General features: G+C 38.1%; 2 long non-coding RNA genes, 1 other non-coding gene and 1 pseudogene across 4 annotated transcripts; 1 reads left to right on the plus strand and 3 right to left on the minus strand.

Annotated features, from left to right (window-relative positions):
- Positions 1-44464: 44464 nt before the first annotated feature.
- Positions 44465-61433, minus strand: LOC144330639 (uncharacterized). Its single transcript, XR_013396974.1, has 3 exons — positions 61366-61433; positions 45759-45900; positions 44465-45378 (listed from the first exon to the last, which is right to left on the minus strand). It is a non-coding gene; the product is annotated as an uncharacterized LOC144330639 (long non-coding RNA).
- LOC711062 (heat shock protein HSP 90-alpha pseudogene) lies at positions 47485-49780 on the plus strand (annotated as a pseudogene).
- A 140967-nt stretch (positions 61434-202400) lies between the features above and the next one.
- Positions 202401-471485, minus strand: LOC114680340 (uncharacterized). 2 transcript variants are annotated; one of them, XR_013397425.1, is made up of 5 exons: positions 471049-471485; positions 448537-448646; positions 335057-335161; positions 230709-230858; positions 202401-203375 (listed from the first exon to the last, which is right to left on the minus strand). It is a non-coding gene; the product is annotated as an uncharacterized LOC114680340 (long non-coding RNA). The 2 variants fall into 2 exon arrangements; XR_003732543.2 differs by lacking the exon at positions 448537-448646 and having other exon boundaries at positions 471049-471423.
- On the minus strand, positions 347139-347265 carry LOC114680489 (small nucleolar RNA SNORA72). Its single transcript, XR_003732708.2, has one exon. It is a non-coding gene; the product is annotated as a small nucleolar RNA SNORA72 (small nucleolar RNA).
- Positions 471486-576716: the final 105231 nt, after the last annotated feature.

The raw sequence follows: 576716 nt of genomic DNA on the forward strand, positions 1-576716 counted from the left end.
TCTCCAGCCATGTGGAACTGTGAGTTCATTAAATCTCTTTTTCTTTATAAACTACCAAGTCTTGGTATGTCTTTATTAGCAGCATGAGAATGGACTAATACAGTGTTCCATGGTATATATGTACCACATTTTTCTTTATCCAGTCTACCATTGATATACCATGGAACTCTATGCAGCCATGAAAAAGAATGAGATCATGTCTTTGCAGGGACATGGATGGAGCTGGAGGACATTTTCCTTAGCAAATTAACACAGGAACAGAGAACCAAATACCACATGTTCTCACTTAAAAGTGGGAGCTAAATGATAAAAACACATTGACATGCAAAGGGGAACAACACAGGCTGGGGCCTTTTGGAAGGTAGAGAGTGGGAGGAGGGAGAGGATGAGCAAAAATAACTAATTAGTACTAGGCTTAGTACTTGGGTAATAAAATAATCTGTACAACAAACCCCCATGACACAAGTTTACCTATGTAGCAAACCTGCATTTGTACCCCTGAACTTAAAATAAAAGTTAAAAAAATCTAAATTTACACATTTGAAAAAATAAACAAATAAAATGGAGGCATTCAGGTGGATTAAATTACTGTCCCAGGTCACCATGTGGCAGAACCAGGATTTGAACCCAAGTGGCCTGCTCTAGAGCCTGTGCTCTTTGACCTTTTATGTTCTCAAACAAACAGCATGCAGTTGATTAGCAGTAGCAACCGTAACAGTAAAAGTAACAAAAAATAATGTGTAACTGCAGTAAGAAATTTTCGTTACTCAGAATTTCTCTCAGATGGTCTGTTTTGACATGAAAGGATGATAGGGCAGTAGGTCAGACCTCAATGATAGAAGAACTAGAATTTTCTGGTAGTGAGAGATAGGATAACTAGGAGGGATGGGAGAGGGAAAGAGGGCCTGGAGGAGGCAGGCATTTGTGTGCTCTATCATAGCTCAAGAATATTGGGCAGACACTGAAAAGCAGCCTTGTTGTGGGAAGTCAGGGACCCTGAACAGAGGGACCTGCTGAAGCTGTGACAGAAGAACATAAATTGTGAAGATTTCATGGACATTTATCACTTCCCCAATCAATACCCTTATAATTTCCTATGCCTGTCTTTACTTTAATCTCCGAATCCCGTCATCTTTGTAAGCTGAGGAGGTATGTCGCCACAGGACCCTGTGATGATTGCGTTAACTGCACAAGTTTCATAAAGCATGTGTGTTTGAACAATATGAAATCTGGGCACCTTGAAGAAAGAACAGGATAACAGCGATGTTCAGAGAACAAGGGAGATAACCATTAGGTCCGAGTGCCTGGGAACCAGGCAGGACAGAGCCATATTTCTCTCATTACCGAAAATGGGTAAGAGAAATATCACTTAATTCTTTCCCCAGTAAGGAATATTAATAATTAACAGCCCTGGGAAAAAAATTCATTCCTGGGTCAGGAGCCTCTAAAATGGCCACTCTGGGAGTGTCTGACTTATGCAGTTGCAGATAAGGGATGAAACACACCCTGGCCTCCTGCAGCGCCCCCAGGTTTGCTAGGATTAGGAAATTCCAGCCTGGCGAATTCTAGTCAGACTGGTTCTCTGCTCTTGAACCCTGGTAAGATGTTTATCAATGACAATGCATGCACAGCAGGACATGGAACTTCATTAGTAATTCTAGTTTCATCCTGACCTTGTGATCTTGCCCTGATCTTCTGCCTTGTGATCTTTTGTTGCCCTTGAAGCATGTGATCTCTGTGACCCACACCCTATTCGTTCACCCCTCCCCTTTGAAAATTGCTAATAAAAATACGGCTCGTGGGAATCACAGAACCTGCCAACATGTGATGTCTCCTCCAGACACCCAGCTTTTAAATTTCTCTCTTTTGTACTCTTTCCCTTTGTTTCTCAGACTGGCCAACACTTAGGGAAAATAGAAAATAACTTACGCTGAAATATTGGGGGCTGGTTTCCCCTGATATGGCCTGAGTAGATGTAGGGCTGGCCAGAAGCAACACTGCAGGAGGGTAGAGCCCAAGATGAGGAAGAGATCGGGAGAATGTAATTGTCCTGAAATTGGGAGAAAAATCTTTGAGAAAGGCACAGAGTTTGAGAGGTGATGGCTTTGGAGTTGAGGGAGTTGAAGGCAAATGTGCCAGGTTTTCAAAGGTATAGGAAAGCCCACTGACTGACTTCCTGAGTTGCAAATGGTATTCAGATATGGATCAACCGATTCGTCTAGGAGTCTTGCTATAATTAATTATTAATCTTGTTTTCTCTGTGGAACCATTATCCTCTTAATCATGTCATGTTCTCTTGCAGCCAAGGACTTGGGGATAGTGGAGTGGGGGAAAAAATGAACATATTTTCAATAACTGCTATGTGCTACCATCCTAGGTACAATGCATATTTCAGTCCTACCTAGAACAACCAACAGTACTAAGTAAGAATAATTATCCCAATTTGATAGGTGAGAATAATCAGTTTCAAAGAGGTTAGTTTACTTTCCTAACATCATTAAGCTAAGTGACTTGCCCCCCCAAAACAAAAAGACTATTTTAAAATTTATATGGAACAAAAAAAGAGCTCACATAGTGAAGACAATCCTAAGCAAAATAAATAAATAAATAAATAAATAAATAAATAAATAAATAAATAAAAGAAAGAAAAAGAAAAAGCTAGAGGCATCACTCTACCCAACTTCAAACTATATTACAATGCTACAGTAAACAAAACAGCATGGTAGTGATACCAAAGCAGGCACATAGACCAATGAAAAATAACAGAGAACTCAGAAATAAAACTGCACATCTGCAACCATCTGATGTTCAACAAACCTGACAAAAACAAGAAATGGGGAAAGGACTCCCTATTTAATAAATGGTGTTGGGAGAACTGGCTAGCCATATACAGAATGGCTTGCTTACACCTTATGCAAAAATTAACTCAAGATGGATTAAAAATTTAGCTGTAAAATCCGAAACTATAAAAACCCTAGAAGAAAATCTAGGCAATACCATTCAGTACATAGGTATGGGCAAAGATTTTATGATGAAATTGCCAAAAGCAACTGCAACAAAAGCAAAAATTGACAAATGGGATCTAATTAAACTAAGGAGCTTTTCCACAGCAAATGAAACTATCATCAGAGCAAACAGACAACCTACAGAATGGGAGAAAGTTTTTGCAATCTATCCATCTGACAAAGATCTAATATCCAGAACCTACAAGGAACTTAAGCAAACTTACAAGAAAAAAGAAAACAACCCCATTAAAAAGTGGGCAAAGGATATGAACAGACACTTCTCAAAACAAGACATACATGCAGCCAATAAACATGAAAAAAGCTCAACATTACTGATCATTACAGAAATGCAGATCAAAACCACAATGAGATACCATCTCACGCCATCAGAATGGCAATCATTAAAAAGTCAAGAAACAACAGATGCTGGTGAGGTTGCAGAGAAATAGGAATGCTTTTACACTGTTGGTGGGGAATGTAAATTAGTTCAACTACTTTGGAAGATAGTATGGTGATTCCTCAAAGTTTTAGAACCAGAAATACCATTTGACCCAGCAATCCCATTGCTGGGCATATACCCAAAGCAATATAAATCATTCTGTTATAAAGATACATGAACATGTATGTTCATTGCAGCATTATTCACAATAGCAAAGACATGGAATCAACCCAAATGCCTATCAATGATAGACTGGATAAAGAAAATGTGGTACATATTTGCCACAGAATACTATGCAGCCATAAAAAGGAATGGGATCATGTCTTTGCAGGGACATGGATGAGGCTGGAGGTCATTGTCCTCAGCAAACTAATGCAGAAACAGAAAACCAAACACCACATGTTCTCACTTATAAGTGGGAGCTGAATAATGACAACATATGAACTCAAGGAGGGAAACAACACTCACTGAGGCCTGTTGCGGGAGGGCAGGGGAGGAAAGTATTAGGGAAAAGAGCTAATGCTTGTTGGGCTTAATACCTAGGTGATGGGTTGTTAGGTACAGCAAACCACCATGGCACATATTTTCCTGTGTAACAAACCTGTACATCTTGCACATGTACCCTGGAACTTAAAAATAATAATAATAACAAAATAATTAAAAATAAATAAATAAATAGAAAATAACTTGCCCAAGAAGTTGACAAAGAGGTTTTATGACTTTCCCAAAGTCCCTCATTTTTCTGGCCCCAAGGTTACACTCTTCTCTTTCCCACCTTGCTAGCTTCTCATATCCCAGAGCTTCCCTTTGTTCCTTCAGCACCAACATAGAGCTGAATTCCTCCTGGATACTCAATAAACATTTCTCTTAACTGAGTTACTGTGAGATGACCAGAGTCAGCAACAGGATGGGCTTTTCCCATTTTTTATTTTCTAGAAGTTTATTCAGGAGGGACCTTAGATATTCCAGAAACAAAAGCTAATTCAGGTAATAATTTTACCTCTAATAATGCTAATTTTACATAATTCCCTCCTAAGCTCTCAAGATCCTGCTCATTGAGGTGTGCTCATTTTTTTATTAGCTATTCCTGGAAGTGTTTCAGAGTTAATAGAAGAGCCATAATGATCAGGTAGATTTTTTACCAGATGCCTGCAGACTATGAAAATTCTGCTTCATTGTCTCTCTTGCTTATCTGTGACTTGGTAAAATGGTTGTCACTTTTCTAGGCCTCAGTACCTTTTCAAAATAATGGGGATATTAATGCTTTCATTAATTTTTAATAAAATATACTTAAGTGAATCTTTAAGGTTTCTACCAGAGGGGAGGACAAATCCTGAGGTTTAAAAATTTTTTTAAACAGTTCTTTTGAATTATAATTGATACACAAAGAAATGTGTATATTTCGTGTGTAAAATTTGATGTACTTGGACATATGCATCACCATATGGTGATGCCATTGTGATACCATCACCACACTCAAGGTAACAGACAAAATCAACACCTCCCAAAGTGTTCTTACCACAAAAATAACAAGGAAAAAAAAAGAGACACAAGGAAACATTGTGAAATCCTGTGACATGGAGGCAGACACCTGTTTTGGAGTCCTGGCTGTTGAAGTCCTTGTCTGTATAAATTGGATTCTTGAATATATTCTTAACCTTCTAACATTTCTATTTCCTTAATTGTTAAAGTGATTTAAAAAACCACCCTCCAGATTATGAATGGCTCCTTCTGGAGTTGTGCAATGAGGAGCCTGGCAAACATATCTAGCCTGGACCTCTGCACCGGCTTTCTAGGTGGTATCTCCACCCAAGGTCAGGTCATAATGCTGATCTTTCTCCACACCTGTATTAGTCCATTCTTACACTGCTATAGAACATATCTGAGACTGAGTAATTCATAAAGGAAAGAGGTTTAATTGACTCACAATTCTGTAGGGCTGGGGAAGCCTCGGGAGACTTACAGTCATGGCAGAAGGGGAAGCAGGCATGTCCTTGTTCACAAGGCAGCAAGAAAGAGAAGAATGAGCAAAGAGGGAAAAGCCCCTTATAAAACCATCAAATCTCATGAGAACTCATTCACAATCATGAGAACAGCAGTATGGGGGTAACCATGACCATGATTCAATTATCTCCCTCCAGGACCCTCCCATGAAATGTGGGAATTATGGGAACAACAATTCAACATGAGATTTGGGTGGAGACACAGCCAAGCCATATCAGCACTACAGCTAGGAGCTCATCAAAACATGGATCAGATCCCATCCTTCTCCTGCTTAAAGCCCTCTGACTGAAAGTAAGTTGACTGCAGAAGCAAGCACTATGCATTCCCCCAGAGAGAATCAAGTCAGTACCTGGCATTGTCTGCTGGAGTTATTTTAGTGAAGTTTACAGTTTCTCTAAGCCTCAGTTTCTGCATCTGTAAAATGGGAGCAGCAACACTTCTTTTGGAACAACCATGCTCACACAGTCTGCTGTTGACCTACTAAGGCAGTTTTTAGTTTGTATTATTATTGCTTTTTTTACCTGGCTATTGTCACTGTGATACTCTAAGTTGTACTAGGACAAGGTGCATATCAACTGTTTACTCCTGTCTCCCCAAATATCTAGCACAGGGCCTGAAACAGAATGGTATTCAACTGATATTTTAGACTGTCCAGCTCAGGTCTCTAACAGCAAGGACTGTGTATTATCAACCACTGTCTTCCCAGTTCCTGGTACTAGGTTATTTTGTCTCCCCCTTTTCTCTCTCATTGTTGAGATCTCTAGAGTGGCTCTCCTGAAGTCAGCAAATCAGGACAAGGACAGCCCAGAAGGTTTGAGAGATAGTGCACAGGTCACATTGGTAGGGCAGTTTCAGACTCATCATGTTTAAGGGTGGTGAATTTGTTTTCTATTGCTACAAAGCAAACTATCCCAAACTTAGTGACTTGAAAGGGCTAGGATTTATTAGCTCAGTTTCTGTGGGTCTGGAGTCTGGACACAGATTAGCTGGATCTTCTGCTTCAGAGTCTCACAAAGCCTGAATCAAAGCATCAGCCAGGACCGCATCTCATCTGAGGTTCAACTGGGGAAGGAACTCTTTCCAAGCTCATGTAGTTGTTGGCAGCATTCAGTTTCTTGTGAGCTGTTGGTGAGAGGCTACCTTCAGTTTCTAGAGGTTTCCTTCAACCCTTCCCTAGATGTGTCCTGTTTGACCCTAGATATCCAGTTTCTACCTGCTTGGTGCCCCAGGAAGCTGACTTCTGTGCAGGGCATCAACTGAGCTCTTCGCTGTCCAACTTGTGGTTGGGTTTGACCAATGGGAAAAAACTAGCAGGAAATATAGAGAAGGAAGAAGCTACACCTGTGTCCATTCACCTCGATCCTTCTCTCCCAGGTCTTGAGCTGCCTGTTTATTTCTAAGCAAACATCACAGAATTATTTTCTCCAGCTGCCTTCAGCTCCAGCTACTGTGCCTGGATTCTTGTAACTGTTTCTCCCCTTGCTACTTAGGGTGGCAATGGCTCCCCTGGTTTGCTAATCCAGGGGAACTTCATCATCCCTGTCAGTTTCCCTTAGTCTGCTCACATCTTTAAAAATATTCCCTTTATAAATTTTCCTTATTTACCCCATTTGCCTGTGCCAATTGGCCAGGACCCTGATATAACCTCCTTTGACTAAAGCATCCTGACTTGAATCTACTACAGGTTCAGTACCCCTTATCCAAAATATTTGGGACCAGAAGTGTTTCAAATGTTGAATTGTTTTTATTTTGGAATAGTTTCATTATACTTATTGGTTCAGCATTTCTAATCTAAAAAATCTCAAATCATCTCCCACAGCATAGTTATTCCCATAGCTCTTATTTACAATTGTCAAACAGAAAGAAACAGGGTCAGCAACAGTTGGTTAAAAATTGCCTTGCTTTAAAAAAAATCCTTACAGTTTTATTATAAGTAAGGGTAAGTACCTACCACCATCACATCTCTTAGTGTAATTCTCCTTTATGCTACACTTAGACAATTGTATGGATTTTTTATTGACTTTAAAAATTATGTGTAGTAGTAAGCTATATTATACATGAACTTCATTTCTAAAGGAGTCATTAGATTTATTTGTAATAAGATAGGAGTGTTGGATCTGATGAGGCTGATCACTCCTCTTAGATATATCTGTATCTTTCATGTTCCCTTGACTGTGGCTGGCATACAGCAGGAGCTCAGTAAATGTTAGAGAACTGAGTGAGTGGGTGGATAAATTACCTGCCTGCAACATTAGTATAAGTTGCTTGGTGGACACTGCTGTGTGTTGTTTGAATGGCACCTCTTTAGGCAGAGATTGCCATCCCTACATCACTAACTTCTGGGATTGGGGACAATTTATGCAACATTCTATTCCCTGAGTATAAGGGAAATTCTACACTGAGAGAACTTTTGGAGGTGGCCTTTTTGGGGGAGATGAAACACTTTCTTGTTTTCTCAGTGTAAATCTATTAAGGAAAGGATTGCACCATGATGTTAATGAGCTCAGGAATGGAACTTAAAAACAACACAAAACAAGCAAAGTGTTCCTCGTATTGTGTTTGGGTATACAGAAGTCTCCCTTGAAGGGGAGACTTTATATACCCCTGAAGGGTATAGGTTCCAAGACCTCTAGTGAATTCTTGAAGGCACAAATAGTAGTAAACCCTATATTTTCCTATACATATGATCAAGTATAATTGACAAATTAGGTACAGGATTAGACTAACAATCATAATAAAATAGAACAATTATAATTAAATACTGTAATAAAAGTTATGTGAATTGTGCATGTCTCTTTCTATCTCAAGATGTTTTACTGTAGTATTCCTTGGGTAACTGAAACCACAGAAAACGAAATCGTGGATAAAGGGTGATATGGTTTGGCTGTGTCCCCACCCACATCTCATCTTGAATTGTAGCTCCCATAATTCCCATGTGTTATGGGAGGGACTTGGTATGAGATAATAGAATCATAGGGGTGGTTTCCTCTATACCATTCTCATGGTAGTGAATAAGTCTCAAGAGATCTGATGGTTTTCATTCTGTCTTCCCTGCTGCCATGTAAGATGTGACTTGCTCCTCCTTGCCTGCTGCCATGATTGCGCATCCTCCCTAGTGATGTTGAACTGTGCCAATTAAACCTCTTTCCTTTATAATTACCAAGTCTCAGGTATGTCTTTATTAGCAGTGTGAGAATAGACTAATACAAAGGAGAACTACTGCATGTTGCTCCTAGAGACCATTGATTTGCCCACTACTTAGACTAACCTTTCCTGTGCATGTCTTCAAGTTGCTTCCTCTATTCTTCTCTGGAAATGATTTCATGTCCCCTGTATTCATCAGTCCTCCCCAGCTAGCCCAATGTGTATCTTGGGCAGTGACATTGCTTTTTATCTTGTTGTGTCTCTGGGGTTGTGTGTCTCCAGGAGATTTGCACTAGCTGCTAGATGTGCAATGAATGCTTGTAGGTAAATCTTCAACCAGGAAATGATCTTGGAAGCTCAGTCTTTCTATGTTTTCAAATAATAAATTGGAATTTACAGAGGTGTGATTACTTGTCTCGGGTTATAGAGATGGTTAGTTACAGAGGTGGACCAAGAAGCCTTGAATCAGGATTCTCTGTATACAAAATTTTGTGCTTTAGAGGGAGGAGAGTATAAATAAAATATTTTTTAAACTAAAATGTAAAGATGTGATTATTCTGATTAATAAAAATTCAGAATATATGTTATATGCATACTGAACTTACACACGTAATACATACATAGTTATAGTTTTCATTTAAAATAATACAGTCCATTGAAAGGCCCTTTCAAAATATGGAGATAATTTGCATAAAATATACATATTAAGTATGAAAAGGAAACAGTAAAAATGAAAAAAAAATGGAAATAAGAAAAGAACTCAATGTGCCAAGTAATTTACATACTGACAGCAAGTTTATTTGAACATAGAAATGTATGTAAATTGGCCTGCCTATTTAAGAAAAAGATATGCAAATAGATGTCCACAGAAATCTGCTACCCTTCATGTTGAGGTAGAAAACAAGATGCTTAATTTCCTCTCAAATTATTATTTTTTCTTTCCAGAATGTCCCCTCAGGAGACTCTAGGGATGAATTCTTACATGTCTAGCATTTAACCATTCATTCATCCATGTAACTGTCTTACACAGTTCTGAGCCAGGCATTACACAGGGTGCTGAAGTTACAAAGGTGAGTAAGACACAGAAAGTTCTAGTCCTTGAGAAGCTCAAAATCTAATGAGAACAAAAGATGTACATGGTCTCTTATGACCACTGGGATGCTTATGCACTGGGAATACATGTGCTCAATGTACAAATGCACTTGGGATAGGTATGTTGTTATATATTTACTATAAATAAAATGGCAGTGGTGTGTCTAATAAGGTTGACAGTGACTCTATGGATATATTCACGATGCTTCCATGACAGCCAGTGACCTCCTCTGTCAACTTTCCCATTTTTCTTTGAGTCCCCTTCTCTTATTGCTTCTCCATCTTTTCTAAGTCCTTATTTTGGGTTCAACATTTTCAAGTGCCTCCCGACTGTCTTTAAGCCTAACCATGATCTGTGTAGTCTTTCTAAGCCTATTTCTCTACAATTCTATACTGATCTTTCTATAAAATGGGTCACAGGAATGAAACTAAAAGAAAAAAAAAGAGGAGAAAAAGGAAATACATTTCTCTTGAAGAATTTGCTTTCAAAAGGTATAAGATTTGGGAGGAGACACGAATTCAAAATTTCATTTAGTACCTTCATAATTATGTGATCATGAGTAAGTCACAACCACTTTTCAATAAACCACAGGGAAGGGTCATGAGGAGGACTACATGAAATAATATGAGTAAAGCAAATTTATATTTCCATCCTAGGTCCTTCCCTAAAACTCCAGGCTCATATAAACAACCTACTATGTGACATCTCTACTTGAACATCTTAGATTAATCTCAAAACATATCTAAACCTGAATTGCTGATATTCTTCCCCAAAGCTGTTCCAAGCATCTCCTTGCCTATATCTGTTAATGGCCACTCTATCCTTCTAGTTGCTTGAGCCAAGCCCTAGGAGTTATCTTTCACTCTTCTCTTTCTTTCACACCTCACATATAATAAATAAGAAAATCTCATTGTCTCCTCCTTCAAAACACAACCAGAATCCAACCATTTTTCTGAACTCCACTGCTATTATACTGACAATGTCACATAGTTTCTCACCTCAGTTGTGACAGCCTCTTTACAACTCTCCCTACATTGACAATGATGCCTGTAAATAGGCATACCTAAGACATATTGCAGGTTTGGTTCCACACCACCATAATAAGGCAATCATCTCAATAGATTGAGTAACAGCAATTTATTTGTTTCTCAGTACATGTAAAAATCATGTTTACACAATACTGTAGCCTATTGAGTGTGCAGTAGCATTGCGTCTAAAAGCAATATACATACCTTAATTAAAAATACATTATTGCTAAAATATATAATGATCATCTGTGCATTCAAGTCATAATCGTTTTGCTGGTGGAGGGTCTTGATGTTGATGGCTGCAAATAGATCAGGGTGGTACTTGCTGAAGGTTGAGGTGGCTGTGTCAATTTCTCAAAATAAGTCAACAATAATGTTTGCAGTATTGGTTGACTCTTTTTAAAAAAAAAAAAATTGTCACCAAAGATTTCTCTGTAGCATGTGATGCTGTTTGATACCATTTTACCCACAGTAGAACTTCCTTCAAATTTGGAGTCAATCCTAACAAACCCTGATGAGGCTTTATCAAGTAGGTTTATGTAATATTCTGAATCCTTTCTTGTTCTTTCAGCAATGTTCACAGCATCTTCACCAGGTGTAGATCACATGTCAAGAAGCCACTTTTTCCCACCTCATCCATAAGAAGTAACTCCTCATTGGCTCAGGTTTTATCATGGGATTGCAACAATTCAGTCACATCTTCAGGCTCCAGTTTTTTGTTTGTTTGTTTGTTCATTTTGAGACAGGGTTTAGCTCTGTCATCCAGGCTGGAGTACAGTGGCGTGATTTTAGCTCATTGCAACCTCTGCCTCCAGGGCTCAAGCCTTTCTCCCAAGTAGCTGGGGATATAGCTGTGCACCACCACACCTGGCTATTATTTTATTTTATTTTTGTAGAGATGGGGTTTCACCATGTTGCCCAGGCTGGTCTCGAACTCCTGAGCTCAAGAAATCCTCCCATCTCAGTCTCCCAAAGTGCTGGGATCACAGTAGTGATCCAACGTGCCTGGCCTCAGGCTTCACTTCTTATTCTAGTTGTTTTGCTATTTCTACCATGTCTTCAGTACCTTCCTCCACTGAAGTGTTGAATTCCTCAAAGTCATTTGTGAGGATTTGAATCAACTTTTTCCAAACACCTGTTTATGTTGATATTTTGACTTCTTCCCATGAATCATGAATGTTCTTAATGGCACCTGGAATGCTGAATCTTTCCCCAAAGATTATCAAATTACTTTGCCCAGATACATCAGAGCAATCAAGATGGTAGCTGGAGTCTTACAAAATGTAATTTTTAAATAATAAGATTTGAAACTCAAAATTAGTCCTTATCCATGGGTTGTAAATAGGTATTGGTTAGAAGGCATGAAAACAACATTAATTCCTTTGTACATATCCATCAGAACCCTTAGGTGACCAGATGCATTGTCAATGACCAGTAATATTTTGAAAGGAATCTTTTCTTTTTTGAGCCATGGATCTCTACAATAAACTCAAAATATTCAGTAATCCAGGTCTTAAACAGATGTGTTGTCATCTAGGCTTTGTTGTTCCATTATACAGCACAAGCTGGGTAGACTTAGCATCAGTGTTAAGGGCCTTACAATTTTCAGAATGGTAAATGTGTATTGGCATTGAATGAAAGTTACCAGCTGAATTAGCCCTTAATAATCAACCAATCCTTTGGTGCTTTGAAGCCAAGAATTGACTTTTCTTCCCTAGCTATGAAAGTCCTACATGACATCTTCCAGTATTAGGCTGTTTTGTCTGCACTGAAAATCTGTTATTAATGTAGGCACCTTCATTAATTATTTTTATTAGATCTTCTGGAGAACTTTGCTGTAGCTTCAATAGTACTTGCTGCATCGCCTTGTACTTTTATGTTATGAAGACAGCTTCTTTTCTTAAACCTCATGAACTAATCTCTTCTAGCCTTTAATTTTTTTCCCCTCACCTCTCTCAGTCTTCGTAGGATTGAAGAGAGTTAGGGCCTTTTTCTGGATTAAGTTTTGGCTAAAAGGAATGTTGTGGTTGGTTGGATCTTTTATCCAGATCATTAAAACTTTCTCCGTATCAGCAATGAGACTGTTCTGGTTTCTTATCATTTGTGTATTCACAGGAGTAGCACTTCTAAGTTCCTTCAAGAACTTTTCTTTTGCACTCACAACTTGGTTGACTGTTTGGCACAAGGGACCCAACTTCCAGCCTTTCTTGGCTTTTTGCATGCCTTCCTCACTAAGCTGAATTATTTCTAGGTTTTGTTGAAAGCAAGAGACGCGAGACTCTTCTGTTCACTTGAGTATATATATAAGCCACTGTAGACTTATTAATTGGCTAATTTTAAGATTGTTGTGTCTCAGGGAATAGGGAGGCCCAAGAAGAGGAAGAGAGATGTGTGTACGCGGGGAGGGAATCAATCAGTGGAGCAGCCAGAACACACACAACATTTATTGATTAAGTTCACCATCTTACATGGATGCAGTTAGTGGCATCCCAAAACAATTACAATAGTAACATCAAAGGTCGCTGATTGCAGATCTCCATAACAGATATAATAGCAATTTAAAAAGTTTAAACTATTACAGGAATTACCAAAATGTGACATAGAGACACAAAATGAGCAAATACTATTGGAAAAATGATGTCGATACACTTGCTCCACACAGGATTGCCACAAACCTTCAATTTGTAAAAAACACTATTCTGTGAACAGCCATGAAAAGAAGCACCATAAAATGAGCTATGCCTATAGTTGGTTCTCAGGAGAGAAGACAATATAATGTTTCAAAACCTTAAGTCAGGGCATGTCACTGCTCAAACCCTGCAGTGACTCCCCATTTCATTTAACATAAAAGAAAAGCTTCACAATGACCAAAGGGGGCCTGTGTGAAGTGGCCCCTCAAACCCTCTCTGACCTCAGCCCTCTGCTGTCTTTCTGTCCTTGCACTTTCTTATCTGGCCATCTGGATTCCTCACTGTTCCTTAATTTGCCCACACAAGCAGTTGCTGTGGGACCTTTGCACTGGCTGTCCCTTTGCCCAGCACCCTCTCTTTTTCATGTATTTGAATGTCTAATTTTTTCCACCTTTTTCAAGTTTTTGCTCAGATTTCACCTTTTCAATAAAACCTAATGGGACCACCAAACTCTACAGTTCTTTCCCCAGTCCTCTTGATTCTCCTTGTGTTGGTATGTTTTCTGTTTTTTTGTTTTGTTTTGTTTTGTTTGAGATGGAGTTTTGCTCTTGTTGCCCAGGCTGGAGTGCAATGGTGCAATCTCGGCTCACCACCACCTCCTTCTCCCAGGTTCAAGCAATTCTCCTGCCTCAGCCTCCTGAGTAGCTAGAATTACAGGCATGCCCCACCACACCCAGCTAATTTTTATATTTTTAATAGAGACAGGGCTCTCCATGTTGGTCTGCCTGGTCTGAACTCTCGACCTCCATGTGATCCGCCTGCCTGGGCCTCCCAAAGTGCTGGGATTACAGGTGTGAGCCACCATGCCCGCCACGATGTTTTTTAATAACACCTAACCTCTTTTTAATGAGCTAGAAAATGTATTCATTTAGTCTGTTTATTTTTAATTGTATATTACCACCCCCCCCTCCCCCACTATGAAGTCACTCCTACCAAGGGCAGTGATTTTGTGTGTTTTGTATACTAATATGTCTCAGTCTATATCTACAAACATATTCGGAGATCTATAAATATTTGCCAAGTGAGAGTACCTGGCTTACAGCAAGAGCTCAATTATGATCAATTTTCTCTTTCCTGTCTCATCTGCAAGTCAAAAGCTACAGAATGTTTGTTAGAATCAAAAGAAGAGATGCTACCAGCTGTCTTTCCTCCCTGTCCTTGCTGTTGACAAGTCCCCATTCAGTGTGGGGAGTTGTCATTGCTCCTGAGGTGACATTTTCCACCTGGGGAGGCATTCGTTGCTCCTGGCATGGATTCATCTCACATTAGGACAAATGCCATGCCTCTCCTCCTCTTCGTGCCAGATGCCATGTTCTGCTGCATCTCATGAACAGAAGTCTTGTACTCCTCACTGGGAAAACACTGATCCTCTTTTCTGTTTCCTCTTTGCATTGGCAGACTGTCATCCAGGCCCTGAGTTTCACAGTTTCTCTTTGTTGAAAGGATTTTCTTTGCTTACGTGTGAGAAGTTTTCACCTTCCTGGTTACATCCATTGTGGCTTCTGAGCCTGTTTGGGTTGTCTCTGCCAGGACTGAATCTTCCTGACTTGGGCCTTGCATAACACAGAATGCACGGTGAACTAACACTAACAGTACATTACCCAAACAATGAATGTTATATTGTAGTTTACAAAACCCCATTCTATTCATTCACTTACTCATTTGGTCTTGCTTTTTTATATATAAATTCAACTTTTATTTTAGATTCAGGTGGTACATGTGCAGGTTTCTCACATGGGTATATTGTGTGATGCTGATATTTGAGGTACAAATGACTCCATCAACCCGGTATTAAACATCAACCAGGTATTGAGCATAGTATCCAACAGTCTTTCATTCCCTCCCTCCTGCCCCACTCCCTCCCTCCTGCCTCTAGTAGTCCCTAGAGTCTACCGTTGTCTTATTTATGTCCATGAATACCAAGTGTTTAGCTCCCACTTAAAAGTGAGGACATTGTGGTATTTGCTTTTCTGTTCCCACATTAATTTGCTTAGGAAAATGGCCTCCAGCTGCATTCATGTTGTTGCAAATCTGTGATTTCATTCTTTTTAAGGCATGCATAGTATTCCATGGTGTATATGTACCACATTTAAAGAATACTTTTATTTTTAATTTTTGTGGGTACATAGTAGGTATATCTATTTATGGGGTAGATGAGATGTTTTGATAGAGGCATTCAATATGAAATAGGCACATCATGAAAAATGGGGTATCCATTCCCTCAAGCATTTATCCTTTGGGTTACAAACAATCCAATTACTTATTTTTAAATGTACAATTAAATTATTATTGACTATAGTCACTCTGTTGTGCTATCCAACAGTAAGTCTTAGATATCCTTTCTATTTCTTTTTAACCCATGAACCATCTTCATCCCCCCTCAGCTTTCCTCTATCCTCTCCAGCCTCTGGCAACCTTCCTTCTACTCTCTACATCCATGAGTTCAATTGTTTTAATTTTCAGATCTCCCAAATAAGTGAGAACATGTGTTATTTGTCTTATTGTCCTGACTTATTTCACTTAACATAATGATCTCCAGTTCCATCCATGTTGTTTGATCCATGTTCTTTTTATGGCTAATTGGTATTCCATTGCATATATGTATCACATTTTCTTTATCTACTTATCTATTGATAGACATCAGTTGCTTCCAAATCTCAGTTGTTGTAAACAGTGTTGCAACAAACATAGGAGTGCAGATATATCTTCAATATACCAATTTATTTTATTTTGGTTATATACCCAGCAGTGGGATTGCTAAATCATATAGTAGTTCAATTTTTAAATTTTCAAAGAACCTCTTAACTGTTCTCCATAGTGATAGTGATTGTACTAGTTTACATTCCCACCAACAGTGTACAAGGGTTACTTTTTCTCCACATCCTTGCCAGCATTTGTTATTGCCTGTATTTTGGATATAAGCCACTTTAACTGGGGTGAGATGATATCTCATTGTAGTTCTGATTTGCGTTTCTCTGATGATCAATGATTTTGAGCACCTTTTCATATGACTGTCTTCTTTTGAGACATTTGTCATTTGTATGTCTTGAGAAATTTGAGACATTTGTATGTCTTCTTTTGAGAAACGTCTATTCAGATCTTTTGCCTATTTTTGTTCAGATTATTAGATTTTTTCCTATAGAGTTGTTTGAACTACTTATATATTCTGATTACTAATCCTTTTCAGATGCATAGTTTGCAAATATTTTCTTCTATTCTGTGAGTTGTCTCTTTAGTTTGTTGATTGTGTCCTCTGCTGTGCAGAAGCTTTTTAACTTGATGTGATCTCATTTGTTCATTTTTGCTTTGGTTGCCCTGTGCTTGTGGGGCATTACTCAATAAATCTTGGCTCAGATCAATGTCCTGGAGATTTTCCCCAATGTTTTCTTGTAGTAGTTTCATACTTCTAGGTCTTAGGTTTGAGTCATTAATCTAATTTTATTTGATTTTTGTATTTAGTGAGAGATAGGAGCGTAGTTTTATTCTTCTGCATATGGGTATCCAGTTTTCCCAGTACCACTTATTGAAGATACTATTTTTTCCCCGGTGTGTGTTCTTGGCACCTTGTTGAAAATGAGTTTACTGTAGATGTGTCAAATTGTTTCTGGGTTCTCTACTCTACTCCATTGGTCTATGTGTCTGTTTTTATTCCAGCACCATGCTGTTTTGGCTACTATAGCTCTGTAATATAATTTGAAGTCAGGTAATGTGATTCTTTCAGTTTTGTTCTTTTTGAATAGGGTAGCTTTGGGTATTCTGGGTCTTTTGTGGTTTCATATAAATTTTAGGACTGCTTTTCCTACTTTTATGAAGAATGTCATTGGTATTTTCTTAGGGATCACATTGAATCTATAGATTGCTTTGGGTAGCACAACATTTTAACAGTAATGATTCTTCTAATCCATTAAAATAGAATATCTTTCCATTTCTTTGTGTCGTCTTCAGTTTATTTCATCATTATTTTACAGTTTTCATTATAGAGATCTTTCATTTTTGATTAAGTTAATTCTTAGGTATTTGTTTTTATGTGTGGCTATTGTAAATGAGATTACGTTTAAAATTTCATTTTCACATTTTTCACTCTTGGTGAATAGAAATGCTATTGATACTGTGTGTTGATTTTGTATCCTGCAACTTTACTGAATTTATCAGTTCTGCTAGTTTTCTTGTGGAGTTCTTAGGTTTTTCCAAATATAAGATGATATCATTTGCAAACAAGGATAATTTGACCTCTTTCTTTCTTATTTGAATGCCCTTTATTTTTTTTCTCTTGTCTACTTACTCTAGCTAGGACTTCCAGTGTTATATTGAATAACAGTGGAGAGACAGTGGACATTCTTGATGTGTTCCATATAAGGAAAGGCTTTCAGTTTTTCCCCATTCAGTAAGATACTATCTGTGGGTTTGTTATATATGGCTTTTATTGTGTTGACGTACGTTCCTTCTATCCCTAGTTTTTTGAGGTTTTTTTTTCTTTTTTTCTTTTCTTTTTTTTTTTTTTTATCATGAAGGGATGCTGAATTTTATCAAAGGGTTTTTCAACATCAATTAAAATATCATATGGTTTTTGTCCTCCATTCTGTTACTATATCACATTGATTGATTTGCATATGTTGAACTATTCTTGCATCACTGGAATAAATCCCACTTGTTCATGATAAATGATTTTTCTAATGTATTGTTAAATTCAGTTTGCTAGTATTAAGGATCTTTGCACCAATATTCCTCAGATATATTGGCCTGTAATTTTTTTATGTGTCTTTGTCTGGTTTTGATATCAGGGTAATACTAGCTTCATAGAATGAATCTGGAAGTAGTACATCCTCCTCTATTTTTCTGAATCATTTGAGTAGAATTGGTGTTAGTCCTTTAAATGTTTGGTAGAATTCAGCCATAACACCCTCAGATCCTGGGCTTTCCTTTGATGGGAGACATTTCAATGTGGCTTCGATCTCATTGCTCAGTATTGATTTGTTGAGATTTTATATTTCATCATGGTTCAGTGTTGCTATATTTTATATGCCCAGGAATTTACCTATTTCTTCTAGATTTTCCAATTTGTTAAACATGTCATTATTCATAATAGTCTCTAATGATTCTTTGTATTTCTGAGGTCTCAGTTGTTAAGTCTCCTTTCTCATTTCTGATTTTATTTATTTGGATCTGATCTCTTTTTCTTAGTCTAGCTAAAAGTTTGTCAATTTTGTTTATCTTTTGAAAAAACCAACTCTCCATTCAGTTAATCTGTCTATTGCTTTTTTTTAGCCTCAATTTTATTTCCAGTCTGATCTTTATTACTTCTTTCTTCCTATTAATTTTGGGTTTGGTTTCTTCTTGCTTTTCTAATTCCTTGAGGTACATCGTTAGGTTGATAATTTGAAGTCTTTCTACTTTTGTTGATATAGACATTTATTGTTATAAACTTCCCTCTTAGTACTGTTTTTGCTATATCCCACAAATTTTGATATACTGTATTTTCATTTTCAGTAGCTGCAAGAAATTTTTCAATTTCATTCTTAATTTCTTCATGAACTCAATTGTTCAGGACCATGTTGTTTAATTTCCATGCATTTCTGTATATTCTGAGGTTCCTCTTGTTATTGATTTCCAGTTTTATTCCATTGTGGTCAGAAAAAATACTTGATATGATTTCTATTTAATTGAATTTGTTCAGACTTCTTTTGTGGCCTAAGATACGATCTATTCTGGGGAATGTTCTATGTGGTGATGAAAATAATGTGTTTCTGTAGCAGTTGGGTGAAATGTCATTTAGGTCTATTAGGTCTAGTATGTAGTGTAACTCCTCTGTGTCTTTGTTGATTTTCCGTCTAGATGATTGGTTTATTATTGAGAATGGGATATTAAAGTCTGTTACTATTATTGTATTGCAGTTTATCTCTTCTTTTAAATCTATTAATGTTTGCTTCATATGCTTGGGAGCTCTGGTGTTGAGTGCATAGCTATTTATAATTATTATATTCTTTTGATGAATTTGCCCCTTTATCATTATATATTGATCTTCTTTGTCTCTTTTTATAATCTTAGATTGGTCATCTGTTTTATCTGATATAATTATATCTGCTTCTGCTCTTTTTTTTGCTTCCAGCTGTATGGGATATATTTTTCCACCCTTTCACTTTTGATCTATGTGTGTCTTTACAGGTGACATGGGTTTCTTGAAGGCAGTGTATAGTTGGGTCTTGTTTCTTTATCCATTCAACCACTCTATACCTTTGAATTGGAGAATTGAAACAATTGAACAATTTACATTCGGTGTTATTACTGATAAGTAAGAAATTGCTACTGCCATTTTGTTGCTTGTGCTTGCTTTGATACCTCTCTCTTTCCTTCTTACTAATTTCCTTTGTGGTTAAATGATTTTTCTCTGACAGCACGTTTTAGTTGGTTGCTTTTTATTTTTACTGAGTCTATTATATGTTTTTGCACTGTGGTTATAAAAAGGCTTACGAAAACATTTTATAGATATAACAAATTATTTTTAAAAGATGACAACTTACCAGAGATCACAAATACAAGAACAGAAACAAAGGCAAAAACACACCTACAAAATTGTATGCTTGAACTCTCTTCCCCCATGTTTTGACATTTAGTTACCTCCATTTATACTTTTATATTACCTATATCTAATCAAGTTGTTGCAGCTATTACAGTTTTTGATATATTTATCTTTTGAACTTTATAATAGATTTATGAATGGGTTGCTATCACCATTACAGTAATAGAGCATCCTGGGTTTGTTCACTTAATTTTACCAGTCAGTTTTTTACATAAAAAGTTTTCTTTTTACACATTAATCTGTCTTTTGTTCAGATGGAAAAACTCCTGTTAACATTCTTTTGCTCATGCTCAGCTCCAGCTCCCCCTTTTTTTTTTTCTTTTTTTTTTCTTTTTTTTTCTTTTTTTTTTTTTTTTTGCGGCAGGATCTTTCTGTGCCTTCCAGACTGGAGTGGGGTGCAGTAGCCTGATCATGGCTCACTGCATCCTCAACCTCCTGGGCTCAGGCAATTCTCCTACCTCAGCCTCCTGAGTAGCTGGCACCATAGGCTGTGCCACCACACCTGGCTAATTTTACTTTTTTGTAGAGATGAGGTCTCTCTGTGTTGCATACACTGGTCTCCAACTTCTAGGCTCAAGTGAGTTTCTTGTCTTGGCTGCCCAAAGTGCTGGGATTACAGACATGAACCACAGCACCTAGTCTCAGCTCCCTCTTGACTATCAATACTTCTTAGATTTGTGCTTTTGAGGTAATTTTTATATCTTGTAGGCAGTCTTCATTTCTTTTCATTCTTCTTTTTCTCCTCTGATTGTGTATTTTTGAATGACTGGTTTTTGAGCTCACTTATTCTTTCCTCTACTAGGTTCATTCTGCTATTGTGAGCCTCTAATGAATTCTTTAGTTCAGTCAATGTGTTTCTCAGTTCCAAAATTTCTGTTTGAATTTTTATTTTATTATTTCAATCTCTTTTTCAAGTTCCTCTGATAAATTTATTGACTGATTTCTGTGTTACCTTAGAAATCACTGAGTTTTCTTAAAACTGCCATTTTGATTTCTTGGTCAGAGAGCTCACAAATTACTGCTGTCTTAGTATTAGTTGCTGGATTTTTGCTTGTCCTTTTGGTGAGGTCATGGCTTCCTGTTTGCTGTTGTTTCTTGTGGGTATATGTCCATGTCTTTTCAGTGAAGGATTAGTAATTGATTGTACTTTTCTCTGTCAGGCTTGATTCATTTTGTATTGGATATGTTTGCTTAGAGAATCTTTACTGCTAGGTTGCTGCCTCCTTTATGGCTCTAGGTGGTGCCATAAGCCTGGGTTTGCCTTGGCTTTAATAAACAATGAGAGAGCTGCTGGTCTTGAATGGGGGAGGTCACAAAAGGATTTTCCTGGCAGTGTGTCAAGGCTGGCTAGGAGTTAATGCCCAGTGGACCTGTAGGATGTAACTCCTATAGCATGGTGCAGCTCAACAGCAACTCTGATTTGGCATCTCTTTTGGCCAAGTAAAACAGCAGAATTTCCAGGGCTGGAGATGGTAGTCCTACCTCCCTTCTTTGTTTCTGCCTGTCTTCAGGAATATGTCTCCTTCAGGTAGTCACAATGTTTTCTGTGGGTTAAGGAAAGGACGAGTCTCCTGCCAGGGCACCCAAGATGGTAGGAAATCTGGTTGATCATCTCCATCTCACTTTTTCTAATGTAGACACCGTGAATCAGGGGAAGATTTTCCATGCATTTGTTGCTGGGCAAAATGTGGGTTGGGGCACCCCAAATGTGGAATTCTGATTCTCTTTACCATCTGCTCTGGGTTTTTCACTTCTCTGTGGGACCAGAAAATGGTCTTTTTCTCACCTTTGAGTTCTGAGTTCTTGCTTGTGAAAATCAGAGCACTGTATATCTGATTTTGGTTTTCTCTGAGGGGAGTGAAGCAAGCTTTCTTCTACACTGCCAATTTGAAATTAGAAGCCAAAAACTTAACATTCTTTTCACTTAATTTATCCTGAACCCTCCTTTCCACCTAATAACCTCTTGCGTTTCCAGGGTTTAGTTTAACACACATTGGGAAATGCTGGGCTTGGAGAATTTTCAATGTTCTTTTCAATTCGAAAATTCTACTGATCTATTTCAAGACAGCAGCCTGTGGTCTATCTGGAGAATCCTGAATTAATGCTTTATTTGTTCTTGACTCACCTTTTGAGGATTTCTTTATTATATTTGATAGCTGCTCTTAGGTTGCTGAAGCAGGTTATTTAGAAAACACTAACTATCTTCATTAAAAGAATCTCCTGTTTGCCAGTATTTTATTGAGGATTTTTGCATCGATGTTCATGAGGGATATTGGTCTAAAATTCTCTTTTTTTGTTGTGTCTCTGCCAGGCTTTTGTATCAGGATGATGTTGGCCTCATAAAATGAGTTAGGGAGGATTCCCTCTTTTTCTATTGATTGGAATAGTTTCAGAAGGAATGGTATCAGCTCCTCCTTGTACCTCTGGTAGAATTCAGCTGTGAATCCATCTGGTCCTGGACTTTTTTTGGTTGGTAGGCTATTAATTATTGCCTCAATTTCAGAGCCTGCTATTGGTCTATTCAGGTATTCAACTTCTTCCTGGTTTAGTCTTGGAAGACTAAACACTCTTGGAAGAGTGTAAGTGTCCAGGAAATTATCCATTTCTTCTAGATTTTCCAGTTTATTTGCGTAGAGGTGTTTATAGTATTCTCTGATGGTCGTTTGTATTTCTGTGGGGTTGGTGGTGATATCCCCTTTATCATTTTTTATTGCATCTATTTGATTCTTCTCTCTTTTCTTCTTTATTAGTCTTGCTAGCGGTCTGTCAATTTTGTTGATCTTTTCAAAAAACCAGTTCCTGGATTCATTGATTTTTTGGAGGGTTTTTTGTGTCTCTATCTACTTCAGTTCTGCTCTGATCTTAGTTATTTCTTGCCTTCTGCTAGCTTGTGAATGTGTTTGCTCTTGCTTCTCTAGTTCTTTTAATTGTGATGTTAGAGTGTCAATTTTAGATCTTTCCAGCTTTCTCTTGTGGGCATTTAGTGCTATAAATTTCCCTCTACACACTGCTTTAAATGTGTCCCAGAGATTCTGGTATGTTGTCTCTTTGTTCCCATTGGTTTCAAAGAACATCTTTATTTCTGCCTTCATTTCGTTATGTACCCAGTAGTCATTCAGGAGCAGGTTGTTCAGTTTCCATGTAGTTGAGCGGTTTTGATTGAGTTTCTTAGTCCTGAGTTCTAGTTTGATTGCACTGTGGTCTGAGAGACAGTTTGTTATAATTTCTGTTCTTGTACATTTGCTGAGGAGTGATTTACTTCCAATTACGTGGTCGATTTTGGAATAAGTGTGATGTGCAGCTGAGAAGAGTGTATATTCTGTTGATTTGGGGTGGAGAGTTCTATAGATGTCTATTAGGTCTGCTTGCTGCAGAGATGAGTTCAATTCCTGGATATCCTTGTTAACTTTCTGTCTCGTTGATCTGTCTAATGTTGACAGTGGAGTGTTGAAGTCTCCCATTATTATTGTATGGGAGTCTAAGTCTCTTTGTAAGTCTCTAAGGACTTGCTTTATGAATCTGGGTGCTCCTGTACTGGGTGCATATATATTTAGGATAGTTAGCTCTTCCTGTTGAATTGATCCCTTTACCATTATGTAATGGCCTTCTTTGTCTCTTTTGATCTTTGATGGTTTAAAGTCTGTTTTATCAGAGATTAGTATTGCAACCCCTGCTTTTTTTTGTTTTCCATTTGCTTGGTCGATCTTCCTCCATTCCTTTATTTTGAGCCTATGTATGTCGCTGTATGTGAGATGGGTCTCCTGAATACAGCACACTGATGGGTCTTGACTCTTTATCCAGTTTGCCAGTCTGTGCCTTTTAATTGGAGCATTTAGTCCATTTACATTTAAGGTTAATATTGTTATGTGTGAACTTGATGCTGCCATTATGATATTAACTGGTTATTTTGCTCATTGGTTGATGCAGTTTCTTCCTAGCCTCAATGGTCTTTACATTTTGGCATGTTTTTGCAATGGCTGGTACCAGTTGTTCCTTTCCATGTTTAGTGCTTCCGTCAGGGTCTCTTGTAAGGCAGGCCTGGTGGTGACAAAATCTCTAAGCATTTGCTTATCTGTAAAGGATTTTATTTCTCCTTCATTTATGAAACTTAAAAGCTTATCCACTATGATCATGTGGGCTTCATCCCTGGGATGCAAGGCTGGTTCAACATTCACAAATCAATAAACGTAATCCAGCATATAAACAGAACCAAAGACAAAAACCACATGATTATCTCAATAGATGCAGAAAAGGCTTTTGACAAAATTCAACAGCCCTTCATGCTAAAAACGCTCAATAAATTTGGTATTGGTGGAACGTACCTCAAAATAATAAGAGCTATTTATGACAAACCCACAGCCAATATCATACTGAATGGGCAAAAACTGGAAAAATTCCCTTTGAAAACTGGCACAAGACAGGGATGCCCCCTCTCACCACTCCTATTCAACATAGTGTTGGAAGTTCTGGCTAGGGCAATCAGCCAAGAGAAAGAAATCAAGGGTATTCAGTTAGGAAAAGAAGAAGTCAAATTGTCCCTCTTTGCAGATGACATGATTGTATATTTAGAAAACCCCATTGTCTCAGCCCAAAATCTTCTTAAGCTGATAAGCAACTTCAGCAAAGTCTCAGGATACAAAATTAATGTGCAAAAATCACAAGCATTCTTATACACCAGTAACAGACAAACAGAGAGCCAAATCAGGAATGAACTTCCATTCACAATTGCTTCAAAGAGAATAAAATACCTAGGAATCCAACTTACAAGGGATGTAAAGGACCTCTTCAAGGAGAACTACAAACCACTGCTCAGTGAAATAAAAGAGGACACAAACAAATGGAAGAACATACCACGCTCATGGGTAGGAAGAATCAATATCGTGAAAATGGCCATACTGCCCAAGGTTATTTATAGATTCAATGCCATCCCCATCAAGCTACCAATGAGTTTCTTCACAGAATTGGAAAAAACTGCTTTAAAGTTCATATGGAACCAAAAAAGAGCCCACATCTCCAAGACAATCCTAAGTCAAAAGAACAAAGCTGGAGGCATCACGCTACCTGACTTCAAACTACACTACAAGGCTACAGTAACCAAAACAGCATGGTACTGGTACCAAAACAGAGATATAGACCAATGGAATAGAACAGAGTCCTCAGAAATAATACCACACATCTACAGCCATCTGATCTTTGACAAACATGAGAAAAACAAGAAATGGGGAAAGGATTCCCTATTTAATAAATGGTGCTGGGAAAATTGGCTAGCCATAAGTAGAAAGCTGAAACTGGATCCTTTCCTTACTCCTTATACGAAAATTAATTCAAGATGGATTAGGGACTTAAATGTTAGACCTAATACCATAAAAACCCTAGAAGAAAACCTAGGTAGTACCATTCAGGACATAGGCATGGGCAAAGACTTCATGTCTAAAACACCAAAAGCAACGGCAGCAAAAGCCAAAATTGACAAATGGGATCTCATTAAATTAAAGAGCTGCTGCACAGCAAAAGAAACTACCATCAGAGTGAACAGGCAACCTACAGAATGGGAGAAAATTTTTGCAATCTACTCATCTGACAAAGGGCTAATATCCAGAACCTACAAAGAACTCAAACAAATTTACAAGAAAAAAACAAACAACCCCATCAAAAAGTGGGCAAAGGATATGAACAGACATTTCTCAAAACAAGACATTCATACAGCCAACAGACACATGAAAAAATGCTCATCGTTGCTGGCCATCAGAGAAATTCAAATCAAGGCCGGGCGCGGTGGCTCAAGCCTGTAATCTCAGCACTTTGGGAGGCCGAGACGGGCGGATCACGAGGTCAGGAGATCGAGACCATCCTGGCTAACACGGTGATACCCCATCTCTACTAAAAAAAATACAAAAAAACTAGCCGGGCGAGATGGCGGGCGCCTGTAGTCTCAGCTACTCGGGAGGCTGAGGCAGGAGAATGGCGTAAACCCGGGAGGCGGAGCTTGCAGTGAGCTGAGATCCGGCCACTGCACCCCAGCCTGGGCGACAGAGCCAGACTCCGTCTCAAAAAAAATAAAAAAAAAAAGAAATGCAAATCAAAACCACAATGAGATACCATCTCACACCAGTTAGAATGGCAATCATTAAAAAGTCAGGAAACAACAGGTGCTGGAGAGGATGTGGAGAAATAGGAACACTTTTACACTGTTGGTGGGATTGTAAACTAGTTCAACCATTATGGAAAACAGTATGGCGATTCCTCAAGGATCTAGAACTAGATGTACCATATGACCCAGCCATCCCATTACTGGGTATATACCCAAAGGATTATAAATCATGTTGCTATAAAGACACATGCACACGTATGTTTATTGCGGCACTCTTCACAATAGCAAAGACTTGGAATCAACCCAAATGTCCGTCAGTGACAGACTGGATTAAGAAAATGTGGCACATATATACCATGGAATACTATGCAGCCATAAAAAAGGATGAGTTTGTGTCCTTTGTAGAGATATGGATGCAACTGGAAACCATCATTCTTAGCAAACTATCACAAGAACAGAAAACCAAACACCGCATGTTCTCACTTATAGGTGAGAACTGAACAATGAGATCACTTGGACTTGGGAAGGGGAACCTCACACACCAGGGCCTATCATGGGGAGGGGGTAAGGGGGAGGGATTGCATTGGGAGTTATACCTGATGTAAATGACGAGTTGATGGGTGCTGACAAGTTGATGGGTGCAGCACACCAACATGGCACAAGTATACATATGTAACAAACCTGCACGTTATGCTCATGTACCCTAGAACTTAAAGTATAATAATAAAAAAAAAAAAGAGAGAAAAAATAAATAAATAAATAAAAATTTTGAAATGCTGTAAAAAAAAAAAGAATCTCCTGAAGAGCAGGTCTCTGAGAGGCTGTCTCAGTGAATGATCATTGAAATGAATCCTGTGTCCACTCATTCTGAGGGAAACATTTGTAAAGAGGAATTGTATCTCAGAGGAGGCCCTGAGGTTCATGGGGGTTCCTTGCTGCAGTGTACTTTGCAGGAGATGAGATTGGAGAATTATTTATTCTATTTTACGGTCTGGTTTGGGAATGTGGGGGAAAGATTGTGTTTGTGGTCTTGTCCACGTGCTCTAAGATACTCACACAATAAGGACTGAAACCTTTTAGGAAAGAGACTTTGATTAACTCAGAGCGGGCAGTCTGTTCTAGGAGGATGTGTCTTCTATCTTTGTTTTTTACTTTGTTGGGTCATTCTAATGAGCCTTATTAATTTTTAAAATTTCCCCTCCAAGCTTTTCTGGGTCATTGCTGTAGGGTTTCTTTGTGACACAGATCATGTGTAATGAGGCAAAGGGCAACTGCAGCTCTTAATCTTCCACTAGGCAGCATCCTTAATTTTAAGTTCATTAAACAACGAGTTGGGAACACAGACCCAGGGCAGACTTGTGTAGCAGTTTCTCATCTTCACAAGAAGCTGGCTTCAGTTGGTGTGGCTTTCTGAGTTTGGATTCAAAATTGTTTTGTATGAAGATGACGGTAGAGAGAAGCTGATCACAGTGCAAATGCAGGACACAAGCAAACTTGGTTCCAACATGGGCCCTGTGATCTCCCACCTTGTGCTTTGAGCAGAGTTCTAGTCACTGGGGATCTGGATGAAGGCCTGCTCTTATGGAGCTTGTATTTTTATGGCCATGGTTGGGAAAGGGAAGTGGCAATGGAGAGACAATGTACAAACAAATAAATACATAAACATGATAATTTCAAATGGTTATAAATGCTGTGAAGAAAAAAAAGAAACAAAGAAGAGGAATTATGGGATGGCCAATAGGTGATCAGAGAAGGCTTCCTGAAGAAGAAGACTTCCTGAAGATGGCCAAAAGGTGATCAGAGAAGGCTTCCTAAGGAACTTTTGAACTGATATCGGCAGGACAATGAGGGGTAATACCTTCCATGCGGAGGGAACAATAGCAACTGTCCTCACTTTGGGATGAGTGTGTTAAGGAACAAAATTGATCTCCAATGTGGCTGGAATTTATGGAGTGAATGAGTGGTAATATTTTTTTGCCTGTGCAATCTGAAGCCATCGAGAATTTTAAGCAAAGTCATAATACAGTGGGATTTATGCCTTGAAATGCTATTTCCTACTGTGCGAAGGTAGAGAGCATAGCGGAAAGAGCAAAAGCAGTGAGATAAGAGAGATGCATTGATAAAGTAATTCATGCTGGAGAGGAGGTAGCCTGGACTGGTGCCAGTAAAGATATTAAAATCCCAAGTAGATGATGTAGTGTTTGCCACAAAAGTAGTCACTATGTTTAGTTATCATAATATTAGTATTTAATGTTTCTCTCACTCCATGCCCCAGAGAGTTTATAAGCTGACTTCATATTTCTTGAGTTAAAAGGAAGTAAAAAGTGCTTCTGGAAGGAAGTTCTTTTCTTGGTCCAGGGGGCTGTCAGTGGCAGGTCAAAGAGGTCAGAGATGCCATGAAAGGAGCCTAAGCTGATTCAGGAAGCAACTGGACCCCAGTGGTCCATCTCATGGCTCCTCAGGCCTCTGGGCTTAGCCTAGAAGAAGAGCAGTGCTCTAAAGAATGCCAGGCTTTAACTGGACCAGAGAAGCTATGTGGGGCATGTCTTCTTTCAGGCTATTACTGTCCCCGTTGAGAATGTGTATAATTGCCTATAAATAAACAGCTTCCAGAACTGCTCTCATACAATAAATCACTTTAATCTCCACTATATCTTGCATCTTTTTGATTTTTTAATGAAGGGCTCTATTTTTAAACACTTCTTTTATCCAGCTCAAAAATCACAGGGACAAAAATTACTTTCAACATTGTGTTCCCTAGATTTATCTGCAAATGGTTGAGTCCCAGGATCCTCTAGGAGATAGATTGCATTTTTCCTACCATATCTTTTATTACGCATCCATGATAACCATGTACTACTTTTACTTTTGTGCTTTTGTTGATATCCTCCTCTGTCTTTCTCTACCTGAAAAGAAAGATGGGAGAAAATAATAAATCTGCCTAACTGGTGGGAGTAACATTAGCGTCAGATCATTGCTTCTTTCCTTCAAGAACATTTTAGCAACAGAGGACCAATGAACTCCTGGAAGGAATTCCTTACAGCAATATTGGATGAGTCCCAAATATGCTTAGTTATTTGAATATTTCTGTTAAAATATCAAAACACTATTCTTGCAGTCTTCATTTCATGAATTATCCCCACACAAGTTCATACAACTCTGATTAAGGAGCTACAATGTGACAAGGTTTTTTTTTTTTTTGAGATGGAGTTTCTTTCTGTCACCCAGGCTGGAGTGCAGTAGCATGACCTGGGTTCGCTGCAAGCTCTGCCTCCTGGGTTCACGCCATTCTCCTGCCTCAGCCTCCTGAGTAACTGGGACTACAGGCGATGGCCACCACGCCTAGCTAACTTTTTGTATTTTTAGTACAGATGGGTTTTCACTGTGTTAGCCAGGATGGACTCGATCTCCTGACCTCGTGATCCGCCCTCCTCGGCCTCCCAAAGTGCTGGCATTACAGGCGTGAGCCACCGCCCCAGGCTGTGACAAGTTTTTTTTAACCAGTGATTCTACAAGGAATTTAAAGTGGAATTATTTATTATTTTGTTACTATACTTACTTAAGACAGAGAAGCAGCAAGGTGTAGGGAAAGAACAACAGATTGGGAGACAGAAAACCTCAGCTTTAGCTCTGACTATGGTTCAATGAACTGTGTGGTCTTGGACACAGAATTTACACTTTCTGTATTTCCTTTCTCATTTGAGATGACTTAAATTTTACATCTAATCCTCCGTGTGGTGCCAACATTACAGGACACTAGGCTTTATCAACTGACTTCTTAGATGACTGCTATCAAAAGAGGACTTCTATCAAATGATTTCTATGAAACATTAAAAACTCGTAACTATGGAGTTCTGCCCTTCACACCATAATAATAAAAAACAAAACAAAACAAAAAACCAGCATCTTAAAGAAAAACAAAGAGAAAGGCACATAGCCTCTCTGCAAAACCAGTTATCAGGCAACCAGATTGGGATAGTTTGGGAAACTCCAGAGAGAACATTAGAGACACTTATGAACGACTCCAGAGAAGGCACTGTTGGACACTCTCTGGAGTCTGGAATGGATCCAGACAGAGGTTAGTGAGTGCTCACTTTCCTCCAGGGAAACTTAGGAGTTTTTTCAGCCTCACTCAGCAGAGGCAGAAGGGAAATGAAGGGAAGAGAAGCTGGCATTCTAGAAGCCATCAAAAGATGAGCTAATATGCCAGATATTGGCTCTCAGCATCTTGGCTTCCTCCACTGCAGTCCTAAACTGACCAACAGGGACATTCAGTGATTCTCTCAGGCTAGAAGGGCAGAGGAAGAGGTGGACCATGGTAATCAAAGCAGAAAGACAGCCCCTTGGATTGTCAATGGGGTGCATCTGGCCATCTGGCATGGCCAGCCTCTCCTTTATGTTTGCTGTCGTATGTCATCATCTCTGCAACTCTGTGAAGTAGATGTTTCTGTACTATTTTTACAGGTGAGATGGTGGCTCATAGTGGCTTGATACTTTACCCAACTTCACTCAACTGGGAAGTGTTTGAACCTGTGTCCGCCTAATTCCAAGCATGTGCTGCACTCTCCACAGAAGCACAAAGCTTCTGGAGTTAGCCTTTCTCCCCAGAGGTCACCTCCTTTTACTGCCCTTCTATGCCTTTCAGCTGGAAATGGTTTGCCTTCCCTACCAAGGCCCCCTTAGGACCCTTCTATAAACCCTCAATAGACGTCGTTTACTTCTTTATTGGAAGGAAGAGATCTACAGATTTTAATTGCAGGCATATGGGAAGACAGAACATAAAAATAAAGAGAGAGACAGAGAACATGGGAAACATCCTACTGCCTCTGCTTTTGATCCAGTTGGGTTTCTGAGGCTTAATAATGGCAAGTACCCTTTGCTGTTATAATAAAATCCAAACCTCTTCCTAGGCCCTACAAGGCCCCCTGTGGTCTGGTTTCTGGCTGCCTCTGTGTCATAAACCTTGACACAGCTTATTCTTGCCCATTCTTCTCCAGACACAAGATCATCATTCAGTGCCTCTAATGTGCTCAGCTTGCTCCAATGGCAGGACCTCTACAATAGCTCCTCCATACCCTAAGTCCTCTTTGCTTTGTATTTCAACACCTGGGACTTTCCCCAGTCTTATGTCCTTCCCACTCCGATCTTTATATGGCTTAGAACAGCTTTTTTTCCTTAAGATGTCAGCGTCAGCCCCCTCTGAACACTTCAACAATAGCCAGTTCCAAGCATATCATCCAGCTTTCTCTTTCCCTTCCCTTCCTTCCTTCCTCCCTTCCTTCCTTTCTTCTCTTTTTCTTTTTCTTTTTCTTTTTGAGACAGAGTCTAATTCTGTCACCCAGGATGGAGTGCAGTGGTGTGATCTTGGCTCGCTGTAACTTCTGCCTCCTGGGTTCAAGCAATTCTCCTGTCTCAGCCTCCTGAGTAGGTGGGATTACAGGCCCTCACCACCATGTTCTGCTAATTTTTATATTTTTAGTAGAGATGGGGTTTCACCATGTTGGCCAGGCTCATCTCAAATTGCTTTTTTTTTTTTTTAATTTATTTATTATTATTATACTTTAAGTTGTAGGGTACATGTGCATAACGTGCAGGTTTGTTACATATGTATACTTGTGCCATGTTGGTGTGCTGCACCCATCAACTCGTCATTTACATGAGGTATAACTCCCAATGCAATCCCTCCCCCCTGCCCCCTCCCCATGATAGGCCCCTGTGTGTGATGTTCCCCTTCCTGAGTCCAAGTGATCTTATTGTTCAGTTCCCACCTATGAGTGAGAACATGCGGTGTTTGGTTTTCTGTTCTTGTGATAGTTTGCTAAGAATGATGGTTTCCAACTGCATCCATGTCCCTACAAAGGACGCAAACTCATCCTTTTTGATGGCTGCATAGTATTCCATGGTGTATATGTGCCACATTTTCTTAATCCAATCTGTCACTGATGGACATTTGGGTTGATTCCAAGTCTTTGCTATTGTGAATAGTGCTGCAATAAACATATGTGTGCATGTGTCTTTATAGAAGCATAATTTATAATCCTTTGGGTATATACCCAGTAATGGGATGGCTGGGTCATATGGTACATCTAGTTCTAGATCCTTGAGGAATCGCCATACTGTTTTCCATAATGGTTGAACTAGTTTACAATCCCACCAACAGTGTAAAAGTGTTCCTATTTCTCCACATCCTCTCCAGCACCTGTTGTTTCCTGACTTTTTAATGATCGCCATTCTAACTGGTGTGAGATGGTATCTCATTGTGGTTTTGATTTGCATTTCTCTGATGGCCAGTGATGATGAGCATTTTTTCATGTGTCTGTGGCTGTATGAATGTCTTGTTTTGAGAAATGTCTGTTCATATCCTTTGCCCACTTTTTGATGGGGTTGTTTGTTTTTTTCTTGTAAATTTGTTTGAGTTCTTTGTAGGTTCTGGATATTAGCCCTTTGTCAGATGAGTAGATTGCCAAAATTTTCTCCCATTCTGTAGGTTGCCTGTTCACTCTGATGGTAGTTTCTTTTGCTGTGCAGAAGCTCTTTAGTTTAATGAGATCCCATTTGTCAATTTTGGCTTTTGCTGCCGTTGCTTTTGGTGTTTTAGACATGAAGTCTTTGCCCATGCCTATGTCCTGAATGGTACTACCTAGGTTTTCCTCTAGGATTTTTATGGTATTAGGTCTAACATTTAAGTCTCTAATCCATCTTGAATTAATTTTCGTATAAGGAGTAAGGAAAGGATCCAGTTTCAGCTTTCTACTTATGGCTAGCCAATTTTCCCAGCACCATTTATTAAATAGGGAATCCTTTCCCCATTTCTTGTTTTTCTCAGGTTTGTCAAAGATCAGATGGCTGTAGATGTGTGGTATTATTTCTGAGGACTCTGTTCTGTTCCATTGGTCTATATCTATGTTTTGGTACCAGTACCATGCTGTTTTGGTTACTGTAGCCTTGTAGTATAGTTTGAAGTCAGGTAGCGTGATGCCTCCAGCTTTGTTCTTTTGACTTAGGATTGTCTTGGAGATGCGGGCTCTTTTTTGGTTCCATATGAACTTTAAAGCAGTTTTTTCCAATTCTGTGAAGAAACTCATTGCTAGCTTGATGGGGATGGCATTGAATCTATAAATTACCTCGGGCAGTATGGCCATTTTCACGATATTGATTCTTCCTATCCATGAGCATGGTATGTTCTTCCATTTGTTTGTGTCCTCTTTGATTTCACTGAGCAGTGGTTTGTAGTTCTCCTTGAAGAGGTCCTTTACATCCCTTGTAAGTTGGATTCCTAGGTATTTGATTCTCTTTGAAGCAATTGTGAATGGAAGTTCATTCCTGATTTGGCTCTCTGTTTGTCTGTTACTGGTGTATAAGAATGCTTGTGATTTTTGCACATTAATTTTGTATCCTGAGACTTTGCTGAAGTTGCTTATCAGCTTAAGGAGATTTTGGGCTGAGACAATGGGGTTTTCTAAATATACAATCATGTCATCTGCAAACAGGGACAGTTTGACTTCTTCTTTTCCTAACTGAATACCTTGATTTCTTTCTCTTGCCTAATTGCCCTAGCCAGAACTTCCAACACTATGTTGAATAGGAGTGGTGAGAGAGGGCATCCCTGTCTTGTGCCAGTTTTCAAAGGGAATTTTTCCAGTTTTTGCCCATTCAGTATGATATTGGCTGTGGGTTTGTCATAAATAGCTCTTATTATTTTGAGGTACGTTCCATCAATACCGAATTTATTGAGCGTTTTTAGCATGAAGGGCTGTTGAATTTTGTCAAAAGCCTTTTCTGCATCTGTTGAGATAATCATGTGGTTCTTGTCTTTGGTTCTGTTTATATGCTGGATTACGTTTATTGATTTGCGAATGTTGAACCAGCCTTGCATCCCAGGGATGAAGCCCACTTGATCATGGTGGATAAGCTTTTTGATGTGTTGCTGAATCCAGTTTGCCAGTATTTTATTGAGGATTTTTGCATCGATGTTCATCAGGGATATTGGTCTAAAATTCTCTTTTTTTGTTGTGTCTCTGCCAGGCTTTGGTATCAGGATGATGTTGGCCTCATAAAATGAGTTAGGGAGGATTCCCTCTTTTTCTATTGATTGGAATAGTTTCAGAAGGAATGGTACCAGCTCCTCCTTTTGCCTCTGGTAGAATTCAGCTGTGAATCCATCTGGTCCTGGACTTTTTTTGGTTGGTAGGCTATTAATTATTGCCTCAATTTCAGAGCCTGCTATTGGTCTATTCAGGGATTCAACTTCTTCCTGGTTTAGTCTTGGAAGAGTGTAAGTGTCCAGGAAATTATCCATTTCTTCTAGATTTTCTAGTTTATTTGCGTAGAGGTGTTTATAGTATTCTCTGATGGTAGTTTGTATTTCTGTGGGGTTGGTGGTGATATCCCCTTTATCATTTTTTATTGCGTCGATTTGATTCTTCTCTCTTTTCTTCTTTATTAGTCTTGCTAGTGGTCTGTCAATTTTGTTGATCTTTTCAAAAAACCAACTCCTGGATTCATTGATTTTTTGGAGAGTTTTTTGTGTCTCTATCTCCTTCAGTTCTGCTCTGATCTTAGTTATTTCTAGCCTTCTGCTAGCTTTCGAATGTGTTTGCTCTTGCTTCTCTAGTTCTTTTAATTGCGATGTTAGAGTGTCAATTTTAGATCTTTCCTGCTTTCTCTTGTGGGCATTTAGTGCTATAAATTTCCCTCTACACACTGCTTTAAATGTGTCCCAGAGATTCTGGTATGTTGTATCTTTGTTCTCATTGGTTTCAAAGAACATCTTTATTTCTGCCTTCATTTCGTTATGTACCCAGTAGTCATTCAGGAGCAGGTTGTTCAGTTTCCATGTAGTTGAGCGGTTTTGATTGAGTTTCTTAGTCCTGAGTTCTAGTTTGATTGCACTGTGGTCTGAGAGACAGTTTGTTATAATTTCTGTTCTTGTACATTTGCTGAGGAGTGCTTTACTTCCAATTACGTGGTCGATTTTGGAGTAAGTACGATGTGGTGCTGAGAAGAATGTATATTCTGTTGATTTGGGGTGGAGAGTTCTATAGATGTCTATTAGGTCTGCTTGCTGCAGAGATGAGTTCAATTCCTGGATATCCTTGTTAACTTTCTGTCTCGTTGATCTGTCTAATGTTGACAGTGGAGTGTTGAAGTCTCCCATTATTATTGTATGGGAGTCTAAGTCTCTTTGTAAGTCTCTAAGGACTTGCTTTATGAATCTGGGTGCTCCTGTATTGGGTGCATATATATTTAGGAGAGTTAGCTCTTCCTGTTGAATTGATCCCTTAACCATTATGTAATGGCCTTCTTTGTCTCTTTTGATCTTTGATGGTTTAAAGTCTGTTTTATCAGAGACTAGTATTGCAACCCCCGCTTTTTTTTGTTCTCCATTTGCTTGGTAAATCTTCCTCCATCCCTTTATTTTGAGCCTATGTATGTCGCTGTATGTGAGATGGGTCTCCTGAATACAGCAGACTGATGGGTCTTGACTCTTTATCCAGTTTGCCAGTCTGTGTCTTTTAATTGGAGCATTTAGTCCATTTACATTTAAGGTTAAGATTGTTATGTGTGAACTTGATCCTGCCATTATGATATTAACTGGTTATTTTGCTCGTTAGTTGATGCAGTTTCTTCCTAGCCTCGATGGTCTTTACATTTTGGCATGTTTTTGCAATGGCTGGTACCGGTTGTTCCTTTCCATGTTTAGTGCTTCCTTCAGGGTCTCTTGTAAGGCAGGCCTAGTGGTGACAAAATCTCTAAGCATTTGCTTATCTGTAAAGGATTTTATTTCTCCTTCACTTATGAAACTTAGTTTGGCTGGATATGAAATTCTGGGTTTAAAATTGTTTTCTTTAAGAATGTTGAATATTGGCCCCCACTCTCTTCTGGCTTGGAGAGTTTCTGCCGAGAGATCTGCCGTTAGTCTGATGGGCTTCCCTTTGTGGGTAACCCGACCTTTCTCTCTGGCTGCCCTTAAGATTTTTTCCTTCATTTCAACTTTGGTGAATCTGGCAATTATGTGTCTTGGAGTTGCTCTTCTCGAGGAGTATCTTTGTGGCGTTCTCTGTATTTCCTGGATTTGAATGTTGGCCTGCCCTAGTAGGTTGGGGAAGTTCTCCTGAATGATATCCTGAAGAGTGTTTTCCAACTTGGTTCCATTTTCCCCCTCACTTTCAGGCACCCCAATCAGACGTAGATTTGGTCCTTTTACATAATCCCATACTTCTTGCAGGCTTTGTTCATTTCTTTTTCTTCTTTTTTCTTTTGGTTTCTCTTCTCGCTTCATTTCATTCATTAGATCCTCAATCGCAGATACTCTTTCTTCCTGTTGATCGAGTCGGTTACTGAAGCTTGTGCATTTGTCACGTATTTCTTGTGTCATGGTTTTCATCTCTTTCATTTCGTTTAGGACCTTCTCTGCATTAATTACTCTAGCCATCAATTCTTCCACTTTTTTTTCAAGATTTTTAGTTTCTTTGCACTGGGTACGTAATTCCTCCTTTAGCTCTGAGAAATTTGATGGACTGAAGCCTTCTTCTCTCATCTCGTCAAAGTCATTCTCCGTCCAGCTTTGATCCGTTGCTGGCGATGAGCTGCGCTCCTTTGCCGGGGGAGATGCGCTCTTATATTTTGAATTTCCAGCTTTTCTGCCCTGCTTTTTCCCCATCTTTGTGGTTTTATCTGCCTCTGGTCTTTGATGATGGTGATGTACTGATGGGGTTTTGGTGTAGGTGTCCTTCCTGTTTGATAGTTTTCCTTCTAACAGTCAGGACCCTCAGCTGTAGGTCTGTTGGAGATTGCTTGAGGTCCACTCCAGACCCTGTTTGCCTGGGTATCAGCAGCAGAGGCTGCAGAAGATAGAATATTTCTGAACAGCGAGTGTACCTGTCTGATTCTTGCTTTGGAAGCTTCGTCTCAGGGGTGTACTCCACCCTGTGAGGTGTGGGGTGTCAGACTGCCCCTAGTGGGGGATGTCTCCCAGTTAGGCTACTCAGGGGTCAGGGACCCACTTGAGCAGGGAGTCTGTCCCTTCTCAGATCTCAACCTCCGTGTTGGGAGATCCACTGCTCTCTTCAAAGCTGTCAGACAGAGTCGTTTGCGTCTGCAGAGGTTTCTGTTCCATTTGTTATTGTTTACTGTGCCCTGTCCCCAGAGGTGGAGTCTACAGAGACAGGCAGGTTTCCATGAGCTGCTGTGAGCTCCACCCAGTTCAAGCTTCCCAGCAGCTTTGTTTACCTACTTAAGCCTCAGCAATGGCGGGTGCCCCTCCCCCAGCCTCGCTGCTGCCTTGCGGGTAGATCACAGACTGCTGTGCTAGCAATGAGGGAGGCTCCGTGGGTGTGGGACCCTCCCGGCCAGGTGTGGGATATGATCTCCTGGTGTGCCTGTTTGCTTAAAGCGCAGTATTGGGGTGGGAGTTACCCGATTTTCCAGGTGTTGTGTGTCTCAGTTCCCCTGGCTAGGAAAAGGGATTCCCTTCCCCCTTGCGCTTCCCAGGTGAGGCAATGCCTCGCCCTGCTTCAGCTCTCGCTGGTCGGGCTTCAGCAGCTGACCAGCACCGATCGTCCGGCACTCCCCAGTGAGATGAACCCAGTACCTCAGTTGAAAATGCAGAAATCACCAGTCTTCTGTGTCGCTCGCGCTGGGAGTTGGAGACTGGAGCTGTTCCTATTTGGCCATCTTGCTCCGCCCCCCACCTCAAATTCCTGACCTCAAGTGATCTGCCCTCCTCGGCCTCCCAAAGTGTTGGGATTACAGGCGTGAGCCACCTTCCCTGGCCTTTTTTTCTTTCAAAACATATATTACTATCTAAAAATATATTTTTATGTTATTTATGTCTCCTGGAACTACTCGGGGAAAAAAACACAGCAGATATCATCACTTTATTTTACAAGTAAGACGACCTCAAGTTCAGAGAGCTTATGAAATTTCTCCAATGTTAAGACTCAAACCTAGTCCACTGAGTTCAAAGTGCTTTCCACAATGCCATACTGACTGCCTGGGGAAAGGTACACTCTTTGGGAGCTTACTTACATTATTTATTATTCCTTTTGTGACTATATATTTTTGCTTCGTTCCCTGCATCATAAATTACACACACACACACACACACACACACACACACACATCTGTTGTGCCCTTCATAATATTTCAATGTAGAAACATGAGATCAATGCTGAGTGTGTGAGCAAATGCATGTGTCTCTGTGGCTGAAAACCCGTCCTATTCATACCTCTAACATCCCAGTGGACATTATGTTGGGTAGGAGTCATTATTCTTTACATCTCTGGGACCTAACACAGGAGTAGGCACAGAATAAATGGCCAGCAAATGCTTATGGAATAAAGGTATGGTGGCCTGCATGTTGTCCTTATTACAAGTGATAGTTCCCAAATTTCCTCTAAAGTCATTAAAAAAGAGCTTTTAAACTCAAGACGCGTGCCAGAAAGTTCTTCCAAATTTAAGACTAGACTGAATGATGCCTGCTTCTCATAGTAATGAGGACTGAGAGGTACCTCTATTTTTACGTTTCATGACCTGACAAGACAGAGGGGCATATGTTTCCAGACAAGACAGAAAGAGCCTCCAAAAGCCCTCCTGTAGGGCAGAATTACAATACATGCAACATTATGGTCACACTAGGAGTCATAGCACTACATGGTCATCAAGCATAAGAGAGAAAGTGACCACCTCACACCAGTAATTTTGGGTAACATTTCAGAATTGAAGAGGATTCTGGATTGTACAAAATCTGTTTTATCCCGGGGGTTCAAGAATGGCTTGGATGGTGGTGTCTGTTTAGCTGAACACATGGGAGGCCTCTGGTGATTTCTGGAGAGGTGTGTAAAGATCCAGACGACAGATTCTGCTGTAGGAGAATGTGGGGTGGACACATGGAGAGGACATGTGCGGATGGAGGACGTTGAAGGGCAGTGTGGTGTCTGTTTTCAGCTTTTGTTGTGGTTTGCTAACCTGGAATTGAAGTAGCAGAGCAAAGCTCAGTGTGAGTAATATGTCTGTGTAATTGGGGAAAGCTTATGGGTCAGATTCCATATGGCTCAGAAATTTCACTGACTCTGATTCCTGACATTACGTCTCCCTAGCTAAAAGATGCCAACAGATCAAAGATAATGAGGAAGAGTCATCTTTACAATCTCCCCTCAATGTATGATTCCTGTTTGGCTTAGAAGAGTTCAGAGACCGCAAAGTGTAGGAGTATATAATTTGTCTAGACGTATTTTAAATCTCTTAGTAAGAATCAGAGAATGTCAGAGCCAGGAAAACACTTAGAATGCACAGAACACTTCCACTTTTAAAAATTTTCATTGAGAAGAAGAGTTAGGCCCCGACCTCCTCTGAGCAATACTTTAGCCAGCAGCCACACGTGGCTAGTCTGAATTGAGATATGTCAAAAGTACAAAATACACATCAGATTTCAAATACTTAGTAAGAAAAAAGTGCAAACTATATTGTTAATAATTGTAAATTGATTATTAAAAGTAGTAGTTTGCATATATTGGGCTAAAATAGAAACAATTTAAATTTGATTTTATCTTTTCCTTTTTCCTTTTTATTTATTTATTTATTTTTTATTATACTTTAAGTTCTAGAGTGCATGTGCACACGTGCAGGTTTGTTACGTATGTATACACGTGCCATGTTGGTGTGCTGCACCCATTAACTCATCATTTACATTAGGTATATCTCCTAATGCTATCCCTCCCCCTCCCCCAACAATAGGACCCGGTGTGTGATGTTCCCCTTCCTGTGTCCCCAAGTGATCTCATTGTTCAATTCCCACCTATGAGTGAGAACACGCAGTATTTGGTTTTCTGTTCTTGCAATAGTTTGCTGAGAATGATGGTTTCCAGCTGCATCCATGTCCCTACAAAGGACATGAACTCATCCTTTTTTATGGCTGCATAGTATTCCATGGTGTATATGTCCCACATTTTTTTACTTTTTAAATACAGCTACCAGAAAATTTTAAATTACACATGTGGCTTGCATTATATTTCGGGCTGGCTCAGAAGAAAACAACTTGCCCACAGCCGTGGCACTAAAGTTGAGACTAGAAACTAAGTATCCTGACTTGGTCTCTCTTTCCCCTTCCTTCTCCTCTTTCCTCCCTCTCTCCTTCTTGGTCCTCTTCACGCTTGGTTCACGGTAAATTGTCATCACTGTTCCATGCTAGGTCTCTCCTGATTCTCCATTGATCTGTTCTTCCCCGCAGCCCACTTCTGCCTCTGCCCGCAATGTTGTTAATAGCAGTCAGTTTTCTAAGATGGGGTGTCTCTAGCCCTGGAAAAATAGCAAAATCTGCTCCTTAAATTTCAAGGCATGTTTGGGACTGTGGCAGTTTAATAATTTTGAGTTCCTTCAAATCAGCACTTAAAAAATATTTGTTCAATATTTATTCAGTGAAATAAAAGATAGATGACAATTTTATTACTAAAATTATTTACTATTTGCTTTTGTTCCAAATAAGGGATTTATGACATACACATGAATGTGAAAAAAAAAAGATGTCTTATTTGAAATGATATTTTATTTCACAGTTTTTAAAGATGATAAACCTTTAATTAGGACTACAGGAAAGGTGAAGTACAACAACTTTGTGAAATCAAATGTGGAAGATAGTTTACATTATAAAGCTTTTTCAAAACAGTACATGAAAATATTATAATTTTATTGCTTTCAAGCATATAAAATTATTTCCACTTTTTTAAAAGCAGCTTTTTTGAAATGTGATTAACACACACACAATTTATCCATTTAAAGTGTTTGTTTTCAGCATATTTACAGATATCTGCAACCATTACAACAGTCAATTTTATAACATTTTCATCAACTCAAAAAGAGAATACGAATCTTTTATCTACCACTTCTCTATCCCCATTCCTTCCCAACCCTAAGGAACGATTCCTTTTTAAATTTTTATAGATTTCCGCATTTTGGACTTTCATGTAAATGGAATCATATCACACAGCATTTCAGTTTTTGTATCACTCAAGAAAAGACATTGGTTATTCATTCCTCTAAAGACAAATGCTACATACAAATGGATTCTATTACAATACAATATTTCATGCATTAGTTGCTTTCAGCATTTCAACTATAACAGTTAGCTCCAAGTAACTGTCATTGATATTGCTGCCTTTAGTGGCATAATTTAATTTTCAGGGCCATGCTGCAAAATTTCTAAACAGATAGAATGAACAAAGCACCAGTAAGAAGTGTCCTTTTATTTTCTCTTCAGAACACCGTTTTATTGCTGGAAGTGAAACGGATGTAATTTTCTCCAATTCTGTAAGTTCTGGATAAAAGCTTGAGTTTACTGGCAGCTGTTCTATTTCAGTTCTGTTTTACTGTCCTTGGAGACCGATGCTCCAATGACCACCTCCGTATTCCACCTTAGTGTGTGCTAAGCTTTGGCTTTCTATGAACATGACTATCCTCCTTTTGAACTTTATACTTCTCTAGTTCCAAGCTTCTTCTTGTTTCCCAACATTCTTTGTTATTTTATGTGTCAGGGAAATAGGAATCATTAAGAAGTTTTAATGAATGAGGTGATATAGTCAGATTTGCATTTTTGAAAGATGACAGGCCATTTTGGAAGAGCAGGAGACTAGCTGGAAACCACAGAGAGGTCTGAGCACAAATAGCAAATGTAGGATGGAGAGACAGAAACCTTTTTAGGGGCAGAAATTGATAGTTGTTGCTGATTAAACACATGAGGGACATTATGAGCATCAACGATAACGACCAAAACTTGGTAAATGGCGTCTTCCTTCACTGTGATAGGGTTTGCAGGGGGAGAAAAACATCTGGGGTAGAAATTGTTTATTGGTTTAGCCTGAGTTTAATGGGCCTGAGTGACATCTAAGAAGTGTTGAGTGGGCAGTTGGGTATACACGTCGTAACTCAGAAGAAAGATTTTGGTCAGACACACATTCACCAGCATTCAGCATACTGATGGTTGCAACCACCCAGGGAGAGTAGGGAGACATTTCTGGGAGACATCCATAGGACTGATACAAGAAAAACTTCAGCTGAATTAAATTTAAAGGAGTTTAATTGAGCAATGAACAATTAGCAAATTGGGTAGCCCCCACAATCACAGCTGACTCACAGAGACTCCAGTGCAGCCATGTAGTGGAAGAAGATTTATAGACACAAAAAGCAAAATGAGGTACAGAAATCGGAAGTGAGGTACACAACAGCTGGATTGGTTACAGCTCTGCTTTTGCCATATATATTTGAACGCAGTTTGAACACTCAGCAGTGTATGAATGGTTGAAATACGGCTGCTGGGATTGGTCAAGCCTTAGCTACTGTTGCAGGTGCATACTCCTACCTAAGTTAGGTTTTCAATCTTGTCTACCTATTAAGCTAGGCTGCAGTTCATCCACAAGGACTCAAACATAGAAGTACGGAGTCCTTCTCAGACCATATTTAGTTCGCTTTAACAGGACTGAGGTTTAAAAGATGAGCAGAATAATAGGAAATAATAAAAGAAACAGACGATTAGCCAGAGGTTTGGAGAAACCACTGAAATAATGTGTTGTTGTGGAAGCCAAAGGAAAAAGTTGCTTTTACTTCATATAAGGTAAGGTAAGGAATGAAAATGCGTATTGACTTTAGGTCTAGATCTTTGCTGAACTTGCTTAGGGCAGTATAAGTGGGGGGTGGGCTTGACATTAGATTTCAGTGAATTAAAAATTTCAGTGAGGTGAGGAAGTGGTGACAATAAGTATAAGCAAGCTGGCTACATAGGTTGTAGTTTGAAGATGAAATGGAGTAAAATAAAATTGTTTTTGAGTTGGCAGAAAATTCCCTTAGCATCCTATACTGGCCTCTGTCATAGAAGTTAACACATTGTATTTGTGTCTATCTCCCTGACATTTGCTCTTGGACTCCTTAAGGATAACAATTCTGTTTTTTCCATCTTAGAATCCCCAAGTCTCCTGACACATCATGAGAAGGCAATATTTTATTGTTGTTGCTAATGGCTGTTTAATAAAAGGATGAATAAAAGGGAAATAGGTGCATTCTTATGGCTGGATAGGCTGCTCACTTCTTGGTACTGCATTTAAAAGGAATAACTATCAAATAGATATCAAATATCAAAAGAGATTGCTTAAGGTTTTCTTTGTTGCAACTTGACGTCTTTATCTATTTTATTCTGTGTGCTTAGTGCTTAGACACGACGTCCAACACACAGTAGGTACTCTCAAAGGGCTTTTCACTTGAAATAATAGTGACGTGACTGAATGGACAATGGATGGAGAGTATATGCTTAATCTGAAATAGACCTGGGGAAGAGAAGGTTCAGAGGTTCACAGTTACTTTCTTGAAGTATTTGAGGGCTTGTCAGGTATAATGAAGAACAGGTGTCTTTTCTGTGACCCCAAGGAATAGGAGTAGAACAAAGAAAGGAAGTAAGCAAAATATATCAGCAACTTAACAGAATTATTGTTCATGTCTGTGTATTCTGTTTACTTTATTTCAGCAAAATCATGATGCTTTTGTAATAAAAAGTTTGTTATTTGTGTTCTATTGGCAGTAATATTCTAAAAAATTAAAATATAAAATAGAGTTCTATCTGAAGTATATAAAATTTAAACATATTTTCAGAAAAGCTAAACTAAATGCAAACTAAAATGTAAATTATATTTTTAAAAGTGTAAATATTAACAAAATTAAAATTATTTTGCATTCATTTTCAAAAATTGCCTTACCAAGTATTTATTTTTACTTTTTGAGACAGAATCTCATTCTGTTGCACAGGCTGAGGGTGCAGAGGTGTGATTATGGCTCACGTAGCCTCTACCTCCTGGGCTCTAGCAATTCTCATACCTCAGCCTCCCAAGTAGCTGGGACTACATGTATGCACCACCTCACCCAGCTAATATTTTAGTTTTTTATGGAGATGAGCATCTCACTGTGTTGCTCAGGTGGTCTCAAGCTCTTGAGCTGAAAGCCATTCTCCCACCTTGGCCACCCAAAGTACTGAGATTACAGGCACAAGCCACCATACCTGGCTTATACAATATTTAATATTGCTTATTAAAATAGAAATATGAAATATTAAAATGAATTAATATGAAAATTTAAGTAAAATTATTCAAATATAATTATTTTATGTATATACATCTTATTAAATATATTTATAAAAATAAAATACTCAAATTTCTTCCATTCAATGATCACCAACTTGCCAATGTAAAGAATTGAGATAATACTAAACACATGTTATACTTAAGAGTGAAGTGCATGGTTTAATATTGAAATGTTCCTCAGCTGATACATGCAATTATTCTGAATAGTGGAGTACCTTCCAAACCACAAATTGTAATATGAAAGGATTCAAGAAAAGTGGATGTTTGAGATTCCTGGAAATCTGGTGCTTTAATAATGCCAAAAAAATTATTCATGAGAGGAAAAATTTCACAAAGTAATCATTGTATCTTTTCCCTTTCCCAAATATTTTCACTATTCAGGTCTTTTGTGCAAAGTCATGTCCACCCCCAAAGTCTGAAGTGGCTGCATTCACAAACTTACATGGAATTTGGACTTGGCTATCTTTCCTTTCAAGAATATATGGTAAGAGATCTTGAGAAACGCTTCTCTGAGGCCTGAACAATGCCTGTGAGCTGACGCTTTCGTTTCCGGGTTGTGCTGTGCCATTGTTGAATATAGGTTCCCAAGAGATAGGTGCACAAATGTGTTTTTATAAATTTACTCTTATTGCATCTGTGGTATTCAGGATCTTCTAAAGCATAGGGTTCAGGGAAAGGCCACCTCTTGTGTCAGAGTCTAAAGGAGATGCAGTGCGGATATGGCAGATCAGCACTCAACCTCCATTCCAACCTCCTTCCATATACATTTATTTTTGTAAAACTAGTAATCTAAAAATTACATTTCCCAGACTCCCTTACAAGTAGGGTTCTGGTTACATTGCGTTTCGGCCAGCAGTTGCACTCACATGAGATTTGGAAGGAGAAGTTGATCAGAAGCGATCTTTCTGCTGATGTTGTTGCAGCTGGCAAGCTCAGTCATGGAAACAGCAGGTTTTACGTAGCAACATTTCAGGCTCCAGTCTGAGGGTTGGCCTCTGGGTTTTGCTAGTGCCGAACTGGCATGTATAAAGTAACTAGGTGAGGTGTCATCCTTCTATCCCTAGGCCACAGACAAGGTGGTGTCTTCCTGGAGCCAACAGATGCTGTGGCAGCTTCCCTATATCCTTTTTGCCTTTGGCAGAGGTAGCAGCTCTCCTGGAGAGCCGTTTGGTGATGCTGCCTTATGTCCTGAAAGGAAAGCGAGAGCAGAGGCTTGAGAAGGGAATAAGGTTCAGGTACAGCCAAAGAAGAGAAGAAGAGAGAGCCAACCTTCAGTGGGTGCTCGCTTTCTGTGTCCTCCATAACGTAATTGCATTTTGGACCTTATTTAATGTTTTTAACTCAGTTTTTAAATAGGTGAATGATATAGTAATGCATCTTGCATGTATTAAAGTCCAATTATGAACAGGCCATGTTCAATTGCTTTCAAAATTATCTTCTCAATGAGTTCTCACAATAAAGCTTTGAACTATTGATCTTTATTTTACAAATGAGGAAATTAAAGCTCAGCAAAATTAACATCACATGGTCAATAAGTGGCAGAGGTGATTTGGGCCTTTCATTATTACCTCAACTTCAAAATTCTGTTTCCTATCACATGAAGCATGGAGATGGGGCTAAATCATGTGGATGACTCAGTTAGTTCTCTGGAGACTACCAGGATAATCCATTTGATATTTTCTTCTGCAAATCTCCATTTGTCTTCTTTGTCTATAAAAAGTAGTAGTAGATCAACCTTTGTTAAAGTAGTTTATTGATTTTATTTCTTATTGTGAATTGATATTTATTGTGAAATTTATTTGAAATAATTTGGATAATACATGAAAGCATGGAAAAGAACATAAAAATTATCCGAATCCCACTATCTCCAAATAACCACTGTGTACATTTTAGTAATCCATCTTTCTAGGTTTTATTTTTTCTGTGTAAATGAATACACACAATTACACTTATACAGCTCACACTCTCTAATAACCTGCTCATTTTACTTGACAATTGCTTATAATGATTTCCCGTCATGATTTTTTTCCTAAATCTGCAGTCTAATACCCAGCTAATATTCCATTTAATTGATATGTCATAATTTATTTCACTGCTTTTATAGTTCTGAACCTTTCTTTTTCCATTGATTTTTGGCTGTCACACACAAAGCTGCATTGATCATACACATTGATGTTTCTTACATGCTTAATAACATCTGTAGGAATGGGATTTTAGGATCAAAATACATTGTGGGAGTGGATGCATGTATTTTATCATACTGCCTTCCAAAAGGATGTATCTCACATTCTCATCAATATTTTGTAAGAGCGGCCACCCCCACCCCTCCATTGCGATAATTATTTTAAAAAATTATGTTTAAAATTATTTTTAATTTTATTTTAAAAAATTAGTTAAAATAAACCAAAAATGTGTATCACCTTAAACAGGAACTTATCCTTAATTCAATTAGAGCCATGTTAGCATTGAGTTATGTGGGGGATAGCGAAACACTTTGGTTTTTCTGTCATTTTCACCCAATATCAATGGGACTTGGAAAATAATGCCACCTTTCTTATTCTCATCCTACAGTTAAAACTGCCTGTTAAGACTTGTCCCCTCCTCACACCCTGAGAGAAGTTTGATCTCTGACATCAAGATGTGACAGCATGCTGTCTGGTTGAAACCTTTTTTTTTTTTTGCCTCAGTACAGACTTCCTGGAATCTAGGCCTTTTTGGACACTGTGATAAATGTTTGATCAGTTTAAAAGAAGAGGCAGAAAAATCCCTAAATATCTGAACTATGTCAGCAAATTCTCTGAAGTGGCTTTAGTGAACCTATTTTTAAAAATCAATTTTTGTACCTAGCACTTTGATGTTATTTTCCAAATTCCTTTTGCTATGATCAAAATCAGTGTTGAGTGAAGTACTTGGCTGGGCTACAGGACTCTTCCATGAGGCCTTTGGCTGGCAATAAATAGGGTAGAGGGATAGAAAAGTGTAGTTAGGGTCTAAAAGTTCGAAGGGAACCTGAATGTTACCTGGCCCAGTCTCTCTCCCAATCTTGGACCAGAGAATAAAAGACTGTGCATTCTATTTCCTCTGGTAGAGTTCAGCATAATGTTTGTATTTATATCATGCAATTGCAAGCATCCTACTTGCATTATCTCACATGTTCTCACATAATAATGGCCTGAAAAGATAATCTATTATCGTTGCCATTTTTCAGTTGAGAAAAGGGAGACATAGACAGATTATTTTGCCTAAAACCATATAGCAAGTAGAGTTGCTTTAGCATCCTGGTGCTGCTGTGCTGTGGAACCTGTGCGGTTTCTTAGCCAAGATGCCTGAGGAAACCTAGACCCAAGACCAACCCATGGAGGTGGAGGAGGTTGAGATATTCACCTTTCAGGCAGAATTGCCCAGTTGATGTCATTGATCATCAATACTTTCTACTCGAACAAAGAGATCTTTCTGAGAGAGCTCATTTCAAATTCATCAGATGCATTGGACAAAATTCAGTATGAAAGCTTGACGGATCCCAGTAAATTAGACTCTGGGAAAGAGCTGCATATTAACCTTATACCAAACAAACAAGATCGAACCCTCCCTATTGTGGATACTGGAATTGGAATGACCAAGGCTGACTTGATCAATAACCTTGGTATATCACCAAGTCTGGGACCAAAGCGTTCATGGAAGCTTTGCAGGCTGGTGCAGGTGTCTCTATGATTGGCCATTTCAGTGTTGGTTTTTATTCTGCTTATTTGGTTGTTGAGAAAGCAACTGTGATCACCAAACATAATGATGATGAGCAGTATGCCTGGGAGTCTTCAGCAGGGGGATCATTCACAGTGAGGACAGACACAGGTGAACCTATGGGTCGTGGAACAAAGGTTATCCTACACCTGAAAGAAGACCAAACTGAGTACTTGGAGGAACGAAGAATAAAGGAGATTGTGAAGAAACATTCTCAGTTTATTGGCTATTTCATTATTCTTTTTGTGGAGAAGGAACGTGATAAAGAAGTCAATGATGATGAGGCTGAAGAAAAGGAAGACAGAGAAGAAGAAAAAGAAAAAGAAGAGAAAGAGTCTGAAGACAAACCTGAAATTGAAGATGTTGGTTCTGATGAGGAAGGAGAAGAAAAGAAGGATAGTGACAAGAAGAAGAAGATTAAGGAAAAGTACATCAATCAAGAAGAACTCAACAAAACAAAGCCCATCTGGACCAGAAATCCTGACGATATTACTAATGAGGAGTACAGAGAATTCTACAAGAGCTTGACCAATGACTGGGAAGATCACTTGGCAGTGAAGCATTTTTCAGTTGAAGGACAATTGGAATTCAGAGCCCTTCTATTTGTCCCACGACATGCTCCTTTTGACCTGTTTGAAAACAGAAAGAAAAAGAACAACATTAAATGGTATGTATGCAGAGTTTTCACCATGGATAACTATGAGGAGCTAATCACTGAATATCTGAACTTCATTAGAGGGGTGGTAGACTCAGAGGATCTCCCTCTAAATATTTCCCGTGAGATGTTACAACAAAGCAAAATTTGGAAGTTATCAGGAAGAATTTGGTCAAAAAATGCTTGGAACTCTTTACTGAACTGGCAGAAGATAAAGAGAACTACAAGAAGTTCTATGAGCAGTTCTCTAAAAACATGAAGCTTGGAATACACGAAGACTCTCAAAATCGGAAGAAGCTTTCAGAGCTGTTAAGGTACTACACATCTACCTCTGGTGATGAGATGGTTTCTGTCAAGGACTACTGCACCAGAATGAAGGAAAACCAGAAACATATCTATTACATCACAGGTGAGACCAAGGACCAGGTAGCTAACTCAGCCTTTGTGGAACGTCTTCGGAAACATGGCTACATGGCTCAGAAGTGATCTATATGATTTAGCCCATTGATGAGTACTGTGTCCAACAATTGAAGGAATTTGAGGGGAAGACTTTAGTGTCAGTCACCAAAGAGGGCTTGGAACTTCCAGAGGATGAATAAGAGAAAAAGAAACAGGAAGATAAAAAAACAAAGTTTAAGAACCTCTGCAAAATCATGAAAGACATATTGGAGAAAAAAGTTGAAAAGGTGGTTGTGTCAAACCGATTGGTGACATCCCCGTGCTGTATTGTCACAAGCACTATGGCTGGACAGCAAACATGGAGAGAATAATGAAAGCTCAAGCCCTAAGAGACAACTCAACAATGGGTTGCATGGCAGCAAAGAAACACCTGGAGATAAACCCTGACCATTCCATTATTGAGACCTTAAGGCAAAAGGCAGAGGCTGATAAGAACAAGTCTGTGAAGGATCTGGTCATCTTGCTTTATGAAACTGCACTCCTGTCTTCTGGCTTCAATCTGGAAGATCCCCAGACACATGCTAACAGGATCTATAGGATGATCAAACTTGGTCTGGGTATTGAAGATGACCCTACTGCTGATGATACCAGTGCAGCTGTAACTGAAGAAATGCCGCCCCTCGAAGGAGATGACGACACATCACACATGGAAGAAATAGACTAACCTCCAGCTGAGGGATGACTTACCTGTTCAATACTCTACAATTCCTCTGATAATATATTTTCAAGGATGTTTTTCTTTATTTTTGTTAATATTAAAAAGTCTGTATGGCATGACAACTACTTTAAGGGGAAGATAAGATTTCTGTCTACTTCTAAGTGATGCTGTGATACCTTATATACTAAAGCAGAGCTAGTAATGCTTTTTTAGTTTCACATTGTTTTTATTTTAACAGATTGGGGTAATGTGTGTTGTAAGATGTATGTAACATGATGTTAACTTTGTGGTCTAAAGTGTTTAGCTATCAAGCCAGATTCCTAAGTAGACCAAATCTTGCTATCAAAGTGTTCCTGAGCTATACCTTGATGTTTAGAAAAGTATTTGTTACATCTTGTAGGATCTACTTTTTGAACTTTTCATCCCCTGTAGTTGCCAATTCTGCATGTACTAGTCATCTAGAAATAGTTTAAACTGAAGCAGCTTGATGGAAGGAACTCTCCACAGGGCTTGTTTTCCAAAGAAAACTATTGTTTGGAGGAGCAAAGTTATAAGCCTCCCTAAGCATATCATAAAACTGTTCAAAAATAACTCAGACTTGGTCTTGTGGATGGAAATGTAGTGCTCCAGTCACATTCTGCTTAAAGTTGTAACAAATACTGATGAGTTAAAAGAAAAAAAAACATATAGCAAGTAATTGCCAGAACCCAAATGCAAACCCAAGAAGCTTTATTCTTGAGCTCATACCCCTCTCACACTGCTCTTTGCCTTGATGATGGAAAGTAGCTATGCTTTGAGCCAGCCAGGAAAACTCAAGTTTGATCCCAGCTCATTCTCCACCTCTCTGATCTGCTCTCCCAGCTGTGCTGTTTTAGTGTATATTGATTGGCACTGTGGTGTAGGGAGAGAGGATGGAGTTCCTGTCCATCTAAGCCTTGTCTCCTCTACTTCCTCACAATGCTCCTTTGGGCAAATTTCACAGCCTCTCTGAAGCCTCGTTTTCCTCATCTTCATAGTTAGGATCACAATAATCACACCACTATTTAGTTGTGAGTTTGTAATAATAATTTAGAAAAGTGCCAAACAAACATGTTTTATTCATCTTTTTTTCCCTTTGTTTTGAGAGACAGGAACTCAAATATCCATGGCTCAACTTGCTGTTACTGTCTCTTGATTCAACATTCTCAATTCTATTGTTTTTAAAATATTAATAACAAGAACAACAACAATAATAATAATAATAATAAATGTCTAACTTCACATCAGTTTTACGTAAATCATCCTGGCCCATCATCATCTATACTTCTCACTACAATTCTGTGAGAACGGCAGTGACTTTATTATCACCCTCATTTTACAGGGGAGGAAATGGAAGCTTGGGAAGATGGGGGGACCTGACCAAAATTATGGCAAGTCCACGTGAGTGAATCTGTGTCTTGAAAACAGGTCATCTGATATTGGGGCACGAATTTTTTCCACCACAGCGTACTTTCTTCCACTTCTCACATGATATATTTTCCACACTTTCTCTTGATACTCTGTTTTTTTCCTTTTAGGTCATGGTCATTGTCAATAACTTCTTGGAGGTTATTTGAGTTCAGCATTTCAAATGTGACCTGCCCCACAGCACATATTTTAATGTCCACTCCTTCCAGGATGCCTGGAAGAATGGGTTTCAGTCTAGGCTCTGTTTCTGATTTGTTGTGTGATATTGGTCAAACTGATTTACCTCTCTAGTCCTTGGTTTCTTCATTGTCAAAAGAAGGGATTGAACAATGTCATATATATGGTTTACCTTCAATAAATTTTGCTAAAATAAAGGAATGAATAGATGAATGAATAAATGATTAAGCTGGATAATTTCTTAATTCCTTATATCTTTGATTTTATATTAAGAATAGCATTCAGTAATTAATTAGCATGTTTCCATCTATATGATTGACTTAATTTCTTTAGCAATACTCAAAATTGAGCCAAGATTCTAACTGTCAAGTGGCAAGCCTCTTTCCTCGCTGGCTTCCTATTTTTATGCAGAAGGTCCCCCAATACAGCAACATCTTGGCCTCTTTGTTTACCTCCACCTTCAGAGAAGAAAGTAATTTAATTGACTAGTGAATTGCTCGGTTCATTCTGGTGCTTCTTTTTGGGATGTTCGTGTTTGTAAAAACGAAACATTTAGTCTATTTTCTCCATTATGCACCAATTTAGTGGGGGATGACTTTATATGCCTAAAGAGGGAAACAGCTATTTGGAGTTAAGTTTAAATCAGAGTGTTAGTAAGACCATTGGCTCTATATGGAAATCATATTAATAACTATTAACAACTTTTATCGTAGTGAAGCTGACATTTTCATTTCTCCAATCTTGAATCCAGTTCTCAGTTGGCCCCATAATTAGAAAACAGTGAGACATTGTTTATTGACTACTAATATTCTGTCATTTGGTGAAAGCAAATAATCTTAAACACAGATAAGAAATAATATTTAAGGGTAAAATAAAAGGTACAGGACAGAGGATTTGTTGACCAGGAGCATGGTGTTGGACCCAAAACTTTGGCTTGTGGTATCCGTGGGGGATCTTAACTAGTTTGTAGTGACCTGTGTTGAACCATGGGACTGGTTTTGGTTTTACAGTTGTGTACTTCGTCCTTCTGGAGCCTGGTCTACAAATGAGTAGGTTTTATTATGCAAGCAAGGTGGAATTTTAATAAGCACACACCATAGAATATGATGGCCATTTAGATCTTCGTTTTGGGCTGTTGTAGGTGGGCCTTAAAGCATTCAGATGTGGCTTGCCTTAGTGTTTCAGGCAAGGTTGAGACAGAGATTAGAACCTTTTGGTCATGATGGATTGGAACCTTTTGGTTATGATGGGTGGTACAGAATTTCTGCTTTTCCTGAGATCCTCAGCCAAGAGTCAGATCTGCAAATGGGACTTCAAAACTATAAAGCTAGCTATGTTCCACTTGTACTGCAGAGCCCTAATGTGTAAAGTTCTTGCTTTAAATCGTTATTGTCAGGCCTAGGCAGGCAGCATTAAACTTATGGCTCTAAATTCCCTTTGCTACACTAAAGACCAAAGGAAGAACCTGAAGGTCCTAACTTCTTACAAATATGAGCTTGTCTGCCAGTTCCTGATAGTTGCACACCACTGCATGGTGTCAAGTTGGCATGGAGTTTGTTCATTTTGAAGCTTCTGACCATGACTTTAGTTTCCCAAGACAAAATGTATTTGTCCACAAAATGGTGGTATGTTTTATCAGCAAACAAAACAAAGAGAGATCTTCACTGTAAAAAAGAATAAACTATTTTCTTAGAGATACTTATTGAAAATCTAGAGGTTAATCAGGTAACTCAAAAGGCTACCTGTGCCTCAAATATTTACCACAAAGGTATTATGGAGACAATCAAGGAATAACTAGAATATATTGACTAGTATGCATTAGTCTTATTGTCTGGACAACAGCAATAGAAAAATGGAAATTAAGTACGGGAAGAGAGCGTTAAAGCAGAAACAAAAAAAGAGATTACCTTAGAAGAAATGTTGACATCTTAGAAAAATAATAAGGCAGATATAAAAGGGAAATTTGATGTTAAAGGCTATGATAAGCAGATATAAAATTAAAAGTAACTGCATGTTGGTATAAGTGCTCTAAAAGAGGGCCTTAGGATATTTTGGTTGTTATTAGATCAGAAAAAAATGACAGTTGTACAATGAAATATAATAAAGGAAAAGAGGAAAGATCTTGGAAATTAGACTGGAAGTCACGTGCCAGGGTGCTGGCACTCACTAACAGGTGACCATATAAAGAATTCCCTGAAGACTGGGAGAGACGTGTGAGTGATTCAGAAAGTCTGTATAGGCAAAAGAAATCATCAGAACATATGCAAAAGAACTTCTGGATCGATTTCACAGTGACATAGATGTTATAGGTGAACTAGCAGCTTTTACATTTAATATAATTTTGGATTTATGATTTTAAGGCTACCATCCAGAGATAACTCTTTACAGTTAAATGATTAGATTAATTACATGATAACACAATCTTCCTTTTGATTAACTCAGTGTCAACGGATGAATAATTTTAATTAGATCTTCAGAATTCCTTTTGCCATATAATATGTAGCGTAATCCCCAGTGTGATAACTTATCCTATTCACAGTCCCAGGGATTAGGGTAGGATATCTTAGGAACTATTTGAGGATTCTTTCTACCACAACACACATAGGGAATCTAAGCAAAATAATGATTATTAAGTCCAGCCTACATGAGATGTAGTATGATAGAAAATTATCTCCTGGATTGGATGCTTCAACTGAAGAAAATGGACAAGACTTACTGAAGAGGCTTGAGAGAGAGAGGCTTTTGGCACACCAAGAAATTATTAATTTTACATATTACATTGTGGGAAACATCCTATAAGATAAAATTAAGCATATAATACTGGACAAATAAATATCTTGACCAAAAAAGCAGAGAAAGAAAAGAAGAAAGGCATTTAATTACAGCAAACAGTAGAACTCTATTTGTTAGAGAAGGAAAGATGCCAAAGAAGCAGATTGAATAGTTAGAAACTCAGTTAAGTGTTCCTGTGAGACTTAGCAGAACAGAGGAAAAAGAAACATTGAAGGCATAGTTTACTGCAGCAAAATAGGATGTAGCAGAAAGAACTTCTACTCAAGACCGGGATCATTTAAAAGGAGCAAAGACAAAGTCTGGAGGACCTCGTGGAAGAAGTGATCCTCACCAGGACCCTAGAACAAACATTTCCAAAGCATCAATAGCAGCCTTAGTTCTAGAATATACTGAGTGACTTTAACAGAAACAAATGTTTGGATGAGAAGTCTAGAAGGCAGATTTTTTTATGACCCAAGGAATTTCACTGCAAGAAGGAACAGCACCATCTCAGAAATGAACACGCTTGCTCACAAAGATAATGTGAAGGCTGTGGGATTGACATTGTCCTGGGTGCCAGGAATGTTGAGCTCAACATGGTCAAGAGTGTTAAGAGGTTTTGAATTAACAGAGGCTTCCACAAATGGTTATGTCCTTGCTTTCGTGAAAGGGAGGAGTTTCATAAATGCAGCCCTTTAAGAAAGTAGATTAGGCCAAGGCAGGCAGATCATGAGGTCAGGAGATCAAGATCATCCTGGCTAACACGGTAAAACCCCATCTCTACTAAAAATACAAAAAAATTAGCTGGGCATGGTGGCATGCACCTGTAGTCCCAGCTACTCGAGAGGGAGGCTGAGGCAGGAGAATCACTTGAACCCAAGATGCGGAGCTTGCAGTGAGCTGAGATAAAGCCACTGCACTCCAGCCTGGGCAGCAGAGCGAGGCTCTGCCTCAAAAAAAAAAAAAAAAAGGAAAGTAGATTAGTGAGACATTTTCCCCCGTCAGGTATGGCAAATACACCATTAATACTTGATGGAAGATTTCTCCTAAATAGGTTTCAGCTCCAGTCTATAGACTCTAAATAGCTTAAATAGACTGACCAGCATTCTCGTCATGAGCATCCGCAATGCTCACAACTTCAGATACTTCTGAATTTCTGCTTTTCCCTGGGGGCAATTAAGTACCAGAATAACATTTTACTTGGTTTACATGATTTGGAGACTGAAACTTTATGCTTTCTAATTTTCTGATCATGAAGCAAGTGCCAAAATAATATTTTTAGCCTTATTAATTCTTTGGATTCTTTAAAAGGGGGAGCTCATGAGAGATTTGGAATTGGACTTATACAAATCTGAGACCCTATCAGAAATATATTTATTATAGTGTGAAAGCTCAGGTTGTAGAAGTGAAGGGATCAAGAATCCTTCTGGGGCAGACATGGTGGCTTACACCTGTAACATCTCTCCATTTCCAATATTTGAGAGCTGGAGCACCATTTAGGTTGTCATTTGATCTCATTACAGAACCTCTGATGAGCTTTTTTGTACAAAGTGGCAGGGCACAAATAGGTAGAATAAAACATAAATTTCCAGTATTAGGTACAGCATGGCCTTGGAGTTCATTTAACTTATATCTATCTGGCATATTTTAGGGCTGTCTGATCCATTCTGGGGGCAAAATATTCAGTGTACCAGAAGGATACCACGAGGTATAGTGGTTAGTACTGAAGGAGTGACTTCATGAAAAGGGAGGCAGGAATGATTTGACAGATTGCTGATCTTCTGTTATAAGGGTTTGGCTTATAACCCCTTATAAGATATAACCCGTTGGAAGATCCTGGGTTGATGACTGGGCTCTATAATTTAAAAAATGTTAATTTTCTATAAATTATAAAAATGTTAGGGAATTGAAATGTTAGGGAGAGTTCTTTCTCTTGGTCTCATGTTTTCTACGAAAGGATCTCCTTTAGAACGATGTCCCTGCCCTCTTGCCCCAACTTTTTTATACCTCCGCATCTCCACTTCAACCAGAAGAGGACTGACCTATCTTATTGGTGGGTTTGGAAGAAGGAACCAACCCCTACAAGGAAAGTCTGCAGTTTTAGGTGCTAAGTTCATTTCAAAGAAGTGTTACTAAGCCAGTCTGAGTGCTCATCACACAAAGTTTTAGTCCATGATACAGTTAACATAATTGTCTTCATGTCTCATCTCCTGACCCTTCTCAGTTTGTTCCAATGCATTAACTGAAACCTAATGAGTATAAAAGAAGTGGGGGTCTGGGTTCTAAATCTAGCCCTGCCACTGGTATGCTGCTGCCTGCTAGGAAGATTACATCTATTCCCTGCATCTGAGACATCTCAAATATATCAAGAAAGGATAGGACAAGGTAATCTTTAAACTTTCTTTTAGCTTTGCCATACTGTGGCATGAATGGGAGACCTTCAGAAGGGAGTTCACGTTTGCAGTCTGTGTTGCATATTGATTAACTGCCTTTTAACATCATAACTGGTAATCACTTATTATGCCCAGATTTGGGGAAATGGATTCCCAAACGGTGGTGTCATATATGGGATCAACTATTCATTGCTCTTAGGGTTCACCCAGCTGTCATTGGTGACATTAAAAATCAAACGGGGCATTTTTTGGTCTCCCTGCCTTCTTATGTTTAGATAGTTCTGATAATTAAGATTCTGATAATCTAGACATTTTTCTCAGAGAAAGAATGAAAACACTGCCAAAACCTCCAAGTGGGTCGTGTTTGAATTTGGCTGTATTTAAGAAGTATGTCTACAAGTTTGAATTATCTCTTTCCCTGAAGAATTATTTTAGGGCTGATATTCCTGCCTCCCACCCTCATGATTTTGTGTTTTTCTCTCTGGCTTTCTCTTTCAGCCATGCTGTCTCTCTTAAACTTTAATCTTATTTATGTTTCTAATCTCCATAGTACCTGGACAATCAGCCTTGGCAATCAGCTTTTAATTTTAGTATGAAGCAGAGTGAGAGAAACAGATGAAATATCATTGCTAAATAAATATTGGGCTTCTCTTTGTAGTTTTGAAATATTTTGGAACATTAGAAGTTGAAAAAAGAGCCAGGATTTTGAAGATTTGTTTTGTGTGTGTAGTTTTTCTATGGGATACAGTCTGTCATATCCACATGGACATGGTGCTGTGAAAAGAAAGAAAAATGGATCACCGTGAGATGGCACAGTGGAAGGGAAAGTCTGTGTTTTGAGACCTACTTGCCTAGTTTTTTTGTATGACTACCTTTGGTAATAGTATTTCTGATAGTTGACTGAATACCTAGCAATGATGATATTTTACAAATTTTAATATTGAGGTTTCATTGTGTACAAAGAATGTTCACATAAGGGAACATGTAGTAGCTCTTCCCTGAGACCAGCAACGTCCCAGAGAGGTGCTGTTCTGTTGGTCTGAGTCTGAGTCCTGCAGTGAAGAGAATGGGAGAGAAGCCACATTTGACCCATGTAAACAGATACTATGGGAGAGAAATAAACCTCTGTTGTTGCAAGCCTGTGAGTTTTGGGGCTGTTTGTTACCATGGAATAATTTAACAAAGCTAAGAGATAGTGGTGGCAGCACCACAGAACCATTCTGAAAAGAGGAACTGATAATATAAAACAAAGCACAATGCAATGACAACAGAAAAAAAGATGATATAGGCTCCACAACAAGACAACTCAATTAGAAACTCTAGAATCTCTGGTGGCAAGGTTCAGATATCAGGTATCTGTGTTTTAAAAAGCATCCCAGGTAATTCTGATGTACCATGATAGCGGTGAACCACTTATCTAGAGGAAAAGTAGAAATAAGTTTGCTTCTTTGTCTATTTTCATTCAAAGACTTTAGAGGATTTATTTTAGTTGAAAAAGCCCCATGTTATGACTAAGTCAATTTGGTAAAGGGAGAGTGGTGGGTTAGGATTTATGGTTCAAGCTTCAGCTAGTATTATCTGGTCTTAAGCAATTATGTAGTTCTCTTAGTATCTCAAAGGTTAAGAGCAGAGCAGGACTTGGCTTCATTCTTTCAATAGATGTGTATTGTTGGTTGATTGCAAACTGTGTGTCAGGCTCTGTGGTAAATGCAGAATTATTTCATTAACAAAAGTCGCCAATGTGATAAGGGCTGCCAAACAGTATTCAACCAAGCTGTGCAGAGATGCTGAATGGGACATCCAGCCCAATAGGTGGAAAGAAAGGCTTTCCTCTCTAGTTATAATCTTTAGTTCTAGTACTGTCTTAGCATAGTCTTCTTGTCTCTTTGTTCCAAAGACATAATTGTCTGGGAGAGTAAGGAAAGCAAAGACACTAGTTAGGAAAGACCGTATAATTACATTAGTAAGTACCATCTATCATTGTCTTTAACTACTACAAGCTGAATTACTTCAGGGTAAGGGAGCACCACATCTATGAGTTATTCTCAAACATTTCAGAAAAAAATAGATTTAATTATGGGGGAGGAGGGACGAGAAGAAGAAAAGACAAGGAGAAAGCGAACATTAACATTGGGAGGATCTAGGTGAATGGTGTATGAGACTTCGTGTATTCTTGAAACTCTTATGTAAATTTGAAAGTATGTCAAAATAAGAAAAAAGCTAAGGGGAAAAATTATGCTTTTCTTATACACAAAGATACTTTCTCTCTATTACTTTAGGAAAAGTCATAGTTGGAATGGTAAGGCTTAAGATGGACGGAAGTGCAGTAGTAAGGAGTCTTATCCTTGGTTTGGGATCAGGATACATAGATCTGGTTTAAGGTATTCTGAGTTTCTATGCAAGATGATACTTGTCTGGATTTTATTCAACAGACCAAGGGAACTGGTCTTGTTGGGAAAGGAGGATGATAGGGATGATTTTCTGATTCTGTGTTTCCTATTTATTTGCACAGTCCTACCACCATCTCGTTAGCCAAACTAAACCTAAACCCGTGGAATAATCTGTAACTCTTCCTCCATCCTGTAAGTTACTAGTTCCTGTGATGTCTCCCTCTGAAGTGTTTTGCATCCTCCTCCACCTGCCTCACCACTCCATTCCCCAAGCCTGCAAATACAATGCTCTCCTACCAGTACATCCACCATTGAGCTTGCCCTCGTTCCATTCAGGTCCCACGTGCAGCCAAGGTGACCTTTCTAACATACACAGCTCTCAAACACCTCTACTTATGCCATTTCTCAAAGCATCAATGGCTTCTTAAGTCCTATGGAATAAAATACAGAGGCTGCAACTTTTCATTGTTTGCCATCATGTGGCTCCAAAATTCTTTTTTATTCTTCCTACTACTAACACGTTTATGCACATAGCTTCTGCACCACTACTTTCTCTCTATCATTTATGTTTGTTTGATCTGAAACTTTATCTGTTTGTCATTCATGTATGCCTTCACTCTTTTGTTCACAGATATTTACTGAGCACCTACTATGCACTGTCTGTTGGGGATGCAGTGATAAATGAAGTTGATCCAATCCTTCCCTTCTCTGCATCTACAGGCTAATGAGAAAGATGCATTCTTTCAGTTAAAAGAAAAATATATGTATTTATACATGTTATAGTTATAAAAAGAGTTACAAAATAGAAATATACATGGGGACTCTACTATGTATATAGTAGAGGAATAGCTACTATATCTACTATATTAGGGGAATATCATAAGGATATTCCCCTAAAATTCTCCTACCCTCTAATATATCCATATTTTTTTCCTTTGTTTTTCAAGATCCGAAATTTACCTGTTTAGATAGATCTTTCCTCAAGACTGATGTAATATCTTCCTCCTCTGAATGACAATAGTGCTCCAAGTGAACATTCCCTATACACTAGATCAATAGTTACGTATTATTATTCCCGAGCCTGAATGACTGTAGGTCAACAGTTACGTATTATTATTCCTAAATCTCAAGGAGGCTAGGTCAACAGTTACATATTATTTGTTGTTTTAATCCTTGTTTTACCTCCATTTCTAATCTCTGTCCACGACTTTGCATTTCCTGGTTTTTGTCCTTTTTATTGCCTCAGGGCCAATCATAGAACTTTTCTCATACTAAAGAATTCTGTGTACAAAATATTTATCGAATGAATAAATAAAAGAACTCAATGTATAACACATAGAAATATATTGTACAGTATCCCTTCTGTAATAACATATGAGCTGATTTTATTAATACAATCCTTATTCGATCAAGAAAAATAATTGCTGATTTTTAATATAATCACTGCAACTTCTGGCCTCGACTGCCAAAATCAAGATCTGTTTTTAGGGCCTTGGACAAAAAATGTTGAAAAATATTTTAGTATTAAAGTAAATAATATACATAGAATATTGAACAATAAATAATATACCTGAATAAATTTGGCAGAATAAAAATTTTGAAATATTAAGTGATCTTAGTTAGTATTTGATAGCAAAACAGGGTGACTACAGTCACTATAGACTATAGTACACTTAAAAACAGCCAAAAAGTATAAATGTATTGTTTGTAACACAAAGGCTAAATGCTTGAGGGGATGGATACCCCATTTTACATGCTGTGATTATTATGCATCACATATCTGTATCAAAACATCTCATGAACCCCATAGATATACACACCTTCTGTGTACACACAAAAATTATAATAAAAAAGTTAAAAATGAAATATTAAGTGATCTTTGTCTATTTTACCATTTCTCCTTATGTCCTTTCTCCTCTCCCTATTGGAGTAGAGCTGTATCTAGCTATCCTTATCTTCCTCTGTTCATTGCCTCAGAGAAGGAACATGACAGGGAAAATGTCAATAACAAAAATAAGATAGGCTTTTCTTGGCTTTGGGGTCACAAACATTAGGATCTTTAGGAAGCAGAAAGTACTGTAGACATATACTAAATTTAAGAGAAAACTGAATGATTAGGCAGGGATACCCTGTCTTTTCTGCTCCCACTCCCACTCTAAGAATGATTTCTCTGACTAGAGGAATAAATTTTAAGAGAAAGCAATAGAGTTTAGTTAGACCTTGATGAGTTCCTGAAAAAGGAAACGTTATCTTATACTTCCTGGACTAAGCCAGGTGAGGCACACAAACCCCAGATGGATTTCTAGGTAGAGGCTGAAGGAGGTTGCAGGGCTCCACCAGGATGGTAGGATGACGAGTTTTAGCTGATACAGTATCAGTTAGCTTTGCAGATTCTCATGTCCCGGACTGGCATGGGGTTAACAGAATTCCTGGGTGTTCAAGATTGATCCAGGAGTATATAAGAGGCTTATGGTCAGTGATGCTGACCTGTCTGAACCAATGACCAAAGGCCATGTGAGAGAATGACAGCAAGGTAGATGACACTGGAGAGTTAATAGCGAGGACAAGGTGATCTTCAACACACATTGTATCACAATGTACACTCTTTAGAACTTTGATGATGGAACTGCACACTTCTGAAATACTTACATAATTTCCTTTCCTGTGTCGTTTGGGGTGACTGTCTTGCAAGTACAGTGCAGTTTTTTCTTGTTTAGCAAGCAATAAATGCAGCTTTTTTGTTTCAGATCTTGATGGCCTCTCTCTTCTTTTGATGCAATTGAATCATATAAAAATTTTAAAAAATATTGCATACATGAGTTTGTAGATTTAGTATTGTACCTCCTAGGTGTGTATAGTACCAACTTTCAAAAGCTCACAATCTATTTTCAGATGTTGGCTGCTGGACTAAACAATTTTTGTAACACTGGCATATAATGTGAGAAATGCAAAACTAAGCTGAGAAGCTCATTTGAAAGAGCTCAATAAATGTCATTCCTTTTATTTCACAGATGCATAAATGAAGTTTGACAGAAGTTATGGAAAAGCTCACATAGTTATAGGGAGACGTGAGAGAAATACCCTGATCTCATGTCTCCCAGATTGGGACTCTGTGCTGCATGCCTTGATTCTGATTCTGAATGAGCTGCAGAGATGTGTGCGGGGGGTACTCCTCTTTCTTCTACAGTAGGCCAGTGACTGTCAAACTTTAGGGTAAATGACAATCATCCTCTGAAGGGCTTGATACAACACTCTTGCTGGCCCAAACTACACAATTTATGATTCTCTTGGTTTGGGGAAAAGTCTGAGAATAAGCATTTCCAGCAAGCTCTCAGTTGAGGTTAACTCTGCTGGCCCAGGGACAACAGTTTAAGAACCACTCTTCTGGTTGTTTTCCTGACAAACAGGATTGAGTTAGAATTGAATGTGAGACAGAGGAAGAGAAAATAAATTAATAGACAGAGGGTTGGAAATGACATTTCCAGAGCTTCTGGACCCTTCCTTGTGGATCTAGGGCACAGAGGAAGAGGCAGCAGGGTACATATTTCTCTCTTCCACATCAGTAGGGTAAATCATAATCTTAAATCTCAAATTTGGCTACATTTTGGTACAAGTAAAATCATACTGGAGGAGAAAGAGCACATTTTGCTATCCTGGATAATCTGTTGCTGTGATTAGCACAGAACATAGCTCATGGGCCCAAAGACCTGGGTTTGAATTGTCATTCCAATATGTTTATGTTTATGTTTCCTGACTTATGATCTTGTTTATGTTTCCTGACTTCTGTGGGCTTTGTTGCTATACATAAGAGGAGAGGATGAGATGATAGCCCTCTTAAAAGCTCTGTGAAGCTGCTTTAGGGTTTCCTTTTGAGGTGATAAAAATATTCTGGAACTAGCTAGAGATGATGACTGCATAACATTATGAATGCATAAAGTATCATGAAATTGAACATTTTAAAATGGTTAATTTTATGTCATGTAAATTTTATCTCAATTTTATAAATATGTCTATTGCCGTGAGTGTCCACTCCACAGAAAATAATCTGATGACTGTTAGTTTATTTCCTGGTTTTCCCCCCATCAATCTTGATTGGCTTCATCCTGAGTGGTCATTTGGTGCTTCTAGACTCTAAGCATAAATATTCTTCCACCACTATCAATAACAGCTTCTTTGTCCATTCTTATTTCCGGTTGCTTAAACTTGTGGCTGTGATAGGGCTGCTTGAAAACTTAAATAATAATAAAAAATATACTTCAAAGCAGCACATAATTTTCCACTCTATATGTTATACAGGGATTTAGCTCAGAGGAAGAGAGAGAAAAGAGCCTAGTGATTATTGAGGACCTAGTATGTACTGGGTGCTTTTACAAATGTCATTTCATTTAATCCTCCTAATGACCGTGAGTGACAGATCATCTTATCCCACTTTTGGATTGATGTCAACTGGGACTCAGAGAGATTAAGAAATCCATTGAGAGTCAATAGACACTGAACTGGAATTAAAGAATTTTAAGCCCATGTTCTTTGCATCATATGCTACTCGAGCTCATGAGATTTCAGGTGAGAGGCTGGATATTGAGGGACTTAACAGAGGAACAGATTTTGAAGAGGTGGACATGGGGGCAGAGGACATTCCAAGCAACAGACGGTAAGCATAGAGGTAGAGGGAGAAAGTTTGGTGACATATGTAAGGCAATCTCTGTAAAATGGAGCTCTCTTTCCAGGGACACGAAGAAGAGAGTAGCTTAAAACAACATTATGGACTAACTTGAATGGCAAAGTGAACTGGCTCCTTTGGACCGGCATGGCGACATCTGACCGGCAGTCTTTCCTGGGCTCCCAACAGTGCTCTTAGTAAAGAATATAAGTCAATTAACCTGGTTCACCAGGACAGCCAGAATTGGGCTCCTGCTCCATGTAGTGGTCTCCCTTCTCATCGTTCTCCTCCTCACTCCCTGATCCCTAACGTGGGTTTGCTTCTTTTCAGTTTCAGGAACCCTCCAGGTCATTTCTCACCACAGGGTCTTTGCATATTCTGTTCCCTCTGCTTGGAGCTTCCTTCTCTAATTCTCTCTTTCCTCCATCCCATCTCTCCACTAAACACATTTCCTTTCTTTTTTTTTTTATTCCCATACCTATTATCATTCAAGTCACAGACAAAAATGTTACTTCTTTTAAGGTGTTTCTGAATCTCTTGGTTGGATCGCCGCCACAGCTCCCTAGGGATGCTTCTCATGCTTGTGAGAACATTTTGTTTCCGCTCACCACTCTAGATTTTAAGGCCCCTGGAAGCTGCAATTGGGCCTACCCTGTTCACCACTGTATCTAAAGTTCTAACATGGTGCTCCAGAATAAAGCAGATGACGATAAGCTATCTACTGAATAATTTCTAATGAACGGAGCTGTTTGTTAAAAACATAAACCTATGTAAAGGGAAGTTTCATTCTAGCCACACTCAGGCATCTCGTTACCCTTTTCTTAGCCTTCCCGGTGGAAGAAAGAGTGACTTGAGTGTCAGGTAAGAAAGGACACGTATGCATAGCTCAACCTTCTTCTTAAGAGCTATCCTGCTCACAAAGAACACAAATTATTGCTCTGTTTTTTCCTCTGCTCTGCATTTTAAACGGGTGTGCCCACCATGGGAGACCTGGGGTTGGTGTTCAGAATTAGGAAGTCTTTTCTTGCTGAAACAGGAAAAGTTCCCTTATCCCCCTCACAGGGCATGTGATCGGGGTGTGGCTCACTTCCTCGGTGTCCCGCTGCTCAAACCTCTGCGGGGAGCATACAGACAGGCAGGCGGTGGGACTCCGACCCCACGGCAATATCTAGGGTGAATGTTTACAGCTCCTGAAGCCCTGTGGGCATGTGTTATGGGGTGCTCTTTTAGTTAAGCCGTCTGAAGGCGGCTTGTGTTAGTCAGCTCAATTAGACCCCTGCCTTATCTCAAGGACAGGAGGCTTTCTGTATCCCAGCGTTTCTCGCCTTGGCGTAGTGGAAGAATCGGATCACACGCGGGCTTGGAGAATGAGTGCAAGCTTTCACTGAGTGGAAATAGCTCTCAGCAGATGCGGGAGCCAGAAGGGAAATGGTTTTCCCCCAGAGTCGGGCCACTCAGCGGCCCGGGCTGTCCTCTGACCACCCTGGTCAAACTCCACGTCATTCTACAGGTGGATGGCCTGCCAACCTGCCAGTGTATATCGGTGTGCTCTTATGCCTTGGCATTCCTCTCCACATCCAGCTGCTTGTGTCTTCTTCTGCAGATGTGTTCCTCTTGATGTCCAGCCACTTGTGTCTCTGGGGTTTTTATAAGCACAGGATGGGGGTGTGGTGGGCCAGGGCGATCTTGGGAAATGCAAGATTTGGGCAGGAAAACAGAAATGCCTGTCCTCACCTAGGTCTGTGGACACAGGCCTGGGGGGTGGAGCCCTAACCAGGGACCACATCCTCCTCTACCCAGCACTTCCCTGCCCCTCCTCCATATCATTGCCATCTACCTTAGCTACTGTCTCAATTCAACTTTTATCAGTAATAAACCTGCCTTTGATCTCTGTCTTACTCTTTTTAAAATGTTTTAACTGCTTAAAAACACAAAAGCAGAGAGGAGTAGAGATGATTTGTTAGACCCCCTCCAATCTCAACAGAAGATATGAGCTTCTTATTTATTAAAAATGGTGTATATATTTTTAAATGTTAGAAGCAGTGCTATAGTTAACATGAGACTTTGAAAACTATTGTGCAAGGAACTAACATGATTGGATTCAGCAATCTAGCAAACATTTGTTGATTATCTGCTCAGTACAAAGGGCTGCACTTGACACTAGTAGGGAGAGGAATACAGAGATGAATAGGAGCTATTCCAGGCCTGCTGAGAGCTCGCAGTCTATCAGCAAAGACAGACACATACATAAATAACTCTAATTCAAAAGCAGACTGTGATAAATGCTATTGTGGGGGAGTAAACAACATCCTATGGAGTTTAGAGGAGGGAGAAACTAACTGAAAATGAGGATCTTAAGAGAGCTTATAGGAGAGGAGAAATTTGACCTGGGCTTTGAAGAATCCATTTCCACTAGGGCCTAGATGAAGGAAACAGTGGTGGTGGGGGGTTCAGAGGGACCCTTGGACTCTAATCCCTGGTACAGAATAAGAAAGTCTTTGGAATGTGGCCAGTAAAGGGTCATGTCCAGATTAAGGGTGCAAGAGTAAGGAACTGTTCCCTAAAGAGACTCTATATTCTAAAAGATAAGCAGTTCATAATGAGGTGAATTCATGGGCAAGTTGAAATAACCTGGGTTGAAGAGTTTCCTGCCTTTGAAAGTTATTTGAAGTTGTTTCTCCCATAACCACAACACATTCCTTTCCTTCCCACTCCACCTAGAATAGATTGTTTTCTTGGTAGTCCCAAATTCTGTCCAATGCATAGATTTTCTTCTGAATAATTGATATAAGTAAGGGTGCATTTGAAATTACAAACAGATTTATTATTTTGAACTCCACATTATCAAAATGGGAAAGGAATATTTCGTCAGCTCACCGTCACCCATGGCTCCTGTCACATGTACCACGGTATAAAAGACAGGCCAAGCATGGAACCTGTAAGTGATTACAAGATTCAGGGCTCTAGCACACATTTTGTCCTGAATCACCTAGCTTAACTTATCCATCAGAGTGGACATTGGTTGTTTTCCACCTAACCAACAGCTTGTCTCTTTTCCTTTTAGCAGAGCCTAATTCTTATGGGGATGTATTTCTTCTTCCTGTTCACAGTGATTAAGTCAGGGATGGGGATACGGTGTAAGCCATTCCATTGAGAAACCAGCCTGTATCTCGGTGCAATCATTGTAACAGAGGCACTCTCTTCTCTGGGGTTGCTAAGCTGGTAGGATGGAAGCTTTGAGTTTACTTGCACAAGCAGAAGACCAACTTAAGGAAACACAGCAGAAAGCAGAATCAACCTATGGAGAGAGAAAGATGTCCAAGGACATCATCTGTACATTTGTATTCAACCAAACATGAAGCCAATATACCCGTGGATTTTTTAAGTTACATGAGCTAATGCCTTCCTTTTATGGTTTAAAAGGAAGCTGGTTTAAGTTAGGTCTCTACCAATTGTAGTAGCTAAAACAGTCCTGATTAATTCACCCAGATGGTGCACCACATCTGAAAAACATCTTTCATGCCTTTTCATCTCCTAATTTGCTACTCTTTCTTCATTTAATGATCCCACTTTTATCTTTAGATATGACGCTAGGCTGCTTTCGCTTGGCTACTTTCTCAACTTCCTTTCAAAACAAACCCTGACCCTGGGTCCTGGGAACCAGGGCAAGGGCTGCATGTGTGGTTGGGTTACCCTGTGAGCTACCAGATGTAGCTCCAAGGTACTGCTGACAGTCAGCGTCTGGGCTTTTGGGGGATCATACTGAACTGGCAAGTCTGCAGAAGCATCAGACCCAAAGCCTTTGTATAGCACAGGGAAAACACACACACACACACACACACACACACACACAAAGCGATAAGCTCCATTAATCCAGTGGGGTGAGTCTGAGGATGGAGCCTGAGGGTTGAGGTCTGTTTAGTGAACAGAAAATAGAACGACTCAATAGAGTATTCTTGGAGGATATTTCAAGAGAGCTCCTGGAGTGGTAACGAACAGCCAATTTGTAGAGGGTTTTGAGAGGTAGGCTGAAGAGTTTAGAATTTACAAAAGGAATGGAACTTTGTGACTATAATTCCAGAGGCAATGTGCAGGGGGCTGGTGACAAGAAAATCCACTAAAAGGCTCCTGTTCTGATGTGTCTGGCTTGAGTCTGGGTGCGTGGGAGAGAGCTATCATCACACCTGAGGGCAAGGTGGTCCATATGGGAAGCTGGTTTTGCAGGGCAAAGGGAAGATGTGTTAAGTTAGATTTCAGACACGTGGGATTTCACATGCCGGAGGGTGAAGGTAATGTGGAACACACTGACTTGAAGATCCAGAGACAGAGAGGAGTTGATGATTAGAGTTAGGGGCCATTCCCTTGGAAGGACAAAGCGAGGTTATACGTGTCACTCATTTTTCTGAGGGAAAATGATGTCGAGAAAATTTTCCACTTGATCTATTCTCCTGCATTGTGGAAGGAGACTGGTAATTCATCTAACAGATAACATGCAAACTTCAAAAAAGTATACAGTGATTTAGGGGGAAACAGTTGCATAGAATAGGATCTAATTGTCTGCATGGGAGATTCCCTTTTGGGCAAATATTCAGAGCTCTGCTCCAGCCCATTTTCACAGGAAAGCTGCTCTCTCCTCCAGAAGACCACACACAAACTTGAGCCTTGGAAATAATTGGAAAAAATAATTTTAAAAGGCAACTACCATACAGAAAACCTCATTCACATTTTTATCTTTTATTTGCAACTTTGTGGCACAAAGCCTTACAGCAAGAAATCATGGTTGACAGATTATATCGGTTTGTAAAGAATGTGTGTATCATTTACTGTTGGCAAATAAAGGAACATTGTTGTAAGGAGACAGAAGAGACAGCAGATTTCAGCGATTATTCATCATTAACCTTTCCCTCTCTTTTATACTGTATTCCATTGGTCATTAATGCCCACCAATACTTTCCAATGTCTCTGGAAGCAGTTTGCTAACTCATATTTATGGTGAACCTGCTAGGTGCCAAACCACACCAGGCATTTAGGAGAGAGAGAATAAGAAATGCTTTCTATCTTCAGGTTGCTCAGAGATAAACAAGACAACAGTAAACAGGACTTGTTTGGTGGTCCTGACGCTGTGCTAGAGGTAATAATGGAGTGATGCTTTCAGTCTTGTTTGATGGAAAAGATTTATCCCAGGAAGTGATATTTCATTTTATTTCTGATATGACATAAAATATGCATAGGAATTTTCCAGTCAAAGAAACTTACAGAAAGGACATCCCAGGTAGGGCATATTTGGAAAGTATTACTTTATTAATTCATTCATTCTACCAACACATTAAATATCTAGACATAGAGCTAGGCACTGGGGATACAGAAATAAATGAAATGTACTCAAAGCAATGAATATTATTTTTAGAATCCATTTTCTACACCCCCAAGATATTGGTCTTAGATATTTCTTTTTGTCTTTCTTGCCCTGTTTCTATTGATATTTCTTTAAAATAAATATAGATTATTCAAAGTTCTGTGATGGGGAAATTGAGCCCCTTTATATCAGGGGTAGACCATATCGCAATGAGGTCATTGTTTTGTAGGGCATTTTATTCATATTTTTGAAATCTCCGTATTTTTTCTGTTTGGGGAATTAATGATCTCCCTTTCCCAGACAGCAGAACAAGCTGGGATAGTTGTTGTAACTTTGGATACCCAGAGCAATTAGAAGTCCTCCTTCTCAGCTGCCTGGAGACATGTTCTGATTTCAGTGCTGTCATATATAATCCTGCCTTGGTCAAGATGAAGCCCTGTTTGAGTTGACAACTTACACCCTCTGCCCCATGTGGCAGTTGTAAAAATAGACCCATTGCTGCAGGGACTGCAATGCAAGTCACTTTTTTGTTTCTCAGATTTTGCTTTTCTTTTTCCAATTCCCTTTCTGCCCCACGCTGTGAGCCTTCGACGTAGACAAACGGACAGTCAAGATTCTGGGAAACAGACATGCTCTGTACCATCTGGTGTCATGGACTAGCATCTCCCTGGCCCAGTTCCTTGTCTTCAGATTGCCAGATCAAGTGAGACTGGACAAGGACACGGTGTGAGAAAGTGCAGAACTCATCGGGTGCCTGCTTCTACAAGGGCAGAAACCAAGAGTCGGGTCAGATTTCAGAGAATTGACGAGATAGTGTGGTGTTGTGTGGATGCAAGTCCCCTGTGACTCTGTGGTAACCCAGAGGAGGTATAAGTACCTCCTGTCTTTCTGTTGTCAACCTCACAGTATCTTCCTAGCACAGTGCCTGGTACAGATGTGTCTTCTGACTTTGATCTTCCTCTTACTTGTTCCATTATTCTGCCCACCCAGGAGGCTTCATATTGCTAAACAAAACTCTAATCAATTTTCAGGCCATATTGCTTCATTCTTTGTCCTTCCTCTCCTGTCCAACCCTGTTTTCTTATCCCCACTCCCTCTACCAAGCTCAGTCATGTGTCACCTCACACCAGGATTATGTTGTCTATCGGCCTCTATCAGAGCTGTCCAATCTTCTGACTTCCCTGGGCCACACTGGAAAAAGAAGAATTGTCTTGGGCCACACGGAAAATACACTAACGATAGCTGATGAGCTAAAAAGAAAAATAATGGAAAACATCTCATCATGTTTTAAGAAAATTTACCTATTTGTTTTGGGCCACATTCAAAACCATCTTGGGCTACATGCGGCCTGTAAGCTGTGGGTTGGACAAGCTTGCTCGATGCTGTCACCCAATCCATACTTCCAATGCCTCCAAAGTTTTGGTTCAACAGGGGTTCATCACTTTCCTGTTAAAAATAGCCCGTGGATCCCCACAAATGCCTAATCTTCAGTAAGAGATGCAGAACTTTTTTCATTTGTTTCTCCTACTCTTCTTCGTCTCTCCATCCACCCAGGGCTTCTGACTCTACATCTGTGCTTTTTCCTGTGTCAGGGAAGGACTGCCTTCTCTGTCCAAAGTCATTTGTCTATTTGCCTCTGTCCTGTCTTCATGGTGCCCTTGAAACCAGCCCTGAGAGACTGCCAGACCAACTGCCCTCAGTGCTAAGAAGCAGCTTCCCCCTCATCAGTCTGGCAAAGCCTGATCACCTTCATGTGTCACATATCACTGTTCTAAGCCTCCTGATGTGACATTGATGCTACTGCCATTTCCCTGGACGCAGATGCAGTTTTCTAATACATAGAGGAGCAAATTAGCTTGAAATTGGAAACTAAATGACAACTTTTAGGGGAACTAGTATTTATTAAGCCTGTACTGTGTGCTAGGCTATTGTACTTCTTTATTTCATTTAGTCTCTGAAGATTCCTGTTTTCCACATCTGCTAAATGACTGTGGAATGCCCTTCTTTTAAAATTTTCTTATGGTTTAAATGCAATGTAGGACTAAGTAAATAACAGTTAATATGATCTTAAAAAAAAAAAAAAAAACACTAATTCACCACCTTCTACTCTAACAGCCCTTTCAGCAAGCAGGAGTTTTAATTTTAGAGTTACTCATAGGCCTTGTACTTCAGCAGAGTTATCTTCCCAGATGAACTCAAGCCTCCTATGGAAAAGCACAGGAGCAGTAGAAAGGCGGTAAATGTATGTGTATATTCTTATGACAGACAGGCATGTGGGCTGCACTTCACCTTTTCTGGTGAGATATGTGAGTCCAACTGTAAGAGATATGCATGCATAGGTGGAATCTATTGAATGGTCAGAGTCCATCCATGGAACAGATGGATAACGTCCATCCATTAGGCTATAGTATATGTAATATACTATAATAGAGAAGTGTCTGCAGGGATAATTAGTCTCCTTAACTGCTGAGTTGGATGCTAATTAAATCAGCATAAATATGAGAAAACTTGGGTTAGAGACAAGCAAAATTAGAAATACACACACACACACACACACAAACACACACAGGCATGTACTCTATGTATAGACATGTACCCATCTGTTGATATATGTAACATCTACTTGTCTCACACAAACCATTAGAGTATATCAAGATTTCTTGTTTCTTCTACCTCCTGCTGAGGGAGGGCCTTGGATTTACAGGTAATTGCTGCAGTTTTTAATTTTACCAGTATTTGCCTTAAGCCTGTCTTTTCAGATATTTGCATTTAAGAATTAAAATTATACCCAATAGGAACACATATCATTTTTAATTTTCTGAAGTCCTCGAGGCAGTAGTTGGAGCTGGGGAGAAACAGATTTTAATTTGTTTTTCAAAGCTTGAATTTCACTCATCTACTTTGAGAAACTGCAAAACACTTAGGGTTGTTCCCCTTAACTTTTAGTCTCTCCCAGCTTTCTTCTTTCTCTGTTTCACCTGGATGACAAAGATATAAAATTCTAGAATTTAAGTGGAACTTGGAATTCTTTCTGTATAACTGCTTCTTTGAAAGAAGAAAAAGAGGAGGTCCAGAGAGGGAAAATGATCTTCCCAAGACTCCATAACTACAAAGTGGTAGAGCCTGAAATGATCCAGGTCTCTTAACTCCTATTCAAGGTTTTTTTGATGGAGTACAACTAATGTCTTTGCTTAGCCTGCTCTCCTGTCTGGTGTGAGCACCATCCTCATACCTAGACTCCTGTCCACCTCCTCTCAGGGATTATATAAGTTCTCTAACCAGTTCCAGCTACTCAAGGACCCCTGAAATCCCAGACTTCACTGATCATACCCAACCAAATCAATGACTGTCTTTTGGTTTTAACTTCCTGAGACCAAGAAGCAGTCATGTTTTCTTCCTTTCTTTTCTTTATAGAGACAAAATGTGGACAGAGCTTCATGGAAGGAAGCCTTTTATTGTGTAAGTGGTTCTAACCTGTTTGTTAATAAATATAAACACCTGACAAGGACATCCATAATCCAAAGTCATACTGACCTAGTCTTTTACCACTCTTCCAAGACACACTAGCTGATATGGTTTGGCTGTGTCCCCACCCAAATTTCATCTTGAATTGTGACTCCCACAACTCCCATGTGTCATGGGAGGAAACCAGTGGGAGGTGATTGAGTCATGGGGGGCAGGTCTTTCCTGTGCTGTTCTCATGATAGTGAACAAGTTTCATGAGATCTGATGGTTTTAAAAATGGGAGTTTCCCTGCACAAGCTCATTCCTTGCCTGCTGCCATCCAAGCAAGACGTGACTTGCTTCTAATTGCCTTCCTCCATCATTGTGAGGCTTCCCTAGCCACATGGAACTGGAAGTCCATTAAATCTTTTTCTTTTGTAAATTGCCCAGTCTTGGGCAATTTGTCTTTATCAGCAGTGCGAGAACAAACTAATACAGTAAATTTCACTGTGATTCACCTATGGGGGCCTGCCAGAGGCTCCAAACAGCATTCCTATCTGCCACTGATACCTCAAGCACCATTGGATATGCTAGGTCATATGGCCCAAGTGGCAGAGCAGCTTGCACAGCAGCCTGGACCTGTTGCAGAGACTTCTCCTGTTCTGGACCCCACTCAAAACTGTCAGCCTTTCAGGTCATTTGATAAATGGGCTGTAGTAACACACTCAAATGAGGAATGTGTTGCCTCCAAAATCCAAATAGGCCCACTAGGCATTGTGCCTCTTTCTTGGGTGTAGGAGGGGCCAAATGCAGCAACTAATCCTTCACCTTAGAAATAATATCTCAACAGGCCCCACACCACTGGACCCCTAGAAATTTTACTGAGGTAGAAAGTCCCTGAATTTTAGTCAGATTCATTTCCCATCCTCTGGCACACAAATGTCTTACCAATAAGTCCAGTGTGTTTGCTACTTCTTGCTCACTGGATCCAGTCAGCATAATGTCATTAATGTAATGGACCAGTGTGATGTCTTGTGGAAGGGAAAAGCGATCAAGGTCTCTTTGAAAAAGATAATGGCACAAAGCTGGAGAGCTGATATACCCCTAAGGTAGGACAGTAAAGGTATATTGCTGGTCTTGCCAACTGAAAGCAGATTGCTTCTGGTTGGCTTTAGGGACAGGAATGGAGAAAAAGGCATTTGCCAAATATTGGCTCCATCCCAGGTACCAGGAGATGTGTTAATTTGCTGAAGCAATGAAACCACGTCTGGTACGGCAGGTACAATTGGAGTCACCATTTGGTTAAGCTTACGATAATCCACTGCCATTCTCCTAGATCCATCTGTCTTTTGCACAGAACAAATAGGATAGTTGAATAGGGATGTGGTGGGAATCACCACCCCTGCGTCTTTCAAGTCCTTGATAGTGGCACTAATCTCAGGAATCTCTACAGGGATGCAATGTTGTTTTGGATTTACTATTTTTCTAGGTAGAGGCAGCTCTAATGGTTTCCATTTGGCCTTTCCCACCATAATAGTCCTCACCCTACTAGTCAGGGAGCCAATGAAGGCATTCTGCCAGCTGCTAAGTATGTCTATGCCAATGATGCATTCTGGCACAGGGGAAATGACCACAGGATAAGTTAGGGGACCCACCGGACCCACCGTAAGTCAGATCTGAGCTAAAATCCATTACTTACGTTACCTCCATAGGCCCCTACTTTAACTGGAGAACCACAATGACATTTTGGGTCCCCTGGAATCAACATTAGCTCAGAGTCAGTGTCCAGTAGTCCCTGAAATGTCTGATCATTTCCCTGTTCCTAATGCGCAGTTGCCCTGGTAAAAGGCCGGAGGTCTTCTTGGGGAAGGTTCAGAGAAAGATTAACAGCATAAATTGTCAGTAGTGTAGTGGGCTCCTTCCTCAGGGTGACCCAGACTCCCTTTCATTCAAGGGATTCTGGGTCTTTTAACTGGCTAAAGTCTGAAAGTTGATTGAGGGGCTGTGATTGTCTGTTTTTATAATTCACATTAGTCTTTTGTTCACTAGACCTGAAGTTTTCTGCTTATATAAATTAAATAGGAATGCTGTAGACTTCCTATCAATTTCACTTCTAGGAACACTGTGATTAATCAGCCAATGCCAGAGCTCTACATGAGTCCAACTATTCTGATTGCTGCTTTGCCTCTGCTGTCCATTATGGTAGCTTTGCCCACCTTGCCTTTGATGGTTGAGTGCCACCACTTGGCCCCTGCCCTTCAGGATCCAATTATTCCCATTGCATTTATTTATTTATTTATTTATTTATTTATTTATTTATTGAGATGGAGTCTAACTCTATCATTCAGACTGGAGTGCAATGGCATGATCTTGGCTCACTGCAGCCTCTGTCTCCCAGGCTTAAGTGATTCTCCTGCCTCAGCCTCCCCAGTAGCTGGGACTACAGGTGTACACCACCATGCCTGGCTAATTTTTGTATTTTTAGTAGAGACGGGGTTTCACCATGTTGGGCAGGCTGGTCTTGAACCCCTGACCCCAGGTCATCTGCCTGCCTCGGCCTCCCAAAGTGCTGGAATTGCAGGTGTGAGTTATAGGACCTTGCATTTAAATTTGGTAGTTGAGTGACTGCGGTTCCCTCTGTTAGATCTGACATACAGAGAAAAGCAATTAAAAGACTCTTCAAAGATGCCAGTGCTGCCCTCAACAAATCTATTTCACAAAGCATTGGTCAAGGGTACATCTTCTGGACCCTCCCAGCTGGGATGAGTATGCCTAAAGTGACTAATCCCGATTTCCACCATCCCAATTTCCCTAAGCCTTTGAATCCCTTTCTCTACACTAAACCAACGGAGATTAGCCATTTCTAGCTCACTCACAGTGGGCCATCTTTTAATCCATATTTCAGCTAATCAAGCAAATAAGCGATTAGAACCTTTTTAAATTCCTGAGCTGCAACATTAAATACAGAATCCCTACTTAGTGGATCCCAATCAATATATCCAGCCTGATCCAACTCTGTGTTCCTTCCACCATCATACCACACCCTTAACATCCTTTCTCATGCCTGTTCTCCAGATTTCTGCTTATGTAAATTAGAAAACTCAAGCAGTTCTTTTCCAGTGTCCTGCACCTCCTCGTGGGTCCCACTCTGAACCTCACCTCTAGGGTCCCACCCGGACTTTAGTCTAGTTATAGGTTTAGAAGCAAACAGGGGCGTTGGGGGTGGCTCCTCAGGAGAATCAACATTATCTTGCCTGGCAACTGCCTCAGGAGAGGCCATTACTGTTGCGTCAGGCTGTGCAGGGTTTGTCTCCTCAAAGGTGGAAAGGCTGATGGCAGTGTGGATCAGAGAGGGGATGTTGCCACTACTGGGGATGGGGAAGCTGTTCTTCTGGAAAAAAGATTCATCAGAGTTGACAAGCTCAGTGTACCCAGCTTCATCAGGGTCCTCCCACACATTCCCATTTCAAGTTGCAGGGTACCCTTCTTTTCCAATCAATGACCTCACTTTAATAGTAGACACTTGGCAAGGCTCTGTGGCAACCTTTCATTGCAGGTCAGCCACTTGCATAATAAGAGTTTGTGTCTAATTTTCCACAATTTCAGCTCTTTCTTTACAGGAGATAAGACTCTCACTCAGGGCAATATTAGCAAATTTGAGGCTCAGTATGTGCTTCTGAAGCTGAGAGTTAAAATCCTGAGTTCATCATTTTCTTTCATCACTTTGTCCAGTGAACTTAGGATCAACCAACCAATGTCATTATGTTCCTTGGTTCTCCACATATGGCCAAAGGCATTTTGTATAGTGTCACTAAACTGCTTGCCTCTCGTGAGCAGTGAATTGGGAGTATCAAGTGCATTTATTTTGCGTAACTCTCTGAACAGTTCACACCAAGGACTATAAGTGTTATCCACACTATTAGAAGTAGAATCCTTAGCATTTTTGCATCAAATCATATTATGCAGCCAACTCTAGAAACCCCCAAACCAACAAAAGAACTCCATCCTTAATATTCTGTTCCCCTAGAACCACTCCTGGAACCAAAATCTGTATTAGTCAGGGTTCTCTAGAGGGACAGAATTAATAGGATACACACACACACACATACATATATACACATACATATATATATATACACACACACATGTATGGAGGAGTTTATTAAGGAGTATTAACTCACACAATAACAAGGTCTCACAATAGGCCATCTGCAAACTGAGGAGCAAGGAAGCCAGTCTAACTCCCAAAGCTGAAGAACTTGAAGTCCGATGTTCAAAGGCAGGAAACATCCAGCACAGAAGAAAGATGTAGGCTGGGAGGCTATGCGAGTCTAGCCTTTTCATGTTTTTTTTGCCTGCTTTTTATTCTGACCATGCTGGCAGCTAATTAGATTGTGCCCACCCAGGTTAAGGGTGGGTTTGCTTTTCCCATTCCACTGACTCAAATGTTAATCTCCTTTGGCAACACCCTCACACACACACCCAGGAGCAATACTTTGCATCCTTCAATCCAATCAAGTTGACACTCAGTATTAACCATAACACTAGCTTTCTTTAAAAAAAATTATTCTAAGTTCAGTGGTACATGTGCAGGTTCATTATATAGGTAAGCTTGTGTCATAGGGGCTTGTTGTACAGATTATTTTGTCACCAAGATATTAAGCCTAGTACCTCTTAGCTATTTTTCCTGATTCTCTCCTGCCTCCCACCCATCCTCCACTCTCTGATAAGCCTCTCTGTTCCCCTCCATGTGTCCATGTGTTCTCATCATTTACCTCCCACTGATAAGTGAGAACATATAGTATTTGGTTTTCTGTTCCTTTATAAGTTTGCTAAGGATAATGGTCTTTAGCTCCATCCATGTTCCTGCAAAGGACACAATATCACTCTTTTTTTATGCCTGTATAGTATTCCATGGTATAGGTACCACATTTTCTTTATGCAGTCTGTCATTGATGAGCATTTAGGGTGATCCCATGCCTTTGCTATTGTGAATAGTGCTGCAGTGAACATACACGTGCATGTGTCAAGATAGAATGATTTCTATTTCTTTGGATATGTACTCCATAATGGGATTGCTGGGTCAAATGGTAGTTCCGTTTTTAGGTCTTTGAGCAATTGCCACACTTCCTTAAACCACAGCAAGCACACTCCAGCTGCAAAGCCTTTGCACTTGTCCTGGCCTCTTTCTGGAATTCTCTTCTCCCTGGAATCTGCAGGGTTTAGTCCCTCAACTCCTTCAGGTCTATGCCCAAATGTCAGACTCAGTGTTTCCCTGATTAGTCTATTTAAAATAGCCACCCCTGCCTCCAACCTTCCTGTTTAGAATTTCCTGCTGCTTATTATATTAGCAGCTATTACAGCATATTATATTCACCTTTTGGCATATTATCTGTGTTTCCCTAAAAGGATGTAGACCCCATAAAGACAAGAATTTCTGTATGTCCTATTGTGTTACATTTGTGGTGCCTACAAAAGTGTGTGGCACACCTATGACATTCAATACATATTTATTAAACATGGGAATGAATGAGTAGATAAATAAATGCCACATTCCTCCCATTAACTGTGATGCCTTTCAGTGTTCTCAATGATCCTAGTCCCAGGGATCCTTCTCTATTAAGAAGGTTGACCTATTTGGTCAGTTATTCATGTCTTCTGCTATCACTCAAGATTTTATGGAATTCTATTATCAGGCTGTACCAATTGTGAAAATGATGCATTTCCTTCTCTCCATTTACTTTTCTCTGCTTGTCCCAAAATAACATTGAGCTGAACATCAGGAATCCTGAGTTCCATCACCATCCAGCTCCTTGATCCTGTAAACCACTGCACTCTTTGGGCCCTGACTCCAATAACCAGATAAGCTGGCAACTGTGCCTTCCAGTTTTGTGATTGGAGCTACATTAGTATTAGGAGGGCTCCACATCAGAGAGCATGACCCTCCTATCCTGGGGACATTGGAGCTCTAAAAAGAGAAGTAAAGAGGATCTCAGGCATGGGAAATACACCAAGGACCCAGTTACTCAGAGGTAGACATACAGTGAAGATTTGGTTAAGAGAACAGAAGCTGAGGCCCAGTGACTGAATTGCAAGGTCAGAATAAGACCAAGAATAGTTTTTCATTCTCTTGTTAGCTCCTTAAGTCCTCCCATGTGGGAGCCCAGGAGGAGTCTGGGATAGGGCAGAAGTACTGAGAGGCCTGAGTTATTGCATGGTGGCGCGGAGCTTGGTAGGGAATGGGTTTTATGACGTCATCCAAGCTGTTGAGCTGGGGTCGGAGTGTAGCCACTCTTCACTTTTGGTCCCCGTGTGGAAGCATGTTCCTAAACATTTTTAGATGATTGCCTACCCCTTGTTCATTCACTGGGGAGGAAGGAAGCGTTACTTAATAGGTGAGTTTGTGAGAGGAACTGGACACAAATGGCTCAGCCTCTTCCTCTTGCTTTCTGGGAGGGATTATGCTGTAACTTCAACCTGGAGAAACTTGTGGTTTTCCACTTTTGCCCCTGAAAAGGTGGGTAAATCTGCCTGATCTTGGCAGTCCACTTGCCCAGAGATACAAGCAGTATTGTCTAATATCAACTTCTTGTCAATAATCAAGGTAAATTTTTGGCCTCCCTAAGTCTCATTTCTTAGGCTTATATTTCACTTTGGTTTAGAACTTGGGTGGGAAAGAGGAGTCCTGTTTACTGACTCCCACATCATCTGTGTATCAGTCAGTCACCAACTTCTACTGAATGCCCACAATATGCCCTGCACTGTGGCAGTAGGGAAAGTGGGTAGGGAACTATTTGTGAAGTGTGTCCTATGCAGCAAGTATGCTCTAGATCCATTACAGGTATTCTCACTGAAACCACGTAGTGACTTTGAAGGCAGGATTATTATTCCCATTTTACAGAAGAGAGAACTGCGGCTCAAAAATGTAAAACAAAAAACAAAACTTATTCACAGTAAGTACAGGTAGTAAATGTAGGAGTCAGAACATATATTTTTTTGATGTCTGATCCCAACGTCATGTTATTAGATGTGGTTCTGCTTTCTAACTCACAATCTACTAGTGTGAACAGATCTTCCACATTGTGTCCCTTGTCAGCTAGATACAAACTAAAATAGGAAGAAAAGACTGTCTACCCAAATAGAGGAAGATGGATTATAAAAGGCTTAGCATGGTGATGATTGAGTTCAATGTTCCCACTTGAGTATGAATCAGATAACCCTGAATTATTATCTTACCATTTAGTATCTCTTTGACATTAAGCAAATTATTTAACCTCTCTGAGTCTCAGCTCCCTCATTTGTAAAATAGAGATTATTGCAATAGAGATTTCTTGTGGGGTAGATTAAATCAAAGCACGTAACATTTGTAAAGTTCCCAACACACTCCTGGCTCCAGAGTAAGTATTCTTAAATATTGGTGTTTTCCTTATTCACTCTCTGGATCTAAGCACTAGAATAAGGAGATTTTAGGGATAGAAAAATATGCTTTTCATTGAGGTACATGATTCAGTTCAACATATCTTAGATTTCTGGGCATAATCTTCTTTGGAAGTGATTTTTCACAGGTGACTTCCAGAAATTCAAATGTGATTTTTTATTGGAACCACAGTCACCACCCTAAGGCCTGATATCAAACATCCTAATCTCAACTTTGTCTGATGCCTACAAACCTTTTAAAGAGTAGACAGGCCCAGATGTTTAGGGAAATTTTATTGCTTTTGTTGCAGTTTATACAACTCTGATGAGACTATTACAATGCAAGTTTCCCTGTGCTCACCCCAAGAAGGCAGAAGGTAATTAGTATTTCTGTGAGCATGTGGGGTGCTTTGAAACATTTTTCATCACCAAAATTTGAAAAGGAAGTAATTTTCATTTTATTTGTTTAGCGCTGATTGTTTCTGCCTCTCTTTTTATGGCCAATAAAGAGAGTATTGCATACCACATTTGTCTTGGGATTAAAACAAAACTATGTCCTCAAATTATTTTGAAAATAATATGGTTGCATTGTTTCCTGGACTGGGTGGTACGGTGGCTAGGTCCTACCAAAAAACGTTTTAAGTAAAAGCTGACTAATGGCATCCTGTGGGGCCTTTTATTCCTTTTCTTTTCTTTTCCTTTCTTTTTTCTTTGCTTTTGAGCAGGAGGGGATGCAGAGAATAAAATAAAGCAATCTGGAAAAGTCTGATATGGGTTTCAAATCTCCTTCTCTGTCCATATCCCCAAGCTGGTGTTCAAGGAGAAAAGGGGTCCAAGCATCTTTGAAGTTGCTTCAAGTGCCAATAACTATGCTCTCAGCTTTGGCATGCATTGGTCTTGCCCATGGTGAGAAAAATGAACTACCTACATCTGGATCAGCTGGTTAGGTGTTAAAATGAAGAACCCTGGTCCAACTTCATCCAGACAGACTGCATCAGTAGCACTGGGAATGCAGTCTGAGAATTTGCTTTTTATATTTATTTTTAAAATAAGCTCCTCAAAGTATCCTCATTCACTCTGAAGTTTGAAAAACACTGTCATTAAATTTATACTAAAGCACAGATAGGCAGACACAAATGAGGGTTTCCCCAGTAGTTGGACTAGAAAATCACTAATTTGGCTTAACTCAGAAAAGACAAGCCCCCAAAATTTACAAAAATAAAATATAAAGAGATGTTTTGTAAAAAGCTTGCTCATCTTAAAACCACTCTCTATTGCCTCCTGCTTTTCATCCACGTGCTGTTCTGTCTGCCTTGGGATTACAAAATGTTCTAAATAGTTGTGATGATTTTGAGCATATTCCCTGAGATTATATCTCTACCAAGCCCCAGGGAGAAGAGAAGGTCAGAAGTAAGTTCCTGAGGTGGGGGTTTACCAGCTCTCCAACTCTGGTCTTGACCTGCTTTCTATTAAAGAACTCCCCAGCTTGTTAGTCTTCTTTATCCATAAAACCTTTTCAATGCACCTAGCTGGAATTAGTCTCTCCCTCTTCTAGGCTGCCACACTCTTTATCAAGTGCATTTCACTTATTTCTGCCTGCCTTGCAATGAGTTAAATCCAATAAAATGTCATTTGTGTAATGCTCTCCAAAGCATTTTTACACACACTAACTCATTAATCTTCACAATATACCTTAGTTGGGATTAGAACTCTTTTTATTTTAATAAAAGGTGAGGTTCCAGGAGGTTAAATGACTTCTTCAAGATCAAGAAATTAGTTAATGCCAGAGGTCTATCTTCATACCATTACACTATTTTTCATATAAGTTATATAGTTTTATTCCTCTTTCATCAAGCTACAAATTTTTGATATTATGCAGCTAAACGGGTCAGAACATGCTAGATGCCATGCAACATAAGTGCATCAGTGGAGCCTCTTTCATTGAGAAATTTACAGTCTTATTAGATAATTAAGGTCCACCCTGATCACTTTCACCCAGTATTACAGTTGTTTATTATTTTATTTCTCAAATGCATTTAAGTCTGCATATTTTAGATACTCCACCAAGAACTATACATACTTAAAAAAAATCACAGTAGAACAAAGTAGCTGTTATTAGGGATATAATTGCAGAGGAAAGATTGACCCTGGAAGTACCAGACTGTCTAAGAGCTTGTGAGTTTAAGAGCTTGTTCACTGGAGGCAGAATTTCTGGATTTGTTTCCTGTCTCCTCCACCATTTAATATCTCTGTGACCTTGGGCAAAGATTTATATGTGTTATTCCTTGAAGATTAGAGGAGTGTGTAAAGACATTAGAACATATACTGACACAGACTAAGTGCTCAATCAATGCCAACAATGATAGTAATAATAATTAGATGTTAGGATCATTATTTAAGCCTTGGACCAAATTTGGGAAAATATTAGCCATCATATTTTCAAAATATTTTTCTTCACCAGTCTTTCTGCTTTCCTTTGGAATGTTGATGACATAACTGTTAGCCATTCTGGTATTGACTCAAGAGTCCTAAGGCTCTATTTATTTCTTTTTCAATCTTTTTTTCTCTCTATTGTTAAAACTGGATAATATCTATCAATATTTTATAAAGCTCATTGGCTTTTTCTCTTATCATTTCCAGTCTACTGTTGGGCCTATCCAGTGACTATTCTTATTTTGCTTAATGTATTTTTCAGTTCTAAAATGTTCATTTTTTTGTTATAGCTTCAATTTATCTGAAGAGATATTCTTTTTTTCATTTCAAGAGTGTTTACACTTACTTTGCAGAGCATGATTAAAATTACTGCTTTAAAACCTTTATCTAATAATTCTAACACCTATATTATCTTGGGGTCAGCATATGTTAATTATATTTCTTCTTGAAAGATACTGATATTTCCTGGTTCTTCATGTTTAATAATTTTAGATTATATCTTGGGCATTTTGAATATTATACTCTAAGGGTCTGAGTCTTCTAAAAATCTCAAACACAATATTTTTTGTTAGCTTGTTTTAGCAAGCAATTGACTCAGTATCAGGCTATAAGTTCCTATCTGCCTTCCCTCTAGGATACGCTTCCAATGTAGGCTTAATTTTCAAAGCCTTTGAAGTGTTATTTACATCTGTCCATTTTGTATACCAGCCAGTGACAAATCTAAGACCTAGATGGGGATTTACCACATAGTTTGGTTCTAAAAGCCTCTTGTATGCAATTTAGGGCCAAGTCCCATGAATGCACAACTTGAAGACAAGCCCAAAAATTTATACATAACTTTATGTTACCACTTTGTTTCCTAGTTGTGATTTTCCTGGCACATTCTGGCTCCCAGCCTCCACATCTCATTTCATCCTGACTTCTGCCTTGGTTTTCTGTCTAGCAAACTGGGGTTTTAGGTGCCTGTCTCTACCATGTACTTTCTGCAACTGAGTCTGCATCGGGGCCAAGCAATGAGAGGATACAAGCTGATAAAAACAGGTATTTCTTCTATTCTCTTGGTACCACAGTTCTTCTGGTCAGTAGTATATTTCCTCTCTTGCAGTTTTAGAGGCCTGCCCAGCCACTGCCCTCATTTTGATCACTACTAATATGGGATTGTCTGAGGACCATGGTGGGAGAAAAAATAAACAAAAGAAAACAAACAACAAAAAAACCCCAGAAAATCTATATTATTGTTTCTAACCCATTCCCTGCTGCTTAGACCCACAAGGGAGATTTTCTTTTACTTTGTTATGGGTTGAATTGTGTGCTCCTAATATTTATATGTTGGTGTCCTAACCCTTAGTATCTCAGAATGTGACCTTGTTTAGATGTAGGATCATTGCATGTGTAACCAGTTAAGATGAGGTCATGCTGAAGTAGGATGGCCTCCTAATCAAATATGACTGATGTCCTTATTAAAAGGGAAGCTTGGACACAGACACATGTACAGGGAACATGATGTGAAAAGATACAGGGAGAAGACAGCCATCTACATGCTCAGGAGAAAGGCCTGAAACAAATCCCTCGGTCACAGCCTTTAGAAGGAATCAACTCTTCTGACACCTTGATTCTGAATTTCTAGCTTCCAGAACTGTGAGATAATACATTTACGTTGTTTAAGCCTGCTGTTCTGTTACTATGTGGTATTTTGTCATGGCAGCACTAGCAAACTAGTATTCTTTTTGCCCACACTTAGTGTAAACTTATGAGTTTTAGGCTTGGGGGTGGGGGTGGGGGCGGGTGATGGTGGGGAAGAACATAATTACCAGTTTAGTGTTATTCTGAGTTCTGGTTTTCTTTCTCAATCTGCCTGCTACCACCTGCTTCTTACACTCCTCGGATAGCTACTGTAAGCATTCTGTCCAGGATTTGCAGTTGCATTTAGTGAGAAAGACAAGGCGAAGTGAACTTACTCAGTGTTGACCAACCCAAACTTAGAGTTTTTTGGTTTGTTATGACCCTCTCCCCTCCTTAGATTTTACAAGAATGATTTGAAAAAGGATCTTATACCATTTCATAATTTCATCAAAAAATGGAAACAGGAATCTCATGATCACCTTTGCTTTTGAAACTAATTTCCTCCAGGCTCAGTTTACACATGTTAACATCTTTTGGTTGCAATTTAAACTTCTGAGTTCATTCTTCTTATTATTGGTCAGGGTTGAGGGACCTTTGGACTTTGGGGCAATAAAATAAATTATCTGTATTCACCTATAATGATAAAGAATGAGCACAAATGGCACAGGCATTTTTAGGACTCCTCTTCCTGACTTATTCAGGTTTCATCCAATTCAATTTTATAGACATTTATTGACTTCCTATTTTTTTTTTTTAAAGCCTTTACTAATGACACTTAAAGGATGGAACAGACGTGATTCTTTCTCTCAAGTAATTTAGGTGAACTACCTTTCAGAGTCTCAATCCCCTCAATTTAAAAAATACGAATAATGTTATTTACCATACAGATTCTGCGTGGATATTTAGAAAAAATAAAATAAAAATTTTGTACACATAAAATTTCATGACAATGAAGGGTAATTATATTTTATTTGCCCTAAATAAATCTTCTTTTAAGCTTTAAGAAAAGCCTGAAAATAGGAGTCTGAATTTTGCTGAAGAAAACGATGTTTATTCTCTTTAAATCCCTTCAAAGTTTGTTTGTACATTTTCTAAACCTAATATTGCAAGGCAAAATAATCCTTATATTTTTAGTCTGGAATTGTGCAGCAGCCTGTGCTGGCCCTTGCCCTTTTGGGAACATCTAAAATATCATTAAGTCTTTCTGAAAGAACAAGTACCAGAACAATATTCTGCCAACAGACATCCTGCATCTTGCAAAGTGGGAGACCATGATGTATCCGGATTTAAGAGAAAAATGCTAGGTATGAAAGTAAGCAACCTCTTACATTGATAGATAATTTGCTTCACTCTTGAAGCTATATGGAGTTTCTAATGCCTTTAATCTTCCTACATATCCAACCTGTCAAAATAGGACTCATTTATGCAATAAGTAACTTATGAACTTATACTTGGTGGTTATGGCGGTGGGTGAACAGCATAGAAAACGTTCATGATTTCAAGGGGGTTGCATTCTAATAGAAGAGGGGGAAAGAAGGAAGGAAAGAAGGAAAGAAGGAAGGAAGGGAGGAAGGAAGGTAGGCAGAAGGAAAGAAGGGGAAAAAAGAAAAAGAAAAAGAAAAGAGAAAGAAAGAGAAAGAGAAAGAAAAAGAAAAAAAGAAAGAAAGAAATCAGTTGGAGGAAGAGGAGGAGAAAGAGATAAATATCAGTTAATAATAAACATTGGAAAGATAATTACAATAGTGTAAGATAATAGAGAAAAATAAGGTGTCAGATAAAACCTCTCTGAGATATATGAAGGGCAAGAGCAAGGGCATTCCAGGCAGAGGAAGTAGCCATTTCAAAGGCCCTACGGCAGGGATAATTTTGGCACAACTGAGGAAAAGACAATAGGTCAGGGGCTAGAATGGAGATGACAGAGAGGGAAGTGGTACAAGATGAGGTCATAGAGATTGTCACAAACCAGATTACACAGGACTTTGGAAATCAAAGCAAGTGGCTTGGATTTTATTCTAAGTGTTAGGGAAGCCGTTAGTAGTCTTCAAGCAGGAAAGTAATACGTTCTTGCTTACTTTAAAATTTTTTTCACTCTGTCATCTTTATGAAAAGCGCATGGTATTTCTCCTTCAGAACCCATTTTATTTTATTTTACTTTATTTTTAGAGACAGAGTCTTACTCTTTTTGTCCAGGCTGGAGTGCAGTGGTACAATCATAGCTCACTATACACTCAAACTCCTGGGTTCAAGTTGCCTTCCTGCCTCAGCCTCTTGAGTTGCCAGGATTACAGGCATGTGCCATCACACCTGGCTAATTTAAAAATTTTTTTATTGAGATGGACTCTCACTACATTGCTCAAGCTAGTCTCATACTCCTGGCCTCAAGTGATCTTCCTGCCTAGGCCTCCCAAAGCATTGGGATTTTAGGTGTGAGCCACCACGCCCAGACAGGACTCATTTTAAATGTTTCTTTTATCATACATTCTCCCTTTAAACCCTTGGGCAAAATCAATTCTGCCTTCATCTTTGACTTGAGTATAGATCTACCATTACATATAGTCACTTGGACTTCAGTGACTAGTCCAATTTAATTGTACCTGAACATTTCTCTTTTGTAAATATAAGGATGGTATAAAATTAAATAAGCACATACATAGAAAAGGCTTTGGCACTTGGTAAGCTCATAATAAATTCTGCTGTACTACAAGTCCTGAGCGTTTTGAACCTGAAATTTGGCATTTATTTCATTTAATTTTAAATTCTAATTGGTAATTTGTTTGATTCATCCTAATGACTCTGACTTCCTTTAAAATAGAGGTTTGTTATATTTCTACCCCCTTCACCCAGAAGAATTATAGAAATATTATGGCATGGCAGATATTCCTGTGCTTATCCAAGTTCCTTTCTTTCTCATCCTATGTAAACATCTAAACAATATTTATCAGGCTCCAGTTATATATGACTGTGTAACTGAGTTCTAGTCAATCGGATGGGAATATGATACCATGATTTCCAAGCCTGACCCTTATAAACCTCCCTTTGGAGATTCTTCCATTCCCTCTTCTTATTTGTGGCAGGAAGTGAAGAATTATGAGACCTTTGTGGGTGGGGATCGAGGCTCAGCAGGAAGAAGCCTGGGACCCTCGATCACTGCAATTCCTGCCTATTGGATTATTTCCTAAGGAAAAGAAAAATCATAATTTGATAAGCTATTAAGATATCTGCCATAGTTTGTCTCTTACACTGTTAGTGTCACCCTAACTAGTACAATGTACCATCATACATATTGAATTTATGTTACTTTCATACTTTATTTCCTTTACTCTTTTCAATTATGGAGAATTCAAGGCAATCTTTTTTTCCCCCATTTTATAAAGGAAGACTCTGGGGATGGTTGTTATTTTCTCTGATTGTTAAAGTAAGAATCAAGCCTTAAGCTTTTTATTCTGCCTTAGGAAAAACAAACAAACCTAATAGGAGAGTGGAGAGTGGGTTACAAAGAACTAGGAGAAACCAGTAAGGAGGCAGTCACAGTAACAGGGATGGTGAGGGTTGAGGGTTTGCATAAGTGGAAGTGACGAGGGTGGTGAGAAGTGATGGAAATCACAGAGCTTGTCACAAACACCATACCCTCTGCTGCATCATCAGCTACAGCTGAACCTTGAACAACATAGGCTTGAACTAGATTTTCTCCTGCCTCTGCCATCCCTGAGACAGCAAAACCAACCCCTCTTCTTCCTCCCCCTCCTCAGCCTATAGAACATGAAGACAAGGAGAATAAAGACCTTTATCATACTCCACTTTAATGTTTCACTTAATGAGTAATAAATGTATTTTTTCTTCCTTACACTTTTCCTAATGTTTTTGTTTCTCTAACTTACTCTATTATAAGAATACAGTTTATAAGGTATATAACATATGGAATATGTGTTGACAGTTTATGTTGTCAGTAAGACTTCCAATCAACAGTAGGCTATTAGCAGTTAAGTTTTGGGGAATTAAAATTCATACATGAATTTTCAACTGTTGGGAGTGGGTTGGCACCTCAGCCCCCATATTGTGGGGTCAACTGTAGTCATTAAAAGTCTCCATTCTATTATGTTGGGAAGCTAATTGGCTTGCTCTAAAATGGGTAAAATATACTAAGGATTGCACAGAATTGAAGGTGAATGCACCTCTTTTTGAGCAGGGTTTGTGGTTAACGAAAACTGTATGGGACAGATCTTTGGTAGGTATAGGAGAAATATTGTATTTGCTGATTATTATTATTAGTTATTATTACTTTTTAATTTTTTAAAACAAGGTCTCACTCTGTCACTCAGGCTATATTGCAGTGGTTTGATCACTGCTCTCTATAACCTCGACCTCCTGGGCTCAAGTGTTCCTCCCACCTCAGCCTCCTGAGTAGCTGGGACTACAGAAGTGCACCACCATGTCCAGTTATTTTTTTAAATTTTGCGTAAAGACAGGGATCCCACTATATTGCACAGGCTGGTCTCAAACTCCTGGGCTCAAGTGATCCTCTTGCTTCGGCATCCCAAATTGTTGGGATTATAGATGTGAGCCACTGCTCTTGGCTATTATTACTTTTAAAAAGTGTAAGTTGTACTACAGACAGCAAACTTTGATTCATTTGGGTTAACTTTTGGCATATTTCAAGATGACAACATTCAAGGAAAATAAATGCCTTGAGGTGTCTTACTTCCAACTTTCAGGTTTTAGATACCAACGGGCTACAACATGACTTTCAAATTCTTATATCTAGCCCAGACTTCCTCTCAAAGCTTACACTCACATGTTCATTTGCTAAAACCTAACAGTCTCACTAAATTTCTCCGTTTCTTAATTTAATCCATCAGCAGCCCCTATAGGTTTTACTTCCTGAAAATATCTTAAATATTACTTCATATTAATTTAAAAATGAATCTGGCTAAAGTCCTTGATGTAGTTTCTCTCCAACTTATTACTAAAAACATATATTTAAAAAAGACTAAAATTGTCAACAGCATCAAATATTTAAACTTAAAATTACTGGAATCCAATGCACTTTTAACAAATCACCATAAATTTGAAAAATAGAAACAAATAATTTTCAACAAATTTCAATGTAGCCAGTGGAAACATATCAAATTTACTTTTTGGAAAATATAGTAGGAAATCCTACCCAATTTTTGGTCTATAGATCTGAAATACAAGGTCTGAACTAAAAGAAAATGGAGCCAATATCTCTCTTTTACTAAGTTTTTCTGTTGAAAGCAGTCACCATGTCTTTGTCCACAGCTAGTTCTCTTTCATATATACGGAGCATATTATACTTGGAATTATTTAATATCTGATTTTTTTCTAAAGTGGCAGATAAAATTGCATGTATTTACCATGTACAACATGATGTTTTGAAGTACAAATACTTTGTGGAATGGTTAAATTACCTAATTAACATATACATGTCTTCATATAGCTATTTTTGTGCTGAGAACATTTAAACATCTACTCTCTTTGCATTTTTCAAGAATACAATATGTCTTCATTAATTATAGTCAACCTGTTGTTCAATAGATCTCTTGAACTTATTCCTCCTACCAAACTATCATTATTTTGACAAATTCTTAAGTAGAGTATGGCCTTCAGGACAGGGTTACATCTATTGTGTTCATCCTGATGTTTTTAACTTCTGGAAGAGAACCTAGGAGATAAGAGGTACTCGATATTGCTTTGGTTTTGGACTACAACTATTTTGTCTTCTGTAAAACAACTATGGTATATTAAAAAGGATAATTGGCAGTAATGTACTATATTTGGAAAGTAAACACTTCATTTGGGATTAAAAAAAAAAAAAAAGAAATTGTTAGCAGGCTGTTTTGTGACTTTTTTCCCCACTGTAGTCCATTGATTCAGAGAACAATAAATCAGGTGGTGGGGATAGAAAAAGCTCCCATTGTTGAGCAGACCTACAGATGACTTTGGAGCTGTAAATCTCAATTTCTTCTTTGAGAATGGTGTTTAACCATCACTCAAATGAACAGTACCTGGAAACTAAAGCTGGTGAACACCACGTGTACAGATATACACTATAGGGCCTCACGTTTCTCATCATATTTGAAAGTGAATAAATTCGAAAATAAGTATGACGCCTACTACAGAACAAATGAAAAACAAAACAAAGCAAAAAATTATTTTGAACACAGGAGATTTTCATAACTATATATGTTATTTTTATAGGAATCAGAAGTAAATGTTAGAATACTAAATAATGTTTTAGTAGAACCCAAGAAATTAGGATTACTATAAAATAAAAGTAGAAAGTGTTAAGTGAAAACAAGTTGAAATGCAAAGACAGCAGGCTTGGAAGACAAGAAGGTTAGGAGAAATAGAAAGGACTATAAAGAAATAAAAAGTTCAATAACAGAATTAAAATTACTAATAAAGGTAGTAGAGGAAAATCCAGTAAAGTGGCAACTTGATAAGGGACCAGAATTAGTGGGGGAAAACCTTGAGCAACTCTACCAAAATGCAAGGGAAAGGTAATTATCATAAGAGGACAAAATGACAGCTATAGAGGAGAAAAACAAATATGCCACAATGATGTTACTTTTCATAAAAACTGATTTTATAGGCCAGGCATGGTGGCTCACACCTGTAATCCCAGGACTTTGGGAGGCTGAGGTGGGCAGATGACAAGGTCAGGAGTTCGAGACCAGCCTTGCCAATATGGTGAAACCCTGTCTCTACTAAAAATACAAAAATTAACTGGGTGTGGTGGCGGGCACCTGTAGTCCCAGCTACTCGGGAGGCTGAGGCAGAATGGCTTGCACCCAGAAGGCAGAGGTTGCCGTGAGCAGAGATTGCACCACTGCACTCCAGCATGGATGACAGAGTGAGATTCTGTCTCAAAAAAAAAAAAAATTTTGATTTTATAAATATGATCTGTATGAAAAATATCCTAAATGATTTCTTAGGAAAATTAGCATGCTTATTATAAGGGTGTGTCTTAAAAGATGTTAAACCGTTTAAAGAAATATTTTAATATGAATATCAATAACATAAAAATTTATGAAAACATAAAAATTTAATAAATCCAACTCAGTAGCTAGTAACTATTATTAAAAATAAAAGTAAAACCAGGCAGAGAGGTTCACTATTGTAGAATAACTGGAAGAAAACCCAAGAAATCACAAATTTCATGGAGAGTCTGAATATGGCTATTAAAAAAATTACATAGTCTTGCCATGAGTGCCTTGAATAACTATTTATGATGAATTTACAAACATATGCACATTGATCAGAAATTTCACCTTTCTCCTAAAGATAAAAATTCAATCAGGAATTATTTTGTTTATTCAGTTCTTACACAAATATTTATCAATAACCCATTGTTTACTAGGTATTGTACTGGGTTCCAGGTACCATAAAAATGATCAAAACAGCCCTTTATTCTGCCATCTTTGAGTCTGGAGTCTAATGCAGCATATTATTAACAAATCAGACATCACAAAACAGCCTGTTAAATGTGGTTGAGGTAGAAGGACCTGTTGGGCCCCAGAGGAGAGGTACTTCATCAAATCCTCTGGTCTCAGGGAGTGAGGGGATTACTCCAGGCTATGGTCATCACTGGTATGGGCATAGGAAAAACTCTCATTGTTGATCAGACCTACAGATGACTTTGAAGCTGTAAATCTCAATTTCTTCTTTGAGAATGGTAACTAACCATCACCCAAATTAATACCATCTAGAAACTAAGGTTGGTGAACACTTAGTGGATACAGTATAGAGACACAGATTAGATAAATCTCAGCACATTTGAAAGCGAATAAAATGGAAAATAAGCATGAAATCTACTACAGAACAAGCGAAACAGAAACAAAAACACATCATCCTGAACACTCAGAAGATCTTTCTCCAAAAGCCAGAGGAGCTAGGACTTCTTTGTGTGTAGTCCTTAGAATAAAAAGAGAATAAGAAAAGACACCAAGAGAAACCAGCTTGAAGAGATAGACTACTTTAAGTTGTTGGATAGGTTTCCAAGTTTATCTTGGACTTTCTCGAATGCAAGATTCAAAACAAACTTGTGAATTTCTTTGTTCTTACATTTTGCAACTCACAGTAGCACACTGGGTTTGTTAAAAGCAACGTACCTTTCTAAACCCTTTCTGTTTGCCAGGTACTTTACATATTTTATTTCATTTCTTCAGAAATTTCATGAGATAGTCATGATTATCTTCATAAAGTGAAAACTATGAGGCACAGATAAATATATTAACCTGTGAAAGTTTAAATAGGAAGTGGTACAGTGGGAATTCAGATATCTGCTGGACTGGGAGATCATGAGAAGACGATTAGGAAGATGATGAAGAGCATCACCATCATCATTGTTACAATAGTAACTAATACTTACTAAGTACCAGGCACTAGTTTTAGCAAGTTACATCAATTTATTTGCACAAAATTACCAGGAGTGTTTTTGTTTTATAGATGAGGAAACTGAAGCTTAAAGATACATTAAAAGAAAAACTTTAGACAAATTAAATGTAACAGAGTTTAATTAGCCAAAGAACAATTCATGAATTGGGCAGTCTCCCAAGCCAGAGTAGGTTCAGAGAGACTCTGGCATTGCTGCTTGGTTGAAGACGATTTCTGGACAGTAAAAGATCAATGGTGCACAGAAAACATAAGTGAGGTACAGAAACAACCAGATTGTTTACAATTTGGCATTTGCTTTATTTGAACACAATGTAAATAGTTGGCAACCTTTGATTGGCCAAACCTCAGTGATTGGCACAAGAGTAGGTTACAGTCTGTTTACACATATTCAGTAAGGTTACAGTTCATCATGTATGGAGAAACTTTTAGGCTGAACTTCAAATATGTAAGGAGGCAGCTTCAGACTAAATTTAACAGATTTAGTGAATCTGGGCATAATTCAGAACGCTCAGTCAAATTTTGCTTATCTTCTTCAGTTTCAAAATTTAGTGACATACATGCTTATTCTTCTGCATGGGTTGCCCTTCCTGGCTCATCACCTGAGTTTGATTAAATTTTACACATACTGTACTTTAAACTGCAGCTCAGGCATCATCTGCTTCAGAAACTATTCCTTGATCCCTTCCACTCCCAGCCCCCATGTGATTAGATACTGCTATTCTGGGTTCCATTACAATGTGTGTGTATCTTCATCTCCCCACTCCACATTTGGTTTTATCTGTTTCTGTGATTCTACAACTCCCAATCTTCCATGAACTCATTGAGAAGAAAGTGTGCACTATTCCGTTTGGGGCCCTAACTACTTTTTACAATACTTGAGACACTGAGTTTTCCAAGATGCACAACTTACTGACAGCTGAGCTGAAAGATTGGAAATAACTAACAATTATTTTTCCTCCCTAAATAAAGGACTTTTTTTTCTTTAAGTTGGAAAGTAAAAAGAATCACAACTTGTGTTAAAGGACTAATATCATTTCATTGATATTGCCTATGGGTACTTTTCATATGCAAGCTACAGATTTTTTCTTTAGCCTAGGAAAGGTCTTTACCATTATAATCTTATTATTGTAGTTATTTACTTTAGTCTTTCATGTCGTTTATGTTCTATTATAAATTTTATCTTGGCTTCATTTACGAATTTGAATTTGGGGACATTTACCAGCCTGTTCTTTCCTGTAGTCCAAACTAATGTTATGATTTCCATTGGGTTTCTTAATAATGGCCAATTAGCTTTTTGCATCTCTTTAGCTTTAACTGATATGAAATACTTTTCTTTTTGTGACTGGAACGCTTTCATTTTAAAGATTCTAAGTCCTTTTTTTTTTTTTTTTTTTTGAGATGGAGTCTTGCTCTGTTGTCCAGGCTGAAGCACAGAGGTGTGATCTCGGCTCACTGCAACCTCTGCCTTCCAGGCTCAAGCAATTCTCCTGCCTTAGCCTCCCAAGTAGCTGGGAGTAGAGGCATAAACCACCCTGCCTGACTAATTTTTTTTGTATTTTTAGTAGAGATGGGGTTTCACCCTATTGGTCAGGCTGGTCTCGAACTCCTAACCTCAGGTGATCCACCTGCCTTGGCCTCCCAAAGTGCTGAGATTACAGGTGTGAGCCACCACACCTGGACCCTATCTTGATAAGAAAATTAATTTCAGAATGTGAAAAGTTCCTTTTGTTTCTCTTACTCCTTTTTGAATCTTCTGAACTGTAGTATCTATCCTTGTGTTCCTGACTTCTCTTTGTCTTGCGTCATGCTTCCAAGAGGGCTCTGTATTTTCTGTGAGTGGGTGCATGGTGACCTTCTCTCAGAGACTGCAAATGTTTCTGTTTGTAATTTCTAGCACCTTTTTTCTTCAGATGTGGCAAATTATTGGCATATTGGCATTTTCTTTGATCCAGTTTTTACATTATTGTATGGCAATCACCCAATGTTTTCAGCATGTGGATGTCACTCTTCTTAAATTTCTAGTAAAAATAACATTTTTTTCTAGTAAAATTAACAGTCTTATTGGTCATTTTATTTCAGTTCTGGCAGGTGGTTCCTGTATTTCATTTATATAGAAAAGTTACACATTAATTTTATAATCAAATTAATGAAATAGCTGAATATAATTAATTTATAATTTTCTTCTCAGAGTTTTACAAATAACATATGTTGTTCATATAATCAGGGAAAAAGTTATGATATTCACTCATATTACTGATAGGGAACCTGTCCTCAGATGACTACCTCAGGTAGGCAAAGAGCAGATTAAACTAATACAAATATACAGTCATGCCTCATGCAATCGACATGTTCTGAGAAATACATAGTTAGGTGATTTTGTCATTGTGTGAACATCACAAAGTGTATTTATACAAATCTAGGTGGCATAGTCTACTAGACACTTAGGATACATGGTATAGCTTATGCTCTGAGGTTACAAACCCATACATCCTGTTATGGTAGTAAACACTGTAGGCAATTATAACACAATGGTAAGTATTTGTGTATCTAAACGTAGAAAAGGTACAATAAAAATACAGTATAAGAAATTAAAAATGGCACATCTTCATAGGGCATTTACCATAAATGGAGCTTGCAGGACTGGAAGTTGCTCTGAGTAAGTCAATGAGTGAACAGTGAGTGAATGTGAAGGCCTAGGACATTACTGTCCACTACTGTAGACTTTATTAACACAGGACATTTCAACTGCACTACATCTATACAAAAATTTCTTAGCTTACCAACCTTAGTTTATATTTTTTAAGTATAAAAATTGATTATTTTTAACTTTTAGACTCTTTTGTAATAATATTTAGCTTAAACCACAGACACATTGTATGACTGTACAAAAATTTTATTTCTTTATATTTTTATTCTATAAAAATACACTAAATTTAAAATAAAATTTAAAACCTTTTTACTATTTTTAATTTTTTTTTAAACTTTTTTGTTAAAAACTAAGACACAAGCACACACCTTAGCCTAGATCTACACAGGGTCAGGATTATCCATGTCACTGTCTTTACCTCCACATCTTGTCCCACTGGAAGATCTGTGGGGACAATAACTTGCATGGATCTGTCATCTATGACCACAATGCCTTCTTCTGGAATACTTCCTGAAGGATTTGCCTGAGCTTGACTTACAGTTCACTTTTTAAAAATAAGTAGAAGGAGGCCAGGCATGGTGGCTCACACCTGTAATCCCAGTTCTTTGGGAGGCCTAGGTGGGCAGATCACAAGGTCAGGAGATTGAGACCATCCTGGCTAACACAGTGAAACCCCATCTCTACTAAAAACACACAAAAAATTAGCCAGGCATGGTGGCGAGTACCTGTAGTCCTAATACTTGAGAGGCTGAGGCAGGAGAATGGCATGAACCTGGGAGGTGGAGCTTGCAGTGAGCCGAGATCGCACCACTGCACTCCAGCCTGGGCGACAGAGTGAGACTCACTCTGTCTCAAAAACAAACAAACAAACAAATGGAAGAACATACCATGCTCATGGATAGGAAGAATCAATATTGTGAAAATGGCCATACGGCCCAAGGTGATTTATAGATTCAATGCCATTCCCATCAAGCTACCAATGACTTTCTTCACAGAATTGGAAAAAACTGCTTTAAAGTTCATATGGAACCAAAAAAGAGCCCACATTGCCAAGACAATCCTAAGTCAAAAGAACAAAGCTGGAGGAATCACGCTACCTGACTTCAAACTATACTACAAGGCTACAGTAACCAAAACAGCATGGTACTGGTACCAAAACAGAGATATAGACCAATGGAACAGAACAGAGCCCTCAGAAATAATACCACACATCTACAGCCATCTGATCTTTGACAAACCTGAGAAAAACAAGAAATGGGGAAAGGATTCCCTATTTAATAAATGGTGCTGGGAAAATTGGCTAGCCATAAGTAGAAAGCTGAAACTGGATCCTTTCCTTACTCCTTATATGAAAATTAATTCAAGATGGATTAGAGACTTAAATGTTAGACCTAAAACCATAAAAACCCTAGAAGAAAACCTAGGTAATACCATTCAGGACAGAGGCATGGGCAAAGACTTCATATCTAAAACACCAAAAGCAACAGCAACAAAAGCCAAAATTGACAAATGGGATCTAATTAAAGAGCTTCTGCACAGCAAAAGAAACTACCATCAGAGTGCACAGGCAACCTACAGAATGGGAGAAAATTTTTGCAATCTACTCATCTGATAAAGGGCTAATATCCAGAACCTACAAAGAACTCAATCAAATTTACAAGGAAAAAACAAACAACCCCATCAAAAAGTGGGCAAAGGATATGAACAGACATTTCTCAAAAGAAGACATGCATACAACCAACAGATACATGAAAAAATGCTCATCATCACTGGCCATCAGAGAAATGCAAATCAAAACCACAATGAGATACCATCTCACACCAGTTAGAATGGCGATCATTAAAAAGTCAGAAAACAACAGGTGCTGGAGAGGATATGGAGAAATAGGAACACTTTTACACTGTTGGTGGGATTGTAAACTAGTTCAACCATTGTGGAAAACAGTATGGCTATTCCTCAAGGATCTAGAACTAGAAATACCATATGACCCAGCCATCGCATTACTGGGTATATACCCAAAGGATTATAAATCATGCTGCTATAAAGACACATGCACACGTATGTTTATTGCAGCACTATTCACAATAGCAAAGACTTGGAATCAACCCAAATGTCCATCAGTGACAGACTGAATTAAGAAAATGTGGCACATATACACCATGGAATACTATGCAGCCATAAAAAAGGATGAGTTCGTGTCCTTTGTAGGGACATGGATGAAGCTGAAAACCATCATTCTTAGCAAACTATCACAAGAACAGTAAACCAAACACCTCATGTTCTCACTCGTAGGTGGGAACTGAACAATGAGATCACTTGGACTCTGGAAGGGGAACTTCACACACCGGGGCCTATTATGGGGAGGGGAGAGGGGGGAGGGACGGCATTGGGAGTTATACCTGATGTAAATGACGAGTTGATGGGTGCTGACGAGTTGACGGGTGCAGCACACCAACATGGCACAAGTATACATATGAAACAAACCTGCATGTTGTGCACATGTACCCTAGAACTTAAAGTATAATATAAAAAAAAAAAAAGAAAGAAAACGTTAAGTAGAAGGAGTACATTCTGAGATAAAGATAAAAGGTATAATGAATACAGAAACCAGTAACATAGTCATTTATTGTCATTATCAAGTATTATGTTCTGTACATAATTGTATGCACTCTACTTTTATAAGACTGGCAGTGCAGTAGATTTGTTTACACCAGCATTATCAAGAACACCTGGATAATGCATTGTGCTATGATGTTAAGATGGCTACGATGTCATCAGGTGATAGGAATTTATCAGTTTCTTTATAATGTCATGGGGCTACCATAGTATGTAGTATAATCTTCTCGGTCCATCATTGATCAGTCATTATGCAGCACAGGACTGTATTTGTGTTATCTGTCCATCTCTCAGTTTATTTTTTGTATCAACCATTAGAATGTGAACTTCATAGAGAAAGGATTTTGCCTGTCCTTATCATTGTATCACAGAATCTATACAAGTACTTGGCACACAGTAGGTGCTCACAAAGTTCTAAATAAATGCATAAAGGAATAATGAGAGTCTGGATTAAGAGCCCTGTAAAAAAGAAGGTGACTTTACAGTGACATGAAGTTTAAGCCAATATTTTTAGACTAGGAGGATCCAAGGCTTCAGCCTCAGCCTGTGAATCTGTCATTGCCAGGTCCCTCCTGGGGGCCTCTCAGGGGTAGTAGACTGCCTCCTCTAGAGTCCTTCTCTGAGGCTTTTTCCTGGTATCACTTGACAGACTTTGCCTACCTTGAACTTCTTTCTGATTCTGTTATCAGCCCATTCATGACACCTGGTTTCTTCCTGTCCTGGATGAATTTCTGTTCCTGACCTGGTCATGACTTGAATTTAACTTTCATTTTTATCTACTGGTTGCCTTGTTTTAGTGTCCATGGAGGGACTGTGATTCCGGTAATGAAAATTTGTATTTTCTGATGAGTGTGAGGACATTAATGAAAATGTTAACCATTATTGTATTTGGGCTGATGTATTGGACATTTTTTTTCTTCTTCTGTATTTATGACTCATGGATATTTTCCAGATTTGTTGTGCTGAATATAATCCACACATATAATGGAAAGGTAAATGTTTTAACAATACTGCATGATGTCTGACTTAGAACTACATGGCATGCTACTCCACTTATAATACATCATATGGTATCCCTTGTTCCAAAGTATACAACATGAGTAAAACTTGAGGCACAGAAAGGCAACAAAAAGTCTTTGTTCGTTTCTGGCCTTTTATACTCTATGGTCACTTTACTATCTCTCCTATCATACTCATCTCAAGTACTTTGGAAAGTTCCCAAGGAATACCTAATGCTCTGAGCATAAGAATTGGGTTTGCTACTTGCTGAATTTGCTGTTCTTCTTCTCTGCCCCACCTCCCTGTGGTAAGGTTTACTGCCCAGGGACATGACCAAGGGCATGGAGGCAAGTCTTGGGATCTTCCACCTCTACTGAGGTCATCATCTTGCCTTGCTCTGGAAACTGTTGAATCTGCCTCTGTTACTTGTTCTCCCAATGGCCCATGCTAGTTTCTTTCTCTTTTTACTTGCAACTCTTTCTATTTTTAAAAATTTATTTATTTATTTTTGTAGAGACAGGGTCTCACTCTATTGCCCAGGCTGGTCTCAAACTCCTGGACTCATATGATCCTCCTGCTTCAACTTCTCAAAGTGCTGGGATTACAGGTGTGAGCCACCATGCCAGGCCTTTCTCTCTCAACATTACAGTGAGTTCATAAGAGCAAACCTATTGGACATGTTTGAACATTTCCTGAGCTGTAGTCACAATTACTACAATGCTTGTCACTACCTCATTGTCAGTGCCTGCATTGGAGCAGATGTGAGTGCTCCAGATCTCTTTTCCCTTCAGACAAATTACATACCAAGACGCTTCTTTGTCCTTCATGCAAATGTTTCCCTGTCAAGTCTCCCCTGCAATTCTTGAGCTGTCTACAAGCATGTCTGGATTTTAAGGTTAATATTCCATGGGCTGCCAAGCTGGAAATCTGCCACACAAACAACTGTGCTTAATTTGATTGATGGAACTTATTGTGGGTATATCTCTTGTTTTGCATATTTTTTATTCTTGGAAGACCAGGACAAGACATTGCACCAGTATTGTTTTGTGACTCAGAGAGGACTCTGAGTAACCTTGGGGAAAAGGAGCACTTAGCTGTTTTGCTTACATGCAGTGTGGTGTTTCTGTGGGAGCTTGCCAGCTTCACATGTACACCGTTTATCAATTAAATTCCTCAGCTCTCAGATGAACTTGATCTTAAGACAGTCTTGAATTGCCTTTTAGAGAAATGGGAAAACCAGGATTGGGGGGCATAGGAATTATGAATAGTGTTGATTTTGAATTTGTGAAAGATGGTTGATCTAATAATATCAATACTAGAAATAATGTTAACATTGATACTAATATTAGCTCTCAGATATTGAATACCTATGTTCTAGGCTCTTTGCTAATAAATTTATCTACATCATCACATTTAATTTTTACTACATTTCTCTGAAGTAGAAATATGATCCTCATGTGACAAAAGATAAATCAAAATACCGGAGGGGTTAAACACCTTGCCAAACAATACATAACTTATATGTGGCAGAAAATGCTTTGTTTCTTTGTAAATCATATTCTTTTAAATCATTCTATGATTAATATAAAGATGGCAAATGTGTTCCCTGATATTGGTGAAACTGTACTCACAGCATCACTGAGTCTTAATTGTGGGCTCTTTATTCATTGGGGACTCCCAATGGGAGTCCAGGCTTACAGACAGGGACTTACAGACAGGGACTCCAGGCTCTGTCTGTAAGTAAGATGATCAAGAAACCAGTTCCCGTGGCTTAAGGAAAACAAAATAGATCAAGGCTAGGACACTAGAGTGCTAAGCAAAAAAAAATCAGGAAAAAACAAATTGAATTAATGGGGAAATTAATTCAAGGGATGAGAAAGTCTCCAGCTCAGATACAAAATAAGTGAATGTTTAGAACTCAACCAAGCATCTGAATACTGAACTTGGGGCAGTCTGTTGATGAGGCTGAATGTACAGTTAAAAAAAAGTTGCGGTGATTAGAATGACTAAGGAAGTGTTCCTTAGATGGGCCGGCAGAAATCTGTACACTTGGACGTGCTTCTTTTCTCCCAGGTCTGCAAAGCAGTCCAATAAACAACCTTAGCAGCCTGAGAGGTCAACTCACCTCTCATTGGGTCTGCAGAGTCAGTCCAAATCTACTACCTCTCATTATCCTTATTAGCTCTTCATCCTTGATTCAGAGCTTCTGGAAGAAGATGCCTCTTCAGTTTCACCAGGACAGATTTAGTTCTGAATATTCTCACATCTCTTGGCTTTAACCGAAAGAAATACCTTCTAGAATGTCTTAATTATCTTTGCACAACAGAAGCCAGACCAGTGAAAGCACGTACAACAAAGCAAACTCATCTCATTCTCTAAGGAGAGAGGACTGGTTATACTGGTAAATACCTCTAGTTTTTAATGTTAATTGAGATTTCATGTACTTAGGTGAAATATAGATGAATTGTTAAACCTATCTTATGAAACCCCAAGGTAAGGGACTAAGTCTAAGGGATAGAAATTTCTAGGAGATCAACTTTTCTCAGCTCAATGGGAAACATTACAGTAGTCAGAACTATCCAGATGTGAAACGAGCTCTATCAGGAGAAAAGCCATACACTGAAAAAATGACAGGTTGCTAGACACAACCTAACTGAGGCTAGATAAGCATTTGAAAGTTATGCTGGGGATGGAGCACCAATATCATATGGGAGATTGGATTTAAATTCCTGTATTGATTAGTTATTGCTCTATAACAAATCATTACAAAATTCAATAACTTAAGGCAATTTGTATGTTTAGCTCACATTGTCTGTGGGACATTTAAGTGATTCTTTAAGTCTTGGTTGAGCTCCCTCATGTGTTTGCAGTCAGCTGATCTAGGTCAGGGAGGCTTTACTAAGGTAGATTGGGCTCTTCCATAAATTGAGGGGTGGATGACAATTGTCTGGTTGAGAATGGCAATGGCTGGGACAAATCGGTGCTCTTCTATGAGGTCTCTCATTTTGCAGCAGGCTCTCCTGGTGTTGTTCATGTAGTAGTAGTAGGGATCCAAAAGAACAACACACTCACAGCCTCTTGAGACCTGTGCTTGGAACTGACATTTTTACTATATCCTGCAAGGCAGTCAAGATTCCAAGAGTGAGGTAAGAATGACTCTGCCCTCTTAATTAGGAGGAATTGCAAACATTAATTGCAAACGATGTGAATACTAGCAGAGAGAAAAATGTTGGCCACTCCTTTGTATTTGACCGCAATCCTCCTTCCATTCCAAGAGTGGTGATTGTAGATTTGTGGGCCTATCTTAGTCATTTTATAAACAGGCTATGATTTTTATTTAGTTTTTATTCTATTAATATATAGCCTGTTTATAACTAAAGGATTAATGATTCCTTATAGTAGAAATCTACAGATATCAGTTATAGTTCTTTGCATAATATATAAAAATAATTAAAATTTTGTCCTGTCTTTCTTTTACAGGATTTTTTCTTTTTACTTTAAATTCTGAGATATATGTGCAGAACACACAAGTTTGTTACATTGGCATAAATGTGCCATGGTGGTTCGCTGCACCCATCAGCCTGTCATCTACGTTAGGTATTTCTCCTATTACTGTCCCTCCTCTCGCCTCCCACCCCCAGAGAGCCCCCAGTGTGTGATGCTCCCTTCCCTGTGCCCATGTGTACTCATTGTTCAACTCCTACTTATGAGTGAGAATATGCAGTGTTTGGTTTTCTATTCCTGTGTTAGCTTGCTGAGAATGATGGTTTCCAGCATCATCCATGACCCTGCAAAGGCTACGAACTCATCCTTTTTATGGCTGCATAGTATTCCATGGTGTATATGTGACACATTTTTTCTATCCAGTCTATCATTGATGGGCATTTGGGTTGGTTCCAAATCTTTGTTATTGTGAACAGTGCTGCAGTAAATAAACGTGTGCATGTGTCTTTATAGTAGAATGATTTATAATCCTGTGGGCATATATCCAGTAATGGGATTGCTGGGTCAAATGGTATTTCTGGTTCTAGATCCTTTAGGAATTGCCACACTGTCTTCCACAATGGTTGAAATAATTTACACTCCCACCAACAGTGTAAATGCATTCCTATTTCTCCACATCTTCTCCAGCATCTGTTGTTTCCTGATTTTTTAATGGTCACCATTCTAACTGGTGTGAGATGGTGTCTCATTGTGGTTTTGATTTGCATTTGTCTAATGACCAGTGATTATGAGCTTTTTTTCATATGTTTGGTGGATGCATAAATGTCTTCTTTTTTGAGAAGAGTCTGTTCATATCCTTCACCCACTTTTTGATGGGGTTGTTTGGTTTTTTTTTCATGTAAATTTGTTTAAGTTCCTTGTAGATTCTGAACATTAGCCTTTTATCAGATGGATAGATTTCAAAAAATTTCTCCCATTCTGTAGGTTGCCCATTCACTCTGATGATAGTTTTGTTTGCTGTGCGGAAGCTCTTTAGTTCAATTAGATCCCATTTGTCAGTTTTCGCTTTTGTTGCCATTGCTTTTGGTGTTTTAGTAATGAAGTCTTTGCCCATGCCTCTGTCCTGAATGGTATTGCCTAGGTTTTTTCCCAAGGTTTTTATGGTTTTAGGTCTTGCAGTTAAATTTAAACCATCTTGAGTTAATTTTTGTATAAGGTGTAAGGGACGGGTCCAGTTTCAGTTTTCTGCATATGACTAGCCAGTTTTCCCAACACCATTTATTAAATAAGAAATATTTTCCCCATTTGTTTCTCGTGTCAGGTTTGTCAAAGAACAGATAGTTGTAGAGGTGTGGCATTATTTCTGAGACCTCTGTTGTGTTCCATTGGTCTATATATCTGTTTTGGTACCACTGCCATGCTGTTTTGGATAGTGTAGCCTTGTAGTATAGTTTTAAGTCAGGTAGTGTGATGCCTCCAAAATAGACCACTTGCCAGACTAACAAAGAAAAAAAGAGAAGAATCAAATAAACACAATAAAAAATGATAAAGAGGATATCACCACTGATCCCACAGAAATACAAACTACCATCAGAGAATACTATAAACACTTCTACATAAATAAACTAGAAAATCTAGAAGTGAATAAATTCCTGGACACAAACACCCTCCCAAGACTAAACCAGGAAGAAGTTACATCCCTGAATAGACCAATAACAAGTTCTGAAATTGAGGCAGTAATTAATAGCCTACCAACGAAAAAAAGCACAGGACCAGATGGATTCACAGTTGAATTCTACCAGAGGTACAAAGAGGAGCTGGTACCATTTCTTCTGAAACTATTCCAAACAATAGAAAAAGAGAGACTCCTCCCTAAATCATTTTATGAAGCCAGCATCATTCTGATACCAAAACCTGGCAGAGACACAACAACAAAAAAAAAAAAAAAAAAAAAAAAAGGAAAATTTTAGGCCAATATCCCTGATGAACATCTATGCAAAAATCCTCAATAAAATACTGGCAAGCCAAATCCAGCAGCACATCAAAAAGCCTACCCACCACGATCAAGTCGACTTTATCCCTGGGATGCAAGGCTGGTTCGATGTACACAAATCAATAAATGTAATCCATCACATAAACAGAACCAATGACAAAAACCACATGATTATCTCAATAGATGCAGAAAAGGCCTTCAGTAAAATTAAACACCCCTTCATGCTAAAAACTCTCAATAAACTAGGTATTGATGGAATGTATCTCAAAATAATAAGAGCTATTTATGATAAATCCACAGCCAATATCATACTGAATGGTCAAAAGCTGGAAGCACTCCCTTTGCAAACCGGCACAAGACAAGGATGTCCTCTTTCACCACTCCTATTCAACATAGTATTGGAAATTCTGGCCAGGGCCATCAGGCAAGATAAAGAAATAAACCATATTCGAATAGGAAGAGAGGAAGTCAAGTAGTCTCTGTTTGCAGATGACATGATTGTATATTTAGAAAACCCCATTGTCTCAGCCCCAAATCTCCTTAAGCTGATAAGTAACTTCAACTAAGTCTCAGGATACAAAATCAATGTGCAAAAATCACAAGCATTCCTATACACCAATAATAGACAAATAGCCAAATCATGACTGAACTTCCATTCACAATTACTACAAAGAGAATAAATACCTAGGAAAACAACTTACAAGGGATGTGAAAGACCTCTTCAAGGAGAACTACAAACCACTGCTCAAGGAAACAAGAGAGAACAGAAAGAAATGGAAAAACATTCCATGCTCATGGGTAAGAAGAATCAGTATCATGAAAATGGCCATATTGCCCAAAGTAATTTGCAGATTCAATGCTATCCCCATCAAGCTACCATTGACTTTCTTCACAGAATTAGAAAAATCTACTTTGAATTTCATATGGAACCATAACAAGCCATATAGCCAGGACAATCTTTTACAGGATTCTTACATCAATAATCAAATCAACTACCCAACAACATTAGTATTTGTACCACTATATTCAAAACTTATAAATACTTGATTATATATGACCTATGCAACCAACTTTAGTGGTATTTGTACCACTAAATTCAAAGCTTATAAACACTTGATTATATATGACCCATGCAACTAACTTTTGAGGCAGGTAGGGCATTCATTTAACAGAGGAAAAACTAGGGCTCAAAGGGCTTATGGAAATTGCACAGTGTCACCTAGTGACATGCTCCTGAGATCAATGTCTTAGACTCTTTTTCACAGTTCTTAAGTCTTTTCCTGGGAAGATGTTAGTTTTCAGCAGAGATGTTTCCTGTCTCATACCATTAGGAGGCCATTTTACTTTAATAAGAAATAAAATCTTGCTTTACGTCCTGAGTTCATGTTCCTTTCCAAAGTAAATAATATGTTCAAAGGTGTAGGAAGATGAAGTTCTTATAAATTAAATCATAATATTAGTTTTCTGTTCTGCCTTTCTTATCTTATATGTTCAATTTAGCACATTTCAAGAATACGTAATCTTTAGCAAGTATCCACTTATGGCCTTAGGCAATTCTAGACATTTTTACATGTATTATCTGATACTTCATAAACACTCCATGTAATTATAATATTATATAGTAAAATAATGATAATACTATGGAAAGTAAGGTTCAGAGGGAATAAATGGCCTATAAGGTAACACCGTTCACCAGGGGTAAACCCAGCAATTAAAACTTACTTTCACTCTAAATCTTATATTTAAAAACCTCTTTTATTATCTTATTTCCTTGAATGTATAATAAAATTTTACATCTTGATGGCATTTTGGTGTTCCTTGAATTACTGTTATTTTATAACTTCAGGTTTTTATTACAAAAGGATTGGCAACAAATGATGGCCAATGTAAAATTTCTTTCCCTACTTTACAATTAGAGATAGTGGGATAGAGCTTGGTCAGTTGACTTGTTCAAAGTCCCATGGCTATTTGTGGCAGAGCTTGGACATAAAATCAGATCTGTTAAATCCTAAGATGGGTTTTCTTTCCAATTATCTCTTAATGTCTCCAGATACTAGGAATTCTGCCTCTTATTTGTTCACTTTAGGTTTGCAATGCTCATTTCTTTGTTTTCCTCTTTAGACACTGAAATATTTAATCAAAATAATACAACAATAGGAACTAAATTTGACATTAGGAAACATGCATTCAAATCACAACTCTGCTACATTTTTTAATATTATTTTTTTCTTTTTCAACTTTTATTCTAGGTTCAAAGGATACATGTGCAGATTTGTTACATGGGTAAATTACATGTCACGGGGGTTTGGTGTAGAAATGATTTTGTCACCCAGGTAGTGAGCATAGTACCTAATAGGTAGTTTTTTGACCCTTATCCTTGTGCCACCCTCCACCCTCAAGTAGGCCCCCAGTGTCTACTGTTTCCCTCTTTATGTCCATTTGTATTTAATGTTCAGCTCACACTCATAAGAATATGTGATATTTGGTTTTCTGTTCCTGTATTAATTTGCTTAGAATAATGGCCTTTGGCTGCATTCATGTTGCTGCAAAGAATGTGATTTTGTTCATTTTTATGGCTGTGTAGTATTCCATGCTGTATTTGTATCACATTTTCTTTATCTACTCCATCATTGATGGGCCTCTATGTTAATTCCATGTCTTTGCTATTGTGAATAATGCTACAATGAACATACAAGTGAATACGCCTTTTCAGTAGAATGATTTATTTTTGTTTTGGTATATTCCCAGTAACGGGATTGCTAGATCAAATGGTAGTTCTGTTTTAAATTTTACGAGAAATCTCCAACTGGTTTTCACAGTGGCTAAACTAATTTACATTCCCAGCAATAGTATATAAGCATTCCCTTTCCTTCATAACCTTTCCAACATCTGTTTTTCTTTGACTTTTTAATAATAGTCATTCTGACTGGTGTGAGATGATATCTCATTGTGATTTTGATATGTATTTCTCTAAAGGTTAGTGATGCTGAGCATTTTTTAAATATACTTGTTGGCCATGTGCATGCCTTCTTTTGAGAAGTGTCTTTTCATGTTTTTTTGCCCATTTTAATGAGGATGTATGTTTTTACCTTGTTGATTTGTTTGAATTCCTTATAGATTTTGGATATTAGGCCTTTGTTAAATCCATTGTTTGCAAATATTTTCTCCAACCCTGTAGGTTGTCTGTTTACTCTGTTGATTTCTGAGCTATTCAAATCAGAAAATGCTACTGAAGCTCTTTAGTTTAATTTGATCCTATTTGTCTTTTTTTGTTTTTGTTGCAATGGCTTTTGGAGGCTTTGTCATAAAATCTTTCCTAAGGCCTATGTCTGGAATGGTATTTCCTAGATTTTATTCTAGGTTTTTTATATTTTTAGGTTGTACATTTAATCTTTAATCCACCTTGAGTTGGCATTTATATATGTTGATTGGTAGCAGTACAGTTTCTATATTCTGCATATGCCCAGCCAGTTATCCCAGCACCATTTATTGAATAGGGAGTCCTTTCCACAATGCTTATAATTATTGATATTGTCAAACGTCAGTTGGTTATAGGTGTATGACTTTATTTCTGGGTTCCCTAACCTGTTTCATTGGTCTATATGTCTGTTTTTGTACAAATATCATGCTGTTTTAGTTACTGTAGGCTTGCTTGAAGTCAGATAATTTAATGCTTCTAGTTTTGCTCTTTTTGCTTAGGATTGCTGTGGCTATTCAGAATCTTTTTTGGTTCTATATGAATTTTATAAATTTTTTTTCTAATTCTGTAAGAGCTGATATTGGTAGTTTGAAAAGGATAGCATTAAATTTGTAAATTGCTTTGGGAAGTCTGGCCATTTTAACAATATGATTCTTTCTATCCATGAGTATGAAATGTTTTTCCATTTGTTTGTGTCATTTCTGATTTCTTTAAGCAGTATTTTTTCTTCTCATTGTAGAGCTCTTCACCTCCCTGGCTAACTATACTCTTACGTATTTTATTCTTTTTGTGGCTATTGTGAATGGGGTTGTGTTCTCTTTTTTGTTATTATTATTTTTTTGGAGGGGGGTGGTGTTTTTGATTTGGCTCTCAGCTTGAATGTTATTGGTTTACAAAAATGCTACGGCTTTTCGTACATTGGTTTTGAGTCCTGAAATTTAACTGAAGTTGTTTTTCAGTTCTACGAGCCTTTGGGCAGAGACTATGGGGTTTTCTAGTTATAGAATTATATTGTCTGTGAAGAGAGATAGTTTGACTTCCTCTCTTTTGGATGCATTTTTTTTTTCTTTCTCTTGCCCAATTGCTCTGGCTAAAACTTCCGGTACTATGTTGTATAGCAGCGGTGATAGTGGGCATTATCTTGTTCTGGTTCCAAAAGGGAATGCTTCCAGCTTTTTCCCAGTCAGTATAATGTTGACTATGGATTTGTCATGGATGGCTCTTATTATTTTGATGTATATTCCATTGAAGTATAGAATAAACATTCTTCTCATCTGGCATATACTCTAAGACTGGCTACATTCTTGGCAATAAAGCAATTCTCAAAAATTCCAAAAAAGCCGAAATTATATCAACCACACTCTTGGACCACAGTGTAATAAAAATAAATACCAATACCAAGAAGTTACCTCAAAGCCATACCATTACATGGAAATTAAACAACCTGCTGCTGAATGACTTTTGAGTAAAGAATGAAGTTAAGGAAGAAATAAAAAATTTCTTTGAAACTAATGAAAACAAAGATACACCATACCAGGATCTCTCAGAGAGAGCTAAAGCAGCGTTTAGAGGAAAGCTTACAGGGCTAAACACCTTCATCAAGAAATTAGAAAGATCTCAAATTAACAACTTAACATCATACCTAAAGCTACTAGATAAACAGGAGCAAACCAACCCAAAAGGTAACAAAAGAAAAGAGATAACCAAAATCAGATCCGAACTGAACAAAATTGAGATGTGAAAATCTACCCAAAATATTAATGAAACCTAAAGTTTGTTCTTTGGGAGAGTGAGTAAGTTTGACAGACTGCTAGATAAATTAATAGAGAATAAAGAAAGATGGTCCAAATAAATACAATCGTAAATGACAAAGATGACTTTACCACTGTGCCACCATTATACAAAAAACTCTCAGAGACTTTTAAAAACACCTCTATGCATGCAAACTAGAAAAACTAGAATGAATTTATTAATTCCTGGAAACTTACAATGTCACAAGATTGATCCAGAAAGAAATTTAAATACTGAGTAGACCAATAATGAGTTCAAAACCTGAATCAGCATAAAAACAAACAAACAAACAAAAAAACCATATCAACCAGGAAGATCCCTGGACCAGAAAGATTTGCATCCATGTTCTACCAGATGTGTAAAGAACAGTTCATACTAATGCTACTGAAATTATTTCAAAAAATTGAGGAGGAGAGACTCCTCCCTATCTCATTCTATGAGGCTAGCATCATTCTGACACCAAAACCTTGCAGAGACACACACAAAAATGAAAACTTAAGGGCAGCATTCCTGATGAACATAGATGCAAAAATCCTCAATAAAACACTAGCAAATAAAATCTGACAGCACATCCAAAGCTAATTGGCTATGAAGAAGTAGGTTTTTTTTTTTTTTTCTCCTGGGATGCAAGGTTGGTTCAACATAGCCCAAATGAATAAATATGCTTCTTCACATAAATATAACTAAAAACAGAAATCACATGATCATCTTAATAGATGCAGAAAAGGCTTTTGATAAAATTTAACATCTTTTCACGTTAAAAACTGTCAATAATTTGGGCATCAAAGGAACATTTCTTGATTATTTTAATTGGAAAAAACAGCATTGTTTATAATTTCTAGTTTTATGATATATATCTTATCTCTTCATTTGACATTAAATCAATTTTTCTCATAAACCAATGGGCATTTTTCAATGAAATAATATGCATGCTTCTATACCTTCCTGCAAGAAGAAGATCAGCCAGAGAGGGCAGTAAAAACCTGTTTCAGTAGGAATGTTGCTTAGGAGAATAAACTAATAGAATATATTAATGAATTTGTGTTAGGTATTTACTTTCCTCTAAGGGTTTTACTGGTGGAGCAAAGTGTCTAATATGATAGATAAATGAGAAAGAAAATATCAATTTTGATGAATTTGAGGACGTACTCATTATTCCTTTTTTGTGAAATTCAATTAGATTGGTAAATTTCTCCTAATATAAATCCAGACCTTGTACACAGACAGAGAGTTGGGGATTGAGACACACACAGAGAGAGAGAGAGAGAGAGAAACAGAAGTAGGCCTACAGAACACTGTAAATCCATTAAAGGAGGGACATGGATGAGGAAGGATATTTGCTAACCCTTTCAGTCACAGGTGGAAGGAAGGTAGGAAAATACTCAGGATTTTTTTCTGCCAAAGTGGTTCTCAAACTTTAGGGTATACTTGATTACCCGCAGAGCTTTTGATATTCAGATTTCTGGGTCCCATCCCAGAGTTCTTCATTCAATAGATATTAGATGAGACTAAGACTTTACCTAACTTCAGACAAGTTTCCAGGTAAAGTGGATGCTGCTGGTCCAAGGACCACTTTTTGAAAACTGCTGTTCTAGAAACAAGACTACCATGGCACTAGAAATAAAATAATAACAACAATAACAATAACAAAAACTGATGCTTATGAAGCATTTGCCATGTGTTAGGCACAGTTCTAGAGCTTTATATAAAATACCTCATGATACACTTTGGATATTTTTCTCCACCCAAATCTCATGTTGAATTGTAATCCCCAATGCTGGGTGTGGGGCCTGGTGGGAGGTGTTTGAAACATGGGAGTAGATCCCTCGTGACTTAGTTCTGTCTTCATGATAGTGCGTTCTCACAAGATCTGATCATTTAAAAGTGTGTGGCACTTCCTCTCTCTCTCTCTCCCCCTCCTCTTCTTCTCTTTTGCTTCTGCCCTTGCCAAGTGATGTGCCTGCTCTCCCTTCACATTCTGCCATAATTGGAAGCTTCCTGGGGCTGCTCCAGAAGCAGATACCACTATGCTTTCTGTAAAGCCTGCAGAACTCTGAGCCAATTAACCCTCTTTTTTTTATATATTACCCATCTCAGATATGTTTTATATAATTAGAAGAATAGCCTAATAAAGAAAATTGGTACTAAGGATGGGGCATTGCAATAAAGATACCTGAAAATGTGGAATTAACTTGGGAACTGGGTAATGAGCAGAGGTTGGAAGAATTTGGAGGGCTCATAAGAAGACAGAAAGCTGAGGGAAAGTTTGCAGTTTCTTAGAGATTGGAAAAATAGTTTTGACCAAAGTGCTGATAGTGATATAGACAGTCCAGGCTGCTGAGGTCTCCAAAGGAAATGAGGAAATAACTAGCAACTGAAGCAAAGGTCATGAATGTTATGCCTTAGCAGAGAACTTGACTGCATTCTATTCATACTGTAGGGGTCTCTGGAAGTTTGAGTTTGAGAGTGATGATTTGCTATCTGCTAGAAGAAATTTCTAAGAAGCAAAATGTTCACGATGTGGGCTGGCTGCTTCTAAGTGCCTCTGCTCAGATTCAGGAGCAAAGGTATGACTTAAAGTTGAAACTTAAAAGAAAAAAAATTGGAAAATTTGCAGCCTGGCCATTTGGTAGAAAAGAAATCCCCATTTTCAGGAGAAGAATTCCAGCAGGCCCTGGTGCAACCACTTGCTAGAGATATTTGCGTAACTAAAAGGGATCCAAGTGTTGATAGCTGAGACAATGGGAAAAAGGCCTTGAAGGCATTTCAGAGACCTTTGCAGCAGCCCCTCTCATCACAAGCCCTCAGGCCTAGGAGAAGAGAACGGTTTCAGAAGAGGAATAGTTTCAGACCCACTGCCCTGTGTGGCTTTGGGATACTGCTCTCTTTATCTTGGCTGCTCCTCCTCCAGCCTCAGCTCAAAGTATCCCCAGATACTGCTCATGCCACCCCTCTGGAGAGTTTAAGCTGCTCTAAGCCTTGACAACTTCCATGTGGTATTAAGTCTGCAACCCACAGAGTACAAGAGTGAATGCTTGGCATCCTCCACCTAGATTTCAGAAGTTATATGAAAAAACCTGGGTGCCTGGGCAGAAACCTGCTGCAGACGCAGAGGCACCACAGAGAACCTGTGTTAGTGCAGTGCCTAGGGGAAATACAGGGTTGGAGCTTTCACACAGAATTCTCACTGGGGCACTGCTTTGTGGACCTGTGAGGAAAAGGCCACCATCCTCTAGACTCAAGATTAGTAGATTTACTGGCAGCTTGCACCCTGCATCTCAAAAGCCACAAGCATTCACTCCCAATTTGTAACTGTCAGGCCTCTGAGCCCAAGCCAAGCCATCGCATCCCCTGTGACTTGCACGTATAAGCCCAGATGGCCTGAAGTAACTGAAGAATCACAAAAGAAGTGCACATGCCCTGCCTCGCCTTAACCTATGACATTCCACCACAAAAGTGAAAATGGCCAGTCCTTGCTTTAAGCGATGATATTATCTTTTGAAATTCCTTTTCCTGGCTCATCCTGGCTCAAAAAGCTCCCCCACTGAGCACCTTGTGACCCCCACTCCTGCCCGCCAGAGAACAACCCCCCTTTGACTCTAATTTTCCTTTACCTACCCAAATCCTATAAAACGGCCCCCCCCTTATCTCCCTTCACTGACTCAGCCCACCTACACCCAGGTGAAATAAACAGCCATGTTGCTCACACAAAGCATGTTTGGTGGTCTCTTCACACGGATGCGCACGACAGTAACAGCACCCCTAGGGGCTGAACTCTGCAAAGACACAGGGGCAGAGCTGCCCAAGCCCTTGGAAGCCCACCACTTGCACCAGTATGTCCTGGATATGGGACATGGAATTAAAGTTTATTTTGGAACTTTAAGATTTAACGACTTCCCTGCTGAATTTTGAACATGCATGGGGCCTGTAGCCCTTTTCTTTTGGCCAATTTCTCCCTTTTAGAACAGAAATATTTACCCAATGCCTATGTCCTCATTATATCTTGGAAGTAACTAACCTAGTTTTGGTTTTACAGGCTCATAGGTGAAAGAAACTTGCCTTGTTTCAGATGAGACTGTGGACTTTGAACTTTTGAGTTAATGCTGGAGTTAAGACTTTGGGGAACTGTTGAGAAGGCATGATTGTCTTTTGCAATGTGAGAAGAATATGAGATTTGGGAGGAGCCAGAGGTGGAATAATATAGTTTCCATATTTGTCTTCCAAATTTCATGTGTTGAAATTGTTGGAACCGAACTGTCGATTCCCTCCTGGGCAGGGGTCGCCGCGAAGGATCACCGACACAAGATTCACAGCAGAGAGTTATTTATTACTAGCGCGCTAGGGTCCCAAGCTCTAAGTTGGCCCTGGGACCCCAACTGCTTGTTACAGGCTGTTTATATAGGCAAACACAAGTTCAAACACAGCTTATGGCGCAAAATTCAAACAAAGCTTAAGGCGCAAAATGATTGGGTCTAGCTATGGCCTGAGCAAGGTGTCTTATGCTAATTGGTTAGAGCAGGACCTTATGAGGTTTTTTTTCTGGAGTTGTTGATTCCGGGAACTTCGAGGCAGGGTGGGACCCCCGGAATTGGCAGGGTGGGACCCCATGAGGTTGTTTCCCGGAATTGGCAGGGTGGGACCCTATCAGGGTGGGTCCCTATCGAGGCAGGGTGGGACCCTATCCAGAGCCACCTGGTGTTAATTTTTTCTATATGAGGCCTAGTTTCTAAGTTTTATGAGGCCTAGTTTCAAAATGTATTCCCTAATGCTGGAGGTGGAGTGTTGGGCGGGCGGCTGGTGTTTGGGTCATAGAAGCAGATCCCTCATGGCTTGGTACTGTCTTCATGATATAGAGTTCTCACAAGATCTGACTGTTTAAAAGTGTGTGGCACTTCTCTATTCCCCCCACCCCTGACACACACACACACACACACACACACACACACACACACACACACACACACTCTCTCTCTCTCTCTCTCTCTCTCTCTCTCGCTTCTGCTTTTGGCATGTGATGTATCTGCTCTCATTTGCCTTCTGCAATGATTGAAAGCTTCCTGAGGCCTCCTCAGAAGCAGATACAGCTATGCTTCCTGTACAGCCTGCAGAACCATGAGCCAACTAAACTTTTTTTCTTTATAAATTACCCAGTCTCAGGTATTTCTTTATAGCAGTACAAGAACATTCTAATACACTTCATTTAATCTTTTCAACAACTACGGGTGGTGAACCTATTTTATCCCCAATTTGCAGGTCAATTTAAATCATGTGCCTAAGGTCACACAGCCAATAAATGTAGGAGCTGGGATTTAAATGCAAGAAAAGTAACTCTAAAGACCAGTCCACTATGCTTAAGCAAGTTAGTTACCTTCTCTGAGCTTCAATTACCCATCTGTATTAGTCAGAGTCCTCCAGAGAAACAGAACCAACAGGATGGATGGATGGATGGAGGGATGGATAGATAGATTGATAGATAGATAGATAGATAGATAGATAGATAGATAGACAGACAGATAGATAGATAGATAGACAGATATGAAGAGACTTAATGTGAGAATTGGCTCACAGAATTACAGAAGCCACAAAGTCCCACAATCTGTGGTCTGCAAGCTGTATAACTAGGAAAGCCAGCACTGTAATTCAGTTTGATGTAACTCCCAGTCTTAGTGAGGTCTTGGGTGGTGAGGTTGAGGGAGGAGGGACAACTGATGTAAGTCCTTGAGTTGAAAGTCCCAAAAACCAGGGCTCTGATTCCCAAGAGCGGGAGAAGATGGATTTACTAGATCAAGAAGAGAGAGAGTAAATTCACTCTTGCTTTTCATTTTTGCTTCATCAGGGCCCTCATGGATGGATGACATCTACCCACATCTGTGAGGGTGGATCTTCTGTACTAAGTCTTTTGATTCAAATGTTGATTTCTTCCAGAACACCCTCATGGATTCACCCAGACATAATGTTTTGCCAGCTCTCTAAGCATCTCTTAACCCAGTCAAGTTGACACATAAAATCTATAAAGTGAAACTCACCATCTGTAAAATGAAACTCAGTGTTCTTTTGTGAGGTCATAGGACATGTTAACATCTTCTCCATTTCTCTTAAACCTCCAGCTCTACCATTTTCTGATATTGACTTTGGGTAAGTCATTTTGCATTTTAGAATTTCTTGATTTTATCCCTGTATCTGTGTTTTGACTTAACTCATGTCATCTGTAAAATAAAAGGATCATATCTATTTTAAGCCTCCTAATTATTTGATGTTCTACTAGATAAGAGGTATGAAAATGCTTTGAAATGGAAAACAAGCACAAAGCTATGTTGAGGAAACTTTCTTATCATTTCTCCTATTGTTGATTTTTCCATGTGATTTTCACAAATGTTCTAACTGCTATTTATTAAATTATAGAACTCAATTACTGTCAGAACCATTGAGATTTGCATACTAGGCTTCTTTGGAACTCTTATAAAGAATGTGGACCAAAGTGTTGTGGTGTTAACATAGGAGAAACCCTGCCTTATTTTTATGCATGATTGCTATTTTCGGCCATTCTACTAAAAATTTGTCATCTCATTTAAAATTCATTGTAACTCTATGAGGTTTGATGGTATTATTGTGCCAAATTTTCCTGTAAATTGAGGTTTTGAGATGTTAAGTAACTAGCCAAAGATCAGTTAGTTAGTAAACTTGTCATTGAGTCAGAAACAAACCAGGGCAGACTCCCAAGCCTAGCTTTGTAACTAGTACTTTCTGATTTCGTTTTTCTCAATTCACACAAATAAATCTTAGTAAAATTTCATTTAAAAATTATTCTTTTTCTTCCATTTAAAATGTTCTCATATATTTGATACTTTCTACCCTTTGTCTATATCAAGGCAATGTGTGGCAAGTTTAGCAATAAATGAGTCTTATTCTTCAATATCAGGTAACTTCTTAACAGATTTGTCATTCTGGACACTGCAACGAAATTTACAACAAGGTTATATTACATCCGTTGCACATATCTGTCTACAATGACTGGAGGGTTTCTTCAATCTCAGATTATATAAAGACAAAAATAAGGATCTGTCATCCACATTCTGAGATGAAGGCTCAATATATCTTTCTATTTTGTTCATGTATGCAAATACATATTCCAAATTTGCTAAAGTTAGTTCCATGGGGGGGATCTGATGTAAGCTTAGAGTTACTCTTCCTTAAAGAATTAGCTGAAACCCCAAGGCAAAGGGTTGGTCTCTCAGGAAAGTCACCTTGACTTCCTCTAGGTGCAGCTGAACCAGCTCTTTGTCTTTCATTCTCTCTCTGCTCTTGTTGGTCTATTCTTGAATGACACTTCCTCAAGGATACATATAACCTTCATCTTCACTTGTGCACTTGGGCAAGGCTCATCTTTAGTTGGCTTTGTCACTGGAATGTCACTCTTTCCAGTAACTCAGCAAGTGTTTGACTCCTCAATTGCAAGTTAACAGGGAAACAACTTCCTGTTCTCTAGGTAAAAATTCTTGCTGGACCTGTCCCTCTGTAACCTTAACACTTACCTGCATTCTCTCTACTGCTTTTTCTGTTACAGAGTGTTTGAGGGGGAGGGAGTGTAATTTGGAGCAGGCAGAATAACTCCCTATTTAGGTGTAAAGTCTTTCACTGTGAAGAAAAAACACATTTAATACAATTTGACAACTTTATTGAAGGCTCAGTATTAGCAAGTCTGGAACTTCCCAAAGTGCAGAGCTTATATTCAAAACAATTTTAGAAGAAGGACAGAATTTTTTTGGTGGGTATGTGTTTAATGTGTTTTAAAATAATTCTCTTTAGCTTTCTACTTTAAAATATAACTGGAATCTCCATAAGCACTGATAATTGTGATTTTACAGCTATCAGTGCTTACGAACAGGTAAATGCCATCTCAAGACACGAAAGTAGATTGTCAGAACCATTAAGGTAGCCAGTTAGCTGAAGGATCTATTAAGCATCATGAAGAAGGCTTATGAATGAGTGTACTTGGAGAAATACTGACCTAGATTTACAGATACCAAGACACACTCCACAGGACATTGTCAGTCCTCCTACTGTTGTTCCCCTTAGCTGTTTGTGTGGCTCTCCTATTTACTCATTTCATGTTTACTCACATTATCTAGATCCAAATCTAGGGTCTACCAGTTTTCTTGCTGTGTGACTCAGGACCAATCACTTACTGCTTGGAGTCTAGGTCTCTTCATCAATTACATGAAGGACTTAGAATAACATCTACCTCTCAGGGTACTTATAAAGCTTAAATGAGACTATATATATATTTAGCCTAGTACCTGGCCTGATGTAAGGTCTTAATAGGTGGTAAAAATATCTTTAAGGGATACAATACATATGATGTTATTTCAAGCTTAATAATCCAAAATTTTCAGGGAATTCTAAAAACTGAAACTGATTTCCAGGTATTCTGCTAACTGAATTGTGGGTCAATTGAGGCTGACAGAAATTGAGTTGTTTGTGGTCACTGATGTACCCAGAGCCTGGGATCTATCCCTCCTCTTCTGACTGTGTGGAAGGGCTCTTTCTGTGTCCTAGTGCTCCTCAGAATCAAACGTGTCCCTATTCTTCTTACTGATAATATGATTCCTATCCAATTAATCAAATGCTGTATGTACCAACCCAGAGACTCTTTAAGAAAATCTGATGTAACAATCCCAAGAATCACAACCGACTTAGTCAAAGGTAGAGTCCTGGGGTTTACTAAATCTTTGTCCTCCACACCTCAGTGGTATATTGTATAAACGCATTTCAGAAAAGAAAAGAAACTAGGGACATTTCCTTCTCTTCTCCCAAGGTAATACAAAAATAAAAGAACCCTTTGTAAGTGTCACAATGGTGCTTTTCATCAAGGGCAACAGATGTATAATATATTACCTTATTTGTTGTTTCCTTTCTCTGGCCTGCAGTAAAGGGTTCCGTTGTCTTGTCCTCAAATGGAATAAGAGCGCAAGTGTTTGTTTCCTTACATATAATCAGATTAGTTGTTGTCATTACACTATTTCCAAGTTGTTTCTTACTGTCTCTTCTCTCTTTCATAATGGGAAAATACGCTCTGTGCAAAATTGGAGACATGCTTCTGCTTTCTCAGATGTTAGGGGTACCATCTGCACAAGGTCCCAAAGTTTGTGAAAGAGAAGGTAAGTGACACTTACCTATCAAACTTTGATGCAATAAACAATGTGGGTAATGAGGAACACAGGGTTGGGCATTTTTGAGGTGGATGAAAGCAGGCTCCTTATTATCCAGAGTAGTTATGCCACCTATAGGCTAAGTCATATGTAACAGACATAACAAATGGTCACAGAGATAACATACACAGTGCAGACCTCTCTTCTTACTTTATTCAGCCCTCTTTTCTTATTTCATGATAGGAAAATAAAGAACGAGTTGTCCAACATCACTTACTTAGTACTTAGGCAAGTTCATCCAGTGTTGTTAAAGTAACAGCTGACTACTGCTTTTTAATAGCATAGCAAACTTGGACAATTAACTAAAAGTTTCTAAACCTCTGTTTTCTCATCTTTAAAGTAAGACAATAGTGACTAAAGATTTGTTGTGTGTGGTTATCATTAGCTGCTATATATCATGCAATGCTTATCATGGATTACATGCCTAAAAAATGTTGAATTGAACCATTACTTTACTCTTAGCAGTCATTTGATATTGTGGACATTCAGATTGTTTTCATTCGTTTGTTAACACTTTTATTAGAAAACTGTGAGGCGAATACTCTGTGCCAGGTCCTATGCAGGGCTAACTATGGAATGGGACTGAAAGTCTGGGAGGACAGATTACATCAACAATAATATTTAAGTTACACGGTGAAAGAGGCAAATTATCTTAGGATGGGACAGTATTATAGGAGGGTTTTTGCTTTTTGTTTTGCCTTCTTTCAGTTTTATTTTTAAAGGTATGATATAAAATTAACTTTTAAATAATAGAAAGAACATATAAATATTTCAACCAAAGCATTGGAGCACTAATATGGAAAAAACGTAACTGTTTTGGCTTCTTTATGTTTAACTTGTATTTAGTATTCGTGACAGAGACCAAGAGTTATGCCCTTTCTCCATTCATTTCTTCTTCCATTGTAATAGAATTATTATCTGGGCACATGGCATCCCAGAATTGCAACTGTGTTATCTAAACTCTCCTGCAGCTTTGTGAGACCATATAACTAAGCTCTGGGCAATGAGACATAAGAATAGAAATTTTCAATTTTACAAAGGTCAATTTATAATTTATAAAATTTATCAGCCATAGTTTTCAAGGTAAGATATTTTTCTCTTATGTTTTCCCCAGCAATTTTATAGATTTAGGTTTTACATTGAGGTTTATGATCCATCTTGAGTTATTTTTCATGGATGGTGCAAAATTTAGTTCGAACTTTATTTTTTTTGCATATGGATATCTAGTTGTTTGGGTACCATTTACTAAGAAGGCTATCCTTCCTCTACTGAATTGCATCCACATCTTTGTTGAAAATCAGTTGTGCATATATGTGTGTGTTTATTTTTGTATTTTCTATTTTCTTCTATTGATAAGTGTATCTGTCTTGATGTTATGACTATATTCTCTCAATTACTGCAGCTCTGCAATATTAAAATCAAGTAGTATTTGTCCTCCAACTTTTGTTCTTCTTGTCAAGGATGCCTAGGCTTTACTAAGTCCTTTGCATTATCATATGGTGTTTAGAATCAGCTTGTCAATCAAAAAAAAAAAAGCTTTCCTGAATTTTGATTGAAATTCTATTAGATTTGTGGGTTAATTACGAACATCTGATGCCTTAACTACTGAGTCTGCCGACACGTGAACACAGTGTCTCTCTTCATTTAAGACTTCTTTTTTTTTTTTTTTAATTTATTTATTATTATTATACTTTAAGTTCTAGGGTACATGTGCATAACGTGCAGGTTTGTTACATATGTATACTTGTGCCATGTTGGTGTGCTGCACCCATCAACTCGTCAGCACCCATCAACTCGTCATTTACATCAGGTATAACTCCCAATGCAATCCCTCCCCCCTCCCCCCTCCCCATGATAGGCCCCGGTGTGTGATGTTCCCCTTCCTGAGTCCAAGTGATCTCATTGTTCAGTTCCCACCTATGAGTGAGAACATGCGGTGTTTGGTTTTGTATTCTTGTGATAGTTTGCTAAGAATGATGGTTTCCAGCTGCATCCATGTCCCTACAAAGGACACAAACTCATCCTTTTTGATGGCTGCATAGTATTCCATAGTGTATATGTGCCACATTTTCTTAATCCAATCTGTCACTGATGGACATTTGGGTTGATTCCAAGTCTTTGCTATTGTGAATAGTGCCGCAATAAACATACGTGTGCATGTGTCTTTATAGTAGCATGATTTATAATCCTTTGGGTATATACCCAGTAATGGGATGGCTGGGTCATATGGTACATCTAGTTCTAGATCCTTGAGGAATCGCCATACTGTTTTCCATAATGGTTGAACTAGTTTACAATCCCACCAACAGTGTAAAAGTGTTCCTATTTCTCCACATCCTCTCCAGCACCTGTTGTTTCCTGACTTTTTAATGATCGCCATTCTAACTGGTGTGAGATGGTATCTCATTGTGGTTTTGATTTGCATTTCTCTGATGGCCAGTGATGATGAGCATTTTTTCATGTGTCTGTTGGCTGTATGAATGTCTTCTTTTGAGAAATGTCTGTTCATATCCTTTGCCCACTTTTTGATGGGGTTGTTTGTTTTTTTCTTGTAAATTTGTTTGAGTTCTTTGTAGGTTCTGGATATTAGCCCTTTGTCAGATGAGTAGATTGCCAAAATTTTCTCCCATTCTGTAGGTTGCCTGTTCACTCTGATGGTAGTTTCTTTTGCTGTGCAGAAGGTCTTTAGTTTAATGAGATCCCATTTGTCAATTTTGGCTTTTGCTGCCGTTGCTTTTGGTGTTTTAGACATGAAGTCTTTGCCCATGCCTATGTCCTGAATGGTACTACCTAGGTTTTCCTCTAGGGTTTTTATGGTATTAGGTCTAACATTTAAGTCTCTAATCCATCTTGAATTAATTTTCATATAAGGAGTAAGGAAAGGATCCAGTTTCAGCTTTCTACTTATGGCTAGCCAATTTTCCCAGCACCATTTATTAAATAGGGAATCCTTTCCCCATTTCTTGTTTCTCTCAGGTTTGTCAAAGATCAGATGGCTGTAGATGTGTGGTATTATTTCTGAGGACTCTGTTCTGTTCCATTGGTCTATATCTCTGTTTTGGTACCAGTACCATGCTGTTTTGGTTACTGTAGCCTTGTAGTATAGTTTGAAGTCAGGTAGCGTGATGCCTCCAGCTTTGTTCTTTTGACTTAGGATTGTCTTGGAGATGCGGGCTCTTTTTTGGTTCCATATGAACTTTAAAGCAGTTTTTTCCAATTCTGTGAAGAAACTCGTTGGTAGCTTGATGGGGATGGCATTGAATCTATAAATTACCTTGGGCAGTATGGCCATTTTCACGATATTGATTCTTCCTATCCATGAGCATGGTATGTTCTTCCATTTGTTTGTGTCCTCTTTTATTTCACTGAGCAGTGGTTTGTAGTTCTCCTTGAAGAGGTCCTTTACATCCCTTGTAAGTTTAAGACTTCTTTAATTTCTCTCAGTGATGTTTTATAGTTTCCAGTGCACAAGTTTTGCACTTCTTACTTAAATTTATTTCAAAGTATGTCAAGTTGTTATGGAATTGTAAAATTCTTCTTCGTTTTCCACCATGATCATAAGTTTTCTGAGGCCTCCCAGTCATGTAGAACTATGAGTCAACTAAACCTCTATTGTTCGTGAATCACCCAGTCTCAGGTGGTATCTTCAAGGCAGTGTGAAAACAGACGAATACACTTCATTTTCATCTAATATATTCTTTCTGTTCTAAGTTCTCAGCCAGTACATCTCATTATATGTACACATTATATCTTTTTAGGCTCCTCTTGGCTGTGACAGTTTCTAAGATTTTTTTAATTTTTGATAAAACTGACAGTTTTGAGGCATAGTGGTCAGGTATTTTGTAAAGCATCATTCTATTGTAATCCTTAGTAAAGTTTTTTTTTTGTTTTTTTTTGTTTTTTTTTGGTTTTTTTGCCTTATGAATACTATACTCTTTGAAAGGGATTCCCTTTGTATAGCCCACATTAATGAATGGGAATACTCCACCTCCTTAAGGTGAAATATCTATGTAAATTATTTATAATTCTTCTGCTTGTGAGATGTATCTCTTGTAATTTATTTATTTATTTAATTATTATTTAATTATATCAGTATATGTAATAATCTGTGTTTATTAAATTAAATATGAGCTAATACTGATGTCTCCAATTCTAATGCATTGCCATATGGGCCATTCTGGCCTCCTTTCCTTGCTTATCTGTAAACTTATACTGTAACACCGAGAAACCAATTTTTGCCATCCATTTACTTAATTGTTCAATTCTGGTATAAATGTATACAAGAGCCTATGACCCTGTGGGAAACAAATTCACAAACTGGAGTGCAGTGCAAAACGATTGCTTTCTAAATTTAAATTTCTGATTGCTCATTGATAATATACAAACTTACAGTTATTTATATATTGTTTTTATTCTTCAGCCTTGTTAAACTCACTTATTAATTTTAGAAGATGATTTTATAGATACTATTAAATGTTTTACCTATGTTATCATGTTCTCTGGGAATAAAGACAGATTTACTTCTTTCTTTGGAATCTGTATACCTGTAATTTCTTTTCATGCAGTTTTACAATGACTAGAACATCCAGTAAAATGTTGAATAGAAAGGGTTAGCATGAGCATCTTTGTCTTTCTCCTCATCTCTGGAAAAAAATATTCAATTTTTACATCCTTATCTATGATATTTGAGGAAGTTTGCTTTCCCTTTATTCACTGAATTGTTTTTTTTAATGAGGAATAGATGTTTTATTTTCTCAAATAGTTTTTATGTAACTCTGGAGATGATCATACAGCTTTTTCTTTATTCTATTAAGATACTGACATAAATTTGTTAGTTTTTTACTGTTAAACCAACCTTGCATTCTTAGAATAAGCTACTGGGTCATATAACTTTTTTATATCTTTGCTAAAATGTTGTTATAAATTACTCCACTGACATTCATAAGAGTTATTAATCTGGCCTTTTATTTATTTATAGTGTCCTTGTCTGATTTTGATTACAGGGAAAAAAAATAGAATTAGTTGTGAAGTATTTCCTCCTCTTCAATTATTTTGGAAAAATTTATGTTGAATAGGTTTTAAGTATAAAGTTAAATTTATTAATGACCACTTGGGCTACAATGTGAGCTTTGGTAGTTTGTGTATTTTAAATGGCTGTCAATTTCACCTACATTGTGGGATTTTTGACATAATGTTGTTTTAATATTCTCTTATTAACTTATAAAAATATCTGTAATCTGTATTGATTTTAAACCTTTTACTCCTGATACTGGGAATTTGTTTCTTCTTTTTCAGCTGGATAGATATGGCTAGATGTTTATCAGGTTTCATGATTTTGATCAAAGAATTGACTTCTAGTTTTATTAATTTTATCTATTTTTGTATTCTATTTCATTGATTTTCACTCTGATCTTTTTTATTTCTTTATTCTGCTTACTTTGCTTTGAATTTAGTCTTATTTTTCTAGATTTTTGAGATGTAATCTGAGGTCATTGATTTGAGACCATTTAGTGGTATAAATTTTTCTCTATGCATTGATAGCACCCTATAAATTTTGATATGTTTGTTGTTACTTTTATGTAGTCCACAATTATATCTGACTTCTATTTTGATTATTTCATTGAGTCATCCTTAGATACATGTTATTTACTTTCCAAATATTTTGAATTTGAGGATTTTCCAGATACTATTTGGTAATTGAGTTAGTTCCATGGTGCCAATTAACATATTTTGTATGATTTCAAAGTGTGTTATTTATTGAGATTAGTTTTATACGACAGGGCATAGTAATGTTGGTAAAAGTTCCATGTGCACATGAAAAGATTGTGAATTCTGCTATTGTTGGGTAGAGTTTCCTAAATTGTCAATCAAGTCATGTTGGTTGATAGTGTTTTGCAAGTCTTCTAAAATCTTAGTGATTTTCTATCTACTTGTCTTATTAGTGAGAATGGAGTATTGTAATATTCATCTGTAAGTGTGGATTTGCCCATCTCTTCTTGCAGTTCTTCATGCTTTTGAAACTCACAGTTTGTTATGTGGCTAAAAGCTTAAGATTGTTAGGTTCTCTTGATGAAGTTATCCCTTTATCATTATAAAATGAACTTCTTTGTTATTATGAAACAGTAATATTCTGTGCTTTGAAGTCTACATTGTCTTATATTGATATAGCTACTTCAGATTTTTTATTAGTATTTGCATGGTAAATCTTTTTTCATTCATTTTTAACCTATGAGTGCGTTCATTTTGGGGTGTGTTTGTTGTAGGCAGTAGGTACTTGGTCCTTATGACATTTTATTCTAATTTATCAATCTCTGATTTTAATTAGGGTATTTATGTTATTTATACTTAATATGATTATTGATGTTTTGGTTAAAATTGAGCATCTTTCTTTTTTCTTTTTTTCTTTTTTTTTTTTGAGGCAGAGTCTGGCTCTGTTGCCCAGGCTGGAGTGCAGTGGCGAGATCTTGGCTCACTGCAAGCTCTGCCTTCCGGGTTCATGCCCTTCTCCTGCCTGAGCCTCCCGAGTAGCTGGGACTACAGGTGCCCACCACCGTGCCCAGCTAACTTTTTGTATTTTTAGTAGAGACAGGGTTTCACCGTGATCTAGATCTCCTGACCTCGTAATCTACCTACCTCGGCCTCCCAAAGTGCTGGGATTGCAGGCGTGAGCTACCATGCCCGGCCCAAGCATCTTTCTTTTTGTTTTATATTTGTCCTGTCTGATCTTTTCCCACATTTTCTTCTTTTTTTCCCGTGCATATATTTGGTTACTGAAATTTTTTTAGGATCACAAGTTGTCTCCTCCATGTTTCCAGATGTTCAACTTTGTGTATGCTTCAATAATATCCTGCTTATATGGTTTTAATTCTTCCTGTGATAACTGCATGCTCGATTGACTGTGAGCAACCCTTCTTATAGGTAGTCTTAGCAGCAATCATCTGTAGAATAATGATTTTTCTCATCCTCTCTCTTTTCCCTCAAGACATATTTTTTAAATCTTTGGATAATTCCTTCTTTTGATTTTATTTGTATTTTCTAAATATTCAATTATGTGTTTCCATTGAGTGTAATTTTATAGTTAGAGAAAACTCCTATACCTAGTAAGATGACAACATTGCTGTAGTTTCACATATGTTACAAACTTTTTTTTTCCTACAAATGTTGTTACATTAATTTCTCACCCTAGCCATTTGAGGGAAATTTAGGCCCAGAGCACATTATTGCTTATGGTCACATAGCAGTAATCTTTGTGGTCAGATCTTGAAGTTAGGTCTTTAGTTTGCACAATGGGACTGGGCTTGGATTGTCACGCACAGATGACCTTTCATTCCATTATTTTACCATCTGGAAGAGCAAGTATGCCCTCACATCTACATAAAATTAGATTCAAAAATTCTGAGATGTGGTCGGGCATGGTGGCTCACACCTGTAATTCCAGCACTTTGGGAGGCTGAGTTCGGTGGATAACCTGAGGTCAGGAGTTCAAGATCAGCTTGGTCAACATGGTGAAACCCCATCTCTAAGAAAAATACAAAAACAAAAAATAATAATTAGCCAGGCATGGTGGCATGTGCCTGTAATCCTAGCTACTCGGGAGCCTGAAGCAGGAGAATTCCTTGAACCTGGGATGTGGAGAGTACAGTGAGCAAAGATCGCGCCATTGCACTCCAACCTGGGTGACAGAGCGAGACTCCATCTCAAAGAAAAAATTCTGAGATGTCATGGTCATTATTCAGGGACACAATTAAAAGAAGATATATATCATTGACAAATTTCTATCTGCATTTCTGAAAATGGGAAGATTGACAGTGGTAAAGCTTCATGAAGTATCTCAGGCTAGGATTTATAGTAAGGTCACCCAGAAGCTCTAAGGCTAACCTTAATCTTGAAGTTGAAGAAGCTCTGGCCAGGTCCATTAAATTATTTATGCTCTCTAATGCAATCTAAAGGAATAAATGGAAAAAAAAATACAATGGATTAAGTATCAGATCACAGGCAGAAAGACTGGTAGTTTTACATGGTATGTTGGGAAACTTAACACGCAGGTTGCAAGCACTTGTTACTGTTTATTGTTGCCTTTTAATTATTCCTTCACATAAATACATTGGACTTCTAAGAACAAATGTTGAAATTTTTTTTTTTTTTTTGAGAGAAGTCTTACTCTGTCACCCAGGCCAGAGTGCAGCAGTCTGATCACAGCCCACTGCAGCCTTGACCTCCCCAGGTTCAGGTGATTCTCCCACCTCAGCCTTTCAAGTAGCTGGGACTACAAGTGCACACTACCACACTTGACTGATTTTTGTATTTTTTTGTATGGACAAAGTTTTGCCATGTTGCTCAGTTTGGTCTTGAACTCCTGGGCTCAAGTGATAGACCCACTTTGGCCTCCCAAAGAGCAGACAAATGTTAATTTAATCAAAGTTGGGAATAGAGCAAAAGTTTTATGAAAACATAATGGTACCTAGCTTTTCAGTTTATTCTTTGCACATTTTCCGCGTAAATCACCTGAGTTAGAACCTGCTAAGTTCCCTCTTGGCTACATTCAGTTCCTTAGCTAGAGGACACTTGAGTATATCAAGGGTGCTCAATTCTATTCTGAGCTCTAAGATAAAGCATGTTAGACAGTCAATGGGAACTTAAAGGGCAGACTAGTACATGAGTTAGGGAATCAGGCTCTGTCAGGCAAGACTGCTCCTGGACAGTGGTTGGGAGGGGATGCAATTAAGTTACATGGCTGCTTCAAGATCTGCCAAGGTTGGTAGGCCTGCAAAGGAACAGACAATCCTGCTTCTTCCTGGTTTGAAATAAGTAGTACTACTCCCAGAGCAGAGCTGAGAGGATCTGGAATTGAGTTTTAGGGCTGTTGTATTGTCATAGCTGGGACCAAGGTCAGCAGGCCTGTCACCTGAGGCATGCGAGGGCATGGATCCTTCTAGTTCCCTTGGTGGATAGTTCTGATGACAAGACAAAGGCCAAATGGGGATGTAGCTGAGTGTATAAGAGACCATTTCTGGATCTGGAGCCAGGACTATGCTTTAGGCCTGCCAAAGGGTGTGGCTCTGCCTTCTCAAGATGACCCGCTTAGGGTTTGGGCTCCACTGGGGTTTTATAACCTCCTACCTGAATCCCAAAGTTCCAACAAAGGCAGTTTTGTTTGTGAATGGCTGAAAATGTTGCTATGGTGAGATATGAGTGGGAATCTCATATTCTGCTATCTTGCTGATGTCCTTGGTGACTTTTAAAAGTGTGTAAAAATGGACAATCTATGGAGTCCAGTCAAAACTTACAGAGATAATCCACATTCAAGTAGTTTTTGAGTGTGCCTTTGTCAATTTTTGACTTTGCCAAAAAGCAAACTTCTGTTATAAGTTGCATGGCTATGGTAGCTAAAACACAGGTGGAAACCTCACCCCCTAGACTTTCTTTCTGGCTAGGAAAGACAGTGAAAAGAGACTGTACATCAGAAGGTGAGGCAAAAAATATTAGAAAGAGAAGACAGAAAAAGTAAATCACTGTTTTTACCAAGGGTTTTTTTTTTTTTTTTTGGTAGTTCATTCTCAAATAAACTTTTCTCAAGTGGACACATGCCTTTGATCTATTTCCAAAGTCCTGAAAGAATTGTTTTGGCCAAATCTGTCCAGTTTTAGTGTTGTTTTTTGGGAAAAAGATTTGCTAAGCCCCTTACTCAGCCAATCCAGAAGTAACACCAACATTTAACAGTCAAAAGAAAAGGAACCTGTTGGGAAGGAAGTTAAAATAAAGATACCCATACTTGCTAATAAAAATGAAGAGAAGGTACTAAAAACAGTATTAACATATTACTATGTTGAATTGTTTTGGAAAGAGAAAATAGGTGATTTAAAAACTGGAACATAGGGAAAATGGGTGCCTGGAAGAATGTCATTATTCAACCTAGAAGAAGGAGAAGGCCCATCAAATCTAGTATTGTGTGCATGATTTTTAGGGTCTAAGCAATGAAAGCAATTAACATAAGGGAAACGCATCATTGGATATTTGTATCTTTATTCTTGTGATCCCCTTGAGCTCTTTCAGATCTGTCTATTGCTTTTATGCATCATCAATTCCTAATTAAAAAGGGATAAATGATGCAAGCGAAAACTGCACATGTAAAAATTATGTATATTACTTCTGTCCATTTTCTTCATGTTCATTTCTCTTTAGCTTTTTAGTCATAAATGGTGGAAACGTAACAGGAAATTGTGAACAGTGAAAAATTGCCCTCAGAATCAATTGGTTGTAAAATAGTAATTTGTGAGAGCACATTAAGAAAACTGTGATTCTGTAGTCTTGAATAGTGACTACAGGGAAAAGATTTGGAGTTGGAGAGATTCACTTATTCTTTCATTCATTCAACAAATACTTATTGAGCTGTTACCAAGGGCCATGCATTGCTAGGGATACAGCAGCGGACAGTAGAGACAAACTCCCCTGCGCTTCTGAATTTGACATTCTAGTTGGGGGGATAGGTTATAATCATGGTAAGTGGGTAAATTATATAATATACCAGAGTGTATCAGTTTTATGGCCAAACACTAAATAGGATATTGGGGACAAGAAACAGTAAGAAGTTCTCCAATTTTAAGTAGTATAGACATGGTAGATCCCACCAAGCAATAACTTGAAGAGTGGAGGAAGCAAGCCATGTGAGCGTCTAGGCAAAGAACACGGCAGGCAAAAGGAAAGGCAAGTGCAAAGGAAGAAGATTACTTGTCATGTTAAAAAACAAGGTAAGCGTGACAGTAGATTGAGCAAGGAGAAGAGTAGAGGAGATGAGGTCAGAGGACCAATAGATCAAGTTATGCAGGGCTCTGCAGGCTAACTCAAAGCATCTGGTTTTTACTATATATAAGATGGGGAGCAATTGGATAGAGAAGTAACAAGATCTAATATTGATTAAAAAAACTGAAAGATCTGTGTGTTGTTAGAAAAAGGATTAGAACGTTGAGTGATGAGTTGGCATCATTTAAATGCCATTCTTAGTCTTCTGTTCACACAGATATTGCCAATATTGGATCTACAGGATCGAGTCCCAGCTTGTCAGCATGACAATCAAGGCTCATCTTGATAGGGCCCCTACAACCACTTTTCAGCCTCCTCACTTGTTTCTTACCTACCTCTACTCCCTTATCATCCCTATCTCACCACCCCATGTCTCAAATGTATTAAATGTGCTGTGCAGGCAAATAATACATTTTGATCTTGCTGTTTCTACCTACCTAGCATGCTTCTATTTGTCTCTGGAATTCCTATTTCTTCTGGTTAGCATACCACTTATCACATTTTATTACACCTGGTCATATTCCTGTGTCTCTCCTTGAATCCTTAGCAAAAATACTGAGTACAAGCTCTATGTGAGTCAACTGCAATGAATACAATAGGAACAAATCTAATCACCTGATTCAAGTTAAGGAAATGTTTACATTTAGGCTAAAACTAATTTCAGAAACAAAGAAGGCAGTTTAAAGCAAAAACCTTTATTTCAAAGTATTTGTCATAGTGATAAACTGAAAAACTTTATTGAGAGGTCAGTGAGGTGCTAAGAAAGAAATGGGTATTGCAAAAACATAGGCTAAGAATGCTTTTATTCAATATGCTTATTATTAGTTGATATTACAGTATACATTTTATTTGCATTTTTCTCTCTACCAGGATGAAATCTCCATTAGAGCAGAGACTTTGCCTTTTGCAATGCCATGCTTGCATTTCTTAAAATATCTAGGTGCTTGGTAAATATTTGTTAAATGAATAAATAATCACTTTAAGTGAACTTTAAGTTTAGATATACGCTTTTTTCTTTATCGTGAAGAATTATTATTATTTTTTGCTGGTAAAAGGAACTGTAATAGAGTTTTCAAGAAAAATTAACTCTTTGACTTGAGTTAATTCTTAGAGGAGTTATCTCAATCTGACAGAGTCTTACCAGGGATTATTTGTAAAGATAATGATCAATGTCTTTAAGAACAGCTATATAAAAATTTCAAAAGTGTTCTTCAGGCTATTACTGTTTACAGTGGTACAAATTAAAAGCCAATACAATGGCTACTATTTACATTATATTAATTGCTTATATTAATTATAATTATATAACTAATGATATTAGCTTTTAATTCCAAATAATATTAACTTTTAACTCTACAGAAAACTAAAAATATATAGCACATAAGTAAGTTTCTGATTGATATAACTTGGGGAAAAATAGACTCTAGAGCCATGTGATAATGGGTAAGACCTTGAGTCTTTAGTTTTACTTCCCTGAAAGGATAAATACTGACCTAACAGTTTACTAGTGTCTTTTCCTCATTCATCAATCTTTTATTATTATTTTTAGACTGTAAATTGGAACCAATTTCCCAGCTAACAGTTAATTTTCTGGCCCTTTGTACTGAGTTTATTTGTACTTTTACCACAGCCTTGGCACTGTTGCAGCACAATGGAAATTCCGTGAGAGTCACTTTATCATGCTTCATACATGGTATGGTTTGGATCTGTGTCCCCATTCAAATCTCATGTAAAATTGTAATCCTCAATGTTGGAGGTGGGGCCTGGTGGGAGGTGATTGGAACATGAGGGTGGATATGCCTTTTAGTGCTGTTCTTGTGTGATCTGGTTCTTTAAAGGTGTATGGAACCTCCCCTCTCTCTGTTTTCCTCCTGCTCCAGCCATGTGAAGTGCTGGCTCCCCACTTTTGCCTTATTCCATAATTGGAAGCTCCCAGAGGCCTCCCCAGAAGCAGAAGCTGCTATGCTTCCTGTATAGCCTATGGTACCATGATCCAATTAAATCTTTTTTAAAAATATAAATTACCCAGTCTCAGATATTTTTTATAGCAGTTCAAGAATAGACTACTACAGAAAATTGGTACTGTGGAACAGGGCATTGCTATAAAGATACCTGAAAATGTGGAAGTGACTTTGGAATAGGTTAACAGGCAGAGGTTGGAAGAGTGTAGAAGGATCAGAAGAAGACAGGGAGATGAGGGAAAGTTTGGAATTTCCTAGAGACTAGTTGAATGGTTGTGATCAAAATGCTGATAATGATATAGAGAGTGAAGTCAAAATTGAGGAGATCTCATGGAAATGAGGAACTTATTGGGAACTGGAGCAAAGATCATGCATGTTATATTTTAGCAAAGAACTTGGAGACATTGTGCCCCTGCCCTGGGGATCTGTGGAACTTTGAACTTGAGAGTGGAACAAATTTCTAAGAAGCAAATCATTCAAGAAGCAGTCTGGTTGCTTCTAAAAGCCTTTGCTAATATGCATGAGCAAAGAAATTACTTAAAACTGGAATTTACATTTAAAGGGGAAGCAGAGCATAAAAGTTTAAAAACTTTGTGGCCTGGCCCTGTGGTAAAAATGAAAAGCCAATTTTCAGGTGAGGAATTCAAGCAGGTTGCAGAAATTGGCATAAGTAAAGAGGAGCCAAGTGCGAATAGCCAAGAAAAAAGGGCAAGAGGCCTTGAAGGCATTTCAGAGTCTTTTGAGGCAGATTCTCCCATCATAGGCCCAGAGGCCTAGGAGGGAAAAATGCTTTCATGGTCCAGGTGCAGAGCCCTTCTGTCCTGCACAGCCTTGGGACACTTCTTCCTGCACCCCAGTCATTCCAGCTCTGGCCATGGCTAAAATGGGTCCAGGTATAAAATGGGTCCTAGACCACTGTTTCAGAGGGTTCAAGCCAGGGGCCTTCATGGTTTCCATGTGTTATTAACCCTGCAAGTACACAGAATGCAAGAGTTGAAGCTTGGGAGCCTCTTCCTAGATTTCAGAGGAGGTATGAAAAAGCCTGGATGTCCAGGCAGAAGCCTACTACAGGGAGAGAGCCCTCATGCAAAACCTCTACTAGGACAGTGTAGAGGAAAAATGTGAAGCTGGAAGCCCCACACAGACTCCCCACTGGGGCACTGCCTAGTGGAGCTGTGAGAAGAGAACCACCATCCTCCAGACCCCAGAATAATAGAATCACTGACAGCTTGCACCTTATATGTGGAAAAGCCATAGGTACTCAATGCCAGCCCTTAAGAGCAGTCACAGAAGCTGAACCCTCTAAAGCCACAAGGCAGGGATTCCCAAGACCGTGGGAGCCCATCCCTTGCATCAGTGTTCTCTGGATATGAGACATGCAGTCAAAGAGATCATTTTGGTGCTTTAAGGTTTAATGACTGCCCTACTGGATTGTGGACATGTGTGGGGCCTGTAGCTCCTTTCTTGCCCATTTCTCCCTTTTGGAGCAGCAGTATTTACCCAATGCCTTACCCTCATTGTATCTTGGAAATAAGTAACTTGTTTTTGATTTTTCAGGCTCATAGGCAAAAGGAACTAGCCTTGTTTCAAATGAGACTTTGGACTTTTGAGTTAATGCTGAAATGAGCCTAGACTTTGGGGAATGGTTGAAATACATTATTGCATTTTGCAATGTGAGAAGGACATGAAGTGTGGGAAAGGCCAGGGTAGAATGATATGGTATGGATCTATGTCCCCACTCAAATCTCATGTCAAATTGTAGTCCCAGGTGTTGGAGGTGGGACCTGGTAGGATGTGATTTGATCATGGGGGCAGATTTCTCCCTTGGTGCTGTTCTTGTGATCATAAATTCTTGTGAGATCTGGTAATTTAAAAGTGTGTGGTGCCTCCCCTTTATCATTCTCCTGCTCCTGCCATGTGAAGTGCTGACCCCTTTCTTTTGCCTTTGCCATAATTGGAAGCTCCTTGCAGTCTCCCCAGAAGCAGAAGCTGCTATGCTTTCTGTATAGTCTGCAAAACCATGAGCTAATTAACTCCTTTTCTTTATAAATTACCCAGTCTCAGGTATTTCTTTATAGCAGTGTGAGAATGGACTAACACTATATTTATATATATATATAATTGAAATGAAATGAAATGAAAAAATATATATGTGCATGTACATATATATGTAATACATAGATATGGGTGATATATGCATGTGTGTGTGTGTGTCTCACACACACACACATACATATATGAATTCCAACAGATAATCCCAGGATACGTAAGGAAAAGGACAATTATAAGACCTTCATGAGGAGTGTGTTTTCTTGATTTTGCCACAGGAGTAGACATTATTTTGCCTATCACATGCCTTATCAGTTCTGATTTTGCTTTGGGAGGATTGTCACTCCTTTTCTGGTCCACATGCATAAGGCAAACAAGGCTGACTTTATCCCCCTCCCCTTCCCATACTATCACCTCCACCCAGATTCCAGATGTGTAGGCCTTGACTGAGCTATGCTGTCAGTGCATACAGCACCCCCAGCCACAGAAACAGGTTCAGGAGTAGAGAAGTGATCCAGCTCAAACCATTCACTGTCACCATGACTCAGTTCTCTCACTCCCGTCACCACTCTCTGGGAAGTGCTGGAACAGATGCTGGGGCATTGATAACCTGAAGCTGTTTCAGGAGTCACCAGGAAGAACCTGTAACGTGTCCCACTGAGAGGAACCAAAGAAAAAAGTGGAACCTTGTGACACCGCTTGGACCCTGAATCATGACTTAGGTAAAGCCAGGTCTAATCCTGGACATTTTACCTTACATGAGCACCCATTCCTGTTTTTCTTAGCTGGTTTGAATCAGGTTTTCTTCCCCTAGCAACTGACAACATTTTAATTGATGCAGACACTAACCAGCTTCATGACTGTGGACCCATCAGATTATCTGCCCATATTTCCACTAAATGAAAATAATGATTTCTGTCCAAAAGTAGTAAAGGCTGCACAAATGTATTTGAATGGATTATTAATTTACATATACGTTAAAACTGATGCCTGATTTTTCTGGTTACCAAACATTTCTTGAACATAGTTGTCCCTCAGTATCCATGAAGGATTTGTTCTGGGACCCCTCTCACATATCAAAATTCACAGATGCTCAAGTCCCACAGTTGGCCCTGCAGACCTGGGGATACGGAGGGATGACTATATTTCATCTTCCTGATGCATTGTTTGCTGTTCTTACATGTCTGAAACACATCCATATGCTATCATTTATCTGTATTCAACTCTATGTTAGAAACTTTTAGGGTTGGCTGTGGACGTATACAAAATGAATATTGTCACCTTCATCAGCTTTAAGTGAAGATTAACATTTGGAGGTATATGCAAAAAAAGCAATTGCTATTTGTAAGATAAATTAAGAACTAAAAAAATGTTCATTGGAAGATAAAAGTTGCCTTTTTGAAAAAAAGAAATTTCGCATCATGTATTCATTACATATTATCTCATTTATTTATTGTCTAATGTATAACAAGTGTATGTGATCCCTACTTTATAGATAAGGAAATTAAGGTGATGAGGGTTTGAATAATGTTTTATAGCTCATTTGTGATTGCATAGGAATTCAAACCTTTTGTCTAAGCCTAGAAGCTACGCTTTTTATAACTTTTACCTTGAAGGATAAGGAAGATGTGGGAATTCAGAGGAAGTGTAAAGGGAAGTCTAGAAGAAATGACCTATGGATCTTTCCTAAGCTCCAGGTCTTAATCAGCACTGGTGTAGTCTGGGTAGCCTCTACACCGCCTGTAACTAGTTGTGGTGTAAGACAGGTGAATTGCACGCCTGGTGAGAGGGGGATATGAACGACTGTATTACTCACTGAACATTTGAGACTATTCGTAGTACAAGCACATTTGCAATTTACAGGGTGCCCAGAGCTCCAATGAAGTGTCCAAATCTAAATAATGTGAATGCTCTGAAGAGCCCAGAATGGAGAAATGCACATCCCTTCCATTTTATCTTATTAATCTTATCAGGAAAGCCATTTAAATTCATATGCAACCTGAAATACATACGGTTTACACCTGAAGTCTTGTACTGTGGTTTTATATTTGAAGCTTACTTTTCCCATTGCAGATACAAAGAAAAAAAAAAAGGATCATACAAGGTTTTACAGATTCAACTGTCATAGAAAAGCCAGCTTTGGAGTGGCATACCTATTAATTGTCATGTTTCTCTACCATGATTAATTTAGAGAGGCTGTAGTTCCTAAATATAACATATTGAGTGCTATGATTTCAGGAATAAGATTTATAGGAGGTAGAGTTAAGATGAGCACATATGAAGAGAAAAGAGTTAACATTTAAATACTTATAACATGCCAAGCACAAAGCTTAGTTTGCAAACATTACATCAGTAGATTCTCATAACGATCTTCTGAAATAACAGTTTTATCTTCATCTCACAGATGAGGCTCTGAGGGGTAAGCAATCTTTGCAAAATTACAATTTATACAGAAAGGCTAGTATATTTTTAATACTTTATATGTGCTAGGTGCCCTGCTAAGTGCATTGTGGGGTCTGATATAATCCTTAGTACACTGATATAATCCTCTCCTTGTAAACAGGGAGCCAGGCTGCAAATAGGAACCCAGAAAAAAAAACTGCTCAAGATATCACAGGGATAACATTAGTGGGTATGCAACTAAGAAGTTGACTTTTATATAAAAGTTGCATTTGTAAAACCTCATATGCTTCTTTTTTTGTATCTGCAATGGGAAAAGTAAACTTCAAATATAAAAACTTCAGGTGTAAATTGTCAGAATTTGAACCCAGCACTGGTGAACTCAACAATGTTAATCAGGGTACTCTATTTGTCCCAACATCTCCACTTTTTAAAGGCCCTTTTGCAAAATCATGAAGTGAAATTCATAGATAATATAACCAGTTACACATATAATTTCAAGAAAAGCCAACAGAAAGACCTGAGTGTAGTATATAAAATAAAGTTTTAATAGAACAAAATCTTTAATCCAATACATAATATATGCTACTGGATTGTAAATATTTTACAATATACACAGACATTTTTATTAGTATAAATATTTTATCTGTGATTACTGACATATGAATATTCTAGAAAGCTTAACACATTTTCAGATGTTTCCAGGATCATAGGCTCACCAGAATATAACAGCTACAAACACAGATGTATCTGAGCGTATTATCTTGGCAACTCAAATATCACAAAGTCATTACTGTTGGTGATTTTCTCAATGGGGAACAAACCGTAGTAACATTCTAAAAATAACAAAATATTTTCTCATTTTGCATGGTAGTTGTATTCCTGGACAATTAGCTTTATTTTGGTACCATGAAAATTACAATCGTGTGTGTGTGTGTGTGTGTGTGTGTGTAATAGTTAAAAGCATTTGTTATGAAGTATGGAGTAGAAACTTTGAAAATGGTGTGAAGTGAGAAACAGTTTTTTTGTGTGAGGGGCTGTCCCTGGCAATACAGAACACACAGCATCGTGACTCCCACACATAAGATATTGATCACTATGCCCAATTTGTGGCTTAAACAAAAACGTTCACTATACATTTCTAAAATGCATTTTGGAGAGTTGTCCGCTTTTGAGAATCACTGTCATCAAGCTATCAAATACTGAATCTATCTGACTCCCTCATGAATGCAAAACCATAACAGGTGAGAAGTGAAGAGATTTAAGAGTAGGCAGACATCTCCTTAACTGAGCCAGTATTTCTTAAATATCAATCATTTCTTTGTCATATTCAGGATATTTGCCTTATATGCAAAACACTGATATTTAGTATTTCTCCTTTAACGGATTCACTTTTTACTATAAAATGTTCATTTTAAAAATGAACATCAATTACTATCTTAAATGGAAAATAAGAATCACTTGCCATAAGTGAAATGTAAACTTGAAAATAATGTAATGAATAAAGCAAACACAGAACAGCAAATAGAAGATGTTAGATTCTGTTGCCAGTCGAAGAGTCTCAGCCTGATGTCTATTCTTTTTTGTCTAATCACCACATTAAGCCTACATTGTCTACTCAGAGCAGCAGCGACCCAGTTCTTCGTCTGGTTTCCAGAAGAATGGAGGGAAAACTCATTTTATGCTTTATGACAACTTGGCTGCCATTATTCTCATCTATCCAGGATAAAGACAGTCTATGGTTTTGCTTAAGAATAAAACACATTCTTTTTTCCTGAGTATATGAATCCCTTATATAAACATTGATTCTTTTTTATAACAATAGAATATTGTGACATATTTGTTACTGAGCACTATTCTAGACATTTAAAATATATTATTTCTAGTATTTTGTGCAATACTCCAAGGTATGCCTCAAAGCTCCCGTTTTACAGATGAGAAAATTAACATGCAGCGCATTTGCATTTGACTAATTTGCCCAATGTCTCGCAGCTGGTTTGTGGCAATGCCAGGATTCCAACTCAGGGCTAATTACAAAGCTCAGAGAACTATTACTATTCCTTACGTAAATTTACCATGGAAATAAAAGCCATAGTCACATAGACTTGCCTGTCTGTATGGAGATAAGTACTTAAGGTGATTTAAATCTCTCTCTGACTAAATAGAGATGTATTAGCCTTAACCTAGTGGTATATTAATAAAATCCGAAGAGTTTTATTTTAAGTCTCTTCCTGTTACTTAAGAGAAATGTAACTAATCACATTCACCCAACATGAAAGCTCTATTGTTTATCAGTTTCTGTAAAATGGTTCACAGTGCTGGTTCGAAAGGGATCTGAAATCTAGTAGCAAATGAATAAAAACAGATGTTGGATGCTCTGGAAGTTGGCGCCATCCCTCAACATCAGTCTTTATGACAGTTGCTGGTACTGCTGGAGACTAGATGAGGCAGACATTAAAATCAGGGAATACCGAAGGCACAGGTGGTTTAACAGGTCATGCTCTACTGCATATGCTGGTTCCTCTGAAATTACAATGTGCTTTCAGCCTCTCACTCTAACCAGGTCCTGCACACTGCTTTGAAACACCTTCATTTCAAACCTCCGTTTATTTTTTTCCAAATCTCCGATCATTCAAACCTTCCTTTCTCAGTCTAATTACATCAACTTGCCTCTTACTTCACTGAGAAAATACAAAGCATAACTCCCACACCTTACCTGCATCTGCATCTGTATTTTCCTCATTCCCTTCTGACACCACAGACAATGTGTCCTTCTCTGAATAAAGCTAACCTTCTTGCATTGTGGGTTGAATTCCTCTCTCAGGAGCCTTGCTGCACTGATTAGACCCCACTAGCCTTATATACCTTCAATTCTTTCATCTCTTCCAGGTTGTTTCCATCATCTATACATGCCAGAGTCCCTCTTCCCTCTGCAAACTCTGTCATCTTTCTGGGTTACTCCACCAGCCACATGGCTTTAATTATCATGTCTTTACTAACTATGGTAAGTTTCTATTTTATTTATTTATTTATTTATTATACTTCGAGTTCTGGAGACATGTGCAGAACATGCAGGTTTCTTACATAGGTATTCACGTGCCATGGTGGTTTGCTGCACCCATCAACCTATAATCTACGGTAGGTATTTCTCCGAATGCTATCCCTACCCCAGTCCCCACCGGCTAACAGGCCCAGTGTGTGATGTTCCCCTTCCTGTGGTCATGTGCTCTCATTGTTCAACTTCCACCTATGAGTGAGAACATGCAGTGTTTGGTTTTCTGTTCTTGTGATAGTTTGCTGAGAATGATGGTTTCCAACTTCATCCATGTCCCTGCAAAGGACATGAACTCATCTTTTTTTATGGCTGCATAGTATTCCATGGTGTATATGTGCCACATTTTCTTTATCCAGTCTATCATTGCTGGGGATTTTGGTTGGTTCCAAGTCTTTGCTATTTTGAATAGTGCAGTAATAAACATACGTGTGCATGTGTCTTCAAGACCAGAGCTTTCTTAACTTCAGATTCATACAACCAGCCATCAGAAGAACATCACCAATTAGGGTTCCACCAGTGTCTCATCCACATTCTATTCTGAGTGTTGCCCATCTGGTGTGGTCAACTTCACATTGTCTGAAGCAGGACCTAGAAGATCAGCCTCAACTTCTTCCCGCCCTCTGCTCACTCTCCGCAGAAAATCAGTTATCAACCTGCAGTGACTCCTAATGTCTCTCAAATGGCCCCTGTCTAGACATCTCCACTGTCACTACCTTAGCTTCAGGCCCATTGTCTTAGTCTGCTTTTTGCAGCTATAATAGAATGCCTGAGACTGGGTAAGTTTTAATAAAGAGGAATTTATTTGGCTCATGGTTCTTGAGTCTGGGAAGTCTAAGAGCATCATGCTGGCATCTGATAGAGGCCTTTGTACTGCATCAACATGGCAGAAAGGCAAGCAAGCATGTGAGGCAGAGAGAATGGAGGTCTGAACGTAATGCTTTTGTTAAAAACTCGCTACTGTGATGACTAACTCACTCTCATGATAACAATATTAATCATTTCATGAGGCAGAGCCCTTGTTACCTAATCACCTCTTAAAGGCGTTACCCCTTAGTACTGTCACAATAACAATTAGATTTCAAAATGAAATTTTGGAGGGGACATTCAAACCATGGCACCCATCATCTCCTCTCGTGCCTGGATCACTGCAGTAACTCTCTTGGGCTGCCTTCGGCCAATCTCATTCTCTCTATTCTATTATCTGCAACACCATCAGAGTGGTCAGTAGAGAAAACTAACCTGAAAATGTTCTTGCTCTGCTTACAACCTCCAAGATAAAAAAGTAGTTACTAAGCATGACACAGAAGTCTTTATTTTAAAAAAAAAAATTATTTTAAGTTCAGGAGTGCATGTCCAGGTTTGTTGTATAGATAAACTTGTGTTATAGGGGTTTGCTGTATAGATTATTTTGTCACCCAGGTACTAAGCCTAGCACCCATTAGTTATTTTTCCTGATCCTCTCTCTCATCCTAACTTCCACCCTCCAATAGGCCCCCTCTTTGTGTCCATGTGTTCTCATCATTTAGCTCCCACTTGTAAGTGAGAACATGCAGTATTTTGGTTTTCTGTTTCTGAATTAGTTTGCTAAGGATAATGGCCTTCAGCTCCACCCATGTTCCCACAAAGGACATGATCTCATTCTCTATGGCTGCATAGTATTCCATGATGCATATATACCACATTTTCTTTATCCAGTCTACCACTGATGGGCATTTAGGTTGATTCTACATCTTTGCTATTATGAACAGTGCTGTAGTGAACATACACTTACATGTGCCTTTATGATAGAATAATGTGTATTCCTTTCGATATCTACCCAGTAATGGGATGGCTGGGTTGAATGGTAGTTCTGTTTTTAGTTCTTTCAGGAATCACCCCATTGTTTTCCACAATGGTTGAACTAATTTACACTCCCACCAACAGTGTTTAAGTGTTCCTTTTTCTCCACAACCTTGCCAGCATCTGTAATTTTTTGACTTTTTTTTTTTTATCATAGCCAATGTGACTGGTGTGAGATGGTGTCTCATTGTAGTTTTGATTTCCATTTCTCTAATGATCAGTAGTGTTGAGATTTTTTCATATGCTTGTTGGCTACATGTATGTCTTCTTTTGAAAAGTGTCTGCTTATGTCTTTTCCCTACTTTTTAATGGTTTTTTTTCTTCTAAATTTGTTTAGGTTCCTAATAGATGCTGGATATTAGACCTTTCTTCATATGCATAGTTTGTGAATGTTTTCTCACATTCTGTAGGTGGTCTGTTTATTCTGTTGGTTGTCTGTTTATTCTGTTGATAGTTTCTTTTGCTGTGAAGAAACCCTTCAGTTTAATCAGATCACATTTCTCATTTTTGTTGTGATTGCTTTTGCCTGTTCCTATGTCCAGAATGGTACTGCCTAAGTTGTCTGCCAGGGTTTTTATACTTTTGGGTTTTAGATTTAAGTCTTTACTCTGTGTTGAGTTTATTTTTTGTATATGGTATAAGGCGGGGATCCAGTTTTAATCTTCTGCACATGGATAGCCAGTTATCCCCACACCATTTATTGAATAGGGAGTTCTTTCCCCATTGCTGGTTTTTGTTAGCTTTATCAAAGATCAGACAGTTATAGACGTGTGGCCTTATTTCTGTACTCTCTCTTCTGTTCCAACTGTCTATGTGTCTGTTTTTGTATTACTACCATGCTGTTTTGGTTACTGTAGCCCTACAGTATAGTTTGAAGTTGGGTAGCATGATGCCTTCTGCTTCATTCTTTTTGCTTAGGATTTCCTTGGTTATTTGGGCTCTCTTTTGGTTCTATATGAATTTTATAATGGGTTTTTCTAGTTCTATGGAGAATTTCAGTAGCTTAAAAGGAATAGGATTGAATTTATATATTTCTTTGTGCAGTATGGGCACTTTAATTATATTGATTCTTCCTATTCATGAGCATGGAATATTTTTTCATTTGTTTGTGTCATCTTTGATTTCTTGGATCAGTGTTTTGTAGTTTTCCTTGTAGAGACCTTTGAGCTCCCTGGTTAGCTGTATTCCTTGATATTTTATTCTTTTTGTGGCAATTGTGAATGGGATTTCATTTCTGATTTGTCTCTTGGCTTGGATAGTATTAATGTACAGGAATGCTACTGATGCCAGAGTTAAATCTTAGCTGAATCATAAGTCTATGACATAAGAAAGCTGCTTCTCCTCTTTGTGCTTCAGTCTTTTCAGCTTAAAATAGAGATAATAATAATCCCTGTATCCAAGATTGTTTTATAGATTATGGTAATACAGGGAAAATATTCAGCAAGTGTCTATAACCTATTAAGTGCTTAATAAACATTAGTTATTATTATTGTTTCATAATGTAGCATGAGATTCTTCTTAGTGCTCACCTCTAAGCCTGGTTTTTGTCCTATATTGTCATCATAAGCTCCTATATGACAAGGAAAAGAAAATATTTTCCTCTCCCTAAAACATCACCATATATCTGTCTATCTATTCATTTCACTGTGCCAGGAATTCCTTAAAAGACTATGAATGAATAAGTCATTTTTTGTTGTATGTAAAAGAAGACAAAAGTGCAGTTTTCTTATATGGATATGTTGCATAGTGGTGAAGTCTGGGCTTTTAGTGTAACCATCATTCAAATAATGTAAACTGTACCCACTAGGCAATTTCTCATCTCTCATTCCCCTTATAACTTCCTACCCTTCTGAGTATCCAGTGTCTTTTATTACATATACTCTATGTCCATGTGTACACATAATTCAGCTCCCATTTATAAGTGAGAACATGTGGTATTTGACTTAGTGTTTCTGAGTTATTTCACCTAGGATAATGGCCTCCAGTTCTATGTATGTTGCTGCAAAAGACATGATTTTATTCTTTTTTTATGGCTGAGTAGTATTCCATATATAAAAACATATATCTAATCATCCACTGATGGACACTCAGGTTGATTCCATATCTTTATATCCTTGCTATTGTGAATAGCATTATAATAAACATACAAGTGCTGGCATCTGTTTTACATAATGGTTTATTTTCTTTTGGGTCGATACTCAGTAGTGGGGTTGCTAGATCAAATGCTAGTCCTATTTTTAGTTCTTTGAGAAATTGCCATACTGTTTTTCACAGAGCCTGTACTACTCTACATTAGTACCAACAGTGTATCAGCATTCCCTTTTCTATGAATCCTGCCAACATGTTATTTTTCATCTTTTATATAATAGCCATTCTGACTGATGTGAGATGGTATCTCAATTTGGTTTTGATTTATATATCTCTGGTGATTAGATATGTTGGGCATTTTTTCATATTCATGTTGGCCATCTGTATGCCTTCTTCTGAAAAATGTCCATTCATGTCCTCTGCCCACTTTTTAATAGAGTTTTTAGTTGTTGTTGTGAATGATGTTGCCGAAGAAATCTTAAGCAAAAAGTAAAAAGCTAGAAGCGTCACATTTCCTGACTTCAAATTATAGTACAAGGCTATAGTAACTAAAGCAGCATGGTACTTGTGAATACAGCTAACTGATCCTTGACAAAGATGGCAAAAACATATACCAAGGAAAGGACACTCTTTCCAATAAATGATGCTGAGAAAATTGAATTGTCAAATGCAGAAGAATGAAACTGAACCCGTATTTCTCACCATATACAATAATCAACTCTAGATACATTAAAGACTTAGCCCAAAACTATAAAAATACTAAAAGAAAACCTAGGGAAAAGTCTTCTGAGTGTTATTCTAGGCAAAACGTTTTTGAACTAAGACCTGAAAAACAAATGCAACAACAATAAAAAAAAAAAAATAGATAAATGGGACATAGTTAAACTACAAAGCTTCTGAAAAGCAAAAGAAATTACAATAGAGTAAACAGATAACCTATAGAATAGGAGAAAATATTTGCAGACAGTGCATCTGACAAAGGATGAATATGAATATCCAGTATCTACAAAAATATGACTTATACTCTCTAGTGACTCCCAGAATTACGGAGGTAGGAAGCCACATATTCAAGTAGCATATAATAGTATGAAAATTGCTGCAATTTAGGTGCTCCATATGACAATTTCATATTCATTCTTCAAAAGGGGTAAATGGGAATATCACCTCCTATCTGAAGTCTTATTTGATTTTCCCATTAGAAAATATTTTTCTGCTTTCAGCTGTAACCATTTTCTTATCTTCTCACTGTGACCACAATACTTTGTAATTACTCATATTAAATAAAGGACCATTTGAAGACTGAGCAGTAGTGTTTTGCTTACTCATTTGTTTTTTTACCCTTTTGTAGGGCTTTAAGATTTTGGACAGTGCCAGGAATACAGGAGACTGTCAGATGCTGGATGACAGAGGAAGAGAGAAAGAGAAGGATGGATGGAGAGATGGATGGGGGAAGGGAGGGAGGGGAAGGCTGGCTGCATAAATGGCTCCAAGGGAAACATAGGGGAAGAAAACATAAATTCTAACTTCAGGATGGGGAAGCCTATACATGGTGTGGGAAGGCTGGTGGTGGGAAAGGCATTCATTCTAGGCAGAGTAAAAGCATGAATTAAAGCACAGAGGCATGGAGTTGAATGATATATCAACTGAGTGGTAAGTAGATAGTACAAAAAAAGCTGGGGCTGGAAGCTGGAGGGAAAAGGCAGAGTGAAAAATAAAATAGGTTTCAGACTGTAAAGGACCTTGGAAACCAATATAATGAATTTGGTTCTTCAAACCAGAGCAGTTCCTCAATGGATGAACTTGCCTGTCTTTCTATAATGGTTAACCATTATGGAAGACATTATTATTATTATTATTACTTTCAGCTAAGTATCAAGTACTTGATTAAAACCGAGAGCAGGAAGACAGCATCAGTGATTTTTCCAGGGAGCCTAAATCACAGAGTTTTGGAATCTCTCAATTTAAAAGGAAATTGAAATCGCTTCAATACTCATTCAGGCTGAAACTACTTTTAGAATTTCCAGGAAGAACAATTGAAAACACAAATCTGTCTCCTAACAATGCTTTGGCTTTAGGATTCTTTCTGTCCTCTTTTCTGTTGAATGAGACAGACTTGAAGGAATAATAATACTTGACATGCCCTTACATTACATTTGTAGAGCATTCTCACAAAAATGATCTCATTTGATCTCCATAAAAACCCTGTAAGCTAAGCACTATTACCTTCATTCAGCAGCAAGCAAATAGGCCAGAAATAGCAAGGCAGGCAATTCTTGATCATCTCACCTCTCTTTTTCCTTGACCTTCCCAGCTGGGCAAGGTCTGAGGATCTCCACATGTAGATAAAGGCCCCCTCGGATGCACAAATCAATCCCTAAAGAGGCAGAAGGTTGAGGGGCTATGTAAAATGTGTTGAAAATCTGCTCTGTTGAACACTTTCCATGATTATGATTGTATAATCCCATCACCACTCCTGGATTTAAGTATAATTGTGCCTACTTTGCAGAAAAGGACAAATGAAGCTCAGAAGGGTTAATAAATTTGTTTAGGTTAGCCCAGCTGAAAAATAGTAGGATCAGATTTCATCTCTATTTGTGGCTTCCAACACACACTCCCTTTCATCACCTCACACTGAGATGATGTTAGATTGTGGCTTCAGCATGCACACTGCCCTGTTTTACCACTGACCAGCCTTATGACCTTGATACTGGCTTTATAATTTTGAGAAACTATGCTTCAGGTTCTCATATTTAAAATGAAGATTCTATTAGCGCTTCCTTCTAAGAGTTTCTCTATAGATAAAATGTGACAACACATGAAGTGCCTAACCAGTTCCTATTTCCAACACAATAGGTAAGTGTTGTCTATAGTTATTAAGTATCTTATAAGTCTTAGAATTAATTCCCTTCCCCAGACTCACATCTGATCTCTTGACACAGAAACAATTTGTTTCTCTTGTGCTAGGTCACAGTTGTCAAACAGACTTGACACTAGAATCTCAGAATGAATCAACTGGGAGACCACTTGGTTTCTAACCAGGTTTTCCTACAACTGTCATTGTATCAGCCCAATCTGAAGGCCAGAATTTACCACCTGGATTTTTTTGGCTTGTCCTCCAGTCCCCCAAACTCTAGCTCATTGGATTAGAGCCCTAGAAACTCAACTAGCTTTTGCTAGACCCCTTACACAGAATGATGTCCTAATGTCCTGTCCCTAGCATGCTGGCTAGCGTTCCTCTTCCTTTACATATCCTTGGAAGAATAAGTCCTGCCCTGTGCGGCATTTACATTACTGAAGATTGACCCTGTTCTTTCCTGGCTTGCTCCTCTTCTCTGTTGGGATTTTACATTGAACATTTACTATATGTCAGGAAGTAGAAGATGTCACAGAAAAACAACTTCAATCAACCAAATATGGTTGATGTCCTTAGAGGGAGTAGCCATATTTTAAGCAGTCAATTACACAAATAATTATTTGATTATAGTTGAGAAAATTTTTTTTCCATACAATGGAACTTTATTTAGCCATAAAAAGGAATAAAGTACTGATTCATGCCACAACATGGACGAATCTTGCAATTATGGTAAGTGAAAGAAGCCAGACACAAAAGGCTATATATTGGATGATTGCATTCATATGAAATATACAGAATGGGAAAATGCATACAGACAGAAAGTCAATTAGTGATTTTCAGCAGCTGGTGGGAGAGGAGAACAGGGAGAGGCTACTAACTCGTATGGAGTTTCTTGTCTGTGGTGATGAAAATGGTATATATCTCTGGTTTAGATGTTTAGGACTTTCCAGTTGTTAGAACACAACATTAGATACCAGAATTAGGAAATCCAGATGCCTTTCTTTTTTTTCATTTTTAAAATTTTTAATTTTTTTTTATTATACTTTGAGTTCTAGGGTACATGTGCACAACGTGAAGGTTCGTTACATATGTACACATGTGCCATGTTGGTGCGCCGCACCCATTTACTCATTGTTTACATTAGGCATATCTCCTAATGCTATCCCTCCCGCCTCCCCCCACCCCACGACAGGCTCTGGTGTGTGATGTTCCCCATCCTGTATCCAAGTGTTCTCATTGTTCAATACCTACCTATGAGTGAGAACATGCAGTACTTGGTTTTCTGTCCTTGCGATAGTTTGCTGAGAATGATGGTTTCCAGCTTCATCCATGTCCCTACAAAGGACATGAACTCATCCTTTTTTATGGCTGCATAGTATTCCATGATGTATGTGTGCCACATTTTCTTTTTTTTTTTTTTTAATTTATTTATTATTATTATACTTTAAGTTGTAGGGTACATGTGCATAACGTGCAGGTTTGTTACATATGTATACTTGTGCCATGTTGCTGTGCTGCACCCATCAACTCGTCATTTACATCAGGTATAACTCCCAATGCAATCCCTCCCCGCTCCCCCCTCCCCATGATAGGCCCCGGTGTGTGATGTTCCCCTTCCTGAGTCCGAGTGATCTCATTGTTCAGTTCCCACCTATGAGTGAGAACATGCGGTGTTTGGTTTTCTGTTCTTGTGATAGTTTGCTAAGAATGATGGATTCCAGCTGCATCCAAGTCCCTACAAAGGACTCAAACTCATCCTTTTTGATGGCTGCATAGTATTCCATGGTGTATATGTGCCACATTTTCTTAATCCAATCTGTCACTGATGGACATTTGGGTTGATTCCAAGTCTTTGCTATTGTGAATAGTGCTGCAATAAACATACATGTGCATGTGTCTTTATAGCAGCATAATTTATAATCCTTTGGGTATATACCCAGTAATGGGATGGCTGGGTCATATGGTACATCTAGTTCTAGATCCTTGAGGAATCGCCATACTGTTTTCCATAATGGTTGAACTAGTTTACAATCCCACCAACAGTGTAAAAGTGTTCCTATTTCTCCACATCCTCTCCAGCACCTGTTGTTTCCTGACTTTTTAATGATTGCCATTCTAACTGGTGTGAGATGGTATCTCATTGTGGTTTTGATTTGCATTTCTCTGATGGCCAGTGATGATGAGCATTTTTTCATGTGTCTGTTGGCTGTATGAATGTCTTCTTTTGAGAAATGTCTGTTCATATCCTTTGCCCACTTTTTGATGGGGTTGTTTGTTTTTTTCTTGTAAATTTGTTTGAGTTCTTTGTAGGTTCTGGATATTAGCCCTTTGTCAGATGAGTAGATTGCCAAAATTTTCTCCCATTCTGTAGGTTGCCTGTTCACTCTGATGGTAGTTTCTTTTGCTGTGCAGAAGCTCTTTAATTTAATGAGATCCCATTTGTCAATTTTGGCTTTTGCTGCCGTTGCTTTTGGTGTTTTAGACATGAAGTCTTTGCCCATGCCTATGTCCTGAATGGTACTACCTAGGTTTTCCTCTAGGATTTTTATGGTATTAGGTCTAACATTTAAGTCTCTAATCCATCTTGAATTAATTTTCGTATAAGGAGTAAGGAAAGGATCCAGTTTCAGCTTTCTACTTATAGCTAGCCAATTTTCCCAGCACCATTTATTAAATAGGGAATCCTTTCCCCATTTCTTGTTTCTCTCAGGTTTGTCAAAGATCAAATGGCTGTAGATGTGTGGTATTATTTCTGAGGACTCTGTTCTGTTCCATTGGTCTATATCTCTGTTTTGGTACCAGTACCATGCTGTTTTGGTTACTGTAGCCTTGTAGTATAGTTTGAAGTCAGGTAGCGTGATGCCTCCAGCTTTGTTCTTTTGACTTAGGATTGTCTTGGAGATGCGGGCTCTTTTTTGGTTCCATATGAACTTTAAAGCAGTTTTTTCCAATTCTGTGAAGAAACTCATTGGTAGCTTGATGGGGATGGCATTGAATCTATAAATTACCTTGGGCAGTATGGCCATTTTCACAATATTGATTCTTCCTATCCATGAGCATGGTATGTTCTTCCATTTGTTTGTGTCCTCTTTGATTTCACTGAGCAGTGGTTTGTAGTTCTCCTTGAAGAGGTCCTTTACATCCCTTGTAAGTTGGATTCCTAGGTATTTGATTCTCTTTGAAGCAATTGTGAATGGAAGTTCATTCCTGATTTGGCTCTCTGTTTGTCTGTTACTGGTGTATAAGAATGCTTGTGATTTTTGCACATTAATTTTGTATCCTGAGACTTTGCTGAAGTTGCTTATCAGCTTAAGGAGATTTTGGGCTGAGACAATGGGGTTTTCTAAATATACAATCATGTCATCTGCAAACAGGGACAATTTGACTTCTTCTTTTCCTAACTGAATACCCTTGATTTCTTTCTCTTGCCTGATTGCCCTAGCCAGAACTTCCAACACTATGTTGAATAGGAGTGGTGAGAGAGGGCATCCCTGTCTTGTGCCAGTTTTCAAAGGGAATTTTTCCAGTTTTTGCCCATTCAGTATGATATTGGCTGTGGGTTTGTCATAAATAGCTCTTATTATTTTGAGGTACGTTCCATCAATACCGAATTTATTGAGCGTTTTTAGCATGAAGTGCTGTTGAATTTTGTCAAAAGCCTTTTCTGCATCAATTGAGATAATCATGTGGTTCTTGTCTTTGGTTCTGTTTATATGCTGGATTATGTTTATTGATTTGCGAATGTTGAACCAGCCTTGCATCCCAGGGATGAAGCCCACTTGATCATGGTGGATAAGCTTTTTGATGTGTTGCTGAATCCGGTTTGCCAGTATTTTATTGAGGATTTTTGCATCGATGTTCATCAGGGATATTGGTCTAAAATTCTCTTTTTTTGTTGTGTCTCTGCCAGGCTTTGGTATCAGGATGATGTTGGCCTCATAAAATGAGTTAGGGAGGATTCCCTCTTTTTCTATTGATTGGAATAGTTTCAGAAGGAATGGTACCAACTCCTCTTTGTACCTCTGGTAGAATTCAGCTGTGAATCCATCTGGTCCTGGACTTTTTTTGGTTGGTAGGCTATTAATTGTTGCCTCAATTTCAGAGCCTGCTATTGGTCTATTCAGGGATTCCACTTCTTCCTGGTTTAGTCTTGGAAGAGTGTAAGTGTCCAGGAAATTATCCATTTCTTCTAGATTTTCCAGTTTATTTGCGTAGAGGTGTTTATAGTATTCTCTGATGGTAGTTTGTATTTCTGTGGGGTCAGTGGTGATATCCCCTTGATCATTTTTAATTGCGTCGATTTGATTCTTCTCTCTTTTCTTCTTTATTAGTCTGGCTAGTGGTCTGTCAATTTTGTTGATCTTTTCAAAAAACCAACTCCTGGATTCATTGATTTTTTGGAGGGTTTTTTGTGTTTCTATCTCCTTCAGTTCTGCTCTGATCTTAGTTATTTCTTGCCTTCTGCTAGCTTTCGAATGTGTTTGCTCTTGCTTCTCTAGTTCTTTTAATTGCGATGTTAGAGTGTCAATTTTACATCTTTCCTGCTTTCTCTTGTGAGAATTTAGTGCTATAAATTTCCCTCTACACACTGCTTTAAATGTGTCCCAGAGATTCTGGTATGTTGTATCTTTGTTCTCATTGGTTTCAAAGAACATCTTTATTTCTGCCTTCATTTCGTTACGTACCCAGTAGTCATTCAGGAGCAGGTTGTTCAGTTTCCATGTAGTTGAGCGGTTTTGATTGAGTTTCTTAGTCCTGAGTTCTAGTTTGATTGCACTGTGGTCTGAGAGATAGTTTGTTATAATTTCTGTTCTTGTACATTTGCTGAGGAGTGCTTTACTTCCAATTACGTGGTCAATTTTGGAGTAAGTATGATGTGGTGCTGAGAAGAATGTATATTCTGTTGATTTGGGGTGGAGAGTTCTATAGATGTCTATTAGGTCTGCTTGCTGCAGAGATGAGTTCAATTCCTGGATATCCTTGTTAACTTTCTGTCTCGTTGATCTGTCTAATGTTGACAGTGGAGTGTTGAAGTCTCCCATTATTATTGTATGGGAGTCTAAGTCTCTTTGTAAGTCTCTAAGGACTTGCTTTATGAATCTGGGTGCTCCTGTATTGGGTGCATATATATTTAGGATAGTTAGCTCTTCCTGTTGAATTGATCCCTTTACCATTATGTAATGGCCTTCTTTGTCTCTTTTGATCTTTGATGGTTTAAAGTCTGTTTTATCAGAGACTAGTATTGCAACCCCTGCTTTTTTTTGTTCTCCATTTGCTTGGTAAATCTTCCTCCATCCCTTTATTTTGAGCCTATGTATGTCTCTGCGTGTGAGATGGGTCTCCTGAATACAGCAGACTGATGGGTCTTGACTCTTTATCCAGTTTGCCAGTCTGTGTCTTTTAATTGGAGCATTTAGTCCATTTACATTTAAGGTTAATATTGTTATGTGTGAACTTGATCCTGCCATTATATTAACTGGTTATTTTGCTCATTAGTTGATGCAGTTTCTTCCTAGCCTCAATGGTCTTTACATTTTGGCATGTTTTTGCAATGGCTGGTACCGGTTGTTCCTTTCCATGTTTAGTGCTTCCTTCAGGATCTCTTGTAAGGCAGGCCTAGTGGTGACAAAATCTCTAAGCATTTGCTTATCTGTAAAGGATTTTATTTCTCCTTCACTTATGAAACTTAGTTTGGCTGGATATGAAATTCTGGGTTTAAAATTCTTTTCTTTAAGAATGTTGAATATTGGCCCCCACTCTCTTCTGGCTTGTAGAGTTTCTGCCGAGAGATCTGCTGTTAGTCTGATGGGCTTCCCTTTGTGGGTAACCCGACCTTTCTCTCTGGCTGCCCTTAAGATTTTTTCCTTCATTTCAACTTTGGTGAATCTGGCAATTATGTGTCTTGGAGTTGCTCTTCTTGAGGAGTATCTTTGTGGCGTTCTCTGTATTTCCTGGATTTGAATGTTGGCCTGCCCTACTAGGTTGGGGAAGTTCTCCTGGATGATATCCTGAAGAGTGTTTTCCAACTTGGTTCCATTTTCCCCCTCACTTTCAGGCACCCCAATCAGACGTAGATTTGGTCTTTTTACATAATCCCATACTTCTTGCAGGCTTTGTTCGTTTCTTTTTCTTCTTTTTTCTTTTGGTTTCTCTTCTCGCTTCATTTCATTCATTTGATCCTCAATCGCTGATACTCTTTCTTCCAGTTGATCGAGTCGGTTACTGAAGCTTGTGCATTTGTCACGTATTTCTCGTGTCATGGTTTTCATCTCTTTCATTTCGTTTAGGACCTTCTCTGCATTAATTACTCTAGCCATCAATTCTTCCACTTTTTTTTCAAGATTTTTAGTTTCTTTGCGCTGGGTACGTAATTCCTCCTTTAGCTCTGAGAAATTTGATGGACTGAAGCCTTCTTCTCTCATCTCGTCAAAGTCATTCTCCGTCCAGCTTTGATCCGTTGCTGGCGATGAGCTGCGCTCCTTTGCCGGGGGAGATGCGCTCTTATTTTTTGAATTTCCAGCTTTTCTGCCCTGCTTTTTCCCCATCTTTGTGGTTGTATCTGCCTCTGGTCTTTGATGATGGTGATGTACTGATGGGGTTTTGGTGTAGGTGTCCTTCCTGTTTGATAGTTTTCCTTCTAACAGTCAGGACCCTCAGCTGTAGGTCTGTTGGAGATTGCTTGAGGTCCACTCCAGACCCTGTTTGCCTGGGTATCAGCAGCAGAGGCTGCAGAAGATAGAATATTTCTGAACAGCGAGTGTACCTGTCTGATTCTTGCTTTGGAAGCTTCCTCTCAGGGGTGTACTCCTCCCTGTGAGGTGTGGGGTGTCAGACTGCCCCTAGTGGGGGATGTCTCCCAGTTAGGCTACTCAGGGGTCAGGGACCCGCTTGAGCAGGGAGTCTGTCCCTTCTCAGATCTCAACCTCCGTGTTGGGAGATCCACTGCTCTCTTCAAAGCTGTCAGACAGAGTCATTTGCGTCTGTGCAGAGGTGTCTGTGTGTCTTAGTTTACTGTGCCCTGTCCCCAGAGGTGGAGTCTACAGAGACAGGCAGGTTTCCTTGAGCTGCTGTGAGCTCCACCCAGTTCGAGCTTCCCAGCAGCTTTGTTTACCTACTTAAGCCTCAGCAATGGCGGGCGCCCCTCCCCCAGCCTGGCTGCTGCCTTGCCGGTAGATCACAGACTGCTGCGCTAGCAACGAGGGAGGCTCCGTGGGTGTGGGACCCTCCCGGCCAGGTGTGGGATATGATCTCCTGGTGTGCCTGTTTCCTAAAGCGCAGTATTGGGGTGGGAGTTACCCGATTTTCCAGGTGTTGTGTGTCTCAGTTCCCCTGGCTAGGAAAAGGGACTCCCTTCCCCCTTGCGCTTCCCAGGTGAGGCAATGCCTCGCCCTGCTTCAGCTCTCGCTGGTCGGGCTGCAGCAGCTGACCAGCTCCGATCGTCCGGCACTCCCCAGTGAGATGAACCCAGTACCTCAGTTGAAAATGCAGAAATCACCGGTCTTCTGTGTCGCTGGCGCTGGGAGTTGGAGACTGGAGCTGCTCCTATTCGGCCATCTTGCTCCGCCCCCCACATTTTCTTAATCCAGTCTATCGTTGATGGACATTTGGGTTGGTTCCAAGTCTTTGCTATTGTAAATAGTGCTGCAGTAAATATACGTGTGCATGTGTCTATAGCAGCATGATTTATAATCTTTTGGGCATTTATCCAGTAATGGGATGGCTGGGTCAATGGTATTTCTAGTTCTAGATCCTTGAGGAATCGCCACACTGTCTTCCACAATGGTTGAACTAGTTTACAATCCCACCAACAGTGTAAGAGTGTTCCTATTTCTCCACATCTTCTCCAGCACCTGTTGTTTCCTGACTTTTTAATGATCACCATTCTAACTGATGTGAGATGGTATCTCATTGTGGACACATGAAAAAATGTTCATTATCACTGGCCATCAGAGAAATGCAAATCAAAACCATAATAAGAAAATTTCTTAGAGAAAAGATAGAGGATGCTTTGAAAAAATATAACCAAAAGACTCCACCTACTCCATCTACTCTGAGGGTTCAGAGAAGGATTCTTGAGGAATTGAAAACATTAGTGACCCATGATTCTGAAGGATGTAGTTTTGCTTATTCCCATATTATGTATTCAGGTATAGTATATGTATGTGTGTATACATATGTGTATGTATATACATATATGTATTTATATATGTATTTATACATGTATATATGTAAATCATATATAAATACATATATGATATATAAATACATATATGATATACATATATACATGTATAAATACATACATATATAAATACATATATGTATATACACACACACATATATAATTCCAATTATATACTGTACTATGTGGTTTGAAAAGAATGGAGGAAAGAGTTAACCATTTCTCCAAGCTGTGATACATATCTCAAAGCTGTGATACGTTTTCCAATCTATACCAGTGATTGTTATAACCTGCTTACAAAAAATTTTATTAAGTATACATCTGACACTTTGCTAAACACATTACATTAATCTTATTTTCTCAGTTTGATTAAACTCATGAGTAATCAGCACACATCATTTTCAGGCACTTTTCTAGGCTCTCAATACACAAATACTTTAAGACACAGTCTCTGCCTTAAAAACACTTACAGTGGAATCGTCGTCACCGCAAATCTGAATTGTGTATCAGTCTAGATGGGCTAGGATGTGGTGTTTTAATGTATGAGTTTCCTATAACTTCATCACAAATGCACAAAATAAGCAGCTTAAAAGTCACCTATTTATTAGTTCATAGCTTATTAGCTCATAGATCAGATATTCATGAGTCTTAGTTCTCTCTGTATGGTCTCACAAGGCTTAAATAGAAGTGTATGGCAGGTGGGGTGCCTAGCTGCAGTTTCTGGGAAAGAATTCACTTCCAAGCTCATTTGAGTTGTTGGCTGATGACAATTTCTTACTGACTATTTGGGGGCACTCTCTGCTCCTAGAAGCTATTCTAAGGTCTCTCCACATGATCCCTCCCATCTCAGCAGCAGAAAATTTCCCTTGCATCGAGTGCCCCTCACACTTCAAAACTGATTCCTTCTGCCACCAGCCGGAGACAACTCTCTTAAAGGACTCATGCAGTTAGATTAGGTCTACCTAGGTAATCTCCTTATCGATTACTTATAGTTTTAATTACATCTGCAAAATACCTTTTGCCGTGTAAAGGACTGGGAGTAATGCCACGGAGCAAACATAGTAAGACCACCTTGAATTTTTCCTACCATGTGTGACAAATAGCCCCACAATTTCAGTGGTTGGTAGAAAAAGTAGAGGCTAATTTCTCACTTATGAGCAAGTTCACAATGGATTGGCTCTAGTCCTGTTCTGCAATGCCCTCCCTCTAGGAAGCAGACTGATGGATCAGCCACTGTCTAGAACATCACCAGATGCACAGCAGTGGGAGAGAGAGTGGGAAGATAGATCGCATGCCAGCCTTTCACACTCTGCCCAGAAGGAACCTACATGGTCTGATCACATTCCATTCGCCAAAGAAAGTTACGTGGCCAGAATTACTTCCGAGAAGCCAAGGATGTACAATCCTACCATCTGCCTGGAAAAAGCAGGACCCAGAAATATTTGGGAGACACAATTAATAAGTTGCATAGTTCCTATTTTTATTGCCAAATATTTGGTTAACTTTCCATCTAGCATACCGAATATACTCACCCTTCGTTCCTTCCAAGGATGCAACCCCAAAATCCCATCTAGTTGCACATCAAATCAAAGTTCAGAGTTTAGGGATATGCAGGAGTCTCTACATGAAGGAGTAAGCATGAGATTCTCTGTAGCAGATCTAAAGACACCCTTAGTGGTGTTGTTCTGATTTGCCAGAGAAGCCTCATTTGGCTTCAAAAAGCTAAGTCACATGATCTAAGTCAAGCAACCAATAAGTGATATAGCCGGGATTTAAATATAGGTCTCTCTCTTCACATGACCTCATTCCTTTACTCCCAATTGATGGAAGAGGAAACGATATGGGGGATGCAGCTTGCCTTCTAAGATCATTAGTCCAGGTGGGGGCCAAACACATTAACAAAAAGCCATCCCACCTTGTGGTCAAAACTGCAATAGACCTCAGCAGAGTGCTGTGAGGGTGACAGGAACATCACTGGACGTTGTGCCCCTCCTTCAGGTGGGGGGTGAGAGAGGGTGATTGAACACATTCCTGAATAATGAGAAGTTTCACAGGTAGGCAAGAGAAAAGAGGGAATTCCAGAAGCGAGAAAGGGAATGGTAGGTACAAAGGACAGACGAGGAAGGAATGGGTGGTGATCAGTGGGGAGTCTGGATTCATGTGTGATGAGACACAGCTTGAAATGGGTATTGGCTAGTAATTGGCTGTACAGGGCTATGTGTGCTTTACTCAGGAATCCAGACTTTATCTTGTGGCAGTCACAGAATTTAGGAAAGATACTCTCTTAATCCAGACCTTCTAAGAAGGAGATGTCAAAAATTTGATTACACATGCCATCATCTAATTAGAAAGAATGCCTATGAGATAAAATGGGGAGGGAACCATGGAAAGCAGAGAGAGTGTCACACTTAGTGGATGAAGGCGGGAGAGGAGGTTGGGTGGAAGTGTTCTAGAGTTCTAAAGTCAACCGAAAACGTCTCAAAGTGAGAAATTATGAAGTAATAGTATAGGCATATTTTAAAATAAGTAACTATTAGAAAAAAATGCCAAGAAAGTTCAAAAAATTAAAAGTGCTTAACTATGTGGAGCTGGATGGGGGTGGAAAGTGTCGGGCAGTGAGTTCTTGCTCATTACTACCCATGGTGTGTGTGTGTGAGTATATAATTAAAAACTGTGTTCTTTTTCTAATCTGCAACGAAGAGGACACCACTCCTAATGTGGATTATTTGGGGTGTCTTGTACACGAGGCAGGCTCTGCGTGAGACACTTGGCCATTTCTCCTTGGGCCATCTTCCATTTCCCAGAGCCGCTTGGGGCTTTATGCACTATGAAGAAGAATGTGTTTGATGGAAACTTTCTGGCATGCCTATTAACCACTGACCTTTCTTCTCGATGAATCCTCACCTGTTTCAGCCTCTGTGCTGTTTGGGGAAGAAAAGAAAGCACCTGAAGTGGCTTTCAAAGAAAGGATAAGAAACCTGTACTAAAACTGGCACTAGGGGAGAGTGCATGGGCCTCGACAAGGTGTACTGAAGCAAATGAGCTGGTCCTCTGAGAGATAAATATAAGGGGGTTTTTAGGAGAATTGACAGCGAGGAAAAAAATCTCTTAAGGAGCAAAAAGTAGCTACACACAAAGAGAATGGAAATAGATTATCTGAGAAAACAAATGGCCAAAGCAGGTTAAGGGAGAACCTGGAGCTGCAGCAGTGTTCCAAGAGAAAATCATTACCAGATATGCTACATAGACCCAGACCTCTCTCTCACCTTCATATGTGTGCACACACACACACACACACACACACACGTGCGCATGCACAGACACACACACACATTGTCTGCTTGCACGTGGTGCTGTAGTAATTGCTTCTGGCCATGTCACATTACTTCTTGAATGCTCCGTATCCTTGAAATAAAGACCTAGATCTCTGCCTAGGCATCTAAGTCTCTCCTATCCATTCATCCCGTTCTCAAGCCAAAGCATCAGTGCTTCATGGTCCTTCCATTTTTCTTCAATTAAAATGTGCCTTCTTCTCTAGTTTTATATGTCATTGCCCCTGCTGGCCTCTCAGATACAGGCTATGTGCAAGTTTTCCTGTCCCAATCAGAGCACTTCTTTTTTTTCTTTTGCACTGCATTAAAATAAAAACTTATTTGCTTGTATCCCTAAGGTCTTACCTTTAGTACCTTTAGGAGAGGGACTTTATCTAGGTTCCCATTTACTCTTAGAGCCAAACACAGGACCCGACACTTAGTGGGATCCAAGTTAATATTTCTTTAATGAATAATTAGACTTAAGAATAGAGGCTTAGCCAAGCGCCAAAGGAAGGAATAAGATAAAATTTTTCCTCGTAATCTTCCTTGGGTTTTGATTTTTCCTAACGAATGTTACTTTCTCATTCCTGGATTTATTCATTGTCATTCTGCTTATTAGAGAAAGCAGAAACAAAAACAGTGAGAAGGAGATGTTATATTTTCATGTGTCAATGGTCTGCATCGTATAATTCATCTGAAGAATTGATCTTCTCCCTTCTTTATTCTTTCAAGAACCTCTCACAAGGTTCTCATTAAGAGGGAAATGCAAGAAAACAAAATGTGTTGATCATATTTTCCAGAAATTGTGTGGGATATTTCCAACACATTTTTCCCATTAAGTCTATGGTAACTCACAGGTTGGTGTTTTGATTCCTATTTTAAAGTTGAGGAAATGAAGGTGCAGATAGATGCAATCTTTTGCCCAGAGTCACGGCTAGCAAGTGTTGGAGCTGAGATAGAGCTCACGCACCAGTGACTTGAAACTGGTACCCACTTCCCATCACCCAGGTGCCTCTCAAACACATTTCCTTGAAGAAGATCCTTGCAGTTACCTTTTAAAATCTCCCTATTGTACAGCTGAGGTCCAGCGAAGGGAATGATTTGCTTAATGTAGTTATTTTTAGCGCGCCCTTTGCGTTTTCATAGCCCTTTCCTCACCTTACTCGGGAATAGACTAATTATGCTTTTAATAGCTAAACCAGTAGATCAGAGAACTGTAGAAAACAAATATATGTGTGCAACCCTTAGACAAATGGTCTAATTAAATGTGCTTATTCTGAATGCAGAACTTTGGTGTCAGGCAGGGTCAAGTTCAAATTTGAGTCCAGCCACTGGTTAGCTTTGGGAGGAAGGAGTTAACCTCATTAAGTATAGCTTTCTACTAAGGTATACTTATTAGATTATAAGGATTAATTCAGGTGAGGTATGTAAAACACTTAGCATTTTATCTAAGGCTTGGTATGTACATCATCTAAGAGTATTGTGATCTTTATAATTAAGCTGGTAAAGTGCAGAAGTTTGTAAAGTGTCACTGACAGTAAAACCATGGAGAACAGCTTACTCTGTCTCTCACTTCCAACTGTATAAATATAATACAGCCATTATAAGTCTCCATGTCCCTTTCTAGCATCCTGAGTGTGTTAGATTTTTTAATTTTTAATTTCTTGGTATTTCTAAAATGCCAGTCTTTTCAAAGTTGTGCTTCGGAAAAAGAATATTGTTCTGTTTTTATATGCCACCAACTTCCTTCCATGTGGCTTTAATTTTTTTCACTCACAAAATCTAGAACACAAGGGAGCGTTGCTGTGGAGAAAATCATGACATCATTAATAACAAAAATGCTTTGAGGTCACACACATGGCTGAGACATTGACTTTAAGAGCTCTAAGTTGCTAGCAGAACTTGCAATTTCAGAAAGGAGAGCTATGGTCTTAAAGGATAATATGCTTGTGGAAATAGATTTCCTCCAATAGTGAGAATATAGTAAGAAAAAAAGCTCATAAGCTTTGTAGTCAGGAACACCAGTTTTCAAATCCTGAGACTCTAACTTGTAAATATGACTTTGAAAAAGACTGCAATGTCCTCTTGTCTCAGATTTTTTCGTCATAAAAGAAGGATTTCAATCTCTGTTTTGAAATATTGTCATGATCCTTAAATGTCAGTTAAATACCCTGTGTCTCTCAGGTTGAGAGTATTCACAAATAATAACTCTTTTTACTTGGAGTTATAGTGCTTTGTATTTGGACCCAAACCCATTACTTGGTAGCTCTGTGACCAAGCTAATTAACCACTTTGTACCTGAGTATCGTGCATGTAAATAAAAATTGATATTCAGATTAATATGTCTACATTATAGGTCTCCCATGAAAATAAAATTAATTAACTTATAAATAGTGTCTGGGATGGAGTGGTTCAATAAGTGTCTTTCTCTCCCTTTCATCCTTTTTCCTTTTCCTTTTTAAATTCTCCTTTCCCTACCCCTTGTCCTTCCCTCTTTACCCAAGGATAACTATTAACATGCCAGGATATTGTCCTCTTGTATAGGGATGCCTAGTTGCAATAATGCAGCTCTCTCTTATTCCTTAGTTTCCAGAACCAGGCTGCCCAGAAGCCTGTCTTTTCTCCTCCATTTCCATGAGTAAAGGTTATGCAACTAATAACGAAAGCTGACAACAAACCACCAATTCTTTCTATGTCATGTTCTCTCTGTGAAGAAACCTTGAGGTTTAGGGTCAGACCTCCACTGTCACCAATGCATTTTCATGGGGTTTCAGGCTGGCTGACACCATTCTTATGTGCATGCACAATAGACAAAGATATCATGTCTCCTGGCTCTGAGTAGAACTTACCAAGCACCCATCTACTCTAACACTGTAGCCCAATTAAATCACAAATAAATGCTGCTAAATGATGGTGTAATTTGACTATACTCTTATGCCTCACACATTTACTCAGACATTACTTCACCTCCCTAAACCTCAGTGACCTTGTCTTTGCAATAAAGACTGCTGTAAGATTTTAACAAAAAAGGAATGTGCAGGTGCCTACATGTGCCTGATATATTCTTTTAATATTTTACGAATCAAACAAACCTAATGTTGAGTACCAGGGTTTTACACACACATGCACACACACATTTTTATAACATATATACATATAAACAAACACACATATATGCATTTTTGCCCCGCCATAGTACAACACATTCTCCATGTACAACCCCTTCCTATTCTCTCACGTTTCTTTGCTCCTTTTTACACTTACTAATTGCATAATTTTACATGAGTTACTTAACTCTTCTGAGCTTTAGTTATCCCACATATAAAATAATGATAACACTTCACAGGTCTATAGTAAGGATTAAGTAACTAATATATGTAAAGTACCTGCCTAATATCAGAAGCTTAATAAATGTTAATTGCCTTCCTTCCTCATTCTTTCAACCTAAGAAATGCCTGCTGCAACCTTTATGGTAAATGAAACAACAGAGACCCTCCAAGAGTGTACAAAAGCACTCAGATTATTTTAGGCAGAGTATCAAAAGCTTTCTATGCAATTTTTTTCCAAACTCAAGGTCAACTATCTTCTTCCCAGGCCTAAATGCTGCCTAAAGGAATCCTTTACTAGTTGACAATACCATTGGAAACAGTTGTATCAGTGGAATGCCTGCATGTTCTTTGGGCACATGCTGAGGGCAGTGGCTCCCAGGAGGTAAACTGAGCTCTCCAAAACCTCCTGCAGGAAAATATTACAGTGACTTTTATGATAAGGGAACCATTACTCACATCTGAGTAAGTTTACAGTACTAATTTTGTTTTAAAAAAAATAAGCAAAAAGCCATAAGAATTATATCACAATCTTCAAAGTACTGTTATTTAAAAATGTATAATTTTAACATCGATTAAATGGATAGACTATTTTTCACCATTAACATAAAGTGATAGTTTCCATTTATTCTAAAAATAATATGAGCTCTCTTATTCAGTTCTGTGAAATTTTCCATAAATGAAAACTGATAATTTTAGTTTTAAAATTGGATGATATATTCAAAGGAAGATAATTGGTTACAAGACAGACTATTCATTCACCATTGAATTACTGAGTGACTTCCAGTGTTTTTTGGGTAAATGTTTAACAATCAGTGCTTTTATCTATTTTGGAGAGGTAGATTTGCAGTGTTTATCAATTTCTGTGTGATGAAATACTGTCACTATGACCAATTTCAAGCTAATTGTTTGTAACAACTGACTTGTAAAATTCCCGAACTGCTTCCAGCACACTGTTGGCTTTATATAAGTGCTCTGGTAAGTACTGGGCAATAGATATAGAGTAAGCACTACGTTCATTCAAAATGTTAAAACGTTTGCTGATCTGTCCTAAAGAATGTAAAAAGCACTGAACTTGAAATGGATTATTAAAAAGTCAAAAATAACAGATGCTTATGAGGTTGTTGAGAAAAAGCAACATTTATACACTGATGGTGGGAATGTAAATTAGTTCAGCCATTGTGGAAAACAGTGTGGCAATTCTTCAAAGACCTAAAGACAGAAATACCATTTGACCCAGCAATCCCATTACTGGGCATGTATCAAAAGGAATACAAATCATTCTGTTATAAAGTCACATGCATGTGTATATTCACAATAGCAAATACATAGAATTAACCTAAATGCCTATCAATGGTAGACTAGATAAATAAAGTGTGGTACGTATACACCATGGAATACTATGCAGCCATAAAAAGAATGTGATCATGTCCTTTGCAGGCACATGGATGGGGCTGGAGGCCGTTATCCTCAGCAAAGTAATGCAGGAAAAGAAAACCAAATACCACATGTTCTCACTTATAACTGGGAGCTAAATTATGAGAACACATGAACACATAGAGGGGAACACCACACACTGGGGCTTGTAAGAGGGTGGAGGCTGGGAGGAGGGAGAGGATTAGGAAAAATAACTAATGTGTCCTAGGCTTAATACCTGGTGACAAAATAATCTGTACAACAAACCCTCATGACACAAGTTTACCTATGTAACAAACAGGCACTTGTACCTCCAAACTTAAAAGTCAAAAAAAAGAGAGAAAACTCTAGATTGGGATTCTGGTATTTTCCCTATGTAGCAGTAATATTAACAGAAACATATATAATGTTCCTAAGTGTTAACATTTTTAGGTATTGTAAAAATAATGTCGGGATGATTAAATGAGAATATATTGTCTGAAGCTGTAACCCAAGAGAAAGAGTATGAAATGTTTCGATAGTAATACCCCTAATAAGCCATAAGATGTTTGATTTGGGGACACAGAAAGTAGCCTTTCATTGAACAACTGAGGGATCTCACATGGGGAGCAACTTTTCCCAGCAGAAGGAAATATCCACATAAGAAATTCCACAACTGCAAATTTAGAGAGAAGAAACCTTGGACAGGCCACATATTTAGAATCAAGCACTGGATTAAAGGCAATAATAACGACATAATAGCAGTTAATAATTATCTGGTGCTTATTGCATATATGGAAATTGTTCTACTCCAATTACTTCATATAATCCTCAGACAATCCATCTAAATGTCAATTAACAGTTCCGTTAAAAAGTTGATTTCCATTTTGATACATTTTCTAGATTCAATGAATTTTCAATAAGGAAGTGAAACTTGATTTCAACAATGTTTTTCAGAAGCTAAAGCTTTTGCCAGAAGGAGAAGGATCACCCTACTCCTAATCTGAATTTCAACAACCCACCAAATAATTGGAATGCATTAATTCTTTAGAAATAGCTTCTCAGAGGATTTTTTACTGCATTTCTAACATATCCGGTTTTTTAGAATAAAATCTGTATGTTTCTAATTTCTTCCATTTGACTTATGAAAGTTCTGAGACTCTGTTTAAAGGAATGGATGCTCCAAATACCTGGCAAATAGCTCTTGCTACTGACTATAGTTTTATGATTTAAAGCATTCATATTTTATGTATCTTAAACTAAATGTCATTTAATTAGCATCTTGTCTAACCCTTTCCCTACTCAAATCATCCTTTATTCAGCTCTCAGATTTATGGTCCAAAAGCTCTAGCTGCTATCTTGCCAACTCCATCTTTAAAAATGTTAACTCCTACAGTCTACAAATAAATTATAAAAATTATCAGGCATTGTATTAATCCATTCTCATGCTGCTAATAAAGACATACCCCAGACTGGGTAATTTACAAAGCAAGGATTAATTGACTCACAGTTCCACATGGCTGGGGAGGCCTCACCATCATGGCAGAAGGCAAGGAGGAGAAAAGCCACGTTTTACATGTCAGCAGGCAAGAGGGCATGTGCAGGGGAACTCCCCTTTATAAAACCATCAGATCTCGTAGACTTATTCACTATCAGGGGAACAGCGTGAGAAAACCCCACCTCCCATGATTCAATTACCTCCCACTGGGTCCCTCCCACAACATGTGGGGATTACTACAATTCAAGGTGAGATTTGGGTGTGGACGCAGAGCCAAACCATATCAGGCATAAATAGTCCCTCACATTCAGGCTCTAGTCTCTCTTTCCAACTTCGTTTTCTCCAATATGCACGGAGAGGTGTATGCACCCACACATATATACACACCCATGTCTACACACATATACATACATAAATACATGCAAATGTAAACAGAAACAGATACACATGCACTTTTGCCCCACTGTACCACGCGTCTCCTTTCCCTTTTCTCCCCGTTCTTATTCTCCCATATTTCTTTGCTTATTGCATCCCTTATTCCAGAAATCCCCTTATACTTCACATTGCCTCTCACTGACACACACACACACACACACACACACACACACATAAATTAATATGTAAGATACATATCTGACATATTAATTAAAATCCAGCTGCAGGGTAATCTCTTCAAAGAAGCCTATCTTGAACTTCTCTTTACCACACACACACGTGCTGCAATTCTCTCTCATTTCTGAGCTACGTTCACATTTTTCTGGGGTTACAATTGAGCTCAGATTATTTGTCATGTGCATTAATTAGTTACATTATGTGGCCAATATCAATCTAAGTATTCTTCAAGAGACTATTACATATGCAATTCAACTTTTCATTCGCAGAGTAGCTTCAGAATTATTGGGAACATATATATATATATATATATGTCATTCGTTGCTTAATCACTGGGATAAAATCTAAGGAATGTGTTGGTAGGCAATTTCATCATTGTGAAAATATCATAGAGTGTGCTTACACAAATCTAGGTGATATAGCCTACTGTACACCTAGGCTATATGGAGTAGCCTGTTGCTCCTAGGTTACAAACCTGTACAGCATGTTACTCTACTGAATTCTATAGGCAATTGTAACACAATAGTATCTGTGTATCCAAATGTATCTAAACACAGAAAAGGCATGGTAAAAATACAGTATTATAATCTTATGGAAGCACCATTGTACATATTGTTCATTATTTGTTATGTAACACACGACTGTACACATACAAACACACATGCACACATACACATACACAAATGCATATCTGTGTATGTATTTATTGAACACAGCTTCCCAAAAGCTGTCAACTAGCCATTTTTTAAAATCACATTTTCTCTCCCTCTCAAGGTCGAGGACTTTTTTGAAATTTTGTAAGAAAGTTTACTCACTTTTAAAATTTATTTTTAAATCGACATATCAAAGTTGTATATATTTTGGGGGTACGTGTGATGTTTTGATACCTGTATACAATATGTAATGATCAAATCAGGGTAACTGTGATATCCATCACCTCAAACATTTATCTTTGTTTTGTGTCGGGAACATTCTGATTCTTCTATTCTAGTTATTTTGAAATATATAGTAAATCATTCTTAACTATAATTTTTACTGCACTATTGAATACTAGAATTTATTATTTCTAACTCTATTTTTGTATCCCTTCATTTTGTACAAAAAATCACAGCTGATACCCTGTATTGAGTATCAGGATGTGTACTGAGCTAAGCACTTTGCATAAATCATTAAAACAAGAATAGGAATTGCCAACCTTGTTGTATCTTTTTTCTAGTTCTGGCAGCACTTGCCTAGGTTCTCACATTTAATTATTGCAAACATTAAATGAAGTAAATGTAATTATTATCCTCATTTTCTAGATAAATAAGCTAATTTTTGGAGAATTTAAACAGTTTGTTCCAAATCACAAAGACTTTAAATGGCAGAGCTGAAATTCAAACTCCTCTTTCTCTGACTCCACCAGGTAGCTAACCAAGTTTTACTGCTTTCCACCTTAGTAAGAGTAATCTATGGTTAAAAACACTGCTAGCATTTTTCAAAACTGGACTATCATATTTTATCTAATTTTATTTCTTAACCTTTCTGTATTTTGCAAGATAGATAAGCCAGGTGATGGGATTCCCAGCCAGCTTATGAAAATAACTTGGCCCATAAAGTTGAGGTGAGGCAAACTGAACAGTGGACAAGCAGCGAAAAGACCTGTCTTTGTCACAGCTTTGCTGGTTACAGCTCTGTGAAGCCACTGGAGATGATGGAGAAGTCACTGAAGATAAAGCTTTATTTTCTCTCCTTTCTCAGATCTCTTAGCCTTGAGTCTTCATTTCCTTCACTAAATAAGACTCAGCAGCATTAATAACAAATCTGACACCCTCGAGGCATGTGCCATGTTCCAAGCAACATCAGATGTATTTGACATTGATTATCTCATTTAATTCTGCCAACAATTCTATTATGTTGATGCAAGCAATGTCCCCCCATTTTATAGACAGGCAAATCATGGTTCAAAGGGATGCTGAAATGTGCCTGAGTCTCACTTTTGGTGAGTTACAGAGCCAGGAAGCTTGCTGCCTGAAATTGTAACCTATATAGTAAACCAATTGCAGGAAGGTTGTGAACATCTAAAAACCAGTAATAATAATAATAATGAAAGTAGCTACAAACTCTAAAATATTTTGTCAAATTTTAGCAGTCCATTTCAAGGTTTAGCGGATTCTTATTACTGAAGGCAACTGGGTAGAGGTAAAGTCAGGAATGAGCACTGACCCCTGTTCTGCAGGCTCTAGAATCAAACACTTAATGAGAATATTGGCTCAGCCATTTGCTACCTGTCTCACTTTGGGTCAGTCACATAAATGCACTGAACTTCAACTTCCCCATCAGCATAATGGGGACTATGAGACTATGATGCTTCCCTCTCTGGTAGGAGGATTAAGTAAAACAGTGGGGTAAAAGTGCCCGAAACAAGGGCTTGATTAAGTGCATTTTCTTTTTTCTGTGCTCTATTGCACCATGTAAATGGGCTCCAAAGGTGTGATTAGAAATGAATCCAAATTACAACAAACAGTCATGGGAGCGACCAGGAGAAGGGAGATGAAAATGTTTCCTGACATGTAGCAGAAGTCAAAGGGGATAGACTGTTTAGCCTAAGAAGTAAAAAGGGACAATAAGCCTATGCAAATAAGAAAATATTTCATGCTGGATTTCCCAGGAAATAAACGTTACATAGTTTTCATCGGCTATTTTTTAGTGGCTGTGATTTCTGGACCCTTACATGGAGGCTGAACTTAAAACCACCAATCTAAGTTATAAAATAACATGAATTAGGAAAATTGAGATTAATAGTGATCTTTTAGAATAAAAGTTTTATTAAAAAGCACATATTTTCCTCCAATAATGTATATTTCATTTTTCTTACCTTTAATTCTGTCTTTTTTATAGTTACTTAATGAATGCCACATTAATCAGGATAAGGTAGGTTGTACTGAAGTCACCAAATAAACCTTGAAATTTCAGTGGCATAAGTGAACATAAGTTTATTTCCTGTGTATCCCCATATCCAGTGCATATTTATTGGGGGAGGCTTCACTCCACAGAGTCACTCAAGGATCCAGCATCATGGAGGCTGCACTATCTCAACATATGACTTGTCAGTTCACTGTGATGAGAAAGAAAAAGATGGAAGAATTGTTTGGTGTTTTACACTGGCTCAACCAGGAAGAAATACACATCCTTTCTCATATTTCATGGTCAAAAAATAGCTGCAAGGCCCCTCTTAGCTGCAGAAGGCTGGGAAGACTCATATTCCATTGGTCAAGGAGGGAGAGCTATACAACAAGATTTGGTGAGCACATAGCATAGTCCATGTGCCAGTTAGCAATTGTATTCTCATGTGAATGATTGAAACAATGATTACATTTTCACTTTCACAAGTTGTGACTCTGGAGACCACTGATTCCCTAGTGCTTAAAAAAGGCCCATTGTAGAACTCATGCTCAGGACAGAGCTGTCAAATTCTAACACTGAATATGTGCATCCTTAATTTGCTCCATGGATGAACATGTATGACCTCCATCTGAGCTCAGTAACAGTGTTAAACACTGGGAAACAGGATTAAAGACATGAAAATGAGCTTGTGATACAGTGAGTGTGTGCTGACATGTATTTAGCCTTCTCAATAACAAATCAAGTCACTGGAGGTGTCAGTGGGACACTCGGGTGGAGATGTTCATTAAACACATTGAGCTCTTAGGAAAGATATTCAGAGAAAACCAAGACCGTAGTTCCTTCTACACTTAGAAGTAAACTCCAAAGAAGGGCTATTTTAAACATTGAAACTGCATGATGTTGTTTAAGATGTAGAAATACTGTATTGGAAGAGAAGAAAACAAAAACGCACTGTGTTAGGCACAGTCTAGGCCTTAAATCACCAAATTGTCCCCCCAGCCCTGATTGTGTTAACATTCTCATTTCATAAGTATAGAAGCTGAGGTCCAGAGAGGTAAGTAACTGGGCCAAAAATCACACAGTTTACCCATATTAAAGCTCAGGTCTTTATACGTCAGAGTCTAGCCCACATTCCATATCCAACACAGTCTAATGGGATAGGACTCAACAGTGAGTTCATTTTCACTAGAGAAGTTCGAGCAGAGACTGTTGTTAGGGATACTGCAGAGCTCTGGAGGCACTGAATTGGGCTTTTTGCATTAGATACTCTTCAAAATGCCCTGAGTATCCAGTGCCTCAAAGAATTGAGTCTCAAGGATTCCTACATTCAGGAGGTGGGAGGAACAAAAGTGTCCGTGATGAAGAAACCACCTTTCCCAGAGAGGCCTGTCTCAGACTCCACTGCTGTTCTGCCTTTTGTCTGCTGCCTGCAGCTCTTGAGCCTGGGAAGAGCCCAGAGAAAGGAGCCATAGAGAAACGTAATTGGTGAGTCTTTCCGATTTAGAGCTTGAAGCGTCCACTCACCCTCTAGTTTTCATGTTAAACTGTTCAAGTGGAAATCTCTTGACAGGTGTAATTAAGGTCATTTCAAGAGCAAATAGACACTTGTTTTTTCCAAAGTCACTTGCTCGGTAGTCTCCCTAGACATTTGCCAAGCTGGATCACTCCCCCACCCCCTAGAAGCTGCACGAAGCAGTCAGCAGCTTAGAAGAGAATGCCAGGTGCTCGCGGGGCTGTGATTTGTTGCCTTGGGTTCATTGCAGCTTGCAAAGTTAGTGTTAGGGATTGTTCAGAGATAAACTAAGACCATCCACCTGTTAGCCCCAATCTACCACTTGTAGTAATTTTGGAAAAAATAAAACACTGGTGGAGAGGTCAGGATACCCCCATCTTAGATATTAGCTTACCAGGTAACTAAGGCTAAGTCACTTCCCCTACCCAGCCTCAGTTTTGCCATTTGTTACATGCCAGTTGTTCTTAAATTGAGTTCTTACTAAGACTTTTTGTGTCCTATGTTGTCTGAGACATAAGTGGCTGAGACAATGGTCTAGGAATCTGTTTTCTGACATGTGGGAAGGACAGTAGCAAGTGTGGAAGGGAGCATGATGCAGTGAATTTAGTAGCAAAGAGACAAATGGATAGGCTTCTAGCTTTGTTATTACTAGTTGTATTATTATGGGCAAATTCTCTGAAAATCTGGTTCATTTCAAAAAACAAGAATAGTGTCATTTACATTATTGTGCTATGGTGAGGATTAAATGATAAATACAGCTTCTAGCTGGGTATTTGACTAGACATGTGTTTGTATGTCCCCTTTCTCCTCCTCCTTAAGACACTGGGAAACAATATTCCCTCAACATCTCCAGCAGTGGACCTCAGGGGGTAACAACTAATTTGGAAAGGAGAATCATCTAGACATCCAGGTTGTTTAGGGTCATCGTTGAAAAGGAGAGGCAATTTTTTTCTTTATCATAGCCCAGTTAACATCACTCAGACTTTCCTGTGTCTCAAGAGGCTCACATCCTTACACTCCTTCACAAGACCTATGAAAAGGCAGCTCCAGTAGAGGTAGGATTAAAAAAAAAAAAAAAAAAAAAAACTCTAGTGCCACAGTCTTGGTCTCTGAAGAGGATGGGAAAACTTCCTAAAGGAAATAGATTTGAGATTACTTTTAAAGAGTAGGGAAATGAAAAGAAATGAAACTGAGTTTCAGAGGACAGAAGTCAGGCATGTGGGCTTATAACAGAGGATTCTCAAGCAGATGAGGACTTTCTCCCACTCTAGCCTAGTGCAGAGGTTTCTGAAGACCTAGGTCTAAGACCTGTATCAAGAATTCATAGACTATCTCTGCAAGAACTTGTCAATTACTAATCTGGAGCTGGAAGCAACATAGAGGAGAGACAGAATATGCATACAGCAGCCAGAAGGACTGACATTTGGGAGTACGAGTGAGATACTCCAGGTGAGCTTTCAAACTTGTTCATGTGATATTTGAGGAGTGGCAGGGGCTCAACAATTTAACTGTTGGGGGGTGAAAATTAATTCATTATTTTAGTATTATATTCTTGCAACTTCATTGTACACTTCCCTCACTCTCTCCATCCCCAGTGCCAGCAAGTCACCATAGCCTGGAGAATACCCAGTGCTTATGAAGTTTCAAGTACTCTCCTAAATAATTCAGTTGTATTAACTCATTTATCGTCAAGGGGTTAGAAACTGACATTTGAGCAAAGGCTAGTTGGTGATGAAGAAGAAACGAGCCATACAGGTATTTAGAAGAGAGTACCACACATAGCAGGGAGGCACTGCCAAAGCCCTGGGGTCAAGTGGACCTAATAGTACTAGAGAAGTCAGTGGCATGAGCAAGAGGGAGAATTGCAGGATATAAGGCCAGACAGTGTTGGGTTTCATAAAAAAGCAACGCCACGTCACATTTTTTAGTCCTCCTCCTCAAAAATGATTAAATCTTCCTTAACGTAGAGTCAGAGTCATTTTGTTCTTTTCTAGACTGTCATTATGTCTTATAGTGATATTTTCAATGAATTTAATCTTCTCTATCCCAATGTAACACCGGTATTTTCTAAAGAGGAATAACAAGGGGACATTTATGGAAATATAGAGACCAAAAGTATGAAATAATAATATAAGTATTAGTCAAATGTACTAAACATAAGTTTTTATTTCTTTTAATTTTTTCAAATTTTGGACCCAGAGAAAAGTACTTGAATTCTAAGATAATTTAATGAATGCTTAGATTAGTGGTGTTAATGTTATCCTCTGATCCATAGAACTGACAGCTAGCCTGGATGTTTATCGCAATTCTGCCCTATGCTGACTGCATGGTACAGGACAAGTTAGTCAACCTCTGTCAGTCTCTATTAGTTTTTTCATCTTTAATATGGGAATATTTATGCTCACCTTGAAGGGATCTTGTGAGAATTAAATAAGGTAATTGAGTCAAGTGTTTGCATAATTGGTGGTGGCTCCATTTACAGTTGATGTGAGTCTCAATGTCATTGTTATCATGGTATTAGTTAAGACCCTTAGGTTTTCCATGGCAGAAATCTAACTCAAATTAACTTAAACAAAATAACAATGTATTACAAATTTTCTTAGGATTGCATGAGATAGGAACAGGCCTGAACCTTAGGATAAATCAGAACAAGAAACTTTAATAGCAGTAGAATCCTTGGTCAATTATCTTTGTTCCTCTTTCTGGATATTATTTATTGGTCTACTTTTTTTTTCTGTGTTTTAAGCTAGATGCCTTCTATCCCCATCCTCATTCCATTCCTCAGATTTAACCTATGCAATAAGTGGCAAAGGGGAGCTCCCAAACCTTTCTCATATTTACAAGTTTAGTATTTTTGACATGAATCTCTCTTTTCCAAGTTCAAAAATTCCAGGGACTCATTGATCCAAGCCCTGGACCAATCATGTATAAAGAGGGTGGATTCATATACAGTAAGCTTCCCATGTATAGTAGCTGCTTCAATGGTGTGAATAACACGGGAGCAAAGGAATCTCAAAAGGACCAGCAGGAACAAGAATGTCCTCAGAAGAAGGCAGGGGATTGCTGTTTAGAAAATAATAGTTTCCTACTGTAATCATTATATGTATTTCCATTTATCATTATTATTGCGCTTAGGACAAGTTTTCTAGTATTTACAGAGTTCTAGGTTATTAGAAGATGTAGAATGGAAGGAATTTTATAATATCATTAATTCTAAACAACCTGACACAGAACTTTGGCTAGTTCTTTCAAGAGGTTGATGAATGTGCGTCTCCAAAAAGACCATCACCTCCCAACATCTGACCACATTCTCTGCTTCGAAGACAGGAAGGCCTGCTTTTCCCCATTTTGTTCCATTTAATGTAGGCTCCTCTGATGTCATTCTTAGAGAAGATAAAGAACAGCTGGCCACCATCTTAAGTATAATAACGTTTAATATGTCTGAAAACTGCGATTACGTCAATCCCTTTACCTCATGTCAGATTGAATAATCCCAGTCACTTCAGCTTTCCCTCTAAGCTGCTGCAGCATTATAATTGCCACCCTATTGACTATTCTAGTTTCTCCTTCTCCGTTCTAACTTGGCCTTTGGCCCTGATGAAGTCCAGGGTCAAGTTGGCATTTCACTGCTTGGTCAAAGACAGTTTATCCTTTGCATATTTTCAGGGAGGGGAGGCAGGAGTGTAGGAACAGACGTATTCTGATGTGGGTGAGCTGTATGGCCAAAAGTTCATGGATGGTTTTCTTAACTGCTATTAGTAGGTTGACAATGTGTATTGGACACAACATAAAGTTTCATAGACATGAATTCAAATCTTTGCTCTATTATCTATTGATCTTTGGCAAGTGACTCGATCCTTTACCCATTTAAAAAATATACACGTTGGAGATAAAAATACTAGTAGCATCTAGTAGTAAATGGGATGATTCGTATAAAATGCTAAATGATGTGCCAGATATATGAATGGCCCAATAAATTTTAGTTCGTTTTTTTTGTTCTCCTTCTCTAAATGGGTTTTTTAGGAAACCAGCAGGTGATAAGAGCCAGATTAATGAGCAGGAAGATAATTCGTGTTCTAGTCCCAGCTCTACTGATAATTACAAGAAAAGTTAGTTTATTGTATGACACTTGTCTCTAAGATAGAGGGTTGGAAATAAATAAGTTAATTCCTAAGGTTGTTGACAACTCTAATAATACAAAATCCGAAGACTACTGTGTTCCTAATACGGTTTGGCAATTTTCAGAATTAGGAGATCATTAACCACATACATATTTGCCCTGAAAACAACACTGAAAGTAATACTTTCATTCACAGACTAATTTTCATGGATCTTTAATTGTATTAAACATCTCCTCCAAAGTGATCCTGTGCTCTTAAGTTTTCTGGTTGTTTGTTGTGCCATATTGAGAGGCAGAGCCAGGGAGTGATACAAAAGTAGGAGCTGAAACCGGAAGTCCAAGGAGGTTGTCATCAGTTCCCGGAAACAGAGATCAGAGCTGAGCCCCTTAGTGGCCATTGCCAGTGAGGGAAGGTCTTGGAGCAAAGATCAAGAACCTCCAGCAGGGACAGCACAAGAGAGGCATAGAGTATGCGAGTTAAGATTGTGAGTTTGAGAGTCAAGCAAACCTGGCCTGGAATCCTGTCTGTGCCATTACTTTAGAAGTATAAAATGAAGATAATAACTCTTATCTAGGAGGGCCGCTGAAAGCATTAAATGAGATAATGTATGCAACATATTTAGCATATGGTAAATACTCAGCTAGCTGAGGCTTATGTTATTAACAGAATCCATAGCAGGGGCTTGGTGGGATTGTACTAATAGAATCCAGAAAGAAATATGCTGAGCATCCCTCTCCTCCTTCAGCCAGTCTGTTTATTCTTGATACATAACCCTTCTTACTGGGGGGGTTTCTGATGCCAATAAACCAGGCAATCTCTGACACTGCTTTGAGTATAGATAAAAATGACTTTACTACATTTACCTTTTGGAAGAAATGCTATTAGATGGTTATTTTGGCAGCACAGTTGGTTCTTGACTGATATAGACCAGCAGTCTAAATTGACAGTATTATTAAATGATCTTGCCTTCCTCAAACATATGCCAAGGGATGTAGGGGAAAGAAGTCTGGGGCTAAAATTTTGTCACAGACAACCTGTGAACGAGACAAAAAATGTTAAGACAAGAACACACATTTATTAGAAAGGCATATTTAATTACATAAATAAAAAACTTCCATAAGTAACCAAAAAAAGCAAAACATGTAACTAAAGTAATAAGATAAATGACAAGCTTGGGAAACTATATTCAGTGAAACATTGGAACTCTTCAAATGACAATTTAAATAAACAAAATGAAATTCTAAAAAATGCGCAGGCAAAGAACATCAACAGATGTATCCCAGCTAGAAAACAAACACAGGAAAAATTACTGTTACAAATAATCATGAGGTATATTAAATAAAACACGATCATGCTTGTTTTGCCCATTAATTATCACCTTCCCCAAATAATTAGATTCAATGCTAATGGCAGTGAGGTGAATGTAACAACCTCATACATTGTGGGTGGCATTTTAAATTGCTATAGTAGTTTGGAAAAGCCATTTGATCATGTATCTCAGAAGCCACTTCTGAGACACTGACCTACAAAAATAGTCCAAAATAGAGAAAAAAAAATGTATGCACAAAAGTATTCATTTTTAATAGCAAAAAGAGGCAACACAAATGCTCAGAGAATAAACAAACTACGGCAAATTAATTCAATGAAACATTATATATCCATTTAAAATTTTCTTTATGCAGAATCTATAATAACTTGATAAGCTAACACTAACATAATGTTAGGAGAAAGAAGTGAGATACAAAATAATTTGTACATTTTGAACATATTTAAACAATGAGAAGTAAATGTATTAAAATATGATCATTTTTATTGGTGGTGTGGAGTCTTCCACCTGAAGAATCTCCCTTTTTCCTTCTTTCGTGAACAGGTACTGGCCCCCCCTTTTTTTTTTTTTTGTTCCTCTTTCCAGCAGTCCTTCTGCACCCCATTGCCACCATCCCCAAGTTCTTGTCAAGGCTCTATGATGCCTTATTTAGCAACATTTCTTTTCTTTTTGAACTCTCTTCCTTGGGCTTCCCTGATACCACATTCTTTGATATTCCTCTTACCCTCCTGATCTTACTCAAGCTCCTTGCTACCTTTGCTTTGTTCCTTGACCTCTGAATATTGAAGCACTCCAGGAACTGGTTTCTGGAAGCTGTGGTCTTCTTGGTTCTTCCCTTTCTCCTAAAATGAATTCATCCAGTATAATAGCTTTCAATAACATTTTGATGGCCATGATTCCTAAATGTATCTTTTTCAATGCTGACCACTCATCGAGTTCCAGACTTAGATATCCAACTACTTATTTACCATCTTCACTTGCATGTTTAGATGCATTTTAAACACAACATAACCCAGTTGAAACACTGATTCTCATTTTTCCTTGTTCCCATTTGTATCAGTCTTTATCGTCCCACCTCAGAGAATAACATCCCTATTGACTCAGTTGCTCCTGTTAAAGACACGGAAGTATTCTTTCACTCCATCAGCACGTCTCTCAGCTTTAACCTGAATCAGTATTCTTCTCTTCATCTCTGTGTACATTGCCTTAATCCATACCACCGTAATTTCTCTCCAGAATCATTGCTGTGGAACCCAAATGTTCTCCGATTCTACTTTTGCCCATATCTCCTGTGGTTTTCTTATTCACAAGCAGCCAATGTGAAATTTTTAAGAAATAAATTAGATTGTATTATTTCCTCAAATTATTTTCTTTTTCTAAGGGTACCAATGGGAAAAATGCCTGTTTAGTGTTATCTTCCTCCAGTAGATGGGGCTATTGAGCACCAAATTTTCTCAGAACTAATGTACAATTTTTTTTTTTTTAAATAAAAAGAGGAGTTCATCAATGTTGATTTTTACTAACTGTAAAACATTCCTCAGAGTAGATCCACTATGGTTGCAACTATCAAAAATATACAAAAGTGGGAAACATAAAATGCTTATTATAAAGCATGAAAAGAATATAATTTGTTATTCAGATTCTCTTACTATTTGAAAGCCCTGAAAATTTGTGTGGACTCTAGAACATATATTGACACTCAATTATAATCTTTGCTAGGAGAAAGAGAAAGAGCTCTTTTCTCTTCTGTTGGTGAGTTTTACGTTTATTCCAAAATGGGCACGATTCAGTCTCCACTGGGATTTTCCTAAGGCTATCATCCATATGGATGAAATAGGATGATAGCTAGGAAGGGAGAAACATTAACACTTAAAGAACAGCTTCTATGTATCATTTTGCGTATTTTATCTACAGCTTCCATAGTATTTATTTGAGTTAAATATTCTCAGCCATATTTTATTAGATGGAAAAACTGGGGCTGGAAAAGGTTAAGAGATTTGCCATTAAGAAAAAGTAAATAAAACAATTGAATTTGAATCCACTCTGGCTTGCACAGACTCAAATAAGTCTCTCACTGGTGTTCATATGCTGTTCATACACAGTGGTAATGTCCTTGACTGAAAGCGAAAAGTGTGTGGCTCATGCTTAAGGCAAGATGCTGTGAGCAGAAAGTGAGTCAAAGTTGGCATAGAATGATTTAGTGTAGACATGGCTGGAATTAGAGGCAAGTGCAAGATGCTAGGAGACAGCACAGGAAGTATCTGAAAGAACATCCCTGTATTGACTTGTCAACCCTTCCATATGCTATTGCTGGACAGTGGGGGAGGGGTTATGGGTGAGCATGACATTACACACCTGTTAATTACTAGCTTTAACCAGGATAAATCTCACACTTAGTCTTCAGTTGTGAAAAGCAGCGCAAATAAGGAGAAAGAGTATGAGCTCTGGATTTGAATCCTGCATTTTAGACCCAGTGTGACCCTGCACTGGGTCCAAGACTAAATTGTAGGACTTTGAAAAATTGGTCAATATAGCTACCAACTGATTTTGAGGAAAAAGCTAAGTGAGCTCATATTCTAAAAGTGAATGCTCTAAGCTTTACTACTGGCATTTATTATCTTTAATAGCAATACTGACATGATGTATCAGTGACCCACAGACAATCTGTTGGCCATTTTTGCCCAGGATGAGAACCATAGTCAGAAACAGATGAGCACCTTTTGTTTCTGGCTGGAGTCAGGAAGAACGGGGAGTGGGTGAACAGTAAAGAAGCAAAAACAAGATAAACAAAACCAGTCTTCGGGTTCCATTTTGTTTCTGGTCAACCCATATCCCAGCAGTCCCTGCTTCTCAGGTCAATGAATATTCAACAGACAGTGTGGTTCTGTCTGCTGCCAACTTATAGCGTTCAACCTAGAAACTACCGGACTTCCGCGTTTCCTCTGCTGAAACTTTTCACCTCTAATTTAAGCAGTGCAGTTGGGAAACTTTAAAGTAAGTATAGTGATATGGTTTGGCTGTGTCCTCACCCAAATCTCAACTTGAATTTTATTTCCCAGAATTCCCACGTGTTGTGGGAGGGACCCAGGGAGAGGTAATTCAATCATGGGGGCCAGTCTTTCCTGTGCTATTCTCGTGATAGTGAATATGTCTCACGAGATCTGATGGGTTTATCAGGGCTTTCCGCTTTTGCTTCTTCCTCATTTTCTCTTGCTGCCACCATGTAAGAAGTGCCTTTCACCTCCCACCATGATTCTGAGGCCTCCCCAGCCATGTGGAACTGTAAGTCTAATTAAACCTCTTTTTGTTTCTAGTTTTGGGTATGTCTTTATCAGCAGTGTGAAAGCAAACTAATACCGTCTCTACTTCCATTGTATTTTTAGCCATGCATTGTGATGCAAATGAATGTAATAGTAAACTATAAATTCACAACAAATCAATGCATGCATTTAAACCATTATTATTTTTTCTTAGTTTTATTTTTAATTGGTAAATAATAACTGTCCATATTTATAGAGTTCAAAGTGATATTTCAACATATATATTGTAAAATTATCAAATCAGGGTAATTAGCATATCCATTACTTGCCTTAACTGTTCATCATTTCCTCGTGTTGAAAATATTTAAAATCCTCTCTTGTAGATATTCTGATGTATACAATACATTATTACTAATTGTTACTAAGTAGAATCACTGTCACCTTTCTGTGTAATAGAACACCCACAACTTATCCAGGGGAGTCTGGTGAGATAAAAGCATCCTAAACGAGATTAAAAATGGAGAAGAAGTCAATTCTATGTTTCAAAAGCGAAAACCTTTAAAAACAATAAAGTTTAATGGGCATAAAGTTAAGCCATTATTATTTTTGAAGGCTTTGCTTTTGGAACACAGAACTGATTCCCTCTCCATTTTAAAACTTGGTTAGGATACTCTTTTATCTAGCTGGATTCCTCAGGGGGTATCAAATTTTTACACATTGTTTTTATTACTCGAGTTCTGTCTCATCAGTTTATATTTTTAAAATACACTGAAGAAATGCAGTTTGACATTGGCCAGAGGGACCAGCATTGTCTTTTTTCCCAGGAATGGGAGTTTGGCAGGTTGTGTGTGGCCTATGAGAGAGGGTGGGGATGAGCATAATATATTACACCTTTTAGGGCTGAAAAATAACACCTTAAGGTTTAAGACTGAATTACAGAACACTTAGCCTTCAGTAAATCCACTGTGATGGGCAAACGCCTGCCAGATTTCTTTGAGGCTAATTGCTTCTGAAGGCCTTAACAGGTGTCCCCATTACTGTCAGGACTGAGGTACTGCTGCTGACTTAAATCAGAATTTAGTGCATGAAGAGGAGATAGGTGACCAAGACTCCCTTTTATTCCCTGATAACGCAGAGAATTTAGCAGGGAGTGAGGCAAGAAGAGACTCTGAATGTCTGGTTATATTTGGGCACTTAAGCAGTTATGTCTCTACTTTATGGCAGAGAGGCCATATGTCAGCATATAGAATTATTCTTTACCCTGTATTAGCAGAATGACTTGACTAATATCGAAGAAAGAATCCTCCATATTCAGGAGCATACCAGAATAAACTTTAGTTTTTCTTGTTTGCATCAAATCTGATGCAAGATATGTGACCCGCTGCTATCTTCTAACCCTACCATCTTTTACTCTCAGCCTCCAGTGGCACCATGGTGGCCAGTGGGGAATGTAGGAGGTATCTGACTGTTCACCTCCTTGGACAGAAAATTACAGTCATCAGTGCATTGACCAGAGCTGACAACATTGTTCCAACTTCAGTCTGTAGTGGTCTGGGAAATGAAAGAGAGCACATACAATATTTGGTCATTATTGTCTCTGCACCATTGTCCCCCACCCCTCTTTACAAGCAGACATATTCCCAAGGGTTCTACCATCATCATCATCACCAGCAGCAGCAGCAGCAGCAGCAGCAGCAGCAGAACCAGCAATCCCCTTATTAGCTCAGTTTCCTGATTTCTGAAAAAAATAAGGACAATAATGCCTACTTCACAAAACTTGGATAAAGTAACATTTGAAAGGACTTAAAGTAGGATATGGCACAAAATAGATATTCAACATGTATCAGTCATCTCTAGTGCTACACTCTTGATTGAGAATTTAACAGGGACATTCCCATTGCACATAATTAAACACATAACATGAAATTGAAAATAATATAAAATAAAGTCATTTATTTTTATTTTTCAGTCACATATTACAAAACAAAGTAGTGGTGACTCTGATATGGCTATTTGTTCTTTAATTCATCTTCTTATTCTCAAAGGGCACTGTAGTCATTGCCTGAGATCTGTGGTTCTCAAACTCTAGGTGATCCAGTGTGAAGCAAAGTTGTGAGCCAGTACTGTCCCTTGCTTTCTAACCTTCCTACTCTCACCCTGTTCCTCTGAATAGCATCTGGATTCTGGAAAAGTATGTAGTAATTAGTTAATTACTTCCAGTTTTCTGCTACCCCTTGATTACTATTGTCATTATCATCATCATCAACCCTGTTTTTCACAGAGCAGTGTTTCTGAAAATAATAGTTCCCCATTTTTATTGAAAACACTATAATGTTAGGTTCTTATTTATAAAATTAATAAAGCATTTCACAAGCAAGATTTTTGTTCCCTTTTACAATGAGAAGACTATGACTCAGACATGTACTGTGACTAGTAAGGGGAAGAGTATGGGACTCCACTTCAGGTTTTCTCATACCAAGTCCTGTGCCTTTTTAGTTGTATCAATCTCTCCTAAGGTTGAGATCTCAGGATTTGTAAAAAATAAAAATAGCAGTGGCTTATAAAAATAATAGCAGTGGGTGATTAGTCTCAAATGAGCAAGTAAGGCATTTCCTACCAGCAAATTAGTAGCAATGTTGGTCATATGAATTGAATCTGTTTTTTAAATTGTCTTAACAGTCAACTCACAATTAGAGTTTTAAGCGATTGCTAGAAACATTAAATGAATAAAGTAATTGGGCTGACCACTTGTTCACTAGTTATTTTGATCATTAAGAGTAGCCTATGTTAAATGAATTTGTTTAACTGCAAATAACTTCATCCCCAACCTTCCCAGATCTAGCCAGTCTCAAGGGCTGAGCAAAGCAATTTCCTTGGTTACATGAGTACTTGTGTTTGCCAAGGCATCTTGGATATCCAAAGGACCCAAAATAGATCTAGTCAAATGGATTTCAATCTTATTTGCTTCCTTCTCCCAATAAGGGTCAGTCCAGAAGGATTCTAAATTAATGCAAGTTCTCCAGAGGTCAGCATAAATTTAAAAACATCAGCATGTGCTTTAACTATTGATAGTCTATTAAACCCTGTTATTTAAATTGTGCTAGCATATAAATTAGGCTGCTGAGAATTAAGAATCGAGGGGCAATGCTTTATTAGAGTAATCCAAATACTGCATACTAAATTGTAAGGCAGATTAAAATAACAGATTCTGTAGATACTCTAGCCTAAAGAAAGAGGAGTATAACTCTCTATGACTTGAGTGAGGGCTGTGCATAGTAAAGTTATTCCAAAGAGTACTGTACAGAAAAAAATAAATGACCTTACAATGGAGAAATCTAGAAACACTTGTCATTTAGGTAATTAATGGTCAAATCATATTGATAATATATATTCTCACTTTATGTGATGAAAATGGCACTTTGTCTCTGTGATCCTCCTCCCCAAACCCACAACCTCAGTCTAATCATGAGAAAAACTTGAGGCAAATTTCAATAGAGAGAAATTCCACAAAATGCCTGACTAGTATTCCTCAAAACTGTCAAGGTCGTCAAACCCAGGGAAAGTGTGAAAAAATGTCACGTCCAAGAGGAACCTAACGACTTGTGACAACCAAATGTAACAAGGGTTATGTGTGATATCCTAGAACAGAAAAATAACATTAGGTAAAACAAAACAAAAAAAAAATAGATAACTGATGGACTTTAGTTATTTATAATATATTAAGATTTGTTCATTAATTGTAATATGTACCATACTAATGTAAAATAATAATAATAGAGACAATGAGAATCTGATGTGGAGAAGTTGTATAAAAACTGTTTAATCTGCAAAATTTCTCCATAAATCTAAAACTGTTCTAAAAAATATGTCTATTAATAATTCTAAAAAATCACAATAATAAACCCTTACATGGTCCCAGGTACTGTTCTGAGTTGTGTTATTATTTTGCATGATAATTTACTTAATGATATAATTATCATTCCCATTTTATAGATGGAAAAACAGAAACACAGAGAAAAGTAATCTGCTCAAAGTCATGCCTACAGGAAATGCTGGGTATGGTTAGGACTCAGGGAACCTGAATGCAGTGTCTAGCTCTTAAGGCTATGCTAACTTTCTAAAATCTATTTTCTTGTTTATCTTAGTCTGTGCTCATCTTCGTGACCCTTTTTTGAAATTAACTTCTGTCTAAACCAAACCTCAATTTACCTTCTGTAGTGAGAATTTATTTTTCCTTTCCTGAAATTAATTTCCAATTCTTCCAGCAACAGTTACCACTACTCTGCCTCCCATCAACATCTTCACCTTTAGAATCTACGTCTTTCCCAATAACAACCAATAAGGTTCGAATTGTGTTGACTCTACTCCCAGTTCCAGGATTGGACCAAGCCAATCAACCTAGAGCATTCCTCTGGCTGCAATGATTAGCTACAGGATGGCCATACAACATGGCCAATGAGAAGATACAGAAACTTCTCCAGGATTTCCAAGACAGTGAAGCTTTTTTCCCCCTGTATTTGGTGAAGTAAGTGCCTGAGGCTTGTTGCTGTACCTATATTACTACCTTGAAGGCTGCCATACTGAGGAACAGTTGATATTTGGAAGACAGTAGGGAAAGGTAATCCAGAGAAATGAACTGGATAACAATATTTCAGCCTGCCTTGCCCTACACATTCAGGTTATAGGTATCAATTGATTACCTTTTTTTGTTTGAAAAATTTGAGGTTTTTGACAGATAAACATAAGGAGTTCCAGCTGCTGCACTGTGCTCCTCTGGACCTCGGCCCCAGGAAAGTCTGAATTTTACTTGAGCAGTCACCAACCAGTCACCAATTTTACAGAGCAGTCTCTGTAGGTGAGATTAATTTCCTAAGCCATCTCACCCATGCTCACCTTCCTCCTCTCCCATTCTTCCCCCATCGGGGCTAGATTGCTTGTGATTCAGAGCTCCAAAGACCACAACTGGTTTTAATTCAAATTGGTTACTCTTAAATTGACTAGCATTCCCTTGACCTACAGTTTTTATTTCTTGCCTTTTTTCCTTTTCTTGTCCCCAAATATTAATAATTCCTTTATTCATGAGCCTTCTTTTCTCTCCACCATTGCCTGCCTTGCCTTCAACTAAATTTTTATCTCAAAAAGAGAAGGGGAGTTTGTCCCCCATATAATTTCTTTCTATTGCTATATTCCCAATCCCACTGAATGTTTCCAATAGCTGTCTAGATCCTCAAGCCAGAAACTGGACATTTTTATTGTTGTTGTTAATTTTTTTTTGATACCTAGTGGAGTAGAGAGTAGAATGGTGATTACCAGAGGCTAGGAAGGGTAGTGGGGAGGAGGGTGAATTTGTTCCTTCTCATGCTGCTATGAAGAAATACGCAAGACTGGGTAATATATAAAGAAAAGAGGTTTAATTGACTCACTGTTCTGCATTGCTGGCGAGGCCTCACAAAGCTTTCTATCATGGTAGAAGGGGAAGCAAACATGTCCTTCTTCACATTGCGGCAGGAAAAAGAAGTGCAGAGCCAAGAGACTTATAAAACCCTCAGATCTCATGAGAACTCACTCACTATAATGAGAACAGCATGGAGGAAACCACCCCCATGATTCAATCATCTCCCATGAGGTCCCTCCCCCAACACATGGCGATTACAATTCTGATTCACACCTCAAGATGAGATTTGGGTGGGGACACAGAGCCACACCATATCAAAGGGGATGAAGAGAGTTTGGTTAATGGATATAAAAACACATTAGATAGAAGGAATAAGGGCACCAGATTTTATTCTTTCCTCTTTCATATCCTTGCATCTAGTGTTACCATACCCTCTGCCTTACATTTCTAAAATGGCTCACAAATCCATTAGTTTTTGTCTGTTTATCAACAAATGCTCATCTACTATTATCAACTATTATCTTGAAGACTTACATCAATAACCTCCTAATTTATATTGCATCCCTAAACATTGAGAATAATAAATTCACAGATGCTTGGAGCTGGTAGAGACCTCAAAGATATTCTGGTCCAATCCTTTGTTAAAGTCTTGGGTACACTTGGCAACATACCACAATATCACCTCAACTGCTCAAGGCCCTCCACCCCGTACATCCCCGGACCTGGCCTCAGCCTCATCCCTCTGTGTACTTCTATGCATGTGAACTGCTGCTTACTTACATCTTACCAAATACAACTGCACATTCAGGCTTCTGGGCCTTTGCTCCTGCTTTTCTCTCTGGAAAATTGATTCCATCCCTTAAATCATCTGACAATAAGCATTCACTTTTCATAATTCAGTTCAGGGTCACTTTCTTATAATATATTTCCTGATGATCTTTTTCATTCTTGCCATAGTACTGGTTTCTTCCAACTTACATGCCCCTGCTGTGGCTTCTGTGGACTGCTATCACAGTACCTAGAACTTTTTATCACACTCGATCATTTATGCATCTGCCTCCCTATCTAAACTGAGAGTTTTTCAGGCTGAAGGTATCCTTTTTTTTGTATTTGTGCCCCTATACCAATCATAATATCTGTTATGTAACAGGACCTCCAGGCATGTTTAATGAATGGCTAAGTTAATGACTGAACAATTAGGTCTTCATCCATAATAAGCTGGACAAGGTCAAGGTAATGTTCCCTCGCCCTTGTTTGAGCCCTTGAGTGACTGAAGAGAACCATGAGGTCTCCTTGGTTTACAATGATTTATATTTAATTTTTTAGAATTTATAAATTTATAATGATATGAGAGAGGTGGAGTAAGGGAGAGAGAAACAAAAGGGTAAAAAATAAAACCCTGTCCTATACAGAAGAATGTCAGCTTACATATGTAGAAGAGATTACGGAATTAGAAAAACAACAGTCATTTTTAATTGATTTAAGCAATGATCATCATAATATAGGGTCTTCAAGGACAGGGTCCATACGTAAATGGTCCTCAAAATGTGGTTCAGCATGAGTATCTCTTGAGAACTTGTAAGAAATGCAAATTATCAGTCCCCACTGAAACCCACCAAATTAGAAACTCTGGTGATGAGGTTCAGAAGTCTGTGCTTTAGGATCAGGTGATTCTGATGTGCTGTGATGTGCATTCAAGTTTGAGAACTACCACCATGTACCACCATGTACCACTCCCTGCTGCATTGTCAGCACAAGGAACTACAAAGCAGAAACGATTGTTAATCTAATTGAAGCCTTCTAGTTACCCATTGTTCATTCCTATCACAACTCTTCAGGAACTGTCCTAAACCATTTTGACATTCTTCAGATTTCTAATTCTTCTCTGTACTCCCACTCCCTCAGCAGAAGGCCTAACCATTTGCTGTCCTGAGGAAATAGAGGTTATCCTAATGACTTCCCTTCATTTCTCATCTTTTCATCCAAGTATGTCTCAGTTTCAGCATTCAGGTAGTTTAAACCCCTTGGTATTGCTGACCGGACTTTCATGACATACAATGCCTCCATCCTCACCTCCTACCACTTATCTAATTACAAACTATTCCCCAGCCAAACCCTAAGGGAGTCTTCTTGTATAAAAACCTGAGCATTGTCTCATGAAAAAAAGTACTACTCTTCCATAGCTCCACCTCTATGTACACACATCCAGGGTCTCTTGGCTCATAGTTGGGTCTCAAAATATGTGTGTTAAATCAAGCAATAGGAAAGATGCAAGTTAGGGCTCCTGATTGCAGAGAAAAGAAACTAGTTTCACCAAGGTTAAACCAAGAAGAAATTTTTTTTTTTTTGGAAAACATGTATTTTAGCTTACAGACTTGAAGGAAAAGCTAGACCATCAGGCCTTGGAAAGGACAGCTAACCAGACCCCTCTGCAGGCATTGGAAGCAGGGCAGTGTCTGAGGGTCAGTAATGTTAGTCAGCCAACTCCAACCATTCTCCATCTTTTCATCACTGTTCCACTTTTCAAGTCATGCATGGAGGATGGGCTAAACTGGCTGAATTTGTGTCACGTATAACATCCAAGTCACAAGAGGTGTCTTAATTGGGATTTCTCCAATAGCAGATCCAGAATCAAAAACTTGAGTGCTTGTAACTTATTTGGGAGGTGATGTCAGAAACTAAATGGAAGTGAGAAAACAGGGATAGTGAGACAGGGAAAGGAGAAAAGACGTTATCATAAACTATGTAGAAAACCTTTGATTCCACATTTCTGGATTGCTCCGGTTGGCAAACAAATGAACTCCTGTTGTGGAAAACCTACAGGGTTCAAAGGGATATGGGGCAGGGATTAATAGAATCTGCTGTAAGAGGTTAATGCACCTCTTTTAAGAATTCCATTAAGACTGTGTGAACTAACCAGACACAGTTCTCTAAAAGAAAATCAAGACACTATTTACTGGGAGAAGGGAGAGTAGATTCTGGGCAGATAACATGATATACACGTCAAAAAATAAGGTAACCCATGGATAAGAGAGATTTAGAAAAAACGTGCTTGGGCAGGTTCATAGGGTAGAAAGATCTTATCCAATCAGAGAAAATTATTTTAAAAAATCATTGAGAAGTTGGATTTTGTTCACCAAATGCACTCTCCTGTCTCAACACAGCAAAGTCTGTTTTCATGGTCTCTCCTCTTCAAGCATTCAGTGCATGTATGAACTACACTAGATTCTCATCATCACAACATAATGCAAAGGAAATGTATGTGGATACCTGGGTGTAGCAAATCATTAGTGCTGGGTGTTTGCTTAGATCCCGTTGTTGCTATTTTCAGGTGAATAACTGCTAATTTAATTCTTGCTGGGAAAACAACATTACACTCAAATTCCTGTGTGGGGGAAAAAAAAAGAAAACAAGGCACTAATGACTAGACAGACTCAGGTTTCTATGGCAACATATTGCTCTTAAGGCTCAAGTGGAATATTAAAATAGTGGTTCATTAGGTGGTACAGGTTTATTTTCTAATATAGTATATATGCAATATATAGTGCCTCAATAATGTAGTACTTGATTTATGGTCTCTAATATACCCTCTACAGCAGTGACAATTTTTTTCACCACATAAAGAATTATTTCAAGGCCGTAGCTATATTATTATTAATCTATTCATATCCTTTTGCCTCTATGTAGCTGAATGTATATCTCTACCTCCTTATATCTCTCTCTGTCTATATCATGGTCATGGATATCTGCCCTGCATCTAGTAAATATAAAAATTCCAGAAAAGAGGGGAGCAACTCTCTGTCTGAGTATACGAATGTCTGTCCTTGAAATATTCAATGGGTCTGGCATTCAGAACTCTCTGGGATCTTGCTTCTCACTACTTCATTCTCCTGCATCTAAATAGGATCATTCAAGTCTCTTCAAGAATGCTCTTTGTTTTTCATTCTGAAATCCATTCATCTAGCTATATCCTCTTCCTGGAAGATTCTTCCATCCATCACTCCTCTGCTTGTTGAGAGTCTACCCATTCTTCAAGGGCCTGTTGAAATACCCCAATCTCTGTCCTTTCAGATCTTCCTTAAAGGCTTGATCAGAGGTAACTGACCATTTTTCTGCAGTATAAAGGTCTTCATTTATATTTTGCTGGTAGTCCTATTCGAGTGATCTACTGGCCCCAATGTGGATCAATGTTAGAGACACTTCTCAAACACTTGATCTTTTTTTTTTAATCTTTCTCCTCACCTACAATAAATCACCTTGAAATCAGACAGCTCTGATACTACTTCCTTCTCAACTTATTACCTGTGTGTTCTTGAGAAAGAGAGATAACTTCCCGAAGCCTCAATTTTACCATCTATAAAAATGGTTTTAACAATAGATCCTATATGATACTGTTGTTGTAAAGATTAAATGAAATGCAAATCGATGTTGATGATGATGATGATAGTAATGACAACGGAGAGAATGAAAATTACGCTGGTTTAGATGTGCTTGAGTATTGAAAGAAAATTTAAATTTTATAAATAGTGAGTTCAAGGGGACCCACATAGCTCAAAAAAGAGCAAATAGCACGTTAATGCCCCGAAGAGAATGAATGCATCACCAAAAATTCACTGAGCATTTATTAATCATTTCTATGTGCTAGCCTCTGGCGAAAATTAAATACAAACAATGCTTAATATCCTGCAAATTAAGCTCTGTTTTCTAGCTTGGAACATAAGCATGACTAGTATCCTGCTAGCATCTTTAGAATTTTCTTCCTATGATTTTCCTCGATTTTACAGTCCTCTCATATCGCCATATTTTTCCACTCACAATTTTCTTTCATTGGAATGTCTTTTTTCACCATTCTGTCCCCTAATGTTTCCTCAAGATTTTTCTCAATAATTGCCACTTACCTCCTCTAGCAAAGTTTTTCTATGATCCATCATCCTCTAAGGTTTGGTCACAAACAAGCAAAAAACCAAGTCTCCCTTTTTGCTCTTATAGTTGCTTGTGCAGGTCTGTCACTACACTTTTTTCTCTTGATTTTAATTAATATACTTGATTTTGCATGCAAAAAAAAGTTAGAATTATTTCTTTATCTCTACAACCTTAGCACTTAATACAATGCCTGTCACTTAATATGAACTCAATAAAAAATAAGTACATACATGCATGTAGTATTTATTAGTGTTATTTGACACAAATGGTATACTAGATTATTGCTTGGTAAATCATCACTCTCACCCTCTTTACCTTCATGGGAGAAATGTAGTTCTTTGCCCCAGCAACAGTAGCCCTGGCCATGAGGTAATTCAGATGTTAGTGGACATGACACAAGCAAAGGCTAGAAGTGTACTTGTGCACTCGGCTCTTTTTGTGCATGCCTTCCTTCTGCCATGAGAAGAATGTGGGTTAGGCAGCTCTCAGTTCTAAGGAGAAAGAGAGACATGAAGAGCAGCTCTATATCTACTCAGAAGTGGGATTATCACACTTGTTAGGATTGCTATTATCAAAACAAACAAGCAAACAAGCAAAAACAAAAGATGACAACTATTGTTGAGGATTCAGAGAAATTGGAATGCTTATACACTGTTGGTGGGAATGTAAAATGGTGCAGCCATTATGAAAAACAGTAGGGAAGTTCCATACACACACATACACACACACACAAAAAAAAAAACCCAGAAATACCATATAATCCACCAATATCACTTTTGAGTATTTATTCAAAAGAATTAAAATCAGGATCTTGAAGAGACATTTGCACTCTCATCCTCATTGCAATGCTGTTATGTGCATAAAGCAGAATGTTGTACAACCTTAAAAAGAAGGAAACCTTGTCATATTTGATAACATGAGTGCACCTTGAGGACATTATCCTAAGTAAAATAATCCAGTCACAGAAGGGCATATATGGCATGATATCACTGATATGAGTTATTTAAAGTAGTCAAATTCAGAGGAGAGAATCATGGAGTGAAATGTTTTCAGGGGCTGGGAGGAGGAGTAGATGGGGAGCTGATATTCCATGGATATAGCGTTTTAGTTAAACATGATAATTAAGTCCTAGAGAGTTGCTACACAACATTGTGCCTACAGTCAACAATACTGTACTGTACACCTAAAACGATCTTAAAAGGATAGATCTCAGGTGAAGCGTTCGTATCACAATAAAAAAGAACAAATCAGAAATTTTTCTTTTAAAAACCCACAAAGGTTTTGAGAAACCTGCATGTATCTTAACTAAAAGAAAAGAGACTGAGACAGAGACTGAGAGAGACTGACACTATTGATATAAAAATAGCGCTGGTATCATAACTTTCTACAAGGAAGAAGCAGGCTGAGAGATATGCTCACATACCAAAAGGATATATTCTTCAATTCCATCTTCAGAAGTGACCAAGGAGGAGGATTTCTTACAGGGTAGAACCATGAACCATGGAGAACAGTGGACTGAGGGGCCACTTCCAGAAATTACAATGAGATCTAATCAAAGAACCAGGCACTCTTTGCCCAGTGAGATTTCAGCATTGCCCAGAACCGTTTACAGCTATGTACCTCCCATTCTCTTTGTGTGTGTTGTGGTTATCCTGTCCACATCCCAATACTCTGTGTCAAATGTAAGGAGGGCAAACACCTTGTCTTTTTATTCATTAGTCACTCTACCAAGAGATGTGCAAACTGGGCTTAATATATGATTCTGGATTTGAGTATGCCCTGATTCAGTGAGGTTAGGAAGACATCTTAGGGTTGTGTCAGTGTATTTTGTAGGTATAGATAATGTGAATATTTATCATTTTAGTGGATACTGTGCTGCCCTACCCCCTTATGCAGGACCACAGTACTCATTTTCTTCCATAAGGACTGTGGCCTCCTGATGGCTCACAGCTGAGGCTCTTCCAAAAAATTACCATCAGCATAGGGAAGCTGCCTCACCAAGTACACATCCCTTCCCCAATTAAGATAGCCCCATTGCTTCAACTAGAGACAAATCTAGAGGGTCATCTTAGACCCAGACTTCCCTACTGGATCAGCTGAAGTCTCATTTGAATTTCATCACCCTTCATTGTCTCTCTTTTTCTAACCCTACTTCCTTCATTCTCATACATATCATAATGGAGATTACTGCTAATAAATTTCCTTTAAGAATAATGTCTATATTGTGGTGAGTTGCCATAAAACACAATCAAAGAAAGTTGGATCCAGGAGTGGTCTAAGAAAGCAGAATGCAGAATGAGATTTTAGATCTGGATCAGTCATCTGCTGACTGCCAATCAAGATCCAGTCGCTAGTGGCAGGGGGAGTATGGATAACCCTTGGCATGCTGGAGCAGTACAACTTGAAACATTTTTACGGGTGATGTACTGGGATAGAATAACTGTGGGAAGGAATGTTCTGGCAAGTGAATATATCTCAGGCACTTGAGAAGTTCAATGGAAAGTGGAACACTTTGAATGGAAAGAGAAGTGGGTTGAACATCTTCATGGGCAGTTGTGAATTGTACAACTTGCTCATTAAGCACAAATTGGGAAAATCTTAGTATCACATTTTTATGCAGCATAGAGAGTATTCATCAGGCAGGAGGTATTAAATAACCAAGAACAGAAGTAATGTGGCCAGCTAGATCAGCTAGCACAGTGGACACCTGAGTGGAATAGCCATGGTGGCAGGCACAGAGGCCATTCATGGGGAACTGAGCATAGCTACCTTTTACTGTGGCTCATTTAGCTACTACTGCCACCCAATATTCAACATGCCAGCAACAAATACAAACGATGAGACTCCAGACAGCACCTTCTCTCAAGGTGACCGATTAAATACTTGATGGAACGTTGATTACAATGGGAAAGGGAGGCGAGTAGTTGTTTTTGTGTTTGTTTGTCTGTTTTTGAAACAGAGCATACCCGTGTTGCTCAGGCTGGAGTGCAGTGGCATGATCTCGGCTTACTGCAGCCTCAACCTCTTGGGCTTAGGCGATCCTTCCACCTCAGACTCCCAAGTAGCAGGGACTACCGGCATGTGCCACCATGCTAGGATAATTTTTGTATTTTTTGTGGAGATGGTGTTTCACCATATTACCCAAGCTGGATGAATGATTTTGACTTGAATTTATACATATTCTGAATATGAGTTCATATTTTCTCCCTCAAGGGCCCCAGTCAGCAAAATTTTCAAAGGATTTACAGATTGTTTGGTTCACTAGCATATGAAGCTATATAACACCACATTGGATCAAGGGTCCCCACCTTTAGATCACAGAAGGTGAACATAGGTACATGCTTTACTGGCTATATCACATACTATACATCACCCCAAATCTATCAGCCTTACGAAGAGATGGCATAGCTAGGATGCTATCCTGGAGATACTACTCTGTGATGATGAAATACCACCCTCCAGGAAGGAGCGTAAACTTGAATCAACGACCATTATATGGTTCTTCATCCCCAAAAGGTACAATATACATACTCATACACCAAGAGGTGAAATAAGAGTGGCTCAGCACTTTGGGCCACATTAGACACTTTGGAAATGAGTATTTCCAGTACTAGTCATTCTGAGCTCTGTAACACTAGAGATCATGATTCTCACTGGTGAATGCTTCTATCTGGAAGTACAATAAGATCTGCCATGACACTTTTTGCAGTGGTTGTGGATTGATAAGTACAAGTCCCTGTGACAAGAGACTGTCAGGTAAAGAGCCATCATCCTGGCAGAAGTAATTGACCCTAGTCACCAGAAGGAGGTAGTTATGTTGCTAGAATAAGAGGGGAAGTACAACACACTTATCAAATAACCAGATCTCAAGAGAACTCTATTAAGAGAACAGCGAGAGGGAAGTCTGTCCTCATGACTCAATCACTTCCCACCACGTCTCTCCTGTAACAAGTGGGGATTATAATTTGAGGCGAGATTTGGGTGGGGACACAGAGCCAAACCATATCACATGGTGTTTATGTTGAGTGCTCCAGGTTGATGTTATAAACACAGTGGATTTGCATCACAGTGGAGGAACCTTGAACTTAAAGAACCTGGATCTTTTAAAAAAGGTTGCACGCAAACATGCCCACTGCTCTGGAGGGAGACTGTCTCTATCTTTCAAGGCTGTTCACTATACAAACATGCTTTAAAAGTTCAGAACGAAATGGCAATTAGGGCATCACTTTCAAGATAAGCAGAAATGTGAAAGACCATGAAGAATTGTTGTAAAACACAGAGATCTTTCATCCCTACTCCATATGGAATTAAGTTGGGTCCCTTGACTGAGGGCTGGAGGATCCTTTGTCAAGGTGGTTCACTCACATGACTGGCAAGTTGATGTTGATTGTTGTCTGGGAGCAGCGACTGCCGTGGAGCAGCAATTTAGCTTCCTCCAACATTTATCCCTGCATGGGTTGTTTGGGCTTCCTCATGAATGCTGGTTAGGTTGAGTTCTGGATTTAGAAATCATACAGCATCATTTCCACTGTATTCACAAGTCCATCCCTACTTAATGTGTTGATGGGAGGAGTAGTAAAATCACAATGCAAGAGAAACATGCAGGATGGGAGATACTGTGGCCCTTTTTTCTTTTGAAAATGCAATCTTCCATAACATCTATTAATGTAATAGCCATGTGTTGAGCATCTATTATATTCCACACAGTGGGCTAGTTGGTGAAGAATGACAAAATCACTGGTTAATGAGTTCCCCATTTAGTGGAGAAAAGAGAGGCACAAAGAAGTACAGTTAATACTAAATGGTGTGTTCAATAACAGATAAAAATAGAGTAACACACGCACACAGTACAGGGCTATGAGTCCAGTCTCAGAAGCAAGTCAATCATTCTGATTCTGAAACCAGTGCCGGCCCTCAGTACTTAATTTGTCATTGATTTTTTGTACTTATGACATCTCATATTGCATTTACCTGGACACATGTCTTTATTACCCATCAGATGATGAGCCAAACAATAATACTGTTTCTTGAGCCATTATTTATTTGACAGACAATATACTAAACATTTTATTCAGGATATATCATTTGTTCACTTACAACAAACCCAAAGGGGTAGATAAAATTATACCATTAAAAAAATGAAGAATCAAGTTTCAGAAAGAGAAGTTATTAAAACTTTTAAGTGGCAGACCTTGAAGAATTAGTTCTCAAGTCTTTCAGTTTCCAGTACCTATAACTACTACATTGTGCTGTGGTATGATGATCTCTGTGTCACAGTAACTAAAATATTAGCGCATAAATATTAACAAATCCCTTTCCTCTGCCCTTTAAGAGTTCTATTTTGCATTTATTATATCTGTGCTTTATTATGAAATTGATAACAGTAATAGATGAGGCTGGGAGTCAAGAGAGGCTGGATTGGTTTGCATTGGAAAGGACAGACTGTCAGATACATATTAAAAGGAAAAGGAAATAGGTAGGAGAGAGTAGAGACTAACTACCAATATATGAGTTATATTTAGAGAATTTTATAAAGTTTGAAGAGGAGAGTCAAAGACAGAGTAATAGGAGAGAGGATTTAGGACATTTTACTGTGGTCTGAGCCATGTAACATCTTCTTGATTTTTTTTTACAGAAAAATACCAGAAATATTTAATTGACTTCCAATTACTTTGGATGCCAAACTTGTTTCTTCTTACATCATTCAGAAGTGTAAGGTCCACAAAGCAGTGTTTTATTGAGGTTCTATTTGCATCAGATCATTTCAGATCCAGAAACAGCCAGTAAGTTGCTTCTATGAACAAGTCACAGTGCTAGGAGCTGGGTATTACACAGACCTAAAGAAAACCTGACTTTGTTAGTAAGATTACAGTCCTTTGAGGTGAAACCAATAATAAATAATTGTAGTACATGCAACGATTGAGGAAAACACAGGAGATTGTGAGGCCAGAATGGATAGACACATATGACTATGTGTGGGCGGTAAGTGGGGGGGTTGCTGGGGAAAGGTCAAGTATGTTCCCTGATGCTTTTCATATTCAGAGCATTAATCATATCTAAATTGCTTTGAAATGGGAAGAAAAGTTAGAGGGAGATTTACCAAGTGAACTTGATATCAGAGAGTACCTTAAGCAAAAGGGAAGGTTGATTTCATTATTTACTCATTCCTACTGAAGAAATTAGGGCAAGTGTCTTATCTCAACTGATTCTGCAACCCAGCAATGGAGACAGCCTAGCTGGGCAGGTTCATTGCGTTACATGCCAAGCACATATTAATAAGCCTATCTCTGCGAAGCTTCCCATGGAAGTGAGCTTCCCACTATGCATTAAGTGGCAGGCCATGAGCACTATGGCTATGTGTGTGAACTGATTTGCTGTCTGGGATACTTTCTTGGGTAGCTCTTTAAAATAACCCAACCATACTTTTAAACTTTGTTATGTGAATTCCAGACTCTTATTTAGTCTTTGGGATCACAGTTGTTTTGTTGATTGTTTTCTTCTTGAAGAATAGCCAACAGGTTTTATTCATTTTGTATCTCTGGAACTTTGTGTGAACACTGATATTGGTTTAGGGAATAAAAATGACGTGCCAATCTGTGAAGTGGATATTTTCTTCACTACTGTTTCTATTGTATCAATGAGCAAAGTCTCAGAGAGGTCAGGCTCTTCAACTACAGGGTGACTGTTGGTATTTTGGTTCAAATTCTGTGATCTTATATTCTAAAGCCCACATATTTTCTATAATTAAACTTTATCTCAATATGCTTCTTGAATTAGGCCAAATAAATAGTAGGTCTTTTGACATCTTTATTTTCAATCAGTTGGCCTGTTAGTTCACTTCTTAGCTATCCGATACAAAAATTAAATAATCAATTAAGATATGAACTACATATGACGTGGAATAACTCCATTACATGTTAAGTTAAAAATATTATGTATGCAGGTATGTTAAACATGGCTACATTTTTGTGAAATACAGTATGTGTGTATGTGTGTGTGGCTGTGTGTGCCTGAATTCCTGAAGGCTATGTATAAAAAATGTTAGCAAGGTTTATCTTTGAATGGCAGAATCACAGGTAACTTACCTTTCTTTTTATTTTTCTTTTCTGAATATTTATTTTTTGGAACAACTTGTGTTATACTTTCATAAACATATAAAACAGTAAAGTTATTTCCATCTTAGAAAGATAAATCTCTTGTACATATTTGATACTTTGTTATTTGGATTTCAGTGCTATAGAAAAGCCTGGGGATTAGGGAAAACTAGCAGAGCTGGTTGAAATGAAACAAACAAAAGCTGAATGAGGTTCCCAGTACCCTAGCTCTAATAGATCAATGTTTGTGTCCACCTGTGTCCATGTGTAATTTCTGGTGAATCCTGGTCTCTGGTTCAATAGCTTGTTGCATTTGTGTCGTCTCTTACAGTTTACCAGGTCTCTGATCCTCTTTTTCAACAAACACCCTCTGTATAAGCAAGAAGGTCAGGCATTGTTTTCTTTTCCTTTCCCACGTCCCATCCTCTGCTGTATTTAGGCCAAGGAAGTAAAATTCAGAGAGGTTGTTACGTGCTAAGTCCTATATTGAATTGAGTTATGGCATGGGGAGGAGTGCCGAGAGACAGTCAATAAATATTATGAATCATCATAACTACTGTCTTTGCCGTTTATTTTATCTTCCCCTGCTCCCCCAGGAGAACTAGATACTCCCACCTCTAATAAAAATTACACATACCTCCAACCCTAATATAGCATTTGCCTACATGCATCTCCTTGAGGGAAGACAGTATTTCAATTTCCTACTGCTTATGTCAGAATCTGGCACACAGCAAGTTCCCAACACACAATTACTGAATAAATAAACAACTTCTGTCCTGGAGGCCCACAGCACAAAAATAATTATGAAAAATAAAGACAGAAAAAGACCCCTTTAGTAATGATGGAGCTCCAGGAGATGAGGGGTGCAGGTCGGTCTCCAGACCTCCTCATAATCTCCAAATTATAGCAATTTCTACATCCGAACCGGTAGGCTGGAGCTGGCTCTTATCGCCGCACAGAGCTGATAACTACAATTTTGAAGACTTCTGTGAGCCATTTGACTCACACTGGTAACTTGAAATTGGCCATGATGGAAGTACTTACACTGTAGGAACTGGCAAATGGTACAAATTGGCATTTTATTTATTTATTTATTTATTTTGAGACAGTGTCTCACTCTGTTGCCCAGGCTGGAGTGCAGTGGCGTGATCTCGGCTCACTGCAAGCTCCGCCTCCCATGGTTCACACCATTCTCCTGCCTCAGCCTCCCCAGTAGCTGGGGCCTCAGGCGCCCACCACCACGCCTGGCTAATTTTTTGTATTTTTAGTAGAGACGGGGTTTCACCGTGTTAGTCAGGATGGTCTCGATCTCCTGACCTCGTGATCCGCCCACCTTGCCCCCCAAAGTGCTGGGATTACAGGCGTGAGCCACCGCGCCCGGCCGCAAATCAGGATTTGTTGTTGTTGTTGTTGGTTCCCGGACCGAGGGTTTCAGCGCTGTCTTTGTCTCCCCATGCCATAAACTTGCCACTTTCACAGAAAACTGACACAGCAGGAGTATTGGGAAGGCAAGGTAGAGATGGGGGAAGTGACTTGTTCTGGCTTACTCAGTGACTTCAGTAGGGCAAAAAGAGGATTTTAACCCTCAATTCCTTTGCCAACATTTTTTCTTCAACACCACCATATTAGAAGGGCTTAGACAGGCCAGTCACGGTGGTGGCTCACACCTGTAATCCCAGCATTGTGGGAGGCTGAGGTGGGTGGATAACCTGAGGTCAGGAGTGCCATATCAGCCTGGCCAACATGCTGAAACCCCATCTCTACTAAAAATACAAAAATTAACCAGGTGTGGTGGTGCGCGCCTGTAATCCCAGCTAATCTCCCAGGCTGAGGCCGGAGATGCGCTTGAATCTGGGAGGTGGAGGTTGTAGTGAGTCAAGATCACACCACTGCACTCCAGCCTGGGCGAGAGAACGGGACTCCGTCTCAAAAACAACAACAAAACAAAGAAGAGCTTAGACACTCTTCAATAAAGGCCAACTTCTTTCCTTGCTTGAGTGGATGTTACCCTCGGTGGTAGATACCTTAACGGGAATGCGTGCTTCCACCTTGACCTCCCAGGGAGCTAGGTAGCCACAAAAGAGCTGACCGCTTTGAGGAACATGAGGAAGATGACAATGATAGTGCTGATGGCAGAGTTTATTATGTGCTGGGCCCCATGCTAGGTGCGTCCATGGACGATGTAATGTAATTCTCATAGTAACACTACAATAACAATAATGACTAGTATCTGTTCATTAGTATTTTGCATGCTAGTTTTTATGTCAAACTCTAGAGGTGACAAGCAATCTCTGCCCTGGGAGATCCCATAGTCTAGGAGCAGTTAATCACAGTACATCACAGCCTGCTCAACCTATACCTAAGCAATAATAACAACAAGAAAAACAAAAATGGTAAACGGTTGCTTATTATTTACCAGATGCTGTTCCAGGCATTTTACATGTATTATCTCATTTAACCCTCCGCTATGGGTGAGCTGTCATTATTATCCCCATTTTAGAGATAAGAAAAATGAGACACAGAAAGCCTCAGACTGCTTTTTTCACCACTATACTTTGCTATTCATAAAACAGAAATCGTTGTTTGGTAAGTAAAGAAACCGAGCTACAAAGAGATAAAGTAAGTTTCCTCAAAGCCACACAGCTAAAAGTGAGAGATGGGATTTAGTCCAGGACTCTGGTTTCAGAGAAGGGATTCTCTCAATAGTATTTATGATGGAGCTGATGATGGTGACAGAGAAAATCATGCCATCCCTCTAGTAACAAGGGCTCCTCAGGTGGAAAGAGTCTCAGATGAGTCAGATGGTATTAATTACTTCTCACAGACAGTAAGTCAAGTCCCATAGTCGGAGTCATAAAGCCAGTTATGTAGAGTCAGAGCCAGTCCCAACCTCAGAACTCTCTTCACATCCTTGTGCCCTTTTCTACTGCTTTCCCATGGACTGTCCTCTCAAGAGGATGCCTGTCACAGACCCTTGGATTACTGGTCTGCTTGACAGCATTTCTTGAATATAAACTGGCTAGGATGTAGGAGTCTCAAATTAGGGGCTATAGTCATTTCTGGTTTGATCTTACGCCTGCCTCTTCCCTCCCTGGATTTCCATTTTCTGAAGGTAAAATGATATGCATTGGGGAACGGACTTAATGATCCCAAAGGTGCTTTTTAAAGTTAATATTATATTCTAAGTTTAGCTGGGGAAATAGAGTTTTCTGAGAAAGAGTCATACTCTACAGCTTTGGATGGGAAAGTGCTTTTTGACATGAGATCTGAGAGAATTAAGAAATCAGCCAAGCATCACTGAGTAGGCTGTGAATGGAAGAATGCTGGCAGATCTTCAGGGACACAGTAATTAAGCCAGAAGCAGATGAAAGTTTCTAAAAGAGGTATCAACAAAAACTAGTGCTGTGGCCGGGTGCAGTGGCTCATGCCTGTAATCCCAGCATTTTGGGAAGCCAAGGCAGTGGATCACCTGAGATCAGGAGTTGGAGACCAGCCTGGCCAACATGGTGAAACCCTGTCTCTACTAAAAATACAAACATTAGCTGGATGTGGTGGCAGGCACCTGTAATCTCAGCTACTTGGGAGGCTGAGACAGGGGAATCGCTCGAACCCGGGAGGCAGAGGTTGCAGTAAGCCAAGATTGCGCCATTGCACTCCAGCCTGGGTGACAAGAGTGAAACTCTATCTCAAAACAAACAAACAAACAAACAAACAAAAACAACTATTGCTGTGCCTGATAGCCTCTAAGAGACCTGCTCAAACATTTGTAGATAAGGGAAACGTGGCTAGAGCCTAGGAGATGGAGAACTACTATAGGGCAATTAACATGAAAGAAAACATTAAATAAGACTGTAGTAGTACAGTGAAGTAATATTGGAAAACATTAAAATCACAGAGTCCTTCTTTCACCAAGTTTTATCAATTGTGAGGAACAAGTGAGAGTTAAGGAAAACCCTCATGGCTTTTGCTGAACCCCCATCCCAGTAATGGAGACAGAACTTCAGAGTTCTCCAGGTGTTTTATTTTCCAGTTTATAGTACAGTTTAACTACTGCTTTAGAACTTTTGCATCGCTCGTTGGGGATATGAGTGGCAGTGCCTGAGAATTAACCTAATATAGAGAAAAGTTAGAGCTGAGAAATCCAGTAAGATGTAAAGCATCATTTGAGGTCCTGGACATAGCTATTCTTAAAGCCATACTTCCTCTTACAGGGCTAGTCAATACCTCTCATTTCTATTATGCCTTCAGTCTCTTGGGTTAGTTACCTTTAATTTGCAATAAGAAGAGTCCTGGCACCTAATACAAACTAATAATTTTATGTAAGTATCTATACATGCATGTGTACATTGAAAAAGTCTAGAAAAAATGGCACCCCCCCAAAAGCAAACACTGCATTACCTAAATCTTGATTTCTCAATACCATCACCAAACCAAAAAAAAAAAAAAAAAAAGCCAGAGATCCTTATAGGAATGACTGATTCTAGGTTTGAGGTGGGAAAGTACAAGGTAAACTAGACTTTTTTTTTTTTTTTTTTTTTGCCAGAAATCAAGAAAGAACTCAAACACCGATGGGCTACATCCAGTGCATACAAGAGCAGAGGGAAGGGGTTCCCACTGGCTAATTTTTGGAAATTTAAGCACAAAAAAAGAATGGTTATAATTTATTGTAGTACATTTAATTTTTTAGAATTTATAAATTTATAATGATATGAGAGAGGCGGAGTAAGGGAGAGAGAAACAAAAGGGTAAAAAACAAACAAACAAACAAAAAAAAAACCCTTGTCCTATACAGAAGAATGTCAGCTTACACATGTAGAAGAGATTACAGAATTAGAAAAACAACAGTCATTTTTAATTGATTTAAGCAATGATCTTCAATGGAATTATGACCTGTTTCTACTCACAAAACTTTTGAAATCAAATGTGTGGGTGTTTCCACACCAACAACCATTCTCTAACTCTCTCAACACCAACTGGGTGTCCAACAATTCAATACATTTCTTACACCAACTACCTGGAGTTAGCATCAAGCCCCATAGGTGAAAGCCTCAGTCTCTCAAGACTGTCCTTATTTCAGATGCCAAGAGTGAGTCCTGGGGACTTTCCTGCTTCTGACTGGCTAGCTGTAAATCTAGGGTTCCTACAATTCTCCCCTTGATTTTGATAATTTGCTAGAACAGCTCACATAACTCAGGAAGTCACTTCATTTTTATTTACTAGTTTACTATAAAGGAACAGTCAAATGGAACAGAAGCATAGGAGAAGGGATGGGAGAATGCAATATCACAGAAATAAAAAATCATTAAATAAAAAGTTTTAGGGAAAACAGATATTCCATGATGCCAAAAGATCCCTACCTCCTTTGCCACCCCAGGAAATCTTGTAGATAATAGCAAAAGGAAACATATACCTTTCCATACCAACATCATGTTGACCATCGTCTTAACCAAATGATCAAACTTTGCCTTGTCAATAGCTAGAAAACTTGATTTTGTTTTTCTCCTTTTATGTTGTAAAATGACATTGCCAAAAATGTTTAACTTGGATCTAAGCAAGCCTTTAGAACCAATGCTCAGTTTCCAGAAAAAATAGAAGATGGGAAAAATGGCTAATCACACCATGAAGATTTCAGTAAATATAAATTAATATAGATGTGGAGTTTTCTACAAAACCATTGGCCTAGACTCTGCCAGAAGTCAATATTAACTGGGGAAGAAAAGAAGAAATATAAGATGACAGATCTGTTTTAGAGAGAATAATTCGAAGAAACATAATGATGAAAGATAATGCATAAAACTTTGAGTGGATATTGATTTTAAATTTCAAACAAACAAATATAGAAAGAGTCTAAGGATAATTGAGAAATTATGACTGTGGGCTATTATGAATAGTTATTAATTTATTTATGTGCAAAAGGCATTGTGACTTTATAGAAGAATGTCTTTATTCTTAGCAGAGGTATCCAAAGTGTTCAGAAGGAAAAGGTCAGGATATCAGCAACTTACTTTCATATGGATCAGAAACATATGACTATAAACCCTTTATATTTATAAATATAGAGAGATAAAACAACTATGATGAAATGTCAACAACTTTTGACAATTCTCAGAAGGTATACAAGTGTTCTTTGTGCAAGTCCGAGAGTTGGCAAACTTTTTCTGTAGAAGCCACTTTACATATATATAGTACTTTACACTAAAAAATATAGTAAATAACAAACTTCTTATGCTTTGTGTACCAGCAGGTCTCTGCATAGCTACTCCACACTGCCCTTACAGTGCTAAGCAGACATTGACGATGCACTTAAGAATGCACATGGCTGGATTTGGCTCTCAGGCATAGTTTACCAATCCCTGTACAATAAATCCCCCTTATCCATGGGAAATACATTCTAAGACCCCCCCCCCATAGATGCCTGAAACTATGGCTAGTATCAAATCCTCTATATACTATGTTTTTTTCTAAGCATACATACCTATGATAGTTTAATTATAAATTAGGAACAGTTAAGACATTAACAACAATAGCTAATAATGAAAGAATGAACATAAGAGTATACTGTGGTAAAACATGTGAATGTGGTCTCTCTCAAAATTTCTAATTGTACTGTACTCACCCTTCTTGTGATGATGTGAGATGATAAAATGCCTAATGATGAGATGAAGTGGGATAAATGACATAGGCATTGGAGTGAGGCATTAGGCTACCACTGACCTTCTGAAGATATGTCAGAAGGAGGATTATTTGCTTCAGGTGATCCTGGATCACTGACCCATGATAATGTTGATGGTGGGATTTCAGGAGCAGACCATGTAGATGACTAATGGGTGGATAGTGTATGTAGAGTAGATACACTGGACAAAGAAATGATTCATGACCTAGGCAGGATGGATTTCATCACAGTACTCAAAATAGCTTACAATTTAATACTTAGAAACTGTTTATTTTCAGACTGAGGTTGACTGAGGGTAACTGAAATCTTGGAAAGTGAAACTGTGGATAAAGGTGACTAATGCACTACTCCTTTAACTCTGTATGTGATTGTAAATTCTCATCATATAAAGTGTGGAGAGAAAAGGGAGCCTTGGTGTTGATCATCATAACGCATATCAATGAGGAAGTATTCAACATGCACAATGGAGTGGTGATGGACAAGGGTTGGTGAGAGGGCACCTCATAGTCTCTGCTAAGGGCATGGGGCTTTGTGGGTGAGTAAAACAGAGCCAGCAAAAGCATTCTCTACTCTCCTTACAATTGCTTGTTTTAAAAGTTTGAGCTCCAAATCACTGTGCTATTTTACATTTGGTCTTTTTTTATTTTCCTCAGGTTTTTTAAATGTGTTATTGTTGTTTCCTGAGTGCCTCCAAATGCTACTTGTGCATATTTAATACCACTCAAAAATCTCTAGATTTACTCAAATTTATCTTTATTGATCTTGCCAGTTAGTAACTGTGTAAAACAGAAAGGCGTTGACTATGTGTAAACCAATTGCAGACAATTATTTTATTTCTGACGCCCTTATCTTGACGTTCAGTTCTTTAGCAAGACTTATCTACTTTGACAGCTGGGGACTCTGGGACTTCATTCTGCCAGATATATACCTCAAGTAGATGTGAGGCTATGAAGGGAGCTGGTTGGTTTGGAAAATTGAGCACTGAAAGTTCTCAGGTAAATAGGGAGGAAGCGCTAAAATACTGCTTCTTCAGCTTCAGTCTGCTTTTGGCTAGCATTTTATCCTAGTTAACACTATAAAGAGAGGTTGGGGTTCTTCTGTTTAGTCAAGTTTTGTTTTCAAAGATCTGCATTTACCACTACTTGGACAACACCTCGATCTGTGCTCTTTCTAGAGCACTGACAGTCTTATCAGACAAACAGCCTGTTCAGAGTCAGTCAACCTCATCTGGCAATTAGGCTGAAGATAAGCCATTCCTCTGTTTTGCATTTGCAGATAAAATCATGCTTCCCATTCAAGAGGTTCACTCTGGGTTTAGATGGCATTTCTGAAAACATGGCATTGACTGACATTATTGACCCTGGACTGGGAATGGAAAGATCAGAGTTCTCTACATGGCTGAGCATCTTACTTTTCCTTGACCTTGGGAAGGCAGGCGCCTTCTCTGATAGAGATTATCTGTCAGTGAAACTAGGTGGGTAGACCTGGAGACTTCCAGCTTCCACCTCCTATTTAACTACAAATCTATACACATGTTCATTTTTTCATTTTATTTTATTTTCTAGTCATGAAGGCAATTTTATGTTTCAAAATAAGAATCCATTTCCAGATGAATAATTTGTTAATTCAACTGTGCAGTTAAAAGATGAGGAAGATAGTGACTCAAGAAAATACACACACATGCGTGTGTGTACCTGCAGGCTTCCAGAACTATACTTTCTCAGAACAAATGTGTCAGAACTTGAAAGAAAATGTTATTGAATTGCCATGTCACTAATCATGCTCAACATGCTTTTTCAAAAGAAAAGAAGAAAAAGTAACCATTGTTACTTATTTAATCTGTAGTATATTCTCAAAATTCTTCCCCTAATGTGTAATATGTGTATATATCATAACTGACCTTTGTGTGTTATTTTGGTTGCTGTTCATTCTCCTGCTCCACTTTAAGCTAAGTAAAGGTAGGCAAGGAATCTCTCAAACACCATCGTATCTCTAGGGTTCTGCAGTTTCAAGTGCATGTGCTCAATAACTATATGTTGAATCAAATACAATTGAATTAAATAGAGAAATAGAGTCTATGGAGTCAGGTTTTATACCCAGACTATGCAACTAGTGTTTGAAGTTAAGTGTGCTGGACTTTAACCTGTGTTCATTCCGCTAAACTGTTTTGTCTTGTAAGATTATTATTTCACACAGCCAAATAAGTGAACTTGAGGCACTTTACAAACAGAAAAGCTCTGGTTTACCCCCACTCCCCCGACCAGAAGCCCATTTTAAATCTAGCTGATACCAACAATTCTACCATGGTATGATGATTTTATCCTATGAGTGTAAGGTTCTGATTAATATGAAAAATGCTAATAACCTTGGAAGATCTCACATGCACATTATCAGATATCTATCCTTTTATTTAAATAAAACATCTTATTCCAGCAGCACATGTTCTTTTTAGAGTTTAAATACCAATCACTATGGAGAAACAGATGGAGGAATGAAAACCAGGAATCAAGGGGAATTAAGAAATGTAAAACAATCTGACACAGTTCTCACAGCAACAGCACGTTCATTTTCTCTCTCAGCACCCTGCTTCTGGTGTCACTGGTATCCGAGTCATTAGCTGGTAAAGCTTAGCACCTCATCGAGGGGTCTGCATCATTTCACTCTTCAAGACAGAAAAGTTGTCAAGACTGAAAGAAAATAGATCTCTGTTAGAAAAAAGGGGATTGCTATTTTGGGATCTGGGGTTCTACCCAGCAACACCCAGGATACCACTTTTTTACCATGGAGATGAGATCATTACAAGTACACGTACAAATGCTTATGTGAAATTAAATTATTTAGAACAAAAAGAAATATGTATTTCAGAAGAAAGCATTTATGTGAAGACCTATGTCTTGTTTGGCTCATTTGATTCTTTGAAATTGTTTCTTTTAAGGGAAGGAGAATGAAAAAAAATCTCTATAATTCTACAAACATAAAATTCTATGACTCAGTGATTCAGTTTCATACCGAGTATATTGCTAGCCAAAATACAAAAGCCTTTTTATTATTATTTTACTTTTTTAAAAAGAGTTGTTCCCAAATGACATGAATTCATGTTGTGGTATAGAGAGTTTAGCAAAACCCTAGAGGTATTCAATCGTTAACTAGATCATTGTTTGGCAAATACATTATAGAGGCCAGTCCTGCAAAACATACGGTGGTTTTCAAAGTGTAGTATGTGGTTCATACACATCAAAATCATCTAGGCTGTTTGTTAAAAAGTAGTAACTAAAATCTCTAGTGATTACTTTTAGTAATTTGCATTTTAAACCATTTAACAGGGGAATTCTTATGTAGTCTGAAACTAAGAAGTACTAATAAAGAGAACTGGATCTAATATCATGAAGTCCAATTTTAGACCCTATTTTATCTTCCTTTATGTTAGTTTTTAAAAACGTTCTGTTTGCTCAAAAGAAAATGGATGGAATAGTAGATCATCTAGAGTTCCTGAGTTAGGAGCACCAGAAACAAATTCTGCTAAAAAGTGATAACAGAATCAAAGAGAAAATAGTACAAAATCTAGCCTTTGGAAGCACATGACCTGCAGTCACTCTTCTGAAGTCTACTTAGGCAGTATAGGCTATCTTTTGAGGACATTGCTGCCGGGATAATTCAGTTCTAGTTAATTTCAGTTTCCTAGATTAAAATTCAAAAGTTTTAGAGAAAAAGGCATTCAAGTTGGAAAGAAAAAAGTAAAACTATCTCTATTCACAGATAAAATTATATATATGTGTATGTGTGTATACATGTATATACATGTGTTATATACACACACATATATATAATCCACAAGAATGCTACTAGAGCTAATAAAGAAGTAAGCAAAGTTGCAGGGCACAGGACCCACATACAAAATAATTGTGTTTCTGTATATCACGAATGAACAATCCAAAAAGAAAATTTAAAAAGTAATTTTTAATTTTACTTACAATAGAATCTTTAAAATTTTAAAGATTATTTAAATTTAGATTTATTTATGAATAAATCTAAAGAGGGAAGTGAAAAATCTTGTACACTGAAAACTGTAAAATATTGTTGAAAGAAATTAAGGAAGATCTTAAGAAATGGAAAGACACCCCACATTCATGGATAGGAAGACTTAACCTTGTTAAGATGTGAATATTATTCAAAGCAACCTGCAGATTTGACACAATTTCTATCAGAATTCCAACAGCTTTTTCCACCAGGATTCATAGCATCATGATTCACAATAGCCAAAAGGTAGAAACTACCCAAGTGTTCATCAACAAATAAATAGATAAATGAAATGTGCTATATACACACTATGGAATATTATTCAGCCATAAGAAGAAATAACATTTTTATATAGGTTACAACATTCATGAACCCTGAAGACATTGTGCTAAGTGAAATAAGCTAGACGCAAAAGGATGAATATTGTATGATTCCACTTATATAAGGTACCTAGAGTAGACAAATTTCATAGAGACAGAAAGTAGAATAGAGGTTACCAGCATCTGGAGACAGTGAGGAATGGAGAGTTATTGTTTAATGAATAAAGGGTTTATGTTAGGGATGATAAACATGTTTTGATTATAGATAGTAGCAATGGTTACCCAACACTGTAAATGTATTTAATACCACTAAATCAAACATTTATAAATAGTTAACATGATAAATATGTTATACATATTTTACCACAGTGAAAAAAGAAAGGGAAAATGCCTTAAGATCAAGAGCGCTAGCATCAGCTTAGACTTGGATCATATCTATGGCCACTCCTTGCCTGGGAACAGTGTTTGTTGGGTGGGAGTTAGGATTTGGGGATGGGAGTAAACTTGATGGGTGGCCCCATTCAGGCTGCCAAAATGGTGAAAAATTGTTTCCCCCAAAGAAAAATCAAGAGAAAAGTGAGGAAACAAAAGCAAATGTTTACTGCAGAGTTATTTGAATGGAGATTATTTCTTAGTATCCAGACACTACTAATCTCTTAAATTCTCAAGTGCATTAACAAAAGAATGAGTCAACTGACCCCAGCAAACATAATCTGTATTTGCTGATTTAAAATATCACTTGCCCTTGGCAATTTGACACGGGCCTCATTAAGTCACCTAGAGTGAGGGTCTTCTTACAGAAGGAATAAAAACCTGCTGTCCCCAAAATAACTGATTTCTGAAAAATTTTATTTGAATTTGTTTAACGGAAACAGACACTATCCATTACACTTTAGGCCTCACAACCCCTCTGAGATCTTATACTTGACTCAACTCATTCATTGGTGTGATCTACTTGGTCTACATAGATTTTTAAGCAACCCTGGGCTTACGGTGAGTTGGCAAGCACGTGTGAGAAAGATCATGTTGTCTTAAGCAACTTTGATTCCAAGAGAAGGAGAGTAATATGAGTGCTCCAGTCCAGTCACCTGATGAGAGATTCCTGAAGGGTGAACTTGCATCTTCAAAGCATTGGAGGTAGAAGTAAGATGGGCAGAAGGATGTCCCAGAATCACCCCAGGTACTGTTCTCTGCCTGTCACACTTTCCAGGTCTTCTCTCAGCTCTTCTCTCACTTATTTTCTCCATAGCACTTATTACTCTTTTCTGTGGTATGTATTTATTTCATTACGGGTTTTTTTTCTCACGTAGGATGTGCCTAGAATAAGAGGAATTTTTTTCCACTGCTCTACTTGAAGTATCTAATACAGTTTAGGCACACTTAGCTAGCACAAAATAGGTGGACTATAAATATTTGGCAAAAGAATAAATTCAAATCCGTATTCTTAAAAATCAACCTTCTTAAACTACCTCCAACACCTCCCTCCTCCACAAAATGAAAAATATGTTAGAGTCAGAGGGTTTCATATGGTACTATCTACTGCCTTCTATTATAGCAGATGAACAGATACAACAAAAAATGTTATGTTTGTTCACTTAGATGTCTTTCCACTGAATTCTCAACTCTTCAAAAACAGGGAGTGTGAAAACTCAGTGAATATGTATGGAAGGGATGAAATAAAGCATGATTTGGGAAGTGAACTCTAAGAGTAAACAATAAAAAATAAACTTCAGGTAGAATGTAATGCTTTTCTTCTCTTGCTATCCATTAAATTCAAGAGAGTACATTGGTCCTGATTTGTTGCCCTAGTTATTTAAGCTTTTTGCTTCCAGCAGAGGATATCTAGATTAAAAGATAAAGGTTGAGATAAAGATGGATTGTAGAATGCCAAAAATAATTGTTACTGTCTTTTCAACAGTTCCAGTATAGTAGGATCTAAATTAATCCTGGATTACTAATATTTATTGTCAGTCATATAAGAGATAACACAAAGGCCATATTAAAATTTTTGATCTTTATAAACTTGCCTCCAAAGTTCAAGTAAGTTCGAGAATATATGGATAAAAGAAACACAAGCACATTTTTTAAAATGTTATTAAGAAAGCTGACTTTTCCCTAAGTTTCAAGAGGAATAAGTTTATCATTCAGCAAATATAGAAAATAAATGTGTATGTATTCATCAACATATATATGTGTATAGAGTTTAATATTTTCCACATTATTTAATATTTATATATTTTAATATATTTATTTTAATATATTTAGTATTATTAAATTCCTGTTTTCTCATTTTATTAAATATTCTTTAAAATTACAATTACTGTTTATTATTTCAATATTTGCATTATTCATTTATTCAGTCCCTTATTGTAGGGCTTTTACAACCTAATAGACTGCAAGAAACGTCCAGTAATCTCTACCTTTATTCACGTTCCCCACCGTTTTTCAATGTGACTTTGAAGCTTCTCTTATCAAAAGATGCAAACTATTTCCCCACTCGTCTTTGATTAACAGAATGTGGTGGTAGTGACTGCATCAGATCTGAGCCTACACACCCAGAAGCCTTGCAGACTTCTACTTCCTGCCTTGGAATCCTGACAAGCCACTACCTAAGCAAATGTGAGCTACACTTTTAGTGATGGTTACATGGGATTAGATGAGAGACATGGGGCCCAGATTCCTGATTGCCCCACGTGACAGCTGACAAACACCGGGGAGCAGGGCTGCCCAGCTAACTTCTGCTGACTGCAGGTGAATGAACAAGCCCAGCCAGATAGAGAAGAAACAGTCAGCTGGGCCATAAACAACGTTTTGTAATAATCGTTTATTTATATGGTTTATATTTTGTTTCACTCTCATTTTTTAATGGGAATAGGACTTCTTTTATTGTGGTAAAATATACGTAATGAAAATTTACCATTTTAACTATTTTAGCTGTGTAATTCAGTGGCATTCAATATTGTGCAATGCTCACAACTATTTCCAATTCTTTTCATTATTCCAAACAGAAACTCTATGCCATTAAGCAATAACTTTTGATTCTTCCCATCCCCAGCTCCTGGTAATCTCGATTCTACTTTCTGCCTATATGAATTTGCCTATCTTAGATACCCCACAAAAGTAGAATCATACAATATTTGTTCTTTTGTATTTGACTTACTTTACTTGGCATATTTTCAAGGTTCATCATGTTGTATTATGTATTAGACTTTTATTTCTACTTATGGCTGAATAACATCCTATTGTAAATAGATATAAAATATGGTAAATATATGTATATATAAAATTTATCTCTTCATTTGTTGATGAACCCTTGAGTTGTTTCTACCTTTTGCCTACTGTGAATAACACTGCTATGAACACTGGTATAGAACTACCTGAGTGTCTGCTCAATTACTTTGGGTATATACGTAGAGGTTGAATTGCTGGGTCAAATAGTTATTCTATGTTGAACATTTCGAAGACTGCCAAAATTTTCCAGAGTCTGCATCATTTTATGTTCTCACCGGTAGTTCACAAAGATAACATTTTCTCCACATCCTTGCCAACACCTGTAATTTTCTATTTGTTTGATACTAGTCATGCTAGCGAGTGTGAAGTGGTGGTATCTCACTGTGGCTTTGATTTGCATTTTTGCAATGACTAATGATGTTGAACACTTTTTTTTCATGTGATTATTGATCATTTGTATATCTTCTTTGGAAAAACTGTCTATTCAAGTCTTTTGCTCACTTTTTAATTGAGTCATTTCTTTTGTTATTGAGTTGTAGGAATTCTGTACATATTCTGGATATGAATTTCTTTTTAGATATATGTTTTTTCTGTCATTCTGTTGGTTTTCTTGATAGTGTTCTATCATTACCAAGTGTCAATGCTAATTTTTAAAAATTTTGATGAAATCTAATTTATTCATTTTTAAATTACTTGTAGTTTTATTACCATACTTAGAGACCATCACCAAATCTAAGGTCATGGCGATTTTTCCTTATGCTTTCTTGTAAAAATATTGTAGTTTTAACTTTAAATTCAGTTATGTAACTCTTCTAAACAATTTTTGCAAAGCGTGCATTCCTTAGTGTGTTTGGCCACTAAAGTTTCTGTTCTATTATATTTGTGATCAGCCTGACAAGCAGTTCTTTAGATGTCTAACTCCAAAATGAGAAAGAACATTAAAAAGATGCTGTCTCCTTAAATCTGACAGATACTTCTCAGGAATTCTGCTTCAGCTGAGAGGACCAAAACAAAGGCAAGCATTTGGGCAGGTTCCTCAGGTAAGTGGTGCCACACCAACCTAAACACACAACTCCAAATGTTTAGAGGAGAAGGTCTCCACTGCCTGTCCTGGCACCAGACAGCAACTCCAAAATATGGGATGCTAACCCCACAACCTTGAAGGGGCTAAGAAATGGTAGATGATAGTGGGTTCTAGCATGAGCACGCTGGTGACTTACATGTGATCAGCAGCCTTTCCTTCCATTGAGCACTGCTCTGGCTGCTATAAGTGTTAGATCAGGTTCCAGAACTCCAGTGAAATTGATCCAAATCACTCTTTTCAGCTCAGTGATTTATTTGGGGGAGGAATCAATTTCTCCATTGCATCATAAAATTTTCTACTCTGCTATTGTGTGACATTATTCGTCTCACATTTTTAAATTAAACATTTTGAGATAACTGTTGATTCACATGAAGTTGAAAGAAATAATACAGAGAAATCCCATGTATTTATTTATCCAGTTTCAACTTCTGGTAGCATGTTGTAAAACTGTAGTGCAAAATTACAAGTGGAATACTGGCATTGGTACAGTCAAGATGCAGAACATTTCCATAATACAAGAATTACTCATGTGGTCTTCAAATAGCCACATCTACTTCCCTTTAGCTCTCAACCCTTCTGAACCCCAGGTAATTACTATTCTGTTCTCCATTTCTATAATTTTGTCATTTCATCATTTGACCATTATTCCACAATTTTCTCAACCTCAAAATAAGAATAATATTACTTACTTCCCAGTGTAACTTCACATAATGTACTTCAAATTTATTTGAGTACTTATCTTGCACATATTAAGTACTCCAATAAATGTTAGCTGTAATTATTGATGCCATTATTACTATAGTCAGAAACATAGCCTTAGGGTATCAATACCAGGGATAAAGTATTGTCATTGGAAAAAAGTTAAAGAATATGTATTTGGCTTTAACTTTTTCTTAACTAACTAGAAGGTATCCTCCATTATATCATAATATTTCTAAATCTTACTTTCTCCACATTTAGAATGGAAATAAGAAAGTTATTTTACATTCAATGTTTTTGTGGTGATTAAATGTACAATGTTTATATAGGTTGAACCAGTCAGCTTTCTTTCCCCTTTTATTATTCACTGACAATGTATGAGAGTTAAAGGTTAAATCTATTGTCAACCTACAAGGTTAAATCTATTGTCAACCTACAATGTACCCATTAGCAGAGGTACACAGGGAAGAACGTACTAAACAACTCTTTAATGAAATTCTTACCCTTCTGCCTCAATGACAGAGAAGGACAATATTTTGAAAATGCTTATTCTACCTCTTCTATGCTTTTTCTGGGAAAGCAAGTTGGTACACCACCTTGGGAAGATTATATGTTAGGTCTATTGAATTAGGCCATTCTTGCTTGCTACAAAGAAATACCTGAGACTGAGTAATTTATAAAGAAAAGAGGTTTAATTGACTCATGTTTCTGCAGGCTGTACAGTAAACATGGTGCTGGCATGTGCTTGGCTTCTGGAAGCTTTTATTTAGGGTGGAAGGCAAAGTAGGGAGAAGACACATCACATGGCAAAAGCAGGAGCAAAAGACAGTGACTTAGCAGGGAGGTGCAACACACATTTGTTTAAATGACCAGGTCTCATGTGAACTCTCATGATCCAAATCCTCATGATCCAAATACCTCTCACTAGGTCTATCTCCAACATTAAGAATTGCATTTCAACATGAAATTTGAGTGGAGATAAATATACAAATGATATAATTTCATCTCTGGCCCCTCCCAGATCTCATGTTCTTCTCGTGTTGAAAAATACCATCATGCCTAATAGTTCTTTAAAGTCTTAACCTGTTTTAATGTTAACTCAAAAGTCCAAAGTCTCATCTGAGATAAGGCAAGTCCCTTCCATCTATGAGCCTGTAAAACCAAAAACAAGTTCTTTACTTCTAAGATAAAATGGTGGTATAGGCAGTATAGGGTAAACATTGCCATTCCAAAAGGGAGAAGTCAGTCAAAATAAGGGGCTGTGGGCCCCACATGAGTTCAAAACCTACCATGGCAGTCATTAATCTTAAAGAGCCAAAATAATTTTCTTTGACTCTATGTCCCACATCCAGGGCACACTGGTGCAAGGGGCCGCTCCATCCCTGTGGCTTTGCAAGGTTTAGCCCCTCTGGCTGCTCTCACAGGTTATTGAGTGCATGAGGCTTTTCCAGGTGCAAGGTGTAAGCTGCCAGTGGATCTATCATTCTGCGATTCTTTCCTACAGCTCCAATAGGCAGTACCTAGGGGGGACTCTGTGTGGGGGCTCCAAACCCACATTTTCCCTCTGCATTGTCCCATTAGAGGTTCTCTGTGTGGCTTCAGCATGCTTCTGCCTGGGCACCCAGGGTTTCTCATACATCCTCTGAAATCTAGGTCGAGGTCAAGTCTCCTTAATTCATGTACTCTGCACACCCAGGCTTAATAATACATGGAAGTTGCCAAGGCTTATGGCTTGAATTTTCCAAAGTGATAGCTCTAGGTGTACCTGGGCCCTTTGAGCTCCAACTGAAGCTGGAAGGCCTGGGATCTCAGAAGCAGTGGTGTCCCAAGGCTGTGTAGGGCAGCAGGGGCCCTAAGCCACGCCCAGGAAACCATTCTTCCCTTCAAAGTCTCCGGGCCTGTGATGGGAGGGGCTGCTGTGAAGGTTCCTAAAATGCCTTTGAAGTCATTTCCATGATTGTCTTGGATATTAGCACTTGGCTTTCTTTTAGTTATGCAAATTTCTCTAGCAAGTGATTGTTCCACAGCATGTTTGAATTCCTTTCCCAAAAAGCTTTTTCTTTTTCTGCCACGGTGGCCACAAAAAACTTTTTCTTTTTCTGCCACATGGCCAGGCTGCAAACTTTCCAAACTTTTATGCTCTGCTTCCCTTTTAAATGCAACTTCCAACTTTAAGTCATTTTTCTGCTCCCGTATATGAGTGTAGCTCATTAGAAGCAGCCAGGCAACATCTTGAACTCTTTCCTGCTTAGACATTTCCTCTGCCAGATACTCTAAATAATCACTGTTTAGTTCAAACTTCCACAGATCCTCAGGGCATGAACAGAATGCAGCCAAGTTCTTTGCTAAGGCATAATAGGCATGACCTTTGCTCCAGTTCCCAATATATTTTTCATTTCCATCTGAGACCTCACTAACTATCAGCAATTTGGTCACAACCACTTAACTAGTCTCTCAGAAGTTTCAGACTTTCTCTCATCTTTCTGTCTTCTTCTGAACCCTCCAAACTCTTCCAACCTCTGTCTTTTTCTGAGTTCCAAAATTACTTGCTCATTTTCAGAAATATTTATAGAAATGCCCCCCTCTTGGTAGCACTTTTCTTCATTAGGTTGTTCTTGCATTGCTGTAAAGAAATAACTGAGACTGGGTAATTTATAAAGAAAGAAGGTTTAATTGGGTTCATGGTTCTACAGGTTTTACAGGAAGCATAGTAGTGATATCTGCTGAGCTTTTGGGGTGACCTCAGAAGCTTACAATCATGGTACAAGGTGAAAGGGGAGCAGACACGTCACACAGCAAAAGCAAGAGCAAGAGGGAGAGTTGGGGGGAAGGTGCCACATACACATAAACAACAAAATCTCAGGAGAACTCACAGCAAGAGCTGGCTTAGTATGGCCCAAGCCATTTGTGAAGGATCTGCCCCTATGAACCGAACACCTCCCATTAGGCCCCAGTTCCAGAATTGAGGATTACTATTCAACATGAGATTTGAGTGGGGATGAATACACAAACTGTATCACCTATCAAAATGAAAAATCTACAAACTTGTATTTCTATGAATTCTATTTTCAGGTATTCATTATATAGACAGTTTTACAAGTATAAAAGAGTTATATTTTATTTTATTGCTTATTTGTAAGAGCTCTGTACATATTGTAGATACAAATCCCTTATCAGGTATATAATATGCACATGTTTTCTCCCAATCAATGAGATAATAAACATCCTTTTAATAAAAGTTTATTTCTATAAATTTAAGGGGTACATGTGTAATTTTGTTATATGAATATATTGCATAGTGCTGAAGTCTTGACTTTTAGTGTACCCATCACCCAAATAATGTACATTGTACTGATAAGTAATCTGTTATCTCCCTTCCTCCTTTCTAGCCCTAGCCTTCTGAGTTTCCAATGTCTATCATTCCACACTCTTTTGTCCATGTGTACACATCATTTAGCTCCTGCTTACAAGTGAGAACATGCAGAATTTGACTTTCTGTTTCTGAGTTGTTTGCCTTAAGACAATGGCTTCCAGTTCCATCCATTTTGCTGCAAAATACATTATTTCATTCTTTTAGATGGCTGAATAGTATTCCATTGCATATATATACACAATATTTTCTTTATCCAGTCATCCCTCAGTGGACACTTAAGTTGATTCCATATCTTTGCTATTGTGAACAGCACAGTAATAAACATACAAGAACAGGTATCTATTTTATATAATTATTTCTTTTCCTTTGAGTAGTTATCAAGTAGTGGGATTGCTGTTACACGCTAGTTGTATTTTTAGTTCTTTGAGAACTCTCCATACTGTTTTCCTTAGAAGTTGCACTAATTTACATTACCACCAACCCTTTTCTTTGCAACCTCACTAAGGTTGTTTTTGACTTCTTAGTAACAGCTCTTTTCACTGGTGTAAAGTGATATCTCATTGTGGTTTCACTTTGCCTTTACATTATGATTAATGATGTTGAGAATTGTTTCATTTGCTTGTTGATCATTTGTTTTCTTTTAAAAAATATATATTTATGGCTTTTGCCCACTTTTAAATGGGGCTATTTTGTTGCTGTTGTTGCTGGAGTTGTTTGAGTTCCTTGTAAATTCTAGATATTAGTCCCACATTGGATGCATAGTTTGCAAATATTTTCGCCCATTCTGCTGGCTATCTGTTCACTCTGTTCATTATTTCTTTTGCTGTACAGAAGCTTTTTAGTATAATAAAGTCAAGTTCCATTTGTCTATTTTTGTTTTTGTTGTTTGTGCTTTTGAGGTCTTAGTCATGAATTCTTTTCTTAGATCAATATCCAGAAGAGTTTTCCCTTGGTGTTCTTCTAGTACTTTTCTAGTCTTGGGTCTCAAATTTAAGTCTTTAATACATCTTGGGTTGGTTTTTGTGTATCGTAAAAGATAGGAGTCCATTTTTTTTATTCTGCATATGGCAATCCAATTTTCCTACGATTTATTGAAAAGAATGTGTCCTTTCCCCAGTGTATATTTTTGTTAACTTTGTCAAAAATCAGTTGCCTGTAGATATCTGGTTTTATTTCTGGGTTCTCTATTCTGTTCCATTGATCTATGTGTCTATTGTTACACAAGTACCGTGCTGTTTTGGTTACTATTGCCTTCTACTATAATTTGAAGTCAGGTAATGTGATGCCTTCAGCTTTGTTCTTTTTGCTTATGAATGCTTTGGCTCTTCAGACTCCTTTTAGTTTTACATAAATTTTAGAATTCTTTTCTTCTAATTCTGTAAACACTGATGTTTGTATTTTTATATAGATGATATTGAATCTGTAGATGTTTGGGACAAGATGATCATTTTAGTTTTTTTTTTAACTTTTATTTTAGGTTTGGGGGTACATGTGAAGGTTTGTTACACAGGTAAACATGTATCTCTGGGGTTTATTGCACATATTATTTTTTCACCCAGGTATTAAGTCCAGTACTCATTAATTATATTTTCTGTTCCTCTTCTACCTCCCACCCTCCCCTCTCAAATAGACTCCAGTGTCTGTTGTTTCCTTCTTTGTGTTGATAAGTTCTTATCATTTCGCTCTCACTCGTAAGTGAGAACATGCAGTATCTGGTTTTCTGTTCTTGCATTAGTTTGCTAAGGATAATAACCAGCAGCTCCATCCATGTTCCCACAAAAGACATGATGTCATTCTTTTTTATGGCTGCATCGTATTCCATGAAGTATATGTACCACATTTTCTTTATCCAACTTGTCACTGATGAACATTTAGGTTGATTCCATGTCTTTGATAATGTGAATACTGCTGCAATGAACATTTTCACACCTGTGTCTTTATGGTAGAATGATTTATATTTCTCTGGGTATATATCCAGGACTGGGATTGCTGGGTCAAATGGTAGTTCTTCTTTTAGCTCTTTGAGGAATCAATGTACTGATTTCCACAATAGTTTAAAGGATCAGTATTACTAAAATAGCGTATTACCCAAAATAATGTACAGATTCAATGCTATTCCTGTCAAACTACCAATGATATTCTTCACAGAAGTAGAAAAAGATATTTTACAATTTACATGGAACCAAAAAAGAGCCCAAAATAGCCAAGGCAAAACTAAGAAAAATAAAAAACAAAGCTGAAGGCATCCTGTTACCTGACTTCAAACTACACTACAAGGCTACAGACTACAGTAGCCAAAACAGCGTGGTACTGGTATAAAAACAAGTATACAGACCAATAGAACAGAATAGAGAGCCCAGAAATAAGGTCGCATATCCACAACCATCTGATCTTTAACAAAGCTGACAAAAACAAGCAATAAGGGACTGAAATGTAAAACCCAAATATAAAAACCCTGGAAGACAACCTAGGCAATACCATCCTGGACATAGGAATGGGCAAAGATTTCACAGCAAAGACACCGAAAGCGATAGCAACAAAAGCAAAAATTAACAAGTGGAATCTAATCAAACTGAAGAGCATCTGCACAGCAAAACAAACTATCAACAGAGTACACAGACATCCTACAGAATGAGACAAAATATATGCAAGCTATGCATCTGACAAAGATCAAATATCCAGCATCTATAAGGAACTTTAACACATTTACAAGAGAAAAACAAACAACTCCATTAAAAAGCAGACAAAGAGCACAAACAGAAATTTCTCAAAAGAAGACAGACACGCAGACAACAAGCATATTTTAAAAAGCTCAGTATCAGTGATCACTAGAAAAATACAAATCAAAGCCACAATGATCATGTAACGATAGCAATTCTTCCGTCCCATAAGCATGGGATATTTTACCATTCGTTTGCGTCATCTACAATTTCCTTCATCAATGTTTTGTATTTTTCCTTGTAGAGATCTTTAACCATCTTGGTTTCTAGATATTTTTGTTGTTGTTGTTGTTGTGGTTAAAAACAGAATTATCTTCTTTATTTGATTTTAAGCTTTATAGTTATTGGTGTATAAAAATTCTACTAATATTTGTATGTTGGTTCTATATCCTGAAAACTTACTGAATTTTTAAAATCAAATCTAAGATATTTTGGTGGAGTCTTTAGGGTTTTTTAAATGTAAGATCACATTGTCAGCAAATAGAGATCATTTGACTTTCTCTGTTTCCAATTTGGTTATCTTTTATTTATTTCCCTTACCTGATTGCTCTGGCTAGGACTTTCAGGACTATGTTGAATGGGAGTAATGAAATTGACCAAACAAGATAAGGACGTCCTTATCTTGTTTTAGTTTTTAGGGGGAATTCTTTCAACTTTTACCCATTCAGTGTGATGTTGGCTGACGGTTTATTGTGTGTGGCCTTTATTATGTTGCGATATGTTCCTTCTATGCCTAGAAGGCAATATCAAAAGGAACTGTAGAAATGATATAAAAACAGTGAAATTTAAAAACATTCCCTGAATGACCACTGAGTCAATGATGAAATTAATATGGAACTTAAAATAATTTTTAATTATTGAATGAAATGAAAGCATAACATACCAAAATATTTAGGATACAGCAAAAGCAGTACCAAGTGAAAAGTTTATAGCATTTTGTGATGCCTACATGAAAAACACAGAAAGATTACAAATTAACAGCCTAATGTCACACCTCAAGGAACTAGACAAACAAAAATGAATCAAATCCAAAGCTAGCAGTAGAAAAGAAATAACAAAGATCAGAGTGGAACTAAATGAAAATGAGACCAAGGAAATAATGCAAGGATTTGTGAAACCAATAGTTGATTCTTTAAAAAGATAAACAAAATTGGCCAGGCACAGTGGCTCACGCCTGTAATCTCAGCACTTTGGAAGGCCAAAGTGAGTGGATCACAGGGTCAGGAGATCGAGACCATCCTGGCTAACATGGTGAAGCCCCGTCTCTACTAAAAACACAAAAAATTAGCTGAGTGTGGTGGTGGGCGCCTGTAGTCTCAGCTACTAGGGAGGCTGAGGCAGGAGAACGGCATGAACCCAGGAGGTGGAGCTTGCAGTGAGCTGAGATCATGCCACTGCATTCCAGCCTGGGTGATAGAGCAAGACTCTATCTCAAAAAAAAAAAAAAAAAAGATAAAATTGATAACTCACTAGCTGGACTAACCAAGAAAAGCAAAGAGAAGATCCAAATAAACACAATCAGAAATGAAAAAGAAAACATTACAACATATATCACAGAAATACAAAAGATTATCAAAGACTTCACAACTATACATTCACAAACTAGAAAACCTAAAAGAAATGGATAAATTCTTGGAAACATACAAATGCCAAGATTGAACCAGGAACAAATAGAAATCCTGAACAAACCAATAAATAGTATTGAGATTGAACTAGTAATAAAAATCTCCCAACAAAATAAAGCCCAGGACCAGATGTATTCACAGCATAAGTTCTATCAAATGTACAATGAAGAACTGGTACCTTCTGAAACTATTTCAAAAAATTCAGGAAGAGGGAATTACTTCTAATTCATTCTAGGAAGCCAGTATCATCCAAGACAATGATATAACAACAACAACAAAAAAACTGAAAATCAATATCCTTGATGAACATAGATGCAAAAATTCTCAACAAAATACTAGCAACCAAGTCCACCAGCATATCAAAAAAATCAAGATCAAACTCATGATGAAGTGAGCTCTATTCCAGGGAGGAAAGAATGCTTCAACCTACAAAAATCAATAAATATGATTCATCACATAAACAGAAAATTAAAGACAAAAACTGTATGATCATCTCAACAGATGCAGAAAAAAGATTTGATAAAACTCAGCATCCTTTCCTCCATGATACAAACCATTTACTTTTAACATGAATCTTTATATTTAAAGTAGGTTTCTTGTAGATCACATATAATTGGGTTGTTGTTCTTTTTTTATCCACTCTGACAATATATGTCTTTTAATTGGTGTAATGTGACCAGCCACATTTAAAGTAATTATTGATATAGCTGCATTAATATCTACCATATTTGTAGCTGTTTCCTATTTGTTGCACTTTACTTTTTCCTTTATTTTTTTTTTGGTCTCGCTTTAATTGAGCATTTTATGTAATTCCATTTTATCTCTTCCTTCAGCATATCAGTAATGGTACTAACAAAAAACTTACTACTTTTCCTAAAGTTTCCAATATACATTTCTAACTAATCTAAATTTAACTTCAAATAACATAACATCACCTCACATGTAATGTAAGTGCCTCATAATAATATTCTCAATCCTTCCCTCCTGTCCTTTGTGAATTGCTTCATTTCTTTTACTTATTTATGTTATTATAACCTAATGCATTGTTACTATTATTGCTTTAAACAAAGTTACCTTTCATAGCAATTAAAACCAAAAAATGAAATATTTGATTTTACCTTCATTTATTCTTTCTCTGATGCCCTGCCTTTCTTTATGTAAGTCCAATTTTCTGACATCATTTCTCTCCTGCTCAAAGATCTTTTATTATTATTATTATTATTATTATTATACTTTAAGTTCTAGGGTACATTGCATAATGTGCAGGTTTGTTACATAGGTACACACGTGCCATGTTGGTTTACTGCACCCATCAACTCATCATTTGCATTAGGTATTTCTCCTAATGCTATCCCTCCTCTAGCCCCTCACCCACCAACAGGCCCCAGTGTGTGATGTTCCCCTCCAAAGATCTTTTAAATGTCATGCATAGCAGATCTGCTGGTTACAAGTACACTCAGCTTTTGTCAGATAAAGTTATTATTTCTCTTTAACTTTGGAAGGATAATTTTCACTGGATATAGAACTCTAGGCTGGTGTTTTGTTTCCTTTCAACACTTTAAATATTTCACTCCACTTTGTTTTCGCTTGCATTGTTTTTGACAAAAAGTCTGCTATTCCTATTCCTGATCAGTAGGTATTTAATTTCTCTGACTTCTTTCAAGGTGTTCTCTTTGTAAGGCCTCTGAGTCCAAGCCTGCAGGTATACATCCAGATGGCCTGAAGCAACTGAAGAATCACAAATCAAGTGAAAATGACCAGTTCCTGCCTTAACTGATGATATTAGCTTGTGAAATTCCTTCTCTCGAACAATGAATCTCAGGAACCCCCCCACCGAGCACCTTGTGACCCCCACCCTCAGCCCCTGCCTGCAAGAGAACAATCTCCTTTGACTGTAATTTTCCACTACCTACCCAAATGCTATAAAACTGCCCCACCCCAACTCTCTTTGCTGACTCTCTTTTCAGACTCAGCCCACCTGCACCCAGGTGATTAAAAAGCTTTATTGCTCACACAAAGCCTGTTGGTGGTCTCTTCACACAGATGGCATGACACTCTTGACTTTGATTTTCTGCACTATGAATATGATAAGAAGGGTATATATTTGTTGTTGGTGGTGGTGTTTGTTTCATTGCTGCTGTTGTTGCTTTTTGTATTTATTATGCTTGGGGTTCTCTAAACTTTCTGTATCTGTGATTTGGTGTCTATCATTAATTTTGGAAAGCTCTTTGTTATTTTGTTATTTTGTCTTTCATTGTTGCCTTTAATTTCGGAAAGCTCTTTGCTATTATTACTTCAATGCTTGGGGTTCTCTAAACTTTTTGTATCTGTGATTTGATGTCTTTCATTCATTTTGGAAAGCTCTTTGTTATTTTGTTATTTTGTCTTTCATTGTTGCCTTTAATTTCGGAAAGCTCTTTGCTATTATTACTTCAATGCTTGGGGTTCTCTAAACTTTTTGTATCTGTGATTTGATGTCTTTCATTCATTTTGGAAAGCTCTTTGCACTATTACTTCAAATATTTTTTTCTGTTTGATTCTGTCTTTCTTTTCCTTTTGGTATTCCAAAGTTTCTCACAGTTCTATAATCTTGTAATTATATCTCAGTCATTTATTGGACATGTGTCTTAGGGCTGAGACCTTCCTATGTGTTTCTCAAATGGTGTAGCATTTCCTCCCCTTCTTTCTAGCTGCAACATTTCCACTTTATTTCCTTGAAGCCCCCAAAACCTGTTGGCCATATTTTTCCCTTCACGTGTGAGACAGGAAGAGAAGAGTGGATTGGATTGAGAAAAATGCCTTTTCTTAAACTGCAATGCGTCTTTACACATTCTCTTCTTCTGGAAGGCAGCTCTTTGTTATGGAGAACACTCTAGGTATGTTTCACAATTTTGATTCTTCCCCATTCTATGCCACAGTCAGGAAAGGGTCTTTCTTGGATCTTTACTTTGAGGATATGATAGGATTCCTTGAGATAGAGCCCATGCACGTATGGGATTTCCTAAAACTGTGGTCCCCAAAAGACTCTCCCTCTCATGCTATTACACAGTTAGCCTCCATCAGTTTGCTAAAATTGCAATTTCAGTATCTTTACAGGGTATATGGCTCCATTACATTCTGCTCCAGTGTTGCTGTATTTTTCTGATTGTACCTGTCTCTAGATTTCAGATTGCAATTTTCCCTGTGACCTCAGTTTTCTGATAACTAGCATAAAACAAAAGTCATTTTTCAGAATTTTCAGCTTTTTCTTATTGTAGGCTTGGGAGTAAGAACTTCAAAGCTCTTACATTTTGGAGCTAAAATTGGAACTCCCATGCATGGGGTTATGGTAAATAGTAATCATTCATCTTCAAAACCACTAATATCAACTTGGCCAAAAATATGCTTAAGAAAAATTTTTCTTTTTGTTAATATCAGACCCTGTAGGGTTCTTAGCTCTTTCTCATCCCTGCAGCTAAAGACATGTGGTCGTCTGTTCCTATACCAAACACTATCAGTTAAGATGGAGATTTCAGGGGCCTTGTTTTTAGGTACTACTGAAATCAGTCCTTCTTTAGCTATTAGTCTGTTTTGGGCCTAATTTCCAGATTCCTAATTCTTGGGATTGTTTTCTCCAACTGAGGAATTCTTCACCAAACAAGAGACTTGTTTTTTCATTTCCTAATCTGATGATTTCCTTTTCTGTCACCATTTTTAAGACTTAATTCTTGCCTCTAAACTCCAGCTAAGTGTTGCCTTTGGAGCCTAATCCTTGTATCTCTGGAAGTCAGTGTTTCCTACCTATACCCATACGGAAGGGAACAAATCATGGTAAACCACAAGCACTAGTAGCATTTACAACAGTTGCTGAAGATCCTCCATAGCTCCCAGCCTTCCATTCTGTTTCAGGTCAGCCTGCCTCCTGATGCTGGATGTGCTCCTCCTCCCTGACCTTTATAAGGGCTCATGGAATTGAGGGCTGCACTGGAGCCTACCTCTGCTTTTATGGAACACACTGAATCTACTAATGTCAGTTTTCTCACTAAAAGCAAGATCTCAATTATGTAAATAGTACAGGCCTTCAAACATCTCATTCACTGGTGATTTCAGGTAGTTGAATCTAGGATACTGAGGGAGATAGAGCGTGATCAAGCTTGTTCCTTAACTGGCCAGATAGTTAATTCAGTTCAGTATCTGCTGTGCATAGACAGGTATGTATGGTTGTACATAATTCCTTATTTTTGCTCCTAAAAGTCAATCATTGTAAGTAACTAGTTATATACATTTAGTGCTAGCACACACACTTTTAGTTATAGTCTTTACAAAAAGAATAAGCTGTGCTTGAATTATGCTTCAAGCACTAACTTTGTGACCTTAGCTAAATCACATAAATCCCACATATCACTTTCCTTAGTCTTAAATAAAGACAACACACAGTGAGTGCTCAGGAAATACCAACTCCTCTTTACTCCCGTACATACTGCTCAGCCTGAATGTTGCATCTTCTGGGCCTTGCTCACTTTTGCCAATGCAGGACTTGCTACAAACACATGTGTTCATGAATGATCTGTCTTTTCAAAAACCTTCCTTATATGCCTATCACGCTGGTATTTTTTTAAGCTAGTCTGTCCCTGAAAATTCACAAGCTCATACCTGCCTGTTGAAACTATGTCCTTGCTTCACATTCTAACTCAAGATCTAACTGTGATAAAATATTTTTCACTCTCACTACCCACGTTGTTTTACACATCTACACTTGTGTCTGTCAACTTTGCAAACAGAATACACTTATATGTAAACCTCTTTCCCTAAACTGTGAACCTATAGAGTGCCAACCATTTACAATTAGTGTCAATGTGGAATTTTGTTCTCAACAGATAGTGGGTAAATTAAATGTTTTATCAAATAATGATCACTGCAACTGAAGAGCAGATATGTCAACATTTCCTTTTAAACTGGAGTACATTTATCTCCATTACAGGGACTGTGTGGTCTAACCTTTGAAAACACTGTGCATAGCATTGAACCATGAAGTAAACATTTATTAATCAATTTTGAGGCCTTAGTGTATTTCATAATTTAAATTGGTATTCTGATCAAAAGAAAATAAGAAAATGGTGGAACAAAAGTTTTAGAGAAAAAGGGTAGGGAAAGAAGAAAGAAGGAAGTAACAAAAGGAAGATTCCTAGCCCTATAGCAACAAATATCCAGCAGGTGCTGAATTTTTTTTTTTTTTTTCCAGAAAAGAAATAGAATGCTACAGCATAGTCAGTTTTGAGAAAAGGCTATCCAACAACAACAACAACAAATCATAGGCATGCTCAGATTGCACATGCACAGAAAAATGTTGGAGAGAAACCATTGAAATAGCTCACTGGTCCTCTTGTGTTGCTGCTTATCTGATTATCTGAGGTCAAGAGAACTGAGGACAACAAAGGAAATTAGGTCTTCCATAGTTCTCATTAAATGCTGGAGGAGTCTGACTACTGCTGAGCTGAGCACTTCAGCGGCTTTGGAAAAGGAAGTGTTGTTACTTATTTCACCACCTTCATTGTGCTGGAGGAAATAAGAAATAGCTCTGAGACTAATAATAACAGAAACGCATCCACAGCAGCAGAGCCCAGTTGCACTTCCTAAAGGCAGTATAAATAATTAAGTGTCTCTACAGGCAAGCCACTAGGAAAAAAGGAAAAAGAGCTGCAATTGCTGATGTGGTTTCACCCCAGTCCTGCCCATGTTTCTTAACAGGAAAGGGAGTTGTAATGCCAATAATAAAATCTTAGAGCTGGAAAGAACATTTATTTGTTCATTTACTCAGCCATTATTGGACACTTATGATAGATTAGTCGTTATGTTACCTACTGAGAACTTGGATATCACCCACTTCTATGTCTTCAGTCTTTGAGTGAAGAGCTATCTATATGGTGAGTCCAAAAGTGCACAAGAGGAAACCTGGCTTGTCCAAACCAAGGGCTATAACTTAGTTTCCTAACTCCCCAGCAAAAATAATTTCAATTAGGCTCCACTTGAACTCTTAAAAATGTGGCTTGTGAATTACTTGATGAATAAGTTTACTTTCTTGATTATATTAAGCACAAAAAGGAAGAGAAACACAATTACAATATTAAAATTGTTAAAGGCATCTCACCAAGGTGCTTCTTCTGAGAACTCCATGTCTCCATTGCTTATTTGAAACCTTTATTTTGCTTGGCCTCTGGGTCCCACTGCTTCTGGATTTTACCTCTTACCTACTGACTGCTCCTTCTTTTTTACTTTTTCTGTATGCTCTCCATCGTCCTGACCTCTTTAATTTGAATGCCTTAGGACTCAGCCCTTTGGCTTCTCTTTGCAATCAGTGCACACACCCTAGATTTACCCATCCAATGCCACAGCCTTAAATAACATCAATACTCTTCTGATGGCTCTCAAATTAATATATTTTGCTCTGACCTCCCTCTTTAATTCTACATGTATATCAGAGTGTCTATTTGGCAGCCCCAGTGTGATGTTCCTCTAGAATCACAACCTTAACGTATGTAAAACAAACTCTTCTCACCCTACCCCTCATCAAAAAAATCTATTTTTTATATACCTACCCATTCAGGAAAAGGAAACCTTCTTCTTTCATTTACTCAGGTAAAACACTCTGGGTAACCGGTTCCTCTAATTTCTCTATTTCCTATATTCAATCCATCGGCAAATTTTACAACTGTAACTTTGAAATAATACACAAAGCATCCAATCACTTCTCTACAACTCTGTCGCTGCCGCTCTGGTCTAAGCACCATCATGTCTCACCTGGATTATTGTGACAGTCTTCTTAATGGTTTTTCTGCATTTCCTTTTTACTCCACTGCAGTCTATGCTTCTCAGAGCAGCCTAAGTCACTCCCCTGCTCAGAATGCTCCAATGCACACTACATTCCATCAAAGCCCTAACTATTGCTAAAATAACCCATTGTCACCTTTATTCCTGCTACCTCTCAAGTCACATGCCCTATCCCCTATGCCTTCTCCAACTGTCCCTCTGATGCAGCTATCAAGTCCCATGCTGTTCCTCAAACATAGTAAGCACACCCTCTCTTAGGGTATTTGCATTATCTATTCCCACTGCATGGAGGGCTTCATTTTTAGCTATGTAACCGCACGGTTTATCTTCACAGAGATCTTGGCTAACGCTAGTACCTTTTCACTCTATGGTCCTTTCCTCTGCTTTATTTTTCTCTTTCTTTGGTACCTTTCACCATCTGATCCATACTTTTTTTGTTTGTTTGTTTTCCCCTCAAGAACATAAGCACCATGAGAATAGGAATGTCACTTTATTTATTTATGTTTCTGTTTACGTAAGTGCATTGGCCCCAGAAATCTAGACTTCTAATTTTAGAGGCCATTTTTTCCCCTCCAGTTTCAAAAAAATTGCACTTCAAAATTGTAATACTTTGTGAAAAAAGGAAAAAGATTAAAAATTATGGGTCTAGGGTCAAGGCAATGGTGGAAGATAAAAAGGAAAGATGTTACATTCATTGGGGAAAAAGGTTGGTCTTGAAGAAGAAAACAATGGGGATGTTGAATGAAGTAAAAAAACAACATTGGCCGGGCACGGTGGCTCATGCCTGTAATCCCAGCACTTTGGGAGGCAGAGTTGGGTGGATCACAAGGTCAGGAGTTTGAGACCAGCCTGACCAACATAGTGAAACCTCGCCTCTACTGAAAATACAAAAATTAGCCAAGCATGGTGGTGCACGCCTGTAGTCCCAGCTACTCTAGGGGCTGTGCCAGGAGAATCGCTTGAACCCAGGAGGCAGAGATTGTGGTGGTGAGCTGAGATTGCGCCATCTCATTCCAGCCTGAGCAGCCAAGCAAGACTCCAATTCAAAAAAAAAAAAAAAAAAAAAAAGTCTAGGAAAAAAGGACAATATTCCAACATAAATGTTAATATAATTATTTCCATGAGGCAGTAATTGGAATAATCAAGGGAAATGACTCAGAATGAATGCAGTCATGCCTGTGTGACACTATGGCTCATGCTTGCAATCCCAACTATTTGAGAGGCTGATAGAGGCGTTTGAGGCTGTAGTGAGCTATGATGGGACCACTGCACTCTAGCCTGAGCAACATCATGAGACTCCATCTCTTAAAAAAATAAATAAATGAAAATGACAAGGATAATTGGTTTACCACTTTTGATAAAATTCCCTGGGAATTTTCTTCTAATGACATTAAGTATACTAGAGTTACTCCTATTTGAAGGAATGATACAAAATTATTATTATTTATAGGCAACGTGATGGGAAAACTTGAGTCATCTGAAAACTATTAGAATCAACAAAAAACATTCAAGGCAGTAGCTTTGTAAAGAATAATTACCCAGTTCATTTTCTACACTTCAGCTATAACAAGATAAAAAATTTATGAATAAAGCTTAATTCTCATAATGATAAAAACTGATTTAAAGGAATACATAGTAATGTATTTACCAAAATAATTGTTTAGGAATTATATGGGGAAAATTACAAAGAGAAATTATGGCTTGAGAAAAATCTCATTAAAAACTCATATTGTAGAAAAGAAAAACTAAATATTGATATAATATCAGATCTCCTAAGGTTAATATACACATTAATGTATTTTCCCACAATGAGTCTGTAATTACCCTATAATGAACTTAAATACTTTAGAAATAGAAAAACTCATATCTAAATATTAGAAGTATTGAAGGCATTTGCAAGATTAGTCAACTGTTAACCATATGTCCCATGAATTGGTAGAATGAATAGCTTAACAAAAAATTATACAGGAAAAAATTGTGTAATAAAAATATCAGGGATAAATAAAAACTGAATCTTAACAACTGTACTTCAAACAAAGGAATTTTCTTCAGATAACATATTTTACTTTGAATACAGATTATTAGTGGCCACTGATAAAGAAACAGTTTATATTTCACATATATATTAGTCATCTGTGCTACAGTAATAAGCAGTCCATAATCTCAGTGGCTTATAACAAGGGTTTTGGTATGAATGTGTGCTCCTCTAAAATTTATATTGAAATGTAATACCCAAAGGTGTGGCCTTTGGGAAGTGATTATGTCATGAGGGCTTCACCTTCACGAATGGGGTTAGCATCATTTTATAAGGGCTGTATGTTAAAGGGAGCATGCTCTTGCCTTTCAGTCCCTTCCATCACATGAGGACACATTCTTCATCCCCTCCAGAGGATGCAGCAACAATGCATTATCTTAGAAAGAGACAGCAGCCTTTACCAGACACCTGTTGGTGCATTGATCTTGAACTTCCCAGCCTCCAGAACCATAAGTAAGAAATTTCTATTGTTTATCAATTAGTCGGTCTGAAATATTTTATTACAGAAGCATAAATAAATGAAGACAACAACAAATCCTTATTTCTCATGCAGGTTGCCTGTCAGTAGCTGCAGAATGGCTGCTATGGCTCTTCTCCATGGATCCAAGTTGAATGAGCAGACCCTCTTTGGAGAATGTCATTATCTGGAGGAGAACAAGAGTCTAGTGGGAAATTCCACTGCCTCTTAAAGCTTCAGCTCAGACTAACGTAGGCCTCATCTGCTTACATTTTGTTGGTCAAAGCAGGTCATAAGGCAAGCCCTAATACCTGAGTCAGGGATAAGTACTCCTTCCAGGGTGAGGGCGGACACTGCAGGTCACATGGCAAAGAGAGCAGATGTATAATTCTTTTACAAAGAAGATGAGGCAGAATGATTGGGGATAACGATATAGCCTACCATCGTATGTCTATCTGTCCTGTTTAAGATGGGAGTTAAGCTCTGTCAAAACATTTCTATAAAAATTTCCAAGAAGATGAGGGTAAAACCTCTTGTAAAAACATTTTGACTAGAAAGCTTTGTTTTATTTCCATAAATTTTGGCTCTATCATTTACTATTTTTGTCACTCTGGGTGTGTTACTCAAATTCTCTGAGCTTCAGTTTGCTTATCTCTAAAGCAGTGGTAAAAATGCTAGTCTTTCATGTTTGCAAAATGCCTAGAATTAAGGATATTAGTGTTTATCTCACTGCACTATTTTGAAAGAGCTGGTGTTACCCTGCCTTTGTAGCAGTTTTATATTTCAGAGGATATTGTCTGACTGTTTGGGCTTCCCCATCCCGAGTCTCTCTTTATAGTGCCTACTTTATTTTAGGAACTACACAATATTTTCACTACACAATATTTTCATTTCTAGAAATTGTACCACTGATCTGTTCTTATAAGTGTAAATATGCAAGGGTAAAAACTGTCTATTGCTATGTTGTCTTGCAATGGGTACCTAATAAGTCACAGGTTCCAGTGTTTCTTTACGGTGAAGGCTGGCCACCTCACAACCATCCTAGCTACAACTTCAAAGACTAAAATGATTGATTACTAATAATCTGTGTTAACAAAACAAAAATAACACAGAAAATAAAACAAAACAAAATGCTAAGTATTATGGCACAACCCTGCTAAAAACCTTCAATGACACTGATTTGCTTTCTTTTTTTTTTGAGACGGAGTCTCGCTCTATCGCCCAGGCTGGAGTGCAGTGGTGTGATCTCGGCTCACTGCAAGCTCCGCCTCCCGGGTTCACGCCATTGTCCTCCCTCAGCCTCCCGAGTAGCTGGGACTGCAGGCGCCTGCCACCACACCTGGCTAATTTTTTGTATTTTTGGTAGAGACAGGGTTTCACTGGGTCAGCCAGGATGGTCTCGATCTCCTGACCTTGTGATCCGCCCACCTCAGCCACCCAAAGTGCTGGGATTACAGGTGTGAGCCACCGCGCCTGGCCCCTGTTTTGCTTTTAGACCACATAACCAGTTAGCATCTGGTCCCTATTTCATCACAGCCTGATAGATTCTCCCAGAAGACCCAGGACTTTTCTTACACAGAACTATACGCATGTATATTTCTTTGTGAGATTTTGTTTAATAATTTTTTCTCACTTGGCATTAAGCTATTTGAGGGCAGAAACTATCTCTGTTTTTATTTCTACACTGTGTTTTTGGCAAATAAAAAGCCTAATACATGGCACTCAGTAACTACTTACTGTCTGAGTGAACTCACAAGAGGTTAATTTCAAGCTTGGTAAACAAGCTTCTCTCTTGCTCTGTGCCTCACTTTTTTATCAAAGCATAGTCTGCCCTGAAAGGTTTGTTTTTACTAATCTATGTTATTTTTTAATGACCTGAACCCTACAGATACTTATTCATCTCATTGATTTATTAAATTTAACATATGCATATTGAGGGCAAAATGTGTTCTTGGTATAATAGGAAATAATGTATACATTTTTTTTCATTCTCTGCTCATTTAAAACCATTTAACTAGAATATGAAAGCAGTCATACGTACATGTGTAATTACATGAGTAATTATAGTGGGTTCCTTAGTGACACAGAAATGTATTTCTCTCTTGAAATACATAGAGGAAAATTAATATAGACAGGACAAAATGGAAGGGAGCAGCAATATTAAATAAGAGCAATTTCACAAGGTATTTTCCAGATAAGCATACATTATTGGCCTTGATTTATTTTAAGTGTGTGTACTTTGAGGAAATTGAGATGAATATAGATGAAATGCTAAGCTAGCCAATGAATCTTTTAGAAAATGGAATTAGCAATGCTATGCAATCTGTCTTTAAAAATTATTAATCTTGGATGGCTTTCAGAGTTCATGGCTTGTGTAACTGCCTGTGATCTTTCCAGAAATCATTTATATGACCTTGGATATATCCCTTTTTTTTGTTGTTGTGTCTTGGTTTCCATATTTTTAAGATTAGAAAGTTGAATGATCAATTAGATTTCTTCCAACTCCCTTATTCTTTACTTGTATTTTTCCCCCTTACATATTTTGAAAACTTATTTTGGCCTTCAGTGGCTTCTGTGACTCAACCTTCTTGTTCTGCTGGCATTGAGTCTAGACCCTGGCAGTGCTATGGGGAATGTGACATTGGTGTCACCTGAATGCTGACCAGTCCAGCTTTATTGGTGGCACTATGATGTATCATTCATCTTGGTCACAGAAATTAATGAGTTGAGGGCGTTTTCATAATCAGACTCATTCTAAAGTAGTTTAATCCAAGTTAAATGGTAAAGCTTTGTATTACTTCAGTCAGGCTTGGGGGTAAGTATATCCTGTTCAGTTGCCATACAGAATGAAACGTTGAAGGAAAGATGTTAAATGGTGATATGATATTTAGTCTATTGAAGTTATAATGAAAGTGGTAATAAGTAAGCATCATTGAACCAAAGAGTGTCACAGGGATCACTCAGCTACACCTTTGGGGAAATCTCAGGCTGCAGACAATGATGAGGCATCACACCACCTCCCATGAATGGTCTCCAGAAATGTGTGAAAATACCCTTTCTGGCAAGTGTGGAAGTGTGTGCCAACAGTGACAAGAGGCTGACTTCTCTACCTCTATTATACCTCTAAATCCAAGAACGCAGACCCTGAAAAGCTTCAAGAGAACTTAAATATTTCTTCAAGATGCCCCCAAGGACTCTATCCAAGACTTTTCATGTGCAGTAGTTCACGTAGCCTAAGGATACCTAGAGCATGGTGACTAAGAATGAGCTGAGGTTAGACTGCCTGGTTCCACAGTAGGGTAGGTTTACCGGTAATCAAAAGCACCGTGTAATCAAAAGCATTGATATTTTTACGGCAAAAACTTTCACAATAGGTGAAATAAAGATAAATGATAAACAACTTCATATAAACTCAGGCTTAGTTTTTCTGCCAAAAGGATTAGCAGCAAGCTAATACAAAACTAAACAAAAAAACACACCAAAACAAGCAAGATGGAAAGCTCTTAAAACAAGCTGTGTCTTACATGAAATGCTGCATTGCAATAGCTCTTATCACTGTCATTACTTTTATTATTACAGAAATGGGGCTCCGAGAACTTAACCTCCTCCTGGGCACAAATCTTGTATGTGGCCAGCTAGAATCCATACTCACATCTCTTGGACTTCAAAGATCACCTTCTTCTTACTGCATCACAAAGCTTTCCTTGTTCCAATTGCATTATCAGTGAAATGAAATTCAAATTCAAAACGATTCGGTTAGAATTTAGGTTTTCCTGTTTTGGAGGAGGGAGGACACCTGAATCTGTAAAGTAAGAGATATGTTCATTGGTTAATTTAATTAAAAACACTAGATACACAACAAAATCAATTACATTTTTGCATACTAACAATGAATGTGGAAAGCAAAATTATAAAGGTCATACAATTTATAAGCACTCCAAAGAAAATGACATACTTAGGAATAAACTTAAAACATTTACAGTCTTTATGCTGAAAATTATAAGATGTTAAATATATTAAGGAAGACCTAAATAAATGAAGAGCTATTGTGTCATGAACTGAGAAACCTAAACATGGTAAAGATGTCAATTCTCCACAAATTGATCCGTAGGTTTAGTGCAATTGTATACAAAAACATGCTTACTCTAAAATTCATATGGAAGGGCATATGCTTAAGGATAGCTTATAAACCATCCTGACAAAAAAGGCTGAAGTGGAAACAATCACTCTACTGAATATGAAGACCTACTATATGGCTATTGTCATTAGACTGGTTTTGGCAGAGGAACAGACACAAAGACCAAAGGAAGAGAACAGAGAACCTAGAAATAGATCCACACAAAGACACACAACTAATTTTTGACAGTCATGCAAAGGAAATTCAATGAAAGAAACACAGCCACTTCACAAATAGTGCTGGGGCAATTGGGCATCCACATAATAATAATAATCTACTCCTAAACATCCATTTATACAAAAATGAGCTCAAAATTCATCATGGAATTAAATGTAAAGACATAAAATTGTAAAACTTCAAAGAAAATAAATGAGAGAAATCTTTTGTATCTATGACTAGGCAAAGTTCTCAGATTTGACCAAAAGCATGATAGATAAAAAGAAAAATTAATAAGATGTTTTCATCAAAATTCAAAATTTTTCTTCAGCAAAAGCCAATATCAAAGAAATGAAAGACAAGCTGCAATTTAAGGGAACATATTTGCAAATCAAATAACCAACAAAAGACTAAGAGCTAAAATAAATTAAAAATTCTCAAAACTCAATGATAAAGAAAAACGAGCATTCAAATTAAATCATGAGCAAAGGACATGGAAAAGCATTTCACTGAAGACGATATACAGATAGCAAAAAAAGAAAGCACTTGAAAAGATTTTCAACGTCATTAGCCATTAATCACATGCAAATTAAAACCGAAATGAGTTATTACTCTACATCTATAAGAATAAAGTAAAAAACATTGACAACACCAAATGATGAAGAGGGTGTGGAGAAATAGGATCAGTCATACTCTACCAGTGGGAGTCCCAAATGTTATAGCCCCTCTGGAAAACATTTCTGTAGTTTCTTATGTAACTTCTGTAGTTTTTTATGTCACTAAGCATGCAACTACCATACATCCCAACAACTGCATTCGTGAGCATTTATCCCAGAGAAATTAAAAATGTGGTCACACAAAAGCTTGTCCATGAATGTTCACAGAAGATTTTTCCTTAATTGTCAAAAATTGGAAACAAGCCACCCAGATGTCTTTCAGACAATGAATGGTTGAACAAACTGTGGTAAACCTATACCATGGAATACTAATTACCAATAAAAAGTACAAACTATTAATGCAGCGACTTTGATGGATTCCAGGGGTTTATGCTAAGTTTAAAAAAGCCCATCCCAAAAGTTCACAAACTGTGTAAATCCACTTATATAGTCATCTCAAAATGACAAATATAGAAATGGAGAGCATACTGGTCTTCACCAGGGCTCAGGAATTGGGGAAGGCAGGGTGGAGGTGACAGCAGCTATAAAAAGGCAACATAAGAATATTGTGGTGGTGGAACTTTTCTGTTGTAGGTGATGGAACTTTTCTGTTGTAGTGACTATAAATTTCAATTCCTGATTGTGATATTGTACTATAGTTTTATAACATTATTTCTTGCAACTGCATGTGAATCATAATAATCTCAGAATTAAACGTTTAATTAAAAACTACTATATACTGGATATTGTCTTCTCTCCCAAACACTTAGATTTAAAATAATGTACTTTTTGAAAGTCTTAATCAATTTATTCTTCTTTTTAAATTAAACTTTCCTATTATAATTGTAAATGGAAACAATTAATACAATAGAAGGAAAGGATTTAAAACAATGCCTTTTAGTATCACATTTCAGCAGTCATCTCATTCACTTTCTTGTGTATTTCCCAGAATACACACACTCTTACTTACGTACATCAAACATATACACAGAATAATTCATATTTGCATCTCACTTTTTGATGGCCACCTGGTATTAAGTGCCTTGTATGCCCTGTGATTTAATTTATTGTTCCTGTTTTGATCAACATCCTTTTTCTTCAGTTGCATTTTATTTTATTATTTTATTTTATTTTTTAGTATTATTATCCTTTACTAGTTGTTATATGAATCTGTGATGTGTCAAAATTTATAAAACACTCCAAAACATCAATTTTATATAAATAAAATAAAATATAACTTAAAAATGCAACGTTGAATCATCTTGTAGCTTCACCTTTTTTATACTTGTGAAACTTCTCTGTAGAGTAAATCTGTGGAAAAAGAATTCTTGGAAAATTAATTTGTACATTTTTAGTTTTGATGGTGGACCTCAAAATTTAACCTTCAAAAAAGGTAAACCAAGTTACTTTCCCACAAAACTGTAGAAGACCTAGAATGAACATCTTCAAAAGCTTCTGTATTCGAGGCAGAGGGCTAAGGATTTTAGGGAAGTGTTGCATAGTAACTATTTTCTTCTCTGACTCTGCTAATAGATAACATGTAGGTGGACTACAGATTAAGCCTCATACATCATCAGTGACTAATGGGAGAAGAAAGATAGCTGATTATCGGTCACACAAATACACATTGTGCATTTGATCACTATAAAAACATTGAAAACTGAATAATTTTATTTCCATTTATTATAAACTGAACTATGCACCTTCTCCTCACCCCACCAAATTCATATGTTGAAGCACCAACCCTTAATGTGACTGTGTTTGGAGGGCATTTAAAGAGGTAATTAAAAATAAATGAGATTATAAGTATGGGGCTGAAATCCAATATTACCAATGTCATTATAAGAAGAGAAAGAAACACCAATGACCTCCCTCTCTTCACCTACACACTGATGAAATACTATGTGAGAAGATAATGAGAAGCAGGCCATATGCAAGCCTAGAATAAATCCCTCACCATCAACCAAATCTGCCAACACCTTGTTCATGGACTTCTAGCTTCCAAAGCTGTGACAAACTGCATTTCTGTTGCTTAAGTCACACCCAGTTTTTGATATTTTGATATGGTCACCCTAGATGACTAATATACCATTCTAAACTTGACAAAAGTGAGATCTAGAAATATTGAAACTTAAGTGGGTATACCCTTCTAGGTTTCTTTTTTTAAGTTAAGATCAAAAGGAAGATGGTACAGTAGGAAGCACAGGAATCCCTCTTTCCACCAAGACAACAATCACACTGGCAGAATCTGTCTGATATAACTACTTGGGAAATTTGTAGTTTATTGAAAGCTTGCAACTTCCAAGGGAAGCCTTGGACAGTAAGTTGTGTTAGCTTCATTCAGTTTCCACTCAGCACAGTGGCAGCTATGCCTCCCCCACCCACGCCCATTCTGGTGGCAGGCAGCTGTGCACAGATTTCTGGAGCAGCTTGCACACACATTGCAGGGGCCAGGGTGGGCAAAGAGGGCCCTATTCTCCAAATGCTCAAGATCTGTGCTCAAATTGCTGACTGCTGCTTCTGATCAAAGGGGTGCAGATACCGAGGCAGGCAGCCATTGTTGCCTTTCCTGCTCCAACTAAAATTACTTCCAGGGGATTAAAAGAGCCAGCACCTCTTTCCCATCTTCATTTTTCTCTTTATCTCTTTTTGGGAACCAGGCATTAAAAATTAGGACATTAAGAAACAACTGCATATAGAGGAGAAGTTAGGAAGTGATTATGCATGCTCAGGGAAAGGTTCAGGCTCAGAAAAGTACTGAAAAGGCATTAGATTTACTCCTCACACTGGCCATTGGCAAAGCCTACAATAATCAAAAAATAAATGAGAAGAATTACAAAATCCAGCAAATCCTGGGAAAGGGGAAGAATCTAACTTTCAGAGTTTTCATACTATGAGATTCAGGTGCTCAGTTTTCAAAAAAAATTAAAATGTACAAAAGTAACGAGGAAAGTATACTCCATTAAAAAAAAAGCACACACACACACACACACACAATTAAACAGCAACAACAACAAAAAATTCAATAGAAACTGCCTCTGGAAAATCCTCACGGTACATCTACTAGACGCAAATTTTAAAACACCTGTCTTAAAAATTCTCACAGAACTAAAGGAATACATAAAGTCAACAAAATAATGTATGAACAAAATAGAAATATCAATAAAGAGATAGAAAACCTAAAAAGCAACAAAAAATACATTTTTGAGATGAAAATTACAGTAACTAAAATGAAAACTTTGCTAAAGAAATTTAAAGGTAGATTTGAGCAGGCAGATGAAATAATCAGCTCACTTGATGAAAGGACAATGGAAATTATTGAGTCTGAAGTATAAAAAGATAAAGATGATGATAAGTAAACAAAGCCTAGGGGACATATGGGACACCATCAAGTAGACTAACACACACGTTGTGGGAATCCCAGAATAAGAAGAGATTAAAAAAAAAAAGGGAAGAGAAAATAGTATTTTAAATAATGGTAAAAAAAAAAAAAACTTCCTACATTTGATAACAGACATGAATATAAACATCTAAGAAGTTCAAGTTCAACAGATTCCATGTAGATGACCTTAAAGAAACCCACATCAAGACACAGTATAGCCAAACTTCCAAAACACAAAACCAAAGAATATTGAAAGCAGCAAGAGAGAAGTAGTTTGTCACATACAAGGGATCCTCAATAAGATCATCAGTAGATTTCTCATCAGAAACTCCAGAGGCCAGAAGGCAGTCAGTCAAAATACTCAAAGTGGTGGCCAAATTATCCTTTATAAGTGAGGGAGAAATTAAGGCATTCCCAGATAAACAAAAGTTGCCACTAGACCTACCTTGCAAGAAATGCTTAAAGGAGTCCTGAAAGATGAAATGAAAGGACACTAAAAAATAACTTGAAGCCACCTAAAGAAATAAAGATCTCAATAAAGGTAATTATGCAAGTAATTATAAGAGCTAGTATTATTGTAAAAATGATTTTTATACTCCAGTTATTTTCTACATGATTTAGGAGACTAACACAATTTAAACAATGTTCATCTAAAAGCTAGTATTATTGTAAGTTTGGTTTGTAACTTCATGTTTTGGTTTCTACATATCTTAAGAGACTAATGCATGGTGGTTCTAGAAGTTTTTCAAAGAAGATGAGAGCCTTGAAGATGAGGAGCATAGTGACCTGCCATTGGAAGGTGACAATGATCAGTTGAGAGCAATCATCTTGACTGATCCTTTTATGAATACATGAGAAGTTGCTGAAGGACTCAACGTTGAGCATTCTACAGTCATTTGGCATTTGAAGCAAATTAGAAAGGTGAAAAAGCTCGATAAGTGGGTGCCTCATGAGCTGAGCAAAAATAAAAAAAAAATCATCATTTGAAGTGTCATTTTCTCTTACTCTACACAACAACAATGAACCAATTTTCAATCAGATTGTGATGTGTGACAAAAAGTGGATTTTATGTATGACAACTGGCAATGACCACCTTTGTGGCTGGTCTGGGAAGAAGTTTCAAAGCACTTCCCAAAGCAAAACTTGCACCAAAAAAAGGTCATGGTCACTGTTTGGTGGTCTGCTGCCGCTCTTATCCACTACAGCTTTCTGAATCTCAGTGAAACTATTACATCTGAGAAGTATGCTCAGTAAATCGACGAGATACACTGAAAACTGCAATGCCTGCAGCTGCCATTGGTCAACAGAAAGGGTCCAATTCTTCTTCATGACAGTGTCCGATGACACATTGCACAAACAAAGCTTCAAAAGTTGAATGAATTGGGCTACGATGTTTTGCCTCACCCATTATATTCACTTGATCTCTCACCAACTGACTACCACTTCTTCAAGCATCTCAACAACTTTTTGCTGGAAAACGCTTCCACAACCATCAGGACGTACAAAATGCTTTCCAAGAATTCACCAATTCCTGAAGCATGAATTTTTTATGCTACAGGAATAAACAAACTCATTTCTCATTGGCAAAAATATATTGATTGTAGTGGTTCCTATTTTTATTAATAAAGATGTGTTTGAGCCTAATTTAATGATTTAAAATTCACAATCTGAAATGGCAATTACTTTTGCACCAACGTAATACTTACAGTGGAATCAATCCCAAGCATGGTTGGGTTAGGGTTAGGGTATCAAACCATGCCTGGGTTTAGGAATCAAAATAGGTAAAATCACTGAAAGTTTTACCCATGGTCTGCCTCAAACTAATTATGCAAAGTCAGTCATTGCATGTCTGTTTCATTATTCATGGAATAGAAATAAAAAACCCTACCTCTTAAGGACATTGTGAGTTTTAAATGAGAGAATGTAGTCAAAAATATTGCACACATTTTAACATGTTTTGTAAATGTTAGGAAGCAAGCCTATTTTATCTACAGCCAAATGTATGAAAGCAGTGTTTAATAAAATCTTAAATAGACTGAAACCAAGTTAACCAGTTTCCTTAATTAGCAAGATAACATGCTTCTAATTTGCAAAGAGAAAAGAAAATCACAAGAAAATGAGCTGACATCTATCTCTTATTTTAAAAAAAAGTCTAAGAAATACCGTGGGGCCATATTAATTCAATTAGATCCCAAACATCTTTTTATTTCCTTCTGACCTTGAAAATGAAAATTATCACTTATAATTCACGGGGCTAGTTTTTTTAATGAGATGGTGGGGCGGAGGGGTAGAGAGAGAGAGAGAGAGAGAGAGAGAGAGAGAGAGAGTGTGTGTGTGTGTGTGTGTGTGTGTGTGTGTGTGTGTGTGTGTTGGGTATGAGGGGGAGACAGGGCTATTGGCATCCAGACACATCCTGCTAGTAAAGATTACTGTTGTCAGGATGCAGTTCGGGACGAGGTGTAGGGGTCAGAAGAGAGAAGAAATTAAATAAGGGCAAAAGGCTCAGAAAGTTGCAGTAGCATACACTAACATCTGCTTACCATGTGCCACACAGGGCTCTTACGTAAATTCAATTCATCTGCGAAACGACACTGTGAAATAGAATCATTACTATTCCCATTTTACAGATAAGAAATTGAGGCACAAAAATGTTAGGTCACTTGCCAAAGATCGCACCGCTAAAAAGTGCTAGGGCCAGTAGTTCTACTCAGGCAGTCTAGCTCCAGGTACAGATCCAGGGGCATTATTCATATATTCTGCATTCTTCAAAATTTTTTTGAACATAGACTCTGACTTAGTGATAAATCTAAGGTGAGAACAAATATTGATTTGTCATGTACTATGTTCTAGAAACTTTCTATACTTTCTATTATTTCTTAATACTACCAGTTTTCCTAATTCTTCTCCTAATTGAGATGAGTTAAGAACATAAATTAAGGTCATCTTTTTTCCTTTCATTCCCATTGTGAAAATTAACTTGACGCTCAGAGGTTTATTGTGTTCCCCAAAGTCACATGGCTCATATGGTGAAAAGATAAAATTTGATCTCAGGTCTTTTTTACTTTATTTAATTCTCTTGGAATATGAAAACAAATATCCTAGTTATATAAGAAACAGATATTTTACCCAGCATTGATATAACAATTGTAATTTTTGGAGGATATACTTTGTGTCCATTTGGGACCTCTGAGTAATAGACACCAAAATGGAATTAGATGTGTAAGAGGTATATTGGGGAAATGCCAGTAAAAAACAAATGGTGAAGAGGGAAAGAATAAGCAGAGGGACACTTCAGGGTGTGATGCAGATGTAGGATCTGTAAAAGGAGACAGGGAAATTAGGATGATTGGGTAGAAGAAGCCTCAAACTGCTGGGAAATTCTGAGAAAATCTTGGCCAGGCCAATGAAAATATCTCTAACGAAGCCTGACATTAGAGAAATCCCATGCTGAGTAGAAATGGTCCTGCTGAGTCATTGTCTGTGACCTAGGATCCACTCAGAGATCTCGTGGCATTGTTGTGAACATGGTGGCAGGTTTAAAGGTAGAACAAACGGTTGTCAACCAACTACATTTCTCATGGCAGTTCTCTTAAAGGAAAATCTGAGTGGTACATGTAATAGGCCACTTCAACTTCTTGTGTTCATGTACACACAAGAAGATAATGCATGGAGATAATTTGTTCACTGTGATATTTACCAATGTACTCTGAATGCAACTTTCCATCCCATGGGATTCCAGTGCTGAAACAGGAGTGAGGCTCCAGATGTAGAGGAGGGATGTCATTGGATTTGCCCTGGATAGTGTACAAGTTACCTGAAAACATACAAGGGAGGGAACAGTAGGAAAAGACAAAAAAAAAAAAAATACTGTTGTGCTCAAGCATATTGAGTTTTAGGGAAAGCCAGCAGCTGGGCCATGTGGCTGAGCAGTTTTTCTATCTACTTATAGCTGGGGTACAGACAGGGAGGGTCTGGGCCATAACTCCATAAATCTATTAGTCATCTTGGTCCTATTCCATTATCTGTTGGTGTTTAGTGAGGTTCTCTTAGTGAATGCTGGACTTCCCGGTTGCATCAAGAAGAAACACAGAAGCAAATTTGGTTGTGTATTTTAGAGGGGGGAGTAGTGGCCTTCTGGAGACCTACAGGGCAGAAGAACCAGAGAGAGAGAGAGAGAGAGAGAAACAAAGAGACAGAGAGCACTCAGAAAAGATGGAGAAATCCAGGAACATGTTCTTGTTACTTATATAACTCTTCCTTCTCATTCATTCATTAAAAAACAATGTTTTTGGTCCCATATTGTCCTCAAATCGGTATGTGAGGCCCTGTAGATACAACCATAAACAAGAAATATTACCTATTGGCCGGGGGGACCAGTGGCTCATGCCTGTAATCCCCACACTTTGGGAGGCTGAGGCAGGCGGATTACTTGAGGTCAGAAGTTCAAAAACCAACCTGGCCAATATGGTGAACTTCCCATCTCTACTAAGAATACAAAAGAATTAGCCAGGCATGGTGGCATGTGCCTGTAATCCCAGCTACTCAGGAGGCTGAGGCAGGATAATCGCTTGAACCAGGGAGGCAGAGGTTGCAGTAAGCTGAGATTGCACTACTGCACCGCAGCCTGGCCTACGGAGTAAGACTCCATCTCTAAAAAGAAGAAGAATAAATATTGCCTATTCTTCAGGAGCTTATAGGTCAGTCAAATCTTCCAAAACCATGGAGGGATTCATGTCTTGTTTTAGGGAAGGAGTCTTTGTTCTTGTGGAATTCTTTGAGGAAGGACAAAGTGATGGAGGAGATGCAGCAGTTTTGTCAGTTACCATTATTCCTCTGCATTGTTCATGAAAGGTGACAGAGAATCTGTGTGCAAACATCTTAACTCAGAATATGACCTTCTGCCTTCAAAATTAAAAAAAAAAAGAAAAGATTATTAGAACCACCCAGACAAGGAAAATTTTTGTTATAGGATCCCCAACAAAGTTACAGAATTTTCATTCCCTCTCCCTTTCTCTCTCTCTCTCCTCTCTCTACTCACCCTACCCTCTTCACATTTGCTTCTTTTCTGATTAATTGTAGAAATGATATTGGACTGGGAAATAGAAGGTCTAGAATTGGATCCCAGATTCTCCTCTGCTGAAAAGTAACTTTATTTTTGACCCTCAAACTGAATCTCATCATTGTAAAATACCTCTTCACATAATTGAAACTGTTTACAACATATCTGACATGTAACAAGTACCCAGTAAATATCACTCCCTTCTCTCCCTGTTCCCTCCTTTCTTACTTTTTTCCTCTATTGTTTTCTTAGACATGTTTCCAAGGTAAAGTTCAATAATTTTAATGCCATGCGTTATTCCTACAAGACATTCAGGTACAAATGCTTGAGGGAAGGTTCTAGTTAAAAGCCTGGATTCATACATCAAAGCTCACACATGCAAAATTGGGCATAGATTGAGTGGTACTTAAGTGAGTAAGCATAAGTATAAACCACAGGTAAGATCTACATAACAACTGACAGTAAGTGTCTGCTTCCTGTACCTGTAATTGTTTTTATGCAGCCTGGAGTGAGACTCAAGCCAATGATAAATAGTACCTGCACAGTTTTCTGATGCAAACTTTTGGCTCATACCTCAAACATTTGTGATAAATAAAGTTTGGTTCATTTTTCTTCAGTGTCATATTTTTACCGGCGGGTCTTCGTTCTTAGAGCTCTCAAGATGGTGGTGGGCCCGCTCCCAAGATGGCAGCAAGCCTTTTGTTCTCTTACCTGGGGTTCTTGGCCTCACAGATTCCAAGGAATGAAACCCTGGGCCATGTGTTGAGTGTTATAGCTCTGTTAGAAGCTGTGGGTCATGGAAGAGAACCAGCGACTAGTATTCAGCTCGATTAGGATGAACCCAGGCACTTAGCCACACAGGAACAATGGCAAGCCTCTAGTCCAATGGGGAGTGGCAATGGGAGCCTCCTTGGATCAGAAGTGCAGCGGACCCCCTGCCGGATCTGGAGACATGGAAGTCAGCAGCAGGTCTGCGACAACAGTGATCAGGAGTGGTGGACGGCGAGCAAAAGCTCAGCTCGAGCCAGAACAAACACGGACCAGAAGAATGTGCAGCTCCAAGATTTAATAGAGTGAAAACAGAGCTCCCATACAATGGGAGGGGACCCAAAGCAGGTTGCCTGATCTGGCTCGAATGCCTGGGTTTATATCCCGATCATTGTCCCTCCCCCTGTGCTCTCAGGTGATAGATAATTGACTATTTCTTTACCTCCTGCTTTTAGCCTAATTGGTATTTTAGTGAGCTCTTTTTACTATCTGGTTGGGTGTGAGCTGAGTTACAAGCCCCATGTTTAAAGGTGGATGCGGTAACCTTCCTCAGCTAGGCTTAGGAATTCTTAGTCAGCCTAGGAAATCCAGCTAGTCCTGTCTTTCAATATGAATCTATGTATAAAGCCTTCAGTTCTCATGAGTCACTAGGACTGTATGGATCTCCTAGGTCAGCATCACTCCTGGTGATCTCTGGAAAGCCTACTATTCCTTCTTCTTTCAAAATTATTTCATTTCTCAGCCAGGCATAGTGGCTCATGCCTGTAAGCCCGGTACTTTGGGAGGCTGAGGTGGGCAGATTACTTGAGGCCAGGAGTTTGAGACCAATCTGACCAACATGGCAAAACCCAGACTCACTAAAAATACAAAAAATTAGCCAGGCATGGTGGTGTGTGCCCGTAATTCCAGCTACTCGGGAGTCTGAGGCAAGACAATCACTTGAACCTGGGAGGCAAAGGTTGCAGTGAGCTGAGATTACACCACCACACTCCAGCCTGGGTGACGAATTGAGACTGTCTCAAAAAAAAAAAAAAAAAAAAAAATTATCTCATGTCTTGACTCCCTGGTGCCTGATAAAGGTTTTTGTTTATTGCTATCATGGAAGCTGTGTTTTCTTGTCCCTTTTTAATGCAATTGCGAGGATACTTCTAGGCTTTTCTTTTGACTCACATGCTCATAAAGAGAATTAGGCTTGGCAAGGCTGATAGCCACAGACCCATAAAAACCCCTATTTCCATCACACTTCCTTCCAACATCCTGAATGCTGAGGACTAGACTTGAAAAAAGAACCACTTTCATTCAGTTTAATAATTCACCAAATATATACTGAAGGTCTACCATATGCCACATTCTATATGCTCTAATGATAGAGAATAATTAACAAGTCATGCACTAATTCAATATCATAAATACAAGAAGCTATAAGAGGACAAAAGAACAAGAATCTAGTCATTGTTGAGAGGTGAAGAAAGTTAGTAAGAGCAGGTGATATTTGAGCTGTCTTAAAAAGATACAAATGAGTTTGTCAGTCTGACAAAGATGGTGAGAAAATGAATTCTAAACAGAGGAGGAATTATGTAACAACATTAAAAAGGCCAAAAACACAGCATTTTTGAAAAATAATTAAGGCTAGAGTCAGGAAAGTAAGAAATAAGGTTTTCAAGATAGCAGAAATGATGAAAAATGTCCAGATTTTGTAATGCTCTGCTAGTTTGCCTTTATTCTATAGGCTCTGAGAACCACTGAAGGCCTCTTAACTGGTGCATGCATGAATGATCATATTTGTATTTTGAAAAAATCTCTCAAATGGCAAGGAATAAAGATTCTTAGACGACAAGTACAGAAGTAAATAAATGAGTTAAGTAGTCACTGTAAATAATGCAGGTCACTGACAATAAAGATAGCCAGGGAGTTGAAGTGAAAGGATTCTGTGGTGGATAAACAGGGAGTTAAGGAAAAGTGATTATTTGAGAACAAAGCTCATATTTCTTAAAGTGCTTGGGGAAAGCTCTTAATACCAAGACAACATTTAGGCTGATAGTTCTTGAAATGCTAAGACAAGCTGAAATAACCAACATTTATTCAATACTCACTATGGGTCAAACGCTATTGTCACATGTACTTGCATGTACTATAAGTAATTACAATTGTGATGAACACATAAAAAGAAGCAGAAAGTAGAATGAGTATTTGGAGCAAAGATATTGAATATGATTTCAGGAATCTTTGATATTGGGGTATGATATTCATCTTAAATTAACCATTATGTATTGGGCTTTCATTACCTGTGAAGCTCCTGAAGACAAGGAGAAAATACCCAAAAATTAAGCAATTCACTTGTCCACTTACCAAGCCTCCATTCTGAGTTATTAAGTTATACCAAGAAGATTCCTAGGAGTGTTTCTGTGTGGTGAAGATAGCAAACAAATAGGTCGGTGAGGATCCAATTTGTCACAACCAGAATCAGGAGACACTGAGAGAAGCTGGTTGTAAGGTCCATGGGTGCCGTGAGTTGCCTTGGGGGTTGTGAATTCTATGCCCACCAACATAATACAGTTCCTGAGCACCTGCTTTATGCCTGGAACTGTGCTGAGCGCTCTGTATGATCTCATAATAAACCTTCAAGGTAAGGAAAAATTCTTCCATCTTACTGGTAAAGAAACTGAAGCTAAGAGATAAATGACTTTCCCAATACCTTACTGGGAGTTGATGGGGGTCAGAGTTCACTTCAATGCCTGTTTCCAGACCCCATATTCTTTCCAGAACACTATGTTGGCTTTATCAACAGCTCAAGAGAGCTCAATGTTGCAAATATTGATGAAACATTCTCTTGTGCCAAGCGTTGTGTAAGGTTTTTAGGACTCCTGACCCTGAGAAGCAAATAGAATAGAAAGAGCAACAGACATAAGCAGCAATTCAATGCAAAGAAGTGAGTAGAATGCCTGGAAGTGAAGAGGGTGGTTTGGAAATATGAACTTAAGCTGGAGTTCCAGAAAGATTTTCTGGAGCATATGATGCCTTAGCTGACTCTAGGGAGGATCACTGAGATTTAGTAAGAAAAGGAAGGTGGGTGAGGCAGGAAGTAAGTGGCTGGAGATGAGGTGAATCTTGAAGAAGAGCCTAGACCAGCTCATAGAGAGGCCATGTGAGGGGTCAAGATCATGGAGAGATTAAATGCTTCACTAACTCCATCTTTATCTTTGGCAATGATTAGCCCTTGATGTGTTTCAAGTGAGATTTTTATGTTAGATCATTTAGGATGCATTCGGAATAATGGATTTTAAGAACTTAAAGGATGAGTGGAATGCAAATGATGAGAATGGAGACAGAAAAACTGGCCAGCAAGCATGACAGACAGCATTTATCTCTCTCCTGTGTCCATTCTTCCCTATTTTGGATAAATCTACTCTAATTGTATTCTAAAGAACCACCTCCTCTTTAACTCCCAGTCCATGTCCTTCCATTGGCAGTGATTTCCCATCAAACCTTAGTGGTGGGCATGTGACTCTGTTTTGGGCAATCAGAGCATTATGCTGTCTTAACTACAATGATTGTTTCAGGTATGGACACAGGACTAATTTGAAGTCTATGCGATGCAATGAGATTTCTACCAAAACTGCTGAGCAAGGCAGCCACTTTTTCTATTGGGCATGAATCTAAGAGTGTACAGTCTTCTTATAGGCAGCCTTCTTGTCACCATGCAGAGTCTGGGAATCAAAGCAACGTGGATATGGCAGAGCCAAGAGAGATAAGCCCTGTTGTTCAATGCCTGTCAAGTCATACATAAGAACTATTCAGAAGATTTCTTCAGCTAATAAGTTTTACATTTGTTTAAGCCCAAATTGAAGTTGAAAGGTCTACTATCTGTGAAAAAAGAAAAATGCAAGAAAAAAAAATCCCATCTACAGAAGCCATCTGCAACAATCATGAGGTTTTCAAATATGATATCGGACTATATCACTTCTTTCTAGGCCGCCTCAATTTCCTTACCTATAAAATAGGTTTGGTTGTATAACTTTTAAGGTGTTTCCCTGTCCAACACTGCATGCCGTGTTGAGTTTAATGCAGATACATTTTTTGCAGTCACATAAGCTGAAAATGCCTCCTCAACACCCATTTGCACTTCCCCAAAGTTGTCTTCGATCATCCCTGAGCAGAGAACTTTCAATTTAGCCAAGACCCATTAGGGAGATTCATAGCTAAAGGGAAACTTTCAAATGACTTTCCCATCATCCTCCTTTCAGGAGAAGTTCATGAGAACCCAGAGCTGACTATACATCCTCTTCCCTTCACAGTAAGGAAGATTGTTACATGAAAAATTCATTAGTGCTTTGGGTCTCAAATGCTTAGTTCCCCTGCCACAGAGGGTTCATAACTCCCACTGAAAAGAGAGTGGATTTAATCTGCTCAGAAGAATTCACCTCTGAATACTCAGTCTTGCCAAAGCATATACATTTGTTTCTTTGTGACATTCTCCATAGCATTACCTTCGCTTTCCTTTTGTTTGTAGCAATAAGAACATGGAGTAGTTATTAACAGATGGTGCAAAATGGGGATTCATTTGAGTTATATGGCATCATCCACAGAGCGGAATTTAAAGTCATGAGCTTATATTTTCATGCATAGCAATAGTGCGGTGGGTTATATCTCCCTAGTGCATTTGGAAGCGAGAAAAAAACTATCTCCTTTATGATTCAGGCGTGATGGAAATCCTCCCTATACTTGCTTAATGCAGTCATGCCTCATAGTTTTCAGACAGCACATTCCATTTGATTCAATTCCTTCAGCATTACTGAGCTCTGTTTTAGATGCTGCAAATATAAACATGAAAAAGATGTGATTCCAGTCCTCATGAAACTCAAAATTTTGTAGTGGAGAGAGGCAAGTACACACATACTTAGAGTCCAGCATAGCAAGTACAAGGAAAAGGGCCTGTGAAAGCATAGGCATTGTACAGAGAAGGGAATGATGAACTACAGTAGAAAGAACTGGAAGAAACAATACCTGGGACTGATTCTGAAAAATGAGGTGGAATAAATGAACGTGGCAGAGGCTATTATTGTACTCCCAGGAGAGAGCCCAGCACATGCAAAGACACACAGACATGATGCAGGTTAGCATTTTGCTGACGGTAAGTGGTTCATTGGCAGCAGGGTAAAGTGCCGAGAGGGGCTGTGATAGGAGAGGAGGCTGAAAAGACTGGAGTTCAGCAGGAGGAGAAATAGGAGGCAACTTTGATGCAATAGTCTAGAGAAAGGCCTGAACGACAGCAGTTGTGGTAGGAATGGGAACTGGAGGCATCAGAGACACATTAGGAAGTAGGGCTGGAAGGGCTGGGTGACTAACTAGTCTGTGGGGTTGGAGGTGATAGAGCAGGTAGAGCCAAAGAAGCCTTGTAGGTCTGCCTTAAAAAGCGGTCACACTTGCAACACGCCTTCCTTGAGCACACATTTTCATCTGCTTTGGGCTCTGCAACCAACTCAGCAGGGCTCCTCTTTTTCTGTAGAATTGGCCCATCATCATTTCAGGAACTGCAATTTTCAAATAAAATATTTGAAGTGTAATTTTCAAATGAAATATTTGAAGTGTAATTTTCAAATGAAATATTCAGAAGCCCTCTTAACCTTACACCTCAACCAAGTTTCCTAAGTTTATCAAAATAAAATAGGTTTGCTAATTTTATTAAAACAGGTGAAAATTTCCATCCCCATCTGCCTGACTCCTGTATCTGTATGTTATTTTATTTGGAACTTGGGTGAGGAAGAGAGTACTCCTCATAAGCTTCTTCCAACACCAAAACCCGAGTCCAGATTTCCTTTCTCAACCACACTCGGCCTTCTCTTCATTCACTTCTTTAAAGAATGAAAATGTTATTGAAGCAAAAATTGAGCTCTTTAGTACTGTTGTGTTTCCCCTTCTGCACTGGGCTCCCTGGCACACACCCTCTCATTTCCAAAGCATTCCATTCTCCTCTGACTTGGCGTAACTTCATACAGCACCCCTGAGTTTGTAGAATTCACTCTGTAATGAGTGACTTGGCTGGTGTTTCCTGTTCCTCAGCCAACCATCTCATACATGTTTACTTGGAATGAGCCTTTTCTCAATTTTCCACAATTAATAGGGTTTGGCCACATAGTGGGCATCAAAAATAAAAAGATTCCAAATTATTCCATTATTGTCTGAAGGAATTAAAATTACTTTCCAGCTGGATGAAATGATTTCTGAGGGTTTTCTAGGAGGGTTTAGTTGAATATGTCTTGAAACTGATGATAAACCTACTAAGTTTAATGATCATTCAATATGTCTTTAAACTTAAAACTACTTCTCCAACAGTGTCAAATTCATGCAACTCTTGACTATTGTAGAACATAATCCAGAGATCCCTGCCAACATAATTCTATGCATTTAGACTTCTCTTGCTGTTTTTTACTCTACAGGCTTAAACCATAAAATTCAGATTTCTATCATCACAAGTTGACTGTTACCCAGTGCCCAAGGATTGGGGATTAAGTGAATATTTTCAGAGTTTCTAATATATATTTTATGTTTAGTTTGCAATACATTATCTTATTCAGTTTTCACATACATCTTTTAAAGGTAAAGAAAGCAAAGCTCTGAGAGGTTAGGTGACTTGCCTGAGATAGCACAAGCTAGTAAGTTGTAATGTAGTAACTGGGAACCAGGGCTTCAAAACCCATATTCTTTGCAAATAATAAAATTCTGCCCTCAAAACAATTTTTTCTGCTCTAAAATGTGAAATGTGCAGTGATACAGTAATGAGTTTAAATTCTCATGAGGCCTCCATTGTAAATTGTGCATTATGAAATTAAAAGTGGGCAACCATATAAATGAACAGCTTTTTATAGAAGGAATTAACATGTTAGAGACATGTAAGAGGAGTCAAATCACATTCAGTTATAAGCATGGAAAAAAATTACCCATTCCATATTTAGGAAAATGGTACCATTTTAGACAATTCAGGTCAAGTACATCTCTATATCCAAAACTGGAAAAAACCTTTTTATTATAATGAATTTGTTTATGGAACTTGAGGTACATCAGAGAAACATGCCTAATATTTTATGTGTGTCAGCTCAGAGAAAGAGAGTGTAATCACTGCGTTTAAGTCAATAATGATAATGAAACTCTGTAGCATCTTTCTATGCCAATAAAAATAATGATTCCCTTGAACATATATATGGCTATTCATTTAATAAAGTACTTCCATTAATGTAGGTTTATTTGATCATCACAACAGTGCTAGCGGGAATTAACATCTTGCTTTTAGCAAAAACAAAATTGAGAGTTTTAGAGGTCAAATGCTCTATTTGGGCCACGGCAGGTAACCAGCAATACTGGAGTTGGTGTCTTGGGTTTTGACTCTTGAGCTCTCCCCTCTAGCACCTACTGCTTCCAGAAAATTAGTTTTCCAACTTATTCGACTCTTTAAAGAGCATTTGGACTCTATTAGATCATTTTATAGTCCTAGAATGATGTGAGTTTCTGAAGTTGTCTGATGAATAACATTTCTCTTCCCCACTCAGGTTCTAAACAGATTGATGAAGGAAAAAAGATACCTTGACCAATAAAGCACTAAACTCCCCCTTCATTACTGAAAAATACAGAGCTGGAGCTTGTATCTTGGAGTGGGCCTGCTGTCTAAACTTCAGGATTAGACTAAACTACCCACAGGGTTATAGGTCACCTTCCATAGGGGCAGACATCCCAGACTGGGAAGAGTCTGCCCCTGAAGGAGGAGTGGTAGAATGTGATGTCAGAAAGCACACTTTCAGGGAGAAGAAGGGACGGGCTGAACTGATCACGCCCGATTTGACTTATGTTTCCCAAATTTACCAGTAAGTTAAATCCCTCTGCCTCCTTTGGGAAAGAAAGAGTAAAAGGGTAGAGCCTATTACAGCTGGTAAAGCTCCAAATCTTTATAAGAAATATCATACGTAGGGAGAAAGAAGCAAAGCCTGGCAGTCCTGTATGTTGTTCACTCATTCATTTTTTATTTATTTGCTTATTTTTTTGAAATGGAGTCTCGCTCTGTCACCAGGCTGGAGTGCAATGGCACAATCTCGGCTCACTGCAACCTCTGACTCCCTGGTTCAAGCGATTCTCCTGCCTCAGCCTCCCTAGTAGCTAGGATTACAGGCACGAGCCACCATACCCAGTTAATTTTTGTATTTTTAGTAGCGACGGGGTTTCACCATGTTGGCCAGAACGGTCTCGATCTCCTGACCTTGTGATCCACCCGCCTTGGCTTCCCAGAGTGCTGCAATTACAGGCGTGAGCCACCACGCTGGCCTCACTGATTCACTCTTTTATTTATCTGTCCAGTGTTTACAGAGTGCTTCCTCTGTGCCAGGCACTGGTGACACTGAGGCAAATGATGCCATGACAGTGCTTGTCTTCCAGGAGGTTAATTTCCAGTCAGGAATATAAACACTATTAACAAGTAAACAGTCAACCAGATGATCTCCCCAACTACTACAGGCTATCAAACAAATGATGCCTGCTATTGTAGTAGAGTGACTGGGGAGGTGCCTGCTTCATCACCTTTCTCTTGTCCCTCAATGCCAGGTGGACAGGACAGCAGAATGGGCCCAGTGTGGTTGCATGTCCTGTGTTGCATGTCATGTGTGAATCAATTTCTCCAAGCGTAAATTTTTCTCGTCCTCCGCTACCTCTCTTCGCAACCTCCAATAATGAGGCTCATCATGGTCCCCAGATACTGAGATTAAATTGTTAAACATTCAGATTCTCCGTACCCATGCTACATTCTCCCCACAGGAGTATCTGAGACCATGGTCCCAGAATCAGAATCTGCATTCTTGACAAGTCCCACAGCTAACACAGGTGATTCTCGGATCACATGTTGTACAGAGTTGCTCCAGGGATGTAAGCAGCTCCAACCCCAACTGGGCATCAAACCTTTTAAAGTAAAAGTATCACCTTTTCATAGTTTTGATATTTGTGGAAATCCTGGCTCTGCAGATGTGTAGCCTTTAGAATATTGCTCAAATTTGCTTTGCCTAAATTTTCTTTGCGTAAGTTTTGCCTAAGTTTCTTTGCCTAAGACCTTATCTCTCAAGATTGGTTTATCTATTAAAAAAATAACACTCATGAAATGGCCAAGTGACTAGATTCTCATAGGTACATACAAATATGACATGTCAAAGAAGAAATGGATGAATATATTTATGGCATGCCTTCAAAACCTTGTTCCATTTATGGAGCCTTCTTTTATTTCTGTGCCCGAGTTTTTCTTAGTGACAGCCTAACATTCCAGAACTTCACGAACCAATGGCCCAGTTTTTGGACCCTAACCAAGGCCTCGACCTCAAACTAATCACTGACTCGGTTACCTGCTTACAGACGCCTCATCCCAGTACTAGCCAGGAGCCAGTATACCATCTCCCACTTGGTCCGTGTTGGCATCGCTTTTTGGGGAATGGCTTCTTAGAAGAACTTATACCATTTTCACAGTCTACATGCTGAAGTTTGAAAATGTATATATTCACTCTTGTAGCGTGTACACCATGAGGCTCAACGTTTTGCTCTTAGTGTTTGTTTGGCTTAGAAATATAACACCAGCACTCGGGGAACATCAGTGCCCAGAGGCAACTGTTTTCATTCTGTGTTGAAGCCTGTGCATGACTCGGGCCTTTGACCTGTGAGAAAATGCATAACAGAAAGCACTTGGTTCATCTGTCATGAAAATGGGTTGGAAAATGAAAAAAGAAAATCTTGGTCGGTGCTACAAAAAAATTTAAAAAGTTAAAAAAATACTTCAGAAAAGCACAGCGGCCAGAGTGCTAAAAAATGTGTGTTTTTAGAGTTCGAGAAAAGGATTTTAGGAAGAAGTTTTTGAGAAGAATAAACAACATAGTCCCTTTACCAAGAATGCTTTATCATCTAGGTCATGATCGTTTTCTTACTGAATGTGTCCTTTATGTTTCCTCTCTAAAATCATTAATTAAACTTTATTTATTAAGAGTTGGTGAGGGGCCGGGCACAGTGGCTCACGCCTGTAATCCCAGCACTTTGGGAGGCTGAGGCGGGCGGATCACGAGGTCAGGAGATCGAGACCATCCTGGCCAATATGGTGAAACCCCGTCTCTATTAAAAATACAAAAAAATTAGCCAGACGTGGTGGCGGGCGCCTGTAGTCCCAGCTACTCGGGAGGCTGAGGCAGGAGAATGGCATGAACCCAGGAGGCAGAGCTTGCAGTGAGCTGAGATCGAGCCACTGCAGTCCGGCCTGGGCGACAGAGAGAGACTGTCTCAAAAAAAAAAAAAAAAAAAAAAAAAAGAGTTGGTGAGGTACAAAGACTAAGAAGACAGGTTCTGAAGAGAGAATATGAGTTAATTACAGAGAGACCTTGGGCAAGCCATTTATCCTGTACCAACATCAATTCTCTCATCTGTAAAAGGGGAGTCAGTAAATAGGACACAAGGTCCTGGTTGCTTACAGGAGTAGATAGACATACAACAGTTGGCACAGTGGCTTCTTCAGAGTGTAGACATACAACAGTTGGCAGAGTGGCTTCTTCAGAGTGAGGGCTCAGTACGTGTTTGCTACCATCATAATCACCTGCTCTTCAATTCTTTGAGGTTGGCTTACACCCACTTCTCAGAGTCCCCTGGAGAGGGTAGATAGTAACATATTTCCTTCCAAGATAATTCAGGTTGATGACTAATTACATGTCATGTATCAGAAAGCTGCTTCCTGAGCTTCTGATATAAAAGACCACCTTTGCCTCCAATAGTCTCTCCTTGCCCCTTACTTTTATTTATTTTTCCCCATAGCACTTGTCACTTGTCATCACATTATGTAATTATTTGTCTTTTTTCTGTATCCCCACCCATAAATGTGTAAGTTTCATGAAGGCAGGGACTTGTTTCAGTCACTGCTCTTTTTCCAGGGTCTGACTCGTGGTAAGCACTTAAAGAATATTTGAAAGTGAAGGAAAGAACAATCTGTGTGTCTTGAAGACACAAAAGGAATGGTAAGCACTGTTCATCATAGTTATGTTATTATTTAACATGAAAGTAAAATTGGAATCAACTGGGGTAAGAATAGTAAGGGATCCTTTTTTCTGCCTGCTCTCATTATCTGATCTTGGTACTTGTTTTGAGGTCACACATGGTACAGTCCCGTTTCATTGCTTTAGAAAGACTGCTACCTCCTTTATGCTGGAAACAAGAACCATCTCAACAATTATGCAAAATATGAGTAACCTCAAGAGGCAAAAGAGCTTCGTGATTGAGTATGCACATGCCAACACCAGATTGGCAGGTTTTGAATCCAATTTAGACACTTACCAGCACTGAGATCTTGACATACTCCAGTGTTCTTATCTGAAGAAATAACTATAATCAATAATTACTTTGTAGAAAGTTTTGTAAAGATTAAAGGAGATGTTGTATAAAAAGCATTTGGTACTATGACTAGTATATGTTAAGCACTCAATAACCCTTAGCTGATATTATTAATATTGTCTTCAAAGCACAAAGTCACATATCCTGGTAGTGGTATAATGTGAAAGGCCAAAAGATCTAAACAAAGGGTGGTTTGGATCGTTTTTCTTGTCCATCAATTTTAAGATACATTTTTTAAGTCTTAACATGTCTAAAATTAGAATGAGTTTTACAATTGCTTACAGTAAGGCAGCAGTCAAGACTCAGATCTTATTGCCTGTGTATATGCATCAAAACTTGCAGAAGGGGCATCAACAGCTTGGAAACAAATTCCAGGAATAATAATAGAGCATCTTTGGAGAGATTCTGCATTTCCAACACAGGAATCATGGAGGATATCGTAAGGGAACAAAAAATATTCTAAAGACTTGGGTCTAAATGAGATTTTGAAAAATCAGGTATTATGAAGAAATTTTAGGAGAAACTTAACCAATACATTTCACCTTGTCTTTGCTTTTTATGTGTCCCCATGAGTGATAGCAGATGAAAATCTATTTCTTATAAGTATAAAAGTGATTGTTAAATAAGTATAAAATAAAAATTTAAACGGTAAGAAAACATTGTTGTATCACTTAATTGGCACATTTTTCTTTATTAAACACATAATAGTGTCACTTACAATTGATGGCATTTTATTTATTTATTTTTTCTTTTTAACTTTTATTTTAGGTTCAGGGAGTATATGTGCAGGTTTGTTACATGGGTAAGTTACATGTTATAGGGATTTCGGGTACAGATTATTTCATCACCCAGGTACTATGCGTTGTACCTGGGAGGTAGTTTCTGAATTCTCACAGTTCTACCACTCTTCACCCCAAGTAGGCCCTGGTGTCTACTGTTCTATTCTTTGTGCCCATGTACTCACTGTTTAGCTACCACTTATAAGTGAGAATATACAGTACTGGTTTTTTGTTCCTGCATTAATTCTCTTAGGTTAATGACCTCCAACTCTATTCATGTTGCTGCGAAGGACATAATCTCATTTTTTATGGCTGTATAATATTCAATGGTGTATATGTACCACATTTTCTTCATCCAGTCTACCATTGATTGGCAAATATTCCATGTCTTTGCCATTGTGAATGTGCTATAATGAAAATACACTTTCATATGTCTTTATGGTACAACAATTTATATTCATTTGAGTATGTACTCAGTAATGAGATTGCCGAGCTGAACGGTAGCTCTGTTTTATTTGAGAAATCTCCAAATTGCTTTCTGCAGTGGCTGAACTAATTTACATTCCCACCAGTAGTGTATAAGCATTCCCCCTTCTCCACAACCTCACCAACATCTCTTATCTTTTGACTTTTTAATTATAGCCATTCTGATATATGAGATGGTATCTTACTATGGTTTTGATTTGCATGTCTCAGTGATTAGTGATGTTGAACATTTTTTCATCTGCTTGTTGACTGCATGTATATTTTCTTTTGAGAAGTGTCTGTTCATGTCCTTTTTCTATTTTTTTAATGGGGTTGTTTGTTTTTTGTTTGTTGATTCATTTAAGTTCCTTACAGATTCTGGATATTAGACCTTCATTGGATACACAGTTTGCAAATATCTTCTCCTAATGTGTAGGTTGTCACTTTACTCTGTTGGTAATTTCTTTTGCTGTGCAAAAGCCCTTTAGTTTAATTAAACCTCACTAGTCAATTTTGTTTTTGTTATAATCGATCTTGGAACTTCATCATGAAATCTTTGCTATGGCCTATGTCCAGAATTGTATTTCCTAGTTTTTCTGCTAAGGCTTTTATAGTTTTAGGCCTTACATGTAATTTTAAAATTTATCTTGAGTTGACTTTTGTATATGGTGAAAGTAAGGGGTTTAGTTTCAATATTCAGCATATGGTTAGTCAGTTATTTCACTACCATTTATTGCATAGGGAGTCCTTTCCCATTGCTTGTTTCTGTTGATTTTGTGGAAGATCAGATGCCTTTAGGCGTGTGGCTTTATTTCTGAGTTTTCTAGCCTGCTGCATTGGTCTACATATCTGTTTTGTACCAGTACCTTGCAGTCTTCGTTAGTGTAGGGATGTAGTTTAGTTTGAAGTTGGGCAGTGTGATGCTTCAGCTGTGTTCTTTTTGCTTAGGATTGTTGTGGCTATTTGGGATCTCCTTAGGTTCTATGTGAATTTTAGAAAAGTTTTTTTTTTTTTCCTAATTCTGTAAAAAATGTTATTGGCAATTTGTTAGAAACAGCATTAAAGCTGTGAACTACTTTGAGCACTATGGCCATTTGAACAATACTGATCCTTCCCACTCATGAGCATAGAATGTTTCTCCATTTGTTTGTGTTGTCTCTGATTTCTTTTAGCAGTGTTTTGTAATTCTCATTGTAGAACAATTTCACCTCCCTGCTTGGCAGTATTTCTAAATATTTTTGTGTGATTGTGTGTGTGGCTGTTGGGAATGGGATTGCATTTTTGATTCGGCTCTCAAATTGGATGTTGTTGATATGTAGAAATGCTACCCATTTTCATACATTGATATTGTATCCAGAAACTTTGCTAATATTGTTTATCAGATCTAGGAGTTTGGGGGCAGAGACTATGGGGTTTTCTAGGTATAAAATGATATTGTCTGAGAAGAGAAATACTTTGACTTCCTATTTGGATACCTTTTATGTCTTTCTCTCACCTAAGTGCTCTGGTTACAACTTCCAGTACCACACTGAATAGGAGTGGTGAGAGTGGGCACCCTCATTTCGTTCTGGTTCTCAAGGGGAATGCTTCCAGCTTTTGCTCATTTAGTGTGATGTTGGCTGTGGGTTTGTCATAGATGGCTCTTACTATTTTGAGGTATGTTCCTTCAATGACTGGTTTGTTTAGGGCTTTTTAACATCAAATGATGTGAATTTTTTTTTTTTTTTTTTTGAGATGGAGTTGCACTCTCTGGCCCAGGCTAGAGTGCAGTGGCATGATATCTGCTCACTGTAACCTCCACTTCCTGGGTTCAAGCAATTGTTCTGCCTCAACTGCCTGAGTAGCTGGGATTACAGACATGCACCGCCACGCCCAGCTAATTTTTGTGTATTTTCAGTGGAGATGGGGTTTCACCATGTTGCCCAGGCTGGTCTTGAACTCCTGAGCTCAGGTAATCCACCAGCCTCAGCCTCCCAAAAGTGCTGGGATTACAGGTGTGAGACACCACACCCAGCTTGATGTTAAATTTCATTGAAAACCTTTCCTGCATCTATTGAGATAATTATGTGGTTCCGGTCTTTAGCTTTGTTTATATAATGAATCACATTTATTGGTTTGCATATGTTGAACCAACTTTGCATCCCAAGGATAAAGCCTACTTGATTATGGTGAATTAGCTTTTTGATGTGCTGCTAGATTTGACTTGCTAGTTTATTGTTGAGGATTTTTGCATGTATATTCATCAGAAATATTCAACTGGAGTTTTCTTTCTTTTGTGTCTCTGCCTGGTTTGGGTATCAGAATGATGCTGGACTCATAGAATGAGTTAGAAAGGAATCCTTCCCCCTCAACTTTTTGAAATAGTTTCAGTGGGATTGGTACCAGCTCTTCTTAATATATGTGGTTAAATTCTACTGTAAATTCATCTGGTCCAGGACTTTTTCTGGTTTATAGGTTTTTTATTATTGATTCAATTTTAGAACTGATTACTGGTGTGTTAATGGTTTCAATTTCTTCCTGGATAAATATGGGGAGGTTTAATGTTTCTAGGAATTTATTCATTTCTTCTAGGTTTTCAGTTTGTGTGCAAAGTGGTGTTTGTAACCATCATTGAAGGTTTTTGTTTTTGGAATTTCTGTGGTGTCAGTAGTAATGTCTCCTTTGTTATTTCTGATTGTGTTTATTTGGATCTTCTCTCTTTTTTCTTTATTTGGCTACCAGTGGTCTATTCGTTTATATTAATTCTTTCAAAGAACCAATTTGTGGTTCTGTTGGTCTTTTGTATGTTTTCTTGCATCTCAATTTCATTCAATTCAGCTCTGATTTTGGTTATTTCTTGTCTTTTGCTGGCTTTTGCGTTGGTTTACTCTTGTTTTTCTAGTTCCTGAAGGGTTGATGTTTGTCTTTAATTTGAGAGCTTACTAATTTTTTGATGTGGCCATTTAGTGCTGTAAACTTTCCTCTTAACACTGTTTTATCTGTGTCCCAGAGATTCTGGTACGTTGTATTGTTGTTTTCAGTAGTTTCAAATAATATATTAATTTCTGTCTTAATTTCATTGTTTACCTAAAAGTCTTTCAGGAGCAGGTTGTTTAATTTCCATGTAATTGTATGATCTTGAGAGGTGTTTTAAAAAACATTTTAACTTTTATTTTAGGTTAGGGGTACATGTATAGGTTTGTTATATAGGTCAAATTTTGACTTGGGGGTTTGGTTTTTAGATTACTTCTTCACCTACTCACTAAGGACAGTACACAAAAAAATTTCTTTTCAGAATCTCTCTCCCCTTCCAACCTTCTCCCTCAAGTTGGCCACACTATCTGTTGTTCCCCTCTTTATGTGTGTGTGTTCTCATTATTTAGTTCCCACATGAGTACATGTGGTATGTGGATTTCTGTTCCTACATTAGTTTGCTGAGGATAATGGCCTCCGGTACCCTCCATGTTCCTGCAAATGACATGAACTCATTCCTTTTTATAGCTGCATAGTATTCCATGGTATATATATACCACATTTTCTTTATCCAGTATAACAATGATGGCCCTTTAGGTGGATTCCATGTCTTTGCTATTGTGAATAGTGCTGCAATGAACATACCCATGCATGTTTCTTTATGGTAAAACAATTAATATTTCTTTGAGTATATATTCAGTAATAGAATTGCTGGGTCAAATGGTAATTCTGGTTTTAGTTCTTTGAGGAATTGCCGTGCTGCTTTCCACAATGATTGAGCTAATTTACACTCCCATCAGCAGTGTATAAGCACCTTATTTGCCCTATTCTCAGCAATCTTGCCAACATCTCTTGTTTTTTGACTTTTTAATAATAGCCATTCTGTCTGGTGTGAGATGATATCTTATTGTGACTTTGATTTGCATTTCTTTAATGATTAGCGATATTGAACAATTATTTTGTATTCTTCTATACTGGCTATTTTGTCTGTCATCTACTCTGTCATTTTACTGTGGTTCTTAGCTTCCTTGAATTGGGTTCCAAGGCTCTGAATTTCAATGATCTTTGTTCCTATCCATATCCTGAATTGTATTTCTCTCATTAAGAACCCTTGCTAGAGAACTCACATGATCATTTGAAGGAAAGAAGACACTGGCTTTTTGAGTTGCCAGAGTTCTCACATTAGATCTTCCTCATTTGTGTGGGTTGATGTTCCTTCAGTCTTTGAAGTAGTTGTCCTTTGGATGGATTGTTTTGCTTTTTTCTTCTTTAGTGCCCATGGGGCTTTCGTTATGGTATAAGGTAGTTTGGTTGAATGGCTTCATTTCTAACCTGCTCCTGAGTCTTGGAAGAGCCCTGTCTGTTGACTGTTTTTGTGCCCGCATTTCTTTTGTTGAGTGTTCTGGTTCATTGGGTTTCCTCAGGCTTGTCTGACAAGTTGTACCCATTGTACCCTTGCCAGGTTGGCCCTAATGTGCTGCCCATGTGCTTCCTGGGGCAACCCAGGGTTGTGTTCACTTGCAGAGTTCAAGTGGAACCGGGGCCGCTGGCTTGGGAACTCTAGTGGGTATGGTCCATCTGGCTACAGTGTGTGGAGGTAGGTGGGGTTACCAATTTGCTGTCCAGGTGTTTCCAGGGCAATGGGAGGCTGCACCTCTCAGCAAATTCAGGCAGATGTAGGACTGCTGGACTCAAATCTCTAGCAGGTGTTGCCTGCTTGATTTTCAGTGACAGAGGTGAGTGGGGACATGCACCCTGCCATTCACATGTGTCCTGGAACAACAGGAGTCAGCACCCTCCAGCTGAGTTCACACAGAAATTGGGTCATTGTGTTGGCAGCTCCAGCAAGCGTTGCCTACCTGGTTACAAGTGGAGGGGGCAGGTGGAGACTCACGCTCTTCTGTTAGGTTGCTTCCTATGTCAGTAGGAAGATGTGCCCTCTAGCTGAGCTCACACAGGAGGACCACTTGACCAACTGCCTGGCTACCAGTGGCTGGGGCAGGTGGAGTCTCATGCTCTGCCATCGAGGTGTTTCCCATATCAGGAAGCTGTAACCTCCAGGTGAATTCACAAAGAAGTGAGGTTGCTGGACCAAAAGCTCTAGCAGGCATTGCCTGCCTGGCTACCAGTAGCAGGGACAGATGGAGTGTCATGGTCTTTTATCCATTGCCCCTCATCACAAGAGAAAGCTGCACCCTGCAAGTGAGTTCACACAGAAGCAAACTGCTGGTTTAGAAGCTCTAGCAAGCATTACTCGCCTGCACTGATGACGAGGGCATGTAGGGTTTTGTGCTCTGTCATCTGGGTGTGTACCATGACAACAGGAAGCTGCACCCTTCAGCTGAGCTCACACAGAAGCAGGGCCATTGGTCTGGAGGCTCTACTAGGTGTTGGCCTCCTGACTATCAGTGGTGGGGATGGATGAGGTCTTGTGCTCTGCTGTCTGGGTGTTTCCTGTGACAACAGGAAGCTGTACCCTACAGCTAAGTTCACACAAATGTATGACCTCTGGGCTGGAAACTCTAGCAAGTGTTGCCTCTTGCCACCAGTGGCAGAGGTTGAAGGGGTGGTCAGCCAAGTTCAGGACAAAGCGGGACTACCAAGCCAGAAGTTGGTGCTGACCCCTGGCCAGCAAGCAGTGGTGGAGTAATATTACTGCTCTCTGGTACCACAACTGTGGCCACTATTGGGGTTGTGGCACTGGTGCTCATTTGCTCTAAGGCCCAAGGCCTGTGGAGGTCCCCTTGGACTTGAAAGTTGCCCTCATAAAATATCCAGGTGGCTCTGCCTCAGTCTAGAAGCAGGGTGGGAGGGTGCAGGAGGATCCAGGGTGATTCTCCCATTCCCAGTCATGTGCAGGCTGCTGTGGAGAGCAAGAATCCTCCTGGGGGCTCTCACTTACTCACCCTTTCCCATGTTGAAGAGGTTCTCCTGACTCCATACTGAGCCCAGGTGGGCTGGGGCCCAGCTTTACTCCTCTCTACTCTCTGTGTTGCCCTGCTGCTCTGATGAATCTCAACATGGTTTTATAGATAATCAGCCTGCAGGGTCCATGTTCACTAGCCCTTTTGCTTCCTCTCTGTGAGAGCGGTGCACATGAGCTGTTTCTAGTCTGCCATCTAGGCCCTGCCTTCAATAGATCTTCACATTTTTAATTTCTATTTTTTATTATCCTGCGATCCAAGAGTATGGCTGGTATGATTTTGTTTTGTTTTTGGATTTGTTGAGAATTGTTTTATGACTGAGCAGGTAGTCAATTTAAGAGAATATGTCACGTGCAGATGAGAAGAATGTATATTCTATTATTTGGTAGAGTGTTCTGTAGATGTCTGTTAGGTCTATTTGGTCAAGTGTCAAGTTTCAGTCCCAAATGTCTTTGTTAATTTTCTGCATCAATGATCTATCTAATATTGTCAGTGTGGTTTTGAAATATTCCAGTATTATTGTGTAGTGATCTAAGTTTCTTCCTAGGTCTCTAATAACTCGTTTTATGAATCTGGGTTCTCCATTGTTGGGTGAAATATATATTTAGGATAGTTAAGTCTTTTTCTTGAATCGAAAGCTTTGTCATTATGTAATGCCATGCTTTGGCTTTTTTTGATCATTGCTTCTTTCAAGTCTGTTTTGTCTGAAATTAAAATAGCTATCACTGGTCTTTTTTGCTTTTTATTTGCTCGGTATACTTTCCTCCATCTCTTTAGTTTGAGTGTATGTATGTCTTTGCTTGTGAAGTGGGTCTCTTGGATAGAGCATATGGTTTGTTCTTGCACCTTCATCCAACTTGCCACTCTGTGCCTTGTAAGTGTGATGTTTTGCCTATTTATGTTTGAGATTAATATTGATATAAACAGATTTGATCCTGTCATCATGATATTTGCTGGTTGTTCTGTAGACTTGATTTTGTAGTTACTTTATAGTGTCAGTGGTCTATGTACTTAAGTGTGTTTTTGTGGTGGCTAGTAGACGTCTTTTGTTTTCATGTTTAGCACTCCCTTAAGGACCTCTTGTAAGCCAGGTCTGGTAGTAATATTTTCCCCTAGAATTTGCCTGTTTGAAAAGGATTTTTTTTTTTTTTTTTTTTTTTTTTGAGATGGAATCTCGCTCTGTCGCCCAGGCTGGAGTGCAGTGGCGTGATCTCGGCTCACTGCAAGCTCCGCCTCCTGGGTTCACACCATTCTCCTGCCTCAGCCTCCTGAGTAGCTGGGACTACAGGTGCCCACCATCACGCCTGGCTAATTTTTTGTATTTTTAGTAGAGACGGGGTTTTACCGTCTTAGCCAGGATGGGCTCAATCTCCAGACCTCGTGATCTACCCGCCTCAGCCTCCCAAAGTGCTGGGATTACAGGCATGAGCCCCTGCACCTGGCCATGAAAAGGATTTTATTTCTTCTTCATTTAGGAATCTTAGTTTGGATAGATATGAAATTATTAGTTAGAATTTCTTTTCTTTAAGAAAGCTGAATATAGGTCCCCAACCTCTTCTAGCTTGTAGGATTTCTGCTGGAAGGTCCACTGTTAGCCTGATGGGATTCTCTTTGTAGAATCTGTCCCTTCTCTCTAGCTGCCTTTAATATTTTTTCTTTTGAGTTTACCTTGGAGAATATAATGACTATGTGGAAGATTTTCTTGTATCTCTCACAGGGGTTCTCTGAATTTCCTGAATTTAAATGTTGACCTCTCTAGTGATGTTGGGGAAATTTTCAGGGACAATATCCTCAAATATGATTTCCAAGTTGCTTTCTCTTTAACTCTTTCTTTCAGGGATGCCAGTAAGTCATAGGTTTGGTCGTTTTACATAACCCCATATTTCTGAGAGGTTTCATTCATTTTTAAATTCTTTCTTTATTATTATCTGACTGAGTTGACTTAAAGAACCAGTATTTGAGCTCTGAGATTCTTTCCTCAGCTTGGTATATTCTGCTGTTAATACTTCCAGTTGTATTATAAAATTTTTATAGTGAGATTATGAAATTTTTATAGTGAGTTTTTCAGCTTCATGAGATCAGTTGGTTCTTTCTCAAAATGGCTATTTTCTCTTTCATCTCCTGTATCCTTAGATTCCCTGGATTGAATTTCACCTTTCTTTTGAATCTCAATGATCTTCGTTGTGATCCACATGCTGATTCTTTGTCTGTCGTTTCAGCTACTTCAGATTGGCTAAGAACCATTGCTAGAGAGCTAGTGCAGTCATTTGGAGGTAAGAAGACACTCTAGCATTTTGAATTGCCAGAGTTCTTGTGCTGGTTCTTTCTTATCTGTGTGGGCTGACGTTCTTTTAATGTTTGAAGTCTCTGTCCTTTGGATGGGGTTTTTTGCTTTTATATTCTTTGATGCCCTTGAGAGTTCGACTGTGGTATAAGCTGGGTTCATTCAGGTGGCTTTGTTTCTGGACAATTTCAGTGGACCAAGACTCTGCTCAGTACAGCCGGGCTGTGGGCTTTACTCCAAGGGGCTGGGTCCAGACCCACAGTTTTGTTCTCTGGCCCCTTGAGGTTAAGCGCCTGCTCTTCTGTAAAGCATATGGTGTTCCCAGTCCACTGGCAACAACACTTTCATGGGCTGGCAGGGTCGGGGGTTGGGCAGCAAAGGCTCTTCATTGGGGCAGTGGCAGTGGGTTCCACACATGTGCATGAAAGGCATTTTAGATGCAATGAAATTGTATAGGTTCCCATGGAAAGCTACAGGGAGTACATTGGAGAATACAATGTTATTCTGAAAATATTTAGAGATAACTTACCCTTCAGAGAATGATTCCTGCGATGTGATAAATGTAATGCAATGAATTAAATCTTCAAAGATTATTCTAGCTTAATATATTTAACTATGTGCTACTACATGACTTTTAGGGTCACAGTTGCAAGAGTAATTATCTTTGGTACTAATAATGAATGTGTACTTTTGAATGAATTAGTAGCAGATGTTGGTGAGAATGTGGAGAAAAAGGAATGCTTATACATGACTGGTGGTAATATATATATTGGCACAACCTCTATGAAAATAGTATGGAGATTTCTGAAACAACCAAAAATAGAACTAGCATTTCATCCAGCAACCCCACTACTGAGTATCTAACCAAAGAAAAAGGTCATTATGTAAAAAGTATATATGCATTTGTATGTTCATGGCACACTATTCACAATTGCAGAGATATTGAATCAACCTAAGTATACATCAATGGATGACTGGATAAAGAAAATGTAGCATATATACATAATGGAACACTACTCAGCCACAAAGGGAATAAAATGTCTTTTGCAGCAACATGGATGGAACTGGAAGCCATTACGTTAAGTGAAACAACTCAGAAAGAGAAAGTCAAATACCACATTTTCACACTTATCGGTGGAAGCTAAATAATGTAGACTCATGGACATAGAGTATGGAATGACAAACATCGGAGACTCAGACAGTGGGTGGGTAGGAGCAGGATGAGGGATGAGAAATTACCCAATGGGTATACCGTATACTATTTGGGTGATGGTTACACTAGAAGTCCAGGCTTCACCACCATGCAATATATCCATGGAACAAAACTGCATTGTACCACTTAAATTTGTACAGAAAAAGAAAAATAATATAAACCGTGGTTTATCTTTATAATCTGAGTACTTTCTGGTTCAAGAAGAAACATGGATTCTATCTTTTATTTATTTATTTTTTAAGATTCCATGACTTGGATCTTTCAACCTATCAAACTCCGTTCCTGTCCCTTCTTAGTTATGTATCTTCTCTAAAGTGACCCTGATATATATCTAAGAATTAAATGAGGAACTACTAAAAATTATGCTGGGGCAATATGTACAAATGGGATTATCCCAGGAAAATTGAATGTATGTTAACCCTTATTGTCTCAGTTGGAATAATTTTTCTAGTTAGTTATACAAAACACCTACCCCAGTCCCCTCTGGTACCTTTTCTTATATTACGTTTTCCCCTTTCCCTGTTAGGGGCCCATTTTCTACTCCATATGTTTGTATATTGAAAGAACCACAATTTGACTCTAATTTAGTCTCTACTGGACAGGTGTTCAAATTCTGATTCCATAGTCAATTATTTTTTCAACATTGCCTCTTCGGCAATAAAGTGTTTTTGTATCACTTTATTTACTATGTTTTTGTCTCTATAACTAAATGGCAAACATTTGAGGTAAAACCATTTTTTTAAAACATCTCCACAACATTTATCTTAATGGTGTATACATTAGGCAGATACATAATTTATATCTTTATGAAATTGTGTGTAAATTAAAGTCCTCTTACAGTAATTTTTGCAGTTTATCTGGATTAGAAGCAGGATTAAAAGAAAACAAACATAGTGGTAATTTTCATAACGTCATCTTCTGGGCATATGATCATTGCTGATCATAAAGTCTTTTTACTCCATTATCCTACTTCATTTCCACAGTGAGGTGAGTACTATCATTCCATTTGATGAATATAGCAATTGAGGCTCACAGAGGCTTACTGGTGTCATGAGAGACTATAGAATAGTGATAAACAGAAACATTTTAAGGCAGAAACAGTGTCTATTAAGTATACCTTTGGAAACTTCTATTCTCTAATGCTCTAAAATGTACAATCACATAAGAAATAACAAAGTGGCATTTTTAAGGAAAAGTATCAACCGCTATAAAAATAGAATTTAAAGTTCAGCTGTGATTTATATATAACCCTGGAGCTTTCCATCAAATTTTTCTTCAGAGGAATTCAGTTGTGTATTTTAACAAACTGGTTTCTGCTGTAAAATAATATACAAGCAGATTTTCTTTATCAAGCACTTGTTAATAAATCCACCAATAATAATTTGTTCATCCAAAACAATATATTATTTGAAAATAAAAATAGCTTTTCATATAGTAGTAATGCTTGCAAACTCCCAAGAAAAATGTATTTTTTCAAAATTTTAGTTTGGAAATAATAAAATGTAGAAATAATACAGATTTTTCAGTAATTAACATCTTATCATTTATTATGAGGCACTTGTGTCTGCAATTTGGAAAAATGGACATAAAATGTCATAAAAGGTAAAACAAAAATACAAATAAAAATAAATGTGGAGGAAAGAGTTTTGAGAAGAGCCAAAGGATGACACCACAGGGACCTGAGTTAATGACATGTCAACACCAGCCATCTGGAGTGAGTCTGAGTATGGAAGGTGGAGTGCTCTGTAAATAGACAACACTGGCATCTGATAGCCAAGTGGGAGCACAGAATGGAATAACAGAATCATAGACATGGGAAAGTGACCATAAGGCTAAAGGTCCCAAAGTTCTCATAGTCACAGCCCTTGCTCTCGGCAGGTAATTTCTTCTCCAACTCTACCTGGACCCTGCCTTAACAAAGGCCATGACCTTGCTTCCCAGACTGCAGAAACCATCAGAAACCCGGATGCTGTTCCAGCACAATGCCAGATGCCATCCAGATGAAAGATGATTCCTAGCACTGCAGCCTATGCCTGACTAACGAGCATGGGAGCATGTCCTTGGTCTTTCCCAAGGCTAATCCTATAGTCTGTTGTCTCTTAGTTCACAGTATCTTAAATGTGAGCACAATTTCTTGCTGTCAGTAAACCAAAAACACTCACACTACCACACTCATGTTGAATCTCATGACGTGAGAATCTCCTCCTAATTTCTACTTGAAAGAAAAATAAAGTACTACCACCTCCTGAAAGTTGGATTTCCTTGGTTTAACTCCTGATTGTACCGTGGTCTATGTTGGCCTGTGACCACCCCCACAGCACTCTCCTACATAACTGACTCTGTGTATGTGAATGTTGGGCTTACTCCGATGTCTTCTCTGAAGGCTTTTAGGGTAATATGGGATATTCAAAAGTGGACTGTAACTTTGCACCATCAGTTACTTGAGGGCCATCAAGTTCTTAGAAAAGTAAAATAAGAACTCAGAAGGCAAATCCCAGTGATATGGAAAATGAGATTTCCCTCTATCCTCTGTCTATCAATCTCCTGTGTCTAGACATTATGGAGGGTGGGTGGTGAAGTTGTAATACCGGGTAAGGATACTACAATGGTATCTAGCTCCTGGTGGCAGGTTGGGGGCAAAGAAATGAGAGCATCTCAAAATTGTCAATGGCCCATTTCTCTTGGAAACCTAATTAATTAGCTTCACATGGTTTACTGTTTATGATCTACTGAAACATGAAAAAGAAATTCTATGTGCTCAAATTTTGCTTTAGCTAAGATTCAAAGCATAATATGGAAGGATAAAGGCAGTAATAAGCATGCAAAGAGGAATAATGGCTCTTTTTCTTCCTTCTACACTTAAATCCCAGAGAGAAAATAGCAGTGACAGCAGCAATTAGTAAGAGATCACCACAGAGGCTCCGAGGTGAATAGGTGTCTTTCTTCATGTGGAGAAATGTCTTTAGCACCAATCCTGAAAGATCTAGCTTTTCTCTTTATACCCACAAGATTGATTTTCCTTTCACTCGATTAACTTGAACTTGATTAAGTTGGTAAGTTACAAAAATATTTTGAAGAACTGAAGTATATTGGTGGCTTTCTAATGCTTTGTTGAAAGTCTATAATGTGTAACAGTCTTTAAGGGACAATAAAGATTGATAAAACAATAAAAATCTAAAAATGCAAATGTTTATTAAAATCTAAATCATAATGATGCCAAAGATGTTCAAATATAGGAATAATTTATGTTTGCTCATGATGCTTTTTTGTCTGCATACGAGGGTTTTATATAATTGAAACTATTGCACAGATACAAGTTTGCATTTTTTATTTCCTCATTTGACATTAAGTTATGAGTTTCTGTTTTGGCACAGTGTTTTCTATACCTATTCTTTTTAAAGCCTGAATATTAAAATAAATAGACACACAGATTAATAGTACAAGTAATGTTTGCCTTCAGCAACACTGCATACAATGTAAATGTGTACATTTTACTCTGGGAAAGTAGGATCCAAATAGCATCGGAAAGACTTTTGCTAGAATGACCTTTAATTTGTTCAGAAGGAAAATCATGTTTAGAAAGATGGAACAAAGCCAAAAAAACAAACTAGTGCTGAAAAAAGAACTCCATCTAGTTTCTAAACTCCATCTAGAAACCACATTGGAACCTGAGCGTGGTGAAATAACAGAGTGGCCAGAACAACTTTCTCCCTGGTCTCAGGAGGGAGACCTTGGAGAAGAGACAGACTGGTGCTGGCCTTTGTGGCGTGGCATGCACAGTATAATATACAGCATGACCTCAAACACACTTATTTAATAGTTACACGTTCATTTTAAAGGGCATTAGAAAAATGTTACCAATATGTCACACATATATAATTTTAGGGATATTATTACTCAGCACAATGCAAATAATTAAAAGTGAGCTGATTTAAAGTAAATTTATAGTAAAAATTATTAATCACTACTCCATTGTTACCCTGATGTGATAAATAATAAAAAAAGGTAAATGAATGAATCAAGATTGAAAACTTTGATAATAAGCGAGTCAGGAATTCAGAACTGAATTTCAGCTCTACTGCTAATTAGCTACATTCACTTGGCTGATTAGTCACCTCAGGCTTCAGTTTTGTTATCAATATAACACAAATATTTTTGCTAGATGATCTCTAACGTCCTTTCTACCAGTATGACTTAGAGAAAAATAAAAAGTATTTTTGGGGAAAAGTAATCTTTTTTTCCTTAAAAACAATGATCTGAATGTGCTCTATAGTACCGTGCTTTGTCCAGCAGAACATTTGATTAGCTGCATTTTCTCTTGATTGCCCTGTTAACTTCTGAGAGTACTGAATGTCACAGAATCTACAATTTCACCATTCCCTCTGCATTTAATGGATAATATTTTCAGGTTTTTACCATACTCCCAAGCCATAGCACACCTTGTAATCAAATTGATGAAAAACAACCAGGAGAGAAAAAATCTAAAGCAGCTGGAGGAAAAAAAGACATGGTGCATCTAGAGAAACAAGAATAAGAATTCCACTGACTTATCAGAAACAACGCAAATCAGATGATGGAAATGAATGACATATATATATATATATATATATATATATAGAGAGAGAGAGAGAGAGAGAGAGAGAGAGAGAGAGAGAGAGAGAGAGAGAGAGAGAGAGAGATGGAGTCTTGCTTTGTCACCAGACTGGAGTGCAGTGGCACGATCTTAGCTCACGCCAATCTCCGCCTCCCAGGTTCAAGCGTTTCTCCTGCCTCAGCCTCCTGAGTAGCTGGGATTACAGGTGCACACTGCTACACCCAGCTAATTTTTGTAATTTTAGGAGAGACGGAGTTTCATCATGTTGGCCAGGATGATCTCCATCTCCTGACCTAATGATCTGCCCACCTTGGTTTCCCAAAGTGCTGGGATTACAAGCATGAGCCACCATGCCTAGCCCATGAATGGCATTTTTAAAGTGCAAAAATAAAAATAAAATTTTTATCCTAGAATTGTATATGTCAAAAAAAGATCCTTCAAAGCCAAAGGCAAAATAAAGATATTCACAGGCAGACATGGGCTGAAAGAATTTGTCACCAACAGATCTTTACTACAAGAAATATGAAAGTTTCTCAAAATGAAGGAAAATGAAGATGAAAAATTCAAGAGTGTGGGTGGGGGTGGATGGGAAAATGGAAGATGTTGATCAGAAGGTACTAGAGGAGTAAGCTTTAGTGATCTATTGCACAGAACAGTGAGTAGAATAAATAATGATGCATTGTACACTTGAAAATTGTTAAAAGAGTAGGTTTTAAATGTTTTCAACTCAAAAAATGGCATGTGAGGTGATAGGTTTATTAAGTAGCTTGAATTATTCACGTTGTGATCATATAGCAAAACATCACATTGTGTAAGTATATATATTCTTTGTCAATTAATAAAAAATGCTATTCTTATTAAAAGATAGAATCACCAAAAGAATTTAGAGAATTAGAAATGGTAAATATATGGATAAAATAAATAGAGAAAGGGTTAATAATTACCTATTTTTAAAACCTTTTATATTCTATCTCAATTTTTAATAATCGTGACCTCAGACTAGATTATTTCTCAGTGAATAAATTGTGATTGATCTCCACACCCTACTGCTTCTTATCTAATGGGGGTTCTATATATTTGCAATACTCTCAGCTAATTTATTTTCTAATAACTAGGTCTAGTGGAAATGTTTCACTGAGTATGAGAAAGGGGAAGATGGGTGACTTAAAGATATATCTAATTATTAAGCTCCTGGCTGTGTTCTTATATAATTTTTCCTATAATACAAATAGGTGGGCATCATAACTCCATATTAGAGATGAGATATTAGACTCAGAAAGGTTAAGCAATATGTCCAAGATATAGCTTCTTTGTTTCTCATTTGGTTCTTGTGTCCCAAGATTGGAAGTGGGATTGCAATGTTGTATGATATGTGGAACATAGAGAATTAAGCTCCATGTAATTACTTGATTATTTCTATGGAACATATAGAATTATGATCCATGTAATTATTTGCTTCTTCCTATAATATACTGAACTCATTTAATTTCAACTTCTTTCAAATGCCTTCATATCTGATTCAATAGATAATCCTCCTTTTTCCTTCTCCATTTTCAAAATTTATTGGCTGTTTTATATACATACTTTGTTTATAATCAGTTATTTTAGTTACACATGTGCACACACATCAAATCCACCATGATTTTGTTTGAAATTTCATTATGTTTATTTATGTTCGTGGGACAAAATGATTTCTTTATGATGGCTTTTTTTTCATACCCATAAATATGGTCTCTAGCTCTATTAATTTAGATCTTTGGACTGAAGTAGTATCAGGGGTATTTAGGAATAGGTGAATTAAATTAGTCTAGGAATGGAGTCATTCTTCTGTAAGTGGAAATATTCTGGGGGTGAAATTTCCTTTAAATGACATCTAGGCACTGACTCTGCTTTCCTTCCTGGGTTAAAATGTGGCCTAGAGAGAATTTAATGCTAGTAAAGACTAAACACAGGTGCAGAGATGTTAGTGAAGGTGAACATTACCTTATGGTGTAAGACTGAGAGTGCAAAAATGCAAAGGTGTACCAAGGTTTCCTTTTTTTTCTTTCTGAGGTCCAACAGGACTTCCTCCACGTGGAGAGAGTCATCTGTAATGTGAGTTCTGTAGGTAACCAAGAGCCAAGGGGAAAGGTGAATTTGTATAACTGTGGAGCCACCTCAGTTCCACTAAGTTCTGAATCCAGGCTAAACACAATTAGAACCTTAAGAACTGTGAAAAGTCTAAGACTTGATTTGCAAGGAATCAAGTTAGCCTGTCACAGGTTCATATTTATATTGGCAGGAAAACAGAAACCTCTGAGTCAGAGACAAGACTGTTTATTACTAGGAGAAAGAGCAACAGCCAGACTAGCTTATTCGTTTTGCATCCCTGAGCTCCAATAACCCAAGAGTGGCATGGTGAGGGGTAAGTGATACCACATATGCAGCGGGGATGCATTATAGGAGAGGAACCCCAAGCTCTAGAAACTCTCATCTTATCAAACCTGCCCATTTTCTTCTCCCGAAAATAAATATTATTTTTATCACCCTTGCATGAAGCCAAGTATCTCTGGGGAGAGGAGGAAAATATCTCTGGGTTTATTGTCTTGGAATATCTCCTTGGAGAGACATCTCAGTATCCCTCAAAAAGGAGAAACTCTCTTTACCTTTACTTATCCATAATGTAGTTAAGTGTGTTCTAGAAGTTTTTGTCTCTACAATTCAAGGGCTTCCTGACTATATAAACGTGTCTGAAAATATAGTCCTGAAACACAAGAGCTGTTAATGTTTAGATGTGTGGAAATATGATACATTCATGGGGAATTATCTCCTAATATAGATAATCTTTACTACATGAATTCTCTCTTAAGCTGTTCTAATTTACTTTTTAACCTGTGTACTAAATATTGAATGTGTCTATATAATTCTCATTAAAACAAACAAACAAAAAAACCTTTTTATATCTTCTGCTCTTGACAAATAATTGTTTTCGTTTTTTTTTAACCCTCCTAATTTTTGCTTTGCTAATTTTCCTTTTGATTGGGCTGGGCACTTATTCTCAGTGTTCACGGTTTTATCACCTCTTGTGATTTGTTTGTTTGTTTTTCTTTTTCTTTTGAAAGATAACAATGCTGCAAGTTACAGAGGTCTATCGATGCTCTCATATTTGCAGCAGACATTTTAAAGTTTCTTCAGCTCCACACTAGTTATTCCACTAAATAATTTTAGCTTTGAACTCATACACTGAAAGAGTAAATTTGGACCACACATTTATATCCATGGTTCCAGCTTAATTTTCTATTTTTGACTGGTTTTTCTGTAACTAGCATATAGCAACTAAAAACTATTGAGAACTTATGCATAAAGTACTGTGCTAAGTGCTTTGCATGTATTATCTGCCTTTGTCCTTGCTATAACCCTGAGATATATACAATTATTAAATGTATTATATAGATGGAAGGGTGAGGATTGCAGAAATTAAATGTTTCCCATAATTAAAAGTTGTTTGGTGACAGGAATAAGATTCAAACCCAAGCAATGTGGCATCTGAGGCCCTATTCTTAACCTCTATGTTAAGTATCTCTTGAAGAGAACAAAAAGAATGTGCAATGAGACTGACATTAGCAAAATAGCAGGTTGTGAGGTCCTAGTTCTTAACCCCCCAAAAAAACATAGTTTAACAAGTATCTATGGAAGAAACTAGCTCTGGAAGAGCTCCAGAGTATAATTAGGGTATTACTGCAACCCAATGGAGCACAAAAATTAAGGATGGCCTCATAGAAAAGCGTAGGAAACATTTTATCTATTTCACCTCACCCAGGCTGGCACAAGTCAGTACAAAGAGGAATCCCCTTGGGGTTGACTTCCTCCCACAGGGGAAAGGGGAACAGGAAAACCCCAGCAGCCTTCACCACCAAGGACTCCAGCAGCCCTCTCCACCACTACAGATGCCCATGGCCAATGCCACTTAGGACCCCTACAGTCTTTGCTGACACTGACTGTAGCTGATGCAGCTGCCTGGAATCCCCCTTGCTGCAACCTCCTTTTCTGGTACTAGAGTCTCTGCTGTGCCTCCCTCCCCTGGGGCTGGACCTGCCACTGTATGTACCTCCCTCGAGAACCCAACTCTCTGCAACCCTTCCTGCCACCCCCGGAACTGCACACATAGTACCTGCATCCCATGAAATCACCAAAGAAACCCAGTATATTCTCAGTAACTGACAGTGAAAAAGGCATAATTGTACGCTGCCTTAAAAAAACAAATCAAAAGTATTGTTTTTTGAAGAAGCTTAAGGAGAGCTTGAGCCCTCAACAAAATCAGAAAAAACAATACATGAAAAACAGGAATTCAACAGAGTTGGATTTTAGTCATTAACCTCAGAGTAGTTCTTTGTTTATAATGAAAGAATAAAAACACCATTTCTATCTCATAGCAGCTAACAACCAAAGACTATACATTTTTCTGAAATGCACATGGAACATTCACCTGGATAGTCCACATGTTGCACTGTAAAACAAGTCTTAAAAAAATTAAGATGGTCATTCCAAGTATCTTTTCTGACCACAGTGGAATAAAATAAAAAGTCAATGGCAGAAAGAAAATAGAAAAATTTACAGATACATGGAAACTAAACCACACGCTCTTGAAGTACTGCAGCAAAAGCAGTACTAAGAAGAGAGTTTATAGCAATAAACACCTAGATTAAAAAAGAAGAAAGTTTTCAAATAAAAAACCTAACTTTACACCTCAAAGAAGTAAAAATAGAAAAAAACTAAGCCCAAAGTTAACAGAAGGAAGAAAATAATTAAAAATAAGGGCAGAAATAAATTTGAGAATTTTTTAAATAGAAAAAAATGAACAAAACAAAGAATTAATTTTGGATAAGATAAACAAAACCAATGAACCCAGGCTAGAACAACTAAGAAAAATAATAAATACAACTTAAATAAATAAAATTAGAAATGAAAGATGAGATATCACAACAGATACCTCAGATATTTAAAAAATCATAAGGAACTATTATTGACAATTGTATGCCAAGAACATGTTAAAATAGATAAATTTCTAGAAACATACAACCTATCAAGACTGAGTCATGAAAAAATAGAAAATATCAACAGGCCAATAATGGGTGAGGGGATTGAATCAATTATCAAAAATCCCCCCAAAAGAAAGGCCCAGGACCAGACGGCTTTACAGGTGAGTTCTACCAAACATTCAAAGAAGAATTAATAACATTTCTTCTTAAACCCTCCCCCCAAAAATGGAAAAGGAAACATTTCTGAGGTAATTTTATGAGGCCAGAATTACCTTGATACCAAAGCCGGGCAAAGATACCACAAGAAAACAAAACTATAGACCAATATATCTGATGAATATAAATTTTTAAATTCTCAATAAAAATAATGGTATACTGAATTCAACAGCACATTAAAATAATCATACACCATGACCAAGTGGAATTTACTCCTGTGATGCAAATACTGTTCAAGATATGCAAATCAATCAATGTGAAACACCACATTAATAGAATGAAAGAAAAAAATTCACATTATCATCTCAATAGGTACAGAAAAAACAGTTCCTTTCATGATAACAACTCTCAGAAATAGGTATAAAAGGAACATCTCAACATGAGAAAAGCTACATATGTAAAACATCTTAATCTTTGGGGAAAAACTTAAAGTGTATCTCTAAAATCTAATAGAATGCAAAGATTCTCAGTCTCACCACTTCTATTCAACAAAGTACTATAAGTCCTAGCAAGAGAAATTAGATAAGAAAAAGACATAAAAGACATCCAAATTGAAAAGGAAGAAGTAATACTATCTCTCTTTTCAGATGACATGATTGTACATGTAGAAAACCCTGAACACTCAGTGAAAAGCTATTAGAACTAATAAACAAATTCAGTAAAGTTGAAGCATAAAGAATCAACATTCAATTTTTTCCGTTCCTACATACAAACAAAAAACCATCCCAAAAGGAAATTTAAAAACCTAATCCCATTAGTGATAACAACAATAAACATGAAATATTTAGGAGTAAACTTAATTGTGGAGGTAAAAGAGTTGCAAACTAAAATTTATAAAACACTGATGAAGAATATTTTTAAAACACAGATAAGTGACAAGATGTTGTGTTCATAGAAGAATTAATGTTGTTAAAATGTCCATACTAAACATAGTGATCTACATATTCAATGAAATCCCTGTCAAAATACAAATGGCATTCTTTACAGAAGTGGAATAACAATTCTAAATTTGTATGGAACTACAAAAGATCACAAATAGTCAAAACAATTTTAAGCAAGAAGAATAAATCTGTTTTTTTCAAATACATTACAAAATATATTGCATCAGCTATATCATGATTTCAAAATAGATTACAGAATTATAGTAATAAAATCAGTATGAGACTGCCATAAAAATAGAATATAGACCAATGGGGCAGAATGGAGAGCTCACAAATAAATCCACACATCTACTCTCAACTAATCTTTGACAAGATTGCCATAAACCCACTATGGGAAAAGGGCAGCCTCTCCAATAAATGTTGGGAAAATTGGATATCCACGTGCAAAAGAAAGAAACTGTACCCTTATCTCACACTATACATAAAAATCAACTCAAAATTGATTAAAGACTTAAACATTAGACCCGAAATGGTAAAACTACTAGAGGAAATACAGAGGAAAAGCTTCCTGACATTGATCTGCACAATGATTTCTTGCATGACACCAAAAGCACAGACCACAAAAGCAAAAATAGACAAACGGACAAATGGGATTGCATCAAATTAAGAAGCTTCTGCACAGAAAGAAAACCACAACAGAGTGAAAAAGTAAACTTAGAATGGGAGAAAAATGTTTTTAAACCATATATTTGATGAGAGGTTAATAGCCAAAATATACAAGGAACTCATAAAACTCAATAGCAAAACAATGTAATAATTCAATTAAAAATGGGCTAAGGGTCTCAAGAAACATTTTTTTGAAGAAGCCATACAAATGGCCAATAAGAACATGAAACCGTGATTAGCATTAGTAATCATCAGAGAAATGCAAATCAAAACCACAGTATGGTATCACCTCACACCTGTGAGGATGGCTATTATCAAAAAGACAAGTGATATCCAGCCTTTAAAAGGAAGAAAATCCTGCCATTTGCAACAACATGGATGAACTTGGAGGAGATTATGCTAGGTTAAATAAGATAGATACAGAAAACAAATAATGCATGTTCTCACCTATATGTGGAATCTGAAACAGTCAAACTCCTGAATCAGAGAGTAGAATGACAGCTCTCAAGGACTGGGAGATGAGGGAAATGGGAAGATGTGGGACAAAGGGTACAAATTTTCAGTTATGCAAGATAACTGAGTTCTGGAAATCTAATGCATAGCAATGTAATTATCATTAATACTGTATGGCATGCTTAAAATTTACTAAGAGGGCAAGTCTTAATTGTTCTCACCACACACACACTCACACACACACACACACACACAAATGGTAACTGAGTCAGTTGATAGTCAATTGCAATGATTATTTCACAACGTATACATTTATCAAAAAATCACATTGTATACATTAAATATATATGATTTTTATTTGTCAATTATATCGCAATAAAGCTGCAAAAAAGAAAATATGCAAAGTGAATGATGAATGATCTAGTGAAAAGGCATAACGAGAAGCCACCATCATCCCTTATCCCCACAGCTTTCTGAATCCTTTCCCCCAGGTCATTGTCAGGATGCCCACTCTCTCATCAGCTAATCACTGTGATGATCTAAAGCCTGCAGAATAGTTAAAACTATGGATGTTCTCCAAAGAAGATTTGAATGCACTTTATATTTTTCCTACCAACATGTAAAATGCTATTAAAAGATTGTGCTGAGAAGCTATACAGAGGCCAGTCTGCTCGTGATTTTTACAACAGCTGCTGTCCTGCCTGTATCTGCAGTCTTAATTTCTCTGGATGACATGTGACACTTTTGAAAAGCCTGGACTTTCAGGAAATGAAAAACTAGCTTTGAGAGAGGAGAAATATGAAATAGCCCTGCACTGGAGAGCCATTATCGAGTGGTAAAGTGTGACAGAAAGAGTATCCATAAAAGACAAGCCAGTAGTCCAGTTCTGCAAATGCCATGCAGGAGCCTCACAGCTGTGAAATTAAACTCAGACCTTTGTGGATTTATGGTGCTGTCTTCTAAATTAGGAGTTGGTCAGACTGTAGGAATCTAATTCTCCCATTTACAGTGAAAGACGTGGGGCATGGATGACAGGAGATGGATTCTTTTCCAGTCACAGGGAGCCAGGTAAGTGAAAATTCCGATTCCAGATACTGTTAGAATGAAAAAATTCCTACAGTCTAATACTTAGGAATAAATAAACCTCTTTTAATGTATTTTATTAGATTTTTTTAAATTACAAAGGTAATACATTTTGTGGTAACATAAAACCACTTGGATCCACTTACCTGAGATAATGATGTTAATTTTTTGATTTGTGATTTGTGTTTCTACATACTTTTTGTTATGTTCTTAAATCATTGACCATGAGGTTACATAGAAAAAAAAGATCCTTGACTGGGCATGGTGGCTCACGCCTGCAATCCCAGCACTTTGGAAGGCCGAGGTGGGTGGATCACGAGGTCAGGAGATCGAGACCATCCTGGCTAACACGGTGAAACCCCGTCTCTACTAAAAATACAAAAAATTAGCCGGGCGTGGTGGCTGGCGCCTGTTGTCCCAGCTACTCGGAGGCTGAGGCAGGAAAATGGTGTGAACCTGGAAGGAGGAGCTTGCAGTGAGCCGAGATCGTGCCACTGCACTCCAGCCGGGGTGACAGAGCAAGACTACATCTCAAAAAAAAACAAAACAAACAAACAAAAAAACATTTATTATATATTACTATGAAATGCTATTTTATGTAACAGTGCTTCAAGGGTATTTTCCGGGTCCATATGCCAAGTAATAATAAACAGTGACTATTGATCATTTATTTAATAATCATTCTGCCCCAATTTTTAATAATAATATTGGATGTTTGATTTGTACCACAAACTGTTTTATACATGTGAATAACATACTTCTTTCAACAACCCTATAAGGTAGATACACTTAAATGTTCTCATTTTACAAATGAAGAAACTGAGGCACAGAGGAATTAGTGCCACATTTAGTAATTGGAAAAGCTAGGTTTTAATCCAGTTTTCCTCTAGCATTTGCATTCTTAACCAGTATGTTGTACTGCCTGAGTTTACCACCCATGAACCCTCAGTTAATTAACTTATTCTAAAAGATACATTTCGAATAGAAGGAAATCAAATTTAAAGAGTGAGACTAAGGTCCACAAAGAATGGTTAGTCCGTTCTTGCACTGCTATAAAGCAATTCCCGAAGGTGGGTAATTTATAAAGAAATGAGGTTTAATTCACTCACAGCTCTGCAGGCTGGACACGAAGCATAGTGCTAGCATCTGCTCCTAGTGAGGGCCTCACGAAACTTTCAATCATGGTGGAAGGTGAAGGAGGAGCAGGCATATCACATGGTGAGAGTGAGAGGAGGAGGGAGAAGGGAGGAGTCCTAGACTATTTTAAAGAACCAAATCTCACATGAGCTAACTGAACAAAAATCACCAAGCCATTCATGAGGGATCCCTGCAACCATCCAATCACCCCTTATCAGGCCCTACCCCCAACATCGGGAATCATATTTTAACATGCGATTTGAGGGGACATACATCCAAATCATATCAAAGGTATGTAAATAAACAGGCAAAGCATAACGTAAGAGAAGAGACAGAGTCTATAATCTTGAACAAAGAGAAGGAAAATAAATGATAAAAATATATGATACTCTGCATGATCTGAACAGCAGTCAGACGAGTTTGGAGGGATAACTCTATGGAGAAGTGTAGCTATCTGATAACTACAGATACATGCTCACTGGCCCTAAGGAGCTGCTGTTTGTGCAGATATAAGCAGGTCTGACTGTGGTTAGATATGATAATGGTTTTTAATAATGTCTGCAGGCAATGTGCTAGGGGGATAAATGTCTTTGCATAGGGAAGAACATCAAAATGGATTCAATCAAGAAAAAAAATAACAGATGAAGCCCTAGGAAAGGTTGCGAAATTTCAACAACATATGCCTAATGTTTTATATTTTTATGTATAGCTGGGATTTGTTCAAACCTCCAAAGTCAACCTCCAAAGTCAATACAGTATTTTGATAAATCATTTATTTACTTATTCACTAAACACATTTTGTCAAATAGCAACTGGAGGTCAGGAAGAAAAAAGAAAATATGTAACTCATTCTGCCATATGGGTTCTGACATTTAAGCAATAGTTGTCTACTCTTGTAAGACATGTATTGATAAAAGCCCTTGGTTCTGATTGGCAAATCCACCACTTCTGAAAAGAGTCAGGACAGGGGTTGAGTTAAGGGGCAGAAGAGGTCCTTCCCCAGTAAAATCAGAAAAAAGTTTGGAAGCTCTGCCTCTTACTATCTCTAAGGAACTGATGGACAAGCCAGGCAAGAACAGATACCCTTTCCACAATGTATGATGAATACTACCAAACAGAGGAATGCCATTGGAACCCAGAGAAAACAAATCCAACCCAGAGTGGTCAGTGATGCCCTACGGCCAACATGTGCTGCACGCATGCAGTAAGCAGAATTCACTGAATCTGCTGTGGAAGATGATAAAATGCGGGAACCAAGGAGAGAATTGCTTGCCCAAGATCAGGATTCAAACACACTTCTTTTTCATTTAAATATTTGGTTTTTGCCTTGAAGTAATAAACAGTGACTGTTGATCGTTTATTGAATTATCATTCTGTGCAAATCCTTTAAAATAATATTGGATGTTTGATTTGTACTAAGAATTGTTTTATGCATGTGAATATATAACATAATTAATTCTCTCAACAACCATATGAGGCAGATACTCTTAAATGTTCTCATTTTACAAAGAAACTGAGGCATAGGGGGATTAGTCCCACATTTAGTAATTGGAAAAGCTAGGTTTTAATCCAGTTTTCCTCTAGCATTTGCATTCTTAACCAGTATGTTGTACTGCCTGAGTTTACCACCCACAAACCCTCAGTTAATAAGCTTATTCCAAAAGATACATTTCAAATAGAAGGAAATTAAATTTAAAGGGCAAGACTAAAGTCAACAAAGAATGGCGTGTTAGTCCATTCTTGCATTGCTATAAAGAAATTCCTGAGGATGGCTAATTTATAAAGAAATGAAGTTAAATTGACTCACAATTCTGCAGACTGGATAGGAAGCATAGTGCTAGCATCTGCTCCTAGTGAGGGCCTCAGGAAACTTTCAATCATGGTGGAAGGTGAAGGAGGAGCAGGCATATCACATGGTGAGAGTGGGAGGAGAAGGGAGAAGGGAGGAGTCCCAGACTATTTAAAACAAGCAAATCTTGTATGAACTAACTGAACAAGAATCCACTCATCACCAAGGGGATGGTACTAAGCCATTCGTGAGGGATTCCTGCAACAATCTAATCACCTCACACCAGGCCTTACCCCCAACATTGGGAATCACATTTTAACATGCAATTTGAGGGGACACACGCCCCAGTCATATCAAAGGTATGTAAGCAAACAGGCAAAGCATAATGTAAGAGAAGAGACAGAGTCTATTATCCTGAAAAAATAGAAGGAAAATATATGAAAAAAAAAATATGGTCACTCAAAAGAAACCAGGAAGGCAGTTTAAAAAACTTACTGAAGCAGGGTACATAGAACACACAAAACAATATGCTAAGATACATCAAAATATATCTGCAATTATCAGTATAGATTGTAAGAATGATGGAGACTTAGTAAAAGATCAAAATTTGGACTATTCAACTTCAAACCATCTAAAAGAATGCAAGTAGTCAGAAAGACTGATATTAAAAGAATAGAAAAAGTGATAGACAAACACTATGCAAAAAGTTGGTGCAGCAATATTGAAATCAAACAAATAGATTTTAAGGAAAAATTTATTAGAAACAAAACCTTCACTTTATGAAGATTGTCACTCAATACAAAGATATAACAATTTTTTCAATTTTTTTAACATTATTTATTAAAATTTATTTATTTATTTATTTATTTATTTCTTCCATAAGTTATTGGGGTACAGGTGGTATTTGGTTACATGAGTAAGTTCTATGGCGGGGATTTGTGAGATTTTGGTGCACCCATCACCCAAGCGGAATACACTGAACCATATTTGTGGTCTTTTATCCCTTGCTTCCCTCCCACTCTTCCCTACAAGTCCCCAAAGTCCATTTTATCATTCTTACGTCTTGGCTTCCTCATGGCTTAGCTCCCACATGTCAGTGAGAACATACAATGTTGGTTTTCCATTCCTGAGTTACTGTACTTAGAATAATAGTCTCCAGATAATTGCAATCCAGGTAATTGCAAATGCTGTTAATTCATTCCATTTTATTGCTGTGTAGTATTCCATCTTGTGTATATACCACAGTTTCTTTATCCACTCATTGATTAATGGGTATTTTGGTTGGTTCCACAATTTTGCTATGGTGAATTGTGCCACTATAAACACAAGTGTGAAAGTATCTTTTTCAAATAATGATTTCTTTTCCTCTGAGTAGATACCCAGCAGTGGGATTGTGGATCAAACAGGTAATTCTACTTTTAGTTCTTTAAGGAATCTCCACACTGTTTTCCATAGTTGCTTTACTAGTTTACATTCCCACCAGCAGTGTAGAAGTGTCCCCTGTTCACCAGATCCATGCCAACATCTACTGTTTTTTGATTTTTTGATTATAGTCATTTTTCCAGGAGTAAGGTGGTATCGCATTGTGGTTTTGATTTGCATTTCCCTGATCATTATTGATGTTGAGCATTTTTTCATGTTTGCTGGCCATTTGTATGTCTTCTTTTGAGAATTGTCTATTCATGTCCTTAGCCCACTTTTCGATGGGATTGTTTGTTTTTTTTTTCTTACTGATTTGTTCAATGTGGATTCTGGGTATTAGTCCTTTGTCAGATGTATAGATTATGAAGATTTTGTCTCACTCTGTGGGTTGTCTGTTTACTCTGCTGACTGTTCCTTTTGCCATATAAAAGCTCTTTAGTTTAATTAGGTCCCCGCTAGTTATCTTTGTTATTGCATTTGCTTTCGGGTTCTTGGTCATTAAATCCTTGCCTAAGCCAATGTCTAGAAGGGTTTTTCCAATGTTATATTCCAGAATTTTTATAGTTTCAGGTCCTAGGTTTAAGTTCTTCATCCATCTTGAGTTGATTTTTGTATAAGGTGAGAGATGAGGATCCAGTTTCATTCTCCTACATGTGGCTAGCCAATTATTCCAGCACCATTTGTTGAAAAGGATGTCCTTTCCCCACTTTATGTTTTTGTTTGCATTGTCAAAGATCAGTTGGCTTAAGTATTTGGGTTTATTTCTGGGTTCTCTATTCTGTCCCATTGGTATATGTGCCCATTTCTATACCAGTACCATGCTGTTTTGGTGACTATAACCTTGTAGTATAGTTTGAAATAAGGTAGTGTGATGCCTCCAGATTTGTTCTTTTTGCTTAGTCTTGCTTTGGCCATGTGGGCTCTTTTTTGGATAAATATGAATGTTAGAATTGTTTTTTTCTAATCCTGTGAAGAATGATGATGGTATTTTGATGGAAATTGAGTTGAATTTGTAGATTGCTTTTGGCAGTATAGTTGTTTTCGCAATATTGATTCTATGCATCCATGAGCATGGGATGTGTTTCCATTTGTTTGTGTCATTTATGATTTCTTTCAGCAGTGTTTTGTAGTTTTCCTTGTAGAGGTCTTTTGACTCTTTGGTTAGGTATATTCCTAAATATTTTATTCTATTTTATTTTTGCAGCTATTGTAAAAGGGATTGAGTTCTTTATTTCATTCTCTCCTTGGTCACTGTTGGTGTATAGAAGAGCTACTGATTTGTGGACATTAATCTTGTATCCAGAAAACTTCACTGAATTATTTTTTCAGTTCTAGGCGCTGTCTGAAGAAGTCCTTAGGATTTTCAAGGTGAACGATCATATCGTCAATAAACAGTGACAGTTTGACTTCCTCTTTACTGATTTGGATACCCTTTATTTCCTTTTCTTCTCTGATCACTCTGGCTAGGATTTCTAGTACCATGTTGAAGAGGAATGGTGAGAGTGGGCATCTTTGTCTTGTTCCAGTTCTCAGAGGGAATGCTTTCAACTTTTTCCCATTCAGTATTATGTTGGCTGTGGGTTTGTCATAGATGGCTTTTATTTCATTAAGGTATATCCCTGTATGCCAACTTTGCTGAGAGTTTTAATCATAAAAGGATGCTGCATTTTGTCAAATGCTTTTTCTGCACCTATTGAGATGATCATGTGATTTTTGTTTTTAATTCTGTTTATGTGGTGTATCACATTTATTGACTTGCATATGTTAAACCATCACTGCATCCCTGGTATGAAACCCACTTGATCATAGCAGGTTATCTTTTCGATATGTTATTGGATTTGGTTAACTAGTATTTTGTTAAAGATTTTAGCATCAATGTTCATCAAGGATATCAGTCTGTAGGTTTTTGTTGTTGTTGTTGTTATGTCCTTTCCTGCTTTTGGCATTAGGGTGATGTTGGCTCCACAGAATTAATTAGGGAAGGTTCCTTTGTTCTCTATCTTATGAAATAGTATCAAAAGGATTGGTACCAATTCTTCTTTGAACATCTAGTAGAATTCTGCTGTGAATCCGTCTGGTCCTGGACTTCTTTTTGTTGATAATTTTTTAATTACCATTTCAATTTCACTGCTTGTATTGGTCTCTTCAGAGTATCTAATTCTTCCTGATATAAGGTAGGAAGGTTGTAGTTCCGGAAATTTATCCATCTCTTCTAGGTTTTCTAGTTTATGTGTGCAAAAGTGTTCATAGCGGCTGTGAATGATCTTTTGTATTTCAGTGGTGTCAGTTGTAATATCTCCTGTTTCATTTCTTAGTAAGTTTATTTGGATTTTCTCTCTTCTTTTCTTGGTTAACCTTGCTTATGATCTATCAATTTTATTTATCTTTGCAAAGAACCAGCTTTTTGTTTCCTTTATCGTTTGTCTTTTTGTTGTTGTTGTTGTTGTTTCTATTTCATTTAGTTCTGCTCTGATCTTGGTAATTTCCTTTCTTCTGCCAGGTTTGGGTTTGGTTTGTTCTTGTTTCTCTAGTTCCTTGAGGTATGACCTTAGAATGTCAGTTTGTCCTCTTTCAGTCTTTTTGATGTAGGCACTTAGGGCTATGAACTTTCCTCTTAGCACTGCCTTAGCTGTATCCCAGAGGTTGTGATAGGTTGTGTCATTATTGTCATACAGTTCAAAGAATTTTCGAATTTCCATCTTGATTTCATTTTTGACTCATTGTTCATTCAGGAGCAGGTTATTTAATTTCCATGTATTTGCATGATTCTTAAGGTTTCTTTTGGAACTGATTTTCAGTTGTGTTCCACTGTAGTCTGAGAGAGTGCTTGATATAATTTCAATTTTCTTAAATTTACTGAGGCTTATTTTAAGGACTATCATAAGATCCATCTTGGAGAAAGTTCCATGTGCTTTTGAATAGAATGTGTATTCCATGGTTGTTGGACGAAATGTTCTGTGGATGTCTGTTAAGCCCATTTGTTCCAGGATTGGATTGTTTAAATCCAATGTTTTTTTGCTGACTTAATGACCTGTCTAGTGCTGTCAGTGGAGTACTGAAGTCCCCCACTATTATTGTGTTGCTGTGTATCTCATTTCTTAGACAGGTCTATTAGTAATTGTTTTATAAATCTGGGAGCTCCAGTGTTAGGTGTATATATGTTTAGGATTGTGACATTTTCCTGTTGGACAAGGTCATTTATCATTATTATAATATCCCTCCTTGTCTCTTTTAACTGCTGTTGCTTTAAAATTTGTTTTGTATGATATAAGAATAGCTATGCCTGCTCACTTTCGGTGTCCATTTGCATGAAATGCCTTTTTCCACCCCTTTGCTTTAAGTTTATGTGAATGCTTTTATGTTAGGTGAGTCTCCTGAAGGCAGCAGATAGTCAGTTCATGAATTCTTACCCATTCTGAGGTTCTGTATCTTTTAAGTGGAGTATTTAGGCCATTTATAGTCAATGTCAGTATTGATATGTGAAGTACCATTGCATTCATCATGCTCTTTGTTGCCTGTGCACTTTGGTGATTTTGTTCTTTGTTTTTGCTTTTTAACATGTATTTTTGTTTTATAGGTCCTGTGTGATTTATGCTTTAAAGAGGTTCTGTTTTGACGTGTTTATAGGATTTGTTTCAAGATTTAGAGCTCCTTTTAGCAGTTCTTGTAGTGGTGACTTGGTAATGGCAAATTCTCTCAGCATTTGTTTGTCTGAAAATGACTGTATCCTTCCTTCATATATGATGCTTAGTTTCACTGAATACAAAATTCTTGGCTGATGATTGTTTTGTTTGGGAAGGCTGAAGATAGGGCCCCAATCCCTTCTATGTTATAGGGTTTCTGCTGAGAAATCTGCTGTTAATCTGATAGATTTTCCTTTATAAGTTACCTGGTGCTTCTATCTCACAGCTCTGAAGATTCTTTCCTTTGTCTTAACTTTAGATAACCTGATGACAATGCACCTAGGTGAAGATCTTTTGCAATGAATTTTCCAGGTGTTTTTTGTGCTTCCTGTATTTGGATGTCTAGGTCTCTAGCAAGGCCAGAGAAGTTTTCCTCAATCATTCTCATGAATACGTTTTCCAAGCTTTTAGAATTATCTTTTTTCCTCAGAAACACCAATAATTCTTAAGTTTGGTCATTTAACATAATCCCAGACTTCTTGGAGACTTTGTTCATGCTTTCTTACTCTTTTCTCTTGGTCTTTGTTGGATTGGGTTAATTTGAATACCTTTCTTAGAGCTCTGAATTTCTTTCTTCTACTTGTTAATTCTATTGCTGAGACTTTCCAGAGCATTCTGCGTTTCTAAAAGTGTGTCCAAAGTTTCCTAAATTTTTTATTGTATTTTTCTTTAAGCTATCTATTTCCTTGAACATGTCTCCCTTAACTTCTTGTATTATTTTTTGGATTTCCTTGCATTGGGCTTTGCCTTTCTCTGGTCCCTCCCTGATTAGCTCAATAACTAACCCCCTGAATTCTTTTTCAGGTAAATCAGGGATTTCTTCTTGGTTTGAATCCATTGCTGGTGAACTAGTGTGATTTTTGGGGAGTTGCTGATGAGCCTTGTTTTGTCATATTAGCAGGGTTGGTTTTCTGGTTCCTTCTTATTTGGGTAGCCTCTGTCAGAGGGAAGGTCTAGGGCTGAAGGCTGTTTTTCAGATTATTTTGTCTCATGGGGTGTTCTCTTGATATAGTACTCTCCCCCTTTTCCTATGGATGTGGCTTCCTGTGAGCCAAACTGCAGTGATTGTTTTCTCTCTTGTGGGTCTAGCAACTCAGCGAGTCTACCTGGCTCCTGGCTGGTACTGAGGATTGTCTGAGAGAGTCCTGTGATGTGAACTATCTATGGGTCCCTCAGCTATGGATACCAGTGCCTGTTCCAGCGGAAGTGTTGGGGGTGGGGGGTGCAATGGATTCCGTGAGGGTTCTTAGCCTTGGTAGTTTAACACTCTATTTTTGTGCTTGTTGGTCTTTTGCAAGGAGGTGGCACTTTTCAGAAAGTATCAGCTGTAGTAATATATAGAGGGACCGGCAGTGGGCAGAGCCCTAGAACCCTCAAGATTATATGCCTTTTGTCTTCCACTACCAGGATGGATAGGGAAGGACCATCAGGTGGGGGCAGGGCTAGGCATGTCTGAGCTCAGACTCTACTTGGGCAGGTTTTGCTGTGGCTGCTTCAGCTTCTCCAGTAGGGGATGTGTGTTCAGGAGAGGATGTTCTCCCTTTCCCAATTCCGCAGTTGAGGCACTCACAGTATTTGAGGTGTCTCTCGCGTCCTTCAGGAGCAGTCCACTTCCTTCAGAGGATCTTTTTTTACTTTTAATTATTTATTTATTTTGAGACAGGATTGGCTCTGTCATCCAGACTGGGGTTTAGTGGCACAATCAGAGCTCACTGCAGCCCCAACTTTTAGGCGCCAAGCTCCACCTCAGCCTCCTGAGTAGCTAGAGGGATACACCGCCATGCCTGGTTATTTTTTATTTTTATTTTTGGTAGAGATGGGGTCTCACTATGTTGCCTAGGGTGCTCTAACTCCTGGGATCAAGCAATCCTCCTACCTCAGCCTCCCAAAGTTCTGGGATTATAAGTGTGAGCCACCACACCCAACCTTCAATTTCAAATTTTATTTTGGATTCAAGGGCTACATGCGCAGGCTTCTTACAAGAGTATATTTCATGATGCTGAAGTCTGGGCTTCTATTGATCCTGTCACTCAGGTAGTGAACATAATACACAACAGGAAGTTTTTAGTCCTTGCCTCCCTCTTTACTTCCCTTTTTTTTTTTTTTGAGTCTTTAGTGTCTGTTGTTCCCATGTTTATGTCCACGTGTAACCAATATTTAGTTCCCACTTGTAAGTGAAAACATACAGTCTCATTTCTGTGTTAATTTGCTTAGGATAATGGCCTCCAGCTGAACCTATGAGACTGCAAAGGACATGATTTTATTCTTTGTTATGGCTGTGTGGTATTCCATCATGTATATGCACCACATTTTCTATATCCAATCCACCACTGATGGGCACCTAGGTAGATTCCATGTCTTTGCTATTGTGAATAGTGCTACAATGAACATGCGAGTGCATGTGTCTTTTTGGTGGAATTATTTATTTTTGTTTGGATCCCAATTATGGGATTGCTGAATCAATTGGTAGTTCCATTTTCAGTTCTTTGAGAAATCTCCAAACTGCTTTCCACAGTGATTGAACTAATTTACATTCCCACCGGCAATGTATAAGCATTCCCCTTCCCACAGCATCACCAACACCTGTTTTTTTTGGTTTTTGCTTTTTTTTTTTTTTTTTTTTTAATAATAACCATTCTGACTTGTGTGAGATGTGGTTTTGATTGTGTCTCATTGTGGTTTTGATTCGTATTTCTCTGATGATTAGACATGTTGGGTATTTCTTCATATGTTTCTTGGCCACTTTGTATGTCTTCTTTTGAGAAGTGCTTGTTTATGTCTTTTTCCCATGTTTTAATGGAGTTTATTTTTTTTTCTTTTTGTTTTGCTCAAGGTATTTATAGATTCTGGATAATAGTGGGTTTTTTGGATGCAGAGTTTATAAATATTTTCTCCCATTCTGTAGATAGTCTGTTTACTCTGCTGCAAGTCCACCAGCACGTTAAAAAGTTAATCCACCACAATCAAGTATGCTTTGTGCTTGCAATGCAAGATTGGTTCAACACACACAAATTAATAAACATGATTTACCATGTAAACATAATTAACAACAAAAACCATATGATCATCTCATTAGACGCCAAAAAAAGCTTTCAGTGAAATCCAACATCCATTCATAATAAAAAAAAAAACCTCAACAAACTAGGCATCAAAGGAACATACCTCAAAATAATGAAAGCCATCTATGACAAACCCACAGCAAAGATTATGCTGAATGGGAAAAAGCTGGAATCATTCCCCTTGAGAACTGGAACATCCAAAGATGCCCCCTCTCACCACTTCTATTCAACATAGTACTGGAAGTCCTAGTCAGATCAATCAGGCAAGAGAAAGAAATAAAAGGCACACAAACAGGGAAAGAGGAAATCAAATTATCCCTCTTCACTGATGATAAAATTCTATACCTAGAAAACCCTGAAGACCCTAACAAAATGCTTGTGGAATTGCAAAACGACTTCAGTAAAGTTTCAGGATACAAAATCAATGTACAAAAACTGGCAGCATTTTTATGCACCAATAATGTTTATGCTGAGAGCCAAATCAAGAATGCAATTCCATTTACAATAGCTGAGAAAAATGAAATATCCAGGAATACATCGAACCAAGAAAGTGAAAGAGCTCTGTAAGATTAACTATAAAACGTTGCTGAAAGAGATCAAAAACGACACAAACAAATGAAAAAACATTTTAGGCTCATGGATTGGAAGAATCCATATCATTAAAATGTCCATACCGTCAATAGCAATCTACAGATTCAATGCCATTCTTATCAAACTATCAATAGCATTTTCACAGAATTAGAAAAAACTTTTCTAATGTTCGTATGGAATCAGGGGAGTCTAAATAGCCAAAGCAATCCTAAGCACAAAGACAAAGCAGGAGGCATCACATTACCTGATCTCCAAATGTACTACAAGGCTACTAACCAAAACAGCATGGTACTGGTACAGAAATAGACACATAGACCCATGGAACCTAATAGAACCTAGAAGTAAAATCACACACCTACGACCAAATGATCTTTGACAAAGTCAACAGAAATAAGCAATGAAGAGACTTCCCACTCAAAAAGTGGTACTGGGGAAGCTGGTTAGCCACATGCAGAAGAATAAAACTGAACCCTTACCTATCACCATTTGTAAAAATTAACTCAAGATGAATTGAACACTTAGACAAAAGACCTCTGATTGAAAAAAAAAAAAAAAAGAAAAATCCTAAAAGAAAACCTGGTAAATAACGTTCTGTACATCAGACTTTGCAAATAATTTATGACTGAGTCCTCAAAAGCAATTGTCACCAAAAAATTGACAGGTGGGACCTGTTTAAACTAAAGAGCTTCTGTACAACAAAATAAACTATGAACAGATATAACAATTCCTTTTTTTTTTTTTTTTTTTGAGATGGAATCTCACTCTGTCACCCAGGTTGGAGCACAGTGGTACGATCTTGGCTCACTGCAACCTCTGCCTCCTGGGTTCAAGCAATTCTCTTGCCTCAGCCTCCCGAATAGCTAGGATTACAGGTGCCTGTCGTCACACCTGGTTAATTTTTGTATTTGTAGTGGAGACGGAGTTTCACCAAGTTAGCCAGATTGGTCTCAAACTCCTGACCTCAGGTGATCCGCCTGCCTCGACCTCCCAAAGTACTGGGATTACAGGCATGAGCCACTGTGCCCGGCCATAACAATTCTTCAAATCAACAGTATTAGAAGCTGAAAATAAAAAATCCGTCAATACAGTGGGAGATTGAATACACTCAGTATTTGATAGTATCAAATATTTTGATACTATCAGTATTTGATACTATCAAATACTTTGATACTATCAGTATTTGATAGTATCAGTAACTGATAGAGGAATAAATGAAACAGTCATAGCACATAGGTGATTTGAACAATGCATTAGTAATTTCAAGATAATGAACAAATTCAGAACCTTATACTCTCTAATAAGGATATTCGTTACCCTCAAGCATAAATGAAACACTCATACTAATGGAACAGATGTCAGGCGAAAAAAAAAAAAAGTGAGTAGGTGATATAAAAAAGTCTTCTGACTTGTTATAAGCTATAAGAGGCCTTACTAGGGTGACAGTAGCTTATACAATGCAATTTACTCTTTCAAAGAACAGCTTCTACTTTGCAAGAGAGTTTGAAGTTGTGAGTCCAGGAGTGAAACCAGGGGAAGAATTGGAATGGGTAAATGAAGAGTAAAAATACAATAATATGTTCTTGCTTCTCCTGATACCTTTTGCAGAAGGCATACATTGACTCTCACTCAGAAAGCATCTTAAAGCAACTGTTAGTATAGAGTTTCGGAGACAGATCCATCAGGGTAAAACACAAAGTCCAGGGTGGAATTCTGTTATCAACCAACACCATGATATAGATTTTCCATTTTTGTCCTAAAATTTTAGTCACACTTACCAAGTCACTGGTTTATTGCCCAGCTCTGCCAAAGAAAGCACTCTATTTGTGAGAATATTTACAGAAAATGGCTTGCCCTTTACCATTTTGAGAACAGGATAAAATATTTAATTTTTAACTGAAACGAGATGGTTATTACCTTCCTTTGTAAGACCCCGGTTTTTTTTTTGTTTTTTTTTTAATCAATATAGACTGTATTTGGAGCTAGTAAGAATCCACTTTTACAGTAATTTCAAGTGTATTGCTTGTTATTCATTCAATGTTTTTTCAGCCTATGGAACATTGTTCTACTAGAATCAAATCACCATAAAATGTCAGAAGAATCTTTCAGGAACAAACACAATAGTCTGTATTCTGTTCTGATAAACTTCAACTGACTTAATCACATGACGTAGAGACTTTCGTGGCTCTCACAGTCTACAAAGTCATACCTGAATTTCATAATACAGCTTTTAAAATGCGTATGGAGTGCAGGTTTTAAGTAGAATGAACAAAGCCTGGAATAATCACTGTGCAAAAGTGGAAGGAAAGGTTAAAGAGCAGATTATAGGAATGATCTAGAATTATGCAAAGACCTCGGTTCTACAGATCTAGGACCCTTTTAAATTAAAATCTTCACTTAGGAATCTTCAATGAGACCTAATTCAAGCTCTAAAATATCATAATCAATGTAATATAATTGTAAATCCTCAAGGAGACAAGTTTGCTTTCTTTTATCCTAAATGGTCCAAGAAAAAAAAACAATTAAGTGTTCATATTACCTCTTTTATCTGGGTACTTATTTTTTAGTCTACTGTCTGAAGGTGTCATATTTTATGTTTTATGTGGGAGTCTCAAATCCAAGTTTTCCATTGAATTAAGTCTAAATTTTATCTCTTGTCCCTAAGCATCTCTTTAAAACCAAGGCTTCAGACTGCCAAAATTCTGTCAATATCCCAAAGGCAGCGCCTGTCTTGGGTACTTGCTCACTTCTCTAAAGGCATGTTTTGTTTTTTTTTTTTTTTACATGTTTTGGCCTATAAATACTTTTCCTTTCTTTGTGCCATGCCACATGTTATATTAGAGTTCCCCAGAGAAACAGAACCAATAGGATATAGGTATATAGGATAGATAGATGATAGATAGATAGATAGATAGATAGATAGATAGATAATAGATGATAGATAGGAGATTTATTATGGGAATTGGCTCCAGCAATTATGGAAGCTGAGGAGTCCCATGATATATGGTCCACAAACTGGAAACTCAGGAAAGATAGTGGTGTCACTAGGCCCAAGTCTGAGCGCCTGAGAACCAGGAAAGCCTATGCTATAACTTCCAGTCTAAAATCAAAGGCCTGAGAACTGGGGGAGGGGGCTTCTGGTGTCAATCCTATAATCTAAAGGCCCGAGAACCTGTAGCTCCAATGGTGGTAGTGCAGACGAGGATGGATGGTTCTGATTAAGAGGAGAGAGAGAGAGAGAGAGAGAGAGAATTCACCTTTCCTTTACCTTTTTGTTCTATTCAGGCAGGCTCTCAATGGATTGGATGAGGCCCACTCACACTGGTGAGGGTACGTCTTCTTTACTCAGTCCACTGATTCAAAGGCTAATGTCCTCTGGAAACACCCTCAGAGACACAACCTTAAGTACTGTTTTACCAGCTACCTAAGTATGTCTTAATCCAGTCACGTTGACACATACAATTAACCATTCAAACATATGCGTTTAAAAAGATTACAAAACACTCTGTTACATGGTGTTTTAGCTTGTGATGTGATCAAAACAGTGAAAATTTCTTAGAACAGAATGTTCTCCAGACTATTGTGTTTGTTCCTGAAAGATTGTTCTGATATAGAAAATAGAACCTGAGAGAAAAGATTTTTTTCACGTAATTTGCTTTAGGTAGTGACCGCAGAGGATGAGAGTGGAGGGTCTAGAGGGAGTAAAAGGAAAGCCAAGAAGGCCAACTTCACGCTGTGTTTTTGAGGTTGGTTACTGCTCTGAGCATGTAGAGTTCAATCTCACTGAGGACTTCTTGGGGACCTGTAAAATGCACCTCAGACTTTTCCCTCAAAGCACTAGAGATGCCAGTATTTGCGAGCAGTTTTAGGCCTATAACTTCAGAGGGTGTTAATTCTTCGATGTTTTTAATTATGTATATGTCCAGGATGGTTGAGCAGCTTATGTCAGATGTCCCACATGGCTGAAACAGAGTGATGTCCCTGAGGATACACCTGCATACAGATGGTTGCCATAGCAAGGGCCACAGCAATGAGCTGGGACAAAGCATGAGATAGAGGGCATTAAACATGCCCAAAATAAGTGTATTGATGGAGACTGGGTAGGTCACGTTGCCAGAAACCTACCTTATGTCCCAGATTTGGTACTCGGTACTTGGGCAAGCTCAAGTACCATTCCACCACAGCATTCCTCATTAAGATGGATTTACTATGACCCCAACCTGTCTTACTTGGTTTTATTCCTTGCCCACCTCCATTTTATTCCAGGAGAAAAAAAAAAAACATAATTGCCAAACAGAAGAATATCATCGTAGTTCATCTTATCACTGTTGCTGAAACAAAGCAGGACGAGCAAATGCCCAAAGACACCAGGACTCAGACAAGAGGTAGTGGCCAGAAGTTATGAGAGAGAGAAGCTAATTAGTAGGACTGAACCATGCCTGGATAGAGAAATCACATGAAATTAAAAGACACAAGGATGTCTTTAGAATAGGTGCAAGTGCTAGCTCCTCACTGACAGTACTAGAGTCATCACCTCTGAATGCAAGCTGTTACAACGTATGAAAACACTGGACAAAAGTACCTAATAAACATCTAGTAATTTAAAAGATGACTGTCGCTATCATATTAATTTTGTACTGAATGTATGAAAAATGCCACATCCTGACTCAGTTGATACAGTGGAAAAGTGCACAGTAGATGTAGGGTGCTAGCGCTGATTTCTAATTCAGTTTTTCTTTCCTTTTGTGCTGCATCATGCTGGAGACATCAGTTAAGCTGTCCTGAGTTCTTTATACATTCTACTTTGGTAAAAATTACGTAGTGATGAGCCATATGTGTACAAGAAAATGTGCATGTCAATTTGATTTTGTTCTTCAAAACAATTATAGCCACAAGCAAGCAGAAACTGAAATGTATGTAATTTCTCAATATGCACTTGCACAAATAATTTTATGTATTTATTTATCTATTTGAGAGAGAGGGTCTTTCTCTGTTGCCCAGGCTGGAGTGCAATGGCGCAATCTCGGCTCACTGCAACCTCCGCCTCTTGGGTTCAAGCGATTCTCACGCCTCAGCCTCCTGAGTAGCACATGCCACCATGCCTGGCTAAGTTTTGTATTTTTAGTAGAGACGGGGTTTCACCATGTTGTTCAGGCTGGTCTCGAACTCCTGACCTCAGGTGATCCACCTGCCTCGGCCTCCCAAAGTGCTGGGATTACAGGCGCAAGCCACCACACCCAGCCCAGTATTAATTTTAAAATGAATTAATGAGTTATAGGTTTTGTAAGAGCAAGAATAATTATCTTACATTCCCAGGCCCTGGACTAGAAACACAGAGAGGATAGGAACCTCATCTATTTCGATCATCATTCTATACTCTACTCAAATCTTAGTGTCTTGTATAAAAGAAGCTCAAAAAACATGGTTTTTGAATGAATGTGTTGAATAAATAAATAGATGTTTGTTGGTTTTTTGAATGGATAATTGAATGATGAATAAATGTATAATGTGCTTTTTCCCAAAGATATTACTCTATAGCAAAGAGAAGATGTTCACCAAATCCAATTATTTTTCTTAAGGATGATTCCATGGTGTGTGTGAGCCCCAAATGATACTTGATATGTGAATTTTATATCCTATGCTTTAAGCCACAGATAATGGCCTCACACATTCAAAAGCATTAGAAAAGGAAGCAATTGCCCTTCAGCAATTTAGGTCCCAAATAATGGCTCTGAATGGAAATGAAAGAAGACTCAGAGGGCCTATTTGGATAAGAATGGGCACTGGCTTTTCTGAGCATCTTCTGGTACAGTTCCTCCTATTCATTCCACTTGAATAAGGTCAGGTAGCTTTTTAATATGTTGTCAAAAAGTAATTTCTCTCAAATACTCCCTCTTGGTCTCTTAGTAGTAGCATTCTCATTCATGATACACTGAATTAATATTCTACAATTCTCTCAGTAGAAATTTCTTGAAGTGTGTGCATGGTGTACCTATCCATAGCTATATACAGAATACAGAGGAATAGTCAGCAGCTCATGAGTCATGCAACCAAAGATGAAGACCTGGATCTGACCCTCACTGGGTGCTCTCACTGAATGATAAGGGCCTCTGTTTTCTCATCTCTACACTGCAGTAGGGTTCAGCCTTTAGGTATTTGTCGAGCCATCAGTAAATGCTAGGCCTTTGGAATACTGAGATAAAGTAGATCTGATCCACACCTTGTTAGATCATTGAGGAGACAAATATGCAAACAGAACACTTTCTACAGGATGCATTAAGTACTAGAGAATGAGAGTGAAGCATTTAAGGAAAATAATTTCATTTTGACAAGGTAATAAAACACATCCTCTTTGAGTGTAAGGACTGTAAAATAAGAGTTGAGTAAAGGATATTTTAAAGGTGATTCTGAAAAATAAAATGTCCAGAGATGCTTGAGGTTTCATTGAGGCCAAAAGAAAAGCATTTCTACCAACCTAGGGATTACAAAGAGAGTTTTCTGGAAATTTCACTTGAGAGTTAAAGAGGTGAGTTTGAGTTGCGATTCTTTTTTTTTTTTTTTTTTGAGACAGAGTCGCTCTGTCACCCAGGCTAGAGTGCAATGGCGCAATTTCGGCTCACTGCAACCTCTGCCTCTTGGGTTTAAGTGATTGTCCTGCCTCAGCCTCCCGAGCAGCTGGGATTATAGACACCCACCACCACGCCTGGCTAATTTTTGTATTTTTAGTAGTGGCGGGCTTTCATCATGTTGGCCAGGCTAGTCTTGAACTCCTGACCTGAAGTGATCTGCCCACCTTGGCCTCCCAAAATGCTGAGATTACAGGCGTGAGCCACCATGCCCGGCCATGAGTTGCATTTTGACAGGTAAGATGAAGAACAAGGGAGAGAGGGCTGAATTTATGATGGGAAAGTTCTTTGGAGACAATGTCATGGGAGATTTTATATGATAGGAATTTGAACTTTATTTTTATAATATTGTAAAGTAAAAATGAAATCCTAAGGTCCCCAATGACTGACTAGACCCCCGTTTGGCCAAGGGGACCTCAGAGAAATCTTAAACAAAGAGTACCTGGCTTTAATGGGAAGGGAGGTTAGACAGGCTTCGTTATACGCCCTCCCTTTTGGAGTCTAGCCACAATAATTGAGCAGCATTAATGTCAAAATAAAGATAATGAGAGTGACAAAACAGATTCTTTCTGGCAATAAGGCAACAAATTATAAAAAACGACTTAAGGCTGTGCAAGGCAAGAGTTAAGTCTTGTCTGCAGGGCATCAATCTTGCTACATAGGCATCCTTATCTTAACTTAAAACATTCCTTTCTGCTGACTCTGAGTTTTAGACAGAGCCTTACTCCTTTAACAAATTGTGCATTAAAGCATCTCTGAATCTACCTATTACCGTAAGCTCCTGCTTCAGGATATTCTGCCTTTTGGGCAGAACAACATATATCTTCCTTGTACTGGTTTATGTCTTTGCCTGTTATCTCCCACATCCCTAAAATGTGCAAAACCAAATTCTAATCTGACTGCCTCGAGTGCACCTTCTTAGGATTCCTTGAGACTGTGATTTCCCTGGCTGTGGCTCTCTGTATTGGCTCAGAGTAAATCTTTCTGAAATATTTTACAGGGTTTGGTTTTTCCTTTAACAATGTAAATGTCAGGCATGTTGACCCAGGACTCAAATCAGCTAGATTAAAGTCTTAACTTCCCACTTATTAGCTGTGCAATCTTGAGTAGGTTGACTAATAATAACAACTAATAATAGTATCTATCTTGTGTAATTTGTAAAGAGTGTACAAATTCACATAGAAAATGCCTAAAACAATACCTTGTGCATTGTAAGTACTTAATAAATGTTTGCTATCATCATCACCATTAGCAGCAGAAGCAGTAGCATTATAACCTCAAAGGCTTTCCTCTTTTTTCAGTTTGAGATGGAAGGAGATTCTAAAATGCCATTGAGTGAGCTATGAAGGACGACATACATGAATCTACATTTATTTTGAAATTCAAAGATCAGAAGATCCCTGGATAGTTAGGAAATTGTCCACTGCTAATGAGGAGAGACACTGTTCCCCCAAAATGATTAAAGCAGTGCCTCTAACTAGGAACAAAGTTGAATTCACAGATTTGTCTGGGTTACTTCTGCTCAAAACAGACCAGGCTGTTTATTGTGTAATGCCAGTTGCTCTGGTGATAGGAAGATGACTAAGAGTGAAGAGCATTATAATGAGAAAGATCTTGTAACGAAGAAGTAGTCTTAATTTATATTAACATTTGTCCATCTATAATGTGGGTTTGAAGCATAGCACAGTGTATTTCCGTGACGCTGGTTGTATTATTCCATTTTTGCATTGCTATAAAGAAATACCTGAGACTGGGTAACTTATGAGAAAAGAGATTTAATTGGCTCATGGTTCTGCAGGCTATATAGGAAACATAGAGGCATCTGCTTCTGGAGAGCCCTCAGGAACCTTTCAATAATGGCTGAAGGCAAAGGGGAAACAAGTATGTCATGCGGCAAAAGCAGGAACAAGAAGGAGCCGGGAGGTGCCACACACTTTCAAATGACCAGATTTCATGAGAACTCACTATGATGAAAACAGCACCAAGCCACAAACGATCCACTCCCATGGTCCAAATACCTCCCACCAGGCCCCACTTCCAGCATTGGGGATCACAATTCATCATGAGATTTGGGTGGGGACAAATGTCCAAACTGTGTCACTGGTAGACATAATTAAGGTAAAGTATTCCAAGGGTCTGTATGGGAGGTGGTCTCTGCATTGTTTCTGTCTTTGGTTCTCAGAGGATGGTGCAGGCAGTGGCAGCATCCACATCACATACGAGCCTGTCAGAAATGCGGAACCTCAGGAACCAACCCCAACTATGTGAATCAGAATCAGGTGATTGGGTTGCATGCTCCAGTTTCAGAAGCTTTGCTCTATGTTTAGTGTAGACTCTAGATGAGGTTAATGAGGAAATTGTCCATACTTAGTAACCGATTAAGGTTTTGACCAAGCAATTTTAGGTCAAATGTGCAAAACACAAACAAACAAAAAAGGCACTGGATGGCTTGCCTTACACTTCTAAAATGAAAAGCCTTGAATGAAGCCAAAAATAACAACCTTTCACTGAGGTCATACTCTTGAAAGTAAGAAAGTCTGGACTCAAACCAAAATCTTCTGAATTGAGGTTCTTATTCATTTAATGTTATTGGTATTACATTTGGGAGACATGAGTTCTAGGCCTGACTCTTCTTACTAAATGGGTGGCCTAAGACATGTCATTTCACTTCTGATCTTCAGTTTTCCTACCTATATACTATGACTGGTTGACTTTGTGTTATTTGATGACCTCCCAACAATGTTTACTCTCTCTGTATCAGGTCATACTTTCATCTTCCCATTTACATTTATACAAAGAGGTGACCATGGTATATGCACAAATGAACTTTGTCCTGATACCAGCTGCCAAATTAGTATGACCAATATATTTGCTTAATTATTTCAGTCATTGTTTTCTACTCATTGGGAAAAATATTCATCAGAAAATGACTTCCCATTAATTCATTGCTTTGCTTGGTTATTACATTAATTGCAGCTTTTTTCATTGCTGAATAAAAGCACATGCATACTTTGGCTTCAGTCTGAAGCTGATAAAAGTTGTTATCTGTTTGGAAATCTGACTGACTTTTCTAGTCCACCTGCTGTCAAATTTTAATAGCTTTGAATGAAACCCTTAATAAGAATTGTAATGACAACCTGCATTTTATAGTACTTTATACTTTCCAAAGCACTTTCAAGGGAATTATACACATGTATTATCTCATTGATCCTCCATGGCAGGTAGGGAAAAGGGGAACATATGGATGGTTTGCATGAAAGCGCAGATTAGCTTCTCTGATTGAACAATTAATGCCCATTTTCATCCTGCAGAGAGCAGAGATTTAGCCTCAAATATGGCTATTATTTATTTCAGGTTTTTTGACACCTTTTTCTAGACATTATCTCATTTACTACTCACCACCATGCTTGGAGGTGGTTATCTTGTTCACTATTTTCAGGTGAAGAAAACAGAAACTCACATATGTGAAGTACCTTATGAAAGGTCACTGGCTCATAAGAGGAGCAGGATGCAGACTGCAGACTTCTGACTCTCAGCCAGTATACCCCCTCATTCCCCAGGAAATGGAAAGAAACAGTGCTATTGTTATTTGAATGTTTAGGAGAAGGGTGGTTGGTGTTAAAAGAAAATGTCTCACAAGCCCCACTAGCTCTTGACTGATTGAAACTGTAACAATCACACTATTAACAGGTTTCTTTGGAGTAATGCTTTCAGGACTGCTTTTATTGCCATTATTTGTTTGGCAAAATAACATTGTGCACTTAATGTCATTAAACCCATTTTACAGATGGAGAAACCGGAAAATACTGTTTTCTCCCTAGTTTACTAAGCTGGTAAATGGAAGAACCGAAAGTTTACTCCCCAAAACTGTGCTTTAAATAAGTGACCACTGTCCTTGCACCTACATTGATTTATTATTTATTAACCTGCTTGCTGGGTCTTCTTTATGAAGAAGCTCAGTAGATCATGCTTGCTTTTTGATTTATGCATAAATATTTATGAAACCATGCCCATTAGGATGACTACTCTGAAAAAAAAAAAAGAAAATAAATGTTGGTGAAGATATGAAGAAACTGGAACACTTGTGCATTTCTTATGGGAATGTTAAATTGTGTAACCATTGCACAAGGCAAGTTAGCAGTTTTTCAAAAATTTAGACATAGAATTACTATATAATCCAGAAATTTTACTTATGGGTATATGTGCACAAGAAATGATAGCAGGGACTCAGATCTTTATACACTGATGGTTATGGCAGTGTTATTCACGATAGCCAAAAGATGAAAACAACCCCAATGCCCATTGACAGACGAACAGATGAAAACATGTGCTATATACATACAATGGAATATTATGCAGCCTTAAAAAGGAATAAAATTGTTTAAAGAACTTCGCAAACTACATCATAGATGAATCTTGAAGACATTATGATAAATTAGATAAGTCTGTAGCAAAACGACAAATATTGTATGTTTCCACTTATATAAGGCACATAGAATAGTCAAATTCATGGAGATACAAAGTGGAATAGATGTTACAAGCCTTAGATGATCAAGTAATGTGGAGTTAGTGCTTCACGGGTACAGAATTTCAGCTTGGGATGATGAAAAATATTTTGAGATGGACAGTGGTGATGGTTGCACAACAGTGTGAATGTATTTAATGGCACCAGACTGTATACTTAAAAAATGGTTAAAATTATAACATTTCATGTTATGTATATTTTATCACAATTTAAAAGAACAAATTTTAAAAGCTGAATATTTATGAAGCACATTTATTTTTATGTACGATGGGGATACAGTAATGGAGAAGGTTGGCCAGTTATTTCAAGAAGACTATCATCTGTCTGTCTATCTGGGGAAATACATGTGTAAATGGTCAACAATAGTACACAATACTAACAGCTCTAATTTGGGGTGTTCTCAACCAATGAATCCTCTTGAATATTGACAATTCTCTGGTCAAACATTTAAAACATTTAAAAAACTCTGTAACAACTGTGATAGAAACCTTTTTAAATTATTACTCATTTTTTCTATCTAATTACACTGAGGACACTGCATTTATTCACTATTTGTGTGTTAATTCTATATTTAAATTCATTGACACAAATTCACTGCACAAATACTACACAACAGGTACTGTTGAAGGTTTGGGAACATAGAAATGAATAATTAAGATTGGCTCTGGCCCTAAGGTGGCTGAACATCTGGGGATGCATAGAGCAGATGTCAGAAAGAGATACCATATGCTGTAACTCTGGAGAAGTGCACACGGAGAGAGCGGAGGGGTACAAACCTGGAGTAGGCAAGGGGCAGTAAGAGGAAGTAACAACTGTGCTAATTCTTGAAACGTGATTATGGTTTTGCCAGATGTACATTGGAAAGAAGGAACCTTGAGCAGTGAAAAGAGGGAATTAAGATCTGGAGCCAAACCACAGTTCGTTCCATATGCCCAGAAGGAGATTGGACAGGGTTGCAGGGGCCAAATCGTGAAGGACTTTTTATGACATTTTGAAATACATGCCATTGGAAATACAGAGTCACTGAAGAATTTTAGTTAAGAACACTGCTCATTAACAGTTCCATCTCAGAATGATCAGCTTGGCTTTGGAGGGAATATACTGGAGTCATGAGATGTTGAAAGGAGATATGATGTGACAGGTAGAAAATTAGTACAATAATTCAAGAAAAAGTAATATGAGTGTGATTCAAGATGGTAGCAGAGAAAATGAAGAAGAAGGTATTAATATAGAAAATGACAAAGAGGTGTGAGTGATAGGAATTGATCGTAAATTTAATTGAGGAAAGGAGTGAGAAAAAATAAGCTTTTTTCTCAATGTATCACTTGTCATTAGGCATATCAGTAAATTACATTAGTTTACTTTGGAGATAGCTCTAGAGATTATGGGTTAGATTATCTATGCTTTTCTCATTGAAAGTTTTTCTGTCTTTCCTGGTCATCAAACATCACTGAGTTTTAACTTTCAGCACATAGGTCCCTTCTGATCTAACATCCTTTATCACTTGGGAAAAAAATGAGGTCAATGAGGGTGCTGACTTGTTAAGAAAAGTACATGAGTGGCCTTAGAATTTAAGGCTAGAAAGAAGCCATTAATAATAGCTATTCCTTGTTCACTTCCGTATCACTAAGAGTAAGGTTTGGCATTATTAATATCTCCTCAAATACTGTTTGTCACATTAACAAAGGAATGAATGAATGAATGAAATATAGTAGACCCAGTATTTTACAAATAGGGGCTGTTCTGAGGGCTTGAGAGTGGTTTGATGCTTCTTTCATGGAAAATGCATAGTATGAGAGTGGGGGAATTAACTGGAATGGTACTTAGGGCCTGAGTAGCATTTGTTTATGAAAATAGGTAATGATTACATGTGGTATGTACTAAGTAATGTTTCATACCTAATACACGTGGGTAAGCACACTTTGTGTGTTATTAGCCTGGACAAAGATTTACTGATGTTTCTGAATTGAGTTGAAGGTGCTGGTCCACTGGTAGGAAGAATCAAAGACTATCCATTACTCTCTACCTTGATGAGGTTCCCCAAAGCCTCTGGCAACCCCAGGATTAGTCCCTTACAGGTGGCAGAAATTTAAGCTGCAAAAACTTGCATTTCTAACATCAGGAGGAAGTTCTAGCCTAGGTCATTCTTCCCAATCTCCCCTCCTCTTCTGGAGGCAAACAACAACTGAGCAACCTGAGGGCACTGCGAGGAGAGAGACAGAGGGAGGTATGGAAGGATGCTGGGGATGAGGACGCCCACTGCAAAGTTTTGAAAAGGGGATCACATCCTCTGGTCCTTCTCAAGGAAAAATACATAAGACAGGACACTATAAAGAGAGTACAGAAATGAATCCTGGACTTAATTCCACCTCTAGTCAGAAAAAAGAACAACTGTGAATAAAAATAGCACCAGCATAAAATGACAAAAATGGCAAAATTGGCAAGTAGACTGAGCTGAGTTTTGGTTCAGCAAATCTCTCCATGATATTTTTCTTGCCAATTTGAAACCTGGTCTCTCAGGCACCCTGGCCCCTTCCTACTTAGGTCTCCAACCACACTAGCATGGTGAGGTTTTCCAAAGGAGTCATGTTAGTTATTTCTTCAAAGACTTTCTGCTGTCTGAAATAGCATACCCCTTCTCTCCCTAATCTTAATATCTGAAAAATTCAAAGTCACCGTTCAGGATTATAAACCATTCCTGCATCACCTCCTTCTCCTTCATAGCGTTGACCTCAATTTTGGTTACTTGTTTTTTGCTTGCTCTTTTCTGTTTTATACCCTAGACTCCTCAAGGGTGAGATATCCTTTCCTTTTAATTCTTTGAACCCGGTACAAAAAGAATGCCTGAAACTTAGGCAGCTTCAAATAAAATCAACTATTTATTTATATTTTCAGGAACTAATTTTCACAATTTAGAACCAGTTTCAATTCTTTCAAGTGTATCCATCTTATTTGATTGAATCAAGTACTCATTTACACAGGACACTTTGAAAAGCCCAATGATGGTTTGTGTGAATCAAAAGAAAAAAAAAAAAAAAAAAAGACACAGCACCAATCACACAGTTCCATTCTCCAAACAGTAGACTGAGGGTTGAAGCTTGTTAAGGATTCAGTTGCGTCCCTGATAAAACTTATTTGTACCTCAGAATGTGTCCATGTTTAAAGGTACAGCCTTTAAAGAGATAACTAAGTTAAAATAAGTCATTAGTGTGGGTGCTAATCCAACATGACTGGCATTCTTAGAAGAAGAGGAGATTTGGCCACAGACAGGCACAAGGGAAGACCCTGTGAGGACACAGGGAGTAGACCATCATCTTCAAGCCAAAGAGAGAGGACTTAGAAGAAATCAACCCTGCCAACACTTTGACCTTGGACGTCCAGCCTCTAGAACAGAGAGAAATATATTTCAGTTGTTTAAGCCATTCAGTTTGTCGTACTTTGTTATGACTGCCCTAGCAGACTAATGTAGAGATGATGAGACATCTGCAAGGATGAGCCTGACCCAGTGGAAACCCAGGCTTTTCCTGGGGCCACAGCATCTCCATGAGGGAGCCTATTTTTACCATCCAGAAGGAATAGGGCTGAGTCCTAAGGGTGGACCTTGTCTGTGACCAGAGATGAGTTCTTCTTGATTTCCACTGACAATCCTTCCCATCAAAGCAGATCTTTTTGTTTCTGCTGCTCAGTGATTTTTCTCCTCATGTTAGTTACATCAGGAAATGGGCGGGGTGGGGGGGGGATGACATTTAACTTTCTTTGGCTTGTTTCCGTATAAACTCAAATAGAAAAAATAGAACATAATTTATTTTACCTTGGCAATTGGTACCTTATATTACCTAGAGTGACACATTTAATACAGCAAAATTTTCCTCTGCCTGAAACTTGCTGACTATTACAGGGATATATTTAAACTATTTAAAGTCATGAAACAATTTAAATAAAATATGTACGTGCTGTGAATTTTGAACTGTCAAATACACGTACTCTGTTGTTTTTTTTTTTTCCTGAAAAGGAAAAAACAAAACAAAAAAACAAAACAAAGAAATAACAAACAAGATGCAGTTACTCCTGTAATCCTGTAATAACTTAAGAGGCTGAGCTGGGAGGATTGCTTGAGGCCAGGAGTTTAAGATTAGCTTGGCCAACTTAGCAAGGCCCTGTCTGTCAAAAAATATTTTAAAAAATAAATAGAGGAAGACGTCGAAACTGTATCTCTGTTTTTTAATGTTATTACTTTTATAGACTTAGGGGGTAAAGTGTAGTTTAATGACATGATTATACTGCATAGTGGTGAAATCTGGACTTTTATTTGGGTGTAACCATCACTTAAATAGTATACACTGTGCCCATTAGGTAATCCACCATCTCTCACCCCAGTTCCATCCACTCATCTTTCTAAGTCTCCAGTTTCTATTACTCCCCTCTCTATGTCCATGTTTATACATTATTTAGCTCTCACTTATAAATGAGAACATGGAGTATTTGGCTTTCTGTTTCTGAGTTATGGCCTCCAGATCCCTCTATGTTGCTGCAAAAGCATGACTCTTTTAATAAGTTAGTCGTATTTTCATCTCTACTTTCAAGAGTTGACAATCATAGTTCATCATCATCATCACCATCATTTCTGCAGTATAATCACTTTCATACAGATGATGAAAGGAGACACCAGGCTCTCACAATAATAAAAAATGATAAATGAAAGAATCAGAATTTGAGCTTATATCTGATCCCCATAATGCAAGCCCATGCTAATACATGATATGTTGTCTTGAAAAGGGAAAACACATTGTGGTTGACACACTTGCAAACTCTATCCTATACAAATTAGTTGCACCATCTTGTGTTTTAAAACACCTCTAAAGATTGCCTTTTAATTGCTGATGCATTAGGGATTGAATTTCCACCATTTCTTCAGCAATGTGTTTGTGATTACAAAATAGAATTGTACCCTTCAGAACAACATTCAGAAAACAGCAGGACGGGTTAGCTTCATCCTGTTGTGCAGGAGAACAATTTACACACAAAATGAATATCTGGCTAAATGACTTCACAGAGTCTTTCTAAGTTTCATAGCCTTTGATTTGCTGACCAAGATGCAATTGTCACTTCTTATTCCTAAAAAAAACCTTGGACATCATCTCAACTAAACCTCTGACTTAACAGAGGAAACTTTTGGTCATTCATTTTGAATACTGAAAAATATAGCTTAATCCAGCCTTGAAAATCAGTTAGTTGCTTCCTACACATTCTGGTTCACAAATTCACTGCTTGAGTTTTTGGGATACAGGGATGCTCCCTAAGCAGCAGCGGATGGAACACTGAACTAGGAGCCAAGAAGTGAAAAAATTAGAGTATTAACATTTTATGGAGCTCTCCCATACTGTGTGTGCCAGAAGGCCCTGAACTGGGTGCTGCAAGGAGGAACTCAGCTCTTATTGAGGTTTACACTCAGGCATGGTAGAAAAACATAAAACAATGACCAAAAGGGGGAATGGAAGTTGCCAATGTAATAGACACGACAGGGAGAGTTGCCTACTGTGATAAATGTCTATAACAACAGAGTTGATTTAGTCATGGGGACAATGGATTCCTGGGAGTATTAAAAATTGTGCTGAGATACTCCTAGCAAAATCCCTATGAAGTCCATTTTAAACTCCTATGAAACTCCTTTTTAAAAATGAGAACACTGAGACAGGCTCAGTGAAGTTAAATGATTTTCTGAGCCTGTACAGTAAGCAACAGAGCTTGTATTCAAAGCCAGGACTGTTCTACACTTGACATTCCCCATTATATCACAGTTGATACCCTAGGACTGCCGTCTGCTTCGGCTTCTAGTCCTCGTCCTACTATCAATGGATATATATTTTACTCTGTGAGACACAATTGTATATTGCAGAAAGAGCATGAATTTTAACACCTGATAAACTTGGGTTCAAATTCTAGTTCTTTTACCTGCTGAATAAGTTTGGATAAACCATTTTAACTGTCTGTACCTCCCGTTCCTTAATAATAAAGAGGAAAAAAAAATGCTATGCACATTATGGAGTAGTTTATAAGATTAGAAATAAGAAATACAAGGTGCTCCATAAAACAATAATAACAACAACACCAGAAACAACACACAAAAGGCTATCGTTTTGTGAGCACTTGCCATACGCTGGACACACAAACTATCACATGTATTTCTTACAATAATCCTAGGAGATAAATACTATTATCACCCTCATTTTGAAGAAGATAAAATTGTGGCACTGAGTAATAAAGTATTTTGCCCAAGGTCATAAAGAAAAGAAGTGGCAGAATTAGGATAAAAATCTAGGAGCCTGGCTCCAGAGCTCTGTCCACACCATATGACCTCCGTAATTGCTGTCTGTAACATGTACCGAAGATGTGGGAAGTTGGAGTGGGTGTTCCTTCCAGCGTAAGGTTTCTGATCTGCTTTCTTTGCGGACAGTTTGAAGGCTGCGCGTGTGTGTACACGCACACACACACACACACGCATACACACACACGTACACACGCACACCACCCAAACTTTCCCTTTTGGGCTTTTGGAGCTGGTCCTCACTGGCTGTACCGTTTCAAGGTGTTCTGTGGAGGCTGCTCTTGGTTTCACAGCCATCTGCTTTGTGTCCTCCAGCTGCAGAACTGTAGACAGAGATGCGTTTATTTTTGGTAGGATGTATTTTCTGAGCTGAAACCAATGCAGGCTGCTCTCCAGATCCTGTGAAAAATCACTTCAACCAGCTTTAAGAATGGCCAACTGATTTTTCTTTAGTATCTCATTTTAAACAATAAGTGGATAGAAGAAGAAGTGAAGCTACAGAGCAAAGTCATTAGGATGGTAAATACCCTGAACCTGGCCAATTATGTCACAGGTTTGCATAATAATAACTGCACAATAGGCTTCTTAAAGCCCTGCTATTTAGTGCCATTTAGTTTCCCCAAGGTGTCATGCTGTTTCCTGCTTCCATGTTTTTACATTTGCTGAATGCTTTGTCTTTGTTTGTTTTTTTTTTGTTTTGTTTTGTTTTGTTTTTGAGGTGGAGTCCGGCTCGCTCTTTTTACCCAGGCTAGAGTGCAATGGCAGGATCTCGGCTCACCTCCGCCTCCCAGGTTCAAGCGATTCTCCTGCCTCAGCCTCCCAAGTAGCTGGGATTACAGGCATGCGCCACCATGCCCAGCTAATTTTGTATTTTTAGTAGAGACGGGGTTTCTCCATGTTGGTCAGGCTGGCCTCGAACTCCCAACCTCAGGTGATCCGCCCGCCTCGGCCTCCCAACGTGCTGGAATTACAGGCATGAGCCACTACATCCGCCCTGAATTCTTTGTCTTAAAAATATCTCCCCAAACCCTTGTCTACTTGGAGATCTCCTACAACAAGATTCCCTCTCCATTCTTCACCCCTCGAGGGCTTCCCTAATGGCCTCTTTCCCAGGTCAGTTCAATTCTAGGTTAAAATTTAATACAGATGTTAAATTCAGAAAAACTTAACACTCTAACTCGATTTTACTAATTATTAGCTTTTGAGATTGGTTAAAGTTGTCAAAATTTTCTGAGGTTTGGTATCCTTCTCCTTGAAAGGAGCACTGTAATATAAGGTGTCTCATAACCTAGTTGCGAAGATTTATGCAAGAAGAAAACATAATTTAAGTGATAAAGCAGTGCCTGGTATGAATATGTTCCCAGTAAATATTTTTAAAGGAATAAATAAAAGAAAGTGGTTAGCACACAGCCTATACATAACAATTGCTTGACAAACTTTATTTACTCTTAGTGCATTATCTATTAACTACTGTCCCACAATGAGGATTATTTGCAGGAGCCTCTAATTGTCACCCTCATATTTGTAGAAATTGCCATGCCACATGGCATGCAGAAAACCTTTCAATGACTATTTTACAGGGCATTTACAGATAACATTTCACTTTAATATACAAATAATACAGGGTGGTCCCAGGAGAATAGAAAATTCCAGGCAGCAGTCTCACAGGACTAGCCAAAGGAAACAGTTGAAATAGTTGCATATGCTAGGGAAGGTTAAGACTCTGAAAAACAGAATGGGGGCCAAGCTGGCTGAGACCAACGAGACCCAACATGGAGCTAGATTTGACCTAGGTTTCACCTAAAACCTCATGATATTCTCATTACCATACTAAACTACACACCCATCAGCGCTATGACAGTTTCAGGAACACCGATATTTCATATAAAAATGGGTGGCACCATAGTTCCAGGAAATCTGTATCTTTTTCGAGAAATCTTCATGAATCTGACTCCTGTTGGTTAAATAAACCCATAGAGATAGATGCCCCAAACCCCACGGGACACAAGTTACTCTCTTCAATACATCCACGCTCCCCTTTCTTGAGTGTGTACTTTCATTTTGCAATAAATCTCCATACTTTTGCTATTTTCTGACTTGTCCTTGAATTCCTTCTTGGGATGGTGTCAGGAGCCTGGACACCAGCTGGAGTTGAGTTCCCACTGACATTTGGGGACCTGCCTTAGCCCATCAACTTAACAAACAGTTTTCCATATGTTTATTTTGATTATTACTTCCACTTGAAGGGGTAGGAATTATATTGTCACTAATTTACATGCAATAAAACTCTAAACCACAGGGAATAAAAATACTTTCTTTAATTAAAGTTGGTAAAAAACTAGATTAGAACTTGGGCCCAATTCTCCAACTGAATGCTTTCTGCATTTTCGTAGAAGAATTAATCCAATTTGGGTTTGCAGGGATTTTTACACATCACCTACACTAACTGTCCTCATTTTATAGGTAATGTCCAGGAAAAAGGGACCTGCCCAAACTCATATAGCCACTTTGAAGTGATTGCATTTTGTGAATAATCCAACAGCTCAGGGATGAAAGACTAGTTTATTTTGATAAATAAACCAAATTGTTGATAAATAAATCGAATTACTGCTACTCACCAGGCTAAATGGGTTGTGCTCAGAAATGCTAAATATTTATAGCCAACAAGAAAAAATTGAATTCGTTTATATCTCTTTTAATAAATTGGTTACCTCCTGTAGAATAATTGCTACTTTTACTCACAGTATTTGAATACTGCACATTACTAAGTCACAGTTTAGTTAATGCCTGATTTCAGTTGGCAACATGCTATTTATGGAAGAAAATAAAAGACTGTACTGTTTCGAATTTGAACCAGTCTTTTTTTCTTTGAACTTTGAATGCATATGATTGGAGATTTTAAAAGCTCTAGCCTAGATTCAAGTAACAGAAAACGGATCCATTGAAAAAGGCAGAGTGTGTGGTTGGGTGTTTATCCTCTGTAATAGCGTCCCCATTCAGTGACACATTTCACGAGTGCTTGCCTGTGTCTGGATGAGGAAACCCTGCATTTTCAACAACTCTTGTTCACAACTCAGAAACATTTAGTATGGCTTTCTGTCAATAGAAGGTAAGGCCATGTTTAACTGCCTTCAGGCTGGTTTGATGATTATTGTAAATCTGCTGTATGGAAAAAAATGGCTTAGATTTCCTCCTTAATACAAGTGGTGGTCCCTCCTTATCCAGGGTTTTACTTGTGGTGGTTTCAGTTACCCAAGGTCAACTGTGGTCAGAAAATATCCAATGATAAATTCCAGAAATAAACAATTCATAAATTTTAAATTACATGCCATTCTGAGTAGCGTGATAAAATCTTGCACTGTCCCTCTCCGTCCTGCCTGTGATGTGAATCATCCCTTTGTCCAGCACAGCCATGCTGTATATGCCACCTGACAGTGAGTGAGTCACTTAATGGCCCTCCAGGTTATCAGCCCTCCATGTTATCAACCCTCCATGGTACCACTGTCCTGGCATCACAGTGCTTGTGTTCAAGTCACCTTTACTTTCCATAACACTTCCCTGAAAGCACAAAGAGTAGTGATACTGGCAATTCAAATATGCCAAAGAGAAGCCTTAAGTGCTCCGTTTAAGAGAAAAGGCAAAAGTTCTCAACTTAATGGAAAGAAAAAAAATCCTATGCTGGTGTTGCTTAGATCTATGTAAGAAGGAATCATCTATCTATAAAACTGTGGAGAAGGAAAAAGAAATGAGTGCGAGTTTTGCTGTTGCACCTCAAACTACAAAATCACAGCCACAGTGCATGATAAGGGCTTAAGATGAAAAAAGGCATTAAGTTTGTGGGTGGAAGACATGCACAGAAATGCCCTCTGATTGATGGCCATCAGGTCTCATACAATCCTAGGTTTGGGGCATCCACTGGGGATCTTGGAATATATGTCTCGAGGATAAGAGGCAGGCCACCGTAATGTCCATTTTCTCCCAGGAAGGAGACACACAACAGCACATTCACAGAGGAATTGTGAGAACACACATTCCGCACAGCAGAATTCAAAGAAGCAGTCAAGTCATGACAAGAAATGAAGTTTGTGGAGGTAGAAATCAGGAGACATTCCTTTCAGGGCTGATTTTTGCCAAGAGTTTGCTGTGTGGCCAATACTCTTATTTGGCTATAAGACCATCATTTCCAGCCATAGAATCCAAGCTTTGTTTAAGGCTGTCATGAGCCCAGGCACTGAATCATAACAGGAGCAACCATGCCACCCGTGACAGTCCCGTTTCTCTGCACTCAACAACCGTATTTCTAGCTCCAATTGCAATTAATGGAGTCTAGTCCTAAGACGATGTTCTCACCAAAATGTAAGTAAACAAATTAACAAATAAATAAAGTGAGAGGATATCTGCTGGAGGCTTCTGGGAAATATATTTGACTTTCTGGAACTAACTGGGACTGCACATTGCCATTTCTTATTGCTGAGGAAGTGAATGTCGGGATATAATGCCTTGAGCTGAAATAACCGTCTCGTATCTGAGGCAGTAAGTATGAAAATAAGAAAGCTAACATGCTGAACATCGCAGGAGGGAAGAACGCCAAAAGTCCGTGTCTCGGTGGCATCATTGATCTGTGAAGGAACCCTGGGATAGCTTGCTTCCATATTTCTCATTAAATAAATAATAACTGTCTTTATGATCTAAAACACCAGGGTTTGAACCTTCAGTTACTTGCAGCCAGAAACATTCTAGTTACATTAATAAAATTGCTAATTACGTCTCCCCTTTTTCACCTTCATTTTTCCCTCTACCTTGCCAGGCTGTAATCAATTTTTTTCTTTTACTGCCTTAGTACTTGGTGTGCATTTCTATTGTTTTAGCTGTTGGCATTAAACTGGATTTTTACAGCCAATTTTAGAAGGTTTTCTCTGGCATCAAAATATGACTGCCAAGTTTTATTAATTTATAATAGATTAATTCAGAGAAGTTGCTGTTCTTTGCTGGGGATGTTGTGTTTTCTTATTCTACGAATGTCAGGCTTAGTCAAATGACATGGAACGGGCTGGGCGCAGTGGCTCATGCCTGTAATCCCAGCACTTGGGAGGCCAAGGTGGGTGGATAACTTGAGGTCAGGAGTTCCAGACCAGCCTGGCTAACGTGGTGAAACCCTGTCTCTACTAAAAATACAAAAATTAGCTGGGCCTGGTGGCAGGTGCCTGTAATCCCAGCTACTTGGGAGGCTGAGGCGGGAGAATTGCTTGAACCCAGGAGGTGGAGGTTGCAGTGAGCTGAGATCGCGCCACTGCCCACCAGTCTGGGCGACAAAAGCAAAACTCCATCTTAAAAAAAAAGGACGTGGAATGATCCCCTGTGTGATCAAAGAATAATGGTATCCCAAAGATGTTCAGTCCCAAATTTCCAAGGCCTCTCAATATGTTACCTTACATGAAAAAAGAGAGAGATTTGAAGATGCTACGCTGCTAGCTTTGAAGATGAAGGAAGTGGCTATTTCCCAGGGAGAAGTTTCTTCTTCTTCTCCTCCTCCTCCTCCTTCGCCTTCTTCTTCTCCTTCTTCTTCTCCTTCTCCTTCTTCTTGACGGAGTCTCACTCTGTCATCCAGGCTGGAGCACAGTTGCACCATCTCGGCTCACTGAAAGCTCTGCCTCCCAGGTTCACGAAATTGTGTTGCCCCAGCCTCCCCAGTAGCTGGGACTAAAGGAGCCTGCCACCACTCCTGGCTAATTTTTTTGTATTTTTAGTAGAGGCGGGGTTTCACCACGTTAACCAGGATGGTCTGGATCTCCTGACCTCGTGATCTGCCCAACTTGGCCTCCCAAAGCGCTGGGATTACAGGCATGAGCCACTGCGCCCGGCCCCTTCATTTTTAAGGTTGAATTATGTTCCATTGTGTATGAGTGTGTGTGTGTGTGTGTGTGTGTGTGGTGTGTGTGTGAGAGAGACAGAAAGAGAGAGAGGGAAAGAAATTGTGGCATATATAGGTATATATAATTTATTTACTTATTGATACATTTACCTGTTGATGAACACTATTATTTCCATATCTTGCCTATTGCAAATAATGCTGCAATGAACATGGGAGTGCAGATATCTCTTTGAAATGTTGATTTCATTTCCTATGAATATATACCCAGAAGTGAGATGACTGGAACAAATGAATTGATTAACTTGATTATTAATTTTTTGACAAACCTCCTTATTGTTTTCCAATGGCAGTACAATTTACATTCCCTCCAACAGTTTACAAGGAATCCCTTTGTCCACATCCTTGTCAGCACTTGTTACCACTTGTCTTTTTGGTAATAGCCATTCTAACAGGTGTGAGGTCATAGCTTGTGGCTTTGATTTGTATTTTCCTGACAGTTAGTGATGTTGAGCACCACTTCATGAATCTATTGGCCATTTGTATATTTTCATTGGAAAAATATCTATTGAGGTCCTTTCACAATTTTTAATCGAGTTTTTTGTGCTTGTTTCTTTGTTTTTGCTATTGAGTTATATGATTTCCTTATATATTTTGGAAATTAACCCCTTATCAGATATTTAGGTTGCAAATGTTTTCTTCTACTCCATAGAAGAAAATTCATTTCATTGATTATTTCCCTAGCTGTGCAAGAACTTTTTAAATTATTTTTAAAATTAGTCCGAATAATTTACACTAGCTAATGTCCTTAAATCTTAGTGGTTTAACATCACTGAAGTTTGTTTCCAGTCTGTGTCACAGTTCTATATAGCTCTGGGGCTCTCATGGTGGCTCTCCTCCAGGAGAGCATCAGCTGAGGGATCCCTATTCCTTCCTTCATGTGGTTCTGATGTCGTGGAATCCTTTGCTTCCAGCTGCAATAGAGAGCAGAGGGAAAGCATAGTCTTTTCTGTTATTGTCTATCTTACCCTGACTGTAATTTCATCTCAACGCCCAAACCTTTTGTGATAAAGTGGGGAATTTAGTCTTTTTTTGATGTGGCTGGGAAGAAGAAACGGGACTGGTACATTCAGCTGCTCTCTGCCACACATGTTAACATGTAACTTAGATTCTGTGTTGGGAACAGGCTTATTCCACAATAGAGCCAAAGGGACATTACTGTCATTTACAAGTTTACCATTCTATATTGGGAGTATATGCTAAATACACAGAGGGGTGTGATGAGATATCAGATATCGGGGCAGAACATATTAAAAAAAAAAAAAAAAAAAAAACAAAACAAACTAACACATCAAGGGAGAAGTCATTGAGTTCCATGACAGAAGTAAGCCAAGAAGAGGTAGAGCTTGTGTTTGGCCTTAATGGATGAGTAAGGCAGTAAAGCATGGTTAGTAACGATGCCAAACACATGGCCCATTGTGAGGGAGGGGCCCAGACTAGGAAGAGAGACTGCAGCATTGAAAATTTACGTACGAAGTGCCAGGAGTCTAGAGTAGAGGGGTGATCAAATGAAGGATTGAGGAGATCCTTGAAAACAAACAAACTTAGCTAGGCCTTTATCCTGAAGACAATTAGGCTATGATGCTTGCTTCATTCACAGTACAAGGCTCATACCTTTGAATCTTTATCCATTTATATTTATGAAACCATATATTTCCATTATTTGGCTACAAATATCACACTTATTTTTTATGTTTCATCATAGAGCTATTTAAGACAGAGGAGAACGACATGCATAATACTTCATTCATCTGACATTGTGAGAAATTAAGACTTTCCACATAAATTAACATTACTAGAAGCTAAAGCTGAGCATTTTTTATGTTTACAAACTTTCTTCTAATATCATCTATATCTATCTCATTGATTTTGAAATATTTTGAAATATATATTTCCTGCTTTCTCAAAACAGCATTTTTAAACATGATTTAATATCTGTATGATTTTCTTTTTTTATAACTTTTAAGTTCAGTGGTATATGTGCAGGTTTGTTACATTGGTAAACTTGTGTCATAGGGGTTTGTTGTACAGATTATATCATCACCCAAGTATTAAGCCTAGTGCTCATTAGCTATTTTTCCTGGTTCTCCTTCTCCTCCAACCCTCTACTCATCCTCTATCCTTCAATAGGCCCCAGTGTATTGTCCCCCTCTATGTGTCCACGTGATTCTCATCATTTATCTGCCACCTGTAAGTTGGAATATGCAGTATTCGGTTTTCTGTTTCTGTGTTAGTTTACTGAGGAAAATGGCCTCCATATCAATCCATGACCCTACAAAGGATATAGTCTTGTTATTTTTTATGACTGCATAGTGTTCCATGGTGTATATGTACCACATTTTCTTTATCCAGTATATCATCGATGGGCATTTAGGTCGATTCCAGGTTTTTGCTATTGCGATAGTACTGCAATGAACATATGCATTCACGTGTATTTATAAAAGAGTGATTTATATTCCTTTGGGTACATACCCAGCAATGGATTCCTGGGTCAAATGGTATACCTCTCTTTAGGTCTTTGATTTTCATTCAAGATTTATTTATCGAGCTTCTATCCAGTAGCTGGCACTTTCCTTATGCTTTTGGAGTCTGGTCTAAAAGAAAAAAACGACCACGTATGCAAACACATCTTCATTTTAAAGTCTTGTCATCTATATTTATTTATTTATGGCATGATATGGTTCATCTTCCTTGTGTGTATTGTTAACTCTATGATGCCAGGAACCATGTCTGTTTCTATTGTGAATCACCACCATATTCACAGCACCAGCAGAGTGTGGGGCATATAGTAGGTTCTCAATAAATATTCTGCATGAATAAATTAATTAGTTAACATTTTCATTCTGCTCCTGATGCCAATATTTTTTCTCTGAATGTCATTTATATCTAGTATATCCTAGAATACAGACTTAGAGTCATGATTTCTGGGATAGAATATTGGCTTTGTAAATTCCTAGATCTTGGGAAAGTTAATCTCTTCATCTGTACTTCTATTTTCATCTGTAAAATGGAAGAATCACAGTGCTTGCCTTGTAAGTTTGTTATGTGTATTAAATAGCATAATGACCATGACTAGAAGACACACACACACACACACACACACACACACACACACACACACATCAGTGACAGAGCTAGGATTTGAACTCAGTTCTGCGTACTCCAAAACTTATTCTCTTTGCAGAACATCTGCCCAAGCACACATTTATTAAACAACTACTATATTCCAGTTATTATTATAATGCTCATTTTATAGGTAATCAAACAGAGCTTTAGTGAATTTAAATTATCTACATGGTTAACCCAACAAGAAATCTGTGATGAAGTCTCTTGCATGACTCCGATTTTTGTTCCTTATTTTCGGGAAAGCAACTACCACAAACAATGTTGTTTCTTGTGTTTCCCATAGATTTATGGCCCCAAATTACCCAGAATACATCAAGGCCATAACTATTTTTCACAGCTAAGTGCATCTTCTGCTCAAAATTTATTGTAGTTCATGGCAAGAATCTGAAGGTTATAAAAGTCTAGCAATAAAATACCCTGAAACTTACAGCTTGAGTGAAAATTGCTAAAATTAATATTAGGGTTATAATTTGTCTTCCACATTTTCCACATATTTTATGACCACTTAGACAGTTTTTGTCGTTGTTGGTTTTGTTTTTAGTGAGTGGTAATGAGGGGTGCATCTGACATTGTTAATGAGCCCTGTGTATGCCTGGTTTTCAAGGGGATGGAAAAGAATCCTGAGACATCATATTTCTCTTTGATGCAATATCCAATTTCTTATTATAAATCAGTGTTTCCATTTATTTAATGATGTCATGTTTGAATTAATTCACTCATTAGTTTAACAACTTTTTATTGAGACATATGTGTGAGGTATTATGCTAGGCATTGGGAATATAAACATTAATAAGAAACATTCTTGAAATTCAAAGATCATAGAGTCTAGTGGAAATAGCTCTAGTACCAAAAGTTTTATGGATTATTGAAAAAATAAAGAAATAAAGTACTACTTGCTCCTTGGAGTCCAAGTAAGACTATATTCTCCTCAGTGTGACATTTATGCTGTAAGTACAAAATATAAACATTAATTCCACTAACATTATATGTTTTCATTCAGAAAGTTTAGGGCTTTATTTTTTTCCAAAGGCAGGCAAAGAGATTCATTGTTAGGAGATGGAAACATTTTGAACTTCTACATCTCTGGATCTGATTCTAAAATTGAGTTCACTAAAATGTAAGCTCCATAACTGAAACTTTAATAGACTAAAAAGTCTATTTGTTCACAAGTGCTTAAAATACTTCGCCTGACTCATAATGTGTGATAAATATTTGTTAAAGAATATGAGAACACATGTGGGGAAAGGACAGTCTCTTCAATAAATGGTGTTGGGAAAACTGGATATCCACACCCAGAGGAATAAATGTATGGAAGTAACTCACTGTGTGATACTGGCTTAATTATTTAACTTCACTGAGCAGAGAAGGAATCTATGTTCTTGTTCTCTCCACCTAGGATACTGAATGATTACAGGAAAACTATACGACCTTTCAGACTGGTGCCTCTAGAAATCATGGTGTATAGTCTTTCCTGTGCCATCGGCATTATCCCTCAGCCACTGTCCTTCCCTAATTCAATTGTCTCATTTCTTCCATGACACCAAACCTTCTGCACTGCCCTACAGTAGCACATTCTTTCCAAATCCCCCATTTCTATATGGAGGAAGGCAAGTCTTTTCTTTCCTCTAAGGGTGATCATTGCACTTGTGCATCATGGTTCATACCCTCCCACTGCTAGGGACACACTCCATTATCCCTCTCTCCCCTTATAAACTGGCTTTTGCCAACAGCATTTAAACATCTGAAAATCTCCTTTTGTTAAACAAGGAAAAAAGGGGTGGGGTGAACAACCTCCAGCAACTCCCTTCAGCAAATTCTTTATCCCCTTTTCTGCCGGATCAACTTCTTGAGAGAATTGTCTACATCGACTGTATCATCTGACATTATTATTCTGAATTCATTTTAATTTGGCCTCCTCCTTCATGCTCCCCTAAAATGCCCTTACCTAGGTTATCTGTAGTTTCTGGTAGTTAGGAATAACAAGTGCTTTTCAGTCCTGCTCTTACCTGAATTCTCAAACTCTCAAGAGGTTCGCTCCTCTCTTCCTACTTGAAATGTCTCTTTTCTTAGTTCTAGTTTTGTGCCTTTGCATATCACAAATGTGCTCTATTCAGTAGACTTTGCTGGCTGTTATTCCAACATCTACTCTACATAAAGTGATCTTGGGCTTCTGTTCCAGGCCCTCTCCCTTTTTCACTCTGTGTACTTTTTATGCTATCTCATCCACACTCACAGCTCTATTTTATTACCTATTTATCAATTTCCAGTTTCTCTCTTGAATTTTATTTAGCATTCTGCTTCAGCCTCCCTAGTAGCTGGGACTACAGGAGCCCGCCACCACGCCGGGCTAACTTTCTTATTTTTAGTAGAGACGGGGTTTCACCTTGTTAGCCAGGATGGTCTCGATCTGACCTCGTGATCTGCTCGCCTCAGCCTCCCAAAGTGCTGGGATTACAGGCATGAGCCACCACACCCAGCCGCCCTCATTGATCATTATTAAAGACACTCCCACTAGTACCATGACAGTTTACAAATGCCATGGCAACAACCCAGAAGTTACCCTATATGGTTCCAGGAACTCCCAGCATCTTTTCTAGAAAATTCTGAATAACCTTCCCTTTAATTAGCATATAATCAAGAGTGGTTATAACTATAGCCAGCCAGCAATCCATGATGTAGCTGCTGCTCCTTCAGGCTGCTTTGCCTGTGGAGCAGACATTTTGCTGTACCCTGTTACTCTAATAAACTTGCTTATTTTCACTGCTCAGTTACCCTTAAATTCTTTCCTGAATGAAGCCAAGAACGCCTTTGGGCTAAGCCCAAATTTGGTGTATGCCTGCATCACAACCAACAGAATTCTAAAAGAAATATCTTGGCATGTGGTATCCAGCATTAAAACTAGTTAAGCAACATTGTGGCCCAAGTACAATTTAGAAAAAGCTGCATGCACGCTTATTTTATAAGCCAAATTTCCACAATCTCCACTTAATTTCATTTATCTCACAACTTAATAACTCTATGAGGGAGACATTGTTAAGAAATTCTTACATACTTGTCAAGGTTTTGCCCTTTGTGCTAAATCCTTACTCATCACATATCATCATAAGAAAATTTATTTCGTGATATTCCTAATAAACCACGACCATGATAGGGTTTGTCATAAGCAAACAAGGGAGCATCAGTGAACCTTATTCAAACCATATGGAGAGGATAGTGCCTTGCACAAGGTCATCCGTGAAACACAAAGCGGTGGGGGTGTGGATTTATTTGTCATTTTTATCTAGGGTCACAGAGTTATGGTTAAATTCAACATATTATGGTATACCTCAGTAATCTCTCACATGGTTTTAAACTCTATGAAGACAAGAATTAACTCCCTACAAATCTGTGTTCCTAAATCAGTCCAGTGCCTGTGGGATAGTATTATTGTTTGATGAGTGCATTCATGAGGAATGAATAAATGAATAAATTGATGGGTAAAAGACATGATTTTCTTTGTATAAACTCCTATTTTACCTTCTTTACATGCATCTAATTTATGACATAAATCACTGTCTACTAGCAAATATATCTCACTTATGGGTATGTAATTTTCAATACTAGGCTGAAATGCACACATGGCTTTCAGGTATATGGGAACAATTAAATCTTCAGATCATCTTCATGTATTTACATTTTATGTCAATTACCATCTACACTGAGTGTCACAATAGATCCTTGGAAACAAAACTGAAGACTTACCTTTTATTTCAGTCGAATGTCACTAAAGAACTAACAGCATAAGTTGCCACAGTGAGAGAGAATCACAGAAAATAGAAAGAGTAGGGGGTTTGGATTCAGATAATGCCAGGTTCAAATCGCAGTTTCCTAACAGCATGACCATGGACAAGTTAGTTAACTTCTCAAACCTCAGTTAATTCATCTACCAGATGAGAATAATTAAGATAATCCTGAAGAAGGAGTAGAGAATTTGCCATGTGCCTTCATCCATTTTCTGCTGTTGGTTTACATTACAGGCATATAATTTTTTTAACTGAGCCCAATTGAAGCCCAATATTTCTTTTTAAAACATGCTCCAGGTGGCCATAACCAGACCAGAATCCATACCAGACATGGACTTATTTGTCATCTTTTCTCTATGGAATTTTATAAGTACTACAGCTAATGCATATGAAGTCTTAATATATATCAGATGTTCACTGCCTGGTATCCGTATTATAATAATTTCTGGTTTATTTGAACCAGGCTTGAGATTAATAACTGGTGGATCACTGAAGAGCTGCCCAGGCATTAGTCTTAATAACAATATCTTCAGCCCTCCTTTGGGCCAAGCTTACCAAATCTGGAAATAATGTAGTAGTGCTATAATCTCCAGAAAGTGGAGTGTAGAGCTAATCTTCCACCTAGTCAGTCCAGTTAGCTTCTTGGAGCCAATTCTTCTCATGTATAAAAATCAGAGTGATCATAGCATCTACCTCATAGGATTACTGGGAGAGTAATTGAGATGCTAGATGTAGCATACTGAACACAAAGCTGAGCGCATATTTGGCACTCTGTAAGCGGAAGTTGTTTTTTTTCCTGGAAACATAGACCCTGGCACAATGGACGATCAGAAAGAAGATTGTTTCTGGTTGAAAATTCATCAATGAGTCCATCAAAGTTCAGTGGCAAATTAAATTTAGGTTACATTTAAATTTGTAACAGACTCACTTGGTTGCAAGACAGAAATCAAACTCACTCTATTTTAAGCATATGAAAACCAGTGAAATACAAGGGTGATGCTACTGGGAGGCCAGATCTAGGAACCAATTTTTTCAAAGTTTCCTGTCTCAGTTATAGTCCCCTCTTTCCTAGATGTGGGCTTTCCTCCAATGCCTGGAAGAGAACATCGCCTAAAGCAACTGCAGACATAAATAAGTTCAGTTTAGCATGTTGAATAAAAGGAGAAACTTTTCTCAAATCAGTCAAGATAATTGTGATTGGTTCAACTTGTATCACATGCTCATCTATGGACTAATACATCTGGTCAGATACCTAGACCCTTTCTCAAAGAAAGGGATCGATTGCATGAAGGGAAATACAGCACAGTAGGCAGAAGCATTGAAAGGAGGAAAGGCTTTACGAGAAAAAGAAGACTGAAGCACAAGAATGAATGAGTAGAATTTGGATTTGTGGAGAAAACAAGAACATGTTACTTTTGGCAAAACAATTTTAACCACAGCCATTGCCACTTATATATTGATGCCCAACATATTAATAGCTTGTACCTATAGTGACTTTCATAAACTCAGTGGTTTGGAGTCCCTTATTACACAAAGTCAAAAGCCCATTGGCAGTTGAGGTTAGTAAAGAGAAAAGAGTACATGTTATTTTGCCTAGATCAAATGGGAAAATAATAATAACAAAATAGCAACAATATTATAATAATAACAAGCACCTTTTACTGAGTGTTAGGCACTGCAATATGACAGTTGTATACATTATGTTGAATTCTCCAAGCAGCCCTACAGAAAGATATTATCATTCTTTTACCAATAAATGAATGGAAGCATAAAAAGTTATTTGCCCAACAATTGATTTCTAAGCTTCATTCAAATCCATTTTATTCACTCAACAGAATTTTACTGACTACCTACCATGTGTTACTCTCCACACTTACAACTGGCATAGAGTGTGAACAAGACAGAGTTTCTCTGCTCCTGGAGCTTACTGCACCACACTGTCTATTTAATGAGCTGAATAAACTACAGTTTCAGGGTAGAAAAAGACTTTTCACATTAATATTCTCTAATTTGTTAACTAATTAACAGAAACAGAAATTATTCTTTGAACTGTTGAGTGCCCTGTTCTAATTCATCTAGATTTTCTACAGATCTAGGGAAAATATTTTAAAAATTTAAATTACATCTATAAAAAATATTTCCACGAACACCAAGCAAAGTCTTATATAACTTCTGAGATGCAGAGTCAATATTCTATTTTTGCTTGGAATAAGAAGTACATATTCTCGTTAGCGAGCAGGCTACACAAGATTATTTGATTTCTAATTTTTTTAATTTGTAATTTTTGTTCTACATCATAAGCATATGTATTTATGGGGCACATGAGATGTTTTGATGTAGGCCTGCAATGTGAAATACTCATGCCATGGAGAATGGGCTATCCATCTCCTCAGCCTTTATCCTCTGTGTTACAAACAATCCAATTACACTCCTTTCATTATCTAAAAAGGTACAATTAAGTTATTGACTGTAGTCACCCTGTTGTGCTATCAAATAGTAGGTCTTATTCATTCTTTCTATTTTTTTATACTCATTAACCATCCCCACCTCTCCCCATTCCCCCACTACACTTTTCAGCCTCTGGTAATCATCCTTCTACTCTCTATGTCCACAAGTTCAATTGTTTTGATTTTTACATCACACAAATAAGTGAGATCATGTGATGTTTGTATTTCTGTGCCAGACTATTTCAGTGAGCATAATGAGCTCCAGTTCCATCCCTGTTGTTGTAAATGACAGATTTCATTCTTTTTAATGGCTAAATAGTACTCCATTGTGTATATATATTATATTTTCTCTATCTAGTCATCTGTTGATGGACACTTAGGTTGCTTCCAAATCTTAGCTATTGTGAACAGTGCTGCAACAAAGAGTGCAGATGGATCTTCAATATACTGATTTCCTGTCTTTTGGGTTTATACTGAGTAGTGGGATTGCTGGATCATAGAGTAGCTCTATTTTTAGTTTTTCTGAGAAACCTCCGAAACCTCCATAGTTGTTGTATGAAGGTGCATTCCCACCAACACTGTATGAGGGTTTCCCTTTCTTTGCATGCTTGCCAGCATTCATTATTGCCTGTCTTTTGGACAAAAGCCACTTTCACTGGTGTAAGATGATATTGTGGATTTGATTTGCATTTCATGATCAGTGATGTTGAGCACCTTTTCATATAACTGTTTGCCACTTGTATGTCTTCTTTTGAGAAACGTCTATTCTGATCTTTTGTCTGTTTTTTAATCAGATTATTAGATTTTTTCTGCAAGGTCATTTGAGTTCTTTATATATTTTGGTTATTAATCCCTTGTCAGATGGGTGAGTGGCAAATATTTTCTCCCATTCTGTGGATTGTCTCTCCACTTTGTTGATTTTTCACAGCTTTGCTGTGCAGAAGCTTTTTAACTTGATGTGATCCCAAGTGTCCATTTTTGTTTTGGTTGCCTGTGCCTGTTGAATATTGTTCAAGAAATAGATTATTTGATTTTATTATGTTATTTTCTCATATAGAATCTCTGTGTTGGTTCCAAATATACAAAAATATTATTAGTTATTCATTCACTCAAAATATATTTAGTTAGCATTTGCATAATAAATAATTATCTAGCAACCACTTATATTTCTATCTAGAGTGACTGCTACTCCTACAGTCACTCATTCCATTGTTGTGTAGATTTTTCTCATATGTGGCCCAAATGTACATTTATTCTATTCATTTATTTCATTTTTCAAGAGCAGCATAAATATTTGCAGTATCAATTATTAACCCAGCTAAATCATCCCTGAATTTTAGATATTCTTTTATTTTTATTTTATAGTTTAAAAACTCATAGAAATAAAACTATAGAAATCATAGAAAATAAATTTTGGAGAAAACAATTTTATATAAACCAATATTAATATATGATATAATCTCCCACACTTTTTCTTATGCTTACGTGCATACATAGGATAATTTCTAAACAAATATTCGTTCAAGTTTATACAATACACTCTATATTATAAACTTCCTGTATCAGTAAATAGCAATTTAAAATTTCATTTTATGGCTACATATTATACCCTTGTGAACACCATAATGTATTTAATCGCCATTTTAAGAATTTATTGAATTTCCAATAGCTCAAAATGAAAAAAACAAAACTCAGCAATTTTGCAATGCTATCCTTGCTGTGCTTGTTCTTTTTTGAATAAATTTCTAGGAGTGTGAGCGTTGTGTCACAGCACATCAGCACATATAGTTTTTAAAGTTCTTGTGTGTGCTTCCAAGATGCATCCAGAAATACTGTAGCAGTCAATTTTCATTTCAACAGTGCGTAAGAAGGACTTTCCCCCTACAACCACTCTAACCCTGGGTATTATAATTTTCTCTTTTGAAACAGTGCACCAACTGTCACCTATTTATCCTAGGGAGCCATTCCAATTTGCTAGTGTTTCTCAAAATGCTGGCTGTTTGTAACTAATCACAGTTTTAAGTGCAAAATGGCTGATGCAGAGTAGGACTGATTTATGCCTTCCTTGTTCTAAATACAATTTCCCTTAATAAAACTACGATTACAAAGGTTTCTGGCAGCACTATCAAACTGGTTCATTACAAAGGAGTTGAGCTCATTACCAACATTCATATAGTCCCTTTATTTGATCTTGTAACTTCTGATGTCAGCTTTTACAACCCAAAGCACTGTACTCAGGTTAAAGAAATCAACTCCAAAAACTAGAATTAAAGAATCCTCACTTCCTACAAGTTAAAATGAGAATCTTCAGTGCAATACAAATAACATGAAAAATTAGCTGGGAGGAAACATCCAAAAGGGAACTTCAGATGGAAAACAATTAGCTTTGTTCCTCCAGCAGGCAAAAGAATATTGTGGCGTCAATTTTTCTTTTGATTCTATTTAATTTTCTTTCATTGGCAATTATCCTATTAAACTGGCTCTTTTGCTTTTGCATAAGTAATTAATCCCTCAGAGCTCAAGATTACCTCCTTCAATGGCAAAATTTAGCCCTGTACAGTTTTTCCAGGATTTTGAAGGCTGCAGAGCTCTTGTAAAAGTGACTGTGCTCTAGACTTTTCCTGAGATCAGTCTCCTAGAGACCCTGGTAAGGAAACTCTCTGAGCATTTATTAAAGGAGAGAAATAAAGTGTATGTAGCTGCTATTTCCAGGTGTGAGGCTTTTGCCTGCAGCCCATTTAAGAAGCTGATGCTCTAATTTTAAAACTCAAATTTAGTTCAAGCAATGTTTATTGAGTATATACTACAGGGCCGGGACCGAAGACTCAGAGAGAGGGTTATTTCTTGCCTTAAAAACAAAATAAAACAAAAACCAAAAAATTGTAGCTGGGGAAATGCCCGTAATTTTGAGAATAGAAAAGATCAGTGGGTTTTGGAGTTTGGAAAAAAGACCAATCTCTGTTCAAATCATAGATTTGCTACTACCTGACTCTGTCGCCTTGGACAACCTTCAAAGTCTCAGCTTATTCATCTAGATTCTAGACCAACAAATGAGGATAGTGAAATCTGAAACGAATGGATGAACTAGTCAAGAGTCTTGTAAATACCATGGGATCATCATGGTCAAAGGGGGATTCACTGGTAGTATTAATATAAGGAAACCCCATCACAAGGCAAAATACAGATATCAAAATTTAAACTTAACATATGGTTGTATTATGGAGATGTTAAAACAAGGATCGAGGCAAGCCTGTCCAGACAGCTAGTTAGGAGTCCTGCATGGCCTTCTGTGCTCTACAATTCTTTCTGTGTTTCTATTTAGTTTGGGGCCAACAGGATGTGTCTACTTCAGTTTGACTCTTGATGGGGATTACTGTGATTATGGTTCGGTGACCCACTGGGGCTTGAAGAACAAAAAAAATCTTATTCCAAAAATCTCCTGGCAGGAGACCAGGAGATTGATCCAATCCAGAGAGACATGAACCACCAGGGGGCTATTGGAGGTATTAGGGATGTGAAGATCTTATTTGTCCTTTCTTGCATTTTCTCTGCTATTGATTGCCTGACTTTACTCTCACTTTAATCTCTTCCTTCTCCTGTGCAAAGTAAGAATTTTAGCTCACTCTGTTTGATGGTGGCTTAACCAAGACAGAAAGTATCCTCATTATGGCAGAATTTGTTCTTGTGGAGAACAGCATTAAAGGTGTCAGGAGCTAGTGTTACTCTATTTATGATAGATATGTTATTCTGGAAGGTCTGGCACAGAAGTTCCACACACCCAAATATACTTGAAATATTCTGAGAATCAGCCTGAATTCTTGATTCCAGGAATATGGGCACTAGGAGCAGGACCTCACATAGCAGCTGGAGGGATATCCTTGGGGAAGACGCCTGATCAGAGCTGGGACAGAGGCCTCAGGCCATTTGGGCGAACCAGGTATCAGCAAAATGGTCCTTTCCAGCTTGGAACCAGATTGCTGATATGAGGAACAAAGGATTCTTTTAAATCAGGATAGTTCATTGGAATCCACAGGTGTTAAGAATGTTGTGACTGGGTCTCAGAGATCTTTGGACCTATAGATAGCAATACAAAAAGCAGATTTTCTGGAGAAAGAAAGAGTTTACTACTTGCGTGATATTCTCAAAGGAGTTCCTAGTCCCCCAATAAGTAAAACCAAGTATAATACTTTAACTAGATGATTTTCTTCATGCATTAAAACAGGAAGTGATTGGCACAGAGTCACACTCAATGGGATATTTAGAAATTTCACACTACGCATAGTGAGCTCATGAGATATTACAGGCAGTAAACAAGCAGGGGGAATTTAAAAAACTACCAAAAGGCACTCAGAATCCTTCAAGAGGGACAATTACTTGACCTCATTGCTGAAACAGGGCCTCTGCGACTCTCAAAGCATTTGCAACTTCCCATTTCATTGAAGACATTGCTTTAAACATAATTACATTTAATGAAATAAAGGCCATGTGAGTGATGACAGAGCATAATTAATAAGACGTCGGAATTGAAAACTAGCTTTTAAAAGTTCAGAGGTGCAGCTCATCACCAGCTGCCTTTCCTATTCTACTGGCCAGCATCACTCTGAGCCTACTGACTCTTATTTACTTATTTTGCAAATAGGTCACTATTTCTTTAATATATTAAAGAAAGTGAAACAAATAAAGAAATTGCCCCCAAAGAAGCACATTAAAATGAGGAAACAGAGAAATTCCAAACAGGGAAAGAAACAGATGGACCAATTCAGAAAGAGTAGCGTTCTGAAATCATTTAATGTAGAAATAAGGATTCCTATATACTTCATTAGAGCTTTAGTAGATAATTATAGAATTCTACTGTAAACATTTCAAAAAGTTGCCTCTTCTTAAACATAATGGTGTTGGCTATTCTGATTGTTTGAACATTTTGTGTGTCCTGTACATCTCTTGAACCTCTCCAAGTATGACTGTCTGCCTTCTTCATGGTTAATTTCAAATATATAAAGTGATACTATGTGGATGGGGATAGAGATTTTCTTAGTGTTGCTTAATGAAGAGCTAGGATGAAAGTTATCAGAAAGCAGATTTTAGTATAGTTTTTATTAATTAGTGCTAACTTTACGGTGAACAAGCTGCTTTTTGAAGTCATGAGCTTATCATTTGTAAAGGTGTTCAATTAAGGCAAGACTACCCGTCAGGGATGTTATAAAAATGATTTATACATTGAATTGAAATATAAAGTAGCAAAACAAATCCAGATTCTGTGATCAAAGAGCTTGATTTGAACAAGTACAAGAGAATTTCCATACTAAGCCTTTGTAAAATTCCACATTGAATTTTAATACTTGCATACTCTTCATGGTGGTGATGCCTGTCTGCTGAGAAAGGGAAGCAGGAGGCAGGAGGAATGGTTCTGAAGACCATTCATAGGCTCTTAAACTCATATTGAAGAGTTCAATGGTAAGGAGGCTTCTATTTCTGTACATCTTTCAGGTGAATTTTCAGGGTTCAATGGAGATGGGATGTAATATGTTAAAGCCTTGCTTAAACTCTCATAGATGTAAGTGTGCTGAGAACTGTTTATATCATGGATTCTATCTAGCTGATGAGAAAAACAAAATGAATACAAAAAAAAATGAAAATGAATACAAAAAGAAAGAGAAAATTACTTGTGGTTTAGAACTTACCAGGAACTTTAAAAGGGAATAATGGAGAACCACAAAACACCTCCACCACAGTTAGAATGGAAGGGCACAGCTCAGGAGAAGTGGAGCTGGCCCTCCTGGGAGGAATCTGTCTCTGCATGCCTCAGAATTGGCAAAATGGGAGCACAAAAAAATAGGTGTTCCAACAGCACATGAAAGGAAGGTTCTATGCTGGTGAATATTGAGGACCCTCTAGCAGAAGGTACAGTAACTTTTCAGGAAATCCACTTGTCCTGTTCCTAAACCACCCCATCCTAGCAACTCATACAAAATGCCATCTCTTGTTTTACAAACTCAGTATTCCTAGACGCTCTCTCTCCTTCCACTAATAGAATGATATCTAATGCACCTGCCAGGCTGCAGTGCTTGCCATTCTTGGAATATGCCATGCACACTTGAGCATCAGGAACTATATACAGTCTTCCCTCTGTCTGGAACACCCCTCCATTCCACTACTACCATCACAGGCAAAAATACAGTAAAGATTGTGCATTGCCCAGGTCAGTTTCCTTTCCAGTATGACAACTTTTCACCCTGTATTTTAATTGTAAATTAATCTGTGCTCACACCCATTCACAGATTTATTTATTGCTGTATCCACAGTGTCTGAAATGATGTCCAGCATGCAGTAATGGCCAAGTAAATGATGTTGACTAAATAAAGAAGGCAAAAAAAAAAAAAAGTTGCTTCTTGAATGAGGTATGACATTTTCTTCCTACTGACTCCCAGTTCTATTTCTCTATCTGGACATCATCATCCAAACCATACTTGAGGCAAATAAACACATCGTGGACATCAACATTCAATCCATACTTGAGAAAGAAAGCCATTTTCCTTTTGGTGTCCTGAAGAGCTCTAGCTCAAACTTAGCATCAGAAGTGTGGACTTCTACCTTTTCCTTCAGGCAATGATGGCAATTGATTGTCAGGAGAAATGAGGCAATGAAGATTTACAAGTACAAGATTTACTAAATATGCTCATCTTAACTGGAATTAGCAGGAGAAGCCACAAATTGGAACATCTCCAGAAGTTTTCAAACACACTTGGACTTACATATCTCTGCAAGAAAAAAGAGATAGAGAAAAAAGAACTTCCCCTTCCATTGTTTTCTGTTTCACTCCATTTTCCCCAAATTCAATGTGTGCAGTTACCTCCTTGTATATCCAGATGTATTATTAGGGTTCTCCAGAGAAACAGAACCCATAGAACATGTGTAGACATATAGAAAGAAAGTTATTAGGAGGAATTTGCTCATGCAATTATGGATACTGAGAAGTCCCATAATCTGTCATACACAAACTAGAGGTCCTGGAAAGCCAGTGGTGTGTTCCAATTCAAGCCCGAATGCCTGCTTGCATAAGTTCCAGTCTGAGTCCAAAGGCCTGAGAACCAGGAGTGCTGATGTCCCAGAACAGAAGAAAATGGATGTCCCAGCTCAAGTAAAGACAGCAAATTTACCCTTCCTCTGCCATTTTATCCTATTCAGAGCCTCAACTTATTGGATGACATCCACCCACATTGCTGAAGGAAAACTTCTTTACTCAGAATACAAGTTCAAATGCTAATTTCTTCTGGAAACACTTTCACAGACATACCAAAAAATAGTTTTTTACCAGCAATCTGGGCATTTTTTAGCCCAGTCTTGCTGACAAATAAAAGATCATATTGGAAGAATGCAGACTGTATTAATGTGTTCTCACACTGCTAATAAAGACATAGCCAAGACTGGGTGGTTTATAAAGGAAAGAGGCTTAATGGAATCACAGTTCCACATGGCTGGGGAGGCCTCACAATCATAATGGAAGACAAAGGAAGAGCAAAGGTACATCTGACATGGTGGCAGGCAAGAGAGAGCATGTGCAGGGGAACTTCCGTTTATAAAACCATCAGATCACGTGAGACTTATTCACTATCACAAGAACAGCATAGGAATGACCTGCCCTCATGGTTCAGTTACCTCCCACTGAGTCTCTCTCGTGACACGGGAATTATGAAAGCTATGATTCAAGATTTGGGTGGGGACATAGCCAAACCATATCAAGGACTGAGCATCATAGACTTGTTGTTTCAGTTTGCATCTGCATGGCTTTCCTTCCTGATTGATTTCCTTCCAAAATTTTCTAGAATTACAACTTTTCTATAATTAAAATTTCGCGTATATCCAGGTGTTACTTTGTGTTCTATAATATAGACACCCACGGATGTTGAACTGTTTATCTAATTTACTCCTCCCCATGTATTTTGTTCTTTTCTTGTGTGTACAAAACAAATTTGTTGTCAACATTTTTCTGACATATTATCAAAATTTGAACTTTCTAATACATTTTTGTCAATTTTACTTATATTCATTTTACCCTCAAAGGTTTACAAATCCTAGTGCATAATAAAATTCTCATTAGACCAAGCAAAAAGAAACTGAACCATTGTGGGTGTGTATGTGTATGAATGTGCGTGCCCTATAGTTACTACAAATTTGTTAGTGGTGTTTTCTATGTTAGAGATGATCTTTCCTGATTGTTTAGTTTTGATCCTAAACTGTTGTTTCTTTTATAATTATATATGTAATATAATTATGGGATTTTTTTAGATGAAAGTATTTTAAAAAGTAACTTTACTTTGTAAAAGCAAAAGCTGAAAGTGGTATGTTAGACTTTTTGTATGTTTGTTGTTTAATTTGTATTGATTAAGAAATCCCATATGGAAAAGCCCTGAGTAATAATATTACTATTTCATGCCAAGAACTACAGAACAATTCAATCATGAAGCTAAGAAACTGTTAATGATCTAATAGTGCTATGATGCCATTAACAGAGAAGGGAACTGAGGCACGGAGAGGTGGAGTGTTATGCTCAGAGCTAGATGGTAATAAAAGAGAAGCAGAGCAAGGACTAAAGCCAGGTTTCCTGGGTCAGTCATTCTCCTCCACTGCCCTACATCACCTTTTATTCTGCCTTGTTTATCCGTGTTTAGAATGGCATTTTCAAAAAATCTGAGAGAGTTCGTAATCAATATTTCTAGGGTGAGAAAAATCACAAACATCTGGTAAAAAGGCACCTCTTTCTTTGGAGCTGAATGCATAACTGAGGATTTCACACTCAGCATTATTCAATCTTAATCTTCAACGAACTTAGTAAAATCTCATTTTGATCAGAATAGGTTCCCATACTATTATATGACTTCCCAGCCGTAATTGGATTCCTTGGACACCACAGGAGTTCTACTTGTAAATGCAAAGCAATCTGAAAATTAGTTACTCATGTGGTCCATGTTGAAAGCCTTAGAAAAGTTTTAAAATAAGGAGTCATTTCATTTCGGGGTGATTTTCAGAGGCTAACATAATGCCATCACTCTTTCCTCCCATAATTTTCAGAAGGCCTGAGCAATCTACATGATTTTCAATCATTCCCCTTCTAAAGATTTCGGGAATAACATATTAGAGACAAATATAGTAGAACTGCCACAGAACCTGAAACAGCAAATTGGATTTCCAAATTAAAATTGAGATGGCACACATCTACAAATCATAATACTGTCATGGTATTCTCTCTGCATAAAGTTTGACCATACTTAAGCATTTTCTTCATGTCAAGGTCAATTGAAAGATTTTTGAAAATCACATCTTTGTATTTGAATTTAATCTTATCAGCCACGCAGTCTGGCGTGGATTAAAGACAACAGGCCTGGAAATCCCATCCCTTGAGTTCTAATTCTGTTTTGCATTACCTACTTGTGTAATGAGTGACTCATTCTTCTGTACCTCTACATCTTCATGTCTTGGAAGTGAAGATCCAAATTCTGGCATAATCTACAAGGTTCTATGTTGATCAAATGATGTTAGATATGGAAACCTGCTTTATAAATTCAAACTCCACCAAATGCAAGGTCATAGATTTATAGTAATAAACAAGTAAATGTATCTAGTACACACTAGATTCCAGGTGCCCTGATAAGTGCTCCACGCATTCTAATTCTTTGGCTCCTCATGACAACACAGAAGAATAGGAGCCATTGTTATTCCAAGTTTACAAATAAGGAAGCTGAGAATAGAGAGACAAAGTAGCTTGCTCCAAATCACACAGCTGGTAAATAGCAAACAGAACCCAGAGCCCATTAGCTTAGCTGTGATATCATATGGCTTCCAAGGCTGACATCAGTGATCAGAAGGAAACAAGGATGCCGAAAGAGAAAGAGTGTATATGCGGCTATGGGCTGAATTGTGTCCCCCTACAAAAAAAAAACATGTTGAGGTTTTAACTGCAATTACCTCAGAATGTGACCTTATTTCAAAATGAAGTCATTGCAAATGTAATTAGTTAAGACAAGGTCATATGAGAGTAGCATGGGTCCCTAATCCAATACAACTAGTGTTCTTATAAAAAGGGGAAATTTGGAGAAAAACACATACATGGAAAGAATGATGTGTAAACATAAGAGTTATGGTGCCATAAGCCAAGGAACTACCAGAATGTAAGAGAAAGGCCTGGGATAGAGTCTTCCTTTGAAACTTCAGAGGGAACGTGGCCCTGAAGACACCTTGCTCTCAGACTTCTAACCTCCAGAATAAATTCCTGTCATTTGGGTCACTCAGTTTGTGTCTTGTGTTTTTTGTTTTGTTTTGTTTTGTTATGGCAGCCCTAGGAAATGAATGCATAGGTACATATGACTTGTGAAAATCAGCTCTCTGATTTATTTATTTATCCTTTGAAAATCTACAGAGAGGGGAACCCTTGTAGGGTATGCATGGGTCTGATTGCAGATCAGGCCAAGGTGAGTGGAGAGGAGGCCACTGATTTCCAGTGATAGTGACTATGGACCTTTCTTGGATCATTTGTGGAAGCAGAACCTAATATCATCCATATAAATGACGAGAACACATGAAATCAGTTCAGAGAAAACTAAAGGAAACACAGTCTTCCCTTGACATCGGTGACACAAATACTTGGTTTTCCTCCTGCCTCTGAGGCCATTCTTTCTCAGCGACCTCTGCAACCACTTTATCCTAACTCATCTATATAATGTTGGGGCTTCTCAGGCTTAGTCCCAGATTGGGTAAATTCCTACTTTATGAACCTTCCCAGTTATCTTGTTCCCTCCTATGACTTACATGACCCTCTATGATGCTGCTTTCGCACAATACAGTGGTTAAAAATCCTCACTGCACTATTGCCTAGCTATGGAATCTTGAGAGTTAATGTCTTTAGTACACTGTTCCTCAGTTTTCTCACTTACGAAATAGAGATAAAAACTGCATGTCCTTCCAAGTTTGTTGGGAGAATGTATATGAAGTATTATATGTGTAATAAACTACATACACAAAAGAGCAGTCATGAACTCAGAGTTTCATATCTGATAGTGAATATAGACAAATATATTTATGAATAATTTGTATGCAAATATGGGTTGAGATATAGGGAAAAATAAAGCAAGAGGAAGAGAGTGTCACATGCAGAAATTTCAACTAGGGTGCAACCCAGGTGGGGAAATCCATTGGCACTGAAAACATATTACATGGGCAAAAAGTAGCAAGAGAAGAGCCAGAGAGAGGCCTTCTAAGCCATGGGGTCCAGTACCCAGGTAGTTTTAAAATGCAACAAAATTGATTGCTTCGCACCTATTAAACATCAGTTGTTTGTTTTTAGCCTGCTTGTTTACACCATGGTACAGCTGGATACATATTACTAATAAGCTGCTTACTATTCTTCTGAGACAAACTCAGAGAATATGAGGCTGCTGCTCATTGGAGCAGTCTTGTTTTCAGGGAATGGGAGAGATAGGAAAATTTTCAGATTATTTCCACCTGTCTGCTACTGGCCAACTTTCATCCCAGAGGAATTAATACTTTTGCACTTCCAGATTATTACCTGCCCCCCTTAGCAGATTCTGAGGTAGCCCAAAGGGTCACCCTCTGGGTGAAGCTGATTCAAGTCATGCCACAGAACTAGAGAGCAGGGGGCAGTAGCCACAGGTGGGCCAGGTCAGCCTGTGAGATGAGGCGGATGCTGCAGTGTCTATTTGAAACCCACAGAGTATAAGAGCTGAGAGCGTGTGCGGATCCTGTGCCCAAAGAAGTGCATGATGTGGAACAAGTGGCAAGGGCCCTGGAGACAAGTGAGGCCAGAAGATCTGTGTCTGAACCTAAATAAAAGCTGCCAGACACACCTAATCTTAGTTGCTGGGAAGCTCTTAAATGAAGTTAACGGCCCAGCAATTCCATGAGTTAACTGAAATGTCTTCATTCAACATTTAAGAGACCTGTGTGGAAGTCAGATGGTGTAAGTGGTAAAACAGGATCCTAATAGGGTCCAGTGACTCCAAACCTAGAAGAATTTCCATTTTATTACATTATCATAGTTCAGCAGGCCAAGATGTAAACTATGTATGTGGATCCCAGACTTTTTATTCATAAATGTTCTCCTACTAATAAAAGTCCAAAATAATTTAGCTCAACAAAGTAATGATCAGTGTATCAAGCAGATATTTTGTTTCCCAAATCCTTGACTTCTTGATGTACACACATCTCCCAATTATATAAGCAAACACTGATGTGGGTGCTATTATAAAGGGATTTTGAAGACACATTTGTCTCAAATTGGTTGACCTTAAGATATGGAGATTATCTAGGTGAATCTGACCTAATGACAGAAGCCCTTTAAATCTGGGTCTAGAGGTCAGAGACAAAATCAGAGATTTAGACCTATTGACCCTAGCTTGAAGATGGAAAATGGAGGGGACCACATGCAGAGGAATGTGGGTGGCCTCTAGTTGCTGAAAGTAGCCCCCAGCTTACATCCAGCAGGAAAGCGGTGACCTCAAGTCCTATAAGCACAAGGAGCTGAATTTTGCCATCAAACAAAAGAAGCTTGGAAGCAGACTTTTCCCCAATGCATCCAGATGAGAACTCAGGCTTTTGATACCTTGATTTCAGGTTCGTGAAGATGACCTCGTCATTCCGTGATGGACTTCTGAACAACAGAACTGTAAACTAATAATTGGGTAATATTTTGATCCACTGCATTTGTGGTAATCTGTGCAACAATCACCACAAATGCAGTGGATTAAAACACTACCCAATTATTAGTTTATTAATAGAAAATTAATACTACCAAATTCTTTTTGTCTTCCTTCCTCTTTTTTTTTCTTCATTCCAAAAATATTACTTTATAATTACTGAGTGCAAGATGTTACACAAAGAGGAAAAGAATGTATAGGACATAACTTCTACCTCAACTGTCTTTCATTCAGAATATAAGTTTAGGACATAGCTGTAAGTAACCATCATAAATGATATGGAGTGCTATGGATAGTGCAGATAAAAATACTAGGAGGACATTAAAAAATATGGCATTGATCTAATCATGAAAGAATGCAAATGTGTATGTTTGAGTTTGGGGACATTATTCCAGGGAAAGGGGAAATGCAAGTCATGACAGAAAGGAATAAAATTGCTATTACATACACAAAACAGTCATTAGCCATATTAGGCTCCAGTACAGGTTAGGTTAACTGTTGGAACCTTGTAACAGACAACTCTAAACTTCAAATGTAAGGATTTTTTAAAATAGAAGAAAAAATCTGGTGTAAAGCTTTGGTCAGTAGTCGATTTCAAAAGAATTACTAAAGTCTCTGAGAGTTGGAGAGGTCCTGCTCAGTAAATAAGCAGGGTATTGCGATCCTAGAAACTGAAAGTTGAAGGATGCCTTAAAGCCTATTTGTGCAAACATACCATATTACAAGAGAAGACACTGGGGTCCCAGTAGTAGTAGCGGTAGTAGTAGTAACGGTGAATAGGCATGACTTATTTGGGCATGCATTTTGAAGTGGGAATTTCACTTACCCGAGCTCAGGAAATTCTCACGGCACACCCAGGAGACGTGGCCATCTACTAGGTAAGGAAAACGTAAGGGGAGGTCCTAGGGGTTGGACCATAATCTGTTCATTGCACATCCTGTGCATTTAATTACGCCACCTGTAGCCTTCCCAAATAGTCAGAATCTCCAAGCTGAACTGTGGGAATGTGGGGTCCAAATGTCAGGGGACCCACTTGTGGGGAGCACCTATCATATGGTAAGCACTGTGATAGGCTTGGGGCCACCAACATTAGTAAGACCTGTCCCATCCCTCTAGGAGGTCACGGCTCCTTCTCACTGTCGGGCACTGGGAGATGTGTGTAATAATCAGCTTAAGACCTTGTCTAGCATCTAGGCCAGGTGTTAAGAGGGTTGGTTTTGCATTCAGACCTATCTTGGTTCAAATTCTGTCACTGTCATTTATGTGCCACGTGACTTTGGGGAAACAACTGACTCTCTGTGACTCCAAATTATCTTATCTGTAAAATAGGCATAAAGACATCCACCACACAGGGCGATTGTGATGGTTACAGATAATGTAGCATTTGCTCAATACATGTTAGATCTTGTTACTTTGATTGCTTTCTGATTCAAGACAGCAGTTCTGCCTCTCCCTGTAGTTATCTGCAGTGACTCACCACCAATCCTCCCTAAACAAGAGATTCCTAGAATCTGCCACTTTGTGGAAATAAAGCATTTCCAGCACGTCCTGAGTGAGTGCAGGGAAGCCTCTTCTAGAAGCAAGTACTGCTTCCCATACAGGGAAGCCCTTACTCAAATGCCTCAAGCTTGAAATGAGGAGAGAGGACCCCCATTCCTCCCTGCAGGACAGAACAGTATGAATTGACACTGTATTCTCACCAATCTGACACACTCAGCCCTTGGAGACAGGGAGTATGTACCTGATTGTGTTGCCTGGGAGAAAGGTTCTGCTCCTGTAGGATCTTCAGTTCCCCTCTGCAGATTCCAAGTCTCCACCCACCAGATGAAGTTTCTTCATCTGCCACCTAGTGGGAAAATTAGACTAATTCAATAGGGGCGTGGTCAAATGCTCAGGGGAGTCCCAGTCAAGCTTCAGGAGGTCTCTGGTGCTTCCTTCACCGACTAGCTATGTGACCTCAGGCAAGTTACAACAAACACAACAACGACAATAAAAATCTTGCTGTGCCTCTGTTTCCCCATCTATAAAATTGCAGTAATAATAGTAACTACTTCAAAGAGTCATTATGAAGATGAAGTAAAATAACATTGATAAAGTGTTTAGAAGAGTGCTAAACACAAGGTATGTTCTATGTAGTATATTTATATAAGTTAAATGTACAAAACACTTCAGCATTTCTTTCTCAATTATTTCAGATTCCATAAAGGAGAAGGGTGTGATTACTTATCATCACAATAGCTAATATTTATGTGTTAGTACAAAATGCCAAATATGGTTCCAAAGCATTTATATTTATTAAGTTATTTAACCTTATGGGATACGCACTGCAATTATCCCCACTTAAGAAATGAAAAAATGTGGAGAGAAAAATTTCATAATTTTGCCATGAATATTTAACAGGTTTGGCAAGGTTTTCTGCCAAGGGCTAGATTGTATATTAATTGAATATATCAATATAATTGTTAGCTGTATCATTAATGCTATCATAATTAATATAGTTAAATCTATTAATTATGCACAATTATATATAATTATGTTAATATATTAATTACAATATATTATGTATTAACATATATAAACATATATAATATTACCATAACATGTAATATGATAAAGATGTCTCCAAAGGACAGTGGGTCAACTTTCAATTTTTCTATTTCGAAATGGTGCGAAAGTGACATGCATTCGGTAGCACACTGAGCACTCATACAACCATTCTGCTTTCACTTTCAATACAGTATTCAATAAAATACATCCCTTCGTTATAAGCATTTAATACTTTATTATAAAATAAGCTTTGTGGTAGATGATTTTGCTCAACTGTAGGCTAATGTAAGTGTTCTGAGCACATTTAAGATAGGATAAGATAAACTATGATGTTCAGGAGATTAGATATATTGAATGCATTTGAGATTTGTGATCTTTTCTCTTTTCTTTTCTTTTCATTTTTGAAACAGGGTTTCACTCTCGTCATCTGGGCTGGAGTGCAATCTCGGCTCACTGCAACCTCCCTCTCTCAGGTTCAAGCCATTCTCCTGCCCCAGCCTCCCAAGTAGCTGCAGGTGCACAGGTGCACACCACTGTGTCAGGCTAATTCTTGTATTTTTAGTAGAGATGGGGTTTCTCCATGTTTCCCAGGTTGGTCAATTTGTGATATTTTCAATTTATGATGGGTTTATGGGTTTCAACTTATGATGGGTTTAACATACAATGAGTAAGTGTAGGAGCACGTGTATTATATATAATATATATTATAACAGTGTATAATCATTATATATTATGATACACTACATAACATATATAATTATATATCATTATATGTAATATGTAAACATTGTATTATATTCATATGTATTTCATATATTATAATCTCTCTTCAAGGAGGACAGATATTGGCTGTGATCGGAATGCTCAGAATCATCAGTATAGGTCACTGTGGGTCGCTATAGCAGGGGACCCTAACATAATTTTGGACTTCAAAGAAAACTTCTTTGAGGAAGTGATGTTTAAGGGATGGAAGGAAGTGATGTAGAAGTATTAGGTAGACAGAGAAGGAAGTAGAACCTTTCAAATAGATGAAAGTGTCTGTCAAAGCCCTGAGCCAAGAGAAAGCCTGGATCAGACAAGGAGTTGTAGTCAGTTTCACCTGTCTGAAGTGAAGAGAATCATGGGAAACATGGTGCAAGGGCAAGGTGAGGCTGGAGTTATAGACCAGCGTTAGATCACCAGCACCATGAAGACATGATATAGACTTGACACTTTAGCCAAAGGTCAAGTGTTGACTAAATAATATACATCTAAGAGACGGTGAATTTCTTTTTTTTTTTTGCATTTTCTGGTTGTCAAATCAGAAGTCTTTCTACTTGAGGTGCTTGAGCCCTGGTTGATGATGAGCTTGCTTTTTTGGCAATTTCTCATTTTTCAGACATTACTAACCTATTCAACCTCTAAGAGACAATGATCCATCTTTTAAAGTTCTTTCTCTGAAGCTTTTCTCAGTGTTTGCAAACTGTTACCCATTCTCCATTACTTGGTCTGATGAAATGAGTAGTTGTTCTTCGTTTTTCCTATTTTGGTTTCTAATATTTGTTGTTATTTCTCCCTTTTTTGCTTTTCCAATACTGCCAACATATCTGTTTTAAGAACCTGTTTAAAAGTCTAGCTTTTGGTTTAGTTGATTATCTTTCATGTTTCTTTTCTTGATAATTAGTTTCTGCTCATAGTTTTATTAGTTTCTTTCTTATACTCTCTTTGGCCCTATTTAACTGGCCTTTTTTCATTTAACTTTTTTTGTACAATGCTTAGCTTATTCATAGTCAATATTTCTTATTTTTTAAATATATGCTTTTAGGTTATACATTTTCTCTATACTTAACTAACTCCACAAATTTTTATGTTTTTTTCATTTAACTTATTTTTAATTACTTGTAAATATATGTGTTTTTTTAACTAGACTTTTTTTGTTTGTTCGTCTTGTATCAACAATTTATTTTCAGATGCTTTTTTGGAATTTTCTATGTCTCCAAATGTAGTTTTCTGTTGCTTTCTGGCAACGTATTTTATTATGCCTAGAGAATTCCCCCTGAAAGATATTGCTTCTTTGTTATTTGTTGAGACTATGTGGCTGATTTTTTCAATTTTATTTTTCTGTGAATCATTCAACATTTTCAAAAGCAGCTGTTGAATTCAAAATCATACAATTGATTTTGTCTGTACTGTGGCAATTTTAGTTTGAACTAGGGAGAAATATTTTCTGCTCAAGTAGTGAAGTCTGACATGGCCTTGCTCAATGTTCCCATTCTTATAACTTTCAGGATGCGTTTCTTCACTTCACCTGAGAACTGCAGGTTGACAAGTTTCAAAATCTGTTAATTGGGTTATTATGAGCACCAGCCTTTGGGCGTCTCACTTGCATGTGTCTGTGCATTTTTGCTAGCGTTTAGGTCTTCATTTGCAAGTTAGATGAAATCTTGGCCATGAGTTTTATTCACTTCCCTCCCCATATGCACAATTGGATCACATTACAAAGAGAAAAATAAAAATATAGCATTTTTATTGAAAAACAAATGATCAAGAAAGGCTCACTTAGCTATCTTGCGAGAGCTTTTAGTTAAAGTCATTGCTGCATGGGTAATGCTAAAAGCTCCAGGTAAGTTCTGAGTTGGTCTCTGAAAAACAGCTGTTTACTTCTGCTATCTGTTGAAGAATGGAAATTACAAGTCAGTTTGCAAAATACAGCTGGAAATGGCCTACCACCTTAGAGACTCTTGGAAAAAAAGCCAAATCTTTCACAAAGAGAATAGTGGACTGAATGAATCAGATACACAACCTTAAGAAAATTTAGGTCCAGTGACAAAAAAGTGTAGATGCTAGTCCACTTTGAGGCACTATTATAGACACTAGGAATGAAACAGTGAACTAAAGATGGTGAAGTTCTCACTTTTATACAACTTACTTTCTAGAGGAGGGAAATAAAAAATAAATAGAAAAAGAAATGTGTCAGGTGGTAATACATTTCAAGATAAAAAGTAAAAAGGATAAAAGGAACAGAGATTGGCTGGGTATAGGGGGTATTGTTTTAAACAGGTTGGTCAAGAAATCCTTATTGTAGAGATGGCATTTCAACCAAGGTCTGAATAAAATTAGAAAACGTCAACACACAGAGGAATCCCCCCAAACGTCAAATGCAAATACGTGAATGCTGTCTGTATTAATTGTGGTTTTTTCCATGTGTACTGCCAGCTGACATACTTGTGCAGTCAGTCTCAGAGCAGAGAAGAAGTCTGGCTAGATATCCATTCTCCTTTCCCCTAACAGAAGCAAGATCACCATTCTAGCCTTTCCTTCCTGTGCACCATACTTGTGATGCCTTCCCTATCCCACTTTCTCAATATTTATACTGAGATAGGTTCCTTTGTACAGATTATTTTTGCAACATTTTTAATACCTGCAAATGCAGTACTTATTCTGCTTCTCATTACGATTCTCTTGAGTCATTTCTTACTGATCTCTGCTACGGCTAAAATTATCCTTTATCCTATTCCAGAGCCCTTCTTACCCACTTTGTTTCTCAAGGTATTTAAGAATATTGTACAGGAACAAAATCTTATCATAAAATATGATATGAAGAAAATGTGTGGGAGGGTCCTATCCAATAGTAGGGGGACTGAGGACACATGAAAATGGTGGCCTGTATTCCAATTAGAATGCAAGGGTAATTGCTTACTTGCCTCTGAGTGCACCTAGCACAGCGTCGGGCACCTACTTGATCCTTAATATTACCTTGGAGCTAAATTTAACGATGAGTCTGTGATTCTAGCAATAAATTAGGTCAAGAGAGTTTATTTATCAACCTATCAGAATCCAAGGTACAAACAGACCAAACATAAAAGTTATTCAACAAACAACAGTTCCCTTTAAAGAACCCCCAATTAACTTTCCAATATACACCAGTGGACTAACATCCTCAGCCAGTGCTGCAGATCACAAGTTCTGTATGTGCGCTCAGGCACTGCCTGAATATTGGTTATAGTTGTGGATTGAGATGCAAAACATGCTGGATCTTGTCACAGATGCAAAATGTTGACGTGCGATGATCTGAAACAATCTCTTTTAAGATCATGCCTTAGTTCATCAGTAGCTAAGAAGACAGGCAAGGCAATTATGTTAAGGACCAATTCCTCTTTGTTTTAGATTATACAGTGTGTTGGAGCAGCTGTTACAGGTGCTATATACTCTCAGGGATGGCCTAGGCCTCCTTACTTTGCTCTTTTTCTCTGTCCTGCCTATCCAAGCCTCATACTATCATACATAGACAGAGGTGTCTAAGGTGGGCCTGGACATAATGTGGAGATAATGAACCTGAAAACACTCTCAAAGTCTCACTTTTCCCTTAATAGTTTCTTTATGGAAAAGCAGAGATAACATTTAATCCTTAAGTTGATATAAGAGTTCCAGATAAGAATATCACCATTCTACTCTCTGCATTTAATGAATTTGAAGGTTTTAGCCACCTCATGAAATATCTGTCCTTCTGAGACTAGATTATTTCACTTAACATAATGTTCTCCAGTTTCATCCATGATGTTGCCTATAGCAGGATTTCTTTCTAAATTAAGGTGAAATAATATACTATTGTGTGTATATACTGTAATTTTAATACCAATTTATCCATAAGGAAGGGGAAATGGGGAGATGCAAATGAATGAGGCTAAAATTTCAGTTATGCAAAATAAATAAGTCCCGGAAATTTGCTGCACAATATTGTATCTATAGATAACAACGTGCAGATCTCACTTTATATATTCTTACCACATTAAAATAAAGAAATCAGAGTTGGCACTTAATAGTTTTAATGTCCAACTCATATTTTTAATCTATTAGTTTAAAGTCACTTAATTATTAGAATCCACAGTACAAACTCACCTCTGAGTCCTTAAAACATTATCTATTTGTGCCATTTTTTCAGTAATTCAGCATAAACGACTTTATAGTATTCATTCAACATTCAGCTAATTATTAGATATCTACTTTGTTGCAGAGCTAGAGGCTTGAGATTTAAAAGTAAATAGGAATAGATAGAAATTTTGGTATACTGCAAAAGAATGATCACCTAAAACCATCTTCGGGCGCATAAGGCGTTTGTTCGTTGCATGTTTACATTACCACTTGTATTAATCTGTTCTCATGCTGCCAAAAAAGATGTACCCAAGACTGGGTAAATTATAAAGAAAAAAATAGCTTTAATGGACTCGCAGTTCCAAATGGCTAGGGAGGCCTTGGGACACAACCAAACCATATCATTCTGACCCTGGCCCCTCTCAAATCTCATGTCCTCACATTTTGTGCCTTCCCAACAGTCTCTCAAAGTCTTAACTCATTTTAACATTAACTCAAAAGTTCACAGTCTCATCTGAGACAAGGTAAGTCTGTTTTACCTATGAGCCTGTAAAATCAAAAGCAAGTTACTTACTTCCTAGATACAATGAGGGTACAGGCACTGGGTAAATACACCCATTCCAAATGGGAGAAATTAGCCAAATTGAAGGGGCTACAGGCCCCATGCAGGTTCAAAATCCAATGGGGCAGTCAAATCTTAAAGTTCCAAAATGATCTCCTTTGACTCCATGTCTTACATCCATTCAGGCTGATACAAGAGGTGGATCTCCATGGTCTTGGGCTCTACCCCTGTGGCTTTGCTCGGTATAGTCTCCCTTCCCGGCTATTTTCATGGGCTGGCATTGAGTGTCTGTAGGTTTTCCAGGTGCACAGTGCAAGCTGTTGGTGGATCTACCCTTCTGGGGTCTGAAGGATGGTGGCCCTCTTCTCACAACTCCACTAGACAGTGCCCCAGAGGGGACTCTATGTGGAGGCTTGCACCCCATATTTTCCTTCCACACTGCCCTAGCAGAGGTTCTCCATGAGGGCCCCACCCCTGCAGCAAACTTCTGCCTGATCATCCAGGGGTTTCCATACATCCTCTGAAATCTAGATGGAGGTTCCCAAACCTCAATTATTTACTTCTGTGCACCCACAGGCCCAACACCATGTGTAAGCCACCAAGTACTGGGGCATGGGCCCTCTGCAGCCATGGCCTGAGCTATACGTTGGGCCCTTTTAGCCATGTCTGGAGCAGCTGGAACACAGGATACCAAGTCCCTAGGCTGCACACAGAAGGGGGACCCTGACTCCAGCCCACAAAACCATTTTGACCTCCTAGGCCTTCAGGCCTGTGATGGAAGGGGTGCTCTGACAGTTTCTGACAAGCCCTGGAGACATTTTCTCCATTGTTTTGATGATTAACATTCAGGTCCTTGTTACTTATGCAAATTTCTGCAGAGGATTTGAATTTCTCCCCAGAAAATGGGGTTTTCTTTTCTATTACATTGTCAGGCTGAAAATTTTCCAAACTTTTATGGTTTGCTTCCTCTTGAACACTTTGGTGCTTAGAAATTTCTTCTGCCCCATACCCTAAATCATCTCTCTCAAGTTCAAAGTTCCACAGGCCTCTAGGGTGGGGCAAAATGCTGCCAGTATTTTTGCACAGAGAAAGTGACTTTTACTGCAGGTCCCAACAAGTTCCTCATCTTCATCTGAGACCACCTCAGCCTGGGTTTTATTGTCCATATCACTGTCAGCATTTTTGTCAAGGCCATTCAACAAGTCTCTAGGAAGTTCCAAACTTTTCCACTTTTTCTTGTCTTCTTCTGAGCCCTCTAAACTGTTCCAGCCTCTGCCTGTTAGCCATTTCCAAAGCCTCTTCCATATTTTCAGGTACCTTTACAGCAGTGCCTCTCTCCCAGTAACAATTTACTGTATTAGTCTGTTCTCATGCTGCTAATAAAGACATACCTGAGACTGAGAAATTTATAAAGAAAAAGAGGTTTAATGGACTCACAGTTCCATATGGCTGGGGAGGTCTCACAACCATTGTGGAAGGTGAAGCAAAGACATATCTTACATGACCACAGGCCAGAGAGTTTGTGCAGGGGAACTCCCCTTTATAAAACCATCAGATCTCATGAGACTTATTTAGTACCACAAGAACAGCATTTGAAACACTTGCCCCCATGATTCAGTTATCTCCTACCAGGTCTGTTCCACAATATGAGGGAATTTGGGGAGCTACAATTCAAGATGAAATTTGGGTGAGGACACAGCAAAACCCTATCACCACTTACCTGGAGATTCTAGCTGGTATTGTTTAACTGAAAATTAAATAATGAAAAGTACTGAAAAATAATCCAAACTGGATTATTTACAGATGATGTAATATAGAAAAGCCAAGAAATATACATATTAAATGTTAGGATGACAAAAGATGTTCATTAAGTTTGCTAGATATCAGGTCAATATATAAAACACAAGAAGAAAACAGCAATTGCAAGTTTTAAAAAGACAAGATACAATTGAAATAGTAACTGAACATAAAGGAATATACAAAAGAATTTAGCAATATACAAAGCCTTTATGGAGAGCATTACAAACTTTCTTGAAAGACATTAGAGTTTATTTATGTAAATAGAGATTATAGTATATATATTTATGAGTTGGAAGACTCAATTATAAAAATGGGTAGTGAATTCATGAATATTCATTTTATTATCCTTTGTACATTCTTGTATGTATAAAAGCATCTACCATTTTAATTGAAAATTTAAAAATATTTAAATGTAATTTTAAAGATCAGATAGACACAGAATGTTTTTGTGTACACGCCTTGCATGTGCACATACATGTTAATGCCAAACAGTTGGAGTGTGCCTAATTTCATTTAACCCACCATGATTTGTTGGAAAATTATCTGTATCTACACTGGATAGATGAGCCGAGTTAAGCTCAAGGTAGATAAGTGACCTCCCAAAGTCATACCTCACAAAGACTGTATATTGATCTTCTTTCTGCTGCCCAGGACCTCTTATCTGGCCCAATGTTCACTTACCAGCCAATACCACCACATTTCTCAGGTCAACCTAATGCACACAGAATAGGGAGTCTGGTAGAGTTAGGAATCCTGTTAATCAGTGTCTCCTTTGGTAGGACATAGGTGATTATTTCAGTCTAAATAATGGGCAGTTTAAGATCATGTGGTGAGATGGGTGCAAGGTGTTGCTAGACTTTGAAAAATTAGCCATCTGGGATTTAGCCCTTGCTTCCCAAAAGAACTGTCTGCTAAGCACTCATGTCCGGGCAGCACTGCCATTAAAGCTATGCAGCCACTCACTACCAAGCTCTGAAATCCATCTCTGGAAAATAAGAGTGAATTAGTCACAGGTGGTCCTGCCGAACACATGCTCACTAATCAGAAATGACTTCGACACTTCTCATAAGCCCTTGTGAACAGCTTTGGAAACAAACACACACAAATAAACTCCCCTTCTAACAGAGCTTGCCCTGAGGTTAAAAACTGAAAAATACGTATACATGTTTATTCATTTGTTCACCTTTTAATTTATTTATCCTTGAATATATTTCTTCAATAAAATAAATATTTACAGAGTGTTTCTTTGTGCCACATATTGTATCAAGCCCTGAGTATACTTTGTGAAAAAGAAAGTGGTCCCTGCTCTCAGAGAGCTTATAGGATAAGGAAGATGTTAAATAAACAAATATAAATATCCACAAACATTAAAAATTAGACCAACATGAGCAATATGACAAAATCCCATCTCTACACAAAATAATACAAAAATTATATGGGCATGATGTCATGTGCTTATAATCCCAACTACTCAGAAGGCAGAGGCGGGAGGATTGCTTCAGCCCTGGAGGTCCAAGCTATAGTGAGCTGAGATTGTACCGCTGCACTCCAGCATGGGGGGTAGAAAAAGAAAGACCCTGTTTCCCAAAATAAATAAATAATAAATAAACAAACAAACAAATACGGGGTAGAGTAAGAAAGACCCTGTTTCCCAAAATAAATAAATAAATAAATAAACAAACAAACAAGTACGGGGTATAGTAAGAAAGACCCTGTTTCCCAAAATAAATAAATAAATAAATAAAATTAAAAGTAATAATAACAATTAAATTGGGGGAAAGAGTTGGAAGGAGGATAAAGAGGAGGAAGTTCTTAAACATTTTCAGGGAGTCACGTTTTGGGAAGAAAGAATGAAAGCCAAGCCTAAGGGAAGAGTTTTAGATTCCCTGCAGTACTTCAGATTTCTTGGGAACAGGCTTCTATTTCTAGTTCATTTTCACATCTCTAAAACCTATCACTTACTATGAGACAGTTGAGTCTGTTAGAGGACATGTTAGTTATTGTTGCACCTAGTGTAAGGTTTACCAGACCTAAATATCCAATTCCGTTGTTGCCTCAAGAGGCTCCAAGCTCAGTCCTGTTAGTTTTCTTTTTTCTTTTTTTAACTTTTATTTTAGGTTCAGGTGTACCTGTGTAGGTTTGTTATATAGGTAAATTTGTGTCACGTGGGTTTGTTGTATAGATTACTTCATCACCCAGGTACTAAGCCTAGTATCCAGTGGTTATTTTTTCTTACTCCTCTCCTTCCTCCCACCCTCCAACCTCATTGTCTCTTGTTCCCTTCTTTGTGTTCACAAATTTTCATCATGTAGCTCCCACTTACAAGTGAGAACACGCAGTATTTGATTTTCTGTTCCTGTGTTAATTTGCTAAGGATAATGGCCTCCAGATCCATCTGTGTTCCTGCAAAAAACCATGATCTCATTCTTTTTTATGGCTGCATAGTATTCTATCTGTACCACATTTTCTTAAACACTCAGGTATAACTCACAGCAGCACTTCTCTACCTTTACTATGTGGAAGAACACGTGACAGAAGGCATGAATCTGTGCAACATACTACTAGTACATGTAGACTTAAGATGTACATTCGTATTAACCTCAACTTTCTCTGTCCCTTTCAAAAAAATGTATCAGAAGGCAAATAAGAGCAAACTTATTACTGAATTAACCTTGGATCCACTTTACTTATAAAATCCAAAGTACAACATTCACAGATCTGTACTGCTGTTAATAACAGACTACTTGGAGGACACATGACAATTATTTACACCAGTTTTCTGATACCACAGTTAATGTGACTGCTCTGCAGAGCTCCCGCTGTCACTCCCACCTACATGAATGGGCCTCAGGCCCTATCCCCTTATGTATTATTTTCATAAATCCAGTAACTCACTGAAGAATTAGTCAAAGTCCCTAGTTATATAAGACTATCTTCATCCCATCCACACATGGCTGATTAATTGCTTCCACATTTTTCAATACATTTTTTTTAAGCCAATGCTCTCATATCACTTGCCTACTCCCCACTACATATCCCTTAATTATTGGTCTCTGGTGTTAAGATTTATAATGGGCCTCCACCATAATTCTACTTTAGGAGTTATGGTCATTATTAATAGTCTCTTAATACATTATATATTCAATAAATACATATCGAGTAGGTATATCATCATCATCATCATCATTGTCATTGTCATTCCTGTTATGTGTAAGGCTTTTGGGAGGCACCGGACCACCAGTAGTGAACATTATAGACAAGCAACCACTGATTAGTTTTCTTTCACTGTAGATTAGTTGGCATTTTAAAACATTTTGTAAGTAGAATTGTACAATGTGGACTTTTTGTGTATGGCATCTTTCAATCTACATAGTGACTCTGAGATTCATCCATGTTTTTACATATCTATAGTTCACTTATATTGTTACTGTTATGGTCATTTATATTGTTATTCTATTTTATGGATATACCTCATTTTATTTATCATTCACTTCTTGATTAATACTTGTATATAGGATTTGCTGGTTTTTGCTACTGTGAATAAAGCTTCAAAAAGCATTTCTGTACAAGCCTTTGTATAAAGGTACATTTTCATTTATTTTTGGCAAATACTTAGGAATGGAACTCCTGGAATATTTAATGAGCAATGTGTCTAGCTTCGAGAGGGAAGTGGTCAGTTTCCCAAAGTGTTTGTTCCATTTTACTTTCTCATCAACAAGTGTATAGGAGTTCAGCCTCTTTCACGTCTCAGCCAGGTGCTTAACCAGTAGCACTTGCTACTGTCAATCATTTTAAAAGGACATTTTGTAAGTATAATTTAGATAAAATAAAATTTGCTCATTTTAAGTGTACATATTTCCTATGTTTTCACAAACTAGTATAGTCACTTACCCACCAAAATTGAGATACAGAAAATTTATATCACCCCAAAAACTTTCCTCATGACCTTTTGTAATTAATGTCTTCCCTCAAATGCAGCCCTGGGAAACCATTGAGCTGTTTCTATTACCAAAGTTATGCCTCTTCTTTATTATGTCTTTTTTATCTCCTTTTTCTTTTCTGGGTTCATCATTAGCATTTATAAAACTAGACTTAGGAAAAGAACTAGGTTTGAGGACACATGCATGATCTCAATATAGCGAATGTTGTACCCACAAAAATTAAAATTAAAAATTAAAAAATATATACAGCAAATGTTTAGCCTGTCCTGATTATTAATCAGAGCAATGAGAATATTGGCAGAGTTTTGTCTTTTCTACAATTTGATATTAATTGTGTACATGTACAATATAGTCTTTTGTGTATGTCTTCCTTCACTAGCACAATGCTTTTGAGATTGATCCATGTTCCTGAATACACAAGCAAATCATTCCTTTCTTTTGCTGACTAGTTCTCCATTACATTATCCATTCACTCTTCTATTGGTGGACATCTGAGTTGTTTCTGGCTTGGAATATTATAAATTATCTCTATGAACACACATAAAAGTATTTCCATGGACATAAGTTTTCATTTCACTGGAATAAATACTCAAGAGTGGGATTTCTGGATCTCATGGTAAGTGAAATAATTTGTACACCAAACCCCTGAGTCATGAGTTTACCTATATAACAAACCTTCACTTGTACCCCCGAAGCTAAAATAAAAGTTAAACTATTAAAAACAGAGAAAAAGACAATGTTTCCTACTAGCTACATATGAAAGCAACACAAATACTTGATACTGTTCTCACCAACATTTGGTATTGTCAGTAATGTTACCAACACAACGGGTGGGTTCCATTGCTTGGTGGGTGACAGTCCAAAGATCACAACCAAGGAGGATTTAACAAGGACATTTTGTTACTTGCAACAAGAAAGGAAGAAACCAGAGGTAGTTCCCCAAAGCAGTGCCTCCCTGAATAAAGGTGAAAATTAGGCTTTTTTTTGGGCTGGTTAGCTTAGTCATTGCATATGGAGGTGGAGTAAAGGCAGTGCAGGCACAGTCATTGATCATGCTTCTACCTATGATGCATGCATGGAAAATGGAGAGTAAGCTCCTTCCTGGGCTGCGTTTTTAGTATGGTAATGAGGAGGGTTTGCCAAATTCATCTCCAACTCAGGCATCTCTGGATGCATCTGGTTTTTGTTTTGCTGGGGCTGGACATAATCAGTGGCACAGCATGATCAATGACTGCGCCTGTGCTGCCTTTACTCTACCTCTGCATGCAATGACTCAGCTAACCAGCCCAGTAAGAGCTTGACTTTCACCTTTGTTCTGAAACTTTTCTGAAACAACAACTCAAGATGCAGCAGTTACAAGTGGCTACTTCTTTACAGTGAAAACCTGGGCACCCTGGGTTATGGTAATTGTGGCTACACTAGTGGATGTCTGGTGGCATATCTTTGAGGAAGCTTACATTTCCCTAATGATTTATGAGGCTGACCATTTGTTTTTCTGTGCTTATTGGACATTTGTGTATATCATTTTTTTGTGTATGTAGAATGCCTTCTCTAACATTTTGCTCTTTTGTCATTTTTATTGAATAGTCTTCTTATTATTAAATTCTAAAAGTTACTTATATATGTAAGTTCCCTGTCAGAAATTTGCATTTTGCTGTTTTCTTTCAGCCTGTGCCTTGGTATATATTGTATTGATAGTATCTCTCTCAATGAACAAACACTTTTATTGTGTTTAAAAGCTTTATTGAGATACATAAGTACTGACTTAATTTCTTAATTTTAATTTCTTAAAGCCAGTTAGCATATGTCTCCACAAATTAAGATTTTTACATTTGCCAAGACTGCTTTAGTTTCTTTGCATAGCTAATGATTTTTAGAGCCAGTCTGTAAATTTCTACACAAAATCTCACTGGGATTTTTGATTGGGGTTGCACTGAATATATAGATAGAAGAAATGTTGCTAGCAAATCTACTCTTATAAAATGATTTTAAAAAGTTCTCTAAACAGAAAGAAATTGGAAAAAACAAACTTGGAACTTCAGAAAGAAAAAATAGAACATAAAAGTCAATAAAAGTAGAAATAAATTAAATAAAATATCTTTCTCTCCTGAGTGTCTTAAATCATATTTGATGGTTTATGTAAAATAATATCTTCTGATTTAGTGCTCAATTTATATAGAGAAAGAATAAAAATGATTCTATTTTAAAAGTGGGAAAATTAAATGACCTGAAAGGAAGCAAAGTTTACATACTTTAGAGTGCTAAAACATATTAGTAGGATTTAATCAATAATATACACATATTGTAATAACTAAAATAACTGCTGAGGAATTAAACAAAGCAGTATACTCAAAAACACTGTAAAGAAATAAAAATTAAATTCTAAAATATGTTTACTTAGCCCACAGGGAGGTTTCAAAAGAAAGCCCAAAGCAGAAAAATAAAGAAAAAAGAAAAACAAAGTTAAAAAAGAAATAAAAATATGGAAGACTTAAGCCTAACATGTAAATATTTACCTTAGGTAATTTAGTGGCCTAAATAAACAATTTAAAAAACAGATTATTAGAATGGTTGTAAAAAAATAACCACGATCAAACGATATGATATACTGACTACAAGTAACTCATTTCAAATAAAATAACATAGGTAGGCTGAAAGTAAAAGGATAAAAAAATTGTATACCACACAGGCTTTTCTTAAAAGCAAGGCTATATTAGAATCAGCTAACGTTGACTTCAGAGCAAAAAAGTCACTGAAGATAGAAAGGGTGATTATGTAATAATAAGGGGACCCAGCATACAGAAGACACAGCAATTCTAAATGTGCATTCAGTAAACAACAACCCTTAATATAAATAAAACATATATATATAATGTTAATATAAATAAAACATGATAGAGCTAAAAGACATCGCATGCTCATGAATCAAAAGAATTAAAATTATTAAAATGACCATACTACTCAAAAATTTTATAAATTCAGTGCAGCCCCCTCAAAATATTAATTAAATTCCTCATAGAAACAGAAAAAAAAAGTCCTGAAATGCATATGGATCCACCAGAGACTCTAATAAGCCAAAGTAATACTGAGCAAAAAGAATAAAGCTGGAGGCATTACCCTACCTGACTTCAAATGATACTACAAAACTATCATAATTAAAATGGCATGGTTTTGGTATAAAAGCAAACACACAGATAAATGGAAGAGAATAGAGAACCCAGCAATAAATCCAGATATTTACAGTCAATTGATGCTTAATAAAGGTGTCAAGAACACACATGAGAGAAAGAACTCCCTATTCAATAAATGGTGCTGGAAAAACTGGATATCTATATACAGAAGAATGAAACTAGACCCTTATCTCTCATTATATACAATGGTCAACTCAGAGTGAACTGAAACCTTAAACATAAGACGTGAAACTATAAAAATACTAGTAAAAAGCATAGTGGAAACACTTAAGGACATTGGTCTAGGATAAGACCTCAAAGCCACAGAAAACAAAAACAAAAGACAAATGGTAGTCCTAAACTAAAAAGCTACCTCGTAGCAAAGTAAATGATCAATAGAGTAAATATCCTGCAGAATGGGAGAAAATATTTGCAAACTATTTATCTGACAAGGGACTAAAATCTAGAATATACTAGAAACAACTCAACAACAATAAATCACAACCAATCTCATTCAAAATTGGGCAAAGGATCTGAATAGGTATTTCTCAAAAGAAGTCATACAAATGGCCACAATGTATATGAAAAAATGTTCAATATCACTAAGCATGAGGGAAATGTAAATCAAAACCACAATGAAATATCAGTTAAAACGGCTATTATCAAAAAGACAGAAAAATACCAAATGCTGATGAGAGTGCAGAGAAAGGAATCTGTTATACACTGTTGATTGGAACGTTAGTATCAACATTATAGAAAGTAGTATGGAGGTTTCTCAAAAACACAAAAATAGTAATACTATATGATCCAACAATCCCACTACTGGATATTTATCCAAAGGAAAGGTAATCAGTATATCAAAGGAATAGCTGTGTGTCTATGTTTATTGCAGCAGTATTCACAATAGCCAAGATATGGAATCAACCTAAGTGCCCATCAATGAATGGACAAAGTAAATACGGTATATATACACAACACAATACTATTCAGCCATAATAAAGAATGAAATCCTATCATTTGCAGCAACATATATTGAGCTGGAGGTCATTATGTTAAGTGAAATATGTCAGGCACAGAAAGACAAATTTTGCAGGTTCTCATTCATTGATGGGAACTAAAGAAAGCTGATCTCATGAATGTAAAGATTAGAATGATGGTTACCAGAGGCTGGGAAGATGTGAGGGGTATGAACAGAAGTTGGTTAACGGGCACAGACATACAACTAGATAGAAGAAATAAATTCTAAGTTCTAAGGTTGTGTAGCACTGTAGCATGAATACAGTTAACAACAATTTATTGAATATTTCAAAATAGGTAGAAGAAAAGATTTGAAATATTCCCAATACCAATAAATGACAAATGTTTGAGATGATGAATATCCTAAATACTATGATTTGATAATTACACCACACTGTATGAATGAGTCCAAATATCACATGCACCCCCTAAGTATGTACAATTATTACACATCAATAAAAATACTTTAAAAATTTACTTCAGTGATTCTGCTTTCCAACTTTTCATCTGTTGATATTTTGTCTGTTAATAATTTCCATTTCTCTGTTGACTTTCCCAATGTATTTATTTAGTGATACATACATAGATATACATATATATCTATATGTCATTTTCTGCCAAATCAAATATTTGAGATATCTTGAATTCAATTTCTATCGAGTATCCTTTCTACTGTTTTTGCATGGCTAGTAATTTTTGCTTCAGAATTGAACATTGTAAATAATACAGTATTTTATAGCAGCTCTGGGTTCTATTGTTTTCTCCTCAGAATTATTGTTTGGTTATTATTTTGTTGTCATTCTGTTAGGAATTTAACATGCCTGAATTTAAAATGTAACTTTCTTTTTCAAGCATTGTGTAGTAGCTGATATCTCTATTCAGCTTTGGTATTTTACACTTCTGTTTTCTGTTTGTGTGTTTGCTTTTAGCTTTGTTATTGTACTAGGGGTCTCTCCTAGGCCTGAATAATTCGCCATTAATCCAAAAATGTGGGTGGCAATGGTGCTCACCATCTTCTTCATGGCTTCTTGCTTTTAGGGACTCCCCCCTAGTTTTCAGCAGTTCTGCTGGTTTAAAGCTTTGTGCTCTGACACTTCAGCCTGTGAAGCTTCAGGACTTTGCCACCTGATCTGTTCAAAGTTGGTGAAGGTGTTCAATGAGTTCAAAACCCAGCAAGCTCATAGGTTATACCCACATTGCTCTATCTTTGTAGATTAGATTTTTTCTTGGATTTTGTCTGCAGTTTATATGGACTCCAGAGTCTGCTCATGCGATAATAATTTAACTGTCTGCTCATGCAATAATAATTTAACTGTCTTCTAGAGATTTCGGCAGGATATGTAGTTAGAATTAATTCTTCTTCTTTTTGCTGTTCTTTCTGTTCAAAAATTCCCCATTTAAATTTACAGCTGTTTTTTTTATTCATAGCCCTGACATTTTTCTGGCACCTTAAGCCAATAAAACTATGTTTCTAAAGCTGTAGTCAAAGTGGTTGGACAGTTTCCTAATGCGAAACACACACACACACAACCAGTCTTTACCCCTTCTATCTGTGTTTTTTTCAATTATATGCTTCAGAGACTTTTATCAGGTTGGACAATCATTCTAGTATCTTACACTAGTTTTTTTCAAATTATACTGTTGTAAAAATTTTCATTTGTGGAAGTGTTCCTGCTATAACGTCACTACTCTGCCATTAATTTAAAAGGGTTTTCTCTCCTTTAGTTATTATGTTAAAAACAAATGACATTAAGGGATGACCTCTTTATGGAGGTGACATTTAAGTAGAGATATTAAATATTATTATAAATGTATTTTTAAAGCTGCTTTAATTCCCTCTGGGACTGAAGAAAGAACTATACATAAATAGTATTTACCACTGAGAAACTGGTTTTTCTAAAGTGAGTACATTCACTTAGCTATACATGAATAAATATTACTAAGCACCTACTCTTTTCCAGGTGCCATTTTAAGTGCTAAACATAGACAATTTTCCTAATTTCTCATGAGACTTACATTCTAATAGGAAGAAACAAAAAGTGAAGTCAATAATCAAATTATATATAGTGTGATGGCATTATAAGCACTGTGGAGAAAAATTAAGTAGAAGGAATATATAGAGTGTCAGTAGAAGAAAAAGTCAATTTTAAATAAGGAATTAGGGAAGACTTCACTGATAACAGACATCTGAGGTAGATGTATTTGGGAAGTGCAGCCTGGGCAGAAGGAGTAGCAACTGAAAATGTCCCAAGTTGGAAAATTCCTTTAGTGTTTGAGGAACAGGGAAGGGGTCATTGCGGCTATTTAGAGCGAGCAAGAGATAGGACTTAAAAGGGGAGGGAGGAGAAATAGCAAAGAGCCCAATGTGCAAATCCTCTTAGATTATTATAAGAACTTTTCTTATTTTACACTAATTGAAATGGGGAGTCACTGGAAGGGTTTGAGCAAAGAAGTGATTGTGTATATATGCACATACATATAGCAAGAAACCTCTATCTGCATCAGGTCTTTTTCCATACCTAGATATGAAATTTCTGCCTTATGCTTTAACAGGATCTCTCTTGCTGCTATGTAGAGAACAGATTGTTTAGGCAAGAATTCAATGAATCAGCAAGCCACTTCAATAATCCAGGAGATATTATAGTGTCTTAGACCAGAGTGAAAACAAAGGAGATAGTGAAAAGAGTTGGATTCTAGAAATCCAGAATGCCTATGGTGTTTTGAAGATAGAGTAAGTGGTATTTTGTATGAGTGCGGCTGAGATGGGCACAGCAACTATTTATAGTGGTGTAGTACTGTAAGCATCATATTATTTGGTATGCATCTGCTTACATGTGTATCTTTTCTTCTCTCTTCTGTGTTCCTTGAGGATATGGAATATGTAGTTTTATCTTTATAGCCCACAGTCCTCCAATATCTGAAAGCTGTTTCACTAAATTTTTATCCATTGATTCTTTTCCAGCTCTTCTGGGCTGTATGGAATAAGCCTGATTTTTCTTCCCCGTAGGAGGCCTCTGCATACTTGAAGCCACTTCTTACTTGCCATTCTGTACACATATAAAATACTAGGGGTGGATGGAGGTGAGTATCTAATAGGTTATAGGACTTCAGTGGAATAGGATTGAGTTTTGAGGGCCATTTACCAGCCACAGCAAGGAGAATATAATATGTTCCCTGCCTACAGCTCAATAAAGATACAATTTTCAGAAGGCTGGGTTAAGCGTGACTGAAGAAAGGAAAACTAAAGGAAGATCATGACCCTATTCAGAAAACCTCACTCTTTTCCTCATTCAGGGTTCCCTTTCTCCTGAGAATAAATGAGCAACTTCTCCATTCTGAGACAGAGCCTTCCTCCGCGGCAGCACTGGGCTTACGACGTTCTGCACTCGCGACCATGGTAAGCAGGCAGGAGCTAGAGGAAACCTCATACCACAGCCACCGCGATACAGACCTAGACTAACTTCCTGGCTAACTTCCCTGCTCTTTTTTAACTCTCTCAAGTAGGAGGAGATTATAATGCTAGCATTAACATCTATAGCAACTTTATTATAAAGCCTCCTCGTTTCTACAGCTCTGCGTAGTTTATAAAGTACTTTCACATTGAGTTAATTCACCAAATACATACAACAGATTTGCAGGATAGATTTTATTATCATCATTGAATTTATTGAAGAAAAGAATTCTTTAAAAGTTTATGTGGAGTTACTTTGAGTTGTTTCTTGTTACTCTGGGGCACATATAAACAAAAAAATCTGAGTACTCTGCAGATTTTATAAAAGTGAGAAAGGCTTTAGTTCAGAAAAACCAGGGCAAAGACACTTAGAATAACATAAAGAAAAAGGAAACAATTATTCTTTATCAGAGATCTAGTTATTGTTTGTCTAGAGATTGCCAAATAGATTCTAGCTGTAGCCTTTCTGGGGGATAACTTACAGCGTCCTTAGAGACAGAAGAGGCAGGCATGCAGTTAACTACAGGTTAGCAGAGATTTATATTTTATTTAGAGCCTGTGTTCATGGAATGAGAAATAATAATAAAATCATCAGCAATAATAAACATCAGTTTTTAAGCACTTACTGCATATCAGGCTAAATGATTCCCCCGTATCACCTCATTGAATCCCCACCTCAACCCAGACTGGTATAAATTGTAGACATCTCATTTTCTTAGATAAGGAAATTGGGATTCAAAGAGTTAGCTTAATTGTTTAAGGTCACAAAACTAATAATGGCAATGACGAGATTGAAACTTTTGATGATTTAACTTCGGAAATGTGACCTCTTAACACTTGGCTAATTTGACTCTACCAAGAACCAAGGGAAATGGCAGCCTTTTTGGAACCTGAGGTGTGGCACTGACCATGGGCTATAGAAAAAAAGCCAACTGAAGCCTCCCATGTAAATACAAATAATCTAATTATACCACTGTAAAACGGCAGCTTAGTTTCACTAGGATCAATTATGTAGAGCCCTTTTACCAAACTAAGACCTTATAGCTAACAAATGTGTTCAGTTAAGTGAGCCTATCATGAGATAATTAAACAACATCCAAATTTCAATGGATTAAACCAACAAAAATGTATTTCTTACTCATGAAAAATCAAGTGCAAATCTGGGAAAATTTCCAGGGCAAATGTCCTCCATGCGGCAATTCAGCAGTCTAAGCCTACAAAGGCCCCGGCATCTTTTACTTGCACCACCTGCAAATTGAGGCATACTCATCACTAATAGCAGGAGATATGACTACTGAAGACTTCTCATCAACAATTACATACTTTCATCCCAAATAATGCATTATCACCTCTGGTCATACCCTATTGGCCAAAGTCAGTTACATGAGAGTAGAGAAGTATAATTCTCCCATGGTCTGGGATGGTGGGCAGGACCCAGCATGAGTTGTGAAGCAGGTTCACTGTGTACTGGTTACAAACTTGTCTGGGTCCAGTGAGACAGAACACACAGGCACATACAAAGTGTTACATGAGATGGGTTTATTACCTAAAGATAGACAGCAAGGGACAACAGAAGCCTAGGAATCATTGAGTCAATCCCTCAAGGCTTAGAAAAGCTGGCTGGGGTGGATGGAGTCTCATCTGCACAGGCTTTACTTGCACCACAGGTGGAGAACCCCAGAAATCAGCCTAATCTGGGTTTTATACCCTGGGGTAACATGACACATTTGGCTAAAGTATTGAAAAACATCTTTTTCAAGGAGCAGGGGAAGGTAGATAAAAATAACACAGGCTTTTCTGGCCAGTATCCCCTTATCTCAGGATGTTAAATTCCCAGCACATTCTATAGTTATTCTTGAGAATTGTAAGCAAGAAAGGGAGGGAGAATTGGCTTAGTGAAAGGGCACCCAGAGAACTGACCTGGATGAGTATCTTCTAGAAACCTCTACCATGCAAGTGTTAGCGCATCCCAAATGAAGTTAAGCTTGCCATTAAATGTGCTACCTATTTGTAAAACCATTTTCAAGAACTATAGCATCAGCTTGCATTTATTGACAACATCAAGTTTTTACAGTTTTTATTTTTTTAATATGTAGCACTTCATTTAACTCTTCTCAACAACCCTATGAGAAGGTATTACCCATTATAATCTAGACCTTTTTCACTAACCTCTGAAGTTTGAGGCAGAAACTGTATCTTGTTTTATTTACACCTCTCCCTAGCACACCGTTTAGCTCTTACTAGGTGTTTATTCACTATTCTGTGAATCTGGGTCATTTGTAGCATGAGAAATAGAGACTCCTAACAGTTATGTGACTTATCCAGGCTCACATAATCAGCAGGTGAACTAACCAATATTTGAACTTAAGTCCATAGCTCCATGTCTTCTATACTCAGCCTTCATGGCATTGCTCAAGGGGGATTTCTGGTCACATTTTAATTGAAATGTATGCTGCCCTTCACCAGGGCCACAGTTAAAGCATCCATCAAGCATTCAGACCAGCCTGAGATGTGGGAGGCCTGGCCATTCAGGCATACTGATGATTGCCGTGTTTAGCGAGGCAGCTGGAAGCCAAGACGTGAAGCAGGATGCCAAGGGGGCTTGGTCCCTTTCAGGCATGCATTGATGGATGACTCTTGCAGAGGCAGCAGATGTGCTGAGATGCTGGGACTGTTGGCCTCATCTGTCGATTGCCTAGCACTGCCGGGTGGCTCTCCTCCTCTGATATTGTTTGTGCATTTGCTATTCCTAAGGAACAACTTTATCTACACGTAACAACTGGGCAGCTAGGTCTGGAAGAATAGAGGCTTTGGTTTAATCACCTACTTACTGCAATACCTCTCTTCCTAGGAACATTGACAATAAAAGTGAAGTGACTGGTGTTAAAGGTACAAGAGAATGAATCTTCTCTTAATTTTGCTAAGCCAAATGGAAACCAAAACAATTTGTCAAGTGGCTTGTGGTAGTGGGTCAATTCCTGAAGGCTCAAATTTACCATTTCTTAGAAAAATTTTCACATCTCTCTATGAAAAGAATTCTAAGCTCTTGGGACTAAGCTAAAGTAAATTTGTTTTGGATCTACAAATTATCTTAGGTTAATTCATCTTGAGGTGAAAAGAAAGAGAGATCAGACTGTTACTGTGTCTATATAGAAAGAAGTAGACATAAGAGACTCCATTTTGTTCTGTATTTGAGATGCTGTTAATCTGTGACCCTACCCCCAACCCTGTCCTTGCAAGAGACCTGTGCTATGGTGACTCCAGGTTTAAAGGATTTTGGGCTGTGCAGGGTATGCTTTGTTAAACAAGTACCTGAAGGCAGCGTGCTGGTTAAAAGTCATCACCATTCTGTTAATCTCAAGTACCTAGGGACACATACACTGGGGAAGGTCACAGGGACCTCTGCCTAGGAAGGCTAGGTATTGTCCAAGGTTTCTCTCCATGTGACAGTCTGAAATATGGCCTCATGGGAAGGGAAAGACCTGATCGTCCCCCAGCCTGACACCCATGAAGGGTCTGTGCTGAGGAGGACTAGTATAAGAGGAAAGAAGGCCTCTTGGCAGTTGAGATAGAGAAAAGCATCTATCTCCTGCCCATCCCCGGGTAATGGAACATCTCGGTGTAAAACCCGATTGTATGTTCTGTTTACTGAGAAAGCAGAAAACCATCTTAGGGCTGAAGGTGGGACGTGCTAGCAGCAATGCTGCTCTTTATGTACTAAAAAGGTTTATGGAGATGTTTGCATATGCATATCAAGGCACAGCACTTTTCCTTAAACTTATTCATGTCACAGAGACCTTTATTCATATGTCTTACTGTTGACCTTCTCCCTACGATGATCCTATTATCCTGCCACTTCCCTTTTTTTAAAATGGTAAAGATAATGATCAATAAATACTGAGGGAACTCAGAGACCGGTGCCGGCGTGGGTTCTCTGTATGCTGAGCGCGGGTCCCCTGGGCCCACTTTTTCTGTCTCTATACTTTGTCTCTGTGTCTCATTTCTTTTCTCAAGTCTCTCATTCCACCTAACGAGAAAGACCCACAGGTGTGGAGGGGCAGGCCACCCCTTCACATCTCACTGTCTTAGACAAACATCAATGACATACTGTAGCTTAATTATAGATTATAGATTAGTTAATTATAGATTAGTTTCTATTATAGATTATACATTTTGGTTTCCAAACTCTTGAGTGCATCAGAGAAAGCAAACTGTATCAAGTGCAATTCAGTTTGGTTGCACATAATAGGAAAATCCCCAAATAACAAAGGTTTAAACATAAGAGTGTATCTTTTCCATAAAAGAATTACAAAAGTTACAGACCAGGGCCAGTGGTGCCACTGCAAGATTTTGGCAAAACTCTTCACCTCATCTTTCTTCAACATCTACTGTTAATCTAGACAAGATCAGAATGAATCTTATCATGCAGTCTGTAACTCTTCGTATCAGTAAAAAGACAAAGACTGCCAACACTTCTTCTATCCCTGGACTCCTCACTCCATACAAAAGTGTCTATTCCCATTTTGGATCTGTTTTTTTCATTCTTCCCCAGTCCCAGAGAACCTTTTATGAGCACACTCAAACATAAGTCTCCATTATCAACAAAACACTACACATATTCACTCAATCTTCTGAATGTCCTTTCTACCTTCTTGCTCCAACAGAAATCTGCCTCTCCTCTGAAAACACTCTTTCTCCTTGAACACCGTTAAGTAGGCATTTTTCCCCCCCTGGCACTTCTTGGCCTAATGTCCCCTTTGATTTACAAAGTCACTTTCACACATTCTCCCTCTTTTTTCCCTAGACCTATTATTTTTACTTCTCACCATCAGATCTTTGGTTCAAAATATCTCCTGTGGGCCGGGAGCGGTGGCTCAAGCCTGTAATCCCAGCACTTTGGGAGGCCGAGGCGGGCGGATCACAAGGTCAGGAGATCGAGACCACAGTGAAACCCCGTCTCTACTAAAAATACAAAAAATTAGCCGGGCGCGGTGGCGGGCGCCTGTAGTCCCAGCTACTCAGGAGGCTGAGGCAGGAGAATGGCGGGAACCCGGGAGGCGGAGCTTGCAGTGAGCCGAGATCGCGCCACTGCACTCCAGCCTGGGCAACAGCGTGAGACTCCGTCTCAAAAAAAAAAAAAAAAAAAAAAAAAAATCTCCGTGACAGTCATCTGCAGACAGCAAGAGTATTCTGCCGCATCCTCATGAACAATTGGTATAATCAGCTTTTTAATTTTATCCATTGTAGTGGCTCTGTAGCATTCTCATTGTTTTCATTTGTATTTCCCTGTTGGTTTTTGATGCTGAGTGCCATTCATTTATTTATTGAGACTATCTATAAATCTTGTTTTGGAACTGCATATTTAAATCTTCCAGCACATTTTTGAATCTGTTCTTTTTCAAAAATTTTTTATTATACTTTAAGTTCTAGGGTACATGTGCACGACGTGCAGGTTTGTTACATATGTATACATGTGCCATGTTGGTGTGCTGCACCCATTAACTTGTCATTTACATTAGGTATATCTCCTAATACTATCCCTTCCCACTCCTCCCACCCCACGACAGGCCCTGGTGTGTGATGTTCCCTTTCCTGTGTCCAAGTGTTCTCATTGTTCAATTCCCACCTATGAGTGAGAACATGAGGTGTTTGATTTTCTGTTCTTGTGATAGTTTGCTGAGAATGATGGTTTCTAGCTGCATCCATGTCTTCTTTAACTTGTATAGAGTTGGAAGAGGTTTTAGAGATCCTGGACAAAATTGCTCTATCAAGTATACATTTGTGAATATTTTCCCCATTCTTTGTGTATCCTTATTGTTTCTATTTTGTTAAGTATTTTTATTCAGGCATAATATGCATAAACTAATCCACATATAAAGCACACAGTTTTAAATGTTGACATATGTATACACTCATGAAACTATCATCATAATCAAGATAGTGAATATATTCATCAACCCCCAAGGTTTTCTCTCCTACTTCTGCAGTCACTTTCTCTCACTCATCCCCATCCCCACCATTATCATTTATCTCAGCCTAACAACAAAGATGCTTTCTATTATTATAGATTAGTTTGCATGTTTTAAACTTTCAGATGAATTGAATCAGCAAATTATCTTGTTTTGTCTGATGTTCTTGACTCAGCCTAAGTATTTTGAAATCCGTTCACATTGTAGCATCAATTTAGTTGTATCAATAGCATTCTTTTTCCTTGCTTTTTACACCATTGTATGGCTATACTACAGTTTAATTATCCATTCCCATGTTGACATAGTTTCACTTCTTCTTTTCTGATCTGAATGCTTTTTTTTTGTTCCTAATAAGTAGGTACCAAAGAAAGACTGTAAGCAGGCTACAATCTTTAGAACAATATTGAATAGAAGTGTTGATTGCAAGTATCCTTGATTTGTTCCTGATATTGTAGAGAAAAAGCATTTAGTCTTTCACCATTAAATATGATATTGGCTGCTAGTATCATAACATATCTATAATATGTTTTATTATAGAAGTCTGTAATCAGGTTGAAAAAGTTCTCTTTTATTCCCAGCACAATTAAAGTTGTTATTAGGAATGGATGTTGGCTTTTAAAAAATGATTCTTTCTGTGTCTGTGGAGATGGCCATAGAGTTTTACTTTTTAGATGGATAGTGTAATGAATTATACTGATTTTTAACCTGATACAACCTTGCATTCCAAGCAAAATCCTACTTGGTGATGATGTATTACTCCTTGAATATTTTATTTTTTGAAATATATTTCAAAAAGATGTATTACTCCTTGAAAATTTTTAGATTGTATCTGCTAAAAGTTGTTTAGAGTTTTTGCATCTATACTTCTGAGGGATATTGGCCTGTAGATTTCTTTGCTTAGAATACCTTTGTCTGGTTTGGTGCCAAGGCAATATTGGTCTGATCAAATGAACTGGGAAGTAATCCTTTCTCTTCAGTTTTCTGGAAGAGTTTGTGTGGAATGGATATTGCTTCTTTACCAAAATGTGGTAGAAATCACTACTGAAGTCATTTGGGGCTTGAGTTTTCTTTGTGTGAAGTTGTGTTTTTGCTTCTGTTTATTAATGGAAACTGAATTTCTTTATTCAGGACATAATTTTAATTAAACACTTTATTTTTAGACAATTCACATACAGTTATAAGAAGTAATACAGAAATATTGTGTATCGTACCCAGTTTCCACTCATAGTAACATCTTGTAAAAAATCTATTACAATATTAGAAGCAGAATATTGACACTGATAGAGTCAAGACATTTCAGCCTGGAAATCCAAGATTTCCAAGTGGTCTCCACTGACACTTTGGAGGTGCGGGGGCTTCTTTACCTCCCATGAGAAATTAAATTATAAGCTTTCTACTCATCATTCTCTGAAACCAGCCTGGCAGCAGGATGGGATGCCTTATTACAGCCTGAAGAAGGTAGAAGTCTAAGCTCCACCCTTTGCTATAGTAGAGTGGTGACTGTCCAAGTGTTCTGCCTCCCTAGGCTGCCTCTTTCCTGATCCTTTGACAATAGAGAGCAGACTGTTGAGGCTTTTGTTTTGTCCTCATTGGCATTTCTTCATTGTCACCTTCATCAACTATAAGTCAAAAAGAAAATACAGGAAACTGGAAACTCATCCATGTTCCTTGAATCCCTGGGTCCTTAACATTTTTGTCTTCTTGTCTCCATTTCTCAGAGTGTTCTTATGTTTGCTTAATACATAATGTCTAAGGTTTTTCGTTGTACTTAGCAAGAGAGAGTAGGTAAAAGCATGTTTACTCCATCTTCGCAAAAAAGAGGAGTCCCTGGTGATGTTTTAAACTATAATTTTAATATCTTTAATAGATACAGAACTACTCATGTTAGCTATTTCTTTTGGATGAGATCTGGTAGAATACAGATTACATTTTTCAAGGAATTTCTTTCATTTTGTCTATCTTGTCAAAATTATTGACATAACGTTGTTCATAATATTCCCGTTATCTTTCTAGAACATGTAGAATTTGTTGTATGTAACCTCTCTCATTATTTATATTGATAATTTGTATCTTCTCTTTTTTTCTGATAAGTATATCTCTTTTTCAATTTCGTGGATTTTCTCAAAGAACCAGCTTATAGATTCACTGACTATTATTTTTCTGAATTTTATTTCATTGACTTTTATTTGGTCTTCATTATTTTCATTCTCCTATGTGCTTTGGCTTTAATTTGCTATTTTGTTTCTGGTTTCTTAAAAAGAAAGAAGAGGTCATTGATTTGACATAGGCATATGATACTATAAATTTCTAAGGATTACTTTAACAGATCTCGCAAGTTATATATTGTTTTCATCTTCATTCGATTCAAATAATACTTTCTAATTTCTCTCATGTTTGATTCTCTGATCCAGTGGTGATTTAGAAGTATGTTCTTTGGTTTCCAAATATTTTGGATGTTTTTAGAGATCTTTCTGTTACTGAGTACTTTTTTTCTTTTCTTTTCTTGAGACAAAGTCTTACTCTGTTGCCCAGGCCAGAGTGCAGTGGTGCGGTTTTGGCTCACGCAACCTCCACCTCCTGGGTTTAAGCAGTTCTCGTGCCTCAGCCTCCCAAATAGCTGGAATTACAGGCACGTGCCACCATGGCCAGCTAATTTTTGTATTTTTAGTAGAGACGTGGTTTCACCATTTTGCTCAGGCTGGTGTTGAACTCCTGACCTCAGGTAATCCACCAGCCTCAGCCTCCCAAAGTGCTGGGACTACAGGCATGAGCCACCGAGCCTGGCCTGTCACTGATTTCTAATTTAAATCAATTGTGATCAGAGAACACACCTTGTATAAACTGAAATATTTTAAATTTACTGAGGCTTATTTTGTGGTTCAGAATAAGGTCCATTTCAGTAATGTTCCATGTGCATTCAAAAACGATGTACATTTTGCTATTGTTGGATGATGTGGTATAGAAATGTAAAATAGCTCTAGTTGGTTGATAATAAGTTTCCTACATCTTTACTGATTTTCTACTTGCTCTGTCAATTATTGTGAGAGGGGTAATGAAATCACTGACCATATTCATGGATTTGTCTATTTTTTCTTGTACTTCTATTAGATGATTTTCCTACTAGACTTGTTTGAGCTCCTTATATATTCTGGTTATTAATCCCTTGTCAGATGAGTAGTTTGCAAATATTTTCTCCCATTCTGTGGGTTGTCTTTTTACCTTGTTGACTGTTTCCTTTGCTGTGCAGCAGCTTTTTAAGTTGATGAGATCTCATTTGTCCAGTTTTGCTTTTAGTGCCTATGTTTGTGGGCTATTATTCAAGGAATCTTTGCTCAGTCTAATTCCCTAAAGTTTTATTACAGTAATTTTATAGTATGAGGTCTTAGATTTAAATTTAATCAGCTTTGCTTTGACTTTTTTTATATTGTGAGATACAATGGTCTAGTTTAATTCTTCTTTATATGGATATCCAGTTTTCCCAGCACCATTTATTGAAGAGACTGTTCTTTCCCCAACGTATAAAAGGGATAAAAACTGCTCAGGTAATAGGTGCACTAAAATCTTAGACTTCATCACTCTACAATTCATCCATATAACCATAAACTACTTGTACCTCAAGAGCTACTGAGATAAAAAAATATTTAAAATCAAATAAAATAAATGTTTGGTAAAATTCAGCAGTGAAGCCATCTAGTCCTGGGCTTTTCTTTGGCAGGAGACATTTTATTATGTCTTCTATCTCATTACTTGTTACTGGTCTGTTCAGGTTTAGAATTTCTTCATGGTTCAGTCTTGGTAGGTTATATGTGTCTAGGAACTTACCTATTTCTTTCAGGATTTTACAATTTATTGTCATACAGTTTCTCGTATTAACCACTAACGATCCTTTGAATTCCTACAGTATCAGTTGTAATGTTTCCTTCCTCATCTTTGATTTTATTTATTTGTATCTTCTCTTTTTTCTTAGTGTGGCTAAAATTTGTAAATTTTCTTTATCTTTTCAAAAATCCAACTTTTTATTCATTGATCTTTTGTATTTTTTTTCATTTCAATTTCATACATTTTTGCTCTGATTTTTATTATTTCTTTTCTTCTGTTGATTTGGGGTTTTGTTTGCCCTTGCTTTTCCACTTCTTTAAGTTGCAACATTGGTTGTTTATTTGAAGTTTTTCTATTTTTTTGGTGTACACACTGGATAGTTGGAGAATTGATTGTCTGGACAGTTGGAGAATTGGTTGATATGACGGGGGAGGAAAGGCGCACATTTCGTGTCACAAGTGTTGTGAATAAGAACAGTTCATTCTATCCTTCATTAGGTTGGAGAACACTACACTTTGTGAACAAGTGGTCTAAAGTTTGTAAAATAGATCCTTAAATTATCACAATCTAACCTCACATAATATTATACTTACTTCATGTATAATGTAAGAACCTTGTTGTTTGCTTACATTTATCCCCTCTGCTCTTTGGGCTATTTTCTTCTACATATTTTATAAATCCTACAATATGTTGTCATTAATTTGATTTAAACATTAAATTGTGTTGTAATAAATGCCTGTTTATTTGCCCATATATTTAGCATTTCCAACACTCTTTGTTCTTTGTGCATAACAAATTTTTTTCTATTTCTTTTTCCTTTAGCCTGAAGAACTTTGTTGAATCCTCTTTTTCACTGCTTTCCTTTTAAAACAACCTACGTACAATCCATCTGAAAATTCTTCTCTCTTTTACCAAAATATAAGCATCTCATATTTTCCAGTATAAATATTGCAGTTCAATCCTTGTATTTTCTCTTTTTAAACTTTTCTTTTATGTTCAAGAGTACATGTGCAAGTTTGTTATATAGGTAAACTTGTGTTATAAGGGTTTGTTGTACAGATTATTTCATCACCCAAGTATTAAGCCTAGTACCCATTAGTTATTTTTCCTGATCTTCCCCCTTCTCCTACCCTCCACTCTTTGATAGGCCCCAGTGTGTGTTGTTGCCCCCTTTGTGTTCATGTGTTCTTGTCATTTAGCACCCACCTGTAAGTGAGAACATGTGGTGTTTGGTTTTCTGTTCCCGCTTTAGTTTGCTTAGGATAATGGCCTCCAGGTCCATCCATGTCCTGCAAAAGACATGATCTCATTCTTTTTCGTGGCTGCATAGTATTTCATGGTATATATGTGCCATATTTTCTTTATTCAATATATCACTGATGGGCATTTAGGTTGATTCTATGTCTTTGCTATCATGAATAGTGCTGCAATGAATATATGTGTGCATGTGTCCTTATAATACAACAACTTATATTCCTTTGGGTATACGCCCAGTAATAAGATTGCTGAGTCAAATGGTATTTCTGTTTTTAGGTTTTTGAAGAATCACCACACTGTTTTCCACAATGGTTGAATTAATTTATACTCCCACCAATGCTCTATAAGTGCTCCTTTTTCTCCACAACCTTGCCAGCATCTGTTATTTTTTGACTTTTTAATAATAGCCATTCTGACTGGTGTGAGATGGTATCTCATTGCGGTTTTGATTTGCATTTCTCTAATGACCAGTGATGTTGAGCTTGTTAAAATATGGTTGCTGGTGCATTGTGTTAATAGTTTCATATTTTAATTGTTGCAGTGGTCTCCTAATTGGTCTCTCTGCTTTCAGTATTATTCCCCTACTGTTTAGTCTTAACACAGTCATGATAGCAGAGTTTCACTCTGTTGCCCAGGCCAGACTGCAGTAGTGCAATCTGAGGCACTGTTGGCCATCATAAGAACCCGGGGATTTAGTCTGAAAGAAGCTCTTTTAAAATATAAGTTAATTCTCATTGTTTAACTCCCACTTATGAGTGAGAACATGTGGTGTTTGGTTTTATGTTCTTGTGTTAGTTTGCTGCAAATGATGGTTTCCAGCTTCATCCATGTCCCTGCAAAGGACATGAACTCATCCTTTTCTATGGCTGCATAGTATGCCATGGTGTATAGATGCCACATTTTCTTTACCCAGGCTATCATTGATGAGCATTTGGGTTGGTTCCAGTTCTTTGATATTGTGAACAGTGTCACAATAAACATGTGTGTCCATGTGCCCTTATAGTAGAATGATTTATAATCCTTTGCGTATATACCCAGTAATGGATGGCTGAGTCAAATGGTATTTCTGGTTCTAGATCCTTAAGGAATTTCCACACTGTCTTCCACAATGGTTGAACTAATTTACACTCCCACCAACAATGTAAAAGCATAAGGAGGGAAACATCACATACCGGGGCCTGTTGGGGGGTTGGGGGGCTACGGGAGGGATAGCATTAGGAGAAATGCCTAAGGTAGACGACGGGTTGATGGGTGCAGCAAACCACCATGACACGTGTATACCTATGTAACAAGCCTGCATGTTCTGCACATGTACCCCAGAACTTAAAGCATAATTTAAAAAAAGAATTAAAAAAAGTTTGTTTTAATGTAAAATAAATAAATAAAATATAAGTTAATTCATGACTTCCCTATTCTCAGAACTCTAGAATGTCTTCTACTTCATTCGATTAAATCCCAAGGTTCTTATGATGGCCAACAATGCCTTATACACATCACTCCCTTTTATCTCTCTGACTGTGTTTTCCCAGCCCTGTCTATTACTTCATTCAGCCACACTGTTTGCTTTGCCATTTCTCTAATACACGGACACTCTTTTCTCAGGGCATTTGCTTTGTTAATCTTTTCATCAACTACTGCTAAGAAATGACCTCAAGTGTTTGTTTTCTTCATTTAACCTTGAAAGTAGGGCCTTCTATGGCTACACTATTTAAGTAACTACCACCCTCTACATTAGTCCCACCTAAGACATTTGTCTGATAAGATTTATCACTATGAAGAATATTAAATATTTGATGTACTTACTGTATATCACTAATTAATGGTCCATGAAGTCAGTTACTTTTAGAAAAATTCAGTCCTATTTAGTTCTTAAGAAAAGTTTCTGCCACCAAGAAAGAGTTGAATAAATATTTGTGAAATTTAAGATAGAAAGTATAAGAATATGCAGGTATAAATCTAACAAAGTATGCACAATATCTATATGCTGAAAACTACAAAACACTGATGAAATAAATCAAAGCCTTAAATAATTGGAAATGCAGTTCACATTTACGGAATGCAAGTCTCAATAATGACAGGATGTCAACGTTTCCCAAAGATTTCTATAAATGGAACACAATTTTAATCAAAATTCTAGCAAGCTTTTTGATAGATATATGAAAAGGTAGAGGAACTAATAAGCAAAACACTTTGAAAACAGAACACAATTGAAAAACTCACACTGCCCAATTTCAAGACTTACTACACAGCTACAGTCATCAAAACAGTGTAATACCGACAAAAGCAAAAACACAGAGATCAATGGAACACAGAAATCCAGGGGACTCAGATAGCCAACTAGATGCAGCCAGGAGGAATATCTTCCACAAAAAGACCAGGACATCAAGAAGTCTGGTGGACTCTGAGCTGATCTGTTGAGGGAAAGCACTGAGAGTGAAGGGAGAGAAGACACAGATGCTAGGATGAAGGGCATGGAAGCTGGAAACCCTGCATGGGGCTATTGCACACCAGGACTCATGCCTGACCGTCAGTGATTCCTGGGGAAGAGATGAGTTGAATGGGTGAGAAATGATCCATTCTCACCAGGAACCTCTGGAATCCTGGCAGCAGGAGACCCTACAACCCTCATGGACACTTGAGCTGGCAGGTAGAGCTGCTTGGAGAGATGATAGGGGCAGGACTCAAGCCTGTGTGGAACCCAGAGAGTCTGATGTGGAAATTTCTGCATTGGAGCATGGCCAGGGACACCTATCCCCTAAAAGTCACCATGCTCCTTTCAGACACAGAAACCTTAAGGGTACTGTCAGAACTGGATAGAGCAGGGCTATCTTGCCCATGAGTTGGCACCAGTCCAACCTGAGTGCCCCCCCCCAACCCCGTCCGCAAGTCTCCCCTGGGTACCCAGTCTGGCAGTGCCTTCTTGCAGTGCAGCCTCAGATGTCCAACCAGGGTGCTTTCCAGGGGCCCTCATCATAGCTTATTTGCTGGTAAACCACACCTAATTGTCAGAGAACTCCAGCAGAGCAGCCCTGCTTACATCACCAGTCCATGTGCAGCCTCCCTTGGCACAGCCTGTCCTATGCTACTTCACCAGCATGCACTTGCCCATGGCTATTCTCCACCCCCTCATCAGCTTGCCAGTTTGTGGTGGGTGGACCTCATTACCTCCTTTTCCCCACCAGACCATGTGAGTTCACTGCAACACCCCCCCGGCACAACACTGCTGCTAGCATGAGCACACCCTGCCCCCACCGCATCTGCTGGCAACCTCCTCCCATGCAGCCCCCACCATGGCTGCAAACTCACACACAGTGACTAGAAGCCCTGATCCATCCAGCATCCTGCCACTGACACCATCACCCCCAACATAAGCATGCACAGGAACATAGCAGCCTTGCTCCCACCAGGACCCCACCTCAGCCAGTGCATGTGCAGCCTGCCTGTTGCCTCTCCTGCTGGCATACACAAACAAGCATGAATCCCTTTGCCACCACCCCAACTAACTGCTTTGTCCAGCACCACCCAGCAGATTTATGTAGTCATCTGTCTGGGAACACCTTGTCCACTCTAGTGCAGCAGGTTCTAACCTGGAGGGGCCAGAGAACAAAGCCAGGGGTCTGATACCAGCCCCCCAGAGTTAGAGCACACAGCCCTGGAGTGCTGAGTTGAGCCTTAGTCCCCTAAAACCTTTCAGAAATGACCAATTAAGTAAGCCCACCTTATACCACAATCAAATCCCCAACAACATCAAAGAACATAAAAGGAAAAAAAGGGGGGCAGCAGCTTCAAAGACTGAAGGAACATCAGCCCACACAAATGAGAAAGAACCAGTGTAAGAACTCTCGCGACTCAAAAAGCCAGTGTTTTCTTACCGCCAAATGATCATACCAGTTCCCCAGTAATGAATGGTTCTCAACCAGGCTGAAATGGTTGAAATGACAGTAATAGAAATCAGAATATGGATAGGAACAAAAATCACCAAGATTCAGGAGAAAGTTGAAACCCAATCCTAGGATTCTAAGAAAAACAATAAAACAATAAAGGTTATGAAAGGTGAAATGGCCATTTTAAGAAAGAACTGAACTGAACTGATAGAGCTAAAAAACTCACTTTAAGAATTTCAAAATACAATTGCAATTATCCACAACAGAATCAACCAAGCTGAGGAAAGAATCTCAGAACTCAAATATAGTTTCTCCCAAATAAATCAGGCAAAAATAAAGAAAAGAGATCAAAGAAAAATGAAAAAAACCTTCAGGAAATATGGGATTATGTAAAAAGACCAAATCTGTAACTCATTGATAGGATCCCTGAAAGAGAGAGAGAGAGAAAGCAAGCAACTTGGAAAACATATTTCAGGGTATCATCCATGAAAATTTCCCCAACTTTGCTAGAGAGGGTTACATTCAAATTCAGGAAATGAAGAGAACCCCTGCAAGGTACTATACAAGATGACCATCTCAAGACACCTGATTGTCAGATTCTCCAAGGTTGAAATGAAAGAAAAAATATTAAAGTCTGCTGGAGAGAAGAGGCAGGTCACCCACAAAGCCTACCCCATCAGGCTACCAGTGAACCTTTCAGCAGAAGCCCGACAGGCTAGAAGAGATTGGGAGCTTGTATTCAGCATTGTCAAAGAAAAGAAATTCCAACCAAGAATTTCATATCCCAACAAACTAAGCTTCATAAGCAAAGGAGACAAAATCCCTTTCAGGGAAGCAAATGCTAATGGAATTCCTTACCAATGGGCTGGCCTTACAATTACTGGCCCATAAAAGCATACTTATGTACATAGACCATTGACACTATAAAGCAACCATACAAACAAGTCTGCATAATAACCACCTAACAACATGATGACAGAATCAAATCCATGCATATCAATACTATCCTTGAATGCAAACAGCTAAATGCTCCAATTAAAAGACATAAGGTGGGCCAGGCGCAGTGGCTCACGCCTGTAATCCCAGCACTTTAGGAGGCCAAGGCAGGTGGATCACGTGGTCAGGAAATTGAGACCATCCTAGCTGACAAGGTGAAACCCTGTCTCTACTAAAAATACAAAAATTTAGCCGGGCATGGTGGTGGGTGCCTTTCGTCCCAGCTACTCGGGAGGCTGAGGCAGGAGAATGGCGTGAACCCCGGGAGGCAGAGCTTGCAGTGAGTCAAGACTGTGCCACTGCACTCCAGCCTGGGCGACAGAGTAAGACTCTGTCTGAGAAACAAACAAACAAACGAAAAAAGACATAGGGTGACAAGTTGGATAAGGAAACGAGACTCAATGGTATGCTGTCTTCAAGAGACCCATCTCACATGCAGTGACACCTATAGGCTCAAAATAAAGGAATGGAGGAAAAAATCTACCAAGCAAATGGAAAACAGAAGAAAAGCAGAGATTGCTATTCTAAGCTATTAGAATGGCTAAAATAATCATTGACAATAACCTATGCTGACAAGGATACACATAGGAATTTTCATATGTTGTTCATGCGAATGCAAAATACTATGGCCTCTTTGAAAGACAGTTTGGCAATTTCTTATAAAGTTAAATATGCATGAGCCATACAATTTCATTCTACTCAGAAATATTTACCTAGAAAAAATAAAACTTTTTGTTCATACAAATACTTTTGTCTGTGTTTGTAGTAGCTTTGTTATTAATAGCCCCAAATTAGAAGCAACTCAAATGACCTTCAACTGGTGAACAGATAAGCAAGCCATTGCACCTTTATACAATGGAATACTATTTACCAATTAGAAGGAAAGAACTACTAAAACATGCAACAACTTAAATGATTCTTAAATGCATTGTGCTAAATGAAAGAAAACAGACTCAAAAGTCTGTGTACTGTATGATCCCATTTATATGAATAATAAATTGGAGTGGAGGGATTGATTAAATGGGGGCACAGAGAATTTATTTTGGAAGTGATAAACATGTTCTCTATCTTTATATCTTGATTCTGGTGGTGATTACAAGGTGGTATGCTTTTCTTTTTTCAAAACACACTTAATACAAAAAGAGGAAATTTTACTTCTTCAGAATTACACTTTGGTTTAAAAATGGGGTAAAGGTTTATTCAAATATCATTCCATAAGATTTTTAGAGAATAAATCATAAAACTAGAAATACACATAATTTCAGCCTTTATACTGGTGAAGAACTGAACTCTGTGTGAATTTGGGAATGTATAGGTAATAGATTATAATATTAGCTCATCATAACCATGAGAGTAGTGAAGATTCATTAATTAACACCAGAATTGTGTGACATTTATATTTGCAATTTCTTTTTGTAAGAAGTTCATGTATGTTTATTTTAAAAATTCTAAGAACACTTATGCCATGGGAATATTTATTATGTAAATATTCCCTTTAATATTTTACAAAATCTTAAATTTTAGACCTTTTCAAGTATTGTCAAGCAAATGAGCTATTAGAATCAAGTGGACTAAAATTATATTTTTAGTCACCACCTATCTTCCAAAGTCATCCAAGCAGACCAATAGCAACTCTCATAAAATGAAGACTGTGAAGTGCTTATTTTTATAAGGAAGGCAGGGATTTTGAAAAAGTAAAGAAGGTACAGCCTGAAGCTGTCTTCCTTTAATGTATTCGTCAGTGTCAAAAGCTGACTCTGTTGTATCTTCTATAAGATATGATTTTTTCCCATGGATTTTCCTGTCTAGGAGAGCATCAGAACCATCCCACCTCCTGTATATATTATGTAGAGCACGCAGCCTCCAAAAATAGTTTTATTATAAAACCATTCTCTCTAGAGGGGCTGCTTACCTATCTCGTGCCCACTGTGCATGAGGCTACTTGATCTGCATACGCCTCTACATAAAAATCTGGCAGAATTCTTGTATTCAAGACATTATAAGGCCAGCGAAGGATTTGTTAAGAAAGACTGAGGTCACAGTCAGAAAATAAAGATGTTACATTAATCAATTACAGTAATCCTTAAAGATACACTTTCTATCTGGCTGGAACTGGAGAAAGTGAGTGAATGATACAGAGTAAGCTTTAGGGCCAGATTTCTTGAATCCCTGCTCTTCCAGTTACTAATTGTGTAACTCTGGGCAAATTACTTCATCTCTCAGTGCCTTTCCTTTCCTCATTTTTCAAATGGAAACAATTGCAATAGCTATCTCTTTTGTTTGCTGGGATTTAGAACATGAAAAGCGTCACAGTACAACGCCCAGCAGAGAATAAATACTCACAAAATTACTCCCTGTTATAAAGAGCATATGCTCTGGCTGAGACTGACCTGAAATCCTACTTGTATCTATCACTTATAAGGTGGATGACAGTGAGCAATTTGTTAAACTCTCTTTCAGTTTCCTGATGGTAAACGTTCTCACCTAAAGAAATTATTATGCACATAAGTGAAAAATTATCTTGTACTTTGTGATAATTATTATGTACTTTGTGAAAAATTATTACACAGACTAAATTAATTGTGCATTTAAAGTGTTCCGTGGACTGCCTGTAACAAAGCATTTGTTCAGTATATTTAATTAGTTGTTACTACGACTACTGTGAGTATTATTAGCTTCTGTACTATATTCTTAACAAATGCCACTCAGTGGAATTTAAAGAGGGGGATTCACTTCAGATATGTCTTAAAAATTCATGTTGGACAAATGTCAAAGGACTGAGTATAAAGATCAATATTTGACCAAAGCCAAAGCCGGAGCCAAATACTGCCACCTCATTTTATATGATACCAATTAAATCTGGAATTTAATTTAAAAAGTAAATATTATTATCACCAGAATTTCATTGTTAAAATTCAGCAAGCTTTTAAAATTCTGATATTTGTATTTGCAAATGTTAATAAGCAATGATTTCTCAGCATTGTCAGATGCCAGATTTTTTCTTATGTCCCTATGCTATACTTTGTAACACTAAATGATTATTTTATTTTAAAATCAGTTGTGGAGCAAGGTTTTTCATTTATTTGCTATCTCTGAAGGTATAAGCTAAATGTTATGTCCAAGAGTTTAAGCTTGCCTTCTGCTCTGTTTTTAAATATTTTAATTATATGCTTGCATTTCCTTTAAGTCATGGACTTAAATATTTAGTTGACAATAGTGAAAAAATTTTATTGAATAAAACTTTCAGTGCAAAACTTTGTTTACTCATTAAAGAAGACATTGACTTAGTCCAGGTTCCCTAAAAAGCAGAGCCTATGGGCAATTTCAAGTACTAACACTTTATCAGGAGGTGCAATTCAGAGCAGTAAGATTGAGGAGAAAGTGAAGTGAGCAGAAAAGAAAGTGGAAAGTGGGTGTATTTGTGAGTTAGCCACAGCTCTACGCAAAGGTGTAAACAGTCATTTGGTTGTACAGGACACCTCTGATCAGACCCGACAGAAACATGGTGCCTTAGAATAATCCCCTAGAGGCAGGAAAGGAGAGAAGCTCATTTGCTGGTTCTCTTTTGTCTCTTGTCCATCATTTATCAATTATTATGCCAAGGGCAGTAATTCCCCCATATTTTTATATGTGAAATATGTATTAATTCTGGTATGAAAAAATAACTACCCTTTCCAGTGTGGAAGGAATTATAGTCAGCTTGCCATCAGTTGGTTGTCTGGTCTGCACGAGGAATGGGCCCAAAATTAATGCTCAGCGTCAGTTTCTGCTGTTGACAGTACATGGAACCTGCACTGTGGGACCCATGCCTAGCCTCCATAGTTCTGAGGCAAGAAAGTAAGCATATGTTGCTGGATCCTTACTCTTGATTGGTATGGAGGCAGGGAAAAAGCATTTACTTAATCAATAGTTACATACAAATTGCCAGAGGCTGTGTTGTTTGTCTCTGGTAAAGACAATGCTTCCAGCACAGCTACTACAATAAAAACTACAACCTGATTCATTTTTAGTGGACGACTGACAGCTAGCAGGACAGATCAGGCTTGCGAAAAGCTAATTGAATTGGGGTATGAGGGAAACATAGCCTCAGGAATCTTTCAAGTCTTTGATGGAAGCACTCTCTTAGTTTGTGTTTCACCAGAAGCAGAGCCTGAAAGTGGGACTGGGAAGGAGGAAGAGCCAATGTATTTTGTGTTACTGAGCTACTGTGGGATATTGGAGGTCAGTCTTTCTGGGAACTGATTAAGGAATTCTGTAGAATGTGCTTCAAAATTTTCCCTCCAAAGATTGAGAAACTAGGGCATTTATCCACCACACTCAAACTCCTTGGTGCTTCAAAATTTTCCCTTCAAAGATTGAGAAACTAGGGCATTTACCCACCACACTCAAAATCCTTGGTTGAGGACTGCCACTGAAGAATGGGTATGGGAGTTGCTTGAGGTATGTGTGATATAGTCAGTGCAGAAAGAAACTCCCCCACAGGTAAGGATAAAGGACATGGTTGGCTGAGGGATGCGATACCCACAGGCACTAATCTCTACATCAGCCATCCAGGAATTAGGCATTGCTTCTGATTTGCCAATTTGATGTATGGGCAGTTTAAAGAACTCCATTTAGTTGTCCCCATCATGAAGCCATTGTATATCCCAGTTATTCATTTGGGGGCACAAGTAAACAAGCACAGAATATGATGAGTGAAAATAGACACATATAATATGAGTGTGTATCCATTTTGAGAAATATGGGAGCCAAGGTAATTTACCAGATAGCTTATATAAGTCCCATTGTAACAAGGGGACTAAAATGGAATTTTCGTTTCCCTGACATCAGTGTCAGTTTAGACCCTGTATTTAACTGTCTTCAAAAAGTCTGGGTGATTTACTTCTTCACTGCTTGGTCATTCTGGAAAATGGCACAGATTTCTCTGGGAAAGGATTGACGATAACTTATTAAACACACCATTATACACACATTTGGTGGCATTACAGGATTCTTTTTCAAGAGAATCTGGACTCTTCTTCAATCAGTGAGCTATGGGACTGTGAACGGAGTTAGGTCTGAGAACTGGATGAGGTTCTGTCATTTTAAATGTTGGTGGCTGATGTCAGCCTTTTGCTCACCAGATCTAGATTTCTTCTGATTTTAGAAATCAAGTTATACCTATTAGGGTATCCTTCTATCTCCCTGACAGAATATTTATTACCATAGACACAGATTCCTGGGGGTCAATGCACCTTTACTGCTACTCTAACCATGAAGTCCATTATATCTACCTTGCTTATGATGGTCCTACAATCCGGCTTCTTCTAGGACAGAATCCCATCATCCCTAAGAGATTAGGGGGCTTAGTTCCATGGTAGGATCATCCACTGTCAACCATGGCCTGCACACAAGAGCCACTCGAGTGGATCTCAAGGCAATAGTGAACTCTTTACCAGCACATTCCTCACTGTTCTAATAGAAAGGTGTGTTCTGGCCTTCCAAGAAAATGTAAGTCAAGTGATGGGTTCTAAAATTGCATAATAAATCCATTCTGTCATTGCTATCTGATATAGTTTGGATATTTGTCTCCCCAAATCTCGTCATGAAATGTGATCTCCAGTGTCGGAAATGAGGCCTAGTGGGAGGTGTTGGGTCATGGGGGCATATCCTTCATGGTTTGGTGCTGACCTCACAACAGTGAGTTCTCATGAGATCTGGTTGTTTAGAAGTGTGTAGCACCTCCCTCAGCCCCCTCTTGTTCCTACTCTGACCACATAATGCGCCTGCTCCCACTTAGCTTTCTACCATGAGTAAGTTTCCCAAGGCCTCCACAGAAGCCAAGAAGATGCTGGTGTCATGCTTGTACAGCCTTCAGAACCATGAGTCAATTAAACTTTTTTTCCTTATAAATTTTCCAGCCTCAGGTATTCCTTTATACCAACGCAAGAACAGCCTAATATACTACCTCTCTAAGCCTCGTGAATCCTTCTCCAGTAGTATAACAAGGAAGTTCTGGAATCTTTACTTTTATTACTCTTGGTGATTAGTAAGTACAGGCTTTGGAGCCATCTGCAATGCTAACAGGGATATTTTCAGATGTCCTTCCCGGAACATCAAATCCCTAACAACAGGTGAGTGGCCAATTCTCAATGAATTATTATCCATCCAGCATTAAATTCCATGTTCCTGGGTATGGTAACCTCAAGATACATCTTCACATGTACTCTTTCCTATTTTCCTGGTATCTATTAACCATGTGCTGCAATTCTTTTGAGGTATGGATTATTTATTCTTGGATAAGGGGCTATAATTTTCTTGTTGGTTCATGCTGAGACTTAGCTGCAATTGTCTTGAAGGCAATAAAGTGTGGTTGAACTGGGTGCTGAAAAAAACAACTATTATTTTGCAACACGTTAGTCTTTTAAAAGTTACTATAATAGCCTTCTGATTTTCATAAAAAGTATTATATCGTAATTAACTGCATTAAACCTATCCTTTTCTGCTTGCAAAGCCTCCGATGTTGTCAAAAGAAGCTACCACACTACAATTTTTTAACTACCATTTCTTTCATATGGATTAATATAGCATCAACTGATCCTGCAACGATTTGATCTCATCCTGTACCTCATCACACTATCTATGGATAAAAATTTTAATAATTTTTATGTGATTGCACGCTATGGGTTATTAACACTGCACCTACTAGTAACTACAGAGGTGTCAATTGCTTCTAGACAGAGAATCTATTTTAGTGCAAAATCTTAACCTGTAGGTATGCATTCTAGAACTATTCCTGCAACCAGCCATCTTAATTCAGCTTCCCTACAAAATAGTCTTAGTCAAAACTTAAGTGTTGATGTTTTATTTGGAGGTTTAATTCCAACAAAACAAGAATAGGAATAAAGGAAGTGCTCACGCTCAAGCAGGGAAGAAGGGAAGAAAATCAAGATGGTGAATTTTGAAACTACATTGCCACAAAAAGACAGCTAGTTTCTCAGTCATTTGGGTCTATCTATTACACCTGCAGGAGAAGAAACAGACTGTAGAACATGTGGACTGTTTCCCATATTCTCCCAGTTGGTCAAACTTCACTCAATGGGAAAATGATTTCCCTGCACTTTCTGAGTTTTATTCACCTGGCCTATTTTTGGCAACTGCCCACAAAGTCACATCCCATATTCTGTGGTGTGGCATTTCACCCTAGACTAGCAAGGGTAGGAGCATCCAATTTCCATGTTCAGATCCTAAGGACCTTGGTTCCATAGCTACAATGGTTCCAATCATCGTATGTGTGATGTAGATCATGTAGGAGCCTGGTGCGTATCCTGGGAGAGAAGCAGATTGAAGATAAATATAATTACTTATTTCATATGAATAATTTTTATTTCTAGTGCTTTTTCACATACTTCTTCGTACAATCACTTAAGTTCAAGGATGGAGGAAATAAAGCTGAAATTCAGTCATACATCCTTCTAAAGGTTAAATCTAAAGTTGAAGAGCAAATTTTGGCTGAACAACAAGGACAAGACTAACCTTAGGCAAATCCCTGGTTTTGATTGATGTGTAATAGAATTCCTGCTTTAACAAGTGTCCTTTTAGTTTAAGTAATGTATCTCTTATTTAAGTGACAGATATTTGGGACTGCTATTTGCTTTCTGCTAACCTACAGAAATTTGATCCACATGAGCTAGAAATTAACTATTACAATGTCCAAATTTTTTAGTAGGTAGGCAGAAATTGGCAGAAGAGTCTCATACTTTTGCATAGAATCCTTATTGTAAAAAAATAAATAAATAAATGTAAAAGGAGAAAGACTTCATGGCACAATTACAATAATTTCATGATCTTGGTACTTAAATGTGGGCCCCCATGTCTGTCTATTTGTCTCCTATCTATGTATATATCTACCTACTTATCTCTATCAATCACCTGTCATCTTTGTTTCTTTATACATATCTATCCTTGTGCACACATAACACACACAGACACACATATATATACACACACATACACATACATAGAGGCTTTCTTTTGATTAACCTTTCATTTCATTCGGCTGGTGAAAACAGAGATTTAATTAAACATGCCTAGAGCATGTAAAACAACCATGGTTTTGGAATACAAGCAGTTAGAAATTGTTACTAGAGTGCCTTAGGATTAGCATCTATTATTAAGCATTTTTGTGACACATAGAGAAGAAACAACTTGCCACCATGAAGGTACTGTGAAAAGAATAGCAGATCAAAATGACACACAATATTCATTTTTGACAAGCAGCTAGAGTTTGGAAAGCATACTGGAGCACACATTAATAACTGGATTGGAAAAGGAATCTGACTGCATTCTAAGTGCTTGTCAAAAGAAGAGTGGAAGAAAATATTATAATCTAAAAATATAAATCAACCACCATTTTGTTAACATTTACCATGTATCAGGTGCTAGATTAAACACAACACGTACATTCTCTCCTTTGATCTTTCACAACAATCTCTAAGTGCAGGCATAATTATTTTACCAAATGAAGAAACGGAATCCCTGAGAGTTAAAAAATAATCGAATGGAGATAGTATTTGAATTCAGATCTACATGCTGAAAGCCTATGCTCTTAAGTTGATACACTGCATGCCTCCTTACTAGCATTGATGGGGCTTCTCCAATGTACCAGGTATTTTTTTACATTCATGAACAGGAATCTCTTCAGCCACACCAAGTTCAGTAGTGAGAACACGGGCTCAGCAAAGAAAAGGGGCGGGGCGTGGTGGCTCAGGCCTGTAATCCCAGCACTTTGGGAGGCCAAGGCAGGTAGATTGCTTGAGCCCAGGAGTTTGAGATCAGCCTGTGCAACATGGTGAAACCCCATCTCTACAAAAAGTACAAAAATTAGCTGGGTATCGTGGCATTTGCTTATAGTCCAAGCTACTCAGGAGGCTGAGGTGAGAGGATGGCTGAAGCTCTGGAGGTTGAGGGTGCAGTGAGCTGTGATTGCACCACTTCACTGGGTAAGAGAAGGAGATCTTGCCTCAAAAAAAAAAAAAAAAAAAAAAGCCTTTTCTAAAGCTATATAGTTAATAATTGACCGAGGCTGTGGTTGTGCCTGCCTTTCCAGACATTACATCTAGTTCAGCCTTGTGAATTCTGTCTATGGCTTCTTTCCATTCCACAGCTCATTAGATCCAGAGAAAATATACGTGTATGGGTGATAACGATTAGATCAGGACTTGCTAATACTTTCAATAATTACTTATAATCATGCTTTTTTCCCCAACCCTAAAAGCTGTCGCTATTAATCCTGGTTTATAGATAAGAACTTTTTAAAATTTTTCAAGCATTACTCAATTCAAATATAATAGTAAAAAGCCAACCTGTTATTTTTGCCTTGGAACGTCAACTCCAATGCTTAAAAAAACAAGCTAGCCATTTAAAGATCCAAAGGCAGTAGAATAGAAGGCAGGCTGTTCTTTCCTGGTGGCTACAGAGAGAGAGCACAGATGCAGCAGCATCGAAATGCAACAAGCTCTCAAAAGCTGTCTCATCGGGCCTTGCCAAGACCTGCAAAGGTGCTTCCCCACAAACAGAAGCCTGTTGGGTGAGGACCGTGTCAGCGTCTTTGGAATAATTTCTTTGCCATTTTTCCAAGGCCTGGGCTGGAGGTAGGAACTGTAACTGACTCCTACCGATGGTCCTGGAGACTCTGGCTACGATGCTACCTGCTCCACAGGAGAATGTGTCTGGTGACACTCTAGCACATGCACGATGTTTGCTGCAAAAGTGAGTTAACCAAATGTCACTTTCCCTCAAGGTATCTACTGCAGCTAATTTATAAACCTAAACATGTCCCATAACATAGAATGGATAGTTACAGGTTGAATGATATGAAATTGCCAATGTGGACAATTTTTAACCTACAAAATGGTAGTCATATGATTCAATCGAATAAATGACGGCACATGCATTCAATATACCAGTGTATAACCATTAAAAATAAAGTGCACAAAGATTTTATAAGCAACATGAAAAAGTGCTTTCATTGTCATGTTAAGTTAAACAGTGGGCTAAAATATTACAAGTAAAATTTTTGTCTTGAATGTGTAGGGAAGAATACAAAGGAAAAACCCTGAAAAGGAAGGCATCCTTGCAGCTCTCTTTCTTCCCTCCCTTCTCTGCCCAGATCCACAAAAACAAAAACACAGGTAAACAAACAAACAAACAAAAATGGAACTAAGCTTTGGCCAGTCTGGCTTTCAGTTTCAGTTGTGCCATCTATTCGCTGAATTATCTGGAGAAAGATCCTTTCAGACCTTTCCATTCCTGTGCTCAAAATTTCATCTGTCAACTAAGGAGGGGGATTCTAGATGACACCTTGGAGCCCCAGAGCAATATAATTTAATTGAAAAAGTCAACATGATTTGAACACCAGACTATTTTAGCAAACTGTGACTTTGTTAGACACAGCAAAACAAGAGCAGGGCTTGTTAGACTTCACAAAGTCCATGGAAAACAGAGACTGAAGCACTCTTATTCCCAACTCAGTTTTCTAATTTATTCAGGTTTATTTCGGCTTACTTTGTTACTCAATTTAAAAAAAAAAAAGAAGTTCTTTAAGTAAGTCATTTGAAATTGCTTAGTTTAATTGCATTCTGGATTCTCAGTGAGGCAAAAAGCAAGTGGATTTTCTGGATGTCAAGATGTACAGATAAAATTTTGGGGGCATGGAAACTGTTTCTTATTAACTATTTTTCCTTTTTTATTTCGAGATTTTGGTGTTAATAACAGAATTTTAGATAATTGGAAGTAGTCCAGAGTTTAATATTTCTATCAAAAAAGGTTATACAAAATATATCGCATACTTTAAAATAAACATGTTACAATTTTAAATATAACAATTTTATTTAAATTGCAGAACATAACAGAAATAGAAAAGCTTTTTAGGTATGACCATTTCAAACGTTCAACTTAAATGTGTTTTAATATACAAGTTTACCTTGACATTTTCAGATACTGTGAGAATTTTTATATATTCCTTTTGAATCTGTTCTTTATAGGATGAAGTAGAAATTAACCAATTTATGCTTTCCTCTCCATCTTGCCTGTGAGAAGATATCAAATCAAAGTACATCAATCCAGAAATACAATGTTGACATTTACCAGCATCAAAATTGATTCTCTCACATTGTAAAGACAATTTAAAATCAGTCTATGGAGCTTTAAAACATTTATTATTTTAACCAATATTGAAGTGACATTTTGCACATAATGAACACTAAGGTAGGTGCCAGATATTCAATAATGAACTCGCTGTCTAGTGAGCAAATCACATTTTAATAAAATAATTGCAAAACTGATCATCACAAAGTATGTGTATGATGTTGCAGGAATCTCATCTGATTCAGAAGAGGAGCAGGGCTACCTGGAGGTCTTCCCTGAAGATGTGCTAAGGAACTTAGGATTTAGAAATGGAAGTGAATTTAAGGTTGACTTAATGTAATATTCTGATTTGACTCCGGAGGCAGAATAGCATAGTGAGGTCTACAGTCAAAGCAGCTGGTTTTTATACCCAGAATCTATTGCTTAATCACCATGAAACAATGGTGATCAAACAGTGGTGATCACAGGCTTGTTCTGATTATCTATTGCTGTCTATCTTGGTTTGCCTAAGACTGTTCCAGCTTTACCACTCAAAGTCCTGCATCCCACAAAAGCCTTCAATTCTAAGCAAAAGGAAAGATTGGCCATCCACTAACAAATCACTCCAAAATGTAGTGGCTAAAAATACCAATATTTTATTTTCTGTCATATTCTGTGGATTGTCTGGGATATGATGGATGACTCTTGCTTGTAGTCTTTTGTTTAGTTGTGACAAGTGGTAGCTTCAGCTTATCTGTAAAATAATGCCAAGTACTTATGTCAAGGTTGTTGTGAGCTTCATGAGTTAAAAGGTATAAAGAATTTAGCACACTAGCTAATACACAAAAAGTATAAAAATATAAAAAAATATAAAAAGTATAAAAAAATATAAAAAGTATAAAACAAGTTGATCTGTTGATAACAGTAGATTGAAGGAAAAGGGAGAGGTAAATGATAGCTCTACTGAGGGGAGATTAAATCAGTGTTTCAATGTTACTTTGGCAGCCAACATTTAATAGATGCTTTACATGCACAATCTCAGCTAATCATTCATCTACCTACACAGAACAGGCATTATCATTATCCCCATTCCAAACATGAGGAAACTGCAGCTTTAAAAGTACAATCACCTCCCAAGGTATCATAGTAGTGGAGATAAAATTTAAACTCAGACTTGTGTATAGAAAACCTATGCTCCTTCCACCTCTGTGTCTGCTCTGCAGAAAACTGCAAGGCAAGCTCTTAAAATCTTTTTCCTAAAAATTTCACATCACCAAGAAGAAGTAACAAGGATAGGGATTATTCCGCTGTATTAAACATCCAAAATATGGACCAAAATATGTGAAAAACAGTTTTCAAGATATCTAGTAGAAGAAAAGAGATCCATGAAAGGAGGCAGAGATGAAGTTAGTACTATTATGTCCTCAGTTTTCTACCTTGAGAGAGTTTCCAGCTCACAAAAAGACAGGGAGAACCCAGAGCCATGCAAACTTGCTGGGATGAGGAGGCAGAGCCGAAAGTCAGGAAAGAAAGCTTGAACCTTCAGGAGAGAGTACCAGGGAGGAAAAAGGCTGAACAGGAAGAAAACTCTAAATGTGTGCAAAGTATTCACCCCAAACATTCAGGTAGTTACCAGCCAGTGCACGCATATGAGAAAATTAAGGATTAATGGTAACAGTGCCTGTTGCCTACACAAGGACAGAAATAGTGCATAGAACCACCAACCAGGCTGGAAAATCTTATGATTCATGGGCGCTGGATAGAGTATACAGAAGGCTCTTGACTCATTAGTGGGGACTAGTAAGCACTAGACCAGCCACTGCTCCAATCTTATCTAAACACGTCGGAAATGCAAGAAACTGTATTCTTGCAGGAAAAGAATTAAACTGTTTTCAATGTCTGTACTGCATTTCAGAACAAAGCTCAAGAACATTGACAGAAATACAAAAATATGCAATGTCCAACCAGATAAAATTCAGAATGTCTAGGTTTGAATGCAGTATTACAACCATGTGAAAGGCAGGAAAGCATCACCCATAATGAAAAGAAGAATTCCATCTAAGTTAACCAGAACTGGCACAGATGTGATCATTAGCACACAAGGATATCAAAACAGTTTTTACAACTATATTCCACATATTTGGAGATGAGAATATTCCCTAGAGATAAGGCAAACAAAACAGTGTTCTCCCTAAACCCCTTACCTTCATCTGAAGAACCACACTCACTCTCCTGATTCATTCTGGTCTCTCAGTTACTAGTCTTTCAGATTTTCCTCAACCAGTTTTGAGCTCTGCACTACAGCATTGAATCCAATTCCAGCCACGGGCTTTATAGTCTCTTAGAGCTTGACTGAGACTATATGAAATGCAATAATAAAAGCCAGGAACTCTGCAAATTACGGTGCCAATTATAGAGGACTGAGAAGAATTTTAAAATCTAAGTATGTGCCAAAGTTAAGGATAAAAGACTGTCCACATGAAAGTGACAGTTACATTTGGTATAAGAGGAATTGTCCCAAGAGATTCCGTGGAGTGACCAGTACCCAGATGCAGTGACTGTATGGAAGTTTTTTGGAGCACACGCTGCGGTATGCCCAGAAACTTCAGAAAATTGGCTAGCAGTTGATGACTGAAGGCCCTAGAATTTTAGTCTTGTGAGAGCCAATTGCTTCTTCTTCCATCTTCTTCTGCCTTTCATTGGCCACCTTTATTAGGCCCCTTGCCATCACTGGACTCTCACCAGACTCTCACTGCTATTCTAAATTCTGAATTCCACCAAGGCCATTGTATCAGAAACCCCACTTCTTGGCCAGGCACAGTGGCTCACACCTGTAATCCCAGCACTTTGGGAGGCCAAGGCGGGTGGATGCCCCGAGTCCAGAAGTTTCAGAAGAGCCTGAACAACATGCAAAATCCCATCTCTACAAAAAATCAAAAATTAGCTGGCATAGTGGTGTGTGCCTGTAGTCCCAGCTACTCAGGAGGCGGAGGTGGGAGGGTCACCTGAGCATGGGAAGTCAAGGCTGCAGTGAGCCATGATTGTGTCACTGCACACTGCACACCAGCCTGGGTGACAGAGTGAGATTCTGCCTCAAACAAAAACAAAAACAGAAAACAAAAAACAAAGAAACCACACTCTTATCTCCTTTGTGATATCAGGCCTCCTAGATTAGATTTGTGTTTTCGTATTTGCTTTAGAACTTGTTTTGCCATCCTGTCTGATATAGTCAGGCTTTGTGTCCCTACCCAAATCTCATCGTGAATTGTAATCCCCAGGTGGTGACGGAGAAACCTGGTGGGAGGTGATTGGATCATGGGGGTGGTTTCCCTCATGCTGTCCTCAGGATAGTGAGTGAGTTCTCATGAGATCTGATGATTTTGTAAGTGTTCGGCAAGCTTCTCCTTTACTCAGTCTTCTCTCTCCCGCAACCATGTAAAGAAGATTCATGCTTCCCCTTTGCCTTCCACCATGCTTGTAAATTTCCTGATGCCTCCCCAGTCATTCAGAACTGTGAGTCAATTAAACCTCTTTTCTTTATAAATTACCCAGTCTTGGGCAGTTATTGATAGTGTGAAAACAAGCAGATTAATACAGTAAATTGGTACCAGAAGTAGGTATCAATTTACTGTATTAAAGATACAGTACTTTAATGTACTGCTATAAAGATACTAAAAAATGTTGAAGCAACTTTGGAACTGGGTAACAGGCAGAGGTTGGAACAGTTTGGAGGTCTCAGAAGAAGACAGGAAGATGTGGGGAATTTTGGAACTTCTTATAAACTTGTTGAGTGGTTTTGACCAAAATGCTGATAGTGATATAGTCAATGAAGTCCAAGCTGAGGTGATCTCAGATGGAGATGAGGAACTGATTGGGATCTAAAGCAAAGGTGAGTCTTGCTATGCTTTAAAAAGAGACTGGCAGCATTTTGCCCCTTCTTTAGAGATCTGTGGAACTTTGAATTTGAGAGAGATGATCTGAATTGGAACTTATTTTTAAAAGGGAGGCAAATCATAAAAGTTTGGAGAATTTGCAGCCTGATGATGCAGTAGAAAAAGAAAAACCCATTTTCTGGGAGAAATTCAAGACAGCTGCAGAAATTTGCATAAGTAATGAGGTGCCAAATGTTAATCTCCAAGACAATGGGGAGAATATCTCCAGGACATGTCAGAAACCTTCAGAGCAGTCCCTTTCATCACAGGCCATCAAAAGAGGTAAAAATGACTGTGGGCTGGGTCCAAGGTCTTCTTGACATGTGCAGCCTTTGGACTTGGTGCCCTGCATCCCAGTCACTCTAGTCATGGCTAAAAGGGGCCAAGGTACAGCTCAAGCTGTTGCTTCAGAGGGTGCAAGCCCCAAGCCTTTGTAGCTTCCACATAGTGTTGGTACAGTGGATGCACAGAAGACAAGAATTGAGGATTGGGAACCTCCACCTAGATTTCAGAGGATGTATGGAAATGCCAGGATGTCGAGGCAGAGGTGTGCTGCAGGGGCAGAGCCCTCATGGAGAACTTCTGGTAGGGCATTGCAAAGAGGAAATGTGGGGTTGGAGCCCCCACACAGAGACCCCACTGGGGCACTGCCTAGTAGAGCTGTGAGAAGAGGGCCAACATCCTCCAGACCCCAGAATGGTAGATCCACTGATAGCTTGTACGATATTCCTGGAAAAGCTGCAGACACTCAATGTCAGCTGTGAAAGCAGCCAGGACAGGGCTGTACCCTGCAAAGCCACAGGGGCAGAACTGCCCAACACCATGGGAGCCCATCTCTTGAATCAGCCTGACCTGGATATGAGGCATGGAGTCAAAGGAGATTGTTGTGGAGTTTTAATATTTAATGACTGCCCCACAGTGTTTTGGACTTGCATGGGGCCTGTAGCCTCTTTGTTTTGGCCAGTTTCTCCCATTTGGAAATGGGAGCATTTATCTAATGCCTGTACCCCCATTGTGTTTTGGAAGTAACTTGCTTTTGATTTTATAGGCTCCTAGGTGGAAGGGACTTGCCTTGTCTCAGATGAGACTTTGGACTGTGGACTTTTGAGTTAGTGCTGAAATGAGTTAAGACTTTGGGGGACTGTTGGGAAGACATGATTGTTTTGAAAGGTGAGGATATGAGATTTGGGAAGGGGCAGGGACAAAATTATATGGTTTTGCTGTGTCCTCACCCAAATTTCACCTTGAATTGTAATAATCCCCACATGTTAAGAGCAGGACCAGGTGGAGATAACTGAATCATGGGAACTGTTTCCCCCATATTGTTTTCATGGTAGTGAATAAGTCTCACAAGGTCTCATGGCTTTTTAAATGGGAGTTCCCCTGCACAAGCTCTCTCTTGCCTGCCACCAAGAAAGACACCCCTTGCTCTTCTGCCATGATTGTGAGGCTTCCCCAGCCATGTGGAACTGAGTCAATTAAATCTCTTTCATTTATAAATTACCCACTCTTAGGTATGTCTTTATTAGCAGCATGAGAACAGACTAATATAGTAAATTGGTACCAGTAAAGTGCTGTTGTAAAGATAACCGAAAATGTGGAAGTGACTTTGGAACTGGGTAACAGAGGCTGGAACAGTTTGGAGGGCTCAAAAGAGAACAGGAAGATGTGGAAAAGTTTAGAACTTCCTAGAGACTTGTTGAATGGCTTTGACCAAAATGCTGATAGTGATATGGACAATGAAGTCAGGTTTATGTGGTCTCAGATAAAGATGAGGAAAATGTCTCCAGGGCATGCAAGAGACCTTCACGGCAGCCCCTCCCATCACAGGTCCAGAGGCCTAGGAGGAAAAAATGGTTTCATGGGCTCGGCCCAGGTTTCCTAAGCTGAGTGCATCCTAGGGACTTGGTGTCCTGTATCCCAGCCACTCCATTCATGGATAAAAGGGTAAAAGGTATAGGTTGGGTCATGGCTTCAGAGGTGGAAGCCCCAAGTCTTGGCAGCTTCTACGTAGCATTGAGCCTCTGGGTCCACAGAAGTCAGGACTTGAGGTCTGAGAACCTCTGCCTAGATTTCAGAGGACGTATGTAAAGACCTGAATGTCCAGGCAGTGGTGTGCTGCAGGAGTGGAGCCCTAATGGAGAACCTCCACTAGGGCAATGGAGAAGGGAAATGTGGGATAGAAGCCCCCACAAAGAGTCTTCACTGGGGCACTGCCTAGTGTAACTGTGAGAAGAGTGCAAGTGTCCTCCCGACCCCAGAATGGTAGAACCACACACAGCTTGCACTGTGCACCTAGAAAAGCCACAGACACTTAATGCCAGACTGTGAAAGCAGTTGGAAGGGGGTCTGTACCCTGCAAAACCACAGAGGTGGAGCTGCCCAAGAAAGTGGAAACCTGCCTCTTATGTCAGGGTGACCTGGATGTGAGACATGGAGTCAAAGATTATTTTGGAGTTTTAAGATTTGACTGCCCTGCTGGATTTGAGACTTACATGGGGCCTGTAGCCTCTTCATTTTAGTCAATTTCTCTCATATGTAATGGGAGCATTTTTCCAATGCCAGTACCCCCCATTGTATCTAGGATAAATCTTGCTTTTGATTTTACAGGCTCCTAGGCAGAAGGGACTTGCCTTGCCTCAGACAAGACTTTGGACCGTGGACTTTTGTGTTAATGCTGAAAATGAGTAAAGACTGTGGGGGACTGTTGGGAAGGTGTGATTGATTTTGAAATGTGAGGACATGAGATTTGGGAGGGGCAGAATGATATGGTTTGACTTTGTCCCCACCCAACTCTCACCTTGAATTTTAATCCCCAGGTGTTGAGAGAGAGACTTGGTGGGAGATAACAATTGGATCAGGGGGCAGTTTTCCCCATGCTGTTCTTGTGATAGTGAGTGAGTTCTCATGAGATGTGATAGTTTTATGTGCTTGGTAAGTTCCTCCTTCACACTCACTCTTCTTTCTCCTGCTGCCATGTGAAAAATGTCCTTGCTTCCCCTTCACCTTCTGCCATGATGGTAAGTTTCCTGAGGCCTCCCCAGGTATGCAGAACTGTGAGTCAATGATGAAACCTCTCTCTCTATATATATATCCCAGCCTCAGGCAGTTCTTTGTAGCCATGTGAAAATGAACTAATACACCAGCTTACAAAGGTTAGGAAAAACTATCCCTGTAACCCTTTATTAATTTTTCAATCTATTCCTGTATGAAAAGGTTAAAATGTGACATTTCTTTTTGAGACAGAGGCTTGCTCTGTCACCAGGCTGGAGTGCAGTGGTGCAATCTCCAGCAACCTCTGCTTCCCAGGTTCAAGTGATTCCCCTGCCTCAGCCTTCTGAGTAGCTGGGACTACAGGTGCATGCCACCATGCCCAAACAATTTTTTTGTATTTTAGTAGAGACGGGGTTTCACCATGTTAGCCAGGATGGTCTCAATCTCCTGACCTCGTGATCCACCTGTGTCAGCCTCCCAAAGTTCTGGGATTACAGGCATGAGCTACTGTGTCCAGCTGGCATCTTTTATTTGATTGTCCTTCCTCATTTACCTTGCAACCAGGCCAGAGGAGGCAGACTCTGAGATTTGGTGTTCACATCCCTTCCACTCTCAAGCTCTCATAATATGATGTCTCTGAAGCAGTCTGACTGAGCAAAAATTGGATGGATGAGTTTGGACATGTGGGATCTTGTTAATTCTTTTTCATTATCTCAATCATTTTGAGAAAATATTTAATTTATCTGCTTATCCTCAAACAGGCTAGTGGAACTCAATCAGGTTTTCTTAATGTTCTTTGGTTGATGAACACATTTTTAAAAATAAAATTTAAGAAATAAAATGTAAAATGATAAAAGAAAAGCCCTAAGTTAATTACAGATGCTGGTGGAGTGGGAGGTCTGCTAAAGTTTCAGACACCGAGACTCACCCTCTCCTGCTTGTATCCTCTGAGGCACTTCCACAGAATGACAAATTCTCCATAAAGAATCATTGGGAAGCTCCTAGACAAAACAATGTCTCAAATCTATGCTAGGTCTAAAGTCACTTGAATTTTTGTTTCTCTTAAATTATGTACTAGAGCCCAATTCGTTAAAAATAAAATAAACATTATCAGTATCACTTATTTTTATTTCAGCCCACCAACACAGCACAATGAAACACATTGCTAGCTGGGGTTTAGCCATGGCTATGCCATTCAAAAACTGCTGAGACTTCGACTAAGTCACTTAAGCTTTGTGTTTTCATCTGTAAAATGAGTATCTCAGGTTAGAATACCTCTAAGATCTCTTACGGATTCCTCATTCCAGAATCCAATCTTTTCTAAGCAATCCTTCTCCAACTATTAGCAGTTCATTTAGAAATCCTTTAATGAAAGGACAATTTTTCAGGATAGATTAATTACATTGTAATGAATAGGTGGGAAGTGTGTGCCCTAATAGCCAGAATACAGTTAAGTGTATTTTTGTAAATATGCAAACTCCTCATTTGAATTTATGAGGTCCCATTTGTCTTTTGGCATTTTGATGACTAAACCAATGCCAAACCAATTTGGAACAAGTAAAATATGTTATCATGAGATATGTGTTTTGTCAATTGTACTCACAAAGTCTCTCTCTCTCTCTCTCTCTCTCTCTCTCTCTCTTTCTCTCTCTCTCTCCCCCTTCCTCTCTTTTTTTGGTTTGTTCTTTCTGAATAATTACCAGACAGCTGCAAGTCAGGGATAACAGAGACTCCACATCCAATAACATGGAAAGGTGACATGCATGAACCAAGTTAGAGAGGAAAACGAATAAATGGGAACAAAATACAGGAAAGGGGCAAGAAAGACAATGACAAAAATAAATAAAATTCCCCCTCTACTCCCCTTTATCAAACTTTCAAGCCAAAAATATACACAGTGACAGTTCCAGATGGAGAAATAACAGTCTGTTTGCCATCTGCAGAGACAAAACAGTACAGTGAATCTGCAATTTAAAACTAAAAGTCATTAGGAATAGAGTTAAATAATGTATGTCAGAATTAAGGGATTTGGTACAAAACCCTTTGCCAAGACCCTGGGGTGCTTCTGTGTGGGTATGTGTGGTTCAGAGAGTGAAAATTAAATCCTTTGACAACTAGAAAATAAATGTGGGGCTCACTAAGGGGTAGTAAATAGAAGACTTTAAGTGAAAATCATACGTTACTGAGGAGGGGGTGGAGGAGAATTAACAAACTTGCCCTGAAGCATTTGGTGATTTTATGAGACTAAATATAGATATATTCCACTGAAGCCTAAATGTCTTCACTCAGAGGATGTATGTGTTGCATAATTAAAGAAGATCAGAGCTAATTCAGAAAGCCAGCTGAGAAAAATGCTGCTGAGCAATTGTTATTTTTCAGATTCTATAATCAAGGTCATCCTCAGGGGTATGGAATGAGAAACAAATGACTCTGGGTGGTACTCCATTGCCATCATTCCAATTCCACGTGCAGTGTGCCTAGGAAATAGCATGGACTTTGCAGCCAGAAAGACCTGGATTTATATCTCTTTACTACTATTCATGGGCTGGGTTGCTCTGGGCAAGTTTCTTAATCTATCTGGTCTCAGCTCTCTTCATCTGTAAGATGTTGATCACAAAAACACAGAGAGGGCTTAATGTGCTAGGTACTACTGTAAGTGCTTCACATATAATAAGTAATTTAATTTTTACAACAACCCTAGGAAGATAGCACTCTTACTAGCCTTATTTTACAAATGAGAAGATTGAGTCACAGAGAGATTGAATTTCTTGTTTAAGATTATACAGCACATAAGTGGTAGAGATGTGATCCCTGAAAGTAAAACTCCAGAGAACTTACTTATCCATAGTATGAGGTTGTTATAATCTTGTAGAGAATGTTGGAAAGTACTCAAAACAATGGCTTATATTAGAAACCCAACAAATATTAACATGTTCATTTTCTTCCCGTTCAATAATTTGTTTATTTACTAAGCATTTTAAAAGATATTAATATGTGTCTGAAACCATGCCAGATCATAAAGCTAACATTTTTCACTCTCTATTATATCATTTAATTCTTATAATTATCTGCATCTATGACATAAATGCCGATATTATCAGGGACTTTGGTCTTTGCAATTCCCTTTGCATGAAATGGTTTTGTGATAGATAGCCACATGGCTCGTCTCTATGCCATTTAATTTTCTGGGACGACTTTCCTAAACACCATATTTAAAACAGCAGAGTTCATCATCATATCTCCCCTTACCTTGCTTTATTTTACTTTAGAACATAAAAGAATCTGGATATATATGCTGTCTTTCTTTCTCAAAATAATGAAAGCTTCATTAGGGAAGGAATTTTGTCTGTTTTGCTAACCTCTGTTCTGTATCACCAGCACCAGTAGATACCTATTTAGTGAATAAATGAATGAATGAATGAATGATACCCATTTTGCAGTTGCAGAAATAGAGACACAAAAAGTTTTTCGACCTCCCAAAGCTGCACAGATAGAAAGTGGTAGACTTTGAACTAGAATCTAAACTTAGGCAGACCCACTGGAGCTAGTATTAGCCACCATGCAACCTTGAGGGATGCAGCTCCTGCTCTCAAGCTGCCTACAGTGCAATGGTGAAGTCTCATACACAAGAATCCTCTTTCATTATGCATGGATCCTTTCATCTAACATGCATAGAGCACCTTAAAGTTAAAAGTTACAGTAGTTCCCCATTTTCTCAGGAGAATATGTTCTAAGACCTTCATTGGATACCACATAAATGAAACTGCATATAGTATCAAACCTGATTGTGATCAATCAGAACATATTTTTATTTATTTCTTCCATCCACAAATTTAATGCCTTTCCATCTCAACTAAGCACTTATGCACTGTGGCCATAACTTTTACAGTTTGAGGTGTGACAGCAAAACTAGCACAAATTTATTTTTTCTCCTTCACAGCTTCAGGAATAGAAGATTCACTTTTACCTTAGATCTTAACAACCTCAGCATACAATTTTTTTTTCTTAAATGGAGAGCTTTTACCTTTTCACTTAAACGAAGCATTTTGTAGCTGCTCTTGGGCTGTTTAGACTGTCAGCATCACTGCTCTTATGCTTTGGGACTATTATTAAGTTAAATAAGTATTTCTTGAACACAAGCACTGCAATACCATGACAGTTGATCTGAAAACTGAGAAAGCCTCTAAGTGACTCATGGGCAGGCAGCGTGTACAGCTTGGTTATGCTGGACAAAGGAACAATTCATGTCCCTGGGCAGGATGGAGAGGGATAGTGTGAGATTTTTTCATGCTACTCAAAATAGCATGCAATTTAAAACTCATGAATTGTTTATTTCTAGAATTTTCCATTTAATATTTTCTTACTGTCTATCTGCTTGGTAACCAATTTCTTGTGGTATTCCTCAAGTTTCCCAACCTTTCTCAAATCACGGAACATGCAGAAAATGACAGTATTTTAATGGTACACTGGGTAAGTAGGTGAAGCCATTAATAGTTGTCTCCTGAAAGCCTCCAGCTGGCAGATCCTACAAACCAAAGCTTTGCCTCTGCCCTAGTGCTGAAGAGAAACATACTGTGGCCACTTGTAAACCGTTCATGGCACATATATGAGCCACAAGATACCAATTAGGAAGTGTAGTAATGCAGGACTTAAAAAATAGGTAGTTTTTCATTTATAGGGAATATTGTGTTTCATCCCCATGTGACTTCGGTTTTTTTGGTTGTTTGTTTTTATCAGTACAAGGATTACTGCATAACACTTCTGAGGGGAAGGAAATAGTGAATTTAAAATAGCAGCCTAGTATACTTTTAAGAAGGCTAGAATCACAGAGAAGTTTGATTTCCCCCAAAATGAGACAGTGTGTCCTGAAGACTGAGTTAAACCTCCCATTATTGGCATGAAGCCCTAAGAGTCTCTAGAAGTAAATGAAGGAAAGAAAGAGAGAAAGCAAAGAGGAGAGAGACAGAGAGAGAGAGAGAGGAAGCAGGAAATTAGTAAACTGTGCTGTGACTATTGCTGATTGTTTTTAATTAAGTCTCACTAAGCTCTGAATGGCACTTCTCAAAAGATAATTTAGATACATTTCAACAAGGGCTAAAAACATATAATGTTGAAAACATTTTTGTTTCTCTAAAAGGGATATTTATTTACTGTATAATATGCAAAAAGGGGCTATCTTGTTGATCATGCTCCAATAGGGTCATGAACATATTGCTGAATACAACCATAGCTCATCATCTATGCCTTAAGGGGATAATAATGAATTCACGTACCTGCCCTTTCTAGACTCATGACTTTTTGGTGAATTTCAATGTGTCTGTGTCTACCTCTCAGTCCCAGTGAGCTCTGTCAGCTTGAGGTCTACAGTGGGGATATTAAAGAAGGAAAAAGGATAAATCCCATCTTTGGTAGAAGGTTTCAAGCAGTACAGATAAGCCCTAAAGGTTGCTTAGCATTCTTTTAGATAAGGAATATAATATGATGTCCGAGATCAAAGAAAAGCAAGGCCACGAAAGAAACCTAGGCTTAAGTTTTGGAAACATCTAAAACACTTGCAATTACTTTATTTTTCATAATTTTAACATCTTCAGAAAAATGGTGAGATTAGACTAACCCACTGATTTCCAAAGGGTGCCTCACTGATAGACCTCAGAGGCTGCCTTGTGATTGATTATGGAGGATGTGTGGAGACAGGACAGAGGATCTATAGTATATTAGTCTGTTCTTGCCCTACTAATAAAGACATACCCAAGACTGGGTAATGTATAAAGAAAAAGAGGTTTAATGGACTCACAGTTCCATATGGCTGGGGAGGCCTTACAATCATGGTGGAAGGCAAAGGAGGAGCAACGGCACATCTTACATGGTGGCAAACAAGAGAGCCTGTGCAGGGGAACTACCCTTTATAAAACCACCAGATCTCATGAAACTTATTTGCTATCACGAGAGCAGCATGTGAAAAACCTGCCCCCCTTATTCAATTAGCTCCCACCGGTCCCTCCCACAACATATGGGAATTATGGAAGCTACAATTCAAGATGAGATTTGGGCGGGGACATAGCCAAACCATATCATATAGGTAGTTTTTCCCCACTCTAGCAGAGAAGCTCCACTTTCCTTTGTATAGTATTGAGATCTTCTCAGTAAGATTTTATTTGAATAAAATGACAAGCTGCTTTAAAAATCTTTGCAAACTTTTTCACTCAACAATAGCTAAGGGCCATGTTACTTTTCAACGGCAGTGGTATCCCATTTTAGGCTTCTCCCCTAGAAGTTTGGGCTGAGTTTAACTTGTCAAGGTCCTAAATATCATACCTGAAAATCTTGAAACTCTTCAAGGTTTCCACACAAAATCCAAATTACTCTGAAATTTATCCTCTCATTGTTTCATGGTGTTTCTACCAACTGTTGGTTTTCATGAGCATAAGAGGTCCAATCAGTAGCTTAAGAAATTATATTTTTTGAGGACATTCAAGCCCCTTGCTGAAATCCTTAACAGAGCACATTCTCACACATTATTGATAAAAATATAAAAATACGTTTACCTATGTCCAGTAATTGCTCTTGGGATACCTGATCCTATAGTTTGAATGGGTTCACTAAAATTCATGTGCTGGTAACTTAATTCCTAACACACTGGGAGGAGTTGCCAAATAAGGCATAATTAGGTAATGAAGGTTCTGCCTTCATCAATGGATTAATGCTGTACTCTTGGGACTGGGTTAGTTATTGCAAGGATGGACTTGTTATAACAGTGTATTTAGCCTCTTCTTGCTCTCACTCTCACCCTCCTTTGCTTTTCTGCCTTCTACCATAGGATGACTCAGCACAAAATCCCTTGTCCAATGCAGGCACCATGCCCTTGAACTTCCCTGTCTCCAGAACTATGAACTATACAAACTTCTTTTCTTTATAAGTTACTCAGTCTTCAGGATTCTGTTATAGCAACATAAAATGAACAAAGATACCTATGCTAGAGATAAAAGCACAAAACCAACATAAGAACACTTCTCATAACATTGTTTGTACTGGGAAGAATTAGAAATGAATGTCTAACAAAAAAGAATACATTAAAAAGTAATAAATACATATGATACACTAGAAGTTCAAATAAGTAAATTGTGTCTACTTGTAACAGTATGAAAAGATCCCCAAACAGTACTTTAAAAATTTAAAAAGTGAATGGCTGAATGTTACATTCATTACAAAGCATGTAATGCCAAATGTAAATTGAAAAATTGTATTTCATATTTTCTATGAGTATGTATATAGAATACAGAAAAGACTGGAAGGAATCACCCAAATTTAAAATAATCTTGTTCTTGAAGGAGGATGTGTGGTTTTGAGATGGAAAAATGTTTGGGAAAAGGCTGTGTTTAGAGACAGAGGTCAAGTGGGACTTTAAAATTTAACCAGAATGCAGCAGATGTTTTTGAAAAAGGTAAATACTGTCTCTACATATATTACTTACATAATTTTAAAACAATAATATGCCTAAAAAAATGACGGGAACCAGTAGTGCCAAATTGTGAGTGGTAGTTTATTTTGACAGGTAGAAATATGTGTTATTGTTGTTCTATATCCTTTCCTATATTTAAATTCCATGACTGCATCCAAGCCCATATGCTTAAAAACAAAGTTTTCATTAAGGCAGGGCTTATGGTATCTGGTACTTAATTTTAATCAATTAAGTTTGTTCTGATCAATTTCAGCAATGCACTCTGCAGTCACTCAGCCACTAGCAGCATCCGTATTAAAGGCAAGCCACACCTAATGTGACAAGACTGTGAAACAGACCTGTGTGAACCAAGGTTTAGACTGAGTGGGCCTTAGAAATTCAATGGACACACATAGTTCATCTTATGTAAAGAGGGAACAAAAAAGAAGGAAACAAAATAACAAACAATTAAGTTTTCTCCCCTCTGGTCATACTGGAAAGTCTTTAATCAAAATGATCATGTCTGTATTTCAGAAGGAGGGAGACATTTTGAGAGCTGGAAATGGACATACAGAAGAACAGACAGAAATACACTCTTATTTTCTGAGTAGAGTTTGATTTGTGGCAAAATAAGCTTGATCAGTGTCCTAATCCCAGACACCACAAATTCCATGCACGGACTCTCACGACACTTCAAAGTCTGTTGTCCTTTAATCTGATTCCTTTGAAGACTGGGAAAAGAGAGTCATGTGGCATCAGTCTGGGGTCCAGATAGACCTCCTGTTGGGTAGCAGAGAGAAGAAAAGAGGGATCCAGTCAGATGAAAAATTAGAGCCTAAACTTCTAAATTAGGATCTGTCCCCATGCCTGGCAAATACAAGCTGCCAGGTTGTTTAGTTGTCCTTGCCTGCAGCCACATGGCAATGTTTTAATGAGCTGCTACTTTGGAGAGGCCCAATGTAAGAAGGTCTTTTTCTTATTTCTATTTTTTGGAAGCAGACTGAATGGCAACTACCAGACTATCTGGTGGCAGAGAAACATAAGCTCTGCCTTGGAACCAGGAAAACTCCAAGTTTTACAAATCACCAAAGGGAGAGAGCCAGCAGGCTTTGGAAATTTATCTAATAACACGTGCCTAGAGTTGGGACACATCTAGACAAACCAGGGCCTAAGTTCCAGCTCCCCACTTATTTTATTCACCATGGACTTCCTCACTTCCAAATCTTTGCTTATCATTTTCTTACTACCCGGACCTCTTCCTCTTCAGGCTTGATCTTCCTCTAGCTCTTTTCAACTCCTCTTTTACCTTTTCCCAGTTCTTAGCAATGACAGGCCCTACTCTTACTATAAATTCCTGGTTTGTTGAGCTTCCTCTTGGCCTTATCCCTCTCCTACTGCATTCTCTGTCATCAAATTGTAGGTATCATCTCCCTTTTGTCATTGCTCCATGTCAGAACTCCAACATCAAATATGGATTAATATTATGGCTCTAATATAATATGGTATTGATATAGAATGCATAACCTAAGACAGGTATTATTCTAAGTGCTTACTTACATGTATTATTTTAATCCTCACAACAGCCTTATCAGATAGATAGAGTGAATATCTTCATTTTTCAGATGTGGAAGCAGAGGCAAAGAAAATAAATAAGTGGTGGAACCAGCAATTGGACGCTGAGCCCATGTTTCTTAACTTCTTCTTCTTTTTTTTTTTTTTTTTTTTGAGATAGAGTCTCGCCTGTCGCCCAGGCTGGAGTGCAGTGGTGCGATCTCTGCTCACTGCAAGCTCTGCCTCCCAGGTTATCCTGCCTCAGCCTCCCAAGTAGCTGGGACTACAGGCGCCCTCCACCACACCCCGATAATTTTTTGTATTTTTACTAGAGACAGGGTTTCACCATGTTAGCCAGGATGGTCTCGATCTCCTGACCTCGTGATCCGTCCGTGTTGGCCTCCCAAAGTGCTGGGATTACAGGCATGAGTCACCGCGCCCAGCCGTTTCTTAACTTCTTTGCCACATTACCTCTGTCCCCATCTGAATCACTTTTCCTCCACTCTGTCTTCTATGTTGAGGTCATGTCATCTTTCCAAAGCAGAGATCTGATTATTTATACTCTGTTCTATGTGCTACTTAGTAAGCATGACAGAATAGAAAGCCGTTCCTGTCTTTGTCTTAGTGAGCAGAATCAGACATAAGCAGAATTTAGGGGATTCTAAGTTTTAGATTCCATTCTGAAAGATCAAAGTATCTAGACATACAGGAACTTTCAAGACATAAACTGTTACTGTTCACGTAACAGTAGCAACTCTGGATGTATGCTTTCTTGTGGAATTTTCAAAAAGGAATTTTAGATAACATTGTAAGTTTCCTCTATGATACAAGGACAGATTTACTGAGACAAGTGAGTGATTTTCCTGAGATGCGAAGTTCCCAGACTAATGAGAAATAGTCCAGAAGTGTGACCATATATACTTGACCTCCATAAATAAGAATCTCAGACCTGTAGAGCTGAAATCAGTAATTCAACTAAAAAAAAAAAATCTTAGTCATGTTCAAGGGTGATAAACACAGCCTACTCTTCCCAAGATATAGGAATGGAATTATTTTCCTTTAAGCAGACAATAAATTCTCTGATAACACTTTTCTATGGCTGACATATTGTAGGATACCATTTCTCAGAAGATAAAGAGTAAGACTGGCTTCAATGAATGAGGAATTCAGTGATAACTACCTCACGTGTGTTGCCTCACTTGATTAATACACATGCACATGTACAAATAGAGGGTTTATAATTACCTCCGTTTTACAGATAGAGGGACCAATGCTTGCTGAGATTAAACAACTTGCTCCACGTCCTTTCACATTACACTTTAGGATGTTGTAGATTTGAACTCAAGCAGAGAGCCTTCAGACTCCAGAATCCGTATGTGTTCTACTGAATTCTGCCAGATTTGTGAGCAGATATGGAAAGAAGCCTGTGCTTCCTTTCATCTGGCACTGGTGATTACGCTTGTCATATGATCACATAGGGGACACTAAGAAATGCAGGCTTAAGGCCAGGTGCCATGGTTCATGCCTATAATCCCAGCACTTTCGGAGGCCCAGGTGGGCAGATCACTGGAGCCCAGGAGTTCAAGACTAGCCTGATCAACATGGTGAAACCCCGTCTCTACTAAAAATATAAAAATTAGCCTAGCGTGATGGTGCACACCTGTGGTCTCAGCTACTCAAGAGGCTGAGGCAGGAAGATCACTTGAACCCAGGAGGGAGAGGTTGCAGTGAGTTGAGGTCATGCCACTGCACTCCAGGTTGGCTGGTAGAGCAAGACTCTGTCTCAAAAAGAAAAAAAAAAAAAAAAGGAAGAAAAGAAAAGAATAAAAGACATGCAGGCCTAAGTATACCTCTTTTTAAATTAATTTACATAATCTGAAGTACAGGTTTGTGTCTACTTGATTTATCGACACCTTTCCTTTGTCTCTGGAAATACCCTGGTACAAAGAAGAACATAAGCTAAGATTACTGGAAAGAAAGGAACTTTACCTTAACCACCAATCTAAACGAGAATTTCACCAAGTGTTTTGAAAATTGAAAAGCCTTAGGGAACCGAGCTTATGAAGTTCTGAGTTCAAGCAGGTCTAAGTTCCAGCTTTAGTCCCACCATCTGGGTCATTTTGTACAAGTACTTTAAATTCTCTGAGTTCTAATCTACTCATGTAAAAAATAGGCTATTAATATATAACTCATCAGGTTTTGAAAATCAAGTAAGTTAATACTTGAGCAAATTGCCTATCTTCAATACCTTTGAATACCACTATAATTATATTATTCACTCCAGAATAAATAGCAACTTGTGATCATGAAGCATTTACACATCTCCAAGACAATTTCCTTAACTATTACTCTGTTTGATGTCAGCCTTATATTGCATTTTAACCCAGTGTACATTTTTAACCTTTTGATTGATGAGGAAATGAAGACCTGAATACATTTTGATTTGCTTACTTTTTTCATTTAGCTGACAATTCAGCCAGTGTCCCAGCTTCGTGCATTATTTTCTACCCACATCAAAATAGAAAAATCAGGTTAAAATGCATTTTATAGGTTTTAAGTAGCCAGTTGAATGGCTTCCATACTTCTCCAAGCAGAAGAATGGCCAATATTACTTATACTTTCCATGATCTACAGATATAATATGGGGAACACTTACATGCGGCAATGCATCTATTACGAAGGATAATGAACACTGAAGGGAGACATACATTTTAATGACACTTAAAATGAGGAAACTACTGCCTTCTCCCAATAACAAGAAACACATTTGCCCCCTTCCACCAGGCAGCAAATGTCTCAACTTAGCTGTATTCAAAAACAATGGGGAAGGGAGAAATAACGTAAGTAATTTAAAGTCTGAAGTAACTATACCCATTACCTTATACGAACTCTTAAAATATCTGCATAAGGTTCCAACAGGAGAAAAACTTTGCCTGTGATAGTGCGAGCCATGACTAGATCCATGCACTTTTAATTTTCAAAACTTGATGAAATGCTAGTTTACAAGAGCGACTAATTGAAAGTTTCTTTCTTTCCAAGAATCTCAGAATGAGTTCCTCTTTCTCTTCAATTTTCTGATTCCTACTCATTCTTCAGAACTCAATTCAAATGATCTTCTTCAATGACATTTTTTACCTCTTCTCCAAAATTAGGTTATACTCTTTTTTGTATGTTTTCATAATGCCCTTGACTTCCCCTTTGCAACACCTTAAACAATTTCAGTGAAATAACTACATATTTAAATAAATACATATTTAATGTGTTCTTTTTAGTTATAACTGTAAGCTCCATAAAGGCTAAAATATATCTGTGTAGTTTGTCACCATCCCTGTGCCTAGACTGATACCTGGGACATCCTAAATCCTTAAAAATTAGTTCTCCAATGATTGGGGGAAAGAATAAGTGTTCTTATAGAAATACGATCATTGTTAAGGCTGGTTAGAGAGAACCACATGAAAGGGAGGTAACTTGAAGTCATCTTTTATGGAAGGCAACTAGTAAGATTCAGAGAGAAGATAGGGTAATGGACATATTAGATCAGGCAGAAAGTGTTATGGGAAAGATGAGAAAGAAAACCTGGGCAACACAGGGACAGTGATTTCTAACAGGGAGATACTTGGCCTCAGACTTACATGACATTTAAAAATAATATCCTGATAATGACCATTTGTCGCCAATCCTCCCATCACCACCTAACTTGAAGCCACCATCATCTCCCTATACCACTACAATGACCCCCTCATTAGAGACACTACATATCCTTTGCACTCAAGTAACAGGATCCCCATCCAATATGACAGTGAGTTTTTACAAATGTGAATCAAGTAACCTCTCCATTACTAAAACTTTCAATAACCCCCCGTCCACACTCTCAACCATGGCCTTTTAAGCCCTACCTGATGTGGACACTGGCTGCATTAATGGTCTCCCCTGTGCTCACAGCCACCCAGGCACGCTGACCTTCTTCTGTTCCTGACATAAGCCAAGTCTGTTTCCTCCTCCAAGCCTTGGCATAACATATCTCTAGCTGGAAATCTCCCCCCCAAGATATTCAGAAGCCTCACTCCTTCTCATCGCTTAGAATATACTCAAATATTATAATATTTATTTATAAATGCTTTCCCTTTTTCAACTTCACTGCATTGACCCTCTTTTATCTATACCATCAACCGATATAAATTATTTGGGATAGACTTGGTTATACTGCAGAAGCAAAACAAAACAAACACAGGTTTATCACTACCAAGCTTTAGTTCTTGCTCACTCTCATGTCCATCACAAGCCAGCTGTGGGCTCTACTTCACGTTTCCTCACTCAAGGAAACAAACTGACAGATCGTCCACCACTTTGGGTAAGAGTATGGAAATTCAAGCACTGGCTTTTAAAGCTTTCACCCAGAAGCAATGTCCGTCATGTTTAATTGGTCAAAGTGAGTCCTAAGTATACATACTATCACTAGTTCAGGTGCAATTCTTTCATCTGTCTGGAGGGAAGACTGGAAGTTCTTGGTAAATAGCATTAGTCATTACCATAATCTGCTTTGTTCTTCTTAATAGTGTCTATTATTACCTGAAATGTATCCCATTTTACATGGTTACAGGTAGGCAAGGACCGAATCTTTCAAATTCACTATTGTATCCTTAGCACTTTGGACAGTGCCTAGAACAGGCTCCTGATGGTCAATATTGTCTACTTGATTGGATTGAGGGATGCAATGTACTTTTCCTGGGTGTGTCTGTGAGGGTGTTGCCAAAGGAGATTAACATTTGAGTCAGTGGACTGGGAGAGGCAGACCCACCCTCAATCTGGTGGACACAATCTAATCAGTTGCCAGTGCCACCAGAACAAAAGCAGGCAGAAGAATGTGGAAAATCTAGGCTGACTTAGTCTTCCAGCCTACATCTTTCTCCTGCACTGGATGCTTCCTGCCCTCAAACATCAGATTCCAGGTTCTTCAGCTTTGGAACTCTTGAACCTTCAACCACAGACTGAAGGCTGCTCTGTTGGTTTTCCTGCTTTTGAAGTTTTGGGACAGACTGGCTTCCTTGCCCCTCAGCTTGCAGACAGCCTATCGTGGGACCTCACCTTGTGATAATGTGAGTCAATATTCCTAAATTCCCCTTTCTTTATACATCTACCCTATTAGTTCTGTCTCTCTAGAGAACCCTGACTAATACAAGGCTAGATGTTCAGTATGTAATTGTTGATTATTAGAGAGCTACTGAAACTGACAAGAAGGTACCTACTGAAAAATCAGGCCTGAGGATAAGGAAAATATTGGATGACATTTAGGAACCTTTGTAGAACTGTGATTCTACAAAGTCTAACCACTTACTTATTTAACTTATTCATTAATCCATTGACCCGTTGCTCAGCAAATAAAACCAAGAACCTGTTATGTTACTGTGTTTAGTGCCGTGAAGAGAATGATGAATAAGACAGCTCTTGACCATCAGACACTAACAGTCTAGTTAGGAAGGCAGACAGGTAAAACAAATGAATTCAATATGAGGTGATTGACACCAAAGGAAAAATGACAGAGTCTCTCTGGATTATTGAAAATGTGTCTTGTGCACCCCCAACTTTGGACTTATAATAAAAGTACAGATTTAGATCAAGTAAATGAGCCCATCAATGTGGATACTTCTTTCAGGACCTCACTTCTAACAGTGTTGTCCAAATTGTCCATCAAGAGAAAATTGTTCAGTTTTCCAGACTTGAGCTTATAGACAGTGTCTCCTTGGGGGAAGGGGACAAGTGGGGAGAATGAAAAATTCCCTTGTATTCTGTGAAACAGAGATTTTAGAAAAATTCAACATCTGCAGCTCATCACTGGCCAAAAATAAGTGCTGCTTTGCAGTATGCCAGATGCTCCTCCTCACTGGAGGTACTACATAAGAAATACAGTACGGTTAAGGCAGAGAATGGGAGCAATCAATGAGAAACACAGTTCACCCTGAGAGTAATCAAGTCTTAACTGGGATCCCAGGCCACTCAACCAGGGAGGAATGTAAAAAATTGCACTTAATCCCACTTTTTCTTTGTAGTGATAAGGACATAAATTCCCGAAAAGGACAAGAAGTCACTTAATGATAGAATAATGAGTCCTCTTTATTTTTCTCGGCCTGAATAAACTGTAATTTTTCTCTTTTCTTTTAATCAAGAACAGTCTTTCTTTCTCAAGTTTCTGAAAGAAGCATAGTCAGATATAAGAGCAGCAAACCAATCCTAAATACTTCAACACGCACACACACACACACACACACACACATACATGTACACATACACACACCTATACACATGATAGGTAGATATAACCAACATTTGTGAAGGGGACTTGTATACAAAGCACAGCATTGGGTATTGCTATTAGCAAAGCAATATTTTCAAGTGTGATAAGACAAAAATAAGGAAATAAAGAAAGCAATGTGATTCTTGTTGTCCACAATGTAGTCAGAGTCCAATAGAGATCTTAGGTGCCAAATACATTATGGAGTTCACTGCAGCTTTATGTACATTTAAAGAAAAACCAGACCAGACTATAAAATAAGCATAAGAGGAATCAATGTATTCCTGATTTTTTCATGACAATTATGTAAATTTTTGCGTGATCTAATTTTTAAAATGTAACAGACAGTCATGAAAATGTGTCCATCAGATCCTGCTACAGAAAGCAGGATCTGTATATAGGTGATTGATAACCCCAGCTTCTGCCTTCACTATATCGACATTAATTAATTAGTACAGATTCACTACTGTATCTATACTGACACTAAGATTAGGAAATGGCTGAGCACAACAGAAATACCAGTGCAAGTGCTTTGGGACTCCACCAGTGGGTGACTTTAATTTAAGGAATTCTGTTAACTCAGCTGAACCTTGCTTGGAAATGCATTGCTCTGGAGAGGTGATCAAGGTATGGCAAGATAAACTTCAGCTAAAGAGATTCGGTGTGTCCCTCATGAACCTAATCAATGATTTCAGCAGAATTCAGGAATAGAGATGGAGGAAGGAGTAGAGATTCCATCTGAGGAATAAAGATGGAGATTAGGAAGGATTTGGAGAGTAGCCTCTTCTCTAAAAGTGTAAATCTGGGTGACACACTTGGGAGGCCCACAATATTTTTGAGAATGTTATACCAGCAGAAATGTTGACAGCTTGAACTGAAAGGGATGGAGACTAAGTAAAATGAAAGAAGTTCGTCAGACTTCCAAAATTCTACAAGCAAGACACTAACAGTGATTCAATCTCCTTGCAGTAAAGCCCAGCAGTAGACAAAACCAGCTCATAGACACAGGGCTTCAGCTTTTCAGTGCCTTCTCTCCTCGTTATAAAACAAAAGCAAACCAGCTACTTGAGAAAAATCTCCAACATAAATGAAATACCAAAATTGTGAGACAAAAAGGAAGCTGGAAGGAACTGAAATAATATCCAAATTAGGAAAAAATAAATTACTTTTCCTCTTCCCTGACATGCATTACAAAATAACCCTAACTGGAATTAATATTCTGAGAGAGCCTAAAGACAATGTTGCCTTCATGAAATAAAACAGAATGCTTGAAAAAGAAATAATTACTAAATAAGAAAAAGCACTGAAAATTTAAAACTCTAATAGCTGAGGTTAAAGTATCGTTAGAAAAGTTGGAAAATAAGATTGATCAAATCTCCCAGAAAATAAAACAAGAGGAAGTACATAAAGATCAGAGCATCATCCTATGAGGTGCAGTATTCTACCAATAGGAGTTTAAAAAGACAAAGCAGAGAGACACTGAACAGGGAAGGCAGAAAAGAGGAAGTTAACAACAACAGCAACAACAAAAGATAGTACAATGTCCTAGTATTGAAAAATGCAAGTTTGTGGTACAGTATGTGTTTGGCACTGAATGGAGAAAAGAAGTACACATCAAGCATATATTTACAGAATTCCACAATAGCAAGGAAGAAGAGGAGACCTTTAAATCTCTCAAAGAGAAAGAAAACCAAGTCTCATATAAAGCATCAAAAATCCTCTAAGCAATATTATTCTTGACAATAACACTAGAAATTAGGAGACAGAATGGTTTTCAGTACTTTGAATAAAAGCTTAGTTTTCTTTTACCATTACAGAAAGCCAAGAGCTATTATGAAAAAGAAAAATAGTAATTATGAAATTTCAGCATGTTATTTAGAAGTACTTAAATAAATACTAGGGAATGATTTTAGAATTGTTAATGATGCAGCCTTAAACCAAATGAGTTGGCAGGATAGCATGGACATTTTAGGATTGTGTTTTCAGACCATGTATATATATGCCTTCATAAAATTATAAATTAATTAAGACAAAATACCTTGCCCAAATACAAAATATCTCCCCTTCATATGGATTCAAAGGGCCATGACACAAGTACATGTTTTAAAATTTTGAATCTTTGTAAACTAGAGTTGATAAAGTTAAAATATTTAAGGTAAAATCAGTAGAGTTGCATTGAATTTTATCTTTAAATAATCAGTTTTGTGTGTGCATTTACACATATGTACAATATTTGACAAATTGAGCTACCATCCATTAAATTACACATAACATTTTAGAAGAAACAACTTCGCAGGCATTCCCCAGGTATAGAATAAGGAAACAGCATTTTGCATTCAAAGGACAGGCTTTTATCACAATTGATCGCAGCAATGAGAACCACAGATATCAATGTGGTGGTTGACCTCCTCCTCAGACTTGATAAATTGCTGGAACTAATTCTGTTGTTTAATAATAATTCAATCATAATAGTCTGCTTAGCAAGCCAAACCAAAAAAGAGCCAAAAATGTATTAAAGAAAAATGAATTTCAGGGAAAAAAAATGCCAGATAGCATTTTCCAATGCTCAACTTTCCTCTACGATGTTAACTCTGAGTTTTAGAAATTCAATTAACTGAAGAAATAATTGTATTTACTTACATTTGATAATTTAAAAATTTTCAAATGCCAAAGAAACCTTAATTTTTACATTTTTTTCCAACTGATGGACCAAAAATCATGTTTATCATATTTTTTGTGTTTATCATATTTTATCATATTATGTCAGCAAATACTTATTAAGTATCTCTTACATGTCAGGCATGGCCCTAGGTACAAAGGGCACACATGCTCATTATAGATGACCAGCTATTACAAGTCTTCTGCAAAATGTCCAAAGTCTTCTGCAGAATGTCCCTCAGGATGGCTTGTCAATCCTTGACTTATGCTAATTTTACTAAGCTGTGGATTAACTGGAATAATAACTTAGTGCTTATCTGTAATACAGCATGGGCACACCAAATAGAATGGGAGTTAGGTGTGTCCCTAATGAATCTAATCATTAATGGAAATGACTAGGGAGTGTGCAAGCTGGGCCAGGTTTAATGCTAAGCAACTTGTTTTATGCCATTTAATCTTAAAAATGATCCTCTAACATAGCTATTATTATTTCCATTTTACTACTACATAACCTGAGGTTACAGAGTTTATTCCTCTTTTGGGGCCTAGGATTTACATTATTCCCATTTACCTGATCAAAATTTGGCTCACTTCCACTTATCCTTCAGGTCTCATTTCAATTCTTATTTCCTTGGGTATCTCTAAACTCTCTAAAAAGTCACTGTCACAGAATACCTTTATGGCAATTACTATTAATTGTCTTTGCCTGTCTCTGTTTTCTGAGGGTGGGAACTGTGAATATTTTGTTCACTCTTGTAATTCTTGAGCCTGGAGCATGACATTGAACAACAAATATTGAATGAACAAAGAAATGTGGAAATAGAATCAGATCTCCACAACTCCAAAACTGAGGCTTTAACCTGCATACTCATTTCAATACCGTTCTACTGTTAGTGACTGATATGGTTAGGCTTTGTGTCCACACCCAAATATCATCCTGAATTGTAACCCCAGGTGTTGAGGGAGGGATCTGGTGGGAGGTGATTGAATCACGAGGGTGGTTTCCTCCATGCTGTTCTCATGATAGTGAGTTCTCATGAGATCTGATGGTTTATAAGGGGCTCCTCCCCCTTTGCTCACTCTTTCTCACCTGCTGCCATGTATGATGTGCCTGCTTTCCCTTCTGCCATGATTGTAAGTTTCCTAAGGCCTCCCCAGACATGCTGAACTGTGAGTCAATTAAACCTCTTTCCTTTATAAGTTACCCAGTCTCTGGCAGTTATTTATAGCAGTGAGAGAATGAGTTACCCTTACAGACAATGTGGACTGTTTGAAGAAGCGGATGTTAGTTTGTTCTTTTTCCCGTGTTGTGTGTGTGTCTGTGTGTGTGTGTGTAAATAATTCTGACAGTTATTATTTGGGCCAAATCCTTCCAGTTTAGTATCACAGAGGTGAAGTTATGGAGGAAGTCAAAGTGGTTCCTTAAATACTGGCTTTACTCTAACAGTTTAAGAAATATAGCTAACATGACTTTCTAATTATTTAGAACAATGACTACAGCAAATCGTATTTATGTATATGTAGTTATTTACTGAAAACCAAGTGGTCTATAAACCTGCCCACTCTACCTTTCTTTTACTGCTACTTTCTCCCTTTTTGTCCACTCTTGTTTTTTCTGTCTACCTCTAACATTAAGGAGTTGTATGATTTTAGAAAAGGTCATCTCTCTGAGATTTCTTCATCTATAAAATGAGGATAATACCATTCATCCCACTGTGGTAAGGACTAAATACCCTAATGTATGCACAGTCCCTAACATGTAGAATTTGAGTCATCTTCACCATCATCACCAAATGTTGATGGAGAATTTATACACACCAGGTAAAGTCCTAGGATCCAGATTCCTAAACATAAATGTAAGACATAACTCTCACCCCTGTTCCTTTTCCCTGAGATACAGGCAATATCCCTCTATCACCATTATGGAGTCCTCGTGGCATGCCTGGGGGAGAAAGTGAAATAAAGATTCCCAATGGAAATATCATGATAAACACCCTTCCACGGGCCCCTAGTGCTGTCAGAAGTCAAGTTCAAGGTTTAGCCCTACAAACAGACTCATTGGCACATCTAGCCTATTTAACAAGCAAATCTACTGATTCCAATGTGTGCCTCAGAATGACAAAGATAGGTTAAATTGATATTATTTAGAAAATAGTACTTTAAAGATCAGAGACAAAACTATGCATTTCTTCACTCAAATTGCTGGACATCTTAGTGTGTCAAGTCATTTCATCCCCGTCTCCCTCCTCCAGAACTCATTATCTCCCAGAAAAGATAGAAAGAGTAGGTAACTTAGAGTCTGACAATTGGAGTTGGAAATATTAGCTACTTCCTAGCCATGAAAATGAAGTTAATTCTTTAGTCCAGTAAGGCCATGGTTTTATTTTCAGAGAACTGCGTGGCAGTGTCATTAATGACACAAATCTCCAAAGATGACTAGATGAGTTTGAATTTTGACCCTGCCATTTATTAATTAGGTGACTATTTTTGCGGTTTATTTTCTCCATCTTTAAAAATTAAAGTGATGGTGATTATCTCATAGAATTGTGTGAGAATAAGCAAGTTTATTCACCTAGAAACATTAGAAAAGTGCCTACTTGTACATAGTAAACACCTATGAAGATGAGCTTTTATTATTGACAGTAAAATGGAAAAATAACACAATTTCATATTATTGCCATTAATATCCAACAGAATTACGAATATGAAATTCCTGTTTAAAATTCAAAGCTCTAAGTGAATATAAGGAAGTTAATTTCTCCTGTTAATTTTATTCCACATCAAATTGACTAGAACATCTTAATAGCTATTGCTTTCATCATCTCTAACTTGTATAAAATAAATGGGTTGGCCCACACCATTTCTAATTTCCATCTTAGTTTTGACACTCTCTCATATTCTAGTAGTCAAACAGCTGCTGATGTTAACGGGGAATTTTATTTTATTATTATTATTATTATTTTATTCACAGATGGTATCTCTCTCTGTTGCCCAGGCCAGAGTACAGTGGTATGATCATGGCTCATAGCAGCCTCAACCTCCTGGGCTAAAGCAATCCTATCACCTCCGCCTCCCAAGTGGTTAGGACTACTGGCACACACCACCACGCCTGGTTAAGTTTTTATTTTTTAATTTATTTTTAATTTTAATTTAAATTTTTCATAGATATGGGGTCTTGCTATGTTGTCTAGGCTGATCTCAAACTCCTGACCTCAAGTAATCCTCCTGCCTCAGCCTCCCAAAATGCTGGGATTACAGGGGGAAGCCACCATGTTCTGCTCTAAAGAGTGCATTATAAACATACTCTGAGGTATGGCATATGCTTACCTATTTGGCTTTTTAAAAACAACACAACTAAATTGTTGTTACTATTTTGGGGGAGAAACATGACAAAAATGTAATTGGCCAGCACCATCAGAAAAAAGAAAACAAAGCAGAATAATAGATTATTAATTTCATCAGTTTCTAATTCTTTCTTTTTTCTCTCTTTTTTTTTTTTCTCTGTCGCCCAGACTGGAGTGCCCTGGCATGATCTCAGCTCACTGCAACCTCCACCTCCTGGGCTCAAGCAAGCCTCCCACCTGAGTCTCCCAAGTAACTGGGACTACAGGCACATGCCACCTTGCTCAGCTAATTTTGTATTTTTTTGTAGAGATGATATTTCGTCATGTTGTCCAGGCTGGTCTCGAACGCTTGGGCTCACATAATCCACCCGCCTTGGCTTCCCATAATGTTGGGATTATAGGCATGAGTCACAGCTCACACCCTACTGTTTCTTTATTTCATTTCATTCGGTAAATTTTTGTTGAACAATTTATATGTGTATGATGTCTTCATCATTTAGAGAGGTATCAGGAAAAAAGGACAATCAAACATCATAAGATTAAAAAGTACCCCATCTTAGCATATACAGGCAAAAAATATTTGTAGTTCATTTCTTAATATTCTCTTATGCCCATTTAATTTCCTCAGATGTACTTTTTTCTTCTTTTCAATACTTTCCAACATGATTCCAGTGTAATATCTGTAAGCAATATAAGAATAGTAACAAAAATAAAATATATTATTTCACCCTAGTTCTGAAAAAGTGGAGGTTTAAAATATTTTTAACATATTAGTATTACATTCTAGTCCAATGTAAAGTGAAAGTGTGCAGCTCTGTTCTTTTTCTTTCTGCTGTTAAAATTGCCCTCAGCAATGTGGCACTGGCATAAAAACATATAGATAAGTGCACAGAGTAGATTTAAAATGTAGACCTACACAAACATGGCCAATTGGCTGTTGACAGACTTTCCAAAGTAATTGTTGGAGAGAGGATAATCTAACAAATGGTGTTAGAATGGATACCTATTTGCAAAAAAAAAAAAAACCCAAACTGAACCTTGACAGTCAACCTCACACAATATACAAAAATTAAAATGGATCATAGCCAGGTGTGGTGGCTCAGGCCTACAGTCTCAACTACTTGGGAGGCTGAAGCAGGTGGATTGCTTGAGATCTGGAGCTTGAGGCCAGCCTGGACAGCACAGCATGACACTCCTCATCTCAAAAAAAAAAAAAAAGAAAAAGAAAAAATGGATCATAGATCTAAAAATAAGAGCCAACAGTATAAAAGTTTCTACAAAAAATCATGGAAAAATCTGTATCACCCTGAATTAGGCAAAAATTTTTTATATGTGACAAAAATAAACCATTTTATCATTTGATAAATTGGATTTCATCAATATTAATCTTCTCCTCTTCAAAAGAAACTGGTAAGAAAATAAAAAGACAAACCATAGACTGAGAGAGTATAATTGCCAAAAATATGTCTGTAAAGGACTTGTAAATAGAAAATGTAAGGATCTCTTAAAATTCAGCAAAATAAATAAACCCATAAACATATATGTATGAAAAAAAAGTACACGAAAAGACAGTCATCATGATTTATTTATAAGTATATGCACATTACAATGAGATGACACTACACATCCACTAGGATGGCTAAATCTTTTAAAAAGACAATAACAAGTGTTGATGAGGCTGTGGAGCATTTGGAACTCTGATATACTACTGGTGGAAGCACGAAACGGTGCAGTCACTCGGAAAACGGATTGGCAATTTACTATACACTTAAACATACACTTATCATACAACCCAGAAGTCCCATGACTAGTTATTTCCCAGGAGAAATTAAAACATAGTCAAAGATAGATTTTTACTCAAATACCCATAGTAATAGTAAAAAACTTGAAATAATACAAATGGCCATCACATGGTGAGTAGGCAAACAAAAGGTAATACATCAAGAATAGAATGTCATTGAGTAACAAAAAATAGCAATCTACAAATATACTCAGAAATATAATTTAATTCCAAAAGCATTATGCTAAACAAGAGTAGCCAGACACAAAATATTGTATGTTACATAATTCCATTTATATAAAATTTTAGAAAAGGCAAAAATCTAATGAAAGAAAGCAGATCAGTCTTTGCCAAGGGGCCAAGGATGGGGAAAAAATGAATGAAAAGACACATGAGAAAATTTGGGAATGATGGAAATAATTTAGGTCATGACTTTGGTGGTGGTTATACTAATATATCAAAAAACACCAACTGGAGCATTTAAAACTGGTCAATCTTATTACATGCAAATTACACCTCAATAAGTCAATTAACAATTTAAAACCTGTCCTTGTAAAGGTCGCTTGTATGAGGGATTTGTGTAAGCCTTTGAACCTCATAACAAATTGCTATTTCCCAAGAAATACAACCTGTAACCCATAAAATCTGAAATTTTAATTGGTTTCTTAACTCTTTCAGTAGCTAATAATACTTAAACTGACATATATGTTTTCTGAGAAGAATAAGTACATAGGGAATTACTTTGTTAAACCAGAGGCAGAACTTAGGAATTCCCTTCTCCTTCATCAAAAACTCAGGTGCACAGTCATAGAGTAATCATAATTTTGACTCACAGAAACTTCTCATTATTGGTCCATGTATTTTCTTCTTTTATTTATTTATGTATTTGTTTTACCATGGGTCCACCACTGGCACAGAAACTGGAACACTGTAACTTCCATCTACTTATCTGATTATCTCCAATTTCAAGCCCTTATCTTAAAATCTCCCCTGCACAAAACAAGCCCCTGCCTAAAAATTTTGTGTTAATACTAAGATTAAAAAAAAAAAAAAAAAAAAGTCATGGTATTACATTCATTTGTATTTCTGAAAACACATTGTTCTGTATTGTTCAGCTTTATTTGGTCCATGAAAAAGGATATATTGTATGCCAGTTTTGCAGATTATTTTGTACTCACTCATATTCTGCTAATTATATTTTTACTCAATATTATATCACTAAGCATCCTTTATGTGGTGTACATCTGTCACTTGTTAATTTAAACTTCATCATATTTCATTGTATTATACCCAGTGGCTATTGAGAACATGTCTACTTGATTATTTTTGTAACTATCTCCTGAAAAAATATGCTGGAGTTCCTTTTGGGTAGATACCTAGTAAAATGACTTGACTATATAATGTGTTTGTAGCTCACAAAATAATTTGATTGTTTTTCAAAATGGATGTAGCAATTGACACTCTTGCCAGCAGTTGAGATATCCTGTCACTGTACATCCTCTTTAACATTTGGTATTATTAGACTTTTCCATTTTTGCATTCAGAATAAGCATTAAATATTATTTTGGTCTTGGTTGCAGAAACACTGGAAATCATTAAAGTGACATTATTTGAAGATTATATGATCAAGCATATTGAAACCACACAAAAATTTATTTGAATAAATTATTAAAATAATAACAGATTTAAGCAAGGTGATTGAATTTAAGATCAATATGCAGATGCCAATTTCGTATATAACAGAAACAAAACAAATAGCTAGAAAATTGAATTTTTAAAAAATCACTTAAGTACAGCTGGCAAGGAGCACAGCTGGGAATCAAACCACATAGTCTGACTCCAAAACCTACAGCCGAACATTTTGCAAGAACATTCATTACATCTATAGCTGCTTACCCAACTAAAATAACATTCAAGAATGAGGAAACAGTAAAGATATCTTCAGAGAATCAAAAGTCCAGAGATCGGACCACTCCTAGACTCTTAGAGAACAGCAAATAACGTATGTACATTAATAAGAAGGAAACAATGAACTTAGAAGAAACAAGATGCAAGATGCAATGTTACAAAAAACAGTAACACCACCTTGGAAATACTGATAAATTATATTGAAATCCGATAATAATACCAATATAAAGTTTACTGCAAAATAAAACTAAAATAATAGATGACATTCTCAGGGAAGATGATAGGGAGATTAGAGTCACTATGCTATACCAATGCAATGGGAGTCCACAAAGAAAGGAGAGAGAGAGAGAGAGAGAGAGAGAGAGAGAGAGAGAGAGAGAAAGGAAGGAGGGAAGGAAGGAAGGAAGGAAGGAAGGAAGGAAGGAAGGAAGGAAGGAAGGAAGGAAGGGAGGGAGGGAGGGAGGGAGGGAGGGAGGGAGGAAGGAAGGAGACATACTTTTTTAAAAGAGATAATTGTCAAACACTTCCCAAATTTGATAAAAGTTATTAATCAACAGATCCAAGAAGGTCAATGAATCCCAAGTAGTATAAACACAAAAAGAACTTCACCTAACCACATTATGGTCAATCTGCTGGAAAAAAAAAATAAAGAGAAAATCCTGAATGAAGCAAGAGATAAATAGCTCATGTATAGGAGAACAATACAGTTTCTGAACTTCCATCAGAAACAATGGAGGCCAGAAAACAATAGAATAATAGAATGACACATTCAAGGTGACAAAACATAAAAACAGTTCAACCAAAGTTGAGGAACTGGTCTAGTTCATCTAAGATGTTGAATTTGTGGTGTAAAGTTCATCATATATCAACATGTTTGATGCCTGTGGTAGCATCATCATATCCCCTACCTGGTTCCTGATACTGGTAATTTCTGTCTTCCCTCTTTTCATTTTTCTCAGTTTTGATAGAAGTTTATCAATTTTCCTGATTTCTTTTTAATAATTGACTTTTAAAATTGAATTTCTTTATATTTTTCCTATTTTCAATATCATTAAATCAAATTTTTAGCTTCATTTTTTTTCCCTCTGCATTCTTTGGGTTTATTTTGAACTTTATTTTTCGGTTTCTGGAGGTAGAAGCTTAAGATATTGACTTGAGTTTTTTTCTTGTTTCTAATGAAAGCAGTTAGTGTTGTAAATTTTCCTCTCAGCACTGCTGTAACAGTGTCCCATTAATTTTAATATAACAGGTTTTTGGTTTCTTCAGTGCTGTATATTGTTTTATTTCATTTCAGACTTCCTCTTTGATCTGTGGTTTATTTAAAAGTTTGCTGTTTGCATTCCACATGTTTAAAGGTTCTCTTATTATCTTTCTGTCATTGATTTCTAAATTGATTCCATCATGTCCAGAGAATAGTTCAATTCTTTTGAATTCGTTGAGCTTCATTTTATGGCTTCTCATATTCTTCAACCTGCAGATACCAACCACCTTCTCTGAAAACTCACTCTCCCCCAGGACTCCTTCCATTCTCTATTAGAAGAGCTCCTGACTGGATACTGGGTTTTTATCCCTCCACTATCATCTCACTCAGGTCAAAATAGCCTTTTCAAGTTACAAATCTTATTGCTCTTCTCAAAAGCCTTCAGTGACTCCTCATTGCTCATAAGTCTAAGCACCAACATGGTCCCCAAATACACCTAGGGGAAGACCATGGCCAGTTATGTAAAGGAGAAATGGTTTTAAGCCTGCTTGACCAGTGACAGCTCCCTCAGTCTAATCATTACTGACAGTTTGCTTCAGGGAACTTGCTACTGAAAGCCAGCCAGAAAGTGACACCCTCAGCTTTGCCATTTAGCCAGTCACTCTAGGCCACAGCCTCTGAAAGCCAGCCAATAAGCAACCATCTCACCTGAAGCCTTACATTTCTAACACCAACATCAACCCACTCCATCACCATCAATAACATATTCCCTGGAAACAATAACAACTGGCCCAAAGGCTCGATCCAAGATGAGCAGTCAGCTTTGCTCAGAGAGTTATCTGACCTATCTTGCCCTTTCTCACATAAGAATATGTACATATATGTATAGATACATATGTAAATGTTTCCTACCAAGGATGGATGGTGTTGAGAGGTGCAGCAATCTGTTTGCAAGGGGAAACTTGTCCTCAGATATAGAAAGACCGTGGCTTGTATTTTGATTGTATTATTATAAGAACATTTAGATTGCTTGGATAGGGGAAAGGGTTCTTTTGGGGATTGAGTAGTGATCTCTCCCCTCCACAGGCCCTCCACAATCTGCTTTTGTCCTTGCCAGCCTCCTCCTCAGCTACTTTCTGATTTCCACGATATTATCCAGCTATAATGAAGCACCAGCAGTTTTTCAAATGGTTTATATTCCTTAATAGCCCTATAACTTTGCTCCAGCTGCCTTCTTTACTGAGAATACACTTCTGAAAGTTTCTGCCTGGATAATGTTTACTCATGTTGTGGAGATTAGTCCCAGTATAACACCACTTCAACGTTGTATTCCCAGGCTGTCCAATTCACGCATTTTTTTCTCCTTTGTGTTGTTCCCCTAGATCTTGACCATAACCATAGTATGCTATAAACCATAGTATCAGCCACATCATTTTTGGCAGTTATTTGTATTTTTCTGTATTCCTTACTAGAGTATGAAATTCTATAGGCAAAGACTCTTTCTCTCTCTCTTTAACCACAAACACCTATCAACTGAATATTTCAATGGGATTCTAAAGTGGCTTATTCATTCCTTCAGTAAACAAATTCATAGACTACAGAAATATTCTAAAAAATGTACTATGAATACAAATTCAGCAACAGTGGCTAGTGTATATTTTCTATAAAAGATCGATGGTTTTTTGAAGTGAGATGATGTGTTTGCTAGGGGAAGTGGGAAACTTGTCCTGAGGTATGTGACTTGTATTTCAATTGCATTATTGTAAGAACTTTTCGATTGCTTGGGGAGGGGAAAGGGTTCTTTTGGGAACTATACAAAGTGATTGATCCCTCTTTCTCACACACAGACAAGACAACTCCTGGAACTGGCACTGATGAAGAAGATGGCAGCAAATGGAAGACTGGAACCAAAAGGAGCCTTGAGAAGTCACAAGTTCTGTTCCAGCGAGTTGAATCAAGACTCAATTTAGAACTGGGAAGAAAGAGCTCTTCTCTTGTTATGCTCTTAGGATGCCCAATGGCTGAATTAGTAATAACAACTGGCCTGAATCCTCCTGTCAGCCTGGCATTGTCTGAATACCTGTCCATGCAGTGGAGGAAGAAATTGTTCTCTGCTTAAACATCATTGAGAGCTGTATACTTATCTACCAACTTCCAAGCTACAGTTTAAGTTGGAAGAAAATTGCAAGAGTTATCATTACTAATCACCATCTATCAAGAATGCAGCTAATTTTTGATACTATACAGGCTCTGCTTATTTTTATTCTTTTTTCTTTCTTTATTATACTTTAAGTTCTGGGATACATGTACAGAATGTGCAGATTTGTTACATAGGTATACATGTGCCATGGTGGTTTGCTCCACCCATCAACCCATCATCTATGGGTTGATTAGGTGTTTCTCCTAATGTTATCCCTCCCCTAGCCCCGCAACCACTGACAGGCCCCGGTGTGTGATGTTCCCCTCTCTGTGTCCATGTGTTCTCGTCGTTTAACTCCCACTTATGAGTGAGAACATGCGATGTTTGGTTTTCTATTCCTGTGTTAGTTTGCTAAGAATGATGGTTTCCAGCTTCATCCATGTCCCTTCAAAGGACATGAACTCATCCTTTTTCATTGCTGCATAGTATTTCATGGCGTATATGTGCCACATTTTCTTTATCCAGTCTTTTTTTCAAGTGACATTGACATTGGTCTGTTTAAATAAATTAACTTATATACCCATTGAGCTGATTCAATTCTTAGAAACAATAAGTCTACATACCACCTCGAAGAGAGTAAGATGGAGTAGCAGATCCTTCTGCTTGTTAGGGGGAAATGAATTCAGAAAGCATAATGATACGGTTAGACTTTGTGTCACCACCAAAATCTTATCTTGAATTGTAATCTCCATAATCCCCACAATCTCCACATATCAAGGGAGAGACCAGAAGGGGGTAATTGAATCATGGAGGCAGTTTTCCCCATGATGTTCTTGTGACAGTGAGTGAGTTCTCATGAGATCTAATGGTTTTATATAAGGTTCTTTCCCCCTTCACTCTGCAATTCTCCATCCTGCCGCCTTGTGAAGAAGGTGCCTTGCTTCTCCTTTACCTTCCACCATGATTGTAAGTTTCCTGAGGCCTCCCTAGCCATGTTGTACTGTGAATCAATTAAACCTGTTTCCTTTATAAATTACCCAATCTCAGGTATTCTTTATAGCAGTATGAAAACTGACTAATATACATATATAAATACGTACACACATAGATACAAATATATATGTATGAATATAGGTATATAAATGCCTGCATATAAAGTGATAATTACTCTAAAATAAGCAAGGTGAGTGCTGTTGAAGGGATACAGATCAGGAAGCAATTGATTTTTTTCAGAAAGGAATCAATTTTTCAAAAAGGAAGTTGGCATTTAAATTTAGTATTCAAGAATTGTTAGGCATATACTTGCACGGTGGGAGAGAGATTTCTCACTGGAGGCAGAACCATGTAAAAAGGTAGGATAAGTTGAGTAATGTGTAGTTCTTCATATGTTTAGAGTACTGAGTATATAGAGAGCAGTGATGAGACGTAAATTAGAGAGGTAAGACCCCAAGTGAAGCGCCACTTGTATCTCATTATAAAGAATACTATGGGGACCCCACAGGTTGCAAGCAGAGGAGAAACCTCATAAGATTTTACTTTTAGAAGATCACTATGCTCTCCAAATCAACATGCACATGTAACGGGTCTCCATTATAACCCAGAGAGTAGGGACTCCTGTCCTTTAAAAAAATAATAATTGCTGCACTCTAGCACTTCAGAGAAATTTTCCAAGCCTCCTTATTCCCTTACTTCCTGCCCAAGTTTGTTTGTCCTATCCTAGATTCTCGGTTTTTTGTTCTGTTTTTTTAGACAGAGTCTCACTTTGTCACCCAGGCTGGAGTGCAGTGGCATGATCTCAGCTCACGGCAACCTCCGCCTCCTGGGTTCAAGCGATTCTCCTGCCTCAGCCTCCTGAGTAGCTAGGATTACAGGCACGGACCACCACCCCCGGCTAATTTTTGCATTTTTAGTAGAGAGATGAGGTTTCACCATTTTGGTCAGGCTGGTCTCGAACTCCTGACCTCAGGTGATCTACCTGCCTCAGCCTCCCAAAGTGCTGGGATTACAGGAATGAGCCACTGTGCCTGGCCCAGTTTTATGTCCTTTTACCAAGTTGTCTCCTTTTAGTTGTCTTTTCTTTGTCCTCTCAGGTTAATGTTGTTATTAGACTGACTGGATGTCCACTTTTGACTTATGTTCTCAATATCTCCTCAGAGCCACATTCTGCAACCCATGGCCCTGTTGTATCCCATTTAAGGGTTGCTGGAAACCAACTCATATACAGGCCATAAGCTTGTCCAATGAATGCAAATACACATCAGCACTGAGACTGATTGAAGAAGAAGAAGACTGATGACAAGTAGAGTAACTTCTATATTTGATTTGTACTGAGTTATTATTATATCACCCAGAGAAACATTCAAAGTCAATATTATTATTATCATTTCCTTTTTACAGTTTAGGAAACTGAGGCCCAGAGAGGTTAAATAAGTTGTCCAATAGTAAGTAAATGTATAGCTGGGATTTGAAAAATTGTCTAGTTAGTAGATTCTCAGCTTCGATGCTGCATTTGGAGGAGAGTATAGCAAAGATCCAGGGAAGAAGAGATGGTTTGATTGAGACCATGGGAGAGGGAATGGAAAGGAAAGAAGCTTTCCCTAAAAAATCATTATTGGTTATATGTAGAACCTAGTGCCCCTCCTCCTGATGGTAAGACAATTTCAGGGAATGGTCTAAGAGAATAGATGGCCCTGGATCTCACCAGGATCAGACAGACATAACAACAGGGTAAAGCTCACCTATAATTCAAAGAGCAGCTGGCAGTAAGCTTTTCAGTGAAAATAAGAGCAATAGTGTTTTAAAGTCTCAGACAACTGTTAGACCTCACTTCTCTCTTATCCATTTCTCCTCAACAAGCAGAAAGATTTATCTAAAGCATAACAATGATCATTCCACTCCTCTGCTTAGAACTTTTCAGTGTCACCCCCAGGACCTTAGGACCAGCTGCAAACTTATGAGTGTGGCCTAGACTCAGATTCTCAAAATTAAATGTGCATAGAAATAGCTTTAGAACCTTGTGATGCAGAGTCTGATTCAGGGGGTCTAATGTGAAATCTGAGATACTGTAGTTCTAACTAGTCCCATGCTGCTGCTTCTCATACACACTTTTGAAGCAGCTACATTGTCTAGGGTATAAACCCAGGGTTCGTCGTCATCCACCAGGGACATTTAGGACAGCAACACAGACAAGGAGTTTAGGAGTAGAGGTTTAATAAGCAGAAGAGAAGAGAAAGAGAAACAGCTTCCTCTATAGAGAAAGGGGTCTCTGAGCAGAAAGGACTGGCTTGCAGCAAATGCACTGAATTTTATAGTCCAGTGTGAGAAGGCAGTGTCTGATTTACATAGGGCTTATAGATTGTTTCGATCAGGTATGATGTTTACCTAGCACACGGGGAAGTCTGGTCACCCCACACTAATCTTATTATGCTAGTGGGCTTTTCCAGTTGATCTCTGCCATCTTGTCTGCTCCTTACAATACACGTGGCTGGCAGAGAAAGGGAGATGGAGCCGCCATCTTGAAAGTATCTAGTCCTTAGTTCCTGCTGGCATTCACTGGTGCAAACTCCCAGTTTGCTTGTCAATGTCTGCAGCTCAACTTTACAGGCTGCTCTTTGTTAGAAAATGGGGCTGCTTTTCTTTAAAAATAAAAGCCTTACTGAGGACTCCCATACCCTTGCTATCTGCTTAAGTGATTTCTTCTTAATGCCTATATCACTTTGACTATCGGGGTCAATAGTGCTTCAACCTAATTCCAGCCCACCTCTGTAGCTTTATCTATGGACACTGTCCCTTACAGTCCACCCATACTGGTGGACTCCTTATCCCATGGATGCACCCAGCTCTTTCCTGTCTTCATGCCTTTCTTACTCCCTCTACCTGGTACTTTCTTCATCTAGCTCCTTCACCTTCATCTTCATCTTCTGGCGTCATCTCACACACCTTCAGGCTTCAGTTTAAATGTTACTCTTTCCAGGAAGCATTCTCATTTATCTAAAGCTAAATTGAGACGCATTCTTTAGCTCCAAAGTACCCTGTACTTACCACTTATTGAGCTTAATTACAATGGCCTGTTTACTGATATATCTCCATTTTCTGTGTTATCTGTGATGTGTCATCTCCATGTAATTTGTCTCTCATCCTCAGTTCCTAGAAGAGTACCTGGTACATGATTGGTACACAATAAGTATGTGTTGAATGAATAAAATGGAAGGATAAATGTGTGTTTTTAATTGAGTTTTTCTTCACCTAAGGGCCTGTTCTGGGGCGGTGACCAGGCTCCCAGAGATAGAAAAAAATGACACCACTCTGGATAGGGCTGTAGTCCTAATGGTAAAAGTTTATCTTCAGAGCTACTATTAGAAACCTAGTAGTATGAACTGGACGGAGTCCAGTTCTTATCCTAGGTCATCTTGATATAGAGGAGAGGCTTGAAGAAAACCTTGGATAGGGACCACTATGGTGAATGATCCTTATGGGAAATCTAGACACCGTCTGGTTTGAAGGATAATGTCTTAGTAATATCCACAGGTCAGGAACCTTAAAAGGTTGGGATGTGTCCCACCTCTATCTGGGTTGATACTGGATACTTTAGGTTCCATTTCTATAGGAAAGGGCATCAGAGGACCTGCTAGAAGATCTAAAAGGGCTTGGGCAGAGGGAATAAGTTTGGGTAGGAGGAAGAATTAAGATTAATTCCTAATTTTTAAAAGCTCTCCTGGAAGGATTTTCTAACTAATAAAAGTGCCCACAAAAGGCATGGGATGCAGAGTGAGAAAAGCCACTTGCTTAAGAGTATAAATAAATTCTACTGTGGGTGGGAAATGTTTAATTAGAGAGTTTCAACCTTCAAAATGTAAATGAAGACAAAGAAAGAGAAAGGGGGAGTTTACATCATATAAGTAGTTACCTGTGCCTAGCAAATATCTGGCACAAGAGAAGTGCTCATTAAATAATTCTTGAATTAAATATAAGTGACAGAAATCTTGGCAATATTAGATTTTTCTTTATTTCTATTTTAAAAAATCATTTAGGTTAAATAAAATACTAGAATTCTCTCAGGAAATAAAGATAATTAATTTGACCTATTCAGAATTAAATAATTCTTATTTTTACAGTATTAGAGTCTATAACTATTATCTCATTTAGATTTTCATAAAGAATCTAGAAAGTAGATTGTATTAGGGTTCTCTAGAGGGACATAACTAATAGGATATGTATATCATATATAGATATGTATCATATATACGTATACATATAAAGGGGAGTTATATATATGTAAATGGGAGTTCATTAAATATTTACCCACATGATCACACGGTCCCACAATAGGCTGTCTGCAAGCTGAGGAAAAAGGAGAGCTAGCCCAGGTCCCAAGGCTGAAGAACTTGGAGTCTGATGTTAGAGGGCAGGAAGCATCGAGCACAGGAGAAAAATGTAGGTTGGGGGGCTAGGCCAGTCTAGCCTTTCCACGTTTTCTTCTGCCTGCTTTATATCCTGGCCTTGTTGGGAGCTGATTAGGTGGTGCCCACCCAGATTAAGGGTGGGTCTGCCTTTCCCAGCCCACTGACTCAAATATTAATCTCCTTTGGCAGCACCCTCACAGACACACCCAGAATCACTACTTTGTATCTTTCAATACAATCAAGTTGATGCTCAGTATGAACCATCACATAGATTGACCTGGCATAGGCCTAGTTTTAGGTTTTAACATATTTAAATTTATTTTCTAAAGTTACACAGCTAAAGACAAAAATACAACTGAAACACAGGTATTTCCGATCCAAGACTGTCCTGCTCCGACTGTTTCATGCCACTCCTTATTTCCTTGATCTAGAAACAGTTTATGGCTACAGTATGCTAGTTCAGTATGCTGGACTAAATGCTATGGCCTGTATTGAAAGATGGTCTGTGATACAGCTTTATGAAATTCATTATTGAATCTAGAGATGCGGTTGAAGATATTGTTCATTAGTTTTCACTGAACATTTCTGTCTGAGTCACTTACACTTTTCTGAGCATTTTAGTCATTTTGACTGCAAGGATTTATCAAAATTATATTCTTGTAGTGCTGTTGGAACTCTCAGAGTCTTGTATACAAATTTTCTCCACTCTTGCAGTAAGAAATATTGGACATTTATGGAGACCAACTTTCCATTAAACTTATGCCTGCTTTATGTCATATTTGTACTCATGTTTACTGTCCTTTCTCACCCATATTTTATTTAATCTTACCTATTTTTATTTTCTGGTATTTTATCTAATCTTATAATCTACTGAGATTTTTTCAGTAACAAGCAAATTATAGATAAATACATCATTTTATAAATATTTATTATGAATCTCTAAATGTTCATCAAGTATTTGATTATCAGATAAAGTCATCTTTAAAATTATTCTATGAAGTGTTTTAAAAATTTATTTCTTTACTGATACACATTGAATATACATATCAGGGGGTACATGTGATAATTTCATACATTTGTATAATCAATTTAGGTTAATTGGGATATTCATATGAAGTGTTTTATCAAAAACAAACAAAAAACAAAAAACATGTCAATCCCTGGGATTGAAGGATTCTGTCTTTTATGTGTTTTTGCAGACATAAAACTATTTTCTGTGTTTTTGCATACACAAAATTTATATGGAATATTTCAATGAATTCATTGAGATATGTGGCCTCGTTTAGGATGTTAATTTCCAGTAGACTTATGAATAATTACACACAAAAATAAATTGCTACTATTAAAGGAACAATTCTAAGGTCTAATATTTTGGCAAAAGTTAATCACTTTCTTTATATTGGATTAAACATCTGACTAATGTTAATTATTGAGAGCCAATAGTGAGAATGTTTCATTAACTGAGTTATCGCCCACACACTTAAATTGCTAGAATCAAATGGTATCAATTTAGTGGTGACTTACAAATCTGTGCTTGTCCTTGGTAAGATTTAACCTGAGTCATATATCTTTGCCTATATATTCATATTGACTAATTCAAGTCATCATTTGGGAGATCATTAGATTTTGTCATGATCTACATATTTGGATGAATATCTCACATTAATTAGCAGAGTCTATCTGTATTATGGAGTCCTGCTATACGTTGAAATATCATACATGACACCTTAGAAATCTCACTACTGAAAATGTCTTTTATTCTGTAATTTAACCTTCACTGAATTCAGTTTACATTTGTTTATTCATAATTCAGCAAACTTTATTGCATATGATAGTGATATAGTTGAGCTCTCATGTTGAATTGTAACCCCCAGTGCTGGAAGTGGAGCCTGGTGGGAGGTGTTTGGGGGTGTATTCCTCATGACTTGGTGTTGTTTTCATGGTAGTGAGTTCTGCCAAGATGTGGCCATTTAAAAGTATGCACAACCCACCCCCACCCCTTGCTCCTGCTTTTGCCATATGACATGCCTGTTCCACATGTCATGATTGAAAGATCCCTGAGCCTTCAGCAGAAGCTGAGCAGATACCAGCACCATGCTTCCTATATAACTATATAGCCTGCAGAACTGTGAGCCAGTTAAACCTTGGTGTAAAAAATAAATCACCCAATCTCAGCGGTTTTTTTTTTTTTTTTTTCCCGTGGCAGTGCGAGAATGGGCCAATACAGATGGGCAAGATATTAAGCTAAGCACTTTTTAAATTCAGAAAAGTTAGTAGACAGAACCTTCCTTTGCAACATAAAGGGAAAGCTAGCTTAATGAACAGATTATTTCATATATTGATAAATTGGTAAGTCTAAGAGAGGTATGGTTAAATTGTTGTAGGAGAAAGATGAGACTTTTTTTATTCCAACCTATATAAGCAAGGAAGGATTCCCTGAAGCGGTGGCATCTATAGTAAATACTGAAAAGATATCCAGAACTTCAATAGCTTAAGAAGCAAGAATAGGTGAGGGGACATCATGAATAAAGACAGTGTTTTTGGAATGTCAAGGGGACAATGACAATTGTTACTATCATTCTACTACTATTACTACTAACGTTACTATCAATACTACTTGACTACTATTACTATTAGATGCCAGTTATGGAGAGCCAGGAACTGTCCCCTTTACAACTATATGGAGCTACATGGGACTTTCTGCTGCTGAAGTAAGCACACTGCCTTGGAATCTCATAGGTAAGTCTGTCAAACTCTGTCTATCCAGGGGCCCTTTCACATCTTGTATGGATCATGTGCATGCATGTAAATTTCCAGCCCTCAGCTCATATCAATTTCTCTGAACTCTTCTTCATAAGAATATTCAGCATCTTATATTTTGGGTTAGTTAATTCTTTTAATCTTAGTTCACATAGGGACACTATTAAGTGCTAGGATCAAACAATGGATAAGCTATCAAAGATAGACATGAACAAACAAATAAAAGAAGAAACAACAAGCATTCTCTGGTCATAGCTTCATAAACAAGAGTGAAGTGGAAGTAGTGGAAGCGGCATATTTTAATCTACAGCAGAAAAGGCCAACCTCCAGCACTTAAGCCCCACAGGCTTTCCTTGCTTTCTTCCCACAAACATACAGTTCTTCTCAATGATAGTTTCAGACTTACATGAACAAAACTAACTCAGTTATAGAGGAAGGGAGAAGACAGAAAATAGAATCTTAGTAGCCAAACATAGGATTCATCAACCTGGCATTCTTTACTGAATTCTACTTCTACAAAAGAGAAGGAGGATGGGAGTTAAATAAAGCTTGGCATTTTCTGGTTTGGGAATGTGGTGGTATCTGGTGAGAGCCCAAGTCTCTTTTCCCTCATCAACCCCTACTCCACCAGTAAGGAGTGGATGAATGGGTCAAATGCAAGGAAATTGCAAAAGAGTGGTGATATTATCTGGAAATGTTCTCACCTCTATGAAGCAGATGAGGTAAGTTGAGTGTAGGGCTGCTCTTATCAGAATCTGCTTCTCGTGGAGAAGACTCAAGATAAAAAGAATATTCCAAGGCTAGAACTCTGAGTGAAAGTCTTGTTTTCTTTGATTCACCTTGACATCATTGAAAAGGGCATTATATGTGAACCTCTGAATAACAGGGGCCTTCTTGGGTTCTGGTCGAGCTCACTAGCTAAGATAAGACTTATGTTTTTGGAGATGAGGAGGATGTGGGGCAAGAGCCTTATGATAAAACAATTTTTTTCTTGCTTCATCTTCAAAACACCATGTCTTCTTCAGAAGCTTCATGAGAGGTTAGGATCTAAAGAGTTTAGAGGTCCAGGTTTCCAGCCAAATTCCAATTCATTGTCAAGTGATTCTCCAAAGTGGCTGAGAAAGATATAACACATGTACCATTGGAGGCAGCGCAAAGGAAAAAAAGAAACACAGGTTTCTGGTGCAGGTCGTAGTCCCTCTCTGGGGGGAAAACAAGGTAGTCTTATAGCATAATCTTCCCATCAAAAAAATCTAATAATGATTTATAATAAAGCAATAATAATCAGTATAAATATTATTATGAATAATATTACTTTTATAAATTTTTATTATGAATTATAATACATCAAGCACAGATACATCATTACACAACTCTATCGACAGCCACTTTGGACTAAATTATTTTTTCATTAGCTGAGAATACTCTAGTTGCACCATCAAAATGGACATTGAAAACAGCGGAATAAAGGCAAGTCAACTCATCAGAAAGGTGTCCAGTCTCTAGGGCTTCTTGGTTTTCAGCAGCAATTCTGAAAACTTTCATTTGGAATCAATTGTTTGACAGTTAATAAAGAACCTTGATGACTAATCCATTTGAGGAGCTTAGTGACAAACCCAGATGCTCAAGAGGGGGAGTTAATAGCTCCCTGGGCAGTTCTGACTTAAAGGTCAATGTATTCAGCATCCAACTTTGAAGTTACAGATATGTAACCAGAATATTCTCACTTTTAAGTTATGGAGAATCACCAGACCTAGAGAACCTTAAAGATTCACTTGGGAAAGATTGCTAGAGCTAAAACAAATGCACCCAAAAGAAACCATTAACACATAGACACAGCATGATGGAAGAGATAGAATGTGAGCTCTGGGGAAGACATACCTATTTGGGAATCCCCACCCTTTTATATACTAACTATGTGGCCTTGGGCATGTCATGTAATCTCTTGAGCCCTGATTTCATCATTGTAAAAATAGATATAATAATCATTGCCTTGTGTGGTAGATTGCAAAAATGATTACAGTTTTCCATCCCTCTCTGTATTCATAGTATTTTTGCAATGCTACTTTCCAGCACCTTCTATTAAGAGGTAGAGTCTATGTCTGCCTTGGGATTCTGGTTGGCCTTTGACTTGTTTAGACATTAGAATTCAGAGAAAGACACTTTGTGCCAGTTCTGAGCCCAAACCTTGAAGGACATGTATCCTTCTGCTTACCCTCTTGGATCTCTGCTTCAACTATGGGAAAATATCTGGACTATCCTGGTGGAGGATGAGAGACATGTGCCCCAGTCATCTCTGTTGCACCACTGGTTGACAGCTAACTATGTGTTAAATACATGAAAGAGGCCATTTGTTTTGGCTATATGTTGCTGCAACCAACCCCAAAATTCAGTGACATTGAAAAAAAAAATCTTTTACAACTACGAGTGTTGATTTTGTCTGGGTTCTTCTTCTGTTCCATATTATGTTGGCTGGGATGGCAGTCATTTGAGAGCTCCTCTTGACTGGAACAACCTAGATGGCTCACTCACATGTCTGGATGTCAGGTGCCTCAGTAGAGAAGGTCAAGATGCTGGAATAGCAAGGTATCTATCATTTCCTCTCTTCTCTTCTGTCCTCTTCTCTCCCCTCCTCTTCTCCTTTCTCCTGTTCTTCCCCCTCTTCTCTTTTCCTCTCCTCTCCTCTATTCTCCTCTCTGCTTCCTCTTCTTCTTCCTCTCCCCTCTCTTCTTCCTCTCTGTCTCTTCTCTCTTTCTCTTTCTCACACCTCTCAAGGCCTCTCCTTTTGAATATTCTGTTGTATCTCCACATTATCTTTACAGTATGATAGCTAAACTTCTTACCAGCTCAGGATTCTCAAAAAAGCAAACGTCAATGTGTTCAGGCTTTCTTAAGCTTACTTCAAATTTGCACAGTCACTTCTTCTGCACTTTATTGGTTAAAGTAAGTCACATGGCCAGCCCAGATTGGGTGTGAGAGGGAACTGCAGAAGGGCATGGGTATCAGGAAGCATAGTTCATTGAAGTCCATCTTTGAAGTCTAGCTGCCATGCCACTTTAGACTAGCCAGCTCTAGCCTACTTGTCAGCTAACCTGAAATACATGAGTAAATCCAACCAAGATCAGCCAAGGCTAATCCAGACTAGAACAGTTCAGTTGAGCTCAACAAAATGTGCTAACTCACAGAATTGCGAGCTCAGTATGGTGGTTGTTATGCAGCAATTTCTAACTTATACATTTTATGTGGTAGGTCAAAATATAAGGAATATAAATATAAGAAAATATAAGGAATAGAAAGCACTTATAGCCTGTCTTATATATACTGGGCACTTTAAAATATTAATTATAATATTAAATATATGAGCAGTCATGAAGACAATAATCATTTAGCATGACAATATTTAATTTAGAGAAAAATTTCTCCCTAAGACAATGTTGAAAGACTTCATTTGTGTTACTGTTTGTTTTTGGAGCCAGGGTCTCATTCTATTGCCCAGGCTGGAGTGCAATGGTGCGATCATGGCTCACTGCAGCCTTGAACTCCTGGGGTCAAGTGATCCTCCTGTCTCAGTCTGTTGAGTAACTGAGCCCACAAGGTCTTTCCACCCTGCCTAGTTACTTTTTAAATTTTTTTTGTAGTGACAGGATCTCACCATGTTGCCCCTGTTGGTCCCGAACTCCTGGGCTCAAGCAATTCTTTCACCTAGGCCTCCCAAAGTGGAAAGACTTCATTTAGAATCAAGTCACTACTTTAATGACCATAAAATCCCCTTATGGAGTACTATTCAGCACTGGAATTCCTAATCACCTATGTAGTCAAGAAATTATTGATCACTTACTGTGTATTAGGAGCTAAATCATTGTTAATCCTACGTATGGATTTATTATGAATATATTGTACCTATTTTTTTTTTAAATAGATGAAGACACTGAGGGTTTCTGAGACTTACTCAAGGCTACAGAGAGGACAAAAAAGGTAGAACCAGGATTTGAACCTGATGCATTAAACTTCCCAAAGCACACTTTTCCCATTATTCTGTGACACTATGCTGGCTTCAGTTTAGCTCTGCTAACCCTGAGATGAAATGATTTGACTAAGAAAGAGTAGAGGGAGAAGGAAGAAAAGACAGTCAAAGACAAACCCATAGAGAACAGGCCACACATGGGCTCATTCTCTTACCCTCAAAACTGTTTTGTGTTTCTATTAATGACCTTTCCATCCTTCTAAACATCATGTTTGGAAATCAGAAATTTTCTCTGACAACATGTTCTTTCTCACTCCAGCGTGTCTGTTTTTGTCCTTTTCAATTATGTCACTGAAATAGTTCCCATTATATTCCCTTCCCTCCTTTTTCTATTGTGTAATACTTCAGATTCAATTACCTCTAACTGCAGTAGTTGCAAGAGCCACCTAATGTATCTCTCCATCTCCAGTTACTCCTATTGTGAATCAACATGCATGGAGCTTCCAGAAGATCACTAAGAAGAACAGAGCTAATGAAGCCACTCCCCTGATCTAAATCATCAGTGCCTCCCAATGTCTACAGAACAAAGTTCAAATGCCATAGCTGGTATTTTCTGTTTTATACCTGGTAACATTTTAATTTTCCAGCTGTTTGTTTTAGTTACCTTTGTATTCTCTGTGGCTATACAAAATTCTACTTTCTGGTGTTCCCTGCACCTCAGTAATCAGGCATTCCATCAACAAATTGTATTGAGGGCTTACTATAAACCCAGCACTGTTGCATAGACTAAGAATACAAAGGTGAACAAAGAAGTCATCACTCTTGCCCTAAGAGGCTTTCAATTTAGTAGAGAAAACAAAGATTAATAAAATTGAAAACATCAAGAGCAAAGTTTATGACTACTACACAAAGTGAAAAATAAAAAATAATAAAAAAAAAAGAATCCCATAAACATGCAAGAGAATATTGATCCAGGTTTGATGGGTCAGAGAAACCTCTAAGCTGAAGTTAATAGGATGAGGAGGAGTTAGCCAGGTACTAATGGTGGGCAGAAATATTTCAGCAAGAAATAATAAAATATATGAAGTCCCCAAACTGTAAAAGAGCAAGGATATCTGGGAAACTGTTTGACCTTGGAAACATTTTTGAGTTGTAGTTTCCTTGTCTATAAAGTGAGTATATTGATATCTATCTTCAATTATTGTGAAGAGAAGTGAGTGGAATAAGAATTTCACATGTTATGTGAAGTATCTAGCAGAGGTATTGTATATTATAGTTGATGAATAAACAATACTTTCCCCTAAAAGTATGTGTGTATTATCTCTTTCTAATTCCACTGTAAATCTCCTGAGGGCATGTCTATGTCTTTCACTTATGAAATCCAAACATCCCAGTTTCCAGGAGACTTTGATCTTAAATACCATCATTTTATCAGTCCTGTCCAAAATGCAATGGTTTTCAGGGCCTTAGCCTGACTACCTCTTCTCAAGATGGTCTTTGTTTACCTCCAAAATCCCATAAGTTCCTCTGGAGCTGTCAAGCACAGCCCTTTGAATCTCTGCTTCAGCCCCTGCTGAGGGTTTCACCACTGCCAAGGTTAGGTGTTTCTAGGACTCTGCTGCTATGAGCTTGTAAACCTTCCTGGAGACCATGTTGAGTTCTTATGGTGGCCAGGCTAGAAGGTGCTCTGGGGCAGGATATCGAGGAAGAGGCTCCCTCCTCTTGCCTACTCAGGGCTATACTTGAGCTCTTAGGCTGCAAAATAAAAGTGCTTGTGGCCTGAATTTCACCAGACTTTGTAGGTACTCAGTCCTTTCTTTTGTGCAGGAAGAAGTTAACATGATGATATGATTTGACTCTGTCCCCATCTAAATCTTGAATGGGTAGCTCCCATAATTCCCACATGTCATGGGAGGGACCCAGTAGGAGGTAACTGAATTATGGTGGTGGATCTTTCCCATGCTGTTCTCATAATAGTGAATACGTCTCACAAAATCTGATGGTTTTATAAAGAGGAGTTCCCCTGCACATGCTCTCTCTCTCTTGTTTGCCACCTTGTAAGATGTGGCTTTGCTCCTCCTCTGCCTTCTACTATGACTGTGAGACCTCCTCAGCCATGTGGAACTGTGAGTCCATTAAAACTCTTTTTGTTTATAAATTACCCAATCTTGGGTATGTCTATTAGCAGCATGAGAACAGACTAATACACATGTCATTTCTTTTTTCTCTGTATTACCTTTCTTATCTCTCTTTGAAGCTCCTGAAAGTTAAAAAAAAAAAAAGTACTCTTTTTTTTTTTTTTTTTTTTTTTGAGACGGAGTCTGGCTCTGTTGCCCAGGCTGGAGTGCAGTGGCCGGATCTCAGCTCACTGCAAGCCCCACCTCCCAGGTTCACGCCATTCTCCTGCCTCAGCCTCCCGAGTAGCTGGGAGTACAGGCGCCCGCCACCTCGCCCGGCTAATTTTTTTTTGTATTTTAGTAGAGACGGGGTTTCACCGTGTTAGAAAAAAGTACTCTTATAACAACAAAAGCATTCTATTGAATTTATGCTAACAACCATATGAGTTAACTTGTCCACTTGCTCTAAAAACAGTCTCAGAAACCCCTTTTGCACATATTAGAGCACTCAGTATATGAGTATGTGTAATTCCTAGTGATTGGAAACTGTGCTTCAAATAAATACTGGATAATCAAATAAATGAAAAAATACCTAAACCAAAACCCTGCATATACATGCTGGCTATAAGACTGAACAACTTTACAAACATATCTGGTACTAAAAATGTGTAAAATACAACACTTGTTCTTAGAAAACTTTCTGGTGTACTGCAGAGTTTCTGAACCTCAACACTACTAATATTTTTAGTCTGGGGACTGCCTGAACACTGAAGGATTTTAACAGCATCTCTTGCCTACACCCACTAGATGCCAATTCCCTTAAATTGTGACAATTAAAAAAATTATCCCAGACATTGACAAATGTCCACTAAAATTAAGAGCTGGAAAGCTCTAGAATCAAACTGTGACTGTGGCACCAATCTTGATGATTTGGGAGAAGTAATTTTATCTTTATGAAGTGGGTATGGCAGAATTGTTGTAAGGATTAAATAAAATAATATGTAAAATTTTCTAGAACACGGTAAGTTGTAAATACATTTAAAGTCCTTAAGTTATCATTAATATAAATGAAACATTTACAAAAGAAATCAAGATTACAAAAAGTTAAGCTACTTTTTAAACAGGATGTTTTCTAACATCACTTTTCAATGCCCCTGAACCCAATATTGTATTTTTATATGTAGCAGAAAGTCGATAAATATTTATTGAATTGAACATAACTGTTAAGTTTCATAACACAGTAGGATTTCAAAGGTACAGAAATAGATTAGTGACCTATTAGAGATAGTAGAGACAGTGAAATAAATTAAGCATTAATATAGAAAGTGTATGTTTACAAAAAATCACAGATTTCACTCATTTCAGCCTGGTTTGAACTTCAACTATGCTTCTCCGTGGCCTTAGAAGGTAACGATTTCTGTGAGTGTCAGTTTCATCGTCTGTAAAGTGAGGATAATAATACTTATAACCCTCTTATAAAGTGCTATTAAGAACAATATATATAGGTTAAAAATTGACAGTATAAATCGACTGACTGTAAAAGTGTGTTATATCAAAGCTCTCTATTCTGTCACATTTCCATGAGTCTGTTAGTCTGTCAGTATCAAGCTATTTTGATTACTATAGATCTGTGGTATATTGTGAAATAGGTAGTGTAATGTCTCTAGCTTTTCTTTTGTCTTTTTTTTTTTTTTTTTTTGCTCAATATTGCTTTGGCGGGGGCGGAGCAAGATGGCCGAATAGGAGCAGCTCCAGTCTCCAACTCCCAGCGCGAGCGACACAGAAGACCAGTGATTTCTGCATTTTCAACTGAGGTACTGGGTTCATCTCACTGGGGAGTGCCGGACGATCGCTGCTGGTCAGCTGCTGCAGCCCGACCAGCGAGAGCTGAAGCAGGGCGAGGCATTGCCTCACCTGGGAAGCGCAAGGGGGAAGGGAGTCCCTTTTCCTAGCCAGGGGAACTGAGACACACAACACCTGGAAAATCGGGTAACTCCCACCCCAATACTGGCTTTAAGCAAACAGGCACACCGGGAGATCATATCCCACACCTGGCCGGGAGGGTCCCACACCCACGGAGCCTCCCTCATTGCTAGCGCAGCAGTCTGTGATCTACCGGCAAGGCAGCAGCGAGGCTGGGGGAGGGGCGCCCGCCATTGCTGAGGCTTAAGTAGGTAAACAAAGCTGCTGGGAAGCTCGAACTGGGTGGAGCTCACAGCAGCTCAAGGAAACCTGCCTATCTCTGTAGACTCCACCTCTGGAGACAGGGCACAGTAAACTAAACAAATGCAGCAGACATCTGCAGACGCAAACGACTCTGTCTGACAGCTTTGAAGAGAGCACTGGATCTCCCAACACGGAGGTTGAGATCTGAGAAGGGACAGACTCCCTGCTCAAGTGGGTCCCTGACCCCTGAGTAGCCTAACTGGGAGACATCCCCCACTAGGGGCAGTCTGACACCCCACACCTCACAGGGAGGAGTACACCCCTGAGAGGAAGCTTCCAAAGCAAGAATCAGACAGGTACACTCGCTGTTCAGAAATATTCTATCTTCTGCAGCCTCTGCTGCTGACACCCAGGCAAACAGGGTCTGGAGTGGACCTCAAGCAATCTCCAGCAGACCTACAGATGAGGGTCCTGACTGTTAGAAGGAAAACTATCAAACAGGAAGGACACCTACACCAAAACCCCATCAGTACACCACCATCATCAAAGACCAGAGGCAGATAAAACCACAAAGATGGGGAAAAAGCAGGGCAGAAAAGCTGGAAATTCCAAAAATAAGAGCGCATCTCCCCCGGCAAAGGAGCGCAGCTCATCGCCAGCAACGGATCAAAGCTGGATGGAGAATGACTTTGACGAGATGAGAGAAGAAGGCTTCAGTCCATCAAATTTCTCAGAGCTAAAGGAGGAATTACGTACCCAGGGCAAAGAAACTAAAAATCTTGAAAATAAAGTGGAAGAATTGATGGCTAGAGTAATTAATGCAGAGAAGGTCCTAAACGAAATGAAAGAGATGAAAACCATGACACGAGAAATACGTGACAAATGCACAAGCTTCAGTAACCGACTCGATCAACTGGAAGAAAGAGTATCAGCGATTGAGGATCAAATGAATGAAATGAAGCGAGAAGAGAAACCAAAAGAAAAAAGAAGAAAAAGAAATGAACAAAGCCTGCAAGAAGTATGGGATTATGTAAAAAGACCAAATCTACGTCTGATTGGGGTGCCTGAAAGTGAGGGGGAAAATGGAACCAAGTTGGAAAACACTCTTCAGGATATCATCCAGGAGAACTTCCTCAACCTAGTAGGGCAGGCCAACATTCAAATCCAGGAAATACAGAGAACGCCACAAAGATACTCCTCGAGAAGAGCAACTCCAAGACACATAATTGCCAGATTCACCAAAGTTGAAATGAAGGAAAAAATCTTAAGGGCAGCCAGAGAGAAAGGTCGGGTCACCCACAAAGGGAAGCCCATCAGACTAACAGCAGATCTCTCAGCAGAAACTCTACAAGCCAGAAGAGAGTGGGGGCCAATATTCAACGTTCTTAAAGAAAAGAATTTTAAACCCAGAATTTCATATCCAGCCAAACTAAGTTTCATAAGTGAAGGAGAAATAAAATCCTTTACAGATAAGCAAATGCTTAGAGATTTTGTCACCACTAGGCCTGCCTTACAAGAGACCCTGAAGGAAGCACTAAACATGGAAAGGAACAACCGGTACCAGCTATTGCAAAAACATGCCAAAATGTAAAGACCATCGAGGCTAGGAAGAAACTGCATCAACTAACGAGCAAAATAACCAGTTAATATCATAATGGCAGGATCAAGTTCACACATAACAATATTAACCTTAAATGTAAATGGACTAAATGCTCCAATTAAAAGACACAGACTGGCAAACTGGATAAAGAGTCAAGACCCATCAGTCTGCTGTATTCAGGAGACCCATCTCACACGCAGAGACATACATAGGCTCAAAATAAAGGGATGGAGGAAGATTTACCAAGCAAATGGAGAACAAAAAAAAGCAGGGGTTGCAATACTAGTCTCTGATAAAACAGACTTTAAACTATCAAAGATCAAAAGAGACAAAGAAGGCCATTACATAATGGTAAAGGGATCAATTCAACAGGAAGAGCTAACTATCCTAAATATATATGCACCCAATACAGGAGCACCCAGATTCATAAAGCAAGTCCTTAGAGACTTACAAAGAGACTTAGACTCCCATACAATAATAATGGGAGACTTCAACACTCCACTGTCAACATTAGACAGATCAACGAGACAGAAAGTTAACAAGGATATCCAGGAATTGAACTCATCTCTGCAGCAAGCAGACCTAATAGACATCTATAGAACTCTCCACCCCAAATCAACAGAATATACATTCTTCTCAGCACCACATCATACTTACTCCAAAATTGACCACGTAATTGGAAGTAAAGCACTCCTCAGCAAATGTACAAGAACAGAAATTATAACAAACTGTCTCTCAGACCACAGTGCAATCAAACTAGAACTCAGGACTAAGAAACTCAATCAAAACCGCTCAACTACATGGAAACTGAACAACCTGCTCCTGAATGACTACTGGGTACATAACGAAATGAAGGCAGAAATAAAGATGTTCTTTGAAACCAATGAGAACAAAGATACAACATACCAGAATCTCTGGGACACATTTAAAGCAGTGTGTAGAGGGAAATTTATAGCACTAAATGCCCACAAGAGAAAGCAGGAAAGATCTAAAATTGACACTCTAACATCGCAATTAAAAGAACTAGAGAAGCAAGAGCAAACACATTCGAAAGCTAGCAGAAGGCAAGAAATAACTAAGATCAGAGCAGAACTGAAGGAGATAGAGACACAAAAAACCCTCCAAAAAAGCAATGAATCCAGGAGTTGGTTTTTTGAAAAGATCAACAAAATTGACAGACCACTAGCCAGACTAATAAAGAAGAAAAGAGAGAAGAATCAAATCGACGCAATTAAAAATGATAAAGGGGATATCACCACCGACCCCACAGAAATACAAACTACCATCAGAGAATACTATAAACACCTCTACGCAAATAAACTGGAAAATCTAGAAGAAATGGATAATTTCCTGGACACTTACACTCTTCCAAGACTAAACCAGGAAGAAGTTGAATCCCTGAATAGACCAATAGCAGGCTCTGAAATTGAGGCAACAATTAATAGCCTACCAACCAAAAAAAGTCCAGGACCAGATGGATTCACAGCTGAATTCTACCAGAGGTACAAGGAGGAGTTGGTACCATTCCTTCTGAAACTATTCCAATCAATAGAAAAAGAAGGAATCCTCCCTAACTCATTTTATGAGGCCAACATCATCCTGATACCAAAGCCTGGCAGAGACACAACAAAAAAAGAGAATTTTAGACCAATATCCCTGATGAACATCGATGCAAAAATCCTCAATAAAATACTAGCAAACCGGATTCAGCAACACATCAAAAAGCTTATCCACCATGAACAAGTGGGCTTCATCCCTGGGATGCAAGGCTGGTTCAACATTCGCAAATCAATAAACATAATCCAGCATATAAACAGAACCAAAGACAAGAACCACATGATTATCTCAATTGATGCAGAAAAGGCTTTTGACAAAATTCAACAGCCCTTCATGCTAAAAACGCTCAATAAATTCGGTATTGATGGAACGTACCTCAAAATAATAAGAGCTATTTATGACAAACCCACAGCCAATATCATACTGAATGGGCAAAAACTGGAAAAATTCCCTTTGAAAACTGGCACAAGACAGGGATGCCCTCTCTCACCACTCCTATTCAACATAGTGTTGGAAGTTCTGGCTAGGGCAATCAGGCAAGAGAAAGAAATCAAGGGTATTCAGTTAGGAAAAGAAGAAGTCAAATTGTCCCTGTTTGCAGATGACATGATTGTATATTTAGAAAACCCCATTGTCTCAGCCCAAAATCTCCTTAAGCTGATAAGCAACTTCAGCAAAGTCTCAGGATACAAAATTAATGTGCAAAAATCACAAGCATTCTTATACACCAGTAACAGACAAACAGAGAGCCAAATCACGAATGAACTTCCATTCACAATTGCTTCAAAGAGAATCAAATACCTAGGAATCCAACTTACAAGGGATGTAAAGGACCTCTTCAAGGAGAACTACAAACCACTGCTCAGTGAAATCAAAGAGGACACAAACAAATGGAAGAACATACCATGCTCATGGATAGGAAGAATCAATATCGTGAAAATGGCCATACTGCCCAAGGTAATTTATAGATTCAATGCCATCCCCATCAAGCTACCAATGAGTTTCTTCACAGAATTGGAAAAAACTGCTTTAAAGTTCATATGGAACCAAAAAAGAGCCCGCATCTCCAAGACAATCCTAAGTCAAAAGAACAAAGCTGGAGGCATCACGCTACCTGACTTCAAACTATACTACAAGGCTACAGTAACCAAAACAGCATGGTACTGGTACCAAAACAGAGATATAGACCAATGGAACAGAACAGAGTCCTCAGAAATAATACCACACATCTACAGCCATCTGATCTTTGACAAACCTGAGAGAAACAAGAAATGGGGAAAGGATTCCCTATTTAATAAATGGTGCTGGGAAAATTGGCTAGCCATAAGTAGAAAGTTGAAACTGGATCCTTTCCTTACTCCTTATACGAAAATTAATTCAAGATGGATTAGAGACTTAAATGTTAGACCTAATACCATAAAAATCCTAGAGGAAAACCTAGGTAGTACCATTCAGGACATAGGCATGGGCAAAGACTTCAAGTCTAAAACACCAAAAGCAACGGCAGCAAAAGCCAAAATTGACAAATGGGATCTCATTAAACTAAAGAGCTTCTGCACAGCAAAAGAAACTACCATCAGAGTGAACAGGCAACCTACAGAATGGGAGAAAATTTTTGCAATCTACTCATCTGACAAAGGGCTAATATCCAGAACCTACAAAGAACTCAAACAGGCCGGGCGCGGTGGCTCAAGCCTGTAATCCCAGCACTTTGGGAGGCCGAGGCGGGCGGATTACAAGGTCAGGAGATCGAGACCATCCTGGCTAACACGGTGAAACCCCATCTCTACTAAAAATACAAAAAACTAGCCGGGCGAGGTGGCGGGCGCCTGTAGTCCCAGCTACTCGGGAGGCTGAGGCAGGAGAATAGCGCGAACCCGGGAGGCGGAGCTTGCAGTGAGCCGAGATCTCGCCACTGCACTCCAGCCTGGGCGACACAGAGAGACTCCGTCTCAAAAAAAAAAAAAAAAAAAAAAAAAAAAAAAAAAAAAAGAACTCAAACAAATTTACAAGAAAAAAACAAACAACCCCATCAAAAAGTGGGCAAAGGATATGAACAGACATTTCTCAAAAGAAGACATTCATACAGCCAACAGACACATGAAAAAATGCTCATCATCACTGGCCATCAGAGAAATGCAAATCAAAACCACAATGAGATACCATCTCACACCAGTTAGAATGGCATCATTAAAAAGTCAGGAAACAACAGGTGCTGGAGAGGATGTGGAGAAATAGGAACACTTTTACACTGTTGGTGGGATTGTAAACTAGTTCAACCATTATGGAAAACAGTATGGCGATTCCTCAAGGATCTAGAACTAGATGTACCATATGACCCAGCCATCCCATTACTGGGTATATACCCAAAGGATTATAAATTATGCTGCTATAAAGACACATGCACACGTATGTTTATTGCAGCACTATTCACAATAGCAAAGACTTGGAATCAACCCAAATGTCCATCAGTGACAGACTGGATTAAGAAAATGTGGCACATATACACCATGGAATACTATGCAGCCATCAAAAAGGATGAGTTTGAGTCCTTTGTAGGGACTTGGATGCAGCTGGAATCCATCATTCTTAGCAAACTATCGCAAGAACAGAAAACCAAACACCGCATGTTCTCACTCATAGGTGGGAACTGAACAATGAGATCACTCGGACTCAGGAAGGGGAACATCACACACCGGGGCCTATCATGGGGAGGGGGGAGGGGGGAGGGATTGCATTGGGAGTTATACCTGATGTAAATGACGAGTTGATGGGTGCAGCACCGCAACATGGCACAAGTATACATATGTAACAAACCTGCACGTTATGCACATGTACCCTACAAGTTAAAGTATAATAATAATAAATAAATTTAAAAAAAAAAATATTGCTTTAGCTATTTAGTTTTCTGGGACTGAATATAAATTTGAGGTGTGTTTTTTCCATATGTGTGGAAAAAGTCACTGGAATTTTGATAGGGATTGCATTGAATCTGTAGATCACTTTGGGTAGTATGAATATTTTTTAAATATTAATTATTTCAAACCATAAATATGGAATATCCACACATTTACATTCAATTGTTTTTAGACAAAGGTACTAAAAGCAACAATGGGGAAAGGATAATCTCTTCAATAAATTGCTTTGGAAAAACAATATCCATAGGCAGAAGAATGCAATTCAACCCTCTTCTCACACCATATGCAAAAATCAATTCAAAATGAATTAAATAATTAAATTCTGGATACCCTATTTATGCTGATGTGATTATTATGTATTGTATGCCTATGTCAAAATATCTTATATACCCCATAAATATGTATACCTACTAGGTACTCACAAAAATTAAAAAGTAAAAAAATAAATAAATAAGACTGAAATGAAAGATATGAAATTATGAAACTTCTAGGAGAAAATATATGAGAAAATCTCTGTCACAGTTGTCTGGGCAATGATTTTTTGGATATGAACCCAAAAGCACAGGCAGCAAAAGCAAAACCAGACAAATAAAATTATATCAAAACTAAAAAGCTTCTGCACAGTGAAGGAAATAATCAACACAGTAAAAAGACAACCTTCAAAATTAAAGAGAATATTTGTAAGTCATATATCTCATAAAGAGTTAATATATAAGAAACTCAAAAATTCAATACCAAAAAAACAAATAGTTCAATTTAGAATTGGGCAAAGGACCTGAATAGACAGTTCTCAAACAAACAAACAAACAAAAACATTCAAGTATCTGAAAAGGTGCTCAACATCACAAGTCCTCAGGGAAATGAAAATTAAAACTACAATGAGATATCACCTCATACCTGTTAGAATGACCATTGTCAAAAAGACAAAAAATAACAAGTGTTGGTGAAGATGTGGAGAAAAGAGAACACTGGCACTCTATTGGTGGGAATGTAAATTAGTACAGCTGTTATAGAAAACAGTATAGAGGATCATCTAAAAGTAAATGTAGGACTACTATATGATCTATCAATCCCACTACTGAGTTTATAGCCAAAGGAAATAAAATTAGTTCGTTAAGGGAATATCTGCACTCCCATATTCATTGCAGCATTCTTTATAGTAGCCAAGATATGGAATCAGTTAAGCATCTATCAGTGGATGAACGGATTTTTTAAATGTTGTATATACATAATGGAACACTGTTCAGTCTTAAAAATGAAGGAAATTCTGTCGTTTGTGACAATATAGAAGAATCTGAAGGACATTGTGCTAAGTGAAATAAGCCAGGCACAGAAGAAAGACAAATACCACATAGTGTCACTTATGTGGAATGTTAGAAAGGCAAATTCGTAGAAATAGAGAGTAGAGTGGTTTTACCAGGACCAGTGGGACAGGGGGATTGAGGAGATGTTGGTCAAAGGATACAAAATTTTAATTAGACAGGAGGAAGAAGTGTAAGGGATCTACTGTACAATATAGTGACTATAATTAATAAATGTATTGTGCACTTGAAAATTGCTGAAAGAGCAGATTTTAAATGTTCTTGCAAAAAACGCTAGTGAAGTAATGCATGTGTTAATTAGCTTGATTTAGCCATGCCACAGAGTATACATATTTCAAACAATCATGTTGTACACTATGAATATGTACAATTTTATTTGTCAATTAAAAAAATGGGTGTAGCAAACCACCATGGAACATGTATACCTATGTAACAAAATTGCACGTTCTGCACATGGACCCCAGAACTTAAAGTATAATAATAATTTAAAAAGTTAACAATTAAAATGATAGTATAGAGCTGACATGCTATAAATAATAATGGCCATGGCTATTAAAATGTGTTGCTATTTAAATTATTTTTAGATGTTGTTGAATATATATTATTCTTTTAATTCTGTTTTAAGTGCACTTGAAAATTAGAACTCACTCAAGAAATTCACTCCATGAGTCACTTATGAAAACTTTTGGTCTCAGATAATCGATTAGAATACCCTCAACATATATAGCACTGAGAGTCGGGAGCATCCTTCGAGTGAAAGGGCAGGGGAGTGACAAGCTGTCAAGGAAGGTTAGTAAAAGATTTATAATTCTTGGCAGCAACTTGCATAGCAGTCTTGGCAACAAGACTACATCCTAGGATGTAGCCCTGCCTTCCAGGGGGGAGATGGGATTTGCTTTCAGGGGTCGATCCAATTACTTTCCTAACCTTGCTTGAAAAAAAATGAAGGAGTTATTCCTACAGTTTCATCAAGACTAGCCTTCATCCATCAGATTATTTTAGTGGGCATGTGGATGAACAGCTGTAGTTGGGAATCTGAAGCCTCCTGGAAAATAAATACCAAAAGTTTCCTTGAGAATGAATGAAACTGGGATCTGAAGTTTTCCCTATTAACTTTTGATTCTACAGAAGCAAGTGACTACCGTAACTGTGGAGAAGTATGAGCCTTGAATGGAACTCTCTTAGGTCTCAGAAGGGGGCAGATTTTTGTCTATAAAGAGCATAGACAAATATAAGATTTTAGACTTTACAGTGGTGCTCAATCCTGGACAAAGGTCTTATTTGGTGTGTGTATGTGACACAGAGACAGGCAGAGAGAGAAGGAGAGAGTAAGAAAGAGAAATATTGAAAGGGGAGAGGAAAGGAATGTCCTCTAAGCTCAAGCATTTCACCTTGAAGAAGGACACAAATGTGGCTGCTCTTAGACTCTGGAACAAGGACAAGCCCTGCAGATGAACCAGATTCTTAGAGTCAGGTAGATCTGAATTAATATCCTATTTCTATTAGAATCATACTTTTATTGCTTCCTAGCAGCGTGACTCAGAGGTAGATAACCTCTATTACTTACTTCATTATACAAAAAATGAGGGTAATAATAACTACCTGAAGGGCTACATAGACTTAAATCTGTTGCTGATGAGGATGCTGATGAGACAATACTCAAAGAGTGTTACGAAGAGAAGCTTCCAGCTGCTTTCTGACCTAGGAAGAAAATGAGCTTGGATCTTCAGCTGCTGCATAATGTTCAATAAACACAGAGGTTAAACAAATATAATGTAAAACTATCTCTATGGTCCCAGGGAGAGCATATGAATAATTTGTGCTTACCAAAACATGTGCTTTCCTAATACTGTTTTCCTATTCTGAGACATTCCCTACAGTAACTATAGGGCCTAAAAATTTAAAAATATCCTAGAAGAAGGGAGATTTAGAATCTACCACCATTCCCTTGTAAGGGTCAACATGATAAGAATTTCTCTGTTGTATTAGAATGGTCCAAATATGGTCAATTAGAAAAAAAAATGAACTCCACAGTCCCAACTGGGGAGTTGGAACGCAATAAGTATGAGTTGCTCATACATGTTCAGCATCAGGGCGTAGAGTTTCACATTATGCAGAATAGCCTGGAGGCTCATCTGGACGATAGCTTGGCACTACACTTTGAGAGTCGTTACTAAGCATGCAAGTGATGACAGTCACTCCATTGTTGGAATCAGAAGAAAGAGGATGAGCCCAGGCATCAATACAGCAACAGCCCGGATGAAGCCAGACCCATGGGACTACAAAGAAAGCCACAGTTAGCGGACATATAAGACTTCATTGATTCTTCTGCCTTGTCTTTGTAACAGACTGGGCATTTGGGGGTGAACAAGCTCCCAGGGTAACTGGAAAATTCAGAGTGTGGATGATGCTCAATTGGTATCAGCTACTAGACTGTCTGCGAACAAAGCCTAGTGGAGGTTCAAGTGCCTATTAGGAAAAGTAAAATGGGTGCATTGATATTCATACTTCTAGTAATAAGATGGTTCAACTAGGTGCACAGATATTGTGTATAAAGTACCTGGCCATTGTATGTGTGAGATACATTGTAGACATTTATATTAGTACTGCTGGTAGTAGTAGTAATTGTGGGTATCCTTGAAAATGACTTATTTATTTCAGTCTTAGAATTAAGGAAGAAGTGAAGCTGAGAGACTTAACTGACAGGGATGCCATCATTTCTTATAGTTAATAGTTGAAAGTCAATTTCCCCAAGGATATTAAAATTCCTTTTCTGTACTGTCAATCAGTGGCAAACATTAGAAGTAGTGAATAAGGGTAGATTGGTAGAGAACAGGAAATTCTAGCTTTGGGTTAAAGTCCTGACTACCTATCACAGTATTATGGGGGTGATGAGGATAGATAGTGCTTTCTTTCATGTGGAATTAATCTTTTCCACTTTCTTAGTGCAGTATTATTCAGCTATAGTACAACAAGAAACAATAATAAATGCAGTTAATATTTGATTATCAACTAGAAGCTGAGCACCATACTAAATGTTTTAAATGGATTTTTTCACTTAAATAATTACAACAATTTCATAAGATGGAGAATATTATTTGCTCTGTTTCAGGTGAGGGAATTGCAGACTAGGGAGATTTATAGACATGCCCCATGTTAGGCAGATAGCAAGTAGTTGAGCCAGGATTTGGACCCAGGGTACCTGACTCACTGCTGAAGCTCCTAACCAATACGAAGTGTATTCCCCTACGTTGAAAGTATAGTGGATTTGTTGTTAAAAGCCCTAGGTTTGAAGTTTAACCAGGAGCTCTTGGAATAAGTGAGCTTAAATTCCCTAAGCCTCAGTTTTATGTTTTATGCCTGGAAATAAGAAATAGCATATAAACATGCACTTAACCTATCTGAATGTAAACTTTCCTGGCTATAAAATTGATAATAACACCTCCCTTTTCTCCTTCTTTTCCTCCCCTCCTTCTTGAAACATTTGTTATTACCAAGGTTGAGTCCATTACCTTAAAAACTCACAGTTAATGAGGTAAAAAGGCTTATGTCACACATGTGATAACATATGGGACATACAGTGACACAAAAGAGTGACCAATTGTCTCTGGGTTGGAAAGCAGGGAGGAGGTAGTCAAAATCAACACACACAATCAGTAGAATATCTAAACACTAGCAATAAACTATCTGAAAAGGAAATCAAGAGAACAATCCCATTTACAATAGCAACAAAAACACTTAGGAATATATTTAACCAAGGAGGTAAAAGACCTGTATACTGAAAATTGTAAAAGGTTGATGAAAGAAGTTGAAGAAGATACAAATAAGCAAAAAGATATCTCACATTCACGGATTGGAAGGAATAATATTGTTAAAATATCCATACTACCCAAAGCAGTTCACAAATTCCATGTAATCCCTATCAAAATTCCAATGTCGTTTTTCATAGAAATGGAAAAAGAAACTTTAAAATCCATATGTAATCACCAAAAACCCAAATAAGTAAAGAAAATCATGAGCAAAAAGAACAAAGCTGCAGGTATCACACTACCTGTTTTCAAACTGTAATACGAGGTTACAGTTATTAAAACAGCATGGTATGGCAAAAAAATTAGATACATCAGTCAATCAATAGAACAGAATAGAGAGCCCAGAAATAAATATGGGTTTATGCATGGTACATATGGTCTATCAACTTTCAAGAAAGGTGTCAAGAATACTCAATGGGAAAAGGATAGTCTCTTCAGTAAATACTGTTGGGAAAACTGGATTTCCATGTGCTAAAGAATGAAATTGTATTCTTATCCCATACCATATAGAAAAATAAACTCAAAATGAATTAAAGACTTAAATATAAGTACTAGGAAATTTAAAACTTCAAGAAGAAAACATAGGGGATAAACTACATAACATTGGTCTAGGTAATGCTTTTCTTTTGGATTTGACCCCAAAAGGGCAAGAAACAAAAGCAAAAATAGACAAATGAGATTACATCAAACTCAAAATCTTCTACATAGCAAAGGAAATAACCTTGTGCAAAGAGAACCTACAGACTGAGAGAAAATATTTGTAAGCCATACATCCAATAAGGGGTTAATATCCAAAATATATAAGGAACACAAACAACTCAATAGCAAGAAAACAAAATGCCCAACTGAAAAGTGGTCAAGGGACCTGAATAGACATTTCTCAGAAAAAGACATACAAACAGCAAACAGATGTATGAAAAAAAAATGCTTAACATTGGTAGTAATTAGGAAAACATAAATTAAAACAACAATGAGATGGCATCTTACAGCTGTCAGAATGACTAAAATCAAAAAGATGAAAGATAAGTGTTGGCAAGGATGTGAAGAAAAGGGAACCCTTATACACTGCAAACAGTAAAGTCAATTAGTACAGTTATTAGGGAAAACTCTATGGAAGTTCTTCAAAAAACTAAAAATAGGATTGCCTTATGATCCAGCAACCTTACTTATGTATATTTATCCAAAAGATTTGAAAACAGTTTGTTTTAGAGATGGCTGCACCCCATATTCACTGAAGTACTATTTGTTAAGAAATCAACCTATGTACTATTTATTAAGAAATCAACATTAATCAACCTAATCAAATATTTTTTCTCAATCTGTAGGTTGCCTTTGCACGCTGCTATTTCCATTGCTATGTAGAAGATTTTGTTTGGTGTAGTATATATAGACAATACATGCATTACGTATATATACTTTTTTAATCCATTTATGAATAAAGTATTGAATAGTACCCATGAATAGATAAAGAATATGTAGTATAGGCTGGATGCAGTGGCTCATGCCTGTAATCCTAACACTTTGGAAGGTGAACGCAGGCAGATCACTTGAGGTCAGGAGTTTGAGAATAGCACGGCCAACACGGCAAAACTCTGTCTCTACTAAAAGTACAAAAATTAGCCAGGAATGATGGTGCGTGCCTGTAGTCCTAGCTACTTGGGAGGTTGAGGCACAAAAATTGCTTGAACCTGGGAAGCGGAGGTTGCAGTGAGCTGAGATTGTGCCACTGCACTCCAGCCTGGGTGACAAAATGAGATTGTCTCAACAACAACAACAACAACAACAAATATATATATACACACACACATACACACACACACAATGGAATACTATTCAGTCTTAAAAAAAGAAAATTTTATCATTTCTGATGACATGGATGGAATTGAAGAGCATTCTTTTGAGTGAAATAAGTCAAGGATAAAAAGACAAACACTGCATGATGTAAGTGTGAAATATAAAATAATCAAACTCATAGAAGCAGAGAGTAGAGTGCTGATTACAGAGGCTGTGGGGTGGGAAGAATGGGAAGGTGATAGTCAAATGTTATAAAATCTCTGTCAGACAGTAGAAATACTTTGTTTTAAGATCTATAGCACATTATAGTAAATACAGTTAACAATAGAGCATTAGTCACTTCAAAAGTGCTAAGAGAGTAAATTTCAAATGTTCTTGTCACAAAAAAAGTTAAGCATTTGACATGATGGTTATGTTAACTAGCTTGATTCAAGTATTCCATATTATATTCACAAATCATAATATCATTTTGTACAATATAAGCATATGCAATTATAAATTGTAGATTAAAATATATTTTAATGTTAAAGAAGAAAGGGAGATTCAGACCCGTTGACTTTTGATCCCAGGTTGTCTGGCTTTGAATCTCACACTCGTTGTTCTGATTTTAACAAATATTTTAGCTCTATCCTAACATGGTGACCATTGCCATTCACCCTAATTTACTCAGTGAGTATATTCATAATAAAAATATCAATAACAATTATTTACTTGATGAAAAATTATATTTGGTTGGTAGGATGTAAACAGAAAGAAGTTGCATACTTTCTTACTTCAACTCCTATAAAACCACTTTGTTGAATTGCTTGCCCCTGCCCCTCGATAAACTATGGGTCAATCTAATAGCATAGGTTTCCAGTTATGTTACTTCCTGTCCCTCAGAACGCTAAGCTTCAAGATAAAGTTTACATTTTCTGTTTTGGATAATTTTTAAAGAATTACTGGGAAAAAACACATGGGATGATGAGCTCTGTTTCTTGGATAGAATTCTCATTCTGATTGTTCCGCCAAAGACACTGCCATACTTATATCTTGTAAGTAATAGGTATAGTGGACATGCCAGAGGAAATAAGAGTTGTTATTTCCACCTTATTGGTTTTCAATGGCCTACCAGCTCTTCTACTCTAGTGAGCTAAGCTGGAACATTTAGTACTGTCCCCACAGGCTTCTTTTGTTCTTACCTCTAAAAAAGCCTCCCCTTCCATGCTTTCCTTCCCCTGGCTCTTCCCTAGCCCTACCTTTTCTAAAAAGGCATCTTCATAAGTTATGTTACTATAGCTGACATATGGGGCAAGAGAGAGACAGAATAAATGTGTTTTATAAGAAAGAAAAGCGAAAGTGGTTCCTTTCCCCTTTCCCGTGGAAACTTTCAACTCCAGCTACGGTGGGCCCCAATTATCATGCCCAAAGGGTCTCAATATGTACCCTGACTCTGAAGGCTCTGATGCAGTCTCAAGAACTCTGGTTTCCTGGGCCTATCCCTTTGGACAATAATGTTTGAAAGGAGAGTTCTTGGGTTCTCCCCAGAAATTAAAACTTGATGACCCATATGTGGAAGCCCTTAAGTAATGGTATAGAATTCAATCTATGGGCCAGATGGTAGCCACATCACACTGGATTTTTAACAAAAGTTTGGAAATTCCTAGAGACCTGTTGAATGGCTTTGACCAAAATGCTGATAATGATATGGACAATGAAATCCAGGCTGAGGTGTCTCAAATGGAGATAAAGAACTTGTTGGGAATTGGAGCAAAGGTGACTCTTACTATCTTTTAGCAAAGAGACTGATGGTCTTTTGCCCCTGCCCTGGAGATTTGTGGGACTTTGAACTTGAGAGAGATGATTTAGGGTATCTGGCAGAAGAAATTTATAAGCAGCAAAGCATTCAAAAGGTGACTTGGGTGCTGTTAAAGGCATTCGTTTTGTAAGGGAATTAGAGCATAAAAGTTCAGAAAATTTGTAGCCTGACAATGTATTAGAAAAAAATTCCATTTTCTGAGGAGAAATTCAAGCCAGCTGCAGAAATTTGTATAAGCAAGAGGAGCTGAATGTTAATCCCTAAAACAATGGGGAAAATGTCTCCAGGGCATGTCGGAGGTCTTCATGGCAGCCCCTCACATCACAGACCCAGGGCCTAGGAGGAAAAATTGGTTTCCTGGGCTGGGCCCAGGGTCCCCCTGCTGTGTGCAGCCTAGAGACTGGCTTACCTGAGTCCCAGCCACTCCAACTGTGAGTAAAAGGCAATGAGGTACAGCTCAGGCCATCGCTTCACAGGGTGGAAACCCCAAGCCTCGGCAACTTCCACGTGGTGTTGAACCTGTGGGTGCGTGGAAATTAAAAGTTGAGGTTTGGGAACTTCCACTTAAATTTCAGATTTGGAAATTCCTCGATGTCCAGGCAGAGGTTTGCTGCAGGGCCAGGATGCTCATAGAGATCCTCTGCTACGGCAGTGTGGAAGGGAAATGTGGAATGGGTGCCCCCACACAGAGTCCCTACTGGGGCGCTGTCTAGTGAAGCTGTGAGAAGAAGAAATAACAGATCCAGTGACAGCTTGCACCATGCCCCTGGAAAAGCTACAGACACTCAATGTTAGCCTGTGAAAGCAGCCAGGAGAGGGGCTGTACCTTGCAAAGCCACAGGGGCAAAGCTGCCCAAGACTGTGGGAACCCACTGCTTGCATCACTGTGACTTAGATGTGAGACATGGAATCAAAGGAGATCATTTTGGATTTTTAAGATTTGACTGCCCTGCTGGATTTCAGACTGGCACACGGCCTTTAGCTCCTTTGTTTTGGCCATTTTCTCCCATTTGGAATGGGTATATTTATCCAATGCCTGTACCCTCATTATATCCAGGTAGTAACTAACTTGCTTTTGATTTTACAGGCTTATAAGTAGAAGAGTCTTGCCTTATCTTACATGAGACTTTGGTCTGTGGACTTTTGAGTTAATGCTGAAATGAGTTAAGACTTTGGGGGAATGTTGGGAAGGCATGATTGGTTTTGAAATGTGAGAACATGAAATTTGGGAGGGACCGGGGCAGAATGGTATAGATTGCCTTTGTCCCTACTCAAATCTCATCTTGAATTGTATCTCCCACAATGCCCACATGTTGTGGGAGGGACCCGGTGGGAGGTAATTGAATTTTGAGTGCTATTCTCATGATAGTAAGTAAGTCTCACGAAATCTGATGGTTTTACAAAGGGGAGTTTCCTTCACAAGCTCCCTTCTCTTTACTGCCACCATGTAAGATGTGACTTGCTCCTCCTTGCCTTCCACCATGATTGTGAGGCCTCCCCAGCCATGTGGAATGGTGAGTCCATTAAACCTCTTTTTTATTATAAATTACCCAGTCTCGGGTATGTCTTTATTAGCAGCATAAAAATAGACTAACACAGAGGGAAAGTATTACATGATACTGCTTTGTTGGGAAGTACAGCCCCAGAGCAGCAAGAGTAAAGCAAACATAAAATGAGGCAAGCAAGGAAGAGAAGCAAAGTAAAATAAATTGCCATGCTTGCCATTGTTCCATGACAAGTCTCACAGAGACCCAGCCCATCATTTCTCAGCAGCTCTTCTTGGCCACACAGTGTGCCTCCTATATGGCAGAAAGTCATGTTTGGTATAATCCAATGAAGAGGAAGAAAGACATGTTTATCTTCTAGTTTCTTTTCATATTCTTTCTCCTTCTAATCAAAGTATGCTCACAAGTACATAACTCCCCAGAACCGCCTGCCCTCTCTGAAAGCTGCTGTTCCATAGCACTGTGTTTCATCTAAGTCTTGGACTATGGTGAGGGGAGCAGCGTGTGTCTAGTCTTGAGCATCGGGAGAAATATACAGAGTCAGTTGCCAAGTTGTCATCTAAGGCTAAGCAAGACACCAAGGTTTGGGGGCACAGATGAAGCTAAAGAAATCTAAAAAGGGTGTTTTCAAATTAAAGAATGAATAGATGCCTAGGATATTGGAAAAAAAGAATGAATGGGATGTTTCAAGCAATAAAAAGAGTAATTAAAATGATAATAATAATTGTTGGAATTTATTGTTGTGCCAGGCACATTTGCGAATGGTAACTAGTCCAGAATGTCTACAGATAAAGTCACATTGGAGGTAGCTGAAGCACAGCTAGCATCAGACAATGAAGGGATCTGAATGACATGGTAAGAAGCTGGAAGCAAAGACTATAACAGGTATACCAGTCCAGCAATGTCATAATAATGGAAGCTAACCCTTGTAAAGATCTCATCATGTTCCAGAGAGAGGGAGAGCCAGAATTTGGATACACATCGAATGACTCTAAAAGGCATAACCGTAATTCCTGTACTAAATGTATGTAGTGTATTGAAACTTGGCAAACTCAGGCTACTGGCAGGGTCAGATGACGAGGCCCTTTCAGAGGCCATTTTTCAATGTTGAATCTATTTACCCAGATGTCAGTGTTTTCTCCGGTAACTGTTGGGGAAAATGTTGCAGTAAAAGCTTGCCACCTGTTAATTACTGCACAAAAAGAGCAGGGTCCAAAGTCATTATTGTGTGTCCCTAATAATTACAGCCACACAATGGTGAAGGGTCCTCTTGGATCCTTTTGCACACAAATGTGCAGGCCTAAACGCCAGGTAGGTAATGACGATTTACAAGAATAATAATAAATGCCAGTGGGGGCACAGGTAATTAAGAGATGTAGGCTGCAGACAATGTACTCTGAGCAAGTCTGGAAACAGACCAGGAGAAATGGGGGAAGCTTCCATCTAATCTGAATTGCATCTGAAAAGACTGACCAGCATGTCCATTAAGTACAATTTTCTTAATGCATAAAGAGGGAAGCAGATGTTAAGATTTGAGTGGATAAATTAGCAAATACCATTGCCAGCATGGGAAAAAGGCTTACAGTCCATCTTTGGTTGAATGTGCAGACATGAAATGAGCATGACTTGGAACAAGAAATAGAGGTGAATGTAATGCCATAAACCAACAGCTGATGGAAATAATGAGGATGGCTACAGACATCTGCACTGCTGGAATGAAAACTAAAAATCAAAATTTAAAAAATTTCCAAATTTCATTTAGAATTTGGCGTGTTAGAGATCCAATAAGACAATGAGCCATTCAGAATTTCAGAATGTCCAGACCCAGCCCGATTGCTGCCAATACTTTGGCTTTGGTTTATACATTTTAAAATCAAACGTATTGGATCACACCAGGCTTCATTTTGCCTTTTGACAGATGTGCCCAAAATTTGCAACCTAAATACATCATGAGAAACCTGCGGGAAAAACCCGAAGTGTCCTTTTTAAATTAATAATTTTAAATGAACTTTTTTTAGTCAGTTAAAAAGGAAACATTGTTATGAACTTACTGTAATCTAGATCTTAAGGCCAAAATTTTGCACATAGCTTTTCATGTAATCTTTTGCACAGAGCTTTAAATCTGTATCATTATTTCCACAGTGTAAGTCAGAAAACAGGCTTATAGAGGATAAATGGGAACAAGCAAACAAACAAAAAACTTCCTCAGTTTAGTAACGGTTGAGATGCAAATGTACATCTTTACATCCTGTAAACTTATTTTCTTTCTACCACATTATATTCCCTTCCTAAATTCCTCTCCCAGGCATGTAAGTACTGATAAGTTTGAAAAACATCTAGTACCAGGCATTCAAACCTCTCTGCATCATTCTTCATTCGACAATATCTTTCTGCCTAAACAATGCTTTTACCAACTGCTATGCTTCAATTGTTTCTTTTGTTCTTAATTAATAATTTTAGATTTATAAAACCATTTTGAAGACAGTTCAAAGGGTCCCCATATACTACAGATTCAGTTACCCCTGTTATTAATGTCTTTGATTATTATAGTACATTTGGCCTGATTAATGAACGAATATTGATATGTAATTGTTACCAGAGTCCATACTTTATACTTCCTCAGTTTTTCCTTTATTAAGTTTTATGTCCTTTCTTAAGGTCTAGGGTACCATCTTGGTTATCGTTAACACTTAGTAGTCAGCTCTCCTTAGGCTCATCTTTGTTGTAGTAGTTCATCAGATTTTTCTTGGTTTTGGTGACTGTGACAGTTTTGGTGATTACTGGTCATGTATTTTACAGAATGCTCCTCAGTGGGGACTTGCGTTGTTGTTGATATAATTTACATGATGTAAAATTCAACCTTTTAAAGTACATAATTCAGTGATTTTCAGGATATTCACAATGTTGTACAACCACGAGCATTATCTAATTACAGAACATTTTCATTATTGCAAAAAGAAACCCTGTACCAATTAGTAACCACTCCCCATTTCCTCCTCCTCACAGCCCTTGGCAACCACTAAACTACTTTCTGTCTCTATGGATTTGACTATTCTGGACATTTAATATAAATAGAATCATACAGTATGTGGACTTCTGTGTCTAACTTCTGTCACTTGGCATAACATTGTAAAGGTTCACTATGTTATAGCCTATACTTTATTTCTTTCTATAACTGAATATCTCATTGTATGAATATACCACACTTTGCTTGTACAGTCTTGTTGATAGACATGTGGATCGTTTGCACTTTTTAGTTATGATGAATATGCTGCTAGAACATTCATATACAAGTTTTTGTGTGTATACATACTTTTATTTACATTGAGTATATTTCTATGAGTAGGTTTGTTTGGTTATATGCTAACTCTATGTTTAAATTTTCTATGACTTGCTAAACTGTTTTTCAAGTAACTCCTCCATTTTATAATCCCAACAACACTATATGAGACTTTCAACTTCTTCACGTCATCTTCAACACTTGGTACTATCTGCTTTTTAAGTATAGGATCCTAGGATGAAGTGGTATCTCTTTATATGCTCTTTAAAAATTATGTGTCTCTTTTGATTGACAAACCTTTTATATATCTATCATGCACAATTCTCTCTCTGTCTTTGGCTATGGATAATTAAATTATAATGTGACGGGATGTGGTGCTCTTTAATTCTATCCTACCTGGAGTATGTTTAGCTTCCTAGATGTGTCAATTAATGTTTTTCATCAAATTTAGTGAATTTTGACCATCATGTATATTGTGTTCTCTCTCTTTTCTCCTACAAGGACTCCTATTATGCATATTTTTGTAGTCTTAATGATGTTTCCTAGATCTTGAAGTCTCTATTCAGTTTTGTTTCTCACATCGTTTTTTCTGCTCTAGATTGGATAATTTCAATGGACTTATCTTTGTTTTGCCAAGTCTTCCATCTACTGCTCAGATCTGCTGGTGAACTTCTGTAATGAGTTTTGTCACTTTTCAACTCCAGGTTCTCCATTTGTTTCCTTTTATAATTTCTATCTATGGATGTACTATATAGTTCAAACACCCTTCTTCTGGTTTCCTTTTGCTCCTTGTCCATCAGTTCTTTTAGGTCTTTGAACATATTTAAAATAACTCTAGTAAAATATTTTTGTATTGTCTAATGTCTGGGCTTCTTCCGAGACAGTTTCTATTGACTGCTTTTCTCCCCTGTGTATGGGCTGTATTTTCTTGTTTCCTCATACGTTTTATAATATTATGTTGAGATTTGGACATCTTTAATACTGTAATGTGGCAACACTAGCAATCACATTCTCTTTTCCCCAGGGTTTCCTGTTGCTATTGTTGTTGTTTTGGTAGTTTCTTTGAAGTAATTATATAGTTTATACTTTTGTTATATGTGGCTAGTGATTGGACAGAGATTTTCTTGAACTCCTGAAAACTGTAAGTCTCCCAGTCTTTTCCAAAGGAATCTGTATGCTTGTTAGGATACAACTTCAATACTCATCATACGTTTTACAGCTCTCATAGTCTTCAGTTCCTGTTTAGACGAAGCCTCAAAATTAGTTAAAGATGACTGCTTTGGGCCTTCTGAGGTCTTTCCTAAGCATGTGCATAACCCTGTATGTGTGCTCAGCCCTATAAATGCATATGGCCTTCTAGTTTTATGTAAACATGTTGGAGCTTTTCAAAGCCATTTCTGCACAACTCACCCCCAAGCTTCTCCTTTTGAATGTTTTTGGTCAGCCTATTTCCACAACTATAACCACTTCAGGAAGCTGTGATATTAAACAATTACCATTGATTGTTTTTGACAAATGTCCCTGGAGACTCTTCACACTGGCCAAGCTTCAGGTCTGGTCGAATAAAGATGGCATTATCTTACAGAAAACCACTGAACAAGTCAAGTAATGTCTATTCTCTTGAAGGTAGGTTTTGAAATAACCCCAAACATATTCTTCTCTGTCCAGTGGCTTCCAGGCTTCTGTTTTTTACTGCAATCATTGGCTTTTGTTTTTAAAGTCTACCATGTTTCAGGGTAGGAGGAAATGGAAACAGAGCAAGTTCAAATGCCAAAAACCCATTATTCTTACTGATATTTAGCTTTTTTCTAAATATATGTTTTTCTGACTTCTTCAAGTCTCTGACTAACATCTAGAGTTCTGAAAAAGTTTGTTTTGACATTTTTTTTGGGCCAGTATTCTCATTTCATTTATGGAGGAGAGGATTTTTCAGAGGTCTTTATTTAGAATTACATTTCCCTGAATTCACATTTTGCCTCTATACAGTTGTGTGTTCTTACGTAAAATAGTTAGCTTCACTATCATAGTTTTTCTCATCTACAAAGAGAAATGATAATAACACATGCCCACAAAGCTTGCAAGGTCTGGGAAAAAGTAAAGCCTCAATGTATGCCACCAACTCTGCCACTCATTCCATTTATGGATAGCTCTGAATTTTCAAAAGTTCTATTAGGCTAAAATCAGTTGTCTAGCCACTTCTATCTTTATGGTCTCAATTTGGTTGTCTGGGTCCATAAAAACCACATATCCTCTGTTTTTCATGTAAAAATATGACTCTAAAGTTAAAAAAAGATTTACATTTATGCATTTAGAAATCAAACATCCCAAGCTTGTTTATCCAGCTGTTCTTCATAAAATATTGCATTGCAGCTATAATTTGTCCCTCTCTCATAAAATATGTGGCAAGCCCAGGATGCAGGAGCATATCAGCAGCAGTGTCATCCAGCCGGTTCTTATTCATTTTGTAGTTGATGAAACCCTCCAAGTTGTTTTATAAAAGCAACTGTCAAGCTAAGTCTCACCTAACTGTTCCTTGTGAGATTTTATTTTAACCTATAGGCAGAGTTTAATATTTATTTCTAGTTTCATGCAGCTTGTTTCAGTTTGCTGTTCTAGTGTGTGAAAATTCTCTTTCACATGTTGGCTATGTCATCCAACACATTAACAAATACCTCCACTTTGTACCTTTAGAAGCCTGAGTAAGTGTCTATGTCTCTTCTCACAGAGGAGATAAAAATATTGAACATGTGGACAATTATAGCAAAGCCTGTGTTTCAGTGATCACCCCAACTTCACTTCTATCCCTAACGTTTCCTGCTGACAGAAACCCCATTAAACAACACTCTTAGTTATTATTTTTTAACCCACCATGATCCCACCTTAATATATTCTCAGTCGTCTCACATTTTTATAGCATAGCCTTCGAGCGTAGATATTAAGAACATAGACTCACTTAAAGCCAAAACATTGGTGGTAGAGAAAAGAACAGGACTGTCACCAGTCTCTCTTATTTGGTATCCAAGAGAGGCAGAAAGATTCCTTAGAGGTAGCATGGGCTCTTGAATCAGATAGACTTGAGTTTGAAACTCAGCTTCCCCATTTCTAATGGTATAGCTTTGAATTTCTGCTGTCTCATTTGTACAATGAGGATAATTATGCCTCACTGGGAGATACAGCTATAGGGAGAAGACAGAACTATAGTGAGAAGCAAATAGAATTTTTTCCTGTATCCATCCTGACATTTCCCATCCTCCCTACATTCCCATATTAGTTATCCTCTAAACTTGCATAATTTTCTCACTTATCTTGTTTATTATCTGCCTCTATCCTTCATAGCCGAAAGCTCCACAAGAGTAAGGATTTTGTTCATTTCCTTATTCACTGTATCTCCAATGCTAAAAACAGTCTCAGTTATTTGTTGAGTGAATTAATGAATAAAAGGAGGAACAAATACATGCATAATGTATGTTTAAAGTGCTTTTACAGAGACTGGTACTTATAAGGCACTCAGTAAATTCCAGCACCCCTATCCATCCCACAGCCAGGGATGAAGACAAAAGACAGAGGAATATTTTGAGAGAAGATAAATTTTTGTTTTCTCTGGCTTTTGACTAAAATTCCAGGCTCAGTCCTTAATGTCCACACCTTCTTTTGTTGTAAGAGACTCACTGGAATGGTTGGTAAATAAAGAATGATGTATTAGTTTTCATATTTCTATAAAGAACTGCCTGAAACTGGGTGATTTATGAAGGAAAGAGGTTTAATTGACTCACAGTTCAGCATGTCTGAGGACACCCCAGGAGACTTACAATCATGGCAGAAGGTGAAGGGGCAGCAAGGCACCTTCTTCACAAGCCAGTAAGAAGGAGAGTGCTGAGCTAAGCGGGAAGAGCCCATTATAAAACCATCAGATCTCATGAGAGCTCACTCACACTCATGAGAACAGCATGAGGGAACTACCCCCCGATCCAGTTACCTCCACCTGGTCTCTCCCTTGACACATGGGGATTATGGGGGTTATATTTCAAGATGAAATTTGGGTGGGGACACAAAGTCCAACCATATCAAATGAGAATGCATAAAATAATGTCATATAAAGTAGGTAACTAAATCCAAGTTGTTTCATTAAGGTGTCTATGTCTGAAATGAGGACTAGATATCATCACATACTGTGATCAGAATGACTCTTTATAGATATTAGGGAAAGAACACCATGACACCCATAGTCTAATGACGACTGAATATTTGTTCACAAATTCATTAAACAAACCTCTATTGAGCATCTATAATGTTACAGTTGCTGAAGATGCAATTGTAAACAAAGAAAGACATAGTTCTTCATCTCAAAATACTCACTGTCTCATTGGGTAAAGAGAATTTAAAAAAAATTACACAAATTATTTGTGAACTACAGTAATGAAAAATGTAAGGAAGGAAACTAGAGTAGACAATACCAATGTATAACAAGGGACTTAACCAAGTCGGTTGAGTCAAGGAAGGTTGATGTTAAAAATGACATTGTCTTTGTTCATGTGGATTATTAACCTAAAGCAGGGGTCAGAAAATCTTGTTCTATGGAACAAATCCAATCTTGATTTTATAAATGAAATTTTTTAAAACACAGCCACTGTCCTTTATATATATATTATCTATGGCTGCTTTTATGTTACAAGGCTTAGCAGCTGTGATACCAACTATAGTCCCATAAGCCTAAACTATTTACTATTTTTCTCTGTATAGAAAATGTTTGCCAACTCTTGATATAAATAAATAAAAATTAGAGATAATTTTGTAACTATAAACTACCTTAGATACATTATTAAAATAACAATGGCAAAAATAACTTACATATATTTTTAATAGTTTTTAATGCAATTTCAACTGCATCATCCTATTTAATCTTCACAACAAAACTGTATGGATGATATTTTCATCTATTTTTGATGGGTAAGGAAAGGAGCGTTCCTTCAGTCCATACAGCTCAGTGACATCAAAACTCAAATCCAGCCTTTGTCTTTCACTCCTATAACAGAGTCTGCAAACACATGGTCTGCAGGTTATTTCCCACCTGTGGACATGTTTTCTTTGCCCAAATGATGGATGTTGCATGACAAAACTGTAAGCTAACGTTTTTAAATTATGGAAATTTCATATTAAAGTCATATTTTGAGATTTTTTTCTTGGACAAGTGGAAATTATAATCTTTTGGGATCTGAATTGCTACTTGACAATTACTATGAGCAGAGGCCCCTAAAATCATGACATTTACTCTTCAGTGTCTTTCTATGGTTGTTTGTTTGCATAGTGTTATAGTTTGTCTGTGTCCCCACCCAAATCTCATCTTAAATTGTAGCTCCCATAATTCCCATGTGTTGTGGCAGAGACCTGGTGGGAGATAATTGAATCATGGGGGCAGTTCCCCCATACTGTTCTTGCAGTAGTGAATACATCTCACGAGATTTGATGGTTTTATAAGGGAAACCCCTTTCACTTGGCTTTCACTCTTTGCCTGCCACCATGTAAGATGTGCCTTTCACCTTCTGCCATGATTGTGAGGCCTCCCTAGCCATGTGGAACTGTGAGTCTATTAAGCCTCTTTTCCTTCATAAATTACCCAGTCTCGGGTATATCTTTATCAGCAGTGTGAAAATGAACTAATACACACGGTGTCCATAATTTTCCCCTTCTTGTGTCCATTCCACTTTGCAACGAGACTGTAGCATTTCTCATCAAGAGGTTAGACCAATGTATTCATCCTTTTTCTCTACACTGGTCTTCTGATTTAGTTTGATCAATAAAATGTGGCAGAAGTGATGTTAAAACAGGTCTGAATATAGCCTCAAGAGGCCTTATACACTTCCAGACAAAGTAACTTGGAAATTTATTCAATCTCCATTTGAACAATAGGCTTGCCTGCTGGAAGCTGAGAAAGCATACGGACCAGAGACAAGCCATTCCAATGTGAAGTCATCAGTCTTTACCCAGCCAACCATCAACTGGCAGCAGACCTGAGAATGAGATAGGCCAAATGCAGAGCTGCCCAACTGAGACCAACCCAAATTATTGAGCCAAAGGGTCATAAGCCAAATTAATGGTCATTTTAAATCTCTATATTTGGAAATGCATTGTTACGTAGGAACAGCCAATACAATACTCCAATTTATTGTCTCCCTTCACTGAGTTTAATTGTATAATTCGGTTTATCACTATATTTACATTATTTTCTTGGAGTACAAAACTGTTTTTTAATGTCCTAAGTCTACCAAAAGTCAGAGAAAATTTAACTAAAAGGAACATGAAAATTTTCATATTTCTAGCCTTCTTTACATAATTGTTTTGCCTGCGTGTCCTCTGTTAGCATGTCAGTCTTCAGCTCTGCTAATACCCACAATTAACAAATAGCAGATCTATTTTGCTGCAGGTTTTTAAGACTTGTAACTCTGACCTAGAATGCCCATATGATTTGGGTGTCTGCTCCTACCTTTCAAATATTTGAGGAATTAATTTTCTTAGAAATAAGGGAGAAAAATCAATGCTACATTGTTCCATTCATCTGCACAAACTTTCCTTTCTTCTTTCTTTCCTTTTTTCTGTTTTTCTTTCTTTTTCTCTAGTGGGAGCAACCAACCCCAAGACTGCTAAGAATACCTCATTTAAGATATTGCTGCAAAAAGTGAGGTTGTTTCCTTATCTCTACATTGCAGGTGCTGAACACATCTTCGTTATTCTAAGAGCTTCATAAAAGTAACTTTCTCTGGTCAGCCAAAAAACTTCAAAAACAATAATATAAAACAGGTTCAAATTCGATTTCATCCTCTGTAATGTGGGTGGCTGAGTAAACGTGGAAAGTCGTCTCTGACTGTTGGATTTGTTGTGGTTTTTTTCCCCATGTTTGGAGTTAAGGTCATACAGCTTTGTGGAGAGCCATTAAAAAAAGTTTGAGAGCCTTCCCCCAAACTCTCTGTCAAACTTTAGTGAACAAACTGGCCTGTAATAAAAAAAAAAAAAAAAAAAAAAGAAAAAAGAAAAAAAAACTAGATAGGAAACAGAAAATGATGAGCTCATTTGGGAGCCATCAGTGATTGTTCCCTAATTAAAACATTCAAGTGATACAATTTAATCTGATTTTAATTTTTTAGAAAAGGTTTTATAAGTTATTAAACATTACTTTAGTCCACATTCTCCACAACTTGAAATATAGGTAAATTTTAGTTTGGGAAAGTTTGGGGAAAGTACACACAATATTCTTTTTAACTAGGACATATACATTTATCATCATGAATTATGCACACATACACACACTGTGTGTGTGTGTGTGTGTGTGTGTGTGTGTGTGTTGGGTGTGTGTGGAGAGAGAGAAAAAAAAGAGAGAGAGACTCATGTTAGCTAGTAACATGAGTTTTGTGATATTCAGGTCACCATATTGCTGTTTTCCAAGGCTATATATTCTTTCAAGGTAGGCTGAAATTTTTAGAAAGAGAAGAAGCAGGAAAGCATTAAAAGGTCTTCAGCTCATCACAGAATGAATGCTACAGGAAGAAGTGGGTGCTCACTCTGCTTGCTCTTCATACCTGGTCACCTCACCTCTAGGCTGGTGACATGTGTGGTTATCTTGGGCAGTCTTTACCTTCTCCCAGGTTTCCTTCATCACAGAAGACCCCCTGTGGCCATGGTTAAGCCCACCACCCCTCACAGAGCAGTCAGAGTCCCTTCTCAGGCTGACCTTAAGAAGGTAGAGGTGGACAGATTTGAAGATGGATTCCATTGCTATTCCTGCTTTGGCCAGAAAAACCATAAAGCATGACTGATTTATGGTATGGTTAAGGGCATAATATGTGAGGTCAGGCTACCTTGGCTGGAATACTGGCCCCCCCATTACCCCTTAGGTGATCTTTGCACTCTGAGTCTCAGTTACCTTATCTGTAAAATGAGAATAATAACCAGTAGTAAAAGTTAAGTTTTCCAAATGTGTGTATGAACTTTCATCCCTGCCTGCTATATAGTAAGTTCTCATGAAATGTTAGTAATTTTTTTGTCATTATCATTATTATAGTCAAAGAAACATTCTGTTAACAACTCAGGATCCTTCTGGCATTTTGGGGGTCATGGGTTGCCTTACACATCTCACCACAATGTCATTTCCTCATGTTCCAAGCCTCCATCATTCCCACTCATGTAAGCATCACCCTGGCTACCTTCATCATACATGTAGCATATGTGAATGCCTCTATCTACAAGTCAGATGCCTCACATGTGAAACCACTTTAGTCTTGTTATAAACTGAATTGTTTCTCTCTCAAACTCCAATTCTTATGTTGATGCCGTAATTCCCAATGTGACTGTGTTTGGAGACAGGGCCTTTAAAGAAGTAATTAAGGTTAAATGAAGTCATTAGAGTGGGCCCTAATCCAATACGACTAAAGTCTTTATAAGAAGAGGAAGAGAAACCAGAGATGCACACGCACAGATAACAGAACCATGTGAGGACACAGCTGGAAGGTGACCATCTGCAAGCAAAGGAGAGAGGCCTCAAGAGCAACCAACTGCCTGGCACAGCCCCTTGATTTGAGACTTCCAGGCTCCAGAACTGTGAGAAAATAAATTTCTGTTGTTTAAGACACTCTGTCTGTGACATTTTGTTATAGAAGCCCTGGAAGACTAATACAGGTCCCATCTCAGTAGGGATATAAAAATAAAATTTTCTTTCTTTTCGATCACTGCCTTCAACTCTGCTTTTTCAAATCTCTCTTTTCCATCTCTTAATTATATCTTGGTTAGATAACATAAAATTTCCCATCACTTTCAGTTAATAACCTTCCATTTCATTCTGAAGCTTCAATCACAAACTTGAGTTAATTCTCTTTGTCCCACTTCCCCTTACTTCATGGATCAAGGGACCTGAGGTAAGCTGTGGCAAGCTGCCACCTGAACTGACTTTTACTTCAGTCCTTCATCCCAAGCACCTTGAGAAGGAAGGCCTGGTCAGATTCTGGGAGAGTCATCTTCCTCCCTGTTTAATAGCTACTCCTATAAATATGTTACCAGTGGAAGGTATCCAAGTTACCAGCGGCGAATCCATATGGGTCTGCAGGAACTTCAGTTCTTGCCTTCTTAGAAGAAAGAATTTGATTGAAGGGCATAAGGCAGAAAAAGAGACCGAGGCAAGTTTCAGAACAGGAGTGGAAGTTTACTTAGAAAGGCTTCAGAACAAGAAATAAAGTTCACTTGAAAGAGACCCAAGTGGGCACCTGAAGGTCAAGTGCAGTGTTTAACCTTGATCCTAGGACTTTATAGGCTGACCTCTTTCCCATGATTCCTCCTTCGGGGTGGGCTGCCTGCATGCACAGTGCCCTCCTTACCCTTGGGAGGTGAGCATCCACAGTGAGTTTAGGAAGTTGTATGCATGCTCATCTGAGGCTTTCCTCCCTTTTCTGGTGGCGTGCCCCCAGAAGGTCATACCCCACCATTTTGTCTCTTAATACACATGCCCAGGAAGTTGCTTCTCACTGCACCTGCATTCAATTAACACTTTAGGGCAACAGGTGTGAACCATCACGAATAATCTCTCCCTGGTGCTGGTTCCCAATTTATTACTTTTAGAGAGACAATGTGATAATTGCTGAACCATCACCCAACATTCTTAGTGGATGGGGGAGAGCCCTCTCCTGTCCCATTTATGCTTATCTAACTACCTGTAATAGATCCAGAGAAGGAGATGGAGGAGAAGGAGGAAGTGGGGAGGAAGAGGAGGAATTAGGGTAATGAAGGTAAGCTTTACCTTGGAGAACATCCCACCTGTCAGTGATGGCCAGCATCTCTGCCTGTTCTTCTCACCTAGTTACCTCACTCCAGATGACCTCTAGCTTGGTGACATGTGTTATTTTCTTGGGCGTCTTTACCTTCTCCCAGCTTCCTTCATCATGAAAGACATCCTTAGAGAGAAGCAGTTACGCCTCTCCTTACTCATGAGCTAATATGGTCAATACCACCAGTCTCTTCTCTCGGATATAGACTAGACAAACCCAGAGATCCTGTCACTCCCTTAAAATTCCTTGTTTCTTTAAATGGAGTGATAAAAATATCTCAGGTTTTCTTATGCACTTGTAAAATGAGTCAGAGAAGGTCTTTGACAATGTCCTCTTTCCAGGTACATTATAACACTGTCTCCTTTCACTATAGTTTTGGCAAAACTCTAGAAACCTTCCTCCCTTCAAAAATCTACAGCAGAGAAATAGACAGCAGCCTTGGTGTTCGTGTAGCTCCTTCAACTCTAGGAGGCATGTGTCAAACACTAGTTAAGACTTCTATTTTATTTTATCTTATTTATTTTTTACCGTATTCTACACTACACAAAGGCAGCATCAACATGGGCTCACAGTTTGTGCCACTTAGCCAGCATCTAATGCAGGACACATGATCCCTGCATTCTCCTTTTTTGGCAGGTAACCCCAATCACCCTTGGGTTTGAGGAAGGGAAAGATATACCTATGGGAAGGAAGAGACCTCTGTGAAAACTGAATTCCTGGAAAGACACAAACTCTTGACTCTGGTCCTACTTGTGTGCCCCCACAACACATACCCTGTATGCTAACGAGACTGGGATGGGTGCAATTTAGAGTGAAGACCACTTGTAGCTAGATTTGTTTTCCATCCCATAAGCTCATTTGCTGACAGCATTTTTTAGGATGTGGAATAATTAGTGGTGCTTTTTCTTTTCACTGGAGGTCACAGTTCACAATACTCACGGCAATGGAAAAAGCACAAATCAATGTCTAATTGCATACACATTTATGTCACTTAATTCTCTAAATAACAGTATAAGATAGGAACCATAAATACAGACAGGAAAATGAAGGGCCATGATGAGTCCAGGTCTGTCTGACGGTGAAGCTCATACTTGTATTCCCTAAGCCATGTTTTTGTTACACCATACCATCATCCCAACCATGGGAGGCCTTCATTCACCTTCCCTGGTTTCTGCCTCTTTCATTTCCCCTTGAACTACCATTTTGTCTCTAGACTTTCACCCGCCTTCAGCCACCTTCTAATCACTCCCCAAATATTTTCTTAAAAAAAAAAAAAGGATTTCCATAAAACTTACATTATTTGACATGTTTTACAATTTTTACATCTGCATAAACTTTATGACTCTTTAAACTGTTCAGACTTCCTCCCTTGAAGAGCATATGTGCTGTAACATGTTGAACCAAGGAGTGAAAGAGACTCACTTTGTCAATGAACATAAACAGAATTGATGTTTGAGCCTTTAAGAGCCAACTCATGTTTTCAAATGTTTCTCTCTCATCCCCATAGACTGTTAGTGCTCCAGAAAGGAATGCTTAATTAGCCTGTGTCTTGGAAGAAAGAAGATAAAAAGCAAAGCTGTAAGTGACCCACACGGACATAGGAAAAAGGTTAACCTTTGTTGCTGTAAGTCACTGTGGCCTTTGGAGTGGCTTATCATTCCAACACAATTTAGCTAATCCTAATTGATATTGTATCCCTTTATCTTTCTTCCTTTTTCTTATTTTCTTTGTCTTATCTCCTCTTGTCTTCATTCAACTTCTTCAAACTAATCTTTTCAGATCTTGCCAAATATTTTTCTCTTACCAAATCCTATAAGCTATCTGATTTCTTCTGTTTCCTACTATCTTTTTTATTCTTTCTTCAACTGATTTTATCCTATCTATCCACTACCCAGTTGGACTGAAAGGAAAATAGAGGAAGGGTATAGTAAAATATCTTTTGAGAAATCATGGCAGATAGGGACCAGGAAGGTACAATTCAGAAAAAGACAAAAGAAAGGGAGAGTGGATGTTAATCTACTGATCACCAAAGCCTTATAATTCAGGGCAGGATAGCAAATGTTTCATTTTTAAATGAATGCTTAGTGTGTGCTATGTACCCTGGTGAGAACTGTGGTTACAGAAATAAATAAAACATATTTTTGACTACCCAAAAGCAGACATTGATGGGGAAAATAGGTATGATTAATATTTAATGTAAGTATTATAATATATTAGACACTGAACTATGATTACATTTGTCACACTAAATCTCTTAACCAACACCCTGTGCCGCCTTCCTAACCAGGTGCCATAAGAGAATAAAGGAAGTCAAGGAAGGCTTGCATGAACAATGACTGATTAACTTGAGAACTGGGGGGAAAATGAGAGATTGGGTGAAATATTGTTCCAGGCAAGGATACTAACCCTGACAAAATGCTCACAGGAAAGGGAAATAACTTAATAGTTTTCTGTGGTGTTTTGCAATCTTCAAAGAAAGGAAATGAACAAAAGTCCCTGGTCTTAGGAAGTTATTAGAAGAGGCATAATGCAAGCACCTGAAAAGGAATAAAATCATTGACCAAGAATGAGGACAAAACATTTCACATGTTTTTAGTTCATTGTCAACAAAGAAACAATAACAGATACACTAAACAAGTCATTTACACATTTAGGATCAGAAGTTTGGGTATACAGCCTGCAAAGATATTTAGTTTGTCTCACACAGTGCTTCAAAAACCAAATCACATTAGTCGCCAACACTAAAAGAAGTGAAAGATGTTGCACTGAAAAAAATCAGATTTCTGGCTTCCCTTTCAAAAGTCCAGTATCTCCCTTCTGCTAAATACTAGTTGCCCCATAAGATAGGTCATAACTCTCCAGTTAACCATTGTTCCACTATCTTCTTTAGTCACTATAATTTTCTTGCACCTTGCCTGCTTCACTCATTTAATCTCTTAGTCCTGAATGTATTTAGTATTAAAACCCCTAATAAAGATTATCAACTCATTGATTTTTCAATTATATAAAAACAAAGCAAAACAAAATTTTGACATGTATGCCCCTGGAGTAACACTGCATGAAGTAACAACTTCACTTCATACATGTGTGTAATCAGTAAGTATCTGCCAACTCGCCATGCCAATATTATAGTGTATCAAGCTTTCTGTTGTATGGTGCTATTAACTCTGTCTGGAATATGAGCAAGTACAGGCCAATAAAATACTATCTGAGAGCTCTTGGATTTCAAAATGACTTGTTAAGCCTCACTGAGTGTAAAGATGGATCACAATGACATGCCGCTGGGAGAATACTGTTCTCCACTTGTGGATGGTCAGATAAAATTCAGAAATTGTTGCTCTGATCACGGAATAAAAAATTGCCGTCATGCACTTTCCAGCAAATGCACCTTGACTTGTTAATTGCTCAGCTGTTCATTATGAATAACTGAAGACTTGAATACATGCTTACTGTGTAATCCAATTCTACACTTACCTTTCAGGATAATATTAACAAGGATGCTTCTCATGAGAAAACACATTAATGCACTACTCTGTGTTAAAAATAAAAGCACAGGTTCCTGTAAGTGGAAACAAGAAAACTGTATTGGATCCAGAGAATATACCAAAATAATTGTAACAGAGAGTATGACAGGGATAGACAAAGGGGAAGAAAAACATTTATTGTGAGTACATGATATGCCACAGATTATGTTGAATGTTCCACATAAATTTATTTTCTATAAACTGTCAATTAAGCATGATTCATAGGTTAGAAAGAAAGGACTCAGGCTTGGGGTGGGGATTAATTAATTAAAGTAATTGAACTAAATTTCTAGGTCATGTTAGCAATAGATATCAAAATAAATAGAGGGAAAAATAAACAATAAATACCTAAATAAATACAGGTCTATTCTGTACTTAGAAATAAATAGAGGTAGGAACAGTGGAAATTTTATGAAGAAGAAGGCAATGGCAGGAAAAATCTGTGTGTGTGTGTGTGTGTGTGTGTGTCTGTGTGTGTGTGTGACCCAGTATATATACTACAGGATATATATACACGTACTACTTTGCCTTCTTCAAACAATGTGCAGGTAAATATTTCATTTTGATTTGGGTAGTCACAATAACTCTGGTTATAAAAGCTACTATGTTAATTTTACACATAAAAAACTACACACAAAATAGTTATTAATTTTGTCACACAGTAGGTGCTTAATAATTAATAGCTATTGATATCATTGTCTCTGAACTTTACTGATAATATTGATATTGTCAGAGAAGAGTGAGTATGATTTGGACTACTGGATACATAAATCCAAGTAGTAAAATATTCTAACATTTCAAGATTTGACTCTTTCATAAGAAGAGCTAAAAAAATTTTTATCCCTCAGTCATAAACAGTTACTGAGGATGGAGGCAGAGCAAGATGACCAAATAGAAGCCTCCAGTGATTGTCCTCCCTGCAGGAACATCAAATTGAACAACTACCTACACACATAAAAAGCACATTCATAAGACCCAAGAATCAGGTGAGAAGGTGGACAAGACAGTTGAATAGAAGTCTTCATCAATCACTTCCCCCACACCCCCATAGGGACACCAAATTTAACAACTACCTACACAATAAAAGCACCTTCATAAGAACCAAAAATGAGGTAAGCAATCACAGCAATTAGTTTTAACTTTAAATTGCTGAAAGAGACACTGACGATGGTAGAAAAAACAGGCTTGAAACACCAATGCCACCCTTGCTTTATTTCCTGGCAGTGGCCTCCTGGCATGGAGAAGGAATCCGTGCACTTGAGGGAGGGAGAGCACATTGATTGTGGGACTTTGCATTGGAACGGTGTGCTGTCCTGTCACAGCAGAGAGCATCACCAGGAAGAAATTAGCCAGTACCCATGGATAGAGCATTTAGATCAATGCTAGCCAAAGGCAAACTGTCCACCCCAGCAGTCAAAACCTGAGTCATGGCAAGCCTCAACACTGTAAGCTAAAGTGCCTTGGGGTCCCATATAAATTTGAAAGGCAGTCTAGGCAGGTTCTGGTGCTATGCTGAGCTCAGAGCCAGTGGACATGAAGTACATATGACCTACTGAAACACGAGTGGAGGTGGCCAGGGGCGTGCAACCTCCCACAGCACTAGAAAGTGTAACCTTTGCAGCTCCAGGAGAGACTCCTTCCCTCTGCTTGAGGATAGGTGAGGTAAGAGCAAAGAAGACTTTGTCTTGCAACGTGGATACCAGCTCAACTACAGTAGAATAGGACATTGGGCAGAGTCCTGATCCCCTCCCTTCCAGGCCCTAGATCCCAAATGACATTTCTAAACACACCTTGAGCATAAGGGAATTCATTGCCTTGAAGAGAAGGACTCAGTTCTGGCAGGATTCATCACCTGCTGATTAAAGAGCCATTGGGTCCTGAATGATCAGCACCAGTACCCAGGCAGTACTCACCATGGACCTTGGCGAGACTCTGAGATATGCTCGCTTCAGGTGTAACCCAGCACATTCCCAGCTGTAGTTGCTATGGGGAAAGCCTCCTTCCACTTGAGAATAGAAGAGGAAAGACGAATTTGTCTTGCAGCTTAGATGCCAATTCAGCCACAGTGGGGAACAGCACAGAGTGAGCTCTTAGAATCCCTGATTCCAGGCCTTAGCTCTTGAGTGGGATTTCTGGACCTATCCCGGGCAAGAAGAGAGTCTGCTTCCCTGAAGGTTGAGTCCCAGGCCAGGCAGCATTCACCACAAGCTGACTGAAGAGCCCTTGAGCCTTGCATGAGCATTGATGTTAGCCAGGCAGCTTTTATGTAGGGCCTGGGGCTGTGGTGGCCACAAAGAAATATTCCTATTAGTGAGAAAATGGGAGAGAAGAATGGGAAAGACTTCTCTCGTGTCTTGGGTGCCAGATCAGCTGAAGTAGAATGAAGCATCAGGCAGACTGCTAAGATTTCCAACTCTAGGTCCCGGTTCCCAGACAGCATCTCTGAATCTACCTGGGGAAGGGGGAACTTGCCATCTGAAGGAAAGGAAACAAGCCTGGCTGGCTTTGTCATTTGATAATTGCAGAGCCCTAGGGCCTTGAGAAAATATAGGTCGTAGTGAGGCAGTGGTAACTGCAGGACTTGGGAAAGACACAGTACCACACTGGCTTCAAGTCTGACCCAGCACAGTCCCAGTGGTAGTGGCCATAGGGATTACTGTGCCACCTGACCCCCAGCTCCAGGCAGCTAGACATAGATTCCATTTGTTTGGCAAAATGTAAGGGAAGATAATAAAAGTCTCTGCTTTGTAATTAAGAGAATTCTTCTGAATCTTATCCAAGATCACCAAGGTGGTACCTCTGTGAGTCTCCAAGAGCCATTGTGTTACTGGGCTTGGGTGCCCCCTAATGCAGATATGGCTGTAATAAAACCAAAACTTGGATTACAACACCCAAGTCCCTTCAAGTACCTGGAAAGCCTTCCCAAGATGGATAAGTACAAACAATCCCAGACAGTGAAGATTACAATAAATGCTTAATTCTTCAATGCCCAGACACCAATGAACATTCTCAAGTATAGAGACCATCCAAAACACATGATCTCAACAAATAACTAAATAGGGCACAAGGGACGAATTCTGGAGAGATAGAGATATGTAATCTTTCACACAGTGAATTGAAAATAGCCTTTTTAAGGAACCTCTATGAAATTCAAGATAACAAAGAGAAGGAATTCAGAATTCTATCAGATAAATTTAACAAAGAGATTGAAATAACTACAAAGAATCAAGAGAAATTCTGGAGTTGGAAACTGCAATTGACATACTGAGGAACTGTACCAAAGTCTCTTAGTTACAGAATTGATCAAGCAGAAGAATTAGTGTTCTTGAAGACAGGCTATTTAAAAATACTCAGCAAAGAAAAAAAATGACCTACAATATCTCAAAATTGCCTCAAAAGGGCAAATATAAGAGTTATTGGTAATAAAGATAAGACAGAGAGAGAGATGGGGTAGAAAGTTTATTCGAAGAAATAATAACAGAGAACTTCTCAAACCTAGAGAAAGGTATCAATATTCACATAAAAGAAAGTTATAGAACACAAGAAGATTTAATCCAAATAAGACTACTTCAAGACATTTAATAATCAGACTCCCAAAGGTCAAGGATAAAGAAAGGATTCTAAAAGCAGTAAGAGAATAGAAATAAATGACACAAAATAGAGCTCCAATGCATCTGGCAGCAGACTTTTTAGTGGAAACCTTACAGGCCAGGAGAGAGAAGCGTGACATATTTAAAGTGTTGTAAGAAAAAAAAAAAAAACTTTTACCCTAGAATAGCATACCCAGGAAAAATATCCTTCAAACATGAAAGAGAAATAAAAGTTCTCCAAGACAAACAAAAGTGGAGGATTCCAGGTCAGTTCTATGAGAACTGAAAGAAAACTGAAAGAAAAGAACATTAATGAGCAATAACAAATCATCTGAAGGTACAAAACTCATTGACAGTAGTACACAGAAAAAAACATATTGTATCACTGTAATTGTGGTGTGTAAAATACTGATATCTTTACTAGAAAGAAAAACAGATGAACTGATCAAAACCACAACAACTTTTCAATACATAGACAGTACAATAAGATATAAATACAAACAAGAAAAAATTTAAAAGCAGAAAGATAAAATTAAAGTGCAGAACTTTTAATGGTTTTTTTCTTTGCTTGCTTGCTACTTTGTTTATGCAATGTTGTCATCAGTTTAAACTAATGGCTTAAAAGATATTATCTGCAAACCTCACAGTAATCTCAAATAAAAAAACATACAAAAGATACACAAAAAAATAAAAAGCAAGAGATTAAAACTTACCATGAGAGGATAAGTTTTCTCTAAAAGGAAGACAGGAAAGAAATATAGAAGAAGGGGAAGATGATAAAACAAACAGCAAACAACAAAATGGCAGGAGTAAGTTCTGACTTATCAAAAATAACACTGAATGTAAATGGACTAAACTCTCCAATCAAAAGCATAGAATGGATGAATGGATTTTTAAAAAGACCCAATGATCTGTTGCCTACAAGAAACATGCTTCACCTATAAAGACATACATAGACTAAAAATAAAAGAATGAAGAAATATATTCTATGGAAATGGAAACCAAAAATGAGAACAAATTGCTATGTTTATATCACAAAAATACATTTCAAGACAAAAACTATAAAAAGAAACAAGTCATTATTTAATAAGAAAGGGATAAATTCGGCAAAAGAATATAACAATTGTAAATATATATGCACTCAATACTGAAGCACCCAAACATATAAAGCAAATATTATTAGAGATAAAGAGATAGAAAGAACACAATAGAATACCTGGAAACTTCAGTGTCCCACTTTCAGTTTTGGACATGTCATCCTGTTGGGGTCCGTGCCGGGGGTGGTGGAGAATGAAAGAACACACAAAAGACAAAGACACACAGAGAACATGGCAGCCGCACTCAGAGCCTCCGCCTCACTTTATTTATACTCCATAAACCCCACGTCAGCAGAAAGAATGCAATGCAAAACAAACTTTCTTTTCCCACATGTAACCTTCTACTCAGTTCCTTGTTTCTATGCTCTTCCTTATCTGCCTGCCTTCTTGGCACCTACAGGAGTTCATTAAAAGTTCAATTGGAGATACTGTCCTTGAGCCCTATCTATTCTCAGCATACTGTTTTCAAAGGCCCCTGCATCATCCAGACCAAAAAAATCAATAAAGAAACATGGGAATTAATCTGCACTACAGATTAATGACCCTAATAGATATTTACAGAAAATTTCATCTAATGGCTGCAGAATAAACATTCTTCTCATCAGCACATGGATTATTCTCAAGAATAGACCATATGTTATGCCACAAAACAAATCTTTAAAAAATAAAAAAAGAAACTATATCAACTTTCTATATCAACTAAAAAATTAATAACATGAGGAATTTAAAAAACTGTACAAATGCATGGAAGTTAAGCAATATGCTCTTGAATGACCAGTGGGTCAGTGAAGAAATTAGGAAGGAAATTAACAAATTTCTTGAAACAAATAATGATGGAAACACAACACACCAAAACCTATGGGGTACAGCAAAAGAAGCACTCAAAAGAAAGTTAATAGCTATAAGTGCCTACATCAAAAAAGTAGAAAAACTTCAAACAAGCAACCTAACATTGCATCTTAAACATACAGAAAAGCAAGAGCAAACCAAACCCAGTTAGTAGAAAAAAAGAAATAATAAATGAAATAAAAATAAAGAAAACAATACAAGAGATCAACGAATCACAGTTTGTTTTTTGAAAAGAAAAGCAAAACTGACTAACCATTAGTCAGACTAATTAATACAAAAAGAGACAAGACCCAAGTAAATAAAATCAGAGATGAAAAAGGAGACATTACAACCAATACTGCTGAAATTCAAAGGATCATTACAGGCCACTATGAGCAACAATATGCCAATAAATTGAGAAACCTAGAAGAAATGAATACATTCCTAGACACATGAAACCTGCTAATATTGAACCATGAAGAAATTAAAACCCTGAAAAGACCAATAATAAGCAATGAGGTTGAAGCCATATGTAAAATTCTCTAAGCAAAAAGCCTGGGACCTGATGGCTTAATTACTGAATGCTACCAAACATTTAAAGAACTAATATCAATCCTACTCAAACAGTTCCAAAAAACAGTTCCAAACTCATTCTATGAGGCAAGTATTACCCTTATACCAAAACTAAAGATACATGGAAACAAGAAAACTACAGGCCAGTTTATCTGATGAACATTGATACAATAATCTTCAACAAAAATACTAGCAAACTGAATTCAACAACTCATTAAAAAGATCATTCGGCCGGGCACAGTGGCTCACGCCTGTAATCCCAGCACTTTGGGAAGCCGAGGCAGGCGGATCAAGAGGTCAGGAGATGGAGACTATTCTGGCTAACATGGTGAAACCCCATCTCTACTAAAAATAGAAAAAATTAGCTGGGTGTGGTGGCAGGTGCCTGTAGTCCCAGCTACTCAGGAGGCTGAGGTAGGAGAAAGGTGTAAACCCAGGAGGCTGAGCTTGCAGTGAGCTGAGATAGCGCCACTGCACTCCAGCCTGCACTCCAGCCTGCACTCCAGCCTGGGTGACAGAGCAAGACTCCATCCTCCCTGCCACTCATTATGATCAAGTGGGACTTAACCCTGGGATGCAAGGATTGTTCAACATATGCAAATCAATCAATGATACATCATATCAACAGAATGAAGGACGAAAATCATCTGATCACTTCAATTGATGCCACAAAAGCATTTGACAAAATTCAACATCCCTTCATGATAAAAACTGTCAAAAACTAGGTATAGAAAGAACATACCTCAACACAATGAAAGCTATATATGAGAAACCTACTGCTACTGTCATAGTAAATTGGAGAAAACTGAAAGCCTTTCTTCTAAGATCTGGAACAAGACAAAGTTGCTCACTTTTACCACCGCTCTTCAACATAGTACTGGAAGTACTAGCTAGAGCAGCCAGACAAGAGAAAGAAATAAAGGGCATCAAAATTGGAAAGGAAGAAGTCAAATTATCCTTGTTTGCAGATTATATAATCTTATATTTGGAAAAACCTAAAAACTCCACCAAAAAACTGCTAGAATTGAAAAACAAATTCAGTAAATTTGTAGGAAACGAAATCAATACACAAAAATTATTAGCATCTCTATATGCGAACAGCCAGCAATCTGACAACAAAATCAAGAAAGTAATCCCATTTACAATAGCTACGAATAAAAACACTTTGAACTTAACCAAAGAAGTGAAAGATCTCTACAATGAAAAGTATAAGACAGCGATGCAATAAATTGAAGGGAACACAAAAAATGGAAAGAAATTCCATATTCATGGATTGGAAGAATCAGTATTGTTAAAATGTCCATACTATCTAAAGCAATCTACAGATTCTGTGCAATCCCTATCATCATACCAAAGGCATTCTTCACTAAAATAGAAGATGCAGTCCTAAAATTTATATGGAACTACAAAAGCTCCAGAATAACCAAAACTATCCTGAGCAAAAAGAACAAAACTAAATGAATCACATTACCTGACTTCAAATGTGCTACAAAGCTATAGTAACCAAAACAACTTGGTACTGGCATAAAAACAGAACATAGACCAGTGGAACAGAATAGAGAACCCAGAAGAAAATGTGTACACCTACAGTGAGCTCATCTTTGACCAAGGTGCCAAGAACATACGTTGAGGAAAAAACAGTCTTTTCAATAAATGCTGCTGGGAAAACTGCAGCATATGCAGTTTTCTTCTTTACAGGCAGAAGATTGAAACTAGACCTCCCTGACCATATACAAAAATCAAATCAAAATAGGTTAAATACTTAGATCTAAGAACTCAAACTATGAAACTACCAGAAGAAAACATCTGGGAATCTCTCCAGGACACTGAACTAGGCAAAGATTTCTTGATTAATACTCCACAAACATAGGCAACCAAAGCAAAACTGGACAAACAGGATCACATCAAGTTAAAATGCCTCTGCACAACAAAGATAACAATCAACAGAGTAAAGAGACAACCCACAGGATGGCATAAAATATTTGCAAACTACCCATCTGACTAGGGATTAATAACCAGAATATATAACGAGCTCAAACAACTCTATAGGAAAAAAATCTAATAATCTAATTTTAAAATGGGCAAAACATCTGAATAGACAATTCTCAAAGGAAGACATGCAAATAGTAAACAGGTATATGAAAAGGTTCTTAACATCATTGATCGTCAGAGAAGTGCAAATTATAACTATAATGAGATATCATCTCATCCCAGTTAAAGTGACTTATATCCAAAAGACAGGCAATAACAAACACTGGTGAGGATGTGGAAAAAAGGGAACCCACATACACTGTTAATAGAAACATAAATTAGTACAACCATTAAGGACAACAGTTCACAGGCTCCTTGAAAAACTAAAAATAACGCTACCATATTATCCAGGAATCCCACTGCTAGGTATATACTCAAAAAAAGAAAAAGAAATCAGTATATTGAAGAGATATCTGCACTCTCATGTTCACTGCAGCACTTTTTCACTATAGCCAAGATTTGGAAGCACATGAATGAATAAAGACAACATGGTACATATACACAATGGGATACTATTCAGACATAAAAAAAGATGAGATTTTGTCATTTGCTACAACGTAGGTTGAAATGGAGATCATTCTGTTCAGTGAAATAAGCCAGGCACAGAAAGACAAAGTTTGCATGTTCTCACTTATTTGTGGGAGCTATTAAAAGAACTGAACACATGGAGATAGAGTAGAATGGTGGTTACTAGAGGCTATGACGGGTAGTGTCGAGGAAAAGGGATGATGGTTAATTGTTTCAAAAATATAGTTGGATACAATGAGTAACACTGAATATTTGGTAGCACAATAGGGTCATACAGTCAAAAACAATTTATTGTACATTTAAACATAACTAAAAGTATAATTTTATTGTTTGTAACACAAAGAAAGGATAAGTGCTTGAGGTGATGGATATCCCATTTACCTTGATGTAATTATTATACATTATTTGCCTGTACCAAAATATCTCAGGTATCCCATAAATATATACACCTACTATGTACCCCCATATAAACAAAATTTAAAAAAAAATCCAGTTACTGTCACTCACTCTGGACCAGTACTACACTAGGTGCTGAGAATGGAATGATAAACACAGTCCCATATATGTCCATGAGAGGCTCATCGTTGAGTTGAGATGTGAATGAGGAAACAGACGATCCTGATTAATAGAAAATGTGTGTAAGAAATATAAAACCACAGCATGGGGAGCCGCTTACAAAGTCTGCAAGGAGCAAACCATTCCTGCCTGAACATTTGATGTTGGGGTCCGCGTGTTTCCTAAACAAAGGAATGAACAGACAAGACAACACAAGACAAGACAAACATGGCGGCCGCCCCAAATTGCGCGCTCTGCTTTATTTTATACAGTCGTTTGTGGAATGTTACCAAGTCACAAGACACATTGTTGTTTTTCTGACCTTTCCCTGACTTCGTTTGCAAGAGCAGGACTTATGGGGAACGCCCTGCTTCGTTTGCAAGAGCAGGACTTATGGGGAACGCCCTGCTTCGTTTGCAAGAGCAGGACTTATGGGGAACGCCCTGCTTCGTTTGCAAGAGCAGGACTTATCGGGAAAGCCCTGCTTCGTTTGCGAGAGCAGGACTTATCGGGAAAGCCCTGCTTCGTTTGCGAGAGCAGGACTTATCGGGAACACCCTGTTTGTGAGCACGTAGTCCTCTACAATTTGAGGCTTGAGCTGAATAAAGGTTATCAGTTTAAAAGAGTGATGTAACATTCCACTGTATATCCTTTCTTTGACTCCTTGAGGTTAGGAACCTGCTGCACTGGAGAGTCTGAGGTGCTCGTGGATTGCTGGTCACAATGTTACAATGGGTGGTGCCAACTGAAGTATTTCATAGGGTGATGATGGCAGTGGAATCTGTCCTTGTTCACATGTGTCAGCAGCAGCACAGTGGGGTTCACACTCCTCAGCTGGAGTGGAGTGTCAGCAGGTACTAGCCTCCATCTGGGCGTTTGCATCAGTGGTGGTAGCAGCATGGCATGGGGAAGAGTGGGGGCATGCATTCATGCTGGTGGTGGTGTTAGGCTAGGGGTGAGGCACTTGTGGGCACAGGACTGCACGTGTTCATGGGGGCAGTGGTGGCTCCTCAAGGCAGGGATGGGTCCTCTGTTCTCCACGCTTAGTTCCACAGTGGCAGCAGTGATAGCACAGAGGCAAGATGCTGATGGGGGTGGGATCAGTGGACTCTATGTCTGCCAATGCTCCAACGGTAATGGTGGTGTCATGGTGTGGTGGTGTGAGCGGTGGGGCACAGGGTGTATTCATACTGGCAGCAGTGGCATGACAGGGTGCACAAACAGATACGTGCTAGATGGGAAGGAGAGGCAAGGTCTGCCCACGCACACACATTCCTGCAGAACAATGTCAGGGGTGGTCATGGGTGAGGGCATGAGGCAAAGTGGCATGGGGAGTCTGCAGTGGGTGGAAGGTGTGAGTTGGCTGCTGTGTGACCGTGAAGATTGCTTTGCTGGAACTCTCTGCAGTAAGGTGTATTCCACCAGCGCAGGACTTATGATGTTGGTCCCTAGGAGGTACCACTCATGGGCACCCAAGGCTGCACCACAAGCACGTGTGGGGCCCTGGGAGGGGCCAGCAGACCAAGGAGTGCTCAGGTCATACAGGCCCTGCCTTATGGGAACGATGGCTCTGCAGAGTTCAGGTTCAACAGTTCCCCTAAGGCTAAGTCTCCTATGGGAGCAAGTGGAGCCTAGGGGGATGTGCAGCCCTAGTCATGCTCCACTACAGATGCTTCTGCCCCAAACCCTCTGGGCCCCATGCTGGCTGGAGTTCTGTCCCTAGCCCTTCTCTAAGCAGCTCTGCCTGCCAACACAAGTGTCTGTGGCGGTAGCGGGGTCTCCTCCTGCCAGGATTCCAGAGACCAGTGGTGAGAGCAGGTTGCTTGTTGCCAGTTCAACTCACCAATTCCACAGGAGTCCTTGGGGGTCAGTAAGGAGTACTGACATGTAGTAGTGCCATACGGCGTTCCCAGCTTCATCCTCCTTCAGCCAGCATCCATGTCTTCCCCATCTTCCAAGGTTTCGCTCAAACATTCCTCCCTCTGATAAGCCCTTGATGATGCCTGACTCCCTAAGACTGAACCTACTGTGCCTCCTCTGCTGTACTCCCTAGCATTTTGCTGCATCTTTTCTTAGATCACTTTCACTTTTGTCTCCTTGGTATTTCAAGAGAATGTGAGGTGAAGTGGAGGGAGCAAAGACTTGAGTAAAATATAATTTGGGTCAGAATACAGTCCCCAGACTGGGCGGGGAGGCTCACACCTGTAACCTCAGCACTTTGGGAGGCTGAGGCAGGAGGATCACTTGAGTACAGGAGTTCAAGACCAACCTGAGCAATATAGTGAGACCGCATATCTACAAAAAAAATGAACAAATTTAGCCAGTCATGGTGGTGCATACTTATAGGACTAGCTACATGGGAAGTTGAGGTGGAAAGATCACTTGAGCCTGGGAGTTGAGGCTGCAATGAGCTGAGATCACACCACTGTACTCCAGCCTAGGCTACAGAGTGAGATCCTGTCTCAAAAAGAAAAAAAATAAAAAGAATAGTCTCCTTTGCTTATCATATGAAATATCTGAGACAATTTCATGAATTAACTCTTACTCTTATGTTTCATCCATTTTGTTAAGCACTTTACGTTATCTGATTTTGTTCTTAGCACATCTTACCCTTGCATTTCATACTATTGCTGCTATCGCCATTATCAAATATGTAAGGTGAAGCTTAAGTAAATTTTCCAAATTGCTCTCATTAATGGCAGACTAGTTTCAAATGATTGTCTACAAAACACATTTGATGAAAATGTACTTACTAATGCTACTTAATTCGCTTAATTACTTGGCATATCAAAATCCATAAATTAAGGCTGATATCATTTATCCTGTAGAGCTCTGATAGAGCTATAAACATATTGTAGAGTTCAGCACTCTGTGCCTAGGAGGGAATAGTTCAACTCCACTCCATTCCAGCAGCCTTACTATTCCTCCTATTCCTCCAGGATACCAAGCTCGATTTTTCCTTTGTAATTTTTGTTTCTTCTGAGTGCAACACTCTATCACCAAACCTTTCAGGCCAGGCCTCTATGCTTGAGCCATATCTCAGAAAACCTGTCATCTCATTGTAAGATCTTTTCAGATGACTCTAAAACAGAAGCCCACTTCTACGCACTTTGAAAAAATTCTTACTTGTTTTTTTTTCAACTCTTTTCACTGTGGTTATATATTTATTGGCTATTTAGTTATGTATTTACTTGATGGTTTATTATTTATTTAGTATTAGTCAAGTAATTTATTTTTATTTTGCCCACCTTCTTTAACTCATAGATTATTTTTATTACTTTTATTATAATGATTATCCTAGAGACTAAAACACAAGCATTTTATTAGAATATAATATAAATTTATAATTTTGCTACTTTCCTGACAACACAAGGATCTTAAAACAGTTCAATTAGCTTATGTTTTTCTCATTTTGGTTCCATTTATATAAATTTTACAAATGATTAAAATTCCACATGATATTATTATTTTATTGTGCATTTAATTTTCATCTATGTTTAACCATGTATTTACCATTTTCCTTGACTCTTTAAATCCAGCAGAAAACACACCTCATTTGACTTAGAGAAGACAAGGTAGAAATCAGCATTTAAATATGTAAAAGGAAGTTAAAGAGAACAAATTAATATTTATCAACTACCTGCTACATATAAAAATATATGGTTATACATACATATACGATGTGTATGTGTATATGGTATTGGCATCATCAGAGAAAAAAGTATAGCAAAGAGCTAGAATTCAGTCCTAGAACTTTCTGATTTCAAATGCTGTACACTTTGATACCCAGCACTGCAACTACATTTCTCATATAATTTATTTTCAACAGTTGTTGGCTTTTTATAAAATGCTGCCTGTATGGAGGTGGAGGGAGTTAAGTGTTTCTTAGAATAAGGAATCTTTTATTCTTGGAATCCTTTCTGACTGTTTATATTTTTCAGCACATCTTAAAGGCCATCAAAATCATCACTTTAATTATGCATCAATGGCCATTTCATTAGATGAAGAGTTCTTTTTAAGGGAGAAATCACTGGATCACTGTAGTATTCTGAAGTTGCAGGCTTTCCATCCAATATCAGAAACTCTGAAGGTAGGTTAGTTGCAGCAAAGGATTGAGGATATATACAACATGACAAAAAACTGAAAGATGGTTCTGAAGCATATTTTTTTTCACAAGAAAAAAAAAAAAAAAAGATTGGCCTTCATTGGAAAACGATTGAGATTCAAGCTCAGCTAACTTACAGCGATTGTCTCTCATAGCAATGTGACTTGAAATATTGAGTCTACTTTCACCTGAAGAATCACACCCTTCCATTACACCGATGATACTTCATGCCCACTCCTGGGACTGAATGAGCTGAGATTACTTCTCTGCACCACATTCAGTCCTGCCGCTGGATTCTTTTCTTTGATGCTGTAACTTCAGAACCACTGTGTCCCGTACATAAGTACTGCCACTTCCACTCAGATCTCATTAGTAGGCCAATATGAGGAAGCCCAAACGTCCCTTTAGAGTTTAACTACCAACACCAAATCATCCGCGTCAGATTTTATTGAAATTTGGACCCCAAATACGGGAAAGAAATAAAAAGGGATTTAAATAAAATCTTGAAAAAATATGCAAAATATTCTGAGTACTAATAATCTACTCTTGGATTACCTCAATCCCTAAATTTACTCTTTGGGGGCTTCCTCTTCTCCTCCTTCTAGAGAAAGAGCCCTTCATTCATCCCTGCAGTTTAAATCTACATGAATGTTAATAAACACACGCACAAACATACATGCACAAACACACACAAGGGACTGACATTACCCCACATGCTATCTCTCTCTTAGCCATAAAGCAATTTGTAGGTCACAGTAACCTGGCTGCACATTTTCCCAATGTCAGAATTACAGAGTCTAGCTTCCCAGTAGGAGGAGATCAGGAGTATAGTACCAGAGAATTTGATGCTTCATGTCCAGCACAAGAGTCCAAAGTGGGCTTTGACACTCCAAATTAAAGGTGTCCTCTAAGAATGTTTAGCTTGTTAGAGGTAAACGTACATGCCTTCATTCTCATGGAAAAGATTTGATAAGGCCAGTGAGTAATTCATATTCACAGCTTTCAAGAACAACCAGAATATTTCAGACTAGTAAATTCCAAGTCTGTTTCAATAAAAAAGTATTTTGCCTAATGGAAATATAATGGAATGTAATATAGTCTGAAAATATTTCTGATGTTCTCAATAGAGGTAAAATTGTTACGTGTAAGAGGAGCAAGGAAGAAGGGAAAGGAAAAACAAAGTGGAAGAGGCAAAGAAAGGGGAGGATTCGGACACTAATGTATCAACTGATTTAATAAAATTGAGAGAAGGGAGGCAGAGGGAACCAACTTTTATTAAGCAGTTACTATGTGCTCAGACCAGATGTGTTTATCAATGTTTAATAACAGGTTTAGCATTCATTACAATCCCTTGTAGAAGGTAGTATAATTCTCATTTTATGTTAAAAGAGAAGTTGTACTATGCATTTTGTGTGTGTATTTTGCGATCAGTTTTGATAATAAATTATACTCCTGTGGATTGCTTGTTTTCAGGGTGTGACGACCTAATATATTCAGCATTTTGCAGATTTGGTTTGTTGAATTACCATTGTTTATAAATCTTTAACTCCTGTAATTCAAGAATCTTCAGAAAATGGAATCTAAATCTGATAACTACAGTACTCCATTAAGATGTAAAATATACATTCTCTGAAAGAAAGTAAAGAATTCTAATAACACTGTTGTCCCATAACATCATTAAAGGTGTTGCTTTTTTTTTTTTTTTTTTTTTTTTTTTGAGACAGAGTCTCGCTCTTGTCGCCCAGACTGGAGTGCAGTGGTGCAATCTCAGCTCACTGCAACCTCCGCCTCCCAGGTTCAAGCTCTTCTCCTGCCTCAGCCTCCTGAGTAGCTGGGATTACAGGCACACACCACCACGCCTGACTAACTTTTGTGTTTTTAGTAGAGATGGGGTTTTGCCATGTTGGCCAGGCTGGTCTCAAACTCCTGACCTCAGGTGATCTATCCACTTGGCCTCCCAAACTGCTGGGATTATAGGTGTGAGCCACTCTGCCTGGCCAAGGCATTGCTATTATTATTTTCAGGAAATGTTTATTTGCATTTCAGCTAACAGTTCCACTAGGAGATGTTGATCCTCTTTGAAAGGAGAAATTCAGAAAATATTTACCATTTGTTACAGGGTGACTGCTCTACAGAGATGCCAATCCCTCATCTGTCCGTTTTATTACTACTATTATTTAATGTAACTTAATTTTAAAAAAAATTATTCCATAGGTTTCTTGGGAACAGGTGGTATTTGGTTACCTCAGTAAGTTCTTTAGAAGTGATTTGTGAGATTGTGGTGTACCCATCACCTAAGCAGTATACAACAAACCCAATGTGTCGTCTTTTATGCCTCATCCCCCTCCTACCCTTTGCCCCTGAGTCTCCAAAGTCTATTGTGTCATTCTTATGCCTTGCATCCTCATAGCTTAGCCCCCATTTATAAGTGAGAACATACGATGTTTGGTTTTCCATTTCTTAATTACTTCTCTTAGAATAATAGTTTCCAATCCCATCCAGGTTGCTGCAAATGCCACTAATTTATTCCTTTTTATGGCTGAGTAGTATTCCAACTCAGTATATTCCAACTGTATATATACATATATATATATATATATATATATACACACACACACACACACACACACAAATACAGGCAACCAAAGAATGGAAGAAAGTTTAAGAAGTAAGGAAGGGATCCAGTTTCAATTTTCTGCATATGGCTAGCCAGTTCTCACAGCAATGTTTATTAAATAGGGAATCCTTTCCACATTGTTTGTTTTTGTCAGGTTTGTTGAAGATCAGATGGTTGTAGATGTGCGGTCTTATTTCTGAGTTATTTATTCTGTTCCATTGGTCTGTGTGTCTGTTTTTCTACCAGTACCATGCTGTTTTAGTTATTGCTGCATTTTAGTACAGTTTGAAGTCCAGTAGCATGATACCTCCAGCTTTGTTCTTTTTGCTTAGGATTGTCTTGGCCATACAAGTTCTTTTTTGGTTCCATATGAATTTTAAAATCGTTTCTTCTATTTCTGTGAAGAATGTCAACGACAGTTTAATGGGAATAGCATTGAATCTATAAATTACTTTGGGCAGTATGGCCATTTTCATAATATGGGTTCAATTGACAAATGGGATCTAACTAAACTAAAAAGCTTCTGCACAACATAAGAAACTATCATCAGAGTGAATAAGCAACCTACAGAGTGGGAGAAAAATTTTGCAATCTATCCATCTGACAAAGATCTAACATCCAGAATCTACAAGGAGCTTAAACAAATTTATAAGAAAATAAAGCAAACAACCTCTTTAAAAAGCAGGCATAAAGCAGGCAAAGGGCCGGGCACGGTGGCTCATGCCTGTAATCCCAGCACTTTGGGAGGCTGAGGCGAGTGGATCACGAGGTCAGGAGATTCAGACCATCCTGGCTAATACGGTGAAACCCTGTCTCTACTAAAACTACACAAAAAAGCTGGGCGTGGTGGCGGGCGCCTGTAGTCCTGGCAGGAGAATGGCATGAACCCGGGAGGTGGAGCTTGCAGTGAGCCGAGATAGCACCACAGCTCTCCAGCCTGGGCGACAGAGCGAGATTCCGTCAAAAAAAAAAAAAAAAAAAAAAAGCAGGCAAAGGACACTTCTCAAAAGAAGACATTCATGAACAAGCATATGAGCAACAAACATGTGAAAAAAAGCTTAACATCACTGATCATTAGAGAAACACAAATCAAAACCACAATGAGATACCATCTCATGTCAGTCAGAATGGCAATTATTAAAAAGTCAAGAAACGACAAATGCTGGCGAGATTGTGGAGAAATAGGAATGCTTTTTCATTGTTGGTGGGAATGTTAATTAGTTCAATCATTGTGGAAGATGATGTGGCAATTCCTCAAAGATCTAGAACCAGAAATACCATTTGACCCAGTTATTCCATCACTGGGTATATACCCAAAGGATTACAAATCATTCTATTACAAAGATACATGCACAGGTATGTTCATTGCAGCACTGTTCACAATAGCAAAGACATGGAATCAACTCAATTGCCCGTCAATGATAGATTGGATAAAGAAAATGTGGGACATACATACCATGTAATACTATGCAGCCATAAAATGGAATGAGATCATGTCCTTTGCAGGGACATGCATGGAGCTGAAAGCCATTATCCTCAACAAACTAACGTAGGAACAGAGGACCAAACACCACATATAAGTGGGAGCTGAGCAATGAGAACACATGGAAATGGGGAGGGAAACAACACACACTGGGGCCTGTTGGGGGATGGAGGAGGGAAAGGGAGAACATTAGAAAAAATAGCTAATGCATGCTGGGCTTAATACTTAGGCGACAGGTTTGTAGGTGCAGCAAGCCACCATGGCACATGTTTACTTATGTAACAAACCTGCACATCCTGCACGTGTTCCCTAGAACTTAAAATTAAAATGAAAAAAAGGAAATCAAAACCACAGTCAGATATCATCTCTTGTAGGTCAGAAGAACTATTACTAAAATATCAAAATATAACAGATATTAGCGAGATTGTAGTGAAAAAGTTATGTTATACATTGTTGGTGTGAGTATAAATTAATTCAACCATTGTGGAAATCTGTGTGGCGATTGCTCAGAGCTAAGAGCAGAAATACCATTCAAGCCAGCAATCCCATTACTGAGTATACACCCAAAGCAATAGAAATCATTCTGTCATAAAGCCACATAAATGCTTTTGTTTATTGCAGCACTATTCACAACAGCAAAGACATGGAATCAACCTAAATTGTTTCTGAATAAAGAAAATGTGGTACCTATACAAAATGGACTACTGTGCAGCCATATAAAAGAACAGTATAATGTCCTTTGCAGGCACATGGATAGAGTTGGAGACCATTACCTTTAGCAAACTAACGCAAGAACAGAGAGCCAAATACTGCATGCTGTCACTTATAAGTGGGTGCAAAATGATGAGAACACATGGACACCAAGAAGGAAACAACAGATACTGGGGTTTTCCTGAGGGTGGAAGGTGGGAGGTGGAAGAGGAATAAAAAAAAAATAACTGTTGGGTACTAGGCTTAGTACCTGGGTGATGAAATAATCTGTACAACAAACCCCTGTATAATAAGTTTTCTTACATAACAAACCTGCACATGTACCCAGAACCTAAAATAAATTTTAAAAACATAAATAAAAATTAAAAATCACATGGGTTCTTCATAAAATTAAAAATAAACCTTAGAAGATGAGGAACCTTGATTTGTTCCATTTTTTTCTCTTAGACATCTCCTCTCAGAAACTTTTATTTAGAACTCAATTATGTGATTTCCTGCATAACCACTTACATGGTTTTATCTTCAGAGGAATATACCTTTGAATTCTCAGCTAATTTATTTTTATGTTGTCAACATAAATAACCAACAGAGGTAGGATCTCTTAAAGAAAAAAATATGTATTTAGGAGTAAAGCACTACAATGGGAATGCGTATTTCATAGTAAACTATGTGCACGTTAGGGAAGTAAAGGAAGACAAAGGTTTTTAAAGGAAAAAAATGAGAAGGGTTATATAATTGTTTTGAAGTAATTATCCTTGGCTGCAAAGATCAATAATAAAGATGACACCAGTGTGAGGTCGTGCAGGCAATTGCTCAGCAAATGTCTACACAGAAGTATTTTTTTGTATAACATTGTGATGGCTTTTGTGCAAGGTTGTGGGTTTTGCAGTACTTCTGATAGTTTTCATTATCAGAGGTATAAATGTGAGAACCGGCTCTTCATGGCCTTTCCTAGCTCTGTTTGCCACGCTTTTCTTTTCTTTTCTTTTTTTTGAGATGGAGTCTCGCTCTGTCGCCCAGGCTGGAGTGCAGTGGCACGATCTCGGCTCACTGCAAGCACTGCCTCCCGGGTTCATGCCATTCTCCTGCCTCAGCCTCCCCAGTAACTGGGACTACAGGCGCCCACCGCCACGCCCGGGTAATTTTTTTTTTTTTTTTTTTTTCAGTAGAGACGGGGTTTCACCATGTTAGCCAGGATGGTCTCTATCTCCTGACTTCGTGATCCGCCCGCCTCGGCCTCCCAAAATGCTGGGATTACAGGCGTGAGCCACCGCGCCCAGCCGCTTTTCTTAACATTAGTGACTTCATTTTGATTCTGACGACTTTCACAATAGTAATGCCTTGTTCCCCTTCTTAATGACTTGAGAGCAGATAGCTGTCTCAGACACATATTTTTTCCATCACTACAAAGTGCCTGGCAGTAGGTTGAAATATATATATACACACATACACACACATATATATATGTTATTTTCATATTAGTGTATAGCAGGCACTCTCTAAGCATAGTTGAGTTAAAGAGCATAATAAACCCTCTCTATACGCTTATAAAATTGATATTGGATGATAGAATGAATATAAAGAGAGCAGGAAAATAAATATATAGATGAGGGATAGATGAATAGATACATTGGTAAACAGATAATTGAATTAATAAAAGATGGGAAAATATGAATGAATTATTGAGTTTTCCAATAATTTCCATGGATTTCAATAACACTTCTGAGGTGTGCCTGATATTTTTAAAACATGTAGTAAAATGCTGGCAAAACTCATTTTCTCTAACTTTTCTCCTGTTATCAAGATAATGGGTGATTGCTCTGCTTTCTAAGACTTTTGCTCCAGTGCAACATCAATTATCAAGGATATCACATCATGTTTTGTTGTTTTGCCTTCAGTATTTTCAGTCTCCCTCAACTGTCTTTCTTTTTGCCTGTCTTAATTCACTATGTCACTATAGGAGTAGACAATTCTCAATAAATAATAATAATAATAATAACAGAAAATATTTTACTAACAGGAGATAAAGGTGATTGAAAAAGTACCTTTCTTGAAATCAAATTTCAAATACTAAAAGTAACATTTCAAAGCTAAGTAGCTACATTGGGAACATAGACCATTTTTTAAAAGGGTCCATCATTAGGAATATCAAGATTTGGTTTTAAATTTGAAGTTGCCACTTACTATCTGGGGGTTTTAAGGCAAATAACTCAATAATTTTTAATTATCTATGCCTAGGGGATTTTATTCCTACATTCCATAGTTGAGGGATAAATTAAGTTAAATAACTAATTTCTGCAACATGTTCAGTTTAGTGCCAGGTATGTACTAAGTCTTGATTAGAAAGCAGCTGTTAATAGCTGCTTGCTTCCTTTGAAAAATCAGTTTACAAATGGATATCATATTAGTGTATAGCAGGCACTCAGTAAGGAGAGTTGAGATAAAATGCATCATAAATACTCTTTATATGCTTATAAAATTGATGTTGGATGATAGAATGAATATAAAGCAGACAGGAAATAACTCCAGTTTAGTTAACTCCAGTAGTTGACTAAAGCCAATGTAGATATCTCACAACACTTTATAAGTGATAAGCAATATGCATATATATAATTTAATTTTTATTTGTTATCTTCATGTTACAATCAAGTAAATTGTATCTCAGAAGAGGTGAAGGGATTGACCCACTTCACACATCTGGAAGTGAAATGGTGGCCAGGCTTCTGGAGGCTACATGTCATGATCTTTCCTCTACAAAAGTATTTCTTGTCATCATCTTATGTTACTGAATGTGTTATCAATAGGAGATACACCCAATATAAACTACAGCAGAGCCCGCAAGCCAGACTGAACATCTAGATTTCACTCTTACCCAGTTTAAAATCCTCAAATCTCTCTAACAGCAAAAATGTATGCCCTAGCTCAGGATGGTGGAAGTGGAAGTGGGTCAGGCTTTAGTTGCTTCCCAGGAGCCACGGCAACTTATGATGGCAGTGTGGCAACTGTCTCTGACATGTCATTCTTTCCACAGAGCCTTTCAATGAGGCTTCATGTGTTACAGCAACAGTTCTCAAAATGACTAGTGTAAACCCCCAAAAGATGTAACTATTTTCTTTGTTGGCAGTACATTAAGCAAAAGTTCATGAAAAGCGTGTGGGTATAAGGAGGAGGATGGAAGGATTTCTTTCATACCCAACACAAGAATTTCTCATGCTAGACCCCAGCTCAAGAGGGCTAAGTGATTGTGTTGGGTGGTTGGCTTTAGTAGTAGGCCAATGCAAGATAAAGACTGAGTATCTCTTGCGGATTTCCTCTAAACTAGAAATCATTACGTGATACTTCTTGAGTGAACAACTAAAACTCCCTCCTACTCCACTCCCATTCTGTCCTGGGAAAACACACAGACCCTGTTACAAGCATTGTGTTCAGCTCTGGAAGATCATGAGAAACTCCAGCTTTTATGCTGTTGCGATTGTGAACTTGGTTTTCCATGCATCATGAACACTGGGGAAATTTCTATGAGATAGGGAAGAGGTAACACAAGATGACTACGAACAGAGCTGTAGAAGAGTGTTCTGCTTCACACTACAGGTGTAGTGACTACAGATACATGTAAAGACTACTAAAGATTTGTAATGATGAGCATATTTCAGGAGCTATAGTTGCAAAGCAAGAATGTACAGTTTTTCCTTCTGAAATTTGGATAGGCTCATTTAGGAAGAGTTAAGGACCTTCCCACAGGCTCAGAATTAGATCAAGTACTATAGTTATTCAACTAGCCTAGGAGTGGGAAGAGCTAGAGAAAGAGAGAATAGCCAGCATCTTAGTAAACACTTAAGAGTCAAAGCTGGTGAAACTGAGTGCTATTATTTTAAGCTCAGGACTTGAAATTGAGACAAAGCTAAGAGGTTTCAAAGTTGATTGGATTTTGGAATGGAGTAGTGAGAAAAACACAACCCAAGCAAGAAACCCCAAGTTAAGAATTGAAGTGGGACTGAAGATTCAGTGGGGTCTTCCAACAGTTCTTGGTTATATAGTGCACAGGTAGACTAGCCCTGAATAAAAGACATAGGGTTAAAACAGATAACTTTTTGTTCTCAGCAATGCTGAATAACAGGGTTTCATCAGTGATTGTTCCCTTTTAATATTTTTTAAAATTTGTTTTTTATTAATTTTTTTCTGTTGATGTATAGTAATTGTACATATTTATGGCATGGAATGTGATGTTTCAATACATTTATACATTGTGTAATAATCAAATTATGGTAGCACTATCCTCTTTAATCTTAAAACAGTCTTGTGGTCGATGTCCTAAAGAAAATAAAGTTTGTGTGTGCAGTGCATGTGTGTGTGTACACACACACACACACACACACAAACACACCATTTATACCATAATATGACATAACTTTCCAACTTAGGACATACAATACAATATATTACACTGCTTGAATTTCACTTTCACCATATGGTTCTCTAAGTTACTCTTTTCTTTGTCTCAGTGATCCTTGTGTCCCCAAAAGACTTCGTGTCTCCCTTTTCCTTCTGCGTTTAAACCTGTGTAAAATGTGGTGGCTTCACTACCCTTTCCCAGGGTCCAAACTCGAGGGAACATACAGAAGTTTATGCCTTCCTCAAGATATGGTTACTAGGATTTTGAATATGTTTTGGGATAAAGGCAGGCATAACAAAGTGGTATTTCATGATTCAGGAAGGTGAGATATGGTTTCTCATAAATAACAGATACCATGGGTTAGGTGCATGTTACCTGAGACATCTAAGACAGTTGATCTTGTGACCTTAACCTATTTTGATCACTTTCCTATATACCCAGTTCAGTTTCCCTTCTCAGAATCTTCCAGCCCTGTTCTACTGAAGAGGTGGGCCTGGAACTACCTGTTTTTATAAGATTGTGGCTTAGTCTTACCAAAGGTAATTGAACACATTGCAGAATTGTGGTCCTTCAGCTGATTCCCACTTTTGAGAATTTGAACTCAAACATCAAAAGCAGTGCATATTGGAAAGTGAAGGTCTAAGCGCATATAGAGCAGATGGATTTCGAATTGGAGTTAACAGCATTAACCCAAAGTTAACAGAATAGTGCCTTATCAAGGAAGCTGGTTTGCAGAGGAAGAAATGGAGCATTCTTACAGAGGAAAAATAAATACGTATTTTGTCCCAAGAAAGAAATAGAGAGAAGATATCTAATGAGGTTCCCATGAACTCCCCTTGTTTAACTTCTTGTCTTTGAGTTCTCAATGAGTGTCCTTTATCCTTTCCAAAAAAAAAAAGGAACAACAAAACAAAAAAATCTTTCTCTTAAACTTGTTTGATAAAAGAACAATCCTTGACTAGAATATCCTACACATGACTGAGTCTCATGGACTGGCAGGTAGATCCATGGGATAGAATATGTGTAAGTTATTTTTAAATGACTCCAATAATCCGTCAAATTAGAGCAAGTTAGGATTCAAGTTTCCAGTATGTAGCCCTAGACTTAAAATGGTTTCCTGACCTTAAGATACAGCCTACTTGGGACTTTCAGCAAGAGTTTTAGCCTAATCAGTTAGCACATCTAACATGTAAGTTATCCATGACTAACCACCTACCCGCCACTCTACCATTGTGGATGACTAATTATATTCAGCTATAATGCTGGCTGGATTGGGTCAATTAATTATTGCAATCAAAACTGAATGCAATTAATAAGGTGGTTTTGAGTCGTTCAAAACAATTCCATTGCATCATTAATAAAAGGACATGAGAAAAATCTATTGACAATAAGAAATAGGCATGAATAAAGCTTCCTTTTGACTCATTTTTGAGTCATGGGTATTACAGCAAGGGAGGATTCTCCTGAATGACTTCTGTTATCAAAAAATAATCTAATGAGTCCCCTACACATGTGAAATTATAATAATAATACCCAATTTGGGGAATACACGGATGTCCATATTAGTCATAATTTGATTCATCTCAGGAGGGGATGGAGTTTCTGGATAAATAAATATGCTTAAAACAGGTCAAGCATAGATACTTGCTTAGACTTGTCCAGTTTATTTCATCAGCTCTCTCTTAGAGCTTCCTTTTACCAGCGTTCCCATAACAATGCCACATTCATGTAGCAGCCACAGTAATCTTTCCAAAACACAAACAAAGTCCTTTCTATCCATCACAGCATGATCCTCAAATGTTCACGGAGGTAAAGATCATCTGGGGAAATTGTTACACAGACATTCCTGGGGCCCATATTCAAAGATTCTAATGTAGTTTATATTTGATGGAGTCCAAGTTTATATTTAATTAGCAGCCCAGTGGGTTCCAATACAGTGTCCCAGAGAAAACACATGGTTTTGTAAGCTGCAATGGCTTGTGGTGTGAGGAGTCTCATGGACTGGCAGGTAGATCCATGGGATAGAATGTGTATAAGTTATTTTTAAATGACCCCAATAATCTGACAAATTAGGGCACCGGTTGAGATACTGCTCCTCACACTGGAGGGCATTTGCTGCGGGGGTCTGCCTGCAGACCCTGACCGAAACGACACATGAATAAAACGTACACTGACACACATATTCTGTTTTGCCAGTCCTGCTGAGTGTCTGACCGCCTACACACCAAGAGAGGTTTGTCACTGAAGCTGGTCCTGAGCAGCTTGCACTCCAGGCATTTATTTACTATACAGTGAACAACAGAAGCTTTGAGTAAACACACTTGTGGATAATTAACATGGTTAGGAGAGTAGTTCTATGAATGATTAAAGCTTGGGTACTTTGGTCTAAAGTATCACTGGGGGCAACATCCTTGGTGAACCTCCCCACTAGAGGACCATCTGGCTCAAAGGTTAGTTAATGGAGGTAGGGTAAACAGACTTAACTGGGGAAGCCTCTATTGTCCCTAGTATTTACCCTATGACCTAATGCCCTAAAGTAAGAACCGGCTGCCTTCAGCCTGTTCAATTATTACAGGCTGTGTAACCTTTCAGCCTTCCAAAAGGTTTGTGACTATTTCCTGTAACTTTCCCTAATATTTCCCTTTAATATTTCTGCCACCATCCTGAGTGAATCCCAACATTGTGGCATAAAGCCTATAATTCCTTAGCATGGCAAGCAAGGCTCTGCATGATCTAACCTCACCTGCACCTGCTTTCATGCCCCACTTCTCCATGCCTTCTTGTATACACTCTTCAGCAATACCAAACCGTCTGTGGCTCCCCACTCTCCCCCATGCTCTAGCAGGCCTAGGTACTTTTTCTGTTGGTATTCTCACTCTGGAATGCCCTTCTCCACTTAGGTCTACTGAGATTGGGTAAATGGTTGTGCAAGCTCTTGCTAGCGAAAGGCTGTGGGGCCCCAACCCAGAGCTAAAATCCAGCTTGTCCCAGGGTAGTATCAGTATGGAGGCAGGGATACCTTTATCTAATTGAATGTTCAGAGGGCATATGCTTTTGTGGATTTCTATGTTCAAAGTGAATAATTTTTCAAATTCTGAAAAATGGCTTGTGCTGGAGGCAGCCCTGTTTCTTATTTCATCTGGGCACAACCCTATTCATCCTCCAAGACCCTGCCAGGTTACCACTTCTTGCTGGTTTGGATGTCTTTCCTCTCTACCCCTGCAGTGCCTCTAATTTCACTCATTACACAGTGCCATAATCACTGTGCCTGTTTTTAAGGCTGCTGTCACTTCACAGGCCTGGGTCATAGTAGTTGCACCATAAATATGTGTTCCTGTGAAGGTATGTCAGAGAAAATTTTGGTAATGACTACTGTGTCTGAGATTAACAAGAAAAGCTGCTCTGGTTTCCAGCTCCCTTGTCACTCATCTCTAGCAACCTCTTGCCTCACTGTCTTAGTCTGTTCTCATACTGCTATAAAGAATACCTGAGACTGGGTCATTTATAAACAAAAGAGGTTTCACTGACTCACAGTAACACATGGTTGGGGGGGCCTCAGGAAACTTACAATCACGGAGGAACACAAAGGAGAAGCAGGCAACTTCTTCACAAAGCAGGGGCGAGCAGAGAAAACAGCCACGTACAAAACCAGCAGATCTCATGAGAACGCGCTCATTATCATGAAAAGAGCATGGGGAGAATCACCCCCATGATCCAATCACTTCCTACCAGGTCCCTCCCTGTGGGGTTTACAGTTTGAGATGAGATTTGTTGTTTTTTTTTTTTTTTTAAATTTATTTATTATTATTATACTTTAAGTTGTAGGGTATATGTGCATAACGTGCAGGTTTGTTACATATGTATACTTGTGCCTTGTTGGTGTGCTGCACCCATCAACTCGTCATTTACATCAGGTATAACTCCCAATGCAATCCCTCCCCCCTCCCCCCTCCCCCCTCCCCATGATAGGCCCCGGTGTGTGATGTTCCCCTTCCTGAGTCCAAGTGATCTCATTGTTCAGTTCCCACCTATGAGTGAGAACATGCAGTGTTTGGTTTTCTGTTCTTGTGATAGTTTGCTAAGAATGATGGTTTCCAGCTGCATCCATGTCCCTACAAAGGACACAGACTCATCCTTTTTTATCGCTGCATAGTACTCCATGGTGTATATGTGCCACATTTTCTTAATCCAATCTGTCACTGATGGACATTTGGGTTGATTCCAAGACTTTGCTATTGTGAATAGTGCCGCAATAAACATACGTGTGCATGTGTCTTTATAGCAGCATAATTTATAATCCTTTGGGCATATACCCAGTAATGGGATGGCTGGGTCATATGGTACATCTAGTTCTAGATCCTTGAGGAATCGCCATACTGTTTTCCATAATGGTTGAATTAGTTTACAATCCCACCAACAGTGTAAAAGTGTTCCTATTTCTCCACATCCTCTCCAGCACCTGTTGTTTCCTGACTTTTTAATGATCGCCATTCTAACTGGTGTGAGATGGTATCTCATTGTGGTTTTGATTTGCATTTCTCTGATGGCCAGTGATGATGAGCATTTTTTCATGTGTCTGTTGGCTGTATGAATGTCTTCTTTTGAGAAATGTCTGTTCATATCCTTTGCCCACTTTTTGATGGGGTTGTTTGTTTTTTTCTTGTAAATTTGTTTGAGTTCTTTGTAGGTTCTGGATATTAGCCCTTTGTCAGATGAGTAGATTGCCAAAATTTTCTCCCATTCTGTAGGTTGCCTGTTCACTCTGATGGTAGTTTCTTTTGCTGTGCAGAAGCTCTTTAGTTTAATGAGATCCCATTTGTCAATTTTGGCTTTTGCTGCTGTTGCTTTTGGTGTTTTAGACATGAAGTCTTTGCCCATGCCTATGTCCTGAATGGTACTACCTAGGTTTTCCTCTAGGGTTTTTATGGTATTAGGTCTAACATTTAAGTCTCTAATCCATCTTGAATTAATTTTCGTATAAGGAGTAAGGAAAGGATCCAGTTTCAGCTTTCTACTTATGGCTAGCCAATTTTCCCAGCACTATTTATTAAATAGGGAATCCTTTCCCCATTTCTTGTTTCTCTCAGGTTTGTCAAAGATCAGATGGCTGTAGATGTGTGGTATTATTTCCGAGGACTCTGTTCTGTTCCATTGGTCTATATCTCTGTTTGGTACCAGTACCATGCTGTTTTGGTTACTGTAGCCTTGTAGTATAGTTTGAAGTCAGGTAGCGTGATGCCTCCAGCTTTGTTCTTTTGACTTAGGATTGTCTTGGAGATGCGGGCTCTTTTTTGGTTCCATATGAACTTTAAAGCAGTTTTTTCCAATTCTGTGAAGAAACTCGTTGGTAGCTTGATGGGGATGGCATTGAATCTATAAATTACCTTGGGCAGTATGGCCATTTTCACGATATTGATTCTTCCTATCCATGAGCATGGTATGTTCTTCCATTTGTTTGTGTCCTCTTTGATTTCACTGAGCAGTGGTTTGTAGTTCTCCTTGAAGAGGTCCTTTACATCCCTTGTAAGTTGGATTCCTAGGTATTTTATTCCTTTGAAGCAATTGTGAATGGAAGTTCATTCCTGATTTGGCTCTCTGTTTGTTTCTTACTGGTGTATAAGAATGCTTGTGATTTTTGCACATTAATTTTGTATCCTGAGACTTTGCTGAAGTTGCTTATCAGCTTAAGGAGATTTGGGGCTGAGACAATGGGGTTTTCTAAATATACAATCATGTCATCTGCAAACAGGGACAATTTGACTTCTTCTTTTCCTAACTGAATACCCTTGATTTCTTTCTCTTGCCTGATTGCCCTAGCCAGAACTTCCAACACTATGTTGAATAGGAGTGGTGAGAGAGGGCATCCCTGTCTTGTGCCAGTTTTCAAAGGGAATTTTTCCAGTTTTTGCCCATTCAGTATGATATTGGCTGTGGGTTTGTCATAGATAGCTCTTATTATTTTGAGGTACGTTCCATCAATACCGAATTTATTGAGCGTTTTTAGCATGAAGGGCTGTTGAATTTTGTCAAAAGCCTTTTCTGCATCTATCGAGATAATCATGTGGTTCTTGTCTTTGGTTCTGTTTATATGCTGGATTATGTTTATTGATTTGCGAATGTTGAACCAGCCTTGCATCCCAGGGATGAAGCCCACTTGATCATGGTGGATAAGCTTTTTGATGTGTTGCTGAATCCGGTTTTCCAGTACTTTATTGAGGATTTTTGCATCGATGTTCATCAGGGATATTGGTCTAAAATTCTCTTTTTTTGTTGTGTCTCTGCCAGGCTTTGGTATCAGGATGATGTTGGCCTCATAAAATGAGTTAGGGAGGATTCCCTCTTTTTCTATTGATTGGAATAGTTTCAGAAGGAATGGTACCAACTCCTCCTTGTACCTCTGGTAGAATTCAGCTGTGAATCCATCTGGTCCTGGACTTTTTTTGGTTGGTAGGCTATTAATTATTGCCTCAATTTCAGAGCCTGCTATTGGTCTATTCAGGGATTCAACTTCTTCCTGGTTTAGTCTTGGAAGAGTGTAAGTGTCCAGGAAATTATCCATTTCTTCTAGATTTTCCAGTTTATTTGCGTAGAGGTGTTTATAGTATTCTCTGATGGTAGTTTGTATTTCTGTGGGGTCGGTGGTGATATCCCCTTTATCATTTTTAATTGCATCGATTTGATTCTTCTCTCTTTTCTTCTTTATTAGTCTTGCTAGTGGTCTGTCAATTTTGTTGATCTTTTCAAAAAACCAACTGCTGGATTCATTGATTTTTTGGAGGGTTTTTTGTGTTTCTATCTCCTTCAGTTCTGCTCTGATCTTAGTTATTTCTTGCCTTCTGCTAGCTTTCGAATGTGTTTGCTCTTGCTTCTCTAGTTCTTTTAATTGCGATGTTAGAGTGTCAATTTTACATCTTTCCTGCTTTCTCTTGTGGGCATTTAGTGCTATAAATTTCCCTCTACACACTGCTTTAAATGTGTCCCAGAGATTCTGGTATGTTGTATCTTTGTTCTCATTGGTTTCAAAGAACATCTTTATTTCTGCCTTCATTTCGTTATGTACCCAGTAGTCATTCAGGAGCAGGTTGTTCAGTTTCCATGTAGTTGAGTGGTTTTGATTGAGTTTCTTAGTCCTGAGTTCTAGTTTGATTGCACTGTGGTCTGAGAGACAGTTTGTTATAATTTCTGTTCTTTTACATTTGCTGAGGAGTGCTTTACTTCCAATTACGTGGTCAATTTTGGAGTAAGTATGATGTGGTGCTGAGAAGAATGTATATTCTGTTGATTTGGGGTGGAGAGTTCTATAGATGTCTATTAGGTCCGCTTGCTGCAGAGATGAGTTCAATTCCTGGATATCCTTGTTAACTTTCTGTCTCATTGATCTGTCTAATGTTGACAGTGGAGTGTTGAAGTCTCCCATTATTATTGTATGGGAGTCTAAGTCTCTTTGTAAGTCTCTAAGGACTTGCTTTATGAATCTGGGTGCTCCTGTATTGGGTGCATATATATTTAGGATAGTTAGCTCTTCCTGTTGAATTGATCCCTTTACCATTATGTAATGGCCTTCTTTGTCTCTTTTGAACTTTGATGGTTTAAAGTCTGTTTTATCAGAGACTAGTATTGCAACCCCCGCTTTTTTTTGTTCTCCATTTGCTTGGTAAATCTTCCTCCATCCCTTTATTTTGAGCCTATGTATGTCTCTGCGTGTGAGATGGGTCTCCTGAATACAGCAGACTGATGGGTCTTGACTCTTTATCCAGTTTGCCAGTCTGTGTCTTTTAATTGGAGCATTTAGTCCATTTGCATTTAAGGTTAAGATTGTTATGTGTGAACTTGATCCTGCCATTATGATATTAACTGGTTATTTTGCTCGTTAGTTGATGCAGTTTCTTCCTTGCCTCGATGGTCTTAACATTTTGGCATGTTTTTGCAATGGCTGGTACCAGTTGTTCCTTTCCATGTTTAGTGCTTCCTTCAGGATCTCTTGTAAGGCAGGCCTAGTGGTGACAAAATCTCTAAGCATTTGCTTATCTGTAAAGGATTTTATTTCTCCTTCACTTATGAAACTTAGTTTGGCTGGATATGAAATTCTGGGTTTAAAATTGTTTTCTTTAAGAATGTTGAATATTGGCCCCCACTCTCTTCTGGCTTGGAGAGTTTCTGCCGAGAGATCTGCTGTTAGTCTGATGGGCTTCCCTTTGTGGGTAACTCGACCTTTCTCTCTGGCTGCCCTTAAGATTTTTTTCCTTCATTTCAACTTTGGTGAATCTGGCAATTATGTGTCTTGGAGTTGCTCTTCTCGAGGAGTATCTTTGTGGCGTTCTCTGTATTTCCTGGATTTGAATGTTGGCCTGCCCTACTAGGTTGGGGAAGTTCTCCTGGATGATATCCTGAAGAGTGTTTTCCAACTTGGTTCCATTTTCCCCCTCACTTTCAGGCACCCCAATCAGACGTAGATTTGGTCTTTTTACATAATCCCATACTTCTTGCAGGCTTTGTTCATTTCTTTTTCTTCTTTGTTCTTTTGGTTTCTCTTCTCGCTTCATTTCATTCATTTGATCCTCAATCGCAGATACTCTTTCTTCCAGTTGATCGAGTCGGTTACTGAAGCTTGTGCATTTGTCACATATTTCTCGTGTCATGGTTTTCATCTCTTTCATTTCATTTATGACCTTCTCTGCATTAATTACTCTAGCCATCAATTCTTCCACTTTTTTTTCAAGATTTTTAGTTTCTTTGCGCTGGGTACGTAATTCCTCCTTTAGCTCTGAGAAATTTGATGGACTGAAGCCTTCTTCTCTCATCTCGTCAAAGTCATTCTCCATCCAGCTTTGATCCGTTGCTGGCGATGAGCTGCGCTCCTTTGCCGGGGGAGATGCGCTCTTATTTTTTGAATTTCCAGCTTTTCTGCCCTGCTTTTTCCCCATCTTTGTGGTTTTATCTGCCTCTGGTCTTTGATGATGGTGATGTACTGATGGGGTTTTGGTGTAGGTGTCCTTTCTGTTTGATAGTTTTCCTTCTAACAGTCAGCACCCTCAGCTGTAGGTCTGTTGGAGATTGCTTGAGGTCCACTCCAGACCCTGTTTGCCTGGGTGTCAGCAGCAGAGGCTGCAGAAGATAGAATATTTCTGAACAGCGAGTGTACCTGTCTGATTCTTGCTTTGGAAGCTTCCTCTCAGGGGTGTACTCCACCCTGTGAGGTATGGGATGTCAGACTGCCCCTAGTGGGGGATGTCTCCCAGTTAGGCTGCTCAGGGGTCAGGGACCCACTTGAGCAGGGAGTCTTTCCCTTCTCAGATCTCAGCCTCCGTGTTGGGAGATCCACTGCTCTCTTCAAAGCTGTCAGACAGAGTCATTTGCGTCTGCAGAGGTTTCTGCTGCGTTTGTTATAGTTTACTGTGCCCTGTCCCCAGAGGTGGAGTCTACAGAGACAGGCAGGTTTCCTTGAGCTGCTGTGAGCTCCACCCAGTTCGAGCTTCCCAGCGGCTTTGTTTACCTACTTAAGCCTCAGCAATGGCGGGCACCCCTCCCCCAGCCTCGTTGCTGCCTTGCTGGTAGATCACAGACTGCTGTGCTAGCAATGAGGGAGGCTCCGTGGGTGTGGGACCCTCCCGGCCAGGAGTGGGATATGATCTCCTGGTGTGCCTGTTTGCTTAAGGCGCAGTATTGGGGTGGGAGTTACCCGATTTTCCAGGTGTTGTGTGTCTCAGTTCCCCTGGCTAGGAAAAGGGATTCCCTTCCCCCTTGCGCTTCCCAGGTGGGGCAATGCCTCGCCCTGCTTCAGCTCTCGCTGGTCGGGCTGCAGCAGCTGACCAGCACCGATCATCCGGCACTCCCCAGTGAGATGAACCCAGTACCTCAGTTGAAAATGCAGAAATCACCGGTCTTCTGTGTCGCTTGCGCTGGGAGTTGGAGACTGGAGCTGTTCCTATTCGGCCATCTTGCTCCGCCCCCCGAGATGAGATTTGGGTAGGAACCCAGAACCAAGCCATATCACTCTCTCCTATCAGATCCTAGAAAGCACCACACACTTCATCACCACTGGGCTTTCACCCCTGGTGTTTGCTCCATTACTCAAATCCTGTTGTCCACTTTGTCAGCACGTAATCATCTTCAACAATCAGCTCTTGGTGCATCTTCCAGGAGCCTCTATTGATTTTCCATTCTACTCCAAACAATACTTTCCTTGAGCCCAAAGTTTGGGGATGATGGTATGCCAAAGGTATAATTGTCCACTGTGCAGACAATTGTCCTTGTTTCTCACCAAGCCTTATATTCAGGCATGTTGTTGTTGTTTGCACACAAAGGGGCCGTTCACCACACCTGTACTCATGTGATTTGTCTCCACTTGAATGAGCCCTTTTGCCTAATTTAAACAAAGACTCATATAGTGGCAGCATGCCCCCTACTTTCTATAACTTGTTGGAACTTACTGTGATTGTAGCATGTAGAATTCTGTTTAGGGCTTGTCTGTTTCTGCAGCTACTTTGTATGTTCCATGAGGTTGCAGACTTTGTCTTACTGATCTCTATGATCTCTGAAGCAAAGTGCTTGGTTCAAAGGAAACACTGAAAAGACATTATCAAATCAATGAAATAAAGCCTGGGGAAATCTTCCACTCACTGTAAATGTCCAGCCCACTGACTCACTCAGTGTGTGATTCACACATCCGTTCATTTATTTTTCATTCATTCCTTTTCAATAATATGAATCACTCTGGGCTTCAGTTTCGTCACTATAAAATGAGAGTGATGATCCCCTCTCTCATTACCTTATGAGAAATGTGTAAGGTTTAAAAGAGATGATGCTCAAAAGGCCCCTATCAATGTGTAAAATTAAGAAAAAGAACCATGGGGAGTGAGGTATTGAATATATAGATAAGTTTTGGCATTTTTTCAGGAAATGATTTTGTTAATGCAGCAATATCACAAAATTAGGTATTTTGAAAAACAGAATTCAGTGGTAGCTCAGTTTTGAGTAAGGTGAATCTTTCAAAGAGTTAATGAAGCTTTTTAACTGCAAACATTTCAAAGTCTTCAATATGGTGATGCCATCATATACATCCAAGGCATATTTTTCCAAACTTAATTGACCAGAGAACCTTGCTTGTTTGGAATTAACTAATAAAACAGTCCCTTCTGCCTAAGAACACATTCTAGAAAAATATTCAGGAAAGCATTTTATTTAGATGCACAGCCTTTAGTCAAGTTAGTACTAAATTTCACCCAGCAGAAGGAGCGTCCTTCCAGGTTTATAAAACAAAAGATTTTCAGAAAACTAACAAAAATCTTTGAGAGAGGCAGAATCGTGTATTTGATTATTTCCCTGGAGCTCAATAAAGCCACAATATATTTCAAAACAAGTTTATTTTTATAACTACAACTGCATTTTGAAGTATTTTGAGATCCATGGTAGACATTATTTTATGTATCACCTTTGCCCCTCACTGTGTTTCTCCATCTGTCTTAATTCCAGACCATGTAAAGATAGACTTTTCTCTGTGGAGTGAGGCCCATCTAGGAAGTTATTACAAATCAACTTGAGCCAACACTATTCACTTATGGAAATCACAGCCTCCTGTCTAGCCAATTTATCCAATGCTTCCCCAAAACATGTATTCAATCTAGTTTCTGTGCCTTTGCTCATGTTACCTCCTCAATACAGATTCTTCCTTTTTATTCTTCACTCTTCTTTTCCTCTTTTGATCCTTACCTATTTCCCCTTCTTTCTTCTTTCCTTCCTTCTTCCATCCACCCGTCAACCCACAAGCATTTATCTGATACTATATTAGGTCCTGGAGGTACACACAGAGCTCATGTTTTTTATTTGCCTTAAAGAAACTTAAATAGACAAATATGTAAGCAATGAAGTCTGCAATACAATGTGATCAGCTTATTAAAGATAAATTTATAAGATACAATAGGTACACACATACACACACACACACTTTGAAGAGACAAATCTTCTAGGGAGGACTAAAAGAGAAGATAAGAGCGGGGTCAACTTCCCACCAGAAGTGTCTAAGAGTCAAATAATGAATATTAATGTTATGACGTACACAAATCCAAACAGCTGTCCATTGGGAAGAAAAATATATGCAAAGGCACAAAGGTTGGAAGCAAAATATATTCAAAGAATAGTGCCTGACAATAGCTAATACTTTGGGGATGCATAGTGTGTTTAAGGTACTGCCTAAGTGCCTTACTCAATAACACTTTACATTTTGTTTTATTATTATGCCCATCACACAAACAAGAAATGTGAAACCATGGGTCACAGAGCCAGTTAGTTACTGGAGCAAGGGCTGAACCTTAGACTTTTGTGTTCTAAGATCTGGTCGCTCAGTTGCTTTTGTGTGGCTGTAATACAGGAGAAGAGTTCACAGAAGAAAGGAGCTGCCAGCTCACAGAGGGTCTTTTATGCCTTCCTTAAGTCTGTGAAAATTTCTGGATGCCTTCCCTGGTCACTCTCAATGCACTGTAACACTCTCCTCTTTTGCAGTCTCATAGGCACTTCCATGCACATTACCTGCCCACATCCCTTGAACTGAACAACTGGATTGATGTATTATTTAACTTACTCTCCTAATTAGATTCTGAGGTATCCAGTGACAGGCACTGCATCCTCTTCTCCCCTTGATGCTTTAGAGAAGGTCCTGCACAAAACAGACACTTAATTTAAAAAAAAAAAAAGAATGAATGAGCCCCTGAATCAGCATCAAAAGTAGTAACTCGAGGTGTTATCATATATAGAGCATTTTCACATAATTGACTCTGATAAAAATAAGGCTATGAAGTAGGTACACTCTTCATGTCTATTTTAGATATGGGGAAACTGAGACTGAAGAACTGGAGGTTAGGTTAGTGTCATTCAATGTTGCAATGGCAAAGGAGTGGGTAGAAATTGAAGCTCTGGAGGTTCTAATCCCATCCACTAGTTTTCCATTCCATCTCTGCTAATCATTTTAAAAAATACTTTAAGAGAAAGAGGACAGGCATTTGTAGGAGTAGAGTCTACATTTAATCTTCACTTCCTTTCTAAAACTCCATTACCATCCCAGAACCTAGCCCATAATCCGGGTTTCATTTGCTGAGGTAAAATAACGTATTATGGAAGCAGAAATGGATAATGTTGGTCGAGTTGCTAAGAAACCCAGAACATTTTTAAATATGCCAGGTCATTGTCCTACGGGGAAACCAATAATATGTCATGTATCCATAGTAACTCACTATGAACAGGATGTGAGTTGAAAATAGAGGAAACTATGAGAATGGTAATCAGTAATAAACCTGAAAAATGCTGAGTAAGAAAATATTCACTATGGTTAAAAAACTCAGAGTGAATTAGTAGGTAAAGCATGAGCTTTAGACTCAAAGAGACTGAGTTGAATCCCAACCCTCCACTGAAAAGTGTAAAACCCAGGCAAAACAAGGAAACTCTCTGAACTGCATTTCCCCGGCTGGGATGTACAAGTGTTAAGCATTGCCCTACTAAACTCCCAGGGATGTTGTGATAAAGGGCTGCACAGACACAAAATATTTTTTGAAGAATCATTAGCATTTCTGTTGTTAAAGAGGCATGTTGTCTCACATAATCTGAGAGAGTCAACAACTAAAAATTTATTTTAATTTGGCTCTGGCTTATTTTATGTTGTAGAATTTTCTGTTAGCAAAATTTTATTCATCAGATTTGTTATGATTGGGCTGAAGTTAAATCAATTGGTTGTTTGCTGGAAGAAGCTTTGAAACCCAGATTTCAGCCATTATCTCCCTATGAATATGACCCTGAGCAAGTCGTTTGGCCTCCTGGTAAAATAACAATAATAATATTGAAAAATAATGCCCTTAGACTCTCACAAGGGGATCCCCACCTGAACCCTGTGCCTGTGGGCTCAGGGGCTTTGCAGTACTTCCTGAAAGTGGTCTAAGTTTGTCCCTTCCCCCCTACCCTCCATTGCTTGGAACCTGCTGAGAACAACAATACAACCCAGACAGAGGACTCCAATCTCGGACCAGGACTTGTGTGGGTTTCAGTCTCCCATTTCTCCCCTTCAGAGAAGTATCCAACCATCTTCCCTGTGTGGGGCCAACCAGTTGTCCCAAGCTGCTCTGAGATCTGTATCTGTGAGGTCACTGAAGGGCCTAGCCCTGCTTCTAGGAGTATGGCCTGGTGAACAAATTACTTCCATTAGCCAGTGTGGTTTTTCTTTCATGGTAAAGGGCAAAATTAAGCTGCCAGAATGGTACTAACATGTTGATTTGGGGTGACTTTCACCCACACTGGATATAGGAAAAGTTCAGGTCTCTGAGCCAACAAGAGCCCACTGCCAATCCTTCAACTTAAGCTACATGTATAGACCTGTGCATCAGTTACCATCCATTTATGTATCGATTGTGGTACCATCTTTGGTCTGCAGCACCTGAGGGTAGCTGAAGTAGAGTTACACATTTTTTTATGCTGTGCCACTGACATCTGGGGTCCAGGTCACTGACCCCCATTGAAGGCTCTGTGTTATATTGAAGATATTCCTCAAGAGTTGGCTACACCTGTCTCCCGCAAAGTCTTCAGAGACTTGCTCAACATCAACGAGCCCTTCCAATTGAAGATATTTTTGCTTCTGACTAATATAGTGACATTGTACTCTCCCCAGGTAGATCTTAAGTCATGCTGAATGAGACATAGATATTTTTAACATAAATTGGACTATTCTGTCCATACTCCTCCATGCTGGGGGCAGTACATTAGAGGCAAGAATGTGATCACCACTGGAAGAGATCACATTCTAAGAATGCAGTGATTACTGCCTTAAGAGTTCAGGAGAAGGAATGGTTGAAGGATGCACCTTTATGCTATACAGTTCTGAACAGTTAACATAACATGGCTAGAAAATGAATCATCATTCAAGTTTTCCGGCATACTTTGGGTAAGACTTGCACTTCTGGTCATCGTCAATAAAGCACCATAATAACATCAGAGAGCCACTGAAAGTCAATATACACAAGTGGGTTAAAGAATGATGCTGCATCAGAGTAATGTTATAGCTGGTAATTGGTTGTAAATTATATTAGGGAACCACAGATGTAAGAGGATCTATATTGTTCCAACACAAACAGGTTCCAAAGAGCCATGCATTATGAGTAGCGCTACATTTTCTTCTAATGTGAAATATGAAATTTGACACTAAGAATGGCACGTTTGACAAATAAAGAACATGGGGAAATGACTCCTGTACTTGAACACAAAGTGACAGTGCCCAGATACTAGAAAAAGTCTTTCTGTGCAATGATTGGACAAAAAATAAAAATAAATACGTAAGTACCTCTTCTCTACATATAATTCTAAATCCTTACTGATAAACCACTATGCTTCACATGGACTCATTAGTTTTATAATGTATTTTTAATCAAATTGCATGTTTAGATAAGGACCCCACCAGAAATACTTACATCAGGCCTTATACATTGCAGGGTGACAGATGCTGACTATGCTTTTGCCACAGGGATAATAAAAATATGATCACCACCACCAACAACTATAATTATTATATTAATTATTCTGTTAGAAAGAATAATAATTACTAGTAAAAATTAAAAAGCCATTCCTGACACATGCGTGTCTCCTCACCCCTGAGAAAAAACTGACCTCTCCCTTTTTTATGCCACCTTTCTTCCTATTCATGGTACGAGGAACACCACAGTGTGCCTGCTTCATGCCAGGTGTATGAGCTTTAGGAGAGGGTTCATATACAATTCTTTTCTGAATTCCTAGCACTTACCACAAATCCTGGTACAGTATTGGCATTCAAAACTTTTTGGTGAATGAATAAAGGAATTAATTAATTTATGAATTACAAAGTGAGATAGAAATGGAAATATTACTACAGTAATATTATCATTTCTTTATAAACTCATATTTTAGGACAGAATGAGCCAGAGTGCTGAATTGACAAAATGATGCAGAGGTATAGCATTTATTTTTCAATTAAAAGGGAATAATTTATTTAAATATTCTGTAGTAGGTATCTTAAACCAATGATTCTATGAGTCTCATAGTCTTTTCACCCACCATTAGAATCAGCTTTTATGCCCACTAAACCTACAGATTTCTGAGCCCCACACCAATCCTATTGAATCAGAATCTCTGGGCTGGAGGATGGGAGTTTGGTCAGGGAGACATGAGACCCAGGAATCCACATACTTAAAAATATTTTTCAGTTGGTTCTTTAGTACTCTGATGTTTCAGATTCATTTTTATAGAATAATATATTCATCTCAATTTTTTGCTATTCAGTTTCTGAATCACATGAATTCTTGCACCTTTAATTAGAAAGGAAATAGGATTCATACCAGGAAGCTTCATGAGTCACAAATTGGTTTATGTCCTTCCATGACTACACTAGACAGCTGGGGGACCTTTACCTGCTGTTATAGCATCCTGTTATTTTGGTATCATAGGATTTCTTACATGTTACTTCTATTGCATGTAATATCACTTTTCCTCTTGTCTACAGTGTGAGCTACATGTGGACATGGACCAAGGCCATTTGGTTTATCATTATGTTTCCAGCTGCTATCATAATATCTGGCCTTCATGAATGCATGAACCAATAAATGAGTTAGTAGGAATGACTGAATGAGTAAATAAGCAAATGAAGAAAATGCTTTCATGTGATGTTAGTTTAATCACATTTAATTTATTTTTATCTTTTGTTGTTGTTGTTGTTGTTTGTTTGTTTTTTTGAAATGGAGTCTTGCTCTGTGACCTAGGCTGGAGTGCAGTGGCACAATCTCAGCTCACTGCAACCTCCACCTCCCAGGTTCAAGGGATTCTCCTGCCTCAGCCTCATGAGTAGCTGGGCTTACAGGCACACACCACACAACCAACTAATTTTTGTATTTTTAGTAGGGACAAGGTTTCATCACGTTGGCCAGGCTGGTCTCAAACTCCTGACCTCAAGGGATACACCCGCCTCGGCCTCCCAAAGTGCTGGTATTACAGGCATGAGCCACCACACCCAGCCCTATTTTTACTTTTTGTTCCATGAGGATTTTGTTTTTTTTCCAGAAACAGGGTCTTGCTCTGTCACCTAGACTTATGTGCAGTGGCATGATCACAGCTCACTGCAGCCTTGACCTCTTAGGCTCAAGCAATCCTTTCACCTCAGCCTCCTGAGTTCAGCTACTTCCTGAGGAAAATGTCTTTGGTAACTATCTAAATTAATAATAACTGATTTATGGACAAAAGAAAGAAAAAACAGGAACAGGATCAGTGAACAACACCCTTTACCCTCTGTGTTATCCACTTATGAGGATTTGGAACGTTGATATATTTTAAAGAAGAACAAAAACAAGAACAAAGTTAGTAAATTCCAAATATGAACCATGCATCTACCAAACAAGAAAATGGCTAGATGACTTCACCAGTCACCAGGGCAGGCGGAAGTATGAGAAATGCCTAAAGATGTAGGGCGTTCAACTCTGACCTCATTCAGTCCTGAGGCTAAACTAAGTCTCATACTTTCTCCCTGTGTCTTCACTGTTAGAGTTTCAGAGAGTGTGTCTTTGTTATGTTTGAGGAGAGAAAAAAAGGAAGGAAAAAAAAGCCTTTAAATTTATTGACAAGCAAATCAAGGCTTAAATTTAGGGATGGGGGAAATTATTCATATCAGTTTATAAGGAGACTTCAAAAAGTTTGTGGAAAGATAAAAATTAAAAATATAAACTTTATATCCCAACATAAGCCCCGTCAAGTTCAAGACAGTTTTTAGTGACAATATCAGTCATTTAGTCCATCCCTAAAAAAACGAGGATCCTGGGAACTTAACCATGTCAATGCAATCTTTTTAAAAGTATTAACTGAAGAAAAATGGGTGCCCTTTACAGATGTTTTTAGATTAGGAAACAAAAAGAAGTCAGAACAAGCCAAATCATAGCTGGAAGGTGAATGCCTAATAATTTCCCAATGAAAATCTCACAAAATTACCGATGTTTGGGGAGAGGAATGAGTAGGAGGATTGTCAGAGTGAAGAAAGACTGTCTGATGAAGCTTTCCAGGGAATGTTTCTGCTAAACCTTTGGCTAACTTTCTCAAAACATTCTCATAATAGCCAGATGTTAGTGCTCTTTTGCCCTCCAGAAATGCAACAAGAAAAATACCTTGAGTATCCCTCATATGGTTTGGCTTTGTTCCCACCCAAATCTCATCTTGAATTTCCACATGTTGTGGCAGGAACCTGATGGGAGGTAATTGAATCATGAGGGCAGGTCTTTCCTGTGCTGTTCTTGTGACAGTGAATACGTCTCATGAGATCTGGTGGTTTTAAAAAGGGGAGTTTCCCTGCACAAGCTCTCTTCTCTTGTCTGCCACCATGTAAGACATGCCTTTCATCTTTCACCATAAGTGTGAGGCCTCCCCAGCCACATGGAACTGTAAATCAGTTAAACCTCTTTCTTTTATAGATTGCCCAGTCCTGGATATGTCTTTATCAGCAGCATGAAAACAGACTAATACAATCCCCCCAAAACCATTGCCATGATATCTGCTCTTGATCAGTGTGCTTTTGCTTTGAGTGGACCACTTCCACCTCTTGGTAGCCATTGCTTTGTACTTTGTCTTCAGGATCACATCATTAACATATTTCATCTTCTATTACAATTCCTTGAAGAAATGCTTCAGAACATTGATCCTACTTGTTTAACATTTTTATTGAAAGCTCTGTTCTTGTCTGCAGCTGATCTGGGTGCAATGGCTTTGGCACTCAACGAGCAGAAAGTTTGCACAACTTCAGTTTTCCAGTCAGAATCGTGTAAGCTGAACCAGTCGAAATGTCTATGGTGTTGGCTGTTGTTTGTACTGTTAATCATTGGTCCTCCTCCATTATGGCATGAACAAGATTGATTTTTTTTCCTCTCAGATTGGTGTGGATGGTCTGCCATTTTAGGCTTCACCTTCAACATTGTCTAGTCCCTTCTTAAAGTGAGCTGCCCATTTGCAAAGGATATCAGTCTTATTGGATTGGGAGATGATCTTTCTTCATTTTGAACTCATCTTAACTAATTATAGCTGCAATTACCCTATTTTCAAATAAGGTTACATCCTGAGGTACTGGAGGTTAGTACTTCAACATATCAATTTGGCAAGGGGGTCAGAACTCAACCCATAACAGAATGTAAACTCAGTGAGGATATCAATTTTTTCTTGTGATCACTGCTATACCTCCAAAACAGAAGATTGTCTAGCACATCAAAGATGACCAATATATACTTACAGAATAAATGCATGTATCTGTCAACCAATCAAATCTACATCTCTAGTGCCATATCTGATGCTCTTTACACTATATAATTATGCCTCATCTTCTTTTTGTCTTATCCATTCCAGCTTCTTGAAAATTTATTTCTAATTAATCTCTTTGTAAAACTGTTCTCCCACTACTATTACAATAATAATCCCAATTAATCATTAACTCATATCTAGTATGATAATCACTAACATAGTCATTATCTAAATATTAAAAAGTGTGCTTTTCCCACTAGCATTTTTATTGTTAATTATATGTCATCCCAAAAGTATATGATTTTTCTGGAGCAGGGAAAAAGGCACTAGCAAGACATCAAAGACATCAATCTATATACTAGCTGTCTTGGCAATGTACTTCCTGGCTCCCATTCTCTCAGGGATGGAAAAACCTATTCCTTATCTTCAGGCCCCTCTCTGCCTGAGTCTGAGGGTCAATACTAATCTAAACATGTAGGGATCTAAGGAACTTCATTCTGACTGAGACATACATTATGGTTTCAGAAATACGCACATAAATCGATGAACAGCCTACAAGAAGAGGATCTTAACAAAAGGATGGAAAACTTTTATATTTGCCCAATATTTAGGAAAGAAAGTCTAGGTTCAGAATGCAGGGATGACTCAAATAACTCCTCTAATTCTGAGGTGTTAAGAGGTGCAGTTTTATTCATTTATTCAAAAAGACAAAAATTGTTTTGGGGCATGTACTAGATACCCAGCACTGCACCAAGCGATGGAAATACAACAGAAAAGAAGACAACCATGCTCCCTACCCTTCGGAAACTTGAAGTTTAGCAGAGGGGAAAACATATTAATAAAAGAAATGATACCTAAAAGTAATTGATCTCAGTTGTTAAGAAGGAGAAAAAACAAGATTAAGCGTGTATAGCAGAGGAACTAATATTTATGTGGAATCAAGAAGGGCTTTTCTTCCAAAAGTTCATTATTTTTAAAATTGAAATAAAGAATGCCTGGAATCTCCGTGGTTGAAGGATAGAGAAAAAGTAAAATATTTTACTACCAATGAAGAACCTGTGATGATTACAATAACAGGATTCACCACTGCTGGATTGTGACTGGGTGAAACAGAAGGTTGTTTCCAGACTACTGATTCAGAAAACTCCTGTGCAGGTATGAACACTCAGGCCCAAGGAGACATGGTTCATTTTCTCTCTTCATGGAACCTGCTCACCCTAAGCATGAAACAGCCATCTCTGTTGGTTCAGAACCTGTGAGATCCAGTATCTCACTAAAAGAGGCCCTATTCCCCCTTGACATTGGGCCAGGGTTCTATACAATAAGCTTCTGCCTGAGAACCACATTCAGATCAGGTCTCTGCCATATGTGTGTGCTCCGTGAGAGGTCAGGGGTGCTGCAGGCCAGATATGTACTGCCCAAGGGACCTAGGGTAGGCCTGTCTTTATTTGAGGGTGGCTTTGGAGCTAAGCTTCCACAAGTTTAATGTTGAATTTTCCAATCTCTTACGGGCAGTATGTGCTCCTTGCATGTAAGTATATTTGCCTGTAAATAAGAGAACACTTGGAGAAATATTTTGAACTATGTTCGCATATTCAAGGCAGTTCATATTTGGTTTAAGAAGTGGGCCTTAGAATCAGGTGGCTGTGGGTTTGAATCATGGCCTTGTCATTTAGTGGCTGCATGATATTTAGAAAGTTACCTCAAATTTTTGAACTTCAGTTTTCTAATATGAAAACAGGGTTAATAACAGCACTTACCTCACATACTATTGTGAGGACAAAAGAAGATATAACATATAAAGTGTTTAGGACAATTATTTACACAGTGTATATATTTAATACATATATTCTGGCTCTTACTCCTGGTAGGCTTTTTGAGATTGTGTACAACTTCTGATCAAGGCAAGTCAGAAAACAAATCTTCTAACCAATGGGTATTTGTAATTTATCCCTGTTTCTCTTTGAGTAGACCCAGTCATGCTCTTACAAAACCTCATACATCAAACATATCTATGTACCTTCTCAGAGTCATTCAGCCTCAACTGTCTCCCACACATATACTCACAAACTTCCCCTCAGCTATCACCATGACTCACCGACCACATGTGAACCCAGGCCATCTATGACCTGATGTTGAACAGTTTAGGGTCTCTGGCTCTTCTTCCCTCTTCCCACCTGTGCATCCCAGGACCTCGGTTCCATAGCAGTTGCCAAAGGGGTCAGTTCAGTGTTAGAAATTTTAACCAGTGGGACAGGAAAAAGTAGACAGCCTGTGGCCAATTTTCTGTTTCTCTCTACCACGTGTCAATGCACTGTTCTGTACACCAGCCATGTCAAGAATGCCCTCGTGACAAACAGGACGTACCTTCATAGAAACCAAATAGGGCTCTTCTGGGCTTAATCACGAAGCAGAGGCCAGAGTGGTTAATGCATTGTTTTACATTGTTTCCCATGCTTCCTTACTTTCTTCACTTTTCCCTTCCTCTTGCCTCCTAAGATTATATTTCCCAAATAAATCATTGACACTTAATTTATACCTCAGGTTCTGCTTCTAGAAAACCCTACCCAAGATTATTGGTAATGGAAGTGGTCTTACAAAGACTCTCAGGAAGCATTTAGGAATTGGATTTCCCACTGGTGTGAAGGCAATAAAACTCTATTGCTTATAGTAAGTGGCATCATGAGTACTTAGGCTTCTATCTGTCATTAATGGGATCAGAACAAGGCTTTGGGAGATTGAGTAGCTCTGAATCTTAATCAGTTTGGTACCTATGAAAATTGTAAGAATTGTGGAGTAGAGTTGTTTTCTGGGTGGAGGGGGCATGGGAGATTTTGTACACACACCAAAAGAATATTCCAGTGCTGGTTAATTGTCAACTGTAAGCATGATCTAAAAGCCAGAAACATCTATGATAAATTAAAAGACACTTTTAACCCTTGCAGCCAGAGAACAGACTATGCAGTAGAACTGATTGTAGGAGGGGTGGAAGAATTGCAAAGATTAAAGGAACTGTCTCAACATATGTCAAAATCAGAGGCCTGATAAGAAGAAAGCTGAATCTTGTAAAAGGATTATTTAGGATACTATATAAGATAGGTGTTGGGTAGGAATATCTGGGCTAATAAGCCAGGTATTAGCCACCTCCTAATCCTCTAAACTCTAATCTTCTAAACTCTAAACTCTCCTCATAGCAGAAGAAGCTTTTTACTCTTTTCCAGAAGAGACCTCCTTTTGCCTGGGGGTCATGCAATGGATTCACCTGAACTGGTGCCCTGCACTATGATACTTGATCTCCTACCACTTTCCCTGTCCCCAGCTTGATAACTAGAGTCAAGTTTTACACAGCCCCAGAAGAGAAGGGCTATACACTAACAGACTTGCAAGATCTAGCTCATCTGATCTGGAAGGAACTGAAGAAACACATATAAGAGTAAGTATGGTGACTGTTAACCAGGTGGGAAAAAAATAGAACAATGAACAGGATAGAATGTATTGGTATGAAGACACTTACCTAATATGTGATATTAATGATCTGAGACAAGTTTGGTGAGATAGAGGGCTCCTCCAGGCCTGGACTGGAAGATGGCTTACAGTAAAGCAAAGTGGAAGTGCCAGAACGTTTTGGCATACTTACAAAAAAGGAATCTCTGTTGAATTTGGTTTTTACATCACCTTAGACCAACACACCTTCCACTTCCCTGGCCTACATAGGTCTTAGCAATGGGTTGCTATATCCTTATGGCTTGAATCCAGGTTTCTACTGCTGCCATAGCCAGCCCCACATACAGCCATAGACACAGCATCACATTAGTATGCCACATTTGTATCATGGCTAGGCTGTACCCCTGGGGGAATCCAGGTCCACTTGCTAAAACAGTGTATCTTCCATTTGCCTCCAAACATGCAATGGCCTCACCTGAACAGATGCCTCACAAAATGGCTTTTTATTTTTGATATTTATTTCACTACCCCTCATTGCATTCAGGCTAATAGCGAAGGTTAGACCTGAGACCAATTTAGGTGACAATATATAATCCCTGATCTGGAAGAAAAAAACATACATATCAAAACAATTGCAAAACATGACTGTGCGCTACAGGAACTAGGGGAACATGACTATAGAATTCATTAACCTGGAGAACTGAACTGCAACTCCAAAATTAGATTCCAGGAAGGATTGGATACTGGTTTGCCAGGTTGACTTCTTGAACCTTAGACACAGTGATGACCTCCAGTAAATGAGATCAAGATGTCAGAACTGCCTTGGCATGGTACCGAGGGAAATAAAGAATGGTCAAGAAAGTGAGGATCTTCCTATCCATGACCACATAACTGCATTCCCCAGGAAAGCCCAGGGACGCTCCTTTTACCAAAGCAACAATGAAAATAATAATGAGGAAATAACTGGCATTGTTAGACGTTCAGCACAGGCTGACCTCTGTAGACTGGTATTTGGCGCCCACTTCAAGTATGGGATTGCCTCCAAGAGAAAAGCACTGCCCTTCTCCTTCTTGAGTCCCCTTGCATTGGAGATAATGACTAGGTGCTCAACAAATTCTCCCTTGTTTCATCTATTTAAGCCAGATACAAGAAATTATCTTAGCTTAGAACTGAACCTACCTTAATTCCAGGCTCTGAAATTTTTTTTCTTTCTTCTAGGTTTATAAACACACACACACACACACACACACACACACACACACAGGTTTTTAATATGTTTCTTCCCAGTAAATTTTTTATTTCTAGAATTCTTTGGTTAAAATAATGCCTCCAAAATGAACTCATGCTTGCTACCTCTTTTTGAAATACTCTGTTTTCTCCTCGTTGACTCTGTATAGGATAGAAAATAAAACTTTTCACTTATTTGTTCCACAAAGGCAAATGGAAGAGGCCACTGAATTTGCTCTTTAGATTCTCTTCATTGCAGTGGATGCAACTTCCCAAATTAGGGCCAAGTCATTTTAGGCAAGCCACTACAAAGTGGGACATTTCTTTTTTTCTTTTTTTATTATACTTTAACTTCTGGGGTACGTGTGCAGAATGTGCAGTTTTGTTACATAGGTATACATGTGCCATGGTGGTTTGCTGCACTCATCAACCCGTCACCTACATTAGGGGTTTCTCCTAATGCTATCCTTCCCCTAGCCCCCCACACCAACAGGCCCCGGTGTGTGATGTTCCCCTCCCTCTGTCCATGTGTTCTCATTGTTCAACTCCAAAGTGGAACATTTCTATAAAATTGCATTATTTTGAAAATATACAGGTGCTTTTTTTATTTCCTCAATAAAACCTCTTCCCACTTATTTTCTATTTATAAAGACCCCCTCCAGCCTCTCACCAAATGGTTGAGTTTCAACTCTTCTTGACACCCGAAAACCCAGCTGTCTTTTGAAACAGAGGAAAACAACCTCCTGTAGAATCTGAAATGGCTGCTCGCAGGACAGAAAAGAATTTAGGCTGTTTTTTTCTCCCAGTAATTCAATTGATCAGCAACTTCTCAGGACAGAGTGTGAGTCTCTTCTCTATGTATACCCCATGGCCAGCACTTTTGCAGCTACATAGGAAGCACCTTATGAATCTTGAGTTGATTTTCTTTTGTAACTGAGACTTGTTCTAAGCAGGTAAAGTGAGGTGTGTCATAAATAAGCATAGCCAACTTTGCTGATTTCTTCCTGTGTGTTAACCACTGTTCTATGGGCTTTACATGTATTCTTCCCTTTGACCCTCATAATAACTTACTGTTATCTCTAGTTGCTAGATGATAAAAGAGAGACACATTGTGGTCAAATAACTTGTGCAAGTTTATTCAGCTTCTCAGGGTTAGCTCCAGGGCAGCGTAGGACATAGAGTGATTCACTGCATAAAATCATGGGAAGATCTGCTAAGAGCCCAGCAAATGCATGGAAGCGTTTCTAGAATGGGCCTCTGGGCTGCAGGAATATTTCCTTACAATTCCTGCATCTCCATTTTCACGCAGATTGCTGATATCTATGCTCCATCCCCCTCAACCTTTTCTTTACCTCCTCAACGTCCCTTATTACATTTCTGTCCAGGCGTGGCACATACCTTGTTGAGTAGATTTTAGAATTCCACCGTCACCAGCTCTATTCTGACCTTATGGATAAGAAGCTTTTTTGACCTGCCTCAACACACAGACACTAGTTATTGATTATAGACTGTCTGACACTGTACTATGTATTTGGTAATGCTTTTCTTTATGATGGCAAAACCTATTAGCACCCAATCTGCCTTCAAAATCCATTTGAAAACATACCAATAAACAACAACTGCTTATGCCTTCAGTTGGCATGAACCAAATATAATGCCCCATGAGGTTTCCTAAAGATGTCATAGGGTTTCCTGTTTGCTTTGCTATTCCTCAAAAATTTCTCACGCTTTTACCACCTCAAGACTTAGCCCTCTTGAACTTAGATGCAGACACTGATATTTGTGTGGGCTCTTATTTTTTAGTAAGTTTGCTTTTAATTTGATAACTTGGATAGATTTACTATATTGAGTCATTTCTAAACCACATACCACAGAACTATGTTCATAGAAATCCTTAAGGAATTTGCTGGAAAATGTTATCACTTTCTGTAGTTTCTTTGTTTCTGAAACTCTTCATTGTATTTGTGCATTCCTAGAAATTTCCTAACCATGTGGAAGGCTCTAGCCTTCTAAATCTCAGCCTAATGAATGTGTGGACTACATTATTAATTCAGCTGATTATTCTTGAGCATTATATCACGTGCCCAAAACTATGCTCTGTGGTCAGAAATAGTTTCCCAAACAGACCTAATCCTTGTCCTCAGAGAGCACGCAGTCAACTAAGGAATCCGTGATCACCAGGGCCCCTCACAGTCAAAGAAGCTGTGTAACAGCCAATGACAATTAACGCTACCACTAAAGATAACAATATCATGTATTTGTGTAGCCCTCCGAAATTTATAAGTGCTTCTGTGGGCATTAATGCATGTGTCCTGATGGAGCAGACATTTTCTTTCTTACCCTAGAGATGAGAAAACTGATGCTGGCAGAGGTTAAAGGACTTCAATTTGCTTTAGGATCACAGAATTGGTCAGCGGAACAATCATAACTAAATTAAAGAGAGAGAACTGTACTATCAGATGCAAAGAGTTAAACTCCTCTTTTGTGCATAAATAAAAGATGCATTGAATTCTTACAGGTAGTTTGCAGCATTTGGTGTGTCATAGAGAACACGAGATGTATAGTCCTACTAACTCACTAGATTTGTGATCTTGAAAAAGTAACATTACCCCTTTAACTCTGTTTCTAGGATTGTACCATATGAACTAGGGCTAAGCCTAGTAGTGCATTTCTTCTCTCAGACCACATGGATTGACCAGAGAATAACAAGTGACCTAAGCCATTACAACCATGGTAAATTATATATAATACTACAAGTACTGGGACAATGATGTTCTATTTCCTGCTGGACATGAAAATGAAGGTATATAACTTTAAGAAGTTATTGGCAGCAATTTTTCAACTTTAAGGGAAATTAAACTTCCATTGAAATTGACCCAGAAGAAGGCAGGCTAAGGAAACTGGGAAAATATAGGTCCTGGTGACATTTACTTGTGCCTCTGGTTCAAGCTGTGCATGAATCTAGATTACCAAGGTACTTTTCAGTTATTCAGGCAATTACATTTCCTTTGGTTTTTATACCAATTGGAGTCAGGTTTTATATTATTGCAACCAAAGCTTCCATACAATTATTAATAGTAAAACCAATATTTAATGGTGAATTAAATATTTAATGGTGAAATATCTTGGAATAAAAGGAAACGGCAATGTAACAAGCTCAATCTGCTAATAAAGTTTCTTCCGTATCATTTTCCTTTCTAACCCCTGCCCCAGTGTGGATATGGTTGGACCAATAAGTGGAGACAGAGTGGTGCCAGATGACAAGAGATGGAAGCACTGAGGGAGGCTTGGGGTGTTGTAATATTGAGGGATAAAAGGTCTTTGTAAAAGCCTTTCTCTCTGAGGCAGCCTTAGCCTAGACATTACCTGATTTTAATGTCATGAAGTTGCCATGCAGGCTACAAAGTCATCTAATATTTAGCCAGCCAAACCAGCTCTGCCTCTAGTATCTTTTATACTGAATGCAAAAAACAGTTTCATCAGAGCTAAAAAAAAAAAAAAAAAAAAAAAAAAAATCCCCCTGGAGTGCCACTTGGAGTAGTTCATTAAAAAGAAAGGTACAATTTAGTAATTAGACATTATTAAAAATCTGTTCATTCTATGTCAGCAAGGTTAAAAGCAAAGCTAATTATATGCCCCAAGGATTTCGAAAGTACTCTTCACTGGCCTTGATCGGGTTTTTCTTGTAAATTAAACCCAAGTAAGTAATTCACTAAGGTAGACAGATGTGTTCTGGGTTGTACATTATTTTCTCTGTGATTGCCTTCTCAGTCTTAGCTCCTCCCCATCTTCCCCGGGGAAAAGGAGAAGATGCCTTTAATGAGACTGATGCATCCTACTATCTACCATACTCTTAGTTATTATAGTACAAGTCTCTGTTCTCTTCATCTGTATATCCCTGGGCCTAGTAAAGAGGCTGGTTTATAGCAGTTGCTCAATAAATGTTTTATGAAAATAAACAAAACGTGGTTCTGCTAGACTTCAAGTTCACTCTAGTAGAACTTGCACTAGACAAACTGCTAAAGTGAACTTCTGTGTATTTCCATTCTCCTTCCAGTGCCCATTCCTTTTTCTTTGTTAAATTAACAGTCATTCATGTAACAATTTTTAGTCCTACTTTTATTGATTTATTTGTTTGTTTACTTGTTTATTTTTAACTTTTAAGTTAAGGGGCACATGTGCAGGTGTGCTACATAGGTAAATTTGTGTCATGGGGGTTTGCTGTACAGATTATTTCATCACCCAGGTATTAAGCCAGCCTAGCACTCATTAGTTATTTTTCCTGATCATCTCCCACCTTCCAGCCTCCACCCACCAATAGGGACCATTGTGTGTTGTTCTCCTCTATCTGTCCATGTGTTCTTATCATTTAGCTCCTACTTATAAGTGAGAACATGCAGTATTCAGTTTTCTGTTCCTGTGTTAATTTTCTAAGGATAATAGCCTGTAGCTCCATCCATGTCCCTGCAAAGGACACGATCTTGTTCTTTTTTTAAGCCTGCATGGTATTCCATGTGTATACGTACCACATTTAGACTGGGTCAACAAATGTTTACATTCGTAGCATCTCTTATGTATCAGAGAATGTGATAGGGTCTAAAGTTTAAAGCCCTTCCCAGGAGTCACTAGGCAATGAGGGAGATAGAGGTGTAAACAATTGTTAGAGAGTTTTGTAAATCTTTTAATAGATGGCATTTATTCTCTGATGACTGGTTAGCATCCCTTTTCTCAAATGTTGTAAGTACCATGATGTCTGGCACCAATTCTGGTTTTGGCATCCTCAGTGCCTACCTCAGTGTCTGGCACAGGGTAAGTACTTGCATGCATGATAGAGAGAAACTAGTGTCAACTTTGGTCATTCTGTCCCTTCAGCTCTAGAAAATAGGAACTTAAACCCTCAATACAAGACATGAAGAAAGTCCAGGGTTTATACACACACACCCACACATACACACTTATTATAAGAAATTGGCTCGCATGATTATGGAGGCTGAGGAGTCTCGAGATCTGCAGTCAGCAAACTGGAGACCTAGGAGAGCCAGTGATGGAGTTCCAGATTAAGTCTGACAGCCTGAAAACCAGGAGAGTCAATGGTATAAATTTCAGGTCAAATTCATCAGGCCAGAGTTCATGTCCCAGCTCAAAGACAGGTGGGAAGAGTAAATTCTCCCTTCCTCACCTTTATTTTTTTTTTTCTGTTCCTCTCTCTGAGAGATTGGATGAAGCCTTCCCATACTGGGAGTGGGTGGGGGAAAATCTGCTTTACTCTGTTGTCTAATTCAAATGTTACTGTCATCCCAAGACACTCACAGAATAACATTTAACCAAATATCTGGGCACATTGTGGCCCAGTCAAGTTGACAGATAAAATAAACTGTAAGTTTACCTTTCTAATCACCTTTTCTGGTACAACACATAAAGGAAAAAAGTTGGATAATTCCTATTTCATAGTTTAGAAAACCCAAAACTTTTTCTCTGTAGCATGCTCCAATGAAATATGGCATAATTTAGTGACTTTCAATGCTCAGTGGGGTTAACCTGGCCCCACGGAGATGGGGCCGGAGATGCTGAAGGAGCTACGGGGCCAGAGGTGCTGAAGATGCTCCTTCAGATGCTGAAGGAGATATAAAGCAGTAATTGATTCAAGGAACATCATTTATTTCATTCTCACGTAAATAATTAAGCCCACTTTCTACCACTAAGGATTTATGAGCAACAGTTAAGCCATCTCAAGAATTAAATTTTAAATATAGCAAGAACTCCAGCTGTATAAGATATATTAAAAGCAACTGCTTTATCAGCAATCATATTTTATGGAAAACAAGGAAGCGCCTTGATTATTTACAAAAACATTAACTTAAGGAAACTGGAATTACTAATCCTAATTTGTCCTGTAATAATCTGCTAACGTCTAAAGCATTAAATTCTATTCTGGGTTTTAGATATGGAGAACATTGACAAACTTAAACCACATAGAGAAAAGACAGCAAGACATTTAAATACTTTCATTTGAAGAACTGCTGAAACAATTAGGGATACTTAACCCAGACAGGGGACGACCCTGAAGGGAAAATATCACTTCACATTTGTGGGATCAGCTTCCTCATCATCTGGAACTTGACACTTGAAAAATAAATAATCCTCAAGTACTCCTCCACCCCCACCAACTGAAGCTCAGATTTTCTGGCATATGGCTGAAAGCTACAATTTATGATTGCTCTAAGACTCAGAAGTTCCACTTTGATTTTATTTATTCATTTATATTTATTTATTTATTTATTTTGAGACAGTCTCACTCTGTCATCCAGACTGAAGTGCAGTGGTGTGATCTCAGCTCACTGCAACCTCCACCTCCTGAGTTCAAGCTATTCTCCTGCCTCAGCCTCCCAAGTAACTGAGATTATAGGCTCAAGCCACCAGGTCTGGCTAATTTTTGTATTTTTTGGTAGAGACAGGGTTTCACGATGCTGTCCAGGCTGGTCTCGAACGCCTGACCTCAAGTGATCCACCTGCCTTGGCCTCCCAAAGTGCTGGGATTACAGGCATGAGCCACTGTGACTGACCAGAATTTCCACTTTTAAAAAGCTGCATCAAGTTGCTTGATATCTGGGGAAACCAGATATTCACAGCAGGTTTCATTTCTTAATCATATACTATATTATTGGACAAAGAGCTGTGAAGAAAGGTGCTCTAATTTGTTATTCAATCCACCTGACTCCTAGATTAATGGAAAGCTAGTAATATTTACCTGAAATGTGATAACTATTTATATTTGACAACATGAACTTAGTACTTGCAAAACACTATCAGATTGAAGGGAAAGGAAGTTGTATTAGTCCATTCTCATGCTGCTGATAAAGACATACCTGAGACTGGGTTGTTTTTTTTTTTTTTTTTTTTTTTTTTTTTTTTGAGACGGAGTCTCGCTCCCTCCCCCAGGCTGGAATGCAGTGGCCAGATCTTGGATCACTGCAATCTCTGCCTCCCGGGTTCAAGCGATTCTCCTGCCTCAGCCTCCTGAGCAGCTGGAACTACAGGCGCCCACCACCACGCCTGGCTAGTTTTTTGTATTTTTAGTAGAGATGGGGTTTCACCGTGTTAGCCAGGATGGTCTCGATCTCCTAACCTCATGATTCGCCCGCCTCAGCCTCCCTAAGTGCTAGGATTACAGGCGTGAGCCACCGAGGTTTAATGGAGTCATGGTTCCACGTGGCTAGGGAGGCCTCACAATCAAGGTGGAAGGCAAAAGGCATGTCTTACATAGCAACAGGCAAGAGCGAAAATGAGAACCAAGTGAAAGGGGTTTGCCCTTATAAAACCATTGAAACGGGAAAAATTCCTTTATCCCCTTTGCAGGACATGCAACAGGGGTGCAGCTTGCTTTTTCAGTGCCCTGCAGCTCGAACCGCTAGGTGGAGCGCATGCCGCCGGGCAGGTCGTGGGGCTCCAACCCCACGGCAGCGCCTAGGGTTGAGTTTACAGCTCCCGGAGCCCTAGTGGGCATGTGTTACAGTGTGCTCCTTCAGTTTAGCTGTCCACGTGCAGCTTGTGTTAGTCACCTCAATTAGACCCTCTGCCTTATTGCAAGGATAGAGGACTTTCTGTATCCTAGGTTCTTGCCCTAATACTGGAAAAATCGGATCACACATAGGCTGGGAGGATGCGTGCAAGGCTTTATCGAGTGGAGGTAGCTCTCAGCAGACGTACGAGGAGCCAGAAAGGGAATGGAGTGGGAAGGTGGTCTGTTCCTGCTGTCGGGCCGCTCAGCCGCAGGGCTCTCCTCTGACCACCCTCGCCAGAATTCCATGTCATCCATGTGGTTCCACCATCACTTCCGACATCTGTCAGTGTGTTCTTCTGCCAGTGTGTTTCTCTCAACGTCCAGCTACTTGTGTGTGTGCCCACTAGGGTCTCAGGGTTCTTATAGGCACAGGATGGGGGGACGTGGTGGTCCATAGTGGTCTTGGAAATTACAACATTTGGGTGTGGAAACAGGAATGCCTGTCCTCACATAGGTCTGTGGGCATAGGCCCTAGGGTGGAGCCTTCACCAGGGACCCCGCCCTTCTCTACCCAGCACTTCCCTGCCCCCCTCCCATATCACCATCAGATCTGGTGAGACGTAATCACTACCACAAGAACAGAATAGGGGAAACCATCCCCATGATTCAATTATCTCCCACCAGGTTCCTCCCACAACTCTGGGAATTATGGGAGCTACAATTCAAGATGAGATTTGGGTGGGGACACAGCCAACCATATCACAGGCTAAAGCTAATTTTGGCAAACACAGACTGCACAGCATAGGAAAGGGAAGGATGGTTCTGAGTCCCCTGAAGGGTATGGAGTGAGGAATGGAGGCTCTGGAAGTGAAGGAATGGCAGGGACTACAGCCAATGGAATAATGCCATCTTTAGAATCTCGACTTTGGGATCGATTTGCAGGTCATCTAAGAAAGCAGCAGTACTGAGTGTTAGTCACGTACAGGGTTTGGGAGTCACAGAGCCTGGGTATAAATCCAAGCTCTGTCACTTACTAGCTGGGTGATCTTTGGACATAGATATGTGATGAGTTCCTACCTCGTATTTGCAGCCCACATCTCTCTTTTACCCCAGACATGTTTATCCTGCCCGTGTATCTCACAGATAGATGGAATTGAGCATGACCAAAATGGAGGGGATCATTTTCATCTCTCCCCCAAATCTACAGTTCTGGTCACTGCAAAACAGATCTGTGTAAGAGAGGCTCGATGTTCCTTTCCTCCAGTCACCCAAGTTTAGCCCTCATTCTGGCTATTGCGTGTTGGGCTGTGATACCAACAGGAAGCTATTTTCCTAAATGAATCCCTAAATTTAAGAAACTCCAGTTGTGTGAAGATAAGGATGAAGAAGAGAAGAGTAACAGATGGAGCAAGGAGAAATGAAGAAAGACAACGGAGAAAGCAAAAGCACAGTGAGGGAGAAGATGTGAAGAGAATGTGTGCAGCCTGGTAACTTCTTTGTGTGCATTTTAATTCGAGATCCTGAAAACAGACTCCGGGTGCCCCAAGACATATTTTGTAGCTATTTCTGGCAGCATATTTACAAATTAGAAAATTATAAATGCAAACCTCAGCCCTAGAGGGCCAGCACAAATGAGGTAACCATTCATAATCTCCCAATGCTGATTTCTCCATTAGCCCGTGAGAAAGCAGAGGCTTGAGGCTCATCAGGGAATGTGAGCTGCAGCAAGAAAGCTATGGAAAGCCAAAAGAGGAGGTAGGAAAAGTAGCAAATTACTCTTGAGATCAGGAAGGACTACAATTCTTTGCAAATAAGCAGAGCATCTAGAGGAAATAGAAACTCTGGCTGTTCCAAGAGCATAAGGTTGGAATAGCAATGATTAGCCTGGAAATAAATTATTTTAAAAGTTGTAGAAGTAGATACAGAGTTACTTTTTAAAAATAGAAACATGCAAAAAGCCAAAATAATATTCAATCATGACGACAAAATTAGATTTTGAAGTATATAATCAAGCAATAAAATCTCTCCCTATCTATCCTTTCCAATATGGAAGTTTGAGACCATACTATAAATATTACTAAGCTGTTTCCCTTTTTTCACAAAACTGTATATAGTAGACACTTTTCTGTTTTGATACTTTGTTATTAGCCCCACTTAAGTTTTTTAACTTTTATTTTAAGTTCAGGGGTACATGTGCTGGTTTGTTATATAGGTAAGCTTGTGTCTTGGGAGTTTGTTGTATGGATTATTTCATCACCCAAGTATTGAGCCTAATGCCCACTAGTTATTTTTCCCAATTCTTTCTCCACCCACCAACAGGCCCCAGTGTGTATTGTTCCCCTCTCCATGTCCACGTGTTCTCAATATTTAGCTCCCATTTATAAGTGAGAACATGAGGTATTTGATTTTCTGTTCCTGTGTTAGTTTTCTAGGATAATGGCCTGTAGCTCCATTTACGTCCCTGCAAAGGACATGATTTCATTCTTTTTTATGGCTTCATAGTATTCCCTGGTGTATATGTACCACATTTTCTTTAATGGTTATTGAGCATCATATTATGTTATGTTTAATTTAAATTCTTCTCTCATCAGAAGTCCTTTTGGTCATTTCTAATTTTTTTATTGTTATTACTAAATTTGCCAGAATAAAATTATTATGCATATATAGCTTAAGACAATCTTCCTATTGCTTCTGTAATATAAAGTAAACTTCTATAGAATACAACTGTTTAAATGGAATTTCAGGGACATAGGTTATGCATATTTTAATATTTTAATAGAAATTACAAAATTATCTTACAAAATAACAACAGCAATTTAAACTTCTGTATATAACAGTGCTATTTTCACACACTCTTGTTTTACTTCAGATGCTTTAAATGTCTTAAATTCTAGTCAGTCCAATGTGGAAAAACCTATTTCTTCATTTCAGTTTTCATTTTAGAAAATATTAGATGAATATGTTTTTGTTTGAAACCATTCACGTTTTTGTGAATTTCCTTTGACATTTTTTTCTACTGCTTTCTAAAAACTAAATTTTTCATAGATTTGTGGGATATATATATATTTAAAATTATGAACTTTGGCTCTTGCTCTCAAATATCTCTCAAATGTGTTAAAACAATTATTATGATATACCAAGCAGAAGTTTTTAATGTTTAAAGTAGCTGTATCTCTTCATCTTTGCTCGATGCCTTTAGTAGTTTGTATATAGAAAAGCTTTGCCCAATTCTATGATTATTACAGAAATACTATATTTTGTTTGTCTTATAATACTGTTTCTTTTTTAATTTTTTTATTGTAGTAAAATGCACATAACATAAAATTTGCCATTTTAGCCATTCTAAAGTGCAAAATTCAATGGCATTTTAATAGTCACAATGTGTGAAACTATTACCACTGTCTAGTTTCAGAACATTTTCATTAGTTTAAAAGGAAACCCTGGAGGGTGGTGGGTTTGAAAAACATTACATTTTTTAAAAAAGGAAACCCTATAACCATTAAGCAGTGACTTCCTCTTTCCACCTCCCCTGACAACCACTAATCTGATTTCTATAGGCTTTCCAGTTATGCATATTTCATGTAAACAAAATCAGAAACGTGTGGACTTTTGCATCTGACTTCTTTCACTTGGCATAATGCTTTCAATGCTAATCCATGTTGTAGCACGTACTGATATGTGTTAAGCCATTTGTGTTGCTATAAAGGAGTAACAAGGCTGGGTAATTTATAAAGAAAAGAAACTTAATTGGCTCACAGTTCAGTAGACCGTACAGAAAATGTGGTGCTGGCATCTGCTGGACTACTGGTGAGGCCTCAGGGAGCTTTTCTTTCATGGTGGAAGGCACAACGAGAGCAGGCATGTCACATGGCAATAGCAGAAGCAAGACGTGGGGGAGCTTCCACTCGCTTGTAAACAACCAGATCTCCCATGAACTCAGAAGAGAACTCACTCATTACCATGAGGATGACACCAAGCCAGGGATCCACCCCATGACCCAAACACTTCCCACCAGGCCTCACCACCAACACTGAGGATTATATTTAACATGAGATTTGGGGGAGACAAATATCCAAACAATACCACTGTACTTTGTTCTTTTATGGCTGAATAGTAGTTCTTTTTCTGGATGGGTCACATTTTATTTACCCATGCATCAGCTGATGGTCATTTGGGTTGTTTCTATAATTTGGCTACCATGAATAGTGCACAAAGGAACTTCATTAGGAAAGTTATCCCTCTTATTTACTAGGGAAAATATCAAAATTTAAAGTACTTTTCTGGACACTCCACCCCAGTGCAAGATGCTGCACAAATGCCAGTATCAGATGCAGGAAAATAAACACAAAGTTTGATGTAACACTCAAGACATCCAGCCTTTGAAGCAATCCATGAAGGCTTAGCTCGCTCCAACTCAAGTCTGAAGAAACCAGGTGCCATATTCTACAAGGCTATTGCAAAAGAGCACATTTCCTAGATCAGGAACTTTAGTGATGAAAAGACTTTCACAAGACCACGTAAAACAAGAATTACCTGAGTCCAATCTCAGTAAAACATGCCTTCATTTCTCAGCTGAATCAAATGGCTCCATTTCCCCAGTGGCTGAAGCTACTGGGGAAAGAAAACAGAATCAGTTGCTCCCTTTCATGAGCTATGGACAAGAAAGGCTCTGAAATGCAAAGCCTAAACTTGTTTTACAGTCTAGGAACAAGGTGTGAGTACACCTCTGCATTATTCCCAAGAGCTGTTTCCAAAGCAAGGTAATTGATTGCAGCATCCCACAAAGTAAGTAGGCAACCCCTCTTTGATCTGCTGGCATGGAAAAAGCCTGAGACACACACATGGGGGCTGTAATAAGAAAGATAATGCAGCCCTGGTATCCCAAAGGTTGAGGAGCTCTCAGCAAAGGGTTAGAGGTGGCTAAAAGGGCCCTGGAGATGACCGGTCCCATGTTCCCCAAGAGAGATTCATGGCAAGCTGCCTCTTCATCTTCAGTTCATTCGTGTTTGGTGGGTCCCAGGGAAGGAGTTGGCAGTAGAGGCTGGAACAGCTTGAAAAACAAAGTCTGCTCATGTTTTAGGATCATTATCATTGGCTTGAATTCCCCAGTTGGTATTTGGAACCAGTGGGGAAACATTCACTAACTTACTTGCAGACCCAGGAGGCATACAGAGAGTAGAGGTTTCTGTTACAACAAACTTCAACATTTTAAGATGCTAGCCCATTTCAGTCAATAGCATCAGGGCTCAGAGTGGCCATAGGTTGTACTCACTTATGTCCTATGTGCCAAAACATCCCTAAAGACAGATAATAAACCAAAGAAATCCAATGAACCCTTGCCTTTTCTCAGGGATCATAACCCATGTGGCCTCTCCCAAAATTAAATTTTAAGAATTTTAATATCTGAGTCTCCCTGATATCTGAAGAGTTAAGAAATGGAAAAAGAAAGTCCAAAGGGATATTCTCTGCCCACGTGGATGGAATGTGAGCCACATAGTTCTTGATTTTTAAGATCTTGATCTAGAAATTTTGCTCCTTTTAAAGTCAAGTACTTGTAAAAATATTTATTGGTGATTACCTGCAGAAACCCTCAGTTCTATATGTGTCCCCATCTACTGATAAAATAAGAATAATAAATACAAATATGAGTGATTACCATATTCTGGAGAGATGATAAACAAATCATGTACTATTTACTGAGTTTTTCAGAGAGCAGTTTTTTAATTAATCCATTCAAAAATTATTTGTAAAGCACTTCATAAGAATTAATGATTACCAAAATTTGTTTCAGGCAATGAGGATTCAGCAGAGAATAAAGCAGACAAAACCCTTGCTTTCTATTGATGGGGGAGCCAGTATTTTGGAGTGAAGAATTTGGAGAATAGTTATTTTAAAATAACTCTGACTGAAAGGAAGAAGAGTAAAATAGATACATCCTTAAAGGAAAAAGAATAAAATCTTACATCCTACAGAATATCTTTCAATTTGAAAAAATGCCCCAAAGTATCTCATGCCATCTTTCAACAATTAGTAGCAAAAATAGTTGAGACACAAGCTATTTTGAGATATCGGCTTGTCTTTGGAGAAGACTAAAAGGAACTTTTTGGAGAAAGCAAGACTGAAGGTAGATCCTGATAAATGCCACTGTTCCTTGGATCATAAGGATTAGCCAAAGTGGTGATGAACACAGAAATTGTCACCATCTGATTTTTCTCCTTATGGGAATATGATGGATATGAGGTAAATTTTGTGAAGCTTATGTCATGATTGCTAATCCATTAATGATGTAACTGTGAGTTATAAGATTAAGATCAGGGTAGCTTTGACCAAGCAGGAGAAAGCTCAAGAACAACAGGAATCTGTCTCATCAACCCACGTTCTTCAACATTTCAAGAAATTAGTATTGAGCCATCCATTGACTGGGTACTCATTACTCTGCAAAAACTATTATCAGCCCCTGACTTAGCCTTAGCTGACCCTAGTAAGTCCCTCACTCTGCATACAAGAGTGAGCTTTGAAGGACTAGAGGTGAGCAAAGAGGAGACATGCAGTTTTCAACAGCAGGAGAGTGTCAGAGCACTAGACAGAATACTCTACTCACAATTCAAAATCTTTGCCTCAAGATGGACAATCATGGATATGTTTCAGGAATGTCTATACAGTGGCTTTCAGATTGTAGACCAGCAACATCCCCTGCATCCACTAGTGCCAAACAAAATACCAAGTGACAGTGGCAGGTAGACACAATTGCTGTTTAAATGTATAGTCCGGCAGCTGAATGTCAAATGTAATCAAGAAAGAAAATTTTCTGTTAGATCCATTCTTAGATCCTGAAGCCATTCATGGTGATCTAGGATTTTCAAGGTATGGGTCAACTACTCATAAAAATACAGAAGAAAATGGGTCTGCTTCCCCAAGCTGTGCTGGGGACAACTGTTCAGCATGTAGCATTACATAAATCATCTCTACTTCAACCAGAAACAGAAAAAGGGAAAGGGAAAAAAAAAATGAGGGCTGAACCTGAGCTTACAGATTGAAGAGAGTAACCTAGGATAGAAGGCATGGAGTCTAAATTGTGATACCTGTGGCCCCTGCACACAGGAGAAAATTATGTGGGAATCATGCCATTCAACAAGTCCCTTGTCCTTAGAAATAAACTTTGGAATGTTGAGAAAGTAGTAGTATCTGCTGATGCCCATGCCTGTTATCCCCAAGTGTATCACAGGGGATACAAAAGAGGTGTTCAGAATGTCCTGGATAAGGCATCCAGAATGTCCTGGACTATAGGAAAGAAAATTTTCAAAGCATAACTCAAGGTATTGGTCCACTGAAGGTACCCTTTGAATTGAATGTTCTACTTATGGGGATTGCTCTGTAGGTGGAAAGCCATAAAAAGTAGTAAATTTATGCACTTTTCCATTCATATTTGAATGTGCTAAAATGTCCCATTTAAAAAATAGGTCCTCGGCTGAGTGCGGTGGTGCATGCCTATAATCCCAGCACTTTGGGAGGCTGAGGTGGACAGATCACCTGAGGTTAGGAGTTCAAGACTAACCTGGCCAACATAGTGAAACCCTGTCTCTACAAAAATACAAATATTAGCCGGACATGATGGAGGGTGACTGTAATCCCAGCTACTTGGGAGGCTGAGGCAGGAGAATCACTTGAACCTGGGAGGCAGAGGTTACAGTGAGCTGAGATTGAGTCGCTGAACTCCAGCCTAGGCAACAGAGTGAGACTTACACCACTACTGGCTAATTTCTTTGAAGCTGAGACCACAGACGCACACCACTACTGGCTAATCTCTTTGTATTTTTTGTAGAGACTAGGTTTCACTATGAGCCTAGGGTGGTCTTGAACTTCTGAGTTCAAACGATCCACCTGCTTCAGCCTCCCAAAGTGTTGAGATTACAGGTGTGAGCCACCCACCATGCCCAGCCACATTATTTTCATTCATGTATAAATTTTCACAACAGTTATATCATGTATTAGAACACAAATAAAATAGAATAATTCTAGAAAGCAAAAAACTTACAGACTATATTCTCTGACTACCATACAATAAACCAAAAATTAGTAACTAAAGAATGACAGCTTAAAATAAATATGCTTTTTCAAAGCAGACTATATTTTTGGAATAATTTTAGACTTGCAGGAAAAAAATTGAAAAGATAGTATGGAAAGTTCCATATATTCTACATCCGGTTTCCCCTACTAATGACATCTTACATCAGTGTGGTATATTTGTGAAATTTAGTGAACTAATATTAATGACTTATTAAATGAAGCCCATTCCATATTCAGATTGCCTCAATTTTTACCCTGTGTCCTGTTTCTCTCCCAGGATCCTATCCTGAATACCATATTACATTCAGTTGTCATGTCTCCTTGGGTGCCTCTTGGTTGTGACAGTTTCTCAGACTTTTCTTGGTTTTGATGACCATGACGGTATTGAGGAGTACTGGTCAGGTACTTTATAACACTCCCCTCTTTAGAAACTTGTCTAATGTTTGTCTCATGTGAGAGTAGGGCTATAGGTTTGGGGGTGGAAGATCACAGAGGTAAGGTACCATTTTCATCATATTCTATCAAGAGTACATATTATCAGCATGATTTAGCTGTGCTGATATTATCCTCCATTACCTTGCCAAGGTAGTGTTTACAAAGCTTTTCCACTGCAAAGACACCATTTCTTTTCTTTACTGTACTCTCAAAGGAAGTCACTATATGCAGCCTATACTTAGGGAGTAGGGAGTTCTGCTTTCCCTCCTTAAGGGAGATTTGTCTCTTCTCCCCTTTAATTAATTTATTCAGCAATTTATTTATGACTCATGGTTATTTTATTGTTTGAGTTATGATTCAACCCATCTTTGTTTATATGTTCCCCAAATTGCTCTCCACTTCGCCACTGGGAGATCCTTAAAGTGGATCCTGTTCCACTTTAGCATACCTCATTAGTGTGGGCTACCTCTTTAATTACTTCCTTAGTTTCTGGCACTGGAGGATCTTCCAGACTTATCTTATGTATTTTCTGTCCTAGTCCTAGGATCAGCCATTTCTTCAGGGAGCGCTGGTTCCTTTTGTTAAAGACTAGCATTCCAAACCAAGATCTAGCTGCTTAGCGGTACTGGCTGCCACTGAGGGGCCATGGCTTCTAGGCCTCTCTGCTGACAGTGCAAGGAAATTAATGTTGTATAGTCTCAACTCTGATCCATTAACACTTAGGACATTCTAGCCTTCTCCCTCCTGTAAACTCACACTCTATCAGGGATACACCTGGTTCACGCCTCCTGCCATCCATTTACTTCATTGTTCAATTCTAGTGCAGTTATAGAAGTATCAGATGGTTAACCCGTGCATATCATGGGAAAAGCTTTTTCAACTATAATGCAGTGCTTCTGCGCAATTTCTTTTGCTTTTAGTCTTATGGATTTCAATAATTTCCAAAAATACTTGGGTCAGTCCTTCCCCACTCTTACTTTCCTCACTGAAGTTGTTTTATAATGTGTAATACAGTTAGATTCTTTTTTTCATAGTCTGCATATGATTTGGGAAGCACTAAACTCCTAAACGATTGTTTTTAAATATCACTCTTTATGCTCGATGGGTTTTGACAAATGCACAGTGCCATGTAGTCTCCATTACATTATTATACAGAATGGTTTCCACAGCCCCCAAAAAGAAAAAAGAAATCTGCTATGCTTCTCATATTCAATGTTTCTCTCCTACCCAGAATTTCTGGCAACCACTAAACATTTTACTGTCTAAGTTTTGCCTTTTCCAAAATGTTGGAGAATTGGAATCATACAGTATGTAGCCTTTTCAAACTGAACTTTTGCTTTAGAAATACGCATTTAAGTTTACTTTTTGTTTCTTCATGGTTTAATGGCTCATTTCTTTTTATCACTGAATAATCATCTATTGTGTGGATTACTATAGTTTGTTTATCCACTCATGTATTGAAGAACATTTTGTTTGCTTCCAGTTTTTACAACTATGAATAAAACTACTATAAACATTTACTTGCACATTTTTATGTGGACATAAATTTGCATAGCAGTTGGGTAAATACCTAAGATGCATTTGCTGGATTTTTTGGTAAGACTATGTTTAGCTTTGTAAGAAATTGCCAGACTGTTTTCCAAAGTAACCATCCCATTTTATACATTACCACTAGCCATGGATGAGAGTTCCTGTTGTTCCATATCCTTGCCAGCATTTGGTACTGTCATTATTTTATGGATTTTAGCCATTTAATGGATATGTCATAGTATCTTACTTTTGTTTCAATTTGCAAATCCCTAATCAAATGATGAAAATCTTTTCACATGCTTCTTGTTTGTCTGCATATATTTTTAGTGAATTGTTCAGATCTGTTTAAAAGTTGTTTGCATGTTTTCTTCCTGTTGATTTTTAAGTGTTTTTTGTATATTTTGGATACAAAAGCTTTATCAGATACGCATTTTCCAAATTCTTTCTCCCAATCTGTGATTTCTCTTTTTATTCTCTTAACAGGGTCTTTTGCAGGGCAGAAGTTTGTAATTTTACTTAAGTTCAATGTCATTTTTTTCTTGTATAGATAATACTTTTAGTGCTGTACCTAAAACTTCCTTGCCAAATCAAAGAATATCTATATTTTCTCCTCTTTTCTTATAGAAGTTTATAGAGGTAAAACTTAAAAACTACATGTTTTATTTTACATTTATGTCTGCAACCCATTTTGAGTTAATTTTTGTGAAAGGTGTTAGGAAGGTCTGTGATTAGATTTGTTTTTATGCATTTGGATGTCTACTTGTTCAAGCAGCATTTCTTGCAAAGCCTATTTTTTATTCCCATTGAATCGCCTTTGCTCCCTTGTCAATGATCAGTTGACTATATTTACATGAGTCTATTTCTGGGCTCTCTATTCTGTTACAATGATCTATGTTTCTATTCTTTCACCAATACCATGCTCTCTTGATTAGTTTAGCTTTATAGTAAGCCTTCTGGTTTAGTAATGTGAGTCCTGCAACTTTGTTGTCCTCCTCTAATATTGTCTTGGCCATTCTAGGTATTTTACCCTTCTATATAAACTTTAGAATCCATTTTCAGATCGTCACAAGAAGAACTACAAAACATCATTGAAAGAAATCACAGATGATACAAAAAGATGACAAAATATTTCATGCTCATGGATTGGAAGAATCAATATCCTTAACACAGCCACACTACCCAAAGCAATCTACAGATTTAATGCTATTTCTATCACACTATTAATGTCATTTTTCATGGAACTAGAAAAAACTATTCTAAAGTTCATATAGAACCAAAAAAGAGCCCGAATAGATGAAGCAATTTTAAGCAAAAAAGAAAACCAGAGGCATCACGTTACCTAACTTTGCACTACACTGTGAGTCTGCAGTAACCACAACAGCATGGTACTGGTACAAAAAGAGATATATAGACCAATGGAACAGGGAACCCAGAAATAAAACCACACATCTACAGCCATCTGATCTTCAACAAGGTTGACAAAAATAAGCAATGGAGAAAGGACTCCCTATTCAATAAATGCTGCTGGTATAGCTGGCTAGCCACATATAGAAAAATGAAACTGGACCCCTACATTTCACCATATACAAAACTCAACTCAAGGTGAATTAAATATTTAAATATAAGATCTCAAACTCTAAGCATCCTAGAAGAAAACCTAGGAAATGCTATTCTGGACATTGGCCTTGGGAAAGAATTTATGACTAAGTCCTAAAAAGCAAATGCAACAAGAACAAAAATTGACGAATGGAACCTAATTAAACTAAAGAGCTTCTGTACAACAAAAGAAGCTATTAACAAAGTAAACAAACAACCTACAGAACAGGAGAAAATATTCACAAATGATTCATCTGAAAAAGGTCTAATATCCAGAATCTATAAGAAATTAAACAACTAGCAAAAAAAAACCCCATTAAAAAATGGGCAAAAGACATGAACAGACACTTCTCAAAAGAAGACATACAAGTGAGTAACTAATATGTGAAAAAAAATGCTCATCATCACTAATCATTGGAGAAATGTATGCAAATCAAAAACACAATGTGGCATCTCATACCAGTTAGAATGGCTATTATTAAAAAGTCAAAAAACAACAGGTGCTGGCAAGGCTGTGGAGAAGGGAACACTTACACAGTGCTGGTGAGAAAATAAAGTAGTTCAGCCATGGTGGAAAGCAGTTTGGAAATTTCTCAAAGAACTGAGAACCACCATTCAACCCAGCAACCCAAACTGGATATATTTCCAAAAGTAAATAAATAGTTGTACCAAAAAGACACATGCACTCAAATGTTCATCGCAGCACTATTGACAATAGCAAAGACACGGAATCAACCTAGGTGCTAATCAATGATAGATTGGATAAAGAAAATATGGTATATATACAACATGGAATGCTATGCATCCCCCAAAAAGAACAAAATCATATCTTTTGCAGCAACATGAATGCAGCTGAAAGCCATTATCCTAAGAGAATTAACTCAGGAACAAAAAATTAATGTTCTCACTTATAAGTATTGAGTACTCATGGACATGAAGATGGCAACAGTAGATACTGAGGACTACTAGAGAAGGGAGGCATGGAGGGAGGAAGGGAGGGAGACAGGCAAAGGCTGAAAAACTACTGTGTACTATGCTCAGCACCTGGGTGATAGGATCAATTGTATCCAAAACCTCAGAACATGCCATATACCCAGGCAACAAACCTGCACATGTACCTGCTGAATCTGTAATTAAAATTACAGAAAGAAAGAATCCCATTTTCAATACCTGAAAAATAGACTGCTGAGATTTTGATTGAGATTGCATTGAATCTATAAATCAGTTAGGAAGAATTAACATCTTAGTGATATTGAGTCTTGAAAAACCATGCACATGGAACATCTCTTCATTTATTTAGTCCTCCTCTGAGCTTTTTATCAGTGTAAATTTTTCCAAGTATAAATTCTTTACATATTTTGTTAGGTTTATACCTGAGTATTTCAATTTTTGGTGCTATTGTAAATTGTACTTTTTTTCAATGTCAAGTTTCAATTGTTCATTGCTGGTTTATATTAGAATATCAATTAATTTATGTGTATTACCTTGTATCATGCTACATTAAAATAATTGCTTATTAGTTCTAGGAGTTTTTAAATTTAAAGTTCTTTTAAAAATAAACAATCATCTCATCTTCAAATAAAAACAGTTTTATTGACCAGGCACAGTGGCTTACACCTGTAAGCCCAGCACTTTGGGAGCTAGAGGCAGGTAGTTCACAAGGTCAGGAGTTTGAGACCAGCCTGGCCAATATGGTGAAACCCCATCTCTAACAAAAAATAGATAAATAAATACAAAAATTAGCTGGGCATGTTGGCAGGCACCTGTAGTCCCAGCTACTCAGAAGGCTGAGGCAGGAGAATTGCTTGAACCCAGGAGGCAGAGGTGGCAGTGAGCCAAGATCATGTCACTGCACTTCAGCATGGGCAACAGAGCAAGAGTTTGTCTCAAGAAAACAAAAAAACAAACACACAAAACAGTTTTATTTCTTCTTTCCAACCTCTATACCTTTAATTTTCTTTTTTTGTTTTATTGCATTAGATACGACTCTGGTACAATATTGAATAGGAGAGGAGAGAGAGGGTATCTTGCTTTATCATTAATCTTGGGAGAAAACATCTAGTTTACATGTAGAAGACATCTAGTTTACATGTAGAAAACATCTAGTTTACATGTAGATTTTATGGAGATATTCTTTATCAAGTTGAAGGAGCTAATTCTATTCCAAATATTCTAAGAGGTGTTGAATTTTGTCAAATGCATTTTCTACATTAGTTGATAAATCATATGCTATCTCTTTTTATCCTGTTTATGTGGTGATTTTGTAAACTAACTTTTGAATGTTCAACTACTCTTGCATGCTTAGAATAAATATCACTTGGTGTAAAATTATTTTTATATATTGTTGAATTTAATGTGTTAATTTTTGAGGATTTTTGCACTTACAGTATGGGAGATATAGGTTTGTAGTTTTTATTTCTTGTAACATCATTATCTGCTTTGGGTATCATTACAATGATGGCCTCCTATAATCATTTAGTAAATGTTCCCTCTCTATTTTTTGAAAGAGATTATAGACAAGCTTGCTAGAAAATTGCTAGTTTTTCTTATTTTGACGTTTGGTGGAATTTATCAATCAAATCAATGGTATTGTGTTTCAGTTTGAATGTTATTAATTGTTGATTTAATTTTTTTTTTTTTTTTTTTTTTTTTTTTGAGACGGAGTCTCGCTCTGTCACCCAGGCTGGAGTGCAGTGGCCGGACCTCAGCTCACTGCAAGCTCCGCCTCCCGGGTTTACGCCATTCTCCTGCCTCAGCCTCCCCAGTAGCTGGGACTACAAGCGCCCGCCACCTCGCCCGGCTAGTTTTTTGTAATTGTTGATTTAATTTTTAATTGGTATAGACCCACTCAGTTTATCTATTTTTTATTGTAAGAGCTTAAGTAGCTGTTTTTTGGGTTTTTTTTTTCAGGGAATTCGCCTCTTTATGTTATCATATCTGTGGGCATGAATTGTTCATAGTATTCTTTTATTAGCCTTTTAATGTCCAAGGATCTGTGGTAATGGTACATCTTTCATTTCTGATATTAGTAATTTGTTTCTTCTTTTTCATTAATTAGCTTGGAATATCAAATAAATTTCATCAATTTTATTAATCTACTCAAGGAACCAGCTTTTAGTTTCATTGATTTTCTCTAGTAATTTCATTAAAATTGATTTTTTAAGAAATAAAACACACATATACACAAACAAAAACTTTCAAATGAGCCATCAGTTAAGGAAATAAACTTTTCAACTACAGACTCCTTAGAATGGCAGTGCATAATGAACCCTATGAGATGAGGCATAAGTGGCATTCACTCATTTGAACCTAAAATTATTTATGAGAATAGAAGCCAGGTTGGAAATAAAGAAGTCTTTTGAGGAAAGCAAAAAATGGATGAGAAAACCAATGTAAGAAAATTGAAGGTAAAGCTGATGTAGAAGTTAGGCATTAAGAGACCAGTAGGGTCTTGAGAGATTTCTGCGTTTAAACCTGTAATCTTTACTGGTAGGCAGAGTGAAGTTCAGAAAATGTCTTCGACCAATAATAACAATAAAATCAGTGTCAAAACCAGTTTGAATTCATATGTGAAATGTTCTGGGTCCTTAACTACATTTCTACTAGGAAAGGCGAAGAAATAAGTTTGACCCTAGAAGGAAAGTAACCTGCATATGTGAACCTTTGGTAGAGTTAGCCATTGGGAGCTGAAGCAGAGAAAGGGCAGAGGTGAAGAGTTGCTTGTAAGCCTAATACATAGCACCTAGAGACATGTAGTGAACTAAAATTTGCTAAAAGTTGATGTCAATTTCCAAAAGGAGTCAGGAAATTATTTTTAATAACAGTTGCACAAGTCCATGTTATCAGCATGATCTTACTAGAAAACGTAGAGGGAGTAGGACAGGATCCAACTTCTCTGAAGTATAAAAATGACTCCAGAATAAACTCACATGATACATTCAGGGACCTGGCAGGAAATACATATAACTGAAGTTGGCATATGTTAGTAATAGTGTGTAATGGGACATTAATAAACTGATGAGTTACATCCATTTGTAAGAATTCAGTTAATAATAACTGGGTGGCGAAAAGCTATAATTTGACATGTACTTGAATTCATGTCAGGTTCATTGGAAACCAAGCTTTCAGCAGTAGTGAGGGTGAAGTCCCAGACTTCACCCATCAATGGATGGGGACTAGTGATGTACTGCTGTCTTGGCGAGAACTGCCTGGAAATTAGTTGGAACCAAATATACAGAAAGGAAAAAATTATTGATTCCAATTGAAAGGGACTGGAGATGACGGGACTGACAGCTGATGCCTAGTTCCCCAATGCCAAGGCCAAATCAAATCTGGAAGATTGGAAGTTAACGTGAATCAGCCCAAGGTAGAATTGCAAACTAGAGAGACCAGCTGTGATGTTGCTAGACATTGCCAGAGAAGCCAGAGCTGGTCCCAATCAAAAAGACAAAAACAGTGAGGGACATATTAAGATCATTAAATAAAAAATAGCATTGGTTGTTAGAGCCAAAAGACTTTTTAAGCTCATAGTCATAGGTTCAGGCAGGAAGTCAAAGACAGCAGACAATTTTTAGAGAACTCAGACTGGCAAACACCTTAATTTTAGTGTTGTGATACCCTGAGCAGAGAACTCAGCCATTCTTTGCCAGACTTCTCACCTAACTGGTGAGTTAATGAATCAGTGTTGTATTAAGCCACTATGTTGCTGGTAATATGTTATGCACCAGTTGAAAACTAGCACGAAGAGCGTGCCCCTTGAGTTCTGCCTCTGCCCTAGCTCTAGTAGGCTCTCAGAAAATTGCTCTGATTGGTGTATGCCTAAATCTGAACCAATCACTGCAGCCAGAGTAAAGGAGAATTTCCTAATTGGCTCAGACAGGTCATGAGCCCACCCCTTAACCAATGGAATTGGAGTAGGAAGAGCAATTTATAAATAGCAGTCCTCATGTAGCATTGTCAAAAATGTAGATGATGCAGAGGATTTGCAGGTGGGTGGATGCTGTTTACAGAAGATGGAAGGAATGTATGTTACAGCAAGAAACGCTTTCAGCATCACAAGAAAAACAAAATTAAATTTTTTTTCTGGCTGAAAAGTGAAGAAAGGAATAGATATGGACAAGACTGTAGACAGGGGATTAATGCGAAGACACTTGCAGTAATCTCTTAGAGAGAAGACTGTTGCCTAAACACGAGTAGTAGCAATAGGAAGCAACACACCACCTAGCCCAGAGGCTGGCACAAACTAGGCATTAAATAGTTTTTTGAATGAATGAATGAATGAGGGAGAACTGACAGAAATGTGAACAATTTCTACAGGTATTTAAAAGATTTAACCAAAATTAGATCAAAGCACTAAGAAAAATCATTCATTTGAAATGGTTCTTTAGCTGTACAAACTGTGTCTACAGGACCGCAGAACTAAAGGCTTCTGTAACAGAGCAGGCATGTCAGACAGTCACATTAAAATGCTCGATACTTTTATGCATCACTGGGACATGATTACATAACACCCTGGATGCCTTCAATCTGCCTTCGCAGACCTCTTGCTGTTATTTATGAATCACTGCAAGCTGACATAACTTTGCATTTCCTCCTTTGCCATATGTCTCCAGTCCCTTGTCATCATTGTTCATCACCAAGGTAACCCCCTTGCTTCCTTTCCATTAATTTGCATGACTAAGATGCCCTCCCAATCAAATGAAGCCCCTTGTCCTCTGATGCCCACTGTGGCTGCCTTTGCTGAAAGCCCTTGCCTGGGCTGTGACCTTGTTTCACTCTGATGTTTTCCAATTCATTAACTCTGAAAATGTCCTAAGATAGGTGAAGTTATTTCCCTCCATTAACTTTCAGCAATACAGCCCTGTGTTCAGATGTAGACCCTATTAAGTAGCCAGAAGTGGAGGTGAGAAGCCAGACCATGGAATCAGGGCACCAATAACTCTAGATAAATCACTTGGCTTGTGCTGCTGAAGGTGATTAATCTCCGGCTTGGGTTTGTCTTCTCATTTTTACCTATCCTGTAGTTGCAGCATCTCATGAGGTCTGACCCACAAGACTATAAGTCTTGAGGGTGGGAATTATATGTAACAAACAGTTGAGGGCCTTCCATGCATTTGGCTCCATGTCAATGGCTGGGCATATAATGGTTTGGAAAATAGGCATGGTCCCATCTTTCATGGAACATAGAGTTGAATGGGGAGATGAGCATTAGTCATATAATCAAAGGTAATAATCAGTTGTAGGAATACACTAAAAGTATAAGAGTAAAGAAAACCTTACTGGAAAGAAATGACATTGACCTAACATGTGAAGGATAAGTAGAAGTTAAGGAGCTAAAAATGACAGAGTAAATAATCCCTCTTCTATCTTCTAGAGCTATTATAAATAAATGTTCTCTCCTTTATATATAAGAGCCCTCAAATCATATAGTTTATTATATCCATGTTTGTTTGCTTGTTTCTTCTTAACAAAACAAAAAGATCATGCTATTTTTAGCCCCTGTTCTTACTACCTAAGTCTTTTTCCTCTCAGTAGCTCCTTGTTTGTTGGTTGATGTCCTGATTGAATTTGCTCAGTGTCACTTCAAGGATGATATTAATGCAGAAAAAAATTAACATTTCTTGGCCACTAATATGTGAGGAACTATATAGGCACTTTACAGATGTTCATATTAAGCTTTAAGGGAGTGAGCAGTTATCACTAGCTTTATTTTATAAATGATTAAACTGAGGCTACAGAATGCATTGAAGACCACACAGCTGTAGGTGGTACAGTGAGTCTTTTTGATTCCTAAAACATTGTAACTCCTTCTGCATTACACTATATCCATGGATTTGGCCACCACCTATCTGAGTAGCCTGAGACAGCATTAGGTTTTTCAGCAGCCATGTCATATATCTGGCTCCTTTTAATTTTGTGGACAAAGGAAACATTAGATCTTCCTAGACATGTGTGCATGTCTGTGTTTCTATATACACCAGTACTTCATCACTTTTTTGCTGCAATTGACTTAGATTCCAATTCTGTGAGATTTTTTGTTCATCCCTATTAGAGTTCATCTTGCTGAGCTTCAAAAATCTTTCCAGTCTGCTAAGTGACTTCAAGTATTGATTCCTTTACCCAGCATGTAGTTCTTCTTTTTAGCTCCAGGCAATGTAGAATGTATGCTTTCTATGGTCTCCTTTAAGCCTTTTCAGTTAAAAGTGATCAATAAGATTATATCTCATGTTTGGAATCTGAGATCCTGTGTTTTCTGTTCCAAAACTTTTGACCTCCTTTCTTGTCTCTTCATTCTTACAGATTCAAATCTATGGCCCCATTGAACTACCCAAAGTTGCCTCAGATGCTCAGTGCCTGTTTTCATGGATTGGAATAATTCATATTCTTAAGATATCTGCAACTACAAAGAGTGATCTGCAGAGTCAATGTAAAACCTACCAAAATTTCAATGGCATTTGTCACAGAAATAGTGTAAATGATCTTAAAATCTGTGTGGACTACCAAACAACCTCTATAGCCAAAACAATTTTGAATAAGAAGAACTAAGCTGGAAGCATCACACTTCCTTATTTTAAACCATATTGCAAAGCTACAGTAATCAAAACAGTGTGATGTCAGCAAAACAGCAGACACATAAACTGATGAAACAGCATACACAGCCCAGAAATAAACCCAATCATATATAGTCAAGTAGTTGTTAAAAGGGGCATCAAAAATGTACAATAATGAAAGGATAGTCTCTTCAACAAATGGCATTGAGAAAACTGAGTATCTACATGAAAAAAAAAATTGGACCATTATCTTACACCATACACAAAAATTAACTTGATGTAAATTCAATGCTCAAATGTAAGATCTGAAATCATGATCTTACACGTTTCCTAGATGAAAACGTTGTGGAAGAAAGCCCCTTGAAATTCATCTTGGCAATGGATTTTTGAATATGCCCCAAAAGCAGAGGCTATAAAAGCAGAAATAAACAAACACTATCGCATCAAACTGAAAAGCTTCTTAACAGCGAAGGGAACAATTGACAAAGTAAAGAGACAACCCACAGATTGGGAGAAAATATTTGCAACTCATATATCAAAGAGGAAGCTAATATCTAAAATATATAAGGAACTCCTACAATTCATTAGCAAGAAAATAAATAATCTGATTCAAAAATGAGCATAAGACCTAAATAGACATTTCTCAAAAGAAGGCACACATATTACGTCCAGGTATATGAAAAAGTGTTCGACATCACCAATAAGCATGGAAATGCAAATCAAAGTGCAATGAGGTATCACCTCACACCCATCAGGATGGCTATTATCAAAAATATAAGAAATCAAGTGTTGATCAGGATGTGGGAAAAAAGAAACCCTTGGATACCATTAGTGGGAATGAAAATTGATGCAGCCATTATGAAAAACAATATAAAGATTCCTTAGAAAATTAAAAATAGAACTAGCCTATGATTTTAGCAATCTCATTTCTAGGTACATATGCCAAGGAAATGAAATATTTATGTCAAAGAGATATTTGCACTCCCATGTTCACTGAAGCATTATTCACAATACCCAAGGTATGAGACCAACCTAAGTGTATGTTGACAGATGACTGGATAAGGAAATTGTGGCACACACACAAACAAACAATGGCATATTATTCAGCCATAACAAAGAAGGAAATTCTGCCATATGTGACAACATGGATGAAACTGGAGGATGGTATGCTAAGTGAAATAAGCTGCACACAGAAAGATAAGTACTGTATGATCTCACTTATGGATGTAATCTAAAAATATCAAACTCATAGAAGCAGAGAGTAGAATGATGGTTGCCAGAGGCTGGCATGGAGTAACAGAATGAAGAGATGTTGGTCAAAGTTACAAGATAAACATGTTCTGAGGCTCTAACTACAGCACGGTGACTATAGTTAATTATACTACATCATATACCTGAAATCTGCTGAGAGAGTAGATGTTAAGTATTCTCACTGCCCCCTAGCTCAACCAATGGTAACTATGTGAGGTGATGGGTGTGTTAATTAGCTTGATTGTGGTAATTATTTTTACCACTGGCACATAAAACGTGTCTAAGAAATACTAATTTTTACCTACTTTCCATGTTCCTTCCTTCCTTTGCAGTACGGTTATTACATAGTACAATGTGATCAAATCATCACATTGTACATCTTGAATATATACAATTTTTATGTGTCAAATATATCTCAAACACCTGGAAATAAAAAGAGTTAATAAAAAAAGAACAAAACAATAGAATAGTATATTCCCAAAGCCCCCTGCCATCAGTCTGAATTAAATGTCCTTGCTGTTTCTTAAGCTCAGAATGTATTCCTATCATGTTACTTTTATACTGTATAGTAATCTGATTTTTTTCCTTGCAAGACTAAAGAGGGTATTATCTTTCCTGTCCATGAGACCCAATGAAACACATGACACATTTTATTTGTTTTTGGTGGTTTTTTTTGTTTGTTTTGGTTTTTGTTGTTGTTGTTGTTGTTGTTGTTTTTGAGATAGAGTCTTGATCTGTAGCCCAGGCAGGAGTGCAGTGGCGTGATCTCGGCTCACTGCAACCTCCGCCTCCCGGGTTCAAGCGATTCTCGTGCCTCAACCTCCCAAGTAGCTGGGATGACTTACAGGCACCTGTCACCATGCCTGGCTAGTTTTTGTATTTTTAGTAGAGATGGCGTTTTGCCATGTTGGCCAGGCTGGTTTCAAACTCCTGACCTCAGGTGATCCGGCCACCTCAGCCCCACAAAGTGCTGGGATTACAGGCATGAGTCACTGCGCCCAGCCCACATGACACATTTTAAAAGCTCAATGTGTATGAGTTGCATATAAGATACCTTTAACTGAATCAGGTGGGGTGCATTGGGCTCTATTGTGCCTTCTGCACAATAATAAAGCAAGAAACAAGAAATGATATCCTAAAGACTGTCCTTTTTTTTTTTTTTTTTTGATATTGATCAACAGGTCAGGAAGTGCAATGCTGTTCTTTGTATTTGCCATGTGCCAATTTCTGGAGAGGTCTGCCCTTCATGCTTTCTAAACATTCTCCTCAATCCATGTGTAGTGCCCCAGGGAATAGTGACACTAGCTGCTTAAGGCTGCCACTCTACCAGCACAGAGAGCACCACAAAAATCAACTGTGTCTTTCCCAGTCTTGAAGAAGCACTAATGTGGCTTCCTACAACTACAAATCACTGACACTTGAAACTGAAACCGTTGAGTAACACCAGGAGAATAGAAAATAATGAATCTTGAAAATGACGTCACCCATTCCTAGACCTTCCAAACACCATGGCCATGATCAGATTTAGATTCAACCCAGATCATTTGAGTGCCTAAAGTGTGCCCTTTTTTACTCAATCTTATACTCTGTTATGGTCTAGTATTATTATGCCCATTTCAGATATAAAATAAGTCTCAGAAAGAAAGCCACTGCCAGGCCAACAACCATGAGTCTATGGAACAGGTACAGATTCCTCAGCGTCACCTTGCTCTCACCTGTGGATATCAGGAGACACAATGAGAGCCTTCTTTTGCCTTGTCCACTGGAGCGATGACTTGGATAATGATTTTCCCTCTCACTGGGATGTCACATCTAATCTATACCTGTACTTAGAGATCCATCTACAGTAATTTGTTGACCTTATCTGCCAGTCACTTTGCATACTTTATTTTAGTTTACCTTTATTAATACCTACAAGGTCTATATCATTAGCCCCATTTTCTAGTTGAGGAAACTGAGACATAAAAAGATTAAATAACTTGTTCTAAAAATATAGTTAATAAAGAGCAGGGTTGGGATTCAAATCTGGACAGTGCATTCCAGCTTTTAATCACTAAGCTATACTGCTTTACTCTCTGAGCTACTGCTTATCCACAAAGCCTTCTTTAAGCCAGTAGTCAACAGAACTCTCCCGTTCGGAACAGGATCTTTTATGCAGAGGGAAAGCTCTGGAGCTATAATGCTGAGGTTCAGTTCCCTGATCTGTCAGTTGCTGTGTGTTCTCTAGCAAGTTATTTAACTTTTTTCTATTTTCCATATGTATACAATTTTAATGTTAACAATATCTACTGAAAGAGATGATTGTAAGTGCTAAATTAGTGAATACAAGTAAAGCATTTAGAAGACTATTCAGTGCCTGTTAAGCACTTACAGGAGTTAATGACATTTCTATCTCCATTAATGGCACAGTGTACTCCCTGCTGTGTAGTCTATCTTCCCTGTAATACAATAAGGTCTCTGAGAAGTACCTTATTCTATTAATTGTTACATCCCCATATACACAAAGGCACAGAGTAGGAGTTTAATAGATGTTTGTTGAATAATTGATGAAAGACCAGAAGAATTCACTTCTGCACCTCATTCAGACCTGCATTCCCCTACATCAGACTTCTAGGTCACTTTCCCTAAGTTTAGCAATTTGATAAATTAATTTAGGCTAAGAATTAACTGATAGCAACGAATTATTAAACCATCCTAAGGTGCTTTCCACCTCAATCCTCAGAGTATCTTAATTTTGGAAGACAATTCTATTTTCCATTCTTACAACTAACATTTACTGAGTACTTACTATATGCTAGGTATTGATAGAAACACTAAAGGGTTATACAAAGGTAAATAAGCTATGACATATATGTTCAAAGAAATAATGTTTTTGCAAGAGAAGATCACCATTAATAAACATACTACAAAGGAAGGAACGAACATGGAAAGTCAGTGAAAATGAGTATTTCTTAGACATGTTTTACGTGCCAGGCATGTTACATGTTAACGCCTCAGTTAATACTTAGAACAGTTATAATTGGGTAGTGTGATTATCATTGTTTTACAAACAGGAAAACAGAGGCTCCAGGAAGTTAAATAAATTGCCAAGAGAAACACAGCTGGGAAGTGATAGGGCTAGGGTTTGAATCCATGACCATGCTAAAGCTGGTAAGTATCATGGCATAAATGAAGTAGTTCAAAACACCATAGGGAAACTGGGTATAGAAATCCACTCAAGTCTTTAAACTCTGCTTGGCCTTATTTTCTTATCCACAAAGTGTAGTTTATAGAGATGATTTTAGAGGCTTCACATCTAATTTGAGACCTTAAAGATGATCTAAAGCAAAGTTCTTCAAATACATTAGACAGTTTTTAAGGTTCTAAATTTTTAAGGTTCCAAAACCTTTCCCAAAGCCTTCGAAGGAATGCTCAGGCGCTAATAAAGTTAGAAATCAGTTTCTAGGAATTAGTCATCATTCGCACTTGCACTTTATAGCATCATGCAATATCTCCTTTTCCACCTCACTCTTCACAATAGCCCCTCTCCCACTCTACTTATGGAAGTCATAATCCTCAGATATCCAGAATCTCATCATGGAGAATTGCTCCAGATATGAATATCTTCAGAGCATCAAATAAAACAATAGTTTTAGATAGTATTTTCTAGAAGACTCTTTAATGAGCCATTATAGCACCAAAATTTCACATTCATCATGGAGTTCTATTTTTTCCTGTAAAGATCAAAGCATGGCTTTGGAAATGGTGTGCTTTGGCCCTTTTTGACAGATTCTGAAGGCAAGAATTTCGGTGGTAGGCATGATGATGATTTTCCTTGTATGATCTGGATTTTATCCCCAAATTGTTGTTACAAAAATTTATGGTTTGCGGGTAGAGTCCTAAGAAAGCATGTCAAAGGGCATAGGTAGCATATTGAAGAAATACCAAACCCTGTAAATGTCATTTATTTACTTCTTTAAATATAAGCAATTATTTTTAACTCCTAAGGACTTTTCATCACCTAAAAGAAAAAAAAACACACAGTACTTAAAAACAGAATAGATTAGTGATGTTGATTATTTCAAATATAACTGAGATGTGTTCTGGAACTAAAAAATTTCAGGTTATATTGGATGAAACCACCAAGTAACAATTGTATGTGACTTAACAAAAAAGTGTGTGTATTATGCAGTTAGGTAGTTAAAACGTATTCAATCAAATCATAATATGAAAAATAATTCCGATTATAATCAATTTCCTTTCATTATATCTTACAAAATGTTTGTTATTTTCTGTCTCCTACTTTAATGCAAATTAATGTAAAATTTAATGCAACTGGACCAATTAGTTTTTAGCAGTATGATCGTATGTCCAGAAAATTTAATCGAGCCACTTTTGAATTTGTATTTATTATTCTGATTTAATTATTCCTAGAGACCCAAATACTACAACTCAGCAAAGGACTACACATATGTTTCCTGAAGAAATATCATAACTTTCATTGTATGACTTGCTCACAACTTCAACTACATTAAATTGCACTATTACAACGTAGTTATATGCAATATATGGATGAATTCTTATGCTTATTAATCTGGATGAATTGATAATGTTAGCTCTCAATTGTGTTGATAATGATAATGTTTAATTATCTTTGAAGATGCATTCTGTTATTCAATTTGAATGGTTTTTATTGTATAAATGTATATAAACATCTTTATTTAAATTTTAAAATTAAGACACATTTCTCAAGAAAACTATCTGATTTGGTTGACTTATTTTGTAAGGTGGCTGGTCTGTTATTAAATTATGCGATAAATATTTTGAATATAATCTAATTCTGCAGCTTCAATGTTTTAACAAATAGATGTTTTCCAGAGTATGCTGAATAATATTTTTTAAACCTCTAAATTAAAAATAACAGGTCATCTAATAAACGTTGATTAAAAACTTTTTATATACTTGCCAGAAATTTTAAAAATGAGGGTCTCTAATGCCTAGGTAACAAATCCTTTGGCAAATCAGGTTTTTTTCTAATTCAGCACGTCCAACAAAATTGGAGGAAGACCTAAGAGAATTGTCAACTGATATACTGCTAAAAAACACACTTATTATAGATCAATGTTAGTCTTTATGGCATATAACTCAAAATAATTTCAAAGAATTGAATGGCATTGTCATAAAGCTCTTTTTGTTCTTCTCTCAACACAAGATTTCTCAGAATTATAAACTGTGAAAAAATTAAAATAAATTAAATAAAAGCAATTCTGATCTGCTTCATTCTGACAATATGTAACATTCACCTACAGATACACTGCTCCCTGCCATTTTTTAAAAAAATACTTTCATTTGCCTAAACACCTGCTTCCTAGAGTGTTTGAGCCAGAAACCAAAGAAGTAAAGGGCACACTCACCTCTAGAGAGCTTCAGTATCCCTGACCAATCGCCCTCACTGACCTAGACACAGGCTTCTGCCATGAGCCCACTGCTGTGCTTTGGACTCCGTTCCCTGGGAGAGACTCACAGATCCCTCCCAACCATCCCAGCCCCTGCATAGAGGTACATGTTTGACTTTTGAAGGGTAAAGTGACCATATGCCATCATTTTGGTCTGAGTTTAGGTCTGTTGCTCAGTGCAATTATTAATAATATCTCCTTTTACTCTCAAGGTTTTGATGATAAATGAAAGAGCCAACCTACTAATGAGAAGACTCACAGATCTCAGACATCTAGGATAGAAATACTGGCCAAGATGGACATATACTGAGCAATGTGATGATCCAAGTCTCCCTTGTCATTTGAGAACCTTTAGAGTGTAATGCTTTCTCTTTGTCTCTCTCCTTCAATCTCACTCTTGCTCAAGATGTATTATACACCTACCATATGCAAGGCTCTGCTCAGGTCTAATGAAATAGAGATGATAAAGTCAGAGTTACCTTCAAGGAGCCCAGTTTAAGGGCATGTTTCCAAGCCTCTCTAGCTGCTCCCTCTTGCCTCCCTACCTCCCAAACATACCTTTTCTAGGCACATGCTACACAAAAGTTCCATGCTCTTATATTTTCCTTCGACTTTGTCTTTCCCATTCCCCACCTCACTGATTTTCCTCTGTTAATATCTCAGCCTTACATGGAATCCCGCAGATCTGGCCTAGTTATCTATTCATTTGAAACTAGCAGGCAGCTTCAACTCCCCAAGATTGTTTCATCTTTGATAGAATGGAAATAATCACATGATGGTTAATATTGAGTATCGACTTGATTGAATTGAAGGATGCAAAGTACTGATCCTGGGTGTGTCTGTGAGTGTTAATGGCCAAAGGCAATTAACATTTGAGTCAGTGGACTGGGAAAGGCAGACCCGTCCTTAATCTGGGTGGACACAATCTAATCAGCTGCCAGTGAGAGCAGAAAAAAGAGCAGGCAGAAGAGCATGAAAAGACTAGACTGGCTTAGCCTCCCAGCCTACATCTTTCTCCCATGCCGGATGCTTCCTGCCCTTGAACATTGGATTCCCAAGTTTTTCAGCTTTGGGACTCAGAATGGCTTCCTTACTCCTCAGCTTGCAGATGGCCTACTGTGGGACCTCACCTTGTGATCATGTGAGTCAACACTCCTTAATAAACTCCCCTTTATATGTGTATCTATCCTGTTAGTTCTGTCCCTCTAGAGAACCCTAACAAAAATCATAATATGTCACAAAAATAATCTAAAAATGTAAAGAAATAAATTGGAAGAATACATAGTAAAATATTAATGATTATCTTTGACAGTGGGATTATAAATGATTTATTGTTGTTGTTCCTGTTGCTGCTGCTGTTGTTATTATTAATATCACCATTGTTTCTTCCTTTATATTCTTTTCATTTTTTCTAAAGTCTCTAGGAAAGAACTATATACAGTCAGGGTCCCAGCAGAAAACAGATAGAACACCTGAATAGGATAATGGAAGATGATTTAATGCAGGTACCAATTAAAAGTGAGGGCAAAAGTAAAGGAACTAAGGAGAGACAATGATACATCCATGACAACGCTTTGGCCTATGATCCAACAAGTGGAAAGTGGCAGGTCTGCCTAACAAAAATTTTGCATTTTTAAATTTTTGGATGGAACAGAACATGCTGAAGTCATTCCAAGAAGATTTAACATATATACTTCATTCCTTTCTCCCCTACATCCTTCCTCCCTTTTCTCCTTTTTTCCCTCTAAAGGCAGGGTTGTATTATGAAAAGTGTATGAGCATCAGTGTTAGACAGATTTCAGTTCAATTCTCATCTCTTTTATGAGAACTAAACATGTTACCACTCTGTGAGGCCCATCTCTCTCCCCTATAAATTGGATATACCAACACATATTCCATAGAACTAGTGTGAAAATCAGATGAGAGACTGTGTTGTTAAAGTAAATAAAACAGATGTAATGAGTACAAACATGCATTCCAGAGGTAGCATTCTTGAGTTCAAAGCGTGGCTCTGCCCCTTTACTTACTAACTTGTCTATACCTCAATTTCATCATCTTTAAAAAGGCTATAACCTTATTTCATAGGGCGATAGTGATAATCAAATGAATTAATATATGCAAAGGATTTAGAATTGGGCCTAGTTTATTTTTAACAAGCACTATATAAGTGTTTTAATAGTCATAATACATACTAGTTGTCACAGTATAATCATTCTTGGACACATACAATATGCCAGAAAGTAGTGAATCATGTAAATGGTGAGGTAACTGCTACCCTCTTCTCCATTTCCATCCTTTGTGTTCACACTGATGCACACTTTCCCCAGTTTGTTCCCAGCCAAGGACGGAGCACAGTAGGGGTACTAACTCTGGGTGATTTCTACCTGATAAGGGACTCTTCTAACAGGCAACTTCTGCTCAAAGACTGCCCATTGACCTGCCCAAGGCTTTTTCAGAACTGCACTGCTGTCTGAGGCTCATCTGGTTTAGGTTTCAGAGAATGTGTCCGTTTGTATCCTCTGAGAAGCCAATGGAAAGAGCAGATTAGATGTGCAGAAGATTTATTAGGGAAACAGTTCTGAAGAATACAAGGGAAAGATGTAAAAGTAGGTGAGACTCTTTAGATTGTGATGGGGGTCTGATACTTACGAAAGGAGAGAGGGAAGAAAGAAGGATTAGGTAGAAGTAGCCTCAGACTGCAGTGGACATCTAGTTTTAAAAATATATATATATAGTACTTTTCATTTTTTAGTCCCAGAATAGAGCACAGTAAAAGTCCAAGGACCCAGATATATGCCCTCAGGCCAGTCCAGCTGTCACCCAGTGTTACTACAGTGTCATCTGCTGGCTTTGCTGGGGAAGGATGGAACGCTTCCAAGTTCCCTCCTGTGGTTGCCAGCAGGTCTTCATCTTTTGCCACCTGAATCCTTCTACTGGGCTATTTCACAAGCTGGAAACAAGTTTCCCTCAGGGCAGACAATCAGAGACAGTGAGAGAGAACACACACCCAAAACAAAAAACACAGTTTTTTAAATAATCTAATCTAAGTGAAAAACCATCACTTCTGCTGGATTCTTTTCATTAGAGTCAGTAAGTCCAGTTCACACTTAATGAGAGGAGATTATCCAAGGAGGTGAATACCATGAGGAGGAGATTATTGGAGACCATCCTAAAAGGCTTCCTTCCCCTAAACTAAGTGCCCCTCCAGTGATTTCCAGAGCCTCTTGTATCTCTTCAGTTAGAGACCTCAGCATGCCATATTCTCATTGCTTATTTACTTCTCTTAATATCCGTTCTAGCTATAAACTTTAGAAGAGCAGGTACCTTATATCTTTAAATCACATTTGTATTCTCAATGTCTAGCACAGAACCAGCAATCTAAATATTTGTTAAATAAATTAACTTGGAAGAAATTAATCTCAAACATATTGCACACTTATCTATCTTCTTAAATAGAAAAGAACCCCATTTCACTTGACTTTTCTTGACAGTTACACATTATCATTAAAAACACCAATTGTACCAGATTGTACGACTTTTATCAAATCATATTACAAATAATAAGTGTGTTGATTGTAATGGTTCCTATTTTAATTAATACATAAGTGATAAATAAATTTATAAATAAATTATTAGTTAATAAATAAATTAAAAATCTATGCTTTGAGATGCAACAAACTCTTGGATACAGAAAATGCTTTCCAAGAGTTTGTCCAATCTTGACACAGGGATTTTGGCACTACAGGAATAAATAAACTTATTTATCATTGGCAAAAATGTGTTGATTGTAATGGTTCCTATTTTAATTAATAAAGATGTGTTTCAGCCTAGTTATAATGATTTAAAAATTCATGGTCTGAAACCACAATTACTTATGCACTTACGCAATTTTGGCTTAAAACGAAGAAGAAATAGGAGGAGAACAGGGGAGTTAGTGTTGCCTTGAATCAAGAAATACCAGCTTCTGTTGGGAAATCTCAGTCCTATTAAAGATGGCATGAGTTTTAAAATATGGTTACTGGGAACCGCTGTGTTACACCTCTAAAAGTCTGTCTTCAATGCAAACCAAAATCACAATGAGATACATCTCACAGTAGTCGAATGGCAATTATTAATAAGTTAGAAAATGTGTTGGCAAGGTTGTGGAGAAAAACGGAACATTTATAGACTGCTGGTCAAAATATAAATTATTTCAGCCACTGTGAAAGCAGTTTGGAGATTTCACAAAGAACTTAAAACAGGACTTCTATTTGACCCAGCAATCCCATTACTGGGTATATACAGAAAGAATATAAATCATTTTACCAAAAAGACATATGTGCTCATATGTTCATCACAGTGCTTTTCACAATAGAAAAGACCTGCAATCAACCTTGATGCACGCCAACGGTGTACTGGATAAAGAAAACATAGTATATATACACCATGGAATACTATGCAGCTGTAAAAAAGAACAAAATCATGTCCTTTGCAACAATATGGATGCAGCTGGAGGCCATTATTCTAAGAAAATAAATGCAAAAATAGAAAAACACATGCTGCATGTTCTCTCTTATAAGTGGAAGCTAAATGTTGAGCACACATTTAATTTCAAAGAGGTGAACAATGGACACCAGGACCTATGTTACAGTGAAGGGTGGGAGGAGGATAAAGGTCAGAAAAATATCTATTAGGTACTGTTCTCACTACTGGAGTGACCAAATCATTTGTACACCAAACCCCAGCAACACACAATTTACCCATGTAACAAACCATCCCATGTACTCCCTGAACCTAAAATAAAAATTGAAAAGGAAAAAAGTAAATGACTAAAATAAAAGTCTGTCTTTAACACCTTTAATTCTCGAAAGTCATTTACTGGGATGCTTTTATCCTCAGACTGTTTCTCTTAAATTGCTCGGGCTGTTAGTTCCACTTGATACTGAATCCCTCTGACACTGTCTTCCCTTTGGAATAAATGCTCCATTTGAAAGTCTCCATCTCCATAGCCCTTTCCCCTCATGCACCACAATGCTACAGGGACACAGCTATATGCTTACTTAAGTCTTGTACACCTCTCTTTCTCCTCCTCTTTCTTCTTATTTTTCAGCAATTAAATAAATCAGACATTAATTCATCTTACCATGAGGGCCCTAACTAGTGTGTGGCTTTGAGTTATAGAGAAAAGCAGTGGCCAGGCAGGGTGCGGTCCCTCACGCCTGTAATCCCAGCACTTTGGGAGGCCGAGGTGGGCAGATCACGAGGTTAGGAGTTTGAGACCAGCCTGGCCAACATGGTGAAACTCCATCTCTACAAAATGTGCAAAAATTAACTGTGGTGGTGGGCACTTGTAATCCCAGCTACTCGGGAGGCTGAGAATCATTTGAACCTGGATGGCAGAAGTTGCAGTGAGCTGAGATCCTGCTACTGCACTCCAGTCTGGGCAACAGAGCAAGACTCTATGTAAAAAAAAAGAAAAAAGAAAAGAAAAAAAAAAGACAAGCAAAGCAGTGGCCTGTTGGAGTGCAGGTACCTCTGGTCGTCTCACTCATCACTGAATCTCTGTGAGGTCAGTGACTGTTAGTGCTCAGGACTCTGAGCAGTCAGTTGTGCTGGGCAAGGAGCAGGGGTGTGGACACTAATTAACAAGGTTCCCTTAACTGAGAGTTCCGAAGATTTTGCACAATTGTATGCACAGCTTCTCTGATAATATACACTGCTAGGTGGTTGACTTTTGTTTTTTGGTTTTTTTTTTTTTGCAATGACCCAAGAAGGCTGTCATCCACTTTGTTCCACCTCCCAAATATGGGTAGGACTAACATCAATCTTGCCCCTGCATCATGTTTTCATCAATATCTCTCCATACTAAAACTGAAATCTATTAATTGTGTGACCTGGGAAAGTAAGTAAATTCTTTTGTTATCTTGGTTATTTCATGAAAAATTCTATGAAATAACATATGTGAAGTACCCAGCAAACATTGTGTTTTCTGTCCTCCCTTTCTTTTCTCCTTTCTATCTTTTTTATTCCACTGTCTTTTTGTATCCCTATAGTTGATACGGAGGATTGATCTACTGATCTATGATTCTCTATAGTTGATCCAGAGCATTCCGCACAGCCAGTAAACAGTGGAACCAAGATTCAAATTCTGATATTCTGTATACATCATTTCAAAAAAGATTTTCTTGGTTAGTAAAGATGATAATATAATAACATGGAAATCAAAAAGAAAAAATATGCAAGTTATTCTTGATAAATATTGTCATTGTCTCTAATTAAATCATTTATCCTTATGCTAAGTATTTCTATAGTGATTTCCATCTAAGCATGTACGTTACATCCTTACGTCTTCGCAACCATCTTATGTTCATGTGCATTTTACATATGAGACACTTGTGGCTCACAGAGTTCAGATGACTATTCTAAGAGTATACAGCTAGAAAGGGGCATGTTGTAATGACAAACTGGTAAAGATTACTAACCTTTCTAAGAATTCATGGAGGAAGGTGAGATAGATGGCAATTTATGTGATATGGGAAGACAGGAAGGCAGAAAGGAAGGCGGGAAGGCAGGAAGGAAGGCAAAAAGGAAGGAAGGAAGACAGAAAGGAAGGCAGGGAGGGACATTATCGAGGTGACTATTTTCCTATAAGGAAATAATTTTACCATGTTTTAATCTGACATCTGGTACGTATTGGTTATCAAAAATTGGGTAATGATGCAGAAAGCTTCCAAAGAAACTCAGTTCTCGAAGGCCAGTTCCATGGCATATGCCATGCACCTTTAGTCAAGTTATTTAGCCTTTTCAATCTTGGTTTCAACATCTACAAAATAAGATAGTAGTAATAGCTAACTCTTAGAGTCAATGGGAAGATTAAATAAGATAAATATGTAAAGCACCTAACAATACATTCTAGCTTCTGTGGTGGCTGTCATTGTCATCATTGTTTTTATTCTTCATGGTCTGAGGTCTTAGAACCTTTAAATTAAGAGTTAGGGTAACTGAGATAGCTGAGACAAGTATGTGATTGCTCCTTTACATATGTTATTTGAATTAGTTCTCCCAACGATATAGTACATTTGAAATAATAATCCCTTCATGCAGAAGAAAAATGTTGGAGCATATACATGTTAAGTAACTCATCAAAATATACCACTCAAAAAAGGGCAAAGATGAAATTTGAATCCGGTTTTCTGTGGCTACAAAGTCTATTCCTTTTTCTATATGATCACATACATATTTTTTAAGGTTAATTGAGAATCTCTTTATTAGTACAATTTTAGATGTTAAGAAATTTCTCTCTCAGTTTAAACACTTCACGAGATTTGGGTATGGAGGCACAGTGGAATTTATTTAAGTTGCTTTGTGACTTTGCTTTTAAAACTTAGTAATTTAGCTTGATTTTATTGGAAAGAGTATCTGAAAAACTTTGCCCCAGTTTTAGTTTCAGTGAGACTATATAAAGCTCTTGCAAAAATTATCACCCTGTAACTTGGCTTCTCAGAAGAGTGTCTTCTAGCATTTCTCATCATGCCCACCTCTTTGCACTCTTTTTTTCTGTCTCTCACTCTAGGTCAGGCACTTCCAGGCGTCTATTTCCTCTTGGGGACTCAGGACTAATTTCTGCCTGACTCTGATGTAGAAAATGCCTAGAAGAAGAGTAACTTCCAGCAGGTGAGCCTGCCTTCTGATTATTGATTGAGTGGAAAACCCATATTTCAACCTCCCATTCACTAGCCCCCAGGATCAGCTATTCTATTTTCTAAAGTAAACCAAGGTGGTGGCCAGTTAGCTCAGTTGGTTAGAGTGTTGCTGAAGAAGTAAACCAAGCCTGCAGCCTTATAGTATATATGGTTATAGAACATGTCTCTGATCATGATTGTAAAGCCTGAGAATTAAATCCAATGCCCCTCCTTATCTCAGGTTCCTCAGGGCTCCACAATGATCTACTTTGGCCTCAGCTAAACTGACAGGGACCACCATGCTCCAAAAATTTGAAATATCCTCCTTACGGAGACTTGTTTTACCTGAACTTCTGGTTATCTGATATATTTTAGTAAGATCTTGCACTAATTGTCTCAGCTCTGTGAGCCCCAGTTATGTCCTCTGTATATTGAGGCTAAGCAGACCTAGATCACAGTCTTCCTGTGAGGATGGAGAACAATGGTATTTATTACTGGGATGTGGCAACTTCTAGATCACTGATCCTTTCTCCAACACAGTCTTATCTTAAATTTGAATATCCACTAAAATAATGCTCCCCTTGCCCTGGCTTCTCACTTTCTTGACTGTCCCTCCTCGAATGATCTTGTCTTTTACCGCCGTTCAACCATTCATGTCACCAGTCGTATCCCAAATTTGTACCCTTTCCATAAGTCAATTTCCAGATCATTTTTCTAGTCACACAACTCCAGTAATTCTTTGACACGATTATGTTCTATAACCTTTGATGCTACCATTTTCTCACTCTCTCTTACCTCTGTCCCCACATCCTCACTTCCTTTCTTTCAGCTTAGACTCCATGGTCCATCATTAAAATCACCATCAGTATCACCTCGACTGCTTTGCTTCTCCGCTCCTTTGTCAAATTCACTTGCAAAACACCACCTTGGTTAAGTGACTCTCCATTCATTTAGTTCCTCAACCTGGCAAACTGAGAATGACCGGAGGAAAGTACATAAATATGCAGATACAAAAATCACTTAGAAATTCTAAAGTCATTCTCCTCAAGTGGGCTCTCAGCCTTAATGTTACAGGGAAGGGGCCCTGAACCAGATCCCAAGAGAGGGTTCTTGGATCTTATACAAGAAAGAATTCAGGGCAAGTCCGCAATGTAAAGTAAACGCAAGCTTATTAAGAAAGTAAAGTGGTGAAAGGACAGCTACTCCATAGACAGAATAGGATGTTCCAGAAAGTACGAGAAGGAATGCGTCCACCCTGGGTACAATGTTTGCAATATGGGGAGATGTGCTCTGCTACAAGGGTTTGTGATAAAGGATTAATTTTCTTAATTACTATATTTTGAATTGATATTATTATCTTTAAAACAAAATTAGGAATGCCTTTGTTCTCCAGATATCGAGATATCTGGACACTCCCAAGTCTGGGTCTGTGTAGTAAACATTATTAATTTGTTCCCCTAACTGTAAACATCCAGAGGCTAGGAATGCCTAATTTTCTGAGAATGCAGCCCAACAAGTCTCAGCCTCATTTTCCAGCCCTCACTCAAAATGCAGTCGCTCTGGTTCGAATGCCTCTGACACTAACGGCAATCTTATTACTTCTCCCTGTAGATGCTTCACTTTCCCATTCATCTTCATGACTATTTCATGCCTTCTCTATCCTCAGATTGGAAAGCTCTCCTCTCTCATAGTCACCTTCATCAGATGGTCTTGCTTTCTATTTCCCTGAGAAAATAAAAACAAACAAAAGATAATTTCTCCTTGTTCCCCTCACCTCACCTACAACTTGGCTGCAGCTGTACCTATATACTCTTCTTTCCCTTCAGTTATTATGAATGTACTGGGGTCTGATCAAGACATTCAAATTCTCTTATTACAAGAAACAGCTCCTCAGAAGGTAGAAGATACCTTTAAGATACTGCCCAGTGGTAAGGACCTAGGTCAATAAAGACCAATCCATTATAAGAAATAATACAGAGAAATATCCCATAATCTTCTTGCTCAATTCTCTCTAATGTTAAAACAGCTATAGTTCACTATCGTAATAGGGAAACTAACATTTATGCAGTCCACAAACATTATTCAGATTTTACCAATTTTATATGCACTCACGCTTGTGTGTGCACATGCACGTGTGTGGGTAGTGTATTGAGTTAAACGCAGTTTTATCACAGGTGTAAATTTCCATGACCACCTCCGCAGTAAAGACACAGGACAGCTTCACCACAAGAATTATTCATGCTACTCCTTATAGACACAGTCATCTCTCTCCCTTCCCCAATCCCTCTTATGTTCTTCATTTCTATAATGTAGTAATTTCAAGAGTGCTACATAAATGGAATCATATAGTATGTAACTATTTGGAATTGGCTTTTTGTACTCGAAATAAATCCTTTGAGACCCATCCAAGTTGTTGCATGAGCAATGTGTTCCTTTTTACATTGCAGATTAGTATTCCACAATATGAATGATTCAGTTTGTTTAACCATTCACCCATTGGATGACATTTTAATTGTTTGCAGTTCAGAGTTATTACAAATACAACTGCTATAAACATTCATGTATAGGCTTTCGTGTGAGCATAAATTTTCATTTTTGTGAGATAAATGTAAGGATGCTATTGCCAAGACTTATGGTAAACCCATGTTCAGCTTTATAACAAACTTCTGTTTTTGACTCAAATTTGTTTACACAAATATTAAGGGAATACCTATTTAATGTCAGGAACTAAGCTAATACCTAAGAAAAAGTAGAACATAACAGATACTGTCCTTGTTCTTATGAACTAAAGGAGAAGATTGTAAAAAATCAAATAGATGTAATAACTTTTTTATGAAGGATTATCTGTGTGTGGGTGGGAGAGGACTTATGAAATCTAAGGGTCAGGGAAAGATTTCATGAGGCATTTAAGCCTGTGCATAGACTATCATTCTTGCTTCTTCTCTAGAATTGCTTTGAAATATCCCTTCTGAGAGGTCCTATGTAGATTTCATTGCCCAACTCAACTCTGGTTTCTAATGTGACCACTGTGTCTAACTCTGGGTTAATTCATATGAAAAATGAGGATGGAAAGAGAACATCTTCTCAAGGTTTCTATAAGAATTCAATAAAGAGTAGATTTAAAAATCTTTATCAAGTACCTGGTTTACAGAAATGGAATTCTTATTACTATTATATGGCTTCTCATTAACACACCTCCTGTAAAGAATTATCTCTGCCAAAGATAGCCTTGTGGGATGACACAATCCAAAATTTTATATTTTATATTTCTTCTTAAAATGTTATCTATCTACCATAGCAAGTTTAGTTGTTGCATCATTAAGGTTTCCCTTGAAGATTATCCTACATTGCTCTACAATAAACTGCGGAAATGACTGCCTTCTCCACTAAATAATGAGCTCCTGAGAAGCATAGGTCTGCGCTCATGTGCACTCTCTCTCTCTCTCTCTCTCTAACATCTATCCATTGAATCTGCTGTGCCAATTGATTTTCTTTGTCAATTGATCTCCCGTATCGATTAGCGTACAGGGCCTACCATTAAATAGGTGACCAAGCAATGTTTGCTGAGTTGATGTGACAGCCCAGGGACACCTATATGCTTCCAATGTGATCTTCCTAAATACAAATTTTAAAACCTTGAGTGATTTTGTCCACGGAACTCAGAATAGAGGAGAATATATGCTAACGATAAACCTGAGTTCAAAATCATACCACCAGTTATTTGTTTGAGCTAACCATCTTGAAAAAGTCACTTTACATCTCTGAGCTTTAGGTTCCCAACTTTAATTTTTTTAAAAAATAAAGTTAACAATATTAATGTTAGCTCATGGTTATTCCTCTCCTACTCTATGCCAAGATTTATATGCATTACTTTGTTTCATTTCCTTAACAACTCTATGAGGTAACTATTTTTAAAACTGTCATTTCCCAGTTGAGGGTAATGAGGTTTAGAGATGATAAACAGGTTTTCCCAGTGTTATACTCTCTATGATGGGAAGAGGAGTGGTTGAGCCCATCCGTTTTCAATCCAGAGCACATACTCATCTCACAGGATTATTGAGGATTAAGTGAGACAAGTCATATAAAATGCATGACCTGAAAAATGCTTTAAAATTTTGTTTTTATTCAGTGCACAGATCTAAACTAACATCAATTACACAATATTCAAATTTTCCACTTATTTGTCTGTTAAGCAATATATTTGTATGAACTGGAATATGGTGGATGCTGTATTAAGATAAGTTATTTTTCTCTCCTGTTTAACTCCAGTTCTCTTAATACAACATGTGCAGCAGCAAGAATCTGATTGTGCATAGAGGAGCCAAGCATATGTGAAGCAGTCCTTTGTTAATTGACTTATTAGTCTGTTATTAGTTATTCAGGGAAAGGGCTAACTGGCTTCAAGATAAATCTTTCAGGTGGTTCTTCCCTCAGATTCTCACATAATACAACTTAGTAAAAGATCTATTGAAAAAGCTCAGTATAGTCAAAAAGCACTGTTATTTAGGCACTATCATAGATGCTGATGGAAACAGAAATTGGTACAACTTTTTGGGGGAAAACTGGCACAAACAGGAAGGGTTGGCTAAGGTGGAGTTGGAAACTGCCTGGCTGAGTGTTGGAGATGTACTCCAACAAACATATAGAGACGATCTGCAAAGAATGGGAGACTTATTAATTGCAGGCATTGAAGTAAATATCAATTCAATAATTAGCTGACCAGTAAGCTAATTAAGCAGACACATCAATGACCATACATGCCAAAGAACAGATTTTGCAGAATTAGTAAGAAGAGTTACTAAAGAGAAAACAACAACAAACTGTAATAATAACAAACCATGGGAAGGTGGAAGAATCTGAATGCCAGAGTTGTTTCATTATATTGTCGATAGAAACTGTCCCTGAGGAAGCCCAGATAGTAAACTTACTAGAAAAATACTTTAAATAGTTATTTAAAGTGTGTCCAAGAACTATAGTAAAGTCATGTCCGAAAAACTAAAAAGGTTTGTGAGAACAATGATTCCCAGAGACTTTCAATGGAGAGACAGAAAACTTTAAAAAATAATTGTAGAGTTGAAAACCACAATAACTGAAATTTAAAAATTCACTAGAGGGACTCATAAAAGCAGATATGAGAAGGCAGAAGAAATAACAAACTTGAAAATAGGTCGGTTGAGATTACGTAGTGTGAGGAAATAAACAAAAAATAAAGAAAATTGAACAAAATCTCGGAGACCTGGGGGGACACCATCAAGCGCATCAACATATGAATAATGGAGGTTCTAGCAGGAGAGGAGAGATGGAAAAGGGCAGAGAGAATATTTGAAGAAATAAGGTCAGAAAACTTCCAAAATTTGATTTCTAAAAGTATTAACCTACACATCCAAGAAACTTACGGACTCCAAGTAGAATGAAATCCAAGAGGACCACACCTAGACACACCAGAATCACTAAAAGACAAGGACAAAGAAGGCGTCTTGAAAGCAGAAAAAGAGAAGCAAGTCATCATGTACAAGACATCCTCAATTAGATGAACAGATAATTTTACATCCGAAAACACAAATGCCAGTGGAAAAGAGATATTACTCAAAATCCAGAAAGAGACATCAGCCAAGAATTCTACATTCGGCAAAACTATCCTTCAAAAATGAAGGAGAGGGTTGCCTCAGTGGCTCATGCCTATAATCTCAGCACTTTGGGATGCCAAAGCGGGAAAATTGCTTGAGTTCAGGAGTTTGAGATGAGCCTGGGCATACACATAGTGAGACACCATCTCTACGAAAAATAAAAATAAAAAATTAGCCTGACATGGTGGCAGTTACTCTGTAACCATAGTGTCAGTTACTCTGAAAAATTGAGGTGGGAGGATTGCTTGAGACCAGTTGTTCAAGCCTTCAGTAAGCTATGATCACATCACTGTACTCTAGCCTGGGCTACAGAAAAAACTCTGTCTCAAAAAAAAAAAAAAGAGGAAGAAATTTAACACAGCCCCACAAAAGCAAAAACTGATGAAATTAATTGCTAACAGGCCTCTCTTACAAAACTACTGAAGCAATTTATTCAGGCTGAAAAGAACAGACAAGACAATAGAGAAATTAGAACTCTCATATCTTATAAGTGGGAAGGTAAAATGGTGCTGCTACCTTTGAAAAAATGTTTGGCAGTGCTTCAATAAGTCAAACATAGAATTATCGTGTAACTCAGGAATTCCACTCTTGTGTGAATAACCGAAAGAATTAAAAATAAGTTTTTTAAATATATATATACACAAATGTTTATAGTAATACTATTCTAAATAGTCAAAGGTATACAGAACCCAAATGTCCATTGACTGCTAATTTTAAAGGATAAGACAAACCAAACCATATATATACATTACGTATTTTATATATAAATGGTTAAAGAAACCATTTTGCTTCACTGAAATATTTATTAATATATATTTCATATATATTTGAAGATTATGTTAGCAATGTGACTTACTTTCCAAATGGTAGAATTTTGCCACTGATTACATTTATATATCGTATATCCATACAATGGAATATTATTCAGCCATAGAAAGAAATGAAATACTGATTCATGCTGTACCATGAATTAACCTCGAAAATATTATGCTATATGAAAGATCCCAGACACATATTGTATGATACCATTTATATGTCCAGATTAGGCAAATCCACAGAAACAAAAAGTAGATTAGTGGTTTCCCTGGCGTGGGTGCAGGGGGAAATAAGGAGTGACTGCTAATGGGTACATTTTTATTTTATTTTATTTTATTTTATTTTATTTTATTTTATTTTATTTTATTTTTTACCCCATAAATACATACACCTACCAGGTATCCCCTGCTTGTTTTGATATAGGCATGCAATGTAAAATAAGCATATCATGGAGGAGTATGTGGTTTCTTTCGAGGGTAATGAAAATCATCGTATAAGTGGTGATGATTGCACAACTATTAAGATATTAAATTGTACACTTGTAAAGAGTGAATTTTATGATATATAATTATATCTCAGATTTAAAAAATGATAGTTTTCATCACAAAGGGAAGGAGGCAGTTAGTTTAATAAATTATGTTCCAATTCTATAATGGAATACTATATAGCCCCTTAGGGGCTAGAGAGAACTTGAATATGAGACCATGAGAGGAAAGTTCATTCTAAGCAGAAGAAACAGTTTAAACAAAGGCACAAGAGCTAGGAAGCCCAAGGTAGGCTTGGAGAATGTTCTGAATGCCATACTAAAAAGTTACAAAATAGTCTGAGTGCTTGGTTCAGAGAAGCGTTGTGTTAGTCCATTCTTACATTGCTGTAAAGAAATACCTGGGACTGGGTAATTCACAAGGAAAAGAGTTTTAATTGGCTTACGGTTCTGCAGGTTGTACAGGAAGCACAACCCTGGCATTTGCTCAGCTCCTGAGGAAGCCTCAGGGAGCTTTTACTCATGGTGGAAGGTGAAGCAAGAGCAGGCATGTCATAGGGCAAAAGCAGGAGCAAGAGAGAAGGAGGTGGTGGGGGTGCCACACTTTACCACAACCAGATCTCAAGACCACACATTCACTACCCTGAGGATAACACCAAGCCATGAAGGATCCATCCCCATGACCTAAACTCCTCCTACGAGGCCCCATCTCCCACACTGGTGACTGCAATTCAACATGAGATTTGGTGGGAACACATATTCAAATCATACCAAGCGGTATACTCGGGGCTAATTAAGCAATCTGGCATAAGTGAAATGTGAAGCTTAAACTCTTCATTCTCCTTCCACCAGATCACTGTGTTTAACCATGCTTTGTTGAAAATTCATTTTTTTCCAACTAACTTTTCAGTCACTGTGCTTAACTTATAAACTCCTAAGTGCAGTTGAAAACTCTAGTCTCACATTGGATTCAGGTCTTCACCCCTTCCTGTTCTCAGTCATATTTTGCCTAGTGGACTTGAAGTAGCGGGCAAGGCATACAGGTTCTATTCTTTCCATCCTTCTGTCACCTCTTCCAATTTGGTACAGACAGAAACAGCAGGAGAGATGAAAGGCGTGTTGGTTTGGGAATATTTTCTCCTCTTCTTTCCTCTTCTATATCTGTCTCTGGTGTTGGGGAAATAAGAGAATAATGGAAAATATAGTAGAGGTTGAATTACCACACTGTCTGATGTTGATTATACCCTAGTGTCATTCCAGCCTCTGGTGGTCAATAATCTAATGATCTCCATCTAGATTGTGTGCCTGACTTGCTTGGGATGGTGCTTATGAATTGTCCTAGCCAGTAAATCACACCTAATGGCCTCTTTAGGGAAGGGGGCACTCTTTCCCTTGGCAGCCACCTGGGCTATTACCAGGGTCCTGCCACTTCCTCATCCTCCCTGTTCCTTTGTGTGGACCCAAAGGAATCACCAAATTCCTCTTCTAATGACATCTATAGCCATGTAAATGAGATCAGGTGATATGTGAACCAGATCAGGGGATATGTAAGCCCACTTCTTCAAAAGCACCCTATTTCATGGTCCTTTCTCACTCTGCTGGTGCCCACAGGCCCTGCAACCATCACTTCCACCTTCAGAAATCTCTAGTCTCTGAGTTAACATCTGTGCCCATACTCCAGGCTCCCCACAGAACAGTGCTAACTGCAGTTGAGAGCATTGGGATGGGGATGCAACTCTTTGCAGATTAACCAACAGCCATACAGAAAGCAAGGTGCCCATCTTTCCTTCTTGCAGAAAGCTCTGAGGAATCCTTTTGGAGGATCCTTTCTCTCTACTTTAGAGTGGGAGTAAAGCACCCCTGCTGATGAGAGGAAAAGAAACAACACTATGCCTCCCTACCTCAAAGCCAATATCTCAGGACACTGAGTCACTCCAGACCCCATAAGTGGGCTGGGAAGGAGCAAGGGATAATGTTGAGATTGTGGCTGGCATTAGCAGTGCTGCTAATATCATATCTTAGCAAACTTGCAGGAGATACTTGATTCCTCCTAACTTAGAATCTTAGTCATAAATCCCAGGGTAACATAATATCCCATTACACTAGGATCTGGATTTTAAGAAGATAATTTTGGTGACTTTAAAATGAAATATTTAAAATGAAATATTTTACAAATACAGCTACAGCAGTGAAGCATGTAGTGCAGGTAAGATGTTCTTGAACAACTACAGCAAGAACAGTAGAGATGGATGTGCTGAGTTACACACATCTCTCTGGATCTTCCACTACAGAGCGAGTGATCTGATTCAGATGGCTTCGAAAACTCTAAAACGTGCTCTTAAATTATGGGGCTGTCTGAGTGGGTTCATTCGCTCTCTTCATATGGAATGCCTAAATAAGATATTTTCTGTAGTTTTCAAAATATTGGGGAAATCATTATTAATTATTTTAAGATGGTAGTTCTATCTTCATTTTGGGGGAGGTTTTATTCTTTTTCATAATGGCTGTACCATTTTACATTCCCACCAACGGTGTACAGTGGTTCTCTTTTCTCCATACCCTCATCAACACATGTTATTTCTAGTAATTTTGATAATAGCCAACCCAAAACATGTGAGGTGATACCTAATTGTGGCTTGAATTTGCATTTCTATGAAAATTAGTGATGTTGAGCACATTTTAATATACCTCTTGGTCATTGTACATCTTCTTTGAAGAAATGTCTTTTCAGGTCTTTCACACAGTTTTTAAATAAGGTTATTTGTTTTCTCATTGTTCAGTTGTTCAATTGTTTGAATTCCTTACATATTTTGGATATAAACTATTTATCAAATGCATGGTTTACAGATATTTTCTCTCATCGTATAAGTTGCCTCTTCACTCTATTGTTTCTTTACTATGTAGAAACCTTTTAGTTTGATGATAACCTATTTATCTATCATTGCTGTTTTGCCTGTGCTTTAGGGATCATATCCAAATAGTAATAACTGCCCATACCGATGTCCTGAAGAATTTCCCTATGTTTTCCTCTAGTAGTTCTATAGTTTTAGGTCTTACATTAAAATCTTTAATACGTTTTGGGTTTTTTGTTTGTTTGTTTGTTTGTTTTTTTGCGTGTGGATATCCAGTTTTCCCATCAACATTTGTTGAAAAATCTATCCTTAGCTTTCCTCATTGTGTGTTCTTGGCATCTTTGTCAAAGACCGATTGACTACAAATGTATAATGTATTTCTAGACTCTCTTTTTGTTCCATTTGGTCTACATGGCTGCAGTTTTCTCTGTGGGTTCTTCCATCAATGCACTCTTTATTATCATCCAAAACAGTGTTATTTCTCACATGGTAAAATTTCCACCTTCATCCATTCTCTTAACTGGTTTATTTTATACATTGCATACATTTTCTTTATACTTTGATATACTTTATCTATTTTTTCTATGCTTCCAGATTTTTTATCTTAAAATATATTAGGAAGAACAGGAAATGAATATATTTTTCAGATCTGCCATCTTGAACCAGCAGCAGTTTTTGGTGTTTTGATTGGTTGATTGATTGGGTTTTTTGTTTGTTTGTTTGTTTGTTTGGGGCTCTTAAAAATTCTTTCTCTTCTTTATTTCTAATTGATTAATAATAAAATAGGGCTCTAAAAATCAAAACTAATGACAAAATCCATCACATTTCTCCATGCACTAAAAATATTCCTCTACCTATATGTCCTTTGTATCCATCCCTCAGTGGTTCTTATCCTGGATAACCTTAAAAATATTTGGAGAGAGAAAAAACACCAAGAAATGCAATGTAGTAGTCCCGTGATTGAGATTCTACCCAGGGTTAGGGACTCACAATAGCAGTTAGAGATAAGAGTCAGCTTTCAGAAGGCGAGGGCTGGAGCACAGTCTGAAGGGAGCCCAGAGCTGAGACTAACAAACATGGGGGCAGAGGGTCTCAGCAGAGAGGGGCATAAAAGAGTGTTGTGTGGCTGTTGACATTGTTATGGCATTGTTATGTCCTGTTGTTTCTCCTTCCGACATGCCTTTTCAGTCTTTTTGTTCTCCATTCACAGCACCAGTGTGGGGTAGGCTGATAGACCTCATCTACTAAAAAAGAATATTCAGGCATGCTGACTTGGGCCAGGCCAGTGGTCCTAGCTACTTGGGAGGCTTAGACAGGAGGACCACATGAGCCCAAGAGTTCAGGGCTACAGTGAGCTGTAATGGGACCAAGGTACTCCAGCCTGGGTGACAGAGCAAGACTGTCTCAAATAAATAAATATAATTTTTAAAAAGAGAGGATGTGTGGTAAAGATAACACTTGAATAAAATCTTGAAAGATATGTTGAGGTCATACGAGCAATATTAATACTAACACTCATTTCTAGTGCTGATTGTGGGCCAAAAATAGTTCTAAAATCTCTGCATGGCCTAACTCATTTATTCCTCACAAACCCTATGAGGTAGATAATACCATTATATCCAACTCACAGATGGAGAAATGGAGGAACAGAAGGGCTAATTCATGCCCCATAATTACTAAGCAGGAGATCTGGGATACAAACCCTGCACAATAGCTCCAGCATCCACATGTTTACACATCATACAGGCTGTGGTATGATCAGAGAGGAATAACTAACCAGAATAGATGATAGAGAAGAATGGTTGAAATCAAGAAAAGGTGTAATAGGAGATATGTAAACAGTGTAGGACTAGGTCATTCATACTCTTGACTATATGTACTTGTATGTATGCTTCTATGCGTAATGACATCAGGTCATTAACACATTTGCTTAAGCGCTAGTTGCCTTACTGAATTGCAGGTTTAGGGCAGGCAAAAATTATGTCTCATTCACATCATTATTTCCCATCACATTTGTCACACTGCATTTTATGTAACATTGTATGTCACATTGCATTGTATGTAACAAACAAAAACCAAGTACATGTTCCATCAACTAACCATAGTGAATGTACTCCACTAAGGCACAATATGTATGCCTTTATTCCCATATATAAGCATCTTACCTGCTAACTTTTATCTGTTTTCTCGATCAAATTATAAACTTCTACATCTCAGAATTCTGAAAAGCTGACCTAGTAAGTGCTCTATAATTAGTCCTCAATATATTGTTTTCAACTATTATAAATTAATCACAATGCAACAAAATTTCAAAACAAATGAGCAGGGAGAGGAAAACCAAATGATGGCTAAAGAATTCCCAAGTAGGGCTACATGACCTTGCAAAAATTGCTTTGCTTCTCTGGGACTCAGTTTCTCATCTAATAAAATGAGATTGTTCAAACATGAATCTCAATCTTAAGATCCTATCGTTAAAGATCACAAGTTAATTTTTTAAACTGTAAAATTTTAGAAAAAGAATAAGAGTCCAAGAAGGAAGCAGGACTAGCTTTATCAAAAATATAAACCATTATATTATTAGTACGCATATATCAAAAGACAAAACTGGTTTCCATGAGAAACCACCCTCTCTTGCCACTGCTTAGTAAAGACACAAGAGCATTGGAGTGCCAGAGGCAGCTATTACAGGTTATTAACTTCTTTCCAGTTAAGGGCATACATTTAATTTGCATTTCTGAATATGCATGAGCAGCTTTCAGCTGAAAAAGAATTTTGCCAGTTGTGACAAGGCCTTCACCAAAACTATGACATGAGTGTTAAGTGATGAGGAAGTAGAGTTTCCTCTTTCAACAGGAAGGTTGAAGATCTGGCAAGCTTTCCTGTTGGCTCTGTGGGCGAGTGTCTCACTTTCTAACAACCACGTAAAACAAAATCAGTTCAGACTAGCTTCTGTTGGCATAGGACTCATGGGGACATGGCTAACAACTTCTGCTTCATATGGCAGTGGAAAGAACACCGAATTGAAGGCTGAAGACCAGGGTTCAGATCACAGATTGGCCGTTAATCATCTGACTCACTGAGCAAGCCACTGAGCATTTGAGAGCCAGAATTTCACAGTATGAAATAAGGACAATGATGTCAACTCAGTGTTATTTGAGAAAAAGATGATACCATAATTATGACAGCACTTTGAAATCTCTGAAGGATTATCAAATCTAATGACTTTTTACCCATATACAAATATGAGATTGTATTATTACTCACCTCCAGAATATACTGGAATGAAAACAATGTTATTTATTACACATTAAAAAAATGAGTTAGATTGGTATGCAAAGTAAAATGTGACCTACTATAAACACTTTGCAAGTGTTGAGGCAGCACAAATTCCATACCAGCTGCAGGTAAGAATGCAGACCATTCCCAGTCATTGAAATGCCAAAGCATGTCACAAGGGGTCTCTGCAAAGCCAACCATGGTTTCTTGTTAATATCACTAAACATTAAGACTCTCAAAACCATCCTCAGCCACACATGGCATCCTATTCACTTGTAATGACATAAGAAAGGAATCAGAGTTTGCTATCAGTATAGCACCAGGCATTTTTTTTTTTTTTTTTTTTTTTTTTTGCACAGGGAGCTATCTCTTCGACACCCCCACCTTATCCAGATGATGATACAAATGCCAAGAGACAAGATGCACATGAAGTAGGTATAGGGGCTTTGGTTTAAACATTTTATGTCTCATGGGAGCCAGTATCAGACAACAATTCCATAGGCACGGCTTCCTGGGTCATCACAGAGATGTGCCGAGTTACAAGAAGCACTGCACTCAGGGAAAGTCCAAGCCATGGAATGTTGATCAGACGTGTGCAGATTACCATTCATGGGGTTATGATGAGAAACATTGCTTAATAACATAGCTGACATTCTTATTCTTATTGAATACTGGGTAACTCAACAAGATAACTAGATGGAGATCAAATTCTCATCCAGTAAGGGAAAGTCTTTTGGTAACCCTTTATCCATGGTTATTTAGGACAGCAGTGTTTATTAGCAGCAATGTATTGTTCAAGTCCACATCACTTCATCCTTGAATGACTGTCAAGCCTTGGCATGTGTCTTACTCTTTCACTCATACCCCATTCTCCAAAAGCCGACAGAGTGATTAGACCAAAACAAAGTCAATTATGTCATTCCTCTGGTTAAAACTCTTCAAAGGTAACTAAACTTTTTGTACACAGAAGCACTTTCAGAATGGCAGAATAAGGACATCTGAAAATACATTCCTTCATACAGGCAATAATAGCACTAACAAAAAAAGGTCAAAATCAACGTTTGCAGAAGCCTAGAAATTGACCAAAGCCTTGCAACAATTCGACGAATGTTTATTCATGAAAAACTGCTGAATCCTGTTAAGAATAGAGAGCTTTATAAATTTTAACTTGCCCTATTTTCATCACTTTCTTCCAAGTTTCACAGTAACCTTGAAAACTAAGAGACTCACACCATTGGAGCTGTGAAAACCAACAGATTAGGAGTCACTAGAGGAGGCAAAATTGGCTTGAAGCTTGAGATAAAGCCCTATTCCCAGAAAATTGTCACTATTTGAAGTATCTGGGAAAGATCTGAAAAAGCCTCATTCACAGGGCTTATCTTTATTTGAACTGACTCAGAGCTCACCCAGTAGAAAAGAACATACTCTCATGGTATTTGCTGAAAATAATCAGAGGCAATTGTTTAACATTACAGCTTCCTGAAGCAGCATAACCAGTTGGAGCAAGCATGAGAATGGACAAAATCCTTAAAATAAAAATCTGGAAACTGAAAACTTCATAGGGCCTTTGAAAAGCTCCAATATATTTCTGGCCCCTTCCATATGCAGATTCCTAATCTTGTTAAGGGTAGTTAGACAGGCATGAGCAGCGCAGGCACAGGCTCTTCTGCTCCACCAACTAGGACTGTGAGGTGATGGTTTGACAATTATCACACTGCCTCTCTAAAAATGATAATTCAGCAGCAGGAGCCAGGGCACCATGGAGAGACAATCTCCTGATGATTCACAGCTGTTAACATTAAAGTGTTAATTGAATGCAGATGCCAGGGAGAAGCAACTTCCTGCACATGCACATCAAGAGACAAAATGGCAAAGTATGACCTTTCAAGGGCACTCTCCCAGAAATGGGAAGAAAGTCTTAGATGGACACGCATACTACTTTCTAAACACACCATGTGCTCACCTCCCAAGGGTAAGGAAGACACTGCACCTACAGGCAGCCCACCCTAAGGGAAGAATCATGGGAAAGAGGTCAGCCTATAAAGTCCTAACATCATGGTTAAACATGACACTTAACCTTCAGGTGCCCACTTGGATCTCTTCCAAGTGAATTTTCCTTTCTTTCCTTTTGTAAAGCCTTTTTAAATGACTTTCACTCCTGCTCTGAAACTCACTTTGGTCTCTTCTGTCTTATGCCCCTCAGTTAAATTCTTTCTTCTGAGGAGGCAATAATTGAGGTTACTGCAGACCTGTATGGATTTGCCACCAGTATCTCGGATACCTGCCACTGGTAACAATCTGTCACCTCTAGTTGATCTTAAAGGCTATTTGCAAGCAGGTAGTGTTGTCAACTGCCAGAGCTTATAAGCTACCTGCCAATAAAAACACAGAACCTTTTAGTTAAGAGGCTATTTATTGATTTAAGGCATTTAAGGTAATCTCTTTCAAATCATTAGCTGACCACGAAGCTAATCAAATAGATTTCCACCAAGTAGAAATTCTGAAGTTGAAAAGTAGGTTGACTGAAATAAAAAATGTACTAGGAAGACTCAAGACAATATTTGAGCTCCCAGAAGAAATAACCAGTTAACTTGAAGATAAGTCACTTGAGATTGTCCTGTGTGAGGAAAAGAGAAAAACGTAATGAAGAAATGTGAACAGAGATTAATGGATCTGTAGGACATCATCGAGCATATTACCATCTCTATAATGGGAGTCCCAAAAGGATAATAGACAATGGAGAAGAAAAATTTGAAGAAAAAATGACTGAAAACTTTTCAAATTGAAAGAAAAATACTACACACCCAAGGATCTCAACAAATCACAAATAGGATAAATCCAAAAGGATACACATTTTGACACATCATAGTCAAACTGTTAAAAGATAAAACAAATAGAAATTCTTGCAAGTGTCAAAAGAAAAACATCTCATCACATGCAAGGATCTTCAATAAGATTAAAAGTGGATTTCCTATCAGAAAACATGGTGGCAAAAAGTCAGCAGGATGATATAATCACTGTGCTGGAAGAAAAAGAATGTCCACTAAGAATTCTATTTTCCCAAAATTGTGTTTCAAAAAATAAAATAAAATTAAGACATTCCTAAATAAACAAAACCATACAGAACACCACCCTGGAAGCCCTGCTGTATAAGAAATATTATACCCAGGCCACATCTTGAATGCTTTGCTTCTTAGAAATTTCTTCCACTAAATACCATAAATCATCACTGTCAAGTTTCAAGTTCCACAGATCTCTAAAGAAGGGGCAAAATGCAGCCAAGTTCTTTGCTAAAGCATAACAAAAGTGACCTTTACTGCAGTTCCCAATAAGTTCCTCATCTTCATCTCAGAGGTCATCAGCCTGGCTATCTCCATCCATATCACTATCAGCATTTTGGTCACAATTACTCAACAAGTTTCTAGAAAGTTCTAAATTTTCCTTCATCTTCCTGTCTTCTTCTGGGCCCTCCACATTCTTCCAACCTCTGCCTGTCACCTAGTCCCAAAGCTGCTTCCACATTTTCAGATGCCTTTACTGCAATGTCCCATTGCTCAGTGCCAATCTGTATTAGTCCATTCTCACACTGCTATAAAGAAATAGCTGAGACTAGGTAAACTTTTAAAAAAAAAAAAAGTTTAATTGGCTCACAATTCCCCCATCCTTCTAAAGAAATCATGAGGCTGGCATTCTGCTCAGCTTCTGGGAGGCCTCGGGAAACTTAAAATCATGAAGGAATGTTAAAGGGGAGCAGACACATCATACAACTGGAGTAGAAGCAAGAGAGAGGGTGGAGGTGCTACATACTTTTAAACAACCAGATCTCACAAGAACTCACTATCAGAGAGCAGCACTAAGGAGATGGTACCAAAGCACTCATGAGAAATACACCACCAAGATCCAATCATCTCCTCCAAGCCCCACTTCCAAAAGTGGGGATTACAATTCAACATGAGAGTTGGGCAGGGACACAGATCCAAACCAAATCAGTCATGTACAAAAATTAACTCATGATGGAATAAAGATTTAAACATAAGACTGCAAACTATAAAATCCTTGAAGAAAACCTAGGAAATGCCCTTCTCAACATTGGCTTGGCAAAGAATTTATGGCTAAGTCCCCAAAAACAATTGCAATAAAAACAAAAACTGCCAAGTGAGACCTAACTAATGTGCTTCTGCACAGTGAAATAACTGATCAACAGAATAAAAAGACAACCTCAGAATGGGAGAAAATATTCACCAACTATGCATCTGACAAAATCTAATATCCAGAAAATGCAAGGAATTTAAATCATCTGACAAAATCTAATATCCAGAAAATACAAGGAATTTAAATCAACATTATGTGTGTATATATAATGTATATATAAATATATAATAGATATGTTATATATATCTAACAATGTATATATGTAATTATATATATTTTATATATATATATATTCACCTAACAATGAAGCTCCAAAATACATGAAGAAAAATATCTCCAAAGGTACATTTTAAATCAACAAGGAATTTAAATCAAGCAAAGAAAAAAATAAACTCACTTAAAAAAATGAGCAAAGGGCATGAACAGACACTTTTCAAAAGAAGACACACAAGTGGCCCAAAAAATATGAAAAAAGTGTTCATCTTCTCTAATCGTTAGGTAAATGAAAATCAAAACCAAAATAAGATATCATCTTACACTAGTCAGAATGTCAATTATTTAAAAGTTAAAAAAAATAACAGATGCTGGTGAGGTTGTAGTAAACGGAAATGCTTTATACAGTGTTGGCAGGAATATAAACTAGTACAGCCATTATGGAAAGCAGTTTGGCAGTTTCTCAAAGAACTTAAAACAGAGCTACCATTCAAGCCAGCAATACCATTACTGGGTATATTGCCAAAAAAAATAAATGGTTCTATTGAAAAGACACGCACACTCATATGTTTATCACAGTGCTGTTCACAGTAGCAAAGACATGGAATCAACCTGGGTACCCATCAGTGGTGTTTTGGATAAAGAAAATGTAGTACATATACATCATCCAATACTATGCAGCCATAAAAAAGAATGGAATCATGTCCTTTGCAGCAAGATGGATGCACCTGGAAGTCATTATCCTAAGCAAATTAGTGCAAGAACAGAAAACCAAACATTACATCTTCTCACTTATAAGCGGGGGCTAGACACTCAGTACACATGGATGTAAAGGTGAAAAAAGTAGATACTTGCTATTACAAGCGTAGGGAGGGAGAGAGAGAACATGAGCTAAAAAACTACCTATTGGATATTATGCTCACTACTAGGTGACAGGAACATCTGTACCCCAAACTTCAGCATCACACAAGATATTCATGTAAAAAAACTTGCACATGTACCCCTTGAACCTAAAGTAAAATTTTAAAAATAACAAACTTATTTTTATTTTTGATGCTTCTATGTGATTTAAAAGTTAATTGCACAATGTAATAACCACACAAATGTATAGATTAGCTTAAAATGTATAGTGATATAATTTGTATGATGCCAACATCATAAAGGAGAGGAAAATAAATGGAGCTATTTTGGAACAAAGTTTTATATATGTTGAAATTAAGTTGTCATTCATCTAAACTAGATTGTTTTCAGTTAAGGTGTTAATTTTAATTCCCAGGGCAACTACTAAGCAAATAGCTCAATAAATACGGTAACAGAAATAACAAGTGAATTAAAATGGTGCGTTAAAACAAGTTGATTTAACACAAATTAAGAAAGTAATGAAGAAATAGAAAAAGCAAAACAGAAATAAGACAAAGAGAAAACAAATAGCAAAATAACAGAAATAAATGTTATCTGATCAGCAATTACATGATATTTGAATGAATTAAACAGTCATATCAAAAAACAGAGATTGATAGAATGAAAACAAACACACATGATTCCACATGCTATTTACAAAAGACACACTTTAGATTCAAAAACACAAACAGATTGAAGACAAAAAGATGGAGAAAATATGAAACAGTAACCAAAAGAGATCTCAAGTGATTAAAATAATATCAGTCAAAATGTACTTTAAGGCAGAAATTGTTACTATAGACACAAAAGGACATTTTATAATAATAATATGTCAACCTATCACAAAGATATAACATAACATTATATATATAATGTGTATATATAAAATATATAATAGATACATATATCTAATAATGTATATATGTAAATATTATATATATATGTGTGTGTGTGTATATATATTCACCTAACAATGAAACTCCAAAATACATGAAGAAAAAATCTCCAAGGGTCCATTTTTACTTTCAGAATAAATTCTTTTTTTTTTTACCACCTCATTTATTGATCATCAATTTATTTTTTTATTTTTTATTTATTATTATTATTATACTTTAAGTTCTAGGGTACATGTGCATAATGTGCAGGTTTGTTACATATGTATACTTGTGCCATGTTGGTGTGCTGCACCCATCAACTCGTCAGCACCCATCAACTCGTCCTTTACATCAGGTATAACTCCCAGTGCAATCTCTCCTCCCTCCCCCCTCCCCATAATAGGCCCCAGTGTGTGATGTTCCCCTTCCCGAGTCCAAGTGATCTCATTGTTCAGTTCCCACCTATGAGTGAGAACATGCGGTGTTTGGTTTTCTATTCTAGAATGATGGTTTCCAGCTGCATCCATGTCCCTACAAAGGACACGAACTCATCCTTTTTTATGGCTGCATAGTATTCCATGATGTATATGTGCCACATTTTCTTAATCCAGTTTGTCACTGATGGACATTTCGTTGATTCCAAGTCTTTGCTATTGTGGATAGTGCCGCAATAAACATATGTGTGCATGTGTCTTTATAGCAGCATGATTTACAATCCTTTGGGTATACACCCAGTAATGGGATGGCTGGGCCATATGGTACTTCTAGTTCTAGATCCTTGAGGAATCGCCACACTGTTTTCCATAATGGTTGAACTAGTTTACAATCCCACCAACAGTGTAAAAGTGTTCCTATTTCTCCACATCCTCTCCAGCACCTGTTGTTTCCTGACTTCTTAATGATTGCCATTCTAACTGGAGTGAGATGGTATCTCATTGTGGTTTTGATTTGCATTTCTCTGATGGCCAGTGATGACAAGCATTTTTTCATGTGTCTGTTGGCTGTATGAATGTCTTCTTTTGAGAAATGTCTGTTCATATCCCTTGCCCACTTTTTGATGGGGTTGTTTGTTTTTTTCTTGTAAATTTGTTTGAGTTCTTTGTAGGTTCTGGATATTAGCCCTTTGTCAGATGAGTAGATTGCAAAAATTTTCTCCCATTCTGTAGGTTGCCTGTTCACTCTGATGGTAGTTTCTTTTGCTGTGCAGAAGCTCTTTAGTTTAATTAGATCCCATTTGTCAATTTTGGCTTTTGTTGCCGTTGCTTTTGGTGTTTTAGACATGAAGTCCTTGCCCATGCCTATGTCCTGAATGGTATTACCTAGGTTTTCTTCTAGGGTTTTTATGGTATTAGGTCTAACACTTAAGTCTCTAATCCATCTTAAATAAATTTTCGTATAAGGAGTAAGGAAAGGATCCAGTTTCAGCTTTCTACTTACGACTAGCCAATTTTCCCAGCACCATTTATTAAATAGGGAATCCTTTCCCCATTTTTTGTTTTTTTTTTTCAGGTTTTTCAAAAACCTGCAGATGTATGGCTGTAGATGTGTGGTACTATTTCTGAGGACTCTGCTCTGTTCCATTGGTCTATATCTCTGTTTTGGTACCAGTACCATGCTGTTTTGGTTACTGTAGCCTTGTAGTATAGTTTGAAGTCAGGTAGCATGATGCCTCCAGCTTTGTTCTTTTGACTTAGGATTGTCTTGGCAATGTGGGCTCTTTTTTGGTTCCATATGAACTTTAAAGCAGTTTTTTCCAATTCTGTGAAGAAACTCATTGGTAGCTTGATGGGGATGGCATTGAATCTATAAATTACCTCGGGCAGTATGGCCATTTTCACGATATTGATTCTTCCTATCCATGAGCATGGTATGTTCTTCCATTTGTTTGTGTCCTCTTCTGTTTCACTGAGCAGTGGTTTGTAGTTCTCCTTGAAAGAATAAATTCTTAAAATCCACCTTCTGAGCCTAGATTCATATAGAGTTCATGGCAGGCCCTTCCATGTTCCCATTGATAGTCTTCCTTCCTGCCATTTCCCTTACCATCCTATATTCCATGTGTACACACTACTTTAGACTTCTTCAAAGTTCCCATTTCCCTTCTAGCCTTTTCACATGCTATTATTCTGCCCGGAATGCCATAAATCAATTCAATGTCATCTCTTAAAATAAGCATCCTCTGACACATCCAGAAACACCAAAATATGCAAAATATGTTCTCCTGTATGTACCCATTTCTTTGATTTTACTTTTATTGTAAGTCTGACTTGTAAGACTTAAATTGAGTCAGACCTGCAAGTCAACCTATTAACCTCTAAATCACTGGAAAGCAAATACTATGTTCTAACAGCCTTTGTTAACCTAGGAGCTAGTACAGTATTTAGCACAGGCTATGTTCACAAAAATAAATATTTGCTGGATACATGAATAACAGAGTGCTAGCCATGTATGTCTTAGTCTCTGCAGGTTTCCATAACAATACCATTCTAGGTGGTATAAACAATATAAATTTATTTTCATATGCTTTTGGAAGCCGGAAGTCTAACATCAGGGTGCCAGCATGGTCATGTCCTGGTATGGGCTCTCTGCCTGGCTTTCAGACAGACACCTTTTTGCTGTGCATTCACGTGAATTTTCCTCAGTGCTTGTGTTGAAGGAGTGGAGAGAGAGAGAATGAATCTTTCTCTTCTAATAAGGTCCGCAATCCTATCAGAATCAGACCCCACCTATATGACCTCATTTAGCCTTAATTACTTCCTAAAAGTTCTATCTCCAAATACAGTCATACTGGGGGTTAGGGCTTCAACATAGGAATTTTGGGGAGACATAATTTAGTCCATAGCAATATACAACAGTATTTCTGTTATATTCATGTATAGCAGTAATCAATATATTAGAATATTATCAGTTCAGCCAGGCCCATTCCCTTCTATGTTGTCTCATTTTGGAACCGGTGTCTTTGTCCTTGCTCTTCAAGCTGAGATCCCAAGGTAAGAAAAATATGTTGATTTATCACTGGGCAATCCATAAATCCGCATCCATTTCCCCAATCCTCTTGATTTGCATAAGGAGCCTCTTGTCCCAGCCTGACACTGGTAGAAATAGAAATGTACCAATTAAATGATTGTTCTGCTTATCAAAATCCTCACTGGAATATGTTGGGCAGGAAGCAATTTTCTCCTCTCTTATTTTCATGAATATACATAGGATTGAAACACTGAAACCAAACACACATTAATCAGATTCTATAAACAAATGATGGTCATTCTGATTCTTTATTTTATAGCTTTAGAAAAAAACATGAATAAAGATGGATGACAAAGTCATATTTTAAAAGGTTTAACAGTTTAGAAAGAACGTATATATGTACTTTTCTTTTTGAAGGAGATGTTTTAGTTGTTCATTACTTCACAGATAATAACTTTGAAATGCTAATTTTCCCCAAGATAATTCAGCTGTTAAATCACCAGTGAATTTAATTCCATCCACTAATTCCAGCGTCTGTGTTCCTCCCCTGTCACTAGCTGCCTCAAAAAATCCAAAACTTAATTTTTATTTTGCTCTGCACTTTGCACATTATTTTGGCATATACTAACTTAACCCATCTGTTCACAACAGTCCTGTGAGCTGGGCATAAAGAAATCGAGGGTGAAACTTTTTTTAAGAGACTAACACAGGGAGGGCCCCAATTGAAAGAGTTTAATGCTGAGCATTATTAGTCATTCTGGGATTCACAGCACCCAATGCACACCATTGCTCATATGGCCCTGATGATTCGCAGGCCTGCCCCCTTTCCTAGCTT

This window comes from Macaca mulatta, chromosome 8 (assembly GCF_049350105.2).
Source record: "Macaca mulatta isolate MMU2019108-1 chromosome 8, T2T-MMU8v2.0, whole genome shotgun sequence".
Taxonomy (NCBI): Eukaryota; Metazoa; Chordata; class Mammalia; order Primates; family Cercopithecidae; genus Macaca; species Macaca mulatta.